This window comes from Macaca thibetana, chromosome 8 (genome assembly GCF_024542745.1).
Source record: "Macaca thibetana thibetana isolate TM-01 chromosome 8, ASM2454274v1, whole genome shotgun sequence".
Classification (NCBI taxonomy): domain Eukaryota; kingdom Metazoa; phylum Chordata; class Mammalia; order Primates; family Cercopithecidae; genus Macaca; species Macaca thibetana.
Genome location: NC_065585.1, coordinates 12603270 through 13124042, shown reverse-complemented (window position 1 = coordinate 13124042; position 520773 = coordinate 12603270). Strand labels below are relative to the sequence as shown.

The 520773-nt window shown below is 43.4% G+C and overlaps 3 protein-coding genes across 3 annotated transcripts; all 3 read right to left on the bottom strand.

Annotated features, from left to right (window-relative positions):
• Window positions 1-10215: 10215 nt before the first annotated feature.
• On the bottom strand, window positions 10216-45129 carry OC90 (otoconin 90). Its single transcript, XM_050801606.1, has 14 exons — window positions 45088-45129; window positions 40754-40846; window positions 31597-31662; window positions 30206-30262; window positions 27322-27496; window positions 26843-26955; window positions 24457-24585; window positions 24252-24293; window positions 22913-22963; window positions 20279-20332; window positions 18531-18656; window positions 17372-17543; window positions 14589-14695; window positions 10216-10775 (listed from the first exon to the last, which is right to left on the bottom strand). The coding sequence occupies exons 2-14, from the start codon at window positions 40797-40799 to the stop codon at window positions 10480-10482; spliced, it is 1434 nt and encodes a 477-aa protein (XP_050657563.1). The 5' UTR covers window positions 40800-40846; window positions 45088-45129; the 3' UTR covers window positions 10216-10479.
• A 2127-nt stretch (window positions 45130-47256) lies between these two features.
• On the bottom strand, window positions 47257-92437 carry HHLA1 (HERV-H LTR-associating 1). Its single transcript, XM_050801600.1, has 17 exons — window positions 92382-92437; window positions 86518-86617; window positions 85439-85498; window positions 81425-81484; window positions 80251-80331; window positions 77087-77170; window positions 76900-76983; window positions 70890-70973; window positions 69211-69267; window positions 69019-69105; window positions 66734-66982; window positions 63631-63876; window positions 62377-62445; window positions 61935-62009; window positions 57236-57389; window positions 51399-51481; window positions 47257-49791 (listed from the first exon to the last, which is right to left on the bottom strand). Exons 2-17 carry the CDS (start codon window positions 86594-86596, stop codon window positions 49748-49750), a joined length of 1596 nt encoding a protein of 531 aa, XP_050657557.1. The 5' UTR covers window positions 86597-86617; window positions 92382-92437; the 3' UTR covers window positions 47257-49747.
• Window positions 92438-105325: 12888 nt separating this feature from the next.
• On the bottom strand, window positions 105326-466056 carry KCNQ3 (potassium voltage-gated channel subfamily Q member 3). Its single transcript, XM_050801594.1, has 15 exons — window positions 465656-466056; window positions 167017-167107; window positions 165184-165310; window positions 161407-161579; window positions 156666-156821; window positions 155449-155559; window positions 153787-153882; window positions 151555-151649; window positions 144741-144767; window positions 123207-123409; window positions 122129-122231; window positions 119903-120034; window positions 116531-116629; window positions 114107-114191; window positions 105326-111885 (listed from the first exon to the last, which is right to left on the bottom strand). The coding sequence occupies exons 1-15, from the start codon at window positions 466039-466041 to the stop codon at window positions 111151-111153; spliced, it is 2619 nt and encodes an 872-aa protein (XP_050657551.1). The 5' UTR covers window positions 466042-466056; the 3' UTR covers window positions 105326-111150.
• Between the last annotated feature and the right edge of the window lie 54717 nt (window positions 466057-520773).

Here is a 520773-nt window from a genome sequence, read left to right as displayed (position 1 = left end):
AAATAAGATATATATATATATATATATATATATATATATATATATACACACACACACACACACACACTCAGTACCCTGTCTCTCCCAACCCCCGGTTTGCTTATTCTACCACTTACACAGATGTGCTTCATAGCCTGAACCTCCTTTGTTAGGCAATGTAGCATAGCGGTGAGGAGCTCCGGCTCTTGTTCACAAATTCAGCACCACCACTACCTGGCTGAGTGACCTTAGGCCAATGACTGAACTTTGATCCATGAAGTTCTCATCTGTAAAATGAGTATGGTAAATTCTGCTCTCCAAGGTTAGCTGTGAGGAGTAAGTGAACCACTTAGAAGAGGTTCCCTGTACCACACCTACGTGACACAGAATAAGCGTTCAATAAGTGATTAATAATCATCCTTAAGTTCACTACACTGGGACATAAGCAACTGGGCAGCCCTCAGCTCTGCAGTCTTAGGCCAGCCATTCCACGTTTGTGAACCTGTTTGCATGGGTATAAAATGAGCACGGTGTTTGCTGTGCTATCCCATATACTTTCCTTCCAACTCTTGCTGTGATCCTGTTACCTGTTCTCTCATCTGATAAGCTATTGATCTCAAGTGCCAAGTTCAAATGAAGTTTTAAGCAGAGGCGAGGTGGAACATCAAACTCTGCCTCTTAGTTTTGCCGTATTCAGCCTTTTACCTGTATGTTGAATCAGAGGCAGACTCTTAGGAAGGCACTGTCTTAGCCTAGGTTTCTCTAAAGCAGAGCCTGAGACAAGAGTATGTGCAGGTATTACTTTCGAAATTGATCTAACATGGGAGCAGAAAAAGCCGGTTAAGAGGATTTCTTGATTGCCTATCACTTGAGGTGCCTGCATAACCATTCCACTGCACATTCTAAGGAGTCTCATAAAAATAATCTCAAAACTTCCCAGGGGATGAAAAATTGGGAAAGCATCTATTATTTGGCTTCTGTTCATGGCTGAAGGTGGCCCTGTGGTCATTAACTCCCCCACATTTTTGGACTGTTTGAGCTTGAGTGCTGAACTGTTACCCCAGGTTTCCCATACCTCTTTCTCGGGGAAGTCCTGTGCCAAAAGGCAGGAAGTACAGCAGTACAGCAAGCACGCAGGCATTGCCATTCCACTTCTATGAGGCAGTCAGAGTCTGTGTGGAAACTGTTATCACAGCAGGGTCTGAAGGGATATGTGAGGATTAGAGGATGTGAAGTCAAGCAAAAAATGTCCAAGATAGCACTATCTAATCTGGTATTTAAGAACAAGACTAAATCTGGGAGCATTTGGTTTATAATTTCATGTGTCCCCCATCTTGCTCACTGGTTTTGGCCATAATACCTCTTGCACTGTTCTATTTGCTGACCCTTTGCTTTTCTTATCCTACTTCACCTGCATAAAGGTTACAGCTGTACACGTGTACGATTCCTGATTTAAAAGACTTAACAGCTGAAAGAATCTTAGAGTCAGGTTCATTCAAAGCTTACATTTTACAGATGAGTACATTGAAATTCAGACTTAAAGCTGACAGTAGTCATTCACCAACTAACTTTAAACTAGTAAACTTCTCATTATGACATCAACTTTAGTGTATCTGAAAATTAGAAATACCATTCCATGCCCTAATATAGCAAGAAAATATAAAAAGTAATCATCTCAAATATAATTGTAAGTGATCTAAATGAATAAAGAAATTGAAATTAGGGATCCAGGGCATTCAACTCAGTCCATAGTAGTCTACTTTTAAAAAGAAAAAAAAAAAAAGTTTTACTGAGATATAATTCACATACCATAAAATTCACATTTCAAAGTGTACAGTTCAGTGGCTTTTAATATATTCACAAAGTGAAGCACTGATCACCACTATCTAATCCCAGAACACTTAAATCACCCAAAAAGAAACCGCATACTCCTTACCAGTCACTCGTTCCCCTTCACCACCAGGCCCTCGCAACTGCATTTCTCTAGGGACTAATAATGTTGAACATCTTTCCATGTACTCTTTGGCCATTTGTATATCTTCTTGGAGAAATATATATTCTGAATCTTTATTTTTTATAGAGTTGTCTTTTTTGGTTGTAGGTTCTTGTCCCTAGTCTGCACTCTTTCCAATTTTTTATTTTGCTGCCAGATACATCTTTCTGAAGTGTAGGAAGCACTGCTTAAAATACTTCTCAGACTTTCCTATACACAATAGGACCCAGACTTCCTTGCCCAACATTACAGGGCTTCCATCATCGTTATAACACCAGCCTTTCTGCTTCCTGAGGAAGTGACTCTAACATGAGTCCTGTTTTGGATGTGTTAAATTTAAGATGCCTGGGGAGCATCCAAGTAACATATACTAGCATGAGGTTGAATATTCAGGCCTGGAATTCAGAGATTTGGTAGTGATTCAGAAGTCAAAAACACATTGACAATAATTAAAACTGAAAGTGAATGAGCGTGTCCCAAGGAAGAGAGGGTTTGTGACGTGAAAAGCTGCTGGCCCCACATAGACACCTAGGAACACATAGCTTTAGAAAGAGGGGCTGCGAAAGGGACCAAGAGAAAGATACCAAGAAGTTAGAAGAGCTGCTTGTTCATGTTTTGCCCGTTCCCTTTTTCAAACTATTAGGATTTGAAATCTAAAAATGCCCTAGAAGCCATATAAACTCAAAGTGGGGTAAAAAGTCTTTTTCTCCACCCATTATTGATTTATAATGTTGGGGGAGAAGTTACCATCAGAATCCTGTAATCTCAGGGAAAGTGTCACCTTTAAAATCCCTTTCAGGTCCAGCTTTTTGTAATTCAGTCTACAGTGTAGTGCTATGAAGACTGTTTTCACTGAGTCAGACCTGGAATAATGCTTAGGAGTCATCAAATCTAACGCCTTCACTCTAGCCTTCTGGAGCAGAATGGGACTGTCCCCTCCCTCCGCTACGCAGCCAGCAAGATGGGCCCAAGGGAAAAGACGTGAAATGAAAAGTGATTTAGGAAACTAAACAGGATAGAAGCTGGTGCTTACTCCAAGACACACAGTGGAGAATGGGACATGGGGGGACTTTTCAATTCTAGTTCAGTTAAGCACTGTCAGAATCATCTCTTAAAACATAAGTTCACTACTTCTGCCTAACAGTATTTATAGGGAGAACCATTAAAGATTGTTAAGCAGAAGCAGTGAACTTGATGTGTTTTAAAAGAACCAATATGCTCACTTCTTAGCCAGACACTCAAGGCCCTTCACAATCTAAACCTACCCTGCAGATTGTTAAGCATAAACCCAGAATCTTTTGTAAGATGGTATTTTTACCAGGGATCTGGAATGCCTGAATCCTGCCTTTACCAGTCAGCCAACCAGGGTGAAATTCTTGATAAGCTATTAACATAAAACAAATGTACTTTATTCCCCCATTATCTGCAGGGGATATATTCCAAGATCCCCAGTGGATGCCTGAGACCGTGGATACTACCAAACTCCATATACCACTATGTTTTTTCCTATCATACACACCTATGATAAAGTTTAATTTATAAATTAGGCACAGTAAGAGACTAACAGCAATAAGCCCATAGAAAAATTAATAACAATATACTTCTATAGACATAAAATAAGGGTGACTTGAACACAAGCACTGCAATACTGCAACAGTCAATCTGATAACTGAGATAGTTTCTAAGTGACTAAGGGGCATGTAGTGTCTACAGCAAGATATGCTAGGCAAAGGGGTGATTCACATCCTAGGTGGGATGAATTGGGGTGGTGAGAGATTTTATCACACTACTTAGAACAGTACACAGCTTAAAAACTCTGAATTGTTTATTTCTAGAGTTTTCCATTTAATATTTTCAGACCTGAATTGTCCACAGGTAACTAAAACCACAAAAAGCAAAACTGCAGATAAGCGGGGGACTACTGTAAATATAAAGCAAACTACCAGTTTAAGCTGTACCTGACAGACACTGCTAGACACCCCTTTAAACAGCTCTCCATAAAGGCTTCCTAGTCCAAATACGGCTCTCCCTGGCAGGACTTTTCAGGAATCTAGACCTACTTCATTCTCAGTACCTGAGCAGCTGGTTGTTGCTGGTGAGATGTAGACCAAGGGAGGTAGAGCCAGGAGAGTGTATTGATGGGTTGAATTGGGAAGATACAGGAAAAGTTTCCGAGGTTTTAGGACAGATTAAGTTTGATGATTGGCTGTGTCATTCACTAAGGCAGGAAGAGTGGGGCAAGAGCAAGTTCATAGTGGGAGAGGATGCATCAGGCTAGGAATCAAGGGGTTTGTTTTGGCGAAGTTAAACTTCAGATGCTTAAAGACTATCAAGCAAAAATCCAAGTGACTATTCAAATATACGAGTTTGGAGTCATGGAAAAGGTCAGCATTTGAGCCATAAATATGGAAATCATCAGTAGATTGCATGAAGAGAGAAGAGAATACTGACAAAGACTCTCTCCTTGATCAAGGAGATCAAGTCAGGCTCCTCTGAGCCCTCTTCTCAAGTAGGCCTCAGACTAGGCCTTTGAGAACTTCCACTCTCACCACAAACAATTTTGTCCACTCCCCACACTAGGAGTCTTGAGCAAACACCAGTATAGCTCCTAACAGCTCAAGGCCACACCCTTAGGATAAGGACCTCAGCCCCACTTAAGTCCTTGTCTGGGAAAGTTCGATGCTGACAAAATAATTTACTCTTCCTTCCAGTGAAATGGAATTATTTTCCCTGATCCTTTGAGATATAAATCTTCTACCACTCAGAAATGTCTCCTCACAGACCTAGGAACCATCTCTTTGATAGGCCAATGTTGAGGGAGATAGCTCTCCTGTCCCAATTCCTGAGGGTGGGTAGCCTCAGGAACTGAGACAGCAGAGCTATCTCCCTCAACAGTGCTCCAGTTTACAAAAGAGCTATCTCCCACCTTGCTCTCATTTGCAAAACTGCCTCCTGTCCTTAACACATGAGAAATTTGTTCTGCCTTCAGATAACCACCAATTAACAAACACAGATGGCTAATCACATAGACCAGTCCCCCTTACATCCTTCAGTACGTTTCCTTTAGCACACCGCAGCCAACAAACTATGCTAAGGGGAAATTAAGAAAATAATCAGATTTACATCTGTAACAGAAAATAAAATACTTAGGAATTAACCAGAGGTGTAAAAGACCTATTTAATAAAAATTATGAGACACTGATGAAGGAAACTAAAAAAGAATCAAATAAATGGAGAAACATTCTTCAAGAATTGAAATAATTAATATTATTAAGATGTCCATAATACACAAAGTGATCTACAGATTCAATGCAATCCCTATGCAAATCCTTATGGCATTTTGTTTTTTACAGAAATAGAAAAAACAATCCTAAAATTCATACGGAAGCACAGAAGATCCTGGATAGCCAAAGCAATCTTGAGAAGAACAAAGTTGGAGGCATCACACTTCCTGGTTACAAAGTACATTACAAAGCTATAATAAGCAAGTATGGTGTTGGCATAAAAACAGACACAAACCAATGGAACAGAATAGAAAGCCCAGAAATAAATGCACAAACTAACGGTTAGCTGATCTTTTACAAGAGTACTAAGAACACGCAATGGGGAAAGGACAGCCTCTTCAACAAATGGTGTTTGGAAAACTGGATATACATGTTGAAAAAATAAAGAAATTAGAGCCACATCTCACACCATACACAAAAATCAACCCAAAATGAGTTAAAGATTTAGACACAAAACTTGACACTATCCTAGAAGAAAAAACATGAAAAACCTTCTTGACATTGGTCTCGGCAATAATTTTTTTGGAGATGACCCAAAAAACAAAGGCAGCAAAAGCAAAAACAGTCAAGTGGACTATGTCAAATGAAAAAGCTTCTGCGTACCAAAGTAAACAACAGAGTAAAAAGACAACCTACAAAATGTGAGAAAAAATACATTCTTAGGCATTTTGGTTTGTATCCAACATATATAAGGAATTCACATAACTCAATACCAAAAATACAAATAATCTAGTTTAAAAATGGGCTAAGGACCTAAATAGTTCTCAAAAGAAGACATTCATATGGCTAACAAAGCATATAAAACAGTGTGCAACATTTGTAATCATCAGGGAAATGCAAATCAAAACCACAATGACATATCACCTCAAATCTGTTATGGTGGTTAGTATCAAATATACAAAAAAGTGTTGGTGATGATGTGTAAAAAAGTGAATTCTTTTATACTTTCGGTGGGAATTTAAGTTGGCACAGCCATTATGGAAAACAGTACAGGGATTCCTCAAAATATTAAAAATAGAACTGCTATATGATCCAGCAATCCCACTCCTCTCTCTCTATAGAAAGATAGATGAGAGATAGATAGATGATAGATAGATAGATAGATAGATAGATAGATAGATAGATAGATAGATAGATAGATAGAGATATCCAAAGGCATTAAAAATAGGCTTCAAAGAGGTATCTGCACTCCTGTATTCATTGCAGCATTATTCACAATAGTCAACATATGGAAACAACCTAAATATTTTTTGACAGATTAATGATTAAAGAAAATGTGGTGTATATGTGCACAATGAAATATTCAGCTACACCCACAAAAAGAAAATCCTGCCATTTGTGACAGCGTGGATGGAGCTAGAAGTCATTATGCTGAGTAAATTAAGCCAGACACAGAAAAATTCTGCATAATCTCACTTATATGTAAAATCTAAAATTCTCAAACCTGTAGAAGCAGAGAAGAGGGACTTAAGGGAGGAAAGAATGGTGTGATGTTGGTCAAAGGATACAAAGTTTCAATTGTGCAACATAAGTTCTAGAGATCTAATGTACAGCATGGGGACAATAATTTACAATATTGTATTGTATACCTGAGAAAAAGGCCTCTCACCTTTTGTTTTGGCAGAGTTGAGCTCAAGTTGCACAGAGGTCTCTCCTCTACCGCAGTAGTACTGAATAAAATCTGCCTTGCCATTTTTAACAAGTGTCTAGTGCAAAATTTTTCTTTTATAATGCCTAGGACTGAGCACTAAAGTACACTAACATTTAGAGCGATTGCTAAAGAAGGAGGAATAAGCAAAGAAGACTGAGGGAAAGTAACCAAAAAGGTAGAATGAAAACTAGTAGAATGTATAGTCATTGCTAATAAGAGAAAAATGTTGAAGAAAGAAGGAGTGGTCAGTGTGGAATTATACTGGAAGATTAAAAGGTGTCCAGTGGTCCAAGCAGCAATATGGAGGTCATCTGTGACTTTGACTGGAACAGTTTATGTTGAATGATGTTATGTGCCTGATTGAAAAGATGACAGGGAATGTAACCATTTTTTGAGAAGTTGTCTTATAAGAACAAATAAATAAATGGGGAGTGATATCTGGAGCAGAATGTAGAGTCAAGGGAGGGATTTTTATAGATGGGAGACTTTAGGCTGTGTTTGCACGCAGATTAGAGTGATACAGAAGAGGGAGAGAAATTGATATAGAACAAAGAGGAGATATTTGCAGGAATCAAACCCTAGAGAAGGTAAGAGGGCATTGTACTAGATGATAGGTGGAGAATTTGACCTTCAATAAGGACAAGGAACACTTACTTCATTGTAACAAGAAGGAAGATAAAGACTATGTGGGGAATTTTGTAGTTTTGATGGCAGGAAGATGAAAGTATTCCCATTGGAAAGCTTCAATTATCTCAATAGAGTATTAGATGAGATCTAATTAGAAGAATATTAGATGAGATCTAATACTGTACTGAGTATTAGATGAGAATCGTACTAAACAATTCTCCATGTGTCTCCTGCATTTCTGCATGTCTTGTGAGCTGAGACATAAACTACCTTTATTCTGGACTAACTTTTCAAGGATGCAGTATAGCAAACAGACTGGGAAGACAGGGATGATGTTTCCCTTTGACTCCACAGGCAGACATACTTATTTTCCTGTATTTTAAAGATAATGTCTCCTTCTGGGATATAAGACAGGCAGTCTTAAAGCCCATTATAAAACATCCAGGTTCCCTAAATTCAGAATTCTCCTGTGTAATTAAAACCACTGCATGTGTAGGTGTCCCCTGGCCCTCTCTGCACTGCTTCAGGTTTCAGGAAAGCAACATATGCTGGCACTCAGGCTACTGTCTTTGCTGTAAGTAATAAAGTCCTTTGTCTCTGACCCAAGCATCTCAGGTCTTTGGCCAGCATCCATGAAACACAACCTTGTAAGGTTGTAAGTAAGGTAAAATTTCAAATTCTTCAAAGTTCTTGAGTCCTCAATTGAGAGTGAGGGGGAGGCAAGGGGAATTTGAGGGCAGAAGAGAAGATACCAAATAGTTGTCCTGTAGAGCAGAAGAGTCAACGAATTAGGAAAAGTCTGAGCATCCATTTGAGGTTTCATGGTTGTAAACTTGAAGTGAAATGGGTCAGCTCAGTTTCGTTTTTTTTCCTCCAGTCACATTCAGCTGCCTCTAGTGAAGATGTGGAGAAGGCAGATGGTCATTATACTGTGGGTGACCTAACACAGTGACAGCCATGGTGAGTGGACCTTTAGTCAATTCCTCCTGGATTAAAGGGAGGGAAGAAGGAGCCAGCCAACAAGCAATTTATTACTTGCAGCAAATGCCATGGGGGCATGCCTCCATCCTTGCCATTTTAGTGCATGCTGGCTGATTGTCAGCTGCTGACATCTGCATTTCTTTGCCTAAAGACTTCTCTGGCCACCAGAGCCCATTTTGTCCCCAACTGTGCAGCAGGCCAGAAGGAAATATCACCCTCCTCAGGAGCAATGACTGATGGAAGTTTGTCTCCCTCCATCCCTCTCTCTCACTGTCTCTGTTTGTCTGTCTCTCTCTTTCTCTGTGTGTGTGTGTGTGTGTGTGTGTGTGCGCGCGTGCGTGCACGTGTGTGTTTTTGTGCATGTGTGTGGGTATTCCACTTTTTTCCCTTGGATGAGATGACTTTGAAATGTGCATCCTACCCTTGCTCCCAAAGTCTTGGATGGCACTTCTAGTGGGAAGTGGTCTAGGCCTCCACAGTGGTATTTGGCTTGATAAACCACATTCATTGGCTGCCTTTTCTTTCCTTTCTTATTTCTTCACTCTCCTCACAGTGTTTTCTTCAGTTTCCAAATAAACTACGTGCCCTTAAGTCCTTGTCTAAGGGTCTACTTCTGGGACAACCCAACCTTAGGCTGTTAGTTAAGATCATGTTGTTGAAAAGATTCCAGTGTGTTGTATTCGTCAAAAAAAATGATTATCACATGGTTTCCCTAGAAGGTAGGGAAGGGTTTCAACTGTTGGTTTGGCACCATGACCTTTTGATTACTTAAGGTGTTGCCAACCTTGGGATATTTTCATGCCATGAAAGTCAGCAAACACTGAGCTCTTTAGAAGTTCTGCTTTCCTGTCTGAGGAGAGGGAGAAAATGAAATATCCTCTCACTACAGGATATCTGATGCATGGGGGTTGAGAACCAAAGATATGATAGGAACCAAAGAGTTTGTGTCCCCATAGAATATTAAGGGCAGTTCTGGTAGAACATTGCCTTTTGCCAGGTACACCATAAAAGCTCAATAACTATTGGGTGGGTGAGTGGATAGATGGATGGATGAATGGATGAATGGCATTTAAGTATTTTTTTAATCACCATAATATTAAACCGCCTGTATCAGAGTGGGCACCTGCATCCCTGGAACTTCCAACCACTGAGATAAACCGTATTGAAACCCCGTCTCTACTAAAAACACAAAAAATTTGCCGGGCATGGTGGCAGATGCCTGTAGTCCCAGCTACTCAGGAGGCTGAGGCAGGAGAATGGCATGAACCCGGGAGGTGGAGCTTGCAGTGAGCTGAGATCATGCCACTGCAGTCCAGCCTGGGCAACAGAGCAAGACTCTGTCTCAAAAAAAAAAAAAAAAAAAAAAATTAAGCCTAGGACCCAGGACAGGGTGATCAGCAATTTCTCATGGTGGTGGCTGTGACACAGGGCCACCATCTTAGGGTGCCAAGTGTATTTTTTAGGGCACACACCAGAAAAGCTGCCATCTCAGTCCTCAGCATTCATGGATTATTGGTGGTAATCTCATAAGATTGATACAATATGCTCATATAGATGTAGGTTTTTTAAGAAAAGGAGAAGTAGCTTTCTGTGATTATGGAGTTGAGATATTTTTTCCTTCATTGTCTCTATCTCCACTTTTATAATCTACTCATGAGACAGTATCTAAACATGTCTTAAAAGCAAAACTATCAGAGCACGTTGATTGGAGTATTTATTGAGCTTCCACAGTGCACTAAAGGAGTATAGAGGTACCGTGGTCTGCCTTCTCCAAATGCACATTGGCTTGTGAGATGACAACAGCTGATGGTGCATGGGCAGAGCTCACGGCCTCTGTTCCCTCCTGGCCTCTGGGTTAAAGGAAGGGAAGAAGGCTCCAAGGGACAGAGGAGGCTGAGAGCTAAAGAGCTGAAGTTGGAGCAGGAGCTGCGCTACTGAGGGTGTTCACCATTTTCTCTGGGCATCTATCTTCCATGGAGGGGCCTGGTCCCCAACGGACCCAGTGACTTCTGCAGAAACCTCTTGGCTCTGCCAAGGTCCTCCTGGGGAGGGTCCTCCTGGCTGTCCTCCTCAGAGCTGGAGCCCAGGGTGGGGGCTGCAGGCACATGGTGCAGGCTGTCTTGACAGGTCTCTGGTTGCCCAGGGCACCCGAGTCTGCTTGGGGACTTGAGACTTTGGTTAAAGGAGGCAGAGGCCATGCACTCAGCTGCCGTCTGGTCACAGGCACAGAGCAACTTCTCACACAGGCTTTGGCCCACACCTTAGAAGGAAAGAGCAGAGTAGGAGACGTGAGACCTCTGAGGATGGCACTGGGAGCCCCCCACAGCCCTGGCCACCCCTCAGCCCTTCTCCTTCCTCCCCATCTTCCACATGCCCTCAGGGTGTGCGCCGTATATGGCTGGCAGTTTTCCAACTTTCTCCTCCTGCAGGGAATGATCCCTCTGCCAGGAATGCTCTCAATGCTCTCAACTGGTGCCTGTCAAGACTAGGCTGGCTTCTCCTCCTCCAGAAAGTCTCCCTGAGCCACCAGGCTAAGGGAAGTGTCTTTCCTGCGGGTTCCCATGGAATCCCACTTCATGTTTTTGTCTATCACTGCAGGTTATGTGTTAATCACATTGTACAGTCATTGTCAGTTTATGTCTCCATTTTTTACCCTGGTGTTAGAGTAGGTAGATAGGTAGATATGAGCAGGGCAGGATAGGGCCCCAAAGAAGATCAGGCAACTGTCAGGTGACTGTCAGGCAATTGTAAGGCAGCTGACAACAGGGAGGAGAAAATTTCCTAACAAAAGAAGACATCTTGAGCTTGTGGGTAACTTCCCAATAAAAACTGAAAATGGCGAGTTCGACCTTCTTCTGGGGACATGTCCAGACATGCGCAGTGGCCTTCTTCTGAGGGTGCTAGACTAGTAAGGGGAAATTGCCCTAAGAGAGTATGCACATAACTTCAGCCAGCAAAGGGTGCCTGTGGCCCTTCCTAGATACTGGCAAGTCATTGTGCATGCAGTGATTAGCCAACAGCCTGCCCAGGGGGAGGGACGAGAGGAAGAGATGAGGGAAAAAGACAGGAAATAGCAAATCTATAAGAGCCCTGAGCCAACTATCAGGCAGGACACTCAAATCTTTCGAGTTGCCTGCTTGGCCCCTTCCAAGTGTACTTTACTTTGCTTCAGTAAACTCTTGTTTCTGCCTTAGATGTACTTCTGTCTCTTGGCTGAATTCTTTCTCCCAAGAAGAGAAGGATCAAGGACTGCAGAGCCTGCCTGGACTTGCTGCCGGTAACAATGCTGGACAGAGAACCTTGCTGACAGAGGAGAGTCCAAGCACTACATCAAACCTTGACAAATATTTCCCAAGTTAGTGCTCAGGAAATATGTGTTACATTTGATGGTTATTTCTTCCTTCTCTGGGCCAGAATTTCCCTATTCATCATTCATATTGCCAGATAAAATACAGATGATCAGTTAAATTTGAATTTAAATTAATATGTTTGAATGTATGTACATTTAGGACATACTCATACAAAAAAAATGTTCATTGCTTATCTGAAATTCAAATTTAACTGGGCATCATGTATTTTTATTTGCTAGATCTGGCAAACCAACCCTATTTTTTTCAATGTATGAGTTGCATGCAGTGGGAGTGGTGTGACTCAAATGAAATAATATCTTTGAAGGTGCTAGACATACATAAGCTTTCTACAAATATTATCCTTGTTATCTGTGGCTTCCAATGAAGCTAAGGGATTTTTCTTTTTTGCATCTAATCCTACTTTGAAATGTTCATCAACCAGATTTTTTCCTATCACATACCACACAGACCTTCCAAGCCTCCTAAATTGGTCTCCACATCAGCCCCAGACATGCCAGTTGCATCTCAGCAGCAGGAAGTGACAAGAAGAGCAGGCAAATGTACCAAGTGTGAGAGCACAGTGGAGATATGCAGAGGTCCTGTTCCCCAGAACCACTCTGCCTTCCTCCCTGTGTTTGTCTTATGACAGCACAGGCCAGGATTTGAGATGCCCTCATTTCTCATCAACTAATACCTGGCACCTGGTACAGCAGGCTATGCTTAAATCTCACAGAGAGTCAGAACTGGTTTACTGAAGCTCTGAATCAGTTCAATCTCCAAATGCAGTGTTCCTGGATTCTGTGATACTGGAGGAATAGAGAATAAGCCTTCAGCCCAGCAGCTGAGACCTCCTGGCATGATTGCATCATGTGACAACTCATGGGCTCTAAATCCTCCCCTGGCTCCCATCCCCTATAGGAAAAAATGGAAATGCTTCAATCTTGCACATAGGTTTCTTGGGCTCATGATCTGGCACCTGTCTGTCTCTCCAACCGGGCCTGCCACTTCCACTTTCTGTTCCAGTAATACAGAACCACAGCTCAGTTGTCCCTACGCTGCCCAGCATTCCCCAAACACCACCATTTTCCCCTTTTCCCTTTGCTTGGAATATCCGTGCCCAGTATGGCCATCTGAGAATGTAGTAAATCTTACCTCACACCTCTCCTGAATTTTCCCAAATTATCCTGTTCTCACTGCCATACTGTAGACTCAAATGCCTTTACCCTCATTCCCAGGGTCCCTGTGCTACCTGTTAGCACATATACTACATGGGATTAGAATAGTTGCTTCCCTACATCTCTTCCCTCCAAGCTGTGAGCAATTTGAGGCAAGGATCATGAAAGTTCGTTGGTTGCCTGATTCCTGGTGAAGGTTTGTTGGTTAAGCGGATAATAGAATGAACAAATGAATGAGTGAATGAATGAGAGAGTGATATGTAAACACAAAGCTCCAGGATGTGACAGACATACCTGATCGTACAAGGCAAGATAATATGGCAGTCCACGCACTGTGCTGAGGTTGTGTAGAGGAAGAAGAAGGGATGGACGGTCCAGCCAGGGGACTTCCCCAGACGAAAACGAAAATGAGAACAAACTCTTATAGGGCCCCTGTGAAATTCTAGGGCAAGTGTTTCCTTTTAAACTGCAAAGCGTAAGGGAAATGCATCCACTGATATGAATGAGGAAATGGAGCTGGAGAATGCAGATAAAGTCAAGTCTACAGCAGGTCTCCATTCGCTTTCAGGGGCCTGCTCATGGAGATTGCAGTTTTCAGAGTGCTCCCCACCTGAGGCCCTGAAGGGATACAGAGGAGCTTCTGGTTTCCACTATAGGGAGGAGTGGAGCTGCAGGCACGCCTCGCTCTTCAGCCAGGGCCTGTCCCCCTTTTTAAAATAGTATTCCTCAGATCTCCCTTGGGAAAAGGATGCTGCTTCTTAGAAAAAGAAAAAATACTTAGAAACTCTCTAGTGTGGTGAAGAATCAGCTTTAGTTCTGAAGTGATATGGTTTTACAATTCAAATCCCAATTCTCCCACTTATTTCTATCTGTGTGATCTTGGGCCTCAGTTGCCTTATCTGCTATATGGGAAGAATAATAGTGCTTCCTCATGATACTGTTTTGAGGATTAATTCTGTTAATACACATCAGGAGCTGAGAATCAATAAGCTTGGGCTCTTTATGTTAGTCCCAGTCTGCTCGTCACCGGCTCTGTGACTTAGGCAGCTCACCCCCTTGACAGTGAATCTCCCCATCAGTGGAAGTCGTGTGATAATACGCGCCTCAACATTAAGAAGAGTATTGGCCAGGCGCGGTGGCTCATACCTGTAATCATGGCATTTTGGGAGGCCAAGGCGGGCGGATCACGAGGTCAGGAGACAGAGACCATCCTGGCCAACATAGTGAAACCCCGTCTCTACTAAAAATACAAAAATTAACTGGGCATGGTGGCACATGCCTGTAATTCCAGCTACTCAGGAGACTGAGGGAGGAGAATCGCTTGAATCAGGGAACCAGAGGTTACAGTGAGCCAAGATTGTACCACTGTACTCCAGCCTGATGGCCGAGTGAAGCTCCATCTCAAAAAAAAGAAAAGAAAAGAAAAGAAGAGTATTAAATCACAGTACAGATGAAGACGTGCTTGGGAAAGCATCCACAAGTCTGAGCTACAGTCACGATGCTGACCTGAATGAAATAATAACTCACTGTGCAACCAACAGCACTTACACTTGGGCGTATGATCCACACACACCACCGGTGACCGAGGAAGCCTCTCAAGCAGACAGCCCAGCCTTCTCACTTGCTCTAGGCAGCAGTGATGGGACAAGCAGCACCTAAGACCAAGGAAAACCGTTTACTTCTCAGAACTCCCAGCTTCCCTAGGAACCCCCTCAAGCATAGCCTGCTTCTCCCACATGCCCTATAGTAGTGAGGGAAGCCAGTGCCTCCTTTCCAGGGCACACAGGGCTGACTCATATACACACCAAGGGCCATCGTGTATGGTTATTAGGGTTGTATACTGCACAAGGCCACATCTAAGGCAGCATCAATCATACTGTATGCATCTTATTATTAAAAAACATTATTTTTGATTTTTATTATAACTGTTCATGGCAAAGATAGGTTATTTACATATTTATTTAAACGATTTTCTAACAGATGGAAATAGAGTCTTAAGGAAGGTTAAATTTATGCAAAGGTACCATATGGGCTAGCAGTAACCTTACTCCCTCCAGTCTTTGACATGGAAGAGTTAATCACATCCACACTGCACTGTCATTTGTCCCTAGCCTTAAAAAAGAACCTAGTAACCATCCTGAGCGTAAATAAAGAATTGCATCTAGAAAAGTGTCCAGCATAGATCAGGACCTCGTAAATACATGAAAAGGAATCACTGTCTTGCTTTTTATATCCGCCCATCTTGGCTGACACGGCCTCACAATATCCAGTGTCCCTGCCTTGCCAGGTGGACATCCTTAAGAAACTTGTGATGACTTCAGCCAATAGGGAGATACAGTTGCTCCCCAATTACTCCCTTTTCAACTCTTCCGTTTCTTTTAATAACTCTCACTCTGTCCGGGAGGCCACAGCTCCAGCAGGGATAAGTCATAGACTCTTGTGGCTTTTTTATTGCACCTCTTCTCAACCAGTTATCTGCTTATTAACTTTTCCACATTGCCAGCAATCAGAGGAACAATCCCCCTCGTATGCTCACAAGACCACTGGCTGGAGGTCAGCGTCTGCCTCCTTCAGCTATTAGCACAAAAGAGCCACACAATCTTGTGTGTGTATTTGGCAGGGATGGGTGGGGGTGGATACTTGATATAATAGTTAAACTCTAAAGTCAGTCAGTGAATCAGAAATCATATATAAATCAAAATACTCATAAAATCACTGAAACTGTCCATAATGTACAGTATACGTGGTCTTGAAAATACATTCTTTAAAAAATTATATTAGTTTGACTAACTTTTCCTTAGTCAAGGGTTTTCTCCTGTTGACCTTGAGTTTTTCAATTTCTTTCTACAGATGTGAAGTAGCCATATCATAACTTCCCTGTCCAACTGGTCAAATTTAGTATTTTTTTGAAATATGGTCAGTCATCAGGAAACATCTTTAAAATCATCCCCACTTTTTCCCAAGGGGTTCAACAGAATGCAGAGACTGCTACTGGCTACGTTTCTATCTGTTGCCTCGTCTCATTGAGAGCTATGTACTAAAAAACCTTGACACTATTTAAATTGCCCTCTGTCACAGAGAGCAGCAGGCATATGGTTGAACCTCAGAATGTAAACATGCTTCTGACTCCACAGTGTGACATAACCTTCACTAGAGTAAAAACTTCTTTCGGGTTCTCTGGTGGGAGGTAGGTTTTGAAGGTTGCCTGTGCAGCAGAGCCTGGATTTCCTTCGCTGAAAACCTCAGAGGAGGATAATGAAGCCAGGATAGCTGAGAGGTAGAGGCAGGGGAAAGAAAGTGAATGGGTAAAAAATACAGCCACCCACACATCCAACCTGCAGCGGACATGCTCCATATTCCTGCCATTACTGTGTCCTTTGTGTTAGCTATGACAAGCCTTGTCTTTTTGTGTGTCTAAAATTCATCGATAGTTACTGATTTTGCTTTGCAACCACACCACCCAAGGAGGACATGTGTCTTTTGAATGCAGGTCTCTCCATTGGCTGTGGACTGGGGCCGTCCCCATGTGCAGTCTTTAAACTTGATCAACGCTACTTTGAGAAAATTCCTCAAACTCAGGTTGAGTCCTCCGTGGTTTCCTCTGTTTACCCTACTGTATTTATTATACTGGGTAGTACTATTGTTTAATTGTCCATCTCTTTCACCAAATAAGCTTCTACTGGGCAAAAGTAGTTTGTTTTATTTTGCTTTGTGAGGGCGGAATCATCGTTGTATCTTTGCCACCTAACATAGTGGCTGGCACAGAGCAAAAGCTCAAGCGGCATGGCTTGAATGCACATTTAAATGAATGAATACATTAATGAGTGCACGAGGTCAATGAAAATTCTTTCAAGTGGTAGATGTGAAAATTAAAAGGTGTTGAGAGAAGTTATACTTAAAAGACTGATTTTAATGTGGCCTTCTGCAGGGAAAACCAAGTGGAGACCTTAATTCTACATGTTGGTTATTGCTAAATAGGTGGACTTGGGGTCATTTGAAGGGTATTTGTAGATTGGCCCTCTTGGGGTAGCTGGGCAGTATTTGTCAAAGTACTGAAAGGGCTCTAGGCCCCCAGATCAAAAGATGTGGATCTTTCTGGCTCTGCCTTTTCCAAGGTGAACGACCTCAAACAAGTCAGTCCCTGAGCCTCAGCTGCTCACCAGGAAAATGGGCCTAAAATGCTCAAGAGGCTCCTGAGTGAGCTACTGTGTGCACCAAGCTTTTAGTGAGGCCCCAGGTGCAGCCTGGTGTCCAGGAGAGCTGTCACCACTCCCTGGTGCAGACAGCATCAGCACTGCTACACTAGAGCTGTCACCGCTGGCTCTCCATACCTGTCCAGGTCATCCCTTGGCTCGCCTCTTCCTTCTTGTCCACAGTAACAGCCATAAGACTCAAATTCCTCTGGGCACCGGGAGGTCAGACAAAAGAGCATCTCTCCAAGCTGTGGCATCACCTGCATGTTGTCCCCACTTCCCAGGTGCAGGAAGGTGAATCTGTCACAGGCTGAAAGGAACAGGAATTGTCCGGAGAGCAAGGACTGTTGGGGCAGCCGTCGCAAGAGGAAGGCCATGTGAGCTTCCGGTTTGTATGTGGACAACTCTAGGTTCTTGCGAAGGAAACCCATGTCCTACTCCTTGGCTCACCATTCTTCTGGGAAAGCTGTTATGGCTCATCCCCTGCTTGGGATGCATTGTCTTTCAGAGACCAAGTCTTTTCTCTCTAGGCTTCTAATGCTCTATGAGACTCCTTATTAAATCCCCCTAAGGGATAGAGACTTCTCAGGACCCAAGATGCTCTTTGGGGCCACGTCTTATTACGGAGTAGACCTGGCATCCTGGGAGCATCCCAGCTGAAATCTTATGCTCTCTGGTGGCATCAGGTTGGCACACCTGGTTGGGCTTGCCTTTCTCTCCTCTGCCTCTCCGTCTCCCCATTCCTCTCTCTTTCTCTGTCTCTATTTCTCCTCCTTCTATCCTTCCTCCTCTGTCCACAAATCTCAAATGCAGCTTTCTCCATAGCTCTGCATTGGACACCATGGAAGCCATACTCAGATACTAACAAAGCCCCTCCTCTGTGGGCCCAACAGGCTGTGGCCTCCTTGCAGGTGCAGAGGCTTTTTCAAGGCATCAGAGGGAGGAGAGACAAAGGAGGAAAATGATCAAAACCCAAGTGCTTAATTCTTTCCAATAAAGCACGGTGTGGACGGCGTGAAACTCTTTCCCTCTGGGCCAGTAAGAGTGGTGGCAGCTCGAGGTCAGGGGCTCAGAAGACTGTGGCTCCTCCCCCAGGCTCAGCCTCCCAGTGACTGAGTGGCTACAGGCAGCTTACATCTCCTCTGAACCTCAAGGTGCTTATCCAGTCAGGGGGGTTATGTCTTCTAGTCACATGCCCATGAGAAGGTCACAGTGTGAAAAGGTGGCCTCCAGTGATTCTTCATAGCCTAACCAAAAGATCCCAGCAGTGGAGAGGACAGGCACTGCTTCTGCTCACCTTTTTCAGTTGTCTCCTCAGGGCCATTTTCAACAGATGACACTGCCAGCCCCAGAGATTTAATGCCAGCGGGGACAAGGGTTACAACTTTAGCTGTAACCCTTGTTGCAACTATCTCTGCAGATCCTGAAAATGAAAAACTTCATGGTTCGGATTGAAAAAGTGGCTCAAGGAGAGATTTGCAGATGGACACAGGAAAACCAAATGCAAACAGATAGAACAGCATAGTGTTAGGACAGTGTTCCTCAAACCGGGTTTGCAGATATCCAGGCAGATTCTTAGGGATCCGTGAATTCTACATGAGAATGTCCAAATTTTCTACAGTAACCTTAACACTGTCGGGAGCCTGTGCTAGACCACCTGGATGACATCCCAGGGAGGAGGACTGCGGAGGCTCCCAGGCTTGTGTTTATGTCACGTTTAATATCACATGCCTGCCCAGTGAAGGGGCAGTATGGCGCTCACAGCAAGTGAAGAGGTAAAGAAACTGGTGGAGAAATTAAGGCAACTCATGGTACACAACAAGGTGGGCAAGCAAAACCACTCCTGGAAGCCCTTATTTCCTCGTTCAAGTGCAGCAACAGCTTCTCATTATTTGCAGACTCTAGTGCAAGGTCCTTCCTGTGGTCTGCAAGGCTTGCCTGTGACCTGGCCCTACCTTCCTCACCAACATATCTCTTACCACCTGCCTAGCACTCTCTCTGGATCTCCCTTTGCTCTGATGCTCTGATGTGTCAGTCTCACCTGCCCTCTTAGCTGGAGGCAGCAAAGTCTCCCGTCGACAGACCAAATCTCCAGCCTTCCCAGCACAGGGAAAGGGAACAATAGCAGGCTCAGCCCCACCAATCTGCTGACCCAGGATCAGTTTCCAGAGTACTGGGTAAGGTCTGGCATGTTTGTGCCCGCTGGATTGCAGTCTTTCCCCAAATCCACCATATTGGTTTGCTTCATGCATCTGGTCATCTGCTTCCTCCTACTCAACTCCAGTTCCTGTGAGACTAAAGCCCTGTTGTAACCTCAGTCTCCTAGGTTTAGCACCCTGCCCAGTTCCGTAATCCCACAAATAGAAGCAAGTTATCTGGTTTCTTTCTATCATGTTCTCCACGTTGGAAACTCACCTAGTCAGTGGAAAGAGTTCATGAGTTAGTGTTAAAGAGATCTGAGTTTGAGTTTCAGCTTAGCTACATACTAGGTGTACAACCCTGGGTAAATCACTTCGCCTCTCTAAATCTTAATGTCTCCATTCGTAAAATTATACTAATAATACTTCTTTCGGTGTTTGAATAATCCTTGTAGCTAAATGCCTAGCAATTAGGAAGTAGTCAGTAGTAGCTATCAGAACTGCTCAGTGAATGAGAAAATAACCATACATCTAATCCAGGATTAAGACTCTCCAGCTAGAACGTTCTACAAGCCAAATGAGCTGCCAGAGCCCAGTGTCTTCTCTGTGCTGAGTCTGAATAGCCAGTAGCCCTCACTTCCTGAGGAAGAACTTTCTGGATTATTGGTGCTAATCTAATTTCAGATCCCCTCACTCTCTTTAGATCAGGGCATTTGGTGTTAATCATCCTGCCTGGGCCAGCTGCCCCATTTGGGGAATAAATGCCTCTGATTCTTGCCCTGTCACCTCCCATGCCAACAAGGTCACAGTGCATCTCATTTGGAACTCAGTTGATGTCATGAATGTGTCAAGGACAAAGGACATAAATGTGGCATGAACATAGGCAGGCAGAGCCCTGGATGCTTACCTGGAGGAGACGTAGCCCTAGCAGCTCCCAGTCCTTCCTGATCTTGGCCTGCTTCTGTTCCCCAAAGAAGAGAGATGGCATGAGCATCCACCCCAGCCTGTCCCACCTGGGTTTCCAGAGGCGCTTCCCACCCACTGCACACAGGCCGCCATGTGCTCTTCACTCTGCCCCTGGCCAACCTCCCACCATGAGATTTGCTAGGAGAGCTGGTGCGACCCGGGCTGCTGCTGAGCCAAAGGGAACTCCCAGACACAGGGTTGCTGGCAAATGCAGGCGCAGCTTGTCAGGCTGGAAGCAAGTGAGTTTGTGCAAATACTTTGGGAATGACAGCTTCTTTAGAATTTGGAGAAAAACCGAAAAGTACATTTTGGAACAGAGGAGCATTGTAGTACAGAGACAGCAGAATTGCGTGGTTGACGTTCTTTGCTATGTGACTCCAGGAAAACCACTGAGCCTCATTTTCTCTGTAAACTGAATTTGTTGCTATTGTTACTTGAGTTATTAAGCTCCTAGTACATGCTAGGTATGGTGGCAAGGGCTTCTTGTATTAACTTACTACAACCCCTTGAGTTGGTTCTATGCTCACCCTCATTCAGAGATGAGAAAAGAGACACACAGAAAAATTGGGTCCCTTTTCCAAGGTCACAGAGCTGGGAGGTGGCTACAAACCCAGGCAGCCTGGTTGAAGTTGGTATGCTTAACCACTAGGCAGACTATTTCATTTCTGGCTGTGTCACACAAAAAAATGTTAGAGATGGTGACTAAAAAGTTCTTGGAAAGACAAAAACTACCTTAAGTTTAATGTGTTCAAAGATCAAGGCTATGCTAGTGTTCTATGAAAACCAGGCTTTGAAGTTGACTGATATGGACACAATTGCCCCATGAAAGAGGGAGATTCTGGACCATTCTAAACTGGGACAGATTGTTCTATTCAAAAGCAAAACCTATAGACTCAGAACGAAAGGACTACCAAGCTGAACTACCCTGGGCAAATGACTCTACTTCTCAGAGCTTCTTGTTTGTCTGTAAAATGAGGATAGGCCATGGAAGACTAACTCAGAGGATGTTTGTAAGGGGCTTGGGAATGATATGCTGGCACATCAGAGACCCTCAACAAGGTCACTGCTCGTTAACCAAAGAACCCATTTACTTACCTATTCATTCTGAGTAATTGGTAAATAATTATCAGCTATTTGTGCTTATTAATAAAGGATCCATGGTTTTTTACACAACAGTTAGGTTAACTCTGCTGATGAAATTTTGGCCTAGATATTTTTAGGAAAGACAGTGTTCTCTATGAGCCACTATTGCATAAAGGAAAGGAAACAGTCTTACAGCCTAAAGTCTGGGCTTGGAGAACAGCCCAGCAAGTTACTTGCTGAGTGACTCTCAACGTGTATTCTTCCTGAGCCTCAGTTTCCTACGTATTCTGTAAAATGGGAATAATAATATTTCTTTCAGGTTCCATTGAGAAGTGGTCACAGGACTGAGCACAGATATTTAGATATTTGAAATATTTCTCCACTGGATTCCAGGCTGTCCTTTTCCAAATACCCCTGTGCTTACTTGTCTTTGAGAGAGTGGTCAGTCTGTCCGTCTCGGTCTCTGCAGCCACTGTGAAAAGAAATCACCCAACTTTAATGATCGGTTCAGCTAGGTGCCAAAGCCAAAGAGAGGAAACAGATTTGGGGGCTACGGATGGAAGCGAGGAGGCTTAGGGTAATCTGATCAGGGCATATGGCTGCACAATGGTGTTCAGCAAGGTCTCAATTCGGTAGGAAAGGGGCCAGACTAGAGCCAGACCTGTGTTTAGGCACAAAGACCGGCAAATGCCATCTTCAGGGGTGAAGGGCCATTATTTCTCTGAGGTTTGGAACAGGTCCCTGTGGGAAGGCAGCTTAAGAGAGGGTTTAGAAGGAAAAAGTCTCTAATCACAGCTTTGCCACTCAGCTCTGTGTCTTAGACAATTCATCTCTAAATCTCAAGCACCTGCCTTAAAATGGAAGTTGTAGCTATCATTCCATAGGGATGTGTAAGCATTAAATGAGATTATGTATTTTAAGCAAGCTGTCCAGTATCCAGCCTATGATTTGATAGTGTGTGCTGTTTTTTATAGCCACATCTGGGAGAAGATACTGATCTAGAGTCTCCCCATGCTCGCTCTCACTTAATCCTTATGCCACTCTAAAGGAGAGGTGTAATCATCCCCTTTCAGGGATTAGTGAATGATAGACCAGCTCTCAGTCTGGTTTGTAAATAAAGTTTTATTGGAACACAGCCACTTGCATTAATTTAGGGCTTGTCTGTGCCTGCTTTTGTGCTACAGTAGCAGAGCTGAGCAACTGTGACAGAGACCCTATGGCTCACAAAGCCTAAAATATTAACTGAGATAGTTTGGATATGTGTCCCCACCCAAATCTCATGTTGAAATGTAATCCCCAGTGTTGGAGGTGGGGCCTGGTGGGAGATGATTGGATCACGGGGGTGGATTTCTCATGAATAGTTTAACACCATCCCTTTGATGCTGTTCTCATGACAGTGAGCTCTTGTGAGATCTGGTTGTTTAAAAGTGTATAGCACCTCCCCACTCTCATTGCATGTCTTTGGGTTCCACACCAGTTCCTTTTGACTCACCTTCTCCTGAAAGGGCTGTCAGGCTGGTGTCTGTGGGCTCCACAGGAACCACTGGAAAGAGAGAGCTCCCAGTAGCAGTGACTAATGCAACACGGTGTCAAAATCTAGCACAGGCTGGGGATTGCTGGCCCAAGGGAGTAAAGGGGCTGAGAAAAGGGTTGCTAAGAAGGGTTGTTCATCCTGTCTTAGGAGTCACTTGCCCCTGTTACTTTTCCCAGAACATGGTGTGCCCTGCAAGAACCCAGCTCAGAAGGGAGCACAGCCACAGCTGGGTTCAGGTTCAGATCCTGGCTGAAGGCAACGAAAGAACTGAAAACCTCAAAGATATCCTAGCTTCAGAAGACCTCTGTTCCAAAGGGAGGCAGAGGTGTTGAGGATAAAAAGAGTGCTGGACTCAGAAGATACATAGAGATATGACATGCACATATGCACACACTCATGCACATGCATTCACACTCACACACATGTACACACATGCACACCCCATACATGCCCATGCACACATCCACACACACTCATGCACGCACACACACACCTGCTTTCTCTTTAACAAACACCAAACACTGCATGACTAGTTCTGGGAGAGAGACTCCGACCCCAGGAGAGGAGGGATGCTCCGCCAAGCTGTACCTTGTTGGGCTTCTTATCCCCAGATGCCTAAAGGTGTTGGGACTGAGAGATCATGGAAACTGGTGAACAAGGAGTGGCAGGCATAAACCTGACTCCCATTTTTGGCAAGATCCATATTTTAGATTAGGAATCATCACTTGCTTAGTTCAGTGGACAGTTATTAAGCACCTACCCTGTTCTGAAAAGAAGCATGTGAAAAGCAGCCTCCCCTTCAAAAAGCCTGTTGGGCTCAGGCTGCCCCTTCTGCTGCAAGTTCTGGAGAGTGCGTGGAGAAAGGGGAAGAAGGGAGAGGAGGAGGTAGTGGGTCTGCTCCTGGGAAACTGTGGCAGCCAGGAGCTTCCTTAGCTAGGAGAGACCTCACTCCACCTAAGCGCTACGTCCTGTCCCAGTCACACTACATATCAGGGCTCTGACTACAGAGTGAGAAAGAGGAGAGAATGAACTTGGGATCTACATCCACACTGGAATAAATTCACACCTGTTCACACAGTATGGGGCTGAGTTTGCACTAGGGCCATTTGATGTTGGGCATTTGAATCGGGTATATCAGAAGTAGCACATCTCCTAGCCAGGGAAGACAGGGTCACTTCCAGTGTCACAGTCATTCCAGCTCCAGTGAGGCAGGCCTGGTGGAGGAGGTGTATCTACCAGCTCCCGTCAGCATCTGGGCCCTTGTGGTTCAAGAGCCAGCAACCCTGGGAGGCCTTACCTCTGGGCAGAAGTGTTGTCGACTCTTCCTTGATGGCTGTCTCTGAAAAGAAAACACATTGGAAAGTCTGTTGAGAGCAGTGGGTTTCAGGGAAGGTTTGAAGATGCTGGACTTGGCACCTAGAGACATGCACCAATGACTGGTCCCAAACCAGCTCCTGTCCACATCCTCAACCCCACGGCTGATGCAGCCAGGTTCTTCCTACCTGGAGTCTGAGCCAGGCAGAAGGAGGTGTCCAGAAGGTTCAGGGAAGAGTTGAGGCTGGACCGAGCCAAGCACTCTATGGCAGCCTTATCACAGGTACACAGCAGGTGCTCACAGTGGTCCCTGGACTCTGCACAGAGCAAGAGCACAGCTGGTTGGAAAGATCTCACCTGGAATCCCAAGAAGTAATGCAAGCTCCAAGACTGAGTTCCCCATCTCCCCCGCCAAAACCCCACTCCCCTTGCAATCTCCATCTCATTCATGTCAGCTCTATCTCTTTAGGTGTGTAGACCGAAACCAGGCCCATACCCACTCCTCTTCTCTCACACTTGCACCCAGGGCAGCAAGCAATTCCATTGGCTCCACTTTCTTTCTTTCTTTCTTTTCTTTTTTTTTTTTTTTTTAAGACGGAGTCTCGCTCTGTCGCCCAGGCTGGAGTGCAGTGGCCGGATCTCAGCTCACTGCAAGCTCCGCCTCCCGGGTTTACGCCATTCTCCTGCCTCAGCCTCCCGTGTAGCTGGGACTACAGGCGCCCGCCACCTCGCCCGGCTAGTTTTTGTTTTTGTATTTTTTAGTAGAAACGGGGTTTGATGGTCTCGATCTCCTGACCTCGTGATCCACCTGTCTCGGCCTCCCAAAGTGCTGGGATTACAGGCTTGAGCCACCGCGCCCGGCCGGCTCCGCTTTCAACATGGAGTCTGACCACATCTCCACGCCTGCACTCTATCACACTGGGCAGAGGCCCTGTTGTCTCGTGCCTGGTCATGGTAGTGGCGTCCTAACTACACCCCCCTGTTTCCGCCCTGCTGCTCAGTCTACTCTCATCCAGGAGTCAGAACAATCCTTTAGAAATTCAGGTCTAACCATGCCTTTATTCTGTTCAGAACCTTCCACCGTCTTCCCACCTCAACCTACAAGTCTCATTGTCACCTAGAAAATGTCACATGATTGTTCCCCCCACCCACAGCCCCTATTCCTTCTCAGGTTACATCCTCTTCCACTCCCTCCTCATCAACCCATCTGTGTCTCACTTCTCCCCTATTTCTCAACCACACCAGGCATCTCAAGCCTCAGGGCTGGTCCATGAGCTGTTCCTCTGTCTGCTTTGCTCCTCTCCCATATATCTGCAAGGATGCCTTCCCACCCATTCTTTAGGTCATCCTCTACTCTCGTCATCTCAGGGAGGCTTTTCTTGACCTTCCCATTTAAAGAGAACCCCCCCTTTCCCTCCACAGGCCTTTCCCCTGATTCATTTTCCTCCACAGCTCTTGTCCCTCTCTAACATACTATACGATTTGTTTTGGATAGCTTCAGTGTCTGACAATGGTGAGGACTTTCCAGAAGGTCAGGCTATCCGCAACACAGAAGACTGTCTTGCATTGGTGTAAGTGCACAATACATATACGTTGAGTGGATGAATGAATCATGTTTTCTGGGTTCACTGTGCCTCCCACCTGGTGGTTCATACCCACCTCCTCCCCTCAGTTCCTCCTTGATGCTCCATACTCCAGCCAGTCCATGTTATATAGACTTGAGTGTTAGTCAGATCAGAATTCAAACCTTGACTTTGCCTCTTTGCAGCTGTGTGGCTTTGGGCAAGTTATTTAAGCTGCAGACAATGCCCATATCTAAATAGGGTTGTAAGGAAGGTCGGAGTTTCTGTGTATAAGCCTACGGCACATAATAAACACACATAAAGTATGGCTCTAATACAGGACCCCCTACATGCTGTGTTCTGTTTTCCCTCCGTGTCTTTGCATATTCTACCTCTTCCAGGGTTGCCTAGAGACATGAAATAAAATTCCTGGAGTCACACAGTAAATAAGGTGGGAGCTGAGATTTGAACCTATGTGTTTCTGATTCTTACTGGTAACCACCACCGCAAGCCTTATTCACATATCACTACTTCCACCTCCACGTCCGTCTCTGAGTTCTTAACATACGCCAGTCCCTGTGCTAACCATTTCACAAGCATTGTGTAGTTTGATTTTCACAACTAATCTCTGACGTAGGTTTCTCCTCCCCTTTTTGAGCGTCAGAGGAGTTAAATAATTCTGCAATGCTACACAATGTGTAAGTAGCAAACAATTTGCCCTTCCCAAGGTCTCAGGGTTGTAGAAGTATAAAATTATACATCAAATAATTTGCCGATCAGCTAATATTTCAACTCAAACACATTTATCGTGCATCTACCCCATGAAAGATACAGATGCCACTGATCTAGCTCTCGTGTGATCCGGCCCTCGTGGGGCTCTAAGTGCTGCCAGTGATGCTGCCAATGGCGATGATGATGTGGGAGGATCACAATGCCCTCAGCCTGGTCCAGGCTTGGGGTCCCTGGACTGTCATTTCTGGGCCCAGGCCCCGGGACACCTGGAGATGCTTACCACATATGATCTTCTTGCCGACACAATCGACCTCTGTGCTCAGCTTGGCAGGGTCTTGGAGACAGTCCATCTCAGCGGCCTCCTCATAGCACCTGCGGTGTTGGAAGCAGCAGCTGCAGGAAGGCAGGGAAGAGGCAGGGTGAGAGTGTGGGTTAGAGTGAGGGAGGGCAGGCAGCTCATGATCTCTCTGTGTCTCTGGATGGATCCTGGCAGTGGTTTGTTTTGAATATTCAGTGCACTAAAATGAAGTTTTGCATAACAGACATAACATAGGATCTTAATAACTTTCTAGAGCGAGAGCTGATCACAGATGACATTGCCATGTAAAGATGTGTCACCCAACTAGTAGGTAGAGGAATTAAACCCTTTCCTGAGTCCCAAGTCCGGGGACTTTTCCGTATTTGTGCTCTTGCCAAGGTATCAACCAGACCTCCCATGAGCTCACCTTTTGGTCTTGCTCACCTGTGAAACTCACTTACCTGTCAGATTCATCCACAGGCACCCCTTCCATCTCAAACCTGCAGGCACAGCCATAGTCTTCAAAGTCTCGGGGGCAGAGACCAGCCACACACTTCATACCATTGACGAACTGGATCAGCACGGGGAAATTGGTGAAGACAGCCTGCAGCCAGGTGAAGTGGGGGCCCAGGCAATCTGTGGGGGTGGGGGACAGGGCCTGATGAGCACTGGGAACTAGATCTCGGAGGGAGTCCCTGACCCCTGGACTTCCTATACCTCAGGCTAATGATGCCGTATCAACCTAGTAAGCACCTACTATGTAATAAGACTATTTTAGACTAAGCCATCATCCCTGCTGGTTTTCTATCTCACAGCCTTTTATCCCTTCTTCCTTACTAACAAAACTAGTAAGTTCTTAAGGAAGGTGAGCCTTCTCCCTAAGTTCCTGAGGGTATTTCATCATCATTCTCGGCTGGTCATGGTAATCCCATATCACCAACTGATTGGTCTATGGTTATGCATGTGACCCAGATTTGGCCAAAAAACCTTAAGGGAAAGTCTGTAAGTGTTGTCTGGGAAATATTTCTTTTCTAACTAAGAATAAAGGCATGTGGGACGATCCCTTTGATCGACACCTTTTTTTCTACCTTGAATGTGGATGAGGATGTGCTAGCTGGAGCTGCAGCAACCACATTACAATCAGGAGGGCCCAAGTCTACAGTTGAAAAGCCAATATGCTCAGGGTAGCAGTGGAGCAAGACAGACAGAGCCTGCGGGTCTTTGATACCTGTGTTGAGCTACCTCATGCATCCTGGTGACTTCACACCACTTGAGGTAATGAAATGTCTTTATTCTTGTTGTTATTTATTTTTTTAAAAAATCAACTTTTATTATAGATTAAAGGATACACAGGCAGGTTTGCCACATGGGTAAATTGATACTGAGGCTCAGGTTCCCAACAATCCCCTCACCCAGGCAGCACGGTACCCAACTGGAGATTTTTCAGCCTATGACCGCCGCCCTCCCTGACTAGTGGTCCCCAGCGGCTATTGTTCTCGTCTTTACGTTCATGTGCGTTTAATGCTTAGCTCCCATTTATAAAGTGAGAATATGTGGTATTTGTATTTCTGTTCTTATATTAAGTTACTTAGGATAATGGCCTCAAACTCCCTCCATGCTAAATACAAATCCAAACTACAATGAGACACCATCTCACACCAGTCAAAATGGTGATTATTAAAAAATCAGAAAACAACAGATGTTGGCCAGGCTGCAAAGAAAAGGGATTGCTTATACACTGACTGGTGGGAATGCAAACTAGTTCAGCTACTGTGAAAAGCAATTTGGAGATTTCTCAAATAACCTAAAATAGAACTACTATTTGACCCAGGAATTCCGCTACTGGGTATATTCCCAAAGGAAAATAGTTCATTCTGTCAAAAAGACACATGCATCTGTATGTTCATTGCAGCACCATTGACAATAGCAAAGACATAGAATCAACCTAGGTTCTCATCAACAGTGGATTGGATAAAGAAAATGTTGCACACATGTCTTTATTATTTGAGTCACTATTAGTTTGTGGAATGGATCTCAAATGATATGGTGATGACACTATAAAACTATAAGCCAATATGCGAAGAAATGTGGTACAGACATTCACAACTTTCGAGCACCCATTAGGTGTCAGAAGCTGCACTAAGTGCTTTCACTAGCACAATAGTTCAGCCTGGCGGAGTGTGTAATGCATTGGAAAGCATTTGCTTTGTCTGTTGTCCCATAGGCCTCCTGTTAACCCTGTAAGGCAGATGTTTTCTGTCACTGCCAATTCATAATAAATAAACTTGCTTTACATTTCACAGTAAACAAACTGAAGGCCAAAGACATGCCCAAGGCATCAACCAGGGATGATGATTTGCCGTAAAGTATTCAGCAAACAAAATTGGCAAGAAAACCATATCAACTCTTTTCGACTCTAAAGCTGGCATTCTCCTCCCTGTTCTCTACCTTTCTGACTAGAGGATCCTTGAGGGCTGCATGGGTTACCCTTCACTACTGATTTAACATGCACGGGGTCACAAGACAGAGCCTAAGGGGATCAGGAGTAGTTTGTGAGGACCAGTTCCACCTCATTCAAACTTCCTTTCCCATTTTTTGTACCCACAAGGCCTAATTAGAAAAATAAAGACAGAATTCTATGCTGATTGAAAAAGCAACATTAAGCTTTATGCATGTGTGTATTTATGTAAATATGCATTTTCATTCAGAAACTTACAAGGCACCTGCACTTAGCTATATACACAGTTTAAGCGCAGCCTTATGCCCAGCATGGCCCAACCCAAAGTAATTCTGAGTGTCTTTGTTCATGTCAATTGTATTATAGTCTTATTTTTTTTGGTACTTTTAGTATTTGATGATAGGAACCATCATGGTGTCCTGATAGTCACATAATAGATTTTGAGTTGATAAATGGGATACTTAACACACTTTGACATTCTTAAACTTTATATTTACTAGTCAGGGAAGAAAAATAAAACTACTTTGATGTACAGGACTAAGCTCTAGACTCCAAGGAGAGCTCCTCCCTTCTAGTTGGGTGGTCTCGGGCAAGTCACTCAACTCCCTCAGGTTGAGTTTCCTTTTCTATAAAATGGGGATACCATTCCCCTCCTGGAGAGTTTTGAGTAATGAAGTAAGGAATAGGAAGGCACATGGTAGCTCAGTGGCTCACCCTGCAATAAAAGACACCATTACTCTTGTCAGAGCTTGGGTCACCTTTTTGGGTGGTAGCTGTGGAGGCCATGGGAACTCCGAAGGTTGAGACCAAGGCCCTTGCAATTTCCTTAGATTTTCCACACATGCCCTGACCTCTGGTGGATAAAAGCAATTTTAGACTTAACTTACCAAAAATTTCAGTCACACTTTCCACATTTTTAAACATCCCACTGAAGAATGTGATATCTAAGTGTGAGAAAGAAAACAAATGAGAGTCTTGGTTTTTCTGTTTTTTCCCCTCCCTGTCCACCCTCTAGGTAAAGTGTACATGAAACCTTTCTTCATTCTCTAAAGACAAATTTGACCTTGGGCTAAGCTAGCTTTCTACCAACAGGTTACCATGGAAACCTGATAGAGATGAAATGTGAATTCCGTTACTGGGCAGCATTGCACAGTGGTAGAAATGACCCCTGGGTGGTAAGGTATATCTGGACTGGCAGGAATTATGGGTGAACTATAAATACCTGGTAGGAAATCATCATAGTGGGTCTTATTCAGTGTGATGACTCTTATAAACGGTCATCCTACTGGGTGTCCTAGAAATTATACCCGTGAAGTCATTACTAGATATACTGATTCCTATGGAGAATGAAGCTTCTAAGCTGGGGCTGGTCATACAGCTGCTCCATGTAAGTCCCATTCTCTTGCACCTGAGCTGTTTGTTAGCTGGGATCCCCAGATAACTGCTGTGTAGATTGCTGTGAGGGCTACTCTTGCTGCAGAGGAGTGGTTGCCGTGGCCTGCGGGCATGCTGTGTTCCTTAGCTTTGATTCTTCTAAATGCAAAGTGTGGCCTGTGAGTCTTAATGTCTAATTAAAGAAGGCCTCCTGGTGGGCATTGCACTTCCTCTAGAAGTTATGCCATTTGGAGAGGCCACTTGTCATTTGCATCTGAATGGGACTGATTACTTTGCATGTATGGACTCACACATGAATAATTCGGTTGACCCAACTCACTGCTCTGAAAGGTTGGAAATCAACGCTTGATTCAGGGCTGACATCACCAACGAATTCACTATGCATTATGGTCTTCAGCCATGCCCACCTTCAGGGACCCACCTGAGAAGTGTTTATAAACTATCGCTGAGAAAATTTTCACTTCCCTGGGAAATATATATGGATCCTCCTTTTTTACAACCAGAGCAAGCAATATATCATTTATTCCTCTTGGTCTTGCCTTCTTGGAAGCTCAGAGCTCAATCTGAAGCTAAGATACAGTTAAGATACAGTTAATATATAACCTTCACATCAGCCCATTTCTTGCCTTCTCCTGGTTTCCCTTTACAGCTGACCTTTGTCTTTGACAGAAATGTTTAGACTTTGTCTCACCTGAGAGCCAAGCAGGGGTCAGACACCAGGGGAGGTTGTTGGGGAGATGCTTTGAGTCCCACTTCAATCCCTTTACTTAGAAATGCCACAGCAGTGAGTGGCTCTAAGGTGTATTCAGAAGAGGTCATTTTCTCTGCCAATATCCTAGACAACTTTATACTCTCTCCTAAGAAAAGTTCCAAGAATCCTTACTGATATTGTTTGGGAGTCCTGGAGGCAGCTCCTGTGGAAGGTGTGGGGTGTCCAGAGGATGGCCCCCTATAAATAAGGAAAAGAAAGTAGGGTAAGCACAAACACTGATACCATTCACTTACTGGGCTAAGGCCAGAAGGTGACAGTCAGGAAAACAATGGGAATTCACATAAATTCAATTCCACGCACATTTCCTAGAGCCTGCTATGCACCAGATTAGGAGGTAGTTCCTGAAGGAAATAAGGGGATGGCTGGGGTAGCCCTGGTGTCTTATATTGGTAAGCCTTAACAGTGGTATTCTGGTTGGGGATGGAGAGGTTTGGAGACTTATCTTGAAGCCATCTTCGTGTATGAAATATCCTGGTTTACTTAGATTGCAGGTTTGTTTTGGACTTTCTTGACATAAAGCCCTGGTGGAAAGAGGTAAATACACGAAAAATACCCCCAACCTCCAAGGAGTTTATATAATAATAGAGGATACGGGTTTTCCCCAGACTATCAGCATGGGAATCACCTGGGATGCAGACTCCGTAAACATTCTGATTCCTATGCTCTCACTTAAGTTTGATTCAGCCGCTCTGGACTGGGACTCAGAAAGAAGCAATTTTAGCAAGTCCCCAACTAGTTTTGAAGCAGATTGTCCTGAAACCTCACCTTGCGAAATGTTGCTTAGCGTTATAATAACAATATTGTCCTAGTACTACCAGTACCCAAATACAACCAGCACCTTCAGCCAGCACTTCATCATGCTGGGGGTGTGAAGATGCAGCCTGGGCGAATGGGACAAATATATGGGAGCTAGAATCCCAGGTTGAACACAAATTTGTTCCCTAAAAGCTCTGAGAACTTACAGACTTGTTCCCGCTCGTATTTTCTTTCCCCAGCAATATAAAGCTTGTAAGTAGTTGGAAATGGCCAAAAGAGTTTTGTCTTTCTTCATCATGTGCAGAGTTATGGAGTCAGCACTGTCCGTCTGACACTGTGTGGAAGCCCTATCAATCTGAAAGTTGCAAAGGGCCATCCTTCACAGAAGCATGTTAGATTAAATCTGTTCAGGAAGATGCCCCCAGGTGGTGTCTGAGTTGGCCTTGCTTGGCTTAGAGCAAGTTTCTCAGCTTCACATTATTGACATTTTGGGTTGCGAAATTTTCTGTTCCTAGGGATTGTCCTGTGCATTGATATTTAGCAAGATTGTTCTATGCTGTATATTTAGCAAGATCCCTGGCCTCTAGCCACAGATACCAGTAGGAAATCCTTCCATACACAGTTTCCTCTGATAAAACTCATTCCTTTGGAGTTTCCACAACACATAACTGAGAGAGTCACTGAGACTCACCGAGTCCTTCCTAGTGGAGACAAAACCACCACTGGTGAGGAGTAACAACAGTGGGTGCTTGTCCTGGCTACCAGTACCAGGACTGGCACTACCAATATACCATCCCCACAAGGTTCCTCAAACTTCAGTCACTAGCATATTGCCTCTACTATTATTTCTTAATGCACACTTTTAAGTCAACTCACTTTTTTTTTAAAGGAGAATTTGATTTACTTTTCAATTATAAAAAGGTTTATTTCATCTGGGAGTTACAGTGACTCTAAATTTGTATGCACATAATAACATTTCTTAATGCAACATTTTAAGTCAACTCACTTTTTTTTTGTTTTATTAGAGGGTAATTTTATTTACTTTCCAATTATAAAAAGTTTGTTTCACCTGAGAGTTCCAGTGGCTCTAAGTTTGTATGTGCATAATAACATGATCCAAAATATATAAAGCTAATTTTGACATAATTGAAAAGAGACAATTTTAAATCTGTCAGTGTGAGATTAAAAAAAAAAAAAAAGCCACGTTGCTTTTAAAAAGGTAAGTCTTTTTATTTTTAAAGGAAACTTTTATTTGTAAATGGGAAACTACGGTAAAGTGCTGATTAGAATGAACAAAAATAAGTTATAAAAATTGTGAAACAGTAAACATTTAAAAATTAGAATTATAAAATGATCATCTATGCATTATTCACTGTCGTCAATGTACCCTGCTATGGTTTGAATGTGTGTGTTCCTCCAAAATTTATATCTTAGTACTTAAACCTCAAGGTGATGGTGTTAGAAATTGGGGCCTTTGAGAGGTGATTAGGCCATGAGTGTTTTGCGTTCATACATGAGATTAGCATCCTTTTAAGAAGGCTGGAGGAAAATAGCTAGGTCCATTTGCCCTTCCGCACTTCTTTCATGTGAGAACACAGCACTCATCCCTTCTGCCATGTGAGAATAAAAGGAGAAGGCCCTCACCAGACACTGAATCATTTGGTGCCTCGATCTGAGACTTTCCTGCCTCCAAAACTGTTAGAAGTAAAATTCTGTTCTTTATAAATTACCCAGTCTGTAGGATTTTGTTATAACAGCATGGAAAGACTAAGCTAAATTTGACAGAATTGAAAAGAAAAACTTTCAAATATGTCAGTGAGAAAAATTGTTTTAAATAAGCCACCTCACTTAAAAAAGGGTAAATATATTTTTCTTTTAAAGCAAGCTTTTATTCATAAATGGGAAACCATTGTAAAGGCCCAGGACCCAGGGCACACAGAAGGAACTGAGAGCAATTCGCGATGGTTGGAGTATGGAGACCAAGGTGGGCATGGTCCCAGCTGCACGAACCCGCTGTGGTTCCCCAAACACGCCTCACATTTTCACAGCATTAAGTCCTTGCTTTTGCCTCTTTCCCATCTTTCCTGACTGAAAAACCCTTGTCCTCTAATGACCCTATGCAACTTCTCCCAAAACCCCTTACCCCCTTAGCCACACTCTGCACCTTAGCTGTTCTTCTATCAGCATCAATAAGTATCATCAAGGGAATGGACAGAATGACCAGGGTCCTCGTCCTTCAATCTGGAAAGTCTCAAGGTGACTCTTTTGTCCCCACTCCCCCCTCTTTTACAGGTAAAATATCGGAGGTTTAGAGAGGTGGCACCTGCCACGGCCACAGAGCACAGCAGGAAAGTGAATAAGGATCAGTGTTTGGCCAACTTCATCACAAGGGAGGGCTGAGGCACAATCTACAGGAGGGCAGCTGTAACTCCCCATGACCCATCACCCCAAAGGGCCTGCCTGCAGGGGGCCTGAGGCTAAGGCACCAACAGGGTGTGTAGGTTAGGAGGCTGCTCTTCAACCTGCTAAAGGTGTCTGTGTCCCCAGAGATCATTCCATGATGAGTTTGTCCCCCAAGATAATTCCACGGTGAAATGATGAGGTTGATGATGAAGGTGATGTCCAATAATGCAACCCACGCGTTAATGAAGAGGGGAAAGGGAACAGTGGACGTAAGAAGATGTTAATGATAATAGTAACAAATAACTGGCATAACCTTTAAGCACCTGTAGCATGCCTTCTGATGTCATTTCCCTCCACCTTTACAACACTTTTTTGTGTCAATGTTATCAAATCTTGCAGACCTAAGTTTGTCTCCTACCACTCCAGTGGTCAAAACCTTCTGTAATTCTCTAAGATCTCCAGCTTCTTAATGAGTAATCAAGGCTCTTGGGGAAGCAGCCCAGTCTAGTGATCAAGCCTGGAAAAAGACCCAGTCCAACCAGCTACGTGCCTGAAGATCTCATGCAATTCAAAACTTGCATCCTTTATGTTTTCACAGTGGATACGTGCAGAGTAAAGGGCTCCAGGTCAGGATGTATGAATGCATAACGGTGATTGTTTAGAAGGATATTAGGGAGCAGGAAGGAGTGTTAATCTTATAGCCATGATAGTAGCATTTTTTTCTGTTCTCCCACCCTTTCATTCTCTGAAGATGTAAAAGTGTGCCTGCTTTAAAGCAGCTTTTTGTTCTCTCAGAACATTGATAGTATTTTGTAAAACGTTCTCAATTAATAGCCTGATGTACCTGAGGATGGACAGCCGTTTCCATAGATTTTTTAGCTGTATAATCTTCTTCACAACTTCCATTCCCAAGTTATTGGTTTGAGGTTGCATTTCTCAGCATGAGCTCAAGCCAAACCATTTAATGAACAATTACCTGTCGCCATGGCCCTGTGACATGGCTGTAACGTATCACAGATGATAACTTCTTCAGCTGCCATCTTTGGACTGCTAAGATGGGTGCCAGTATCCATTATTTTGAACTATTTGTATAAATTGATGTGCCATTAGCGTTTTCTATTGCACCATCTCACCTCTATATGATTCAAATTCACGTAAGATATGACTGCATTATAAGGGTTTTTCGTCCAACAGGCCTGACTTAAAACCTTACCTCTACCATTGTGTCACCCTAATAAGTCACTCAACTCTCAAAGCCTCATTTTTCTGTTGGACAGAATGGAAGTAATAAGCCTTACCTCACTGGATCATTACAGAGACTTTCTAGGTAAAGGGTCAACAGGAGCAAAAGCCGAAGGGTCTGGAAGCAGTTGGCTGTGGATAGGGCAGGCTGGCAGGAAAGAAGACTGCAAAGGGAGGAGGATGTCAATGATGTGGACCTTGGAGACCTCACACGGGGGAAGCTGTGGAAGGTTCTAAGTAGGCACAGTGACAGTGGAGTCATAAGAATGCATGATCCATGAAGACTTGCTCACTAGGGGTGGGTAACTTTGGAATCTGTCACTCATGTTCTCAGTAACATAAGCCTCTTCCTGGGACATGGGACATGTCCTACCTCTAAGTAAGATCCCAGGGATGTTCACGAAACTCACTGAAGCCACCTCTGGCTTAAGGATTCTGGGAGGCTGCAGTGGATGGGAATAGACACTGAATACATCAGGAGACCAGGTTAGAAGCTTCGCTTTCCTACATGCGGGCTGTGAGACTTTGGGCACGTGGTCTTTCCACGTTGAGCCTCACTTTGATCCTCTGTAAAATGAGACAATTGTATCTGCCTGGCAAGATGCTCCCAAACACAAAATGACTCAATGTATATAATATAACTGCACAGGCCAGGCGCGGTGCTCACACCTGTAATCCCAGCACTTTGGGAGGCCCAGGCACGCAGATCACCTGTTCAAGACCAGCCTGACCAACATGGAAAAACCCCATCTCTACTAAAAGTACAAAATTAGCTGGGCGTGGTGGCACATGACTGTAATCCCTGCTACCCAGGAGGCTGAGGCAGGAGAATTTCTTGAGCCCGGGAGGTGGAGGTTGCTGTGAGCTGAGATCAGGCCATTGCACTCCAGCCTGGGTAACAAGAGTGAAACTCTGTCTCAAATAATAATAATAATATTAATAATATAACTGCATAATTCCAGGCTCATGGATGATCTCAACAGTCTGCATTTGTTTTTCACATTGAAGAAGGGAAAACCAACAGGGTTTAAAGAGATCTAAAGATGATCCTATTCAGCCTCCACTCTAGAGATGAGAAAACTGTTGGATAGAACTTGAAGGCAGGCTGGGAACTGCTATCTGGGATTCCTGACCCCCAGCCAAGTGCTCGCACTGTTATCCCTCCTCTGGCTATGCTGTTCCCTGCAGCCCTCACACTTGTCCCTACATCCAACTTTATTTTCTCTCTTCTCCTTTTTTGAGGCATCCTTTACTCACCTATCTAACTCCTATCCAATTCCTGCCTTCTCTTTAGCCAAGCTCAAGGACACCTTCTACAATTATTCCTAGGCTAATGAGACCTTCCTTTTGTGAAGCTTTGGCATTAATGTGTATCATGGCACAGAAGAAAAAGCATGGGCTTTGGAGCACAACGAATGCGAATCCACATTCCAGCTCGGTAACTTCTTGGTTTTGTGACCAGGAGCAAAGTTCTATATCTCTCTGACTCCAGTCTTCTCATCTGTAGAATGGGGATAACTATTTGTGTGTTTATATCACAGGACATTGTGAGATTACATGAAATCTTACTGAGAGATGACATGAAATAACATGTGGACTCTTGGCGGTAACGTGGGAAATGGGGTCCAACTTAAGACCGAGGAGTGCAGACCCAAATCTTTGCAGGGATGGGCAGATAATGTAAACAAGTAGCAGTCCAATGCTGGGAAGCAACAGGGAATGGTGGGGACTGTGGAGAACCAGACAGACCCAAGTTACAGCAAGACAGGCAGTTGTGACTCAGCACCGGGGCTTGAGAAAGGAGTCTCCCCGTTTTTATTTTTCAAAAAAAAAATTTTTTTTGAAATCTGAGTATTTTGGTAAAATCTTCCAATTTTAAACTCTTGGCTCAAATTTAAAATAAAATATTTTGTGGACTAAACAAAACAGGCTGATTTTGGTTTGAAGGTGAAAGGAAGGTGCTTTGTAAGGTTGCTTGGGAGGGCCGGTGCTCCATCTAGGGGCAGGGGTGGGAGCTGACCACGCATTTCTCAGGTTCCAGTGCCAGCCATGTATTCCCTTTGCCAGGTTCTCGGAATGGTTCCCATGAACAGGGAATTCCCTCCCACCTGAGAACTACAGGCTTTGAGGGGACTGTGGCCTGTAAAATGCAAACTTTCAGGCAGGGAGGGAGACTCGTGACTTCAGTTCCATTTGAGCCCTTGTCACAAAGCCCATGTAATAAATCTGGCACATTTTTCACTGGGCATAATTGCCTTGGAAATTAATCAGCATAATAACCAACAGCTAAGAATACCTGCGGCCCACTTCAGCAGCAGTAGTAAAATCTTGCCTGCTCCTTGGCAATTACTGCGCTCTATTCCTCTGTGCAACTGATAATTAAGTTCCTCTTCGGGAGGGTGGGAGGTAATCTTATTACCTACAGATGTTGATAAGGTGTGCTTTCTCCCCCACACTCACACTTCCTTTCAGGATATAGATGCCCACACGTTATTGTCAGCAATTAAAATAGCCACTCTGGATGTGAAACTCTTTATCCCCAAGGACTAAATTAGTTCACTCACAAAGTCCAACAGTGCAGTTTAGGGAGATGCACGGTCAGAGGCAATGTAAGGACAAAACTCACCAGAATGTCACTGATTCTGATTCAGTAAGTTTGATACATGCAGAAGATGATGAGCATCTGTCCTGTTCCAGGAGCAGGACGCTGTGTTTTGCAGGCATCACCTTGTCTGATCCTCTCCTCAGTACTGCGAGGCACATTCTGTCATTACCATTTTATAGACAATGAAACCGAGACTCCTGGATGAAGCTATAAAGCTTTTTCTCACCCAGTACGTATGGCCTTCCTTGATCTGGCCCCTGCTGCCTCTGCTGAATCATCTCCTACCTTGAACTTCATGCTCCAGAGATGCTGGAAAGCTTAGGTTTTCTGGACAGCAAACTACTTGCCATCCTGCCTTTGCTTGTATTGCACCCTGGGGCCTGGAATGCCTTCCTCTTGTCTGTTCCCCTCACTCTCACTGACATTTTATGGTTCCATTCAAAGTTCAAGGAGCCCTGCCTGACCCTCAACCTGGCCTGGGTCTGGGACTCTGCCCCTGTGCTAGCATAATGTTGCGGACATCCTTTTCTTGTTGCACCTGTCACTCCGTGTTGCAATGATCTGTTTATGTAACTGTTTCCCCACTAAACTAGGGACTTGAAGGTAAGTACTGTGATGTATGTAATATATTGATATATGTATATACTTACATTATACATATATAACAGAAACCACAAGTTCAATCGATAACTGTTTAATGAAGGACTGAACATGCAATAGTTGAACCACACCATCAAATGGCCAGTGAGAGGTGGCCTGCTAGAGTCAGAGAATCTTAGTCTCGCAAACTTGAAGCAAACTTAGAATATAACATCTTTAGATAGTGGAATGATAATGTCTATTAGTGCTTTAGAATGGGATTTCATGGTATTATGTATTCTACCAAAAAGATCAACCAGGATTGCACAAAACCCACCTTTTTCCTCAGGTCCCTTCTCGGAGGATCTGGAAGGAAACAAACACGCAGAGGACAACAGGGAAGTGGGAGCCAACATATGGTGGTGTGATGTGGGGACTGCAGCATAAGCTTCAGTGCAGAACTCCCAGACAAAGGAAGCATGTGCTTAGGTGGGAAGGCCAAGGGATCTCCCTCTCCTAATGCAAATGTGGCCACCATCCCACTGGCTGACGCCTGCCCTTGGAAGTCACAAGGCAACTCCAAGTGAGAGGAGAGGAAGCACAGCTGTTGCCCTGGCTGTGTTGAGGGAGCCAACGTGCAAGCTGCTCCCCGTCCTGCTGCAGGGATAGAGACCCCTGGAGAGACCTCACCATGCACAGAGGCCCTCCCCATGGTCAACACGCACATTGTCTTGTATCTGACTCAGATTGCCACTGGGGAAGCCATGAGAAGGGACCTTGCTGCAACTACAGGAAGCATAACTGACCGAGGGCCTACGGCTATGCTTGGAAGTCCAAGGCAGGGCTCATAGAGAGGCCTCGTCCCCCTCATGCCTGCAACCAGCCAATGTCCCAGGGCAGGTAGGTATGCCACAGTGGGCAAGGCTCCTGGGGCACACGGGACTCCTCCGGCTCCTCTTGGATGACCTTGCCAGCTTACACATCTAGGGCACATTCACCTCCCCTCTGCCCGTCTCCTTCACGTGCAGAACTTTCTGAAGGTCTCTGCCTTTCACGGTTGCCACTCCATGTTTTTCCTCACAGGTGTTTCCTCTACTGAAATCTGCACACTTGATCTAGTTTGGGCTTCTGTTTCTCAGAAGACCCAGATTCAGACACCACTCTCACATCTTTCAGTCAGAAGCCTCCACAACAGACCTTCCCTGCTACAGTGTCTGGGCCCAGAGTTGGTGAATTTGTTGGGCAAGCAGACTTATCTCAGTGGTGGTCACAAACTTAGCCCTGAAAAAATTGGGGCTGCACGTACAGCATGTTCAATTCATACGTAAGTGGACACGATTGCACGTAAACTTTCTATGATTGTAATTTTTTGAAAGGTAGGTGTCAACATTTGAGAAGAAAATCCCTTGGGAGGTACCAAAAATGTTTGTAAACATTTATAATCGTAGAGCATATAATTGTCATTTTTGTCACCACAAGATAGTTGCAAACTAATAAAAGAGGGAAGAAATAAAGCAAGAAGACAGAAAGGAATATGTTTAATTATCTCAATTTTATAGAAAAATAAGGACATTTAAAAGATATGTAGGAAAGATGGTGGGGATGGGCATGTTAAAGGGACAGTATTCATATCAAGTAATTATATGCTAAGCTGGAACTATGGTGTAAAATATCGTTACTCACCAGCACGGGGGATCATCAGCACACTCGTGAGGAGAAACGCAATCATAGCAGGAGAGCAAAGGATGGGGCTTAGGCAGCAACTGGGACAGACTCCTGGAAGAGAAGCCAGTGGAATAGGATGGATGCATTTTCAGAATTCCCATGAAGGAACCCACAGGACCCCCATGTCCTTTCTTGGTCCCACAAAGCATGTGGTAAAGGGAGAAAGCCCTGACAGGCTGCAGGTTCCCGTTTTACCACTAACTGACAGTGTGCCTCTAAGAAGACTATGTTCCCTCCTTGAGACTCAGTTTATCCATCTGTAAAATGGAAATGTAGCCATGAGCTCCCTGAAGACAAAGCCGTGGTTTTCTGTACTTACTGATTGATTCCATGGTCATTTATTCGAGGCCTGCCTCGTGTCAGGCATCTAAGGATTGAAGATCCAGGAATGCAAAGTGAGGAAAACACACTCCTTACCTCTGAGTTGCTCATAGACTAATGCGGAAGGGAGGCAAGGTAACAAGTGCTGTAGTTTGACTTTTGTTAATTGAATTTTAAACAGCCCATATATTATGATATTCCAGCATTCCCAAAACACCTTTGACATACACGCTTTGAACCTTTCAATGATCACTTGACATATAAATAAATCCGACAACCACATGGTGGCGCTGCATGCTAGCAAACAAAGCTTTTCCTGCAGCATCTCCCTCTTCCTTCCTTGGCTTTTGAGAGTTTTGAATACTTTGTTGCGGTCCTGAGAATAGATACGCCTCAGAGGATGCTTTGGGGACAACGGGGCGAAGTGGGCAGAGTCCAGCAACCCTACTGCTTTTCAACTGTAGCTGCCATCTGCTGAGATCAGCAAATATTTAACTTCAAAAGGCCCTCAACGGACTCTAGCCAGTCCATTATATATTTAACGGAGGTGAGGTGGTGATTGGGGGTGGGGGGGGCAGGGAAAAGACCAGAGGGATTTTAAAATAGTTTTTGCCCCCTTAGAATATAACTCCATAAATAATGTAAATACGGTCGGTTGACTTGTGCATATTCTGCTTTTAGAACATGTTTTTGGGACAGCGTGTGAATGATAACACATCTTGATCCATACCACCCTGGTGGCACACACGGGGCTGCTGGATAGGGCTGTACATGTTGTGCACTGCACAAAAGCACTTGGTCGGGGGGTCAGCTAGATGCTGAAAAAGCCAGTGCTTGACTCTGAAGCTTGTCCTCTGCAGTGTTGCATTAATCCGAAGGAAGGAGTACTTTCTAAAATTTGTTCTCCCAGAGGCCAAGCCTGCCCCATACTCTGGTGGTCCTGCATATGTACCCAGGGCTGTGGCGGGTCACGCTGCCTGTGAGCGAGGCTTGTATTAGGGAAACTGTCCCAGAGGAGAAGACAGTGTAAGTTGTATAATCACTACTCTATGGACCTATCCCAGGGTCTAGCAGAAGCTCTGGTGGCTGCAAAATAAATGTTTGTTGAATGAATTTTTTTGAAAAGGGTAGAGGGTAAGTTCTTTGAGAGTCTCACTCAGGTCAAGAATTCTCTAGTAATCTGGTTACTGCCTTATTGGTACAACGCTCTGCTTAGAGCCTTTTTTAGCCACACAAATTCCCAAAGTCGGTTAATTTTCAAGGTTAGACCGTCTCTCTCTCTCTGTTTGGTGGAAATTCAGTTCTGAATGATTCCTTCTCAGGCCATGAAACAAGACTGAAAATTAAGGGGGAGACAAAAGAGGTCTCCAAATGGAAAGTGATACGCCCTGGAAACTCTGTGGTTAGCAGAAGGCACTTCAGAGGAGCCCAGAGACCTCATTGAAATGATACCCACGTGAATGGGGCCAACATGAACTTGGACAATGTAGTCACTTTCTGCCACTTAGTATGTCAGGCATTTTACTGTGACCATCACACTGTGACAGGTTGCCAGCATGTCTGAACTTGGAGTGGCACTGCGATCTTCTAGTCCAAGCTCTTATTTTACAGGTGAGACCATTGAGGCTCAGAGGCTGGCAAATCATGGCAAGAATGTCCTACGTCCCAGGTCTCCTGACTCCCAGTCCAGTGTCATCATAATAACAGTACCTATCTGTGAGGTTGTTGTGAAGACTGAAATGAATTAATCTTTGTGAGGCACTTACAACAGTACCTGACATAGAGAAGTTGCTCAAAAGCATGAAGAATTACAATGATGGCATCTGGCTCGGGGTTAAAAGCTCAACAAGTAGTAGCTGCTACAATGAAGGCCTTTGTGCTGTTCCCTAATCCCTTGTAAGAGTGGAAGGCCCTGTCTGGTGAATGAAGAAGAGTGATCAGTTTCACACAGTGGATCTCTGCTTTTCTTTTGTGACTCATGTTTCAGGGGTGCATTTCCCTGGGTCATTCTCCAGCTCAGGTAAGACGGCCTGAGGGTCAAGTTCCATTACCTCCTTGAATATGTTGATGGAATGCAAATGAGCCAAAATGACTTTATTAGAGACATAATTTTGACTCTGCTCTAATTTATTTTTGCAATAAGTTATAAGGAGGTGTGATTGGGGGGTTCAATGGGCAGAGTTTCAGAAGGGGAAGATGAAAAAGTTCTGGAGGTGGACAGTGGCATGATTGCACATCAGTGTGAATGGACTTAATGCTCCTCAACTGGCTAACATGGTCAATATTATGTTATGTATGTTTTACCACAACTTTTTAAAAAGTAAGTAATAAATTTGATGACCTTACTCCTTTAAACACAAAATGTCATGGATTGGGTCATTCTTTGTGTCAAGTGTTCCACTGAGCATGCCCCACTTGATGTTAGGTGACAATCCTCTAAGACTTTGGCTATCAAGGCACCTCACTTTCCAGACCAGGAACCGGGGCTCAGAGACGGGGAATCACTTGCAGGGTGGCCCTTGCCCAGAAGGGAGCGCTCTGGCAATGACCAGACCCAGGTGGGCCAGTCTGACTTGTCCTGGCTCCAACACCCTAAACTGCCAGGCAGTCCTTGAGACAAACTAAGCAGCCCAGTGGTGATTCACTGCATAACTGTCACAATTATCAGTAGCACTTGCTTGGGAGGACCCTTAGGTTGGCCAGCTTCTTGCTGGGTTGTGGTGAAACACAGCAGGTGACAGCTCCCCCACTGAGTGCCAAGAAGGGAAGTCAGCGCCAGCCAGAAGGTGCCAGTTAGAAGCACATGGTCAGCCCTGGGCAACAGTGAGGATGACCCGAATCCAGGGTACATGCACATTAGGGTATCTGGGGGGGATGGGGCAGGGCTGCTTCAGAAATCCAGTATCCTCCTGTTGGCCACGTCAGACACTCTTGGCTGCGGGGCTGTGTCTACCTGGAGGAAAGACCTCCTTCTCCTAATTTGCCCAAGGAAGCCTCTGGGACTGTCATGGTCTTGTGGGTCAGTATTGTCCTTGTGGGCCTGAGAAGGCTCCCGAAGCCTTGCTTTGGTCTGTATGCCAGGTTTGGAGTCCCAGCTTCCCAAGCTGTCTCCCAATGGCCGGTCTCATGGCAGCATAGCCAGTGTCTGATCCCAAGGCCTTGCTGTTCGGACAGACCTGGGCTGGGGTCAGGGAGTTCAGGCTCTGCCTTTTGCTTGTCGAGTGCCCTGAGCCAGGGCACTCATTTTCCTGGGCAGTGAAATGTATGTAATGGTGTTTTTTCATCAGAGAATCATGAGGGTTAAATGTGATAAGTCTTATAAAGGTAGAATACCATCTCTGGCACGTGCTCCGTGCTCCGTGAGGACTGCCCATAATTAATGCTGATTGTGTTTCCACACCGGGTGCCCTAGGCAGGGTCATTGCACCATAGAGGCTTGTAGTGTCCTCACTAATGTGAAGTGGTGGATTTTTTCCCCCAGGGAAATTCACCAGGTGCTATCTGTCTGGCATTGCGTCTTTTCACAGACAAGCTCAGAGCGATTTGGGTTTCTAGCTATATCCTGGAGCAACATCCAGGTCTCAGACAGCCCTAAGAGCATCCCCCCCGCAACCTTATCCTCCAATCATTTATCTCCTTATTTCCCCTCCATTCTTCTCTCCCTTCCTCCCTCTTTCCCTCTGCCCCTCCCTCCCTTCCACCCTCTCTCCCTCCCCTCTTTTCTTCCTTCATCAATTTCTCCCTCTTTTTTTCCCTCCCTTACCTCCTCCTACCCTTTCTGCCTCCTTCCGTCTCCTACTTATTTCCCTCCCTCCCTCCCTCTTTTCCTCTATCCCTCCTTCTCCCCCTCCTTCCCTTTCTCCCTCCCTCCTTCTCTTGGCTCCCATTCATTTCCCTCCTTTGCTTGCTATCTTCCTCCCTCCCTCCCCTGCTCTCTGTCTCCCCAGCCATCAGGAATAATAGGTGCCTACCGTGAAGGTTCCACTGGAGTGCAGCTGGATGAATGATGCTAGGGTTTGAACAGGTGCAGACCGAGTCCTTTATACCCCAAGAAAAGACCCTTAGCCATGTGATGCCTCTCCCCACTCCTCACATCAAGAAGGAAGCCTTTCATGAATGTTGGCAGGTGGGCTGCCTCTGAAGGGAGGAGGCATCATAATACTATAGCTTGGAACAGGTGAAGGCTCCATATTAAGAGGCCCCATCTTGAGCCTCAGAGGAGACCCAGGCTCTAATTAGAGAACAATGGGTTCCCTGTTCTACCCCACCTCCCCTCAAAGGCTAGGAGGCCCATGGATTATGTCTCAGGGTCATCATGGGAACTCTCAGGGGATGAAAGACTGATGAAAGTCACGTGGGCTCTCCTGCAAGATAAAGGGCTGGCTTTGTCTGGTCTAGTTCATTCTTTAGCAAGAGGATCTCTAGCATGATTCTTCTTATGTGTTATTGGCCTCAGACCTGGGAATTTGATGCTTCTTTCCTTTAGGGCTTTTCTGCCCAAGCTGTGGGGTAGGGTGAGGTGGGGCTTTATAATCAGACACCCTAGGTTCTTCTGCCAGCCCTGCTACTGAGTAGCAGTGTGACCTTGAGCTTGTCACTGCTCAGCTGTAGCTTCCACATCTGTTAAATGGGCTTAATCCTACTAGGATTGTGAGGATGAAGAAAGCCATGTACAGTGTGTGGTATGGGGGCTCATTAAGTCCTAGTTCTTTCTGTCGCTTCTTCATATCCCCTTGCCAAGTGTTTCCTTTCCTGATTTTAACAAGGAAAACTGGCATTTATTGAGTGTGTGTAATGTACCACAAATGTTTTTTAGGATTTTGCCCTCATCATCCCTGCAGCTGCTCTTCCATTGCTGCTTTCATAATCCCAGGTGCAATGATGAATTAGCTCTACTTTACAGATGAGAAAAAACGGTGTCATTGAGGTTGAGGCATTGTAGAGGGTCATGTGTGATGGGAGCATTCTGAGATGCAGGTTAGCCTGGCTGTGAACCCTCTGAGTTGCTCTCTCTGTGGCCACCTCCTGAAGAAGCAGGACTCTTCAAATGATTAAATCAGGGTGCATTTGAGTCTCTATGGAAGAACCCACTGAAGGGCTTCTTCAAATAAGTAATTACTCTCGTGCATTGAGGCTTGTGTTTGTAGATCATTAACTGTTGTTCAGCATCTCATGTGATTTGAGGAATGAAGATGCATTGTCTGTAATCTTTTCTCATTAGCACCAAAGACCCACCATCTCCAAAATGAGTAAGCCTATGGGCATCTATGGCTCAGTGTAGCAAAATCCATCTTTTCAGCATCTCAAGAGCATGACTGAGATTGTTATGATGCTCAAGAGCATAACTGAGATTGTTATGATGCCTGGGCAATGCAAAGGCATAACAATCAGCATAGGTATCTTGTTTGAGACATTTCATGGGGTTCTGAGGAGGATCATTTTTTCCCCATAGCTTACAACAGAGTATCTTAATCTTAGCACTGTTGACATTTGGGCCAAATTATTCTTTTTTTTTGTAGGAGTTATCCCGAGCATTGCAATATTGCAGGTCTCTACTCAACAGATACCAGTAGCACTCCCTACCTTGTTGTGACAACCAAAAGTGTCTCCAGACATTGCCAAGTGTACCCTGGGGGCCAAATTACACCTGATTGAAAACCACTGGCCTTCAATATCCCTGGAACCTTGGCTTTTACCATTCTGTTGGTGGAATAAGATGAGAGTGAAGTTTTCACAAGAACCCAGACATAAGAGGAAAAAGTCTGTTCTAAATGAGAGTTTAAAATTTTAGATTTCATTATGATAGCACCTAAATGTCTCCTTCACACAAACCCACAGCACTAGTGCACCTGTGCAGAAATAGGGAGCCACACAAACAAACACACACACACACACACACACACACACACACACAAACACTTAGAGCCATGCACTGGGGCCAAGAAACAAACACAATCTTTCTCCTCTCTCTCCCTCCTCCTCCCCGTTTCCCTCTCCTCTTTCCCTTCCCTTCCTTCCTTTCCCTCTCCCTCATCTTCTCCCTCTCCCTCCCTCCTTCTCTCTGTCCCTCTTTTTCTTTCTCTTGATAACTTAGCTGGTCTTCTGGGCATGAATGAAATAAACAGAAATGCGCCTGCACCTTTGCTACCTGGAAGAATGCAGTTTAATGACGTTACGCATGTAACTGCACAATCTCCTTCATCAGAGCAGATACAGTCACTGTCCCATCTCTTTCACCTCATCTGTTAACCACTGGTGGCCACATATGCACAAATTAGTAGGAGCTCCAGATCAGTAGCACCCCCTGAGGCTTTCTTATTGCCCTAGCTATCCCCTAAATCAGGACACATTCAGCTCAGAAGGGGTCAAACCTCCTATGAACTCCAGGAGACCAGTTGGACTCCAGGCAGTGGTCAGCCACTCCTGGGCCCTGTTTTCCTCCTGCCATTGCTGCTGTTGTGGCTGATGGTGTGACTGTAGAAAACGGGCCCCAGGGAGTCCTCTGAGCCTTTGTTCTTGATGCTAGGTGAGATCCCTGCATAAGCCTCAGAGGTATTCCGCATTTGAGCTTCTTAAAGTTGATAGTCATGCTCAGTTATTATTCCCAAAGTATGGGGTAACTGGGTCCACATGGGTTTCCCCACAAGTGAATAGCCCCAGTCTTGGGCCCAAGCCATCCATCCATTCTTCACCTTCCTTGATGATAAGTTACTTTTTGGGGAACCTTGAGGACCCTTCCCTGTCAAAGTCCTTAATTAATATCCATGCAAGGGTTCAATCAAGTTAACCCATACTCAGTGAGTTTGCTTGGTTTCTATTCAGGTGGAAGTCCCTTTGCCTCTCAGAAAATTTGCTGTATCCTCTTCATCTTTGCAAAAGTCATGACGACATATATTTGTGAGCCTGACATTTGCATAACTTGGAGAGTCTTTCAAGTGTTCTGGAGAATAAAAAGAAATCTTTCTGCGTATGATTAGAAAGAGAAATGTCTAGCTGCTCCTCTCTCCAATGTCCAAGTTCTACCTCCCCAGGTACCCTGTGGTTCACAGGAGTGCCAGGGCACTCAGGGGTCTTCCAATGGGGGAAACTGTTTTCTACTTAGATGAACAGAAAGTGACTTTCCTCACCCAAGGGCAGCCATGGATCACAAAAGGGTAAAAAAACTGATGGCCCAACAGAGTCCTAAGGCAAGAGAGTGGAGAAGGAGCACTAAGCACATCAGGAGAAAAGTTGTCCCTGGTAATGAGGAATAAGGAGTCTGTGCAGGGCCACTAGAGAGAGCACATGTGCTTTACATGGAGACTCAGCATAGACAGGGATACCTGAGCAACCGCAAACCTGAACATAGTGAAAAAGGAACCTGATGCAATGAAGGTGCCACCTCAGTATGTGGGGATGCAGAAGAAAGTTGACTCCACAGATAAGCTCAAACCCTGCACCTTTCAAAGGAAGGCCTGGTCCTTGACCAGCTCCTGGGGAATCCCCTCTAGACCCTTGGAATATCATGCCTGATGAGTGTCTCTTGTACCTGAGGCTTTGTGCCATGACAGATAGTTTATGTTAACAATGTGATTTATGGCGGGGCCTTAGGTCATGCAGTACCAGCTTGACCTCTAGAAGGACTGGAGACTGAATAACTAAGTTTAGCCATGCAGGCCATGAAGGCACTCCATACGTACTCCATACCCCCACATATCCCCTGGACACCAAAACTTGGATGAGCTTTCCTGGCTGACAATACTCCATATGTGTTGTTAAACATTGTTGCTGGGAGGATTAGATGCTGACTGTGCAACCCCACTGAAAGCTTGTGCCTGGGCTCTCTTGGAATCTCTCTAGAGGTGCCTCTCACCTTTGCTGCTTTTCATCTGCATTCTTTTGCTGTAATAAATGCTAAACGTGCATATAACAGTTTTCCCGACCTCTGAGTTCTACTCGTGAATCATTGAACCTGAGGGTGCCCATGGGGACCTCTGAATCCAGTGGGTCACACAGAAGAGGAATCAAGACAAGATGTCAATGAAAAGAACTCTCTAAACCTCCTCCTAATGATAAAGTTTTCATTATTGCCCACTTAAGGGGGCTTGGAAGATTATATAGTTCCCATACTATGGCAGATCTGATTGGTTGTACATGTTTTAGTTAACTGTATAGAAACAGTATATGTGAATCTCTCTACAGTATGAATTCAATTTTAATTTATGCTTTTGTTGTCTTTCAAAAGTCTCAAGTTTAAGTCACCTCAGGTATTATGTCAGAGTCTCCGTGACTGAACTGGTTCAGGCTAGGGTGCCCACACATCCCCAGTTTTTAAATTGTCAGGGTTGCCTCAAGCATTGTAGGAGTTTCTTGAGCATGAACACTAGATTTCCATGACTTTGAAGCAGGCAGGGAGTCCGGCGTTACTGTATTAATTGTGAGGCCTCTAACAAGAAACCTTCTGCCTTCAATGTTTTGCACATATTCACAGGAGGGGGAAAATGCTACTTCCAAGAATAACCACTTTCAATTAATTGATGATCTAGTGGGAGCCTGGGTGAATTCTTCAAATGTAGCCCACTTGGGAGAAGAGCCAGGGTGATAGTGTATTCCCTGAAGTCATTGTTATGCCCTAGTGTTATTTTCAAGGTCTCACACAGACTTGCAGATATTCTCAAGGCATTTTTGCTTTAAGGCTGAAAAAAAAAGCAGAAGAAGAAGGAACTCAAGGTACTGAGACATAAACACTGTAGAGACATAAATTAAACCCTGTCGGCACCAACAACGGTCTAGGCTCTTCTGGAGAGCAAGTGTGGGGCAGGGCACTGGACAGGGGTCACTAGGGGTGAGCCTCAGAGGGTGGAAAGGACCCGAGCAAGACCCCATTGCTAGTTAGCAGCAAAGTCTAGTGCGGAGCAGCCCCTATTTCTCCATTCACTGCCCAGTGCTCTTTTCCAAAACCCAGCTGTATCTAACGCATCTCTACAGCTTGTTCGAGGCTAATTTAAACTCCTTAATAAGTTGTTCAGTAAATGTAATATGTTGTGTGCACAGAGACTTTCATGTGGCAAGGACAAAAGAACTATTGAATTATGTGTTTGCAAGATGTCCTATTTCCTCTCCTTATACCAGATAAAGGGATTTCTGTCTTTGATTTCTGACCAACCCCCATCTCCATTCCTAATGCCTGTATTTTTTCTTTTTTTTTTTTTTTTGTCATGTAATGCAGGATGAAGGTGATGATAGAAAGAGAAGACAGGAAGGGTGAGATGGTGGACTTGCATAAGAAACAAGGACCCTGTGTTTGGGAAAGAAAAAAATAATGGAGGCAGAAGGAAAGCAAAATAAGCAGAAGAGGTAAATGGAAACACAGAGAAGAGCCAGAAAGCCTAATTTTAGGAGAGCTACTGAGTGATAAGTTGAAAAATGAAATAAAAAGAGAAGTTTTAAGATGATGGCTTGTGAGAAGTGAGAAATAGTGGAGGGCAGAAAGAATAAGAAGGGTTTCTAAGAAGTGTTGACATGGATCCCAGGTATCCCAGCTGGTATTCTTCAGGACACAAATGGAAATATTGGGTTGTTACATACACTGTTTTGTTTGCTTGTTCAAATGTAAAGCATTGCCAAGACTGAGCCCTATGAGCACCCGGCTTATATCTGGGTTATAGTAAGAAGGGATTTTCCACACAGTTTAATGTAATGCCATGATATTTAGAAGACCAGAGTCCCTTGAGGTAGTTCAGGTAGATGGCATGATAAAATGGCCAAACTATTGGTTTTGGGACTTTGTTTGCAGAGGTGAGAGAAAGAAACAAAGCTGATACCTGGAATATCTGGGAACAAATGAAGCCTTGAAGCTACCAGGGACAAGAAGAGAGGTACCATAATGAAACATACATTCTAGTACTTCACGGTGCCTTCTTTTGCATGAATTATTTGTATGCATTTTTCCTTCGGTCAATAATTTCAGAATTTGTATGGGGGCTGTCCTTTGTTTTATTTTTATTTGTCTTTTTAGCTTATGTAGGAGCTCTGTGGCTAAGAGATTTGCCCGAATTTACACAGAGAGCAACAATGCTTGGTCAGGCTGACTCCTGCTGTGTTTTTCCCTTGACCTTATTGCAAACATCACACTGTTAGCTGAGAAAGAATAAGAAAAATCCTAGATGCTCTTTGCCCAAATTAATGAGGTCTAGATGAGCTACAGCATTTCGAGGACATCTGGGAATCACTTGGAGTTACGGGACCCTTTTGTGTAATGCATTCACTGCAAAATTACAACCTAGTCAAGCTGTGTACTTACTGTGCGAGTGGGACACCCTTTTCACCCTCTGACAGATATATGTTGCATTCTTCAGAAACCAGGAATAGTTTTCAAGACAGTATCTAAAGATTTAAATCAGAGCAAGGAGCAATGACTATCCTGTGATGGCTATTAGAAGACAACCAGAGTTTTAAAGGTAAGCACGTAACCATGAACTATATGGCCAATTATTCACAGAAGGAACCTTCTGCCCATCTTTAAAGGGTGTCAGAGGAGAGATAGGAAAGAAGGCTGGGTAGGAAGAAGTTCAGACTTTGGGGCCAGCAAGACTTATTTTTAGCCCTAGCCCCACTACGTACTAGGATGCATGACTTCAGGGTGATAACTTAATTCTCTGGACTTAATTTTCTCATATATAAATGAAAGGCAATGATAGAACCTATACTCGCAGGTTATATGAGGAAAAGATAACATATGTAAAGTTCCTGAACAGTACCCAGCATACAAGAGGTGCTCAATACATGGTGACACTTGTCTGTTTGTTTACTTATTTATTTTAGTGGGAGATGAAGAGAGAGAGAGTGGAGTGCTGCTATCATTACTAGTGCAGTAAACACTTTGCAAAATAACATTCTGTTCTTGGTCAGGGGCGGCAGGAGCTGCATCAAAGGGCTGTGGTGAAAAGATCACTCACCCAATTAATAGCAAGAAGAGTTTTCAGTGCAGGCTGTGCCAACTAGCTCATTGTATGACTCTGGGAATTCACTTCTCTTTCAATCTCTCACCTGATATGTGAGGAGGTTGGGCTAAACATTCTCTAATTTCTCTTCCGTCTCTATCATTCTGTGATTCTAGCACACCCTAGAGACTTGTGCAACTGATTGCTCAAGTCAAGCTTGTGGCAGAGATTTTCCAAGGCCTATCACCCCCAATTTATAGGAAAGTGCAAAGCTGAGGCAACTGAGGCACAGAGATGAAATGACTTCCCCAAGGGCTTTCTGGTGGTAGTGTTGGATTTTAACCCAGGTAACTCACTTTCTGCCAGAACACACTGCCGTTCTGGTAGGCAATAAGATCAATATTTGAGTCAGGACCCTGCCAGGAACACAGGACTTAGTGGTTCTATAGAGGGACTTTAATATGGTGAATCAGTGATAAGGGGCTGAAAGAACCAATAGGGGAAGGTGTGGTAACCCCGCATTAGCAGCCACAGGGAGTTGCTAGGCCTGAAGGGACGGACGGAGAAAGTATTGTGGCCAAAGCACAGAGGGCAATGGCCTCTGGTGGCAGCTGGGACCACAGAGCTGAGGCTGTCATGAGGACTCCTTGTGGAAACCGGAACCACAGAGGAGATAGAGCCACTCCTGGAAATATTGCCCAAAGCAGAAAGGCAGGGGGAGAAATTCCCTGGTTTCTCCCTTCTACTGCCCTCCAACCTCCTCTCAGTATCTTCTACGAGATGAATTCACAGGAATTCACAGGCAAAGTGTTCTGGGAAAGGTAGTTTGCACAAGTCAGTCCCCTTTCGTTAAAGAGCCAACTAGAGAAAGGGCAGGAAATGGAACCAAGTGTGAAGAGGTGAGTGATGAACACATCCAGGATGCTTTTTGTGAGCCTACAACCTGTACTCTTATGGAGACCTTTCAAAAGTTTCAGAGACAGGATGTCAAGGTTGGCCAACTCAACAGCTGACATGGCCACTAGATATCTGGTTAGCACAGTTACAACACGTCAAGTGTGCTAGCAATGGGATTCCCACTTGGCTGTGGGAGTGGACAAGACAGCAAGCGCAACAGTGCCTTAATCAGCAACCACCGAGCTCAGCATTCCAGGTACCGTGCAGGAACAATTTGATACATTATTTCATTTCATTTCATTTTGTTCTCACAACACTGTCAATGTAAGTAATAATGCTGCTACTCTTTTATATGAATGGTGCTCCTGGAGTTGTGCAACATGTGGCCTAGAATGTAGGCAGGACTATACCCATTTTGCAGATGAACAAACTGAGGTTCAGAGATTGAATGACTAGCTCAAGACCACATAGCTTGTAAGTGGCAGAGACTAAATTTAAACCTAGGCCTGCCTGGCTTCAAGCCCTGCCCTCTCTATAGCACACTAAGCTACCTACTAGCTTTGGGGGCCCTGGTTCTGTGGTCGAATACTATTCCTTCTTAGCTAGTGTAACAATCTGTGAGTCATACTTTCTAAAAACAGCAACAAAACTTCTTAGAAAGCTTCTGTGATAGAAGATATCAAGCAACTTTGGGACATGATCTGCTTCAGAAGTTCATATTGCTACATGGACAACATCATCCAAACTAAGGTGCTCTGTGAAACTGCCAAGTGTGAGACCAGGATTTAAGTTGCAGCAACCACAGAAACATGACCCACACCTTCATGAGCCAAAAAGCTGCCATTCTGTGCCTGAATTCACTCTGAGAGGGTACACGGCTCTCAGGATGAATGGGACTCTTGCCTGTATGATCAGGAGAGAAACTATTTAAACACGACATGTCCCATCCCCAAGTTTTCTGGCAGAGGCATCACCTACAAGTGGTAAACGAGCAATAGATAAATGCCCATGGTTATTACTTTACAGGGGATGGAGTCAAAGTCCTGTTCATAACAAGAATATATATTCCTCACATGGACTGGAGAAGGCATTTCCTTGTGGAAAAGGCTAGATGGTTAGAAGAAAATCAGTTGTTAAGATGGCCTATTTTGTTCAGCTTCTGTTCTTCAGGGCAGACGTAAGCAGCAACGCCATGGTTAGGATGGGCTGAAACTAGTGCTGAAGCACCCATTATCACACCAGCCCCTTGGAGGGATGTCTATCTAAATTCCTAGCATACCAGAGCTGCTGTGCGCACTGTGGAGTCTGCAGCAGCCTGAATAGAGGAGGAGCCATGGACACTTGAGCGGGGCCCGAGGTAGCAAAGTTTGTAAGTCACCAGGGACTGTGGCTTTGTTATCCTCCAAGGAGTGTGCCCCAAGAACCATTCTTGGGACCCTAAATAAGAAAGATTTCAAGAGATGACCCTGGGAGGGAGATGATGTGAAGAGAATGGGAGTTTAGAGTGTCTCAGTTTAAAAATGGACAGGATTTACAGGGCTGGACTTCAAGAATTCTGTTTTCTTTACTCTGAACAAGAAGAGAGTAGAAAGCTTGGAGAAGGGACAGATGGAGCTCTAGAGTGAAAGTCAAAGAGACCATATAATAGGTGACCCAGGTGCTTAAAAGGCAAGGTAGTCCTGAATAGGGACATGCCAGAGACTTGGTCTCCTATCTTTGCTGCAGCTACATTGAACATCTCAGTGGTCCTTAGATGCTCCAGGCTGCCCGTCACTCCATCTTTGCAGGTGCTATTTCTTTTGCCTGGGAAACTCCTATTCCTCCATAAAACCCTATTAATTATTTCTCCTGGGATCCCATAGCATGTTATTCAAGCCTGCTACAGCACTTGGCAGCTGCTTTGAAATTTGTCTTTTTACATTGCCAACTTTCCCACCAGTGTTTTTTTGTTTTTTAATCACAGAGCCTATGTTCAACAAACATACTAAGTAATGCCACCTCCCCTACTCTAGTATTCTTGGCCTATATTCAGTGTATGAGTTTATGGAAAACTTTACTCTTCAGTGAAAATACACAGAAAAGAAGGGACAAGCCCAAGCAAACAGGTGCTTCATTGCTCTAAATTTAAACTCAAACTTCTCTCTGAAAATGTATGCCTTTTTCATTTATTCATTCAGCCATTATTTGCAATATGAATGTTTTCAAATGTGATATTTTCCAATGGGATATGATTAACAGGTTTTTGCCTGGTTACGTGACTTGGTTCTATTACCTGTAATACTGTATTTTGATTTGTGTTTATGACCATTTCTTCCTTCCAACTATGAAAGCCTCAGTTTCTGAGGCTATTTCTGGTTCATCTCTAGATCCCATGGCTTAGCACAGAGCATCACAGATATACAGCAGAGACTCAATACACATTGTTGGTTAAGTTAGTGAGTAAAAGATATCCTAAAGTGGGCTTATCCTAGACAATACAGAAAGTATTGTTGTGCAAGTTTTTTTAAGAATAAACCTGTGCTTTGGGCCTGTGGGTCTTGCTTATTGCCCTCTGTGAGTGGAGGAAATGTTCGTACTGACTGGGGGATCAAAGATTGCAACTGGAAAGGGGTGATGGAAAATGGCTGCCCACCTGGGCTTGAGACTCAGAGGCAGAAATTTTAAAAGCTAATGGATCTTGAGAGTAGTCTTTGAAAATAACATTAAAGACATGAGAGATTGGTACCCAGACCACTGGAGCAGGAGTATTCATCTAGGTAATTTAGTTCTGGGTTTACAGCCAAGAATAAATCCCAGAAGAAAGAACAGTATGTCAGCATTGTACGACAGAAAATGTCCATGCCTAGACCTTCTTAATATAAAACAGGGTCTGCATTTTAGTTTAAGTTTTCCAACTTATTTTGCTGGTGGGTGATTGGTAGGGATTTATGAAAGAACTGGAATTTAGATAGACATATCTTCTAATTATTCTCTCCTAGCAAATCTCACCAGGCTGAGGGCATTTGGATTAAAGAACCACTCAAGATCCTCTGCATAATTCCACTTGACATGACACAAGTCAACTTAACTCAACACAACACAACTCAATATAGCTTAATTAATCTAAACTCAACACAGCTCAACTCATCTTAACTCATTACAACTCAGCTCAACTCATCTCATCACAGCTCAACTCATCACAACTCAAGTCATCTCAACTTAATACAACTCAAGTCATCCCAACTCAACACAACTCAGCTCATCTCAACTCATTACAACTCAACTCAACTCAACTCATCTCAACACAATTTGTCTCATCACAACTCAATTCAACTCAACTCATCACAACTGCAATAATCTCAACTCATCACAGCTCAAGTCATCTCAATTCAACACAGCTCAACTCATCTCAACTCATCACAACTCTAATTCAACTCAACTCATCACAACTGCAGTAATCTCAACTCATCACAGCTCAAGTCATCTCAATTCAACACAGCTCAACTCATCTCAACTCATCACAACTCTAATTCAACTCAACTCATCACAACTGCAGTAATCTCAACTCATCACAGCTCAAGTCATCTCAATTCAACACAGCTCAACTCATCTCAACTCATCACAACTCTAATTCAACTCAACTCATCACAACTGCAGTAATCTCAACTCATCACAGCTCAAGTCATCTCAATTCAACACAGCTCAACTCATCTCAACTCATCACAACTCTAATTCAACTCAACTCATCACAACTGCAGTAATCTCAACTCATCACAGCTCAAGTCATCTCAATTCAACACAGCTCAACTCATCTCAACTCATCACAACTCTAATTCAACTCAACTCATCACAACTGCAGTAATCTCAACTCATCACAGCTCAAGTCATCTCAATTCAACACAGCTCAACTCATCTCAACTCATCACAACTCTAATTCAACTCAACTCATCACAACTGCAGTAATCTCAACTCATCACAGCTCAAGTCATCTCAATTCAACACAGCTCAACTCATCTCAACTCATCACAACTCTAATTCAACTCAACTCAACCCAACTTCAATTCAACTAAACTCAGTTATACTTACTGTGTCAGGCACTGCACTTGGTTCTGGGGACCAGCTATGAATGAGATTCCATCACGAATCTCAAGGATGTGACTGTCTAGTAAAGGACTCCCTGGAGAGTCCCTTTCCTTGAGGTACCCCCTGCCACCTGTCTGTGGATTGCTTATTGCCTGACTGCCTTGTGGCCTGCAGAAAAGCCACACAAAATAAAAACTATAAACATTGGACCTGAAAAGAAGCCACTAGGCCAGGTTACCTTATGTCCTCTGTCCTGGGACTCCTCTGGCCCATGCAGAGGCATTGCTGGAAGAAGTGGCACAGCTCCATCAGGCATGGATTGAGCCTCTGAATAGCCAGGGTGAGCGGAGCGGCAGCCATGGCTCCCACCTTGAAGAGCGGCTGAGGACACCCTAGAAGATGCAATCCCAGACCAATCAAATCAGTAAGAGTTTAGCAAGCATCTTCTCTTTGTTAAGCTCTGCACCAGGTGAGTATAGTCTTGTCCTGATCTCAGGTAGCTCTGAGACAGTCAGGTAAACATAGCATTCCTCACCGTTACCCAATAAAGCTACTGTGAGAGTTTTAAGAGACAGGTGGAAAGAAGGTGGTGATCAAGTTCCTGGAGGAAAACAGAGATAGTTTCACTGAAAAGCAAATATTAAACAGAGATCTAAGATGTTGAACAGAAATGCATCAGGTGGAGGACATTTCTGATGTCAGGGACAGAGCATACAATGACTCTGCATGATGTAAGGGGATGACTTGCTGAGGGGGATTGGAGAAAACTTTGAGTATGGGGGTATGAAGTATGTATATGCATGTGTGTGCACAGGGTACATGTGTGTGCATGTGTGTGTATATGTGCATGCATGTGAGAGCATATGGATATGTGTTTGCCTGTGTGTGAGCATGTGTGTGCATGTGCATGTGTATATGAGTGTAAGAAGGAAAGAAGGAAGGGCAGGTTGAAAGATGAGACTGGCATGCTGGGTCACTGGAGAGTCAGGCTCTGAGTTTGTGAGTTCTCTGTTTCCATCAAGTGAAAGTTAATTATGTTTCCGTGAACCAGATTTTTCAGTGTTGTTTAATTTTTAGTTTTTAGGAGAAGGAAGGCCAAAGATAAAAGAAGGAGAGAAGAAATTAGTTTTAATAAAAATTCCAACTCGTTGGGACCTACTGAGGCTCAGAAAGCTATCTATGGGTACACCTACATTTCTTTACTGGAAAATAGGAAGACCCATCCCTATCGCATAGGATGACTGGAAGGATTAAATGAGACAATTTATTTAAAGTATATTGCATATTGCAAAGTTGTTGGCATGAAACAAACAATAAATAATAGCAATTATTATTATTATTATTTATTAAAACAGTATTGAGCTCCACTGCAAGCTAAGCACTAGTGACAGCCACTAGAGCTACCACAATGAATAAGAAGAAAAAGGGCCTTCCTCTCACAGAGCTTACTTTCTAGGGACTAGAAGGTTATATTACAACATTACTAATAACCTTCCAACAAAGGTTCACTAATCACTATCAGGAAAAATTATCTAAAACCTGGAAATAAACAAAAAGGATTACTGACTATTCTTTTAATGCAGTTTTGGTTATTGTCTAGCAGACTCTCTGGGGACTGTCTGGGTAAAAAGAATTGTGCACCATTAATTGACTTTCTATTGAATGGGTGATTTTACAACTATCAAGAGGTAGATGTTAACTGATAGCAATATAAATAATTCTTGTCTAAGAGCAATGCTAATGATTTCTGTCCATAGCAATGTAAATGAATTTTGTCTGGTAGAGGTGCAATTGATTTTTGTCCAGTAAAAAAAAAAAAGAGTTTATTGCTGTGGGATATCAATTCATTTGAGAATTCCTTTGACTGACTACATAAATCTTTTTCCCTCAAATTTCGCATTGAACCAATATTCACATCTTTCTGGATTCCTCATTATTTAATGAGTTCGATAATATCTTTGACATGTTGACATGTGCTCATTTAATATTATTCTGTCGTGTTTGAACATTTTTCAAAATTATAATTTATCAGTAATTACTTATTTTTATTTTTTGTTTCTTGTAGAGATTTCTTGCTACGTTGCCCAGGCTGGTCTGAAACTCCTGGGCTCAAGTAATTTTCCCACCTCAGCCTCCCAAAGTGCTGGTATTACAGGTGTGAGCCACCACATCTGGCCAGTAATATATTTATTTAAGTGAAGAAGGGGCTCATAATGTTAGCAGACGACTTTTTAAAAAGGTAGAAAGAAAATACTTTATTCTGAGTTAACTAGAACATAAACCCTCCAGAACATTGATCAATTTGATCAATGTGCCCCGACTTTTTCTCTATCAGTTATTGAGCAGTTGCTACGTATCAGACACTCTCCTAAGATCTTTGCATACATTATTTTATCTAATTCTCATAAATCTTGTAAAGTAGACATCAGAAGTATACAGAAGAGGACACAGAGGGTCTGAGTAATTCCGCAGTTGTATCAGTTATGCAACAGAGAGTAACTCCAGCAAGGTCTGACTCTGAAGCCTGTGCTCATAACCATCACACTTCACTGCTTGAACATAATTAACATTCCCAAGGCTTGATTTCCATGCCCCTTGCCCCGTCCCATCCCATCCATCCTTCTCTAACTCAGGAAATGATACTTGGGATATCCACTTAGTTGCTCAAACTTGGGCATGATTTTTGGTTCCCTCCTGTGCTCACTCCACCATCCTCTTGGGTTCTATCTCCTAAATATCATCCAAGTCTCCCTATCCACACAGTCACCTCCACTTTCCAGTCACCATCATCACTGGCCATCATTAGCACAACAGTCACCTCACAAGTTTCCCTGCTCCTAACCTCTCCCGTTCCTCCCCATTCTGCAGTCAGAGAAATCTTTCTGCAACACAAATCTGATCACATTACTCTACTTGCCTCAGAATTCTACACTCCCTGACTTGGTGACAAAACCCTGTTAATCTTACTCTTTGATACCTCTCTAGCCTCATTCCACACTACCCTCACCTTCAGCACCTTCAGCATCAGTCCTTTTAAGGTATAGTGCCTTTGCTTGAGCTATGCCTTTGCTTAGAATGCACCTTGTTCAGATGCCACATTCCCAATCAATAAACTCTTGAACCATCCCCTCACCTGAAGGTAATCTCTTCCTCTCTGGATATACATAGTTTCTACTTCTCTTAAGAATCTAGCCACCTTTTTTCTCAATTGCAGCTTTTTTCTTTTCTTCACATGTGGTATATCTTGGGAAAGGTGACACAGAGGTGTGGAATAAGCACAAGCTTTGAAATTAGATCTGGGGTCACATGTAGTCTCCTTTTATATGTAGAACTCACCATAATTCCTTAATGAGATATTGCCTCTCCTGCAGAATTATTGTGAAGAGAAAGTAAAAATAGGCCTCGCATAGTGCCTAGCAGTACAGTAGGAGCTCAATAAATATTTATTAAATGGATGAATGAGTGGATGCCAAATATTCTGTGGCATGATTTTTTTTTTGGATGAACAGAATAAGTTACTGAGAAATGCCAGAATCCCTTTAATTTACAATTGTATTTTTCACTACATAGGTAGATAGATAGATGACAGATGGATAGGCAAATATCTATGATATAGAAGTTAAGAAATAATGATAACTAGATAGAAAGATAAATAGGTATGGATGGATAGGCGGATTGATGAAAGGATGGATGGATAGATAGCTTGGATAAATATCTGTTAGACAGATGACAGAGGAGTGGGTAGATTAATAGATAGATAGATATGGTAAATAACTATTAGGTAAGTAGATAGAGCTAACAAGAGAGACAGATAGATATACCTATACAGATAGCTATAGACACATGGATATAGATACAGATATAGATATAGATATGGAAACAGACACCAATATAGATATAGATATATATATAGTCATCCTGTTTTCTAAAACTCGGTCTCACAACTGCCTCCATCTGCACCACTGTGTTTCTTTAGAACTCCTGGGAGAAAAGGGATATAATTTCCTTAGTAGCACAATCACATCTTTGTGTCTGAAAGGTTCATTCACTATTCATTGCAGGCTGAGAGTAAGGCTGGGGAAGATCTAAGGTGACATGAAAAAGGAGAGGGGGCAGGGTCCAGCAGTTTAATAATGCCCTGTTGACATATGACTGGATGGTCCAGGAGCTGGTGTACAAAGGTATTCAGGAGTGGGAGGAGCCTGAGGACTCAAGCAGCTTTGAAGCACTCACTTTGTATCCATTTCTTTCTTATGGAAACTGGCTCAACAGAAAAGAGGAGAGTGAGATGTCCAAAAGCTGGAAAAATGCATCAAAAACCACAGTAACTCAAGTCCTCAGCCTCTGTCAGGAGTTCTGGAAGCAGAGCTACAGACCCAGGAAATGGTCTTTCTCTAGATCCATGAGAATTAACTGTGCAGGGATGGAAAGGGTAGGGTATCCCTTAACACAGAACAACAGGACATCACACCCAGCAAATGAAGTTGCATTTTGGAGTCATCTTTTTTATTCCTTCCTCCTTCACTGCTGTCAACCCTGCTCATTGCAAGAGCAGCTTCTGTTTGCAAAGTGCCCAGCATGCTGCCCAATAAACAGTCACTCGATAAAAGTTGATTGAATTAAGTTCTACAGAGCTCTTTACTTCCAAACCACTTCCACAAACATTATCTTACTTAATACAAAACCCTGTGGGAGAGAAAAAAGAAACAGGCATTTTTAGTGCCCACAAAAATTGCAATTATTCTTGCTTTACAGTTGAGGGAACTGAATCCTGGAAGTTGAGTACTGGAGGCCACCTCACCAGTAAATGGCTGAGCTAAGATTTGAATCCCAGGAGTCTGATTCTAAATGTACCAAACAAACCTCTCTTTATTCTACTACAAGACCTTGTTCAAAATAAACACAAGCAATAGTAATAACTGGGCACTGGTACTCACTTGAAACTTGATGGGGTCTTGGGACCAGGACTGGCTCTTCCCCAGGGGTGAATGGCCACTCTGCAGAAAGATCACCTGCAAAGGGCAAGAATGGCCTTCCAGAAGTCAGAATGGAATTACCATGGGTGATACACACAGCAAGAAATTTATAACATCTTAAAGATAAATCATTCTTGAAATCTATAGGGAAATGATAGCCAAAAAAGGGGAAGTGATTTATGCAAGACCACACACGGCAATTTAGCAGCATGGCAAGGCTTATAAACTAGTTCTCCTGACTCTTTTCCTGCAGGAAACAACAAAGCACAATAACTTGCTTAGATTGCTTACTGGTACTCCATCCCACCACGCCCTTGTCACCAAGCTTCCCGCCCCTCCCATCCCCTGCCCCCCGAACCCCCACTTCTGTATAGAGTTTCTCTTTCCCGCTGTGCATTCTCACCTGTTTGTGGATCTCTGGGGGCTGTTGCCTTGGTTGGACTCGGAGTCTGTGTGCCATGGGTGAATGCTCCTGGAAGGAGATGAGAGAGAGGTAAGCCTGCATCTCTTCTAGGGGGCCCTGAGGGAGAAGAGGACCAGGGCCACCAATCCTGCCCTATCCAACCAATGTCGGTTAAGCCAGGTACCAGGTAGGGCTTTAAGAAGCAGAGAGGAGTAAGAAATAGAACCCACAATGGAGTGTGAAAAAAGAAATGGAAAATTTCATCATGGCTGTGATACAGCATGATGGGTACCATTGGAAACCAGCTAACATTGGTAAGGTATGGTGACACGGAACGGGAGAGCGATGGTGTTGTACAGGAAGTGTCCAATGTGGGTGCTCCTGGGCAAAGAAAAAATGAGTTGCTTCTCATTCATTTGAGTCTTAGTGTACACCTTGCTCCATCCCACTCCAGATAAATTGCCTGTCATTTTCATGAGAGAGTATGGGCTCAGTTCAACAATTTTCATATCATGTTCATGAAGCCTTAGTTTAAGGGTCACTTCAGGACTTGATCCTTGCTGTTAAGATTCTGGCCTCTGGCAAAACCAGCAATACAGTCTCCTTGTAGAAGACGAGTGAGAGAGAAGCTCCAGCAGGCAAGTTCCCTCATATGGCTAAGTGGAAGGAAAGAGGTGAGGCTGAGAAACAGCCGAGGCACAGGTGATGGACACCCAGTTCAGCTGGGGCAGGTGACATCTACTCTGAGTCAAGCAGCACAGCAGGTCTGGAGGAGAGTGGGCTTTGCAGGCACAACAAAGAGGATATATAAAGACCAGGAGACGTGGGCAGTTAGCAGTGCGCTGTGGCTGGAGTCCAGAGCAGGAAGGTGGAGGGGCAAGGGGAGGCTGAGCAGCAGGCAGGGCACATGCCTGGAATTTCAGGCCCGGGTCCATGCATTGTAGTTGTCATACTGCTTGTTAATGGACAATGAAACAGGGAAAAAGAGAAGAAATCGGGGAGTGGGATTACATAACAGAGAGAGGAACTGGGGAATGAAAGAAGGAACTTTCACTCATCTACAGATGGGAACAAAGAGGTAGGGCAAAGGAAAGGAGAAGGAAGAGTTTGCTTCATGATCATTAATTATATTGCTTATGTTTTCTTAGTTTTCTGTATGTGTGTTATATTCCAAAAATTGAGAAAGGTTATCAAAACAGACAATGCTAACTTTAATTTAAAACAGGAGAGGTAGAAGTGGGCACCCTGTCTTACCTGAGGTAGGGCTGTCCTGGGGTGGGCTGCCAGTTGTGGCCATTATCCCAGCAGGAGGCGCCAAAAGGCTCGTAGTGTCCATGGCTTCCTCGGCCCCTGCAGTAATCGGTGGGGGAGCACGAGTTTCCCAGGGAGACCCTCCAGGTTTTTTCTCACCGATGATCTGAGCCCAGGGCACGGACGATATGGAAGCCCATGTCTGTCTGTCAACGGTCACCCACTGAGTTCTGGCCACCCTCCTGGTAGCTGCACATTCAAAGTGATAGTAACAGGGTACTGACATGCTTGACCACTTTGATTCAGATATGAAATTGTCGAGACATTGAAACCTTATCAAAGGGCAAATGCAATGTGCACCTGTAATATAGATAATCCAGGGGCTTAAACTTTACTCTGAACTGAAATAAATGGACCTAAATAAGCATTGTTTTCCTAAGCACCAATGAACACACACACACACACACACACACACACACACACCCCTCTGAATCTCTAGGAACTCCAGCCATGTGTGTTTGGGGGTCAGTTAGCTGTCTCCCAAATTGATTTAATACATTTCTAATCATGTGACATAGTGAAAAGATTGCGGGGTCTGAGGTGAGGAGATCCAAACAGATTAGTCGTGCCTCTGTCTCCTCCATAGTGTGAACTTTGGGGCAAATTGCTTAACTCCTTTTAGCCTCCTCATGAAAATGAGAATACCAGTATTAATAATAATACCTGCCCTCCAACATCACAGGATTGTTATTAGTTAAGACAAATCCTTGGCTCGTGCCTGGAATTTCAGCACTTTGGGAGGCAGAAGCAGGCAGATCACTTGAGGTCAAGAGTCTGAGACCAATCTGGCAAACATGGTGAAACCCCAGCTCTAGTAAAAATACAAAAAAATTAACTGTGCATCGTAGCAGGTGCCTGTAATCCCAGCTACTTGGAGGCTAAGGCTGGAGAATCGCTTGAACCTGGAAAGCGGAGGTTGCAGTGAGCAGAGATCGAGCCGCTGCACTCCAACCTGGGCAACAGAGCAAGAGTCTATCTCAAAAGAAGGAAAGACGGAAAGAAGGAAAGGAGAAAGAAAGAAAGAAAAGAAAGAAAAGAAAGAAAGAAAGAAAGAAAGAAAGAAAGAAAGAAAGAAAGAAAGAGAGAGAGAGAGAGAAAGAAAGAAAGAAAGAAAGAAAGAAAGAAGAAAGAGAGAAAGAGAGAGAGAGAAAGAAAGAAAGAAAGAAAGAAAGAAAGAAAGAAGAAAAGAGAGAGAGAGAAAGAAAGAAAAGGAAGGAAGGAAGGAAGGAAGAAAAGAAGGAAGGAAGGAAGGAAGGAAGGAAGGAAGGAAGGAAGGAAGGAAGGAAGGAAGGAAGGAAGGATCTTCCCTCATTGGCCTTTTAAAAAATTGTTGGATGTTCTTACCTGTTTATTAACATAGTAGAAATTAAAGTCAGTTTTTTCAAGTTTTACAAAACTGAATTCTATTGAAGGATTTTACGTTTATAACTTAAGTTGAGGACAGTTGCTTTCTTTAAAATACTCAGATTTCTCAACCAGAACATGGTGTATTTCTTCATTTATTTAAATACTCCTTTATTACTCTCATTAAAATCTCATAGTTTTCTTTGTATAAAACCAGCACCTCTCCTTGTAGGATTATAGGTAGGCATTTTATGATTTTTTCTTGTGATTAGAAATCACAAGTTTTTGTCATATTATCCTGGAAACTTTTCTGATTTTGTATAATTGTCATGATGCCAGCTATTGTGCTAATTTTCTGCAGTAAATGTGTTTTTCTATTTAATGGAGTTGATTTCTTTTCCTCTACACCACCCAGTCATCCTTGTTTCCTAGCCTGCTGACACCTATCAATTCTTGTCTCTTGGGGAAGCCTGTGTCTCCTCTAGGCCGGGGTGGGAGCCCTCTCTGTGCTCTCTGTGTACAATAGTTCTTTGTAGGCTGGATCATGACCATTGGTTCACTTGCCTGGGCTCTCTCCTAGGTCTGAGAGCTCAGGAAAGAGAGAGAACATTTGTAGAGCTGTGTTTTTAACAGCTAGCCTAGTGTCTGGACGGAAATGTGTTTTGATGAGTAAATAAATGAATGAATTCTGATAACTGAATGAATGAATTCTGATGACAATATTGTCTCAGTGGGTCCATTGTTGGATCCCACTGAGAAAATATTGACTCTTGATGAGCTACCTCCATTTTATATTATTTCCAAATAGGAAAAATAAGATAACCACGCCTTTGTGTCTTTGGCGATGACACTGCTGATCATGTACTCAAGATGCTGGGGAGGTAGGAGCCTCCTGCAGGCCATTGGCGGCAGCTTTCCCACTGGTGTCAAGTCATTAACGTATTTTTGGCATCATTATCGAACCAGTTACAGACTGAACTAACCATGCCGTAAAATATTGACTTCACCATTTCATGTGAATTTCGTGAGCGATATTGCTAAATGCTTTGCTGAAATATGAATACTTTTACCACAATGCACTGTGATAATATAAGACAATAGCATTGAAGGAGGCTGGGTGAAGGGTACCGGGGAACTCTGTATATTATTTTTGCAACTCTTTGTGAGTCTTAAACTATTTCAGAATAAAAAGTCATCAAAATACATATTAGAAGTACATTATGTTGGGAGGCTGAGACGGGCGGATCACGAGGTCAGGAGATCGAGACCATCCTGGCGAACACGGTGAAACCCCGTCTCTACTAAAAAATACAAAAAACTAGCTGGGCGCGGTGGCGGGCGCCTGTAGTCCCAGCTACTCGGGAGGCTGAGGCAGGAGAATGGCGTAAACCCGGGAGGCGGAGCTTGCAGTGAGCTGAGATCCGGCCAGTGCACTCCAGCCTGGGCGACAGAGCGAGACTCCGTCTCAAAAAAAAAAAAAAAAAAAAAAAAAAAGAAGTACATTATGGCAATGGCATTTTCTGCCTTTGCTTGATCTTGTAGAACCCATACTGGCTCATATAGATCTGTTACTTAAGTAAGCTGAAGTGTAACTTCATTGATGGAGAAGGGATTGAGGTAAGGATTTTGCCTATATATGCGAGCCTAAAGGGAACAGGAGCCAGACACAGCAAGGGGAGGAAAGGGTGAGAATGCGTCTTACCCAAGGCTGGGAGAGTATGGGAGGCACTGACCCATGTGGCCGTGGCCCTGGCAGGAAGCTCAGGAGGCCTGTCTGTGCTCAGGGTCTCCCCTCTTTCTGAAGGAGCAGCTGTCTTTATCCAGGGAGAGGTTCTCAGAGCAGATGCCCAGGGTGTGCTCTGGGCCCAGCGTCGGGGGCTTGTACTTGGCAGTGTTTTCTGGCTTTTGGTTGTGGGCTTTGAAGTCCTGGCAGTTCCCCTGGTAGCTGCACCTTCAGGGAGGCAGTCAATGGTAACTTTAACACGCTTGACACTTTGGACATAAAAAAATGGAAAGGTCATTGGACAGCAAATATACTGAATGTGGAGATTCAAACCTTTCTCTGAACAGCATCAAATAAAACCAAAAGAAGTATTTCTCCTTGAATTCAAATTAAGATAAACTATCAATTTGTAAAAAAATCTGTGATGAATCACACTGAACAGAATGCAAAGCTCTCAAGCTTAAAAGTATCAGGCATTTGCTATGTTTCCTAAACAGATCCTGATCCCTGTCAGAGCCTTTCTTCCACCTCCAGCCCTCAGCCACTCCAGGATTCTGGTACATGTCCCTGGAAGAGGAATTAGTCTCCTTTGTATGCCTTATGGACACAACTAAAAGCCAAAAGTGAAATTTGGGGGAATCAGAAGCTTCCAGACAGAAACAGCTTGAAAAATAGGCTCCCACAGCGTTAGCAGGAGAGCTTAATTCAGAGCGAAATCTACCCAGCATCCTTGGTTGCTCCATGAAGGAAAGAAGGAAGTGGGATCAGGTATTAGTTTCACCTTATATCTTCCCTAGGGAAGGCTCAAGTGGTGGCAGCAGTGGATATGAGGATGACAGGCTCCTATTAGCCCATAGGGTCCCTTCCTCTGGGAAGACAAAGACTGGCCTATAGTCTGGTGGGCAGAGCCTGTGTTGGATTTTGGCCCCCACCTCCCCTGAATGCATGTAGAATGAGAATTGTCTAATTACAGGAGTGGCCTTGCAGCCTCATTTCCTCTCTCTGCCCTACTTCTGGGCCCATTAACACCCTGCGTGCAACACCAGCCTGAGCCTTGCTCCCAGATCAACCAGACATGGGGCTAAGTACATCCAGCCAAACTATCACCCAGCCAGGGTACTTGCTTTCAGGCACATCAGCTTTAGCATCAGCTTGTAAATATGTTCTCTCTTCCTAGGCATTTGTTCTTGTTGAAGGAGCACAAAGTGGGAGAATTAATTGAGACTGGTGTGTGTGTGGGAGAGAGGGGTGGGGGTTGGGAATGTCATAGAAAGACTCTCCAAATAAAGGAGATGGACTCAACTCTAAGATCTGTACTGAGAATGGGGCAGGTGAAGTCATTCTACCAACTGCCCATTTCATCTTCTTATCAAGTAGTATTGTCCCACACAAATTGAGATTCCTTCTACACCATAATCAAAAGAAGCCCTACAATAAATATAAAGCAAAGTGTCCCCTGAAGTGGAGCTGCAGATTTACTGCATCCTTCATTGCACTTCAAGAGAAAGTGATGAAGAGCCTACTATGTGCGAGGCACCAAGGGGAAGGCAGGCTGTGAGGCTGAAGGAAACTACTTCTTCTACCTTCCAGTTCCATTCATTGAGACACACATAGAAACGTCAACTGTGTCGCAACCGGGAGTAACATAGAGTCCAAATGACACGCAAGTGCTGTGTTATGGGACGGTAGAAGATGAAGACTGACTTTGATTGGGGGATATTTTAAAAAGAGGAAGTAGTATCTAAGCTGCAATTAACAGGCAAATAGGGTTCTGAAATATGGAAAAGTAGGGAAGAAGTTTCAGAAGGAGACAACAGCATGACCATTTTGGCACAGAGGGGCATGAAGGTGGGTCATGGTTGGGTAGGGACTGGATATTACAGAGTGGCCAGGTCCCCAGCACAGAGTCACAAATTCAAATGTCTACAAAAACCAAGTAGTTAATATGCGAAAAAACGTGCAAGGCAATAGGGGGCAGAGAGGACTATGGAAAAGAGGGAAAAGGTGCCCTTCCTAGTGTGGGAATGAGGGTGGCAGCTACTCAGTTCCAGTTCCTTATTGCCATGTGTTGGGGGGAGGATCTAGAATTGCCAGACCTGTTGCAAGAGAATCCAGAAATTCATTTTTTTTAAAATGGCGAAGTTCTCTGATTTTTAACAGTGTAGCTAAACACAACACCTGAGGGCAGCTTTCAGTTGCTAGTGTGCTAGGCGGGACCCTGGTCTGGAGAGTCTATGGGAGGAGTTTGGGAGGTTGGTACTCACCCAGCACACCAGACATGCCGCTGGTAAATGTGTAATTGATAATGGGGTATTTTTCCTCCATCTCCCAGAAGTCAGAAAGATTCCTTCCTGCAAAAATTACACCAACAGCATCAGATCTTGGGTTTCATCTGTTGGACAGTTTTGTCTATTTCTCAGCCCAGAGAGCTTGTCAAAGAATGTCTAGTGGTTTACCTGACTTTCCTGCCATCACACAGATGAAGATGCAATCTGATGCATTGCTTTGACTCACTGTAAGACAAACCAGTACACAATAAGACTTGGCAATGGGTTTGAAGCTGTAAATCTTTGATTGAAATGAAAATTAAGCTAAAAGTACCTAACTTAGGATAATACAGGAAAATAAGGCTGACTCTTTACTCTTAAGGCAGTCCTGATTTTCCGATTTCTTAATTTTATTTGGCTGGGTTTGGGGGATGTTGTAGTGGCTAAGGGCAGAGCCTCTGAGGTCAGCTTCCACAGTTACAACATCAGCTCTGCCACTTACTAGCTATGCAAACAAGAATGAACTGCTTGACCTCTTCAGGACTCAGTTTACCCCTTTATAAAATGGAGAAAATTCAAATCCCACAATCCCTTATTTGTAATTCCCAAATCCCCAAATCTCTGTAAGGCAGCATGTTTTGTGTGAGTTTGGTATCAAAACTTGAAAAATACGAGGCTATGATAGTCTTTATCGATCCTACTTAGTGTAAAGGGCTGAACATTTTGCCAAATTACCATTAACGTGTTTGATTATACTGGGCTTCTCTGGATGCTGTTGGAGAGGTTACATCAGGTATGGTGTGGTCACACCATTAGATCTTCAAAAGCCTGAAAACTTCTGAATTCCTAAATATACTTTTCTCTGACGATGCTGCCTAAAGAACTGTGGACATGGGGTTGCATGTCTCTCATAGGATTACAGGAAAATCCAAGGAGATAATGGGAGTGAAGCACTAGGTATGGTGCCCAGCAGATAGAAGAGCATGGTAGCTAGAGTAATCATTATTGTTATTATTAATGTATTACTATTATTATATACATTAGCATAGTAACGTAAGAGCACAGGCTAAGAGCCAGACCTCTTGGTTTAGAATTCTGCTTCTGCAGAGTGACTTTGAGCAATCTACTTAACCCCTCTGTGACAGTTTCCTCACCTGTCAAATAGGGATAAATATAGTAGCTGCCCCAAAAGGTTGTAGTGAGGATCCAATGCAAGAATACATGGAAAGCCCTTAGAATATTATCTGACACCTAATGGTAGCTGTTACTATTTCTCTTTCTCCCTTCCTCCTGCTTTTAAAACAGTAGCTGCTCCACAGTGCATCACACCATCTTTCTGCTGAGACCAATTGTTGGACTGTTGAATGATCCTTGCTTTTCAAAGTGGGTCCCTAAGGAAATGTGATTTTCCTGGGGGGTTACATGAAACCACCTTATAAAAGAGGCGTATGTTTCTTAACTGTACTCTAAACATGGGCTTAGGCTCCATATAGATTTAAATCTGAATTCTGGCACCAAATTTGAGTAAAATATTCAACCTCTCTGGATCTCAGTTTTGTCCTCCTTAAAATGGGGGTATATTGACCCATCAGAAGATGTTTTCTTGAGTCTGCCTACATTCCCTTAACTTTTGAGCTTTGGATTCTTCCTCCAATTTTATGGATCCCAAAAATATGAAGACTTAAATATTGGTGTATTTATTGGTGTGGAAACTGGACCACACTGATTATCTAAATAAAGATTACATGAAGGTTTCTGCCAGCCTAACCTATGGCAGGGGTTGGAGTGAGGAACATACTATGCTTGATTATCTACCACAACAGATGCTAAACCTCAAAATTACCAAAGTGTTTGCAAGACGAACACACCTGAGAGGATGGAGGTTGACTTAAAAATCTCTGTGAGGTAGCTGGTGGAATTTCCAATGATATCTACCAGTAGAGCTGTAAAATCTGCAAGACAAATTTAGGAGGTTTAAATTTCTGCTTCAGAGACAAAAGGAGAAAAGTATACTGTATGTGGATTTTTCAGAGTAGATTTTACAAGTTTGATTTAGTTTAGTGTATTGAGGAATATCAACAATGGTATAGAGAAATACTACTAATTCTAAAAAAGGAAAAGTCTTGATTTCAGGCCAGAGGTAAACTTTGGATCCACTGTTAAAATCCTCTTTCTTCTTTTATCATTCTCTCTCCCAACCCCTTCTCTACTAACATCTAAGAGCTAAGAAGGACCACATTGTTGAATAATGGTCTTTCTGGGGGGGGTTTCCCCATTGTTTTACCTAATCGTTTTTAGAATACCAACTCCATCTGATAGGAAGAGCCCCTCAGACAAGTAAGGTAAATTTACAGACTTGGGAGTTGGAAAATGAAAGTGCAATGTGAAATTTACTGGTGGATTATAAAGTACGAACAATAGAGACAAGACACTTTATAAAATTATCACCAGGAATCTTTCCTTCTGCCCCCTTTTTAAGGGGACTCATGGTGGTGGTGGTGGTGGGGAGTGGTGTCTGAGATAATTATTTCAGCATTTCAGGTTATGGAATCGTTGTGAACTTTCTTTCTCAGCTGAGTTTGAACAGGGCCGTTGCCTGACATGGTGGGCACCATTGACTGTGAAAATTCCTAATATTATTCTAGTCAAACAGTTGCCATCTCCTTCTTTGTTCATTTATGGCTTTCCACGATCCAACACATTCTTGACTTCTAAACAAGGCGAATGTGTTTGAGGAGCCCCAGTCATTTTCTAGAGAGGAAGCTTCTTGGGTCCAATGGATGATTTCCCATCATACTGTGTAAATGCTCCTTTCACTTATTGGTGGGATCATGTGTTTGGGCAGGAGCAAGCTAACTTGAAAATACAGAACCATGAGAGGTAGGAAACTGTTATGTGACAATTAGTGGAATGTGTAGCCAAGACCAACAGATGATGGGCACTACTATGTAAGAACCAAAGCCATGAGGTGCTCTTACTACATCTGTACAGGCACATTTTAACCTCCTGGAGGGAGAACACCTATGCAGTATATAGTATACCTATGCACATATAGACACCTATATATGCAGAAGGTAAGCAAACATGGGCACCCTCTTTCTCTGTCTTTTTTTTTTTTTTTTTTTTGAAACTGAGTCTCGCTGTGTCGCCCAGGCTGCAGTGCAGTGGTACAATCTTGGCTTACTGCAAGCTCCACCTCCCAGGTTCACGCCATTCTCCTACCTCAGCCTCCCAAGTAGCTGGGACTACAGGGGTCCCCCACCACACCCGGCTAATTTTTAAATATTTTTAGTAGAAACAGGGTTTCACCGTGTTAGCCAGGATGGTCTTGATCTCCTGACCTTGTGATCCACCTGCCTTGGACTCCTTCTCTGTCTCTTTAGACCAGTCTGTTCTTAGTCAATTGTGGAAACTGAGGAAGGGTATTATCTCTTAGTCATTCCATATATTTTCTTCCTGCTTCTAAAAATTCTCCTTTGTTTATTACTCCATTTATCTAATAAATATTCATTGGGCATTAGCAGTGTGCCATACACTTACTAGGTACTGGAGAGTTGTGTAAGACATACAGAAGAAGCTGAGGTTAGTGGGGAAGAAAGATTCATAAACAGACCAATAAAATGCAACTTGGAAGTCATTATTAATCTTGCATAGAAGCTATGAGCAGGGCTTTGAAGCCACACACAAAACATGGAGTCCAGGTTTTGCCCAAGGCTCAGAGACATGATGTAACTTGTCCAAAGTTTCAGAGTACGTGGCAGAGCTTGGATTTCAGCTGAGGTCTGCCTTGGGCTGAAGCTTCCATTATTCCCAGTATTCTTACCACCACTCATGAAACCTCTTGCTCAATGCATTTTGTCAATTCTCCCTTTATAACTGTTTTCACAATCTGTTTTTTAGGCTTGGGAGAAAGCCAGTTATTATTAACTCAAAGATATTCTTTGCATTTATGAAAGTTTGAATTATCTAATTTACTAGCAATGATCAAAATGAATGATTCATGACTACCTTCATACATAAATAGAAGGTAGAATTAAGAAAACCTTTTTACCTATTCTTTTGGTAATGATTTAAGACTGTCTCTTAATACTCACTGTAGGCAAATGTGAGTGGAAAAACATAGGCATTCAAACATTATTGGTAAGACTGTAAACGTATGCAAGACTTTTAGAAGACATTTTAGCAATTCAGATCATTATAATATTGTTTCCCTGTCAGCCAACAATTCTATTTTGAGGGCTTTATTCTGCAGAGGTAATTGGGCAAGTATTCTAAGTGATTTTACACAGGTGTTCATCACAGCCTTGTTTATAATTGCAAAAATATGAGGAATTAGCCAAGTTTCCAACAAGAGGAGACAAATTAAATAAATCATGGTACATTCTGTCAATGAATACTAAGAATTCATGTGAAGGATGAGGCATACTTGCATTCACTGGAATGAAATGGATTTTTTAAGACATATGGGTTAGTTTGAGAGTGGATTATAAAATTGCATGAAAAAAATGAAAGATACTGATGGTTGTCTTTCAATATCGATTCTCCCACCTTCCTTTAGTAAAAGAGTATCAAATTTTAGTTGGGAACATGGTGGTTTAACACAATGACTATAATTTCAAGCTTGCTTTGCGGGTGAGTGTAGTCATGAGATTAAATTCTGGGCAATAGGATGTAAGAGAAATGTGAATGGTTTCCAGGCTGTGAATTCATAGTACCTGTGCATGCCTTGTGGGATGGTTTGGATCTGTGTCCTTGCCCAAATCTCATGTCAAATTGTAATCCACAATGTTGGAGGTGAGGTGTGGTGGTAGGTGATTGGATCGTGGGGGCAGACTTCTCATGAATGGGTTAGCACCATGCCCTTGGTGCTGTTCTCATGATAGTGAGTTAGTTATTGCGAGATCTGGTTGTTTAAAACTCCTTTTCCCGCTTTCTCCCTTGCTCCTGCTCTAGTCATGTAAGATCTGCCTGCTTCTCCTTCCCTTCTGCCATGATTGTAAGTTTCCTGAGGCCTCCCCAGAAGCTGAGCAGAAGCAGTCATGCTTCCTGTACAGCCTGCAGAACCATGAGCCGATTAGACCTCTTCTCTTTATAAATTACTCAGTCTCCAGTATTTCTTTGTAGCAATGGAAGAATGGACTAATACACCTTCCAAATCCTTTTTCCCCTTCCTTGTAGTTGGACTGTGGATGTGCAGGCAGCCTACCTTAGGCTATGAGAACACAGATCCATATGTAAGGCAAAGCAACAAGCTAGAAGGAGCCTGGGTCCCAAAACCATCAAACCATTAGAGCAGCCCTGGCATGTCTACATGCCCAGATTATCACACATGAAAGCAATTAACTTCTACCTTCTTTAAACTGGACTATTTTGGAGTCATTTGTTATAGTAGCCCACCCTGTATTCTAAATAATACAGAGAATGGGTTCCTATATGTAGAGCAGGATGTCTCCACAAATGAGTAGATATTAGTTGGGGTACATAGGTAGGTAGGTAGGTTAGATAAGTAGCTTAGATGACAGGTTGGATAGATAAGTGGGTTATATAGGTAGTATAGACAGCCTTATATAACATTCATCAGCATGTTAATAGTGACTACCAGTGGATGGTGGGATATCAGTTATTTCTGGTTTCTTAGTTTACCTGTCCATGTTGCATAGCATCTTGATATCACAATACATTATTTTTAAAATCAAGAAAATTTAAGCAAGTTTCATTTAGGAAGAAAAAAAGGAAAATATGCAAATATACCCTCAAAGGAGGGCTATAGGTCAGAGTTGAAAACATTAAAAAGAAAATGATCCAGATCTAAAGATCATCCAAAAAGACATCATCCCCAAAGGCGCTGAGCAACAGCAAGTTGTTGGCCTAAGTGTACAGCCTCTCATGGTAGCGCTGTGACTTCTTGTCAAACCTTGCGAAAGTTGCTGTGACCTACCAGAGGAACAGCATGCAATTTTATCAGTAGATACTGATCCATGGATTATTCTTTTCATATAATTGTTACAAGTGTGTGGAAATATGATTTGACTCATGAAATAAAATTATAAACTTTCTCCAGGCAGATGTAACTTTTTAAATCTTATTTGTATCTTTCACACAATCAGGGTAGGGACACACTCAGCACAGACTTCTACCCTCAGCAGGGGTTAATGAAATGGTGAGAAAGGCGTGATTGTGAAGAATTTTTTTCCTCGCAAATGTATTTGTTGATGAGATTCACAGGGTAAATTACGTAAGATAATAGACATTAAGTACTCAGTGTAGGGTCTGGCATATAGTACTCATTAAAAATTAGTAATTCTTTCCTTTAATATTTTCACAATATTTGTTTTAGAAATTCTACTCTGTGGGGGAAATAATCTGAAACAGGGAAGAGTTTATGCACAAAGATGTCCAATGCAAAATTATTTATATTAAGAAAAACCTAGATCCACTCAAAAGTCTAAGAACAGCGTAGTGGCTAAGAGAATGCTTGCATTCACTGGTTACATAGCCATTACAAATGTTTATGAAGAGCTTGTAATATGGTGGAAAATATTAATATTAGACTAAGTGGGGAAAAATACAAGAGGCTTTGGTTACCTTTAGTGCGTGCTTCCCTTACAATCTAGTCTTCAACAAGCAGCCAGAAGGAGCCTTTCAAAATGTCACATCATGTCTCTTCCCTGTGCAGACAATCACAATGGCTTCCTTCTTATTCCGAGTAAAAACTAGAATCCTCACAGTAGACCTTAAACTTTTATATGATCTGCAACACCCTCCCCATTTTGCCCTCACCAATCGGAGCTAATTTCCTACAACTCTGTCCTGGCTAACCGGCTCCACCTATGCTGGCTTCTCTGGTCCTCCTCATGCTGCTGCTTAGGCATTTGTCTGGAACACTGTACCCAGGAATAACCACAGGGCTGGCCCCTCACATCCTGAAGATCACCCCTCAACCCTCACCTCATTTGGAGGAGACTTTCCTGACCACCCTACACACAGTAATATCCCCCACCGTGACTTTTCCCTCCAGCTTTCCCCTGCTTCATGGTCCCCATGGTCAGGCTGTCAGCCCACATACCATGTACTTGCAGTGCATTTATTTACTCTCTGCTCCCCGCTAGGAATCTATGTGCCATGGGAGCAGGAGGTGTGTTCACTTTGCTCTGTGTGCTTTACCCACACCTAGAAGGGTGCATGGCTCATAGTGCACGCTCAGACAGAATTACTGAATGGGTGAATTAGTGGTGCAAAAATTGTCACTTTTATTTTTCAGTGTTCTCTAAAATAAGGAACTTGTAATACTTTAAAGTTTTATTTATAAAACTAGCACATGAATATACTCTCCTTGGGAAAAAAAGTTCAGATAATCTAAGGCTCTTTTAACCAACATTCTTCCACTCTAAAACACACTCCAATCTTCTTTTCAGAGGGAATCACCTATCTGGTGCCCCCATATGTGTTCTTATCAATAACACTGTGCTCTTCATATTTTTGGGTAACTTTCTTTTTCTAATTAAAAATCTCTTGGAAGTTTTTCCATGCACAGGCCAAATTTGAGCACTCTCTCTCATTTGTGTATTATCTGTGGCTGTTTTCCAAAGTTTAATTAGACTTTGGAGACTTAATGGAGACGACTTAAGCATTTTCCCTCATGATGGATATTTAGGTTGTTCCTCAATTTTGCAATTAAAACAGTGCTTCATGAACATTTTCCTCCTGTCCCTTTTGTGCACACAACTGTTTTTCACTGGGATAATGAATGTGCACATGGTTAAGGGTAGTGGATAGGAACATATTTTCCTATCTTACATTGAGGAAAAATAGAAACTTATCTAAAAGGACACAAGCAAAATTGGAAAAGCTGCAAACCTCATGGTTAGCTGTACCCACCTGATAAGTCATTGGTCCGATTGTTTAAACAGTAGCAATACCTTGTGGGGAATTTGGCGGGGTCCACCGTCTTCAGGTTAGAAACTGTGAAGAGAAAGGATTCAACAGAGATCCTGACACACAGACCGGCCCTGCAACACATCTCCACCACTACCACCACCATCAAGAAGAGCTAGGCAGCACTCACTGTTGTAAACAGCTACAGAAAACTTGTGGAAGGCGAAGGAACTGTAGGAAGTGACACTCAGCAAGGAGAAGAACTTCTTGCTATCTGCCAAAACATACCAGATAAAGAGACAGACAGATGGCTACTAAGGTAACAATGAGTAAATGATACAAATAGGTAAACAGTCCCTAGAAATTAACAATACAAATAAAGAAAGCAATGATGAAAATAAATAAACAAAAAAGTAACAGAAATAAAAAATAATAAAGTAAAACTAAACCAAAAAACTGAAGAGTATGTATCATTTGTCTATATTTCCTGATCCATCCCAAGCTGTGGCAACTCTCTAAGTAAGATTCCAAGGTGTATTAGGCTCCTGAGGCTGCTGTAACAAATTATGACAAACTCAGTGGCCTAAAACAGCAGAAATTTGTTCTCTCACAGTTCTGGGGGCTAGAAGTCTGAAACTCAGTAGGGCACACTCCCTTCAAGGGCTCTAAAGGAGAATCTGTTCTTGCCTCTCTCAGCTCTGGCGGCTGCCTGTGTCCCTTGGCTTGTGGCCACATCTCTCTCTGTTCTATCGTCACATGATCTTTTCTTCTGTGTGTGTCTCCTTTGCCTCTTTCTCGTAAGGGCCCTTGTGGTGGCATCTGGCACAACACAGATAATCCTGCACAATGGCCTCATCTCAAAATCTTTAACTCAATCAATCAATATGTTATCATATCAGGTGATATTCACTCTTTTGACATATAAGGAAGTATTCACAGATTCTGGTAATTACAAAGTGGATATCTTTGGCCATTTTCAGTCTACTACACAGAGAAAGGGAATTTTTTTTAAACCAGGAATACTAACATAAACAATCAGGTTTAGGAATACATGCATGAGCATCTTGTCTACTCTCCATCAGTGCCTGTTTTTGGTTTGTATCTGGAAGACAGTGCAGCAGAGGGAGATCTTTCCAGACCATGGTCTGAGAATCACCCACCTGCATCAATTCACAAGGTGCACCTATTAAAAGGGCACATTCCTGGCTGTGACTCAGGTCTACTAAATCAGATGGTGAAGAAAGGGGAAAGGTGGGTATTCCCAGGGTTCTGAATTTTAACAAAGTTGTCAGGTGAATTTTTTTTTTTTTTTTTTGAGAGCAGGCTGGAATGCAATCATGCAGTCACAGCTCACTGCAGCCTCGACCTCTCAGGCTCCAGTGATCCTCCCACCTCAGCCTCCCAAACTGCTGGGCTTATAGGCATGACCCACTGTGCCCGGCCTCAGGTGATTTCCACCACCCACTGTGATGGTGGATGGAATGGCAGAATCATTAAACTTTGGTGCACGCAAATCACCAGCGGTGCCCATTCTCCCCCTCGGCTCTCTGGCTATTGCTGTCTGGAGACCCTAATGTGGTACACTGGGTGAGAACCAGACTCTGTGTTTAATCAGCTCCTTAGAAGAATGGGGTATACACCAAAATGTGAATACTCCAGTACTCAGTTTTTTTAAGAATCACAAATAGCACTTGGTAAAAATGTATGTTTTGGGTCCCATCCAAGATCAGCTGGATCAGAATCTCTAGAGCAGGAACCTGGGGAGATGAATATTTAATAAGTATGTCAGGTCCTTCTTATTGTGCAACAAGTTTCGGGAACTTTGGCCTACATCACAAACCTGGATTAAACATGTCTGAATTCCAATTCTATATGGCAATGGGCTTGCTTCAATGTCTGCATCTAGAAAATGGGAGTGAGAGTACCACCCCATGGAGGTTATACAAGGATTAAATTAGTCACTGGAAGAGTTTTGAGCTCCTGGAGGGTACCAGTTACGGCATTCGAGTCTCTGCAAAATTTCGCAGAGCCCAGGGCAGGGCCTTGCAGAGGAAAGGACAGGATTAACAGTTCAGGGCTGGAAGGGCTAAATATTTTGCAGCCCATCCCTCCATCTGATGATTCAGTCTCTCCACAGCACCCTCTGCCGTAGACTACTGCCTTCTTATCGTGCACCTCCCAAGGCAGCCCTATCCACGGCAACTCTCATGAGAGCAAATTGGAGGCAGGAGCTATATCCCTGTGATTTACAGTAACAGGCATTGGGACAGGGATGGATAATAATGTTTATGGGTAAATGTGTAAGTGAACAAGTGTAGAGCCACCTGGCACAGTTGTGCAGTGTGTGTATTGCACAATCCTAGGGAATGCCATTTACATAGACCTCAATGCTGAATTGGCATTCTCCATCCCCCTTATTCTAAATTACATGTATCGTTACTTATTTGTTATGTTTATTGTTTGTTTTTGGTTACCCCTTCACCCAACAGAATGGAAGCTCCCCCAGGCCAGAGATTTTTGTTTTTTGTTTACTGCCTTATCCGCCAATACTTAGAATAGTGCCTGACATGTGATAGGTGTTCTATGAACATTGACTGAAGAATGTGAGAATAAATAGTGAAGGCAGTGAGGAGTGTACACTAGGGATCGTTCAGGCTTTGCTGTCATTCACTAAGTATGTGTTACATACAAATCATTTTGCTAGACGCTAAAGAACACAGAAAAAAGATTACAATAATATCGTAATCATGATATGATCTTAAAAAAAGAAATCCAGAATCATATTAACTTAATCAATGAGTAATTATTATTAGTTTATGGCAACAGAGTTACAATTACAAACATACGATGTCTGGAATGCAATTTACTCTCAAAATTCTCGTAAACCTTCTACGTCATTCTGAGTTAGGTGGGACAATGAATTCTGCATTCTGTTTCCGTTTTTGTTTTTTGAGACAAAGTCTCACTCTTTCTCTCAGGGTGGAATGCAGTGTCATGATCACAGCTCACTGCAGCCTCAACCTTCTGGGCTCCAGCAATCCTCCCACCTCAGCCTCCTGAGTAGCTGGGACCACAGGCATGCACTGATGCACGCAGCTAATTTTTGTATTTTTTTGTGGAGATGGGGTTTTGCCATGTTGCCTAGGCTGGTCTTAAACTCCTGAGCTCAAGCAGCTTCCCAAAGTGCTAGGATTACAGGCCTGGGCCACTGAGTTCAGCCTATTCTCCACTCTGAACACCGAGAAACTTGAGACACAGAAGTGAAGTGTCTTGTCGAGGCAACAGAAAGGTTCAGAGAAGACACTGGTACAATAAAAAACATAGACCTGGATTGTGTTTTTAAAAAATGATTACCTTTTAATGCTCTACTCAACATCCCATTCACAAGCTCCGTCAGGTTAAGTGCGGACAGATCGATTGACCTTGCAGGCAGCTCTGAAAGAGATTCAGAGATAACGTCACTGGCAGGCTTTTCTCGGCAAGAGAAAAAGTTCCTCATTTCCAAACTTCAGGTAGATATTCAACTTCTTTGCACATGTGCTGAACACAAACCAAGTGTCAGGCACAAGGGGTTCCAAGTCAAGAGGAGGGTCCCGACCTTAGAAGGTGACAGTCAACAGAGTGACAAATATAGATAAGAGAAATCCCAATGAAGCACAGGAAACATTAACTTTTAGTGACGATTGCATCTCTGCATTTGGAGAGACTCAGGACTCATATAAAACGTATCTCAAGCGTAATGGGAAGCCCAAGGGCATCGCAGGAGTTCTCAGCAGCTCTTTGAAAATAAGTACCCCGTGTAAAAGTGGGGTCCACACAACCTGGCTGAGCATTGACATCACCTGGAAATATATATATTTTAAATTACACAATTCCAGTACCTGGGCTCCATCCTCAGAAATTCAGAATTAATAGGTCCAGGATATGACCCAGGATGGAGGGAGAAATCTCCCAGGTGTGGCAGGAGTGGCAGCGTGCAGCGAGTGGAGTTAAAATTCCCGCTTCCTCTCGCTATTCCTTAATGATTTGGAAACTGGCCAGGCTCACGCCTGTAATCCCAGCACTTTGAGAGGCCAAGGTGGGTGGATCACGTGAGATCAGGAATTTGAGACCAGCCTGGCCAATATGGTGAAACCCCGTATCTACTAAAAATATAAAAATTAGCTGGGTGTGGTGGCGGGTGCCTGTAATCCCAGCTACTTGGGAGGCTAAGGCAGGAGAATTGCTTGAGCCTGGGAGGTGGAGGTTGCAGTGAGCCAAGATTGTGCCATTGCACTCCAGCCTGGGCAACAAGGGTGAAACTCCATCTAAAAGAAAAAAGATTTGGAAATAACAGTTGACAAGATGGAAACAGTTGTTGATGCTCCTATTAATTCAAACGTTGCCTTCTTCAACTTTTACTTAATGATCAGATAATGATTAGAGAGATGACGTTCTCTCCACTGTGGGAAACAACAGAGGTCCAGAGAAGTGGAGGAATTGCTCTGCAGCCCAGACAACCCAAGGGATTTTGGGGAGCGGCACTCACCTGTTGTAGCAAGAAACGCCACCCCTTTCTCTTTCCTCTCTTCTCCTCTAAGGCCAGACACTGGGAAGGAAACAGTCTTCATGAGAAAAATGCGAGTGGTCCAGTTCCTATCCCCAGGAACGGAAGAAGTCTTGGAAGCTTCTTTGGCATCTGCTCTCCGTGCGAGAGTCACTGGCAGACACTGAGGAAAGGCAGATCCCAGACTCCTCTGTATGGCCCTGATACAGATTCTAACCTCTCTGGGATGGGTGTGGCCTAGAAATCCACGTTTTAATAAATAAGCTTGGTGATTCTGATACAGGGGTCTTATTTACCCCACTCCTTAACCGAGTAGGGAAACTGAGGCCCAGAGAGGAGAAAAACCTTGAGCAGTGGTAATAAAGGGTTCAGAACCTACTTCCTAGAACTGTGGAGCAATGGCCAAAATATTAGGCCTCTTGACTACTTAGCAAATTTCATGCGGCCAAAGGAGAAAATGTCAAAGAAAAATATGAAATTTCAAAGGCATTCATTCATTCAATCTTCATTGGTTCATTCAACAAATATTCACTGAGGGCCAAGCAATATGCTAGGCAATATGAAATGGTAAAGGGGAATGAACCCAGTCTCCAGCTCCATGGGGCTTCCTGTGTGTGATTTGGTCAGGGAGGAGGAGACTCACATGTTGTGACAAGAGAGGAATGTCAACACGGTGTGGGAGCACCAGGGCACTAGCCTTGTGTCGGGGATGGAGAAGGCCTTGAAGTGACATTAAGCAGAGACCAGAAGGATCAGTAGTTTTGGACCACATGCTATAGAATTACACTGCACTTGTGACTATGACTGTTGCAGTGGTCATTTTTCATGTTATATCTGGATGGAGAAGGTGCCCTACTTTACAATTTATTTTATTAAATTAAATGCAACACTGAAGCGACACGTTTTGTCAGGGTCACGGAGAGGTTCAGAAAAGAAGCTGACACACAAAAAGCTAGTATCACATGTAACATGAAAAATGACCACTGCAACAGTAGGTACCAACAGGATGGAGAAGGTGCTTTATTTTCCATTTTCATTTTACAGATGGAAAGCAACAAGCCACAGAGTCTGAAAAGTGTGCTGTGTGTTACAAGATTCAGGGCTGATGTAGTTACCCATTACACCGAGGAATGTCCCATCTTTTTCCTTCTTAACATCTTTATTTCCAGACACCAAAATAAAAGTTTTCATGAATCAAATAGGAACCTGAAAGTACGGTCTCAAACACTTCATAACATCCTCAGAATTCATCTTGTCCAACACTTTGAAGAATGGATAAACTGAAATCCCCAAACTTGATTTCATATACCTAAATCCCATATTGGGCTAGTGGCTAAGATAAAATCAGAAAAGAGCAATCTCAACTCTTTGTCCACGTTCTTCTCGCTCGCTTTTCTTTTACTTTTTAATTTAATTTAAATTAATTTTAATTTTATTGAAAAACACAACATGAAATCTACTCTATTAAATTTTTCTTTTTTTTTTTTTTTTGAGTTGGAGTCTTACTCTGTCGCACAGGCTGGAGTGCAGTGGTGTGATCTCACTGCAACCTCCGCCTCCTGGGGTCAAGCAATTCTCCTGCCTCAGCCTCCTGAGTAGCTGGGATTACAGGCCCATGCCACCATGCCCGGCTAATATTTGTATTTTTAGTAGAGATGGGGTTTCACCATGTTGGTCAGGCTGGTCTCAAACTCCTGACCTCATGATCCACCCGCCTCGGCCTCCCAAAGTGCTGGGATTACAGGCGTGAGCCACCGCGCCCAGCCCAATTAACAGATTTTTAACTGCACAATATGGTATTGTTACCGATCGTCACTATGCTGTACAGCAGATCTTTAGAACTTACTCATCTTGCGTAACTGAAATTTCATACTCTTTGGACAGCAAACTTCCCATTTCCCTCTCCTAATCCCCTGGTGACCCACTTTCTACTCTCTGCTTCTGTGAGTTTGACTATTTTAGATACCTCATGAAAGTGGTATCACGCAGTGTTTGTCCTTCTGTGACTGGTTCATTTCACTTAGCATACTATCCTCCAGGTTCACTCATGTTATTGCATATGGCAGCGTTTTCTTATTTAAGACCAAATAATATTGCATTGTATGTATATACCGCATTTCCTTTTTTTGTTTATCCGTCAGTGGCCATTTAAGTTGCTGTCTTCTGCTTTTCGGATACCATGTTGAAACTGAGTCAAGTCAACTGTTGCCTGCTTAAGCCAATTTGTCCCTTTACCAATTGTCAAGCTTTTTGGTTAAATAACAGAGCTTCTGGGGTTAGAGGTAGGTGGGGACTCTGACCCCCCTTCCCCATAATAGGGCTACTGGAGGCAAGGGGCGTATGTCACAACGAAAGGAAGTCTGAGACAGATATAATTAAGCAGGGCAAATGCTGCCAACTAGTCAGCTCTCTAGCTTGGGTGAGGCCACTTCAACCCCTCAGGCACCTGCGTGGCACTTTACCTAAGCAGTCTACTCTTCACCAGCTGCTGTAAGATCTGCGGGAGGCACCAATCAACCTTGCTTGTGACCTGCCAAGGCAACAGAGTCCTCCATGCAGGTGAGGGGCCAGGATTATGTCAGTTCTGGGTCTCCAGGCAGCAGAGATGCCCCAGGCTACGAGGCTGGCAGGATTCCTATACCTTTCCAGCCAGAATGGGGGGCCCTGTGTCATCTTCCTCACTGAGCACCATTTTTTTTTTTTTAAGCACCATTGCTTTCACCAAGGAAAGAGTATTTCTACCACTCCTTTTTTAAATTACAAATCCTTGAGTGGATTTTGATAACAATATTTGAAGTCTGAACTAAACACCAGTGGAGCACAGATTTTTGAATAGGATGTAATACAGAGCATTTTTCAAATAAGTACCCTGACAGATTACAAAGAGGTATTTTTCTATTTTTGGATAAAAAGACCACCATAATAATATCTTTAAAATAGAAGTTTCCTAGCACTTTTTGTACTTCTTCATGCTTAGAATTTTATCACCTTTTATCCTTCATGATTACCTGTGGGGCAAGAATTGTAGTTCCCATTTAAGGAGGAGAAAATTGGAGGCTCAAATAGGAAAAATATTTATGGAAAGTTATCCTACTTATACACAATAAATTGGTACAATTGGTGCTATCAGGAAAGGGAAGCTGTCAGCTGGGGGAGCATTTAACTTTATACACTTTTGTACCTTTTGCTGTTTGAACTGCGTGAATGTACTAATTAAAAATAAATGAGAATATAAAAATAGTGCAGGCCTGGTGGCTCACGCCTGTAATCCCAGCACTTTGGAAGGCTAAGGTGAGTGGATCCCTTGAGCTCAGGAGTTAGAGACCTGCCTGGGTAATATGGTGAAACCCTGTCTCCACCAAAAGTACAAAATACTATCCAGATGTGGTGGTACATGCCTGAGGTCCTAGCTATCAGGAGGCTGAGGTGGGAGAATCTCTTGAGTCTGGCGGGTGGAAGTTGCAGTCAGTTGAGATTGTGCCACCTCACTCCCATCTGGGTGATAGTAAGACCCCATCTCAAAAAAATAAATGAATAAAAATAAAAAGTAACATAATTTCCACCAAAACCATACCAAAAATTGTCCTGCTTGTTTACTAAAATTTAGAAACAGAAACCTGTTTTCCCTGACTCCTCTTGTCCTTCCTGTTGCAATGTATTCACCATTGTACTGCAAAGTCAATTTCATAGCATCAAAAAGGAAAGCCAAAGAAAGATGAAATTATTACAAAGGCGATTATGGCAAGTAAAAATACCTTCCATTATAAAATCTTCTATCACCAATGGAATGCCACAGTCTTTGTGGATTTATTAAAATCACAAGGATTCAATGAACCATAAAGAAATGAGCAGCTCACAGGAACCATTGTTGTGACTATTAGAGTGTTAGATGTGGATACAATCGCTTTCTTATCAGTAGAGAAAGTAAGGCTTGGGGAAGTCAAGGAATTTGTCCAAGAACAGTGAGCTGAAAAGGAGCCCTTACTACCCACTTACCTGTTGTAGGTAAAAAGGTCATTCCCTTCTCTTTCTTGGCTTCTCCTTTGATACCAGACACTAAAGTAAAAAAGGTTTAATCAGAGTAATTATAACCAAGACATAATACCAGAGATAATTTGATTCAACATACCCATTTTACAGATGAAAGAATTATGATCTGGGATTGTGAAGTGACATTTAGTCCCACATCTAGTTTATTCATTCATTTAACCATTTAGTCATCAAATATTTGTTGACCAACTACTGATGATGGATCATGCTATTGAGTGCCGAGTATTTGCTAGGCATTGTGTGTGCTGGAAAGGCAGACACATAGGAAAACAACATTGAATACCTTGAAGAGAATGGTGAGGGTATGTAACAGGGGGCTGATCTAGTCCCAGGAATCTGGAAGCCTTCCCTGAGAGGGGACATTGAGCTGAGCTCTGAAGAATGAATTGCATTTGAGTAGGATTTAACTGGGGAAATATTTGATGTATAGAGAACAGCACAAGCCCAGTGTCTGAGGTAGGCATGAGTATTACTTTAAAGAATTGAAAGAAGGCCAACAGTGATGGGGGCATAAAGAATGAAACAGGTGAAGGTGGTAGGAAGCAGGGATGGTGAGGGAGGCAGGGTCACGCAGAACCTGAAAAGGACCTGGTACACTACACAGAGAGAAGTAGGAAGCCCGTGAATAATTTGGGGCAGGGGGAGAGAAAAGAGGGAGGAACTTGGAAGATGACATCACAAGATTTATGAAAAGATCACTCAGGCTGATTGGTGGTGAATGGGTCATGGAGAGACAAGAGGAGAAGCTGGTTTGGAAAGCTGTCTCATGGTCCAGGTAAAGGAAAATAATGCTTTGGACAAAGGTCGCAACAGTGGAGGTGAAGAGAATTCTGTTGCATATATGGGAATCAAATGCAAAAAGTCAAGGGAAAAACAGAAATGGGGAAGTTATTCTTGCCATTTTGAACAAATAATGCATTTAGGATTCTGGGCAGAAATGTTGGCTACTGAGGTTCTCTAAAGCACAGTGGATACTCAAACTTATTATACAACACAGACACTTCCAGAACTCCAGCCAGACCCACCTGTGTTCCAAAGGGACAAGACACACGCCAGGCCCACGCACAGCCTCACTGGAGGACCACGTGACAGGAAGCCCAGCATGCCTGTGATACTCTGACCCACCTGGAATGAAGCAAGCAAGCACTTGGAGGAAACTGGCTAGATTACTAAGCACATTGATGCAGACCTTCCCTTGAGAACAGTGCCTGAGGAATCATTAAAATCACAATCTGAAAAAGGCTTTGTACTAGGTTAGGAGAGGTTAGGAAGCTAAGGTAACAAATTAACTCAACAATTTAATGGGCTTAACAACAAAAGTTGATTTCTTGTTTGCAGTATGTATTCACTGCATTTTGGTGGGGAACTCTGCTCCACACAGTCTCTCAGGGACTCCAGTTAATGGTGCTTCACTATCCTGTAGTTCTCCATGTGGCAACTGTAGCCTCCTTAGACTTTGATTTACTGTGGCACTGGAAGGGAGAGAGCTGTGGGATTATGCACCAACTCTTAAGTGCTTTGGCGGGAAGCAACACATTTGCTTTTGCTTGCAGCCCATACCAAAATTACTTACATGACCCTGTATGACTGCAGGAAATCTGGGAATATAGAGGGAGATGCATACATATGCAGGGAGCATTAATGTTTCTTCCATGGGTTTTCTGGCTGTTGAGATGGGAAATATCCTTCAAATACAGCATCACTTCCTCTCATAAATAGGAAAATATATCATCATAGGAGTATATGAGTGTTCACAATCTCTTTCCTTCTCTGCAGCACTCTGTGCCAGCCATTCTCATTTTGCATTTGCCATGCAAAATCATCATGATAGTTACAGCTGCAAAGCTGAGACTAAATTGAATAACGGCTAACATTTATTGAGCACTTCCTGCGTGCCAGATGCCACACAAAACACTGTCTGATTCATACTTGATAACGGCACAGTCTTTCTGTGTAGGTATTAATGTAATGACAACTTAAATACAGGCTGCACAGATATGATTTGAAAAGAGGAGAAATTTACCATTGATAGAGGGATGGATTTTTCTGGAAGGTGAATTGGGAGGGAAGAAAAGTCAAGAGAATCTGTGCTTGGGTTGGAGAAAAATGTTGCCGGAAGGGAGCATCCTCAGGGCAAATTGCATGTTGAGAAGTTCTGCTGTCCATTAGGAATGGGAAGCCCCTGTGGAATTTTCTTAAAAGATCCCAGAAACAGTTAAATAGTTTTTAAATTATTGATAGATATGTGACTGGCATTTGTTCTAGGTGCCACCCCACACAGAGACAGGTCTTACAAGGAAGCAAGAAGGTGGGGCTTTCTTGGAGTTCGCCTATTCTCATAAGTCTGTTTACTCTCTGAATATCAAGTTTCCTTATCTGCAAAACAGTTAAGAGAACTCTCACAGGGTCTTTGTGAGGATTTAAGATAACGAATCCAGAGCATTTTGCCCAGTGCCTGGCACATTGTTATGCTCACAACACATACCAGGCATCAAGCTCAGGCTGGAGACACAGGGACAGAGTAGACACTGCTACTTCCCTTGGGCTGTTTAGTAACTTAGAAGATGTAGACATGTGCTCAGCTAATTCACACTCAAGGCTGGCTGTGCTAAATTCTCCACTGAGAGAGAGAGAGAGAGAGAGAGAGAGAGAGAGAGAGAGAGAGAGACAAGGAGAGAGACAGCGAGCACCTGGTGAAGCCAGGACTTAGTGTTCTCTCTAGCAAAGGGTGACAGGGGGTGGAGGTGGGCAGGCAATTCCTGCTAAAGGAGGATTCTTTCCTCTGGCACCTCAACGACTGTGCAAACATTATCTTCCCTTTTGAGTTTCATGTGTAGAATGGACAGAGTCATAGCTACGTTGAAGGTATTTTTGTGAAGATTAAATGAGGCAATGAAATATGCTTACTACAATCTCTGGAATATGGTAGATATTAGGAATGTTAATTTCTTTCTCATTCTCTTATCATTCTCTTTTTTCTCCTCTTTCTCCTCTTCTTCTTCTGTATCTATTTCAGGACTCAGCATCATACCAGAGGAATATGGAATTAAAAGGTAAAACCTTATAGTAGAAAAACCATTATTTACATTTATATAATAGCTACACATTTCCCTCTTTTTGACTCCTGCTTCATTATGTTAACCACCCTCTTCCATCTACTAAGAGTAAACATTCTAAGAGTTATTTATTTTTATTTCTTTGAGACAGAGTTTTGCTCTTGTTGCCCAGGCTAGAGTGCAATGGTGCAATCTTGGCTCACTGCAACCTCAGCCTCCCGGGTTCAAGCGGTTCTCGTGCCTTAACCTCCCGAGTAGCTGGGATTACAGGCATGCGCCACCTTGCCTGGCTAATTTTTGTATTATTAGTAGAGACAGGGTTTCTCCATGTTGGTCAGGCTGGTCTCAAACTCCTGACCTCAGATGACCCGCCCGCCTCAGCCTCCCAAAATGCTGGGTTTACAGGCATGAGCCACCGCGCCCAGCCAACATGCTAAGATTTATTACTCAAAGACTACAATTCCTACTGATATTGTTCTTGGAGAAAAACGCATTTTTACTTCTCCCTGGTTTTTTAATTCTTTGTCATTGGCCAAGTCAACTATATGTTTGGATTAAGGTTGTCAGATTTAACAAGTACAAAACATAGGACACCCAGTTAAATTTGAATTTCTGATAGCAATGAATAATATCTTAGTGTATCTCATGCAATATTTGGAACATCCATAGTTTGGATAATTGGAGAGTTTTATAAAGGAACACTTCAGACTGGCTAGGCTTCAACTAACAGTAAAACTGAGACTATCTGGCCTTATGCTCCCCTTTGCAAGTCGGGGCCACTCTGGGACTGTCTAGGACAGGGAGGCAGCCTGGGTTTAAGGTCAGACAGACTTTACTTAAATCTCGAGTTGGCCATTGTGATCTGGGCTAACTTACTTAACCTTCACTCAGTCAAAAAGCATTTGTGGAGCTCATGGCATAGTTGTTAGAAGCACAGACCCTGGCGTTGGAGGACTGCTTAGGTTTACTTCCTGGCTCTGCTGTGCAACTTACTAAACCCCTCTGTGCCTCACCCAAGACTGTCCTGAGGATTAAAATGTGGTACATTGATAGACTGCAGTGGACAGCGTCTGGCACGGAGCAAGTGCTATATAAATGTTTAACAAATAAAGTGATAGAATTAAAGTATGGCAAAAACCTCAATTACTTCTGCACCAACATAATATAGTGATAATAATAAAAATAAGAAAGATGTTGGTACTCCAATAGTAAGCAAGACAGACGATATTCTTCATATGATAGAGTGAGTCCTCAAAGTTATATCTTTAAAAGACTGAATTAGATATCCAAAACTTTACCATAAAATTAAGTTGTCATTATTTCACTACATTTCTCATGATTATTATTGGATAATTTTTTATAAATCTCTGTTTCTTCCATGACCCTTAAAGAAGAGCAAGTCACGTGATGACAGGACCACAATAATTATATATTGAAGGGGATCAAAATATGCCAGTCAAAATATACTATCCCCTAATAAGTGGCTTTGGTCACGTGGATTATTTTGAGTGGAAGGCCACTGAGAATCAACAGAGGCAGAAAGAAGCCTTCTTGGAGCGTCTCCTACCTGACTATGTACAGACACTTCTGAGAAATTCTCTCTCCCGGGGAGAGTTTTATGGCCATGAAGAAGATGGAAAGTGGGTGCTGAGTGGGCACACAAACCTCACAAAAATAAGCCTTAGCTTCCATTGGTTTCCCCATATATTTCCTTCCCACATTATACTGCCTCTAGAAGCTCAAAACTCTTTTCCTTTGTCTTGTCACTTCTCCACAAATTTCTCACCTTTTTGTTAAAGTGATGTATAAGTCCCCAAGTCTGATGGCCCTTTTAGGATTTTTTTGTTTGTTTGTTTGTTTTTGAGATGAAGTCTCACTCTGTCGCCCAGGCTGCAATACAGTGGTGTGATCTCGGCTCACTGCAACCTCCGCCTCCTGGGTTCAAGCAATTTTCTGTCTCAGCCTCCTGAGTAGCTGGGATTACAGGTGCCCATCACCACGCCAGGCTAATTTTTGTATTTTTAGTAGAGGCGGGGTTTCACCATCTTGGCCAGGCTGGTCTTGAACTCCTGACCTCATGATCTACCCTCCTCAGCCTCCCAAAGTGCTGGGATTGCAGGTGTGAGCCACCGTGCCCGGCTCCCTTTAGGGTTTTCATTTCATTTTGTAAGGACTCCTATAAGCATATGAAAAAACCATTTTTCTCCTGTAGTCTATCTTTTGTTAGTTTAATTTGCAGGACCTCAGAAACTGAACCTAAGAGAGTAGAGGAAACAGGAGTTTCCTCCCCTAGAGTACAATGTATTGATCCTCCCATTTTGAGCACAATCTGTTATTTCAACTTCTCAAGCATCCCATGAGACAGGCGTTGATCTTTGAGTTACAGAAGATAAAGGCCCAGGGTTCTGAGGTGTAGCCCCGGCTCCCAGTCACATGATTTCTAAGTAGGAGAACTGGGATTTGAACCATGGTCTCTCAGATACTAAAGTATCTTTTCCACAGTGTTCTGTTTTACTCTCCTGCTTTCAAAATACCAACTTGGAGTGCCAGTAAAAAGTCTGATATTGAACACAAACAGAATGGCCATTTCAAAGCATTTTGGGAAGTGGAAGGGTTAGAAATCCAGTCACACTCCCGGGAGAAGTGTTGCTGTGACTGATGGGCCAAGAATCCACCCAAGAGTCTTGTGAAATTAATTTGCAATATGTCTGTGTGTTTTATCACAGCAGCCCTGAAGCCGGGAGTGTGGATGGTGAAGGCAAATGCTCTAGAGTCTTAATTAAACATTGTGTTACCTCCAATCAACAAGAGTCCCAAATCAACCAAGGTTAGTTCAGCTTGATGAGTAAAGCTGCCTTTCTCACTGATCTCTGCAGTCAAAAGGTGCCGGATCAGATATAGCGTCATTACGGTGTGCTGTGGAGAGGTGGAAATACACACTGGAGTGTCAGCGGGTGTGGGCTAGCCACAGTGAGTGACACATGTTCTGAGGTATTACGACGGTCCATTCAGCCAGTAACCTTCCATGTAGATATCAGCTCCCCCTTCTTGAAGAGAAACCAGGAGCCTAGGGATTCTAGACAGTTCGCCCAAGGTCATAAAGCTGGCAGGGGCAGCCCTGGACTTCAAACTTAGGTAGTTTGGCTCCATGAGCTGTGAGAGAACACCAAAAAGTGCGGTGCTGGCTTTTAAAAAACATCTAATGACAGAAAAGTGAAGATTCTAATATTTGTTGACCATCTGATGTGCTAGGAGTTTTACATATGGTAACCCATTGGTCCTTCCAGCAACCCTACTAATGACTTGTTGTAATTCTTATTTTATAGTTTCAGGAAACCAAGGCTCAGACAAACATAAGGCCCAAAGGAATGCATCTGGGAGAGCCAGGATTGGAAGTCCAGTCTGTTTGCTGCCAAAATCCATTGCTGGTTGAACACTGAGTAAGAAAGTATAACTGTTTAGCTGTTGCCTCACTGCCAGTCATTTTTTAGCGTACTCTTTCATCCTCATTCCAATGCTTTGGATTAAAGATTATGTTTCTTTTATCATAGATGTGAGGAGAAACCATCCTTCCAGCTGGTGACTGCCTTAAGATTCTAATCAATAGCTTAAAATGAACAACGGCAAGAAATAGACTGTGATCAAGTGATCAAGGGATGGAGTCTTAGCTAAATGCAATGTAGATATTGGATGATAGAAACTGCTCTCATATCTTTCAGTATCCAGGAACCCAGAGTTCAGGATTATAGCAGATGAATTCTTTAGCTGGCTTCTTGCTTTGAAGAGGAGGAGGAACCAAAAGAGTTTTAAAATACCTACCGTATACTACTTACCTATCTTCTGAGAAGGATAAATTGACTTCAAAGAACTTAAATAACTAGAAAGATTAACAGCTAGGTCAGAGCCATGGGGTTTATATGAGTTCTTAGTGAAAGATACAGTGGGTGGGGGTGGAGAAAGGCTTGATAACATTGCTTTAAATCCCCTTGGGAAAAAAATGGAATAATAATCCTACCAAAAACTCGGGGTGGTGAAAGAAGATCAACTCCAAGGGAGAAAAATGCCCATGCAATGAACTGAATAGCATCCGTGAGCAGAATGACAATGCACTGATTCAGCATGGGATGGGAAAACCTTTCTGACAGTAATTACGTGTATTGAAGGAGAGAACAGGAGTCCCTAGGTGATGAGTTCTCTCTTCCTGTTGCAAAGGTTTGTGGGCCAAGCATCACCTGGCATGCAGGCCCGCCGGAGTCTTCTGAAGAAAGGGCTGGGGGCTGTAGTTGATTTTAGCAGGTGCCTACAGCGGGGTACTTGTTTTTATACAGCCTGCAACCTCAGGATGGTTTTATATTTTTTAAATGATTGAAAAAATCAAAGAAGAATGGTATTTCATGACATGCAAAAATTGTATGAAATTCAAATTTCAGTGTCCACAAATAAAATGTTATTGGAGCATTGCCACACTCATTTATTTATGTATTGTCTGTGGCTGCATTTGGGCTACAATGGCAGAACTGAGTAGTTGTGACAGAGACCATATGGCCCACAAAGCTAGAATATTTACTACTGTCTGGCCCTTTCCAGAAAAAGTGCCAACTCCTGGCCTAGAAGAACTTGACCTCTTCTATTCCTAGGGCCAGAGTTCAAGACTGATGATTTTTATCTAGACGACTGGAGTTGCCATTCGCTTGTCACCTTGTTACCACTCTTGCTTCCCTAAATAAGTCTCCATTATATCAGGCATAGTAATCTTTGAAAAACCTTATTAAGGTATAATTCACCCATTTTAAGTGTAAAATTCAACATAAATTTAGTGCAACCATCACTGCATTCTAATTTGAGACCATTTCTGTTACCCCAGAAAGATTCTTCCTGCCCATTTATGGTTAATCCCCATTCCCTCCACCCCCACCAGGCCCAGGAAACCACTAATCTACTTTCAATCTCTATATGCTTTTATTTTCTGAACACTTCATTTCACTGAAATCATGCAATACATAGTCAGAGAAATATTTTTAAAACATGAATCAAGATCATGTCACTACGTTGCCTAAAATCCTTCTACAGCTTTCATCAGCACCTAGAATAAAATCTCAATTCTTTACCCTGGCCACAAAGACTCTTGCAATTGCCCCCTCCCTAAGTCTCTACCCATATCACATGCGGCCTTTTCCCTTGTTCACAGCCACGGCGACTTTGCACTGGCCGCTCCTTCTCATTGGAAGGCTTTTCCCCAGGCTTCTTAACGACTCGCTCCTTCCTATTCTTCAGTTATTCTTTCTACTTAAACAAAATCAAAGTCCTCTTGACTTTACATCCCCTACAGCTCCTCCTTCATTTCTCTCTTTCCCTTCATGGCAAAACTCCTCAACGAGTTGTCTCTACTTGATGTCCCAGAGCACCTCCATCTCCTCTCTCTCAAGCCCATTCCCATCAGGCATGACACCAGCATCCCTCCAGTGCAGCTCTTGTCAAGGCCATGCTGATTCCTACATGGCTAACTCCACTTCTCACTGGGCACAGCAGCACTTGATGCCATTAGCCAATCACTCCCTCCTTGAGCCCCTCTCAGCACGTGGCTTCCCCACACCACAGTCTCCTGTTTTCCCTCCTGTTTCATTGGCTGCTCCTGCTCAGCCTCCTTTGCTCATTCCTTGTCTCCTTGGCCTCTTGATGTTGTAGGGCTCACTCCTTGATTATCTTCTCTTTTCTCTCTATACTAGTTCACTTGGGGATCTCATTCTGTCTCATGGTTTTAAATGTTTCCTACAAGTTGTTGAATAGATAGATAGATAAAGTCAGTCATTACTTAATGGTGGAGATACGTTCTGAGAAATGTGTCATTAGGCAATTTTGTCATGCAAACATCAATAGAGTGTGCTTACACAAACCTAGATGGTATAGCCTACTACACGCCTAGGCTATACAGTGTAGCCTATTGATCCTAGGCTACAAACCTGTATAGGACATTACTATACTGAATATTGTACACAATTGTAATGCAGTGGTAAGCATTTGCGTATCTAAACATAGAACAGGCACATGAAAATACAGTATAAAAGATGAAAAATGGAACACCTGTGTAGAAGAACACTTCATCATGAAAGGAACTTACAGGACTAGAAGTTGCTCTGGGTGTCAGTGAGTGAGTAGTGAGTGAATGTGAAGGCCTAGGAAAGTACTGCACAGTACTGAAGACTTTATAAACACTGTACATTTAGGCTACGCTGAATTTATTGAGAATATTAACCTTACTGTAAATAGTAACCTTAGCTGACAGTAGTTTTTTTCCTTTATAAACAAAAGATTTTTAAACCTTTCGACTCTTTTGTAATAACTTAGCTTAAAACACAAACATTGTACGACAAAAACTTTCTTTATATCCTTATTTTATAATCTTTTTCCTGTTTTTAATTTTTCTTTTTTACTTTTCTTTTCTACTTTTTAAACTTTTCTGTTAAAAACTAGGACACAAACACACACATTAGCCTAGGTTGATGCAAGTTCAGGATCGTCCCTATCACTGTCTTTCACCTCCCCACCTTGTCTTGCTGGAAGGTCTTCAGGGACAATCACATACATGGAGCTGTCACCTCCTATGAAAACAATGCCTTTGTCTAGAATATCTCCTGAAAGACTGATCTGAGACTTTATAGTATTTTTTTTTTTTTTTTGAGATGGAGTCTCGCTCCGTCACCCAGGCTGGAGTGCAGTGGCGTGATCTCGGCTTACTGCAACTGCTGCCTCCCAGGTTCAAGCAATTCTCCTGTCTCAGCCTCCCAAGTAGCTGAGTGGCACCTGCCACCACGCCTGGCTAATTTTTTGTATTTTTAGTAGAGACAGGGTTTCACCTTGTTGGTTAGGCTGGTCTCGAACTCCCGACCCCAGGTGATCCACATGCCTCGGCTTCCCAAATTGCTGGGATTACAGGCATGAGCCACGGTGCCCGGTCAGTAAATTTTTTTTTTCTTAAGTAGAAGGCGTACACTGTAAAGTAAGTATTGTATAATAAATACGTAAACCAGTATTTATTATCATCAATTATTATGTATTGTACATAATTGCATGTGCTATATTTGTATCCAACTGGTAGTGCAGTAGGTTTGTTTATGCCAGAATCACCATAAATAGATGAGTAATGCATTGTACTGTGACACTGGGATGGCTACAATATCACTAGGTGATAGGAATTTTTCAGCTCCAGTATAATCTTAGGGGGCCGTCGTCCATTGTTGACTGATCCATCATGATGCAGTGCATGACTGCATAAATATGAGTATGGATATAGATATAGACAGAGCCATCTTCAGCGCTGAACAGTCTCCTTAACTCCATACTGAAATACCTGCTGGATATTTCCGTCAAATATTTCATATGCATTTGAAATTTAACACATAAAAAACAAACTCATGTTCTGCTTGCAAAACCTGACTCTTCCCCAGTCTACCCTATCTCCATGATACCTTCCCTCATTAAGGTACTCAAAAAACTTTGCAATAATCCTATTCTTGTTCTCCTTTCATATCTCACATTCACTCCATCAGTAAATTCTGTCATCTCTGCTCTTAAAAATGTATCCAGATTTCAAACATTTCTCACTTCCTCCGCTACTCTCACTTGGGTCCAATCCTCTCTTGACTCTCATTGAACCGATTATTGCAAATGCAGTGTTGCTCCTAACTAATCTCTTGGCCTCTGCTCTTGCCCCCTCCAGTGTATTCTCAATACAGCAGCCAGAGAAACTCTTTTTAACATAAATCAGATCTTGCTATCTCTCTACTCGAAGCCTTGCAATGACTTCCCTCTTGATTCAGAGTAAAAACAAATAACCTCATATGGCCCATGAGGGCCTTCATGACCTGACCCCTGATACTTCTCAAATCACCTCTCTCATTGTTCTTCCTTCTGCTAACTCCCTTGCCCTGCACTGGCCTGAGGCAGACCTGCCCAGAACCAGAAGATAAACTGCTGGGAATATTTTCATATCTGATGTGGGGATAGGACATGGGACAATTGGATTTTTCCCAAGGGAGACACCTTAAATGTCTTCAGTGAGGAGAAGTCACTGGGTCCTGGGTCAACGGGATGCCCACTCTCATTGTTGGAAGCTGAAATTATTAGAAACAAGAACAAGTTCCCAGAGTATCTGGGATGTAAGGCTATGAATGGGTTTTTGCTGAATTTGTGCAGATGGAAAGAAATTTTTGGGCTTTTTCTCTGTTATACAGTCACCTGAGGCTTGAAGTGGATGAGTTTTATTGGACAGAAATATGCAGTTGCAGAGTGGATTCACTTACCATAACTGCAAAGTTGTCCATAGGCCTTTGTGATGCTAGACATGGACTTTGCAGCCAGATGGTGGTGTTCTAGAAGAGCAGTGGTTGTCTACCCTGATTCTCAGAGGCTACAGGCAATGTTTCCACAATGAATTGTGTCTGTGAATGTCATTTCCAGCTTGCCCAGGGTAAGCCATCTTTGTCCTTTGATTTACAGAGTAAATTGTGGCAACCTGGATGGGTTTTTGTTTATTTTTGTGTATGTCTGGTTTTCAAGTAGGCTTATGTGCCAGATGCTGATGGTATCCTGCCCTGTGTCCTTCCTCCCTACTTCCGAGTTCGCCTGCAGTTCACAGATAATTCTCAGCATGCTGGCAGCTCTCCACCTTCACTGGCAATGCTTCTGTTTCTCTATCTGAGACTTTTCTCCCCCTGTTTCATCTCTCCACTCTCTGAGTTGTGTTTTCTGGGAATGCTTTCTGAATAAACCACCTACACTCAACACCTCATCTCTATTTTTGTAGACGCCCAAATTAGGGCAGCTTGGTGTGTGGGCATGGGATGGAGTCAAAAGCTGTCACTCACTGAACATTTTCTGTGGGTTAGATCCTTTGCTAAGTACTCTACCGACATCATTCCATATAATGACCTTTCAAGATAGGTATAATTCTCCCCATTTTACAATTGCTTACCATAAAAGGGTTAAGTAACCCTCTCAAGGTTCTTTTTCTCTCATGAAAAAACATTCCTTCTCACTGTACTGACAGTAGAGAGAGGCAAACTTAAATAAGCTTTACTAATTTCCTCTCCCATCAACTCACAGTGTTTTTGATTCACCTATTCTTTCTTCAGCCCACATGGTCTGGGAAGTGGTTTCTCCAAAGGAAGTAACCTAAGATTCAGGGGTAGGTGGTCCTGGTTAAGTTCAAATTGTGACTCTTTCCCTTCTTAGTGTCTGACCTTGAGCAGATTTCTTTATGTTTCTGAGCCTCAATTTCCCCGTGTATAAAATGGGAATTACAAGGACTTAAAATTGTAGTGATTGAATAACACTTTAATTAGGTTGGGCATGGTGGCTCATGCCTGTAATCCCAACACTTTGGAATGCCAAGGCAGGTGGATCACTTTGAGACCAGCCTGGCCAACACGGTGAGACCCCGTCTCTACTAAAAATACAAAAATTAGCCTGGAGTGGTGGTGTGCACCTGTAATCCCAGCTACTTGGGAGGCTGAGGCAGGAAAATTGTTTGAACCCAGGAGGTGGAGGTTGTAGTGAGCCAAGATTGCACCACTGCACCACAGCCTGGGTAACAGTATGAGACTCTGTCTCAAAAAGTAAATTAAAATAACACTTTAAAAGACTTTGATTAAACCTGTGTAGTGGCTGGTACCAAGGAGGTGTTCAATTCCCATCGTGTTGTCTTTGCAGCTATGGGTTTTAGTTTGTATTTGATTATTTTCTTCCTCTTGGTCTTTATGCCATCAATTATCTATTTTCTTTCTTTTGTCTTTATTCTTTCCCTCTCAACACTTCTTTTCTCACATTTTATAAATATACTGAAGCCTCCCCTATCATTTCCTCCTGCAACCGATAACAAACTCTCCTTACTTGTCATTGTTTTCATCAACACTTGGACCCTCATTTTTCCTGCAGCTCTTTGCCTTTCTTTTAAAAGAGCTCCTCAACTTTACCTATATTACATAAATTCAGCGGCCTCTTTCCCATCCATATCCTGCCTTACCTCAACATCTTGGTATTACTCTATATGATGGCCACCCCCTCTCATTTCTCCCCTCTTAATTCCATGACCCTCTTCTCTTCATTTCTATCTACATTGATCATGGTTTCTGGGCCGCTCTTTACATTTTCTGCTTCCTCTGCATAGCTTTCAAGGTAGATCTTTCCCAAAGTTCATACTTTTTCAAGCTTTGCTTTTTTATCACAGAGCTCCTTGGGTGGTGAGCTCACTCGTGCCATGATTTCATCCTAGTTACTTTTCTGTTTTCTAAAGCTATGCAGCAGGCTTCCTTCCTCCCTGGCTTTCTGTTGGGTTCAGACAACAGTTGGTACCAGTAGAGGATCAGAAGAGGGAAAGAGAGTGAGGTTGCAGTCTTTATTCCCTTAGCTCCCTCCCTGCTGGTTCACTACCAGATTGCCCAAGGTCATAGTCCCTATCACATGGCTCCATCTGGGTTCTGGCCTTTGCAGGGCTGTTGCTAGCTTTGCAGGACTGTACCATGCCAATCTGATTTAACTAAACTATCACCAAATCTTTGTAAGCAAACCCTTTATTAAAATCTCCTCCACTTGCCTGTGTATGACTTTCTTATTTTTCCACTTGGATCTTAAATGAGACAACCACACATTATATAACCCCTGGAGAAGCATGCAGGAAAGGAACTTGAGTGAGAAAACTTAGGTAAATTAAATGAATATAAACATATTTATTCCCTGCTTAGCAAGCAAGGACTTTTATTCAAAATAAAAGATTCTAATGGATTAGTAGCTAAGAATAAAGGCTCTGGAGTCAGACTTCCTGGTCTGAATCCTGGCTGTGCTATTTACTAGCTATGTGACCCTGGACAAGTGACTAAATTCTCTATACTTCAGTGTCCCTATCTATAAAGTGGGGATGATAATAGTTCTGAGTGCCAAGATTTATTGTGAAGACTAAATGAGATGATTCATAGGGAATACTAAATAAAATGTCTGGCACATGTACGTGCTCAGTAAATCTTAGCTATTATTCTTATGTCTAACAGAATTGAGTTTGGGAGAGGCTGATAAAGGCTAGGTCCAGAGATTAAGCAATCACCCTTATTAGCTGGAGGGAGGTTTCTGAGTTCTAATATATGCTTCATTAGTCCCTAAAGACAATACCAAGTTCATGCTAACTTTGAGAATGCCCTAGTTACCTAGTGTGACAGACAGGTTTTAAGATGGTCTCAATTATATCTTGTGTAGTAACACCTTCCCCTTGAGCACAGGCAAATCTGTGAATTGCTGCTAATCAATAAAATATGGCAAAGGTAATGGGTTGTTAGTTTTATGATATGTTACATAAGATTGCAACTTTCATCTTGCCAGCAGGCTCTCCCTTGCTCATTTTGATGAAGCAAGCGCTATATTGTGAACTGACCTATGGAGAAGGCTATGTGACAAGGAACTGAGAGCAATCTTTGCCCAACAGCCAGCAAAAAAACTGATGTCCTCAGTCTAACAGCCCTCAAAGAGCTGAATTGTTCCTATTGTGAGACAAGAAGTGGATTCTTCCCCAGTTGAGCCTCAGGTAAGACCACAGCTCCAGCTAACACCTTGATTGAATTTGTAAGACCCTAAAGCAGAGGACCCAGTTAAGTTGTTCTTAGATTCCTGGTCAGCAGAGACTATGAGATAATAAATTTGTATTGTTTTTAGTCACTAAGTTTGTGGCAATATTTGTGTAGCAATAGATAACACACCTAAAATGTAGCTGCATTTACTCATTGTTTCATTCTTTAGCACTTACAGTCACCATGATAGTTTCTGAGGACAAAGATTAGTAAGACTCAGTGTCTATCCTCAGACAACTCACAGAATAGTGGTGGTAGTCATGGAAGTAATGAAGATAGACACTGAAATCACTGAGAAAATCATGAAAATACAAATACTATAGTGGATGTCTGTACAGGATACAGTCAAGGCAAAAGGGAAGAATGGTTTGTTCTACCTGGAGGATGAAAGACTCAGGAAGGACTTTCGTGAGGAAATGATGTCTTAGCAAGTCTTGTGAGTGAGTGTTTCATTGGCAAAAGAAACAATGTGACCGAGATATAGCAAGCATTATAAAACTGGGTGTGTCTGGGGAGTTGCAGGCCTTCCTTTATGGAGTAGAACACAGAGCATATGTATCGTGGAGGGTGCACTGGTGAATAGGTGAGGAACATGACACTTAGCTGGACAGGTAAGAGTGAGCATGAAAGTGGCTGATCGTTGAGGACTGTGTGTGCTAAAGAAAAAAATTTTAAAAGTTAAATGTTAGGTGATGTCGAAGAGCCCCGAAACGTATAAACAGTAAAAGGACATGATTGGATTTCTGTTTCTTCAAGATGACTGTGTCACAAACACTGTAGAGGATGAAGTGGAAGGAAAGAGACCAGAGTCAAACAGACCATTATAGACCAGGAAGGGAGAAAGTGTGGCAAAAAGAGGACCCTCCTTGGAAAGAGTCACAAGGTAGAAATCATGGGCTGTGCAGGTGAAGAAGGTGGGTAATCGAGGTTGATGCTGAAGCCCGTGGATTGGGTGGCTATGTTGACTGGTGCTGCAAGTCCCCGAAATGGGACCATGGGAGGCAGTGGGATTGTAGAGAGTGGAAGCAGGAGGGTAGGGCATGAGACTTTGTGGTGATGGCATTAGTTACCAATAAAAAAGACAGTATGATTCTTTCTTCTAATGAGAGGAACTGAGACCAGGCAGCTGGGAGAATCTTGTCAGTCTCTAGATATAAGAGAAGTAGTTTCTTTGAAAGGAAAACTTCAAAATTGAATTCTGAGACCCATGATCAGGATGGGAGGCAGAAGTCAGAAGAGAGGGTGCAGTTTCAGACCGTGGATCTGGGAAGAGATTTCCTCACTGCAGCGTGATCTGCTTAAGGACAGAAAGTTCCAAAGAGCCCTAATATACCTTCAAGGCCTCATCTGCCTGGATAAGTCTCGTTCTTGCTTTCTGCATTCCAAGTACACTGCCTTCTTACTATACCTGGAATGCTCCCTGTTTACCCAGGTCATAAAGCCCACTGAGTTGCTTGCCAGAGGCATTGGAGACCATAAGAACAAGAATGTAAAAATGCAACTTTGCTTTGAACAGAACTTCTAAACTAAGCCTGTCTCATGCCTCTTTGCACATCCTCTTCCCAGTGTCTGGCAGGCCTGTCTTCTCCACTTCCTTCTTCATTTTTGGCTTTGTGAAGTCATCCTTAAATATTCCATTCATACCTCATGCCCTGCACGAAGAATTTTCTATACCTCTAATATGAGCCAGTATCATGCTTTGTTTCCACAGAACGCTTGATTATCTCATTCATCATGCTTCTCACAGAACTGAAACGATCTTAAGGCCAATACCACATTAAATTGTGAAATACTGCATCTCCGATGCTTGGTATATGGTAGATATCCAATTAATATTACTGAAATACATGTTTCTTGAAGTGAACTGAATAGAATAAAGAAAACAACAATTATAATCAATATCCAAATGTTTAAGGAGAGAGAGTTGGCAAACTGGCCTATGAAGGGATTATACCCACCAATGGTCCAATTGATAATAGAGAAAAGGACATGTTCTTGTTTGCTGCATTTGAAATGTGTACCACTAGTAGATAACTCTTGCCAACACTTTATGCTATTAAACTGCTGCCACATATATATTTGTAACTCCAGTGACTCCCAGGGGGATTTCTGGTTCCCTTATTTTATTCCCTGGGCAACAACTACACTTGGGTTAGACGTAGTCATCACTCAGTACTAACAAGGAAATCTATAGGATTAATCATTGTATTCTTGTAGTGAGCAAAGCTATATATTCAACACATTTCCTCATGCTGGGCATTCATGGAGACTACATTTCCCAGCCTCCCTTGCAGATTGTCCCATACCATGTGACTGAGTTTAAGCAATGAGTTTGTGAGTGGGAATGATGAGTCACTTTGAGTCCAAGGCAGGAAGATGTAGGTATGGTTTTTCTAGATCCTCTCCTCCTGGCACTATGGCTGGAAATGAAGGACTCCAGCTCTTCAGTAGCCCAAATCCTTGCGTCACTCTTTGAAATTCAGACAATGTACACTGGACTGTGATTTGAGCAAGAAATAAATATTTGTTGCGTTAGGCCACTGATATTTAGAGCTTTTCTGTTAGCAACAGTCAGTGTTATTTATGATAAATAATACAACCTCATAAAAGTTGTTTTGAAGCAAATAACATTCCTCCACATAATCACTGAAATGTCTATTTATTAATAAGTGGTGCAGTATTTATTTAAGATAGAACATAAAAAATCAGGTAAGAATTATTTGCATAATATATATGGAAATCAACCTATTAAAGTTGTTCAAATATTGGACAGAGCCAGAATATAAATTACACATACAGTTTAAAAATTACAGGAAATCATATTATAAAGAGCACTAAAGGCCACTTGTGGAATAGTTGTGTTCCCCTGTAAGCCAGAATGTGAAGAAAGCCTACTCGTAGCACAGAGACAAACCCAGGGAGCAAGGCACCAGAATTCTATGCCATAAAAAGGGGTTAAAAAATACAATCCAAAATCAAATACAATGGATTCATGTCACTGGGAACCACAATTTGTTCTTCAAAGACTGGTGTTTTCCATCACTGCTACATTAGAAAAAGGAGGAAAAAAAATAGCCATATCCTATCTGAAGCAAGGCAGAGATCATTTTTCTCTTTAAAACAAGGAAGGACTAACAAATCTGATGAAGTCCACCTGTCTTTCTAAGATGATTTTTCAGGATGGGACAGAGCTGACCTCCCCTCTCTGACAGCGAATCTCTGATCCTTGGCAAAATGGCTGCCCCAAATCTTGCAGCGCGGCCACCACCTGGACTCTTAACCCTCAGGGGAACTGTGGGAGTGGGAACTGCCGCCTCCTTGGAAAAGGATTCAGAGGGGTATAGAAGGGCCCAATTACCAGATCAGGCTGGCTTCCATGGGAAACCTTGATCTTTTAATACTGAGAAAGAGAGACACAACTGTTCTGAGCTTTTGGCCTCCCAGAGAATGCTCTTAAAGGCTCACCTGTTTCTGCAGAATTTCAGAGCTCAGAAATAAAGGTACAGTCTAGAGACAAAAGACCAGAGTCAGCAGAGATGTGGAGATATTTGAACTTGTTTGGTTAAAAACAATGACACGAGCTCCTTGGGGGCAGAGAACAAGGGGCGCTTGTGGATGATCTGCAGCCACACCAAGCCCCGAGAGCTAATGGATGCCAATGTGAACCAGGTGAATAATTTATGCGGTATTATTTTCTGCCACTGACAGCTGGATTGTGAAGCCACTCAAAGGACCTGCTGAACAGCCAAGAGGAACAGCTGACCCAGGCATCACTCTACTCTCCAGGGAACTCATGGGTCTGTGATCATTTTACTGTAAAGCTGAGTGGACGTAGAAGGCCGAAGCATTGTGGAGGAGCTAGGGCCTGATTTGAGAGGAAGAAGCGGGAAGGAGAAGGAGCTTTCCAGGTACACGGGCTTTGGTTAAATATGCAGCTCTACTTCTTACCATGTGTGACCTTTGATAAGGTCTTTTCTTCAGTTTCCTCATCTATAAGATGGAGACAATAACATCTCCCTCATGGGGATCCGATGAGGATTGCATGAACTTGAGAGAGAGCTATCATGTCACAGGCAACTCATAAGGAGCGCTTAGGATAGGTTTCTCTCCCTTTCCCTGACCTCACTTTTGTGGGCAGAGGAAGAGAAGGGAACATTAAAATAAAATATGCTCTCTCTTTTTTTATTACTCTTAGGTATCAAATTGCAGTCCATTTGGTAAGTCTAAGAGGAATTACAAATACATTCCTGAGCACTGAGCTGGGCTTCTGACTACCTAATTGTAAGCCATTCTCAGGTTATTTGTATATACAGCCCATTATTGGCTGTGTCAGAAAATATCATTATTTCCCTTGAAGCTTATTTTAAGCCCATAACAGTGCTATCTGGAGGATGAAGGCTTAGGTAGAATGACAAACTTTAAAATTACTGGGCAAACTATGGTTGTCCTAGAACTTGACCATCCTTCTTTCTGAATATTTCTTAGGAGCTTTCACTTCAGCCTGACTCAGGAGAACTGAAACATCTTACCACAGGGATTCACAAGGACTGCTGGGGAGCCCTGCCAAATTCTGGCAGATTTATCCCGAGAACAATGTAAGTGGAAAGTAACAATGAAGATGCTCATTTGAGTCAACAGAGGCCTGTTTACTTCCTAAAATAATCTCCTAGTTACATAACCATGTCCTAAGTTGAGTCCTGTTTGTTTCTTTGTAGCTTTTGGTGAAGGCCCTAGAGTATCTGCTTGTGGCCTGACAACATGGGGATTCCCTGGGACAAGGTAAGAGGACCCAAGCTGTGTTCAAATGAGACCCAGAGATCGCAGTGCAAAGGGACACCTTTGGTAAAACTGGCCACTTTGGGTCATATAGATCCCAAAAGAAATCATGCCCGACCTCCTAAAATCAAAACCATAGGGATTTATCAAGGAGAAACCCTGTTTAATTGGTCTATAAATGAGGATACAACCTAAGGCATGACTGGAGCTGAATGAGTCCAAGTGATGGGCTAAAAAGGTAAACCAGTCCAAACATGGCAGGACCAAGAAGGAACAAGGTAGGAGAGGGCAGAGGGGTGGAGGGCAGAGAGGTGGAGGGTAGGAATGCCTGCATGGCAGTGAGATTGTTCTTCTTCATTCCCTATCTCAACCGCACCCCGCATCAGTGGTTTTTGCTAGGCCTTTTGAAGACAGCAGGAATCTGGGAGAAGGAACATCATCATCTTTCACAGCATGGAAACATCAATCTTATTCCAGAGAAGGGAAGAAGTCCCCAAAGGCATGTCTGGTTTAACAGTTTCTCAAGTGGGCCAGGAAGTTCTTATTCATGTTCTGGGCTCAATAGTGATGCTTTGATTTCACTTGCTATTTTACTTTTAGTTTTGTCTCTAACATCTGGAGTGAGGATCAGAAGACCGGAGTTCCAGATTTATTCTGTGACTCAATCACTTCTTCAATCACTGAGGGATGTGGTGTGATGTTCTTTGCTCTGAGCTTCTGCTTCTTGATCTAAAAAGACAGGTGGTTGTTCTGGGTGATCAAAAGCTCTTCTTGCTCTGTGTATCTTCGAATCCATGAAATTACATCTCCTTGCATCTATGATAACACATCAAAATACGAATCACAATTTTCTTACAGGGTTGCTGAGGTTAAAGCTGTGAAAGCCTGGGAACAAATCTCCCCAGGGAGGGTTTAAGCAAGCATTAACTCTTTATTCTGCAAGCTCCCCCATTCATTGCTAGGATGTTGCCTGATAGCCACCATGCACAGTTGACTTTCCTTGGGAAATCATGAGTCTTTTATTCTTGCTATTTGACTTTATCTCCTACACATCATCCAGATGGCGCAACCTCTGGTACTATACATCCAATGGAATTGCCACAACTCAGCCACTGAGATCCAACATTCCTGCCTCTCTTCATTCCAATATTCCTTCTCTTCCTTATTGTGGTAGACAAGAGTAAGCATTTTTATTTGCAGAGATGTACTTACTTAAAAAGCAATCGGAAAAGCATTTGATTTAATAATTAGGATTGTATCTCCACCATTCATTTTTCTGAAAAAAAAAATTTTTGGTGTAAATTTAAAGTTCATAAGTAACACCAAAGACTGAGACAATGAAGTCCATGCATACTGTAAAAAAATAACATAAATAACAGTCCCTAGTATGCATCAGTCATTGTACTAGGGGCTTTGTGTGTACATTGATTGTCTCATTTGAAAATCAAAACATGGCAGAAGAGTCAAATGCTTTTGAATGTGCTGAAACTCAAATTTTCTTCAAGGTCATCTCTGTATGCTTCCTGTCTCTTCTACACTGCCATTATTGGCTTCTAAAACCACTAAAGCTAGGCAGATAGCCTGGTCCTAACACGTTCTAAACTGGGCATTGGTGAGGGGCTGCCTGCTGACTTGTTTAGGGGCCAGTTGGCACAGTTTGGGATGGTATAATATCAGCAACAATAGCATTGGGTTAATTTGAATATAAACAACTTAGACTTAAAAAGTTCATCCTGAAAAACAAGCCTTCAAGGACAAGTGAGGACATGAAGCAAATTCCTAAGGATGCCTGGGGTTCAGGAAGCAAAGAAGAATCTTTGGTTATTCATGAAAACCAAATACCAGCTACGTGGCATCTTCTGGGGAAGCGCAGGGGTGGGGGAATCCTGGGGTGTGTTTGGCAGCACTGTCCAAAGTACAGTTGACTTCTTAGGCTGCTGAACAAACTTCTTCTCTTGCCCCAGGAGAATTTGATCTGCAGGTTCCCACAAGTAGAGTAACATCTTTCTCTTGAAATAGGTGCTGTGTCATAGTCTGTATCATAAGCTTCTCTTGGTCAACATGATGAAATGAAAGTAGCTTAGCTCCTTGCCTGATCTCAATCTTAGTAGGGCTTAGGAGAGAAGAAGAAAGCTGGTTTCTCCAACAATCTTCCTCAGATTCCCTAGAATCCCCCTTTTTTGCATAGTGTCTCTGGAGCTACGAAATTCAAAGCATTGAATCCGAACTCGAAGTCCCCATTCAACCCACTCAGTCTTGATTGGGCCGATTGGATCATTGCCATTTTGATGTAGAATCTTTGCTCTCATTTTCATGTTCAATTTCCTATGGTTTCCAAGCTAGGAAGCTTTTCTGTCTGTATAGAGTTGTTTGCAGGGATGAAATCAGGTATTTTATTTTCCTGGTAGACGTAGTTTGAAGGGACCTCTGATACTTGAGACCTCTAGATTACTAGCATTTTGATGGCAGAAACTGTGGTTTTCTTATCTCTGAATTTCCAGTGCACTGCACAGTTCTGGGCATATATTGGTGCTTAATAAATCTTGTTAAATGAATAAACAAATGACTTTTTCTTTATTATACTCCCATTACAGTAGCATAGAATTATGAGACTGATTTTGTCAAATTATGAGTAGGTCAGGTTATATTAGGTTTTTCTACAGGAAATTATTCTTTCAAATTAGTGTCTAGGAATTACCTTGCACAAAATAGACACAGGATGCATAATTGTTGATTAATTAGTTCATCTTAACCTATACACCTTGGGGTTATCTAGTTATGTTTTCGTGAAAACTAGGGCTTTGTAATATCAGTGTCATGTCTAATAAGCTTAAACTCCCAGTTCTAAAAACAAAGTTATTCAATAGCACTTTCTCAATTTGATGTGTTTTTCCTTTCCTGTAATAATTTTTTTCCTTAAACTTTTGATATTTGCTTTTGTGCTGATATTTGATAGTCGAAACTCACTTATCTCAAGTACTTTTCTCAGCCCAATAGGATCATGTTTCACCTAACATTTGTGAAGCTGATTTATCTCATTCATTTTGATCTTGCTAAAACGTGACATTTACAATTTTTCATGTCCCACTGTGACCCAAAAAGACCAAATACATACATAAGATCATAATTTTACCTGATCATATCATTCCTAGTTTTGATGATGGAATTATTTTGTTAACATTTCATGGAGTTCTGCTGAAATGACTGCAATTTCTTGGGCAAGTTTCAGAACGACTAGCATATCTGTGGTCATGTAATCCTGGGTCATGTTATTAACCAGTTCCATTGGATCATCATGCTGTTCCTTTGTCTGACAAAAGGATCTTTGTGAAAGCACACACAGTTTCTTCCCATCACTCACATTCAATTCCAGACCCTGAATTTCTGCTTGCTCACTGTGAGCCATGTTGCTGAGATTGTCGATGCATAGGCAACTTGAGCAGGTTTGGTTTGCCTTTCTGGAATGTATTTTTTGGGGAACAAAAGGAGAATATCAAAGCAGAATTATTCCAGAAGATCATTTTTCTCTTTTCCTTTTCGTTTTCTTAAATGGGGAAAAAACAGTTCTTAAGGTTCTTATTATTTATTCATTCATAAAACACGTATTTTGTCTATGTCTATATTGATAAAGACAACTTACTAGATGTTAGACTATCAATACTTCCCTACTACTGATCAGTACAAACCCAATCTCTGCTCTCCTGGTCTTATGTTTAGGAAATAATACAAACTCCAATTCTTTCTAGGTTATTAAAAGAACCTAAGGTAGTTCCTCCAATTTTGGATCAATGGTAAATACTTTAAGCTAGAACTCCATTGAGTTGCTGGAAAGTGCATCTATTCGTAAAATACTTAAGATAGCAAGTTCTTCAAGAATATTAATAAGTTAAAAATTAATTGGTGCATATGTGGAGTGTGACTCACTCTCCTTTTTTGTTGGTTTCCAGTAACTCGGGTACATAAAGAAGAACTTTATGTACATAGTAACATGTTGGACGTTAGGCAGGTGATCATCTCAAGTGAAAGATTCCAGGAAGATCAGGATTCAACAATCACGCCCTCAGGAAGGGGCATAGGGTTTCTTAGGTCGTAATCCCCAGTGGCACTTTCAGGCATATTGAAGGAGTGGGGGAAAGGCCCAAATCACCCATGCCCTTTGTCCTTCAGATTGCCAGCACGTCAAATGGAAACCCATAGGGGACAGGCTTCATGTCTGATGCATTGAGAATTCTGGTGTATTTTCTATCTCAGACTTCAAGGTCTACACCCATCGATGTGTGGGGTTCTCAATGAAAAACAGCCTTCTGCCACTCACAATGTCTGCCCTTGTCCTGGGACTTAGGGCTTTGGCTGTAAGTTCCTAAAGTCAGGGGTCAAGCTCTAATCACTACTGTATTCTGAGCTTTTTGTACAGTACCTGCTGACATGTGAGTTGAAAGGAACCTATCTCTGAGGAAGGGACTCCTCTCTCCAACATAGTGCCGGACTCTTGTATTAGGAAATGATGAAACCATCAACCAAATGTCTGCCATAGCTACTGTGGCTCTTGACAAGACTGTGAGGGAGAATAGCAGTGTCAGCTGCAAACAGACATTTGTTTAGGTCATCTGAATTATCTTGATTGTCACCATGGCAACTATCCACAACCAGTGTCTAGGTGTGTGAGAAGACTGATACAATAATACTGTGGTGTGGTCATTTAGCTAATTCATTCTAAGCCTAACAGAAACCTTTTCCATCAAAGTTTTTCAGAGCATAACAACATCTCATAAGAGGCCAGAGGATGGCTTGTGCTTAATATCACACCTGTAGAGTAGGGCAGTGCTTCCCAGGCTGTCTGCTTACATTTTAGCTTGTCTTGTGATTACATGTGGTTTTAGTACTTTCATTTTAAAAATCTGGGTTGGTTCCATACATTTGGAAAAGTAAAATTGGATGGTTCTGGAAATGTTGCCTGGTTGCACATCAGTAAATGTAGCTTGCTTGTATTATTTTTTTTCTAGATCTAAAATGCAATGCATCAAGCAAGCATGTTTAGCAATAAAAGTGGGAATCCCCCTCCTGCTGGATAAACTGAGTGCTTTCCACACGACACAAAGTCATATATCTTGACACAATCTCTAGGATGCATTATATAAATGGAAGAGTGGTGTGGTGAGGGGAAATAAGGGCAGGGAGAGAGTGAGCAGACCTGACTTCTGAGTCCTGGTTCTCTATGGGACAACTGAGTGAATCTGGGTGTGTCACTTTACCTCAGCCTAAGAGTCTTCATTTATAAAATGGACTAGATAATTTCTGTGTGCCTTCTAGACTTTAATTTCTATTTTAGATGGATATTTTGTACTTCAGTATCATAGGAAGAAATGGGAGTTGAAACTTCATTTTAAAGGCACTGAACTTAGCTCCTGCCCAGAAGGGCACTTCACTTCTGATAAATTCCATTGTCCTCGGCTACATAAATTGGAAACTGTTTTAACTGTGTGTGTGTGTGTTTCTCCCTGCTAATTCGTAACTCATCAGAAATGCTACTCTTGGGATTACCACCACTTTTTACAGATAAGGAAACTGACGCATGATACTAAATAACATCAGACCAAGTGAGGTCTTTTTGAGAGCTTTAAAAAGGTTTTGCCACTTTTCTCTTCAATATTTGTTTAAATTCTTTGTTTTAGAGACACAATGACTATCTCATTCCTTTCCTAATGTTAGCTCAGTAGGCAGCCCCACTGATACGCCACGCGGTTTTGTTGAGAAAATTATTTTCTGCTTTCAAAAACAGCTGATTGCTGGAGTGTTTTACACAAGAGGGCAGTGATCCTAGAAATAACTTAAACTACTTTCTCTGCTTACCAAACCAAAACCCAAACCAGCCAACCAAACAGACAAATAGCATGGCTCATCAGTAATTTCTCCCTGTACCGGTTCAATCGTGATTAAAAGTTAAGAACAGCAGATAAATGTGTATCCTAGAAGAGATTAGCGGAACCATTTATATAGTGTAAGGTCATGCAAACCATGCTGAAAAGGAAGCACTTTGTTGTGGTGACATGGGGAGGAAGAGGCTGTGGGAAGCCCCTGCCTGGGTGGGGCCACCACACACACGCATGCATTTGATGCAGCCATTGGTGTCCCCGCCGGTAAGCGCTGGGTGTGAGAGTAAGTGAACTATACAAAGTCTGTCTACATTACAAGTGGGGTCAGCCAGTGACCTCTTTCAAATGGGCTTGTTGGAAGGGGTCCACACTGAATCAGAAATCCCATCCCCTGTGGACGACAGAGGCATGGATCCGCTGGGCGTGAAGGGGTCCGTGTCTGTGTCCGTCTCACCCTCGGCGAGGTACCGCTTCTCCCTCATCCAGCTCGACCCCCCATTGGGGCCAAACACATAATCATCTCTGTCCTGGGAGATGCTGAAGCCACTTGGAGACCTCTCCAGCTCCTCGTGGTTGACCGACATCAGGGACAGAGGTGTGTCGCTGTCCCGCGTGATGCTACGTCTCTGCTGGGGGGAGATTCGGTCAGAATAGGGGCCCTGCAGGTCAGCCTGGGAGTGGCAGCTCACTCGGGAGTCGAGAAGAGTCAGGATAGGAAGAACCGTGGGCCTCTCTGCATACGTTGTTGCCGAGGAAGGAGGAGCTGCCTGAACCTTTCCAGTACTGGGTCCCCCTCGGGGCAGGTTCACAGGGTCATGTGCAAAAAACCCATAGGGGCTGACTTTGTCAATGGGCACCTGGTGGAAGCTGTAGGGCGGTTCCGGGGGGCCTGTCTCAGAATAGTTGCAGATGATGGTTTTCAAATCAGAATACCTGTTGTCCTCTTTCTTCTCTGCCTCAGCTGGCGAGGAAGTGCCCTTGGTTGGGTAATACTCCGTGACCTGCACCTGCAACCGTTCCATATGTTGCATGTGCATATCCACGAGGAAGTCCAGCTTCTTCCCCATGTCCTGAACCTGGAAAATCAAAGGATCTGTGAGTTACCACTTTCTCTGAGGGTGGGGATCATTGCTGTTGGTTGGGAGGAAATATTATTATTATTATTATTTTTTTAAGGTGGAGTCTCAGTCTGTTGCCCAGGCTGGAGTGCAGCGGCGCAATCTTGGCTCACTGCAACCTCCATATCCTGGGTTCACGCAATTTTCTGCCTCAGCCTCCCAAGAAGCTGGGATTACAGGCGCCCGCCACCATGCCAGGCTAATTATTGTATTATTGGTAGAGATGGGGTTTCACCATCTTGGCTAGGCTGGTTTTGAACTGACCTTGTGATCCACCCGCCTCGGGCTCCCAAAGTGCTGGGATTACAGGCATGAGCCACTGTGCCTGGCCGGGAGGAAATATTCTAATACTGTATTTACTTTTCAGAAGGGAACAGAATTCTTGCAACTCTTAATAAGAAGAGCAGCTAATAATTTATTTTGTGCCTCCTACTTGCAAGCCTTGCATACCATGTATTAGTGCTAATCTAGAGAAAACCTAGGCAAGGGCTTTCTAGGAAGCAAAGGCGGAAAGCAGAGAGATGCTTTGAAGTGTTACAGGCCTGCTGTGTCCCTTAGAGGAGGAAGTGGCCTTCCTAACGTTGCCTGGGTCAAGGAGCAAGAGTTCTCAATTTATGAACATTTCCTTAGACAGAAGCATGTGGATTGTTAGTCTATGTTTCTCCTACATGGTGATTTAAGCTGTAAAAATACAAGGGCAGTGGTTAGTAAGAACTGAGTGTCTCAGAACTGAAGACCCTACCCAGCGGCTTGCTCTTGCCTGCCTAAATTGTGAATGACTATACATGAGTGTATGTGCATAGATGTGTGATGTTCTTGCTTTGACAATTCACGACTCACCAGGAAACGCTGTCGTCAGGTGTGTCATCCCATTTTACAGGTAAGGATACCAGCACCGTGATCGGCAGATGCTAGGATGGCATCTGAGTCTCAAGAATAACTGACCCTTTTAGAAAAGTTACGATTTGACTCTGTCTTATGCGCTTTATGGACTCACGTGAATTTTACGACAGTCCGCCAAGATGGATACTATTATTATCTCTATTTCACAGGCAAGAGAACAGAGACACAGAGAAATCATGTACAGCGGAAATTACAAATTTTTAAATGAAAACAAAATTATTGACTTAACAAAAAGGAATAATTCAGATTTGCTCCTACCTCTCCTGCACGGGTCCCATTTAGGATTTTGAATAAAACAAAAGGATTAATCTCATCCTTGAAAAACTGGCAGTACCATTTATCTAATGTAGAGTTAGGCAGATGATGCTAGATTATGAGCTCTTTGCTATGAAAGCAAGAGTGGGCTGCATGGTGCTGTGAGTGAGCGGGTTTCTCGTTCCACCTTGAACGGATCTCACCTGTAGCCTGCCCTCCTCCTGGCCTCTTCGAACAGACCACCACTGGCCCGGACATTGAGAAAAGGGGGACACACAACATGCAGGGGCAGGTCACTAACATTTCCTAAGGGGTCACCATGAAATGCATGATAACTGTAGCTATCATCAAGTGTTCACTGTGTGCCCACTAATATTATGGGTAATTTTCATGTATCAACTCAATCCTCACAGCAACCTAATAGGGTATTATAATCCCCATACTACAGATGAGGAAAACTGAGGTTCAGAACAATTAATTAACTTGCATGCGATCACTCAGTAAATGCTGAATCAATGATTTAATTTCCACATCTTTTTTGAATGGTAGGTAGTACTACTCAAGTGTCTTATTTCCCTTTGGAAAACAATGGTGGAGACCGGGCACAGTGGCTCATACCTGTAATCCCAGCACTTTGGGAGGCCGAGGCGGGCAGATTACCTGAGGTCAGGAGTTTAAGACCAGCCTGGCCAACATGGCGAAACCCCATCTCTACTAAAAATAACAAAAATTAGCGGGGCATGGTGGCGGGCACCTGTAATCTCAAGTCCTCAGCAGGCTGAGGCAGGAGAATCGCTTGAACCCGGGAGACAGAGGTTGCAGTGAGTCAAGATCATGCCATTGCACTCCAGCCTGGGCAACAGAGTGAAACTTCATTAAAAAAAAAAAAGAGAGAGAAAGAAAGAAAAAGAAAGAAAGAAGGAAGGAAGGAAGGAAGGAAAGAAAGGAAGGAAGGAAGGAAAGGGTATTTGAAAATAAATTTTACAGATCTGGTTTTTGGTGAGATGAAGAAAACACTCACCTGTCTTTCAACTTTTACAAACTTCCCCATCATGCTTTGGTCTTCAATTTCTGATGTGGATGGTCTGGCTACATATGGTTCATTCCTAAGAAGAAGCGAACACTTCTGTAAGATCATTATACCTATTTTTGCTATGCAACGTCATTTTGGCTAGGCAGTCTATGGCCAACAGAGCCATTGCTCCCACCCTCACACTTGTGTGGCATAAGAGCACCATTCAACTCTGGAGGCATATGTGAGTCGGAAAGTCAGAGTTTTTCTGCATTCAACACTGGTATCTCATGTTTACCTCTGCTGTAGGAAAATTTGAAGCTAAATATCAAGCTGCTATTAAGGAGGCTTTGCTTTGTGTTAAAGATGATAAAGCACCTAACAGTACCTAGAGTATTTAGTTCCTTTAAATTAAATTCCTTAGCCTTTCAGTCTTAGATTTGAGATCTGAGACTTTCACTCTGACTGTGTGTGTGCAGGTGGAGATGGAGTCATCTAATGCCTGAAATTACTTACAGTGAGTATAAATATTTCATCTGGCCAATTTTAATAAGAATGAAAAATCTCAAATCTTGAACATGATGCAAAAGATGACACTGGCGAGGAATGGAATTGAAATATGTGCTGAATTTGATTTTTGGTTATCCACAGTATCTGACTAAATTCTGGTTAGTTTCTACATTTTTATGTTTTTTGCAGATCAGAACTTTCAGGGAGTCTAGCTATTTGCTAGAAACCATTTATGCTAGGCACTTTCTCAATAGTTGATTTATCTCTCTCATAGGTTACTAAATCCTGCTTAGTAGGATAGTCTTTGGCTGAGCAGCCTTAAATTTTAAAAAGATGTCAAAAACTGGTGGCCCCTGTGCTAAATCCAGCTGGCTAGTGTTTTCTTTGGCCTGCACGGGGTTCTAAAACATGTAAGCTGGCTGGGCGCGGTGGCTCATGCCTGTAATCCCAGCACTTTGGGAGGCCGAGGTGGGCGGATCATGAGGTCAAGAGATCGAGACCATCCTGGTTAACACAGTGAAATCCTGTCTCTACTAAAAAATACAAAAAATTAGCCAGGTGTGGTGGCAGGCACCTGTAGTCCCAACTACTCGGGAGGCTGAGGCAGGAGAATGGCATGAACCTGGGAGGCGGAGCTTGCAATGAGCAGAGATCCCGCCATTGCACTCCAGCCTGGGCGACAGAGTCTCACAAAAACAAACCAAACAAACAAAACACACACACACACACGTAAACCATCTCAAAAATTGAGAATTTCACGTAAAAGCTGGATATTCTGTTTTCTGGAAACAGAGGACCCGCATTCCTAAAAGAAGGTAGGGCCCTCATTCCTAAAAGGAGGTAGGACCCTCATTCCGTTAAGAATGGAGGGCCTTCATTCCTACCTCCTTTAGATGGGGCATGTGTCCTCCAGGTGCCCACAGTCCCATCACTCCCTATTCTATCCCCAGGGCTGAGGTTAAATATTAAATGCTTTCTATCATCATGTTGATGCTCTTGATTCTTTTTTTTTTTTTTTTTTTTTTTTTGAGACAGAGTCTCACTGTGTCACCAGTCTGGAGTGCAGTGGTGTGATCTCAGCTCACTGCAACCTCCGACTCCCTGGTTCAAGCGATTCTCCTCCCTCAGCTTCCTGAGTAGCTGAGATTACAGGCACGTGTCACCACACCCAGCTAATTTTTGTAGTTTTAGTAGAGACGGGTTTCACTATGTTGGCCAGGCTGGTCTCGATCTCCTGGCCTCGAGATTCACCTGCCTTGGCCTCCCAAAGTTCTGGGATTACAGGTGCAAGCCACCACGCCCGGCCTCTTGGTTCTTTCATAAGTGGAAGGTTCATAATATTTCTTAAGCCTAACTCCCTCACTTGAAGACGTTTGGGAATAAAGAGAAATAAATTTAGGCAGTGGATTTTCTAAAGAAAATCTTATTCAAAATTTTAAAGCTTTGGAAGGAGGAGAGCTGCTCTGTTAAGGGACAAGGCTCTGTGTGTTACAATGTTGTCAGGGGGCTGATATCTGAGTGACTTCTCTGGCTTTGTCCTGGGAGGGGTATCGATCAACTCAAAGATAATTATGCAGGATGGAGAATGCTGTGGGTTCTGCTAATGCGAAGTTTTCTTCCTGTTTCAATAAAGTTCATAAGTCTCCTCTTGTTTTATAACAGGGAAACTGGTGGGGCTATTTTCATTTTCAAAAGTCGTAGGAAGAAATATCACCCACATGGTCTGGGAAGAGGAGTGAGAAGATTTTTGTACAGAAACCTTTCAAATGGCCACCAACTGAAACAAGCTTCAAACTCTTTCTTCATTTTACTTAGGAGAGTGACAACTGCACCTACAGAAAGGACCCCAGCTGAGGTTTGGGGGTGGGGATGCTCTACAAACTTTGCACCCCTGGCCCATCAGTCCATGTCCACTGGCCCCACCTGGGAGACTGCTGGGATGGGAAGGTGAACGCTGACCCTTTCTGAGACTTCTTGTGTTTTGGCGTGGAGGGAGGTCCAGGAGTGAAAATCATATCTATTCTGAAAGAAACAAACAGAGCGGGGATTAAATTACACAGAGCTTTGTTTTGACAGTAAACCAAATCATTCTATTCTCTCTGGAATGAGATATGGGTTTGGAATACATAAGAGAAGAGAAGAGAAGAGGAGAGGAAGAGAGAGTGCATACTAGCCACAGAGAGAAAGAAAGAGTCAGAGAGAACCTATAACTTCGGTATATTCTTCTTCTTGTTTTTGATCTGGTGATACTGAAAGGATCTTTCTATCCCAGGGGAGAGGGAGGCAGACAAACCGCTGAGAGAGGTGAGGGCTGCATCTTGTTATATTTTTTTTTTTATAAGAAATGTCATAGGTGGGCTGCAAACCTGTCTTGTCTTCCAGTTCTTTTATCCCTTCCAAAAACATCTAGTTAGGGAGTTTTACAGACAAAGCCTAGGCTACATATTCAGCTGCACACATCACTGCTGCTCTGTGGGCATCTCCGGCCAGTAGAAAGATAGATCCAACACCAGCTTCCACTTCTGCTTCTATTTCTGCATGAGGCACCAGCTCCTTTTTAAAAACCTTCTATTTTAGGTTTGGGGGTACAGGTAAAGGTTTGTTACGTAGGTAAACATGTGTCATGGGGATTGTCTTTTCTGCTCCTCTCCCTCCTACCACCCTACCCCCTCAAGAAGACCCCAGCATCTGTTGTTTCCTTCTTTGTGTTCATAAGTTCTTATCATTTAGCTACCACCTATCAGTGAGAACATGCAGTATATGGTTTTCTGTTCCTGCATTAGTTTGCTAAGGATAATAGCCTCCAGCTCCAACCATGTTCCTGCAAAAGATAGGATTTTGTTCTTTTTTAATGGCTGCATAGTATTCTGAGAGTCATTGGTTCCTTCTCTATGCCTGGACCAATAGGAAAGAAATGTTGCCTATCACGCTGTCGGTTGGGACAAGGGCTGGAGGGAAAGCAGGCTTGAAGGCTTATCACAGGTCCAGGACCATTAAGACCGTGAACCCTGAAATAGCCATGGCTCCTTCTGTCTCCTCCCTGGAAACCCAGCTGCTTCTCCACTGATGGCACTTCCTTTCTCTCTTGCCCCGTAAGGTCAGCACGACTGGAGATATGCAATCAGAGATCCAGATGTTCACCCTCCAGCCACAAACACTAGAAACACATTTGCTTAATAAGTAGCAAAAACTATGACACTGTCATAGTCCACTCTATGCTTATTTAAATTGACTGGTAGTTTTGGAGTGTGGCATGCCTTAGACATCATGCTTCATCCTTGTCTCTCAGAGAGCCATAGTTGCATAAATAACAGCATGTTAGGCTCAGAATTTGTTCACACATCTATTCATTCAGCAGGTAGTGAGCACTGACTCTGTGCCTGCCACTATGCTAGGAAGCCCAGCCTGGCCAGCACGGTGAAACCCCCTATCTACTAAAAATAAAAAATCAGGGGGTGTGGTGCCATGTGCCTCTAGTCCCAGCTACTCAGGAAGCTGAGTCAGGAGAATCTCTTGAACCCGGGAGACAGAGGTTGGAGTGAGCTGAGATCGTGCCACTGCACTCCAGCCTGGGTGACAGAGTGAGACTCCGTCTCAAAAAAAAAAAAAGGCCATGGAGAAGCACACCTCCAACGTGACAGCATCATTAACTTCCAACCCAGTCGGTGTGACGTTCCTGTTCTCTAGCAGGACACTCCAGTGGGACAACATCACTTGGACAGGGAAGCTGAGGCCCAGAGAGGATATGTGTCCGTTGGAAATATCACACAGTCAGAGTGAACTGCAATAGGAGTTTGGTTTCCTGGCTGTTATTCCATGACTCTTGACATCACAACTGCCCGTTTTTAAAAAATGTGCAGTTTTACAACTTATTAAAGATTTGATACATTTTAAAAGTAAAAAAAAAAAAAGTCACATATGGAGTCATCATCTCAGTACAGCTACTGCAATCTCTCAGGGGAAGTCCTACTCCTTTTCTCCAGGCCACAATATGGGAAAGTGTGTGCATGTCCTGTGTATTTCTGAATAAGCATATGTGTGCATGTGTTTAGAATCATACCTATATATTAGTAAACATCATCACAAGGTCTAGGCAGAGTCTATTTATTCTGTGACATATTATATATGATATATAAACATACATATGCAGCTATAAATATATACATATGCATATGTATGTGTACACACATGTCTGCATGTATTACTGGTAATTATATCATGCATATATATCCACAAATCAAATAATTAAAAAATCTCATTATATACTTTTTCTAAATATTATTTTATGGTTGCATAACTTTTTTTTTTTTTTGAGATGCAGTCTCACTCTGTCGCCCAGGCTGGAGTGCAGTGGCGCAATCTTGGCTCACTGCAACCTCCGCCTCCCAGGTTCAAGCGATTCTTCTGCCTCAGCCTCCCGAGTAGCTGAGATTACAGGCATGCTCCACCACGCCTGGATTCTTTTTGTATTTTTAGTAGAGAGGGGGTTTCCCCATGTTGGTCAGAATGGTCTGGAACTCTTGACTTCAACGGATTCACCTGCCTCGGCCTCCCAAAGTGCTGGGATTATAGGCATGAGCCACTGCACCCAACCAATGGCTGCATAACATTTTAATGAGAGCAGGTACCATTCTCTCCTTACCCATTGTTTTATAATTAAGGAAATATGGTGCGTTAGAATAGAGACTTTCTAATCAGTTGGAGCTAGTTTGATTCCCAGCTCTGCTCCCTGCCAGCTGGATAGGTCCTCTGTCCTATCAGCTTCAGTTTCCACATTGGAAAAATGGCACTCTAATGCAATGCCTTGTGTTTTCATAAGGGAGTATAAACATGCAGGTGGAATACTGAGGAGTTCCATAAAAATGATGGCAATTATTAGTTGGGCATTGATGCTGTTTCCTTAGTTTTCACTATTATAAGTAATACCCGATGAACATTTTTTAACATGGTGAAGAATTATATTTAGAATTAGGCAGCCGAATTCGGTTTAGATGATCCCGTTTTGTTGGCAACACCGAAAACATCACAGTCAGAAGCCATTTAAACGTGTGTCTTCTCCTCTCTGACAGGCCTGATCAGGGTGCTGACCTTGGCCATGGCAATGTCATACAGCTTTTTCACAGTCTGTCCAATCTGGTGCTTTGTTGGCCTGGACATCCACAAGGCTTCGTGGATATTTTTCTTCTTAAAATATCTCCCTGCATTTTGAATTATTTCTGAATACCTTTCACCTTAAACTCTAAGGGTCATATGGCTTTGAGGGGAGTGCAGTCCCTCCAGATATGACTGTCTCACCTCGTCTGAAGGTACTTTATCCTGGAAAGCATGTCGAGATGCCCGGCAGAATACTGCTCAATCACATCCTTCACGTCGTAAGGCCTCAAAGTCTCCTTGAATTTTTTTTTATAGAGACGGAATTGTAGAATTCTGCAAGGCAAAGTAGAGGCATTTGTGCGTCACGGGTGGAGAGTGCAGGGAGCTATACCACAAGGCTAGCAAAATCCAAGGCAGGGGGAGAAAAGAACCAAAGAGAAAACAGCTTGCTGGAAGAACTTCCAATGTTTGGTTCTGATTCTACCCCTTGGAACACACAGAGTTAGTACATCTCCATCAGGATTATTCCCTTCAATTATTTGAAGAATAAGCAAATCATGGTATTAATAAGAGCTAACATTTATTGAGCATTCATTGTATGCCAGACCATGAGCTTAATGCTTTATGAACAATCCTGATAACAGATCCATTTATAGGAGATGTGATTGTGATTCAGAGCTTCAGCATCATCCCAGGGCCATACAGCTGATGAGGGCTGAGCTGGTCCTCAAACCCAGATGGGGTGCTGACGAGGCTGGTGCTCTGAATCACTGTCACACTGCTTTCTATTTGAGCACAGCTGATGTATCTCATCCTCAAGAGCCTCTTGAATTATTTTGCTTGGGAGCTCCTAGAAAAGAAAAGCTGGTTTCTGTTCCCTGAGTTTTTTCAGGTTCCTTATAAAGTGGGGCGCCCAGAACTGGTAGATGAAATCAAAGCCTCACGTCCATCCTTTATTGGTTCCTCCCTGGAAAGCAATCAAGTCACCCCTGATGGGTAGTGTTCCTTGGGAGCCACATCGTGAAGTTAACTCCTGCTGATCACAGAGTTTATTCAAACCCCTAATCACAGGTCAGTGTCAGGAGGTCACAGCCCTTCCCAGGCCCTTCTATCTGGTGCTTGCGCAAGTCATTTTAACGGTGCATTCAAAGTTCATTTTGTTTGCCATAGCTCATGGCTTTAGCCTCTAAACATTATTTATGGTATATTGATTATGGTACTACCTAATTTGCTTGCCATCCTTCCCATCTTTGTGCCATTTTATAAGCCTTCTCTTTACATCGTTCCATACAGGTGAGAATCTATAAACTAAGGCTCACAGGTCAAACTCTGGCTCACTGCCTGATTTTGATAGTAAGGTTTGACTGGAACTCAGCCACACCCACTCCTTTATGCACTGTCTATGGCTGCTTTTGTGCTACAATGACAGAGCTGAACACTCGTAGCAGAGACCTATGGACCATGAAGCCTAAAACATTTACTATCTGACCCTTTCCAGAAAAGTCTGATGACCTCTGAATGAAGGCATCAGTGAAAATGCTAAAAGAAGAGCAGAAGAGGGCACAGACCAGACTATGCAGTGTCCCAGCAGAGATCGCCCTCCAGGTCAACACAGGTTCATTAACTGGCTTTCTCTGAATAAAGGCTTTCAGCCAGTGAGGAATCTAGATAGCTGTGTTTTCATACAACCACATTTCTGTCATATCCTACATAAAGGTGTCAGGAAAATCCACGTCCAAGGCTTTGCTGAGGTCTACACATTGTAACACGACTGTGCTTCCCTAGCTATTGGAATGAGAATCTTGCTGAAAAGACCATGATGAGTTGGAGAAGTCACCTTAGTTTCTAGAATTCACTGCTACCTTTATGAGGTGCTTACATGCTGATAAAGTTTAAGTAGTAGCATGCTTTTTTCATTTTCTTGCAGAATTTTAAAGCAAAACAGAAATAGCTAGAATGGATCATGGTCTCTGCTGATACAGACAAAAAAACTATAATTTATTATCTTGTTAAAAATGCGAACTAATTAAAAAGAACTATATGGATGAAGTTAAGCAGAAGAAAAAACATTTTGAGCAAGAAGCCTCTACAGGAAGAAAACCCTCCACCCTGACGCCCTTTAAAATACATGGTGGTTACCGCCAGAGCAGAACAGAGGAGGTGGAAATACTGTCGGGAGGGCTGTGGGGCGTGTGTATAACAAGGCAGGCACCCAAGAGTCACCCAACATGATTCGCTCATGTCCGGATCATTTTTCCTGGGGCAGCATACAGTACTTACTTACTTCTGGGACCTGAGTCAGGGTTAGTGGAGGGGCTTATTTTCCCCCTTCCCAAAGTGCAAGAGAATTTTATAAGCCCCATCCTGTAGGAGTTGAGCTGGAGCTAGGGAGGCACACGGGCACCGGTGGGGCCGAGGGGGCATTACCTGACGGCTCGGATGGCGGCCTTCAGGGTAGGGATCATGTCTTCAATGGGGAAGTCATTCCCATAGCCCCTGTCTTCTGCTGTGGGGTCGCCTGTCCCGGCATCTGGGAGGAAGACACGCATATCAACGGCAGGCCACAGCCCTGGAAAAGGCTTGGGGACCCCATTGTTTGGTCAAAGCCTTCCACGCCTCTGGATGTGTCGATCCCCAGAGTCTTTGTTTCCACGTTGTGAGACCCCACAGTACTCTCAAGCTGTGATGCTGCTCAGCCTTTCTTGGCACCCTCATTCTATTATCCAGAAGTCCAAGCCAAAAGTGTGGACAGCTCATGACTGGTGGTGGAGGACAAGGCTAGCAGGGAGGAGAAGTGAGCTCTGCAGTGCCAGAGTGGCCCCCAGAGCCAGAAGCCAGCGAGGGACACAGAAGCCAGCAAAGGACACACACTGTGCAGGCCTTGGAGCCAGACAGGCCTCAGCTGGGGCTTTTGCTCTGTCAGTCTCTATCCTGGTGACCTTGGGGAGGTCACTTTCTGAGCCACACACACCTCAGAGGTCTTGGAGAGAACTGAATGATGCAATGAGGACTGAGGGCCTGGGTGGGCTCAGACACTGAGGACACAGGCTTTTCTGCCTGTCCTCCCTTTGCATAAGTAAAAGAGGCACATGAGGCCATGGCTCCTACAGCCTCCAGAGGGCGCTTTTCTGCCACCTCTTCCTATGCCCTGGTCTCTAGATCGCTTGGCACATGGCACCACCCCATCCTTCAAGTTGACTTCCATAACAATTCAATCACGGGGCGGGATGGGTGGGGGACACCCTTAGAAACTAAGGAGACAGGCTTCCAGGCTCCTAACTTGGGAGCCTCCAGCCCTAGACTCCTGGGAATACATCACAATGCCTCCGCCCAAGGGACAGGAGGAGTAAGGGAAGCAAGAAGATGGCTTGGCGAGGGAAGGGAGAGAGTTACCTTGTGGACTCGAAGGTTCTTAAGTGGGGAGAGGGAGAGGTGAGGAAGGAAGTGGGGTTGGGGGAGGGAGAAGTGGAGGAGACAGGGAGGGACATAAAAAGGCATTCATTACCTTCAGAACTCTGCCAGAAAGCGTAGGCTTTCATGCGGAAGGCCGTGCGGAAACGCTCTTTATTGTTTAAGCCAACAGGCTTTGGTTCTTTAGAAGGACTTTCTTCTATGGCATCTACATTCAGAGGGGTAAATAGCTTTCCTTTAGTATTGCTACCACGAGGATTAGAAAGGCGAACCCGATCCAAGAGACCCAGCTTTTGGCTACAAAATAAGCAAAAGTGAACAATTTTCCTCCTTCAGTGCAGGCTCTTACAATTTCCCATCCCTCCATAAAGACTCATACATGCTCCTCCAAGGAGGAATGGGGACCGTGCATTTCACAGTGCTGAATCTGACTCAGCAGCTTGGAATCGGACAGGGCGTGGTTCAGATCCTAGCTCCACAGCTTGCTAGCCTTATACCCTGGGCGAGTTTTGTTTTAACTTCTCTGAATGTCAATTTTCTCATATGCTTAAATGCTGCTTACATGAGATGCAGGCTATAAATTGCCAACTCATCCTAGTATGCTGCAGAGATTCGTCTTTCCCCATGCCCATTTCCTGTATCAATAACTTCCTGCCTCTCCTGTGTATCATCCCATGGTGCCCGGATAGTGATTTACACAGACAAATCCTTATCAAAGTGTTCCTCCTTGAAAAGAACCTGACAACACAAATGACATAAAGCAGCACTCTTAATTTGGTGTCCACAAACAGACTCTTACGGATAGAATTTGGCAGTCCATGAGTTTGGATGGGGAAAAATACATTTTTAATTTATAACTTCTAACTAAAATTTAGCATCTCTTTCCATTATGAATGTGGGCAACAAACTCCAGTAATATCCTAAATGCCTGTGACTGTCCACAACAAAAATCACAGATAATTTTATATCCTGTTATTTCAAGGTATTGTTTATGCTCATGATGGCTTCAAGATTATGGTGGTATTCAATCTGCCACCAGGTTCATCACAAAAATGCACGTATATGACTACATCTCAAAATTTTAAAGATTTTGGTAATGCTTTATCCATATAATCAGCTTCTTTTGTAAGTGTATATTGTATTTTGTTTATAGATTCAAAATTATTCTGAGAAGGGGTCCATGGCCTTCACGATACTGCTAGAAGAGTTCCTGGTACAAAGAAAATGGTTAATAATGCCAATATAAAATTGCCCTGGTGCAAAAATCCAGCTGCACCTTGACTTAAGCCCAAGTCCACCCTTCCCATCGGGCTGACCTGGGGTAGATCTATGACCTTTTTGAGCCTCAGTTACCTCATCTGTAAAGTAGGGATAAGCATTCTCTGCTTTATCTGGTTGCTATGAGATGATGTTTGTCCAGGATTTGGCATAGAGTGTGACACACAGCGGGTGCTCTATACATGTTAATTTCTTCCATTTCTCGGCTTTTGCCCCCTTACCCTAGTGAGCACAAAGGATAAAGCCTTTTTTGTGGTACTTTCCAAAGAGCGCCACATTGTGTGTTTTCACCCAGTGGTATACTCAATGCAACAGCTTCTGCTCCCTTACCCCACACAGAGCTTGGCACACAGGAGGCACTCACTCGTGTACTTGTGAAATAAATGAGACAGTGAACGAATATGGGTGATCCAATCAGTTCTGCATGGGTTTGTGATAATTTTGTGTTTTCTAAAGAGCATGTCTGGTTAGGATAGTCATGTGCCCCTGCCAGAAGCTGCTGCTACCTTTGAAGCTGGGTACAGTGTGGAGGTCATGGTGTTGTGGCTGCTGGAAGAGGAGTGAACACTCCTCCTGCCACACAGTCACCCTGTGCTTTCTGAACACCAGGTCCTCGTCTGTCATGGGGGCCTAACAACAGCTGCTTCATAGAGGGTTAGGGAGTATTACACGTGATAATTTATGTAACATTTCTTGCCTACAGTCCGGCATACAGAAGGCATTAAGAAATCTCTGAAAAAACAAACCAGTGAATGAATGAATGAGTATATGAATGAGCAGTGAGCAGCTGTTATTCCTGACTTCCTCTGGATCTGTTCTCTCTCACCCAGCACTGTTCCAGAAGTTTGATTGAGGAACTCCATTAATAACCAGCCCAGGATAAATTTAGAAAAACGCCAATGCTCAGCCAGCTCCATCTTCCTTGAACTGAAGTCAACATTTTTTGGAATTGCTTTCCTGGCTGCTACTAGATAAATGACTAATAGGACAGAGAATATATCAGAACTCGTGGGCTAAAAATAGTGAACGAAGCAGGAACTGAGCTGAACACACATTGAAGTCTTTCTGGCACTGCACTGTATGGAGACAGTACATTTCCATGCCTGCCTGCTCCACTGAACTATGTAGTGCTAGCTAGGCAAAGACTCTGCCTGGCTATCTTTGAACACGGTACATTTCCCTGCTCAGAACATCCGAATATTCAGTACAGCAACTAAGATCATGGGCAAAACCAGCCTGGTGGAAGCATCCTGACAAACCGTGTGACCTAGGACACATCACTTATGCTTTCTGGTCTCCAACTTCCTCATGGGCAAAATGATGACCATAAGCCCATGCTTTTCATAGATGTTTAAAGGTTAAATGAGGTAATGCATGTCCAGTGCTCAGCCAACTGAGATTCAGGAAGCGCTCAATAGATATTAGCTGTCATTATTAACTCGGTAAGTAATCCTTTTCCCACAGAGGCAGTAGAAGGCTGACGATGTGTGTGAAAAGGATGGATACAATTCCCTGGGCCATAAATAAAGGTTTTGTTGTTGTTGTTGTTTAAATGAACTGCAATGAGTTTGAGAGATTTATATATTATTTTACAGTACTTCTTAATGCTAGTCTAAAAAGTTCAACATTGTCATTGCACTCTACTTCCGTAGGAGACAAATATATGGGGAGCTTAATTCCAGATAAACTAAGCAAGACAAAATTAATAGCAGCCACTTTTTCCTGAATTGAAGTTTCAGTATAATTGTTGAATATAAGGAAGATAATCAGAGGATTTTCTTGGTTCTCCCTGTGCTGGGATTTAGGATTTGCTTGTTAGGCATTTAAATGCTTCACTGCAACCTCAAACAGTCTGGATTGCTTTGGCCACGTTCACTTAAAACCCCATTGGTCACAGATGACAGTTCAGACGGTGTTAGGAATCCAGATGCATGGAACAAAGTCAGAAGTCTTGGCTCAGAATCACTCACAGCCATTGCACCTAAGAGGCTTATGGAATTCTTCCTCCAGCAAAGTGGATGATCAGCTTACTTCTTAATTGTGTTGCCTGAAATCCAAGACCCCAAAGGATAATCAAATGCAAGGCAAAGTTCACCGCTGAAACTCAAAACCCATCTCTGTTCTACATTGTATGGATTTCCAGTGCATAATTAAGGTGTTGTTCTAGGAGGGCACTGAAGATCTTGCAAGAAAAGCCTTCCCCAGAGCTGACATCAGATTTTCTTCAAAAGCTAGGGCTCTTGACATGATAAGTGCAGGCAAACAACTTCCAAATACAAATTGTAAAAACCGCAAATAGATGGACTGGGCATGGCAAAGTAAAATCAAGGTTGTTCTACCCTGGACAATGCGGCTCTTGTCCTGGGCTCCTCCTTCAGGTATCAGCACAGGGAACTCCAGCCATGTTCAACTCCGTGTAGTTTCTTCACATTCTGTGTTTTGCATGTGCTGTGAACTCGACCTGGGAAAACCTTCATCCCCTTTTTTCATCTAAATGACTCTTATTTTTATCTAAAACATGGTCCAAGCCTCAGCCCCACATCTGGACTTTCAGTGCAGTGGCTACTGGGATCCATTAGACATCCATTCTCCGTGCCCCTAGTCCACTTCAGGCTTTTCTCATCCATGGCACTCGGCCACTGCAGGGAAACATTTGACTTAATAGGGACTCCCCTACTACATCAGTGGTTCTCAACTGGGGGTGATTTTGATCCCCCTGCCAGGGCACATTTGGCCATGCCTGGAGATACTTGGTGATATAATAATGAGAAGTACTATTGCCATCTAGTGGTGAGAAGCCAGAGATGCTGTTAAACATCCTGCAATGCACGGGAAATTCCCAAAAAAGAATTATCTGTAGCAAATATCAATAGTGCTGAGGTTGAAAAACTGAAAGGTAAGCTTTTGGACCAGAAACTACCATGTTCAACTTGTATATACAGGATCTAGCACAGTGTCTGGCATGTTGCCAGCACTAAAAGTATTATTACAATGTTGAATGAATGAAGGAAGTAATAAAATATTCAATCTTCTGATTAACAAAATGCATCTAACCTCAGCTGAGAGAGGGACTGCTGTATAGTGGAAAGAGAGTGGACTTTAGAGTAAGAGAACTGAGTTCAAATCTCTACTTGTGGTTTATATTTCACTTAGGAAAGTCATTAACTCAGATTCAATTTCATCTATGAAACGAAGCTAATATTTATTCATTCAACAAAAATGTGTTCCACACTTTGTAAATCCCAGGCTCAAGGTAACTTGTTGAACATACATTGGTGATTAAAACCAACGTGGTTTTCAGTCTCTAGTGAGCTTATGATAAAGTCAAGAAGTCATATAATAAGTAAACAGACACACACATTCATTGCTAGAAATCTGACAAGGAGACCAAGAGAATGCAGTAATGAAGAGCAACGGGAGGTTGACAGGTAGGGTGGCTCGGGAAGGCATCTTGAGTGGATAGGAAGATGAATTAGGAAACCAATTTCAGGATTATTAATCAAGGATTAAGATGATGATGGTCCAGACACAGAAGCTGAGATCTGAAGGGTCAGAAGCTGGATTTCAAAGAAAGGAGGCAAGAACTCTCTAGGCAGAAGAACTGCATGTGGGTGCAAGGGGCATGAGGACTGGACTGCGGCACCAAAGGGAGGGCATGTGGCCAAAATATTCTAAGTGAGAGGCAGAGTGGCACCAGATGAGATCAGAGTTCAGATAAGTCAGAGACTTAAGAAACGAAATAAAATTTAAACAGAAATAGAAAATAGGAGTTTCCTTTGTGTTCTAAATGTACCCGGGTCCTACAAAATGTTTGAGGATAAAGTATATGAAGTTTGCATTTTAAAAAACACATACCTGTCCATTGCGGCATTATTAACAACAGTCAAAAGGTGGAAGTAACCCAAATGTTGTCCATCAGTGGATAAGTAGATACAAAAAATTAATGGACATACAACGGGATACCATTTGGTATTAAAATGGAAAGAAATCCTGACACATGTTGCAACATGAATAAACTTTGAGGACATTATGCTAAGTGAAATAAGCCCTTCATGAAAAGACAAATACTATGTGATTCCACTTATATGGGATATCAAGTGTGGTCAAGCTCATACAAACAGAAAGTAGAATGGTGGTTTCCAGGGCCTGGGGGCATGCAAAAGGGGAGCATTGTTTAATAGGAACAAAGTTTTAGTTCTGCAAAGTAAAATGTTCTGGAGATTGGTTTCATAACAATGTGAATATACCAAATACTATAGACCTGTACTTTTTTTTTTTTTAAACAAGGTCTCACTCTGTCATCCAGACTGGAATGCAGTGGTGCCATCTTGCTGACTACAACCTCTGCCTCCCGGGTTCAAGCGATTCTCCTGCCTCAGCCTCCTGAGTTGCTGGGATTACAGGTGCCCACCACCACGCCCGGCTAATTTTTGTATTTTTAGTAGAAACAGGGTTTTGTCATGTTGGCCAGACTGAGTGCCCAGCACAGAACAGCCAATCCCACTTATAGAAGTCAAGGCCTTCTCTCCTTCATTCTTTCATCCTCTCATCTTTTCACGTGGAAAGGATGAGGACTAACAAAAGATCTGCAGTCCCCTTTAAGAGTACTTTTAGAATGCTTCCTAGCATCATGGTGTGCCCTGAGAGAGACAGAGAAAGCAGACAGGTAATAAACACCTGTCACCTACCACATGCCAAACTTTTGAGGCTTTGGTGTCCTATTTTTCTCTCCAAGAAAAGATTATAAATGAAAGTTTCTGTCTGTACTTATTTCTTAAGATATTTTATTCGTTAAAATAAAATGGGAAATGCTAATTGGAGATGAGATGATAATGAACATGAAGTGGCCAAAAGGGGCCTGGAACTTGACGGACCTTCCTTAAATGGCATAAACGTTGAAGAAGATGATGGTAATTTCCCTTTCTTTCTTTCTTTCTCTTTCTTTCTTCTTTCTCCCTTTCCTTCCCTTCCCTTCCCTTTCCTTCCCTTCCCTTCCCTCACCTCCTCTCACCTCCCCTCCCCTTCCCTTCCCCTCCCCTCCATTCTCTTCTCCTCCTTCTCCTTCTTCTTCCTCCTTCTTCCTCCTTCTTCCTCTCTCTCTCTCTCTCTCTCTCTCTCTCTCCTCTCTCTCTCTCCTTTCTTTCTTTCTTTCTACAGAGCCTTGCTCTGTCACCCAGACTGGAGTGCGGTGGCACAATCTTGGCTCACTGCAACCTCTGCCTCCCAGGTTCAAGCGATTCTACTGCCTCAGCCTCCCGAGTAGCTGGGATTACAGGCACCCACCACTACCCCCGGCTACTTTTTCATATTTTAGTACAGACGGGGTTTCACTGTGTTGCCAAGGCTGGCAATTTCTTTACAGCTTTCACACTGTTCATGGTAGAGCTGGGAGAATCAAATAACTCCTATCCTTTGTGTGATGGTTAATTTTATGTGTCAACTTTACTGAACCAAGGGATCCTCAGATAGCTGATAAAACATTATTTCTGTATGTATCTGTGAGGGTGGAAGAGATTAGCAGTTGAATCAGTAGACTGAGGAAAGATCAGCCTTCACCAATGTGGATGGACATCATCGAATCCTTTGAGGGCCCAAATAGATCAAAAGGAGGGAAAGGGTGAATTCACTCTCTTTGTTTGAGCTGAGACATTCATATTCTCTTGCCCTTAGAGATTGGAGGTCCTGGTTCTCAGGTCTTTGAACTCCAAGACTTATACCATTGGAGCTCATGGTTCTCAGACCTTTGGACTTGGACCGAATTACAACTGCTGGCTTTCCTGGTTCTCCAGCTTGCAGACAGCAGATTGTGAGATTTCTCAACCTCTATAATTATGTGAGCCAATTCCCATAATAAATCTTCTGTTATACACCTCGATATATTCCATTGGTTCTGTTTACTGGAGAATTCTGACCATACACTTTATTTCTCTACAGAGGAATTTATTATTTTGTGGCTAGAAATAAAGATTCGCTGTTCATTTAGGTTTTCTGTGCATTTTTCTTGGGGGACAGGTGTGTTTCTTAGCTGATCTAATCAATTGACATTTCTAGAGATTTCTCATATAGAATTGATAGATGCAGGAGGCAGATAAGGAGGAAGGTCCCAGGGAATCTTCAACTGGCCTGTGCACTGGGAGGACGGGGTGGGGCCACAAGAAGTTCCTGCCGCTTGCAGTGGGGAGGAGCCTGACCTCTCCTGTTCCTGAGTGGTGACTTGGGATTCTATCTGTGAGATGGGGGCCTGTTAACAGGAACCCTTCTCACTTTGCTGTGTGGTTTTTCCTTTTGCCCAATAAGTTCCATAACCCCTCACCCTTCAAAGTGTCTGCATGCCTAATCTTTCCTGGCCATGTGACAAGAACCCGGTTTCTTCCTACAACATTTTTTTGGTACCCAGAACATGGAATCTGAGGAAGGGAGGGTGAAATGGGGACCCAAAACCTTTAACTTTTGCTTCTGAGCCTTTTGGTCCTATGGCCTTCATCTTCTTTGTTTCGGGACAGTAATGACACCTATTTTTCCTTTTACAATACAGTACTGGAGGTGGTCCACACTTACCCCAAGGGCCACAGACACATGCGCACAGGACAGTTGGACCAGGCAGCTGCCTACCCCTACTTCCCTACCAGCCAGAGTGCATGGCTGTGGTGTGTGCCTCATGTGTGTGCAGTGTCCAATGACCATGCAGGGTAAGGATGAGTCATAGCTGCTGCCTGGGCCCCAAGCAACTGGCTGGTATTCCCCACCACGTGTCCACAGAGTCCCCACCTACCCCAGCTAGAGACTCCAGCTCTCTCCCACAATAGTTAAGCTTATCTCCCTGGTGCAGACACCATTTGCCATAAGAATAAGAGGTTCTTCCCCCAGTCATCCTTTTCTCTTCTCCACCCTGTCAGCAGTTAACACAGCCCTGCATTTAACCTCCTTTTCTCTACACTGTCAGCAGATGACTTTAAAACAAGGGTTTGTTTTTTGTTTTTTGTTTTTTTTTTTCCTTTTGGAAGACATTTTGTTGGGCTGGAAATGATTGGGATCACTGTATTTTTGGCAGAGTTTTAATTGTGAGAAAGGATTTGTGAGGTTAGTCTTAAGCTGTAGCCAATCTGGTGTGCTTTGCACATCTTTCTGTATGGCTGGTAGCAAACTTTGCTGCAGGCCTCAATCTTGATTTACATCCTTAAGGGCGTGGCCTGTAACCTTGTGGCAAGGCTTTGTTCAGCCTTTGGGCGGCCTGGATTCAATCCTGGCCTAGGGAATGAGTCCTTTCTGGTATGATATGTGAACGTTTGCTGTTCGTTGATTCCCTTACCCTCTATGAACCACCTTGGATTTTCCTTTCTCTGAGCCTTTAGTAAAGTTTGAAAGTCAGAAATATTGGCTGTTTGGCATGGCTAAAGTTGGCTAATAAGGGAGTTAAAAGGATTTTCTTAAGGAGTGCTCACCTTAATTAAAAGTGGATTATCCAAGTTATAGTTACATTTACAAGGACTTTGTTTTCCTTTTCTTTGACCTTGTTTTGCTGCAAAAAGGGTTTTTTTTCGGTTGACTAAAATATTTTTCTCCATTTTGCCTTGCCACTTTTAATGCACACATGAGAGGGGAGAGACCTCTGTTTTCCTCATAGAACCCCAGTAATTAAAAGTACCTGGAGGCCAATAATCCAAATAGGAGATTGGCAAACAAAAGATCTTATGGGGACTGGGTTTTCTTCTGTCTGTCTGTACAGTTATATATATGTTGTGTGTGTGAGATGTCTATAAAAAGAGCTTTAATTAATTGGCCTAAAGGAAGATAAGTGCTTGGATCAAATATTTTTTAAAGGGAAGATAAAAACTGTGGTACCTTTCATTTCATGTGACTTTAATCTTTGAAAAATAAAAACAGCCCTAATAATTATTGGTAAAAAGCAGATGTCATCAAAATATAACTAGGTGGACTAAATTATGCAGGTCAGATACTAGGTTGGCTAAATATTTTAAGGTTATCGGCTGCATTTTTGGCATTTGAGAATTTTTTAATTTGCCGGCTTCACAACTGGTAAGGGCTGGGGACATATGGAACTAACCACACCCTTAATTATGCTGGGAGGCATCAAACCTTGGCTGCACCTAGCACATAATCAAAACAACTTACTAGGTTTTACATTAAAAATTGTTAAAAGTTACCATTATGACATGTAATTGAGACTACTGGAAATAGATTTATGTGCAAGGTGTGTAAGAACAGTAAAATGTGTTTTTAAGAAAAGGTTATAAAAAGGTATAAAAATATACATTCTCACTTAAGGTTAAAGAATTGTTTTAAATTAGATATGACAAAGCTAAAAGTTTAAACACGTGGTGGAGGGATTGTAAAAATTAATCTTGCAAAAATTCCGTGTGTGAATATATTGATTAAATACAAAAGGGTATTATATGGTTTTTCTGTAAATTGAGCATTAAAATAAAAGCACAACGAGGTATTCTTAAGGCAGTAATCTTCTCTTTAGCAAAATTTGTAAAGGGTTATAAAAGGTTTTTGCTTTTTTAAAATTTCTGAGTCATCATTTTGGCAAAATAAATAATTTGTGGTAGTATGTAATTCTATTTCATAATGTAAACTGTTTTAAGCCTCTAACATATTTAACAGGTTTGCCCAAATCAAACTTCAGTTTCAAAACTGTGTTTCCTGATATCTGGATTTTTGGATGCTTCAGAGGTCCTCTGGAGTATCCAGAAAAGAGAAGTAAACAGGATTATTTGACATGTTTATGTACATGGGATTGATACAATGGTATTCAATCTTCTTTAGGCTATATTTTGGCGAATAATACCAATATATGTTCCAAAATTGTATGGGATTTCTAAAATCTTAATGTCTAAGTACATGCTGTCATAATTAAGATTATGTTAAGTTACTGGATACCATGAGATAACCAAACTTCTTTGTCAATTGTGTTTCTAACTCTAACTACCCTGAACATTTTGACAATTGTTGCCTTGTTTTAACCTCTTTCAAAAGACGGTTTATAATAAGCTACAGAACTTTGACAGTTGCTCTCAAATACAGGTTTCTGATAACTTTGGAGATTGTGCCATTGGAATAAAGAAAAAACGTATAGGACTCATGAAGAGCTAAAAATGTTCACGAATATCAAGCAAAACAAGAGCTAACTGAATGAACTCACAGAAAACCAAAGCAATCTTTTTTACTTTTGCTTGGAATATTGCTGGTTCTTGTTTTCTTTTTCAGAGTCAAGGAAACTTATTTTCAACTATTTACAGCCTTTACCTATTGAGTAAGGTATACTCTGTGAACAAAATTTGGAGCATGTTTCTTTCTCTCTGTCTGCTTGTCCTAGAATTTGGAAACTAGTTGTGACTATTCTTTACTCATGGCAATACAGTTGTTTGCATCAGTGCAATAAGAATCCATTTTCTTTTGCAACAGGACACAATTGTAGAAACTGGTTGTTTTACCAAGGCTTTGACTGGAAAAGCATTCTTCCTTTTAAGGAGTCAAGCTTGACTTGCAGAGCCAATAAAAACCCCTTCGAAAAACCTGGCCTTATACCCTTGTCTACACAGTCCCTGTACAGGGTTCCTGACCTGTGGTCAGTAAAAAATGTCACTTTCTAACAGGCCCAGGATCTCCAAGTTTATCTTGGGACCTTAAGAGGAGAGGATCACCCAACTCACAGGTATTTGAGGATACAAACCCATGACTGGGCTCTGCTTTAAAAGGTCTTATCTGAGATTCCTTGTGGGACAGAGTTCCATCAAAGCCAGTCTAAAAGGCCTATGTAGAGATAATTATTCTTGCTGCACTTTATGCAAATAATCAGGCCAAGTATAAGACTAAAATCTATTTTGCAAACAACGTCATCCTATCATGATTTTTTTTTTTTAACAAAAATGAGTATTGGAGAGAGAGGAATTATGTTTCAAAACCTATCATAAGTTTGTCATTAAATTCTAAACTCATTCGTTGTTTTTTAAGTTTTTGCCTACATTTTAGACTAACCCTGATTGTTGCTGTGAACTAACCAGAAATCTCTGGGTGCAGCTCAGAAGAAACAAGAGGGATGGGTAATGTGAAAATCTGGATCAATATTCTAGTTCTGAGCCATTATCTTGCAAATCCTGCCAGACGATGGGAATAAATAGAGTGCCCCTAACCCAGAGGTTTTCTTTTTGGGAAAGTAAGACCAAGAGAGACAACCAAAGCCAAGCACCATGCATCCAAAGATATCCTTTTCTCTCCCTGGGTGTGTCATAAGACATCCTTTTCTCTCCCTTGTTAGAGAAAGACTTAATTCCACAGCTTCACTTTAGTATTCAGCTCATGATAAGGAGTCCATGCAGTCCCCCCAAGACACATTTTTGTTCCAAACTCAATTCCAAGCTTTGGGTCAAAGCCCTAGGAAAGCAAACTGGATCTGAGGGATCCAGAGGGAGATAATAACAGCAGTTAAAAGACACAGCACAGTTAAGCGTGACTGATTCCTGCTGAGTAAGCCAAGCTTCCCGTTTCATGGATAAAAACACCCTCTTACATCACACTAGTATTCATGGCATAAATGATGTCTAGGTAATTCAAGGCTATTGACAGCAGGGGAGAGAGGACATATGTGGGTAAGAGTGGATACTCCTACCCTGCAGACCCCCCCATTAACATGGGTGAAAGCCTCTTTAACACCCATGGGTGGCACCCTGCCATAGTCACCAGGACTCAGGGATAGAAGGAGGAAGGAGAGAAAGAGGAATGCCTCATTTTCCCTCCCTCAGGTACCCTAGGTATTTGCTAGAAAGAGAAAGGAGCCAGGGACACCTGTTCCCCTCTTTGTAGTTGAGTAGCCATTCATCTCTGTACCCCTTTCAAATGCATCCTGAACCTCTGGGATGCCTTTGAAAAAAAATGCCTTTTTTTTCCTCCCTTTTTCCTCCTCTGTGCTCTCTTCAATGATAGGTCATTGTGTCTCTATGTTATGGGAGACTCCTTTCAGGTGGAGCCTCCAAACTGGGAAAAGTTAATTTCCCAAACCTTAAACTGGTTGGCTTAGGACTGGGCTCAGGGGAAGGGAACCCAGAAGCCATCAAAAAGGTAAAAGTTTGTTTGTTTTTTTTATCCAATCGGGCTTTTTGCCCCCTTCTCCCCATGCAAACTGGTAAAAGTCCTTGGGATTTTTGAGCTGTCCTTACCACACCCTCTTATTTCATATTTCTACATGTTTTCTAATAACTCAGTTTGTCCCTTCTTCAGGCCATCAAACTCCAGTCATGCAACTGGAGCTTTCGGCAATGGCCCCTTCTGGTGGGAACCCTTGGATAGGCCTCTGAGGGTGATTTGACGGCCATTTTCCCAAAATAGCACCCCTGTCAACAGGAAGCAGTTAAGATCTGTCTTCATCCTTATCCTCATCCTTATTCTAATGGCAGTTAGATGTACTTCTTTAGAGTAGCGAATGATAGATGCAGGAGGTGATAAGGTCCCTGGAGAATCCCCAACCAGCCTGTGCACTGGGATGATGGGGTGGGGCTGCAGGAAGTTTGTGCAACTTGCAGGGAGGAGGAGCCTGGCCTCTCCTGTTCCTGGGTGGTGACTTGGGATTCCAACTGAGAGATGGAAACCTGTGAACAGGAACCCCGCTCACTTTGCTGTGTTGCTTTTCTTTTTTCCTTTTCACTCAATAAATTTTGTAACCTCTCACTCTTCAAAGTGCCTGCATGCCTAATCTTTCCTGGTCATGTGACAAGAACTCGTTTTTTTCCTACAACAGAATCAGGTGACTGGAGAGAAGATCACAGGCCTAGGCCCCCAAAGCTTGAAGGATGAAAGAATAAAAGATGGAAGGAATAAAATTAGGACCTTAATTCTTTCTTCAGCTCAGTGTAAATCTACTTAGCGCTTGAGAGGCCAGAAGAAAGGTCTTCAGTGGATTCTTCCCTGTTCTCTTCTTTCTGGTAGAGCTTAGAGTTTCCTTTCTTTGTGCCTGTTTCTCCTGCCCCTGTGTCTCTAACATCTCCCTACCAGCACTCCCGACACTACATTGTTCTTTTCGGCTGACACATCTGCTCCCCCCATCAGATTGTGAGGGCCTTTCCCATTAAAATAGGAGTTGCAATTCCCCGAGAATCTTCAGGGCTGACAAAAAGCAGAGCTCTTAATACTCAGTGTTTAGGTTAGGGAAGGCAGAGGATAGAATGAAGGAAGGATGGATGGAAGCAAGGAGAAAAGTGTTGCAAAGCCAGGATTCAAATCTAGGTTGATCTGACTCCTAAACTAGCTCTACAGCATATGGAAATAACCCCAGGCCAAGAAAACCTCGAAATATGGGTGCAAATCGGGATAACAATGATAATAAAAGCAAATCTTTAAATAATACTTACCATGGGCCAGGATCTATTCTAAGCACACAATCCTTACCACAGCCCTAGGAGATAGGTACCCTTATTATAACCATCATATAGATGAAGAAACTGAAGCACAGTGAGGTTTGTAATGTGCCCAGAATCACATAGCCAACATTATTAAAAGTAATCTGTAACTTGCAGTGTCTAACGTGGTAAAACAGCATGGTTCCAATTCTACTACTATGGCTGGAAACTCATAGAACAAAGGACCGGAAGTAGCTTGGAAATCACCTAGCTCAATCTCTGACTTCTAGAGATAAGGGACCTTGGGCCCAGGTGGCAGGTGATTCCCAAAAGGCTGGCTATCCTGGGGAAGGGGAAGGACAGATAAGGCAAGGGGGAAGCAGGATTGTGATTAGACTGACCACTCGATTGGAAGGAACAGCATCATGATTTTGAAATAACTCTGATGTGTTAATTGGGTTATCTCAGTTAAACAGGAATGCAAAATTAGTTCTGCTGAACTCAAGGGCCTGTTTGGTTCCTTCTAACCCAGTGAGTCTGCGGATCTATGAGGATGATTCCAGTACATTTGCAACTGGTACTCCAATGATACTGATGTGAATGTGGAGAGCGACATATTATTTTCTTCTGGTCTCGTAAGAAATGTTTTCTCAATTTACCTAAATCTCTTGTCTGAATAACACACCGGTTGATCAGCACTGATCTCTAGTGAGCATTTACTACAGGCTGAGCTGTCTTTAAGGTATGATAGGTGTGATTGAGCCAGCCCATGTGGTCAGCATTATTATGATCTCCACTTCACAGATAAGAACATGGAGACACAGAGAGGTTGCATAAGTTGCCAAGAGCACACAGCTAATTACAAGGGAAGCCAGGTTTTGAAGTCTAGTAGTCTAACTCTGGACTGTGTTCTCAGTCCCTATGGCTATGACTACCTCCTAATTCTACTGCCTGGTTATTTTTAGTCCCTAGTTAAAAAGAAGAAATGACCATAGATCTGGAGGGATCCAGGCAGACACAGGTTCAAATCCCAGCCCCTGTGTGAACTGTTTCACCTTGCTAATCCCTAGTATCTCCATTGGTGTAGGGGGATAATAAAATCCAAATCTCTCATAAATATCTATCTCAAAGTCATGTATCCTGGATCTGCTAAGACAGGTTCCCACCATGTGCAACCTACCACACTTGTTTTTGGCAAACATAGAGGGTTAAAGTGTGCCGCCCCGCACAAACACGCTCTGTTGCTAACCCAATACTTGGGAACGTGACCTTATTTGGAAATAGGGTCTTTGCTGATGTAATCAAGTAAAGATGAGGGCATGCTGAATTAGGGTGGGCCTTTAATCCAATGACTGTTGCCTTTATAAGATAAATGAGAGGGAGATTTGGGACACAGACACACTCAGAGGGAAGAAAGCCATGTAAAGTGGGAGGCAGAGATTGGAGGAATGGGTCTAAAAGCCCAAGGATCACCATGAAGTACCTGAAACTAGGAAGAAGCAAGAAAGGACCCTGGTCTAGAGCCTTTGGAGGGAGCATGGGCAGGCCTCTAGCTTCCAGAACTGTGAAAGAATACATTTCTGTTGTTCTAAGTTAACCCATTTTGTGGCAATTTGTTATGGCTGCTGTAGAAATCTAATAGCAAATGACGGCTTGGTGAATGTACTAAGTGAAAAGTTCTGCTTTTAGACTGATGAAGCCAAGTCAGGGAGCTGAGGCATATTCTTGGGTGCTAAGGGATACCATGCTCATAGGTAGAGAGAAGGCCACATGAACCATATGGGGGACCATCTTTTCCCTGTTTTTGAAGTCATAAAAATGGAATGTCTATACTCTCAAAAGAATTGGGAAGAAGCTGATAGCTCTACTAGCTTCTCTCCATGGAAGGAGGTGAAGTATCCAACTGGGTTATGGTGTGTGCAATAGCCATTCGCCCATGTTCTTTGATTGGGAGAGTTCTGTATTAAATGTCAGTGTTCAGATATGATCTTTCTCTCTATAGCTCTCAGTGCCCAGTGGCTGACTGGGAGAGTATCTGCTCTGTCCCTGTGCTGTTTCCAAGGACACACTTGGTGAGAAGTGTTGCCCCTAGAGCCAATCTTGCTTTATCCAGAAAATGTAACCTGTGTTTTATTTTATTTTATTTTATTTTATTTGTTTCACTTTAAGTTCTGGGATACATGTGCAGAACATGCAGGTTTGCTCCATAGGTATACATGTGCCATGGTGGTTTGCTGCACCTATCAACCCACCATCTACGTTTTAAGCCCCACATGCATTAGGTATTTGTCCTAATGCTCTTCTGCCCCTTGCCCCCCATCCACCAACAGGCCCCAGTGTGTGACGTTCCCCTCCCTGTGTCCATGTGTTTTCATTGTTCACCTCCCACTTATGAGTGAGAACATGTGGTCTTTGATAACCTATGTTTTAATACTTTGACTTCTAGGTATATTTCTTAATTGATTCACAATTCAGAGGGGAAGGGGTATTATGCATGGCCCCCCACACCCCACTATCCCAAGAGGAAAATTGAGACTAAGCCTTCAGGACCTATCTGGGATCCCTCTGAGGTTAAAAAAAATTGGTCCAAATCTTACCTCTGCATTTCAGTTACTCTGCATTCTGGGATAATGTTGCAGGGTCTGGATAGCAGGAGAAAATACTAATAGCTATGGCATTGTGTTCAAGCCTTTTGTTTTGCTCTGGTTAACAATTTCCTCATCAGTAAAATTAGGGGATTGGATTGATTGAGCTCTAAATTCATGTTTACCTTCAGTAGTCATTGATTCTGGAGCATGGAAGGTGTTTGATTGCCAACATTGTTCATGACTCTGTGAGATAAATTTCATGTGGCTGATGTCACAGGGAGAAGGCAAAGTGTCAATTATAGCATCTAACTAAATGCTCTTTCACACCACAGATGACCCTGGCTCTGTACCTTTTCTTGCCTCTCTAGCCTCCTCCTGTGGCAGGGACCTCAGCTATGTGGGCCAATAAAGGGTAGAAGAGAACAAAACGAGCCAAAGGGACACCTTCTGTGACTGACTAGATAACTGTTCCCAATAACTGGAAGGAGGAGCACAGTGGTAAGAACCATGAACTACAGAGCTAGACCAACTGGAGCCAAGTCTTGCTCTTGCTACTTTCTAGCTTTGTGACCTTCTGCAAGTCACTTATCTATCTGACCTCAGTTTCTCAATTATAAAATGGGGATTAAAAATAGTACCTATCTCTTAGGGTGGTTATGCAGATGAGATGTGCTTACAACTATGCCAGGGAATCAGTCAGCATTCTTTGTAAGTTACTGTTGGATTATTTGATCCAAAGAATGATTCTCTACTAAATTTGACCACTCTGTAATGGGAAAGACATAATCATCACATAGAGAGAAAGATGGTACCTGGGACAGATTTATTTTCCCCCTGCAAATATGAATACAGAGGAGAAGATTCCTGAAGGCTGCTGTTCAGACTGAATTGGTAGAAAATACAGAGTGAACCACTCGGCTCAGGCAAGCAATTGCTGTCAACACAGTTATCTATTTTGAGAATCTAAAAAATGCTAGTTTCTATCAAAAAGATGTCTATAATTATCAGCACTGTTGCATGTCTACTGAATAGTTATTACGGCTGTTCAAAATGATGGACCTAACACAAAATGCCAGTCTTAATATGGTTAACTGTTCATGTTTTTTAATGCAATATTATTATTAGGAACTTGAAAACTTACAGGTAGAATTTATGCCTGTAATGAACAATTATCGTGTTTTGTCTGCTTGATGTTTCATCGCTCATTCTTTGAGAAAAAAGTGCCCTATTCTTTTCGAGAACTGAGTATCCCACTTCAGTCATGTGACTCTAATGGGGGCTGCTAAGCATAGTATCTTATACCAGCACCCACCCACTCTAACAGGTGGAAATCTGGTCCAGAGCTTAGACAGTAGCAGCTTTTACTCTTCAAGGGGTAGAGGTTGTCCAGGGTGTGAATATATGACCCAAACTGGGTCAATCTGAGTGCTTCTCTGCGATTTTAATAACTGGTGTTGGGTGAAGGGCAGATGGACAGAGGACAGAGGAAATATATGTGATTTTGGAACTGTTAGTATCCACTGCTTCACTGATATGGAGAAAGTCGGCTGAGAGAGTAAAATTGTCACAAAAAGAGAAACAGAGATAAGAGATGAAGAGAGAAAATCCTGGGGTCCCATTCCTTGTTTCTTAGGGGTTCCCACCCTCTCTGATGGCTGGCTATGTGAACCAGTACACCTCCCTCAGTTTAAGTTGGGTGAAACACTATGACACTTGTAGAATAATGAGTCCATCCATCCATCCATCCATTCATCCATCCATCTATCCATTCATCCATTCACTGTCTCACAAAGTTAATATCTACTAAAAGCCAACCATGTGTCAGGCTCTGTTCCAGGCACTGTGTCAGGTGTAGGAGACAATGCAGTGAATAAAACAGACAGAGCTTAGCCCCTGGGAGGCAACTGACTAAATATATATAGCAGGCAATCATCGTAGGATCATGGGGATAGAGGCAGGGGCATGGGCAGAGGGTCAGGAAAAATCTCTCTTGGGAGGTGACGTTAGGTAGGCTCCCAAAAAAAGTGAAGGAGAGGGCTATATAAGATGTGAGATAAGACCTTCTGGCCGAGGGAAGACAAGGGTTGAGATCATGCGTCCATTGTATTAGCCGAGCTCAATCTGCACACATGGATAACAAGGGCATGACAGCCACCTGTGCTGCAGGCAGAGTCCAGCTGATGCAGAGGAAGGCTCATGGACTCCCCGTGCATCTGCAAGGCCCATCTTCTACGTTCGACTTAGATGTAAGTTACGTAAATGCTTGAGATCAGTTTCCTTATAAGTAAAATAGAGGTACAATTCATCCTTGAATTAGGTCATCTTTTATAGTCACTCAGCAAATACTTGTGGGGTACATCTTACATTTCAGGCAGAGTATTAGCCTTGTGGAGCTCATGGTCTAGAGAGGAAGAGATGATTTAACAGGTGTATATATATAAATCTGTATCATATTTATGTCATATATAAAGTAAGAACTTGATTATATTTGCGTAGATATATAACTTTTAAATCAGTTTATTTGTATAGATATATAATAACTTTTAAATCAGATATATAATAACTTTTAAATCAAGCCCATAGTTGCTTATAAAGCTGTCACTTATGAGGGCTGTGTTGACTGTTTTGATTTATGAGGACTTGTTTGAGGAATAAAAGCTCAGTTGAATTCTTACAATGAGTGGGAGATTGGCTTTGATAATTTTATGCTTCCTTCTCAGGATCTCTGATTCTGAGGTTAATCAAAAGGAAGACAGCCAACTTCTACTGTGGGCTTACTAGGGACCCAATGTTATAAAGTATATATGCTTTATTAGGGAAGTTCTGAGTCCTACCTCAGGGCATCATGTGTTGGGCATCTAAACTAGGTGAGAAGGGATGGGAGGGTGTCAGCTGCCTTCACTTTCATGAGAATCAAATAAGATGACATATGTAAAATGCTTTGCATAAAATTATCAAAGCCAACCCCCCAGTCATTGTAAGAATTCAGCTGGGCTTATGTTCTACAAACAAGTCCACGTAAATCAAAACATTCAAGGCAGCCCTTATAAAGTCATAGCTTTACAACTAAATATGGACTTGAGCTCTTTCCAATAACCTAACTGGAAAGTCATTTTTCTTATCCCCAGTATAGCACCAGCATGTTAAATTACAGAGAATATAATCCTTTCATCAGGCTGACAAATAAACAAGGGTATGGGCTACCTATGCTAGAAGGAGGCAATAAGGTGAATTCCAAATCTGACTCTATTTAGAAATATCAATAAAGGGGCTGGGCACGGTGGCTCATGCCTGTAATCCCAGCACTATGGAAGGCCAAGATGCGCGGATCACCTGAGGTCAGGAGTTCAAGACTAGCTTGGCCAACATGGTGAAACCCGGTCTCTACTAAAAAAAAAAATACAAAAATTAGCCAGGTGTCGTGGTGCTCACCTGTAATCCCAGCTACTTGGGAGGCTGAGACAGGAGAATCACTTGAACCCAAGAGGAAGAGGTTTCAGTGAGCTGAGATTGTGCCACTGTACTCCAGCCTGGGCAACAGAGCGAGACTTTATCTCAAAATAAAATAAAATAAAATAAAATAAAATAAAATAAAAAGAAAAATATGAATAAAGGAAGGCTGGAACACCAGGTAGCTGTCAGCCTGTTGAAGAAGCTATTGTAAGGTGGAAAATGCACACAAGCAAGTGTGACTCTAATGTACACGTACATTCCTGACATTCTGTAGTCACCTGGTTCCCTGCCTCCTGGGTAAAGGAATTGATTCCTCTGTTGACAATTCTTGCATCCCATTTCCAGATCTCATTTCCACCTCTAGGCTGTGCAGCTATAATCACACCTGGCATCTCACCTGCTAACGCATCAGCCAACCTGACTCTGTCCCAACCCTGGATGAAGGAGACTGAGTGACTTACATAATGATTTTGCTCTTCTTCTCTGAGGAGGGTGAGCCACCAAACACCCAGCAACTCTGACTCGGAGAAATCATGGGATAGATTTTCCCTCTGTGCTCCTAGCAGAGTGGGGACTTCTTGAAAGGGACATGAACAAGTTGATGACAAGATATCAGAAGCCCCTCTTCTAGAGAGGCATCCCCAAGAAAGCCTCAAAATGCATCTATCTGAGTCCTAATTAAACCGGAAGTGCTGAATCCAGGGCACTATGATATTTGCATGCATATTTCAATGAATTTTGTTCATGTCTGTATAGAAAAGGCCCTAAAGGTAGATTTAATAATTCACTTGCAGTGTCAAAATCTGCACGATTTAAAACCCTGTTGGTCATGAAAGAAGGAAAGCAAAGAACACCCTGTTGGGAATCTTGAGACCTTGATCATCTACTCCTGGTGCTTATGGGCTGTGTGATGTGGGATGAGCCTGTCCTCTCCAGGGACCTTGGTTTCCATAGAAATATCTGCAGAGATCTCTGTGGTGTCCTTTCACTCTGTCTCTAGGAGCCATGAGCTGCTGCAGATTCTCTAGTGAATGTCCCAACACCATTACTGTCATTCACCTAACCCTCCTTTACAAACTGCTCAAAGGCCCTTACAGTCCAAAGTGGGTCCAGGCAAGAACCACATAGTCCATTTGAAAACACACGCAAAGGAAACAGAACTGACACCATCAGTAATTGCCTCTTCCAAGTGGGATTTTGTGTGGATGGGGCTTCATGGAAACACTTGGGAGGATTTAACTTGGCCTCCCAAAGGCCATTGTTCTCAAGTGGCTCCCCTATAAGGTAGTCCAGGGTCCTCTCACCTCCTCTGGCCAGATTCTGTCAGCACTAGAAGGAGAGCGTTTGGACTTAGTGTCCAGGAGATTGATTGTGAGGACTCACAAGTGATTTGTCAATAATAATAGTTTAAAAATGGCTTCTACGTGTCATATAGGCATATAGATAGATGTGGTTTACCGAGAAACCTCCACAGTCATGAGGATCATGAATTACAGTCTTGATTCACTTACCATCTGTGAGCCCAGGAAGCAGACGAAGTGATATATCATGCAAATAACATGATCTTAATATTCGGACCTGACTTTGAATTTTGGTCTTGCCACTCAATCTCAATCCAACCTCTCTGAGCCACAGTCTCCTCATCCACAAAGGACGATATTAGGGCCTATCTTACGTTGTGGTTGTGAAGACCAAATGAGATAACATATGCAGAACTCCTGACACAGAACCCAGACCCTCAATAAGAGGCTGCGGCCATGATTCCTATTAAGTTGCCCTCAGATCAACCAGAAGGAAACCAGGCAGAGGACTATGGTGGTCAGCAACCATGTGACCCCAAAAACTCCATCTTGGGACCAGCATGACCACCCATGGGGCCCTACACCATATGGAGCAGGATGCTCTGTCTTGACACAAAGATGGGAAGAAGGGAATTCATAATCAGAAACTTACCTGGATGCTGCCTCCAGCTGTTCTTTCCTGGAAAGAGGAGAGGGAGAAAAAATAAAGCATAAATTACGTGAAACAGCTGTATTCTTCCTTGAAAGATTGCTGCAAAGCTTCCCTCTGAAGATGATGGAGCAGAGTTGAGCTCTAGGACAGGATGGTCAGTGTGGAGGGAACCAACGAAGGAGGTAGGTTTACCCAGCCAGACCCCAGCCCATGTTACTCCCATTGGCTCTGAGGTTTTCAGGGCTCTTTTCAGCCACTCATTCATTCATTTATTCATCCAGAAAATGGTTGCTGAGCACTTACTCTGCCCCAGCTCTCATGTTGAGCTCGGAAAATTTGTTTGGTAGTGGGGACAGATCAAGAAACCAGGAATGTCATAATGTAGCAGTCACACACCCAACATAACTCTATCACCACCAGTGTCATCATAGCAAACACTGTCTTAACTCAATTAATCCTCATAACAACCCTATGAAGTACTATTATCATCCCATTTCCCTGAGGAGAAAATTGAGGCACAGAGGGGTCAAATGAATTGCTCAAGGGCTCACAGTTAGGAGACAGCAAAGTCAGGATCCAAACCCATGTGATCTGGCTCTGGAGCCCTCACTCCTAGCTGGGAGGTGCACCAGCCGTGCTTTACACATATTCGTGACTCCAAGCCTTTTCTCAGGCTCTCCTTCTGCCTGGAACTCCCTTCTTCTTTTCCCTGCCTGGAACAGTCCTACTCATCCTTTATGTCTACCCGGAGGGGCCCTCCTGAAGGTTCTTATTCAATTGTCCAAGGTCTAGACAGAGAAAATCCCCTCACAAATGGAATGGTACTCTGTCGTTATCACGTGGATCACATCACACTAGAATTACATGTAGTCTGTTTTTTGTCTTTGTTTTTCTTGTCTAAAATATGAGACCTCTGCAGCCCAGCACATGAGAGTGCTCATTAATGTTGAAAGAGTGACTGGCCTAACATGGGGATCCACAGGTGGGAGGCATGGAGACAGAACAAGAGAATCATGGCAGAGAAGTAAAAGGGCCAGTTGGAGAGTTAAGAATTTCTGCTTTGAGGGTCAGCTCAGCATCTGGTTACAGTGTGGCCTTGGGCTGGTCACACATTCTCTGGGCCCATTTCCCCAAGAGCACAACAAAGTGATGAGTTAGTTGATCACAAAGCAGGTGGATACAGAAAGCTGTGACTTTCTAGGATGTTCTAGGTCTCTGAGGCCAGGAGAAGTAGGAAAGATAGTAAGGGGAAGGAAAGGGCAAGGGGGCAGCTGAAGGGCATATTGGAAGAGAAGGTATGATACGGAGAAAGTTTAAAGGATTACACTGTCCATTCCTCTTTCACTCTCCACGATGAGTATTTCATGCTTCCTGCTCTACCATCAGACTTCTCTCACTTCTACACCTTCCTCCCAGCTGATGACCTTGACTGCCCTCTCACTGAGATCTACCCATGGTCTCACCATCTGGCCACCCACTGGACTTCTGTTTTGTGCCAGTGGATGAAGGGCCCATGCTCTTAAAGAAGGCCCATACTCCACAGACCAGGCCATCTCTGCTTCTCTCACCTCTAGTCTTTCCCCTCCCCCCATACGCACATTTATCCTTCTCTGCTAGACCCTTTCCATCAAAGAAAAAATTTTTGGCCTCACACCCACTCCAGCTGTCACCTACAATCACTGTCTCCACTTGCTCATTTCTTCATCACCCTTTAGTTTGTGTCATCTGGCTTCTGTGTCCAGTGCTCCACTGAGATTGATCCAGCCAAAGCCCCAGCAAACTCCAAGTCACAACATCCCATGAGCACATCCCTATCTTATCTTCACTACTCTTATGATAGGATAGGACCAGAGCAGTTGACCTGTCCAGTTAACCATTAGATCCCCAATACCAAATAGAGTTCACATAAGGGATGATCAATAAATATATGCTAAATGAATGGAATAAATGAATAAAAGGGTTTTAACAACATTCCAGAGTGTTCTAGATCATGGTTGCTAACAGTGGTTTCCCAGGGCAGTAATTCAGGGGCTTCCTTTTCCCTTCAGCATTAATACTCCCTTGCAGCCCAGATTCAATCAGCACAGACTGAACACTTGCTATGGGCTAGGGACTAAGACAACTACTCTCACACATTTTATTCAGTTTGACCATCCAAACAACAATCTTCAAGAATGGGTCTTATTATCAAAATGACCCTTGTATCATTTCATCATCATTTTATCCAGTTTTCTCCCTAAATAATATTTTCTTCCCAGAGATACAAAGCAAAATAAAAACATAGGTTTTGGCACAAGACTTGGGTTCCAATCTTTGTTCCATCATTTATCAGCTGAGTGACATTAAGGAAGCTAATTAATCTCATTGACTCTCTCATTCTTTACCTATAAAAGCGGGGTTATGAAAAATGGTTACCCCTTCTACGTATCTTCCAGGACATCCTAAAGCTTAAATAAGATAGTATGTATGAAAGCAGATCCAATGTTATTTGGCCATAGGAAATGACTAGTGCATATAGTCCCCTTTCTCCATTTCTAAGCACTCCAATAATCTTGACCCTGGTCATAAAAGGAACAAGTCCTGGTTACACAATGAACTACCTGTTCTTGCTCAAGTGTTTTCTACATCGTGGGCAAAGTCTTCTCATCTCCATTTCAGTTCTCATAGCTAACAATTCCAGGGCTGTGCTGTCCAATAGAGTAGTCATTAGTCACAGAGGGTTATTTACAATAAAATTTATAAATCTCTTCCTCAATTGCACTGGTAATCGTCAAATTCTCACTAGCCAACGAGGCTAGTGGCTACCATATTGAACAGTGCAGCTGTAGAAAATGAAAAATCAGACATAATTCCACTCTCCCTACCAGGAATAAAACAGTGCACGTGTTCTGTTGATAAAAAGCAATGTCTGATTTTTAACAGCTTCCCTCATCCCTGCTTGTATATAAGAATGTATCATCTGCCATCACTCCTACCCCAGCATCTTCCTTAAGTCCGTTCAGTCTCCACTGGTCAGCAGATCAGAAGACGTGGGTTTGCCCTTAGTTATGCCCAATATGATATGTGGCCTGAACTTCTTGGGGGTTCCTGAACTTCTGGGGGCCCTCAGGTTCTTCTCATAGAAAATTGGGTTTGGGCTTGAAACTCTTTGAAGTTCTTTGCAATTCCAAAGCAACAAGTTTATAATTATAATTTGTATAAAAAAATAAGAATGGACCACCACCATCCATCACTGCTAGCCCCCAAAACATAGATACTTGCAAATTAACAAAGAACTACACTAAGCTGAAAATTGTGATATGGCATCATGTTGCAGATGGGCTACGCTACTTCATCCTTCCAAACCTTTGGCAGGAATCTAAAATGGTGCAGCCACTATGGAAAACAGTCTGGCAGTTCCTCAGAAAGTTAAACATAGACTTACCAATCCTACTCCTAGGCATATACCCAAGAGAGTTGAAAACATATGTCCACAGAACGTGTATGTCAATGTTCATAGTAGCATTATTCACAAAAGCCAAAAAGTGGGAACAACCAAAATTTCCAACACCTGATGAATCATTAAACACAATGTGGTATATATAATCAAATATTATTTGGCTATAAAAAGGAGTAAGGTTCTGACAGACACTACAACACAAATGAAACGTGAAAACATTATGCAAAGTGAAAGAAACTATGCATAAAAGAAAGACATTATATGATTTCATTCAACTATGAAAGGTTCAGGATAGGTGAAATAAAGACAGAAAGTAGATAGTGATTGCAGGGTCTGGGGTGAAGAGGGAACCAGGAGTATCTGCTCATTGGGACAGAATTTCTTCCTAGGATAATAAAATTGTTTTAGAACTAGATAGTGGTGATTGATACCCCAATTTGTGAATATACACAAAACCACCGAACTGTTCACTTTAAAAGGGTACCTTTTATGGTATGTAAAATCCTCTTAAGGGTTGTGAAATGTATCTCAAGAAAGTTGTTATTAAAGCAAGCATAAACAAAAGACAAGAAAACCTTTCGGAGGTAGGTGAGAAAACACCAGTGTGTTGTCAGCTACTTCTCTGCCATTAACATATGGAGTGGGTTGGAATTCAGGGACATTCTTTTCCCAAGGGACTGCCTTGCTTCAGAATGGTTGCTAAATGAATTTCTCTAGGGATATTATACTTTTGTCCTTGGAAAAAGAAAGAAAGAAATGTACTCTCTTAGTTTAAAAACCATCCTCATATCACAGCAGCTGTCTGCAGCACAATGTAGTCCTCCAAGTCTCTGACAGCTAGGACAATGCCTTATTTATAATACATCAACCCAAAAGAATGGGCCCATTGCCAACACTTTGGGATGCATACCAAATGGAAATTGTCTTGGTTCTGCATCCAAAGTGTTCTTGTTTGAGTTCAAGGGCACTGTGGTCTCTTACGGGGAAGTCATCTGCCCATTCTAAGAAGACTCTGCTTTATGCTATCCCAAATCCTCAATGATTATAACAAGGATAGCATTGTAGAATCAAATGGAAACACGTAAGTCACTGTCTGAGCAAGTAAGTCTAGTTACAAGTAAGTATACCCAAACTTTCCCAGTCTTTTATTGAAGACTTGCTTCCTCTGACCTCTCTAACTCTCCCACAAGTCATGGGTCCCTTTTGCCTGTTCTCTTTCAGGTCCTCCTTCTACTCTGCCTTCTAACTGCTTTTACCTTGATCTAGGCCCTCATTTCCTCTTACTCTGAACCCTGCAATATTTGCTAGCTGATCTCCTTGCTTTGACTTGAGTCCATAGATCCATCCTCTACACTCTTTGCTATCATATTCCTGAAAAATGGATCTACTGATGTCATTCTCTGGCTCATCTAGTTTCTCATTGCCTTCAGGATCAAAGTTAGATTCTTCGGCAAGTCACCCGTGACCTTCCATGGTTGTCCCAGTGAATAACACATACAAGGGATCAAAAATATTAGTGGACCGAGTGCCCTGAGTGCCTTGAATAGAAAGTGGCACCTGCCACTAGAACCTTTTCAGGAGTGAAAGCAAGATAGGAGGCGCATGGGGGTGGTGATCAGGGGCCCAATATTTTAGGGTCCTGGAGGTGATGGTCAGGTTTTGGACTTTCTTTACTTTGTCATGGTCACTGACTGGAAGGTTTTATGCAGGAAAATGAGTTGCAATTCTCTTCTATTTCCATAATCTGGAGATGGGAGTAGAAAGATTAATTGAGGATAATGAATGTGTGTGTGTGTGTGTGTGTATGTGTGTGTGTATGTGTGCGTCTGCAGATGAGCTGTGGCTGGGCACAGAGGGAGCCCCCTATCTAGTAGTATTGGGTTATATGAGGGTTCACTGAACCTGTAGACACAATGACAGAAACTTGCTTTGAGGCAGGTTCCAGCCCCAAATATGAGGCTAACTGTCCATCTATGTTTCTTTCCAAGTCAAGGGTTCTAGGAGTCCAGCACACTATGCATACACTTAACAATCTGAACTCAGGCCCCCAGTATCAAAAACAAAAAAAAAGCAGTCTGTTCTAGAAGCTCAAGTGGTGAAAAGACCATGGGCTTTGAAGGCCTCCAGATGTAGTTGACACTGGTTCAGTGTCAGAGCCTGACTCTGCTAGCTTCTCTGAAAGTAGCCTGGGAGTACAAACCATTCAGCCTGGCTCCAGGTGTGGACTCTGGGCCACCGGCTCGGCCCCACCCCAGGGGCTCCTGTTTAGGATGCATTTACCATCACATCTCCATCAGAATTGCTGAAAGTGGAGGCCAGATCTACCTTTGCACAATACCCCCATTGAGTCTGATGCACCTTAAATCTTCTGACTTATCTCATAGGGTAACTGTGAGGATTAAATGAAATTTGAAGTCTAATGCTTAGAGCATAGTGGACATCCAATGCATATTAACTTCCCTCTCCGTTTTCCATAACCATGGAAAAAGGTTATTGTTTTTCTCTGAGATCTTTAGTTCAATCTCCCACCTCTGAGAACACGAAACAGCATCTCTGGGTGACCAGAGGACTCTTCCTGCTGTCCTCTTCCGCATTTCCTTTCCTGGAGTCCAGAGTAGTCTGTGGGTGCAGGCCATGCCCAGGTTGGAGGAACATCCAATATTTCAGAGTGGCTCATTGTGTGGGCTGCCTACTTCCTCAACCCACTGATCCTGCTCACACATTGATTGGACCTTTCCTTATCAGCCACTCCATGCTGGCTAGCTGGGAAGCCCTGACTGCACAGAGGAATCACCTGGGGAGCACCAAATATACTGATACTGGGGCCCCAGCCCTGGGATTCTGACTTAATTAGCTTGAGAAGTGGCATAGGAATTAGATTATTTTATCTTTCTTTCTTTCTTTTTTTTTTTTTTTTTTTTTTTTTGAGAAAGGGTCTCACTCTCACTCTGTCACCAAGGCTGGAGTGCTGTGGCACAATCTCTGGTCACAGAAACCTCCATCACCTGGGTTCAAGCAATTCTCCTGCCTCAGCCTCCTGAGTAGCTGGGATTACAGGCACACACCACCATGCCTAGCTAATTTTTGCATTTTTAGTAGAAACAGGATTTCACCATGTTGGCCAGGCTGGTATCGAACTCCTGACCTCAGGTGATCCACCCTCCTCGGCCTCCCAAAGTGCTGGGATTATGGGCGTGAGCCACCACGCCCAGCCAGAACTGTTTAAGCTCCCAGATAATTCTAGTGTGCAGCCCAAACTGGGGACCACTGCCCTGAAGAGTGTTCTCCAGGGAACCGTGAGGCCACAGACACGAATACAGACCGCAGGAGAGATGGCTGGTCATGCCCTGAGCATTCAGGTGAGTCCCCACTTGCCTGAAGAAAGGAAAAGAGACGACTGATTCATAAAACCTCCATGTCGCCACCAGGTCAATCCTGTTGGGGTTGGTAGCATAATACCTCCAGGCAGCCTGAGGGGCAGAAAAGAGGGGCAACAATGAGTGGGTACCTCCTGAAACTTTCGCACAGAATCCCACACCATCAGAACAACGTTTAAGCCCTGGACTCCTAAGAATTTGAATGTGCATTGAGTCAACATGCAGAAAAACCGAGATTTTTGGCTTTTTGAAGCTACTTTGGGAAGAAAAACTTCCTGACCATCTGGGAGCTATAATTGGTGTTGTGGTGAGTGGGGGAATGGAGAGATGAACTGGAGTAGAGGGAGAGGAGTGGTAGGCACAAAATCCCTGAAAGGAACAAGTAGCAAAGGCCGGTGTGATGGCTCATGCCTGTAATCCCAGCATTTTGGGAGACCAAGGTGGAAGGATCGCTTGAGGCCAAGAGTTGGAGACCAGCCTGGACAACATAATGAAACTTCATCTCTACAAAAAAAAAAAAAACAAAACAAAACACAAAGCTGGGCATGGTGGTACGTGCCTGCAGTTCCAGCTACCTGGGAGGCTGAGGTGGGAGGATAAATTGAGCCCAGGAGGTCGAGGCTGCAGTGAGCCATGATCACACCACTGCACTCCAACCTGAGTTGTAGAGTAAAAGACTCTGTCTCAAAAAAAAGTAAACAATAAAATATTTAAAAATAAAGAGAAACAAGTACCACTCTTTCCAGAAGGTTCTCTGAGACTTCTCAGTCAAACAGATAGGAGAAAAGAGTCTTTTGTATCATTTCTGGGTGCAAGAGAGAGCCTAGGAGATGTTTTGACACAAATATCCTAGAATCTCTAGGATTCTCTGATGGTTTGGGGTGTGGGGAGTTAATGGGACAGGCTCTTGGAAACTGAGACTGGCCTAAGAACCATAATTTGCAGGATGACATCACGCACTATCTTGAATCAGGCACACAGAACCACACAGACACTCGCTATGACTGGAGAAAGCTCACGAGTGGGTGGCCATGCCCTCGCAAGCAGACAGCTGTTGATAGGACACTCTGCTTTCCTATTCACTGTGCCCTCATCTCCAATAACCCATTAAAACAAAGCAGGAACTCCCTCTGAAATAAAACAGGGAACACTTCTGCCTCTCTCATCACCTCTCACTGCTCCCTGCAACCCCCAGCCCATGTGAGGCTAGTGATGGAGACAGAAGGCTGGCAGTTGCATGTCCAACATCCTCTGGTCCATGGTTGTCTACTGGGCAGCACAAATGGGAAAAGTGGTTTAATATTTTGCACATGTAATGCATCTCTTTCTCTCTTAGCTTATGGGATCTCTGTTTGGCAGATATGACAGAGACTGTTCTCCTTGTAGCTGATTGCCTAAGCACCTGGACATTAGGCTGACTCTTCCCTGTGGGTCCCTAGGTCAAATCTGAGGGGAAGTAGAAGGAGAAGAAAGCCTAGTACAGCCTCAGGTCCACACCAAATTCTCATCTCCAGCACACCATCAGTAAAAGAGCTGAGGCCAGGTGCCACAACTCATACCTATAATCCCAGAACTCTGGGAGGCCGAAGCAGGAGGATGGCTTGAATGCAGGAGTTTGAGACAAGCCTGGGCAACATAGTAAGACCTCATCTCTACAAAAAATAAATTTAAAAAATTAATCAGGTCTAGTGGTGCACATGGTGGTGCACGTGGTGGTGCATGCCTGTAGTCCCAACTACTCAGGAGGCTGGGGTGGGAGGATTGCTTGAGCCTGGGAGATGGAGACTGCAGTGAGTTATGATCGCACCACTACACGTCCGCCTGGACAAGAGGGTCTCAAAAAAGTTCAAAACACCACCATATCAAAAAAAAGCTGACAGGTTGATCCTTGAGTTCTGTGTCTACTTCTTGCTTGGCTTAGAAACTGAATGAGTGACAGGATTGTCACCTTCAGTACACAGAGGAACAAGTGAAATAGACACCCATGGAAATGCCCATAGCCATCCACAAGTAAGCATGTGCAAGCAGGCCTGCTCCTGCCTGGGCACATTAATACACACACACACACACAGACACATAAGACACACAGACACACATGAAATCCTGGGTCCTGTCCCAGTTCATGAGTATGTCCCCTCCACATGTGCACACATGCACACACACACACACACACATATGTGCAGATGCATGGATCTTAATCCCATTCCAGTTCATTCCCAGGCCGACAGACCTGAATGAGCTCAGCAGCTGGCTTCCTCCTTTTCTCAAAGTGCTTCTGACGGTGTTGCTCCTGCACCTTGAGGGCCAGCCCAGACCCCAGGATGCCCTGGAGGGAGAGGCAGGCAGGAAGTCAGCCCCCAGCTAGACTCTCCCAGCATTCCCGCTCCATTGCCAGGGTAATGGGGACTGTAGGGCTGAACTGTACTCCAAGTCCCTGCGGTGACAACATTGTACAAAGAGGGAAGGGAGAAAGAGCCCTTCCTTCTCTTGAAGAGACTAGGGAGCTTGGTTAAGTGAAATGAGCCTTGAAGTCAGGAAGACCTGGGTTCCAATTCCGACACTGCCACTTTCTGGGTGTGAGGGCCTGGGCAAGCCCCTTAGCCCTGTTGCATCATGTTTTTTTTTTTTCCTACAGGGATGTGAGATAATAATACCTAATGCATGATTTTGTTAAGAAAAAAGTGAGATAATCTGTATAAACTGCCAGTAAGGAGTACTGCACAAAATAGATGCCCAGTAATGTTAATTGAGTTTTAAAAATATTTTAGCTGCTAGAACTCTCACTTCATACTTTGACTATAGCCAGAACTTCCCAGAATTGGGACCTGTTTTGATTTTCAGGTCAGACTTGCCAGTGGATTAAGTGGCCAGAAACACACTCTTTACAAGCTGAAAGAGAACTTGAAGATCTTGTAACATTCCTGTGGTCCTGACTCATCAATGAGAAAACTGAGATTCAGGAAGGTCATTTGCTCAAGGTCAAATAGCTTAGAAAAAAAAAAAAATCAGACAAGGTAGGGCTGTGAATAGAGAAAGAACATTGCCAATGCAAGAATGGAAGATGAAGTGGGTGGCAGGGAGATTGTTACTTGAAAGTTTTTTCAAGCTTCGTGATTAAGAGCCAGGGTTTAGAACCAGTGGACTTGGGATTCCTGGCTCTACAACCCAATAGCCTTGTGACTGTAGAAAATGTACTAACCTAATTAAGTCTCAGGTTTTGTTTTTGAAAAATTGAGATTAAAAACAGCACCCAACCCATAATGTTGCCATGAAGATTAAATGAAATAATGTGAGTAAAGCATTTGGCATGATTCAGGCACATAGTGTGTTCAACAAATGCAATCTGTTTTCATTATTATTACATATCTGGACACCAGGCTTTGGGGAAGTTACTCTATCATATATAGGTCAAGGCTTATTCTTGAGAGAAATGTATTTTTTACATAAGTCAGTAAGTAACAGGACAAGAAAAGGGAGCTCACATAAATGAAGGCCCTGTTCTGTGCAAGGCACTGGGAATGCATGAATGAAAAATATAATCCCAGAACCCAAGGAGTTCACAGTCCTCTGGGGGAGTCAGATCTGGAAATGTGTAATCCTAGCATAAGGCCAGAAACTCCTTTACATAAATATTCCCAGGGTTACGCCCAGAGCGACTAACTCAGCCTAAAGAAGGCAGCATTGAAAGAGGAGTTGATGTTTGAAGAAATTTTTGGCAAAGGAAAGCAGCAGGGCCCATGGCAGAAAAGCAGGATCATCATGCTTAAGGGAATGGCTAGGGAGTTAGTAGGGTATGAGAGGATAGAAGATGAGACTGGAAAGCTGAGCTGGGGCCAGGTGGTAAGGGGTCCTGCACGTCACATTGGGGATGTCATATATCAAAGGTACTTACTGCTGGAAGGGCAAAAAAGGAGACGCCAATTAAGGAAAAGGTGGCAGCAATCAGACGGCCTTCCCATGTTTTGGGTGTCTTGTCTCCATAGCCAATGGTGGCCAGTGTGATCTGAAGAGGGAAGAGTTCAGACATGGAGTACCCCATGGAGAGGAATTTCAGGAAAATGTCAACTGAGCTCTACCTGTAAGCCTCTCTATCAGCTTGGGCAATGCTCCCATTTATAACAAGGTTCCCTCAGGAGAAAAGATACCAAGTACCTAGTAACTTATATGGATGCCTTGAAACTTGTTGATAAGTTAAGGGTTTCCTACCTTAGTCAATCAGTCAACAAATATTTCAATAATTACAAATGCATATGTACACGAGCATTCATGTGTGTGTATATTTGCGAATTTGTGATTTTATTTATAGCCATGTTTGTGAATATATGTGTGCTTGTGAGTATATATGTATGTATTGTATATACATGTGTGCATGTCTAATGTCTGTGTATGTGTCTATTCTGGTGTGTTTAGTATATTCCTGTGTGTGTTTACATGTTTATGTTATCAGTATACGTGTACTTATGCGTGTGTATCTGCATGTGAAAGGCAGGATTATCAGAGCAGTTGACAGTGTGGCCTCCAGAGCCTAACTGTCTGACTTCAAATCCCAGGTTAGCCACTTACTGGCTGAAAGACCGTAAAGTTACTTAACTTCTTTATGCCTCAGTTTCCCTATTTTTAAAAAGAGCTAATGATAGAAGTTGTTTGAGTTTATAGTAGGTTAGTGAAAGTAAAGCACCCAGAGACATGCTCTGGAGCAAAGCAAGCCTTCAGTGAATGCCAGCTTAAGTACTGTGTGTCCTTGTGGGTGTACGGTTGTGCACACACAGGTCTGTGTGAGCACACATGTGTATCTGTCACTGGGTTTGTTTGCACAAGCATGGCTTGGCTGAAAATAGCCTATGACTGGTAAGACTAGGTCCCTAAACGACCATGCAACCAGGCTCTTCCAGGCCCCGGCTTCTTATAAAGGCTAGAGAAAAGTCAATTCCAAGTGCACGCCCTGAAGGAGGGTCTCCTGTCAGCAGGTTCCAAGCTGAAACAGGTCTAGCTCTTACTTCTGACTGCAGAATGCAGCTGCCTGGCTGAACATGCTCACGTGATGCCCTCCACCTCTCTCTGACTCTGATGGTCAATCCCACAGAGTTGGCCTCCAAGGTAGTGACTCACCAGGCCCCACCACAGGGCATCTGCATAGGTCTCAAACTCCTCTTTCATCTCCTCTCCTTGTGCATCCACTTCTGGGACATCTTTCTCAACCAGGTAGACAAGAAATGAAGAAAGGATGAGTGTCAGGAAACCGATGTACCAGGCGGTGATGAGTTCCTGAAAGAATCAGGCGTGGACATGAAAATTGGTCACTGGGGAGTCATTGAGTGGATGCTGGAGCCAGACACACCAGAGTTAGAGTCCAAGTTCACCAGCTCTGTGACTGTGGCCAAATCACTCACCTTCTCTGATCTTCATCTTCCATCACTGTAAAATGGGATCAGTAACATGGTAGTTATTTCATCACTAATTAACAGAACAAGTGTATGGCTCCAAGAGGAGAGGAAGATTTCTAGCTAAGGGCCACTTCAATATCACACCTGAAGACGCTTCAGAGGAAGGCAAGACGGCAGGAGGAAGTGGCTGCTGCTTCTGATATAAGGCTCAGGACTCAGGAGACTCGGGTCTATGCAGGACTGTGTGGAGCCAGGAGAAAGCTCAGTACAACCAGGAAAGCAGCAGCAAGCCAGAGGCAGCACTGCATAGTGGACAGGGCTGTGGACAGAGACCCAGCCCTGACACCAGTTTATGGTGTGGCCATGGGCAGATTCTCCTCTTCTCCTAAATGTTAGTATCCTCATTTTTTACATGGAGGGACAGAGCCACAGAGTTCCTGAAATCGTCATGTGTACCACTGCTGAAATGCAGCTTTACATTAAATATTGATTTAGAGCCTATGCAAAAGAAGCAAAAGAAGGCATACAGCCTGTAATTTCATGGATATTGTCACATGATAGACTAGGACATATGACTAAGTAAACAAGAGTAAGGTGATTTAATGAAAAGTGCTAAGTAATAGTCAGGATGGTATGGACGGAAACTTCAATGAAGTTTCAAAACCCCTAATGGAGACAAGACCTAATGCTCCTTCCAGCTCCAACTTTCTCTCTTTCTCTCATTCTATTCCAGTTTCAAGGTTTATCATAGTAGGTTGGGCAGGAAGAAAGGCAAGGTTATGGGTAAACACAATATGGAGATTTAAGACTGTCTGTCATTCTTGCTGAGTCATCTCAGAGAACAAAGTTGTTCACATTGGTATCTTTCCTATATCTGACCATCTGCAGTCAGTCAACTGGCCCTTCTGGGCCAGTAGAATCTTCCTGACAGGGTTGCTTCCTGCCTCCCTGCAGGACTTGGCTCACATGGGTCCTGCAGTCTGAATAGTCCTCCTACAATGGGACCAACCAAAGAGCATGGAGTCATCTTCAGACTCATGTCACCTCCACTATGAAATTTTTCTAATGTTTGTTTCCCCAATGAAAGATAGAGTTCAGCTCTGGTTCCTTTATTCCCTCCCCATTTTCTAAACATACTTCTCCAAGCCTCCAACATTTTATTATGCTCACTTGCTATTATGCTCTGGCCTTGCCCACAGCATCACACACATGTTGTACTGGTATGAGTTTGTTCTATAGCAGAGGGGTTTGCTTAGATGATACAGGCAACCCAGCCAGCCATTCCCTTTGGTGAGCGAGGTTCTGTGCTGCAGGGAATTTGAGAACAGAAAGGTGCACGGACTAGTCCTTCCCCAGTGATTGCCTGAGCGTAAGCCTCTTGCTTGTGGAGTGTGGTCCTACTGCTTATATGTTTTTTCATACCCTCTGGCCCCCAAATGCAAGTCAGAAGTTTCATCTGGCACTTAGGCAAAGAAATAGTTGTCTGTTTCTGTGTGCACATAAAAACTGACTGTTCTAGATTAATAAGGGATGGTATAACAGTTACCAAAAAGGAGTGAAAGTGGGTCCTAATTCTGTACTTTATAGTCATTTACTTTGCAGTTATTTCAAATAATTCTGACTTTATACAATTTTTGCCAGCAGCTCTGTGGCAGAACCTGTGACTGTTCCCCAACAGGTAGCTCCTGAACCTGCTGAGGCTCCCCTGCAGTCAAGTTGAGGCTAAGGTACTGGGGTTCAGCCAATATGGGAAAGTGATGAGAGTGAATCCCTCCTTGTCCCTTAAATCCATTCTGCAGGATTCTCCAGGTTCCTCTCCCCTGCTTTGGTGACTCAAGTCCTCATATTCAAGACGGATGGGGCCCACCCAGCACACATCAGATACAGTGAGAGCCAGGAGATGTCTAGGTTTTTGTGCTGGGTGGTGGGAGCTCTAGGGCTCATTTATTTTGGGAGGAGAACCTGACCTATCCTCTAGTGAACGCATTAACTTTGAAAGTTTAACCCTGTGCAACAGAGCCTCCCACACTTCATCTTTGAGTGCCCAGAAGACCCAGCCATTGAACCCGGCCCAGAGTACAATGAAGAGATGAATGAAGAAGTGAATTGATAAATGTCCATTTGCCGGTACTATTGGTGATTCCCTTGGGGAAGAGCTTCCTCCCCGCTCTGGTAGCACAGGCTTTCAGGAGGACTCACAACATGCACTTTGGAGTCTAACAAGAGCCTGTAAATCTAAGTTTGTATGCAGAGAACTCTGCTCCAGAGCCTTTCCCCACTCCTGGGAAAGAGTATCTGCCTCACTGGGGTCTGGCTACAGTGCAAGACCATATTTACTGAGGAATTACATCACAAACTTCCAATGGTCTCTGGTAATTACATGGCAAAAGCCAGCAGGCACTGGGGATCTGTTATAATCTGGAGGAACACAGCACAAGGGCCTAAACCAGCAATTTTTAGCACCAGTGTTGACCAGAACTGTGAATCAACTCAGCTCCATGGATACGGGTTATGGCTGAACCCATAGGGGTTTTATTAATGTGTCCTTTGATAAAAGATAAAATAGAAGGTCAGGAGGAAGAAAAGGGCCTGTAAAGGATGCTCTGACCTCAATGATTCTGCAGCCAGAAGCAGCACAGACGAAAAATAAAACACAGATGGCAAGAAATTACATTCTAAGCTGAAAGATTCCCAGGTATTTTATACTTTCACTCCATTTTATGTCTATACTTGTATGTATGGTATGTGGGGAACAGCATATTCAGAATAATAAACATTACTATTAATGAGCACCTATGACTTACCAGGCATTTAAATGCACCTTTTCTCGCATGAGCACCCAGGAGGATTCACATTTTTACCACTGAGGAAGCTCATGAAAATAGAATGACATCTTTAAGGCTTTCTGGCTGGAAGGTGGCAGAGCTGAATTTTGAGCCAAGTTGCCGTCTGACTCCCAAGCTCATATTCTACTCTGAGATGCGATCTCATAGGAAACCACTACCCCTTCAACGTTATCTAGGCGCATCCTTGAGACAGAAGAACCAGAAGTTGTGTGGGTATGTTTTGGAGGTGTCCAGCTACAGGTGGCATGGTCATGTTAACATGCATAAGGAAAACTCTAAGCTCCTTAATGTTAAACTGCCCAGGGCTCACTGCCTCAGGTCCAGCTCCCCAGAAACAGAACCCGAGAAAGGGATTTCAGTGTTAGTGACACATTTGCATGTAATCATTGAGGAAATGGTCACAGGGCTCCTATTAAAAGGGACCTAGGTGGGACAACAGCAGCATCTATTATGCCTGCCATGGTGGGTGCAAAAAGATACTCTCTTGGGAAGCAAGGTAAACTTGGCTTTGTACCCCCAAAGAACATCCATCCCAGGGATTTCTCCTTCTGATTTCTCCTCTCGGGATTTTTTTTCTGCCTGAGCTGAGACACAGGGGTTTTTCTTCATTCCTCCAGAATCCAGTTAAAGCAGCTAGATTAAAACAAAGTGCTACCAAAGACCTGGGCTAAGAATAGGAAAGAAACACAGGCAGTACCATGAATCCAAATGAACTGGATTCTGGCTGCTTGGGTTCCACACCTGCTCAACCACATGGGGCTCTGGAAAAGAAATGGACTGAGTTCCACCCCTCCTGGATTCTGATCTACTTGGGAGAGGTGAGCACCACCATAGCCAGCAGGAAACCACTGGACACAGACCCTAGAAGTGGACTGCTATGGTTTGTGTCCCACTGTGTGACCTTGAGCAGGTACTTCCTCTTTCTGTGTTTTCTTCCTTATCAGTGTAATGGGGTGGCAATAGTGCCTGATTCATGAGGTGAGTTAGTCCTTGTCAAGCACTAAGTTGTAGGCACTGTGCTTTGGGCTTTATATAATGCTTGCAACTGGACAATCTCTATGAGCTGGGTACCTTCTCAGTGCTCGTCACATATCAATTCATTTCATCTTCATCTAACCCTGTGAGGTCAGTGCATTATTATTCTAACTTTATAAATGCAGGAACCGAGGCACAAAAAATTCTCAACGTCACAGAGGCAGAGTTCAGATTCAAACCAGCCTGTGTGATTCCCAAGCCTTTTTCTCCCGCTGCATGTGGCCTTGAATGAGCTCATTCCATCCTCTCAAAACTCTGAAGAAATAGGCATTATCATCCCTATTTTAAAAGTGAGAAAACTGAGGGCCAAAGAGGGCTGAGCAAGTTGGCCAAAGTCATTTGCATATGGTGGAGCCGATACTTAAGCTCAGCTCCACCTGTTCCTGCTCCCTGCACCACACCTGCTCATGCCCCCACCCCAGCCCCGTCGCTTCCTGTTCCTCCTCCTCCTCTTGCTCTTTGTCGTTATCATCAAGGGTGGCAGAATGACTGCCTTCTGGGGACACTGTAAAGGAAGGGATGCCATGGAAGGGCACAGGTGGGTGGGAAGCCCATGTGGTCTTGTAGCTTCTCCACCACACTTACTTTGCTGTGGGCACAGATGGCCGAGCCCAGAAGCTTCCAGGTGCCGCCTCTCCGATCCATCCGCAGCATGCGCAGGATCTGCAGGAAGCGCAGGCTTCGCAGGGAGGTGGCCAGAACATTGCCTTGGTTTCCCACAGCAACCACTGGCACAGAGGCAATCAGCACAAAGATGTCTGGGAGAGAGGACAGACAGAGTGGGAGGGAAGAGGGAAAGGAAGGTCAAGCGAAAGCACTGGCATCATCATAGGTGTTGTTTGCTGGCAGATCAGCATGTGCCAAGCAGTGGGACAATCTGAGCATTGCTGTTGAATCTTGCCACCAACCACACATGGTAAGTGAGATTATTCCCTCGTGACTGATGAGGAAGCTGAAGCTCTGAGCCTGAGTGCCTTTCCAAGGCCACCTGGCCAGAAGTAGTTGGGTTGGGATTGGAAATAGGCCTACCGCACTTTAATGCTGGCTGCAGAGCAGCAATTCACCAAGGCCCCCCGCAGTGTGGTCCTTGAGATTCACTCTGGGGCCCCCAGAGGAGATCTGCAACTGCTCAGTCTATGGAGGTGAAGCCTGACACTCAGACACTGTTTCCATTTGTGTTTCTCCTAAAAGCATCACCTGAGGTAGGAACTTGGGTTCAAGTAACTTACTGGAAGATGATCTTAGGAAGTAGAAGTGATGGCAGAAAGAGAGAGAATGTAAAAAAACACAGACACACACACAATGTAAGGGGGTGTTATCAAGGTCACTGTTGAGTCCTTTGAGTTGTAGACAGACTTCCCAAGATTATCCATCTGAAAAACGGAAGGCTGGGACATCTGTTTCTTGCCTCCTGCTGGTTGAGGGTCATCCATAGCATTGTCAACACCCCCACACATGTGAGCTATACTGGCCCAGTGATTTCCCTAAGCTTGAGAGAAGGCCTTGGGGTAGATTGTGGAAAGAAGATAGGCTCAGCCATGACGTGGGATGCTGGTAACAGGAGATGGCATGAAAATGTCCACTACAGACATTTCAGAGATGGAACAAGGGGACGAGACACTTGAGATGGTTAATTAGGCTCTTGACATCAAATCATCTAGTATGGAAGAGGGAGGAACTGATCTCTTTTCTATTTCCTTGTTGTAGTCAATTCCCATATCAATTATCACCCTACTTTCCTGCAGACAGTTACCAAGTAAAAAGGACCACATGGCCAAGTAAATTTGGGGAAAAACTCCATTAAGTTGGTTTAAAAAAATTATTAGTGTTATTTATTTTCAGTGTCATTACTTTTTTTTATTTAAACATAATAATTGTACATATTTATGGGGTTTGCAGGGCTTCACAGAGTCTTTAATCTGCAGATACACACTGTGGTTCTCAATTTTACAAGTGAAGTATAGTCTTTCCCAAAATATTTTGACCACAGAACTACTTTTTTGCAAGGGCTCCAGGGGTTCCAGGAAATACACTTAAAGAAATATTTGTCCACTGGGAAAAGTCCAAGCTCTGCAAAGCCTTCTGTGATCTGGCTCCTGGGAATCTGCCAGAAGCCTTTGTAGTTCATTGAGCACATATCTCCATATCTTCGTGTGTTCTGGTCTCTCAGCTTGGAATAACCTCCTCAACTCATATCAAGTCACATTTGCCAAAAAGCTGGTCTTTCCTACCTTGTTAAAGTGTCCCCCAGGTGTACCTGACCTTTGGAAAAACCTAGGGGTCAAACCTCTGGATACTGATACATCTGCATCATTTGCCAGGCTTCTCAGATTATCTGTGCAAAACTATCCATGTATAATGCTTGTAGAGAAAACAAAAGAACGCCAAGATGTGTAGTAAACACTATGGTCTAAGACGCTCCATGAGGCATTTCTGAACCATTTTTACTCAAAATGGCAGGGTCTGAGACTGCCTTGAGTATGAAGGCCATCATGTTCATGGGTGTGATAACCATACTCTTCTCTAAAACAGAGAAAGACAATATTTCCCATAGGGCCACATTATGGAAGAAGTGGATGTGAGTACACTGGAAAACATGGCAACACTAAGCAAGGACCGTGTGATACTGAGGCCCAGCCTCATCTCCCCAGGGAGGGTGGAGGGAGACCTGGAGCTCTGTGACTGCAACTGATCTTAAAATAGTGGATATTGCCCCATGGGGGATGCACCTGTCCTGCAGGGGTCTGGGCTCCATCTGTTGGGATGTTCTCAAACTGGGAAGGAGTCCTTTTGAATGTGGGCACAGTCCATCATAAAGCTCAGTCCACCCACACACTCAGAACTTCTGGTCAGCCTTGGATCGGTTACGCCAAAGAAGAAAAATAAGCCTGCTTAATTGTATTGCACTTGCAAAAAACTTGGAAGGAGGAAAAGGAGAGAGGAAAGAAAGAAAAGTGGGGATTAGATACCGAAAGAGGGCAAAGGAAGAGAGAAGAAATATGAAAAAATCATCAAAAAGTCCTCCAACATTGCACACACACACACACACTCACTCACATACCTCCCATACATTCAAAATGCTGAGAAAAACCCCCAAACCTCATAAGTCCAACCTTAGCAGTAGATGGGAATAGGGCAGAGACTTCAGCTGGGAGTAGGCAAGACAATGCAACTCTAGGCTGCATGGAGAGAAGCCTGGCACCTGGGACAAAGGATATGGTCCAGCTCTTCTCTGAACTGGCTGTCCATCCCCGAATGACTGTGTTCAGTCTTGGGAATGAGTTTTCAAAAGTAAAGTGAAGAATGAGTAGCATGCTCAGAGCAGAGGGAGTACGATGCTGAGAATGCATGACGTAAGGTAAGTGGAAGCCACTGATAACATTGTTTCTTGGTAAAAGAAGACTCTTCTGGAGTGGAGAGGAGGAATAAAATGTCTAGACTCAAATACCTGAAGAGTGTCAGAGGAGTTAAAATAAGATAAATGCCTGGATAAGTGGTGAGCACCTTGTGACTAGGGGCACGCAAGCAGAGCCCAGGTGACCACTTAACTGCTGCTGCTGGGGACTGGAGCATCAGACACAATGGTAAGTTGGACTAAATGCCTTTGGAGGTCCTTTCAGCCCTGACACTATGATCCTGTAATTCTAACCTTCCCATGGATTTGAAGCTCCAAGATTCCTATCCATCACTCAAGGAGATTTTGTCCTGTGAATCCACAGATTTTAGTCCACACTGAACTAGTAGGCTGGGGAGAGCGTCCACCTTCTCTACTATCAAACTGCCTGCACACAAATGGAAGGATTCCAGTGACACCTCTCAAAGCAACCATTGGATTAAGAAGCAAGACCACACCTGGGTGTTAGGACAGAATCCGCTCTTTCCTGCATGACTGAAAAATGACTCAGCTCTGTGATCCTCTGTTTCTATTTCTGTACAATGGACATAACATGATGCTGTAGAAGTAGATTCTCAGCCAGCCATGGTGTCACGCCTACAGCTTCCATCCCAACCCGTCTGGAAATCTGTGGAGAACTTTGATTGTCACAGCGACTGGGGGTGCTACTAGTCCAGGGACTGTAACCGGCTTGCTGCTCCACAACCCAATTGCCAAGAGTGACACCCTCCACCGCCAATTAAGAATCCCTGCCCTGTGCAGTCCTTATGAGGACCAGTCACAGAAGGAGGAATCTGACGACCCGGAAGGTTGACACTGTCCCTTCTTATCTAGGCAGTGTCAGGGGCTGGGCTGGCCTCCACAGTGCCACGTGATTTCCCAGAATAGCTGCTTAAACTTTTCTCAGAGAAACAATGCCCCAAAAGAAGAGAACTGAGGAGGCTGGGAGGCTCAGGGTCAGGACTTACCCAACATGCACAGGGGCTTCCTGGCAAACTTCAGTCGGCCCCGCCAGCCTTTGTATCGGCAGCAACACCCAGCAGCCCAGATCCTCAAAGCAAACTCAGCTCCAAAGATGAAAATAGCAAATGTCTCCTGCATGGAAGAGCATATGGAGAGGCACTGATTAACCAGGACCCACTTGTCGGGAGCTAGTGATTTCTAGTCGGAAGTTCTGAAGAACTCCATTTCTGTGTTGTTGCTGGTTGTCTGGTTGGCATGGATGGCTGGGGATGGGGGCGGGGAAGGTGAATGGGGAGAACAGGTCCATCACCGCCATTCAGTTCGGAGGCCTCCCGTCTTCATTGTGATGTGCTAACTGTCCTTAATGCTGCTAAACCTGGCACAGTGATTGCTTGTTCTTTTTTCTATGTTTTTCTTCCAACAGATCATTTTAAAAGTCCCTTTAATGAATGAAAAGCCCCCAAGAAGTGCAGTCGGGTTGAAAAGAGAGATACCAGCGAACACAATCTATTAATTCCACCCAGTGCCTGTACCCTGGCGTTGCTAATTGTGGCTAATGGTTATTAAGCCTGGCCCCCGGGCCAGACAGCCCCCAAAGTGTTTGACAATATTATTCTCATCTTACATTTTGAGAAACCAGGGCACAGAGTAGTTAAACAAGGTTTTCAAGGCTATGAAGTGGAGAAGAAGGGATCTCAGGCTCAAGTAACTCGGCAGCAGCGCCCAGGAGCTTAAGCACTCTCCAGGACACAGGGTCTCCCTTTCCTTCTGCAACTCCCTTGATAATCAGACACCAACACCTCTGCCTCTCTCTCTTTTGTGACCTCCCTGGGCCGCCTAAGGCACTGCTGCTTGACAACAATCCTCAGAGCCTAGTTCCTGGAGCTGGGTGCTTTCCAAGGAATTCCACACTGAGGTCTCAGCTCTGGGTCATGCCTTTGCAAACCCCTGCTCTCAGAAGGAAGTGCTGACTCTGGTGCCTTGCTGGCTTGCCCAGTGTGAGAAGAGGTCTCCACTATTTTAAAAGCTCTAACTAGGGGCCACACGACTGCCCTGTGTGCAGGATGGAGCCTCACCCCATGCAGTCGGCATTGCCCTGAAGAGGCAGGGCTGACTCCGAGTCATGCAAGGGTGTGGTCATTCAAGGGGCCAGTTGACCAGTGCTGTCCGGTGGCTACAGAAGCAGCAAACCCTTGCTAGAGCCTGCTCTCAACAAGGCACTGAGGCTGGGCCCAGCCTATGTCTGCATTTGCTGCTCACCTGACCTTATATATTTTGGGCAAGGACTTGAGCAAACAGAGTCAGGGGTACATTAGCTGACTTGCCCAAGAATTCTAACCCTACTCTGTTTCCATCACACCACCTGATGGAGGACAGAGAGTGAAAACAAATGGGGGCCCCAGGAGGGGAGATTTAGAGGTTTTAGGTATAAATGGAATTCTGCACCTGGCCTTGAAGAGAATGAGAGATCCTTGGAGTTTAGATTGTGGGATACCAGGAAAAAAAAGCAGAGACAGGTTTTAGAATGAAACATGCCTTTGTGTTAACTTTTAGAGGATTGGGAGGCTGTATTTTATAATTTAATAACATGCACTGGTTTTTGCTTTGACTTTATTTCCCATTCTCACTAATGTGGAATAGCAAATATTTACCAGGAATGCCATTCTTCACTCCACATGTGCCCATGGCGGAGTGCCCAAAGGGAGGCTTTGCTTTTCCTTGGGCCTGGACTTGACTGGAAGCTGCAACCAGTCAGGGAGGAGTGTACCCAAGGGCAACCTCCTTTTCATCACTGTGGAAGCCCAACCAGAAGCATTTACCCCAGAATGCAATCTTACCAGTAACAGAAGCCAGTCTCCCGAGACAGTCTCATACTCCTTGAACGTGGTCAGGACAGCCAGAATCAAGCACCCAAGGACAATCAGGAACCTAGAGGGAAAGAAAGAAAGAGACTAAGGAACCTTTGAGTCATGCTTGCTTTGAGGCTAAGATGGGGAAAGGTGTCTTCCAGGATGAAGCTGACATGTGCTTTATATGCTATCCCATTCAATCTTCATAACAAACCTGCAAGGCAGGCAGAAACAATCATCCCGGTTAGACAAAACAAGGTGAGAGAAGTTGACCAATGTGCATACTTTTACTTAACCAGCTAGTTAGTAGAATCAGCTAGTTATAATTTAAACCAGATCATCTCGTTCAAAACTGGAGGACATTGCTGAAATTCCAAAAGTCAAGACAACTTTTCAGAAGTCAATAAGAATATGAATTAATTTATAATGTGTTCTACACACATAGGACTGATTTAAAAATATACGAAAATGTTTTCTTAGAATGAAGAAAACACACATTTATTCCAAAGATTGAAAAATTCAGCAAAGGCTTCTGTCACCAAGTATGAATATTGTTCATATTTACAGTCAATTGATACAAAAGGAAAGAATCTCTTTCAATTTGGGATCTTTGGAATTGTTTTTGAAATGCTAGAAAGAAGAGGAACTACTACACTGAAGGATTCAGAATGCTGGTCCTTTAAAATTCACGGAGAGGTCACCTGGTTCATGCCCAGGCTCAGGCAGGAGCGAACTACAATTCTTTAAGAACGTTATCTTTATGAACTCTGTGAGAGGTGTGCGTGTGTGTGTGTGTGTGTGTGTGTGTGTGTGTGTGACAGAGAGAGAGAGAGAGAGAGAGTACATGTTTCATTGTTTCACCAAGGAAAATGGTTCTCCCTCTTGGTGGAGAGTCTTTGGCTTAGTTGTCAGTACCAGGTTCCCTGGATGTCCAATAGGGAATTTACAAGCTAGGGTTTATGGGTGAAGCCTGGTACTACATACTCTAAGCTCTCCTACTCCAGGTACTCTGGTTTTCTGCTCTACTTACGTTCTACCCATGCTTTTTTGACTTTTGTTCATTCATTCATTCAATATTTAAATGGCAGACACTGAGCATACAGAGCCGGAATTCAATGATGAATAAGCTCGATCTGTCCTCATGAGCTCACAGTCCAGATACACAGAAAGTTGTCTCATGGTGTGACCATAAGGACCATGATGTAAGGAGGATGGAAATGTCTCCTTCTGACCTTGGCTGGGACCAAGTTCTGCCTCTGACCCTTAGTGATCCTGATCATATTTTCTGATAAATAAACCTATTGATCTTCAGACCTGAATCTTTGTGTCTCCAATCATGCCCAGGAACCCAAACAAGATCCCCAACTCCTTCCTGTGTTTGGCCATTTTATGTGAAATTCGACTTTGACCCATGTTTGATATCTGCCTCCCCTAAGCCCCAAATCTTCACAGTTGATGATGATGATGGTGGAGGTGGTGGTGGTGGTGGTGGTGGTGATGATGTTGCTAATGGTGGTGCTGATGATGGTAACAACATCAGTAACTGTTACTACAACCTGCAAAGTTAGATATGACCATTCCTGTTTTAGAGATGAAGAAATTCATCACAAAGAATCACTACCATTAGGGTAACTATGCTGTCAGTAAAATGACCACCACAAAGCTTGGAGTCCAAAGACATGGGCTTAAAAGGAAGCTCTGGTGCTTTTTATGTGATTTTGAGCAGCTCATTGACTTGGCAGATCCCAGTCATTGGGGAATGAGAATAATGAATCTGCCTAGAGCTCACCATACCACGATTCTGAGGACTTCAGGAAATAATTGATGTGGGATATTTTTAAGTCAATTGTTGAGGATCATGGTGCTCTCATAGAAGCATGCTCATCATTGGCCAGTCAGGGGGCAGGGAACTTAATCACTCTCAGAAGATTCTGCAAGTCCACATTATGATTCACTCATGACCTTACTTTATTCATTCATAGGCTCTGTAAAGAAGACCTTGCTCACAATAATTTTCTTTCTCTTATGACCTGTGTGTTCTTAGACAAAATACAAAACATTTCTGAATCATGGTTTCCTTCTGTGTAAAATGAATCCAATTAAATGTCCATATCCTCCATTATTCAATGATGTAATCCATGTCAGGTGCCTGGAAAAGTTAGCCTTCAGTAAGACTTAACCATCATTTTATTGCAATTTAATACCAATTTATTTGGTGCTTCTTTTGTCGCAGACATAGTACTGGTTTTAAGGATACAAACATGAATAAAACCTATTCCTCATTATGCAAGCACTCCTTAATTCAATGTGGAAAAGAGGACAAATAATTACTGGAGAACGTGGTTGAGGTTATGACCCAAGTGTTCACATGCTTTGGGAGCATCGTGGAGGGGCTGTAACCAAGAGGCCGGAAGGAAATTCAAAGCTATGCTGCAGTTGACCATATGTCCAAGTTTATCCAGGACATTCCCTATTTTATGTGTTGACCTGGAGTCTGGACCCCTAGGCCTCATGAACAACATGTACGTGTGCAGGAGGTACAAAAGTTCATGGACAAAGAACCAGGTTTGATTTTTCTTAACAAGGAATGTGGGTCTTTTGTGATCTAGCCTTGCCCTCCTCACAGACTTGTCATCTCCCGCTGCTTCCCCACACCCAGACTGGTCATAGGAATGAGAGAACTTCCTCAAATTATCTGAGCCCATGTGCCTTCTGTCTTGGTGGTCCTCTTCCCTGCCCACTTTTGCCATATCTCCATCATTAACCTGCTAATGTCTTGGCAGCGCCAGTCATGCCTTGCCTCTAGAGCCTTCCCTGACCCCAGCAGCTCTCCACAGGCTCCCTTGTGTGATCTCATCCCTGGGATCCCAGAGCACCCTGATTCATTTCTACTCCAGCATGGACCACAAGCTGCTATCATCATGTAACTAACTGTTTGAGTACATCATGTGCTAAATAAAACATACTGTCTCCACACCTGAAAATAGACTCCTTTAAGGGAAGGAACTGCCTTTGCCTGGGGAAATTTATTGATCCGATTGAGGTAAAAGTTGCAACCCTAAAAATATGAGACTGCTAAACCACTTAGCAATAAAAATTAACCAAAAATGGCTGGGCACAGTGGCTCATGCCTGTAATCCCAGCACTTTGGGAGGCTGAAGCAGATGGATTGCCTGAGGTCGGGAGTTTGAGACCAGCCTAACCACCATGGAGAAACCCCATCTCTACTAAAAATACAAAATTAGCCAGGTGTGGTGGTGCATGCCCGTATCCCAGCTACTCGGGTGGCTGAGGCAGGAGAATCGCTTGAACCTGGGAGGCAGAGGTTGTGGTGAGCCGAGATCATGCCACTGCACTCCAGCCTGGGCAACGAGAGCAAAAACTCCATCTCGAAAAAAAAAATTATCTAAAAATTAGAGATGGGGATTGGTGTTGAGGGCCAAAAATGACAAAAAAAAAAAAAGAGAGAGAGAGAGAAGAGGATATGGTCTAGTCACATGCTGAAGGATTTTTTAAAATTTTAAGTTCTTGGTCCAACAATGCAAGTCATCAACCACAGCCTCGTAAATGAGTTTGTTTTTAGTTGGCATCAATCCTGGTGCTTGAATCCATGGCTGGATCAGTGCATGGGGAAAGGAGACAGGTGGTGTCCCACAGCTGAATTAATTTGGCAGGAAAAGGAGTCCTTAGCTGGACTCTGAGATTTTACACAGCTCCCTGTACTTCGGAGACATCTATCTGTCTGTCTGTCTGCCTATCTATCTATCTATCATCTATCTATCTATCTATCTATCGTGAAAGATTCAAGTTATGTGCATGGTGGGCATGCCCTAAAGTAATCTCCAATGAGTCAGGCAGTTGCATAATTGTCTTTTCTGAGTGCAAGAAGAACCTGTGACTTGCTTCTAACAATAGAATATGCCAAAAGAGATAGGATGTCACTACTTTGTGTACTTTTTTAAAAAAAAAATATGGCAAAGGCAACTGGATAGTCATGCCTGTGATTATGTTACATTATATGAGACTCTGGGGCTAGAGATTCTCCTGCTGCTCTTGATGTGAGCTGCTGTTTTGAAAGGCCAGTGGGAGCTATATGGCAAGGAACTGTGGGGTTCTAGGACTTGAGAGCATCCCCTGGCTGATGACCAGCATGAAAGTGGGACCTGTTCTGGAACTGCAAGGATCAACAATCATGGGATACTGGGGAGTCCTCTCACAAGCTCCAGAGAAGAACACACCCCAGTCAACTCCATGACTGCTACTTCATGAGAAGCTCAGCAGAAGACCCAGTTAAGCCATGCCCAGACTCTTCATGAACCTGAGATTAAAAAATTGTGTGTTGTTGTAAGCCACTAAGTTAGAGGCAATTTTTAATGCAGCAATAGAAAACGAATACCGTGTGGAATGGGAATCTGCACTGAGTGCATCTCACTTTTATACAGCAGGGTAACCCAAAGGAGGTCTGGGCTGCAGGTGTGCATCTGCTCTATTAGACTCTACTCCTGGAGGGCAGAGACTATGTCTTGTTCCTCTCTGTATCTCAGTGAACAGCTCAAACCTGACACTTATTAAGAACCAATATATGTTTAGAGAATGCATACAAACAATTTCAGCAATTAGCAATGGCCTTGGTTGTTGAAATTAAAGGCAAGGGACATAAGGTGAACTTGGAGAGACAGGCTGGGAGCATGATATGAAATATTTTGTAGATCAAATGAATAGTTTGAGCTTTATTCTGCAGAAGATAATCTTTTTAAAAATACATGGTCGCACTCTGTCACCCAGGTGGGAAGCCAGTGGCGTGATCATAGCTCACTATAACCTCTAACTCCTGAGCTCAAGTGATCCTCCCATCTCAGCCTCCCAAGTAGCTGGGACAGGTGTGCACCACCACCCATGGTTAATTTTGTTTTTATAGAGATGGGATCTCCTTATGCTTCCCAGGCTGGTCTTGAAAGTCTAGCCTCAAAAGATCCTCCTTCTTTAACTTCTTAAAGCACGGGCATCAGAGACATGAGCTTCTGTGCCCAGTCTAGAAGATCTATCTACCTATCTATCCACACACATACATATATGTGTATCTCTCTCTCTCTCTCTCTCTATATATATATATGGAATATATGGATGGATATATATATACAGATAGATAGATATATGTAGAAAGATGGATATGTGTGTGTGTATATATATACACATATGTGTGTGTATATATATACACATATATGTGTGTGTATATATATACACATATATGTGTGTGTATATGAGCTGACCAGAGAGGAGGAGGGTGCGCTGGAGAGATGACAAGGGTCCCATGAGAGAGCATCCTTCTGTGGTCTTGGCAGGAGTCGTGACTAATGGGATATAAAGATCGAGCAAGAGGAGCACTCGTAAGGTCTTGGGGTGGGAAGAAAGAGGACAATGTGCTGTTCGCAGACATCAAAAAGCTGTGCGGTGGGGCCAGCATCACCGTGAAGATAAGAAGCTACTTGCGGTCCTGCTGCACTTGAGGTCCAAGTGGAAATCTCCATCCGGCTGATGGAAATCTAAACTTAAGGCTTAGGGGAAAGGTCGGGGCTGAATATCTAACTCTCTTTCAGCTCTCGTAGTCTGATTTTAGAGCAAGGAGAAGGGATAATTCCTCCTTCGCCAACCACCAAAATGCAGTTTCAGCCGAGTTCCCATCCGCAGGGAGCCTGCGGAGCCACGCTTTGGCCAGGAGGGGGCAGCAGAGGCCGGGCGTAGCCTCTCGCTTCTCACGCATCACCAGCAACTTCAGGAACCCTCCTTCTAAGACAGGAGGACAATCATTAATCTATACAGCTAAAAGCATCAAGGAAACCCTCCTTAACCTGAGAAGAGGAAGCACTCCTTAGTTTCTTGCATATTTCAATTTACCCTTAACATACGAACTTGATTTCAGACGGAGACCACATTATCAGTCCCACTGATGGACAACGACGTGGCGCTGAACGTGGGGCTAGAGATGCTCCTGGGGGTCTTGACGTGAGAGCCGCCCCCAGCTGCTTTCTTCCTGGTTTTCTGCTTCTCTTCCTGTTTTGGTTTCCTGTCTCTCCACTCTCACCAATTATTCCTGTTCTTCCTTTTCTTCTGTCCTTTGTCACTTCAGTTTCCTTCTCTATAGTCTGGTGGGTTTTGTTGTTGTTGTTGTTTTGTTTTGTTTTTTGTTTTTGAGACGGAATCTCGCTTTGTCACCCAGGCTGGAGTGCAGTGACGCAATCTCCGCTCACTGCAACCTCTGCCTTCCCGGTTCAAGTGATTCTTCTGCCTCAGTCTATCAAAGAGCTTGGATTACAGGCATGCACCACCACACCCAGCTAATTTTTTTGTATTTTTAGTAAAGTCGAGGTTTCACCATTGTGGTCAGGCTGGTCTCGAACTCCTGACCACGGGTGATCCACCCAACTCGGCCTTGGAAAGTGCTGGGATTACAGGCGTGAGCCACAGCACCTGGTCTTTCTCTATAGTCTTGACTGTTTCCTTTCCTCTGCTCTTCTCTTACCGCCCTGGCATTCCTGAGTTATTTTCCTCTCCTTCTCTTGCATCCTTTCCTCCACTGCTTCTCTCCTCTCTTGTTCCTCCTTCCTCTGTGCCTTGCCCACCACTTCTGTCTCCCTTCTACACCCTGCAGGAGTGAGCAAGGGTTTGTGGCCAGGAGTCTTGGGGAGAGCCAATAGCAGCCTTCTGTCTGAAGCATCCAGGCTGTCTTTGCAAACGATGCCAGTCAAGGTCAACAGTCGTGAATATGCCCTTAAATCAGTTTCCATCGCCTCCATGCTTCCACCCTGAGTATTCTTTCCTCACCCTTGGCCATCTTCCATCCAAGCCCAGGTTGGGAAGGGCAAAAGGGAACTGACACAAGGAAGCCTGCTTTGTAGCTGCAGGTGGCTCTAAAGCGTCAAATGCGGGGGCCTCGGGACAGGAACTAGTGCGTGCTGTCCAAGCCCACTGGACACCTAACCTCTGTCAGGCAGCAGGCCAGGAGGGCTTTTGCAGATGCAGATGTGAGGGATGACCACAGCGGTACCAGGAAATCCCTGCCGCCTCTTCTCACTCATATCTGGCATCCATTTATAGGCTCCAAAGCTGAGCCTGCTGGAAGTAAGAGGCAAGGTTTCCAGCCAAACATCCCCTCACAGGCTTCATTCACAGTGAGACAAACACGGTGAAAACATTGATGCAGGAATTTTTTCATGCATCATTTTCTCTTTTACTCCTGAGAGCAACACTGTGAGGAAGGGGATTATCATTTTATTTGTATCCCCATTTTACAGATGGGGAACTGAGCCTCCAAGCTCAGGCAGGAGGGACACAAAGGGAGTGAGGAGTCAGATACTGTGCTGAGACCAATGGGGCCTTGGAAGAGAATCTGCAGAGAATGAGGTGTGGTCAGAGCCAGAGGGAGAGCAGGGAAGGCAGCCTGGCCTGCTGCTCTCAGTTCAGCTGGGATAAGTCAATGTCTTCCCTTCTCTTCCTCTGGAGTCTGAGATTTGGCAGAAAAACTATTAGTAACATTCCAGATAGCTCCCAGAAACCCCTGCTGGCTCCTGCTCTAATTACAGCTGTTCATGGACAGCTTTCAGAGCATCTGTAGCCCTCAAAATGTCCTAGAAGGTAGCACTAGACTCCCTTTCTTAGAATCCTTGTCTGTCTGCCATTGAATAGCAATGTGTAGGAACATTTTTCCTAGCTAGATGAAGGCAGAATTGAATTGTCTAAAAGAGAGGCATTACTACATCATAGTTAGCTGCACCTGTCCTAACCCTTGGCAACCATTATTGATCTTTGATCTTAAGCAGGAGACATAATTTTAAAAGGCAGTGACAGACCTCAGACTGCATGAGGATCCCACTGACCCTCAATTGAAAAGCCTCAGGTGTAAAGCACCCACTGTGCACCAGGGGTTTCTTTATTTTCTATGAGTCAGCCCCAAAAAGGATGTTTGGGTCATCTCCTAATGAGAACTGTTCCACCCACTAAGAACTGGGTTGACAAATCATTTTTATCTTGAAAACCCACTAGGATGGATTGGTTAAGGCTGCCAGGAATGGGTGTTGAAAAGAATCCAGATTGCAGCCAAGTTAACTGGGGGGAAATGCCATTATTGATTCGTGATGTCTGTCACAGGTGTAGGAAAAGACCAACAATTTGCCATTCCCTTGGAACCCAGACATGAGAACATAAGACAGAGCTAAAATTGTTTTCTAAATCTTCCTCTTCCTGATTTGACTCATGCCAAGCTCTTCCAAAAATTTGATTAGCTGGAAATTTCAGGAAACCTTAAGAAGGACCTATTACTCTTTCATCTAACAGAAAGGAAATTTCTACATCAGAGTTCTGAGTGATTTGCTTATGGCTACAAAATAGCTCCCTGCAGAGCTAGAAAGAGAATTCTGGTCTCCCAACTCTCAGCCTGCTGCATCCTCCACTGTGCCACTTTCTACTTTATCTCTGGTAAATCAAAGAGTGAATCTTTATGGACATTTGTGCTATTCTTTTACCTGATTACAACCTGCCCCCTTCTGCCGAACCCCACCAACATCAGGGCAGAAGGCTGAATGACCAGGGTCATTCAGGGAATTAAAACCAATGTGTTCACCTTCTCTTTCGAGAGTTGGCCACTGTTTTTCTTCATTTAACATTGATACTTTTTCTCTCTCCAAATATTTCTTGTGCTTATTTACCTATGAAGTGTTAGGCACTATAAACCGTGCTGTCAAATGTCAGAATTTTATACAACACATAAAAAAGTGCAAGGAATAATTTTGAAGTCATTTAAAACGATTCCATCTCTTAATACTATCTTAAAAGTTGCAAAACTCACAACTACTTAATAGAAGAGCACAGGAGGCAAATAAACACCCGTGTTGTGAGGCTGCGTTTCAGGGTCAACAAATTGACACAGCTGAGCCAGGCAATGGCAGATATTCACATGTCCCCTTAGGGGGCCTTCAGTGCCACTTAGCCCTCTGAGCTGGAAAGAGGCAGCAAGAGCTGTCGGTGAGGAGAAGAGAGCACAGGAGAGGGTACTGGAAGATTGTGCCCTTCACCATGTACTCATCTGTACATGCCTTCCAGTACCATTTTTCTAAGCGAGGATACTAATTATGCCAAATCCCTGTCTAAATACAGCTGTGGACTCCTCATATCCATTAAAGGGTAAAGTTCCAACTCTTTAGAAAGGTAAACCAGGTTCCTCCAAACCAGATCACGTCATGAAAGAGGATAAATAGCATGATTCAACTATATGCTGTCTATGAGAGATTCACTTTAGATCCAAAGACACAAATAGGTTGACAGTGAAAAGATAGAAAATGCTTTTCCTCGCAAACAGGAGCCAAAATAGAGCTGGGGTGGCTATAGTAATATTAGACTTTAAAATGGACTTGAAGACAAAAATTGTTACAAGATACAAAAGAGGACATTATCTATTGATGAAAGGGTCAATCCATTAAGAAGACATTACAATTATAAACATGTGCATACCTAATATGCACCTAATAGATCTCCAAAATATATCAGTTTTCTTTCCTAAGCTTACTTCTTCATTCTTTCTCCCTCCAGTCACATCAGACTTAAATTTCATCAAAATGTGGCAGGCCTTTCAAAATTCAGTTCTTCTCCATCATATGTTTCCTCTCCCTCATCCAAATGACTCCTCCTTTCTACTTTTTAAGGCTCAGCTCAAATGTCACCTCCTCTATTAATTCATTTATTCAATGAAATATTTACTGACCATTCATTGTATTCCAAGAGTTAGGAATAGACAGTCCATTGTCCCCTAGGAGCTGATTGTTCATCCTCTCTTGTTCACCAGTCAACATTAGAAAAATCCTTTTGTGCATTCCCGTAGGATTTTATTCTTATCCCCTCACAGAATCCACCCATTCCTTGACATGCACTTACTATTCTGGACCCTGGGCATTCAATGATGAACAGAGCATATCACATTGTGCTTGCACCCGTGCCACTGTGTTCTCTTGTAGGCCAATCTGGGGAAGCAGAGATGCTACAATTTTCCTCTTGGGATCACAGTGCCCAACCCAAAGGATTGACTGAAGAAACTACACATTTCAGATCTATTTCCAGTTCTGCTGTTTACTCACTAGGAGCCTGGAGAAGTTCTTTCCTCTCCTCAGATTTCAGTGCCTACATCTGTGAAATGAAGGAATTACAGCAGATGGTCCCCAAGGTCTGTCAGGTCTATTATCATGGGTTCAGCCTTTCAGCCAATAACCCTGGTGGGAGGGTCTGGAAAGGCTTTCGAAGATAAATAGACTTGAGTTCAGACCTCAGCTGTGCCACTTAGCACCTAAGGGATTGTTTCCTCATCTGTAAATAGGGATGAAAATAGCTCCTAATTCAGGGATGTTGTGAAAATAAATGCTCGCAGACTACATAGTGCTGTGCTTGGCACAGCACACAGGGCTAATACGTGTTAGCTACTGCAAGAATGAATTTTAGTTTAGATGGTCGGGCCAATAACTGTGTCCCACCATGGTTCGTGGAATTTTTTTTTTTTTTTTTTTTGCCATTTTATGAGACCTGGGATTCCTTTATGTAGAATGAGGAAATCAACTAAAGATTTGTAGAACCCCTAGCCAGATGATGTCTCAGTTCCCTCACACACTGTTCCTTGCCCCATCGATTCCAGTCTGAGTAACCATTTGTCTATTTCTGAAGATCTCCTTTTTGTCAGTATTCCCAGATTCATCCAACCTGCTCTACGCATGCCATATTTGGGTGGGTGGGGGTTGCAGTGGAGGCTTCTGCCTAGGATAGGGTTCTCAGCCTTCACCAGGCCAAGCAGCTCTGTTCCATGCCTATGTCCTCCTCCACACTAACACTGTCATCAGCTAAAATATACAACAGCCCCATTAACACTGCCTCCAACACCTTCTCTCTATCCCAGTTCTCATTTGACACTTGCATATAAAAGCAATGCTAGTCAAGCTCTGGCAAGTCACATTCCTTTCTCCCTGTAGGCTAGAGACAAGCCATTAGCTAGGAACTTCCAAGTCCACATGATCCTCTGGCCACACTGCGTAGGCAGGCATAGTGGGAATCTGGGCCAAGCAAGAAGAGAGAAACAGTCTATCTCCATATGTTTTCCCTTTTTTCTCCAGGACAAACCATGTTTCTGATATATCCTGGGATGCTAAGGTCAATCTGGTGACATTTAATTTGTCATTTGTGGCATGCCTTCTATGTATCAGGCATGCTAGGGACTGAAATATTTGCCTTCTCTTGTGGACTGAGGTCTCATCACTAGCAAAGCATTTTATTAAACATCCAAAAGTTTCACGCCAGGGTAATAGGTACTACAAAGTGATGTGAGGTTACACTTTAGGCATCTTCACGTTGCAAGTACCTGTCATGTTTCCCGCAAAAGCTGGTGCCAAAAAGGAAAAGAATAAATATTTCAGAGTCTATTTGTGGCAAGTACACCCTAAAATGGTTCTCAGTGATCTTTGCCTTCTGCTCATCACATTCTTAGGTAATTCCCTCTGCTTAAAGTTGGCTGGGACCTGTGCCTTGTTTCCAGTTAATAGACTACAATAAAGGGTGTCAATTCTGTGATCAGGTTACAGACAATTTCAACTTCTGTCTTGTAAGTCGACTGTCTCTCTTGCTGGCTTTGAAGCTGCTGTGCTAGAGAAGCCCAGGTAGTATAGAGCCAAATGTGGCCCCTGGTCAACAACTGCAAAATAAAGCTTGGAAGAGAATCCTTCCTCAGTTGAGCCTTCGGATGAGCCCCCAGCACTGGCCAACACTAACTGTAGCCTTTGTGAGTGACTCTGAACAGTAGACCCAGGTAAGCTATGATTGGACTCCTGATCCACAGAAAGTGTGAGATAATAATGTGTGTTGTGTTCAGCTAAGTTTTATGGCAGGAATAGATAACTAATACCAGTTTGTCAGGATCTGAACCTTAGCTCAGCACTTAGCAACATGATGATCTTTGGCAGGTTTATTTTTCCAAAGCTCAATTTCCTATCTATAAAACAGGAGTAACAGCCGAGCACAGTGGCTCATGCCTGTAATCCCAGCACTTTGGGAGGCTGAGGTGGGTGGATCAAGAGGTCAAGAGTTCGAGACCACCCTGGCCAATACAGTGAAACCTCATCTCTATTATAAATATAAAAATTAGCTGGGCACGGTGGCGGGTGCCTGTAATCCCAGCTACTAGGGAGGCTGAGGCAGGAGAATAGCTTGGATCCAGGAGGCAGAGATTGCAGTGAGCCGAGATCGTGCCACTGCACTCCAGCTTGAGCGACAAAACTGGACTTCATGTCAAAAACAAAAACAAAAACAAAAACAAAACCAAAACCAAAACAAAATCAAGGTATCTCTGTTATCTTAATATTCCTGATTTCAGTCTTCTTAGTTAAGAGATTGTACAGGACAGCAAAAACCTTTATAACCAAAGGCACTACCCTAATGAAGTCGCTATGCAAACATCCTTGACAATATCACAGCAACCTATACCCTGGGCACATCATGGCTTTGCAGGTCAGTCTCTGCCTCACCATCAGACACACCATTCAGTAGTACAACATGAACCACTTGCAAAGCAAAAAGGCAAAGTTTACAAAAGATGCAGGCTTTCACAAACTTGATAGAAATGATGATGGAAAGCTGTTTTAAATACAGCAGGGCCATTGACAAGTGATAATCTTGCAAGAAAAAAAAAATCAATTGATACTTTAAAGGATTAAAAACTTCATCCAATCCTACCCCTAAATGTTGCGAAAATAAAACGTAAAGTCACACTGTAATATATAATTTGGCATTAAGAACATATCCCTCAATTAATACCTGATTAAGTCTTTGTTCATTCTAAAAATTAGAGCACAGTTGCAATTATAACCTAAATTTTTGTTAAGTGTGAGACACAATAAACACATTTTTGTGTTTTAATAGTTTTTTAAAGACAAAGTACTAATATGGCATTTTTGTCTTTCCTCTTGGTATGAAGTATCGGTTCTCATTTTCAATAGGCTCCTCTTAAGTAGGTTTTTATTGATTCCTATTAACTGTGGAATAAAAAGTTTCCTCTAAATCTACCTCGTGGGATAATCAAATGGATTAAAAGAGTATCATTTAAAGTGTAAATGTGGGTGAGGTGTGGTGGCTCATGCTTGTAATCCCAGCACTTTGGGAGGCCTGTGTGGGTGGATGACCTGAGATCAGGAGTTTGACACCGGCCTGGCCAATATGATGAAACACTGTCTCTACTAAAAATACAAAAATTAGCCAGGTGTGGTGGCAGGCACCTGTAATCTCAGCTACTCGGGAGGCTGAGGTAGGAGAATCACTTGAACCTGGGAAGCTGAGGTTGGAGTAAGCCGAGATCATGCCATTGCACTCCAGCCTGAGTGACAGAGCAAGACTCCGTCTCCAAAAAAAAGAAAAAAGTATAAATGTGTAAAAGTGCCTAAAAATTCTAGTACACAGTGGGCACTTATCAAATGCTAGTTTTTTTACCTTGTTCCTTCTTATCATATAATCATAGAAAATACTCCAAAATTGACCTAATACATGTAGGAACAAAAATAAACTGTCTTTAAAAACTTCCATATTCTGGAAATGGGGAAAGAAAATCACACGTATAAATAACACAGACAAATCTATATCTATTTCTAGGTCCATATGCATGTTTATATCTATATCATATCCCTATCCATCTATAAATCCACAAATGTATAAGATAGAGGTAGGTTTTGACCACCTAACCCAGGTGTTAGCAAACTATGGCATTCTGCTCACTTTTGTAAATAAATTTTTATTATGCCACTGCATTTGTTTAATTATTGTCTATGGTTGCTTTTGTGATGGAGCAGAAGACCTGAGTAGTCGCAACAGAGATGGTCTGGCCTATAAAGCTTATAATATTTACTACTTTACTCATTAAGAACGAGTTTGCCAACTCCTGATCTAAACTATGAGACAACAGCAATTTAATTCACAGAGCACCACCTGAGGACATGTTACATGTCTAATATTGTACAGAAAACAAATTTTAAACTTAAATATAGGGGACCTAATCTTCAAAACTCCCCTGCTGAGTTAGATAATGGAGCATTTAAAATGATTAGAGGAATAAAATTGGGGAATATACAGGTTTTATGGAGGCCTCTGAAATTAATATAAATTATGAATAAAATTAGCTTAGGGCCTGCAGTTTAAGCTTCTTTAGTACTGTGATAAATCTGCCTCTGGAAACATCTATTTAAGTTTCATGATATGTTATCATGTGTTTCTTCCTGACTGCCTCGTCTTCTCCTTAGTGGTTTTTAACTAAGTCAACAACCTTGTTTGAACTCACTGTTGCTGCCCCAGGTCCATGTTTATGGATAGGGTGTCTTAATCCTTTTTTGGTTGCTATAACAGAATATCACAGACTGAGATATTTTATAAACAATAGAATTTTATCTAAGAAGCCCATGAGCATGATGTGAGCATTTGGCGAGAGCCTTCTTGTCAGGTCATAACATGGCAGAAGGCCCCACATGGGTAGAGAGCAGGTGAGCAAGAGAGCAAGAGGGGGCCAAACTCACTTTTATAAGAAACCCACTCTTGCAATAACAAACACACACCCCTAAGATAATGGCATTGACATATTTATGAAGGCAGAGCCCCCCGACCTCATCCCCTCGTAAAGGGCCCACATTTCTCAACACTGTTGCATTGGGAATTACATCTCCAAAACAAGAACTTCGGGGGACACATTCACTTCATATTGTGCCACCCTTTACTGGCCAAATTCATGTCCTTTTCACATGCAAATTCCATTCATTCTATTTCAACAGCCCTCAAAGTCTTTAACTCTTTCTAGTATCAACTCAGAAATCCAAAGTCTGGAGTCTCATTTAAATCAGACACGGGCGAGTGAGGCTCACGGCACAGTTCATCCTGAGGCAAATACCTCCCCAGTTGTGAGTCTGTGGAATCAAACTAGTTTTCTGTTTCCAAAATACAGTGGTGGGACAGGCACAAGATACATACTCCCATTCCGAAAAGAACAAACAGGTAAGAAGAAAAAAGTTAAAGGCCTCAAAGAAGTCTAAAACTCAACAGCACAGACATTAAACATTAAGATAAGACTCCGGAATAATCTCTCCCTCCATATGCCACCTCCCGGACACACTGGAGTAGAGGACGGACCCTCCAGGCCATGGTCCCTGTGTCTTTGCTGTACTCAATCCATCCAGCAGCTCTCACAGGTTACAGCCTCATGCCTGCTAGAGTTGCATGCGGGTGGTCCTATAGTTCTGGGGTCTCAGGGGCTGCCTACTCTCGTGACTTCAGTGGGCACTGCCCTAGCAAGGTCTCTCTGTAACTCTGCGCCTGTGACAAGTCTCTGCCCGGGCCCCCAGGCGATTTGCAATATCCCTTGAAATCTAGGTGGAGGTCCCTATGCCCCCATAGCTCTTGCATTCTTCATGTCTGCAGAATTAGCACCACGTTTAAGTTTCATGGCACGATATCATCTATTTCTTCGTGTTTCATGGTACTGTTATCATGTATTTCTTTGTGAATACTGCCAAAGTTCATGGTTTGCACATTCTGAAGCAGTGCGTTGAGCCACAACTTGTTGACCCAATTGGGTCATGGCTGGGGTGGCTGAGGGGTGCTGTGCTGGAATTTGGGGAGCAGAGACCTAAGGCAGGGAATAGCAAATGCTGAGGCACCTCTCTGGAAGCCTCTCTGGAAAACAGAGGCACACAGGCACCTCTCTGGAAATCTTGCCCTCAAAGTCCTAGAATTTGAAGATCTGAAATGCCTTTCAGTTCATTTTCCCATGGTTTTGATGAACAGAACTAGGTCTCCTTCTATCTATATTAATATCTTTATCAAACTGTGGCTTGATCACACCTTTGATATTTTCTCCTGAACATGCTTTTTTGTTCTTTACATGGCCATACTGGGAGCTTCCCACATCTTTCAATTCTACTTCTTTTTTAATTATAAATTCCTTTATAATTTAACTCATTTCTTTTTTCTCTCATTTTATTGCAAGAAGGCCAAAAGAAACCATGCAGCACCTTGAGTGCTTTGCTGCTTAACTATTTCTTCTGCCAGATATCCTAGTTCATGACTCTTAGTTTCTGCCTTCCCTGAAGTCCTAGGGCATGGACACGATTTAGCCAAGTTCTTTGTCACTTTATAACGAGGACTGCCTTTACTCTAGTTGCCAATACTTTGTTCCTCATTTTCACGTGGCTTTTACCACTTATATTACAATCTCAGCTCACTGCAACCTCTGCCTCCCGGGTTCAAGCAATTCTCTGGATACAGGCTTTTTCTAGCCTGCTCTTCCAAATTCTTGCAGCCTTTGCCCATTATCTAGTTGCAAAGCTGCTTCCACATTTTCAGGTATTTGCTATAGCAACAGCCCCACCTCTCAGTACTAATTTTCTGTCTCTGTTTTGTCAGAATACCACAGACTGGGTAATTTATTTTAAAAAAATTGTTTCTCAGAGTTCTGGAGGCTGGGAAGTCCAATACCAAGGTGCTGGCCTCCTGTGAGGGTCTTTTTGCTGGATCATCTCATCCCAAGGTGAGAGGAAGACAGAGAGAGCAAGAGAGGGGCAAACTCATTTTTATAACAAACCTGCTCTCATGAGAACGAACCCCTCCTGAGATAAGAGCATTAATCCATTCGTGAGGGCTCTGCCTCTCGAAGGTTCCACCACTCAACACTGTTGCACTGGGGAGTAAGTTTCCATCACATGCACTTTAGGAGACACATTTAAACCACAGCATGATACGAACTGTGTGTTACTTTAGGCTTTGAGGCAAACTTCCCTATGACCTGACCAAGCATCATGGGGAGCTCCTGTCAGGGAAGACCCTGGGTCCCTGAACTGGACCCATCAGGGTTTCAAACCCAATCTCAGCACAGGACTTCTGGTTCCTCATCTCTAAAGTGAGAATAAAGTGTCTACCTCATAAGACAATTCAATAAAATAATGGATATAAAATCTTTACTGGCAGGCAGTAGTGACTCAGTAAATAGTACTTTCTCTCCAATTTGCTGACCAAGGCATGCTCCCTTGCAAATTATTTATCATTTGAAACATAAATTTGGGAGTCAGACAGGGAATGAGTTTGAATTTTGACTACATTATTTATTGCTGCGTGACTTTGAGTAAGTAACTTAACCTCTCTGGTTCTCCAATCCTTTGTGTTTATTATGGGGAGAATCATTCAAACTCAAAGAGTTGCTGTGAGAACTAAATATGCCTCCATTTCTCCATCTGTAAAATAGGGATAATAAAATGTTTAGTCTAGTGCTTGATAGATTTCAGGGATTATTATTATTGACGATTGTTATTTTTATTATCACATAACATGGTGCCTGGGGAATCTGTAAATTCTTAACAACTGAAAGCAACTGTCACTATTACAATTCATTTGGATTTCGTCCAACATATATCTTTAGGGACCTCTATCAAGACACACTATATTTCATTGTCTTTCAGATACCATCAATTGTAACACACACAATAATTGTACAAACTACTAAGAAAAGAAAACTGACAATTAACTTATGACAGCCATTGATTGCGTCTCACATCCTCATTTTAGAGATGTCAAAGTGGGAAAAATGTGCATCTTAGAGCAGATGAAACACAAGTAGGAAAATGTTCTTTATAATCAAGTCCTTGAGGACAAACCTTGTAAACAGGACAGTGTTAAGAAGTGAGCCATGCTGGAGGCAGATCCTACATCTTCAACACCAGCATGGCAGGTGCACGAAGGCAGGGTTTATTTGGCCTAAGCCTTTCTATTTTTTCATATTCTTCCCCTTCCCACACCAGAGCTGTGCACTATCCCTGCATAGCCTCTGGCACACCTGATCCACTAGCAAATGGTGTCCATTTTTCCTTTGAAATAACATCTCACATCTGGTCTACCGCTCTCTGCATCTATGACTAAGGCTGGGAAAGACTCATCTTTCCCCAGCCTCATTCTGGTCACCCATCCTCTGCCTAACTTCTAGCCTTGCCTGGGCATCAGGGCAATTGTTCTGCTCCTTGTCTCCTCTCTCTCCTCCTAACCCACCATCTCCTCACCCCCACCCTTTATACACATAGAGCTACTCGGCATTTGGGCAACCCGATTTATTAGAAAGTGAAGGGTCTTCTTAGGAGTCAGGTAGATCTGGGTTTAACTTCTGAATCACATTTCTATCCATGTGCACTTGGTCACATTGCCTCACCTCTGGAAACTGCACTTTGTTTATGAAACGAGGCTAATAAAATGACACTGTAGATATTTACATACCAGAGCACTGCTATTCCAGAGAAAATGAAAAGCCAGCATCAGTAAAAGTTGGTTAATTCAGACCCTCTCATCGTCCTCCATGCCTGAAATGCAGACCACCCCCTCTGTTTTCTTCTTTAATTTTCGCCATGGTGATAAGATTATGTCCTCTTACAGAGCATCCTGACAAGCATAGCACAGCCCTTCTCTAATGCCCATCCGGGAAAGCTGATCCTGGAAGCTTGGACGATATACAAAAAAGCCTGAGCTTCATTTCCAGGTGGCTCACTCTCATCAGTCTCATCAGACTCACTCTCATTTTATTGACTTCTTCCTAATTTCTTCAAGAGTCTGTCATAGGACACATTGTATCTGAGAGCTGGATGGGGTTGTGTGGTACTCGCTCTCCAACAAGATAAGAAGGTAAACCTTGAACTATCAGAAGAGAGAAGCACCAAGAGAGAAGCTTACTTCTCTTCATTGTAGAAATCTGCATGATCTTCTAAGGTGGGAGAAACAAAGGTGTTATTAAAAATCCATAAACCTCAAATCAAAGTCCAGTCAGCTTTGTAAACAAAACATTATTTGCCTGCACTATGGATGGTATTTGTTGAGGTCTGAATCCTTCCTTCCACGGACACCCACTTTGCCATGAAAATGATGCCAAACGTCAGGAGGATGTTTAATTTAACAAACACTTATAGAGCACCTACTATGGGCATTTACAAAGCACTATCTGTGTACAAGGTACTAAACTAAAAGCAGTACAGACTTGGGGAAACAGCGTGAGCTTCAGAACCAGATGCTGTCTTTGATCCCAGCCTCTTATCCTCAAGTTTTTGTGACTCAGGCTAAGGTATTTAACTTAATAAGGTAATTGATCTTAGCCCTAGCCTCCTTATTTGTAACTTGGTGACAGCAGTGTCCACTTTGTGAGACTATAGTAGAAATTGGTGATAAAGGATGCAAAGTCTCTGGAAGACCCTCTGGTAGGCGGAGATATTCAATAGGTGGGTTCAATGACAGTCTTGCTGTGACTGCAGGTATTGGGCACAGCACCCTGCTTCTGGGAAGGCCAGGGCAGGAAATATCTAGAGTGGCTGTATTAATAGATGTGCAAGGCAGAGCATCACCTCTCTCTCTAGGCAGAGCATCACCTCTCTCTCTAGCAGAAGTCCCTCAGCTGCTCTTCCCTGGGCCTGGAGAGAGAAGACTTTGGTATGTGAGGGTGGAAGGTGAGAAGGGGGTATGAGGAATGGAGAACAGGTAGCATGGCTCCCCTCTACCTCTCACACTTTCCAGGAGAAGAGGACATATCTATAATAGGCTTATAGTAGATGCCAGCATTTTCTCATCAGTCCTGCCCCATGTCTTTCCAGCCATAAGGATGTCTCAAAATGGCTTGCGGCTTCTAGTCCAGAGCCTAGGATCTAGAGCACCTACTCTGGGTCATCCCTGTCCTTCCACCCTATATCACCCTATATCAGTTAGACAGCCTCCCAGCTCTCTAATTCTGCCCCGCCAGGCTTTTCTTCTGAATTTCCCACTGCAAGTCCAAACTGTTCTAATTTCTGATTGGTTCCTGGTCACTTTGCATGTCTACTGACAGTCACCTTGGTCCTATGCATTTCTAGTCCTCTGGGTTTAAAAGACTCAATTCACAAAAGACAATCTAAAGCAAACAGTGGAAATCAAAATAAAAGAACCATTATATTGAACTCAAAACCTAATAAATCAACTATTTTCATCCGTCCCCTTTCCAAACCAAGGACACAGTCATATACAATGTTTACAAAGTTGCACTGTCACAATGTGGTAGTCCACATTTTATTATTAAAGCACATCTAGAAGTTTGTCAGTTTCTTCTAGATTTTAAATTTATTGGCATATATTTGCTCATAGTAACCACTAATGATCCTTTGAATTTCTGCAGTACCGGTTGTTATGTCTCTTTTTCATTTCTGATTTTATTTATTTGAATCTTCTCTCTCTTTTTCCTAGTCTGGTTAAGGTTTTTCATTTTGTTTAACTTTTCAAAAAACCAACTTTTTCTTTCATTGATCTTTTGTATTATTTTTTCATTTCGATTTCATTTATTTCTGCTCTGATTCTTATTTCTTTTCTTCTGCTAATTTTGGGCTTGGTTTGCTCTTGCTTTTCTAGTTCTTTAAGATGCATTTTTAGATTGTTTATTATTAAAGCATAAAGTCTTCCACTTAGCTGTAAAATATTCAAAACAATCATGTTTAATGAAAGAGCAACATTCTATGACATCAGTGCTCTAAAATATGTACAGCCATTGTCCTACTGCTAGATATTTGGGTTTAGATTCTTCCAATTGTATGTTATTATAAATAATACTATGAGAAATGCCACTGTGCATACAGTTTTTCTTTAAGACCAACTCTTCATAATAAGTCTTTGGTATTTCTGGGCTTTGAACATCTGTAGGGATTTTTGCTCCATTCTGCCACATGGCTTGACTAAAGAGTGACGTGATTTTACGCTATCTCTAGGGTAAGGTATGAGGACCTATTTTCATCCCAATTTCACCAGCATTGGCAATTACTATTTGCTAGTTGTATTGTTACTTTAATAGGTACAAAACGGCACCTGGAATTTGGATTTTAATAGGGAATAAAGCCTTGTGCCAAAGGACTAAGCCACTTCTTATAAAACCCCCAACTGAGGAAGAGAGGTTCTAGGAAAAATGGAAACTAGAATTCTCAGCAGCTCCAAAATTACCTCAAGTAGGCATTTACCTTCTCCACCTACACAGCAGTCAAATCAGACTTCAGCCTTTTCAACCACTTTCAGGCTGAAGGCAGTGGGGAAATTGCCAATGAGTAATTGGCATATTACTTACATTTCTTACCATGCCCTGGAGACTTTTCTCACTCAGATATAAAAATTGGTCCTCTCAGACTCAAACTGAAAGGTGTAAACATCTCAGACTTTTTTTTTTACCCCATTAGCACCTTCCTACAAATGGCCCCACTGTTTCTTTTGAGAGCCAAACACATAGACACAAAGTCAGATCTGAGTCCTGCGATGTTTCCCACCAGCATGACACAAACATGGATTATTCTAGACTTTTTTCTTTTCCTTTTGGAACTCTCATTAGAATGGAAACATTTAGTGGCTTCAAGTTTCCAAAATGAGAAAGATTAAAAAAAAAAAAGAAGAACGTGCATCACACCAGCATTAGCATGGCAGAGACAGCTTCCGTTTGCCCAGCTGTGCTTCTAGAGACAATAGCCATGATGGCTGATTGTTGTAGCAATTTCCTTCCCTCCCTGGGCTCCATGTTCATCTCTAAATGCTCCTGGATTTTATATTTACTTACTCAGTCCTTTGTTCAACACATGTTTACTGAGCAATTACTCTGTACCAAACCCTGTGTCAAGGTACAGAGGTGACCCAAGAATCAGTTCTGCCCTTAAGATATGCATGGCCTTATAAGGAAACCAATTATACCAATTAATTTAATCAGCCTTAAGGTAGGCATGGCACATGCTACTCTGCTGGGACAAAGGGCGGTCAACAGTACCCTACTAAGCTCTTGGTGGTGACCAGCTATTGGCTGAAATTAAAAAAAAATGCACAGCATTTTGTGGCTTTGAGACCCCTAAGTTAAGGCTAGTCACTTCACCTTGGGGAAAAAAATGCAAAAAGGGTATTCACTAGCTGCTGGTGTTGTGAGAGCCACACCTGCTTCGGTTCTGTTGGCCCTACCGTTCCCAACTCCTAGGACCAGTATTAAACTTTGTGAAATGAGACACAATATTAATCTGGGAGAGCCCTGAGAAAGCAAGAACAGGCTGCATATGTTTTGATATGTCGAAAAAGAGGGGTAGTAAGGGAAAGGAATATCAGGGTCAGAAAATATGATTTTAAGTTTTTGCCACCAAATTCCTGGGTGATACTGGACTAAGTTGACTCTGAGCCTCAATTTCCTCACCTGCAAAATGGGTCTCATCAATAGACTTCTAATGGGTCTAATCAATAGACTTCTTAGAGCAATTGTAAGAGGTTGGGTGGGAGAATCAAGTGAGAGCATACACAGAAAATTCTAGTACCATACTTGGCACATAGGAGGCCTTCAGCTCAGGCTCATTCCATACCTCTCCCTCCTAAAACACCTCCTGGATCTAGAGCAGGTTTGTAACTTGTATTTGCATCAGGGTCTAGGAGCGGGTAGCAGGGAGCATTTTGGGCTTCGGGCTATTGCAAAGGAGGCAGACAAGCTAGTATGGCTCAGCACAGGCCCCAGGGGCTCAATTATCTGGGAATAGAGATCAACAGGAAGCAGACAGGCCCTTTCTCACAGACTGTTTATCTGCATGGGAAGAGAGACAGGTCACTTGTGGGTATTTGAGCTTCCAGACACACTGGGAGCAATTCTAACAGGGCACATCTTCTCTGAGGATAATGGGTGGTCAGACTTCCCATTCACTGGCCTCTGCCCTCCCTGAAAGGTGCCCTCCTCATTCTCTAAACCTGTGCTCCTCCTCTGTGCCCTTCCTTTGTTTCTCTTTAGCAGCTTGTCAGGGCACTTGGGGAAGATGGTTGGTGCCAGCCAAACACAGACTGAATGGTGTCTTGCCCTCCTTAGTCAAAAAGAGCTGGGTGTGGAAAAAATGTTTGTGTTTCAATGGAAAATTTTGCCTGCTCTGGGTTATCAGGTTCTAGGCCTGTTCATTGTCACTGAGCCATTTTTTTGTACAATATAGGTAATTCTCACACACACACACACACACACACGTATTGATGGTCCCCTACTTACATAGTTTGACTTTGAATTTTTTTACTTTATAATTATGTGAAAGTGATATGCATTCAGTAGAAGCCATACTTCAGTATTCAACAAATTGCATAAAATATTCACCATTTTATTAAAAAGTAGGCTGTGTGTTAGATGATTTTACCCATCTGTAGGCTGATGGAAGTGTTCTGAGCATGCTTAAGATAGGCTAGGCTAAGCTATGATGTTCAGTAGTTTAGGTGTATTAAATGCATTGTCGACTCACAATATTTTCAATTTATGATGGGTTTACTGGGACATCACCCTGTCATAATTCAATCAGCCTCTGTGTATGTGTGTGTGTATGTGTGTATATGTGTGTGTGTGTAAATTGTCTTCTATCTGTATAAGAATCATGACTGTATCTTTTCTAGAAAAATTTATTTTAACAAGGATATTCTTCCAGGATGTAATGATGACCTAGATTCCCTGGGTATCACAGTGTCCCAGAACCCTGGTCTGCAAAGCTAGCTGTGAATTAAAATAACCTGTGCACCTTAAGAAACCAAACACCAATGTCTATCTTTATCCCACATGTCTTCTAATGTACTAGCTCTGGGTGGGGCCCATGCTGGTCTGGTTTTTAAACTTCCTTATGTGATAGTCATGTGCAGTCAGGGTTAAAAGCCACTCTCCAGAAGGAAGAAATCACCAGCTCTCATCATGGGCTCTGGAGTCTGACTGTGTGGATGTGAGTCCTGTCTCTAGCTGGTCACCTGGTAAAGAAACACATGAGCCTGCAGTGAGTGCCTGCCATGGGCAAGACTGTCTCCCTGCAGTCAGAAAGAATGGGGTTTGAATCATGGTTCTGATACTTTGAGGAGCAGTGGGCAAGTTACTTGATAGCTATATACTTACTATTTTCTTGACATTTTTACACTGTGTAACAAATTACCACAAACATGGCAGTTAAAACAACACACAGTTATCATCTCACAGAATCTATGGGTCAACTGACTGCCACAGCTTATCTAGGTCTCCTATTGAAGGCCACAGAGTGTTGGCCAGGACTGGGTTCTCATCAGAGGTTCGACTGGGGAAGAACCTACTTCAAAGTTCACTCAGGTTGTAGGCAGATTTCATTTTATTTCCTATGACTGTAGAGATGCATGGCAGGTTGCTTCTTCAAAGCCAGAAAAGGAGAGAGAAAAACTCTAGCAAGATGGTGCTGTGCTTTGATGTTATATCAAGAGAGATCATGGAGGCCACCTTAAACTCTGTCCACCACAGTATTGCCATCTGGAAAGTTAATATCTATATCATGGGGTGGTTTTAAAAATTCAACAAGATAGTTCATTAAAATGGGTTGGCACATAATCACTCAATGGATGTTATTAGTAAAGCCCTGCACAGAAGCCACTTTTACATACCTTCCCATAGCAGAGAGCATTGGGTCTTCCTCTGGGCCCCCATAGCACTCCGCACAGGCCTGCTTGTCTTCTATCACAGCATATCTTCCATGTACTCCTTGAGCCTACTGGGCCCTCACTGAAATCTTGCCATTTGGCCAGGTTTGATCAAAGATTTGATCAAAATGCAAGTCATGCATCGTTTTTTGTAATCCTCGCAGTAAACTATTGATATACAATTATTGCCATTTCTAAGACGGACAAAAATAGACTCCAATACATGTGAGAAAAAATTGTGCTTCAGTAGAAAACTGCACATTGGTCAGATGACACCCTTCCAGGTGACCTGACTCAAGTCTTTTATTGTCTTTGAGCTATTTTACAACTCTGTAAATTATAAACAACTGATAGCAATGCAAAAATAATTATCGCCTTTAGATATGGGAATTCTGTCCTGTCTAGTAAAGTTTCAATTGACTTTCCTCCCTCCTCCTGTGAAGAATCACAATTGCCTCCATTTGCCTGTTTAGTTCAATACTCTGATCTATAAATGTGTCACTTTTTCAGATAACCTTTTGAGTCCTTTATAAGATCTGCCTGGTTCCCTCACTGACTGATGAGTTAAAGAAAATCTTTAATATGCATTCATTTTGTATACATATGAGAGTCATAAGTCTATTTTTTTATTAAAAAAGTCTTTTGGCTGGGCACAGTGGCTCACGCCTGTAATCCCAGCACTTTGGGAGGCCAAGGCAGGTGGATCACGAGGTTAGGCATTTGAGACCAGCCTGGTCAACATAGTGACATCCCGTCTCTACTAAAAATACAAAAAATTAGCCGGGTGTGGTGGCTGACACCTGTAATCCCAGCAACTCAGGAGGCTGAGGCAGGAGAATTGCTTGAACCTGAGAGGCAGGGGTTGCAGTGAGCCGAGATCATGCCACTGCACTCCAGCCTGAGCAAGTGCTAGACTCCATCTCAAAAAAACCAAAAACCAAAACCAAAACCTTTTAACAAGGTTACATATATTTCCCAAGCCACGGCTAATAATCGGTAGAGATGGCCTTCACCTCTCACCTCTCAACCCTGACCCCCTGGGCTTAGCTACATCAGGATTCACATTTTTTACTACTTGCTGTAGTGCTAAACACAGAGCAGGTGCCCATTGATGCATTATTTGCATCTTTGCTCAGCTGAGTCTGATTATATTTGATTCATCGCACACAGAACATGGGCTCACACACTCACTTTTTCAGTTCAAGAGTTTACCTAATTCCTGCAATTCCTGTAGCTTCAGACAAAAGGCCCTCACCACTGGCTTCAGCACCAAAAACCTTTACAAATCCTTTCCTTAAAGGAGCGGGCACCTGTCTTCCCATAAATTCCACTCAATTGTCCTTTTCTCTCCTCTGGAAGCATATGCAATACCACCTTTCTTCCATGAAAAGCTCTTCAAGCATTGGGAGGCAGCTCTTCAGTTTTTCTCTTTTTCAGAATCACGTTCCTTAAACCTGGTCTTCTAGGACCGACTTTCAAGCATCTTTACCATCCCAATCATTCTCTTCGGGACATGTCCCACTCTCCCTGTGTATTGAATAAGTGATCTTTAACTCTACTCAAAGGCTCATCAGGTCCATGTCAAGCAGAAGGCCTTCCCCATCTGTGTGTTCAGCCAGGTTCATTTAAGAAGGGGAATCCTGGCTGAAGACTAAGGCGTCCTGCCATGTTTCAGTCATTCAGCTGCTATGTGCTTCCTCCCACAGACTACATCCTCCTCACCTCACTCTGCTTCACTTCCACTGCTGTCACCATCCCCCTAGCCTGTGACTTTGGCTTTTCCCCATATAGGACTCCCTCCAGGCCTCAGCCATCCTTGGGATGCCCTTCTGCAAACACAGACCTGTAGGCAGCTGCCACTGCACTTCTTGGCACTACCCACAGAGCAGGAGTGCTTATTTCTGTCACACCAGGAACCTATGTGTGCAGCCTCTGTATTCACTGGAGTTCGAGACACCTGCATGATACTGTTGACTTTTCAAAGTGAACTTATGGAAAACTAAAACCAAGACTTCTTCTTCTTCTTTTTTTTTTTTACATTATTTTGAAACCATGGATCATTTATCAATGGTGTCTAATGGACTTCTTCCTGGACCTAAGCACAGGCCTTCACATTGATCTTCATTCAATTTCTTCTTCTTAGACCCAGCCCATAACGCCAGCCACTGTAATTATTTTGGAAACTCAGTTCTGCCACCAGAGCTTAATTGTTCCTTCCAGCTTCATCATCTGACAGTTTGATAGTCCCACCAGTGGCACCAGGGGCTCCATTTCACTGACCAAGGTGCCACTCTCCTTCTGCAATTTCTAATTGCTTCCCCTTTCTTCACTTCCCAAACTGCCTGGGGGGAAAAAGGATTCTGGTTTAGACTTCCCACTCCCTCTGCCCCAGAGTTGGTCTCCTTCAAGGAGCTTTCCCAGTTTGGCAGGACGGGCCATTTCATTTTTCTGTGTCCAAGAATAGCTGCTGACAACTTCCCAGGGTCAGGACAGAAGACCTGTACGTGAGGGTAACCCAATCCGTTACCCTCACCTACTGCAGAGTGCAGAGCCCCTCTCACGCTGAGCTGGTGGCAGAGCTCACCCTTGTTCTTTTCCTCCCTTGCTCAAAGGCCACAGGCTCAGAGGATGCAGAGAAAGAGAGAGCTTTCTGAGAGGGCCCATCTAAAAGCCAGCCATCACTTTAGTAAGGTATTGCAAGCTCTGGTTTGAAAACCATCGCAGCCACAGTAACAAAGACCCCAGATCCACTTATCAAGGTCCCCTTGACCTCATGGGGCTCTAATGGGGACTGAGTCAATCAATGCTTCTCAAGACTAAGTTATGAAACTGCATGAGAAATTTGTCATGAGTGCCGCATTTCAAATGGGATTTTTTTTCTCTCTCTCTCTAGAGGTGAGGACACTAAGTTTTCTCCTTGAAATGAGGACAAGAAAAAACCATGGAAAATACACAGAATGACTCAGAATGTACCTAGCTAAGGCATCGTAGGTCCCTGTGTTCATCTTCACTATAAAGATAAATAAAGTTCTAGAGTAAGGAGGCAGTAAAAAGACCTAAGACTTGGGTTAGGAGACCTGAGTTCTAGTCCCGGCTGTGCCCCCAAATCACCTCAGTACTGTCGGAAAAGGCACTTCACCTCTCTGAGCTACAGTTCCGTCCTAGTAACTGGATAATTTCCATAGGTCTTTCCTAGTTCTAATTCTGAGATACAGACCACAATTTATGCAATCGATGGGCTCCTGAAAACAAGCAGGTAAATGTTTCCTCCTGCAACTGAAGATGATTTTAAATGAACCAAGCCAATATTTCTCTCTCTCTCTCCTTTCTTTCCTTCTTTCCTTCTTCTCAACTTCCTTCCCTTCTTTCCTTCCTTCTGTTAGGAGCAGAATTCTTTATTCAAAATAAATCTTAGGTACAAGTCCAATACTGTCGTATAATAGAAAAGAAGGTTGGTGGCATTATGGGGTGGGGTGGTGAGGGGCAACCCTGCCTGTTTATTTACCCTTGACATCCTGTCCTCCCTCCCCTCCCCTCTCATCTCCCTTCTCCATATGCACACATACAATTGGTACCATTTGCAAAAACACAGAATTAGGAGAATTCCTTTTTCAAAGCATCCTCATCTTGATGAGTACACTACCTGAGAAAGCAAAAGTGACACTGCCACATGGCAAAGCACATTTATGTCATTCCTTCATTAACTCTCCTCTACAAATCTGCCAGGCTGGGAAATCACCCCCATGCCACAGGTGAGGAGACTTAGGCGGATTAGAGTGGGATATGTCTGTTTTGATCACTGCTGTGCGTGGCACCCGGGGCATTGTCTGGAGTTCAGTAGGTGCTCCAGGAATTGTTTTTGAATGAATGGTAGGACTTCTGGACCCTCCTCAATCAACTCCCGCCAGGACTGGGGCTCCAAACCCTTTGACTTCTGCCCATCCACAGATGCTGGACTGCTTTCTGGGACATGTGATCACCTCCAAATGTCACCTTGTAAATTTGGATTGTCAGTCGGGCTTCTATGCAGTGGAGTGCACCTGTCCTTCCCCCTGGCTGGAGAAGGCAGATGGAGCCATGCGCTCGGGCAGCTTGTAGCTGTAGCACCATCACCCACACCTGAGTCTCAATTCAGCCAATCCATAGCTGTGGGACCTTAGGCCAGTCACTTAATCTTTCTGAAGCTTAATTCCATCACCTGAAAAATGGGATTAATAACAATATTTATCTCATACAATGTTTATGTGGGTGCCCTGAGATTATGTATGGGAAAGAAATACGGAGTTAATTCTAAGTGTATGGAAGAGAGAAAAATATTTAAAGTCAAAATTAACTATAGCTATTTATGTTGCAGTTAACAACCACAGGGACAACAGCAACATAGTATGTAAGGGCAGTGCCATAATTCACAGTAGAAGATGCATCTCTGTTCTGTTTTCTTCTCTCCATAAAGATGATTAAGGAGAAAAAGAGAAAGAAATGTGTTCTAAAGCCTTGGGCAGTTCTGTTTTGCCCTGAAAGACTGTAGCAGGTGCTGTCCATGCTCTGCCCCATTTCTCTCCTCAAGGATCTTTTACTGCTTCCCAGGCTTCTGCCTCTGAGGAGCCTGTAACCGCTGCTGTTTGTTGAAGGAAGTAGCCCATGAATTACTGGAACTGCTTTCTCTGTGGTCACCAGCAGAGAGCAGATGTGCCTGCCAGGTGGGAGTCGGGCTTAGCCTATGACTGATAGGTGAGGGTGCTGGTAAAGGCCAGGCTTCCCTGCCCTGGGTGGGTAACTCATATTCCAGAGTTCCCCTGTGGGAGGAGGCTGAAGCTACCTTCCATTGGGTGGGACTTTGCTAAAGTTGTCCCTCTGTCTGTGCCTCTCTCCTTCTCTTCTCTGCTCCCTCTTGCTCAGGACACCTCATCTTATAGTCCAGCTTTTGGGAATTCAATGTAAGATAAAGGGGAGACTTGGACCTAAGAGTCTATGATTATCAGTAAATATATTCCCATGTTGTTTGGCCCTTTATTCTCTGTAAAGCCTTTCCATCTTTCCTTTCAACATGGGAATGTAAAACAGCAATGATGACAACAGCAACAGCAACTATGACAACAACAACAGCAACAAAACACAACTCTGAAGTAGCCCAAACCTCAGTGAAATGTGCTACAGGCCCAAGTGTTTTGAGTGCGTGATATTCTGAGGGACATCAGAGAGAAAGTGCTGTGCACCAGGGCTGTGATGCCACAGGCACTAACAAGGACATAATGATGACTCCTTTCCGGGATAGGAAGGCATAACCTGCAGGGTTTCACAGCCAGGAAACAGCAGGCAAACGTGATCCCTCCCCAGCCCTGTCTTTGGGCAGACTGGATGGGAGGGATGCAGCCTCCCACTAGTGGCACAATGCACTGGAACCAATTCCACTTGGATCCCAAAGGCGGAGTACTTCAATTGACACCTGGGTTTCGAAATTTTGATTGCATAGACCCCAGCCTGGGAGACAAGTACACAAATCATTCTTAACACACATAGGAAAAGTGAAAAATGCCACAAAAAGGGGTGTAGAGAGTTGGAGCTGCTTCACAGAGGGAGGGTGCACACACTATCATTTGGTTATTTACATGTTAGGAAGCACTTATTAGCTCATAGTCCTCTCTGACGACACAAAGAGGACAGAGTGGGCACCTGTTAGAGTCATGTTACTCAGAGCTTGCATATGTTCAACGGGCAAGAAGTGGTATGCTGGAGCCAATTCCTAAGAACTCTTGTGAGCCAACTCTTAAGAGTCTCTGGAATTTTGCAAGGCTGGTAAACTGTTATTAAACAACAAATTATATATATTTACAAGAAAATAAATTATTTTGAAAACAAAGGCAATAAATGCTCAAAACTCATCAGCACCTAATGATTTTTCATTTCATTATTATCTGCGACCTTACAATTATATCTTTTGCATCTGTATCTTGGAATTATTATACAATGGCGCACCTCTCTGCCCAACTTTATGTTAAGTGAGGTCAGATTGGCAAGTTGAAATTTACCATGGTGGCAGTATTTACACCAGATAAATTGGCAAACATGACAGGTGATTGTTAAACATTCATCAGCACACCACGGGAGAAGAGTCCAGACAGATGGCAAAGGAAGAAAATCAAACTACTTCATTCATTCATTCAACATTTTATTGATTACTTACTATGTGCAATTTACATTTAGTCACCACTTCTTCATGGCTAGCCAACAAAGCTAATTCACAGAATCTCTACCTCATTGGGATAAAGGCCCATATAAAACACTGGGAGTTGGCTGGGCGCGGTGGCTCACACCTGTAATCCCAGCACTTTGGGAGGCCGAGGCGGGCAGATCACGAGGTCAGGAGATTGAGACTATCCGGCTAATACGGTGAAACCCCGTCTCTACTAAAAATACAAAAAATTAGCCGGGTGTGGTGGCGGGTGCCTGTAGTCCCAGCTACTTGGGAGGCTGAGGCAGGAGAATGGTGTGAACCTGGTAGGCGGAGCTTGTGCCATTGCACTCCAGCCTGGGCGACAGAACGAGACTCCGTCTCAAAAAACAAAACAAAATAAACAAACAAAAAAACCACTGGGAGTCTGCACTATTGAGTATCTTTCAATAAGTGCATTTTGATGACTTTCCAGCTCATGTGCAGCGGCTCCAACTAATAGCTAACAAAGCTGCCAAGGAGGGGTCTGGCCAGCCTACTTCAATAAATAGATAAGGATCATTTAAAAGCAGCCCATTAAGTGTTTGCATGCAAATGGCCCTGCCAGGCTCCTTGAAAAACAGTTTGTTCTCCTAAGGAGGTTAAATATTTTCAGTCTTGTTTATGTTATTAATTTGCTTAGCCAAGTGTGTGGTTGTGGGTGTATTTTTAACAGAGGATGGAAAAACCTTGCAAAATGAGCTTTATCCCTGAAACATAAATGAAGGAGGCTTTGTGAATTCTATAGAAATAACCATGGACCTTGCCTGTACCCCACAAAGGAAAAAAAGCTCTGCTCCATTCATGTCAGGTAGCCCTGGCATAGATGCGACCCACAGGGGAGGGCATGAAGTAGAAAAATAATAACCCCGCATGTGCTGCACCCCTAGCACCTAGGGCACTACCTAGCACAGGTGTAGCCCACAGGATCGATGGGGCATAAAACAGAAACATAAATGGACAGAGTCATGCTACATCCCAAGCACCCAGAATGGCATCTGGCACATGTGGGCACACAGTACGTTTTCGTTGAATGAATAAATGAATGAGTGAATGCTCCTATGCTATAATTCTAACCACAGATTTGACCAAAAAGGATCTTCTAATAACAATAGACAGAAAACAGTCATAGAATAAAAGAAGGGAGGGATGGAGATTTATAAAGAGAATAAGGCTTTTTTTAATATCACATCTCATTTAACCCCCACAAATACCTGGAAGGTTTTATTATCACCATTTTACAGGTGAGAAAAACTAGAAGTAAGCAGTCCACTCAGCATTTACACAGATAGGAAGTGCAGAGGGAAGTCAAAATCTGGTATGTTTGGATTCAAAATCCAAGCTCATACTTTGTACTATGCAATGGTAGCCAATATTCCCGGAAATAGTCAATTTAAAAGGAAAAATCTTTTCTCTGCTTCCAAAAAAGTTATGATGAGTTTCCCTTACTGGGGAAGATAGAAAATTGAAAACAAAAAATTCATAGCAGAAACACATGGAGGCCCAGTCTCCCTCACTTCTCTTCTCTCCTTGGCCACAGAGGAATGGAGGGATGACTGTGCATGCTTTGTTATTGTTTTTCACTATTTTCTACAACAATGGCCTTTGGCTAGGCTCAGGGCTAAACTCTACTCACAGCATCTCTGTCCCACAAAACTCTCTGTGAGGTGAACACTATGGCCTCTGTGGTGAGGATGAGAAAGTTCAGAAAAGAGAAGTGATTTGGCTAAGGTCAATAACAGCAAATGGAACATCTCAGAATCTGGTTTATCTGTTTCTAAAGTGCTTTTCCACTAACAGTTTTCTGGAACTCCAGTGTGCATTGGAATCCTTGGGGACTTTGATGAGTGCAGATTTTGATTCAGCAGGTCTCGGGTGGGGCCTGGCAAGCTCCTGGGTGATGCCAAGGCTGAGTCTCAGTCCACCCTTGATGAGCAAGTCCCTGCACACGCTGCCTCATTCATGCCCAGTGAGCTATAAGCAACTCTTAACTCATCTCCTTGTGTGGAGCCAGTTCTCAGTTCTTCTTGCTTTGATGAAGGTCCAGTTAACCAACTACACTGGTGACTTGCTAGACCCAGGTAGGCCCTCGCTATCCCCACCGGACCTTGGCTAGCTACCTTCTTCTCTACCCCCTCTCTGTCCCTGGGACATCATACTGTTTACCCTGGAGCCCCAAACTTCCCTGCTCTTCTCTCTCAGTCTGGCTTAAACAATAATACCTAAAAATGGTCTTTGCACCTGCCATCCTGCCTCCTTGAATCATTTTTTTTCAAAAAATAATCACTTTGAACTATTTAAATATAAACATAATGATGTCGCTCTAGTTTTTACACTCTTTCAAGAAAGGACAAGCCACTAACCCTCTTGCCCTGCCTCAAATCCTCTTTAAGCAGAGCTTTTTTGTTGTTGTTTGTTTTTATCTGCTGTGGATATTGTGGTGCAACACAAACTTTAAAAGAAAATATTTTACTACTAAAGAAAAGTAATAATCCATCTGATCAATATACTTCATTTCTTCCATTTTACAGATGAGGAAAATGTGTTCCAGAGAGGTCATATCTCATTCCTGAGGTCGCCCAGAAAGATAACTGTGGAGTGAGCATGAATCCCCAAAACCCTGATCATATATATTTTTTTATTCTGATTCTCTCTCCATTGCACCATGCTTCTCATAAACAACATTCTTTCTATTTGTTCATCTATGTCTTCCCTAAGTTCCATTAGGTGGGTTCATTTATTGGTTGAGAGCAAAGCACTCATGTCTCCATGCCCCCTCCAAACCTACCCCCTCTAATTCCAAGTATAAAGAAAGGCATGCAGGCTGGGTGAGTTCTTATAAGCAGTCTGCTGCAGACTAGACTGACTACTTGGCCATGAGATCCCAAGCGTCAGGGCAACTAGGGATAAATAAGGAAAACTGACCACGGCCACCTCTGCCCTTCCCAAAATGGAAGGAACACTCTTTAAGGCATCATGGCCAACCTTAAGCTGGTTCTCCAGACATGATAAAATGAATGCAGAAGCTGATCAAAATTAGTATATTGAGCCTTGAGCTGATGGACTTTTTCCCAAATAATTATTCTTTTTAAAAATATGGCCAGGAGTGGTAGCTCACATCTGTAATCCCAGCACTTTGGGAGACCAAGGCAGGCGGATCACCTGAGATCAGGAGTTCGAGGCCAGCCTGGCCAACACGGTGAAATGCTGTCTCTACTAAAAATACAAAAATTAGCTGGGCATGGTGATGGATGCCTGTAATTCCAGCTACTCAGGAGGCTGAGGCAGGAGAATTGTTTGAACCTGGGGGCAGAGGTTGCAGTGAGCCAAGATGGCACCACTGCTTTCCAGCCTGAGTGACAGAGACATAATTATGTATTATGTACATAATACATAAATAAAATAAAAAATTAAAAAATAAATAAAAATAATATCAATGGCATAAAACTTTTTCTTTTTTTTTTACTTTTTAAAAAGTATACTTTAAGTTCTAGGGTACATATGCACAATGTGCAGGTTTGTTACATAGGTATACATGTGCCATGTTGGTGTGCTGCACCCATTAACTCGTCATTTACATTAGGTATTTCTCCTAATGCTATCCCTCCCCTTGTCCCCCACCCCATGACAGGCCTCAGGGTGTGATGTTCCCCACCCTGTGTCCAAGTGTTCTCATTGTTCAATTCCCACCAATGAGTGAGAACATGTAGTGTTTGGTTTTCTGTCCTTGTGATAGTTTGCTCAGAATGATGGTTTATAGCTGCATCCATGTCCCTGCAAAGGACATGAACTCATCCTTTTTATGGCTGCACAGTATTCCATGGTGTCTGTGTGCCACATTTTCTTAATCCAGTCTATCATTGATGGACATTTGGGTTGGTTCCAAGTCTTTGCTATTGAGAATAGTGCCACAATAAACATATGTGTGCATATGTCTTTATAGTAGCATGATTTATAATCCTTTGAGTATATCCCAGTAATGGGATCACTAGGTCAAATGGTATTTCTAGTTCTAGATCCTTGAGGAATTGCCACACTATCTTCCACAATGGTTGAACTAGTTTACAGTCCCATCAACAGTGTAAAAGTGTTCCTATTTCTCCACATCCTCTCCAGCACCTGTTGTTTCCTGACTTTTTAGTGATCGCCATTCTAACTGGTGTGAGATGGTATCTCATTGTGGTTTTGACTTGCATTTCTCTGCTGACCTGTGATGATGAGCATTTTTTCATGTGTCTGTTGGCTGCATAAATGTCTTCTTTTGAGAAGTGTCTGTTCATATCCTTTGCCCACTTTTTGGTGGGTTTGTTTGTTTTTTTCTTGTAAATTTGTTTAAGTTCTTGTATTGGTACCAAAACAGATATATAGACCAATGAAACAGAACAGAGGCCTCAGAAATAACACCACACATCTACAACCATCTGATCTTTGACAAACCTGACAAAAACAAGAAATGGGGGAAGGATCCCTTATTTAATAAATGGTGCTGGGAAAACTGTCTGCCATATGCAGAAAGCTGAAACTGGATCTCTTCCTTACACTTTATACACAAATTAATTCAAGATAGATTAAAGACGTAAATGTTAGACCTAAAACCATAAAAATCCTAGAAGAAAACCTAGGCAATACCATTCAGGACATAGGCATGGGCAAGGACTTCATGACTAAAACACCAAAAGCAATGGCGACAAAAGCCAAAATAGACAAATGGGATCTAATTAAACTAAAGAACTTTTGCACCGCAAAAGAAACTATCATCAGAGTGAACAGGCAACTGATAGAATGGGAGAAAAGTTTGCAATCTATCCATCTGATACAGGACTAATATCCAGAATCTACAAATAACTCATCTTCATTTTATGATGAGGTGAATCCATCCCTAAATCAGAAAATCAACTGAAAAAAAAAAAGCTTCTCTTTATCAAGTTCATGTGAGCAAACAATGATACCTAAAATTGGTATCTAACATCCACCCATTGATCTGAAAACCATTCAGGACAGTGGTTAGAAAACATATTCACAGTAGGTTAATAAATATTCCTTGAGTGAGTGCATATATAGTAAGAAGCCTGCTGTTCTCAGAGAAAATAATGGATACTTGGCATATAATTCGTTGCTAAGTTGAATGGTTTAGTTGGATTCTGAGAAGAGTGAGTTTAGGGTAGGCTTAAGGCAAGGGAAGGTATTCTAAGTGGACTTTGGGTTGGTGGAAAAGATAACATTCCATGAAGATTCTAAGAGAAGCCAATTCAGAGTCAGGGAGACATGTCTATTTGTGCTGGGTACACTAAAAAGGACACCAGGCTGGAAGCGAAAGCCAAGAACCAGAAGTAGATGAGCTTAAAATCAAAACTGAACATTCCAGTATCTAGTGCAGTCAGTCACAGGAAGATGAAGGACAATGAGTTTCATAGTGTGGGACACACGTGGGTGGGATGCAAGGGCACATTTAGTAGTGCTTACATAGTTATGTGCTTAATGTGAATTTGAAGAAAGCACAACTTCACACATCAGATATATGACTTCACAGATAGTATTACTTACGTAACGAGAAAAATATTAAATCAATGCCAGCTTGGATGTGACAAAATCCAGGGGAGCAAGAATGACTGAAAATTAACAAACAATTTGGCTAAAGCTATAATGTATCCATGATCATTACTGGTTGTCCCAGCAAAGGCTACACTGTGGATGGAAGTGCTTTTTTAAATTCATTTATTCATTTGCAAATGTGTAAGTTCATACATTCCGCAAAACTAATGAAGTGAGATAGTACACAGAATAATGACTAACTTCTCCTCATGAAAGGAAGGAAAGAGGGAAGGAGAGAAGAAAGGATGGGAAAGATAAGGGAGGGTGAGAGGGAGGATTTTTAAGGACCTGCTAAGAATATAATAATGTACTAGGTCTGGGGACTCAGACAAGAATGAAGCACACTCCTCCTCCTCAAGGGGCTTGCTGTCCAGCAGGGAGGGCAGACAGCTGAGCAAATCACTGCAATCCCACCTGACAGGAGTCACAGGTATAAAAATACGCGCAAAAACTTGTGGGAACCAGTCAGAGCAGGGGTAGCTTGGGAGAGGTGCTGGTATTTGAGTTTAGCACATTTTTCCAGGAGGGGCTATCAATCTGTATTAGTTGTAATTAAGATCTTTAAGGAGCTACAGTGCATGGATCCTAAAATATGGCACTATTGGAAAAGCACGAATGCAAGCTATTACTATTGTTTACTGCAATGAATGGCATTAAACTGCATGAGATGACCAGTAAAATTTATTTAAAAACATATATTTTGGAACTCTCCCTTAAAGGGTCATACAGTATGCGTGGAGTATGGTTGGATTAATCTGAAATTTTTATAAACTCTAGGAGATTCTGATGCTGTAGACAGGTACACATAGAGAGATTAAATTAGACATGTCAGGGATCTTACTGACTTTGGATTTCTTAGTAGGGGGCACAATACCTGTCATATGGGAAGTGTTGAAATAAATGTTTGGTAAACATCAACAAATAATAAATTATTAAAAATCCAACAACAAATCTAACCACCAGAATCATATTTTTGAGACAGAATTTCGCTCTTTTGCCCAGGTTATACTGCAGTGATGTGATCATAGCTCACTGCAACCTCAAACTCATGGCCTCAAGCAATCCTCCTGCCTCAGCCTCTCAAGTAATTGAGACTACAGGCACACACCATCATGCCAGGCTTTTTTTTTTTTTTTTTTTTGCTTTTGGAAAGATGGGGTGTTGCTATGTTGTCAGAGCTGCTCTTGAACTCCTGACCTCAAATTATTCTCCCGCCTTAGCCTCACAAAGTGTTGGGAATTCTAGATGTGAGCCTCTGCACCTGGTCAATATTTTGTTTTCAAATAAATTTAATTTATTGATTTAAAATTTATACTTGCATCCTTCCAGAAAGTGATGGAGCTAGCCTGTAATTAAAAATATAAACAGGATTAATTGCTTTTTAAAATTTAATTTTATTAATTGATTAACAGGCTCATTCCAATGGGTGCCTCCTGGTGGTGGAGGCACTGAGTGTCTATATGTACTTGAAAGTAAGAAACTGTCCTTAAGAACATTCTTCCTTGTTACTACCTAATTCTCACTGGTCACTCTACTGATTGGTCTCCACTGGTGAGATCTGACTCATAAGTTTATCCATCAGCAGGAACATAACGTACTCTCAAGAACCAAACCCAAGGCATGCTTTCACATTTTGCAATACTCTCTATTCCTGAAAAGCGTTAAAATTAGATTTATTATGGCTCATTAAGTTAAAGGGAACAGGATAATTCTCTTTCTAAGCAGCTGAAAAATAAGCCAATTTTTCTAGTCCATATTCAACTCAAATACCTTGATTTTGTTACCTTTTTTAGAGCTCTCAGCAATGCTCTGTCCTAACTTTCCATTCTGCTCATTGGAATCTGTTGTACTAGCATCAGATACATGATGGTTATTCAACTAATTGGAAGAAGGGAAAATGGGAGAGGGGGCAGGGAAAGTGTCAGGTCTTGTTACTGAGTGTATACTGTGTTCCAAGCATTACACTAGGCACCAGTAGAATGATTAACAGAGCAGACATGGTCCCTTCCTTCCCTGTGCTTACAATTTACAGAATGATGCTACATTAATCAATCATTTATAGTAAAGAATGAGACAGAATAGACCCACCAGTTTGTCCTCTGTTTGTAAATCAGGAAGAAATTTGGAAGTGATTTCCAGCAGGACTTGCCCCAGTAGGAAAAACCGCACTCTGTTGGCAGAAGCAACAGTAAAGAATATTGTGCCTAAATGAAAAGGGCTTTTAAAAAATATCTTCACAGTTCTAATAGGGATGAGATGAGACCAATACAAAAGTAGCTAGGGTTGAGTTCCTGCTCAAAGGTAGAGGGCACAGAGTTCTTAGCCAGAGTTCAAAGTATTCAAGGAAAAATCAGGTAATTCACCTGGAAAGATCACTGGAATCATTTTTTAGGGAGTGAGAAGGAGATTGTGGCTGGGAGGCAGTATAGAGCTTGAAGTTCTTCTAAAAACTCATAAAAAGCAACTGGGATCAAATGCAAATTCAGATACATCAGAAGACAGGATGGGTGAGTACATGGGATTCTGAACCAAGAACTGGGATGATATTAAAGATCTTTATCCTACTTATATATGCTACCAAGAGGGTGACAATGATGTGCTGCAGCCTGCTAATACCATCATGCAAAAGCCAACTACGGACACCTCTTCCAAATCCATTTTCACTCACTTCACATGGGTAGCTTGAAATGGGTTATCTTGGGAGTATTTACACCACAGAAAGTGGCAAATGCTGTGAATCAGGACTTTGCTTTAAGAGAAGTTATACAACATTTACCAGCAGGTCACTACTTATAGAGCCCAGGCTAACAGCCTCCAGGACCTGCACACAACCAGAAATTTAGAGCTGGCTCTGTATCCAGGTAGCATTGGTTGCCTTGGAAACAATGCATTTCTCCTCAACTGATATAAGCAAGGAGATTCAAGTGTCAGAGAGGGGCATGGAACAAATGAGCTTGAAGCCTACTCCCTACTTTGAGATTCTGCATTCTTATTCTAAAAATATTTATGGAGGATTTTGGCTGGGTGCGGTGGCTCAAACCTGTAATTCCAGCACTTTGGGAGGCCAACGCGGGCGGATCATGAGGTCAGGAGATACAGACCATCCTAGCTAACATGGTGAAACCCCATCTCTACTAAAAATACAAAAAAATTAGCCAGGCATGGTGGTGGGTGTCTGTAGTCTCAGCTACTTGGGAGGCTGAGGCAGGAGAATGGTGCGAACCTGGGAGGCAGAGCTTGCAGTGAGCTGAGATCGCACCACCGCAGTCCAGCCTGGGAGACAGAGCAAGACTCCATCTCAAAAAGAAAAAGAAAAAGAAAAAAATCACGGAGAATTTTAAGATCATTTCATGGTGATAACATACACATGAGAATTAAATACCACACTGTATAATGTTTCTATCCCCTGCTGATGGAAAAAGCTGTGTATGTATGTGTATGCATGTGTGTGTGTGTGTGTGTGTGTGCGTGCGCATGTAGGGGAGTGGAGGCAGGTAAAGGGATTCAAGGTTTTGTGGTATATCTGAAATAAACTAAGGAATTGACAAGTAGCCAAAGTCCAAATTGTTATAATTTCCAAGAAATACAGAACCAGAATGACATAATATTACACACCAGGCATGGTGTTCTTAAAAATAAATCTGAGTTGTAGCTACTAAGAACTATGCTATTTTGCAGAAGTATAAAGAAAGGCAGGTTAAGGCTAGCATGTGGTCACCCCAGGAAGACAGCAGGGTATCAAGTGTCAATGAGCTCCTGGAGCTAAAGTCTGTGACTAAGCAGAAGAAATGGGTCTTCTTGTGGATCCTGCCAAAACGAAATCAATGAACATGGCCGGCTGGGGAGGATATCACTGTGTCCACATTTTGGCAATACTCTCTGAGGGATAAAAATAAGAAATGACATTCGTATAAAGGTTTAGAAATTTCACATCCATTATCCTGTTGAATCATCCCAGCATTTTTGGAGAAAAATATCATTGACTTCATTTTTCAGAAGGCAAAACTGGATCTCAGAGAGCTTAAGTCACTTGTCATAGTCACAGAGAAGGAAGTGGCACATATAAGACAATATGTAATTAAGTACTTAAAACATATCTCACTCATTTTTTCTTTTTCTTTTTAGATGGAGTCTCGCTGTGTTGCCAGGCTGGAGTGCTGTGGCACGATCTCTGCTCACTGCAACCTCTGACTCCCTGGTTCAAGTGATTCTCCTGACTCAGCCTCCTGGGTAGCTGGGACTACTGGCATGCGCCCCCATGCCCAGCTAATTTTTGTATTTTTAGTAGAGATAGGGTTTCACCATGTTGGCCAGGATGGTCTCGATCTCCCAATCTCATGATCTGCCCACCTCAGCCTCCCAAAGTGCCAAGATTACAGGCATGAACCACCATGCCCAGCCCCACTGGTGTCTTTATAAGAGGAAATTTGAAAACACAAAGAGGCAATGGGGTGTGTGTGCAGAGAGGAAAGGGCGTGAAGACACAGTGAGAAGCCGGATGTCTGCAAGTCTAAAAGGAAGGCCTCTGGGAACCCAACACCTTGCTGACACACTGATCATGGACTTCCAGCCCCCAGAATTGTGGAAAAATAAATTTCTGCAGTTTAAGCCACTCAGTTTGTGTTATTTTGTGATGACAGCCCTAGCAAGCTAATACAGGGGACCTCTTTGGCCCTTTGTAGAAACCTGATTGAAGGTGATAACACTGGAGGTGCCGGAGGCAAATGACACTCTCCCAGGGCTCCAAGGAGAAATCCATAGTCCATCTCAGTTCCTCATTTGTTCTATTCTTGCACTTCCAGTGATCACACCAGTTATACGAGTTCAGTATGACTGCAGAGGGAACCAAATGGCAATTAGAACCACGATCAATGGGAAGAGGTAGTCTTTCACACTGAGCACCTATTGTGTGCTAGAATGTCTTCATATCTGAGTTCTGTGAAGTTGGTGCTATTATACCAGTTTTTTTTTTCAGATAATGCTCAGGCTCAAAGGAGTAAAGAAACACACTCAAGTTCAAACAGAAGTTAAAAAAAAAAACACAATAAATCCAACATGATTGTGTTGTTTAGTTCCTTCAACAGTAAATAACTTGCTTTTAATGAAAAGTCCTTCGCTCATGCAAAATGATGTTGATAAAACCAAAGCCACTGCAATTAGTCAGATGGTGCTCATATTAATTTGTCAATAGATTCAAGACCCAAACAGTTTTACCTCTGGGTAAACTTTCTTGATTTACAGAAATAAGTCCATATGATTTCCCAAATAGTGGGCCTTTTTTCTCTTCAAGAATCCAAAATATTCAGGCATCAAAGTGACAAATGAATAATTGTATTAAGCAGTATGGACAGAAAGGCACTGTATTACATTGAATAACTCACTGACTTATCCATCCATCTATCCATTCACTGAGTTATTAAGAGAGAGAGAGTGTGTGTGTCCCTTCTATGTGTCTGGTTTAGAATTAGACACTGGCAATACATAATTCCAAAGAAACAATCCACAGTCCCTGCTTCCAAGGAGCTCAAAATCTGGTACCTACTTCAGAGAACTGTTGAGACTTTTAGATTAATTACTACATGGAAATACTTAGAAAAATGCCCAGAACATAGTGAACACTCAAAAAATATAGTTTTAATTTTTATTGCTATCTGATATATAATCAGACAAGAAAACATGTTTTCAGTCCCCCGTAGTAAAGGTTCAGTATGTTCTCTGGGGAGGGTGCTGGGAAGAAGTTCCTATCCCAGTCTGGGGGTGCCTGAAACTCTTCCTCCAGCAGTAGCCCCTCAGCTGACTCTTGAAAAATAAAAAGAGGCAAGCAAAGGACAAAGGAGTTCTACGAGATAGAGCCAAGAAGATGAAAGCCAGAGCTTAAAGAGCTTTATACATTGTGTTAAGGAGCTGAGCATTTATCTTGCAGATAAGAGGGAACCATTGAAAGGTTTGACATAGGGAGAGAGGGAACAATCAGGATCACATTTGTGTATCATAAAAATCTTTCTGGAGGCCAGGCGCAGCGGCTCACACCTGTAATCCCAGTACTTTGGGAGGCCAAGGTGGGTGGATCACGAGGTCAGGAGATCGAGACCATCCTGGCTAACATGGTGAAACTCTATCTTCTACTAAAAATACAAAAAAAAATTAATAATAACAATAATTAGCCGGGCGTGGTGGCGGGCGCCTGTAGTCCCAGCTACTCAGGAGGCTGAGGCAGGAGAATGGCATGATCCCGGGAGGCGGAGCTTGCAGTGAGCGGAGATCGTGCCACCGCACTCCAGCCTGGGTGACAAAGCGAGACTCTGTCTCAAAAAGAAAAAAAAAAAGACAAAACCAAAAATCTTTCTGGATATGAGGTAAAGAAAGCCATGAAAGGTGCTACCAGTGCAGTTTTTCCCAGGAGAATGTTGATGACTCAACCAAGCCAGTGGCAACGGACAGCAAGAGGCGGTGGGCAATTCAAAATATACTGAGGACTTCAAGTCAACTTGACTTCACAACTCCAGTAAGGAAAAGGGAGAGTCGGAGGATGGCATGGCTAGCAGGTGCCCTTCTCTGAGTTTTGGCACATAAGAAGGTTTGGAAGAAAGTTGATGAAATTCATTTTGAAGGCTGTGTTCCAGGTGTCTGTGGGGAGGCTTCTAGGTGGTGATGTCTAATCAACAAACACAGGCTGGAACTCCTAAAGGACTATTATCTGGAGCTAGAAATTTGGAGTCATAAGTCAAAAGCAGGGCAATTAAACCACAAGAGTCAAGCAGGGGACTGGAGACAAGCAGAGGGCAGTGATGGGACACCCCAGGGCCTTCCAAGAGGCATGTTCTTGTCAATAAATACACTAAGCAAGGGAGCAACTACAGCATCCCCACCAAGGGTGGAACACAACAGGTGGAGAGAAGCCCTAGGCTGAATGCGTCAGGATTCTAATGACATGCCACAATCTCCTATCAGGAGACTTGGTGGAAGGGAGCTGGCAAATATATCAATTCACACAATTGGCATCTTTTACAGCACACTTCTGGTGCAGAAGAGCTGCTGGCTTTCAGAAGGAAGGGCAGGATGGGGTCTGATCACTCACCTTTTCAAGTCTACTCTTAGGACCTTCTGTCTGGGAAGCCAGCTTTGTCAATAACTGTTTTTCTCTGACTCAGGGCCATGTTGGATCTACCTCAACAGTTTTCAGATGACAGCACCAAACAACCCTCCCAGCTTCTCCCAAAGGCTGCCTCCAATTTGGATGCTAATTGCATCCAAATTGGCTCCTTTCCATGTCTCCTAGTAGGAAGTGACCCTGGAAGCTGCAAAGTCCTCATTTGCAAACTGACAGTGACTTTTTCAGTTTCCCAGGCCAAGATGAAAAAGGCTCTTTATCTTCCAAGATAAAGCCCCTCCACCCACTAGAGCAAAGAGAAATCACACCCACACCCAGTCGACATTGATTTTCCATTTTCCCAGCCTGTCGCTGCTGAGAAAGAGACAGCTGCTGCCGCCACCACAGGCAGAGAGAGAGAGAGAGAGAGAGAGAGAGAGAGAGAGAAACTCTTTAACCTCGTGCCATATTAAGTCACAGAAATTTTCTTGCAATGTGTCTCCCTGTCATTTACTCAGGAAGGTCCCTGTGACATAATTTTGAAAGATTTTATAGACAGCACAAAAACAAGAGTGTTATCCCAAACCTCAATCAACTAAGCAATGTAAAGACGTAATTCCTGAAACTCTTGCCCACACTAGTTTTTGGAAAGAAAGCACTACATTTCACTGGTTGTTTCCAAACTAATTTTGCGTGTGTGTATAACACTTTGCTGTGGCCATCTCCAGAACATTAGGTTGTCTCCCATAGTGTCAATCCCTTCTCCCTTCTAGAACTACATCCACTTCTTACCAACAACCCTTACTTAGGCTCAATTGTGTCCCCCTCAAAAAAATAAATGTTGAAGTCCTAATCCACAGTACTTCAGAATGTGACCTTGTTTGGAAACAGGGTCTTACCAGAAGTAATTGAGTTAAAATGAGGTTATGATGGGCCCTAATCTGATATGACTGGTGTCCTTATGAAAAGGGAACATTTGGACACAGAGACAGACATGCACAGAGGAAAGACTGTGTGAAGACACTCAGAGAAGATGGCCATGTGACCAGAATGATGCATCCACAAGCCAAGCAATGCCGAGGATTGCCAGAAAACAGCAGAAGCTGGGAAGGGCCAAGAAAGGATTCTCTCCTAGCACAGTCAGAGAAAGCATGACCCTGCCAATACCTTGATTTCAGACTTCTGTCTTCCAGGGCTGTGATATAATAACTGTCTGCTGTTTTAAGCCACTCAGTTTGTGGTGAGTTGTTATAGCATCCCTGAGAAATGAATACACTCATATAGGTGGGTTTCTTCACCGATGCCTTTCTAGCTTTTCCTTCGATTTGCGATGTTTTCTCTGTTAAGGACTGAATTGTATTTGCCCAAAAATTTACACATTGAAGCCTGAAATCCTCAATGTGACTGTATTTTAATATAGGGATTTGAGGGCAGTTATTAGGGTTAAATAAAGACACAACGGTGATCCTCTAATCTGACAAGATTAGTATTCTTATAGAAAGAGAAACACACACCAGAGATTGCTTTTTCTCTACACACAGAAAAAAGGGCATATGAGAACACAGCAAGAAAGTGGCCATTTACAATCCAGGAAGAGAGGCCTCATCAGAAAGCAAATGTGTGCTTTGATTTCCAGACTATGAGAAAATAAATTTCTGTTGTTTAAGCCACTCAGCCTATGATATTTTGTTATGGTAACCAAAACTAACTGATACACATGCCAATCCTCTGCCATTTTCCAAGCTACATTCATGCTTCGCATGATGGCTCTAAGTCACAATGCTCATTAGGTCTTTCCTCGAATCCTTAGCAAGAGTGACATCAGACCCTAATAGTTGCACAACAGTTCTAATTTTGAGTATTCTTAGAAATGTGCATTGATTGACCCCCACAACATTCCAGGCATTGTGCTTAACACTTTAGATATTCTGTTCCTTATACCTCCCTACTGGAATAGTGACTATCATCCCAGTAATTTCCAGAAGAGTTAATGGAGCATCAGAAACTAAGTAATTGGTCACCCACCAAGGGAATGGAGACACCTGGATTTAAGTCCTAGACAAATGACTCCTCTGAATATGCTCATTCCCCTGTATCATAGGAGCATCTACTCTTGCTCTTGTCCAAGTTTATAGTTTTGGTTCTGCAAATATGATCAAGGTACTTCAACTTCAAGCATTACTGTAGCACTAGAGCTTCTTAATCTTTAATGCGCACATAGATAACCAAGAGGTCTTGTTAAATGGCAGACTCTGATTAAGTAGGTCTAGAGGGAGGTGCCTGATAAGCTCCCAATGGTGCTGATGCTGTAGGTCGTTGGACCATTCCTTGAGTGGTGAGGATTTACACACAGGACTCAATGGTTGATAATTTTATGCTTTCTTTTCTAATTGTCATGTGACTGAATTCTTTATCACACACATTCAGAATCTACTATGCTCCTAGCTCTGTGCTAAGTAATGTGGACAAAAAGAAGAATTAAGAACTTAATTTTAAATTCCTTAAAAGCATTGGCTGTTTTTCTTTGAACAACTAACACAGTGGGCACATAGTAAGCACCTGGTCAACATGACTGTACATCCTCAATGTCTAAAACAGAGCATTCAAATAACAAAATCAGATTGAGATGTATCCTGTGACAGATATTCTTAGTCAACCACTATGACTCATTCTCCCTTTTCTTCCTTACTAATGAAGACCAATTTCATCAAAAACAGCCCCAAACACTCACTCCCCAGCTTCCCTTGTGGACTGGGATTGGGGTGGTCGTGTGACTTTGTTTTGGTCAATGAAATGTGCTGGGAAGTCTTTTGGCTTTTCCTCATAAAAAAGTCCCTATACCTTTCTTCTTCTTTCTTGTACACGCATGGATTTAATGCATGTAGATGCAGTGTTTTTTGTGATGACGAGGCAACTAAGGTGACAGTAAAGCTAAGATAATCATTTAGATATTGTCTCTGGCATTGCTAAGCTGCTGAACAAATATCAGCAGCTGCCTGCTTCAAATATCTTGCTATTTGAGAAAAATAAAATTCTCTCCTTTAGCCAATCTTGTTGGTGACCTATACATGCAGGTCAAAGTGATTTTAACCATTAGTAACCTTTCCTAATTAGGACATTTCCGTTATGGCACCAACTGAGGTAAGAGTCGTCTAGTCAAAAGTTGGAAGCAAAACTATGTTAGGCATGAAAAACATGTTTTCAAAATTAATTCCAGCCAAACAGCAACCAGAAGCATATTCCATGACTTGATCCAGATTCTGTTAGAGGTAAATCTTCTTTTCTGTTTTTATTTTCCCTTGCTATCTAATCCAAATTCTACAGGTCCATTCCATAAAATTATTTCAACTCAAGTGCTGGTATGAAAAATGCTAAATCTCAAGTTGACCTAATAGTTGCCAGCTTAACCTTGATATTCCGCCACCGTGTGTGGGAAGCCTAGTGCTTTTAGGATGCATTTTGGGTTATCTTTGAGCTGCAACCTCAACATTAGCATTGACTCATGGCTAATACATCACCAGGACAGCCTACTCTAAAAGCATCAATGGAAGTTTGGTTTCCTCCTTAGACTTTCAATGCTGATGAGAAGAAAAAGCAGAGACCTACATCCTGCTTTCTTCCATTCATCTCACACACAAATACATCACTTTTCTTCACTGCGTACAACAGACATCAGCCTAAACGGGTCCGTCATTTCACTTTGTTTCAGTTAGAGGACATAGAAAAAAGTTTGCTTTCATTAATATTTTACAGAAACCTTATATAATGGAATCAATCACATCTTAATGTTAACTTTAAATTCTGAAGGTGGAGAAGTGGGCAAAAAAAAAAAAAAATTCAAAGCTCTTTGGGTATTTCAGCTGAAGCAATAAAGGAAAACGTCTAATTTGACCTGTGGGGAAAATGACAAAGTAAATAAATCAAGTGAACACATAATTTATTGTCCAAACCAGACTACTTTGAACAGTGAAAGGAGGAGCTATTAATAATTATGCTGGGGCAGTAGGCGTAAACTAGAACGTACCAGGACAAGCCGGGACATGTGGCCATCCTATAAATAAAGGTTATGTCTGTAGTTTTTTCCCAACGGAGCCTACATAGCTCAACAGTGCACAGAAGAAATGACTCTGCTCTGTATTTGCAGATAGGAAATCACACAAACGCCCTTCTGCCTTTGTACAGCCCCTTGTGTTCCTTATGGAACCTCATATCAGGTCTCACTTAGTCTTTGCTCTGTAAGGTGGGTGTTCAGATCCTCTTTAGGTAAGCAAGAGCAAAAACTGTGCATAATTCTCTCCATGAAAAGTGTTTTTTCTTTGGCAGGTGAAAGGCCAAGCAGTTCTTCCAAAGGATTCTTTCCAAATTTGGGAAATTGTTTCAGGGAAAGCCTGCACAGAGTTCTGGAAAGTCAATCCTATGATGTGGCTACGTTCTGCAGGTGGCTGGAGGCAGGGGGCAGAGAGGAAAGAAGAGTCAACCTGAAAAATCTCAAAACAGAAGAAAAGCAAAGCTTATGAAACACACACTATACACTGGACACTGTGGCAGACATCCATGTATTCTATTTAACTTGATTTTGACAACAAACACACGAGGTAAGTATTCACAGTCCCATTTTTCAGATTGAGAAACTATGGCGTGGACCAATTAAGTGATTTGCCTCTGGTTAGGCAGCTAGTAAGTGGCAGACACAAAGGGATGTTGTCCAGTCCCAGAGCTTGTGCTCTTGTCACCATATCAGGTTGCCTGACTTGGATAACTGGGAGTTTCTGGACTACACACTCCTCTTCATCACCACAGCTGCCCTGGCCCAGCCCCCATCCAGTATTCCCTGGGCCGCTGCAGGTGCTTCATTGCCTTGCTGCATACAATCCAGAATGTAAATCACATTTAGTAGTGATGGCTGCCCAACCTTGTGAATACATTCAAAATCATTGATTTATATACGTTAAAATGGTGAATTTTGTGGTATGTGAATTATAGGTAAAAAATTAAAAAGATGCTTGGCAGCCAACAAAATAACAAATCATAAAAGTTTTTAAAATGTGAGTCAGATCCCACCATTCTCCTTAACCCTCTCTGGTGGCTTCACATCACAGTGCATCCAGAAAAACACATACCCTTCTGGGTGTCCTAGGAAGCCCTAAGTGATTTAAGAAACTTCCTGGCTGGACACAGTGGCTCACACCTGCAATCCCAGCACTTTGGGAGGCCAAGGCGGGTGGATCACCTGAGGTCAGGAGTTCAAGACTAGCCTGACTAACATGGTGAAACCTCATCTCTATTACAAATACAAAAATGAGCTGGGCATGGTGGCAGGTGCCTGTAATCCCAACTACTTGGGAGGCTGAGGCAAGAGAATCGCTTGAACCTGGGAGAGAGGTTGCAGTGAAATGAGATCACACCACCGCACTCCAGCCTGGGTGACAGAGTGAGACTCCATCTCAAAAAAAAAAAAAAAAAAGGAATTTCCTGTCCAGCCATTAGTTGACCATCAAGCTAACTGGAGACAGACTTATGTGGCCACACATGAAAAATAATACAGACATTACAGAATTAATTCAGGAAATTTACTAAAGCCAGTCACTTGCCTCCTTGACTAGCCTTCTCTCCTTTGGTCAGTCTGTGCCAGTCATTCCATGAACACACCATATAACCTCCCAGGTCGGGATCTGCCTTTACTCCACACTGTGTCTGAAATACTCTGCTGACTTCTGGAGGGCTGGCTCCTTCGCATCATTTAGATCTCAGCCACAATATCATTTTCTTAGAAAGGCCTTCCCTGACCAATTAGAATAAGTTAGCACCTTTCTAAGCGGCTTTCAGTAACATCAAGTCATTTCTTGCTAGCACTTAACCCCGTCTGAAATCATCTGACACATGACTTGGCATGTGCTCTTGGTGGGAGTGGGCTTCATGCTGGGCTTCTTCACAGCTCAGTCTCTAAGACCCAGCACATGCCCTAGCAGGAAACAGTTGATGAATGGGCTTCTTCTCTGGATAAATACATCATAAAAACCTGCTTCTCCTCCACACAGCCGCCTATACCAGCATGGCAGTGGGACTGGGCAAAACTAGAAAGAGTGGAGAACTGTCTATTCCACTCTTGTTAATTCCACCACTACTGGAAATAGTTTTCTGAGCCCAGTTACGGGATCCAAATTGCAAAAGGCAAACGTTTTTCTTTTGGAAAATATTTAAATCTTCCAGGGAGTGAACATTTTAAAAACCCTTTCCTAGGGACAACTGTTTTCCAACAACTGCAGCAAGCACAACCTCCATCAGGTTATTCCATCCAAACACACAAATCAAACAACAAATCTTTGAAGCTTGCAGGGATTCAAATGTCTTCTTTTCTAAGTTAAAACAAAAGGCAAAGGAGGTAGTGTTGACAATGAAAAGACAGAGGCCTAATTGAGAATGGCTAAGATTAATGCTAGTAATTAAAACAACTATATATATATACACATATATATATATGGACACTGTCAATGAATGTCTGCCATGTGCCAAGTCTCATGCTGGGAAGTTCACCTAAGTTATCTCTTTATAAACCCATGGTGGCAGGCAGAATTCTAAGGTGAACCCCAAGATTCCCTGTCCCTGCATAATTCCAAGGATTATAGTTATGATGGATTTCACTCCAGTGATTGTGTTTCCTTAGATGGCACAGTTGGCTTTGAATAAGAAGATTAACTGGGTGGGTCTGACTTTATCACAAGAGCCCTTTAAATCTGAGTCTAGAGGTCAGAGACAGAGGAGTAAGAAATTTAAAATAAAAGATTTGACACAAGTGAAGCTGTCCATTGCTAGCTCTGAAGATGAAGGGGACCATTGGTCAGGGCATGAGGGTAACCTCTAACAGCTGAGAATGGCCCCTGGCTGACAGCCAGCAAGGAAACAGAGACCTCAGTCCTACAACCACAAGGAACTGAATTCTGCCAACAACCTGAATGAACTTGGAAGAGGATCCCGATATTGAGGTGAGAACGCAGCCTAGCTAACACCTTGATTGCAGGCTTATGGGACTCTGCACAGAGAATCTAGCAATGTTATGCCCAGATTTTTGACCTATAGAGCATGAGCTAACAATTGGGTCCTTTTTAAGCCACAAGTTTATGGTAATTAGTTATGCTGATGGAAAACTAATTCAACCACAATAACCTTACAAAGTAAATTCAGTCTGATGACACATGGAGACTGGATAAGAGTAATGATGATGATGATGGTAGCTATGATGATGATGATAATCATGATGATGATGATGATGATGATGGTACAACTGACATCTACTCTCTGTGTTCCAGGCATTGTGCTCTGTGCTGTGCATATATTATATCAGTTGATTCTCACACCAACATTTATAAGACAGGAACTAGTATTTTCATCTTTATTTGCAGCTGAAGACATTTAGGAACAGACACCTTAATTATGTCACTGGCCCAAGGTTACAACATAGCCAAGACTCTAACTCAGAGTCCATCTGGCCCTAGTTTTGTGCACTTAGCCAGTGCACAGCACCAACTTGGTGCTGGCTCACGCGTGGCAACAGGCAAGGGCTTCACAGAAAAGGAAGAAACTCAGGCTGGCAGCACCCACGAGTGCAGTCCAGGATATTGCAGCAGTGTAAACAGAGGCCAGGAAGTTTAAGTCTGGATGAAAGGTGTGGGAAATTGAAAGTTGGGTGGTTTGTTGGAATTTGCACTTTAATAGTATTTCTTGATTACAAATTATAGAAACTCAAAGGAAAACCACCTAAAATATAAAAGAAATTTGTCTTTAAAATAAAAACAAGAACAAAACAAAACTACAGCATCTCATGGTATTACTGAGCTGAGTCTAAGGTATTACTAGAACCAAGTTTAAATGGAAAGAGCAGGAGCACCATCATCTCGGACAAAAATCACCACTTTAAGATGCAGCTCCCTCTCTAACCTCATGCATTTCAAGGAAATCACTTCTCTTCTAACAACAAGCAGTGAGAAAGAGCAGACAGTAAAACACAGATAAAACAGCTCTGGTACAGAAGGAGGAGGAAAGTCTCTTGGGTAACCACCAAACGTCACACTTATACAATGGGCCCCAGTAAAACAGTGGGTCCCAATAAGAACATTCCTTTCCCTTTCGGTGCACTAAGATAGGGAAGCTAAGGACAGACTCGGGGTAGGGGGGTATGCCCGCAGCTGCAGGAAGATGTATGGGAACAGACACAAACACTCTCCCTCCCAGATAAGCAAGACAAAGAGACACAGACTAAAAGTTGGCCTATGTGGTCTTGAAATGGGGTGAGAGCTGAGAAAAAACTGCTCTATACAGATAGCACACCTGATTTGAACTGAACCATCAGGCCCTAGGAGGGTAAGGTATCCCCTCCTCATGAGCCCCTGAACCCTTAAATACCCTTAGTCTGTAAGAGAGCAGGTTCCTGACCTAACTTGCCCAGAAGCCTCTCTCTGGTTTATTCTTTAAAATAAACTTGTCTTTGACTGTAGATCCGCTTTTTGTGTTTCTTTCTTCCTTCTTCAACTCTTACACAAACACTACCTCTCTCCTTTTTGCTCCTTTCTGTGCAACATTCTCATTCTTCTATCATTTCTATTTTTCTCTCTCCCTATCCTACTCCTCTCCTCCTTGTTGCCTGGCTTCTTTGGGTAACATTATTGCCAATAACTTCCCAAATATGTCATCCTCTAAGCATGATGAATGATGGGGTCTCTGAGGCTCACGGGTAAATTCTCAGTGAAAGAATCTGTTTTCCTAGCTTGGGTTAGGGGTCCACCCCCAGCCCAATGCTGTGTACACGAAGTCATATGGTCCTAACCTAGACACTCAGACTGCAACCATATTAATGAGGGAGAGAAGAAAAAAATTGCTAATAGAAGGATAATGGGAAGGCTACCCTGTAAGTGTAAACAACTGTGACACAGAGCAAGAGAAGGCCCTGGAGGTAAAGACAGAGCCAAGGTCATGAAATACTTTATGGGCCAGCTTACTTAATAACTCATTAATTGGTGGACCCAAAGTCTTGGCAGAATCTTATTCAGACATTGACATACTACCAAGAAAGTCCTGGACCCCTTAATTCATACAATTTGTAGGATCAGACACTCCTCCGTAATTAAGCCCAACCCTGAAATGAAGACAGGCTTTGGAAATGCTGGAGGAACCAAAGCTGCAAATTCCAACACATGCCCTACTCCAGTCCTCCCTCCTGTTTAATTGGATTCAATGGGCTGATAGCTCCTGCAAATATATCCTGCTCCTGTATGGCAAATTGCTAAATCCAAGAAGATGTAATCAACCACGTTCTAACACATGAATAAATAAAAGCTGAGTAAGAGATTGAGGAAATTTAACACCTCTGTAAGTACCACTAAGGTTATTGCTTGGAGAATTAAAGTGCATTTCATGAGAGCCACTGATTTAGGAAGGTGGTGGTGTAGAGGAAGACAAAATGAAACTCAAAGTAATTTGAGAAGGGAGGAGACTAGAAGAAGGTTGTTAGTACTCCAGGAAGCCTTGTATATTAATGTTGAAACTAACCAACTGTAAAATCTGGAAGATCACACCCATGCTGCAATTTGCTAATGCCATGTGTAACCCTTGCAATGATTTCCAGTGAAATGGGACATTTCAGACACACTTGCCTGATGGAACCAGACCCCATCTATGACCAATTTTAGAGAGATCATAGAAAACTCTCAGTTAAAGATAACACAGCAATTCCTGGATTTGACTCTTAGCTCTACCCCATGATAGTCGAGTGATCTTGCACAAGTCATTTCAGCTCTCTGAGCCCCAGTTCCTATGTTGGGAGAAAAATCCCCGAGTAGTTGTGAATATTTAAAGGTCTGATGACAACCTTTGACACAAAGTAGATAATCAAATGTATGTCAGCTTTGCTATCTTCCATTTCACTTTCAATCATGGCCTTGGAGGCACCCGAACAGGATTTAAATCTTGATTCTGCTACCTATTTTATTACCCTGGAAATGCTCTAGGTCTAAAGGAAACTTTGCAGCTTGCATCTAATGCATCATTTCCAGATGGGTTGGGAAACACTGCAGGAACACTGTCTTCACTACCAACTCCTCATGTCACCAAATTTTGACACACAGCTTGGGAGGATGGCATATCCATAGGCCCATGTCATGATTCTTTTTTTTTTTTCTTTTTTTTTTGAGACGGAGTTTTGCTCCTGTTGCCCAGGCTGGAGTGCAATGGCACGATCTCGGCACTGCAATCTCTGCCTCCAGGGTACAAGCGAGTCTCCTGCCTTAGCCTCCCGAGTAGCTGGGATTACAGGCATGCGCCACCATGCCCAGCTAATTTTGTATTTTTAGTAGAGACTGGATTTCTCCATGTTGGTCAGGGTGGTCTGGAACTCCTGACCTCGTGATCCACTTGCCTTGGTCTCCCAAAGTGCTGGGATTACAGGCGTGAGCCACCGCACCCGGCCCATGCCATGATTCTTAATTCCAGCTACCTCTATCATCTGCCATGCTCACCTCCCCTGTGTAATTATCCTAGAAAATAAAGCGGAATTTACTCCTGGAAGGCAACCAATACCTATCTTGATGCCAGAGACATCACAAGAAGCCAACAGGGCATTGGTAAGTCAGAGTGAGCCTGGCACCACCTCCCCATGAGGGCAGAGATATTTGTCACTTTTGTTCACTGTTGTATCCCAAGGACCTAACTTTGTGCCTGGCACCTAGTTGGCTCTCAGTAAATATTTATTGAACAAATGAAAGAATAAGTGAACTAGTCAATGAGTCTATTATGCACCTGGCATTGTATAAGGGATTTTACATATGTTAACTCCTATAATTCTCAGAACAACCCAATGAGTTAGCTACATTTTTTTTTTCTTTTTGAGACAGAGTCTTGTTCTCTCACCCAGGCTGGAGTGCAGTGACTTGATCTCGGCTCACGGCAGCCTCTGCCTCCCAGGTTCCAGTGATTCTCCTGCCTCAGCCTCCTGGGTAGCTGGGATTACAGGCACATGCCACCATGCCCAGTTAATTTTTGTATTTTTAGTAGAGATGGGGTTTCACTATGTTGCCCAGGCTGGTCTCGAACTCCTGACCCCAGGTGATCTGCCTGCCTATCTCAGCCTCCCAAAGTGCTGGGATTACAGGTGTGAGCCACTGTGCCCAGCCTAGCTAGCTAGCTACAATTCTTATAACCATTTTACAGATGAGAAAACAGCCTTAGAGATGTTAAATAAGTTGCCCAAGGTCACATAGCTGGAAAATTGTCAGAGCTCCTTCCATTGTTTTCATGTTTTTGAGTACAGTGTAAAATTCTTGATACCTTATAAAGGTGTTATGCAATGGAATTATTTAAAATAATTTTGCTATAGTTATTATTTATTTATTTATTTATTTATTATTTTTTGAGACAGAATTTCGCTGTTGTTGCCCCGGCTGGAGTGCAGTGATGCGATCTTAGCTCATTGCAACCTCTGTCTCCCGGGTTCTCCTGTAGTTATTATTATCTATTGCCTCTTTTTGTCCTTAGAAAAACACTGAGTGGGCTAGGCACGGTGGCTCATACCTGTAATCCCAGCACTTTGGGAGGCCGAGGTGGGCAGATCACTTGAGGCCAGGAGTTCAAGAACAGCCTAGTCAACATGGCGAAACCTCGTTTCCACTAAAAGTACAAAAATTAGCTGGGTGTGCTGGCGGGCATCTGTAATCCAGCTACTCAGGAGGCCGAGGTAGGAGAATCGCTTGAACTGGGAAGGCAGAGGTTGCAGTGAGCTGACATGGCGCCACTGCACTCCAGCCTGGGCGACAAGAGCGAGACTACATCTGAAAAAAAAAAAAAAAAAAAAAACCCACCACTGAGTGGTAGAAGGGTAAAAGATTATTCTTATTTTTTGCAGAAGTGAAATTGGAAATGGAATACTTACTGAAGACTGTATCAAGCATTATACCATCAAGGGCATCTGGGTAGATCAAGGATATTTTAATTTGCTTAGGAACTTATTCCTCTCTGTACAACCACTTAACAGCAACGAAATTTTCTTCTCAGGCAGGAAGTAAATTCAGCTCATTCTTTTGGGTTGCATTAGTGGGAAAGTAATATCTATTTGAGTCATGTCGAATGGCAAGTACCTCGTGTGTGGGTAAGTGAGAGCTACTGACCTATGAGGTGGTTAATGCATCTGCTTGCTGGTGTCTAATAGCTTTTTACTATTCAATCAACAGACACGTATTGAACACCTACTGTCCACAGGACACTGTGCAGGGAATTATGGAGGTGCGGTGGGTAGGAGGCAACTCTGTGTAGGAATTGGAGGGGTGCTCATCCATGAACCACTTGTGATGTGCTGGCAATCTTCATACCTTGCCTCATCTGATCATTAAAACAGCTTCAAAAGATTGACACTATTTATTCTTAGAGGTGTCAAAGGACCTGCCCAGGGTCACACAACTGGTAAGCAGCAGAGTTGCACTTTGAGTCTAGAGCTCTCTGATTCCAGAGCTGAAGTTCAACATCTATACTATACCACTTATATCATTTAGTTTTATAATATTCTATATCCTCTTCTGGATTATGTAAGTGATAGGAACCTAAATTCATAGATACACTAAAAATATAAATTCCATTACTGTTTCATTCACTGCTGTATATCCAGTACCTAGGACAATGCCGGGCACATAGTAGGTACCAAATGAATATTTATTGAATGAATGAATAATTGAATTACCTTTTAATCTGAATCCCCAGGGCTTATCATGATACCTGACATTGCATTTCTAAGGAACAGAACAATGTTTATGTTCATTTATAGGCACTTTGCCTAAATCATGTGGAGTAAACTTCATTTTGCTAGTTTTTTAGATAAGCACATAAATCTCCAAGAGAATAAGGAGGTAGCTCTGGGTTAAATGAATTTTAGACAGAAAGGCTACCTCTGTTCACTTCTGTTCTACCATGATATTTTACCCAAAGAAACAGTGGCAATCTTCAAATGTTTTTGAGGAGGAATAAGACGATAAAATCAGCATTGCAGAAGGAACCCTAGCAGCAGTGGACAAAAGGCTTCAGAATGGGAAGACAGCAGACAGGAGAAAGAGAACTATCTGATTAATATCCCAGCTCAATTCTGGTAAGTGCCTATGAGATTTAGCTCTAATAATGGTAAGTCCATTCTACAGATGAGCAACTGGAGGCTTATGAAGTTTCAATAATTTGCCCAAACTTACAAAACTAGGAAGTGGCAGAGTTAGGATTTGGACTCCCACATGTGAGATCTGATGAGTCTCTAGTCTCACTACTGAAAACTCTCAAACAAGGAAAGAAAATGTGAGGTGGAATTATGCCCAATGCTTCCTGGAGGAGGCGACAGGTGACTCTGGTTTGGAAAGCAGAGCAGGTGACAAAGAGGGAATTCTAGACAGAGAAACTGCCAAGGTTTGTGGTCAAAAAAGGAAGCATATGTAGGGTCCAAAGGGGCTTCAGTCTGTTGGGAGCAGAGTAAAAAATAGAAAATTATAAGTTAATCCTTTTCTTACACCTGTATGGAGATTATATTGGAATCCTCACCATGTAAGACAAGAGTGCCTCATGGAAAGAGCAATGGCTTTGATGTCAGAGACTTGACCTCAGATCCTGATTTCCAACTTAACAGCTGTGTGTCTTTGGATAAATGACTTAATCTCCCCAACCTCAATTTTGTAGCAAGGTAAAGTATCTAATGGCTTGATGTACACAGTAAGTACTCCACAATTGTTCACTTCCCTTTATCCCTTCCTTTCACTGATGGACATGAAGATAGAAATGCCTAGCAATTACCCTTACATTCAGATTCTAAGCTTTTAGAATAATATATTGACTTCATGCTCTAGGTATTATCATTCTTGGACTGTGCATGTGTGCCCATCCGTTACTGAAAATCAGAGGAAGATCAATGGCAACAAGCATTCACTGAGCCTTCAGATGCCAAGTGCTCAGGAAGGCTACTGCGTAGCAGAGAAGGTAGGTGTCCTAGATGTCACTGTGCAGATTCAACCACTGATGAGGGACTGAGGCTCTTGGTCCTCCTACACCCCCTGGAATCTCAGAACTGGTCAGGGTCAGAGATCAGATAGTTCAGAGTTCTGAAACTTTATGATGATTTATCCTCCATATTTATTCACCACCTGAGCCAACAATGACTATCTTTTATGAACTTGAATTATAGTTTGACATATTTTTATATTTACTTTTAAAAGAAAACTTTGTATCACTTGCTATAAATAGAAGGAAATTATAAAAATTAGTACAAAGAAAAAAAAGAGAATAAAAAGAGTCTAGGTCTTTCTCTTTTTTTAAGAAAGTAAAAGACAGCCAGAGAGAGAAAGGAAGGGAGGGAGAGAAGGAAAGCGAAAAGAAGGAAGGAGGGAAGGAAAATGGAAAGGAGGAGGGAGTAAAGGCAACTAGTAGACGATAGAGAGGTGTTAAAAAATATTCTGTCCCTAAAATAAGATCTTCTGTTTTTAACCAGAAAGATCAAAAGAATGAAAAGGCAAAAACCTTCGCACTGCGTGATTCAGTGTTATACAGTGTCCTGCTTCTCCACTTACTTTCTAAAAACGTCTCATGAACAAAATCTGTGTTTGGGAAAATGCAGACCCAGAACCACATTTTGCACATAGGAGAGTGAGGTCAGGTCTGAGGATCTCCAATTCAAGTCCAACTGCACAGAAATGAGCTGACGTCCTCTCTGCTCCCTTTCCAAGTAAGTACAGAAGCCTAAGGGATACTTCTCTCATTTCTGCCTGTGTCATCCTATAATTATTTATTGGTAGCTCTGGAGCCTTGAGGTAAAAGTCTTTTCATTATTTATAGAAGCACAGTTTTTATTATAAAAGTAACATAACCACAGCACCTCACTTACCAATAAAAAAAAAAGATGAAAAAGCTGCCCACGATTCCACTGCTCTGGCTCATTGGTATATTTTCAGTCAGCATTTCTTTTCTGCATCTGTTTACATAAATGCAATCACAATATACATACTATTTTTTTTTTAGCATCTTGGATGGTCTTGTCCAATCTCCTGATATAATTTGTACCTGTTCATAGCAAAAGCCTTGGGAAAGAACTGAGTTTCTTCCGTGATGACTTTCCTGTCTGTCCCTCAGTTCCATACTTGCTCCCCTGGCAGTTGTAAGGGTTCTCAGAGAGGGTATATGTGAAATATTTGGAAGGATCTGACTTGTACCCACCTTTCGCACATCATCCCCTGCAGTTTCTTGCTATTTGTAGGCCTGTTGTTCAGTGTCATTATTCTGCAAAACTCCTATCTACTTGTCAAAGCCCTATTCAGATTTGCTCTCTTACAGGAAACCTTCCCTTCCTCCTGAAATGCTCTCCTATATTATGCCTGAAGCCTATCCGGGCATCTCATGTGTTTAGTACATGGACTCTAAATACACAAGTGTGATACAAATATATTTATTGGTTAAAAAATTACAGATGAAGTTAACACTTCTGAAAGTTTTAACCACCCTTCTCCATGCCCACCAAGAAAATAACTTAGCTGCTTCCACTACTCATCTTCCAAGTTAACCACCAAGTTGACATAGATTTATAGTGTCTGTCATGCAACTGTGTCATACTCAACATATCATTGTCCCATTCAGCGTATGTCTCAGAAACCTAAGCATGTTAGAACATACAGATTAACTAATTCTTTTGAACTACTGCTTGCCACAATTTATTTAGCTACTTCTCAACATATATGCTGCTACATCCTTGTCCATGCTTTCCTAGGCAATTTTCATTTGTTTGCTTATCCACTAGTTAGACCGTGAGTTCTTTGGGGATAGGATCTACATCTTATTTATCTCAGCAGTCCTTTAATTTAGCAGAGCGCCTGTTACACACAAAATGCCCAATAAGTAGTTGGTGAATAAATATTCACCAACTTATTAAGTAAATAAATGAATTAGGAGAAAATCAAGGGACTCCTCCAGAATCTAGACACAGAAACGAGAAGGCTTTCCTGATCTTTCTTCCCAAAACATTGACCTTGAAGATTCGGAACATGGTTAGTTTTCCACATGGGGCATGGCCAGGGGCCCTCAGTTATTTGAGAAGAGCACAGCTGCTTACAGTAAACAGACTGCCTGTCCCATTTACCAATTCTTGTGCAAGTGCCCAGAGCCCTTCAGGCACAGGCAAAGGGGATTTAAATAAACCTAGGAAATAAATAAATAATTGCCTCGAAATAGCCAAATGGGATATTTCCAATAAACCATTTCCCTACAGGAGAGAAGGAACATGAGGGCAAAAATGCCCAAAGCAGCAAATTTATGAAGAAGCTATAAAGTTAACAGAAATAGGAGGTTTGCAGAGAAATATGCTGCTTTAGCATCCCATCTTCAGGGTATTGCTGGAGTTTTCATTTCTTCTATGAGGCAGTCATGAAGTTGGAAATATAAACAACACTTTAAATCATTATTTAGCAAGAGGGGAGCAATTTCTTTGCTTAGGCAAGGCTGATTGCTGCCATGATAATGTCCCTTGTTCATTTGTTCTCTGTCTCCAAGAAGCTGAAGATATTTGATAGACTGTTACAGTCTGGGCCTTTACCATGGCACACCATTACATCAGATTATTTAACGGAGGGTTCCATTTCAGGGTTGAGACAGCACTTCCTGCCTTTATTTGTGCTCTCTCTTCAACTCCATCTTTCCTAACTCACTCTACTGATTTCTCCACTCAGCCCAGCATTATGTCCTCCAGAAAGTCCTCAGCACCATGGAGAAGTACACTGTAGGGGCTACCAGCACCATGCACTGCATGTGTGAGACTGTCAGCTACACAACACTCACTTTTGGAATTCAAAAAATAGTGAGAATAGTGGCAGCTACATGATAAAGTCCATGTAAAGATTAGATGTTTATAAAGTACTTGCCAATAGCCACTGTCCAAGAAATTATAGTTATAGTAATAATAATTATTATACTTTTCATCACCTGATATTCTCTCTATCAAAGACAAGCTGGGTCTCTTGTCTCTATACCCACAGCATCCTGTGACTGCCTCACTGTGACTTTTTTATATTGCCTTGTTGTCATCTACATACCTGCATCTCTCCCTAGCTATGCTCTTCCAGAGGACCTACTTTCTCCATGAACTCCAACAAAATTCTGACCTTTATTAATGTCTATGCATTTTCTCTTCTCTATTTTATTTTATCTGCACAATGAAGCTAGAGATTAAACTTGGGTAACTTTTTAACTTTCTTTGGATGCAAGAGAAAATGAAGTTCAAAGAGGCAGAGTGACTTCATCAGGGTCCCCCAGGTTTGATGAAGTCCAAGTCCTGATTGAATCTCTCTACACCATAAAATAACCTTGTCATCATCCCTTAACACACTGGCCATCTTAACTCCTTGTTTGCTAAAAGGGCAAGAGAAACCCTATTAAAGACTGAGAATATGTCCGGGTGCAGTGGCTCACGCCTGTCATCCCAACACTTTGAGAGTTCGTGGTGGGCGGATCATATGAGGCCAGGAGTTTGAGACCAGCCTGGTCAGCTGACCAAGATGGTGAAACCCTGTCTTTACTAAAAATATAAAAAAAATTAGCTGGGCTTGGTGGTGGGAGCCTGTAATCCCAGCTACTCGGGAGGCTGAGGCAGGAGAATCGCTTGAACCTGGGAGGCAGAGGATGCAGTGAGCTGAGATTGCGCCACTGCACTCCAGCCTGGGCAACAAGAGCAAAACTCCCTCTCAAAAAAAAAAAAAAAAAAAAAAGACTGAGAATATTTCATTCAGCCTGATCGGAACAAAAAGGGAGAAATGAGGTTAGCAGTAACAAACACTTACGTATCACTGACCAGGTGCCAAGCACTGTTTTAAGCACTTGACAAATGTTAGCTCACTTAATCCTAATCAAAGTCCCAGGAGTGAGCACTATTATTATCCCTACAGTATAGAGGTGGAAACAGAGACAGTAAACACTTTACCAAAGTTTACACTGCCAGGAAGTGGGAGAGCTGGGATTCAAACCCAGGTGTCTGGCTCCACAGCTTGTTCTATTAACGGCCATTAACATTACAACTCCATGAAAGGTACATATCAAAAATATGTATCTGCATGTAAGAGAAACACTTCCTATCTCTCTCTTGGGTTTCTGAGAATTACAGCTACTATTCTGGGAAAGGGTACTGATGAAATTTTAGTAATTAGATACTTTTCTTCTTTTCATCAGAAAAGAATTCAGAATCCGTATTAGTGGCTTCCAAAAGCTGATCCATGGACCTTTTTTAGTCTATAAGTTTCCATATATATCATTCATATATATATATATATATATATATATATATATATATATATAGTATTCTCTTTCCAAGTAAGTATAGGAATAAGCATATAAATATCCTATTAAAGTTAGTTCACCACCACCACATGTCCAGTTGAAAATGAAAAGTGACTAGAGCTCTGCTTCCTTTGTATCAGCTTCTAGGGAAAGCTCAAGACCCTCTCTGGCCCACTCTGAATTTCCCAATTTAACACAATGGGCAAAACAAAGTGAGAGCTCAAATTCTAACAAGATTTGTTAAGCTATTTCATTTAATAGCAGCACTCCAACATCCTTTACTTGTCTTTCCACTCCCATATGCTCAGTCCATGTGGTTCACCTGGGGCTGCACCTCTTCCACTCCCAGCAGAACTGGGCACAGGCCCCTGCCCCAGCCTATCAGCAGATTACTTCTACTCCCTGCCGCGGTGATTGGCTGAAGAACAAGACCCAGCCGAATTAGTTTGTTCAGAGGCAATAAAGAGACAGATGTTTGCTGAGACTGTTGGGAAAGAAGTATTTGTCTTCACTGGAATGGCTTATGGCTAGGCCACAATCCCGGGTGTGCTGGTAGCAGTCTTGCCTCCAGGGGAAGAGTCTGACAGAGAATGGAGCCTACATGGAGAAAAACAGAGCCAAAGGACAAGGAGACAAACAGATTCCTGACATCACTGGAGCCTCTGGACTCAACCTGGCTGGAAGGGTATTCAGCAATTCTTTAATGAAGAAAAACAGAAAGGGCGACCCCATGGATCTTCTTTAAATGGGACATGTATTTAGCCCTAAGTTAACGAACTAGGAAATAGTGTGTGGTTATTATTTTATAGTGTGGGGGCATAATGTATTTTAAATATTTCATGAAGTCTTAAGTTTCTGGGTCAGGCTAAAACAAAGCTAAAGCTATCTTAAAATATAGAGTCGAATTTTGCGGGGCTCATGGCTTAGTTGTATAGCACATGAACAGATTATACAAACAATGTCTCAGGAGACTTCTGGCACATCTGTGGACCATTTCTCTATTTCCAAGTGGATTGGGTGGACCTCGGATTGAGACATTCGTGTCTCACAGGATGCATGGGCTCCTCCTCCAGCTCACTGGGCACTCTGTTATGGGCTGGCTCCAACCTGGCAAAACGTAATGGCTGCCTTTAAGGTACTTAAAGAGGGTGATCTCAAGCTCTCCCCATCCACTATCTACCAAAATTTTGACAGAAGGAAACTTTATTGAGGAAGGATTTTGTGAAGTGCAGTTCATCAACTCTCCCAGGTAGTCAAAGATGGACCTCCTAGACCAGATAAGATCATTAGAAAGACATGCATTTGTGGCTGGGCACCATGGCTCATGCCTATAATACCAGGACTTTGGGAGGTCGAGGTGGGCAGGCAGATGGATCATTTGAGCTCAGGAGTTTGATACCAGCCTGGGCAACATGGTGAAACCCTGTCTCTACCAAAAATACAAAAAATTAGCCAGTGTGGTGGTGCGCATACGTGGTCCCAGCTACTCAGTAGGTTGAGATCATTTGAGCCTGGTAGGTGGAGGGGACAGTGAGTCGTGAGTGTACCACTGCACTCCAGCCTGGATGGCAGACTGACACTCCGTCAAAAAAAAAAAAAAAAAAAAAAAAAAAAAAAAAAAAAAAGCATGCTTTTCTATTGCCTCCAAAAAAGCTGCCTTCATGGAACTCCAAGGAGGGGAGCAGCATACACTGAAGATCCGGATCAGGAAAAGTTGCAAAAAGATCCGTTCGCTGTGAGGATGACCCCTTTGAAGATGCTGTGGAAGATATGATGCGTCCTGATATCATTTTAGAAGAGAACTCCTGGGAAAGCTTCTTAATGGTGATGGATTTCCTGAGCAATGGGATGCTTTGTTTTTGTGGTCTCTTCCAGACATGAAACTTTGTGTTTCTGATAAGTTCCTGTTGTTGTGTTGCCAGCTTAGGCAGAGAGCTTGGCTGAGCAACCTGCAGAGAAAGTGTGTTGGTCGTGGGCGGCTCACTCCTGCTCCATTTAGGTTTCCATTTTAGCTTTCCTTGCAGGCTTGGCTCCCACCATTAATGTTATGTATCACTATAGGCTACTCAAGTCCTTTCTGGAACAAGGCCTCCTATAAAACAGCTCGGTAAAAGAATGCTCAGAAACATAGTTATAGAGAGACAGCTGGGCCCTGTGGGCCAGTGACAAGCAAACAGCCTTCTTGCAGAATTTTATTTCTATCTGGACCTTTACATGCCCCACTGTGATCTGTAGGGTTATCATCACTATATCTAACACAAGTGGGAAGGACAGATGAAAGTATTCTTCTGTTAAGAAGTCCATTAGTCCTTTCTCATCTTCTGGATCCTTCTTAGACAATTCTGTAGAATCTTTGTGATGGTGTGGATCTCAGAGTGAGTTTGTCCTTGTTTTTCTCCAGATGGGGAGGATCATGGCCACTATGTATGATTTCAGTTGGCATCATCTGCTGTTTCTATCACGAAGCCTCTGGGGATGCCCTTCAGCACACTCTTATTGGACAGGCCTAGTGGTCCTCTATCCATCGTAGCATATAGACATTCAGAGAGTGACACTACTCTGGGTAAAACACTGCCCTCCTTCTCACTTTTGCCTTCATCCCTAGCTGTTAAGAGGTCAGCCAATCCATTTCAACCACCCTCATCAGTAGAACATTTCCACCATTTCGGGAAAAGCATCATTCCACTTCTTCAGAGAGGGATTTTACAAAAGCACTTCTGCATCCCTTTTCAAAATTTACCAACCTATCCATTCAAACATGGGCATATATTTATGGAAGGCTTTGTGTGTGTCAGGAACTGTGTAAGGTAGATTAAAAACCCCACTTACTCCCCAGGAGTTTGACTTACAGCAGAAAATGAGGTTCATTTCCAAAAGGCAAGGACAGAAAGACTCGGAGATTAGATGTGGGCACTACTCCTGGCTCTACGTCTAACTATCAACTGTAGACAGGTCACACTTTCTTGGTTTCAGGACCGAGTCTATAAAATGAGGGTAATAATGATTCCTTCACTGAGTTAGGATAAACTAACATTACTAATCACCTACTATGTACCAAGTACTGGTATGTAGGTACTGATGTTTTCCCCCTATTACAAAAGAAGAAACCGAGACACAGAGGAGATAGGCCCAAAGTCATGACACCAATAAATGTGAGCTCAAGGATTTGCACTTAGGCTATGTGACTCCAGAAACGATCTACTCTCCTGCAGCTCCTGGAACACAGTGTCCCTCAAGTACATGTGTTTGCATTTTCCCTCTGCTTCATTTTCCTCTGCTTTATACGTTTATTCTCTTCCCCTCTCCTCTCCTCAGTGTGCTTAGAGAAAAGGTCTATGAAAGACACACTGCATGTTTCTAACCATTCAGTTTTCTCTTGGATCCCTCTTCACCAGTACTAATAGCATATAGCACTCAGAGAACACAACCATGATTGATTTTACAGTGACCTGGAAATTTCCTCCATCTATTCCTGGTCTTGGGGCAGAACCTCACAAAAATTTACTATAGAAGATAAGCTTCTCCTCTACTCTGAAAGCCCCTGGAAAATCCCATACACTTCATCTGTGACTCACATTCTAAAGTTCAAGTGCATAAATAGCCCAGGTGGAGAAAGCAGATGGGAACTATTATCTATTAAGAAGATGTAGGAGGTGGGTTTTGGAAGGCCAAAGCACTTGAATCTTTAGGACACTGCTACTAAGTGTGGCTCAGTGATCAACATCACCTGGGAACTTGTTAAAAATTCAGACTCTCAGGACTTACCCTAGACCAACTGATTGGGAATCTGCATTTAAAACTGACTCATGTGCCCATGGAAGTGTGAGGACTGCTGCTCTAGGAAGAGGTAGAAGGATGTGTGAAATGAGCAGGAAAGTGCATGTTCTCCCTATGAACTGGTGATAGACAGTAGATGTGCTCCACTTTACACAAATGAGTGACTGATGAGTAAATAGTACAGAAATTACAGGGAACTTTAAGAAACATTAACAATTTAAAAACACTGCTTGAATAGACAAATTTAAAACATAGGCAATGCATAAAGTGAAGTATATCAACCCGCACCCTGAGGATGCTACTACCATGATCATGAAACTGTTGGATATATTAATAAGCTTGTCATATGATATTTTGATTATATGTGTTTGTCTCTTCAAGATTGTGGATCTCCTTGAGGTAAAAGAATGTATATTATTTCTCTTTGCATTCCTAAAGGCTGATAATAAATGTTTTAATAATGCATGAGGCCATGTGTGGTGGCTCATGCCTGTAATCCCAGCACTTTGAGAGGCCGAGGAAGGATTACTTGAGGTCAGGAGTTTGAGACCAGCCTGGCCAACATAGTGAAACCCCATCTCTACTAAAAATACAAAAATTAGCTGGGTGTGGTGGCATGTACATGTAGTATCGGCTATTCAGGAGGCTGAGGCAGGAGAATCACTTGAACTGGGGAGGCAGAGGTTGCAATGGGTGGAGATTGCACCATTGCACTCCAGCCTGGGTGACAATGAGACTTTTTCAAAATAATAATAATAATTAATAAAAAAGACTGGTTCAGCAGTGAAGTAAGGATCTCCTAAAGTCCTCTCTTCCATAATAGCAACAGAAAGCATAATAAACTTTTTCAGATCTATAAAAGTTAACCACAAGTTGGAACGAGCTGACTGTTTAAAAAAAAATTGGCTGAATTGGTAAGAAAAATGAGCTTGGTTGCATTTTAATTTGCTTAATCCTATTCCTCCAATGCCCCCTCTCCCCCCATCTCATGAGAGCCTTAAAAACCAATGGCTCCAAAAATCACAGTGAAAATAAGCAGCCCATAAGTTTCTGGAGGAGACAGAATGGAGCTCCTCAAAAGCCCAGTTCCTAGGTAGCTGTCATCAGTTGGTCTGGTCTGTCTGGTGATTCCCTGAAAAAATTCTACTTGCAGGACTTATATATATTTGACCTGACTCAGAACTTTCCCAAAGAGGGTAGACTTTTCCCCCAGAGAAGTTTGTTGAAAACAAGCAGTGACAATTGTTAAACACTGCAGGAGCCTGAGCTAGCAATATGAGTTGCGGAAAATAAGAAGTTAAGCTTAAAAGGAAAATCTGTGCTACAGGGATATTCCTACATATTCCTGGGAACCTAGAAGACCAAGTGCATATCTTGTCTAGGGCTGGGCACATGCCCAGAGATAAGTGCATACCCAATAAAGACCTGAGAAAGCCTTAAGCTCTCACCTTTAGATGATTTTAAGACTCTAAGTAAGACGTGAAGACAAAGGTGAGTTATAAACTAGCTGCCTGAGCATTAAAGTTATGCTTTGTTATTCACACAGAGACCCTTATCAATGACTGAAAGACTTATTGGTACCAAGAATTTAAGACAATTCCTGTCCAATAATTAACTGACCATTAAATTAACTGAACAGAGACTTAAGTGGGCACACATGAAAGGAACAGACATTACAGTATTAATTCAGAAAACTCATTTAAAAATTACATCAACAACGAACCCTGGGGGAATCTAATTTCTAAAGCTGACACATTTTATTTAATATGTCCAGTTTCAAAAACAACGAGCCATGCAAAGAACAAAATGTATTACCTATACCCAAGAAAAACAAACCAAAAAAACAGTCAATAGAAAATTGTCAAAAAAAGGAAATTTTCTGTGAGAAAGCCCAGATGTAGAACTTTCTAGACAAAGATTTTATACCTACTATCTTACATATGTACAAAACACTAAAGGAAACCACATACAAGAACTAAAGAAAATATGAAAACAATGTCTTACCAAATAGGTTATACTGACAAAGATAGAATCTATATGCAAAAAAAATAAAAAATAAAGTGAAATGAAAAATTCATGAGAAGTCAACATTATGCTTGAGCTGGAAGAAGAAAAATAAGTCAACTTGAAGATAAGTCAATTGAGATTATTCAAATTTGAGGAATAAAAAGAAAAAAGAATTTAAAAAAATGAATAGAGCCCTAGAGACCTGAGAGACAGCATTGGTGTAGCAACATATGCATATGGAAGTTCCAGAGGGAGAGGAGCGAGAGGAAGGGTCAAAAGTATTTGAAGAAATATGGCTGAAAACTTCCAAAATTTGATGAAAAAATTCATCTAAACACCCAAGAAAGTCAATGAAATCCAAGTAGATAAACTTAGTGAATCAGAGCTAGATACCACATAATAAAACTCTCAATAGGCAGAAACTGAGAATTTTGAAAGCAGCAAGAGAGAAACAACTCATCATACATAAGTGGTCCTCAATAAGATTAACAGTTGATTACTTATCAGAAACCAAGGAGGCCAGAAGAGCATAAGATGACATATTTAAAGTGCTGAAAGAAAAATACTGTAAACCAAGAATTCTACATTTAGGAAAACGATTCTTCAAAAATGAAAGAGAAATTAGGGCACTTCCAGATTTAAAAACAAAACAAATGAACAAAAAATTTGTTGCTTGCAGACCTTCACTACAAGAAATATTGAAAGGAGTCTTTTAGGATGAAAGGAAAGGACATTAGACAGTAAATCAAATCCACATAAGGAAATAATGACATCAGTGAAGGTAACTACATAGTTTACATATACAAGACATTAGAAATGTATTTTTTGTTTGTAGCTCTTTTTTTTCTATCTGATTTAAAAGACAACCCATGAAGAAATAATTATAAATGTTTGTGAGCATGCAATGTATAAAGATATACTTTTTATGACAATGGTAGCACAAAGAAGAGAAGAGGGAATGGAGCTATATAGCAGTAAAACTTTTTTGTAAACTATTAAAATGAAATTGATATTAATCTGAATTAGATTATGATAAATTAAAAGAATTAATTTTAATCCCCAGAAAATAACTTTAAAAAGTAATTTTTAAAAAGGAGAAATAAAGCAGTACACTAGACAATCTATTTAACACAAAAATAGACAGTAATGAAAGAATAAAGGACCAACAAAGGCATTAGACATATAGAAAACAAAAAGCAAAAAGACAGATGTAAGCTTTGTAATATCAGTTATTACATTAAGTATAAATTGATTAAACACTCCAATCAAAAAGAAGAATTTAGAAAAATAAGAGACACAGTTTAGGCTGGGCGCAGTGGCTCACACCTGTAATACCAGCACTTCGGGAGACTGAGGTGGGCAGATCACGAAGTCAGGAGATCGAGATCATCCTGTCTAACATGGTGAAATCCCGTCTCTACTAAAAAAAATACAAAAATTAGCTGGGTGTGGTGGCACACACCTGTAGTCCCAGCTACTCAGGAGGCTGAGGCAGGAGAATTGCTTAAACCCGGGAGGTGGAGGTTGCAGTGAGCCAAGAGCATGTCACTGCCCTCCAGCCTGACAATAGAGTGAGACTCCATCAAAAAGAAAAAAAAAGAGTGAGAGAGAGAGACACAGTTTAGATTTAAAAACATAAAAAGATTAAATATAAACTGTAGGAAAAGATGTACCATCCAAATAGTAACCAATGGAGAGCTCAAGTGGCCATAATAATATCAAACAAAATAGACTTAAATACACAAATTGTTACACCAAAGGGCATTTTATAATAATAAGAGTCAATCCATTAGAAAGACATAAAAATTATAAACATGTGTGCAAGTGATAACAGAGCCCCAAAATACGTGAAGTAAAAAGAATCAAATTCAAGGGAGAAATACACAATTTAAAAAGAATAAGTGGAGATTTCAATATCCCATATTTAATAATGAATAGAATTACTAGGCAGAGATCAATAATGAAACAAAAGACTTATACAACAGTATAGACTAGACTTAACAGACAACTGTAGAATAATCCACCCAACAACAGCAGAATGCACATTCTTCTCAAGTGCACATGAAACATTTCCCAGAATATACCACATGTTGGACAATAAAACAGATTTCAAAAAGTTAAAATAATTGAAATAATACAATATATGTTCTCTAATTGCAGTGTAATAAATTAGTAATCAAAATTAGAAATTTGAGAAATTCATAAATATATGAAAAAAAATAATAATACACTCCTAAATAATCAAGGGGTCAGAAATAAAAATCACAAGGGAAATTAGAAAATACTCTGACATGAATGAAAACAAAAACACAACATATCAAAATTTATGAGATACAGCAGAACAAGTGCTTAGAGAAAAATTTACAGTTGTAAATGTCTATATTCACAAAAGAAGAAGTATCTCAAATAAATTACCTAAACTTCCACCTTAAGAATCTGGATAAAGAATAGCAAATGAACCCTAAAGTAGGCAGAAGAAAGAAAAATAATAATGACTAGAGCAGAAATAAATGAAATAGTGAACAGAAAAACAACAGAGAAATCAATAAAACCATAAACCATAAATTTATTCTTTGAAAAGATAAACAAAATTCACAAGCCCTTGGCTAGAAGTGACAAAGAAAAACGAGGAGATGACTCAAGTTACTAAAATTTGGAACGAAACAGAGAACGTTACTAGTGATCTTAAAGAAATAAAGAGAATTATAAGAAGATGCTGTGAATAATTGTATGTCAAAACTCAGATGACCTAGATGAAATGGACAAGTTTCTAGGAAGACACAAAGTATTAAAACTGAGTTAAAAAGAAGCAGAAAATTTGAATGACTTTAGCAAATAAAGCTATTGAATTAGTAACAGTAAAACATCCTTGCCCCATGAAAAAGGGTATGATCAAATGCCTTCGCTGGTGATTTCTACCGAACATTAAAAGAAGAATCAATACTAATACTTCAAAAATTATTCTCCACACCAGGAAAAAGAATGTTTCCCAACTCATTTTATGAGACTAGTATTACTCTAATAACAAAACCAGATAAAAACATCAAAATACAAAAAACTACAGACCAATATCCATTATGAATATAGATACAAAATGCCTTAATAAAATACTAGCAAACTAAATTCAGTAACAAATAAAAAAGTATATACAACGTGACCAACTGAGATTTATCCTAATTGTTCTCTACAGAACTTATCCCAATACAGCATACTATGTATTTATTACTATTTTTTTAATTACCTATATCCTCACTGGAATGTAAGCGCCTCAAGAAGAAAGTTTTTTTGTACTCTGTTCATGACTGTGTTCCCAACTCACAGAACAAAGTTTGACACATAGAACCTTGTTTAGTAAATAATTGTCAGGTGAATGGATAAGGAATATTCATATTCCTCGTGGGTAGGAATGACATAGCCCTCCTAGCCCCAAAGCTTAGATAGAAGAGAAAATGAATAATGAATATAATTATTAGGCAGAGATCGATAATGAAACAAAAGACTTACACAACAGCATAAGTCTAATTTCCCCTGTGATTTTTATTTCTGACCCCTTGATGATTATACAGGAGTCCTGTAATGCAAAGTCAGTTCTACAAAATTAGTCAATGGAATACATCACGTTAGTATAATAAGAAACATAAAACTCCCTCTTGAGTATTTCAATAAATAGAAAAAGCACTGACAAAACATACCACTTTTCATGAGAAAAATACTCAACAAATTAGAAATAGAAGGAAACTTCTTCAATCTGCTAAAAGATATCTATTAAAAACCTACAGCTAACATGGTACTTGGTAGTAAAAGACTGAATGCTTTGCCCCACAAAATCAGGAACAAACAAAGCAAGGACGTCTGCTCTCACATTTCTATTCAACTAGAAGTTCTACTCCAGACAATTGGCAAGAATAATAAATAAAAGGCATGTGAACTACAAAAGAAGCATTAAACTATTTCTGTTTGCAACTGACATGATCTTTTATACAGATAATCTCAGAGAAGTCACTAAAAAACTATCAGAACTAATAAAACAGTTTAGTAAAGTTACAAGATACAAGGTCAATATTCAAAAATAAACTATACTTCTATATGCTAGCAAGAAACATTCTGAAAAAATTAAATTAAGAATACAATTACATGTACAGAAGCAATAAAAAAATCCCCACAGGAATAAATTTAGTAAAAGAAGTACAAGTACAACTACAAAACATTGTTGACACTAACTTTTAAAAAGTTAAATAAATATTAAGACATCCTGTGTGCATAGACTAGAAGATTTAGTACTGTTAAGATGAAATTACTTCCCAAATTGATCTACAGAGTCAACATAATCAAATTCCTAGCTGTAGAATTTACAAAAATTGAAAACCATGATCAACTGGCTTCAATTTGATCTGTATCCTCAGTTTTCTGCCCAAACTACACAGATGGGTTTCAAATATAATGAGAAGGTTGTAGAAAATTCATGATAATGTTTTCTGTATTTTCTCTTCTATCTAAGCTTTGGGGCTAGAAGGGCTATGTCATTCCTACCCACAAGGAATATGAATATACTTTATTCTTTCACCTGATAATTATTTACTAAACAAGGTTCTATGTGTCAAACTTTGTTCTATGAGTTGGGAACACAGTCATGAACAGAGTAGAAAAAAAATCTTTCTTCTTGAGGAGCTTATATTCCAGTGGGGATATATAGGTAATTAAAAATATAATAAATATATAGTATGCTGTATTGGGATAAGTTCTGTAGAGAACAATTAGGCTAGATAAGAAGAAGAGGAAGAGAGTGTCTGGCAGATGGTGAAGACATTGGGAGTGGGTGGCTGGGGAAGGCATTAGCTGAAAAATTGCAATTCAAGGTGATATTTTCTTGCTCTCCAATCTACTCCCATGCTTGTCAATACAGCAGCTAAAATTAAGTGTTATCTGCTTGGAACCGCCACAGTTTTCATTTATCAATTTCTGCTTTGATCCATCCAACACTGTCCATCCGTCCAGCCATTATCCATCCATTTAATTATTAGTCCATCCAATCCTCAGTCTATCCAAATATCCATCCAACCATCCATCTAAACATCCATCCATCCATCTATTCATCCAACCATCCATCCATCCAACCGTCATTTGTCCATCCATCCATCCATCCATCCATCCATCCAATCATATTTCATCCTCTTACTCATTCTTTTATTACTGAGATATAATTCATATAAAATAAAATTCCCTCTTTTAAAGTGTAAAATACAGTGGCTCACAAAGTTGAGCAACCATCACCACTATGTATTTTCAGAGCATTTTCATCACTCCAGAAAGAAACCCCATACCAATTCACTATGCTCAATAGCCCAATTTAAGTCCCTACAAAGAAGGCCAGAGAAAGCAAAGAAACCGGGACTAGGAATATGCAGGCAGTTCAGCTCTGTATCTGGCATTGAGAAAAGTAGGGCATTGGGTGGGATATCCTGAAACCACGATCTGTTTGGATGTATTGGTTTCCTCTATGAAGACTGAGTTGCCTTCTTTTTGTTTTTTAATTGTCATGCTTCCTGGTGCAGCTGCCTTTCCATGTGCCTGCCTCTCTACCCCAGTCAAGGCTGCCTGCCTCAGCCAGTGGGGCTCTGCACTGCTAAATGAGCTTGCAGGATTCCACTCAGCTGTCCCATTCTCACTGTGCCAATGTGGCCTGAGTCTCTTATGCATCTTTTGTTCTCTGACTGGCTCACTTCCTCATCCTCAGCTCTGGGGAGCTTCCCAAATGGTGGGGAATGTTTTGAAGCTTGGAATAGAAAGGCAATATGCAGTCTTCCCTCGGCTGGCTGCAGGAAAGAGGCAGGTGGCAGAATGTGTGGGTGGCAAGCTCAGTGGGGACCAAGCTGGCAGGAGCAGACATGACTGAGAGGACAAGGAAGAGCAACAGCAGAGACAGTCTGTGACAGGCAGCTTTGAATTTTCTGCCCGCACTGTGCATCTCCATGTTTCCAGCCTTCACCTGCACAAACCCTGGATGCTGATGCCAACACCCTGCTTGGGAATGAGGCTTCTCTGCGGGTTTGCATCTAGGCTATAGAATAAAATTATTCTCTGTAGTAACAGGGCTGGAGCTAGAGTGAGGTAAATGAGACACTCACTTTGGACACAAAGTCTAAGAGGGTACTTGTGCACAAATGCTCATAGCAGCATTAGTCATAATAGTCCCAAAGTGGACAAAACCCAAACATCCATCAATGGATGAATGGATAAACAAAATGTGGTATGTCCATATGATGAATTCTTATTTGGCAATTAAAAAGAATAAAGTACTGATACATGCTACAATGTGGATGAAACTTGACAGCATTATGGTAAGTGAAAGAGGTGGGACACAAATGGACACTATCATCATATTGTACCATATGATATGATAGTGCCTATATAAATGTCTGTAATAGGCAAATCTACGGAGACCAAAAGTAGATTAGCAGTCACTTTTGGATTCCACTAATTCAGGGGATGGAGGAGTGATACCCAAAGGGTATAGAGTTTCTTTCTGGGGTCATACAATGTCTAAATTTGACTTTAGTTATGGTTAAACAACTCTGTGAAGATAATTTTTAAAAACATTGAATTGTGCACTTTAAATGGGTGAACTATGAGGTATGAGAATTATATCTCAATAGATGTAAAAAAGAAATTTAAAGGGCTGCCAAAGATCTCAGCAATCATGGTAAATAATATTTTAATGCAATAAAGTCTCGACGAAGGTGTCAGGAAGGGCTTTAATAAGCAAGAAACCTCTGAGCTGAGTGGTTCAGGATGACAAGGTTAGGGAAAAGTCATCACAGTTAGTGGAAATAGTGTGTATAAAGGTAAAGAGGCAAGAAGGGGTAGGCCTCAGTGAAGGGGTAGAATTTCTTACAGCAGTTTTTTTGTTTGTTTTTGTTTTTGTTTTTAACATGATATGCTCTTGAGGATGGAGACATGAACTAAGGAGGATGGGATCAAAAATCAGAAAGCACTTTGGGTCCCCTATGACACCATGACACTGTCACACCCATCTTGGACAGACATAAGAGAAAAAGAAACATCTGTCTGTTTTGTTAGTTGGGTTTTCTGTTTTATATGTTGAAAACTAAGTCTAACTGAAACACCAGCACTCACCATTTACTGAGTTCTTACTATGTGACACTGATCTGCTAAATCCTTTAGATGAATTGACTCATCAGTGAGTCTATGAGTGGGTACAGCCATTGTCCTCATTTCAGTCAGGGGACCTGAAGCTCTGAGGAATTGAGCAACGGTCCCAGAATCCATGGTTACTAGGAGGTGGATCTGGAATTTAATCTCCGTCTATCTGACCCCAAAGCCAAAACTCCCACCACTGCTCTGTAACTGTCTCCCACTGAGTGCAATTAAGCTGGCGTCACACACTCTTTCCTGTTGACTGGTGCTGGCCTCACTGTAGTTTAGATGGTAACCTCATGTCTGATTGCAGAAGACCACTCATCCTGGATGCTCCAGCTCTTACAGCTTTGTCCCTGGCATCTGCCTGGTAACCTATCCACTCCTAGGCAGTGATCTCAGACTCTATGTGTGTTCTCTGAGCCCCCTATTAAGGGCTGACTTCCTGGAACCTGAATCCCATCTCTGGGCCTGGGGCCCTGATTCCCCTCGACAGGCTTATCTGATGCTGATGGCTCCACCCTACAGCCCCATTACTGTCCATTTCCCTGAAGTGTGGGCAAGCACTGTCCCAAGGACACTGGTCCATCAGGCTACTGCTAAGGCTGCCTCCTGAGGCTGGTGCTGGATGAGCTGGTCCATTACTCAAAATGGCCAGAAGCAGATGAAGCCAGAGTCCACCTAAGCAGACTCTAAAATTTAAATCCACCATAAGGTTCAAAGAAAAACTTGTGGACCAAAGTCAAAAGAGGTAAGTGACTGCAGAAACAAAGAATGATGCGGGAAGCAAAATCAAAAAGAAGTAAAACAACCCAGAACTTTTGCAGTGGGGATATAGAGGCTCCTTCTTCATGAGTGGCTCAGGTTAGAACAGCAGCCTCAGTGCTTGGCCAGTCTGTGGGAACATCTATGACTTCATCTTGGGCTCCCAGTGTTGATCCTTCACTCTGTCTCACTCCTTGGACACAGCGCATTCTTATTTGACTGAAGATCTCCAGCTCTTCAGGTTACCCTGAGCCACCTCTTGTCTCACCCTGTGACCCCAGCCTCTTTACTTCACCCGGTTCTCCTTATGTAACCTGAGAGCTTACTATGTGTTAAGCACAAAGTCCAGCACCTTCACAGTAGGTAATGTAGCCCTCACTAGGATCCAACAGGGTAAATACAATCATCCCAGCCTTGGACACTGAGATATAGTTCGGTGACTTGCTGAAGTTGACCCAGCTAGCAAATAGTGGAATTGGGATTCACATTCAGGTTTGCCTACCTCTAAAACCTATGCTTTTGATCATTAGATGTGTACCTGCTCTTTCATTTTCGTCTTCAGATCTCCCCCAGGCCAGCCACTGCATGACACATTTAGTTCCTGCCCACAGTTACTTGGCCACAGGTTGTTCAAAGTCTGGGCTGGAATGGTAATTGTTCACTATTGAGCTGTGCAGAATAGAGACAGAGCCCCACTTCACCAGCCCCCAGCTATCAGGAGGGGCCACGTATTGGGGTCATCTCCCCAAACCCTCCTGGCCATTTCTGGTTGTGAAAATACCTAGAGCTCCCCAAGGCTATTGTGCAGTGAGTGCAGTGGGCGGGCATGAGATGGGCCTATTGGGAGAATCAACAGGAAGAAATAAAACTTTCAGACAGAGAGTGGCTTCCAGGCAGGGGTTCCTACTTGAATTCCGTATCAGAATCTTCTGTAGGACTTCATAAAACACTACATGTGCCAGGAGTCCCACCATAGACATTCAGATGCCATGCAGGTCTGGGCAGGAGAGCATTTAAGTGAATGGACAGCAGATCCCATTTGTCTGGCTTTAAATTTGTGCTCTACCTCTGTCTAGCAAAATGGCCTCGGGTAAGTTATCTCACTTCTCTGTGTGCAGGTTCTTCATCTATATTTGAGGATAATAACTTACAGGGTTTTGTGAGGGTTAAAGAAACTTAGAAAATAACCTGACCCTAAGTAAGCATGTAAAGGTGAGTTGTTATAATTACTTATTAGCTCTAGCTGTAAAATTCTTCATAAGTTAGTTGAGAACTATGGCAAAAGGAAAAAGCAGGCATAGTAGAAAAACCCAGGCTTGGGCTTAGACAGACCTGTGAATTGTGTGACCTTGGGCAAGCCACTTAACCTCTCTGAGCCACAACTGTTCCACCTGTAAAATGGGAATAGCTAACATGTAGGGCTGTAAAAAGGACTGGTGGTAATAAAGGTATAGGTACTGGCATAGCGCCCAGCACATAATAGGTGTTCAACACATCACAGGTAATATTGTTAAGGCATTCTAGAACAGAAGCTTAGCTAATTTCAACTGGGTCTGGTGGTTTTAAAATTTGAGTAACCATTTATCCTCTTTGCCTAGATGAAATAGGTCCTCTGCATTTCCAAGCAGGGAATTCATATTTACTTGTAATGGCAAGGCCATCCACCACCAACCAGTATGCTTAGAACTTCAGGTAGGACGTGTTAATGGTGCAACTTTAATTCCTTGGCAAAGAGGCTACCCATCACTTCCAGGTTTTCTCAGCACACTAAATTGCAAGGGAAGGAAAAACCACGGCGTTATTCACAGAACTCACTGCTTCTACAGGGTTTGTTTCCTGATGTTTCTAGCTGTTCCTCCTAAGCCCTAGACAATGTCTGGGACACGGAGACAGTTGCTATGGAGATGGGGGCTTTTCCCACAGGAGCAGCCAATAATAACCAAGAGCTTATGTGTCACGCACTCTGCATCAGTATGGCAGATTTTAGCAGTGAAACACGTAAATCGTTCAAATTGACGTCATAGCACATCATGGCTGGTCCCTGCGTCTACCGCTCACATAGAACTTAGCTCATCCAGCTTTAAATGGCCTCATGTGTCAATTTGTCTTAAATGCCCCCTCCCGTTTTTCCTCCCTAGAACAAAGGAACGAATGAAACACCCACATACACACTTTTTGTCAGTGTGTTTTTCTCTCCATCCTCTGTCTTCATTTAAATGGTAAGCTCCTTGAACTTGGGGAATTCATCTTTCACTTTCCTCACTTTCCTACAGTCCCCTGGTGGCAGGCCAGAGAGAGTAGAGAGAGTTAGGCAGCCTTCAGCCATCACATAGCAACTGTGGACTACTGACAGGCAATTCATCTCCCAGAGCCATGGATTTCTTGTGTAAAAGGGGAGTTAAATGTAGTACCTCCCAAAGTGTAGTTAGGAATGAATGATACCATTTATGTAAAGTGCCTTTCCGTTAGTAAAACCTCATTCAATGCTGTCTCAAAATCATTATTTACAGAGTCAAAGCATTTGTTGATTGACTTGATTGGTGGACAGATTTCTCAGGACGTGTTATTTGCAGAGGCAGAACAGAAAAGTTATCAAACAATGCAAATGATGGAAGACTAATAGTCCCTTGGTCACCTCAGGGGATTGAGGGAGATGTAGGTAGGGGACAAAAACCAGCATCTCTTCCAAGCTAGGAGCCAAGAGCACATCTTTTCAAGTAATATGTCACAAGTCACTTTGTAAATGAGATATTATAGTCTCTGTTTTGCAGATGGGAAAATGGGAAAAGGCTAGACTGTAAGCTCATCACAGCCTGTTTTTTATACTTTTTGGACACTCATACTGCTAATCCCAGCCTGCCTTGCATAGGTGTGGCCAAAAGGATGAGAGGGAATGTGCTCCGTTTGGATCCAGTGCATCAAACCTGCTACACATACCTCCCCACACTCTTTCCCCTTCAGACAGAAATCAGAGGGTCCCAGAGGCCGAGAGTAGGGTTTCTCAAACCAGAGCTGCATCAGAATCTCTGGATGGCATGTGAAAGCCCAGGTTGCTGGAACCCACTCCAGACTTTCTGATTCAGCAGGTCTGGAGTGAAGCTGAAGAATCTTCCTGTCTAGCAAGCTTCCCAGGTGATGCTGTTGGTCCAGGATCACAGTTGGGAAACTTCTGTTCTAGGGCATGGCAGAGTCACAAGATGAAAAGTACCTGGGTCCCTGAATCACCATACAGTATAAAGCCTCCAACTAAGTTTAGTATCTAAAAATTTTTATTACATATCAGAAATTTCAAGATTTATTTGTTATAACTGCTAGCAGGACTCCAGAAAAGGAAGGTCAAAGAAAACATTTTCTCCACGTGAAAATGGGTGGCTTTGTAGAAAAGGCTCTGAAGGGAAGTAAGGTACCCTGGGTTTCATAACCAGACCTCATCACCTTAAATCCTTCAGTAAGCACCAACACGATTTCCATTGACTGCAGTCATAATACCAAGTGCCACCTTCAAATCCCACTAAACATAAAAAAGTGGCTATAATTCATTACTAGAAAAACTGGCAAAAAAAAAATTGCCCACTTAACCAAGGTCCCTAATTATGCTAAACCTTCAACACTCGAATTCAGGCATAATTCTTCCTCCTGATTCCCACTGCCATTATCTTGACTCTAGAGTAAACATTGTGACTGAAAGGTATTGCCCACTTCCTCTGTGCCAGGCACTATTTAAGGTCTTTGCGTGTATCCTGGCACTTAATCCTAACACGTATTTCCTGGAGGTGTTGCAATGGTTTCTGCTGACAGCTTGCAGATTAATCTTCTCAAACCAACACTTTGAACATGTCACTCTCCTAATCAAAACCTCAGGGCCTCTTTATGGTCTACAGTGCAAAGTCTAAACTACTCAGCATGATCTTAAATTCTCTCCAAAATCTCATACATAACTACTTGTCACTCTTAAACTCTTATTACAATCTGCGTCACTGACTCCCAAATATTAACGGAAGGCTGCTGAAAGGCAGATTCCCAGGCACCACTCAAATCTCCTTAATGAAAATATTTGGTGATAGCCCAGGAATCTGCATTTTTAATAGACTATTCTAGAACATTTAACACACAGCAAAAATAACCAGAAAATACAGAGATCTTCCATATATCCCTGTCCCCAAACATGCATAGCCTCCCCCACTCTCAACATCCTCAACTAGCAAGGCACAATTGTTACAACTGATGAACCTACAGTGACACATCATTATCATTCAGAATCTATAGTTCTGAATCTATAGAATCTATAGTTCAGAATCTAGGGTTCACTCCTGCTGTTATGCATTCCATGGGCTTCGGCAAATGCATAATGACGTGGATCCACCATAACAGTACCATCCAGAGTAAATATATTGATCTAAAAATCCTACGTCTCCTGCCTATTCATCCCTCCCTGCTCCCTCCCCACCAGCTAGCGAAGCTCTTTTTAGTGTCTCCATAGTTCTGTCTCTTCTAGAATGTCATATAGTTGGAGTCGTATAGTGTGTAACTTTTTCAGATTGGCTTCTTTCACTTAGTAATATGTATTTAAATTACCTCCATGTCATTTAATGGTGTGATAGCTCTTTTTTGTTTGTTTGTTTGAGATGAAGTCTCACTCAGTTGGTCACCCAGTGGCATGATCTTGGCTCACTGCAACCTCTGCCTCCCGGGTTCAAGAGATTCTTCTGCCTCAGCCTCCCGAGTAACTGGGATTATAAGCGTGCAGCATCACACCCAGCTAATTTTTGTAATTTTAGTAGAGACGGGGTGTCACTATATTGGCCAGGCTGGTCTCAAGCTCCTGACCTCAAGTAATCTGCTTGCCTCGGCTTCCCAAAGTGCTGGGATTACAGGCATGAGACACTGCGCCGGCCAGCTCATTTCTTTTTAGTGTTAATTAGTAGTACATTGTCTGAGTATGCCAACATTTATTTATCCACTCATCTACTGAAGAACATCTTGGTTGCTTCCAATTTTTAACTATTATAAATAAAGCTGCTATAAACATCCATGTGCAGGTTTTTGTGTGAACATCAGTATTCAGCTTCCTTGGGTAAATACCGAGGAGCACAATTGCTGGATCATATGCTAAGAATATGTTTCGTTTTGTAAGAAACTGTCAAACTGTCTTCCACAGTGACTGTACCATTTTGCATTCCCACTAGTGAGAAATGAGAGTTCCTGTTGCTCCATAGCCATGCTATGTTTGACGTTGTCAGTGTTCTGGATTATAGCCATTCTAATAAGTGTGTAGTGCCATTTTATTTCTGTTTTAATTTGGATTTCCCTGATGCAATGTATGCATATATTATCATGTGGAACATCTTTTCATATACTTATTTGACATCTGTATATCTTCTTTGGTGAGGTGTCTAATAAGGTGTTTGGTCCATTTTTTGAATGAATTGTTTGTTTTCTTTATATATTTGGACAACAGCTTTTTATCTAATGTGTCTTTTGCAAATCAGTCTGTGCTTGTCTTTTCATTCTCTTGACAGTGTCTTTCTCAGAGAAGAAATTTTTCACTTTAATGAAGTCCAGCTTATCAATTCTTTTTCATGGGTAATGCCTTTGGTGTTACATTAAAAAATCATTACCATACCCAAAGTCATCTAGATTTTCTCCTCTGTTTCCTCCTATAGTTTTGTGTTTCACATTTAGGACTGTGATCCATTTTTAGGTAATTTTTGTGAAGAGCGTAAAGTCTGTGTCTAGATTTTTTTTTGCATGTGGATCTCTGGTTGTTTCAGCACCATTTGTTGAAAAGACTATCTTTTCTCCCTTGTATTGCCTTTTCTAGAATCTGCATTTTTAACCAGCTGTCTCAGTAATTTTGGTGTATGTAGTCTAAAGACCCACATATTGAAAGACACGGTCTTTTACAAATCAAGTTGTTGTCACTCATGAGCGTTGAAACAACCGAGCCCCCTCTTGCCAATTAGACTTCGCATCAGAGAGAAATTACCTTATGGTTTAAACCACTGCGACGACAGCTAGCATTGTCTTAACTAAGGAACAAATCTTGTCTTCCCCACTAGACTGTGGGCCTCTAAAGACAAAGGCCCAGTCTCAGTAGCCCTTATATATTTCTCACCTCCTCCTCTTTCTATGACAACCAGACTTTGTTCAAGAGCTGGTAGACAGCAGGGGCTCATAAGTATTTGTTGAAATAAAATTTCTGTCTTTTTGCATTCAGTCAACAGCCAGATGGTTGGGGGTAGGGCAAAAGGATGCAGATCCCAATCCAGACATATCTATATTACTAGAAAATTTACAGTTTGATCACCAGCTCCAAAGTGATTAATTGTTGAGTAGTTTTCAAGTGGCCCATTTTCTATGGGAACGGCTTTCTCTAACCTTCCCGCTTTCTTATTAAACACCTGCAGCTTCCCTAGGATTTCTAAGCTTTATGATTTTCCTGAAAAAAAAAAATTAAGCAGACTTTATTATTCAGCTTTGCCAAAGTAATCAAAGAAAAGTTTAACTTGATGCTCTGATTAAAGCTTTGGCAATGGGCGTTAACATGACCAGATTGAAAATGGTGGTAGGGAAAAGGCTGTTTTCTAAAAATACCAAATTAAGAATTCTCCAGTTTCCAACTACATGAAAGAGAATCTCCATATTCAGGAAGTCCTAGCCACAGGCATTTTATTACAGAAATGGGTACCTTTTGTTTTCCTAACATGCTCATCGGAGGCTTCAAAGAGCAGTGTGTAACAGAAGGCAAAACCTGCACCATCTCCCTCCTTTTATCTCTTACTCTGGGCAGGACTTTGATGCTCTTTGTGCTTCAGTACCTTCATATGTAAAATAAGCAGTCTGGATTCAGTGACTGCTAACTACAGCCTATGGGCCAAATCTAGTGTGCTTCTGGCTTTTATAAATAAAGTTTTATTGGAAGACATATGCATTCCTTTAAGTATTATCTATGGCTGCTTTTTCTGTTCTCTACCAAGTCAGAGTTGAGTAGTAGCAAGTGAGGTCCACCAAGTCTGAAATATCTACTATACGTATTTTTACAGAAATATTTGCCAGTATGGTTTTGTTACAGAAGAATATTTTTATAGAATATTTCTTTACAGAAATAATTTGCCAGCCCCTGGACCGCACCATTTTGATTGTAACAATTTAAAAGAAAGTTCACTCGTTCATTTATTCATTCATACTGAATTTGTGTATTTGGGATGGGGCCCAGGGATATTTATTTTAACAAGTTCCACATGAGATTCGTCTGCAGTCTGCACATTAACATTTTAGAAGTGCCAGTCCAGTCAATTGTGTTGCAGTAATTCATGAGTCTCTTAGTGACTAAGAAAAGATAAGGAGGAGTGGTGTGATTCCACATTTCAGCAAGCATGTATTGTGCCCTGATGATGTGGAAGGCTAACTCTTCTAGGCACTTCAGATACAGAAAGGACAACCTGAACAACCCCACCGCTGTCATGGAGCTCATGGTATTTCCATGAACCCCTTGGGAGTCTGGGCATCCCAAGGCCTCAAGCAAGAGCCATTGCTCCAGGACTTGGGCCAGTGCCTGACACAGGGTGGGCAAGGGTCACACTTTGTCATTTACATTATCTCTAACCACAGCCTGAAACCCACATCATTGTGAAGTGGCTGACCAGAGGGTTAAATGGCCATGGGCCAAAATGAAAGCTGCCATGTATTACATTGGTCAGTGCCAAGAAAAAGATGGGCTCTTTCTATGAACTGCTTTGTCATGTTTTATTTATTTATTTAATTTTCAAAAACACCTCTTGAACTCTGCAGCCCAGCTTGTTTCCATAGTAGCCTTGGCTGTCAGGCATTTCACTTCTAGTAACTTCCCTTAACCTACACTGTCCACTGAGACCTCCCTGCCCTTCACCTTTCCTTTTATTATTATACTAATTAATGTTGTTGTTTTACCAGTTTGTGGCCTTCTCAAATCTATTTGGGAAAGTAAAACTTGAAAAGGAATATAATAAATGTACTGTAGTGATGACAGTGAAAGTATTCTGTAAATATTAACACCACCACCGTCTCTCCACCCTCCATAGCTCTCCACCCTCAGGAAGCTGATTGCCTTTCCTTTTCTGGATGTGGAAAGAAGACTGAGTGATTCACTGCACCGTAGTGAGTCAAAGATGAAACATGCAACTCCAGCCCTATGACGTCTGCTGTCAGCAGGCTGGAGATTGGAATGGGCATGGTCTTCGTTATCATCTTGACCTGGTTGATCCTTTTGTAAACCCTGTTGGATGGTAGCTCTTCTCATTTAGTATCTAAAGAAACTGACCTGACAGAAGGCTCAGTTCCTGGCCTGAATGGAAGCAGAACTGAGACATTTTGACTCTTCTGCCTAGAAAGTGGCTACAGACATGCCTTGTACATGTACACTTTGTTTCCTCTCTCTCTCTATGTCTGGGTAACTACTTTGGACATCATGCTTAACCTCTCTGAGCCTCAGTTTTTAAATCTGTAAAATGGAGAGAATAACATGCAAAATGCCCAGTGCAGTATCTGGCATGAAATGGATTCACAGTAATGTGACAGTTCTCAGACCTTCCCTACCCTGCCATTGGCAGTGTTCATTGGGAGCTGCTGGGACTCCAAAGGCATGGCTGTCTATGGAGGTAAGGCTGGAATCTGAGCTGTGATCAAAGAATTCACAATTGGTTCATGGGTCTACATGGCCAAAGCTACCATTTCTGTAGTCGCTCTCTAGCTAGAAGAGTCAGAATGCCTGGGTTTTGCTTCAGTTCAGGCCAAGAACTGAGCCCTCTGGCAGGTTAGTTTCTGTATTAGTCTATTTTCATGCTGCTGATAAAGACATACCTGAGACTGGGAAGCAAAACAGGTTTAATGGACTTACAGTTCCACATGGCTGGAGAGGCCTCACGATCATGGTGGAAGGCAAGGAGGAGCAAATCATATCTTACACGGATGGGGGCAGGCAAAGAAAGAGAGCTTGTGCAGGGGAACTCCTCTTTTGAAAGCCATCAGATCTCATGAGACTTATTCACTATCAAGGGAAGAGCACAGAAACCCCCATCCCCATAATTCAATTACCTTCCACTGGGTCCCTCCCAGGACCTTCCACTGGGTCCCTCCCACATGGGAATTGTGGGAGTTAAAATTCAAGATGAGATTTGGGTGGGGACACAGCCAAACCATATATTCCACCCCGGCCCCTTCTAAATCTCAGGTCCTCACATTTCAAAACCAATCATGCCTTCCCAACAGTCCCCCAAAATCTTAATTCATTTTAGCGTTAACTCAAAAGTCCACAGTCCAAAGTCTCATCTGAGGCAAGGCAGGTCCCTTCCACCTATAAGCCCGTAAAATCAAAAGCAATTTCCAGGCCCACGGTGCAAGCTGTAGGTGGATCTACCATTCTGGGGTCTGGAGGATGGCAACCTTCTTCTCACAGCTCCACTAGGTAGTGCCCCAGTAGGAACTCTGTGTGGGGAATCTGACCCCATATTTTCCTTCTGGAGTGCCCTAGCAGAGGTTATCCATGAGAGCCCCACCCCTGCAGCAAACTTCTGCCTGGACATTCAGGTATTTCCATACATCCTCTGAAATCTAAGTGGAGGTTTACAAACCTCAATTCTTGATATCTGTGCACCCACAGGCTCAATATCATGTGTAAGCTGCCAAGGCATGAGGTTTGCATCCTCTGAAGCCATGGCCTAAGCTGTACCTTGGCCCCTATTAGTCATGGCTGCAGTGGCTGGAACGCAGGGCACCAAGTCCCTAGGCTGCACACAGCACAGGGACCCTGGGTCCAGCTCACAAAACCATTTTTTCTTCCTATGCCTCTGGGCCTGTGATGGGAGAGGCTGATATGAAGATCTCCGACATGCAATGGAGACATTTTCCCCATTGTCTTGGGGATCAACATTTGGCTCCTTGTTGCTTATGCAAATTTCTACAGTGGTCTTGAATTTCTCCTCAGAAAATGGGATTTTCTTTTCTAACGTATTGTCAGGGTACAAATTTTCCAAACTTTTATGCTCTGCTTCCCTTATAAAACTGAATGCCTTTAACAGCACCCAGTTCACCTCTTGAATGCTTTGCTGCTTACAAATTCCTTCTGCCAGATACTCTAAATCATCTCTCAAGTTTAAAGTTCCACAAATCTCTAGGGGTAAAATGCTGCAAGTTTCCTTGCTAAAACATAACAAAAATCACCTTTGCTCCAGTTCCCAACAAGTTCCTCAACTCCATCTGAGACCACCTCAACCTGCATTTCATTGTCCATATCATTTTCAGCATTTTGGTCAAAGTCATTCAACAATCTCTAGGCAGTTCCTATCTTTCCCACATTTTTCTCCTCTTCTTCTGAGCCCTCCAAACTGTTCCAATCTCTTCCTGTTGCTCAGTTCCAAAGTTGCTTCCAATTTTCAGGTATCTTTTCAGCAGCACCCCACCAGTAAACTGGTATCAATTTACTGTATTAGCCCATTTTCATGTTGCTGATAAAGACATACCCGAGACTGGGAAGAAAAAGAGATTTAATGGACTTACAGTTCCACATGGCTGGGGAGACCTCACAATCACGGTGGAAGGCAAGGAGGAGCAAGTCAGGTCTTACATGGATGGTGGCAGGCAAAGAGAGAGAGCTTGTGCAGGGGAATTCCTCTTTTTTAAACCTTCAGATCTTGTGAGACTCATTCACCATCACAGAGCAGCACAAGAAAGACCTGTCCCCATGATACAATTACCTCCCACTGGGTCCCTCACGTGACACGTGGGAATTGTGGGATTTATAATTCAAGATGAGATTTGGGTGGGGACACAGCCAAACCATATCAGTTTCTTTATATGCTAAATGAGAATATGTACTCTTTAACAGGGTTCACAAAAGCATCAACTAACCTGCCACCCCTTTCTACAGAATATAGTGCTCCCCTCCTTGAGTCTCCACTATATCTGAATCTTATTTCTATCTTACCCATGTTATATTTATTTCATTCATTAAACAGTGATTGCGTCTGATGTGACACACACCAGGCTAGGCTCTAGACATACCTGTCTTCAAGGAACATGACCTTCAGTGGCAGAGATATGTCAACACATAAATAAGTGCAAATTGTGAAGTTCTCAGTGGGGTGCCAGGAAGTGGGCAGCTATTAATATTTCTCTAAGAGGTGACTTCAAGCTGGGATCTGAAGGATGAGAAGGAGCCAACCTTATGGAGTGTGGGGAGGCTGAGGGGTTTCCTGCACAGGAGCCCTGAGGCCCAGAACAGAGCACAGGACTAGTCAAAGAAAGCAAAGAGGTCCAATCAGCTTGGGCCAAGTGGGAGAGGGAAGAGCAGGAGGTCACCCACCCCATGCAGGAGGTCATCTACCAAAGCAAGGTGGTGGGTTTAATTGGTAGTGAAAAAGTGGGAGGGGGCTGGGGAGATGTCACTAGAGGGTTTTAAGTAAAGTCAGGACATGATTTTCATTTTAATAGGACCCTTTTGGAATGGTATTTGTTGAGGGCAGAGTAAGTATCTAACTTTTGTTTACCTCCCCAGACAATGCACGATGGCCAACGGCTAGTGGTCACTCAATAAATATCTAGGAAATGAGGGAACTAATAAAAAGAAAAAAGGATATATAGAAAAATGTGGAAAAATGTTAAGTTACAACACATTATAAATGTGAATGAATAATTGCTATTATTTAAAGATTATTTACATGCCCTTTCAAATCAAATAGAAGCAAACTCGATGAATTTATTGCATGATCCCTTGAAGAGAAAAAGAAAGCTGTAAAGTGACCTGGAAAGGAGTCCAAGCACAATCCAGTCACCATTAGCAACAGTAAAACCCCAGCCTTTGGAGCCTGGAAGGACTATGAGGGTCATTTACCCCACCCTAGAGGCCCAGCACGCACCTCATGGGATCATGCGATTTTTATGAGCACCAGTGCAACCTTTCTTTTTTTGAGACAGAGTCTCACTCTGTCACCCAGGCTGGAGTGCAGTGGTGTGATCTCAGCTCACTGCAAGCTCCGCCTCCGGGGTTCACACCGTTCTCCTGCCTCAGCCTCCCAAGTAGCTGGGACTACCGGCACCCAACACCACACCCAGCTAATTTTTGTATTTTTAGTACAGATGGAGTTTCACCGTGTTAGCCAGGATGGTCTGGATCTCCTGACCTCGTGATCCACCTACCTCGGCCTCCCAAAGTGCTGAGATTACAGGCATGAGCCACCGCACCAGCCAGTGCAACCTTCTGTATGTGCACTCATTCCCACCGGCCTGGAGCCCTCTGTGGAATCACCTGCTGAACCTAAGCAATTAAACTAAAATACTCCTAGTACAGACTATGATTTATTGACCACTTACTAGGAATCACTACACATCAAGCACTTGCACCCAGGACCTTGGGTCTTTGCACCTCATCTGATTTGCACAATAGCCTCAGTGACTGATGGGGACCACAGAATAGGCCTTTGATTCTAGGACTGCTTTTTTGGCAAAGGAGCCAAACTGTACAATAACTCAATTTTTATTTTTATAAAAATGAAAATAATCCTAGCAGCTATATTTATTGTACCCCCAACGCAGGTTAGAAATGGTTCTTGACACTTTACGTGGTTTATCTCAAGGCTCGCGCCCACTCCAGGAGTTGGACACCCTTTGTGGGTTTTACAGAAGAGGAAATGGAGGTGCTGAGGTGTAAGTAATGCAGGAGAATTGCAGAAAGAGGAGTGACAGGGGAGCTGTCAGCAAAACCACAGAAACATCCAGGGCAGCCTCTGTTCTTAACCAGGGAACTTGCTGTCACCTGGCTTCCCCTGCCCAGCCCCTGCAATGGGCTCTGAGGCTTTCTGCTTAGACATTCAGTGGTGGGAGCTCATTACCTGCCCCCACCCCCAACAAGGCAGTCCATTCCAATGCCAGGCAGCGATGGGTATTTAAAATTACTTCCTCATGTTGACTCACAATGTGTCTCCTCTCACTTCCCTGATGTATTTTTATCCTACTCTGTTCTGCGGCTGCACCTGCATTGTTTTGAAATATCATAACAATCCTCTATGGTCAGCACCATCCACCCCAAGACTGAATTCCGTGAAGAGTACGTGCCTCAGGAAGAACCAGGCAGAAGCAGACTGCAGTCTCCACCCCACCAATCAGAGCAGGTCGACTGTGGGAAATCACTCGACCCCTTAGAGTCCATGTCCTGATCTGTACAATGGGATAATGCCAGTAACAATAACACCTATTTCAGAGCAATGCTGTGAGGCCAAGATGTCATAACGAATATGGAATGCTGAAACAGATTAATACATGCTCCTTCAACTTTCTCATCTTCTTAGCACAGAATGAGCCCACCATATCAAAGTGACAAAAATTATGATTGAAGAAACTTGCAATAAAACTGGCTTAAAGATGGCAAAAACAGAATAAACAATAATTTTTAAAAAAAGGAAAAAGAAACTTGATTAAAACTTATTATGTACTAGACTATATACTTACCACTTTTGTGTTTTCTGTTCTAAGTGTACAACCTACAAGGTAGATGCCATCAGCATCATTTCACAAATTAAAACAAAACAAATAAAACTGGGACTCAGAGATGTCGAACAACCTGCTCAAAGTCACACAGCTTTTAAGCAGCACATTCAAACTCAGGACTCCTGACCCAAATCTAGTCCTCTTTCCACTTCCAGTCTTCTCTTTCCTCCAACATCTGGCCAAGCCGAGGTTATTATCAGTGTCTGCTCAGCCCTGGGATAGGCACAGATCATGCTGAGCATCACAGTGTGGAGGAGCTACACATTCAAGTTTGCAGAGTAAATCCTAAAAAGCCTTAGAGAAGGAACTGCGAGGATGCCAAATCAATCTGAAGGAGGCCTCAGTAGACAAGGAGGCATGGGAAAGACCGGCTGGGGAGACAGATTTTTGAGCGTCTTTTCACAAAATCTAAAAATTACTAACCTTCTACATGTCAAAAGATATTTTTTTGTCAACACATGCAAGAACACCCTGCTAAGAAGCCCAAATGAGCAGATGGATGAGTTCGCAGACTCGCAGATGCTGGAGTTGGAAAAGTCCCTGCTGGCAGTCCCCAAAGGACGGCCCAGAAACCCCACCCTGCCCTAGCCCTTCACCGGGCTGAGTCCAATACCTTTCAGAGAGCCTTCAGGCTTCTGGCCTTGGACTGAATCTTGCTCTCTAGAAACCAGGTTGTTGGAAGGTTTCTTCTTCTTTTTATAATGACACCCCAGTCTCTGCTTCCTGCTTCTACCCCCCTCTCCGCAGCTTCTCTCTGCGTTCCATTTGGCATTGCACAAGCATCTCACCTTCACCCCCGCAGGACAGAAGGGATCATCCTTCTGTGATAGGCAGGAATTCAAGGCTACAGAGCTGGGATTCAAACAAGTCAGGAGGACACAATTACACCAAAATCTGTCTGTCTTCAAAGACCATGAGATTTTCACGGTATCACATTGCCGCTAACTAGAGAATCCCCATTTTGTACTCTGGAAATTTACAACCCAGAGATGTCATGTAAATTGGTTTCACATAGGATGGTAAGACCGAAGACAAAATTAGCATACAAAAGCAGAGGCATAAATCTCAATATCATTCCTAATTTGGGCTGCATTTTGGACTGTGCTTCCTGTGGCCAAAGGAAAAAAAAAAGGAAGAAAAATGAAAAGAAAGAAACAAGAGTAATCACTCAATCAGTATTGTTCTCAAGGAAACATCTACCAGTGCTGCGTCGACACACGTTTCCTGGTACTCCTGCCTGAAAGAGCAGCTTCCTGTGGGCTAGTGAGTCTTAGGCAGTAAGACCAACTTTCAACATTCCCATGACAGTTTCTTTTAATGTAAGCGGAAACGGACCCTTGAGTCAGACCTTCTGAACACAGTTCAATGGGACTAAAAGTCCATAAGTAGAACTCTGGGGTGCTCCCATCTAAGTTAGTGATAAGAGCAGGATCCACCTTCTTGCTACTCCAAATATGGCCTGAAGAGCAGCAGCATCGGCATCCCTGGAGGTGTGGCTAGACATGCACAACTGCAGACCTCCTGCGCTAGGAATGAGAACTTGCATTTTAGTGAGACCAACAGAAGGTTCCTATGCACATTCAGCTTTAAGAAGCACTGCACTAGGGCAGCTGCTCTAATTAGCCCCTCCTTAAGAATTGGGGTGTTCACTAAAAATATAAATTCCAGCCTCCCCAAAACCTAGATCCCTGGTACTTAACCTTGACTGCACATTAGTATCAGTAGAGGGGCTTTATAAAAAAAAGTGCTGATCCGTCGGGGGCAGTGACTGACGCTTGTAATCCCAGCTACTCGGGAGGCTGAGGCAGGCAGATCACTTGAGGTCAGGAGTTCAAGACCAGCCTGGCCAACATGGTGAAACCCCGTCTGTACTAGAAATACAAAAAAAAAAAAAAATCAGCTGGGCGTGGTGGCCTATGCCTGTAATCCCAACTACTCGGGAGGCTGAGGCAGGAGAATTGCTTGAACCCAGAAGGTGGAGCTTGCAGTGAGCCAAGATTGTGCCACTGCACTCCAGCCTGGGTGACAGAGCCAGACTCCACCTAAAAAAAAAAAAAATTGCAGATGCTTAGACTCTAACTGCCAGTGATTCTGATTTATTAAATATTTCGTTTGGGGTGTGAGTTAGGCATCAGGATTCTAAAAGTCTCCTAGGTGATTTCACTGTGCAGCATGGTTGAGAAGCCCTGGACCAGAGAATCATCGTTATGTGTAGCTCTGCTAAACACCACATGGTAAGATGTCAGTGGACACTATTGTGGTGAGATTTAGTTTAGGGTCAGTTAGATCTGGGTTCCTACTCCATACGAATTCAATGAGAATCTGTGGACGTGAAGACCAAGATTTTGAATGTTTCTAAAGCTCGGCAGTGGACTCTATTTGCAGGTTGAGGATCACTCGTCAAAGCATATTGCATAGTACCTGGCACATAGTAGGTGACTTATGAATGGTATATATTTTTTCTTACAAGACATGATCACACATAAAATCAACTCATTCACTCAGCTAGCATGCTCCTCATTCATTCTCTGAAGCCCGTAGGAATTAGCTACCAAGGTTGGAATTCCATCTGAGAAGGGTTGGTGCAGCTTAGTGGGGCTGGAGGTTCTTTCAGTGGCCCTCACATCACAATCCAACCCTAACCATCAGCCAGGCCTGTTTTCCACTACAACCATGAGTTTCCAAAGTGTCCACAGGAAGTTCACTAGACCTGTGGAAGTTTATTACAGCCTCTTAGACCAGAACAATTATGGAATAACCATCTACACACCAACAATACAACATACTTTGGGGAAATAAGAAATCCCAAGGGCCAACATTCTTGGACTTCAGACACCTGAATTCTAGTGAATTCTCGGGCATTCAGTGGCTGTGGGCCCTCAGAACAGTCACACTCTTTCTCTAGACTTACGGTCCTTGTGACAGTTAATTTTCTGTATAGATTTGGCTGGGCCATGGTGCCCAGATGTGTGGCCAAATGTTATTATAGGTATTTCAGTGAGGGTGTTTATGGGTGAGATTTATATTTAAATCAATGGACTCTGAGTATAGCAGATTTCCCTCCATAATGTGGGTGGGTTTCATCCAATCAGTTGAAGGTTTGAATAGCACAAAAGACTGACCTCCTCTGAGCAAAATAGAATTTCACAGCAGACGGTGTTCAGGTTTGAACTACTATATCCCCTCTTCTCTGAGTCTCCACTTGCCAATCTCCATAACTGCACAAACCAATTCCTTAAAACAAATATCTCTCTACATATTCACACAACACACACACACACACACACACACACACACACACACACACGCACAGAGTGTTGATTCTGTTTCTGTTTCTCTCGAGAACTCTAATAGTATCCTCAGCTACAAAATGTGTGTGTATGTGTGTGTGTGTCTGTGTATTATAGGACATTGACTTAGATGAACATTTCCAAAGTGTGATTCATAGAATGATCATAGGGGATTTTTAAAAGAAAAAAAACTGATCATGCATAAGAGAAAGGACCAGAATAAATAAAGTTAAACGAAATTCAATGTAGGACTTTTCAGAGCCCTTAAACCTTTGTTCATGTAAACTGTGTCTCTGAATAGTATCTACAACATAACCTAAACTTACTTGATTTATACAACCCTTTTGTTGTATGAATATTCAAGACTTCTTAAAGTGGGGTTTATAGGTCCTCTTCCCCCAAGGAGTGTGTGGATAAAATTCAGGAGTCAATCAAAAAATTTTAGCAGGAAATTGTGTATTTTTGCTGTCCTCTAATTTAAGTACCAATAAACTCCAGTCTATGGGTCAATCCATCCCCACTACCTGCTTTTATAAATAAAATTGTATTGTTTATTTGGAACACAGTCACACCCTTTCACTTATATTTTGTCTGTGACTGTTTCTTGCTGTGATTGCTGAACTGAGTAGGTGTAACAAAGACTAAGTTCCTCAAACATGAAAAGTCAAAAACAATTTACCAACTCGCTATTTACAGTGTGATACTGTGATTTATATTAAGAAATATATACTTTGTGTTTGTCCCTGGTTATTGGTAGAGTTCCTAACACCCTTGTAATGTTATGAATAATAGGGTTTATAGGAGCATCTTTTGCTCTAATCTTTGGTCTTAGACTCCAGTTCCTGACACAGAGATCTCAATCTCTTAGAAGTTCCTGGGTGGTAGAAGTGTCTTTTGTTTTAATGAGGTGACTCTTGGTGAGTTCCTGGATGGGAGCTGATCGCCAAAAAGGAAAAGCCAAGATTAGAGCTCGGAGCTTTTTTCTCTCCCGCCCCCATCCTCTGGGAAGGGGCAGTGGCTGGAGACTGACTTAGGAATTAATTGTGCCAACATGATGAAGCCTCCATAGTAATCCCTGACCTACTAGGTTCAGAGAACTTCTGGGTTGGTGAACACATCGATGTGCCAGGAGGATGGTGTAACCCAACTCCATAGGAACAGAAGCTGCCCTTGAGGGCCCTCCAAACTTCACCCTATATACTATGTATGTCTTCACCTACTTGTTTATTTGTATCTTTAAAAATATCCTTTGTAATAAATTGGCACTAGTAAGTGAACTGTTTTCCTGGGTTCTGTGAGTCACTCTAGCAATTATTGAAACAAGTGGGTTGTGGAAATCTCTGATTTGTAGCCAAGTCAGACAGAAGTTGTAGGTAACCTGGTGTCCAAAGTGGGGTGCTGTCTTGTGGTTCGGAACCTTTAACCTGTGGGGATCTGATGCTCTCTCTAGGTAGATACCATCAGAATTGAGTTACACTGTAGGACGGCCAGCTATTGTCAGAGAATTGGTCAGTGTGGGAAACAAACAAACAAAAACCACATCTGGTCACAGACGTATTGAGTGCTAAGAGTATAATAGGAGGAGGCTGGGCGTGGTGGCTCACATCTGTAATCCCAGCACTTTGGGAGGCCGAGGTGGGCAGATTGCCTGAGGTCAGGAGTTCGAGACCAGTCTGGTCAACATAGTGAAACCCTGTCTCTACTAAAATTACAAAAAATTTAGCTGGGTGTGGTGGCGTGCACCTGTAATCCCAGCTACTCAGGAGGCTGAGGCAGGGGAATTGCTTGAACCAGGGAGATGGAGGTTGCAGTAAGCCAAGATTGTGCCACTGCATTCCAGCCCAGGTGACAGAGTGAGACTCCATCTCAAAAAAAAAAAAAAAAAAATAGTAGGAGGAAAATCGTTTTCTCCCTAAACATACACTCCCTAAACATACAGAAATCATTTGTTGACCCCTGCTTTAATTAAACTTCATCATTTCCTTCAGTTATGAATGTAGGGAAACCATAGTAGTATTAATAGTGTCTTTGACTTTGTCACCAAAAGAAATCACAGATATTTTAATACCACATTATAACTGTGGCAGATATTTTGAAATAACGTTTTATACTCTTCACCATGTTGCAATTATGGTAGTCATTAGGTCTGTTGCTGGATTTTGTTATTTAATGTGTTAATAATGCACATATATTACTTTGCATTAAAAAAATTTAAGCTGTATTTCAGCATAATCAGCTTCCTTTGTAATCCTATGAATTATATTTTATGCATTTAAAAACGTTTTTTCTAAGAATTCATAGACCGACTATCAAAAAGGTTTTATTGCACAGTCAATAGACAAGAATGCTGGTCTAAGAGACTGGTTTCCTGAAATCTCTCTTGGGAAATGGTGACTATTTTGAGTATTTCTCCACTTCCCCAAGGCCTGGAGAGACAGATGAAAGAAGTACTGAATCTGAAATAGGACCTATAACTGGCAATTTCAATTAGGATGGAAGGCAAGCATTGTTCTCATGAAATCAGATTAGGACCATGACCTCATTGTCCCTCACAGAATTCTGGGCAGTCATTGGGAATGCAATTTCACAGTTGAGGAAATGAGCCACCCAGGGTTCTTGATTCTTGGTCATTTGTGGTCAACATGCACTCTGGCCACACCACAACAGAGGCAGTCTTCAAGAGGCATCAGGACCGTTTGCTAATTTTCTCTCTCTACTTTTCAATAACTAGGAGGAAAAGAAATGCATACAAGTCCGGGCAGATATGAGACTCTTCTATCTGAGCCTGGTTTCCACAACTTCAAAGTGAAGATGCTATTATCTGCTCTATTGATGATACACATCAACATATACACATGCACACGCACACATGTATATATGTATACACATGATTGTATATGTATACATATATGCACATATAACATGCATGTAAACACAAACACACATATGATCATATCTGCATATCTATCTGCAGATTTCAACACATACTTACGCACACATATATGCATATATATGCATACATATATGTGTGTGTATATGTATGTGTGTGTATATATGTATATCCAAACTCTCTCTCTCTCTCTCTCTATGTATATATATATATATGGTAGTTTTGAGCTTCTCAAGGGAGATCCTGGGTCTGAGAAGCTTTGACAAATTCCATAAGGAATTAGCAATTAGGATACGAGTATTGATGGATAGTCAATTATTTATTCAGCATAATTTACTGAGAACTCAACTTATGACAGACCCTCTTCCAAGTGCTGGCGATAACAGGAGTGAACAAGAAAAACCAAGTCTTGGGTTAATGGAACTTGCAGTTTTTTGGAGCGGAAAGACACGTAATGAACAATAAGCAAATACCCAAGATAATTTCAGAGAGAAAAATTCAATAAAGAAGATGTCCCAGGCTGCCATGATTGAAGGGGGTGAGCTACTTTAACTTGGGTGGTTCTATTTGTCCATTCTTGCACTGCTATAAAAAATATCCAAGGTATGGTAACTTATAAGAAAAGAGATTTAATTAGCTGATGGTTCTGCAAGCTGTACAAGCATGGTGCTGGCATCTGCTCAGCTTCTGGGGGGCCTTAGGGAGCTTTCACTCATGGCAGAAATTGAAGCAGCAGGAGCAGGCATCTCACGTGGCAGGAGCGAGAGAGAGAGAGAGAGAGAGAGTGGGTGCGGAGATGTGCCTCATTTCACAACAGCCGGATCTCTTGAGAACTCACTCACTATAGTGGGAACAGCAACAAGCCGTGATGGATCTGCCTCCATGACCCAAATACCACCCATCAGATCCCCCCTCCAACAATGGAGATTACATCTTGGCATGAGATTTAGAGGGGACATCCAAACTCTATCAGTGGTCACAGAAGACCTTCTGGTGGAGATGACATTTAAGCTGAGAGATGAGGGACAAAGGAGCCAGCCATGAGAAGATATGCAGAAAGTGTATTCCAGGCAGAGGGAGCAGCTGGTGCAAAAATCAGAAGGTGGATATGAGTTAATCATGTTCAAGGCGAATGTGATTTCATTCCTCTTTTTGTTTGCGATGTAGTTGCATTTGTCGTGTAGTTGGCAGAGAACGTGGTAGGAACTGAGCACAGAGAGCTATGCCGGGGCTTGTTCCAGGGTTAAGTGTCACACAGTTTGGAACACGGGAGAAAGAAGTGATGCAATTCCTTTATTTTCTGAAAAAGCTTGGATTCCAGGAAGACCAGAACAAAGCAATCATCAGGGTTATTGTTCGGCATGGGGTGGGAAGAGAAAGCTGAGGGTGAGGAGTTCTCATTTATTAGGCACCACCTGTCTTCAGTGGCAGGCAGATGTGACTTCATTTAATAGTCCACATCAGCCCTGTGGACAAGATATCATTAACTCTCCTGGACAAATTTGGAAACAGAGATTGAGGCTGAGCACCTTGTTTGGCATTATACGACTAATACTATGTGCCCTTCCTTTAGGAAAGCTCTGTCTCCTGAAAATACAGTTAAGTGGGAACTTACAGGCATGCGGTGGCACTCCCCAAAAGGTGCTCTGGCACCTCAAAAGCACCTGCCCTTCCTCTTTTGCTACCTTATTCCAAGAAGGCAGCACTGAACTCCATAGAAAATTATATATACACACAAATACACACACATATATATTATATATATACTCGGAATATATATATACATACACATGGAGTATGTACATATGGAATACATATATACATGGAATATGCATATATATGGAATACATGTGTGTGTGTATATATGAAATGAATATGGACCTGTTTCATTCCATCTCCATCTCCATCCTAGTACAAGTTTCCACATGGACAACTATAACAACCTCTGACCTAGCCCCTCCACATTCACTCAACTCCTGACTGCATGCCCACTGGCACCCCCACACCCCAGCCGCCACCACGTTTACTGCAGCCTGGGAGAACTTTACAAAGTGAGGTTCACGTAGACCTTCAGATGCTCAAAACCCTGCAGTGGCTTTCCACTGCCTATGGGGTGGAGCCCCAGTTCCTGTCAAAGATCACGGTGCTCCCTGAGCACTTCTCTTACCTCTCCTCTCACTACTCTCACTGATGGTCTTACAACTCTGGAAACTTCAACACGACCTCTCTTCCTTGGGTCTTCACACACATTCTTCCCTCTGTATCAATCACCTTCCTCATATTCTTCATCTATCTCACTCCAACTCCTCTTTCATGCGGTGGCTTCAATGTACTTGCACCATGATTTTGCTAACCATACTGGCCCATCACATATGCTCCCAAAGCATCCTATACCCAAAGCACCCTGTAAGACTCAACAGGGATCCCTGCTTTATCTGCACCATGAGATTAAGAACTGGTTTTATCTTCCAGGCTCTAGCAGGGTTTCAAAACACTATCTGCCTGAGTGAATTACACTGTGACTTCCTGAATAGTATGGCATGAGATGATCCTCTGAAAGTTTCTCTTCCAGTCTTGTATCCTATTCTCAAGTAGGTTAAAAAGAGCCATGTCTTTCTCCTGAATTTTAACAGGTGAGAAATTTCAGTCCAACCTTCCTTTGCTTGGCTAATGAATCACAGGGGGAGAGTAGGCCACCACATTGTTCCCAGTCCCATCTGTCCCCCTCGCTACGTTTTGGAGGATTGAACACAATTTTGATTTTCGCATACTCTCCAGCACGTCCCAGGTTCCTTCTTTGTCTCTTCTTCCTTCCCTCAGTGCTTATCCCCCCTTGCTCTGCTCCCACCCTCTGCAAACATCTTTTTCTGTTTGCATTTTCCCTCCTGCTCCTCCATGAGAAGGATCCCATTTCTAAGACTCATGCTTTGCCAGAGCTGCTTGGCATAGGGCTGCCTTCTCCCCAAGATGCCTGCCAGACCAGCTTAGGCACCAAGGCAGGTGCCACCAGCCCTCCCTTTTCCTCGGCATCAGTTGTCAAGAGCTCTGCTTCCATGAAGCTTCCAAAATAGAATTGTGCTCTGACCTCCACTTAGCAGGGTTGCCCTCCTGATGGGGAAACCTGCACGTTACATGCCACAAGCCTGGCCCAATGACCACTAGGGTGCTCAGAGGCCACAGGGTCCCAACAAAGTGTGGTGAGAAAAAAACTGGCAGGAGGGAGCCAGGATACGAGAGAGTGAAGGAAGGAGCTCAGTGAGGGAGCCGAGAGAAGCCTGCGCAGAGAGGAGAAAGGACGATAGTGGCTGGGAGGGAATCACAGATGGGAAACAAAACATACAGAGGGAATGAGGCAGAAAGGATAAGAGGATCTCTCTCTCTCTCTCTCTCTCTCTCTCTCTCTCTCGTGTGTGTGTGTGTGTTTGGTAGAAGATATCCATAGAAATTCTTATTGAGTATCTGCTCCATTGCTCCTAAATATCTCATCAGGACTTTCCTGAGCTGTCATTATTATTAGTTCCCATTTTCCAGAGGAGTATATGGAGGCTCAGAGAGGCAAAAAATAAAATAAAATAAAATAAAAACAAAAACATTTATCTTTGGTTCTCCAGCACACAGTCCAGTATCAGGGCATAAAGTAGACTCTGTTCAGACAGTGCTGCATGAAAAAGGAATACATTAATAAACTCAGCATGTATTATTATAAATCCTCTCCTTTTACCATTATATTTTCCTGCATTTCTCTTAACAGGAAACACATTCAAAGGAAAGACCAGCATACTCAAGTGAACAAATGTGATGTATTTGTTTCCGTATGTTCTGCATTTCACTGGCAGAGATTCCAGTGCTGGGTGGAAGGTCCTCTTCCTGGTCTCATTTGCATCATTAGCAATGGAGGTCAGCATGGCCAGCAGACTGCTGCCTCCATGAACATCTTAGTAGATTCCTGATCTCCCTTGTCATCAGTACCCTATGCCAGGTTAGACAATGGGAAAAGGCATCAGTGACACATCATGTGGGATTTGAACATGCTCTGAAAATACGGAGAAGATACACATGTAGAAGATACTTATTTTTGCTGTTACACACTTAGTTCTATGCTGGGCATTTCTGACATCATCTTTTATAAACTGGTTCCTTGTAGCAGTAGGAAAACATGGTCAGAAGGATTACAAGTCTATTAAGATCAGGATTGGAACCTCAATCTTTTTATTTCTATTCATTCAATTCAAACAAATATTTGTCAGGCTTCTACTTTTGTGTCAGATAGACTCTGTGTTTGGCACTAGGTATATAGATGAAACTCCTATCTTTAGAAGTCTAGAGTCAGGTGAGGAACTGTACATCAAACAAGGGCAAACAAAGAAGTACAAGTTGAGTTACAGGCTATGAAGGAAAGAAATGAGATGCTACAAGGAGATCCATTCTGCTGTTGATAATAGGGCTCCAGAGTGTCTTTCTAAGGAAGTGACCCTGGGGCATGAGGAGGCAGATTCCAGATGAAGAGGAGCAAATGGTCATTCCTGGTCCAGTGGCCAGGGGTAAATATATCTTGTGTTGTAAGTTATACCTCAGAAACAAGAAACTCAAGAAAACACCAGATTAATTTTGATTCAATAAAGACCATTTGTTAAAACCCACTTTGTGTCAGTATCTCTCTCAGGTAACATAGCTAGGAAGTGCCAAGGTGTTATTTAAATTAAGATCTGTTTGTGAAACTCTATAGATACTTTGTTACCTACTCTTTGGACATGAGTGTCCCATGGAGAGGAGGAAAGGAGAGCAATTGTCAGCCTGCAATTACTTGCATTACCAGTCCAAAACAAGTCTGAAACACCGCAGCCTGCATATGGAGAATTTTCTAGGGAGATTTTATAAATATCTTTCCAAGGAAAAGAAGTTCAGGTCATATTTACTAGCCTTAGGATTAGACACTTAAAATTAGACACCTAGGGTGGTTTAGATTTTTCCTCACCAAAACTCATGTCAAAATTTAATTGCCAATGTGACAATGTCAGGAGCTGGTGCATTTAAGGGATGATTAGGTCATTAACATGGATGAATGTCTTTCTCATAAGACTAAATTAGTTCTGGCAGGAATGAATTAATTCCCATGAGGGTGAGCATGCCTCTCCTATTTTGCTCTCTTTGCATGTACTTGCTTGCTCTTCAACTTTTCTGCCATGCTATTAAGTAGCATGAGTGCTTCACCAGATGCAGCTCCCTCATCTTAGACTTCCCAGCCTCTAGGACTGTGAGTCAAAATAAACCTCATTTCTGTATAAATTATTCAGTCATAGGTATTTTTTTGGTAGCAACATAAAATGTACTGAGGCAGAAAATTGGTACTGATGAATGGGATGACACCTGAAGATATGGAAGTGGCTTTGGAACTGGGTAATGGGTCAGGGCTGAACAAATTTGGAAATAGCAGGCTGGAAAAAAGCCTGTATTGCCATGAATGGAGTATTAAGGGTGATTCTGGTGACAGCTCAGAAGATAAGAAGATTACAGAAAGTCTGGATCTTTTTAGAGGTTGGTTAAGTGGTCATGACTAGAAAGCTGATAGAAATATGGAGAGTAAAGGCCATTTTTATGAGATATCAGATGGAAAATGAGGAATATCTTACTGGGAACTTGTTGTATAGCCACAAAGGACTTGGATGCACTGTGTCCATGCCCTAGGGATTTGTAGAAGCCCAAACTTAGGAGCAATGGAATAGCATATCTGGCAGAAGAACTTTTTAATAGCAAAGTGCTCAGGCTGATGTATGGTTACTTGTAACTGTTTACAGTGAGCGGCTAGAAAACAGAAAAGCAGAGTGAAAAGATTTGAAAAATCCACAGCCTGGCCACGTGGTAGAGAATGAAGAGCATCTTCAGAAGGAAATCCAGGGTGTGGCCCAGAGACTGTTTGCCAAGAAGATTAACATGGTTAGAAGGGAGCTAGGTAATACTTGTCAAAACTATGGGAGAAAGACACCAAGGCATTTCAGAGATCAACGTTATTCCTCCCATCATATACCCAGAAGCCTAAGAGGGAAGAATGGTTTTCTGGGATTGACCCAGGGTGTCCCCAGCTGGCTCACTGCCCAGGCTACCTAGGGACTCTGCCCCTCAAATTCCAGCACAGTGCCCCTTGGCCACTCCAGTCATAGTTCCAGTGGCCCCAGGTGTGGCTCTTCCTATCCTGCTGGAATGCAGATTGCAGACCTTGGTGGTGCCCATGTGGTGCTAATTCTGCAGGTGTGCAGAATGTAAGAGTTATGGAAGCATGGCTTTCTCTACCTAGATTTCAAGGGATGTTACAGAAAGCCTGTGAACCCAGGCAAAAATTTGCTTCATGGGTGGAGTCATAAAGAGCCTCCACTGGTTACACTCAATGGAAATGTAAGGTTGGGGCCACTGTCAGAGCCCCAGAATACAGCCACGAGCAGCCTGTAACACCTGCCTAAGAAAGCCACAGACACCAGGATATAACTCTACCCAGAGAGAGCAGCCACATGGACTGCACCCAGCAAAGCTGTAGGGGAGGAGTCACCTGAGGCCTTGGGAGTCCAGTCCCATTCCAGTGTGCTCAGGAGGCAACACATAGAGTGAAAGATTATTTGAGGCCTTTAAGATTTAACGTCCTCCCCTCTGTGTTTCAGACTTGCTTTGGGCTGGTAACTCATTTCTTCCTCCCTATCTGTCCCTTTGGAGGGAGAATGTTTGCCGTATGCCTGTTCTGTCATTGTATTTTAGAAGTAGACAACTTGTTTTTAATTTTACAGGCTCACAGGAAGCTGTGAAGGCACTTGCCTTGAGTCGACGAGACTTTGGACTTTAGACTTTTGAGTTGGTGCTAGAATGAGTTAAGACTTTTGAGGCTGCTGGGATAGATGACTTTTGCATGGGAGAAGGACATGAATTTTAGGGGTCCAAGGGAGGACTGCTATGGTTTAGATGTAATTTGTCACTGTCGAAACTTACACTGAAATTTAATTGCCACTGTGGCAACATTGGGAGGTAGTTCTTTTAAGAGGTGATTAGGTCATTAAGATGGATTAATGTCTTTTTCATAAGACTGGATTAGTTTTCACAGGAATGGATTAGTGAGAGCGGGTTGTTATAAGGAGAGGTTACCTCTCCCATTTTGCTCCCTTTACATTAGCTTGCTCATCCTTCCACTTTTCCACCAACTGATGAAGCAGCACTAGGCCCTTGTCAGATATAGTTGCCCAATCTTGAACTTGCCAGCCTCCAGAATTACAAGCCAAAATAAACCTCTTTTCTTTCTAAATTATCCAGTCTCAGGTACTCTGTTATAGAAGCATAAGACTAACTAAGGCAGATGTTTTGATTAAAAAATACTTTAGATACAGTAACCTGATCTTTCTCCTCTAATTTGGTAATGGAAACATTGCACCATATTATTAAAGATTTTATAGAATTGTTTTACATTGCCATGTAGCAGTTCAAAGACTGGCTGAAAGTGATCACATACCCAAATGAGATGACTTCAAGGGGCAGTGTAATTTAAATGTAGGAGTATAAAAGGGTTGGGTATAAAACCAGAGAGAGTGATTAAAACTGAAGCCAAGCTGAATATGAGGCCCAACTAAAGACATTCAAGTTCAATTTCTTTTAAATTTGACAATCCAGAAATTTTACTCATAGGTATGGACTCTCCAAATTGAAAACAGGTATTTAAACAAACCTAGTACACAAATATTCACAAAAGCACTATTGGCAATAGCCAAAAGTTGAAAACAACCCAAATATCCGTGAGTGGATGAATTGATATACAAAATGTTGTCTCTCCAGGTAATGGAATATTACTCAGTTATTACAAGGAATGCACTACTGATATTTTATTCCTTGCTACAATGTGGATGAACCTTGAAATCATTATGCTAAGTGACAAGCAAGACATAATATCCAGAATAGATAGACAGAAAGTTGATTAGGGATTACCAGGGACTTGGGAAAAATGAGATGGGCAATAACTGCTTAATAGGTACAGGGCTTCTATTTGGGGTGTCAGAAATATTTTGGAACTAGACAGAGGTGATGGTTGCACAACATTATGCATGTAGTGCCACTGAAATGTAAACTTTAAAATGGTTAATTTTATGTTGTTAAAAAAACTCACTTTAAAAAAATTGACAAAGTCATATTTCTGGCTTTGGTCCTGGGCTGCCACCTTGTGAGCTCTAGAAACCATGATTTTGTTCACTATTTCCTTCTTCTTGTACACATAAGTTACTTTTTGCTTTCCACATTATAAACATGGCTGCAATGAACATCTTTATGCATGGCATCTTTCCATATTTTGTGTTACTCCTTTAGGATAGATTCTTGAAGGCAGCATTCTCAGTGTAAAATACATGGATATGTTTGTGGTTTTTAATACATATTGTAAAGTCATTCCCTAATAAAATTGGATTAACTTAGCCTCTCACAAACACTACATGAGAGGTCTTAATCACTTCATTCTCATCAGCATTCCTATGTTACTCTTTATAAATTGCTTGTATGGTATAGGACACTATGAGGCATCTCATAATTTTGCCTTTGATGATGCAAAAGTCATTTCTCAATATTGGCTTCCCTTAGGAACTTCTCCCTTATAAACATGAGATGCTCTGCTGCTTTTGGACTACCTGTTCTTCACTACATAAGTCACCCTTATCACATTTGCCCATGCTATGCCAGCTGTTTAAAATGCCCCTCCTTCCCCTCCTCTGAGCTACAAATTCATCAAGGCTGATACTGTCATATTTCCCTATAGCTTTCTGACTCTCTGGTATTGTATTGTTTCCACATCTCTACTCCCAAAGCCCTTTGTCTCTACCTCTTTCATAGGGCAGCGCATCGTATGGGTGTTTTTTTTTTTTCTTTCTTTCTTACGTGTCTGTTTTGTTCTCTGGATTTTGAGATCCTTCAATACAGAACTAATATTTACAAAACTAAAAGCTGAACTGACCCTACTAGCATTGTCCCTGACCCACTCTTCCACTGGACTCATCTGTCTACCGATGTGTCCAGGACATCTCAACAGCATGGCAACATGGTCTGAATACTCAAGAGCCATTCATAGTGCGGGAAGAGTGGTATTATTTATACTATCAGATGGCAAGGCCTTGTCAATGCAACATGATTACACTACTTGTGATACAAGTGAAAAGGTAGGAGTTCCAAGTGGCAGAACTATGGTCGGTGTTCAAGAAATTGAAGTGGATTTCAAAGTGATTCTGCAAGCAAAACTGTAAACTGAGCTGCAAAGACATTGAATATAAGAGGCAGGTTAAAAAATGCATCACTAAGATATGTTCTCAATTCAAGGTTATGTGGAAAGTACATAGCTGGGTCCTCATTCAACAAGAATACCCCTCAAAAAGGCTGGAGGGATAGAAAGAAGCTTTGAGCATCATTTTATGGCATGCCAATTTAAAATGCATAGATTTTAATGGTTAGCACTTCTCATATATCATTTATATGATCAATAATTTCAGTATGAAGTTTCCTATGGCTGCTGTAACAAATTACCCAAAGTTGGTGACCTAAAATCAGTATCCTTGTGCTGAAAAGAGTTGCCAGCAGAGTCAGCTCCCTATGGAAGCTCTAGGGGAGGATCCTTCCTTGTCTCTTCCAGCTTCTGGTAGCTGCTGGCATTCTTTGGTTTGTGGTTGTATCATTCCAATCTCTGCATGGTTTTCTCATTGCCTTTTTCTCCTCTGTGTGTCAAATTCCTCAATGTCTCTCACCTACAAGGATACGTATGATTATATTCAGAGCCCACCAGGATAATCTGAGATAATCCTCCCATCTTAAGATCCTTAACTAGGGTAACATTCATAGGTTCCATGGGTAAAGAGATGGATTTTTTGTGGGGGGGAGGGGAAAGGAGGGGATTATTCATTCTATTACAAATATATAAATGAAAATATTCTGTTTGCTGTAAAGCTCCAAGGTAAGTAATGCATTTATGTTGTTTTTCTGTCTCTTTTTTATATTACAGACTTCCCAAAGGCCAGAATGTGACCTTCTGAGTCTCTTATCCAATCTGTGACTGCATCCTTGGCAGCAAGAAGAAAAAAATCCCAACATCCCCAAATAGAGCTAAGTCCCAGCGACACAATTCTACTCGCGGTCTCTTTTGTAGACTCTTCCCTACATTTTCAGAAGGAGCTTCAATCTCCATATCTGTAGAAAAATGGTTTTGGGTACAGCAGACTTTAATTCATTCAGCTGATATCCACTAATGTAGAGTCCAAGACAAAAGCTCATCCATGAAAATTATCTCATGTCCTTTCATATCAAATCTGAAATCCTAATAAAGAGCACAACATTCACAATAAATACTTCTGACATGGAAAGCCTGCCCACTACTTTGATTAGTCACTAAAAGAGTTAAATTAATATCTCATATCTAGCATTCCTTGAGGTCTAGCCAAAGACTAAAATCTAGTAGACAATGGAGGAGATGCAAGAATGGTTGGTGAGGGGGCTGTACTAATCCTGACACAAAATTATGTTGGCTTGAACTAAGGGATGGCATTGGATGTAGAGAAGTAAAGACATCAGGAAATATTTGAAGATAAACACAAGAGGGCTTGGCAGATGTGGAGGGTGAGAAATAGGTTTCGTGGATGTTTTAAGTTTCTGGTAGGAAAGGATGGAAGTGCCACCGCGCTGAGTTAGAAAACACTGGAACAGGATGAGATTTTTGAGGAAAGATGAAGTTACCTAAATAGCAGTAACAATAAGGCAAGTGGATATTCAGGCAGGGAGCAGACACTACTGTGAGAAATCAGTACCTGGAAGAATATTGGAGTCCTGCAGATGGATGAGATTTCCTAGGCACAGTGTTCTGTCTGGAAGGGACAGGTGCCTCTCAGATGATAGGGAACCAACAGAGAGGAAGAAAACCAGGAGATACAGTGCCGTGGAAGTTAAAAGAAGAAGAGATTTCAAGAAGTGCTGAATACTGTTGAGGTATCAAATACAATTGCAACTGGAAACTGTCCACTGGATTTAATGCCATGAATTGAGGATCTCAGAAAAAATCATTTTGGTAAAATAAGCCAGACTAGGATGGGAGGAAAGGGAGATAGCAAATTGAGACAATAGTTTTGGGGATTCACAGAATCCAGTAATGCAGATAAAGCACTCAGCACAGTGTTAACATCTAGTAGCTGAACAATAAATGTTAATTTTCTTGCCTTCCTCATCTTGAACACCAATTGACTTTCTCTTTTGGATACTGACAGAGATGAACGCAAATGTTTCTTTTCATGACTTTGCAAAAGTACCAACAAAAGTGATTTTCTATCACCAAGATATAGCCTGCTGATGTGAAATATACCCAAGGCTGCCTATTATTGTTTTTATTCTCCAGGACATTGTCAATGGCAAATAATGTAAATCTATATTATCATGAAGACAATTTATTAATTGTATATCTAAAAGTGCATTAATTTTTATGCATCTGCTAGAGTTTTTGGACATATTTCTGAACTACATGCAACCACACTTAGCTCAGACAATTATATCCCCAATGTTTATCCATTATTGTACCCAAGATTCATGTTATCTGTTTTACTTATTATAAAATCCGTATGAGATTTCACTTAGGAAAAATCAGGGCTTTTACTATTCACACATAACCAGATGCAGAGAAGCTTTTGAGACCCCAGAGCCAAGGCCCCCAAATTGTTGGGGTGATCCACTCATTTATGCCATCTGTAACTGCATATTAGGAACCAGATGAGACCATTATGGGACAAAATAACTTTAAAAACAGCAACATTAAGCCTTAGAATATAAAATGTAAAAAGATTACTTGGCCTCCATAAGTTGCAGACAAAAGAAGAGAAATAACAAAGGAAATATCCTGCAGACTGACAGAGAGCAGGAGCTCTCCATAAACAGATTTTTAATAACTTCCATCTCCTAAACAGCCTACCCCACCCTTGTCCTATCTGAATGCCAGAAATTGTTCATTGCCCACACATTTAAGAGTTTTAATCTCTTTTTCACATATTGAGTTATAATTCCCAAATGACAGGCTTCACTGACCTGTTACTACTTGAAGTGATACATGCTGAAATAATCAAATACATAAAAGGCAGAAAAAGCTTGAGTCTCACTGGCATGAAGAGCTCTTTGCAGATGGCTGGACCTCAAGTGTCTTGATTTCCCCACTCTCTATAGTAAGATATTAATAATTGATAACAGTGGTTGAATGCTTACCTATGCATCAAAAAGTATTACTGAGATTTCTATGCACCATCTATGTAATTCTCATCCAATCTTAGGAGTAAGAAGTAAGTATTATTCATCCCCATTGTGCAAATGAGGAAAAAGAGGTTCAGAGAGACCAAATCAAATGGTAATAATTTGAAGAGCTAGAATCCAAACCCATGGAATCTGACCACAGAGATTAAGCTATTGACCACATTACAAATGTTTGTGGGTGGATACACGGAAGGAAGGAGCTAATAAGTAGAGATATGGTTGAATAAATGCATGGATGGAGAGACAGCAGGATGGACTAACAGAGGAATGAATGGGTGGATGGAGAGTTGGACACATGGATATTCATCTGTCTTAGGTGCAGTAAAAAACAAACTGCCAAGGGCACTAGTGTGGTATTATGATATATACTTGATTTTCATCCATGGTTCCTGGCTCCTAACTCCCACAGTCCTTCTTATAATATTGGGGCACTTTAGGCCTCAGGAAACAGAATCTCCCTCTGACCTTCTTCATGTCCTTCTTTCACCTGCCCAGTGCCAGGCTCTAATCTGATTATGGATCAAAATATCCTAATCCAGAGAGAGTCCTGCCCCATACCCTAGAGGAAGGAATGCTACACAGAGAGACCAAGAAAAGTTTGAACAGACAAGTCTTGCTGGTGTAGATTATGTGCTTTTTGTCCAATCACATTTCCACAGGGTTGTCAATCATGCCTATGTAATGAAGCCTCCATAGAAAATGCAAGAGAACTGTGTTCGGGGAGCTTGCAGACATCTGATCATGTGAAGATTTCTGGAGGGTGGTGGTAAATCCAGGGAGGACATGGAAGCTCCACACCCCTTCCCCTAGACCTAACCTTATGCATCTCTTCATCTGCATCCTTTGTAATATCCTTTATAATAAACTGTAAATGTGTTTCCCAGAGTTCTGTGAGCTATTCTACTAAATTAATCAAACTCAAAGAGGGGGTCATGGGAACCCCAACTGGCAACTACTTGTTCAGAAGTTCTAGATGTCTGAACTTGAGACTAGTGTCTGACAGGAGGCAGTTTGAGTACTGAGCCCCCAAACTATGGGACCTGACACTATCTCCAGGTAGATGGTGTCAGAATTGATTTGGGGGACACTCAGATGGTGTCTGCTACCTGGTATACAGGGAAAAATCCCCATACCTTTGGTCTCAGATGTCTTCTTCTGTGTTAGTGATTGTTGTGCTGTCAGAGCAGAGGAAAAACACTGTTTCAGAGAGAGTTTTACCCTACACGACTAGCAATGATGATTGAAAGCTGACTCTTGTTCTTTAATCCAGTTTCACGTGAGAATGAGTCATCTGTCCCTGCATGCTATGCTTCTTATTATGTGGTGCTGTCAGACTGTAGGGGAGGCAGGTCTTCAGACTGAGAGGCAGAGGATGAGAGGGAAGGCATTGGGTGGGGAGGCATGTCATATCTCTTCGGGCCTTGATTATTGAAGAGTCAGGCATAACATGTGAGATGGTGTCCAGAAACTGGGTGATAAGTTGTTATCTGGAGGTGGCAGCAAGCATATCACACAGGCAAGGGTCTTGCTCGTGTATCTTGGGATTGAACCAGGGAGTCCTGAAAAGGACTAGAACTCTCCTCCATCAACCACGTTACTGAAATTAGATTCCTCATAGGCTCTGAGATTACGCCTCTAATGTTCTCTCTCGGGGTTCACTAAGGTTTTCTTTTTGAGATGGAGTCTTGCTCTGTCACTCAGGCTGGAGTGCAGTGGTGCAATCTCGGCTCACTGTGAACTCCGCCTCCCGGGTTCACACCATTCTCCTGCCTCAGCCTCCCAAATAGCTGGGACTACAGGCGCCCGTCAACACGCCCGGCTAATTTTTTTTGTATTTTTAGTAGAGACGGGGTTTCACTGTGTTAGCCAGGATGGTTTCAATCTCCTGACCTCGTGATTCACCCGCCTAAGCCTCCCCAAGTGCTGGGATTACAGGCGTGAGTCACCGCACTCAGCCCACTAAGATATTTTTGAAAGACAGTGTTTACCCTAGTGATGTTGGAATGAATCAGAGGCAGGGAACTTGGGGCGCTGCAGACATTGTTATGAGGAGCAGGACTTCCCCTGGGACCACCTTAAGGAGAAAAGGAGAATCAAAGAGAGAAAGAAAATCAAAGAGAGAAAGGCTAGAGTAAGGAAGAACAGAATCAAGCCTTCTTGGTCCTATAGGTCCTCTTCAGTGGGAAATTCTCGTTCTGGGGCTGAACTTGGGAGATTTTGAGATTTACTTTCTTCACCCAGGGACATATCTTTCACAAGTTCTTGTGGAATGTTTGGTGAGATACTCTGTATTTTGTAAGCTGCAGATGTGTAGACTTAAGGCTGACCACATTGCATCAAGCTGGTCACACTGGCAGCTGCTCACCCACAGTGATGCCCATCCCTCAATCTATAGGAGGATAGATCAGATCAACTGCTAGCAAAAAGAATACTTATCATGTTGAGCAACTATTCTGGGCACTTGGCATATGCAGAACATTGAAACTGGATCCCTCCCTTACACCTCACACAAAAATTAACTCAATATAGATTAAAGACTTAAATGTAAAACCCAAAACTATAAAAACCCTAGAAGAAAATCTAGGAAATGCCATTCAGGACATAGGCACAGGCAAAGATTTCATGATAAAAACATCAAAAGTAATTGCAGCAAAACCAAAAATTGACAAATGGGATCTAACTAAACTAAAGAGCTTCTGCACAGCAAAAGAAACTATCATCAGAGTGAACAGACAACCTACTGAATAGGAGACAATTTTTGCAATCTGTCCATCTGACAAAGGTCTAATATACAGAATCTACAAGGAGCTTAAATAAATTTACAAGAAAATAAAACAACCCCATTAAAAAGTGGGCAAAGGACATAAACAGACACTTCTCAAAAAAGGATATTTATGTGGCCAAGAAACATGAAAAAAAGCTCACCATCACTGACCATTAGAGAAATGCAAATCAAACCACAATGAGATACCATATCACACCAGTCAGAATGGTGATGATTAAAAAGTCAAGAAAGCTGGCGAGGTTGTGGAGAAATAGAAATGCTTTTACACTTTTGGTGGGAATGTTAATTAGTTCAACCACTGTGGAAGACAGTGTGGCAATTCCTCAAAGACCTAGAATCAGAAATACCATTTGATCCAATCCCATTACTGGGCATATACCCAAATGAATATAAATAATTCTATTATAAAGATACATGGATGTGCGTGTTCATTGCAGCACTATTCACAGCAGCAAAGACGTGAAATAAACCCAAATGCCCAGCAATGATAGACTGGATAAAGAAAATGTGTATACACCATGGAATACGATGCAGCCATAAAAAGGAACTAGACCATGTCCTTTGCAGGGACATGGATGGAGCTGGAAGCCATTATCCTTAGTAAACTAATGCAGGAATAGAAAACCAATCACTGCACGTTCTCACTTACAAGTGGGAGCTGAACAGTGAGAACACACGGACACAGGGAGGGGAACAACACACACTGGGGCCTATTGTTGGGGGTGGGAAGGGAGAGCATCAGGATAAATAGTTAACGCCATGATGGGTTGATAGATACAGCAAACCACCATGGCACACATGTAGCTATGTAACAAACCTACATGTTGTGCACATGAATCCCAGAACATGAAATTAAATAAAATTAAAAAAAATAAAGTTATTGGGTACTTGGATTGTGGCTAGTCATCTGAGGAAATCAATTTTAAATTTTATTTGCCTACTTTAATTTGTTCCAATTTGAATGCCACATGTGGCTATGGCCACTGGGTACCATATTGGGCAGTGCAGCACAGAATACTTCCATCATCACAGAAAATTCTCTTGGATAGTGCTGCCTTAGGGCGGCTTTTCAAGGAGGTCCTGTAAACCCTGTTTTGACTGAAGAAGAAACTAAAGCTGAGATGTCAAATCATTTGCCCAGCATGACAAAAAAAAAGTGTGGGTGGCAAAGCCAGGATTTGAACTTTGGTCTTTCTGACTCCAAAGTCTCTTTTTATTTCATGACCTATTCCATCTACAACTCTGATTTCACGGACAGTGTGCTAATCAATAATTTGCCTTGTTCAAGAAGGTTTAATGTGGCTTTTCCTAGAGCCTTTCCCACTACAGCACAAATAAAAACCAACCCTATGTCATAAATGTACTCTAAATTATTTTAAATGTATATATAAATATGAGTGAATCAGTAATGATGGGACAGTTTACACTACAATAAGACGTAACGCTCTCTGTGGCTGAATGTGATGAAAGGTCATTTCTGCCGAGCTCACATGACCAGTCCACTGTGAATCTGGGCAGGGCTCTGCTGGAGGAGGCCACATCAACTCTCCTTTTGCAGCTACCCAGATTCCCCAGCTCTTAAAGCTGCTAACCAGAACTCATGTATCAGTTCCATTCCCATTCATTAGCCAAAGGTCACAGTGCACCTTAAAGGGGAGGAAATAAGTGGTGAAAGCACTGATGACTTCTACAAGAAACTCATTGTCTTGGCACGTGTCACTTTCTTTTAAAAGTGTGTTCTAAATTACATGAAATCTTTCTTTGGTTGTTCAGATTCTGAAATCACAAATATTGATGCTTTTGTTCCCTTAAGAGGCTTTGTCGGGCACCCAGACTGCAGAGTGTTCTGGCCTTTGTGTTAGAGAAGAGGAGGATGAAACAGTGTGTTTCCTGTCTATAGGGGGTTGCTGGCTAGTAGGGGACACATGAAGAAATCAACCATCCCAGTTTGTCTCAGAAACAAACAAAAAAAATTACTCACTTTTAATTTAATTAAAATTATTTTCAAGTGGAAATACATTCATATGACACAGAGTTTAACAGGGTCTAGAGCAGTCTGTCTCTTATTCTGCTATTTAGATAACTGTTCACATTCCCATAGGCAACCACGATTTGTAGTTTCTTACGTATTCTTCCAGACATACTTTGAGCAGATACAAGAAAATATGCACATTTTCCCCCAAAAATTGTTTCTCACACTAATGCTACTGGATTACACACTCTCCTACATTTGGCTTTCTTCACTTAAAAACCGAATGTGGAGGTGTTTTCAGAGCATTTGTATTCATATGGAAGCTGGATCTTTCAGCAATTCTGACAAACACCCAGGGTTGAGACCCAAGGGGGATGTTTGCTATTTTATCTGTGTATCCCCTGTGCGTGGCAACATTAGTGGCAAATTCTCAAGGACCGGACCAAGGGAACAAATGAATAAATGAATAAAGTGAGAGAAGGGAAAATGAATTTCAAAAGGCGATAAGAATGGAAAAGGGGGAAGGAAGGACCCGATTAATATTTAATCCTTTGGAGGCATCTTGCTCCAAATTAAATGAAATGCCCTGGTTTTGGAAAATATCACACAATTAGGGAGGTGCCAGTCTGCTTCAGCCTGTAGATCCCATTGCCTCTTCCATAATCAGATATACGACTTTTCTGAGGTCTCAACCAAGCGGTATTTTCCTGCTCTTCTGAAAAATGAAGCAATTTAAATTCTGTTTATAAGGTCACAGACTTGCGCTCAATGCCAGGCAAGGATAGAAATGGTTTCCTGCTGGCAGAAAACACGTTGGCTTCTAAAGAGGCCATGTGCTTGTCTTCTCTGCTGTTTTAGAACTCCCTGGACATCCTTCTATTTCAGCACCTCTGGTGGGGGATTGACAGTATCTATTTATGTGTCTGATTCCCTGACTAGAGGAAGTCCCTGACTGAGGACAAGGATTAAGTCTCATTCATCTTTGTCTCCAATAACATGCCTGCAACACAGCTAACACAGTCAATAAACTGAGGCCTACTGCAATGACAGCTAAATTGAAAGAATGTGTCTATTAAGGGAAAGAAAGGACAAGACAAGATAAGAATGGACCATGGATCATTCTGTCATGGGAGGTGACACCATTTTTTTTTGCATTTTCTCTCCTGCCAGGGAAAGCCCTTTGCTGCTATTTCACGTGCAGAATGTTGGACGTGTTGGCTTCCCATATGACAGGAGTGCCCTGCACAGAGACAAGAATACATGAACTTGTTTCACGGTTTCTATTTTTATTTCTGGTAGGAAGGGCTATTTCTGTTTCAACTCTGAGGGGCTGCTAAAGAAAGGTACATTGCAGTTCTCGTTGGCTGTCAGAATGTAGCACATTTTAAAAACCAGAACCTACTGAGAGGTGCCCCAAAAGCCTTTCAGGGGTTTAAGACGGCAGCGGGAAGTCCAGAACTCTGGGACACATCAGTGTGTGGCACCAGGACTCTGTACAAGTAGCATCAGAGGCAAGGTGGGTCTCATGCCTCAGCAGGGGGGAATAGCTATGTTTTCCAAAACTACCTGAGCAAGTTGGCCCCACCCAACATGCACTAAAATAGAACCTTTGGGTTTTAACTCAATAAACGATGTTTTAAATTGTATCTCAGGTTCTGGCCACATAAAGGGACTCCACCTGCCCAACTCTGGCAGGTTAATTCTTCTCCATGACCCCTTGTGGGCTCATCTGTAGAGGATCAGTACTACCGATCACAGGGCATGATGTGCGAATTAGGGAAGATGATGAATGAGCAGTTTGTCATGCAGAAAGCAATTATGAGGGTTCACTAGCATCAAGATGCTGATAATTATTATTATTAACTTGATGCCATAACAAGGGATTAAGCCAGCCAATGAAGAAAGAGAACATCATCAGTTTAGTCATTTTCCAGGTACCTTCTGGCTGGCTAGTTTCCACCGAATCCCAAGCCCATCACCCAATCTTTAAGCATACCCCACCATTCATCATTCTTCGCTTGCCGTAGGCCTTTTATTTTCTGTTCTGTGGCAGGTAAACACAGATTTCCTTCTCAAGAACCAGCGAATGTGCTCTATTTCTGATGCATAACTTCTCCACACTTTCAGATTCTCCACACCTCACTCCGGCTCACCCATTCGACTGTACACCCATCTCATCATATTCCACTCCTATCAGATCAGCACCCGCCTGTTGCTATGAAATGAACCGTGCCCACCGTGCCCACCCTCCCTGCCTGTCATACCTTCTTTGCTATTTACCTAGACATCCACCTGGTCAACAAGGTCCCACTCAATCCCATTTCCTCATGGAGTCTTTCCTGATTGTTGCAGTCCTTACCGTGCACTTTACTCTGAAATCGTAAAAAAATAACAAGTTCATAATTAAACAACTAATTAAAGAAGTATTTACTGACCACCTACTAAGTGACAACAAGGGTGAACTGAGAATGATGGTGACTAAACAGGAATACTGAACCAAGGTCTTGCTGGGTGATCAATGGGATCAGGAAGGTAAGGAAGATGAAGGAACCTAAGATGATCCCCCAGTTTCTCGCCTGAGAACTGGGTGGGGTGCTGCCACTCACTGAGATGGGGATACAGAAATGGGATCAGACTGGTGGGACGGGGATGTGAGGTGGCTGCAAGTGGGACACACTGAGTCTGAGACTGCTGTGATGCACTCAGGGAGAGGTGTCCAACAGAAAGTTGGCTCTGTGAATTTTGTAGTCCTGGAACTCAAAAGCTCTCTGTCTAATGAAGGAAGCCCACAAATAAGCCCAGAAATTATAATTGCAAGTAGTAAATACTACACACAAAGTGGAAACAACCGAAAGAGCCCAAAGGAAGGACAAATCCCTGGGGCTATTGGGAAGCTTCTAAAGGAGGTGGCACTTGAGTGGGGCTGGAAGACTGGTCCAGGTTTAACATGTGAATGGGGTAGAAAGGACGTGCCCAGATGAAGCAGCGGCATGTGCAAATGTACCGAGTGGGGATGAGGATGGGCTAGTCCAGAAGTGGCAAGTGGGTCACAGTGTGAAGAGTAGAGGACGTGAAGGAATTCATGGCAATAAAGCTGGAGCAGATGAAAGATCTGCCAGTAATGACCTCTGGACCACATCTAACCCATAGATATGCTTTACTTGATCTTCAAAGTAGTTTAAGATACTAGATATTTTACACCAAGTCCAGATTTCCCTCTTCTATTGAAAGAAAAAGGAGGGCCAGAGCTTTCATTTTCATGGTGACAACGGTCAGGCAGAGCAGTAGCTGCTGCCATTGAACAGTCAGGTCTTTCTTATTGGCCACAACTCTCAAAACAGCACTTTACTCTTGATATTATCCACCTCGCCCCCATTGGCATTAGAAGTTTGAGCCATTACTAGAAGTGGAAGACAATGCCAAGGAGTCTGGACTTATTTCCAAGGGCAACGCAGGCCTGCTGAGGGCAAGGATGGTCAGGGTGGACAACATAATGAAGGCATGTGGACAAGGTCATTTCTTTTGAGTTCCTTCTCCTGAAAGGGTTGACCCCACACTAGGCCTGAATAGATGCCATCAGAATGTTCTCTGGTCTTTAAAGTCAGTTTCCTGGCACTCGATTTTTCTGTTTCTCCTGCCCTGTTAACAATGCTGTATCCTAGGTGTTGAGTCACAATGACTCTACCCAATTTTATTAGGAAATCCACCCACCCCAAGACCTATCAGCATGGTGGTCCTTTGGCCCACAGGTGCTTTGGATGTCTAGAGATGTATGTGTCTGTCCAGGAGGCAGCTGACTGTTTTATAAGCTGCTCAGGAGAACCTATTGAATTGTATCACAATCGTCAGGCACGTCTGATCCACCACCCTCCTGGAGAGTGTGCTGGGAAATGCATGACTGCTGAAGGAAGAAAGACTCAAGTCAAAGTGTAGCAGGCTTAAAATACTCCCAACCAGAGCTATTGATCATGCAAGAACAAGAGAGGGAAGGAGCCCAAGAGGGAGGTGGGCTGGCCCAAATTTTCTCTCAGCAGAGATCTTGCTGATCTATAGAATTTAAACCTATAAAGGCAATGAAGGAGATTTGCATCAGCAGGCCCATGCTACAGCATTAGTATTTAGGTGCTTATGGAACCCATTAAAACAATGATAAAGCACTCATTTGCAAACCTTTTTCTTTGTACCTACTATGTGTCTCCCACAGTGACTCAGCTCCTGTCCTCAAAGACCTCATGGTCTATTTAAAACTGAATACAACTAAACGAATCACTACAACACATGTGAAAAGTGCATCCACTACATATTTACCAAATGTTACGACATTCACAACTGTGGTTGGGCATTATGGAGGCTTCACGGAGAAAGGGAGACTTTGGCTGAATTTTGAAGGATGAGTAGGAATTTGGCCAAGAGACTGAGAAGAAGGATGTCTAGGCAGAGAGAGCACTTGTGATCAGATAAAGAAAATGTGATATATATATAAATATATATATATATATATATAGTGCGTGTGTATATATATATACTGTGTATATATACACACACTTTTATGGGAGGCTATATATATACACACCTATATATACACACACACCTATATATATATACACATACCACACATATATATGTATATATCACATATACATGCCACACATATGTGTATATATGTATATATCAGCCTCCCATAAAATATTGCATATTTTGTGTATAGATATACACATATATATACATATATACACACAGAAAATATTTTATGTGTATATATATACACACATACATACATACACACATATAATATTTTACATAATATATGTAACATTCTTTTTATGGCTGAGTAATATGCAGCCATAAACACACACACACCATAAAACATTACTCAGCCATAAAAAGAATGAAATCCTGCTGTTTGCAGCAACATGGATGGAACTGGAGGCCTTTATCTTAAGTGAAATAACTTAAAAACAGAAAGTCAAATACTGCATATTCTTTCTTATGAATGGGAAATAAACAACGTGTACACATGGACACAGAGAATGGAATAATAGACAGTGGAGACTCCAAAAGATGGGAGGGTGGAAGGGAGGTGAAGAATGAGAAATCACCTATTGGGTACAATGTACACTACTGGGGTGATGGTTACATAAAAGTCTAGAATTCACTGCTACATAATACATCCATGTAATGAAACTGTACTTATACACCCTAAATCTACAGAAATGCTTAAAAATGAAATAAAATAAAACGTGGGTATAGCCGAAAAAAAAAAAAAAAATGAAGCTGCGCACATTTGAGGCCAGTGAGAACTGGGTCCTTGTTCTGGCTCCACCAACAACGATTGTAATTGGTGTCCATGGGCATCTTAACTTCACCAGGGCTCAGTTTTCTCATGTCTGAAATGCATATAGTAAGAGCAGCCCTATAGAGTTATTTAGAGCAACATTGTCCAATAGAGTAACCCTAACCACTTGTGGCTACTAAAGTATAAATTAATTAAAGTTAAGTAAAATTTTTAAGATCCAGTTCCTTATTCACAATATTCACAGTAAAAATGTTCAGTGGCCACATGTCCCAAGTAAGACCATATTGGACAGTGCAGCTTATAAAATATTTGCATCATTGCAGAGAGTTCCATTGCACAGTACTGATTTAGAGGATGAGACTTTTGGATGTAAAAGTCACCTTGCATATTGTTTAGTATATAAACAATGTTTAATAGCATAATTAGACCTATTATTAATTATAATAATTATAATTTGTAAGGGTCTAGAGTCATCATTCTCAAAGTGTGAAATGAATGAAGGAAAGAAGGATACACAAATAAGGAAGAATTAATATCAATTGGGAAATGAGGCAATGAGGGAGTAATGGAAGGAAAGGAGGAAGGAAGGGAGAAAAGCAGGCAGGCCAATAAGTGTGCTGGTTCTTCTGCATTTGTTCCCCAGAGCTATTTCTTTCTTTCCTGCTCTGCTCAGTGCCTGGGAGGCTGATCTCTGCAGACCACTTCATCTAAGCTCCCTGTCTGTCTGGCTTCTGATAGAGTTTGGTTAATGAAAGTGAGAAATAAAACAGTCACCAATTTGCAAAATAAAGTATGACCTGCAAAAGGGATAAACTGATCCAGCCATGACATGTAACACAAATTAGCTCAAAACATTTTTAAATACCAGCTCATGCAGTCCCACATGTTCCCAGCTGATACTACAAATTGATGTAACCATAATTCTGTATGAACGTATATGCTCCACAGATAAGATCACTGATTGTCCCAGAAAATTGTCTCATTCATAAATTCTGACCAGTCCCTGTCCAGACCATGCATATTAAAACCATCTTATGACTAACCTTAGCCCCACAGTCTTACAAATACCTTCCCTAACTCTCCTTTTTCGAGACATTCTTGAGATTTTGTTGCAGGACTACTCTTCCTTGCTTATCCTATTGAATAAATCCAGCTTGGTAAAATCACCAGTGTTCCCTGGTGGTGGTTGCTTCAACAGGAGGCAATCATAGGAGCCAGGAGAGCAGGAAGCAGGGTGAGGCATTGATTTCCACTCCTCACTCTGTTTCAGTACTGACTCTGGCTGCAGCTGTACCTGCCTAACTCCCAACTGCAGCTTCTGCTTTGGGGCCCCTCTTTTACGAGCTCCAACAACATATCTTCCTCTTCTTGTCCCTTCAACTTGGGGGCAGTAATAGAGTTTGAAATTGCTAGCTTCTGGCTGCTTCAATATTCCTCTTTTGTTCCCTTATCCTTGCCGATTTTCTACACAACTTCCCTTCATTAAAGAGCTTTTTATGTTTTTTTCTTTGTTTGTTTTGTTTTGTTTTGTTTTATGTGTGGGCAAATTGAGTTTCTGAATGACAGATAGTGCAATTTATTATTTATTGTCAAGCAGTGTGCTAAGCTCCCTTCCCTGGGTATCTTCTTAGACACATGCATGATAGGCACTCAACCCCAATTTACAGATGTAGAAACCTGATTCATTGGGTTAAGCAACTCATCGAAGGCCACGTCAATCAATGTTTAGTGTGGGAACATAGACCTCTCAAATTCAGATATCTGTGTGTTTTCTACTACTCTGGACTGAATTCAAACGGTGGGCGTTTGAAAAATGGTTCTCTCCTTCTCTCAAATGAATGTTCTGTTAGCTCCTGGAGGTTGTTCTCAGTGTTTATGTTTTTGTTTTCTTCTCCCTCTCCCAATCCTGGTAACATTCTGACTTTGCATTAAGCTTTTACAACCTCCCCTCAGGAACTAACGTATCTTCTTTACTCCCTTTAAGAAAAAATTGGCCAAAAATATCATCCACTGTCCTTGCAGATCTCTGATCATCTATCTCTGGCTTCAGCCTTGGAAGATATCAATGTCCTGAAACCCAGCGTCACAAAGACCAGATGATGACTTTTAAGGAGGGTGGGGTGCCACCCTGGAAACCTCAAATGGATTTTTCCTATCCAATTCACAAATCCATTTCCCAGCAGTGTGTCAATAGGTGTAGCACAGCTAAATTGCATCAGTATATGCACATCTAAATTTATACAAAAAGGACAACACTACAGGAAGCAGGCAAGCTAGCAAGAGTCAGTAAGAAACGGAAGTTAGTGTTAAGGATAGCAAAATCTTCCTCGATGGATGTAGCCGTAAACTTAGAAAGATCAATATTTAGGGGAGAATCTCTTGAGTAATAGCCCTTAATTATGCAAACACACAAATCATTTCTGGGGCAAAAGTAATGGAATATTCCCTGGCTTAACAAAGGCAGACTCTTGACAGTATCTTTTTACATATTAAGTTGAGAGGTGCTAGAGGAATCCGCATAAGGAGTTTATGGCGATTCTAGATGGGAACAGACAAAGACAGAATACAAAGTGACTCAGAAGCTGTGGGAGTCTTGGCTAGTGACATTAATTTAATACCTGGGCCACAGAGTTCAGGGGTGAAAGCTGATCCCATCATTACTTATAGCTGAAGCTGATTTGGCCACCTAGCCATGGAATTCTTTACCAATAAATGACTGAGCATATAAAACTGAAATTAAAGAGATGAAATCTTGGAGCCCGAGTTTGTGATACCTTGGAAGCAAGTGTTAGAATTTGAGCCAAAAGTAGCTTCAGTGCAGAGGAAATAAGCAGCCACTGAACTGTGCAGGACCTGTGTTCAACAGTGACACCATGTGGCAGTGAGAAGTTACAGCAAGAGTGGACTTAAGTACACTTTCCAATTTTCTTCACAGGAGCATTAAAAGCAAGGCTGGCTCATGTTTTGCACTACATAAGCCCCTTAAGTTTGTGGCTGATTCAAGAGGGAGCTACTGGTCACCCCAATGATAAGTCATAAACTGGAAAAGTAGAAGTGAAGTAAGCTACAGCAATTACATTGAGAAACGTGGGGCTTAGTTCTTGAGTTATAACTTGCTGTGCGTGACTCAGGCTGAATCACTTCATTTCTCTTGGCTTTATCATTTCATCTTTAAAAAGAGCCTTTCTAGATCCAAGATTTCTCAGAGGACCATGAGCTCCATAACAATAGAGACAAAGTTTTGTTCACTGCAGTAACCCCAGAGTCCAGTGGACTGCACAAAGTACTCACTCATAAGTGTTTAATTGAATCAGATTAATGATCTCAGAAATGAACTATTCCCCAACAAGCTTAGCCTTGAGGCAAATGCAAAAGAAAAATCAAATTTGGGCCAGGATATTGGTCACTAAAGGAGTCACAGTAGTGCTGAGTTCATGGAAGATGGATGATAAATGTTCATCCCATTCATATCAGAAGATTAGAAAGGTATATGACTCGGGGAGTCACACAGCTCCCCACACTTCCACAGGGTTCTCTTTATGTTCTCTAGTGACAGAAATGTGTCCACCAGCTTCTTTTCCTTTTGGGCCAGCTGTCTCTTCCTCTGGTCCCCGGAGGATGGCAACCTTGCCTCCTATCCCAGAAACAAGCACTAAAGTTTCCTGTGGCTTCTCTGAGAGTTTTCAGTGTCAGGCCCAGCAGGGAGCTGCAGGCAGGGAGAAAGAACCAAAGGGTAAATTGTATCTCATATCTCACGGGGCTCACAGCAGAAGCCTTTCCAGGTTTGAGGTTGAATAAAAACAGAGTTGGGCTATGAGGTTCCACCTGACTTTGAGTCTAGGTCCTTCTCATCCTCCATGGGCTCCTGGGTCTGTCTGCCAGCTTTCTTTTCTATCAGTAGCTCCAACTGCAACCCTGCCCTCCTGAAGGCTGAACAGGTGAGAAAGAGAGCAGATAAAGAGGCCAGGCAGAATCTACAGTGACAAGTACCATCACAGAGGGATGGATGGAGGGCAGGGGGAGCCCAGATAAGAAGATAATAAACTCAGCCTGTAGGGGAAAGGCTTGACAAGTGACCGGTATCTGGAGGCAAAAGAAGCATTAAGGAGCCAAGAAGGCATACCAGTGGGAAGTACAACAGCAAAAAGAAAAGTCATGCTCTCAAAGTTATTTATTATGCTTCACGTGAGGGGCATACGTAAGAGAAACCAGACACTGTGATTCAATGACTGCATATGTTGTTTTTCTAATTGTTATTATCAAGGGGAGCAATAATAACCACAAGGGGTAAGATTTGTCAAGTGCTGACACTGGGGCAGGCGCTGTGATTGACCTGGTTTATTTGCTCATGTAATTCTCACAATAACCCCATGACGGAAGAATGTTATCATCCCCACTTTACAAATGGAGATACTGAGGCTCAGAGGGGTTAAGTAAACTGCCTGAACTCCCACAGCTAGAAAGTGCCAGAACTAGAATTCCAGACCAAGTCTGTCTGACTTCAGAGTCTAAATTGTTGCTATTTGTGATGGTTAATACTGATCGTCAGTTTCACTGGATTGAAGGATGAAAATTATTGTTCCTGGGTGTGTCTGTGAGGGTGTTGCCAAAGGAGATTAACATTTGAGTCAGTGGACTGGGAAAGGCAGACCCACCTGCAGTCTGAGTGGGCACAGTCTAGTCATTTGCCAGCTGGGCTAGAATAAAAGAAAGCAGAAGAGCATGAAAAGACTAGACTGGTTTAGTCTTCTGACCCATATCTTTCTCCCATGCTGGATGCTTCCTGTCCTTGAACATCAGACGCCAAGTTCTTCGGCTTTGGGGCTTGGACTGGCTTTGTGTGAGTCAATACTCCTTAATAGATATACTCCTTAATAATGTCCCCTTTATATTTACATCTATCCTATTAGTTCTGTCCCTCTAGAGAACCTTAATACACTATTATTATCTCCTACTGTGCATTAATTCATTCATTCCACAAATATTTATTAAGCACCTACTGCATGCCAGGTGCTATTCTGTGCCTTATTATGCGATTTATTGACATTTGAGTTAAAGGCAAATTTCCAGGGGCACGGCTACTGTATGGAGCATTATGCACACTGGAAGATATATGTGAGCTAATGAATGGTTCGACTGCCTTTCAGGACCAGCACCCCAAACACACTGAACTACATCCATGAGTGTGCCCCAGAAAGTGAGGCACCTTCCAGCACCACTGACAAGCAAGCTGCAACACCAAATAGCAAGGACCACACAGAAGAAATCCCCTCACCACATGCCAGCTAAAAGAATGAACTAGTAATGGCATGACAAGGATGTTGCAAACACAGAACTGGGTTGAAGAAGCCAACAAAAACTGAACAAATCCACATACCTTTAATCACAAAATCTTACAAACTGGTCCCCTCTGTGAGTTTGAATCCCAGCTGTCCCAGAGAGAACTCTGAGCTGTGAAACACTAAACTTGGAAGGGCCCTAGACACCTTTGAGACTTTCCCAAATGTCAGTTGGTCAGATACCCCGTCACCGTCTTTGCTTTGTTTAGGCATGACCTGTACTATTAATTACTCTAGGTATTGTGTTTTTTTTTTTTTAATTTATTTATTATTATTATACTTTAAGTTGTAGGGTACATGTGCATAACGTGCAGGTTTGTTACATATGTATACTTGTGCCATGTTGCTGTGCTGCACCCATCAACTCGTCATTTACATCAGGTATAACTCCCAATGCAATCCCTCCCCCCTCCCCCTCCCCATGATAGGCCCCGGTGTGTGATGTTCCCCTTCCTGAGTCCGAGTGATCTCATTGTTCAGTTCCCACCTATGAGTGAGAACATGCGGTGTTTGGTTTTCTGTTCTTGTGATAGTTTGCTAAGAATGATGGATTCCAGCTGCATCCAAGTCCCTACAAAGGACTCAAACTCATCCTTTTTTATGGCTGCATAGTATTCCATGGTGTATATGTGCCACATTTTCTTAATCCAATCTGTCAGTATTGTTTTAAATCAACTTTTTTTTCCACTTCAATTCAATTACAGCATAAGAGAAGGAGACTTTATATCATGACCTTTAATAGGAAAGCCAGACCCTCTCATATAAATAGGTTACCATATGAATAGATCTACTGGCCCCAGAATGTGACTTAGTTCAAAGCAATTTAATAAATCTCCGTTTACCCCATATTCAAGGGAGGACACTGACCAGCTGAGTGGGAATGAGCCCTGCTCAGATCCCTGGGTGGATCCTGCTTTACTGGGACTAGCCGTGCAGACCCAGGAGACGCTTTCACTGCTGTTTTACTGCTTGGTAGCTGCCCATTGTATTTATTAGCCACTGGTCTGTGTGAATAGCTGTGCAACCTCAGGCCCATCTCCATTTAACATAAAGATCCCCCAGCTCCCCTTTCCATTGCAGGTTTCTCTCTCTCTCTCTCTGAGTATGAATCTATTGACCACAGCTTCTTAAGACTCCACTCACTCCAATCTCCATGAGAAGTGCAGGAGGGTGGGGCAAAACACTCCACCGGGAGGACTCCACACGAGGAGAGGTGGGGTGGGCAGCAGAGGACGAGCTCCACTGCCTGGGCTGGACTTCCACTTCCGTGACTGACCGAGATGATGCTGCCCTCCCTGTAAAATGAGCCATCAAAGAGCACAGGTGCTTCTCAATGTGGGACTGGGCACCACAGGGGGCACCACAGGTGACTGGAGGCCTTCACAACTGAACATCCTAAATATGTTTAAGTCAAACTCATCACTTCACCCCTAGAACATCTGGAATCCTAAAACTGGTATGTGAGCTGAGTGGTCTCTGTTTTTAAAAAGGTTAAAAGTGAATTTGCCAAACTGTATCTGAACAAATCTTGGAATGGATTCCTTGAAAAATTCTGTGTCGTTTATTAAAGTTTTAGGTTTGAGGGAAAACATAGGTGATCACTGGGAAGCAGCAAATGTTCACTGTGAACAAATGGTATCAGAGTAACCTCATGACTCTTTTTTTTTTTTTTTTTTTTTTTTTTTTAGATGGAGTCTAACTCTGTCACCAGGCTGAAGTTCAGTGGCACGATCTTGGCTCACTGCAACCTCTGCCTCCTGGGTTCAAGTGATTGTCCTGTCACAGCCTCCCCAGTAGCTGGGATTACAGGCAAGCACCGCCACACCCAGCTAATTTTTTATTAGAGATGGAGTTTCACCATGTTGGCCAGGATGGTCTCAATCTCCTGACCTCATGATCCTCCCACCTCGCCTTATGACTATTTTTAACAAGACAAGCCTGGTTGATTAAAGTGATTTGTTTATTCCGCAAACCTGTATTGAACAGCTACAACAGGTCAGAGAGTTTGTTGGTTGGTCCACATAAGCCATTTCATATCATTTGCTTTGGTAGCGCATGATAGCAAAAATATACCACCAAATCATTTAGAAACTGAGAAAAGAGACTGCCCCCTGGTTACTAATTTACTGTAAAAGTAAGCAAACAGAATTGGAGGACAGATGTGTAAACCGTCCTTAAGGAACAGAAAAGTTAAAATGATTTCTTTCTAGCAGCCCCTGTCCTGTGTCCTTCCACTTCTCATTAAAATGCCACCAAGGACACACACACAGAAAGAAGTCAAAATTTCCTAACTCATAAACACCCTGAAAACCAAAAGCGATAAGCCAATTATTGCCAGAATTAGGAAGAAATTTCCATTGACTATATTTGAAGAATTCACATATGTGAAGTGCTTACAGCAGTGTCTGGCACACAGAAATGCCAATTGTTAATTATTATTAACTTTGACTTTAACATTAACTTAAAGTCAAAGGAACTGAACTGAGGAAAAAGATCGGTGACCTCTGCAGACACTGTCCTGTGAAAGAGAGGCCCTACCAGGCTGAGAGGTGCTGAGCAGATGTAGTTGAGCTGAATAATGTCCCCCAAATTTGTCTACTCAGATCCTCAGAATGTGACCTTATTTGGAAAGAGAGTCTTTTTAGATGTAATTAAAGAGGAATTATACTGGAATTGGGTAGGAACTAAATCCGCTGACTGATACCGTTATAAACAGAAGAGGAGAGGAGACACAGACACCCGGAAGAAGTCCGTGTGAAGATGGGGGCAGAGACGGAGTGATGCATCTACACGTCAGGGAATGCTGAAAACTGCTGGCAGCCACCAGCAGCGAGGAAAAGTCAGGAGAGGACTTTTCCTGAGAGCCTTCAGAAGGAGTGTGACTCTGCTGACACTTTGATCTCAGACTTCTTGTCTCCAGAGCCGTGAGAGAACAAATTTCTATTGTTTTAAGTCACTCAGGTTGTGGTGCTTTGTTATGGCAGGAGAGGTATTTGTTCCTGTACTCCACTGGCAGAGGACCAGCCTTCACTGGTAAAATGTGCCATATTTCTGCTTTTTGGTGCTGCTTTATGAATCAGCAGATACTGTTTTCAGTCATTTCCAATCTTTTCAGCTCCAGGGAAATGTCAAAACAGAGAAGAGCGATGACAGACTATGTCTGGGGAATACGGCCACCACAGGCAGAACCTTGTCTTGGGGGTGAAGACAGAAACAACATGGGGAGCTTCATGTGCAGGGGCTTGAGGTCTTTCATGTGCTCCACCACTGGATCAACAGAAGAATGGTGATCTGGTTTGGCTCTGTGCCCCCACCCAAGTATTATCTAGAATTGTAATCCCCATAATTCCCATGTGTCAAGGGACAGACCTGGTAGGAGGTGATTGGATCACAGGGACGGATTCCCCCGTGTTGTTCTTGTGATAGTGAGTGAGTTCTCATGAGTTCTGATGGTTTTGTAAATGTTTGACAGTTCCTCCTTCGCACTCTCGCTCTCTCTTGCCTGCTGCCATGTAAGACGTGCTGGCTTCCCCTTCTGCCATGATTGTATGTTTCCTGAGGTCTCTCCAGCCATGTGGAACTGTGAGTCAATTAAACTCCTTTTCTTTGTAAATTACCTAGTCTCAGGTAGTTCTTTATAGCAGTGTGAGAATGAACTAATACAAATGGACTTCTTAGAAATGGAAGCTCCCACCACCATTCATCAAAATTGCACAAAACAATTGTCTGTGAGGCCCTGGGACCTGAGCTCAGCATTGTGCACATCAACCTTCCAGCTGTACGTTTGAGAGAAAGCTGTGTCTATTAAGGTGGCAGTGAGCAAGGCCAACAGCAATCCACATAACCCTGCCTGTTGGCAAATGCTGGCCTAGAAAGACACTCCCTGTTCACAGAAAAATTAAGAGGAGAAAATAATGAACACAGAGCCTATGGAAAGAATATTGTGGTATGAGTGGAACAGAACATTATCTTGAAGTCTTAAAGAGAACACCTATGAAAAGATTGTGCTACAGAAGCCTGAAGAATAGCTTAGAAAAACAGAAAAGGCATTTGTTTTGCAACAGGATAGAGAACCTGGTCTCTGTGAAACAGGAATAAAGAGTTACATGAAGACAATTTGCAAGGAAAGGAGAACTGGGTATGATAAAAGGCAAATATCTACATTTAAAAAATGGATGCAAGTTTTTTTTAAAGTTAATATATGGATTGTGAAAGGATATTTTAGAAGACTAACCCACAATGACTTAAATAGAAAATTTTCAGGAATGCTACAAGGGTTTAGAGTCAGCAAACCACTTAATTATTTGTATCAATAAGGCATTTGATCAAAGTCATTATGTATTCTTGAAAAAATCTAGTAAACTGAAAATGGCAGGTTATATTGTTGACATGAGGAAATATCTTACTTGTGAGCTATGAGATGGGATCCAATTAATGTCATTGACAAGATCAGGACCTATATTATCATTACAGTAATTTAGTATTATCCTTTTGAAAAATATAGTCAGAATAATTAGAACCAGAAATAAGAGTTCTGGCTTTTGCAGAAGCAAAGAAAAATATATCATTGTTTTCAATAATATGACTGTCTACCTCCAGTAACAGAGGTAACATTTACTGAATCATCAACAGACCCAGGCATTGGTTAACACTTAATAAGTTCCCAGCCGAATCTCCACAGTAACCTTATGAGATAGGTGCTATGATTAAACATTTAATGAACAGCTAAGGATAGTTAAGAACAGACAGGATAATTTTGCTCAGGATAATATAATAGTAAGTATAGAGTCAGGTATGTTGGCTTTAAGATCCATTTCTGAATGGGTGCTTCCAAGCAAATCAATTGAAAATTGAACAAAACAAACAGCAACTCAACCAAGCCAAACTAATCATTATAACTAGTAAGACAAGGTTGTGAAGTGGCTGGGTATAAAAATAAATATTTCCAATGCAAAGCATTTCCTACATATAAACACTTAGGAAAGAGAAAATTTTTAAAAATTCAATTTATATTAACAAACCAACAACAACAATAACTTCAGCAACCATATGATGAGGGAATAAAAGTCTTGACATTAAGTCATGAGGTCTAGAGGAAGACAGACAAAGGAAAACTATGATTCAAGAGAAAAAGACTAACTGTAAAGATTTTGAGAATGTCCCAGTTAGTTTTAGGCTTCATATAATTCCTAACAAAACCCAAAGATTTTAGTGGAGACATGGGGAAACTGATTCTAAAATACAACTGAATATATCAAAAGTTCAGAAAAACAGAGTAATAAGAGGGGCCTAGACCTAAAATAAAATGGCAGCTATTAAGTATCTTTAATAACAAGAACAGTAAGCTCAAAAATTGTTATCTACGTAACAGGAATTATTGAGTAAAGGCAATAAAGTAGAATACATGGAAACAGATCCTAGAAATATAAAATTTAGTTTATGGTGAAGGTAGCAGCACTAATGGGTGAAGGAATAAGAATGATCCAATAAATATTTTCCAATATAATTGGCAAAAGTAGGCATTTTCTCTAATTCAAATACCAAAATAATACTAAGAGTCCTAATAGAGGTTATGACGTTTGAGAGAAGCCTTAAAATATGAGCAGGATTATATCAGATGAACTAGCAAGGTAACATTCACAATAGGCAGAAAAAAATATGCAATGCATGGTGTGACAGAAAAAAACAACCACCATATTCAGACATTTGCAAGAAATTGGTTAGATGGTATGACAAGGAATGGCAAGAAAGACCATAAAGATAAATTGGACTTAGTTATGAAGTTTAGATTCTATCCCACAAAGGATGGAGAACCAACCGCTGAATAATTTTAAGCAGATGAGTAGCATGTTCTGGTTAGTGTTTTAGGAAGATCAGTTAGCTGGCAGTGTGGAAGAGAGGTGGGAGAAATGAGAAATTGAATATATTTAGGAGGCTGATATAATGGAATTATGCAACAGGGCAAGGAGAATGTGGGGAAGATGAGGGCAAGGAATGGAGTTGAGAGCTGCTCAGGTAGTAGAACCAAGAAGACTAATGGCAACCTGGTAAAAGTGGGGTGCGAGAAAAAAGGTGAGGGTGAGGTGTGAGAAGAGGTCAGTGTGATAGTGAAGAGGAGGGGAAAGTCTTGATTTCTAGGCAGTAGGGTCACTGCTGGAGATGAATTCGGGGAGCAGAGGCGATAATGGTTAGGATATGTTTTATGGGTCACGTAGCTGAAGGAGCTGAGCTATGACCTTGGCTTGGGGAAGGGAGGAGTGTAAAAGCTCATACTCCCAGGGTTTGATTTGTCCAATGACTACTTTAAAAGAAAAGTTTAAGTGTTTTTCCCTAACTCATTTTCCTTCAGGTTGAGATACAGGGTCTCTTCTATAAGCAGTTTCTTCCAATTGAAAGATAACTTATTTCCCATGACATCCCAGTTTCTGTTTGTTTTTCCTTCTACAAGGGCAATTCACATTCTTTATTTTCCTTGTCTGAAATGTTTCTAATAAATTAGCTAACTTATCCCTGAAGTCATATCCTTCGCTTTAATAAGAATAAAATGAGGCCACTCTATGTATTATTAAACTTCATTTCAGGCTGAAATTGAATTCTAAACTAGCCATAGTTCCTCTCATGTATCACAAGTTATTGCCCTATGAGTCATGCTTCTGAATGGTTTTCAATCTTTTGGAGGCAGTAGGGAAACTGTCTTAAAATAGCCTGAATGCAGCGCAATGAATATTTTTGAGAAGTCTATAATTTTGGAAACTTTTATAGAAACATTTTTACTAACAACAACCCTGGAAAAGGGAATCTGTGGTAGGCTTTTAACGTGTGAGTTACTGTTTGTTTCTATGCTTATTTTCTTTTCCTGAATTAGAGGTATTTTAAAAACACCACATTTATCCCCAGATAAGCTATTGTGATTAAATGGGACCCTTTTATCCAAACCCTAAGATCTCAGTGGTGCACTGTGGCATAAGCTCTCTTGGCATCATTCTGTCCTGAAGGATTACATTTAAATGTTCAACTTGCCTCTTCTCCACTGAAGAGTTCCTGTCTTCTCCCCTTCTGAGTCACTCTGTCACAAATTACTCACACCTCACAGAGTGAGGTGTTAGGAAGAATAAAGTCCCTAAAGCCAGATAGACCTGGTTAGAACACTGGCTCTGCCAGTTCCTTAGTTTTGAGACTTGGGGCAAGATGCTGAGGTACCCAGGGTTCTGATTTCTCATTAGTGAAGCAGGAAACACAGGAGTTCCTTCAGCACTGGCTACCGTGAGGCTTGGTGTGTGATCCTGGAGAAGTACTAGTACAGCGTCCAGCCCAGAGTGATTGTGAAATTCTGCACACATGTGCATGGGCTCATTGCGCCCAGGATTAAGTGCTGCTGCAGACCAGCTGTGCAGAAATGGGTGCGTCATTCACCCTCTCTGAAGAGGTCACCAGTTGTTTTCCTCAGTTCAGTTCATTTGACTTCAAATTAATAATAATCAACAATTGGCCGTTCTATGAGCCAGACACTGCTGTAAGCACTTCGCATATGTGAATTCTTCAAATACAGTCAATGAAAATTTCTTCCTAATTCTGGCAATCTTTGGCTTATCACTTTTGGTTTTCAGCATGTTTGTGAGTTAGGAAATTTTGACTTTTTCCCATGTCCTTGGTGGTATTTTAATGAGAAACAGAAGGACACTGGACAGGGGCTGCTAGAAAGAAATTGTGTTAACCTTTCTGTTCCTTAAGGACAATCTACACATCTGTCCTCCAATTCTGTTTGCTTACTTTTACAATAAATTAGTAACCAGAGGGCAATCTGTTTTCAGTTCCCAAATTATTTAGTGGTGTCTTTTTGCTATCATGCCCTACCAAAGCAATTGATATGAAATGGTTTATGCGGAGCACCCAGCAAACTCTCTGACCTATTATAACTGTTTAATAAAGGTTTGTGGAATAAACAAATCACTTTAATCTACCAGGTTTGTCTTGTTAAAAACAGTCGTAAGGTGACTCTATAAACCATTTGTTTATAGTGAACCTCTGCTACTTCCCAGTGGTCACCTATATATTTCTTAAAACATGCCTAAAACCCATCACTTTAATAAAGCATGCAGAATTTTTCAAGGAATCCATTCCAAGATTTATTTGGATATAATTTTGCAAATTTGTTTTTAACTCTTTTTAAAAACAGAGACCACTAGCCTACATACCACTTTTAGGATTCCAGATGTTCTAGGGGGTAGAGTGATGAGTTTGACTTAAACATATTTAAGATGTTCAGCAGTGAAGGCCTCCATTCACCTGTGGTTCCACCTGTGGTGCCCAGTCCCACTTTGAGAAGCATCTGTGCTCTTTGACGGCTCATTTTACAGGGAGGGCAGCATCATCTCGGTCAGTCACGGAAGTGGAAGTCCAGCCCAGGCAATGGGGCTCGTCCTCTGCTGCCCACCCCACCTCTCCTCGTGTAGGTCACCCTTTCCGGGTCCTCCCTCTGGTGACGCTGGTGGCTCACTCTGCCCCACCCTCCTGCACTTCTCATGGAGATTGGAGTGAGAGGAGTCTTAAGAAGCTGTGGTCAATAGATTCATACTCAGAGAGAGAGAGAGAGAAACCTGCAATGGAAAGGGGAGCTGGGGGATCTTTATGTTAAATGGAGATGGGCCTGAGGTTGCACAGTTATTCACATAGACCAGTGGCTAATAAATACAATGGGCAGCTACCAAGTAGTAAAACAGCAGTGAAAGTATCTCCTGGGTCTGCACGGCTAGTCCCAGTAAAGCAGGATCCACCCAGGGATCTGAGCAGGGCTCATTCCCACTCAGCTGGTCAGTGTCCTCCCTTGAATATGGGGTACACAGAGATTTATTAAATCTCCTTGAACTAAGTCACATTCTGGGGCCAGTAGATCTATTCATATGGTAACCTATTTATATGAGAGGGTCTGGCTTTCCTATTAAAGGTCATGATATAAAGTCTCCTTCTCTTACACTGTAATTGGATTGAAGTGGAAAAGAAAGTTGATTTAAAACAACACCTAGAGTAATTAATAGTACAGGTCGTGCCTAAACAAAGCAAAGATGGTGACGGGGTATCTGACCAACTGACATTTGGGAAAGTCTCAAAGGTGTCTAGGGTCCTTCCAAGTTTAACGTTTCACAGCTCAGAGTTCTCTCTGGGACAGCTGGGATTCAAACTCACAGAGGGGACCAGTTTGTAAGATTTTGTGATTAAAGGGATATGGATTTGTTCTGTCTTTGTTGGCTTCTTCAACTCAGTTCTGTGTTGGCAAAATCCTTGTCATGCCATTACTAGTTCATTCTTTTAGCTGGCATGTGGTGAGGGGATTTCTTCTGTGTGGTCCTTGCTATTTGGTATTGTAGCTTTCTTGTCAGTGGTGCTGGAAGGTGCCTCACTTTCTGGGGCACACTCATGGATGTAGTTCAGTGTGTTTGGGGTGCTGGTCCTGAAAAGGAGTTACCATCATATCAAAATGCTAAAAGGAAGGGAATAGATGTGATGTGTTTACTTACTGAACATTCTGCTGAGTGCCAACTCTATGGGAAACACTGTGTTAGGCTCTATGGGAGCATCAGTTGGCCCCGAATTCATTTTCCTCAGAAATTTTTACCTCTAAAGATGTCTAGATTCCCATGACCTTGGAGAACTACCTTGAATTGGCTAGAGATCAACTGGGATGTCAGTGCAGAAAGCTGCCCAACGTTGGAGACCTGAAAAGTACTGAATACTGAAGACTAAGGAGGAAGATTTCAGGAAGACTGTACTATACAGAGCAGGGTAGAACTATGACCCCAAAAATGTGGGCTCCAGAGAATTTAAAAAGTGACATAAAGCTAGGCAATCCAGAACTTGGGAAAAGTAAATGAAAGGGCATGTCTGGGGGAAAGGAGGGCATGTTAAGGGAGTGATAGCATTTCTCCATGGATCCCAGCGTTAGGAATTACACAAACAACAATCACTTCTGTGCATCAAATTGCACAGAAAAAATATTTTGGGGGCAAACTGAGGCTCAGAGAGATTGAGTAGCTTGTTTAAGCTCAGATCATTCATCTGACCCAATGGGAATTTGATCCTAGTTTTGTCTAATTTTTTATATTCCCACAGTGATGCCTATTTGTCAACAGGCTCACTTCACCCTCTATAGGACTCTCCGAAGGCAAGGACTGTGGGCTTATTCTTCTTGTCTTCCAGCACTGGCAGGCTCAATACTTATTTGTTAAGTGAAGTGAAATAATAAATCAACACGCAGGCGCCTTTTGAATAAGCCTGGGATCAGAACAGAGACCAAAGGCAGATTTCTCAATTATCTGAGACAGGCTACCCAAGACTCTGCAGACCCCGAGGTTGGGCTGACCCTGCTCTTTTGGCCCCGGGAATAAAAGAGTCATCGAGCTGCCACGACGAAGCAGCAGCACTGCCAGATGATGTGATGGATGACGGCCACAAGTCCCTCTGGACTCTTGCATGCTCCCCCGCCCATCTATAATCCTTGGATCACTGACGCAGCATGATGTAATGGGCTTTCCATCGCTCTAATAGTCTGGCCTGTCAGTGTGGATTTATCTCAACATGTACAGGGACATGGGGCCTGAAGCCTATTCAGGATTATATGATGGAAGAGCTTTAACAAAATGAAGAGTCTACTATGGCAGACCTCAATCTAACCTTCTCAGCTCCCCAGATGAACCACCTCCCAGTCCCCACAGCACCTATGGTGGCTAGCCTTGGACAAACTTAGCTCCCTTCTTGAACTACATGGTGAATGAATGAATGAAATAAAAAATGAATAAACGCTAGATATGAATTCCAATAAACCCACAGATTTTATTTCCAATGAATAGATGGTACACACGTCTGTCAATTTTGAAAGTAGGTCTTTGGAAAACTGACATGTGGTTGGATTTGTACAGTTCCCAGTTTCCAGAGGATTTTCATGTATTTTAACTGGTAATTAAGACTGTGGGCTCTGGAGGCCAAATGTGAAGAGTAGAATATCAGGCTTATAATTTACCAGATATGTGACCTTGCACAAGCTACTAAGCTCTCAGGCCTCAGTTTATCCATCTGTGAAATGGGGTTGATGCAAGAAATAACAGAGATAACACAGATAAACAGCATGAGCTTCACCTCCTTATCTGAATTCTGGCCTTCTATGGTGATGGTCTTTCTTGCCTGTTTTGCCAATGAAGCAGCTGAAGCTCGGGGATTATGTTATTTGCCAAAGGTCACAGTGTCACGAAAACCCAGGACAGCTAGCTCACCACAGTCCATCAGCCAGAGCCACTTCCAACCTGAAATGTTCCCCAATTCTTTGTGATTCAGGTAATTCTCCCTGACCCTATTACCCCATTCAATTCTGAGGGCTATAAACAGCTCCCACTCTACTCAGAGGAGAAGCTGGAACTTGATCTCCTGGAAGGAAATCTAATACATACTGACAGCCCCACTTGCTCAGAGCCAGAGCCCCTGAAATTACGTTTAACACCAAGCAGAAAAGGGAAGGAAGGGCAGGCTTAATGAATCCAAGGCTGCTGTTATTTATAACAGAAAACAAATGAATGCTGGTGTCTGATCACATTTGCCACTTATCGGCACCTCCATCCACACCTGCAGAAGCCCTCTATTCACATGCAACAGTGAGAACATCCTTTTCACCCCCAATCCTGAGGGTTTTTCAGCTCTAGCTGCCCACTGGAATCACCTGGGTGCCTTTAAAAAACACATAAGTAAGCAGAGGTGCATGAAAACTATCCATAGAGAGTTCATATTCAAATGGTCTAAGACAGGAGCTGGTCTTCATTGCTTTTTGAAAGCTCCCAGGTGATTTGAATGCACAACCCAGGCTGGAACCACAGTTGTAGGTTGTGGTTATTGAATAGTTGGTTGGTTTGGGACATAGAGTCATTCCACGTTGTAGAAATTCCATTTCAGATGGAGTTAGTCACAGAAATTCCTGATGTCCAATCACAAGGTGTTGTTTCCCAAACCAATCCCTCACGCCCTCCCAGTTCCTGCCAGGTTCTTAGTACCCACTAAAATCTGGATGAAGCCCTCCATTTTGCCTGCATAAAACCTAGCCTTGGCCCAGCCACCTCACCCTGCTAAAGCGAGGCCATGACACCACCATATTGCAGAAGCCCTTGGTTATCACGAACACTATTTTCTCCTCCAACCTCCAACCTGACACAGAATACATACCTGAAAAACACGCTTCCTCCCTCTGCTTCCCTCCTTGAGGTCCTGGACTCCCTGTGCATGTGCCACCATGGGCCTCCTGCTTCTGTTTGCTCTCCCTTTCCACTCAGACACACAAGGATGCTTCTCAGAAGTAGCCAAGCATACGGCGTCATTTCCTGGTTGGACTCTTAAGTCATACGGGATAAAATGCGAACTTCTCAGCAAAGCACTTCACATTCTCACCTAGTGTCCTAACCATATTTTTCTGGGGTTACTCCGTGAGATTTACACCCTAGCCAAACTCATCTATGTTGCGTTTCCAGACCACACCGTTCACTACCATACCCCTGTGCTTTGGCCAGGCTGTTCTTTTCACCAAAGGTGCCACCCACACCAGTGCACCTGGTGAAATCTGACTTGTTCTTTAAGATCTCTGACACCTCAGGGCCCACCTCCCCACCTGTGCCAGCCGGGCCCTGGGCTGAGTCTCTTCCAGCAGTACTGTTCACAGTCCTCCCTACTGCCCAATGGAAGAGGAGGTGCTATTTTTATGTCCACATGAGAAGTGGTTTTTTAAAGTACATTTTCTTGACAATGGCTTGGATGTGGCCTGAGGACAAGGTGTGGCAGGAGAGGGAGAGCTGAGAGAAGAAGTGAAAGAAGAAGGGCGGAGAGAGATGAGATGGTTAAGTCATATGATGAGTACTGGGGGCAAGGGGCTAACAAAGAAACTTTAGCTAGCAATTCTTCGTGGTGTATTCACCGAATAACAGATAGGCCAATTGACCAGTTTGAATTGCTTGCTGTTTAGTGCTTGCTTTGCTTCTCTCATCTCTGCTAATTGCCTAAACTCTCAGCAAAGGTGACTCTACATGCAAATGCCCCAAGAGAGCCATTTGGAAAGAAATCAATGCAAGGGGCTTGGAGGACATCTCTGTTGGCTCAGAGCAGAGTGATGAACAGGAACAGCAGGTGAGGCAGAACTGAGATGCAGAATTTACTGGGGCAGGAAACTCAGAGCCCAGTGACATGGAGAAGCCCATCTCCTCTCCACCCTACACCTCCTGAGCTGTAAGGACATGGGCAGAATTGAAAAATAGCCTGCTGGTATTCCCAGCAAGTGTGCATATGTGGAATAGAGGGAGGTAGGTCCTACCTTTTATTTAAATCTCAAAGATGGAGTGACCCCAACAGGTACTTGGCTGATCTGCCAGAGCATGAGTACCACACAGGCCAGGCTTTCAGACAGGCGAAACTGGGCAGGCAGACAAACGTGCCTCTATATTCACTTGCTCAGCTCAAATATGTTTGCATGGGAATCTTGGGGCAGAAAGCTTTGTCCTCGTCCCTCAGATGTTGGTTCAAGACTACACAGGCTTCTAAGCCTCCAAATAACCAAGCAAAAACAATCAAGTCATGAAGGCCTTTGAACACAGTTGGCGATGACCCATCTGAGAATAGAGAGCTCCAAAATAATTACATTTCCCCATGCAGCCCACAGAAAACTGCCGAGTGCACCACTTCCAAGCTTATTGGGTTGGTGCTGAGTCGAGCACTTTGGACCCTTTGTTTCAGAGAGCAGTGATTATGTTTGCAAGGCACCAAGTACTCCCAGCAGTGCTCCAGCTGGACACGCTTCCCTGCCCATCATAGATCAGGGAGGCTTCCTCCACCCTGAGGAAGCAGGGAAGGCAGTTCACATTTTTAGGAGACCCTATACTAAGCACTGAGGCACACACTCTTTATTAACAGCTCAGTGCCCTCTGTCTTCTTCCTCCAAGGCCAAATCTTGATTATGATCACTTAAAGATGAGCTGAGGATGAGGAAGAGAGCTCCTGACCTCAGGATAGGACACTTTGGCCCCACTGGTCCAATTCAAGGGGCTTGTAGGCCAGATCCAACCAATCCAGCCTGCCACCTGCATTTGTAAAGTTTTACTGGAAGATGGCCATGCCATTCATTTACAGATTTTCTGTGGCTGAATTCATGCCACAATGGCAGCACTGTGTAGCTGTGATACAGGTTGTACATGGCCCACAAAGCCCAAAATATTTACTTATTCTTTGGTCACTTACATAAAAAGTTTACTGACCTTTGACATGATTTGACATGTCCAAAATTGTATTGTTTTCCCCCAAAACCTGCTCCTCGCTTGTTTTAGAAAATACCAGTAGGGTAACCAAAACAGCATGGTACTGGTACCAAAACAGAGATATAGACCCATGGAACAGAACAGAGTCCTCAGAAATAAAACCACACATCTACAGCCATCTGATCTTTGACAAACCTCAGAAAAACAAGAAATGGGGAAAGAATTCCCTATTTAATAAATGGTGCTGGGAAAATTGGCTAGCCATAAGTAGAAAGCTGAAACTGGATCTTTTCCTTACTCCTTATACGAAAATTAATTCAAGATGGATTAGAGACTTAAATGTTAGACCTAATACCATAAAAACCCTAGAAGAAAACCTAGGTAATACCATTCAGGACATAGGCATGGGCAAGGACTTCATGTCTAAAACACCAAAAGCAACGGCAACAAAAGCCAAAATTGACAAATGGGATCTAATTAAACTAAAGAGCTTCTGCACAGCAAAAGAAACTACCATCAGAGTGAATAGGCAACCTACAGAATGGGAGAAAATTTTTGCAATCTACTCATCTGACAAAGGGCTAATATCCAGAACCTACAAAGAACTCAAACAAATTTACAAGAAAAAAACAAACAACCCCATCGAAAAGTGGGCAAAGGATATGAACAGACAGTTCTCAAAAGAAGACATTCATACAGCCAACAGACACATGAAAAAATGCTCATCATCACTGGCCAGAGAAATGCAAATCAAAACCACAATGAGATACCATCTCACACCAGTTAGAATGGCAATCATTAAAAAGTCAGGAAACAACAGATGCTGGAGAGGATATGGAGAAATAGGAACACTTTTACACTGTTGGTGGGACTGTAAACTAGTTCAACCATTATGGAAAACAGTATGGCGATTCCTCAAGGATCTAGAACTAGATGTACCATATGACCCAGCCATCCCATTACTGGGTATATACCCAAAGGATTATAAATCGTGCTGCTACAAAGACACATGCACACGTATGTTTATTGTGGCACTATTCACAATAGCAAAGACTTGGAATCAACCCAAATGTCCATCAGTGACAGACTGGATTAAGAAAATGTGGCACATATACACCATGGAATACTATGCAGCCATAAAAAAGGATGAGTTTGTGTCCTTTGTAGGGACATGGATGCAGCTGGAAACCATCATTCTCAGCAAACTATTGCAAGAACAGAAAACCAAACACCGCATGTTCTCACTCACAGGTGGGAACTGAAAAATGAGATCACTTGGACTCAGGAAGGGGAACATCACACACCGGGGCCTATCACGGGGAGGGGGGAGGGGGGAGGGATTGCATTGGGAGTTATACCTGATGTAAATGACGAGTTGATGGGTGCTGATGAGTTGATGGGTGCAGCACGCCAACATGGCACAGGTATACATATGTAACAAACCTGCATGTTATCCACATGTACCCTAGAACTTAAAGTAAAATTAAAAAAAAAAAAAAAGAAAAGAAAATGCCTGTAGGTGCTAGCCAAGTTGCTGTTGCACGATTGGGCTTATTGCTAGTTTCCATCATCTCTCTGACTTCCCATTTCTATTAAGTCACCATGTCAACTGATTCTGTACCGAAATCTGTATTTCTACTATCTGCCACCTTTTGTCATTCCCCTGCTGTAGTCGAGTTGAGTTCTGTCCCCATTCTCAGGCAAGTCATCAGGACAACTGTGGGTCTTGGTCCTGTGCACCTCAATTCCACTGCTCCTCTCCTGCAGAAGTAGTCTTTAAAAAAACATATCTGATTTTGTCATTTCCTCCTTATGACACTTAATATGCTTTCATCACCTACAAAAGGAAGCACGCGTTCTGACCTTGGCAATCAAGACCTTCCGGTCTGACCCTTGACAATCTCTTCAGCCTCCTCTCCCATGGTTACTTCTACATCAACAGTGTATGGTTCAGAAATTCCATACTGCTTATGGTTTCTCTGAAGCCATCACACTGTTTCATCCCTCCATATCTTAGTTCTTCATGCTGTTCCCTCAGTCTGTAATTCCCTCTGGATAATTTCAATCTGAAATATCCTTCAAGCCATTCAATACCATGTTCAAACGTCAGCTAAATCCCAGGAAGCCTTCCCTGATGTCCTGTCCCATCAGCATGGTCAGTTCACCTATTCTCCTCCTTTAGCTTACACATGCTTTAGTTTTTGTGCCTTTACTTCATTCTAATGTCCTTCCTTGGATCCTCTCTTCTCAGCAAAACTACAGAATTATTGAGACCAGGGACCCTATTTATATGCCTCTGTATCCCTAATCTCTAAGCACAACTTCTAAAAATCAGTAGATGTTTGTTAATTTAATTAAGTGAAGAAATGTGTGAATAAACAAATGGGTAAATGCAGAGACAGTCATTATCCCCACGTTGCCATCTACAAAAACTCTTTCCACTCTCACCCTTTCTTTGCCCCAGTAACTTGTCTCTAAAAAAGAACCTGAAGAAAAGGGGAGTGGACACAGCTTAATATGAAGACTAAGGGTAATGATGAAGCAGAATTTCGCTTTCCATTAATCAACCATTTGTTGAGCACATACTATGTGCCAAACATTGTACCAAATTATTTACATATAATTATCTGAAACCATCGCATAGGGAGGGGTAAGGACAATGAGTAGATCAGCCCCATTTTCACAGGATAAGGCTAGATAGTGACCTCCCAGGGTCTCCCAGTGGGCCAGTGATGGCTCCAAAGGTGGGACCCAGCTCTACTGGCTCCAGAGCCCAGCAGCTGCCATCATAATGTGCTGCCTTCCTGAGCTTTCCTGCCACTCAGTTCCACTGAGTTCCACTTGTTATTTAATTTTGTGTGAAGCAAAGTTAGAGGCTCACCAGCCTGAAAAAAAAAAAACAGAATAATTTTGTATTCGCTGTCCTAGTTTTTTTTTTTTTTTTTTTAAGAAAAAATAAATCAGGGCAGCGTGTTCCCTGGCCTCATTCCCACTGTTTCTAGGATTGCCACACAACACAGCTCGGAAGGAGCCCTGGAGTGGGCAGAGCTGACGCCCACATGGTGACAGGCTGGCTTTCTCGAGCCTTGTCCTGGGGTCCTGGAGGTGCGGATGGGGAAAGACAGTTAGTCAGTCAATAAAAGGAAAGAAAACCACCTAATCATGAGAGCTGAAGATGGATTTCATAAAACATTGGACTCCCAGGATGCAGGAGAGAGAAGTGTGTTGGGGGTCAAGAGAGCTGCGTTCTGTCCAGGGTCCTATATAGGCTTGGGGCATTGGTCAAGATCTTTCCATTTCTGAGCCTCTGATCACACCTGAGAAAAGAGATGACTGGCTGGTGTTGTGGGCTGAACTGTGTCTCCCTCAAATTAATACGTTGAAGTCCTAACCCCCAGGACCTCAGAATGTGGCTGTATCTGGAGATAGGGTTTCTAAAGACCCTATCATTAAGGGTTTCTAAAGACCCAACTCATTAAGTTAAAATGAGTTCATTAGGGTGACCTGCTCCAATATGACTGGTGGCCTTATAAGAATATATTTGAACACAGACATAAACAGAGGAAAGAAAATGTGAAGACACAGGGAGAAGACAGCCATCTACAAGACAAGAACAAGAGGCCCCAGAAAAACCACCCTGTTGATACCTTGATCTGGGACTTCCAGCCTTCAGAACTGCGGGAAAATACATTTCCATTGTTGAAATCACCCAGTCTGTAGTACTTTGTTTTGACAGCCCTAGTGAACTAATGCAGCTGGATGCATCAGACATCCACCTTCTGCTCCAAGCTATGGTACCCAAGTGGATGTGTCTAATTCTGGGATCTCAACTGGAGAGAACAGGATCATGAGAGGCCAAAAAAGGTAGTCAAATACAGAACTGAAACTATTTAGGTCTGAGAAGAGAAAACTCTGAAAGGAAAACCTTTCCTTCATATGTCCCATGTAAAAGGGACAATATTTGTTGGGCTTTGTGGGAGGCAAGTGACCATCCTCAGTGGCAGTAGCAGAGAGACATATTGTCTCAGCATGAGGCTGGGATGTGCATTACTTTGAACTTCCCGTCTTTGGGGGCATTGAAGCCAAAACCCAAAGACAATGTGGTGAAGGTGATGCTGAGAGCTCCAGCTGTGTCATGGTGGAAGGAGGAAGTGGAATGAGTGCAGAAGGTGGCGTGACATACGAAATCACTTCACAAAATCTTCTCAATAAGTAGACAGGCTGCCAAATAAAGGCATAGGATTCCTGTGCCTGGCGGTCATCGGGCAGGGTTCCAAGGCTACCACTAGCAGGTGGAGATTCTGACTCTTGGCCACGGCCTGGAACTTCATCCATCAGACAAATCTTTTGAGTGTCCATTGTGTGTTAGGCACAGTGCAAGAGAAGAAAAGATCCAGTCCCTGCCCCCAGGCAGTTAATACTCACAGCTATGGTTTGAATGTGTCTCCACCAAAGTTCATATTGAAATTTAAGCCCTAATGCAACAGTATTAAGGGGTGATTGAGTCAGGAAGGTTCCACCCTCATGAATGGGATTAATACCGTGATTAAAGAGCTCAAGGTTGAAGGGAACTACCTCTTGATCTCTTCCCTCCCCACTGCAAGGTAAGGACACAGTGCTCCTTCTCTCCAGAGGACTCAACAACAAGGCACCACCTTGAAAGAAGAGCGAAGCCTTCATAAGGCACCAGTCCTACCCATGACTTGTCGTGGGCTTCCAGCCTCTAGAACCGTGAGAAATAAAGTTACGTTCTTTATAAATAACCCAGTCCCAGGTATTTTGTTATAGTAGCACAAAGGGACTGAGATACCCATTCATTTATTCATTTATTTACTCATTTGCCTTATCAAAGAGCCTTCCTCGACCATCTCACCTAAAATAGCAACTCTTAGTCCTCTTTCCCTGTTTTATTTCCCACCCTAACACCTACAGCCTCTGGCCATATTCTATATTTACTGCTCATGTGTTAATCTCCTTCACTGAAATAGAAGTACCAAGACAAAGGAAACTTGACTGTTTTATTCATTGCTATACCCTAGAGCCTAGAAAGTCAATGAATAGTTGATTCTGTCTATGTGCAAGGCATGGAGGCAGGTGCTGAAAAATCAGAGGTGAATTTGACACATTTGGTCCTTGTTTTACAGCCTTTAACACACGCAGGATCTCATGTGTGAGAAGAAACATGCCAACCAAAGAAAACTGAGAAAACAGAAAGAGGTAATAGGTACTGAGGGAAGCACTCTAAGATCAGGCACTCTAAGACCTTTTTTGCCTTATTTCTTTGAATTCCCATAGTGTCTCTATGAAGTTAGGTGCTATTCTTATCCCTATTATACAGATGAAGAAACCAAGGCTCAGAGAGATCAAGTCACCTGCCTCAAACCACATGGTAACAGGGTTTGATCCCAGATCTGTAGGTATCAAGAGTATGGCCCTTGAGTCTGGGTACCCAGGGACCCTGTCCTGGCTCTGGTTTTTGGGGTTCCACTAGGACCCTCATTCAGCTGTGCCCATCTGCACAGGGGAAGGAATCTGCAAGACCAAGGGGATATGCCTACCTGGAGCCCATGTGCCCCCTGCTGTCCCACAACTGAGCAGCCAGGACCATGCAATTCGCTGCCTGACACCCCAAGCACCTGCTGGACTCCATGGGCCTCATCCTGTTCTCTGCTCCTAGAAAAACCCAGGCCCTGCATGAGCACGAGGAGGCCTAAGGAGAAATTTGGGGGGCTGGTTTATGGGGGATGAAAGGAGCTTACATGTATGGGCTGGGGGTCCACAGCAGGCATGGGCATGAAGCCCCCCATGGTGTGGGAAGGGAAGGGGCAACCTGGGATACAGAGGGCCCATCTGTACTTGTACTACAGCTCCCCACTCATAGAAATTAGGGGCAGCCTTCTGTGTGGGATTTTATTCTCCAGACTCTATTCCACAACCACCATGTCCCCTCTACCCCAGAGAAAGCGTGGGAGCATGGGCGATGAGTAGGATACCTGTTATCTGCAGTCACGCAGGATGGCTGGGCTGTGCCTTGTTCACCTGAACCAGAGAGGGAAGGTACTGAATCCAGATGGCTTGGAGGAGGAGCCCACAGGATCAAGGCAAACACCCAGGAATGGGAAAGTGACATAAGGCACGGGCTTCCCATCAGCTGGCCCTCAGGACTCATTGCCTGCACACTCTCCTACACACCTCACCCCACTCAGTCTAACCAGGCTCCCTGTTGCAGGGGACAACAAGAGCCCCAGTGTCATAGTCATGCTGCCTAAGAGTGGGGATAGAGAGGCAAATCGACGGATGCTATATAAGGGAGAACCAAATCCTTCACCTTCAGCAGGCCAGGCCAGCCTCATCATTAGAGAGACAAGACAGTGAGGTGGCTACAGGTGTGTGCTCAGGGAATGATCCCGAGTTCCACCTGACACTGACTCTGGACAGCTGGGTGAACACGCCCAAGTTACTTGAACTTGTGCAAGTGATTTAAAGTCTCCTGCACCCCAATTTCCTTATCTGTAGGACAGAGAAAATTATACTCTCCACCTCACGTCTTGCGGTGACAACTAGAGAGTTAATATATCCAAATCTACAATAAGTATATAGAACAGTGCCTGGTACAGAGTAAATGTTCAATAAATACCTTTTTTTTTTTTTGAGACGAAGTCTCGCTCTGTCGCCCAGGCTGGAGGGCAGTGGCCGGATCTCGGCTCACTGCAAGCTCCGCCTCCCGGGTTCACGCCATTCTCCTGCCTCAGCCTCCAGAGTAGCTGGGACTACGGGCGCCCGCCACCTCGCCCGGCTAGTTTTATGTATTTTTTAGTAGAGACGGGGTTTCACCGGGTTAGCCAGGATGGTCTCAATCTCCTGACCTCGTGATCTGCCCGTCTCGGCCTCCCAAAGTGCTGGGATTACAGGCTTGAGCCACAGCGCCCCGGCCAATAAATACCATTTTTTACAATACTCTATCTTTTCTCTTCCCCTCAACTCAAGCACCTCCTTCGTCTTTGGGTATTGTAGTTTCTGGTTCCTAAAAGTATCCACTCTATCACTCTTTCTCATTTTTACCTGCTCCTTCCTAGGCCACATCCTCTCTCCTGAATTACTGCAACACTTCCTAAGGAGTCCCATGCCTCACACTGTATCTCCCCAAAGTATTCTCAGGCCCAAGCCACAGAGACCTCCTGATAATGTGAATCTGCTGTCACATCCCTACCCGCCCATTCAGTTCCAGAGCTCTTTATTATCATGTTCAGCAGGTATGTGCTGAGTGCTTACTAAGTGCCAGGCATTCTCTGAACACTGGAGAAAGAGGATTGAGCAGCAGTAAACAAGAACATTGCCTTTACGGAAGGAACTTCTCATCGGGGGAGACAGACAACACCCAAATAAGAAAGCAGCAGGTAACGCCCGGAGATCTGCATAGCATGAAAATAGGGCAACAGGCAGGACCTTTGCAAGCCCTAAGACGTCTCCATGTAAATGAGAAAACGAGAAAACAGCGCGCCTTCCTCCTGGCTAAGGCACCCCCATGTGCTGTTCAGCCCCCACTCACCTCCTCCACCAGCGCCACCATGTGCTGCAACCCAGGTAACGAGGTGCCGTAACAGAAAACGCTGAAATGCCTAGAATCCTCCAGTGCTGAATTTGCAGCTCCAACCGAGTCCTGGACAGATTTCTAATTCCGTATATATAGCAAAACGTCTGCTAGTAGAAAAGAATACTGGATTCTGAGATTCTGTTGAAATAAACTTGTTGCCATCAAGGATGACACATGTCTTTCTGGAATTCAGAGGCCATGCACACCTTCTCAGCTCCCATCACAACATACGACAGTGGCCGGTGTAGTTCTGGTCCTTCCCGCATCCCAAGGCACCCCCAGATAGCTCTAACCATGCCAAGCCTCTGCAAGAAAACCTTCCATGGCATTGTATTACCAACAGGCTGGCACTCGGTCCCTCCCAGATCTGCTCTCGTTATCTCCCTAGAGTTGCCACAGTGTTCCCCAAACTCTAGAGGACAAACAAAGCAGCGTGATTGTCCAGGCCTGAAAAGACAGGGAACCGCTCTCATCCTCAGGACTACCCCACGTGGCTGTGCAACGTGTGCCCTTGCAACTCATGAATTAGGCCCCCTGGAGTTGTTCAGTGCACACTCTGTGCAGCTGTGTATGGTAGACCTGGGTAGTTAGCTGAATGGTGGCCCCCAAAATATAGGTCTACACCCTGGAGCCTGTGAATGAGATCTTATTTGGAAAAGGGTCTTTGCAGATATGTAAAAGTTATGGATCTTCAGATGAAGAGATCATCTGGATTATCTGAGTGCGCCTTAAATCCAATGACAAGCATCCTTACAAGAGACATCCAGAGCATAGGTACACAGAGGCAAAGGCAAGGTGAAGATGGAGTGGAGACTGGAGTGATATGGCCACAAGCCCAGGAATGCTGAGGCAGGCACAAGAACCCGAAAGACGCAAGGAATGGATTGTCCCATAGAGCTCCCAGAGTGGGCAAGACCCTGCTGGATTTGGGACTTCTGGTCTCCAGAACTGTGAGAAAATAAATTTCTGTTGCTTTCCGACATGAGATTTGTGGTACTTTGTTATGGCCATCTCAGGGAACGAATAATGCCTGCACCAGGTCTCAGTTTAAATGCCATTTGCTCGAGGAAAACCTGCAGGGATCTATCTCCCTCCTGCAGCTGTGCTGAGTGCTCGCACTGGGGGCTCTCAGGCATAGCACCTTCCTCTCAACATCCAGCCCCTTTTGCCATTTGGGGGACTCTAGTCTGTGACTTTGTCCTCCACTCCTGGGCTTGTCTCAGAAGTGACAGATGGATATGTCAGCAAACACTCACCTGTGTCCTCCAAACACAAGGGATTCTTTTGCAAAATCTTGAGACCCCAAAGGCAAAACATTAGGAGCTGGGAAGTAAGTGAGAGTTCCCTAGTCCCTGATTTTCTGCAGTGTGTGGACACTTTATAAGGCTTATATAAGATGATGGTGATACATACTTGCAGCTGGAGGAAGATGCAGCAGCTGTCAGGCCACCTCAGCCCCGGTGGTTTTCCCAGGCCACACTGGGCAGTCTGACAGTTGCCGTGTCTCAGAATTGACAGCCCCAGGAGTCAGTGGCAGCTGCCGGGTCTGATGGACACATCTTTCCTGCCTTACATCTTGTCCATGATCAGCATGTCATAGTGATAAAGGCAGTGTCCACTGGGGTGGCTTCTGTTAAGCCACAAACCTGAATGTTCCCATTTGTCTGATTTTTCCTGGTTTCCAGTCCCCTTGGGTGGCTGGATGCTGTGTCCACCAGGGGAATAGGAGAAGCACTATTGCTAACACTCATGGAGCACCTTCTAGGAACCGGGCACTTTCCTGTGCCCTTCACCAGGAGAACTGCAACTAACCTCAGGACAACCCTGCGGTAACTGTTATCTCTCTACACTGCAGATGAGGAATTTGAAAGTCTAGTGTTTCCCAAAGTCACAGAGCTCGTAGTAAAGGCCCTGAGATTCAACCTCAGGCTCTCTGCTTGCGAAACTCATGCTCTTAACTTAGAAAGCCAGAGTTAGCCTCAGTCAGGGTCTCAGCCTCCAGGAGGATCACCCTTGACGGCTGACTTAGTCTCACCTGCAGGGGCCCCAGCTGAGACTCAGGGGTGCCCCCCAATAAGGCCACCCTTGGGGCCTCTGGTTTGGAAGAAACATCATCCAGTGGTTAACATCTGGTCTCCTACTCTAGCGAACAGACTCAGGAAAGTCATAGCCTGGGCAGCTGTGGCTGCTGCTTCCTCCCCTCCCTGTCCCCTTCCCCTCTCCTCTTCCTATTTTTCTCCTCTTCCTTCTCCTCCTGCTCCTTCTTCTCTCAAAAAATATCTATTGAGCATGCACCGTACTGAAGGACCTGTGTCCACTGGGAATTTAGCATTGTAAAGGAGACACAGCATAGTATAATGGCATATAAACAAGTAAACAGCAAAAATGAAATAAATATTATACCCATTGCTGCTGCAGGAGAGGAAGAGATTTCCTTGATGGACTACTTTGTTTATGGCACTGAGAATCTGTCTCACAAAGTCTGAAGATGAAGAGTGACTGGAGAACTCTGAAGCAGTCCAGAAGTCTCAAGAGATCTGAGTAATTAGGGCATGCTGGTCAGAAGTTCTGTGGTAGGCAGTGGTTGGCAGTCTCTAAGATGCTCTGATCATGCCTGCTTCCTGATAGTCACACCCCTGTGCAATCCCCTCCCCTCGAATGTGGTCTGGATTTAGTGACTTGCTTCTAATGCATAGAGTAGGACAGGGTGATGGGATGTCACTTCTGATTAGGATATAAAAACACTTTGATGTCCTTCTTGGGAGCCTCCTTGCATGCTTTCTCTCACTCTTGCTTGGATCACTAGCCAGCAGGTAAGCCAGCTGCCTTGTCATGAGGCAGCCCATGGAGAGGTGCCTGTGGGGAGGGACCACAGCCTACTAAAAACCATGAGTGAGCCTGGAAGCAGACCATTCCTCCCCACTCTAACTCTCAGATGAGACTACAGCCCCAGCAATGGCTTGGGAGAAACACATAAGAGACTTTGAGCCCGCGCAATGGCACTTTGGGAGAAGACGGGCGGATCACATAAGAGAGACCATTTGAGCACGGTGAGAAAAAATACAAAAAACTAGGGGCACCGGGCAGATAAGCCATGATCAGTGAGCTGAGATCCGACTGCACTCCAGCCTGGCCAGAAATGCCGTTCAAAAAAAAAAAAAAAAAAAAAAAGAGACTTTGAGCCAGAGGCACCCTAAGCCATGATCTCGCTGCAGAAGGGCACCCCTGCAGAAGGCACCCGCTCCACAGTAGGACAGCTCTGACATGCAAACTCTGCCAGCTCTAACCCTGAGCATTAGTTCTATTTGCCAGGAACACACAGTGATGATTAATCAATTCCTTTGTCATATGATAGTCTTTCAGGTGTGGGAAGTTGGTATCCTAACAGTGGGTTCCCCTATTCTTAGTTTTCTTCACTCCTGGCCACACTTTTCCAACTGGTTCTCAAATGCTTCTCTGTCCTTGTGTTTTTCCCCAACACAATATCCCAATTACGTTCCCAAAATGTGAAGCCAATTGAACTGTCTTGTTTCTGGCTAGCAAAGCTTTGCTCAAGATGTGCCCTCCACCTGGAATTCCCTTCCTCTTTCTTGTCTGGCCCCACTTACCACTACTGTTCCAAGAATCCTTTCTGAAGCCTGCCCCCTCAGCCTAGCTGGACACCTCCCTGGTGCAGAACCTGTTCTTCCTGCTGCACTCACCTCTCTTCATTGCATCACTGTGCCATCATGATGTGTTCGTGGGTTTGCTCCTATAACTGTGAGCACCTTGAGTGCTGGGAAGGACCCATGGTTCATCTTTGAATCCACAACACTTGTTCATAGTGAGAGGATGGGTGGATTGATTGGATTGATGGATGGATGGTGGATGGATGGATGGATGGATGGACGGATGGATGGGTGATGAACAAAGGAACAGAGGGGCATCCTCCTTAGTAGACAGGGTTCCATTGTCATTCATCCTCAGTACTATCTTTCTGGGTGTGTGCACTTTGTAAGGAAGCTTCTGTGACCTTCAAGATAAAGCCTGGACAATTTCTCATGGCCTAAAGCAGAGCAAGCCTTACCAACCCCTCTAAGCCCTGCAGGTACAAGTGTCATGACTTCAGTGGTAAGAAATTTCAGAGAGAGAGCGAGCAAGCAAAGAGAAAACAGGAGAGAAAATGAGCCTAGGTTAAAATATTTAAAACATTTCCATACTTCCTGACCTTATAAATATTTCATTAGTAAGATGCTGTCCCACATAAATGCAAACTCAGAGGAAAGGGTCTTACGAAAGCTAGAAGTCAGCATTTTAAGGAAGCCGATTTCCTTTTATAAACATAATACCCTCTCACTATAATGTGGAAAACAGAAATACAAAGAAGAAAGAAAAATTGATGTATTACTCAAAGTCCCATCACCCAAAACCAACGATTTTTAGTATTTTATAAATTTTTGACCTATGGATTTTGTATATTTGGGGTGGTTGCATGGTACTACATATTCTCTTGTGTGCCTGGATTTTCTTTTTTTCCCCTAAACATAGTAACATAAACTTTGTCCTATATTACTGTGAACTCTTTATGAAACTAGTTTTTTTTTTTGTTTTTTTTTTTGAGACGGAGTCTTGCTCTGTCACCAAGGCTGGAGTGCAGTGGTATGATTTCGGCTCACTGCAGCCTCCGGTTCCCGGGTTCAAGTGATTCTCTTGCCTCAGGCTTTGGAGTAGCTGGGATTACAAATGCACATCACCATGCCCAGCTAATTTCTGTATTTTAGTAGAGACAGGGTGCACCATTTTGGCCAGGCTGGTCTCAAACCCCTGACCTCAAGTGACCCACCCGACTCAGCCTCCCAAAGCATGTGAGCCATGACACCCAGCCATGAAACAAGTTTTAACAAGACTACATATTATTCCATCCAGGGCATGTACCACCTTGGAAGTCATCAAGGCCTCTATGACACAGTGGCAGAAACAGGTGCAGTTGATTTAAATCTTCCCATATTGTTGGGCATTGAGGTTGCTTCCAATTTTCTTACTATCAGAAAAACGTCAAAGTTGTGGCCAGGTGTGGTGACTCACGCCTGTAATCTCAGCACTTTGGGAGGTGGAGTCAGGCAGATCACTTGAGGTCAGGAGTTCGAGACCAGCCTGATTAACATGGTAAAACCTTGTGTCTACTAAAAATACAAAAATTAGCCAGGTGTATTGGCACACACCTGTAAACCCAGCTACGTCGGGGGCTGAGGCAGGAGAATCACCTGGACCCAGGAAGACTCTGTCTCAAAAAATAAAAATAGAAAACAGAAAAATGTCACAGTTAACTCACTTGTCTAACTTCAAATTCTTTCCTTAAGTAAACTCCTCAGAAATACAAACAATTGGCAAAGAAGTCAACCTTTCTATGGCTTTTTATACCTGTTTTCAATTGCTTTCTGAAAGGACTGTACCTAAATGATCTCCCCACAGTGGAATTTGAGTGCTTGTCTCCCATGCCATCTCCACCTGGGGGCCATATCATAACACTTATAGATGGGAATACCTCAGAGATAACTGGTCCTGGCAAGGAAGGAGGTGAAACCCAAAACTCATTGATCCATTCACGAGAGTTTCTTGTAGGGAAATTTCCCTCCTTGATCTTCAGCCCAGACAAGACCCTCTTCCCTGGATATGGAGGCTGTTTAATGGCCCCTCCTCTTGAATCCCACTGCCACCGCCTGACTGCAGACCCCATCCTTTCTGGCTTGGGTCATACAACAGCCCCCACACTTCTGACTTCCATCTGTCCCATTCATTTTATTCCCCATCTTTCAGCCAAAGTGGTCTTTCTAAAATCAAAAATCTAAAACCAAGCCATCGTAGACATTTTTCTCCTTCCTTATTCCTCCCTCCCTCCCTCCCTCCCTCCCTCCCTCCCTCCCTTCCTTCCTTCCTTCCTTCCTTCCTTCCTTTTCTCTCTCTCTCTCTCTCTTTGTTTCTTTCTTTTCCTTCCTTTCTTTGTTTTTTTCTTTTTTCTTTTTTTCTTTTTTGACAGAGTCTCACTGTGTTGCCGGGCTGGAGTGCAGTGGCATGATCTCAGCTCACTGTAGCCTCTGCCTCCCGGGTTCACGTGATTTTCCTGCCTCAGCCTCCCGAGTAGCTGGTACTATAGATGTGTGCCACCATGCCCAGCTAATTTTTGTATTTTTAGTAGAGATGGGGCTTCACCATGGTGGCCAGGCTGGTCTCAATCTCTTGGCCTCGTGATCTGCCCACCTTGGCCTCCCAAAGTGCTGGGATTATAGGTGTGAGCCACCGCGCCCAGCCCATCTTAGACATTTTTCAATGGCTGCCCATTATCTTGCACCCCAGGCTTTCCATGATGGTCCCCAACTTCTCTCCAGTCTCACTGTCTACTCTGCAACTCTACCCCCTCACTTTGTAATAAGTATTTACTAGGTGCTTGCAACAGGCCAAAGAGTATGATAACCAGCCTAGCTACTGGCCCTGGGGGTCCTTGGTCTGACAGAGGAATTAGAGGGCGACGGTACAGGGTGACGGAGCTCAGCAAAGGTTGAGGGGGGGAAGGTTGGGGATGTCAGGTCTCTTTTCTTTTCATTTGAAGCTTTCATTCCTTACAACTGAAAAAAGGCACTTTCAAAAGAGAATCCAAATTCAAAATCAGAGAAACCATCCAAGAGTTTTGTGAAACCATCTAAGAGTTAGTGATTTTCAGAAAAGCCTGTATCAGGCTATGGGGTGTGCTGTCGGGGAAAGGGGTGGAAGAAGCAAGGTTGGGGAAAAGAATCTACTTCCTCCTTGTTCTGTGTCACCTCTTTTTGTAGGTTCCTTTTTCCTCCTCTCCACTAGTGCTTCCATTTATTCACCTGAAGGACTCCTGCACCTGCCTGTGACGTCTAACATGATAAACACCAGGAGGCCCTTGTGCTGGAGCCTTGTCTTCCTTCCCTCTGCAGCTCCAAGAGACTAATTTGTAGAGAAGAGGCTCCTTCTCCAGCAGAACTCGAGTGTAGAAGGGAGCTGAGCTGGCTTCAGCAGCAGTGGGAACGTAAGGCTCTGTGTTCTCACCATCACAGTCCCACACCTGAGCTGCCGTCCTGTTTTCTTGCCTCTCCCACCTGACTGTGCATAGGGCAGGGTCTAGGACTGGGCACTTTGGGACCTACCCCAACCAATGCCAGCAGGGTTTCCAAAGGCAAGTCACAGGGGCCTCCCCTGCACCGTCACCATGGCCCCCAGCTGTGCCTCTACCTCCACATCTGTGGAACCCTCATGGGTCAGTGGGCCACACACCACCTAACACCTTCCAAGTCAGAGCTCCACTTTCAAATGGTGGCTCTATCCCACATCCAAACACAAGGCCCACTGTAGTGACTCACTCTCTTAGGGTTTCTGTGGCCCCTTCTGTAGAAAGTACCCGCATGGTGCAGGAGGCAGGGTTGGAGGATAATATTCATGGAGCTCCAGACAAAGAATAGGTGACCATAAACGGTAAAAGGCACAGCAGTGTTATAAGGCCCATGAGATGAATAACGGATATCTGAAGCCAGGGAGCCTGCCTTTGGGATCCACATGCCTAAACATTGCACCAACCACCTCCTCTCTGTCTAGCCAAGTTCCCCTGCCCCTTGCAGTGTCATATAATTCTTCCCAGCAGTAGTTTATAGTGCTCACTCCCTCTCCCTCCTCATAATTATTCTCTGTGTTGGGTACCCATCATCTTATAATGCCCCAGTGCCTATTAAATTTTTTTGGATCAGAGACATCCAACACAACACATAGCTCCCTCACTCTAAAATGATCATAGGCACAGGCAATAATTCACAGGCCCCCTTATAGGATTGTTCAGGTTGTGCATTGCATAAGGGTACCTGGCCAACGGGCCTCTACAGGAATCTAGAATCCAGCCCACATTCCATTCAGAAGCCCTGAATCCTAGAGAGGAAAGCCAGGAGGAAGAAGTCCATTTTGGTAACAGGTCTGCCCAGAGAGGAGGTCCTTTGTGCATTTTTTCCTTCTAAACGTGTTGGGTGCCACCTTTGTCTAGTTTGTATAAAGGTCCCTAATTGCCTAAAGTTGGCCATGACACTTACATATAGTTCCAGAGGAGTGGATGCCCCAGAAACCTGTCCATGGAACATCCTGGGGTATAATGGTTTCTTAAGTCGAGAACTGTAAGGCTGAGCATGGTGGGTCATTCTTGTAATCCCAGCACTTGGGGAGTCCAAGACAGGAGAATCACATTGCTTGAGCCCAGATATTTGAGACCAGCCTGAGCAATAAAGTGAGCGCAATAAACCCAGTCTCTACAAAAATTTTAAAAGTTAGCCAGGCATGGTAGTGTGTGCCTGTAGTCCCAGTTACTTGGGGACTGAGGCAGGAGAACTGCTTGAGCCCAAGAGGTTGAGGTTGCAATAAGCCATGATTGTGATCATATCACTGTACTCCAGCCTGAGCGACAGCAAGACTCCATCAAAAACAAACAAACAAACAAAAACAACAAGAACAACAAAAACAACTTTAGAGTCAGCACCCACCATTTGAATATATGAATGAAGAAGGGCTGGTACCAACAGGTCACATGTTGAGTAACAGTTTGGGACTCAGGACACATTTCTATAGGCATGGCATTCACAGGTATAAAATACTCCTCAGACGCCCCCAAACCTGCTGACCTTGCAGTCTGGAAATCACCATGCAAACACCATTGCTACAGGAAAATGCATTTGCCCTCAATGTGAGGATAAAAATCAATGTGCCTAGGCCCATGCCTGGCATATAATACATACTCAATGCATATTGCCCCAACCTTTTGTGGGTTGATTCTGTGCCATAAGACTGAACTTTGAAGTCTGGCAGTATAGAAATGAGCTTTGCAAACCACTTGCCAAGAGAGGAACATCATAAATGCACATGATATTCTTATCATCTAAATATTTTTCCAAATCAATTCAACATAGCAAAGACAGGAACCATCTTGGGGCTACATAGGGATGGGCTGGGTAAGAGGGAAAATTTAGGGGCAAATCTCAGATGGTCGAAGGTTTAGAGAAACAAATGGTTTCTACAATTTCCTTTCTTTTCGGATTTACTGAGCACCTTCCGTGTGCTGGGCAGAGTATACTGGGGAGCACTTTGTAGATATCATCCATTTTAATTCTCACAATGACCCTGGGAGACTATTAGCATGCCTAGGAGGACCCTGGAGGTGAGCAGGTTTAGGCATGGCCCAAGGTCACACATTAATGTATAAAGGCAGAACTGAAATTAAACACCCAGGTCTGACTTCCCAGTGGTCCTCCTGCATACGGGAGTGGCTGGGAGCCCAGACCCAGGAGTCCAGCCATTGGGATTTAAATCTCAGCTTTACCATTTCCTGCCTGTGTGAGCTTGGACAAGCTCCATGTCCTCTTTGAGGGATAATAAAATGGGGGTGATTGTGGTACTGACCTCAGAGGGTCACAGGATAAGTAATTATTAGTATATGATAACACTTAGAAGAGTGCCTGACACATATGTGCTGTTCATTTCAATATCATCGCTGTTGTTTTGATCATGGCTCTTTGGAAGCTGGTGGTTTGACAGTGGTGTTCAGAAGGAAGCGGAGGGTGTGAGAACACTCAGTAGCGTCACCCTCGAATGGTGCCCGCCAGTCCAGAATTCCCATCTGTGCTCTCAGGAACACACCGGTTGTTTGTTAGCAAATGCCCTTTCTTGTTGAGGGGATGTTGACACAGAAAAAATTGAACTGCTTCTGGCAGAAAACAGTCAGGCAGGAAACTGGTCTTCCCAGTAAGCAATGGTTCAGAAAGAAGGGATGTTGAGACCTCATGGATATGTGAACTCCACGACCTCCATCACCTCCTCAATGAGCCTTCTCTTAATGGGGCTTGTATAACGTGGGTCAAGGGAGAGGGAGAGCAGCTAGCTTGGTCAAATGAAACCTCAGGAGAAACCAGTGTTGAGAATGAGGAGAGACCACAAGGCAAAATCATTAAAGAAGCTGCATGCATACCTAAAACTTCCTCTTCCCGCATTACAAAAGTTCTTGGTATAAGATGGCATGGGAATTGGAACTGAGGGTCCTGGGCTCCAGTTCCTGTTCTACCATTAATCGGGCAGCTGTGTGGCCTCAGGTCAGTCTATTCCCCTCTCTGGGCCTGAGGCACTTCCTCTGAACAAAGTGAGGGCTGGGACACAGCCAGGAGCAAGGCCCTTCCAAATAAGAAGTACTGAGTTTTGTTAAAAATAAGAATCTACATAGTATATCATTTTTAACTTCTTCTGCTCATTCATCCATTTACTCATTTATTCATTCATTCCACCAACTCGAACTGGGCAATCTAAAGGACCCCCTCACCCTTCAAAAATCTAAATTATGCAAGTTTGTCCTCTGCAAATTCCAAATGCCTAGGAATGCAATGAGTTCGCTCAGGCACCCCTGCATCCCCAAGACTTCCTGCTGGGTGGAGTCTCTGTATTGCTCTTTACCAGCAGGTACCATGGTCAGCCCAAATCTGTGAGGACATTCAGCAACACAAAGGCCTTCTCTGTAAAGAAATTTACTCTTTTGAGTGCGGGCCACAAACATATTTAAAAAAAAAAGCTCATCAAAAAGTTAGATAAGGAGTTTCATCTATGCAGCTGAAGTCATCACTGGTCATTAGAGAAATGCAAATCAAAACCACAATGAGATACCATCTCATGCCAGTTAGAATGGTGATTATTAAAAAGTCAGGAAACAACAGATGCTGGCGAGGCTATGGAGAAATAGGAATGCTTTTACACAGTTGGTAGGAGTGTAAATTAGTTCAACCATTATGGAAGACAGTGTGGTGATTCCTCAAGGATCTAGAACCAGAAATACTATTTGACCCAGCAATCTCATTACTGGTTATATGCCCAAAGGATTATAAATCATTCTACTATAAGGATGCATGCACATACATGTTTATTACAGGACTATTTACAATAGCAAAGACTTGGAACCAACCTAAATGCCCATCAATAATAGAATGGATAAAGAAAATGTGGCACATATACACCATGGAATACTATGCAGTCATAAAAAAGAATGAGTTCATGTCCTTTGCAGGGACATGGATGAGGCTGGAAATCCATCATTCTCAGCAAACTAACACAAGAACAGAAAACCAAACACCACATGTTCTCACTCATAAGTGGGAGGTGAACAATTAAAACACAAGGACACAGGGAGGGGAACATCACACACCAGGGCCTATTGGGGGGTGCTGGGAGGTGGAGGCAAGGGGAGGATGCATTAGGACAAATAGCGAATGCAAGTGGGGCTTAACACCTAAATGACAGGTTGATAGGTACAGAAAATCACCATGGCACATGTATCCCAGAACTTAAAGTAAAATAAACTAAAATAAAAAGAAATTCACTCTTCTTAAAGAGCAGCCTAGATCTTAAGTAGTAAAAGTTAGTTTCCTTCATTGCACCTATATTGAGCACGTACTGAGAGTTAGGAACTGAGCTGGATCCCTCAAGGAGTTCTCAGATATAGTTGTCACTAGCTACATATGATCATTCATCTAAATTCAAATGAATTGCAGCTAAATCACATTTAAAGTTTGATTCCTCAGTCACAGTAAAGACATTTCAAGCGCTCAGTAGTCACATGTGGTTAGTGGCTACAGTATTGGATAGTAGAGATACGGAGTATTTCCATCATCAAAGAAACTTCTACTGGACAGTTCTGGTCTAGCAGGAGCAAAGAGAGGAACAGAAAACTATGCCAGCCAGGAGCCAAAGCGTCAAACACTGAGGAAGAGGTCTCCTCTTGAGTTCAGCATCAGTGCGTGACTACCCCCCAGGCAGGAGTCATTCACAAACCTCAGTGGAAGAAGCATCTACTGGAGAACTGTCATGCTGAATGTGTTTCAACCTTAAAGTTAGATAAGGAGTTTCATCCGTGCACCTGAAGGCACGTTTTCCCCGTCTCAAGAGGTTCCAGTCAAATGTCTCCTCTTTCTGGACCTTCTCCTCTTCACTTCTGAGCTCTTCATCTTGCTCACTCCTGCCACCCCCATGGACAGTCTACCTTGCATCACAATCATATACATGTAGGTCTTATGGCCCTTCCATCTGTGAGTGCCTTCTCTTCCCTTAGTTCCTAGCAGTGCACTTTGATAACTGAATGAATGAATGAGTCAGTGAATAATTAGATAAACAAAGAAATAATGAAAACATGCACAACTGTCCATGCCACTGTGGGCTTAATCCAGACCTGGTTTTTCTGTCATAAACCTATCTAATCCCTGTTGAACTTGAAGAGGCTAAGGTTCTATGTCAGCTACCAGCTTACTATCTCTCTAATCCTAGAAACCTGTGGAAAAAGAGACATTCAGAGCATATCCACCTCTAATCAACCTGACAAATGCCTATACAAAACTCTCAGGCAACCATGCAGTTTTTACCAGGCAAAAATAACTCTCATGAGTCATTGTATTTTCTCTAATAAAGGGGATAATTTTGCATGCACAGAAACATCCCCATTTGTCCATACAGCTCTTTCTTCCCATTCCTCCTCTTTTCAGACTTGGAGAAGTGTTCTTTCTGCTTGACAAGCAAAACTCTCTCCATGTGTCCTTGGCAGTAACTGCTTAGTTCCACTGCGTATTGATCCATCAATCATTGCCCCATCCCCTGCCCAATCTCATGTTCACTGTTGCTCATGGTCAGTTTTCTGTAAATTCGGATGGAGGACAATGATCCTTTACCATCTTTCTAACACTCCCTAAACTCATTTGATTGCCTCTAGCTCAAACCCAAACCATGACCCTCTCTCTTTCTTTCACCATCATATCTCCTTTAAAAGGCACCATGCCTTCACCTCCCCCTCCCTCTGAAATCCAACTCTGTCCCCAGCCATGGATTTCTTTCTTTCTCATTACCCAAACCACCATCAAATTTCCCAAATTCTCACCTTCTCAGGTGTGGTGCCAGAGTAGAAAGGGCCATAAGTGAGGTAAAGGTGGCCAACAGGCAGCCCATGGGCAAAATTTGGCCTATGGATGTGTTTTGTTGAGTTGACAAGGTATGATAGAAATAGAAATAGCTAACAGAAAAATCCAGATTCCCCCTCTTGTGAAAAATAAGATCTGATAAATTATCCCTACTCAGCATCAGCTAGCAGAAGCAGTAGCTGCTCTCTTCAGAAAAACTACTTTGTCCTTTGCAAGGACATGGATGAAGCTGAAAGCCATGATTCTCAGCAAACTAACACAAGAACAGAAAACCGAACACCACATGTTCTCACTCATAAGTGGGAGTTGAACAATTAAAACACAAGGACACAGGGAGGGGAACATCACACACCAGGGCCTATTGGGGGGTGCTGGGAGGTGGAGGCAAGGGGAGGATGCATTAGGACAAACAGCTAATGCAAGCGGGGCTTAACACCTAGATGACGGGTTGATAGGTACAGAAAACCACCGTGGCACATGTATACCTATGTAACAAACCTGGACGTTCTGCACATGGCAGACATGTAGTTTGCCAGTTTCCTGCAAGCCTCACTACTTCCTATTGTCTTGCCCTAGTCATGCCTTTCTTTTGAAATACTTGTAACTGCTGAACTACAAAGTTTCAAACTTATAATATTTTACAACAAATGTGTTTCAGCAGTTCTGAAGTATGTATAGTCATAAACATCTAAACATCACTGAATAAATTGGGCATAGATTATGTGTAGTTCTTCATCATGAGATATGGCTTGTATTCTCCCCCATCACCTACAGCACCATAAACACATTTTCTTACACATGTGGTCTTTGTTTTTACAGGCATGTCAAAGAAAGCACAGGGTCACTTCTTCAAGGCTCATGTGCTGGGCACTGTGAACTTTCCTGCAAGCTGATGCCTCTGTCCAAGTGCACTGAGACCACAGCACATAGCGCTTCAATCCAACCCTGCTCTAACACCGAACATAGCGTAAGGACCGTTGGGACCGCTCACCTCTTCATTCTTGAAGCATCTCCTACCCTCATGGTGAATCACAGTGTTCAATGGATTTGTTTACTCCCTCCATTTCATTCATGCACTCACCATGTCACTTATTCCTTCTTTATTACAATTTTATTAAGAGTACACTGTGTTCCAGACCCCGTGCCAGGCACAGGGAAGACACATCTTCGTTTATACCCTTCCCATGGTGTCTACATGACACTGCCTGTATGATATTTATCTGTGTTCATATCTTGCACAAGAGTTTGAAACTAGTGCCCAAGCCTAATCTTTCTGTGTCCCAAGCATCAAGCTGGGGAAATACCCCAGGAAGGCTCCATGGGTACTTATGAAAATTGAATTTGACCTGTGTACCCAAAGCTGGCAGAGGCTGGAGAAGATGGAATCTTGCTAAACTCACAGGAGTCAAACCCAAGGCTCCAGCTGTCTCATCAAAGGCCATCTGGACTGAGGCATCATGGTCAGTTCAGCAAGGCAGAAGGAGGGCCACTGTCAAGGTGCTGCTGGTGGCTTCTTTAAGGACCTTCCAATGAGAGGTTTGTTTTCCAGGTACTCCTACCACCCAAGACATACTCACTCCCTGATTTCCCAAGCTGAAGGTGGCATGCTTGTGGGGACCTCCACCTGGTGTCCTGGGTGGCTTTGCTTGTGGCTCTTCCAGTTTCTACAGTGTGCAGTCTTCAGTTCCATATTTTCTTTACCACCCTGAAATGAAAGGCATATCTGCGCCAAATCTGCTCAATGAAGAAGACAGGAAATGAAATGAGATTTGAAGCCAAGTTACTACTCCTTTTTCCAATTTGAAGACTGTGGCTGAACAGATGAAAGATATTCAGATAAGTGGCACATGTTCTCTGTGTTTAAATAGACCTTGTTGCTGGGAAATAATTGGCCTCTGCATGCAGGTGCCTTTGGTGAGAAATCCAGGCTTCTTTGGAGGCATGATCTGAGTAAGTGCACAAGCATATTATGGGAGATATCTAAGGAGGAAAAGGGATTCTCCCATAATACACTGTGATCTAATCTGATTATATCCAGGTTGCAAGGAAATCTCCACAACTTACAGAGTATTATAGGGTCAGTACTCTATTCTCTAGTAATATAAATGTATAAACAGCCCTTGCATTTATTACACATTTAACATCTTTCCAGTAATTTTATAAATGCATCATATTCAAAGATACTGCCAAATCTAAATCTGTGCATGTGTCTACTGGGAGGCTATCTACCAGGTGCCATTTGAGGGAACTGCATGCCTTCCTTCCCCTTTGCCTCCACTTATTAGACCTGAATAAGACAGACGTTTAGTGAGTTTGTTCTAAGTGCTGAGCACTGTTCTGAGCACTTGCCATGTATTAACTCTGAGTCCTCAAGAAAAACCTGTGAAGTGGTGTAATTATGATCTCCACTGTGCAGATGAGGAAACTGAGGCCTGGAGGAGTAAAGAAACATGGCCACACACTCATCACAGCGGAATCAGAATTTGTATCTTCAGCGCCTAGGCAAAGAAAATATGGCAAGTAGCTTTGTTTATATTCCTGGGAGAGATCACAACACAGGCTACAGGTTCAGGGTATACAAAGCTGGTGGGGACAGTTGGGTGAAGGAAACAGGTAAGGTCGAGGCCAGTGCAGAAGGAGTAACAGAGACTGGAGAGGAACCGGTGAGTGGAGTTACCTGGAGAGGAGGGGGCTGGGCGTTTTGAGTGGGGCAACTTACCAGCAGCAGTTCCCAGAAGCTTGGGAGAAGGGGGAGAGAAGGTGTCAAAAGACAAAGGATGTGAAGCAACTGGAAGGAGAGGACAAAGAGCTGAGATAGAGTGACCAGTCTCTCAAGGTCAGCCTTGCCAGCAACATTCAGCTCCATGTGATCAATGGTACAGTTTCACTAGAGCACGCCCCCATGGGATGGGCTGAATCAGGGGCACAGATGGGTGGCCCTAACTTGCTGAGGGATTTCTAGTGAATCCTTGCTCCTCTGGGGCCCTCAGGACACTAGAATTTATGACTCTGATGAAATTTAGAATAACATTCATTCGCAGGTCAGAAATTAAGATTGGTGGTCTGGTTAAGTCACAGAGTAGCTACATTCATCACTTCCTTCTCTCATTTATCAAATGGAACCACCCACACTCATCCTGCCTTCCTTAGATCTGCCTTAGGATTAAAAAGTGCAAGGAAGGTGAAATACATTTGGAACATTGAAAAGAGTACATAAAACTGAGGCAATGTGATGATCCAGGAATGTACTTGAGCAACCAGTAGGTAGTGAGAGACTACTCCGTGCAAGGCCGACATGAGGCACTGGCGATGCAGTGAATAAGATGAGCTTCAACCATGATACTAACACCAGATCAGGAACACAGCCACCACACAAATAATTCCTCGAGTACAGTTGTAATAAACACTATGAAAGAACAATCCCATATACAGTGAGAGCACATACTTTGGAAGAAGGCAACATCTGGTTTGAATACTGTCTTGATACTTTCCAACTGGGGAATGTTTTTCTGCCCATTGTTTAAACCACTCTCAGTCTTATTACCCCTATCTCTGAAATGCAAGTCTTGGAGGGTGGTGGGGAATAAGTTGATTATCACAGAGCTGTGCACATAAGAGCTCAGTAAATAGTTCTTATATATCATGTAGAAGACTACGACTACATTGACAATGATGATGAGATAATGATGATGATGACTGATAATGATGATGATAATGATGAAATGGTGATGATGGTGCGAAGGATGGAATGGTGGTGATGATGATGATGACTTAATGGTGATAATGTGATGATGATGATGGTGATGATGATGGAATGGTGATAATGTGATGAGTATGATGATGGGATGGTGATGATGCCAATGATGATGATTGTGGTGATGATGAAGAAAAGGTCATGATGGTGATGGTGATGATGGAATGGTCATAATAGTGATGATAAGATGACGACGATGATGATGGTGATACTAATGGTATGGTGACAATGATGGTGATTGAGGATGCTGATGGCAGTGATGCTATGTCAGGGCATGACCATCACTTTTCCCTTTCTTCTCTTCCCAGAGGGCCCATATGGGCTACTCTACAAGTGAGTCTGGAACTTGAAGCCACATGTGGGTACCCTGCTTGGGCTGTCAGGTTCCAAAAAAGGCAGATTGGCATTTCCATTTCCACACTGGTTTTCTCTGACTACATTTCTTCTGCCTCTGCTCATGCAAGTGCCACTTCACTCTGAGAAAATACCAGCCTCTTCGAGGTGAGCTGGAGCCTAGAGGCAGAGGCGGGAGCATTTCCAAAGGTCGGGATGACTCAGCAGTCCTCTGAAAAGCCTCTGGTGATAGGGAGGTGATGTTGTCAGAACAAGGAAATACTAGAGCCCTCTGCACCACTCTCCATCACAGCTAAAAGCTTGCCTTGCCATTTCTTCACTCCCTTCTGCAAGTCTAATGAGGGAATCTAGATGCTTACTATATTTGAGCTACAACGAATGTTTCAACTCTGGAACTTCTGAGCAAACTCCTTCATGTATACCTGGACAAATCTACGAGGAGGCCCAGGCTGGAAGGTAAACTAGTACCTCAAAAGCCACAGGGTCTCCTACCAGACTTGTTTAACCTGCAGGACAGAGCCTGGGAGGGGAGAACAGGAAGTCTCACCTCACATCTGTTCCCTCCAGTGTGCACTCCTCAGAGGACTTGCTGATGGTAGAGCTGCCCCAAATACAAAACGGTTGCTTTGTGAGGAAGGGAAGCTGGCAACGCTTCTGGAGACACTGGGGAGGGGGATCTAGTACAGACTAGGCTGCAGTGAAGGGCAGCAGATCAGGGCCCTGATCTGGTTTTGACTGCGTTGAATGGAACTCCCTCTAGGTGAAGATGCTGGCAGTTTTGCCATCACCCTCTACTGTCTTGTGTGGGCTGATTCATGCAGGTAGAACCTGCCTGGCCCCTGTAGATGTCTGAGTCTGTACCCCTGGGCTGGACATTTTTAAGGATACCTTCTGCCCCTGGAGTCCGTGGTTCTCAGAAATAAGTTATGGTAAACAAACCATCCAAGAATGAATAGCCATTGATTCTAATCCTGACTTTGCCGATGGAATTCCTGCCAAGTCCCGGGCCCTCTCTTTACTCATCAAGTATTTCAATGGCCTGGAAAGTACCCATTCCTACCTTTCCAGGCATTATGATGCGATGGCAATGATGACAGTGATGATGACAGTGATTTTCCTATAACACTGCATTTGCCCACTTTGCTCTCTGCTAATGCTCCCATTCTTGGAATACAACAGTGAACAACACGGTTGTGTTCTTTTACCTTGTGGAATTATTTGCTAGTGGGAGAGGGAGTAAAAAAGGTATATATAAACACTTAAGCCAATACACAATGGCAAATGGTGACAAATGCTGTGAGGTGAAAGGACAGGTCCCTCAAAGCAAAGTGCGGCAGCAACCTAACTTACACAACTCATCAAAGAAGATCTTGTTTTAAATAACCACTCTTTAAACTGAGATATAAAATATTAGTTAAAAGTTATCCAGGTAAAAAGAGGAAAACCCACTATTCCAGAGAAGGCAAACAGACCTTGAGGATGCTCCAAGGCAGGGAAGAGTTGGACACTTCTCCGAGCCTCTGTTGCATTTCCTACATTGTAATTTATAATTGAAATTCTTCATTATGAAGACTGTGATCTGCTCCTACAAGTTAATTCTAAGTCCCACCCTAGGAGAAGTGAATTACTATTTGCAGCTGCTAATGAAAAAAAAAAATGCTGCCAGGATTGTAAGCCAGGGTATGAACTGCCCTAATTTGGAATCAGCACTTTCAGAGGTGGTAACTTAGCCCTTAAAATACCTCTGTGTAAATTTGCAACAGACGGTTTGCTGGACTTGGATAAAGGCTGTTAGAGATCATTTTTCATGGGTGAAAGAAATAGTATTTACATTTGAATCTGGCAAGCCCTGTAACTGTTTCCCTGCTGCCTGGGAAATCCAGTGGGGCACTGTCCAACAGAACTTTCTGTGATGGGAGAAGCATCCCACATCTGTGCACCACTATGGTGTCACTGGCCACCTCAGGCTGTAGAACACTTGTAATGTGCATAAACTAGTATTTTAATTGTATTCCATTTAAGTTAGTTCAAATGCAAGCGGCAGCATGTGGCTAGTGGCTACCATATTCCACAGGTGCAGGGGCTGGCGGATCCACCTTCTCTCCTCTTCACAGAGGGCTCTGTCATCGGATTGAACTCGAACCAGGCAGTCCTGCTTCAAAAGACCATCGTGTTCACCTGAAAGTGACTCTTTCTTGCTTTTCTAGGCTAGTAAATAGTTTGTAATACTATTCATTCATTTGCCTTACTTTTCACATGTGTGGTAGTGAACTTCCACATTTTGGCAGAATTTAATCCTAAACTTGCTTTCACTGTAACATACCATGTGCCCACAAGAGTCTGGGGAGGAAACAGATAGTCTCCCACCTATACCCTCAGGGCCCACCTATCATGAGCTCTAGAAGCTATTAATATTCATCAAAATAATCTGACTCTTTCAGGAAAGCCAAATTGAACTGAGTCTGTTTCCAACAGCCTTGGTTTGCTCACCTGTGAAAGCAAGAGGCTGAGCTAGATGGTCCCCGAGAGCCCTTCCAAACTTCCACCCTGGGAGCTTGTCATAGTAATGCAGATTGTCAGAGCTGGAGGAGACTCATCCAGGTCCCTGATGCTTAGGGAGGTGAAGTGGCCTACCCAAGGTCACACAGCAAGTCACCGACTCAGGCAGCACGTGTGGCTAAGTCGCCTGGTTTCTATTCCACTTTAATGGGGAGATTGTGAAGACGGGTTTACTTTATATCAAACTAGTATCTAACGAGTGACTTCCAAATGGAATGGAACAACCCACAAAATCAGAAGCACAGATGAGAGATGCGCTGTATTTTTCCTCACTTTACAGATGACAGGTGGGAAGAACAGAAAGAGAAGAGAGAAAGAAGTCTGCCGTACTTGGTGACTCATCCCTGACGAAGTGGACTTCCCTGTCCCTTCAATCTGGGCTTGTCATATGACTTGCTTTTGACTAATAAAATATTATAAGATGTTAGCAGATGTGATGCAAGCAGGGGCTTGGGATATGCATACACATTTGGGTTTCCCCTCTTATACTTCTACCAAGCCCTGAAAGAACGTGCCCTAATTACTCCACATATGGAACAGATCCAGCCCAGGCGACGTGCAGAGCAGACCTGCAGGTGGAAGCAAAGCCATCCAGCCAAGCCCAGCCTTGTTTAAGCAGGTATATTCTTCCTGAAAGCATGTGAGCAGGCCCAGCCAGGATCAGTAGAACCACCCAAGCCAAACTGCAGATCTATGAGAATAAAAGGTTGTTTTGAGCCACTGACAATTGGGGACAGCTTGTTACACAGCATTTTTGTGACAACAGTTGACTGATGTACTCAGCGGTGAAATGACATGCTGAAGTAGTAAGAGCATAGCTGGAATTCTTACTCTGCATGAAGCAAGATCATGCTTCATGGATGGGGAAACATGTAATGAATCATTTAAATGGAGCCTCCTTTGAGAGTGAAAAGGAGCAGTGAACATTACTTTGGACCTGTGACATGATACTGAAGTGTAAGGTGCCTCCCCACTCCCAGATGACACACTCAGTGAGGCGAATACAAACATTGTTGGCAGTCTGGATACGCCTTGCAGATACTGAAGAGCTCGGAACATGTAATATCTGCATAGGCTGACACACAGACCCAATCACCCCATTGTAAGCAAGTTCCCTCCAAGGAAAATGTCAGGGTTTCAGATTCCCAGTGGGGAGGGGCTAGGGGCTTTGACCCTCGTGATGCTGGCTGCACTTTGCTCTACCTCGCCCTGGCTGGTGCCAGTGCCAAATGTTTCAGCCTCCCTTTCTTCTCGTCCTCCTAACATCCCAGGGACAGAAGGGTTTACAGACAAGATTCTGAAGTCCACTGAGGCCAAGCTACCTGTTGTAATCACCTGGCCAATGAGCACCCAGATGGCACTGATTCCAAAGGAGGGGCCACTGCATCTGCTCATCCCAGTGAGGATGGGCACCACAACATCCTACCAAGGATCCTGCCAACCAGCCAGCGGGGCTCTTTCCTGGGAGCACCTCAGAGTGCACCAGAGAGGAAAGAAGGGACTGCATTTTCCATCTCCTTCTCCTTGTTCTTCCCTTCCTGAGAAACAGTCTAGGGCATCTAGGGTGGTCACTCAGCATTCCTCACGCATGTGAGTCTTAGACAAACACTGCCTGGTCTTGGTTTAGGTGGGCGTGGAGGAAATGTTACCAAGCCCTCACCCAAGTGCCCACGCAATTCTACCCGCCTTCTCTTCTGGAATTCTAAGTCCTATTTTTTTTTATTAGAACTTAAAATTGAAAACTCAAGACAGAGGAATTTTTTTTTTTTTTAAACAAAGCAATTTATTTGTGTGGCTAATGATAGGAAGCTCAGGGGTTGGCCTCAAACTCCAGGTAGGGACATTTCATCCACCTGACCTACTCACACCCCACCACTAATAACTAGGGGCCTGGCCTCCCTCACCACCCCTTCCCTTCCCCACACCTCCACTCTCACACATTTCTGCTTCCCCCACAGTGACAGATCCCATTAATACAACTTGGATATCCGCCAAGCACTGAGCATTCTTTAGGTTACAGTAACATAAATGATCCCATTTATGTCCAATCCTCAATCCCCAAGGCTAGGATAGATTGTTCCCATTGTTCAGATGAGGAAAGTGAGACTCACAGACATAAACTGTCAGAGATCATAGAGTTTACCCAGTGTTAGATCCAGGGCTGAACTGGTTTGTATGTGATCCCAAAGTCCATTCCCCTTCTTCCTTCTTAAATTTACTCAATCAAAAGCTACATCCCTGGGGATACTGTGGTGAACAAATCAAAATGGAAAGCAATCTCCCCCACCCATGCCCCGCCCCAACTCTCTAATTTCTACCAAAGCCAGCCTCACTCAGAGACTGATGGGCCCATCCCTTAGTGAGCCCAATGAAGCCCACCACGGAGGGGACTCACCACCAGAGACCCCAGAATCCTTCAAATATAGGCGTTCCCTCCTCCTTGGTGGCTATGGGGCTGGAAGTAGGCCCTCCCAATGGATGACCATGAGGGTCATCTGCTACAGCTCAGGCTGCACAACTCAGCGCACATGTTAGGGAGCTTTGCCCTTCTCACAGGTGGCGCTGTGACAACTTGGAAGCAGGTGACTTTCCTTGGGCTGTGACTTGAGAAGCATCCCGTCCACTGAACCAGAGTCAGGCTCCTCAACCCTTGCCTAAGTTTCCCTTCTTGCCCTGAGAGGCACTGGCTATAGGGGTAAGAAAATCACTTTGGGTTCCAACAGATGTGGATTTAAATTCTGGACCTGCCAGCTGGCAGTGGGCAAATCGCTTCTGCTCTCTAAGACTCCATTTCTTCAGTTCCATCTAGGATGACTTCAAATGACTCCCACCCCACCCTTCTCAGCAGGGAAGGAAGTCAGTAGTCTTAAAGTCAGCATTATGGCTCACACATGTGCAGAGCATACCATTTGCAAGCCATGTTTTTGGTTCATTTTATGAATTAACTCAATTAATCCTAATAAAAATCCCATGCATTGTGAGGGTGGCAGTGTTTTCAACCCACGTTTAGACAAGGAGGCTCAGAGAGATTATGTAACTTACCCAAAGTTACAGAGAAGAAAGCAACTGATCCAGGCTTTATATCCTAGCAGTGCTATAAGGCAGTGGTTCTCACCAGGGGCAGGGTGTTAGGAGCAGACATGGGGACAAAGAGATGATCTTGACACCCCTGCCAGGAGCACTGAGCAATGCCTGGAAACAGTTTTGGTTGTCACAGGTGGGTGGGGTGCTGCGATCGTCTAGTAGACAAGGATGCTGCTAAACATTCTACAATGCACAGGACCAAGACTCCTACAACAAAGACTCACCTGGCCAGAAATGTCAACAATGCTAATGCTGGAAAACTCTGGTGAGTTCAGGAACACAGGGTAGGACTCGCTTAGGAAAGTCATTGCCCGGGACTGCTGTGAGGGCTAAGTCAGATGTTGCCTGTGGGCACCCTGGCACCATAATGCTTTCAGGGAAGTGTTCCTTAGCTCTGGGGGTGACAGATCAGACCACAAGGTGGCGCAAGTTAAGTGATAGCAACAGTCATGCCAAAGGGCTCATGCTTTTTCTTTGATTTTATTTTTCATTTTTATGGAGATTACGCTATTTTAACACTGTTATGGCAAAAATACTCAGTGACTCATGTGTCATGATTTTCATAGCTGATTTCATGAGTTTTTGACAGCTGATGGTGGTTCCTATAGTTAGGGTTATTTTCTGTCTTTGGGACAGTATGGGGAAAGGGGGTTGGTGCTCATTGCACGCTGCCCTGACCCCAGTTCCACACTGGGCATCACGTCCCAGGAAGGTTGGTTTGGATTCATGGAAGGCATGCCATGAGAGTGAAGCACACAAAGTAGGATTTTAATCCCAGCACTTTGGGAGGTCGAGGCGAGTGGATCACGAGGTCAGTAGTTTGAGACCAGTCTGTCCAACATGGCGAAATCCCGTCTCTATTAAAAATACAAAATATGAGCCAGGCATGGTGGTGGGTGCCTGTAATCCTAGCTACTTGGGAGGCTGAGGCAGGAGAATCGCTTGAACCCGGGAGGCAGAGGTTGAAGTGAGCTGAGATCACGTCGCTGTATTCCAGCCTTGGCTACAAGAGTGAAACTCCACACGCCCCCGGCCCCAGCTCTCCAGCAAAAAAGTAGGATTTTAATTGGAAGGCCTGGGAGGAGGCAGAAGGTGGAAAGAAGAGAAGGGAGAGGAAGGGAAGGAAGGGGAAGGGAGGGGAATTTCAGGCAGAAGGACTATCAGAAAAAAAAAAATAATAATAACAATTGACAACAAAGGACAACCATTGGGCACATGGAAAGGGTCAAAAGTGGGAAGGTAAACAAATGTCTGTTCAAACTTTGGCTCTTTCACTGAAGAGGGGCTTTGTGCAAACCTGCTAATCACTTATGGTCTCATTTTCTCATCTGTAATTTGATTTAACGATACTTGCTTTCAAAAACTTTGGGTTTTTCTTTGGAAGGCTGGGGCAGGTGGATCATGAGTTCAGGAGTTTGAAACCAGCCTGACCAACATAGTGAAACCCTGTCTCTGCTAAAAATACAAAAATTAGCTGGATGTGGTGGCATACGGCTGTAATCTCAGCTACTTGAGAGGCCGAGGCAGGAGAATCGCTTGAGCCTGGGAGGTGGAGGTTGCAGTGAGCCGAGATCATGCCACTGCACTCCAGCCTAGGTGACAGAGCGAGACTCTGTCTGAAAACAAACAAACGAACAAACAAAAACTTTGGATTTTTGTAGCAACAAGATGAGGTCATAGGCAAGAGAGAACACTGTAAGCTCTAAAACGGCTGCAGATGGTGGTTACTGGAGCCTTGTTTGTGGTCATGAGTGTGTGTTCCCTATTTGTCTACTAAAAGGGGAAAGAAGCCCTGAGCCAGGTACTGCGGTGAATGCACAGAGCAGGAATATAGCACCTGGCTCAGGGCTTTAACCAAACAGGAGCTTGAATTGTGAACCTTCTGTGAAATGTAGGAGCTTGTCTGATTTCCCTCCTGGTGCCCACCTTGTGCTGACCACTCACAGAACCCTCATATGTTTGAAGAAAAGCTAAGACAGAGATCTGCAGGAGAGGCAGCAGGCTGCTGTGTGCTCTCATGGGATGGAATTCACCATTAGTGAATCATTTGTTATTTTCAGGGTCTCCACCCCCATAGGTAGACTCACATTAACTAAACTGATACATACATACACCAGCATGCTGATTACTATATAGTGAGAACAACTGCCAAGGATACCAGACAATACTTCCATAGTCCAGTTTATCCCTGCAGATCACCTGTAATTAGAAATCGGCTTGCTAAGAAAGGAATCAAAACAGGGGGCATTAGTTACATTATCTGAGTGTTTCATGGCACTGAACTTCTAGCCAGCCTGACATTTCCATCTCCATTTCAAGGATACAGAGCCACTAAAACCAGGCAGGTCATATTCTGGGGTCAGCATACCCTCTCGCCTGAACAATGCTCAGAGGATCTTTCCTGCCTGCTTCTCAGACTCCCCATATCCATACTTTCATGGTGGGCCAATGCTACTTCTGATGGGCAAATTATTGCCTCCAAGATGTTCCTACCTTCCGTGAGATGACAGCTTGGTCTTGCTCTGGACTGAGAGCCATTCTGCCATACAGATCTTGGATCTCCTCCTATGGAGGCTGAATTCCTGGCCAGTCTCTTATTTCCTGTACTGCTGGGCTTGTAGAGTCAGTGGGGCACCCCCAATACTCCCTGTTAGCCTCTGCTCTTTATAGTCCTCGGTATACAGCCACCGGGCCTGGAGATGGGTTTGAGGGACATGGGTTCAACATCCCAGCAGCCTTCCTAGATCATCACCCTGGCATTGTCTCTGCAACTGCCCCAAGGATATCGTCCCAGAAAGCAGTCAGCAACAGGGCCAGCTCTATAACAGTCCTCATATCAGCAAAAAACCTCTAGGAAAAGAAAGAAATGCTCCTTGTTCTTAATGCTAGTTGACTAAGAGCTGATCTATTTATGAAAATGTCACAAAGCACCTCTGGACCAGACTGAGGTCAGGAATTAGGATGCTTTCCTTTACCTTAATGCAGAGCTGTAGGCTCAATGTGCATAAGTTACTGCTATAAAAACACCTCAAGGCTATTTGTTAATCAGTGGTGAGCAAGGATTACACATCTAGTAGGGCCTAAGATGCCCTAAGATGCTGTCCAGGGTCTCTGTGCCTCCTCTCCACCCCACCACCATCACAGCCACCCTGATGGCTAAAGAAGTCCTCCAGTCCAAGAGAAGTTGTCCCTCCAGTTATTTGTCGGGGTCCCTGACCCAGGCTGAGCCAATCAGAATAGTTCACTCTCTGTCACAGTGATTGGTCCAGGGATTGACAAGCAACCCTGAGTCTGCCAATCAGTACCCTTTCCTGGAAATTGATGACAGTTGAAGAGGAAGAGCCCAAAACAATCAGAAGGTGAGATTCAGGCTGGTAGCAATCATGTTTACATGCCCTCAGGGAAGCTGGTCTGAAAAAATAAAGCTGGCAAGCAAAGAGAAACAGGGATGAGAAAGGGAATGCTGGTGGGATCTGAGTGTTCCTCTGGTTTCTCCTGAACCTGCCCATCACATGATTTGCTGACATGAGCCCATATAGTCCCTTTGTGCTTAGTCTTGTGCAAACACAGACTTTATCACTTTTGACCACGGAGTCTAGGCTCACTGGGCCTCTGAGATATATTCACCCACCAGAGTCCCTCAACTACCTGATCCTGAATTTGCCTTCAGAAATTCCAAAGATTGCATGGATTCTCCAATGGTCCTTTTACTCGGGAAGAGTCAAATAACAAAAGGCAAACATCATCTTGATGCCAAGAAGTCAGGTAAACATGGCTTTGAAGGCAGGCTCAGCTGAGTGTGGATGCAGTCCATGAAGGTGATAAGTCAGATAAGCACACTCCTTCTCTGAGCCTCAGTTTTCTCATCTATAAAAATGGTGACAATCGCAGGGCCACTGGTGGATCTCCTGAGACTCTCAGCACGGAGCCAGGCACTGAGTGGAGGCTCCATGAATATTAGTTCCTTGTTATTCAGAAAGCAGCAGAAGCCATGCCACTGCTCGCAGGCTGCTCACCTTCAGCCATCACGGAAGAAATATAAGTGTTCATTCAAAGCCAAGTTTCTACAAGAAAAATGTGCTGGGAAGAGAGCTGGACTGGAGCAGGACAGGAGGGGTTGATTGAAAGGATGAGACGGCAGCAGTGTGACAGCTTTGATGCCCACTACTCTACGAAGCAGGAATGATGTTTTTAGGACCACACACTCAAGTATCTTCTTACTTTGGGGCCCTGGGCCCTCCGGATATGAGAGCTGTCAGGTAGACCTCAAGCCTCCATAGAGGGACTGGATGTGTGTCCACTCTGCAGACTCATCTTTCCCCTCAGGAATGACACACACTCTAGTCTTGAAAACAGTATCAGGAAACTCTTGGGCTCAGGAGGAAGCCCCATTTCCTGATGTATAATTATCGGCAACAAAGCTCATATCTACAAGACCCCATCTAACTGTTGTGCTATTTCTTAATTGCTTTACAACCCAGAGGGAAAGGGACTGTGATTAATGCCCTTCTCAAAAACTCCAGCACCTGGCACTTAGTGAATGCTAAATAAATATTCATGGAGTTGATTTTGTTGAGTGATGGCCCAGGAATGGGATGGTCTATCTGGAAAGTAGTGAGATCCCCATCAAAGAGATAAAAAACAGAGAGTGATGACTACATGACAGAAATGCTACAGAGGCAATTTCAATATGAGTTGTGAATTGGATTAGATGTCTTTTAAAATATGTGCCAGACTTGAGGTTTTACAGTCGTGTGGCTCAGGAGAGACTGTAGTAAATCTAAAACTATTTTATTAAGAACAACAACAACAACAACAAACTAAAGGCCTTGAAATTCTGGAAGTTGAGTCACTTGCCCAGGGAGGACCAAAAACATCTTGAAGATGACCATCCCTTTCTAAATGAGCCAGAGAATACCACGTTACTCACCCGGTCAGACCGTGTGACATTAGATTCATTTGACATAAGACAAAAATAATGTCCCTATCTTAGCGTGGGCTTTCCCAAAAGCAGAACCTGAGAAAAGGGCTGGGAGTGGTTCCTTTGGAAGGTAAGTCAAGGAAGCAAGAGTGAAGAAGTGAGCCGGTAGAGGAAGACAGGCAGAGAGGTGCGTCAATGTGAGGGTGTGCTGTGGAGAACAGGGGCTCAATTCTCCTGAGACCACATGAGATGCTAAGAAATCTTCCATAATTGTCTGCACGAAAGGCAAAAGACTGGCACATTTATCCATGTCTCCTCTCAGACAATGATTGTGCTGGCACCAGGGTCGCCCACTGCCCTGTGCTTGTGGAATGAGTTTGCCTGCACACAGTCATGTGAGGTCAGTCTGCAAATCTGAGCTGCCCCAGCCAGTCCCAGCCAAAAGGAGATGCGGGATGACTGCAGGAGACATGGGCACCACAGGCAGCTGCATCCCTAAACTCATCACTCCATGCCATCCAGAGCTCCAGTCACAGCCCCGTGTGCCAGTTTCCGAGCTGCTGCTTCTGTGATCTTCCTAAGACTGTCTTCCTTGCTCAAAACCCACAGGACTGCAAGACAAGCCTAAAACCCTTCTCCATGGGACCCCCAACTCCATTGGCCCATCACAACCTTTGGCTGCTCCTCCTCCAATCAGAACCTTCCCCTTGCACCCCAGTGAGTCACCTGCCATTCCTTACTCATGTCCTTCCCTAAAGGCCTTTGTGCTCTGGCGCGAAGAGCTCTGTCTGGAACACCATTTAGTTTCATTCCCATCCATCAAACTCCATCCCGTCCTCGACAGCCAAGCTGAAACATTTCTTCCAGGGAATTTGCTCCCTTGTGAGTATACTTACTGAGTTGCATTGTAATTTGTCTAAGCGTTGGTGTCCTTGCAAAAAAGGAGCTTCTTTAAGGTCAGGGATAAAGTTCTCATCTAACTTCAGGGCCATCCATAAAGGAGATATTCAGTGAAAGTTGGCTGAGTAAATGAATGGATGACTCCAGAAAACTCCTCCCTTCAAGGCCTCAGCTTCTTCCACTTTAGAATGAAGAAAGGGGAGGAGCTGAATTACAGTTTCCTGCAGCATTTTCTGAGAAGTCCTAACACTGCCAGATGCCTCTAAAGAACATATTCTGAGGCCTAATTGGTTTGGGAGATGCCTTAGACCCCCTCTGGAAGTCACTGTGGCTCTACAGAGAATTCCTTTAGTCTCTGTTTAAGTCAGCAATGCCCAGATCCATTCAGCCACAGAATATCTAGAGGAAGCAGTCTACCAAAGAAGGCTAATTGGGTAATGTTAGCTGAGACATGACTTTGGCTCCTTCCAACTCAAGAATTCTATAATCATCATCAAACTCTGATGAAGCTGAACACTACAAATATATGTGTTAGATTCAGAAAAAAATAATATCCCAGAGCTCTCCAAAGGCGAGGAGGCAGGAAGCTTGCCACCATGACTGGGGTTGTTCAAAAAGAATGGATGATCCCCACCAAGTGCTGGGGACATCCACGTGAAATTCAAATATGGACAATATCGGGGGTCTTCATTTGGGGTCCACAGACACGCTTGTGAGGGGGGTATGAACCCCTGGGATTACATATGGATGTGTGTGGATGTACACTGTTGCTGGATAAGGACTCAATACTTTCAAGGCATTCTCAAAAGGGACTGTGAGTCTGTAATGGCCAGGGATCCCTGCCCTACATAAGGGTTCAGAAGGGTAGTGCATAAGAAACACAGCCCAACCCCATCAGCTCGAGGATGAGGGATGACAATGAGTCTTGGAACCATCCCTCTCCCTTACTGGAATTCTGCCTCCAATACTCTCACTAAAGAATTATCTGCATTAACGCTCATTATGCTTATTGCCTCTTCACCTTGGTCTCATACTTGACCTCTCCCATACCCTCATTTCCTTATCTGTCTATTGGGAACAGCACGGTATAATTAGGAGGGTCAAACACAATGATGAAGCATCACATAACTTGACAGTTTAGCGGTAGCGGGATACCCAACCAAATTACCTGCCATTTTAAGAACAGGAAAATTCTTATTCAGTTTAAATCTAAGAGGGAGAAATGTTTCATGTTTGATTTGGATCAGGGGTGTCTTGCTGTAGTCTACATTTTATATCTAAACATTTTCCAATTTCCCAGCATTGTTGGCGCATGGGTTGGCCTGAGGCTCCTTGCTCCTTCTCTCTCATAGGCTTACCATTCCTGAAACCCTAACAGGGTGCTCACTGTGTCCTGCTGGGTGCTGCAGGGAAGGGGTCTGTTTCCTCTTAGACTCCTCTGCTTGGGTCAAGCCATCAGGGACACCTTTGCTGTACCATGTTACGATGCCCCGTGGATACGGCTAGATTTCTGCATCAGAAAGAGGGCTGGCTACCAACTGAATCTGCTTACACACTCCAGAAAGACAGTCCTTGGGGCAAATCCAGCTGTGGATTGTGCGACAAGGTGAAAGTTCAGTTAGTGCTTCCTAATTGTGTCATTGGTTATTAGAGAAATTAGTAATGATGACATTAGCACAACAAATAATTTGATGGAGTTTACTAAGCACCTTTGTATTTATTCAGTTAATTTTTTCCAGGCATACCCAGGTCAAGGCATTTGCCCGGCAGGTGAATAAGACCCCTTTCCCAGAAAGCTCAGGCCCATGCACTGCCACATCTGCCAGCTTTTCTCCTGGCTCCCACCCACTACTTCCTGCTAGTGTCTGTCTCCGCAGCTTCTGACTTCATCTGCATTTCCATGCCTGCACTGGCCCCTTGGATCTGATACAGATTTAGTTTCTCAGGTTTGAACCTGGGCACCCCGCTTCCCCTGATGCCACCTACTCTTGACCTCTGGTTCTCACTTCTCCTGGTTACAACTATCCAATATGGCCTCAGATTTTAGGACTCTACAGCACAGCTAGGTCAATGACCAAGCTCCCTTGCTTTGGGGTATCAACCATAAATGACAACTCTTGCTACAGCCTGCAAGTCTCTAGAGGTCCAGCCCCTCAGTGCCTCCCTGTCTCTCCTCCCCATTGTTTATGTTGGTCCCACTGGGCTGGCTTCCCAGCTGTTCCTGAAGTCAGCCAAGCAACTCTGTCTAGATATCTGCAGAGCCCCTTCTTCTATGCCCCCTTCACCCTGTCTCTCATCCCTCTTTATTTTGCTTCCTCGCACTTATCTGCACTCGACCTAAGAGATTTGGCTTGTTTGTTGATGATCCATCTCCTCTCACCAGAATGTGAGCCTCATGGGGGCTGAGGCTTCATTTTCTAATCTGCTATTGCCCAGCACAGAAACAGAGCCAGGCACATAGGAGGGGTTCAGGAACCTCTGGTGGAATGAGTGAACGAATGCACTTTCAACCTCCCAGAGGCTCTTGAAGGAGGTGCCAGCTCCAGCCCGCCCTTGATCTGAGCCCCTCCTGGCAGAGACCTCAGACTCACGACAAGAGCTGCTAGCTGTGCTTCCAGGCCCCTCTGACAACTCTGGTCCCTCCTCTTTCCTCCTGTCTCCCTTGGACATCAGCTCATTTACTTCCTCTTCGTAATGTTCACGGTCCATACCTCCCTTGTGTATTCCTCGATTTTCTCCTTTCCTGTCTGTTTTGATCTTCAGAATGTAAGTGTCATGAAGGTATAAACTTGGTCTCTTTTGGATACTTGGGGTCCAGGACAGTGCTTGGCACACAGCAGTTGTTTATAAAAATGGAGGAAAGAAGACAGGGAGGGACCGTGATCTGGCTTCAGCATCACTGCCCAGGCCCTTCAGGGCCATGCTTCCACCGGGCTACTGCTTGGCTCCTCATTATGGCCTCAGTCCAGAATGCCACTTTTTGAGTGCTCTTATCTCTCTGGTTTCCATTCCATCCTCTCATCTAATAACCAAAGCAAGCTTCCCAAATTCCAGCCTGTTTTACAGATAAGGGGGCTGAGGTACATATCAATGAAGTTACTGACCTAAGGCAACAATGAACAAGCTGGTATGCTAGACTCCAAAGGTCAGACCCCTGACCACACTCCAGTAGTGTCTCTGAAGCCAAGTAGTTTGTTTATAAGTGGAGCTGCACAGAGAACACGGCATGCAAAGAACAATTCTGACTCATCTGATGCTTCTGCGGCATGAACCTCCTCAGCTCCTCTCACTCCAAGGTTCCCTCAGCAAAACTCTCCCCCGATGGCCATACCCGGTAGCTCCAAGGCAGAGGTCTTTTATGTCTACCATGCTCTTTTATGTACTGACCTTTGAAGATTAATAGAATATTTCTATCATCTGAATTTCTCAGAGTGAGGACTTGTGGTTCATTATTGTTTTAATCACGCCTTAGAATAGCAACCTCGTTTATCAGGCTGCGAAATTACTGTTTGTGAGAAACTTTCCTAATAAAGTAAAAGGATCTAAACAGAACACTCAAAAAGAAAAGAAAAATAAAATGAAAAGGTTAACAAAATATATCTGTAAAAGGGTCAACATTAATAGCAACCAAAGAAGGAAAATGAAATAAACTTCCTTTCTTACCAATACATTTAGAAAAATCAAAAGAAAGGGAAAACAAAATTCTTAATTATTGATTAAGAAAGAATACACCAGTAACTATACTTTGGAAATTAACCCAGATATTTTTAGACCCTTAAACTGTCCATTCATATGTGTAAAACTAAGTCAAAGCTACACGCCAAACAAAGGCCTTCAGTATTATTTATAATGAAGTAATAGTGGAAAACAATAATTTCTTTAATCTACATCTAGGGGAAGGAATATTATAAAGCCATTAACATTACATTAACACAATTATGTTAGCAAATATGAAATAATAACATAGTAAAATGCTTATGTTTTGTGTAATTGTGAAATGAGTACTATTTTGAATTACAGGATGTAACTTGAACAAAGAGAAAAACATGTAAGAGAGCTCCTAAAATGTTAATAGTGCTTTATATTCTGCATGTGGCTTGGATGATTTTCTTTAGCAATCTTTTTTCTGTTACTTGTTTTATAATATTTCAAAAGAGACCAGTATTAATTTCACCCTGGCAAACATAATTTTAAAAATCTCAAAATGTAACCTTTTTACATCTTAGTTTAGATCTACCAGAAGATTCCAAACATGGAGTGCTATTTTCTAAGAACATCATATTTTTACCTCTGGAAATTCTTTAATTCTTACTACTTATCCATATTCAAATCGTGCCTTAAGGACCTGCCAAAATGCCACATTGCCAAGTCATTTGCAAACATCTACTGAGCATCAACCTTCCAGTTCTAGCAGAAACTGTGAGGAATAAACAAAAACCGTGCCCTTGAGATGTTCAGGTCAGTTGGGGGCAATTGGTGCTTAAATAAACAAACAAGAAATGAGGACATGCTGGGACAAATGTTCCAGCAGGGGTTTTTGTGCTTGCTCCTCAGTAAGCCTCAGCTGAACAGGAAGTCACCAAGGTACTTTGACACCAGAAAGTGGAACATTTGAGCCAGGCTATGAAGGGGACACGGGATTAACCAGGCAAACAGCGGGGAGCATGAGAAAGCAGAAATCAAATGAGTGCAAAGACAAGTAGGCTTGAAGGGCATGTGGTCTTCAGAGGCAGGGAAAAGTCACAGCTGGTAAGAAAGCAGATGCATTTGGCTGGGAAATGACAAGAGGCCAGAGGATTTGTGACCATGTGAATAAGTCTTGTAACGGGGCTAGGGGCGGGGGTTTGTAAACAGGAAGCAACGCAGCGTACATCTGAGTTCTTAAGGCTAGAGGGAAGGAGAGACAAGAGGTAGGAAGTCCCATCAGGTGAAGATTTGAAAAGTGAAGGGGGAGTTACCAAAGCCTGAACCAAGGCGACATCCCAGAGGGATGCCTGGCACCTAGTAGACTCAATAGGTACTACCAACAAGACAGACAAAGTCACAGGAAGGGGGCTAAGACACCAGATTCAGAAGCAAGCGATTCATTCAATCAAACCAGCCACTTGCAGGAGAGCTAACAAGATGTGTAGAGCATCTCTGATTACTAAGTTCTAATTTCTGAAGATGTAACACTAGTTCAGAAGGATATTGGTAGATAAAACGCAAAACCACAAAAGAGAGTCATTTGGAAAATGAGTTTGGAAATGGCTAGATTATGATGCTAGACTTCTCAGAGCCTCTAATAAGTTAAATAAATAATCCAAAAGATGGATAAGTGTTTCCCAAATTATCGGGCCATTGAACACTTACTTCCGTAATGTATTAAGGTTCCTTAGAATGCACTTTGGAAAATGCTACCAGGCCAGGTGGTGTGGTAAAGTAGGAAAGGGAGAGGGTGTCAAAAGTGGGTCTTATACAGATACATTAATGTATTCACATAAAGAAGATCCAAGAGCATCTGTAAGGAAACACATCAAGGAAGGTTCATACATGTGGGCAGCCCCTGTGTTCCTCAAGTCCACATCTCCAAAGGCACTGGCCCAAGAGATGATCTGATTCTGCAGCACACTGTCACCATCCACCCTGGATGCCCTCTTTTAGCCCACAGACTTAGCCTTGGGCCTGACAGTGGCTCCCGCGTGCTCACCTCATTCAGTCTTATTTTCATGAACCAAGTTCCATCGGAACTTCTGCATCGCACAGCTTCTGCTTCTTCTGCTTGTCTTACTGTCTTTCTCTCATATTTTGGAGTGTCAGCTTTGTGCCAGGAACTGGTGAATTTTAAGCCAGGCTGTTCTACTTTATCCCTAACTGATCCTGTATTTGAAACTACAATCTCTCAACAAATCTAAACTCAGATGCAATTATCTGTCTTTTTTTAAAAAGTTCATGTGTACCATTGAAGTTTGTGATCTGCTCTTGGCTAGCGGCAGCATAATTTACTTCTTCATTTGTGACCCTGATATTTGCAGGAAAATATTGTCCCCAAATGCCATTAGTTTCAACTCCTCAATCTATCTTCCCTGACACTTAGTCAATGATTCTCTGGCTCTAATTCATCACATCGAACATAATGCAAAAATTGCATTAAAATATTTCAGGGCAGGTAGAATACAGATTAGGACACAGGATGTGGTTAGCATTGTGAAAGGCAGCATTGGAGAAGATATAATTTGAAACATTTAAACTGTGAATTACTTTAGGTGGGGGTAGGGAGTGGAGACCACCCCAATCTAGGGCTCCAAGTGTTGGCAATACATCTACATAACAAATAGCTTACTGCTCTGGGCTGATGATCCCACATTATGTAGAACTGCCTTAGCCTTTTCCATTGAATCTGCCTTTCACTGTGAAAATGTTCCCCGTCATGCCAGGGGAGGTCACTTCTCTTTATCAACTTAAGGTTCAGTAAATAAAATGGTGAGAGCCTAGGCTGGAGGGAGTGTTACTGCTGTTTTTTTGTACATTCCAGAAGGCAAGATACAGCTGTGTCTGGCTCACAATTACAGGCTCAGGACCTAGGACAGTTCCTAACATATAGTAAGCAATTTTATATAGTATTTAACAAATGGGTTTAGTAGATGGATGGATGGATGATGAACGGACGGGAGGCTGGTTGGATGGATGGATGGGTGGATGGATGGGTGGGTCAGTAGGTACTTATGCCAATACTATTACTTCTACTACTAATCATATAATAACAAACATTGACAAATTTCCTAAGTATTTCTGGGGTATATTTAATTTAACCCTTTCAACAACATTGTGAAGGAGGTACTATTATTACCTTTCTCCTTTTACAGACAAACTAAGCAGGCAGTGCTAACTTTGTCAGAATCATAGTGCTAAGAAGTGGTTGTCTATTGTCCACCTTCATCTGGTGACATAGAATAGCAACAGGGAAGCGAAAAAGGCCACTCCAGCAGCCAAGATACCGGTTTTTGTTTTACATTTTGCTTGTGCTGTTGTTTGTTCAATTTCACACCATTTAGTATTCATTCCTTTTTACACCCAGAGTCAAGCATGAAGACTAGCACACGGAGCATAATAAATCATGCTGAACAAATTAATGAACAAAGGTTAAATCTACTTTACACTGTGCTCTGCGCTAGGTGCAAAGGAACTAACATTTATTGGGTGCCAACTTTGTGTTAGATGCCTCCAACTTGTGTTAGAGGCATTGTGTTAGATGTCTTATGCGGGTGAACTAATTTAATTCTTACAATAAACCCAGGCATTTTTCCTACATTTTACCCATAAGGAAAGACGAGTGTGGGTGCCTATGTATGTTTTTTCTATCATACCATCTGCTTCCAGTTGCCTCACAATGTAGCACCTTGGCTGGAGGGGATGAGGACTGAGGATGTGAACTCCCTGGGTTTTCAGGCTGGCTCTGACATTTTGCAGTTGTGTGCAACCTTAGACAAAATAGTTCACCTCTATGTGCCTCCGTTTCCTCAGCTGTAAAATAGAAGTAATGATAATAATTGTACATGCCTCAAAGTTTGTTGTCAAGTTAAAGAAATGAATGCTGATAATAAATGTAAACAGAATCTGGAAGAAAATAAGTATTTGATGTGTGACTCTACTTGTATAGTTTAAAAAGTATGACTATGGCTGGGCGCAGTGGCTCACACCTGTAATCCTAGCATTTTGGGAGGCTGAGACAGGAGCATTGCTTGAGGCTAGGAGTTTGAGACTAGCCTAGGCAACATGGCGAAACCCTGTCTCTACCAAAAATTGAAAAATTTGCTGGGTGTGGTAGCGCATGCCTGTAAGTCCCAGCTACTAGGGAGGCTGAGGAGGGAGGATGGTTTGAGCCCAGGAGGTGGAGGTTGAAATGAGCCAAAATGGCACCACTGCACTCCAGCCTGGTTGACAGAGCCAGACCCTATAAAATACTACTATATTTATATTGAGATAAACTATATAGATGAATATAGACAGAATTGACATCTTTATCTTGTTGAGGCTTCCTAAGAGCCCGTTAGTCTCTCCCATTTGTTTAAGGCTCTTGTTGTTTACCTTCAGAGTATTTTTAAGTTCTCTTCATATAGCTCTTGCACATTTTTAGTTAAGTTTATCCTTAGGTATTTTATATTTTATATTATATGGTAAACAGTTTTACCATTATTATGGTAAATTATATATCGATTTCTATATATGACTTTTTTGCCTTGCCCCTTATTGGGTCTCTCTTAGTACTACATTTTATTTTATTGAAGTTTTAATTTTATTTAGTTTTAATTTATTTTATAAAGTTTAATTATGTTATCTGAAAATAGCAATAATTTTACCTCTTCTTTCCTAATCTTTATGCTTCCAATTCCTTTCTCTTGCATAATAACATTGGCTAGTATCTCTAGTTCAATGTTAAATAATAGTGTTGATGGTAGATGCTCTTACCTTTCAACTTCCTTTCTTACTTGAATTCCCCTCCTTTTTACTCTGAGTTCTTCAATTGTTTTCTCAGTAAGCATGATGCTGGCTTTTGAATTAAGGTAAATATATTTTACCAAGTAAAATTAAGTATCAATTATAATTTAACTAAGAAAATCTTCAAGAAATATATATTGAATTTTGCCAAACACCTTTTCAGCATCTATCAAGATGATCATATGCTTGTTCTCTTTATATCAATTTATTAAGGTGAAAAATGTTATAGATCTCCTAATGTTACATAGCAGAACAAATTCCATTTGATCATGGAATATTCTTTTAATGTATTGCTGGACTCTCTTGCTAATATTTTATTTAGAATGTTTGCTTAATTTAATAACTGAGATTGGACTGTAGTTTTCTATTTTGGGGACCTCTTCATTGAGTTTTGGGATCAATATTATAATTGCTTCATTAAACTTTGGAAGTTTTTCTTATTTTTCTATCTGAGCTGCACATCTTAAAAAAATGAGCAAGAATTAGCCAGAGGAGGAGGCTGGAGGATAAAAGAAGGAGACATTACATTAAAGGCACAAATGAAAGAAACAGACATCAGTATGTGCAGAGAACTCTGCTGCTGAGGCTGCTTCACACAAGGCCCGAGCCCTTCTCCTTTCCCTCAATCCCTAATGTCTGTTTGGAGGTAGCTGTATACAATTGTTTTCTCTTGCATATTGATCCACAGTGATTTCCCACATCAGGAATTTTTTTTTCTTCTTCAACAAGATTATGAGACCTTCTGTTTATCCCAGAGAAGAAGTTCTTGGATTAAACTCCAGCAGCACATGGGTGTATAAAAGAGCTAGGCCATGGCATCTCACTAATAAATTAAGTCATTCACACTCATTAAGTCATTCAGTCAATTATTCTTCCAACATTATTTAAACCTGAGGGCAAGATCTGGAAAAACAAGAGATGGGCTTTGCTTTCAAGATCTTAGAGTCCAGCATAAAAGAATAATACTAGTACTGTTGTAATCTGCACGACAAATTAAGTTACTAGGGGGACTTTGCTTTTTCAATACAAAACAGTTTTCCCTACAAATTTTTCTTAAACCTCTAGTGCCTGCCACCAAAATCTCAAAGATATAATCAGACAATAACAAGCACTCCTGGGATAAGCTGGAGGTAACAGCACTTGCTGAGTTTCACAAGTCCTTCTGGTAGACCTAGTGCTGTGGGTCAGCTTGTACTTTCTGCTAATACCTTTCTCCCAGATCAATTCTCAGAATTAAATATGCTCATGAGTCACTGTGCCCCATCCAGAATGACATGGCTCCCAGGGATCTCTACTCCTCCCAGACATATTCGAGAATCAGAACTCCCAGAGAATTAGAGAATATGGCTGGGCACAGAGTAGGTGATTATTAAAAACTTACTTACTAATATTTTGACATTCAGCTATTTAAATCCTGCACCTATTCCTGCACCATCTAGAAAGGGAAACAATACTACTTTCTTCAAGGAGGTATCACAAGGCAACAGCACCTCCTTTCACAGGAGATATGTGAGAACTAAGTACAGTAAGTTCTCAGTTCTTGGAAACCAAGACTTTTTCTGAAATGACATATAACAAAATCATTTTCCTTATAAATATCATAGTAAAACAACATTATTCATTTTTTGAGGGCTGGCTGTCTATTGTTTTTCCAAGAACTTATTGAGGGTGTTAAGCGAGGACTTACTATACTAGGAGTGACAGAATCAACATGAATTGAGGACTTCCTCTGTATACACACTGTGTGTGCTACATAATGTCTCATGTCTTTTTCACAACAATCTTATTTGGTATCAATAATATAACCAGTCATGCACAGTGGCCCACTCTGTAATCCCAGCACTTTAGGAAGCTGAGGCAGGAGGATCACTTGAGCCCAGGAGTTTGAGACCAGCCTGGGAAACACAGGAAGACCCTGTCTCAACAAAAATAAAAATAAATAGCTGGGTGTGGTGGCACATGCTTGTAGTCTCAGCTACTCAGGAGGCTGAAGTAGGAGGATCACTTGGGCCCAGGGGGTCAAGGCTGTGATGTCATTGTGCCACTTCACTCCAGACTGAGTGACTGAGAGAGATCCTGTCTCAAAAAAAAAAAAAAAAAAAAAAAAAAAAAAGAAAAATATTTTTTAAAGAAATGTTAAAAAATAAAAAATAACACTACCTACTTTTTACTATAAATGTTTTAGTTTATGCTAGTTTTAGAGTAACTGAAAACTTGAGAAGATAGTACAGGGAGCTCTCATATATCCACAACCAGTTTCCCTATTGTTGACATCTTACATTACCATGGTACATTTGTACAGCGATATTAACGAGAGTCACATTTTTTCAGATTTCACTGAAGAACATTTTTCCTTTACCGGCCCTTTTTTTCTGATCCAGGATCCCATTCAGGATTCCATAAGATGTTTAGTTATGTTCATTAGGCTTCTCTAGACTATGACAGTTTTTTAACTTTTCTTGTTTTTGATGACCCTGACAGTTTTGAGAGATACTAGTCAGGTATTTTGTAGAACGTCTCTCAGTTTGGGTTTGTACAGTGTTCTTTCTTCTCATGATTAGACTGGGTTATGGGTTTTGGGGAGGTAAAGTGACATCTCATGACATCGTATCAAGAGTACATACTATTAATGTGACTGGCACTGCTGATGATGACCTTGTTCACCTGGCTGAGGTTGTGTTTGTCAGGTTTCTCTACTATAAAGCTACTTTTATTACTCCTTCTTTACATACTGTACTAATTAGCAGAAAATCACAACATGAAGCTCATACTTAAGGGGTGAGGAGTTATGTTCTACTTCCTTGAGAGGGAGTTTCTCCATAAATTGTTTGAAATTCTTCTGCACTGCAGATTTGTCTAGAAGCAACGATACCCCAACAGCAATGAGCATACCCACCCCATTGTTCAATAAAAGAAACCAGGGTTCCTTAGAATAATGTCTGATTTTAGGGCTGGGTTAGGGACTATAAAAATGAGGCTGGAGTATCTCATGGTACTAGAAAGTAAGGAGGTACTCAAACACCACACACACACACACACACACACACAATCACAATGGGGTGTTGTCAAAGAGACACAGGAGCCAACAGAAATAGTTCCCAATGATGAGGAACTGTGGTTCAGCAAGATTCAGTAACTTGTCCATGAGCACACAGCACATGGAGGTAGAGCCAGGACTTCAACCCAGGTTCTGATCCTGGAAACAAGTTCTTAGAAGCATCGTCCACACACCTGGCATTATAAGCTCCTTGAGATAATGTGTTCAGAGTGTTTAGGAAGACATGGAGTATGACAAGGCTTGCAATAAATATCTGCTATTAAATTATAACCAGTACTATCTCTCCCCACTCACAGTGAGGCTCTTTAACCATGCTTTCCTCACTCCAGGCCTTTCCCATGCTTCTGTGTTCCCTCTACTGACAATGCCCTTTCGCTCGTTCTCTCTTGCTGGGATCCCACTCATCTTTTAAGACTTGGTGGAAACCTCTGCCGTCTCCTAGCCTGGCTGACTCTGCCACTGTGACTCTCAGCACTCTATCTAGGCACCTCCTCTGCCTATTCATGTTTTTCAACGGCTGTTACCTCCAGTTTATCAAGCTCAAAGAGGGCAGGGACAATGATCACACACAGGAAGCACTCAATAAATATCCACTGAATGCTTGCATGAATAAACAAGCGAATTTGTATTTGTGATCCCCTTGGTGCCCAGTACAATGTTTGAGCAACAGCAGGTGCTCAATGCATGCCTGCTAAATGAGTGGATGAATGAATGAATGAATGAGCAATTGAACCTTCTTGCAGAAAGCTGACCCCATAGCAGGAACAGGTGTGATTACGGGTATACTGTAATGTCCTCCCGATGCTTTGATGCTTGCCTGGGGGTGAGTCCTCAGCACCGCTGGCCAACTGATGTGGGGAGACGGGCAGCATCTGTGAGCTGCCAGCCTGCTCCTTCTGGCAGGCTCTCTGTTTGTGCCATTAGAGCCCTGTATCTTCTTCATGGCCTCAAACAGCTCCAATCAACTGGGAAGAGGAGACCAAGACGTTCAAGCCAAATTCATCTGCAGAGCAAAGGGGGAACTCGTTACACAGTTGGTGTGGGTGGGAACTACGCACTCCAGGCTGAGCAGATCCTGGGGAGCAGAGCCCATGGCCAGGAATGCCCTTCTTACTGGTACTATTGGAAATAATAATTTGTTAATAAAAAATATTAACAACGATTGGTTAATAACCAGAGGCAGTACTCCTCAAATGCTAAACAATGTGCGAGGCTCTGTGCAAAGTGCTTCTCATGCCTGACCTGGCTTACTACTTGCCAGCACCCAGTGAAGTCAGTCATCATCTCCATTTTACAGATCAGGAAACTGAGGCATAGAAAGTTACATTGTCCAAGAGCAAGCAATTTGCAAAGCAGGGGTCAGAACTCCTAAGTCTAAGCCCTTAAACCACTACTCTAGGGTTCTGTGAACTCCCCATTTTGCAAATCCTTGGGAACATCTCTTGTTTCCTGTATACCCTCTCTGATCACTCCCAGATGCATTCATTGTTGACTCCCAGCCACAAAAAGATTGGTGTGGACACAAACCTTCTCACAACTTTGCCTTATCTACCCTCTCCTCCATCTTCAGTCTGACTCTCCTTGAGGTCAGGAACTGAGGTTTCTTATCTCCCTCAGTGGTACGTGGGGCCCTTAGTAAGCACATTTGTTGATTGGTTGTTTCACGGGACTCTGGTAGTTTGCTGGGCCTATTTGTTCCTCTGGAGTCTTTAGCCACCGTGTGGCAGTACAATATGATCTACTGGAAATGATACTGAATCCCAAAGCAGGTACTTAATAATTGCTCTAATTGGGACTAAGAGTCTGCCTACTGCAGTTGTCAACTTTATGCATGGGCAGTCAGGGAAGACTTCTGAAAGGAGGAGATGTCTGACCTGAGTCATCAAGGATGAGATGAAAATGACTGGCAAGTAAATAAATATAACCTATGGCTACCTTCAATATGCTGAGCCCCACAGGACAGCAGGATTTGGGAAAGAAATCCCCCTCTGAGATCTTCCTCTGTTATAAGTAGGGACAAGTATCTTCCTAGAGGCAGGGAAGGTGGTCCTTGTCTTTGTGCCAAGCTAGGACAACCAGGCAAAAACCAACACCCCTCTCCATGAAAAAGATAAAGCTTTATCCCTTTAAGACCCAAGAAGCATATGCTGCCTGCTCCCAAGCACTGGCTCCAGCGTGAACAGTCAGTAATTCCAAAGTAAATAGCACAGGAGGCCTCATGCTTCTTCAATCTCCCTCCGCACACAGCAAACTTATTATGCCGCTGCTCTTTGGTGAGCACCTTCCTTAGGCTGTGGCCTGTGATTGAATCTTGAGAGCTACTCCACAGGGGATTTGTAGCCATTTCAGATACTGTTTTGCACAGGGTAGGTACAAAGTCTCCGTCAAGCCCTGCAGTAAAGAACAGCCAGTCTTCCAGGACCATTTAGTCCCAGGCTTTGCCCATCGCTGCTAGCTCCTGTCCCAGCCCTATCCTTCCCCGTGCTGTCTCCTTGCTCCTCTTGCAGCCCCATCTCCAGCAGGGGAACATCCGCAGCCCTTTAAAGGCTTCCTCTGGGCTTCTAACATCACCGTTCTATGTCTTGGTGGTTCTGTCCCAAAATTCTGAGTTCCCTTTCTTGTTACCCCACCAAGTCAGCTCCATAGGTCTTTTCTTTCCAAAGCTGCAGCTTCATGGATGGCTCCAAAATCAGACTGTCTCTGACACTGCCTTACTTCTGATAATCACTAGCTAAATGTCCTTGGGCAATTTCCTCCACCTCTCCAAACCTCAAGCTTCTCATCTGTAAAATGGAAGCCTTATTAGTACTACTCCTCCGGGGCTGTTCTGAGATGAGAATGAAGACATAAAAGTACTCAGAGGCCGGGCGCAGTGGCTCATGCCTGTAATCCCAGCACTTTGGGAGGCCGAGGCCGGGGATCACTTGAGGTCAGGAGTTCAAGACCAGCCTGACCAACACGGTGAAACCCCACCTCTACTAAAAATACAAGAAGTTAGCCGGGAGTAGTGGCATGCACCTGTAATCCCAACTACTCAGGAGGCTGAGACAGGAGAATCGCTTGAACCCAGGAGGCGGCAGTTGCAGTGAACCAAGCTCGTACCATTGCACTTCAACCTGGGCCACAGAGTGAGACTTTGTCTGAAAAAAAAAAAAAAGAAAAGAAAAAAAAAAACGCTTAAAGCAGAGCCCAGCAGGGTAGGCCTCAGGGAAGCATCCGTCACTCTCCTGAGCATCAGCTCATGGGCCGGTTGTGAATATTAGAGGCAGAAAGGCATGCAAACTGCAGAGCTCGGCTCCTGGGGGGAAGTGCTCTGGGAACGTTAGCATGATTAGTAAGGAGCAGGTAGAGGAAAGAAAGAACCAAAGAAAGAACAGAAACATGACCAGAGATAATAGAATCTCACAGAATTGCCATTGGCTCAGTCTCTGGTTGGGATTCTGATTCGCTAATGGACCACCAGGCCCATCCCATCTCCCTGTGCTTTCCCGGCCCCATGCAGGCCTTTTTCACCAGGGGGCTCCTCTTAAGGCAAGTCATACTAGCACTCAGGGCCTCCAGCATCAGACATGGGCGTGGAAAAGTCAGCCACCTGTAGCCTGAACACACAGAGAGGGAGGCCAGAGAGAGCGCCCTGGAGACCTACACCTGGGGTAAGTCACTTAACCTCTCTGGGCCTCCATTTATTTATTAATATCACTGGGCAATAATAAAACACCTAACACGCAGACCCATTGTGAAAATTACGTGAGGAGATGGGCCTTAAAAAGCTACCAGATACTAATATGACATACTAAGAATCGTATAATAATAAGATGCCAGGAATGACATTTGTCAAGGGCTTTCTCTCTGCCAGGTCAAGATCTAAGGGCTTGACACGTACTTGTTTGTCTAATTCTCACCTACCTACATTTAGCTACTTCTATATACTATCTCCATTTGACTCAGAGGAAACTGAGGCACAGAGGGATTAAGTCAATGCCCACGGTCACCTAGCTAACCAGTGTCAGAACAAAGTGAAAGTCCAGAGCCCCCAAGACCCAAAGTCAAGTCTGCCTCTGCTTGCTGACTGCATGGAAAGAAATGAACGAGTCTTTGTTCTTCTCTCCCACTGGACAAAGCTTAGAACCTGACAGATATAGGTGCCCAGTCAGCTCTGCTGAATGACTATAAGGAGACAGCTGCCCTGAAGATGAGTCCTCCATGCCCAGCTCCCCAAGTTGGTTCCACCCAAGGATAAGCCCATCACTCCTGCACACTTTTTCCAGAGCCCCTGTAGGCCACAGCAACCTCGTCAGTGGAGAGTCACATTGCCAGATCAGCATCCACCACCCTCCCTGGGGTGGGTAACAGCATCTGAGCCTGCCCCCACCCCCAGGGTGCATGTTCTCCCGGGTGCCATCAGAGACCACCCCACACGGCAGCCAGGGGGAGGACCAAAGCCCAGCGCAGCTCTCATGGACCAGAGCCTCAAACACCCTCCTACCCTCCTGCCACAGAGGCCACTTGTCACAGGAGAAAATTGCAAGGGCCCAGCAGTCAGACAGACCTGGACTGGAACACTGACCACGACCCAACTTGCTCCATGTTGTCAGGGAAGCCACTTGACCTCTCTGACCCTGTTCCCTCCCTTATAAAATGCAAAACCTACCAGCCCCTTTCTCATGGTGATGTTGTAAAGACAAGATAAAGGACAAATGCCAGCTCCAGCACCAGGCACCTCAGGAAATGGTGACTCACTTCTAGAACAGAGAGCAGAGAAACTTTATGGAGGAATGGCTTGCCTGAGGCTTCCCCTTAGGTCACTATCCTCCTCCACTCCCCGACCCACTTCTATCCTACCTCCTGCTGCAAGGGCCTTGGCCCAATACTGCCCCCTGCTGGCACTTGCGGCAAACACCCCTCCTGGAAAGCTAACTTTTTAAAAAAACTTTTATTTCAGGTTCACAGGTACATGCGCAGGTTTGTTACATAAGTAAACTTGTGTCACGGGAGTTTGTTGTACAGATTATTTCATCACCCAGGTACTAAGTTTGGTAGCCAATATTAATTTTGTCTGCTCTTTTCTCTCCTCCCAGCCTCCACCCTCAAGTAGGCCCCAGGGTTTGTTGTTCCCCTCTGTGCATCCATGTTTACTCATCATTTAGCTCCAACTTCTAACTCAGAAAATGTGGTATCTGGTTTTCCGTTGCTGGGTTAGTTTGCTGAGGACAATGGCCTCCAGCTCCATCCGTCTTCCTGCGAATGACATGATCTCATTCTTTTTTATGGCTGCATAGTATTCCATCATGTATATGTACCACATTTTCTTTATCCAATCTGTCATTGATGGGCATTTAGGTTGATATCATGTCTTTGCTATTGTGAATAGGGCTGTAGTGAACATTCACACGCACGTGTCTTTGTGGCAGAATGATTTCTATTCCTCTGGGTATATACCCAGTAATGGGATTGCTGGGTCAAATGGTAGTTCCATTTTTAACTCTTTGAGCAGAAAGCTAACCCTCAATCTAGTGTTTTTCAAACTTAAATTTTATAAGAAACCCCAAAGAACTTTCACTTATGTGGATCATATTCACCAACGTTCACTACATTACAAACTAAAACTAAGATATTTTAAACAAGTTTTTATTCATTTAAATATAAAAATATTAAACCCATTTCCTGTTTGCATAAATAACATATATTTATGAAAAAATCACTACATTTTCCAAAACAGGTAATTACTACTGAAAAAAATGGCACCGTTTTGCCTTTTGGGAAATCTCTCAAATGTCTGATTTAATAGGAGACAGCTGAGCTCGCATCTCTGCTTCAGCATTCAGTCTGTCTTGATCTCACTCATCCTCTAGCCGCTGAGAAACTCCACTGTACACCCCTGAGAGAATGCGACTGAAAAGGGCACATGAAATCTTAGTATTAGAAAAATAGGTTTGACTTCTCAGACTTCCTGAAAGGGTCTCAGAGGCCCTGGGGTACGGAGAAAGGGCAAACCACACTTTAAGAATAGCTGCTTTAAGTGGTTCTGTTCCCTGCTGATCTGTTCCCTAGAGCATTGCCTCCCTCGCCTAGGCTCTCCCTGCAAGAATGCACAGAAACAATTCCCACCCGCCTGTCTTTGCCGGGTTACCCTCTCTCTCCAATGCCATCTCAGCCTCTTCTCCTGGCCCACTCCTTTTCACCTCTGGAAATTCACAACAGGTATCACTTTCCTTAGAAATTCTCCTCGACTCCTGTCACCCCCATGAGAGGTAAATGCTCACCTATGTTCACCTTACGCTCTCTGCACATGTCATTCGTCATCCTAGCATTCGCCACTCTGGAGTCAATTATTCAGCTTAGAAATCTGGGTCTCATTTACTGACTCTGAGCTTCTTGAGGGCAGGGGGTATTTTATTCACTCTGATGAGTCAGCACGGAGCCCAGGCGTATCTCTTGCAGGCCCTCATGGAACATGCATGTGGATATGTTTTTCTCTAACAACTTGCCTAGCATGCCAAATTTATTTTCTCTCTACTTAACTTCATCTGTCCAAATTCCCATTTCCAGTCATTACCCTAATTCTTCAATTCTAAGAGGCATGCTTTTTTCTCCCCACATTATTATATTTCTAAAATCAGAATGTCTTAAATTGATGTGTACGTTTAACATTTCTGATATTTCTTTTCTTGAAAAGTTGTAGTTAAATTGACGGCCTATCTTCCAATCAGCAGCATTTTACATTATAATGAGTATAATTACTCTGTTCCAAATATGGTGCTGGCAATCCACAATTGTGCATTTAACTAAGTGCTTCCGTACAGCCCTCACATTGTTCTCCCAATAACTCACCCAGCCCTGGGCACACAGAGCAATGGTTTCATTAATTGGGAGTTTTTTGGCAGGGAGAAAGGAATGGAAGAATTTCAGGCAACGAAGCCTACATGCTGAGAACTGAGAGAGAGTGTCATCCAGCCTCAAGCGATTTGAGCTAGAAAATACATTGCTTTTGTGCATATGAGTGTCCAGACACTTAAGAGGTGGATCCCAATCCCTTTGTTTTTTGACACCTGCAATTTGTAACTTACATTTGCATATCTTTTGCCACTTGGCCAGTTGTTTTGCTATCTATTAGTGTATTTGATCTTTCCAGCCATCCTATCTGAAAATCAGAGCAGGAATCGTTCTCTTCATTTCATTGAAATTTCATTGAAATTAGAGGCCCAGAGAGATAAGTGACACTGACTTAAATCAGAACAGGAATGGGATCCCCAAAGAGCAGAGCACTAGTCCTGTGCTAATCCCCTCTACCATGCAACTGCCATCCACTCCAAATAATTGGAAGGATCAGGTAAAAGGAAAGAATGAGGAAGAGACTGAGCTATGAAAATAAGGACAGAGTGAAGGAAAGAGAGGAAAAGGGAATTGTGATGGTTAATTTAATGTGACAGCTTGATTGGGCTAAGGGATGCCCAGACAGTTGGTAAAACATAATTTCTGGGTGTGTCTGTGAGGATGTTTCCAGAAGAGATTACCACTTGAATCAGCAGACTTCCCTCACCAACATGGGTAAGTACCATCCAATTCACTGAGGGCCCAAGTAGAACAAAAAGGCAGAGGAAGGGCAAATTTGCTCTCTCTTCTTTGGCTGGGGCATCCCTCTTCTGCTTTTGGCTCTGGACACTCCTGGTTCTCAGGCTTCCAGAGTTGGGTTGGAGCTAAACCACTGGCTTCCCTGGGTCTCCAGCTTGCAAATAGCAGATCAAGAGACTTCTCAGCCTCTAGGATCACATGAGCCAATCTCTCATAATAAATACCTTTCTAGATAACTCTGTATATCCTCTTGGTCCTGTCCCTCCCTGCCTACTACAGGGACTGAAGGTTAGAGAGCAGGAACAAAGGAACATGAGAGGTAAGGGAGGGGCAGGAGGATGAGACTGGGTGAGGAAATCTGCAGGCTTCCCACCCCATCACAGAACTTGTCGCACTCTACTGAAACTGCTGGTTTGCTTCTTTCTAGCTGTGGCTGAGACTATAAAACCTATAGGGCTGGTTTGTGTGTCCTGTTTATGATTCTCAGCCGTCTCCAGGGCTAAGTACAGTGATAGGTAAATAGTAGGTGCTTGATAAATATTAGTGGAATTATCTTCAAATATGGTAGTCCTTGAAGCCAGAGTAGTATTGAGCCAATAACTTTACTCTCTCTGATTCAGTTTTCTCATCCATAAAAAGGGATAACAAGGTCTTTCTTAGAAGATTATATCAATAATTAACTGAATTCACTCTGTCAAAAGTGTTTGGAACTCAAGAAACACTGGCATTGTTAGACTCCAGCCTATAGGGTACCAATGTCACTGCCACAAATAGGGCCCATCCTTGGAAACAGAGTAATCAACACATTCGATGGACTTGGAAGAAGGTTCTACAAGGACAGATTATTTTATTTGAAAAATGATACTTTTTTCAAAAAAAAAAAGTGGAAGACACCAATTATAAAAGTAATACAAACACATTTTTTAAAAGTCAGACAATATGGCTGGGCATGGTGGCTCACACCTGTAATCCCAGCACTTCTGGAGGCCAAAGTGGGTGCATCATCTGAGGCTTGGAGTTTGAGATGAGCCTGGGCAACATGGTGAAACCTCATCTCTACTAAAAATACAAAAATTAGCCAAGCAAGGTGGCGCATGCCTGTAATCCCAGTTACTGGGAGGCTGAGGCACGAGAATCACTTGAACTTGGGAAGCAGAGGTTGCAGTGAGGCGAGATCATGCCACTGCACTCCAGCCTGGGTGACAGAGCGAGACTCTGTCTTTAAAAAAGCAAGAAAGACAATACTAAAAACATGAAAAAGGAAGTAAATATAATTTATACCCCAATCCTATGGTAACAATCATATTGCTATAGCAATTATCATGTTGGTATCATTTTTTCCAGGACACTTCCATACATTGCCTTAAATAATAGAACTATACTATATACTAAGATAGATACTCCTGCCTTGCCACTTCCAAACCATTCTCTTCCAGTTTGTTCACTAATAGAATATTTTTGTTTGTTTTCAGGATGGAGGGACCATGTGCTTTAAATGAGGTCCCTTCTATTCCCAAAATATCGATCTTGACTAGGTCAGGGGAAATCTCACTCATTCCACTCTTATTGCCAGTGATTGATTTGTGAGTAGAAGAATAGGCATGTGGTCAATTCTGGGCAATAAGACACAGGGGAGTTGGGTGGAGGCAGTAAAACACTTCTAGGTTTGCAAAAGAGACTTCCAATAAGAAATACTTTTTCCTGTTTCCAAACATAATTGCAGAAGGATGTGATATTCAGAAGAGTAGCAGACATCTTTTAAATATGAGAGGAACTCACAGTTGACTTCAGGAGAATCACTTAGAAGCCAATGGGAACCATAAAGTCATTGAACAGTTGAGTTAACCAAGCCAGGACTTCTTGTTCTGTAGGATGATGAACATCCCTCATACAGAAGTCTCCTGCATTTTGGTTGGCTGTTACTTGCAGCCCAAAGCATTCTAACCATATAGTTACTATTTATAACTGGGTTTATGTGTTCGCTTTTTACCTTCTCTACACATCAATGAACAGAATCATAATAATTAATGTCTATGAAAGACTCCCTATTTGCAAGTACTTTATTAGGCACATTATATGGATTGTCTCATTTTTAATCCTCATGAAAAATTTCTGTAGTCAAAATGATTAGCTCTATTTTTTTTTTCAGATGAGGAAGAAATCAAAGATTTACAAAGAGCAAATGATATAGCAACAATATGGAGGGGCAGGAATGTGACTCATGTTGTTCAGTTCAGGGTCTAAGTTTCTTCTCCACAATCACAGCCCTTAGGACTCCCCTCATCATTTACAATAGCTCCAAGCACCCCATTTTCTGTACATAACATGCACAGCTACCTTCCTACTGATGCCCACATCCCACAAGGTGAGGTCTTTTTCCCTCTTCCCTTCCCAAACCCTTGCCAGTTGGTCCGAAGTGTTTGGCATCTTTTAATTATCCTGATTCCTAAATATGCAAAACAATAATATTCCCCAATTGCCTTCTGCTGTAATTTCATGTAACAGGTCCCCTCAAATAGAACGTCCTTAATTTTAATTGCATATTATGTTCCCTTTCTGAGGGCAGACAGCTATTTATTCATCTAGCTAATTGTTCAGGAGACAAAGACATGGAACATATCTTACCAAATTAAGTGTTTGCTAGTCGCTATTACTACTGGGGCTATAATACATACCCCTGATTTACTTTCTAGAAGCTCCTGAGGAAATCTTGGCATCTTTTTGTTTTTTTTACATTTATTTTTTGGCTTAGCCTACCTATGATTATATGAAGGCCAACAAATCCTGGGGTTGCATTATTAGTGGTGATGATAATAGTAATTACCACAATGTATATATATACAACCATATGTTTTATTCAGTGAAAGAAGAAACACGGTAAAAATGGTTTTTATTGAATAGCTATTGTATGCCAAGCACTGGCCTGGGTATGAGAAAATATTAGCCCATTCCCTCATTTTTGTTCAAGAACTTCTTAAGAGACTCTCTATAAGCCTCGTGTTTACTGATGAGAATTGAAGGGTACAGAAGTGAAACCACTTGTCTGCACCAGGCACACAGTTGGGCATCAGAAGAGATGGGTTTTGAGCCCAGGCCAGTGTAAGACCAAAGTGTAGGCTCTTGTGGGGCTACCACGGAGCACACAGCCCCTTCCAACCTCACTAATTACACATGAGAAAGTGGCAAGCATCTCAATGGCTACTTTATAGATATGGTCACCTGTATAGATAGGAAGTGATTTTCCCAACCTTATTGGATCAAGCTATTCATCAGAAGCCAGATGAAGAAGGTGCTAATTCTCATACAAAATAGCCCCCAAGACTAAGAAGCCTGCCTTGCCCACTTCCAGAAAGGGTGGGGCTGTGTTGCCACCTGCACGTCTGGATTTCCCTCTCCATCTCCCACCTCCCGCCCTTCACACCCACACACCCACACACCCACAGCTGCAGGAATTTCAGCCACATTCACCAGACTTACCTTCTGTTTTTTCCCACCCCACCTCCCTCCTGGGGAGTCAGTCCCACAGCTGAGTGAGAGAAAATGCCCAAAGAAAAACCATCAGTTCATTTAATTAATATTCACGGAACAGCCTGCCTGTATTAGGTGGGTATTGTGCATGCAGAGATGTGATAAACACAGCTCTGCAGACCTCCCAGCCCCAGAGAAAGTCCCAGCTCATCATGACCCTCTGGCCAAGGGAGATTGGGTAGGAACTAATATACCTTATTTCTACAAAAAAAGAAATGAAAGTAAAAAAACAAAAACAAAAACAAACAAAACAAAACCAAAAAAAAAAACCTTTCAAAGAGGAGAAGGGCACGATCTGAATAGAGGCTCCAGGAACAAAGAAGGGAGGATACAGCAAAGGGAAAACGGGCAGTCAGAGCTACCAAGAAACCTATTAACCTGAAAGTAATTACTGAGTGCCACTAGGTACTAAGGACATTGCATACATATGCTCGATCCACCACAAGGTTGGTCCATTATCCATAATTTTAGACTGGGAAATTGAATCTCAGAGAGGTTAAGCCACTGTCTTTAGACTGCACAGCTGAATAGTGGCAGTGTTAACATTCAAGCCCAGATTGGTCTGATACCAAAACTCATTCCCTGTGTGACACAGTCATCAACACCAGCCCAAATTGGCATTCGTGAAAGCTCCACAGCTGAGATGCCACACTCAGACAAATGTGCCAGACACATCCATACACTCACCAAGTTTCGTGGTTTTGGATCCATTAATAGCAGAGATTTCCACTAAGAAATCACAGCCCTTCCCAAAGAAGAACTGTAGGGAATTCTAGGGCTTCTGGGATTCTAGGGAATTCTAGGGCTTCTGTAGGGAATTCTGGAACTGTTATGCTAGAAAGACAAGGAGAAGACTTTCCCAGAGAGAAAAATTCCCCATTAAGGTAACTCTCCTACCAGCCTACAACTAGAGCTGATTTATTCAACAAATACTTATTGAGCACCTACTATTGCCAGGCACTGTTCTAGGTGCTTAAGATAATCAGTGAACAAAACAAGTGTTGACCTTGCGGTGCTGACATTCTAGAGATGGATGCAGAAGGAACAAAACACCCCCAACCCCCAGTTGCAAAGCCCAGCAGCTCAAATGCACCCAGAGAGGCCTTCCCTTTACTTTAGCTTAGCCCCCTCCCACAACCTTGTACACCAGGGGATCAGTAAGGCCTGGGCAGACTTTGTCTCAGGTCAAACTGAGCCTCCTGGCAGGACTAAAGAGGAAACATCTTGAACATGTGGGTAGACCCCTTCTGGGCTGGTGAGCCAAATCCCATCTCACCAGGAGCCTGGAGGCCTGCCTCGTCATGGCATCTGTCCACTGAACTAACCAGGCAGAGAGCTTGGTTAGTTCACATTAAATGGCAAGCAATGCAGGACTGCCTCCCAGGGCAGGCTGGCCAGAAGGCATACTGCAATACAGTTTTAAGTCTTTACAGTTCTTTTTTCTTTAATAACACCTTTATTGAAAAATAATTTGCATGCTGATATGGTCTGAATATTTGTCCCTTCCAAATCTTATGTTGAAATGTGATCCCCAGTGTTGGAAGTGGGGTCTGGTAGAAGGTATTTGGGTCATGCGGGCAGATGCCTCATGAATGGCTTGGCACTGTCTTCGTAGTAATGAGTGAGTTCTCATTCTATCAGTTCATGTGAGAGCTTGTGTTTAAAATAACTTGTATCCTGCCCCTTCTCTCTTGCTCCATCTCTCACCATGCGACATGCCTGTTCCCCCTCCCACTTCCGCATGAGTAAAAGCTTCCTGAGGCTACACCAGAAGCCAAGCAGATGCTGGAGCCATGCTTGTACAGCCTGCAGAATCATGAGTCAAATGAACCTCTTGTCATTATAAATTACCCAGTCTTAGGTATTCATTTATAGCAATGCAAAACAGAATAAGACATATACTGTAAAATTTTACAGGATTTTTAACCAACTCACTGGGAGGGTCAGGCATTTTGAAGTGAAGTGTGGAGAGAAGTGGCCAGTCCCAGGAGAAAGAGATGGCTTTAGTCTCAAGAGAGTCAGTGCAAGCTTAGGCACTGAGCTCCTTGTGAATTGGGGAAGGGAATAGCAGAAGGGTGTCGGGGCATTACCATCCTTGGATGGGTAATAATATGGAAGAGCCAGGTAAAGAATCAAAGGAGCCTGCACCCAGATCCTGGTTCTGCCGCTTCTCAGCTCTGTTCATCTGGCTAAGTTATTGACCTTCTGTCAACCTCAGCATTACCATCTGTATAATGGAGCCAAGGCAAGTACCTGCCTCAGGGAGCTGTTGGGAGGATTCAATGAGATAGTCTCTACAGTGTCAGACTTGGCTCCAGGCTCACAGCATCATCATGAGAAGTACCTAATTCTTCCTAAAACTCTCTCATTCTAAATAGAAAAAACTCCAACACCTTGTCTTTCAAGAGTGCACAGCTGAAAATGCCCCACACCCAAACCATCCCTTTGCCTGCTTTCCCCATGAATCCAGCAATTCTGCTTTGAAGACCAAGTGCTCAGCCACCCCAGTGAAGATCCAAGATAAGGGGAATATAAGGCACAGGTTACAGAGGAATGCCTCCGGCTCCTCCCAAGGCCACATAGCATGCAGGGCCTGAGAAATCGTAGATGTTTTCTCATGAAAAATGGCTTGTGCAGTGCGTTTTTCTTGCAGAGTGTAGGATCGTCATGGTGACAGGGCCAGGGCAGGGAGGGAGGTGGAGGCACTGCCAGCCTGCAGGGATCTGGGGCCAGGGTAGGCTGGGTTAGCAGCAGAGGTTAGAGAAAGCCTTAGGCTGCAAAAGGGGCCATGAGGCAAAGAGAAGAAGGCAGTAACTACAGGTTGGCCCATTCACTTGACACTGAGATGGTTTGGAGTCTCCACCTTCATATACTCAACAGACCTAGGCTGAACCGCAGTGCCATATAACATCAGCTGAGTCTAAACACTGGAGGGATGGACGGGACTGTGCTTGTTCATCTCTACAGCCCTCAGCAGCTGAAGCAGTGCCTGGTGCACATACATGCAGAGGATGCAGACCTCGTGGATGAGAATCAGGATAGGGAGGTAGGAAGGTTTTCCTGTTGGCAAAGGAACCTATCTGTAGATGATGTTTTTCCTGTTTCCAAACAAAGATCAGATCAGCCTGTGAGCATCGCCGAGCAAGGAACCAAACTGTGCCTCTAAAACATCCTGGCTGTGTAACTTTGGCAAGGCAGGTAACCTCCCTGGGTCTCAGTTTCTCCTCTGAAAAATCAGGAATAAATGAGTGAATAGAGGAAAAGCACCTAGAGTTTCTGACTTAAGTCTTAGCTACAATTTGCTGTAACGTACTTTGTCAGGCCTAACTAAGGAGAATGGGAGTCAGTGCTGGAACACCAGTTTGTTTCCTGATGAACTCCTATGCATCCTTCAAACCTCAAATCAGAGTTCACCTTCTACAAGAAGGCTTCTCTGCCCCAAGACCTGCCCTCCGACTCAGTGAGTCTTTGCTAGGTCTGTTTCCCCAGCCTTGCCCACCCCACAACACTGCATCTTGCGTTCTTATCTGTTCCCTTGTCCTTGTAAGCTGCTATAGCTCTTATTTCTGTGTCCGCATCTCCTAGTATTGTGTCTGGTAGGGACTGAGCACCAACATGTTTCAAAAGATTAATAAATGAAAGGACGAATGAGTGATTTTCTCACAAGAAGAACAGATAAGAAGGAAATAAACATCTTGAAGTAATGTCATGGCAATTTTTCAAATTCCAGGACGGAGACAGGCTCCTACAAGCACACAAACAGAAATAAAGAGGTCATGTACAATGGAAGATAAAAGAATCAGAGGGCCCTAAAGACTTCTCGGTACAGTGCATTAAATCTCAGAAGGCAGCTGAACATCCAAGCAAGGACTTAATGGGGAAAGGTTGCAACCCAAGAATTCTACACCCGTCGGCTCGTCATTCATGTGTAAAGGCAACTCGGAGACATAAGCATATAGTTATTTGAGAAACACGGGTTCAAGGAGTTTTTTAATATTTAAAAGTAACTGCCAGGAAAAGTAAGAGCAGGACTCATAACTTTCTAATCAATAGAACTAGTATATTAAAGTCAGACAGTCTCAGTTTCAGTGTCAATTCTGCTACTCTACGCCTAGTGCCAAGTTATTTAATCTCTTGCTGCCTCACTTTCCCATCTGTAAAATGGAAACACTGACAGTACCTCTCTCACAGGATTTTGTGAGAATCAAACAGGATAATCCATATGCAATGCTTTTCCCAGTGACCAGGACATAGCAGGTTGCAGTAGACGCTGTGATGCCAACAGATCTTCCCTCTGGAACAAAAGATGACCCTCACCAGGGTGCCAGAGTTCTCTACAAGAACACCTCAGCAACCAGCTCTTAGAGGACTATGTTGGCTGAAATAAAACTCCTCACCCAAGATCATGCCTCTTTCCAGATGTGGTCCACAGCCAATGACTCACCAACACACAAGTAAATAGGCAGCCTCCTTTCCCCAACTTGAAACAATTCTGAGAGATCATTCCAGCTTCAGAGATCGCATGAAGTCAGTTGAGGCCTTTGCAGGGACTGCAACACAGCTCAACTCTTCCCTCAGTTCAGTGCTGCTTCCTTTCCTTCCCTTCTACAGGTGCCAATGTCAAAGGCACTTCCTTACCAATAGCATGCATGCCATTGTCCAACTCAGAGTGTGCTTTCTGGGGAGCCTAACATGCCAGCAAAGAGACCGCAGTGGTCCGAATGTGTCCCTCAGAGTTTATGTGATGGAAACTCAATCCCCAGTGCAGCAATGTAGAGAGGTGAGGCCCAATCCAAGGCCATTAGGTCATGATGGCTGTGTCCTCAAGAATGGACTAATGTTATCCAGGCAGTGGGTTAGTCATCTTGAGAGTGGGCTTGTTATGAAAGTGAGTTCTACCCCTTCTGCTCTCTCACACTCTCCTTCCCTGCTCTTCCCCTTCCTCGCTTCCTTCTACCACGAGATGATGCAGTAAGAAGATCCTCACCTTGAAGAGCAGAATTCTGGCTGCCAGAGGTTGGTAGGAGAGGTGGAAGGGGCGATGGGGAGAAATTTGTGTATGAGTACAAAGTTACAGTTAGAAGGAGTAAGTTCTGGTGATCTATTGCACAGAGTGACTATGGTTAGCAATATTGTATGGTATATTTCAAAATAGCTAGAAGAGAAGATTTTGAATGTTCTCACCTCAAAGAAATGATAAATGTATGAGGTGATGGATATGCTAAATACCCTGATTTTATTTTTACACAATCCATACATGATGCAAAACATCACACTGTACCCCATAAATATGTACAATTATTAGGTGCCAATAATAAAAGAAGACCTTTAGCAGATGTGGACCCCTCAACCTTGAACTTCTCAGTCTCCACACTGAAAGAAATGAGTTTATTTTCTGTATTAATTACCCAGTCTCAAGTACTCTGTCATAGCAATACAAAATAAAGACAGAGACCAGCACAGAGTCCTTGACACAGAACTGTCACTTAAAAGCAACAAGCCACTATGAGGCAAAGTGAATACATTATACCTCTTCACCTAGAATGGGCAGCCATTTGTTTTAACAGGAACAGATACACATTTTGAGAGTGGTTCTCCCTGTCTTTGGGACCTCATAGCACCTTTACCTCAGAAAATGCAGAATGCTTAGTTGAGCAGCACTGAATCCCACATAATTTCATGTCAGACCAGGGAATCTGCCTTATGGCACAAGGAGGTGTGGCAGTGAGCCCCTAGCAAAAAAAAAAAAAAAAAAAAAAAAATATATATATATATATATATATATATACACACACACACACACATATATATATATACACATATATATATATGAGAAAGGAATTATGATGAACAGGAAGCATAAAACAAAACAAGATGGTAATGATGATGGATAATCAAGCATATAAGTTAAAATTTGTTTAAATCTCCTTAAAACACTCTAACAAGGCAAAAAAAAAAAAAATCAAGTCTAACAATTCTGTATCTAGTAGAAACACATTTAAAACAAAGTACTGAAGAAAAAGTAAAAAATAAATTAAAGGGCCTTGGCATGAGGGGATGGTGCAGGGAAGAGATCAGACTTGCAGGGATTGCTTATGTGGTTTGAAAAATCCTTTAGGAGAGTTTGATACACGTTCCTAAAAAAGCATACTCTTCTGACTGGAGGAAAAATGACATTTCATGTCAGAATTTAAGGGTGATATTCAAAGCTGTCCTTAGAGGAAAATGTATAGCCTTGCATGCTGTCAATATTAAAGGTAGGCTAGATTAAAATAAATAGAGTAAGGTTTCAATGGAATATTTTTTACTCTTAAAAAACAGCTTAATAAAATTAAAAATATAAAAATCCAACTTACAAGGGATGTGAAGGACCTCTTCAAGGAGAACTACAAACCACTGCTCAACGAAATAAAAGAGGACACAAACAAATGGAAGAACATTCCATGCTCACGGACAGGAAGAATCAGTATCGTGAAAATGACCATATTGGCCAAGGTAATTTTATTCCATCCACATCAAGCTACCAATGACTTTCTTCACAGAATTGGAAAAAACTACTTTAAAGTTCATATGGAACCAAAAAAGAACCTGCATTGCCAAGACAATCCTAAGCAAAAAGAACAAAGCTGGAGGCATCACACTACCTGACTTCAAACTATAAAGGCTACAGTAACCAAAACAGCATATACTGGTAACAAAACACAGATATAGACCAATGGAACAGAACAGAGCCCTCAGAAATAATAACACACATCTACAGCCATCTGATCTTTGACAAACCTGACAAAAATAAGAAATGGGGAAAAGATCCCCTATTTAATAAATGGTGCCGGGAAAACTGGCTAGCCATATGTAGAAAGCTGAAACTGGATCACTTCCTTACACCTTACACAAAAATTAATTCAAGATGGATTAAAGACTGAAATGTTAGACCTAAAGCCATAAAAAGCCTAGAAGAAAACCTAGGCAATACCATTCAGGACATAGGCATGGGCAAGGACTTCATGTCTAAAACACCAAAAGCAATGGCGACAAAAGCCAAAATTGACAAATGAGATCTAATTAAACTAAAGCATTTCTGCACAGCAAAGGAAACTACCATCAGAGTGAACAGGCAACCTACAGAATGGGAGAAAATTTTTGCAATCTACTCATCTGACAAATGGCTAATATCCAGAATCTACAAAGAACTCAAGCAAATTTACAAGAAATAAACAACCCCATCAAAAAGTGGGCAAAGGATATGAAGAGACACTTCTCAAAAGAAGACATTTATGCAGCCAACAGACACATGAAAAAATGCTCATCATCACTGGCCATCAGAGAAATGCCAATCAAAACCACAATGAAATAACATCTCACACCAGTTAGAATGGCCATCATTAAAAAGTCAGGAAACAACAGGTGCTAGAGAGGATGTGGAGAAACAGGAACACTTTTACACTGTTGGCGGGATTGTAAACTAGTTCAACCATTGTAGAAGACAGTGTGGCAATTCCTCAAGGATCTAGAACTAGAAGTACCATATGACCCGGCTATCCCATTACTGGGTATACACCCAAAGGATTATAAATCATGCTGCTATAAAGACACATGCACACGTATGTTTACTGCGGCACTATTCACAATAGCAAAGACTTGGAACCAACCCAAATGTCCATCAATGATAGACCGGATTAAGAAAATGTGGCACATATACACCATGGAATACTATGCAGCCATAAAAAAGGATGAGTTCATGTGCTTTGCAGCGACATGGATGAAGCTGGAAACCATCATTCTCAGCAAACTTTCACAAGGACAGAAAACCAAACATCGCATGTTCTCACTCATAGGTGGGAAATGAACAATGAGAACACTTGGACACAGGAAGGGGAATATGACACACCAGGGATCGGGGGAGGGGGAGGGAAAGCATTAGGAGATATATCTAATGTAAACAACGAGTTAATGGGTGCAGCACACCAACATGGCACATTATACATATGTAACAAACCTGCACGTTGTGCACATGTACCCCAGAACTTAAAGTATAATAAAATAATAATAATAAAAATACATATATATAAAAACATAAATTAAGAGTAAAATTGAAATGTAAATCAGAGCCAGCTAAACATACACAAATAAAATTTTCTTAGGAAGCATATATAATCACAGATATACATCCATTTTTAAATCTCAACAATATTAATTATAACTAGTTATGTGTAGTTATCTTTGAAGCAGTTGGTGAAATAGATGGTTTTAAAGGTAAATATAAATTACCAAAGTGAGTTCAAAAAAAATTCTTGAGGTATATCATACAAAATTAATCATTCTTTTAAACTATCACCATTAAGTAAGATATTTCCTATTGGTTTCAAATAATTCTTACCATATGTTAAAGATGTTTATTTCTATGCTATTGATTTTAAAAATTGGAAACAGGTATCAAACTGGATCAACTGCCAACTGGTCATCTATTAGGTGCTCATATAATTTTTTTCTTTCATTTATTAATGTGATGACTCCTACTAGAAACTCTTCTAATGTTGGACTATCTTTTATTTTCCTGGAACGGTTTATGAATCATTCCTCGGACTCTAAGGAAAAATAGAAATTCTCTAAATCCATTTTGGGTAGCATTACATCATGTCAAAAACTAACAAAAATATGATTTAAAAAACAAAGAATATCCTCACTGCAAAGAAATGACAAATGTTTGCATTGATGGATATGCTAATTACCCCAATTTGATCATTACAGAATGTGTATGTGTATTGAAACATCACACTGTACCCCACAAAATATGTACAATTATTATATCTCAATTAAAATTTGAGAAACCAGAAAGGACATTCTCTCAAATATTCACAGAAGCCAAAATCCTAAGTAAAATCTCAGTAGGAGAGTTTAGAGCATATTAAAAGAAAACAATTCATCATGTCCAAATAGGATAGCATAATTCAAGAAGTCTGAAAATAGGGCTCATGCCAGGAACATAACAGATAGCCCATCATTAGAAAAGTTTCCAATGGGAGTCATTACATCAGTAAATCAAAGGAAAAATTTATAAAATCACCTTAATAGATAACCAACTGGTAATTAATCAAGTTTGATGTTTGTTCCCAATTTTTAAAAATCAGTAGCACAGAAAGATACTTTCTTAATATGGTAAGAATTATTTGAAACCAATAGAAAACATCTTAATTAATGGTGAAAACCTAGAGCTAGTTTCACTAAGACAATAAAGGAAAGGCTTTACGAAGCAGAAACTCTAAGACTAAATCACAAAGTAGAAGACTGATAGAGGTGATTTTATACATAAAAATGTGAATTTCTTTGAAGAAAAAAAAACAATGAACTTCAAAGAAAAGTGACAATTTGGGAAACCCACTTGCAATATATCTGATATCAAAAGATTATTGTGCTCAGTAAATAAAGATCTCTTAGAAGATCTTGGCAGTTATAAAAGAAGAAATAGGCTCGGCACAGTGGATCAGGCCTGCAATCCCAGCACTTTGGGAGGCCAAAGCAAGAGGATCTCTTGAGTCCAGGAGTCTGAAACCAGCCTGGGAAGTATAGTGAGACCCCACCTCTACACGCAAAAAATTTTTTAATTAGCCACTTGAACCTGGGAGGTTGAGTTTACAGTGAGCCATGATCGCCTCACTGTACTCCAGCCTGGGTGACAGAGCAAGACCCTGTGTGGTGGTGGAGGAAGAGGAGGAGGAGGAGGAGAAGAAGGAGGAGGAGGAGGAGGAGGGGGAGGAGAAGGAGAAGGAGAAGGAGGAGGAGGAGGAGGAGAAGGAGAAGGAGGAGAAGGAACATAAAGGGTTAAACAAGGAACATTTTCAAATTCACTGAAAATAAATCAATTAAAAATTAAAATCAAAATGTGATATGACTTTTTTTTCCATCAAATGAGTCCATATTTTTAAAAATGATCATGCAAAAGATTCTGGAAAAGAAGCATGGTCGTTGTTTGCTCATTGAAATTTAAATGGACTCAAATTTGTTTTAAAGCAATGTGGTAATAAGTTTAACAATATGTATAAATATTCACCCCTTGACCTATTGACTCCACTTCTAGGAATACATTCTGAAGAACTAAACTGAAAAGCACAGGAAAACTTCAGAACACAGAGTGCCATTATTCTAGTTAAAAAGTAAAAATAATGTACAAGTTCAACAATAGAGTACTGACTAAAAACTTTCTACCTTTGATGGAATACCAGATAACTATTAAACATCATCATTTAGAAAAAGAAAATATTAGAAAACAGTTGAGGGCTATACCTAAGAGAATAACTCATGTTGCCAATAGCATGTATAGCATAACTTAGATTTGTATATATACAAAAAGAAAAAAAAAGATGGGAGAGGGTAAAGTTTCATTCATTTATTAATTTCTTATTTATTTCAAAAAATACTGATTAAACATCTACTAAATGTCAGGCCTGGTTCCAAGCATTTCCAAATAAAATAGACAAAATGCCTCTCTTCATAAAATGCATTAACGGAGTTATTTCTGGAAGGTAGGATTAATAATGGTTTTCACAGTTTTCATTGAGATTCTATACTTCTACCCAAGTGTCTTACATGAATCGTGATTTTAATCATCATGCAGTAGTTCTGATTCCATTCTATAATTTGGAGTATAGTAGGAAACTTAAATACCAAACACATACATGGATAAAGCAGATTCTTAAAAAATGTTCTGGGAAAATTTGGTATCAACTGGAAAGAAAATCAAACACATTTGGCCTCTACCTCACACCATATACAAAAATTAATTCCAGTTTGATAGTAGACTTCAATATAAAAAAATGAAACTTCAAGAAAAAAATGGAGAAATCTTCATGAATTCTTTCATAAAGGACATAACTAATCAATCTCACTGCATTAAAATTAAGAACCTTTGTTCAGGCCAGGTGTGGTGGTTCACACCTGTAATCCCAGCACTTTGGGAAGCTGAGGTGGGTGGATTATCTGAGGTCAGGAGTTTGAAGCCAGCCTGGCCAACATGGTGAAACCCCGTCTCTACTAAAAATACAAAAATCAGCTGGGCATGGTGGCACATGCCTGTAACCCCAGCTACTTGGGAGGCTGAGGCAGGAGAATTGCTTGAACCCAGGAGACAGAAGTTGCAGCGAGCTGAGATCTGGCCACTGCACTCCAGCCTGGGCGACAGAGTGAGACTCCGTCTCAAAAAATAAAAATAAAAATAAAAAATAAAAAAATAAAATAAACAAAAATAAACAAACCAAAAAAAACCTTTGTTCATAAGACAAAACAATAACAACAAAAACATTAATAGAGAGAAACACCACAGAGAGAGAAAAAGTATTTGCTGCACATATAACTAACAAAGGGTTTGTATCCAGAATCTGTAAGGCAAACACAGGCAACCTAATGGAAAAAGTGATGTTGAGACTAGAGTACTCACTTCATGAAAGAGGTTATCCACATGGCTTTTAACCAAATGAAAAGTGAGCAACCCCAGAGGCCACTGGGGAAACGCAAATTAAAGCCACAACAAGACGCTGCCACATACCCATCAGAATGGCTGAAATGAAAACCATTAACAACACGAAAGACGGCTGAGATGTGGAGTAGAGAGAACTCTCACATGCTATTGCTATGAGTATAAAGTGCTACAACCTCTCAGGAAAACACCTAGACATTATGTTCTGTATTTGAAGATTAAAGTACCCTTTACCCAGCAATTGTGCACCTAGGTATAAACCTTTCAAGCACATCCGCATGTATGCTCCAAAAAGCACATACAAAAACACTCGTAACAGCTTCATTTGTAATAATAAAATGTAAGAAATTACCTAAATATCCATCGACTGTCATTGATAGTATGGTTATACAATGGAATTCTACACAGCAATGAAAAGGAGCTAGAGCTACACGCAACAACATGGATACAACTCACAAACATGACAGTGGAAAAACCTAGACACAAAGAACACCTTCTAGATATGGTTCCAGTTATATAAAACCAAAAAATAGGCAAAGAAAAAGTATAGTATTTAGGAATGAATACTTAGGTAATGAAAGCATAAAATAAGGTAGGAAAGTGATGAGCATAAAAGTCAGAATAGAGATTGCTTTGTGGGGAGAGTCTGGGCTTGAGTAGAAAGGGACAGTGCAGCAGCTCCCAAGTATTGGCAATGGTCTTGCTCCTGGTGGTGACACAGTTGTTCTCTTTACGATAATTCAGCTGTACATTGTGTTATGCTTTCTGAGTTATAATACACCATAAAAATGATATTAAAGCAACCCAGCAAAAACATTAATGCCTGGGCCCCACTCCAGATCAGTGAAATCAGAAGCTTTGAGAGCAGGGCGTGGCGTGGACGTTTTGTAAACATTCCCAAGGAGATTCTCAAGCACCTCCAGGGCTGAGAAGCCTTGGAACCTGCACAAGAGCAAGCTCAGGTTCACCAGTCTCCAGCACTTCTCTCTGAGCCTCCATTTCCTCTTCTGTTAAATGAGTGCAATAACAGTACTGACCTGATGAGGTTCTAAGAATTGTAAGTGCCAACACTATGAAGGGTTTAGAGTATTTACCGGCACATTTTAAGTACCCAATCAGCATTAGACTGGTATCTTTATAATAATAAAGTAGCAATATATCTCATTTCTTAAATAAGACAATGGAAGGGGTCAACACAATTCCAAACATTTAGCAAACACTTTCAAAATATTATTACTATTAAATATTTGGTTTCCACAATCTCAGCATGAACTAGGATGCTCCTCAGCTCTGGAAAGCCTCTTTCCTTTGGGCTTGGGAAAGAAATGCAGTTTCAGAAAACAGTCCAGTGTCATTCAGAGTCTATCAGAATAAGTGGATATTACCACTTGGAATACCCCCACTAGTTTTCAGTTCTGTAAATTCTCCAGAGACAAGGCCCAGGTCCTTCTTTTCTTGATTCTGCTGATAGTACCTAGAGCATACCTTGTAAGTGCTAATGGGCACAGCGCTATTTTGAGCCAAGACTCATTGGTTTGGTAGGTCAGAAACTGCCCATGAAGATGATGGTATCAGAAGACCAGAGCTTAAAAATTCATTCCACCCTTTACTAGCTGGACGAACTTGGCCAAGGCGTGACCTCTGCAAGCCTCAATTGCCCACATCTGTAAAATGGAGAGGAAGAAGCTCTCGCTTCTTCGAGATGTTTTGGTGAGGCAACGCGGAGAAAACAGATACAAAAACTCCGAACACACAGTATGTGCCCAGCTAACAAATGCTTTACGCCTCCACACCCAGCAGGTGGCCAGGTAATGGCACTGACAAAACAAATTCTGCAGGCTGAACTGGATTTTGGGAGCCTATTGAGCTGAAACAAACATCACCAAACTACTCTGCAAGGCTACACTTGGATACACAGTGCTCAATGAGGGAAAAGAGAGTAGGAAAAATCCTTTCCCATTGGTCTACAGCTATCAGAAGAGAGAAAACATCTTCCTCCTCCCAACAGCAGGACACTCAAAAATAGCTACCCCATTTCTCTTCTTTCTAACCCCCTCAGGACATAGTCTCAACCAAATGCCAGCCAGCCTTCTGCACCACATTCCACGTGGGGAGCAGCATCTGCTTGCGATACAGATGCCCATGGCGCCTGGGCAGCCGCTGTCTTAGAAACTGCCTCCTGCACTGACAGAGGGTGGGTATGGACATGGTGTGTTTTCCTGAGCCACAGAAGGGAAAATAATAACCCATCCTAAAGCCTCACCGAATATACACTCTGACACTGACAAATGAACAGCAAGGTGTCTGTGTCTGCACACCACACCTGTGGGGATGTGTGCTCATTTTTATGTGCACGCATCCTGCTGTCATAAACCATCATGGACTTTAATTGCCCAGCAGTACCAAGCCTGAGCCTTTAATGCCTACAGCATCCGGCTTCCTCCCTGGAGAAACATACCTGGTTATGACGTAATTCCTGTGACCTACATTGAGTCACTTTCTTGTCAAAGAGGACAGTGGCTCTTCAGCTCTGGGGTCAATTTTATTCACTTTTCTCCAATAGAAATCCTTTGGAACTCATCTTTTGTTCCTGTCTTGGATTAAAAGTTTCCAGAGGAGAATTTACCATTTGTGTTTTAAAACAGAGGTGCTCTGCTGGCCCCCAAGCCCTGCCCCAGCCCAGTACTCTCTGATTTCAACTACTGTCACACACCCTCTTCCTAACTCTTCCCCGGCCACACCAGCATCCTTGCTGTTCCTCAAAAAGATCAGGCCCATTTCCACCCCAGGGTCTTTGCACCGGTCCTTACCTAGATGTTCTTATTCCCCGTATCTGCATGGCTCACTCCTCTATCTCTCTCAACTCTATATTCAAACATCACCTTTCCATGATGCCTACACTGATTCTCTGTTTAAAACGGCAACACTCTTAACCTGGGCAACACAGCAAGACCCTGCTTCTGAATATATATATATTTTTTAATTAGCTGGGCATGGTGGCATGCATCTGTAATCTCAGCTACTCAGGAGGCTGAGGCGGGAGGATCACTTGGGTGGAGGCTGTCGTGAGCCATGATTGTGCCACTGCACTCCAGCCTGGGGGACGAAGCAGACCCTGTCTCAAAAAAACAAAAAAAAAAAACCCAAGAAACAAAAACAAAAGACAAAAAACTGAAACACTCTCCCCCTTATCAGCTCTTATCTTATTGTATTTTACCGCACAGCACTTTTCATCTTACAACCTAAGATAAAGTTTAAACCTCTTTTTTTTTTTTTCATAGTTCTTTATTGTCTGGGTCTGGCGCAGACTCTAGAATAAAAATCAGAGGATGCTAACAATTTTCCAGTTGTGTTCAACTTCTTGGACCCCAGCATGGGGCACACAGTAGGTACTTTAAAAATATTCCTGAATTGTTACTGCTCTCCCACTCTTCCCCGACAGAAGCCTTCTGTTGTGAAGAAGTCAATGGCTTCATAGGCAGAGCTCTGTTCAGATGCCACCTCAAGGGAGAAACCACTCTATCTAAATAGCCATCCACTCTACCTCCCAACTCCCCTGCATCACTTTACTTTCTTCCTAGTCCTTATCACCACCTGACACTATATAATGAAAACAGAGCACAGTGTTGTATTTGTTGGTGTTCATGGCTCTATCCTAATCATCTAGAAAAGGGGTTGGCAAACTTTTCATAGAAAAAGGCTAGAGAGAAAATATTTTTGGCTTCACATGCCCTGATGTCTTTGTTTCAACTACTCAACTCTGCCCTTGGAGCACAAAAGCTGCCATTTGACAACATGTAAACAAAGAGTATGGCTGGGTTCCAAAATAAAACTTTATTTACACAAACAGGTGGTCAGTCAAGGTTGGCCTACAGGACACAGTTCGCCAACTCCTGATCTAGAATAATGCCTGGTGCATAGTAGGTGTTTAATAAATATTAGCTGAATGAATGGGCTGAATGATTTAACAACTGAATTTATCAATTTACTGCATGTCAGGCACTTGATGAAGTGATCTTTCAATCATGTCACTTCATCCTCAGAACACCTATTACGCTAAGGACTGTTATTCCTCATTTAGAGATGAAAGGACAGAGGATAAAGGAGTCTCTGACATTCCTGGACTATCACCATGAGAGAGGATTAAAATTCAGGTCTTTCAGCCCCTGCTCATTCCACTACAGAACATGGACTTCCCAGGCTTGTTGCATGCTCCATGAAAATGCAAAGTCATACTGAAGATGAGAACTAGAATTCCTTACCACCCACTGTATACAGATTCCTTCACTCACCTGCCAGCCAGGGTTTGCCAGCTACCTACTGTGTGCCCTTGCTGTGCTCAGTGTGATAAAGCTCTAGTCAGACTCAGGCTCTACAAGACAACAGAGCTACGGAAACAGCCAAATATCAACCATGTGCCAGGCACCAGGCTGCCAGCATTAGAAACCTGACTCTGACTCAGGGCCTGTCTTCAGGAGGAAAGGCAAGAAGTGCAAGTACTCTCAGGGCCTTCTATGTGCCAAGCACTGTGCAACATATTTCCTTGCCATGCAAGTCAATGACAGGTGTCCACAGAAATGCAAAGGTCGGGGGAGCTCTGAGGACAGAGCATGGATTTCCTCCTTGGGACTTAGGAAAGGCTGAGTTAAAGGGCATGGTTAAGCCATGTGTTTTTGGGAATCAGAAATGGGACCATTTCCCATTCCAAGAACTTACTAGCTACGCAGAACCTGGTAACATGACTCAGTTTCCCTATGTCATAGAAAACGGTAATAAGAGTGTGACCTCCCACCCCCCCCCAATTTTTCTTTGAAAAACTAAATGGACTAACATATATGTAATAAGTGATTGCTTGATCCAGTGTAGGGACTAAAAGTGTGGCCATAATTATCACCCTGGTCACCCTTGAAGGATCTGAGAGAACTTCAGAGTGAAACCTTTGATATTTAGAGATCTGTGAGTGAAAGTGGTACCCTACTCTACTTAATACACTGGTTACTATCAGTGATGACAATGGTGCGATGGGGGGAGCGGTGGTGATGGGAGATGTTCGGGACTTCCCAGATCATGAGGTTCCTGTTTGTTAAATAGCCTGAAGTCAGACACGACCCCAGATTGGATCGTTTGCTTATTGAACCAGCACCCAGCACTGGAGCAGGCATTCTGTCTGTTGCCAAAAGCCAATGAGTGCACCTTGGCCAGAGCTGCCTGGATATCCTCAGAAGATGAACTGTGCTTCTGCCCAGAGACACAATTTAAGTCAAGACCAATGGTCAACTCCAGCTGCATCGGCTGTGGAAACTGAGCTGGGCCTGCTGGTAATGGGGCCTGCCTCCCTGACAACCAACCCTGCCTCTGTCAGTCAGCGCAAGCCTCACGCATTTAGAGCACACAGATGGGAGTGTAGTGCTAATAGGCGCTTCATTACTGTTCCCTCCCAGCCCTGCTGGCTTTTAAAATTTTAATGTAATTTAATTTTTAACTTAATTTTTTAATCGACAAATAATAATTGTATGTATTCGTGAAGTACATACTGATGTTTCGATAAGTATAATGTATAGTAATCAGATCAGGGTAATGAGAATATCCATCATCTCAAACATTTATGATCTCTTTGTGTTGGGAACATTCAATATCCCCCTTCCTGCAATTTGAAATTACATCACATTGTTAACTGTGGCCATCCTACAGGGGTACAGAACACTAGAACTTATTCCTCCTGTTTTTCCCAGAACTCTCCAATCACGCCATGCTCTAATAGAAGTATCAGGGGTTCTAACACGATAGCAAAGAGATGCCTTAGAATCTGGTTTGACATGATGCAGTTCAAGTGAAAGTGGTACCCTACCCGACTTAATACACCAGTTACTATCAACAATCGCCTTTTCAAAACTCAACCAAACACCTTAGCTCAGGGCAATTCAAAACACAAACCCAGGAAAGTGATGAGACTTTCAGTCACAGAGTAACATGTTGTGTTTATCCAGCATCTCCCGCTAAGGAGATTTCTCATTTACCAAGCATTCTGGAGCTTCTACAGTGACGTGCCTGGAGCTTTCTAAGTTTTTCCTTATTTATTCCTTTTGAAACCTCCTTACAGGCCTTGGGCTCATCCCCATTTGGCTGAAGCCAAAGCTCAGTGAGCTCAAGGGACTTACCCAGTGGCACCTCCTAGGGGAATGTCGCATCTCACCAAAGAGGAGGAGTGGACAGAACCCATGGGGACACAAACTGGTCCAAAGCATTTAGTAGAGACTCTTGCTTTCCAGATGCTAGGTCCCAGCTGCAGTCACAGCCAGACCTGATTTCAGTCCCAGCTCTGCCAATCTGATCTGGAAGGATTTGAGTTACTATTACCTATTACTCTAATTCCAATTTCCTCATCCACTAGATGGAGCTAACGCCAGTCTCTGTGCCTAGCACTGTAGTGAGGATTAGAGGAGATGGTGCAGGAGAGGCCCTCAGCACACTGTTGTCAAAACCTTCACTTCCGAACCAGGCAGTGGGCTCGGTGCTCCACATATGTTTCTCATTTAGTCTCCAAAATGGCCCACTCTTTGCCCTATTGAACAGAGCAGATAACACACACTTGGGTCTCCCATCCAGTTTCCATGGAAATCAATTCTCTAACCACTGCGTACACTGACACTCTGCAACTCAGAACTGATCTTTGCAGAAGCAGAATTTACATGAGAAAAACTTTCACTTATACTGCAAAGAAAAAACAAAACAAAACAAAACCCGACCTCCTCAGAGCCATGAACTTAGTAAAAGAAAAAACAAAAAAAACAAAAAACCCAGAGCCTGACACAGCAGTAACTTCATGTATTATATTATCCAAAGGGAGACATTTCTTCCTTTTACTTCCAAATTTGGTCTCAGATTTGTCTAGTCTTGCCGCCTGTTAGTTCAAAAATCTAGATACCAAAACCCAGGAAAAATATCAGAGTTGAGGACAGTTGTAGTGGGTAAGATTATAAGACAGCCCCCGAGATTTCTGGCCTCTGTGTACCCACACCGTTTTCTCCCAGTGAGTTAATCAAACACAAATCCAGGGACTGCTGTGAACGGATTCTGCTATCGTCATTAAGATCCCAAATCAGCTGACAACAGATACAGAGAGTATCTGGGTGGGCCTGAGCTAATCACCTGAGCTCATTAAGAGCAGAGAATGTTCTCCGAAGAGGTCAGAGAGAAATGTGTTCGCTAGTGAAGCGGTCCTAAGTAGTTGGAGGCATCTTGCCAGAGGTGACCAGAATTGAAAGAAAAGCAATTAAAGGGGATGTGATAAAAATTGTGTGTGTGTGAGAGAGAGAGAGAGATTGAAGAGAGTCAGCGAGAGCCTCTCTACGTGGTGCCATTTATTCCCCCAAGTGTTTTTTATTATTACTGCATTTTTCATTAAACAAACACCCATTGCTTAAGACACACATCAAATCCAGTTGGTCTAGTTGGGTGGTGGCTTAATGGGCTAACATCTCATTTTACCAAATCACTACTTGAAACTTCATTTCTCAGTCTGAGTGGCTGAGTCAGGCCCACTGCGCCCAGAGGACTGCTGTCTGACATGACCTACATCCCCATCTGACCCTGCCTCAGTGCCCTCTTTCAAGGTACAGTGAGCTGGGAAACATGGTTATAGTCACCTTTGCAGTCGGGTGGAAAGATGGCAAGGCATGAGAGCAAAGTACTAGATTCCATTTAGGCCTCCTTCTCCCTGCCAGGGTAACCTGGACAAGTTGTTCAGCCTCCCTGGAACCTCTTCTGTGATGAGGGAATCAGAATAAGACTGTCTGCGTTGCATAGGGTTGGGATAGGAATCATGTAAAATCTCCTATAGGGAAGTGCTGGGTACAAAGTAGATGCTCATGAAATGCTGTTCTTCTGGTCATGATCCTTAGGGAAGTAGGATATGTTTTACAGAGACCATCAGCTATGAATTTAAACAGGTTTTCAGTACACTGTGCTCAGTAAGGGATTACTGGTGGAGATTTAAGGAACTTCCGTGGCTTACGGACTATCTGGTTTGAAAAGTCCTTTCCCTTCATTAATAATAATAATAAAGACTAAAAAGAATTCCCAGAGAAGCTAAGGATCTTGTTCAAGGGTGCACAGAAAGATTAAAAGTTGTTCTCACTTCAAGTTCAGGAATTTGTTTTCTCCATCTTCAGCTAAATGCCAACTATCTATCCATCCGTCTGTCTTTCTGTATATCCATCTATATAAAATCCTAGGAAATTTTTAAGGAAAAGTATATCTAATATAAAATATCTAATTTATAAAATATTAACTCCCTGTCTCCCTGTGCAAAAGCATACACGTTTCTTTGGGTCTTCGGGCGGTTACACAAGGGTAGCAAGGGAAACCAGTGGTTTCAGAGGCAAACATTGAGAATTACAACTCTAGAGAAACAGCAAATTCCATCCACAACAATTTTTTTAAATCATCACGTTTTTAGAGAAACCTTTTTTTTTTGTCAAAAGTAAACACAACTCCCAAAATGTAGTCTATCTTCACTCTCTACAGGCAGTTTCTGCTGAACTAAAAGATTAGCAATAGGCTTCAGATATCTCCCCCTCTTCAACTAGTTGGTTAATTGTTACTTTCCTTTTTACTGTGTGATATAGTCTCTTCAAATTTTTGAGCCTCTTGATTTTGCTTTTGCATTTTATATATTTTATATATTTTTTGAAAATGCTTTATAGAATCAAATAGAATAGCAAGAAATCAACTTACACTGGCTTTTATTTTTAAGTGGCATTTTCTTAAATGATTTGCTTATTATTCACATTTTGTATAAATTATGTACTTTTATCTGCCACATAAAAATCTCAAATGTCAAAATCTCATTTGGGGTGCCCGAAGAACTCAACATTTCATTAAAGGTTACTTGCATAAGCCTTTGCCCCTATTAAAATGCTATTTTAATTTTGCTAGAGATATATAAATAGTATAAATCAGTACAGGTTAAGTGGCTGGAAACAGAAAGACAGGCAGAAATTGGATGATGCTTACAGTGCAAAGGTGGGGGATATAGGAGAGGGGAGCATGAGAGTAAGGAACAGAGGGAATGGGCAGATGAGCCTGAAGCAAAGGGAGAGAAGGAAGCCAGCAAATAAATTAGGCAGCATGTTGATGGATTGAATGGGCTTTCCCAGAACCCCAGGTGATACTGGCATCTGCCCAAAGGGAAGGGAAGCTGAACTTCAGACCGCCTCCCTGAGACAGCCTAAGTTACAGGCTGCAATGGTGAGCCCTGGCATCACATGACCTCTGACCACAGAGTGAAGCCACCACGCCTGCACGTACCTAAGACAAATTCAGTGCAGCCATATGTCAAGTGCCTTTGAGACAGGGCATTGTAAAAGTTCACCAACGAAATAGGAAGGCTTCTCCAGACCTTCATCCAAATCATGGGAGATATCCACAGAGATGCCAGAATGCACATCAGTGACAGAATATGCAGATACGATTTACAAATTTATTCAGAAGATACGTCTCTATAGGCAGTAGAATCAACTTGTTTTGCAGGTTCTTATTAACAATGTTGCAATAAAAAACTCTTTTAATGAGTTACAGAAATCGCTCTCACCTCTCTAAGCCCAGAGAGCAGCCTGAGCCTCAGCGTCTGGGGAGTATTTTTCCCTTCCAGTGCATTTGATCATTTTTGCAGCTCTCACAGAAAGCAGTTATATTAGACGACAAGCAACCAGCTGCCTGTCCCTCAGGAAGACACTTCTCCCATGCACCCAGTGTCTCTTGGTTTCCCGTCTTCTACTTCCTCTTATCCCATCCCTGGCCATCCTGACGTTTGGGAGTCATTTTGTATCTCAGGCCCACAGAGATAGAAGGGGGAAAAAGCGCCCTCCATCCCTGGGGGAAAATAAACCCTGTGACTTGTATATAACTCCTTACACTGTCCAAAATTCCAAGCACCAAGAACTCACTCCTCCTGGATTGGAAGGACTTAATGGACACCTCCCATTAGAATGAATCATTCTAACAGTTCCATAGAATAAGTATCGCAATACACGCTCACACATATGTCTGTGTTCCTACTTGAAGGTGAGATACTTGAAGAGAACGGAAATTCTACACATCTCAAAGTCCCAGGTGGCCACACCTTTACTACCTGTTTGGCTTCAGATAAACACTCTCTAGGCCTCAGTTTCTCCTTCTGTAAAACAGAAACAGTAGGCACTTGTACCTCGGAGGACTGCTGTGACTGGGCATCGGAGGAGTTCGGAAAGGCTTCTGAGTCTACTCAGCTCTGTGAATAAGATAATTGGATGATCTTTACATCAGGTTTCCTGGCTCCCAACCCTGGACAACAACCTACTGGGTGCCCATGCCATGGAAGGGGTAGGTGCAGGAGAACCTAACCTGGCCACTAGGGAAGGCTTCCTGGAAACTAGGACACCTAAGCAGACCTGAGCATTGAGTTGCAATTGTCAGGTGAAGAGCTGCATGTTCAGGGCAACAGACAAACACATATGTGCTATTCACTCATTCCATTCATGTGTTAACAAATGTATTCAGCGTCTGTGTGCCTCTTGTCTGGAATCTGCCTCTTTTGTGAAATGAGAAGACTGAGCTAAAAATGAGCACAAATCCCATCCACTTCTAACATTACCTGACACAGAGCTGGGTTCACAGCTCATTTAACCACGATCTGATTTGCAGGCATTGAGTGGAACCCCAGAGCCGGCTTTTCACACACCCTTGTGCTCAAGTATGCGTTTCATACAATAACCTAAATGAAAGTGACATCTGATCAACTTTGAACAACTGACTCTCAACAGCATGGCTGTGAGTGGTTCAAGCTGTGGGACGAAGCTTGTCTATGGTCCATCAGCAAGAGCAAGGAGCCAGCTCCCAGGCCCTGGTGATGCCACCACGGGTTCCTGCACACACAACGGCCCTCACACCAGCTCTGGCCGGGCTTCCAAGGAAGTCCACGCAGGTACAGGAAAGCAGCAGATGTGCTCTCTGAAAGGATCTTCTCTCCTGTGTCATTTCTGTAAGGAAAACAATCGTAGAACCTCATCCCAGTGGGGAGGGAACAGTGGGAAACAGCATATAAAGAATCAGAATGATGAGGCCCTCCAGTGGCCTGGGGCTGTGCGTTTATATCCAGCGCCTTGCTATGCCTGAGCACAATGACATGAACCCCAATCCCTTTCCCTCCCTTCCTGCTTACACTGTCTCACTTGCCCTTTCGCCACAACCTTGAAAGGCAAGTAGCATTGTTGGTCGCACATCTGCCCAGAGGGAGCCTGTCCAGGCCCCTGACACGATCTCAGCATTCTGTTAATTCCCCCAGCCTTTGCAGAGGCCAGAGCCAGCATTCAGGATGATCAAGTTGGGAAACCCAGACTCAGTTTCACAAAACAAGAGCAGGAAGATCCAGGTTAGAGTGAAATCCAGGAGAGTAGCTGGGCAATCCCCACCAGGCGGCAAATCTACATATGAACCCCTGCCTCAGAAACTGCTAGAAGCCAGGGCTGCATCCATGAACAAGGAGCCAGCCACATGGAGACTCCTCCCAGCTGATAGGCTTTCAAGAAGAACACACAGAGAAGGCTTGATTTCACAAGATGGTTGAATCTTATGAAATCCACTCCACTGTGGATTTCACCCACTTCCACTCCACTGTCCCAGGTCCCTTTTATCCCCATGAATATGGATCCTGCAAACGCCAATATTCGGGAAGAATAGAACACTTTTTTCTTTCTCTTTTTTTTTTTTTTTTTTTTTTTTTGAGATGGAGTCTTGGTCTTGCTGTGTTGCCAGGCTGGAGTACAGTGGCATGATCTCGGCTCACTGCAGCCTCCAAATCCCTGGTTCAAGCAATTCTCCTGCCTCAGACTCCCAAGTACCTGGAATGACAGGTACGTGCCACCACGTCCAGCTAATTTTTGTATTTTTAGTAGAGATGGGATTTCACCATGTTGGCCAGGATGGTCTCGATCTCCTGACCTCGTGATCCGCCCGCCTCGGCCTCCCAAAGTGCAGGGATTACAGGCGTGAGCCACCACGCTTGGCCAAATAGAACACTTTTAATTGCAACAATATATCTGCAATTGAAAAGCTATGAAATAATCTCTTTTTGACATACCACCCTCTGCTCTGCCCACCCTCTGCTCTGCCCACCCTCCTCCTAGTCAGTGCTGATGCAAAACGAAATGCATGAGGCTTACACCAAATGCTGCAGTGCTTCTACCAGCACTGCCCTGACATGGGGAGGGACAGTGGCTAACGAGATTTGGCCAGTAGAACCTGAGAAAGGGGCTGGGAGAACCTAGAGTTTGGAACTACTGGGACACTGAACACTTCTGAGTGAGTGGGCTGGTACAGTCGGCCGGGCAGTTGCTAGAGCCAAAGCAAATCCCTGGGGAAGCAGGCTGTGCCTGGGTTTTCTCCTTGCAGGCCTGGGGGCAACGGTGTGCATGTGCCTTTGGTGTCATAATTAGTCCAGGGCCACGGGCTTTGGAATGTTAATTCTGGAGATATCATGCTACCTAGAGCTGTCCCTTGCCCAGAGAGCATGTCCATGTGTGTGGGGACTGTGAGGGGCCACAGTGCTTCCATCTTGCTCTTATTTCTATCTATGGCCTGTTGAGTGCCAATTTCCTTCTTGGCTTAATGAGAAGGAGCCCAGCTTGAGAACTGGCCCCCAATGACCAGCCCCTTCTCACACTGCATCGTGTCTGGTGGCAAACAACTTGCTTGGCTTCTGGTGAGCAATTAGTCTAAATCATTCTCCCAGTTCTCTTTCTTATACAAGACAAATCACAACTAAATAGAAACCTTCAGCACATGTTAATTCAGAGTAGCACTAAAAACTGTTATTACGGGGTGAGGTCTTTCATGTATCTCCTGACAGAGCCTAAAATGACCAAATAGGTTGTTTATAAATGCCTTCCTTGGCACATTTAAAGGCCTTGCATGCTGTTTCTAAATGGTTTCTAATAGGTGGAGCACAGGGAACTTGTGAGGCAGTAAGACTATTCTGTAGGATACTATAATGGTGGACACATGACATTATTCATTTGGCAAAACCCAGAGAATTGTACAATGTAAAGACAGAATTATAATAGAAACTATGAACTTTAGTAAATAATAATGTATCGGCCCAGAGTGGTGGTTCACATCTATAATCCCAGCAGTTTGGGAGGCCGAGGTGGGCAGATCACGAGGTCAGGAGATTGAGACCATCCTTGCCAACACGGTGAAACCCCGTCTCTACTAAAATACAAAAAATTAGCTGGGCGTGGCAGTGCATGCCTGTAGTCCCAGCTACTCCAGAGGCTAAGGCGGGGGAATCGCTTGAACCCAGGAGGCAGAGATTGCAGGGAGCCAAGACAGTGCCACTACATTCACTCCAGCCTGGCGACAGGGCGAGGCACTGTCTCAAAAAAAAAAAAAAAAAAAAAAGTATCATTATTGGCGTATCAATTGTAACAAATGCACCATACTAATGCAGAAAGTTAATAATCAGGGAAATTGTCTGTGGAGGGGTTAAGGAGGCATACAGAAACCCTCTGTACTCTCTGCTCAATTCTTCTGGGAAACCTAAAAATGCACCAAAAAAATCTATTAATAATTTTTTTAAATCCCAAGGCAAGAAAACACCCAAATGAGCACTTGTCTCAAAAGAAAGCCATGACCCTGGGCCCTCCTGTGGATCCCTGGGTGCCCCTAAGACCCGAGCTGGTCCCATGGCTGCTTTGGGCCATTCCCAGCACCTGTGGATGGAGACAATCCCTCAGCAGCCCAAGCCTTCTATGCACAGACCTGCAGCCCATTCCCACTCTCCAGGGAGCAGGCTACTCCAAATGTCATGTCTGGCACACTCGAGGAGCAACAATGGCTTTGGGTTCGTTAATTAGCAATTGGGGTGTTAAGCAGTGTGCAGACCCAGGCTGCAGGTGTGAACTTTGCTTCCTCTCCATGCCTCAAAAATGCCACCCTATAAGGAACACCCCAAACTGGGAAGATGGTGAACTGAAAACTTCAAGGAAGAAAAGTATCATAGTTCCATTTCCACCAGCCATCATCTATGAATCCTTCAAATCTCGGTTCAGTGTCATCTCCCCACGAGCTTCCTCTGGCACACACAGCCCTGGGCCTCTGATTTGCTCCTGCTGGGTTCCCAGGGCACCCAGCCTTACCCTGCTGGAGATAACTCTTCCCCTATCTGTCTTCGTCGCTAGTCTGGTGGATCCTGCAGAGAACAGGGACTTTATTTTACTCATCCTTGGGAAACCTCAGGAAACATCCTGTAGCCTGCCTTGTTTTTAGCTACTAAGGCCTCACCAAGGGGCCAGAGCCATGAGGCGGGTACAACACCGCCCTCTCTCCAGGGCTGATCCTGAATCACTTCTCCCTGAATCTCTTCTCCCTGAATCTCTTCTGAGGACCAAACCCCATTCTGTACACCTCCACAGATTAGCCCTTGCCTGAAATAACATGTCTCAGACTTGCCCACTTCCCCTTCTCTTGCATTAAATTCAGAGCAAACGGGAGGAAGAAATGGGGTAGAAACGTTTTGATTACGAAAGAAGGAAGTGGGACAAAGGGATGCTCTGTAGAGTCATGCTTCTAGATAGAAAGAAGTGTCGCCTACCAAAATCTCCAGGGAAGATGCGCTTCTGTCATTTGAGAAAGCTGCCTGATGTCTCAGACGCCCCTCTCCCTTTTCCCCAGGTTAAGAACTTGGTTGGTCCTCTGATGTGTCAGTTAGGATAGGTACAGCCCCCAGTCACTTAATCAAACATTAAGTATTTCCTGTAAGGCTAATTTATAGAGGTGATTAAAGTCCCAAATCAATTGATTTTAGGTACGGGAGAGTATCCTAGATAATCAGGGTGGATCTAATTCAATCAATTGAAAGGCCCTAAAAGCAAAACTAAAGCTTCCCTGATAAAAGTGAAATCCTGACTTTGGACAGTGGCTTCAGTCCCTGAAGACAATTCCAGTCTTCCCTTCCTGAAAGCTTCCCCTAAGGGTTTCAGATTTGCCTAGCCAGCCCCCACAATGACAGTGCAAACTCCTTGCAATACATCCCTTTATAGATCTCCTACTGGGTCTGCTTCTCTGGTGGTACCTCGGCTCATACAAGAGCTACAACTCTTAAGTAGTCACTGCAGTTCCACCAGCAGACACTCAGGAGGACGAGACAAGGAGGGGACTTAATAGTCATCAAACACTTTATATAAAGAGCAGGCAATTCACATATGATAAGCATTTATCTTAATCTTCACAGTAACTCCATTGTCCTGATTTTTCAGATGAGGGAAAGAGAAAACTCTCAAGTGACCCACCTATGACCACAATTCAGAGACAAAGCAAGGGTCTTGCTGTGTTGAGTGCACATCTGCAGGAGCAGGAAGCCTAGATTTCCCAGCACAAAGGGTCCGGGCAAAGTGTCAGGGGGTGCAGGAAGGGGTGAAAGCACAACAGCAACAGATGACGCATGCTCTTGGTTCATTTTCTCCTCCTCAAAAGTTTGCCACTGAGCTGCCACTGGGCAAGATTTCAAGAAGCAGCCAGAGAGGAGAGATTAGCTCCTCTTGATGATGCATGAGAATGCCTGAGAAGGTGACAGGTCCCACTATAAGCCATCAGCCCTCATGTTGCAAGGGCGGGTATGGGGGAAGCAGAGTTTTTCCACAGCATAAAATTGCCGGTTCCACAAAAAACAGCTCCTGGATTTCCCAAGTCAAGGTCCTCAGCTCACTCTTCCTCCAGCACCCAGCCACCCGGTGGCAGTGAACAATACAGACTGCTCCCAAAGACTCCTTCTTGGATTTGGTTTCAGGGTGAGAGAAGTGCTAGGGTTCATTTCCCTAATATCTCAAAGGTAAACGTCAAGACAAGGTTGACAGGTTGACTCCACTCCATCAAAGAACTCTGATAAAGCACCCACTCAGTGTCAGGGGCTGTGCTGGGGAACAAGGTGGGGTGCAAAGGTGAATGGTGGGGGGTACCTGCCTTCCAGGAGTTTATAACTTAGCATGCAGACTAACTCTATGTTCAAAAACTACTCTCACTGGGTCAAGGCCAGATCAGTTCTCTGGCAGAGTACAATCATTTCTTCATTCCATCAACATTTCTTAATGCAGTAAACACTGCAGATTTGGTGTTGGAGTGCTTTCACCACACAGCAGGGATGTGACATTGCAACAAAGACAGAGGAGAAGACCAGAAAGGCACCCTAGAGGAGGTGGTCCTGAAATGAACAGCTCCTGCCCTGGGCTATAGATGCTTCTGAAAACTCTACTTCCGAACAGCCTCCAGGTCAGAAAAGGCAACCCTGAACTAAGCAGTCAGCCGCAGAGAACAACAAACCAGGCAGAAATGTCCCAGGTGGGTGGCAGTGTGTGTGTGGGTGACTTAAATTTTCTGTGCAACAGCTTCATTTTTTGCGAACTGGGAGTAATTATGCCAACTTTTCAGATTTCATAAGGCCATGGTGAGGATTAAACCTGATAGAAAGAAGGGTGTCGTTTCAAAATATTTAACCCCAGGTATTGCCTGGATACTGATAAGTCAGAGCAGATGTTGGGCTTGCGTGGGGTGGGGGTGGGGGTGCCAACTGTTAACACTTTCTTTGCTGGATCGAGTGGGGCTTGGAATGGCAGTATTAGAAGGTGGGAAGGAGGGGACTCGGAAGCATGAGCTGTAGCTACGTCCAGTCTCACATAGGAGAACGACATTTCACAACTGCTGAGCTTGTCCACTGAATATCAGCCTTGCTCCTAATGCTCCCACAAGGAGAAAAGTGCTGATGAGTTTTATATAGACATGAAGATTTTGTTCTGCCTTCTTTGTCAGTCTTATGTCCTCCACAACTCCATTCCTGGGCCCGATTCACTCAACACACATGCACACACACAGACACACACACAGGCGTACACTCACACACAGAAAGACAGGCACACACACAGACACACACACACCCCACAGGCATACACGTGCACACAGACACACATGCACACACACAGATACACACACAGAAAGACACAGGCATACACTCTGCACATAGACACATATGCAGAGACAAACATGGACACGAACACATACATTACCAGCAATACTAAACCACCATGCTTTCTGAATTCTATGACACCATTAAGCATATGAAACACCATCAGTTTAATAATAAGTCAGTGGATGTGGTAGGGAGGTAGCAGAAACTACAATAAATATACAATTTAATCGACTCCAACTACAAGAGTCAACCCTGTTTTAGGAATTAGGCCAAGGGCTCTCAACTTCAGTGGGCCTAAGGTTCTAAAAAGAAAGATATGTACAACGGGAGAAAGGGGACAAGACAATTTCATGTGGTGGGAAGATCACTTAATGACATATTAAGGACAAAGGTAAAGTGAAGAAGTGGAGGGGGGAGTGACATTTCTTTCCCCTTTTATGAACCAAGCCAGGCTCTGTGCTCCAAGGCTGGGCACCTTTGCTTCCTACACTGACTGTCAAAACAAACTGAAAATGCCTCTGTGCCCAGGCCTTTACCAGAAAACATTCCTGCACAGACAGGCAGGTGCTGCCGAGGAAGAGAGAGAAGAGGAGGAAGTGGTGAGTTGGGCAGGAGGGCAGGGACCCTTCCCAGTTTCACCCCAGGAGCAGCCACAGCAAAGAGCCCTCCTTCAGGCCAGCGGAGACAACAGAGGCACCTGCCTCAAATGGACCTGCGATCTTATTTATTTGGCCTTCCAGTGGCAGCAGACGGCCTTTCCAAAAACTCAGGCTCTGGGAACATCTCTAGTGGACAGAGAGAGCAGAATCCCAAAACAAAGCAGAGTGATTTTTCTCTCCACCCTGGAAAGTAGGGGCTCACAGCCAGATTAAACTGGATTTAGCCAGGTTACACTGGCCTCTGAACCTACGAACCGGGTGGTACTTCAGACGGGCTTCACTTCAGTCCCAGGATCAAAGCAGCACACTATTTTCAGTCCCAAGCCGTCCCCATTTTCTGTCCTCCTTGACCTTCTCTGGTGCTGTTCCTTCTCCCTGGGACACCCTTCCTCCCTCACAGCGGTCAAGGCACAGTGAAACTGTTGGCTTGTTCCCTTGTCTTTCACCATCACTACAGTATTTGGCTAGAGATTCTCAAATGTCCACTGTCCTCAACCACCTTAAAAGTTTGTAAAAATACATCTTCCTGGTGCCGCCTCCAGAGAGTCTAGCTGGGCGGGTCTGCAGCAGAGTGCAAAGCCTGTATCTTTCACATGCTTTCCAGGTCGCTGATGCTCAAGCAGCCCCCAGACCACATCCTGGGGAACTCTGAGCTAACAAAGAGGGCAGGGACTCTGTCTGGTTCATCCATCACATGATGGGGTGGAGACTTCAATAAGTAGATGCGGGATGACTGGCGAAGGTAAGTCACTGGGTGGGTAGCTCAGGAAATGAGTGAGCGCATAAATTAATCTAGTTTATTACTAGTTTATTGCTGACTCATTCAGTCAGTCACCCACCCACCTACCACCTAATTAATTATGCTACATATCCAATGACTGTAAAAAGTACTGTGCAGACTATAAATGTTGGGTAACATCACTTTTTAAAAAAATAGCTGTGGACTATATATACAACATGGAATCGTTTTCCCAAAATTCTCCCTGGAAAGCTTTGGCATATATTCCATGGAGATACTTTCAAGAATCCAGCAATGTCTTCAGTCTGTTTGCCACGTACTGCTGTGGAGAGTTTGAGGCTTCTGCCTCTACTACGTGGAGTGAGCTTCTGGGTGTACGGGAGTCCCTTCTGTGCCCACTCTGGTCTTCCAGGCATCCCCCTAACCTTCAATCCAGCTAGTGTTTGACTCTACCTGGCGCTTGGCCCTGGGGATACAGGGATAAATTAAACATGGGCCCTGCTACGCTAGGCAGACTTGTAAGATCTCCTCCCCTGGTGTGCACACCCTGTACAGTGCGCTCCCATGAGAGTGAGCAAGACTTGTGAATATGATGGGATGGCATTCCAGCAACTATTTTACCTTATGTGGCCAAAAGGATTTTGCAAATGTAGTTAAGTTCCCAGTCAACTTTGAGTTCATCAAGAAGGGGATTATCCTGGGTGGGCCTGACCAAATTTAGTGAGCCATAAAGGAGGTCAGAGAGTCAAAGTGTGGGGGGGCATGTTGCCATGTAACCGAGAGGGCTATGCCTAGCTAGGCAGCTAGGAGCTGGGAGCCAACCCTGGATGACAGCCAGTAAGAGAACAGGGCCTTGGTCTTACAACTACAAGGAACTGAATTCTGCCAACAACCAGTGAGCTGGGAAGAGGACCCTGAGCCTCAGATGATATGCAGCCCTGCCTGACACCTTCATTTCTGCCACATGAGACTCTGAGTGGAGAACACAGCCACACCACGTCAGGACTTCTGACCAACAGAACCTGTAAGATAATAAATGCATGTTTTACTTTGCTAAATTTGTGGTAATTTGCTATATAGCAGTAAAATCTCATAAGAGTCCTTTCCCCAAAGAAGCTCACAGACACCTAGGGGTGACAAATACAAGCTAGTAATTACTATGCTATACTGTTTTCAAGACTACAGCAATTCATAGCTTTAGTCATTTTCAAAATTGAGCCCAATTTGCCTTCAGAAAGTTTTTCCTATTCATCTCTAATTCCATCTATGCATTCATTTAATTTACAAACTTATGTTGAGCTCTTATTTTGTGCCTGACACTGTGCTAGACCCTGAGGACCGAAGGTGACACAGATACAGCTCCTGATCCTCTGACCTTGGACCAAAATGTCACTCCCAAACCTGGCACAACCCCAAGATCCAGCTTAAGTGCCACCTCCCTGACCTAACTTCCTAGATCTCCTGTCAAAACAAATAGCTTGTCCTCAGAATTCCCACAGCAAATTTCATGGTACTCTGCCTAACACGTCTTGGTCCCACTGTACGTTTCAACTGTGTGTGCATCTCACCGGACTGTGACCTCCTTGGGGACAGAGGACATCCCTCATCATCTACCTTCACAACCTAATGTCTGACAGGTAGAAGATGCTCTGAAAATACTGGTTGAATATTGAACACCTCCTCTAATTTATGCCTGGATTTCCTGGCCAGCTAGCCCTGGGCTCTCCCTATTTCCCTATTTTAGAGTCAGTGCATATTGAAATGGAGGAGAAATTCATCAGGGGAGACACTGAGGCAGTTGAATATGTAGCCCCCTTCTAAGACTGGCCTTGCTTGATGCCCAGAATTAACCAAATGTCTTGGAATAATAATCCTTGGTCATGATTATAGGGGTCCTTTGCTTATGCAGAAGGTCAATTTCAGAAGCATTACTCATACATTGAATTTTTGCCCGTCAAATCTTATTTTTTAAATGATAGGTTTAGTCGGGCATGGTGGTGCGCACCTGTAGTCCCAGCTACTCAGGAGGATGAGGCGAGAGGATCGCTTGAGCCCAGGGGGTTGAGGCTGCAGTGAGCTGTGATGGTACCACTGCACTGTAGCCTGGGTGACAGAGTGAGAACCTGTCTCAAAAAATATAATAAAAGATAAAATAATTAAGTGATGGGATTGCTGTTTACTTAAGGAATGACTATAATGAGCCTTTATTTTAAAGTGAGGACTCAAAATTGTTTTGATAACACCACTAATTTGAAAAGCATGTAAGGTAGGCTAAAATAACTAGAGAACATGAGAGTAAAACTGAAGATTTTCCTAAAGGGAGAGGTAAATTAATGGGAAAGAGGAAGAAGATAGGCCAAGACTCTGGAACAAGGTAATCCCTGAGCTTCTTGAAAACCAGGACAAAGAGGGAAAGATGTTGGACATTTTAGCTGTTGCTGCCAGATGGAAAGAAGCAAACCTGTCCACCTGGGGAGAGAACCCTGTCCTTGGAGCTCAATTATGAATGGCTCATGAGTGAGATCCATGAGAAAACTCATTGCATGCAAAGTATTTTTCCCAGTGCCTGGCACACAGTAAGCGCCCAGTGACTGCCAGTTAGCAGCAGCTGTAGCAGCGGCCACCTTTCCCTTTCCCAGAGGTCTTTAAAAGGAGAATTGGATGGCATCCAATGTTATCTTTCACTACAGCTCTGCAGAAACTAACAGTCATATTTTTCTAACAGGAATTTAGGATATGCTGAGTTCCCCCAATGTCAAGGTCATGTTATTACACCATAACTCTGGAGAGAGATTTTTGGAGACCGCTTGGCTAATTTATAGATAGCGTGACAGATGGCAGAGTGGGACTCTGTTGCTTCTGTTTCGGCCAGGGCCTCATACAGCAGCCACCACCTGTCCCCTGAGGCCAGACCAGCACATCTCCGACCTCGCCGTACACACAAAGCACCTGAGCATCTTGCTCCAGCATTTTCTGACTCATTAAGTCTGGGGTGGGCCTTAAAAGTCCCCTTTCTATAAAGCTGTAGGTGATGCTGTTGCCACAGAGGGATGGCCAGTTCCAGAAGCAGGTGCTGGGACCACTAACCAGGTCTGCACGGAGCAGGCTGCTGAAAACCGGTTGTGAGAACCGAGATGTAAACATGCACAAAGGTTCCACCTGAGGAGGTGAGCATGACAGGGAGTGCTCTTTTAAGAGAAATTGTTTGGCACCTTGTGAATTCAATGTCCCCTGAGGGAGGTGAGAGGGGCTTCACGCGTTGTTGCCTAAGACCTAGTAAGAAGAGCTTTAAGAGACCACCTGGAGAGTGTACTGTCCCCAGACCTTGGGGACGCAACAGTAAGTAGTGCAGTGGGCTTGATTACAGGAGACACCGACGTGGGATTGGGGACATAGGAATGTCAGTCTAGAGATGCAATACGGCCTCTGCCAGCTGGAAAGGCTCTCTCAACAGAAAGAGAAGGAGGTGGCCCTGGGTGTGGCAGCTTAAGCAGCAGCCCTGGAGAGGCACTGCAAGGGTAGAAACACAGAAGCAAGACAGGTGTTGGTGAGGGAGGCTTCCAGGAACCCAGGAAAGACCTATGAGAGGAATCAGCAGCTCTGAATATCTGCTAGGGCTAGAGAAAAGCAAACTGGCATATCAGGGACACACACACACACACACACACACACACACACACACACACACACACACACAAAACACACAAGGCCTCCTCCTGTCCCCACCTCCCCCATTTTCCATGCTCCCACCCAAAGGAACTAGAAGCTGGTCTGGGCCTGTTGCTGCCTACAATGAGATCATTCCTGGACTCAAACAACTGAGGGACTTTTCATTCTCTAAGCACAAGGACAAGCTGTGGGTTGCCGAGGTTTCTTTGACCGTGGAGGGATGGAGCCCAGCTCCCAAGCTCGGGTTGAAATGGGCAACGTGGAGATGGTATGGAGCTGCTGCTGGTGCCCCAGGCATCCTTCCTGTTCAATGAACCGCTTCCACCACCCTTTTGAGTACCAATTCAGCACCAGCTGGCCTTTTCTGGGGTTAGGCAACTGGGATTTGAACTTTAGCTCCACCCCTTACTTATGGTGCTATGTAGAAGGTTCACCCCATGGTCCCGCAGAGAGGAGTGAGAATGAAGCAAGCCCACGGCCTGGCGCTTGGCACCTCACAGGGCATGCGGCAGGGCTCAGCCAATAAATAGTCCCTTGCTGATTCCGGAAAAACAATTTGATTCGCGCTTTAAAATGGTGCTTCTCCAACATGAAAGAGCTTGAGAATCACCAAGGGCAGTGATTAAAAATGCAAACTTTGTAGCTCCCCCTACCCGCCAGCCCCAAGAAATTCTAATTCATACGTTTCTATGGGGCTTAGGAACCTGCTTTGCATCTCCCCTTCCAGGTGATTCTGACTCAGGTGATCCACAAAGCACACCTCTTGAGGAAAAGATGTTCAGGATGGCTCTTAGAAGGGGAGGAAGCAGAGTGTGTACTGTTCTACTCCAAAGGAATACTGAGCCACCTCCAATCAGGATTCAGCCCGGACCTCAGGGCTCTGCAAATGTTTTCAACAGGAAACAGAAATTCTTTTGCAAGTGCCACTGGCCACCTGAGCTGTCTGAAGGTAAAAAAAGTGTGCACATTTGTACATCCCGCATATGAGCCCTCAGCCTAAGCAACGATAGCATCACAGGGAAGAAAGCCAGCAAGCTCCCAGAGACAGCAGAGAGGCATGATGATGGTCCTGTGGGGATTCTGGCACTGAGGGCAGGACAGCGAGGCCACCTCCCCTGCCCTTGGAGAGCGGGAAGAGGACAGCCCATCATTGTCCATCAGCACTTCTGGGGCCACATACAATGGCTATGAATTGACCCCAACTGTGAAACAGGATCTTGCTGAGGTCCCAAACAAACCTAGCACTTAGTTCTGTTGACCTGGATCACTTTAAAGCAAAGTGATAAAGCAAATGACCGGGGAGGCAGCCTCGATGTCCCATCCACCACCTCCCAGAACATCGGCTTTGTGACCTCCTCCCTCCACTGACACCTCACGGTAGAGTACACACTAGGCTCTCAAGAGGCATTTCCTGCATAAGTCAAAGGATGAACGGATGAATTTGTGAATAAATGAGTGAATGAATGAATGCACAAACTTATCTCCCATTTTCCAAGTTTCCTTTCTTCAACCCAGTCTATATCACGCAACCAAAGTGTTCTTGCCATGCTACAAATGATCTTAAGTTCCCCTTCTACCCATCACCTTCAGTGGCTCCCACTGGATCACGTGCAAACCTCCAGCTATGTCAGGACTTCCACAATCCAGCTCCTACCTATACTTCCTTCATTTATTTGCAGCTTTCTGAAAACACTGTTTCTTTGTGTTACTCAAAATCCTCTTTCACCTACGTTATTTCAAGTCACCCTTCAAACTTCAGTTTAAGCATCACCTCCTCCAGGAAGCCTTCCCTGACTGCCTAAGGCTGGGTTAAGTAGTGTTTCGGTTAGCAGTTAATTATTAATTCAGCAGAAGGTTATTAAATACCTATTCTATGTAGTACACACACCACTTTGAGTTTCCATACCGTTCTATACAGATCTCCATTTATCTCTATTCCCCATGCCTATACAGGCCAGAATCCAGGAGGAATGAAATGATTGTGAAATGAATAAATAAGTGGATCCTATAATTCCCAGGAGACCTGTGTGCTGCAATGGTTAAAAAACGTTGTCAGACGTTGTCAAGGACACGGCAGGATGGAAAATACCCGCTTTCTTCCAGAACAGAGCAAAGCTTTTGTCACATATGGCACAGGCAGCAGATTCACCGCATCCATTTTCAGAACCGAGGTTCCTGCCCGTCTCCTCCAAGAAGCAGGGCTTCCTCAGCATGTCTGTGTCACGCTGTCTGCAGGAGCACGTGACTGGGGAATCCCATCTGTTCTCACCCGTACGCCCACCCATGACAAATGAATTCATCTGCAGTGTTTGCCAGGAGCTGCTTCGGGAGCAAAGGAGACTGGTGATGAATTATTCATACTGAGGAGACGCCCGCCCCAGTTTTCCAGAGCGGGTGCAGCCTGGAGAAGCACCCCTCTCAATTGCAGGGCTCAGGTCCCAGGACACAAAATAATAATTAATAGTAACAGGCACATCTACCACGTATTGACTTCCTACAATACACGCTGTCGTGAGCTTAACCTATATTACTTAATTTCATTTTCACAACAGCCCCTCGAGGTTTCATCATCCCCATTTTCAGCATCACAGAAGGGGAAGGTCACTAGCCCCTGGTCCCATGGGTTCCCCTGATCTCCAGAAGATGTGCTTACCCCAGCAGAAGGGCAGAGCGTCAGGAGGAATCGGGGATGCCCAGGGAAGCCCAGGGAGGGATCCCCTCCAGCAGAGCTGAGAGATGCCTGGCCTCCCCTCACCCCCACTAGATTTAACATTCAGAGCAGCATGTGGATCGGGCAGGATGACTTGCTTGGAGCCCTCGCCAGCCCAAGCCATGTCAAATGCAGCTGCTATTTCCAGCAGCTTCTCTACCAGAGAAGCCCTGTCACATCTGATATGGCTGAATCCATGATTTTGGAGGATGAATGTGCAGTCAGCAATGGCTAAACAACAAATACTAGAAGAGTCGCTGGGAGCTGGGGAGGAAGGGAAAGGGGGAGACCCCTTAGAAGCTTAACCCTTGATACAATTATCCAACTTCAACCCCAAGGACTGACAGTGGGAAAGTGGAGGGACAGGTGGCATGATCCTTTTAGGAGAAACAAAAGTGGGAGAATAGCAAAAGAACAGACAGAGGGAGCAAACGAACACTGCACGCCTCATTTCACAAGGAATTTGGAGTCACCTACAAGATCAAATACATGGCAGCAAAACTGAAATATGTAACTAAGAAATCAGAGGAGTGATAAATAATGAACGAGGAACAGTGTGTCCGGCAGAAGTAGGGATGGAAAGTGGGCTGAGTTAGGGCTCCGAGTCCCAAACCACCTCCCGGAGAGGGGCTGCCGTCAGCTGTGTCGGAGGCATTTGGCAGTTACCGTGTTACTCAGGTGTTCTCTGGCCTGATTGCATCAGCTCACCAGAGCAAGGGAAATTAAAGGCCATCAAAGCTAGCACAGGTGCAGAAAACGATGGCTTACTCTCCTGGGCTTACTCTCAGCCTCCCTCTGAACCATCTACTGCCTCAACCTCCACCCCAGGCTACTTCCCTCTTTCATTTCCACTCCCGCAGCCTGCGTTTCCTCGCAGGTCTGCTCCTCAGCCTGATGTCTTTGCCAGCCTGAGTGTAGCAGGCATAAAGATTCAGGAACCTCCACTCCAGTCAGCTCCAGTGCAATGACACCAGAGGAGTGTCACCACCAGGCTGGACAGAGAGGTGTCCCTTGCCCTGGCATTTCCTCTAACATGGTGCTTAGAATATCACCACCACCACCACCCCATGAGTCTGGGAGCTCTGACTGCAGGAGCCAAGGCACCCACCTCTGGATTTCCAGGGCCCAGCCCCTAGCTGCTGAACCAAACAGCAGTGACATTCAGCCTTGTGACTCATGTCTCTGCAGTGACAGTGCCCAGGGGCCCGGGCTGCTCTGCAGACCACAGGCTCAGATGGGATTCCATCTCTGTCTGTTCTCTGACGACGAATGTCTCCAGAGCAGCTCCGGGCTCTGGTGCTGTCCATGGTCTGGACAGTTCTTTTATTGGCCATCAAAGGGAGAGAAATCATCAAAACTGTGCATTCTCAATGGGACAAAAAAAAAAAAAAAAAAAGCTACTTAGGGAGCAAAAGCTACCTTAGCTATTGTAATGATTTTTGGCCCTTCCACAGGCCACAGCACATATGCAGTCTATCTGAGGCAGGAAAATTTCATGGGATTAGGAAGAAAAGGTCTAAAAAGGCTCACCACGGCAGTAATTATGAACAAAATACTAAGAAACACTGGTCCATACAACTCATGTGCATGAGAGCCCAGCTGGTAGGCACCTCCCAGCTATGCCTTCATTTCTCCAAAGAATAACCAGAGGTTCAGGGAGGTCATATGACTCACCCCAGGCCACAGTGGTGGCCCTGAAATCGGCCTCAGACCTGGTGCTAGAGGTTCTACCAGAAGACACCTTCCATGTGTGGGATGTTTGTCTTGAGGCACTCACGTTTGTTGTTTTTATTTCGATGTTTGTAAGCAAAAAATTTTCCTTTTCTAAAAATGAAATTAAGTTCTATAAATATTCATTGCTAAGATGGTATTTCTCTCAACACCATCTCTTTAAAATTCCAAACTGGACTTCCTCTTTGGAGTTCAAAAACTTGTCTTCTCTTTGGATTTCCAAATTTACCAGAGCTTAATAATTCATAAATTCAGCTGGGCACGGTGGCTCATACCTGTAATCCTAGCACTTTAGGAGGCTGAGGCGGGTGGATCACCTGAGGTCGGGAGCTTGAGACCAGCCTGGCCAACATGGTGAAACCTCATCTCTATTAAAAATTAGCTGGGTGTGGTGGGAGGCACCCATAATCCCAGCTACTCTGGAGGCTGAGGCAGGAGAATCATTTGAACCTGGGAGGCAGACGCTGCAGTGAGCTGAGATCATACAACTGCACTCCAGCCTGGGTGATAGAGTGAGACTCCATCTCAAAAAAAAAAAAAAAAAAAAAAAAAAAAAATCATACATTTACTCAAGAGGTGCATACATCGAGTAGGTACTAGGCATGAGGCACTGAAGCCACAGAGAGGAATTAGACACAAAACCTGCCTTCAAGGGGTTTCCAGTCTACAGGGAGGTGGTGCCCAGGGCTGGGCCCACTCTGAGAAAAGGTGAGCTCGGAAGGCTGCAGGGTGCAGAGAGGAAGTCTGGGTAAGTGCAGTAGGCTTTGCAAAGGGAATCCCTCTGAACTGAAACTGAAAGGCAGGGCAGGTGTTCCCCGTTGGAGCAGATAGAGAGAGAATCTAAACAGAAGGGCTAATATGTGCAAGGGGACATGTCTGAGGGAGCTTGAAGGGTGGAGGAGCTAACAGTTCTCCAGGGAGAATTTATGTCCAAGTAGCCACCACCATTATTGGGTCCTCCTTCTTCTGACCAAAGAAACTGAGCAGAACAAATCTAATCCTCGTTTAACCTGACAGTCTGTACAAGTGTGATCCCATACACTCATGGAAACATCGAAAGTGGGCAACATCCCATAGATAGACTGTTTATAAAGGTGAGGAAAGGTTCAGGGAAATCAACAAGGGAAGCTGAAGCCCCTGGGATTGACAGTAACAGAGAACTGTTACCATCTCTCCAACTAAGGAGGCCAGGGGAGATACCCGTTGTCAGAAACCAGGAAAACTGCTGGCTCTTGGAGGAGCTGTGGCCCACAGCAGCCCAACAGGGAGGGGACTAAGTCGTCTCCTCCAGACTCTGACCCACCCATCTCCTGCTGGTTCCTCCTATTGTCTGCATCCAATCAGAACTCAGAGGCAAGGAGGCCACTGGTGAAATTTACAAGTTGAGTCTCCCATGGGTGGAGAATAGATTTGGAGGGGCAAACAGAAAACACCCACACATGGACAGCCATGTGAGACATCTACTTATTTCTGGAAACCTACTCTGCATATGATCTCTGTTCTGGTGACACACACACTCCACGTGCTGGGACTTGACCACTTAGCAACAAGATGGTCGTGTGACTCAGACCAGGGCAAAACCCATCCATCCATCCATTCATTCATTCATTCCAGGCATGGCACTGAATAAGAAGGATATGTCCGTGAACAAAACAGACTTCCTTCCTAATGGAGTCCAAGCCACCGGAGTGCTCCCGTAATATATGCCAAGCCAGTCATTCCGAACCTAGCTCTGGAACCTCTGTGGACAACAACAGGAAAGAGATGCTCTCTTTCTGTTGGCCTTGGAGTTGAGAGGATGCAGGTCTGGAGACCCATAAGCCAGCCAGAGGGCAGCAGAGTGAGGATGGCTTCAATCCACCCAAGGTCCGTGGTGCAAAAGCACTCCTGGCTCTAGTTGAGGGGAATATTTCTCCACCGAGCCACACCCCTCTCATCTTCCAGAGATTTCCTGGGACCACCAGGATCGGATCGGGAACACGACACTTAGCACGCTGGCACTGTGATTGGGAATAAGAAGGCAGTGCTGGGTTTTTTCTGAGTAAGAACACATTACCCACACTGAGTGACCCACAGGAAAACGAGGAGGAAACAATTACTTTGAAGCCTGAGGATAAGATAAATATAAGCTCAGATCATAGGCTTTCTGAAGAGGAGTGGCGCTAACCGGCAGCCAGCAAGAAGGGATCTGTGACAGAGTTGAGGAAACGTCCCTGGCTCTGTGTGGGTTTAATGAGACATGCTCACGGGAGGCTGGCAGGAGAGCAGAAAAAAGCAGGCGAGGCAGGGAGGAGCTCCGGGTCTCAATCCGACTCTGCCTCTAATGGGCTCTGTGACTAGCGGTAAGTCATTTATTCCCCACTCAGGTTTCACCCTCCTCAACTGCTAAATTTAAAAAGCAGATGGCTGGGCACGGTGGTTCACACCTGTAATCCCAGCATTTTGAGAGGCCAAGGCAGATGGATCACTTGAGACCAGGAGTTCAAGACCTGCCTAGACAACATGATGAAACGCCATCTCTACTAAAAATACAAAAATTAGCCACGTGTGGTGGTGTGTGCCTGTGGTCCCAGCTACTTGGGAGGCTGAGGCCAGAGAATCACGTGAACCGGAGAAGCAGAAGTTGCAGTGAGCTGAGACCATGCCACCGGACTCCAGCTTGGGCAACAGAATGAGACTATGTCTCAAAAAATAAAATAAAATAAATTTAAAAACATAAAAATAAAAAGTAGATAGTTGTAAGTGGTGTTGGGGTATGGGCACAGAGAAAGGTGAGGAAAAGCAGCAGGCAGCATTGTGGTTAGACTTCTGTGCAAGTCCTAATTCAATCTTTTAAAGCCATGTGACATAAGCAAGTCAATTTCTAAGCCTCAGTTTTCTCATCTGTAAAATGGGCATTACAGCACCTACCATAAGATAAACAACGATGTAAGTGATGTCCAGCACATGGGAGAAGCACGAGAAAAGCGAGGCAATATCACTGAGAAGGGGTCCAACTAAAAAGGTCAATACGACGCCTTCCAGTCCAAAAGCCTAATACTTTGGGAGCTAAGGAACGGCAGCACTCTTTGAAGAAGGTGGAAATTCCTTCCACTCCCAGGCTCGCTACTGAACAACAGGGTTCTCTCACCTTGGCCTAAACACAGCACCTTTCATCCTCTCAATTTTCAGCTGTGAAAACCTTGAAAACTATTAGACCATTTGTCTGGATTTCTGGATTTGCAGGTCACAGGCATCGTTGAACATAGAGCCACATTAGTAAAACGCAATAATGAGTGGATTTTTTTTCATTTAAATGCTGCTTTTTAAGATCATTATCGGCCGGGTGCGTCAGCTCATGCCTGTGATCCCAGCACTTTGGGAGGCCGAGGCAGGCGGATCACGAAGTCAGGAGATGGAGACCATCCTGGCTAACACGGTGAAACCCCATCTCTACTAAAAAAGAAATACAAAAAATTAGCTGGGTGTGGTGGCGGGCGCCTGTAGTCCCAGCTACTCAGGAGGCTGAGGCAAGAGAATGGCATGAACCCAGGAGGCGGAGCTTGCAGTGCGCAGAGATTGTGCGCCACTGCACTCCAGCCTGGGCGACTGAGCGAGACTCCGTCTCAGAAAAAAGAGCATTATCTCTCTCTGTCTTACCATTGTTTTGTTTGTTTGTTTTTTTGAGACGGAGTCTCGCTCTGTCGCCCGGGCTGGAGTGCAGTGGCCGGATCTCAGCTCACTGCAAGCTCCGCCTCCCGGGTTCACGCCATTCTCCGGCCTCAGCCTCCCGAGTAGCTGGGACTACAGGCGCCCGCCACGACGTCCGGCTAGTTTTTTGTATTTTTTAGTAGAGACGGCGTTTCACCGTGTTAGCCAGGATGCTCTCGATCTTCTGACCTCGTGATCCGCCCGTCTCGGCCTCCCAAAGTGCTGTGATTACAGGCTTTAGCCACCGCACCTGGCCTGTCTTACCATTGTTAATACACTGATGGAAAATTCACAGAAGTCCAGTGCCTGAGTCCTGATTCCTGAGACTGGAGACTTTCTTAGCCTTAAAATACTTTCCAAGAAGACCATCATGGGGGCCAGAGAAAAGGCAATGGACAGCCACACCCATCTCTACCACTGAAGCTGCCTGTGCTCTCAGAGAGCACTCTCTGTAGATCAGAAAGATGAGGACTGTTTTCCCTGTAGCCAGTAGATACAGGGGCTATTCTACGTGTTGCACCTCAAAACAAATCTATGATGGTCAATATTATTAGTCCATTTTAGAGATGAGAAAACTGAGGCTCAAAAATCCTGAAGTGACTTGCCAAGGCAACACAGATATACAGCATCAGTAACAACACCTGATAAGGCCTGTATTTGAGCCCAGTACTAGCTTACCGGAAAACCTGCATTCTTCCAAACATGTCAACATGTCGTCTCTTCAAAGGATAAAACAAGCAGCACTCCACGTTGGCATACATGGGTTATGTCTCAGTCAGTTTGGGCTGCTATAACAAAGTACCATAGAGTGAGTAGCTTATAAACAACAGAAATTTATTTCTCACAGTTCTGGATACTGGAAGTCCAAGATCAGGGTGCCAGCATGGCTGGGTTCTGGTCAGGGCCCTCTTCTGGGGTGCAGACTGACACCTTCTCCTTGTGGTCTCATATGGTGGGCAGAACATGGGAGAGCACTCTGGGGTCTCTTGTACAAGAGGGCACTAATCCCATTCATGAAGATTCTCCCCCATGACCTAATCACCTCCCCAAAACCCCACCTCCTATTACTATCACACTTGGAGTTAGGACTTCAATATATGAATTTTGGAGGGATGCATTCAGTCCATAACAGGTCGCCCACCCAAGGGAATGAATATTTGGGTGGGTAAGTCCTGATGTGCCTTAGAAAACATCGCTGCAGTGTCATGGACACAGATGATGAGGGTCCCTCCGCCTTCTGGGCTGCCACAGCTAGAAGACCAGCCCAGCGGCATCTGCAGCTTGCCCTTTTCCCTTGAGCCAGAAGCATCCAGCACCAGGACTTGATGTCTCCTCGGCTGACACCCGGAAGTGTGTGGGCTGTGTTCTTTATTCAAAGGACAGAAATGAACCAGATCCCAGGCAGCACGTAAGGGAGGTCACTGTGGTCAGAACAGACTCACGGAGAGAAGAATCCTCTGGAAAAGCATTAAGTGTTTATTTAACTGCTTTATGCCTCAGTGAATAACTAATTTGTTCCAAACCCCAGTGTTCTTGAGATGTGTTGATAAACGATGTTGCAAAAGCATCATGTTTCTCTGCTTTCCATGTGTTTTGCATTCACGGAGTCTGTGAGGAGAGTCTGTGTCTCTAACGGGGGCTGTAGATGCTGGGAAGCACTGCACAGAGGGCCCCTGAGTTTCTCTCATCAACCTCGGTCACTCCAACTCCCAGACTAGCACACAGTAGAGATGTAGAGATGAAAAAAAAAAAAAAAAAAAGTTGGTGGGTTGACATGAAATACATTTAAATTTTAATCCCCAAAGTAAACATGATTTGAAAGGTAAACAGTAAGGCATGACTGGCATATACCAGGAGGAGTTCGAGCAGCGGATGTCAGGCAAAGGTGAACGTTTAAAAGGTTCATACAGTCAACCTTTAAACATTAGGAGGGCTTTGCTGTGTTTTCTAAATGTTCTGATTAGATATAAGTGTATGTGCAGATATAATACAGTCATGTGTCCCAATTATCTCTACATATGAATAATATATTTTAATATATTTGACAACTAAATATATTCATACATGTGAGGGGCACATGGAAGCTCTCGGGAAAATGGCCGCAGTCAGGGCCCAAGAAAACTTCTAGGAAAATGATATTCCAACAGTTCATCATAAACCGTTCGACAAGAAGTCTCAAGAAGCCAACGCTGGAAAATGGGAAAGGCTCCCTGATAACTACCAGGTGATCAAAGGAACGCGAGACACAAGGTGCAGGCAGGAAACATTTTTAAAAGTTCTTCAACTCTACAGGAAGAGCGCAGAGGAGCAGAGGAAAGACAGGTTATGACCAAAATGATGCTGCCTGACCTAGGGTGTGTGGGGAACAAAATGAGGGATTCACTTGGGGCAGATGGTGGGTGGTCACGGATGGCAGGAGAAAGTGGGGTTTTTTGCTGCTGTTGTTGTTTGTTTGTTTGTTTTTACCTCAGCTGGTGGTTCTGTCTTCAGCAAATACAATGTTTTCCAAAGGAAAATGAGGAACAAACCTCCGTAAGCAGGAACAAGTTGGAACATATGAAAGATCCTACCAGGATTCGAGACACTGGCCTAGATGAACCCTCCACCTGGATCTGGCTGCAGAATCACACAGGAAATTTATCTTTTAAAACAGATCATGGGAGAGAGGTCTGGATCCTGAAGATGGGTAAAGGCAGACTTCGTTTCCTAAAGGGAGCCAGGATGGGCCAGGTTCAAATCCTCGTACTAGTTCCAGCGTTACAGCCTTTCTGTCTCCCTTCCTCTTCCGGTGGGATCATGAGGCCTCTAGTGCTGGGGTTGTACCATCAGTGTTAAAAAGAGAAAAAGGTTATACCCGCCATTCAGAGCTACAGCCTTTCTACCCAGATGCCTGGTCAGTGCCTCCACCATCCCACACCAACAAGGACTGCCTTCCAACAATGGATTTCACCTCCAAACTGGCTCTTTCCAGGATCGCCCTTCTCAGGAAATGACACCACAATCTAATGCAATTGCTCCAGTCAGAGACCCACGAGCCATCCCTGACTCTTCCCTTCTCTTTATCTGCACATTGACTTCCAGAATAAATCCTGAAACCTCTGTCTTCCCTTCACTTCCATGCCTAGAACTCAAGTCTAGCCACCGCCACCTTCCACTGCATCACTCCAGTGATCGCTGACCTGGTTCCCCACTAAGACTCAGCAGAGCTGCCAGAGGGACAGCCTCAAAGCATATGTTTTGCATTATATTTAAATCTAAACTCTCTATCCTGCAGGTGTGCCTCTGCAAACCCACCTGCTACTGTTCTCCCCACTGTGCATGACATTCTAGCTCCTCTGGCCTTCCTTTAGTTCCTGGAACACGCAAGCTTTCCCACCTCAGAATCTCAGGACACGTGATCCTCCAAGAACTAAGTTCTCTTCCACCAGCTGCATCCGCCCCCAGCACTGGGCCTGACTGGCTCCCCTTCCGGCAGCTGTATCTCAGGGACGCCTCCTCCCACCACTCTCCGTATCACTAAGCACTTCATTTCCAAATCCTAATGCATAATTATTTGTCCATTTACTTGTCTGTCTGCCTCCGCAACTAGAGAGTCAGCTGCCTGGGAGAGGAAATGATGGATCCGTAAGCTTAGGCCTGAAGAAATCCTCAGGATAGATAGTGGAGGGAGAGAGGGGAGAGAATTTCAGGTACAAGAAATTGCATGAGTGAAAGCACAGCCGTGGAACAGCATCCATAGAGAGGAGCAGGTCCTGGAGGAGGGCGGGAAGGAGATGGGGTTGGAGATATAGGCAGAGGAACCAGGAGACCTCAGATGGCCAGACTGGGAGCTCCTTCTCAAGACCCACACTTGTTAAGATGCCAGTCCAGGGAGAAGCCAGAATTATTTGTTTGATGTGTCTGACAAAAGGGATATTACCGTGTAATTACCATCCTCCCCCGACTACCCCTCTGCCACCTGTTCAGAGGAGAGTAATACAGTGTGTATGTCATCTGGAGGACACAGCAGCTTCCAAGACAGGTCACTATTACCAGTAAGGACCAAAGGGAACCATTTCTGAGAAAGGACAATAAAGTTGCCCACCAAAAAGGCATTGGTGTTCCAGGACTTTAACCCAATCCCATTGAGTTGGGTCCACATTCCAGCAACCTCTCTTCCCTCTGGACCCACAGAGTAGGCAGAGCTGAGCTTCCTCCACAAAATGGCAATACTTACTCCTGAACATCCATCATCTGACAAGGCAGGAAGGGGCAATGGTTAAGAGTCTGGACTCAAGCCAGGCTCCTGGTTTGTTCACTCTATGGCCATAAGAGATGGCCATGAAACAGTTACCTAACCTCCCCATGGGGCCAAGTCTTCGCCTGTAGCATGAGGTCACTAACAGCTTCTATCTCACAGAGCTATTGTGAAGATCCAATGAGCAAATTGCTACCAAAGGAAGGCACATTTATCCCCACTGTGCAGCGGGGTAAACTGGGGTCCAAAGAGGTGAGTAATTCAGCCGAGGTCACACAGCTCTAAGTGGCAGAACTGGTGCAGTCCCATCTCAGAGCTCCAAGCTCCTGACCTCTGAGCCATAGCGACCTGCTCAGCTTTCAGATGGAGCCTCACCCGGACGGCCCCACCATCCAGCATGGAGACCCCAGCACACAAGCAGCTCTGAAGGTGGTTCCAGGACACTGAGTAAAGCGTATTGTACTTCAGCTCAGTTAAGTATAACCACATCCTGAGCACAGCCAAAACTAGGTCAAAAAAAATATTTCTGGGATTTAAAAAAAAAAAAAAAAAAGCTGCAGGACTATCTTAAACGTTTCTCCCATCATTTGCAGCCGAATGATCTCCAATGAAGGGCTTCATACTCTTCTTCTTCCCCCTCCATGTCACATCACTGTGGCTAACTGGAATGAACTGGTTCCGACTGGCAGCCCACACACCCCCCACATAGCTGGCTTTCTCCAGGCACAGCAAAGTGAGCTAGGGACAGAATCAGCTGCTACCTCTGAGGGGCGCAGACACACTGTTGTTCTGCCTCTGTCACCCATTCCACAGAATGGATGTGCCCCCCACCCCACCCCTTCCTCCCTCTGTCCCGCTGCCCTCCAGCCCCTACCCCTCTCCAAATGTCACAACTACTTGACAATTCCAGTCTACACAGCCCCAAAAACTCTAACCTCTACCTTTAGTCACTCTGTTTTCCCATTTTGTAATCCCACCCCACAACCCTCTCATTTTACAGATGAGGAAACTGAGGCCCAGACAGCAAAATAGATTGTCTCAAGTCCCACAGTCCATTGGTGGTAGACCAGGGCAACAGCCCAGGGCTCCGAAGACTCAGACTGGTTATCTTCCTGCCTCACCAGGAGGAGGTCCTAGGGATGCTTGGGTGTATTGATTTCCTGGGGTTCTCTTAACAAATTTACACAGACTTGGTGGTTTCAAACCACAGAAATTTATGTGTCGCAGGTCTGGAGGCAGAAGTCTGCCATCAAGAACTCGTCAGGGTAGCACTCCCTCCGAAGGTTCTAGAGGAGAGCCCTTTCTTGCTTCTTCCAGTTTCTGGTGACCTCAGGTGTTCCTGGGCTTGTGGCTACATAATTCTAACTTCCGGCCCAGTCTTCACATCATCTTCTCCTCCTCTCTCTATGTGTCTCACCAAGGACAAGGACACTGTCACTGTATTTAGAGCCTACCAGGTACATCCAAGATGATCTTATCTTGCAATCCTTAATTATATCTGCAAGGAGCCTTTTACCAAATAAGTTCATATTCACAGGTTCCAGTGTTCAGGACACCAGTATGTTTTGGTTGGTCATCAATCAACCCACTATAATGAGTATCTTATTGGGGATTCCCAGTGCCTTTGGAAATCAGGAATTTATGAGGACCATGGTGGGTAAAGACTTTCAGATCAAAGTTACATCTGCACACACAGGGGAGTTCATGGATCTGCAGCGATGACCTGCCCCCAACTGGACCCCAATACATATAGTCACAGGAGAGTCACTGGGATACAGAATGCCTGAATAAAGAGAAGAGCTGCTATTTATAGAAGCCATAGTGGGTAACAGGCATGGTGCTAAATCATTATACACATTGCCTTTCATCCTTACAGACTCTCTGTAATGTAAGTAGTAAGTAAACTCCATCAATTACTAGTTGGGTGCCTTGGGACAAGCAAATTCTCTAAGCCTCAATTTCCTCACCTTAAAAGGGTAACAATACTATCTGCATTGAGAGGATCTTGTGAGATAAAGCAGAAAATGTATGGGAAATGCCTAGCACAGTGGCACACACAGACACATACAGTACAAACTGATATCATCATTACTCCTCTCTTTATTCAGTGGCACTATCTGGTTTTTTAAAATCAATGTTATATCTCCTTTCATAACAGCCATGACCCCAAAACCTTCTTAAGGGGTGTAAACAGTAGTTATATACTTGGAGTGTTATTTTACACGCACGCAGGAAGTTTGTTGTTCAAAGGAACTCCTGGGGGACTCCTGCTGTAAGGCTTAAGATCCTCCGGCAGCATGAATATGAATCTGCCAAGGTATCTACTCTACTCATTTGTATTCCTGGTCATGTTCTAATTATTTAAGTGGGGCACAACTCCTGTCAGCTCAATGAATCTGTGTTTTCCAGCTTTGGCTGTATTCAGTCCCACTGACTGGTTACCTCATTCTCTGAATCTAAGACAAAGCCTGAATTAATTTAGAATATTTTGGCTCTCCCAACCACTACAACGTGACAGTACAAAGGGAAATTGAGAAGAAAATGAATTCTACTATTAAACAATGCCCAGGTGCAAAGAAATACAAATGCAGATACACACGGAGAAGAACCATTTGCTCACATTTGATTCCACAAGCTTTCAGCAGAAGCCTGCATGGCAGGTGGGAAAGATCACAGGCTTTGGAGTCCAGAAGCCATGGGTTCGAATTTCAGCTCCCCCTGTCCCAGCTGTGGTATAAGGCCTAAAGTTAAGGATCAGTATGGCGGGCTGCCTTGGCATCTGGTGAAACTGGCAGGGCCTCAGACGGCCTAACTGAAAGTTCCCCTCCCTCCTCCGCTCCCATGGGTTAAGATCCCTTAGACAAACAACCCTACCAATCATGACACCAGCCATAGTTCCTGCTTATCCCTAAATAGCGTGTTTCAGTTCCCCCTCCAACCCACAAAGTTGTTAAAATAAGCCAATCAGATCCTCTTGTGGGACCCAGGGGGCACCCCCGCCAGTAAGCCTGCCTCCCACAGCCTGGCTTGCTCACTCTGATCCCACATGCAATCCTCATGGGGACCAGCATGGCACGCAGTGTCTTCCCCCTGGGGCTGTGAGTATATGTGAAGAATAAACTATCAATCTCACCCGTCCAGTGTCAGGTGTCATAGGTGCAGCCAATCCCATATCCCACAACCCTAGGGCGAAATCCTTCCCTCACCAATGGAATGATTAAAGCACCAGCTGGTGTGCTGTATGAACTTCGCCATTCTCTGAGCAATGGTTTTATCAATTTCTCCAAGAAAGAATAAAAACTTCCTTGCCAAGAACCAAAACACAAAATCCTATAGTCTAACTACAAGTACTCCCCGGCCCCCCAAAATAAACATTAAAGCAAGGAAATAAATAACCCTTGAGAGTGGATAGATGATACACTCCCTTCCACTCCCTCACTTTCAAGCATAAACAACACTTAGATTCCTGAGAAGGGATAGGCTAGATCCCTTCTAACTCTTAACATCATTTGTGTTATTATTATTAACCAGTGGACAGTGGGGCACAGATTAAGACTATAAAGCTATCTACATAGGAAACACAAACACACATCAGAGAGTGGTACTTGGTGCAGGAGGAGCAAAAAGGATGCATCTCACATGCACAATCTAAATGATGGTTGCTGCCCCCCAAGCACTGTCTTAAGAAGGGTCCAGCAGCAGCAGGTCATGATTGATTAGTGATGCCTATGATTGATTTGTGATGTCTGCCATGGGCAGGCAGGTGGGCCAAGACAGTAGGCTGATGGCAGAGGTACCCTTCTGCCTCCACGGGAGTAAGGGTACCAGTCTTGCACACAGAGCCCTAGAGTTCTAGCCAGTCTCCTTCTAGGCACCTCAGTTTCTGTAAAATGAGAGAAATGAACTGATGAACATCTCTGTGATCTTACCCTCCTCTTTCTTGCCTGGTCTCCTTTAACCTAAGGAGTCACATCGTGGTGAGGGGCCTGGATGGGGTCACTGACCTCAGGAAGGAGAGAGAAGAAACCACACAGACCACGCTTTTGGCTAACTGTTTTTTTTTTCCTGCCTGATAAACTCTTAAAATCCTACCAGGTCTGACCCCAAAGAAAGTCTCAGAAGCAAAGGAATTGCTATCAGCTGCATTTGCACTCTGCAACAGCAATTTCAGATGTAAAAATAACAGCCTTTGTTGCAGCAAGGCCTGGGATCTGGGCAACAAAACCAAGGAAACCAAGGCCTGTGCTGGGGCTCTGTGTCAGCTTTCTCCAGAATTACCCGGTGAGGGGGAGCTGCCCAGCTCTGCCACAGGCAAGAGGAAGACCAGGGAGCAAAGCCACAACCTCTTCTCCAAGGAGCAACTGAAACAGCAGCTGAGCACAGGAAGAGAAAATGGCCCAGGTTGGTGTCTCTTCATAAAGAGGCCCAGATCTCTTTTCAATAAAATGGCGTTTAATCGCTTTAAAGATTTTATTAAAAATTCCCCATGGACCAATTATCAGCAATGCTTCCTAGCCACGATCTGTCTAGCAATCATACCCAAGTCTTATGCCTCTGCCTGCAGATGCTCCCCGGCCTGCTGTCTCTCCTTGTCTTTGCCAGTGCATCAGTCTCTGTGTCTCTGACTCTGATTAGGCATATGTCCCCATCTCAGGCCTTGTCCCTCTGCAACTCCATCTCTCTCTACTTCTTGGTCTCTGCACCTCTGCTTTCTCCGTGCCTATCTCCCTCTTTGAAACTGTCCTCCTCTTCTTCTCCATATGGCTCACTCTGTCTCTCTTTTTGTGCCATTCTCCTACCACCCCCTCCTCTTTAAGATCTTCTTTCTTTTTCTCTAGGCAGAGTCCTGCTGTCTAGGCATTCTTCTTCTTCTTTCTGCCTTAAAGAAGTCTTCACCAACATGAAATGCCTGCTGCAGCCAGACAAAAAATCCTTGGAAGCACACCCTCTCAACCACTTTTACATAAGGCAACTTATTTGCAAAACATTATTACGATAATTAACAAAAACAGTTTAAAATGGCAATCAGCCTCTGGTCCCTGGAAGCAGCACATAGAAATTAGTCAGTATTCTCTCCTTGCCCCTAGACCCCAGGAGAAAATTCACACACACGTGCGTGCGCGTGCGCACACACACACACGCACAAGAGAGAGAGAGACAGAGAGAGGGAACCTTCTACCGTTCACTACAAATGGTGAACACTTAAAATGCTACCAAATTTGTGATTTCTTTTATTACGTCTTAAAAATAGAAGATACAGCAAGCTATACCTATGTTAAACTGTATATGTACATTTACATTTTATAAAACTATTTAGCATATGCCTCACCAGGAGCACTACTTAAATGCAGTTTAGAGCATTTTTTCCATTGGCACAAAATTATATTCACTCAGTTACATAAGCAGATACTAAGCATCCATTGTTGGGGGGAGGTTGACAGATGAAAAAGAGACCATCCTTCCTCTAAACGTACTTAAACACAGAAGGAGGAAACTAACATCCAAACAGAACATCACGTATAATAAAGGTAGTAATAGAAGGAACACCTGAGGGATGTAAGCAGGAACGACACAACGACTTCCAAGCGTAGTTCCTGAAGGATGGGTTAGCCACTCCAGACCATCAAATAGGGGAAGGCATTGGCATTTGGATCAATGCCAAACTTTGAATTAATGCTTTATATTTTTCAAAACATTATTTGAAAATACGTTCCCCAGCATCCATCTGTTTTGATCCTCACAAGCACAGTGCCAGGCATGTTGTAGGCACCTGATGCAAGTTTGTCAACCACTAATGAAGGAGTGGATGACCTGGTCATCTCTGGGTGAGCAGGCATCTTGTCTTCTTATCATTTCAGGCTCAGCAGCTAGCCCATGGGTGGTTCCAAGCAGACCTCCCATACGTATGCACTGAATGAATCTCTGGGTGAGGCAGGAACTGGAGGCATCAGTAGCTCTATATGACAGATGATAAAACTAAGACAGAAAGGATAATCCCTTGGCCACAGTCATCTAGCTCATTAGGAAAGCTGTTGAAAACAGAAGAGCATTCATCTACTCCGAGATTCCATCCATCCAATACATGCACTATTCTCTTAAGTATTTCTAGATCCATCTCTAAGTTTTGCCTCACGGTCATGTCAAGAAATAGAAGAAAAAGCTCTAAGAATGAGAGTTTTCTGGCCAGCGTGGTGGCTCATGCCTGTAATCCCAGTACTTTGGGAAGTCGAGGTGGGCGGATCACCTGAGGTAAGGAGTTTGAGACCAGCCTGCCCAACATGGTGAAACCCTGTCTCTACTAAAAATATAAAACATTAGCCAGGCGTGGTGGCAGGCACCTGTAATCCCAGCTACTCGGGAGATTGAGGCAGGAGAATCCCTTGAACCCGGGAGGCGGAGGTTGCAGTGAGCTGAGATAGTGCCACTGCACTCCAGCCTGGGCGACAAGAGGGAAACTCCTTCTCAATATAAATAAATAAATAAATAAATAAATAAATAAATAAATAGAATGAGAGTTTTCCAATCACCTAGAGTTCTTCTGCTCATGCCTTAGACCATTTCTAGAATCAAATGCTCCAATTCATTCATTCATTCAACAAGTGGTTTCTCATTCACAGACATCTACTTCCAGCCACACCCTGGGCCAAGAACTGGGCAGAGAGGGCTAGGGGTTGCCCTTTCCCTGAGCAGCTGACTGTCATTCAGAAACCATCTCAACCAGAGAGGCCTCTTGGTTCTTTCATGAGCTGTCTCTTCACAGAAATCATGTTCAGTGTGCGCTTTAGATTTAGATTTCCACCCAGATCTTCCTGTATAAGCATCAAGTGAAGTTAGTCTAAACAAAGACTAGTCTCGTTCCCATCCAAGACCAAGTAAATCATAATCTCTAAGGTGAAGAAAAGATAAAAATGGGGTATTAGAAATTTTAAAAGGGCCCAAGCAATTCTCACTAGCAGGCCCTTCAGGAGTCACCAAACCAAGCATTTCTGTATCATCTTCTCAATAATGTGGTAGACAAAGGTCACTGAGTCAGGAGCCAAAGGTCCCTGTGCCAGCCCTGGGTGTCCCACCAACCTGCCACATGATGTTGAGCAGGTCACTTCCTTCCCCTGAGCTCCGTTTTCTCCTATATGAAATCAGGTGTTGAGCTAATGGATCCACCAGTAGGGCCTTCCCAACTGTCCTAGACCATGAGTCTATGCAAGTTCTGACCCATTTTTAAACCACTCCTTTCCTGAAGAGAACTTCTGCAGCAGTGAGGAAATCAATCATCACCAGGAGTTCCTCCCCATGCAGACAGACAATGAGTCTGTTTCAGAAACAGAAGGTGTTTGCTCAGCACAGTGTACCTCTCCCTACGGGACAGAAACAGGAAGATATTTCCATTTAAACTCTCAAAATCTAATAAATGAACACATCTCAGTCGTGGTTCCATTTGTCCTTCCTCCACACCTTCCAACATGTTTGTCCCTGATGTCTCTTTGGGACGTCAGTAAAAGGGGGCTCAGTAGAGACCCTCAGTATTGCTGTTCCTCAAGCATCCATATCCTTCTCTGGATGCCAACCTGGGGGTTCACTCACTCATTCCAATTTCCCCTTCTCCCAAGAATACGCTGGACAGTGGTAATCTCCTGGTAATCCCCTGGCTTTGTGCCTGAGAACAGCTCCTCATCTTCCATCTTTGATTGCACTAGGCTCCAGAACCTTCCCCAAGCAGTGCCAAGCCCAGCTCATTCTAGCCTCCTGGAGGCCTCTTGCATCCCTTGAAACCCCAAACACCACGCATCAGGACCCACGAACCCTACGCTCCCTAGGAGAGTTGTGTCCTTGTCACTGATGTGGACCATTCCCATGTGTCACTAGCCTGGGAGAGGATCTCCCTTCCTCCTGCTGCTACTCACATCAGAATCACATTGTCCCATAGGATACGGAGGTACTGGGGACAGTAAGAGTGAGTCTTTCAGTTCCAGGCTTTGATCTTGCTACAATGTTCCAGTAAAACGCCCATCCAGATTCCACCTCCTCAGAGTCAGGGGACACACAGGTGTCCTTGGCCAGCCTCAGAGTCAGGGGACACACAGGTATCCCTGGCCAGCTCTGGTCTCTAGGGAGGTCAGTGATGTCCCTGCATCTCCTGGGCCAGCTCTTCTCAGAGCTCAGAGCTCAGCAGGAGTCTATCCAGAAAGGCAGGGCCAACCTCCTCTGTCTCACTGACCCATGGAGCCTGGCTCACCTGAGAGAGAACCCCATGTAAACATATGTATGGGTTGAACTGTGGTTGGTGTGGTCCTTACCAGGTGGCTCCAGGGCCCCCAGGCTGGGAGAAGAGGGAAATAAACAGTGCTTTCAGGGCACATCTGGGGATGCTTCATTGTCATGGCCTTATTGAAAATGTTTTCATTCCTGCTGAGACCTAGACAAGCACCTGCCTGGGTAGTATCGCAACTTACACGGAGATCCCAGAGGGAAGCACACTGAGGCCAGCCCTGTGCTCCCCACCTATGCACCCTTTCCATCCACGATCTTTGACTGGGTCCGGGGGCCTGGATTCACACCTCATTGATTTTTCCCTTACTAACTGCAGCCTTGTGCAAGTGTCGTCACAGCTCTAGGCATCAATATTGTCTTCTCCAAAGCGATTTAAATCACATCTCCCTCAGAGGGTTGTTATGAGGGATCATTGAGCACCATAGGTAAAACACTTTCTGATTTCGTTTAAGTGAACTTGATTCATGTCCAAAGTTTTCCTGTTAATTTTCCATTGACCCAAAACAGAAATTCACATCACCAGGGGACCACTTCATATATGTCATCACATCAGCAGCACCTGGGATGGGATGGGGCACTTGACAGGCCCTCGGTGGGTATTTGTAGAGTGAATTGGAATCGAATTAATCAGGATCAGGGAAATAATCCACGGCAACTCAACTTTCCAGTGGTAGAGATGCAACCAGCTAAGACATCTAGGGCCTAAGGCAGAAAATGAACATGGCAAAAACATCCTGAGACATAACAACACTACGATTTGTCAAAATATTGGACGTTGTTTTCAAGTCCTGAGTTTAAACCAATCAAAAGTTTATTAAATACATTAAAGTTGGACAATCTGGGTTGAAGGACATGCACAATTTTCTATATTCCAGTATAATAGCTTCACTAGCCTCCTAACTCATCTCCTTCCTTGAGAGGCTTGCCTTTCCATTCCAAACTCGACTCTACAGGCACAGTGACCCTTCTAGTGCAAAGCCAGTTCTCTCACTCCACTGCTGAAACATTCCCCACTCTGTTAACAGGACTTAGGACTCCATTCATCATCTAGGTCCTGCCTACTTCTTCCCCCTCACATCCTATCTCTGTTGTCCACTCCGGACACACTGCACTTACCAAGAAATACTGCAATCCTTCACTTAAAAATGCCTGTCATCTTTACTAGACTAAAAGCTCCATGACGGCAAGAATTAGTAGGATGTCTTGCTTGTGCCAGGCACAGGTCAAGAGCTCAAGGAGTATTTGGTGAACAAATGTCCCATTTTGCGCTAAGAATAATTTGCCACCCCTTGAAGAGAACACACAAACAGGTATGGCAACTACATAAGGCCAAATTCTGGGTTAGATAAAATCACAAATGGTCTTTCCTACATGGTAGATGAAGAAGCCCCATTTTGAGTTATCATAATTATTGACCTGTTCAATGCCCAAAGAAATTGGGGTCAAAGAATCTTACTGTACTGGAGGAGAATTGGAGGAGGCCTCCTGAATTCTCCAGGAGGTTACCTCATATTTTATTGTGAGTGTCTGGATTGGAAATGTCCTAGAAGTCAACCCCACTCATATGGATCATTAGCTCCTCCCAGTTCCCAATTCAATGAAAAGCCACCACTAGCTATTCTGTTCATGAAAAACAACCCCTGACTGACGTGTGAGTTTGTTCTGACCCAGCAGAGGACTGGGAATAGCCAGATGCTTCTCCATTTCCTTTTGTATCTGCTTTCTTTTCAATCCAACAAAAACATGTTCATCTCTGACCACAGACACAGCATTCTCATTTCTGAAAATCACCACGGAGAAATCAAGGCCAAGGCCAACCCACGTGGGAGTGCTGGACGCTGCCCTTGTAGAAGTTCAAGGGAGCTTATGAGAGTGTACTGAATTGATGATTGCTTTATTTTTGTCAGTATAGACTTAAAAAATAAAGTAATAGGCTGGGTGCGGTGGCTCACACCTGTAATCCCAGCACTTTGGGAGGCCAAGGCAGGCAGATAACCTGAGGTCAGGAGTTCGAGACCAGCCTGGCCAACATGGCAAAAACCCATCTTTACCAAAAGTACCAAAATTAGCTGGATGTGGTGGTGCGCACCTGTAATTCCAGCTACTCAGGAGACTGAGACAGGAGAATCGCTTGAACCCAGGAGGTGGAGGTTGCAGTGAGCCAAGATCATGCCACTGCACTCCAGCCTGAGTGACAGAGCAAGACTCCGTCTCAAAACTAAGTAAATAAATAAAATAAAAAATGATAATAAACGAATATTTCCATGATATTTTTAAGTTGCTAATTTGTGGTCAGTCTTTCCATCATCCATCTCCTGCTCTGTTTTTCTCTGTAGGTTTTATCACTGCTTAACATACTATTAACACTGTCTTACATTTTATATCTATCACCTGCCCGCCACCCCTAACTAGAATGTACAATCTATGAATGAAGAGTTTATTTTTTCTGTTTTGCTCACAAATCTATTCCAAGCACCTAGAACAGTGGCTGGCACATAGTAGATGCTGGAAAAATACTTTCTGAATGAATGAGTCAGTTCATGTGGTCAACCTTCTAAGGCAGGTATTTTTATCTCCATTACATAAAAGAGAAAATGAAGGCTTAGAGAAGTTAAACTATTTTGGGAGATGATGCCCCAAACTCAAACTTTTTAAGCAAAATCAAAATGATGTGAATGCAGGAAACTTCAGAGCCATCTCAGATAAGGCCAGAAGCTAATAGGACACTCGAAAGCAATACTTAGACATGGACAAGGAAGAATCATGCAGTCAGTATCAAATGTTGTCCACTATGGATGGCAAGTGCCGAAAGAGGTGAGAGAAAAATGGATTTGTGAGAGCCATGGAAACCAGAGAAGGCCCCAGAAAGGAGGTGATCCCGGAACAGGCTGCCTCTTAAAGGCTAGGTAGGAGTCAGTATTACTTGGAATCAATGTGAACCTCTGCAAATTTTTCCGAGTCTGAACAGTTTCTGGCCCCGAAGTTCGGCTCTCTTAAACCTATAGCCTACCATGGAAAGGATTCATTCATCCTATACGCATTTACTGAGCAGCCACCTAGGTCAGGGGTGCTGCCTCAGTGCTGAGCATGCAAGGATGAACCAGCACAGGCCTGGGTGGGGGACAGCAGCCCCTATGCTGACAGTTAAGAAAGGATGTGAGAAGTTCGAGGAGCACACCCAGGACGTCCTGGACCCAATGCTCCCACTGATCATTATTCTCTTTGCTTTATTTGATGTGATTATTTAATTTGTCAGTGTATTCACATTTATAAACACAATAGATGCTCAAATATTCTGTGGGACAAAACAGTGAATAAAGGAATGGTACACGAACAAGTCTGGGGTCCTTCCAGTAACTGAAGCTCAGAGCCACCGTGCCAGCTGACTTTGATCCTCACCAGTTCAGCCAGAGGCAGGGAAGGCTCTCCTTATAGCTAAGGAACTCTCTGAGCTAAAAGCTCAGAGAGCTTAAGGAATCACTCAGCAAGCACGGGAATAAGGATATTGGCCTCCATCTGTGTGACCTTAACCTCCGTAGGCTGCCTTTGGTGCATTTAATCTTCAAAGCACCTTTGGGGGATGTGTTTGTTATCTCTGCTTTATTGATAAAGGAACTGAGAGTAATTAGCCCAAAATCAAACTGCATCCAAACCTAGACCGAGTAGTGAACAGGAGCTCAAGGAAGTAGCAAGTGAGCAAGCATAGACCATTTTTTCTTCTTTTCCAAATTAAAATTTATATTTATATTTATTTTATTTCATTAAGATGAGGTCGCACTATGTTGCCCTGGCTGGTCTCAAACTCCAGAGCTCAAACAATCCTCCCAAAGTGCTGGGATTACAGGTGTAAGCCACCATTTTTTCAAGAACCTCAGGACAGAAGACTCTCAGCCTTTATTCATCCCCCTAATCTTGTTCTCATCACTTGGCATTGCAGCCAGGTCTGTATTGCCCCGCCAGCTTCCACGGTCCTGCCCCAGCTCTGCCAGGGTTGGCCCCTGAAAGACAGGCAGTGCCCAAATGTATTAAATGGCTTTTTAAAAACATCTCATAATGATTATATATTTTTCCATGAAATTTCCTTGCCTTCATTCCAGAAAAAGCATTAATTATGGTCTATAATCAAGATTTTCATGTAATAAGCACTCTGTTGACATAATGCCAGATAAAACCACCTTTTTTTGAGTTAATGTAGTTTCTTAGTTTTTAATTAACTTTAATGTGGAGAAGGGAATTATCAATAAAATTGTAAATACTTAGGTTTGGAAATGAACCTTAATTTTCACATTACCACACTGAAACTCTATAAGTGAGTTACATACATAACCTGTTATATCACAGAAGATGCTATAAAATATTTTAACTTGACATATAAATCACCATCACTAATAAACATCTTCAATATTTCTTAAGCAGTATCTAGATGCATGCAGAATACCTTAAGTTCTTTGTAATTTTAATGCTTGTATGTTATGAGAAAAACTGAAAACAGCAGTATGTTGTTCAACTTTGTTTAAATCTCTCTTCAAATGATACCATACCTTACCTTATAATGAATGAAAACGTAGCTTCTGTAGACACTAACTAGTTTGGGGATTATTTGTACGGGAATCTTCTTCAAGCCAGGCAAATATTTTTGTTTCTTTGTTTCAATGTCCCTATATTTTATTGGAATTTCATTTTTGTTGTGTATTTCACATGAAGTTGTGAGTTTGTTTCTCCAAACTTTTTAAAAGACTCATCTTTAATCCTTAAGTAGTAAAATAGCCAGACTTAAATAATTTTTTAAATTGTGCTGGGGGATCAGGAAGCCACAGGGAAAACCCTTGGTAGTGGTTAGTTCTCCCTGGGCTCAGCCCTCAGAAGGCAGGGCTGGAAGGGACCCTTTGGGGGTCACATATTTCCACCCACTTACTCCAGGTAGCCCAGGTGTCTCCTGTCTTTGGCCTGCTGTCCTTCAAGCCAGGCTTTTCAGGAGTTGGACAAATCTTTTGTGCCAGTTTGCTTCTCTTAAGAGTGGGGTGGTGTAGGGGACAGGACCTAGGTTTTGGTTCTGGCATCCACTCATGGCTGGTCTCTGTGCCTCAGTTTCCCAACGTATGAGATGGGGACAGCGGTTCCTCTTCTGCCTCCTTTACATGGAATATTGAATGTGCCTGTTCTTTGAAAAGCTAAGTGTCTATTTCTAACATTTAATGTATTAATTTAGTTGACACATAGAAATTTAATACCCTGCATATGTGTTCATTTAGAAATATTTCTAATTAGAAATACAAATATTTCTAATTAGAAAATAGAAATATTTCTAATTTGCCATACTCATTTGGTAAAACCATTTATTCTTTGATATCACTGTTTCTGATACCTCTATACACTCTAATTCCTCAACTCGGTTTTCCAGAGCATACTGTATTCTCATGCACCATATTCTCATACATCTAGGTTGCTTGGGAGAGATACATCTTTTGAAGCCATCCGTGATGCTGCCACTGAAAACTTTATCCCAGGCCCCAAATACCCATCCATCTTTGAGGATCCTTACCCTATAACCACTAACTCTACTGAGCTTCTTCTTTCATAGATCTTTAAAATAATTGTTCACGGCAGTTTAACTTGCATTTGTGAGAACACTGCCCCAGGAAAAATTATTAAATCCATTAAGCAGCTTTGTGTGTGTGCGTGAAGCCAATTCCATTGAGTGACTGCTGCAAGTGTCTAAAGCTAGCACTGACTATGTTTATATCACAGGCAAATGTGCCCCTTCCTCAAATAGGAACCTGTTGTCACAAAATAAAACAATTGAGACGGTGCTGCATAATAAAAATTTCGTAAGGACTCAATTATAAGGTGACTCTTCTTATGAGAAATACATTTAGGAAAAACTGCTTTCTATTATAAGGTGATTCTTCTTATGAGAAATACATTCAGGAAAATTTGCTTTCTATTCAAGTCTGTATTAGATAAGACTAGAATTCCTGCCTCTTACAGGTCCTCAGATACACTGAAGTCTCCTTCTGACATTTGAACCAAGCTTTCTCAATCCTTGGAGCTCCTGGGCTGCTTCCAAATGCAGTAGAAAACAGTGGCAGGATTTAAGGTCTCTGCCCCGATCCCACCCTGCCCATTCCTTCTTCCATCTGAGGAACTGAGGGACTCCACTGGGCCCTCTGTTATTTTCCTGAGGAAGAGTCCTGCCTGATTTCTCTGTGGTCTGTGATGACCAACAGGAGATGTGCTCAGAATCCAGAGGCCCTGGCCAGGCTCCTTACCCAAGGGAACCCCTGCAACATGTGGGTGCGGCTGCTTGGTGATGGACCAGTAGCATCTCTAAGAGTGATGATGGATGGCGGTCAGCTGCTAGGACAGCCCTGGCATGGGTGGTCTGGTCATTCTCTGTAGCGCTCATGGAGAAAAACTAACACTGGGGAAAGAGACAGTGAGACTGAGCTCAGGTCAATGAAAGGAAATGTGGTTAGCATAAGACTCTAAGGATAGCTGCCTTGCCTTGTTCCCTATCACTAAGAAGGTTCATGAACAGTCTAGACTACAACTCTTGGGACTCTTGAAGAAAGATTCAAGCATTGCGTGTGGATTTCTATGAAATGACCTTGAGATCCATTCCAGAGAGATGTAACATTTTGTTTAACCATTTCCAGCCTGGCTGAACATTCTATCTAGTGGCAGCCTTCAGCCACAGTGTGATGGAGGCCAAAAGCAGCTTCTCTTTGTATCTTATTTTGTGAAGAGATCCTATAACCCTGGATGACCCAAATACCCATCCCACCCAAGCCATCTCCCCAGTCCCCCATACTTCCTACCAAGCTTTATGCTGAGCCAATTTTTTCAGCTGTGTTTAGATTTCCCACATCCCTAACCCATTCTGGCAAAGTCAAGATTTACCCCTGCTGAGTAACATGCCTTCTGGACTGAGCGGCAAACTCATCAGGATAAACTAGACTCCAGAAATTCAATTCATCCCAGCAAACCTTTTTGAAGTCTAATGAACAATTACAAATCTAAGTTTCTGTGCCCATTTTAAAGATGGAGGGCTTAGAGAGATGAAGAGCCCAAGTCTCCCAGCAGTTAGGCAGCGGGACTGGGACTTGATGGCAAACCCCCTGACTCCCCAGCAGGACTTCTCACTGAGAAAGAAGGTGCCTCCATTAAAGCCAAGGATATTCATGTCTTAATCCCCACAATCTGTGCTATGCTAGTTTACATGGCAAAGGGGAGTCAAGGTCGCGGATGGAACAAAGCATGGTAATCAGCTGGCCCTAAAGAGATGATCCCAGATTACCTAGGTGGGTCCAACATAGTCACAAGGTTCCTTTCCAGCAGAGGAGGGGGCAGAGGGGAGTCTGAGTGAGAGAGAGATTGTGCTGCTGGCCTTCATGATGGTGGAAGGAGCTGTGAGCTGAGGAATGCGGACAGCCTCAAAAGCTGGAAAAAGCAGGGTAACAGGTTCTCTCCAGAGTCCAGAACGGACACAGCCCTGCTGACACCTTGTTTTACCCCAGTGAGACCTATTTTGGACTTCTGACCTTCAGACCTATAAAACAATAAATTTACACTGCTTTAAGCTGCTAAATTTGTGGTAATTTGTTGCACAGAAGTAGGAAACCACAGTCATCCTTCAGTATCCATAGAGGATTGGTTGTGGGACCTCCTGAGCATATCACAATCCCAGATGCTGAATCCTTAATACAAAGTGGTATACTATTTGCGCAGAACCTGCAAACATCCTTCCGTATACTTTAAATCATGTCTAGATTACTATGATACCTGATACAATGCAAATGCTATGTCAGTAGTCATTATACTGAATTGTTTCTTTTTAATTTGTATCATGTTTTATTGCTTGTTCATTTTTATTTTTCTGAATGTTTTCCATCTGCCATTGGTTTGAACCCTTGGATGCCAACAGTCATCTCTGTGGCTCTCTCCTTTACTCATTCCAGTCTCTGCTCAAAGTCATCTTAACAGAGAGAAGCTGTCAGCAGCACAGGTGAAGTGCTTCCCTGCGCCTGCACAGTCTTTCCACCCTTTTCCCTGCTGTCCTTCAGGGCGCTGGCCAGGTCCTGCAGTATTAGGCACCCCTCATTTCCTGGCCTGTGTTTGTCTTCCCACACTAGAATGCAGCCCTGAGGGGCGTCCTTGAGTCCTCCCTCCCCTCTGTGTCAAAGCCCAGAGCCTGGCCCTGCACAGGGTCATGTGCCCTGAAGAGTGAACACATGAATGTGTTGGTCAGCGCCCCATTGTGCAGCACAGTTCTCCATGTCAGTCCTGGGAAACTGAGGCTTGGAGGGGTTACATGACCCTTTCCCCATGCCAGGAAGACAAAGAAGCAGGAGGAGAAAACATACTAACTTTGGACAGCCTCAATCTGGATTCAAAATCCACCTCTGCTCCTTACCAACTGTGCACACACAGGAGTGGGGTGACTAACCCCTTGAAATCACTTTCTTCCTGCAACACAGACAGATGCCACTCTGCCACCCTCACAGAATGGTAAAGCGGGCCAAAGCCTGTAAAATATATAGCCCAGCCCTATCAAGTCCTATTCAAAAGTGACACTGTATTTATCAGGGACCATGAGTGGCCTTCTGCTCAAAGGGGTATGGCATTGCCATCAAGAAATCAGAACGCTGCTTCTCACCTGTTAAGGTTTAGGGCCTGCCAGATACCCAACCTGCACTTACCTCTCCATTCTGATCACAGTAACTGTGGAGTGGATTTGATTAGCCCTATTTTATGGACCAGACAACTGAGGCTCCAAGAGGAGAAGTTACTTACCTGCCCCACATGCCACAGTCAAGACTGGCAGCAATGGTGGGGCCCAGTACCCTCTTTCCCACCCTCAACACTTGAAGACCTCAGAAGTAGCTTGATGCCATGACTTTGCTATTGTGAATAGTGTTGAAATGAACATATGTGTGCATGTGTCTTTATAATAGAATGATTAATACTCCTTTGGGTATATCTCCAGTAATGGGATTGCTGGGTTGAATGGCATTTCTGTCTTTAGGCCTTTGAGGAATTGCCATACTGCCTTCCACAAGGGCTAAACTAACTTAAACTCACACCAGCAGTGTATAAGCATTCCTTTTTCTCTGCAATCTCATCAGCATCTGTCATTTTTTGACTTTTTATTTATAGCCACTCTAGAATCAACCTAAATGCCCATCAATGATAGACTGAATAAAGAAAATGTGGCACATATACACCATGAAATACTATGGAGCTATGAAAAAGAATGAGATCATGTCCTTTTCAGTGACATGGATGGAGCTGGAGGCCATTATCCGTAGCAAACTAACAAAGGAACAGAAAACCAAATACTGCATGTTCTCACTTATAAGTGAGAGCTAAATGATGAGAACATATGGGCACACAGAGGCAAAAGGCATACACTGGGGTCTTTCAGACAGTGGAGGTGGGGAGGAGGGAGAGAATTGGGAAAAATAACTAATGGGTACTAGGCTTAATAACTGCTTGATGAAATAATTTGTACAACAAACCCCCATGACACAAGTTACCTATGTAACAAACCTGTGCTTGTACCCCTCAACTTAAAATAAAAGTTTTAAAAAAGAAAGTAAACCGGATTCTTCCTCCATATATCTCAGTTTCAGCATCTGTGAAGCCCACTCTGAGCTGTCCCAGGAGGCTAAATCCCTTTACGCACTAGGCACCTCTCCTCTGGAGAACTTAGCAAGGGGGTAATTTGACGTTTATTTTTGTAATTCCTTGATCAACGTCTGTCTCCCCCACCAAGCTACAAACTCCGTGGAGCCGCAGAACCATTTGGTGTGGGTTCCCCACTGGTTTCCCTGGTGCCTAGCACAGAGCCTGGCAACGAGTAAGGGCTAAAATGTATTTTCAGAATGCACCAATGGCTGCAAAGATGGACTCTAAATGCCAATGGCAAACTTCTCAAACTCTAGCTACCAACAAAGTGGGCCAGATTTTCTCCTAGTTCCCCATACAAGCTACCTGGGGGAGCCGCATGAGCTCCTATCCAGGGCTTGGTCTTCAACTGACCTATGAAGTCAAAGCATTCTCTCTCCCAGAAGAAATATCCAGGGCAGAAAAACCACTCCCACAGTGCTGAAAGCATTTCCCTTTGAACATTTTCCTGCTTCTTATTTTATTCATAACCAGGCAACCTGAAGCTTTAACAGGATACATGTTTTTTCTCTCTTCTAGATTTAGAGAAAAAAATGTTTGAGATATTTTTAACTGAGAACACCCAGCCCCTTCTCCCTATGCAACACCCTCTCCCCGAATCTGTGCTCAGACACCCTAACTCAGCCCCAGAGACAGGCTCCCGAGGCTGAAGCAGCTCAGGCCATAAATCTTCATCTGCGGCTGGTAATCTACATGGAGAGAAATGACAAATGCTCTATTTAGCCCTATTTCCAAGGAAATTAGAATTACAAATTGGAGCTATTGCTAAGGCCCCGCTTGAGCATAACCTTTGGAAATAAAGGTAGGGAGGGGGTGGGGGAGGACTGGCATTTGACTAGCCCATTTTTTTGTCAGGTTAGCTTTTGCAGAAATCCACCTCCACCATGGGAATCACCCCCCCTCCCCATCCCTTCCACCCCCAGCACTACCAATTAGAGCTGGTGGCCCAGGAGTATTCGCTCTGGCTTTGTTCACCGCTAAAGGCACCACCAAACCAGGTAAGCAATCACTTTCAGGGAAAGTACAGAAAATTGCTTCTTTAATTGGGTAGTTTCTAGGGCTAAGAATAATTTACTTGAAAACCAGCATTAATGAGAATCAAAAGGTTTTAAAAGGGGCCCTGGATGGAGATGTCCACGTGTCAGATACGAGTGAGAGCCAGAGTTCTCAAAAGACACATGGAGAAAAGGGCTTTGTTAAAAATCCATCATCCCCCACTACCCACACTCCTACCTCACCCCTCCAAACACACCCCTCCCCAGCACAGATACACAAGCCTGATTTGGATGTTTATTTTGAAAAGCATCATCTCATCTCCAAACCACTGAGAACTACTGGGGAAGATGTTTTTTGTTGCATTTTCTTTCGTTTTCTCAATTTTGCAGCAAGTAGTGAAATATAAGCAAACCACAGATTTCTATGGGGTGGGTTCCAGGAGCCCTGAGCTCAGGTCTGGCTCCTGTACTCATCATGACCCTGGTGAGGTCACCCAGCCCTCTGACACTCTTTCCCCCACCTATTTGTCTTATATCCTCTACAACTACTTTCACACAGCTAAGGGCCAAAGAGGTACAGAGAGGTTCAGAAATTTGCCCACAGTGACACAGCTGGCAAGTTCTGGAGCTGGGATTTGAACCCAGCAGTCTGGCTCCAGGGTCCACCTCTGGCAATACACAGAGGATGCTACCACTCCATCAACCCCTATTTCCCAGGGGGTGTGAGTGCTCAGAGGACATGGGTAGGGTGCTGAGCCCATTTCTCTCCATGTGATTTAGCTCATGCCCCTCTGATCCTTTTGCACCTGTCTTCTATGTGCTCCGTCCCACCCTCCTCACCCAGCCACCAACTGGTTCGTGGCATTAAGCTCTGTTTCTGCACTTTGAGTTCTGAATCTGTGCCTTCGTGCACTGGGGTCATGTGTCCTGTCCCGTGTGAAGAGTCTACACCGAATATGGGAGAATCATGGATTTTATTCCAAATAGTGAGGCACAAACTCATAATAAAAAGACAGCATGGTGTGAAGGACAGGGGCTGGTGCTTTGCAGCCCATCATCTGGGACTGAACTTAGGAAAGTCATGTAACTTTTCTGTGCCTCCACTTCCTTCTTGTAAAAATAAAGGAATAAATAATCAAGCCCACTTCATAGAGTTGTGCAAACTGAGCATGTTAAAATAAGCATAGCTCTACAGAATGCTACGGGGAATGTGGTATGAGACAAATGCATGGTGCGACACAGCTGACCACAGGTCAGGGCTGCCCCGTGGGCTGATCTGCAGGATGGCAGATTGCAGAGAGCGTGGGAGTTGGTGGCACTGGACTTGGACTGAATCAGACATGGGACTCTGTCGCATCACTTAGCATCTCCAAGCCTGTTCCTCTTATATAAAATAAGGAGAATAATAGGCCGGGTGCTGTGGCTCACGCTTGTAATCCCAGCACTTTGGGAGGCCGAGGCGGGCAGATCACGAGGTCAGGAGATCGAGACTGCCCTGGCTAACACGGTGAAAACCCATCTCTACTAAAAATACAAAAAATTAGCCGGGCATGGTGACGGGCGCCTGTAGTCCCACCTACTCCTACTCGGGAGGCTGAGGCAGGAGAATGGCATGAACCCGGGAGGCGGAGCTTGCAGTGAGCTGAGATTGTGCCACGGCACTCCAGCCTCGGTGACAGAGCGAGACTCTGTCTCAAACAAACAAAAAAAAAAAGAGAAAAATAATTCCTGCTCACTTCACCTGGTTATGAGGATTCGACAAAGCAGAGTGCTTTGTAAATTACAAAGTAACCTAGAAACATTGAGTTTTATTCCTAGAACAAAATTAGTTGGTGAGAAAGTATAAGGAGACTTGGATTTCAGGGTAGTAATATGGGCTAAAGCCCTCAGGGTGTTTCCAGGTAACATGCTCTGCACCCGATCAATATTACCTTGTAATTCTCACAATTCTATGCCTGTTTTATAGACACAAAAACCTAAGGCTCAGAAAAACAAAAGGACCAACTGGTGTCATGAGAAGCAGTGGAGTGACATTTGGAGCCAAGTCCCAAATGCTATTAATTGTGGCATTACATCGTCACATTCCTGTCACTGTCACTTCGTGGGGAAGCAAAGAGCTGGCCTTTCAGAAAGGAAGAGTGTCAGGCCCCAGATCAGGAGGAGGAGAGGCAGCTGTGAGCAAAGGCGAGGAGGAGCAACGTGCCTGGGAAAGGCAAGGCAGGTCTCCATGGCCCAGGAGAGCACAGCCACATGGCTTACCTCTCTCCCTCCTCCAGACTCTGTGTTCACTGTGGGCAGAGACACATTAGCTTTCATTTATTTCTCCCATGCACCTGGCCCCATCCCCAACATAAATATTTTTAAGGGAAATCAAGTGAATGAATGAATGATATTACTCAACTGAGGCACTATGATCAAGTGAAGAAGAAATAAGAAAATGGCTCTAATAGGCAGTGAGGCCATGAAGACATCTTCCCCAATCCTCCAAATCTAATTAATTTTCCCTCCTTTGGGTGCCCTTAGTTCTTCTGTGATTGGCCCCACCCACCCCCCAAAAAACACACAAAAAATCATTATTATTAATATCATTTATCGAGCTCTTACTATGTGTCAGGCATTTCCCATACAGAATCCTATTCAAATCTCACAACTATCCCATTTTACAGATGAGAAAACCAAGACTCACCAAGGTTACAGAACTGGGCTAGGTCATATGGTTAATAAAGGCTTGGTTTCAACCCAAGTCTCTGTTTCTGAGGCCAGAATTCAGCTATTTCTCTACATCCCTGTCCGTCTATCTATTAAACACTTTCTAATTTTCCAAGCAAGAAGTCCATCTGACACACCCATATGTCCGGGATACCTTGCACAACGCTGGACACAGAGTAGTGTACTCCATGGGCATTTGCAGAGCTGAACTGTATTTAATCATCTGTGTCTATTCAAAGGCTGAGGTCCTTACGGGATGGGAACCCAGAAGGGATAAGCTGGGCTACTGTTTGCCTCTCCAAGCAGAAAAAGCACCAGATGACCTTCTGGTACATGTTTATTGCTAACGGCCCTGCAGCGGCTTCCACAACACGCCTCAGCCTGGATCCACCAACCTTAAGCTCCTCTCAGGACAATGCTTTCATGGTGGCCAACAAGATTAGGGCCCAATTAATAACTAATTTTGGAAAGACTGTGCAAAACAGCTTGGCAAACTGCATCATGCCACACATTAGCTTGACCTGAGAGCACCCTGCCTGGAAACAGACAGATCGAAAGGGCTGCAAACATGAGCTTGGGAGACCCAGGCTCTGTTCTCCTCGGCTACTGGGAATCTGTGTGTCCTTAAGCAAACTCCTTCCTTCCCTGAGTTCAGGTTCTTCATCCTTTAAGCTGGAACGCAGAGCTAGACTGGGAAGGCCTCTTCCAGGTCCAAAATTGTACAGCTCCAGGATACAATTAAAGCCAAGCAAGGCAACCAGGATGAGCCTATGTGTCAGCCAAAATTCCCAGGCAACGCATAATTACTGGCACTTAACCAACTCATAGTTAACTCCAGGTAATTTCCAGAGGATTTATTACGACTCTGAATGCTGTTTTGTGAGGGAAGCAATGTATATTTAATATTGACAGCACAGGAGGCGAGTGCCCTTTCTGCAAGCCCATAAATTATCCCAGGCGACGGGAGGACAAAACCACCAAAGGCTTGTTACAAGCAGGCTGCCTCCCAAACAGAAATCAGGTTTAATAGAACGCAATAAAAAAGATGTAGGAGGAGATGAATTTAAAGCCAGAAGCATGTGAGTGGTGTGTGAGACAGCGTGTACGTGTGTATGTGAATGGCCTCGGAAAATCAGACTCTAGAAGTCAGAGAGGAATGCCCAATTCATCTCATTACCATTAGGGTGGCTTCCTGTTCAATCCGACAACAAACATTTCCTGAGCCCCTTCTGGGAACCCAGGGTGAGTCACATCAGACTTGGCCCCCAAATAAGCTGTGCATGTGGCTCTTTCCCTCTCCCCTGGGACTTTGAGTCCATCTTAGGATGCTCTGTTTTCACATCCCCAAAATGAGAATCCAAAAACTTACATCATGGTGTGTTCTGCAGGCTTCATAAGGTAATGAATGCAAGAACAAGATTTTTAACAAGTGGTGGTAAGACAGCTAGAAATAACCCTAAAGCAGGGCAGAATGGGCAGACAAGGGTCAAGATAAAGGTACCAAAGAAAACCACAGGCAGATGGTAGAAGTTTCTGGGACACAGATAGGGAGAAGACACTGCAAGAAAGAAGAAAAGAAAGAAGGTGGGGAAGAGGTGGTGGAGGGGTACCTGTGCATGGACCACACAGTGATTGGCTGTGTATGAGGAAAAAGACTGAAAAAAAACAGGAGAAAGAAGAGTAATAGAGATTAAAGAAAAAGATGGAGCAGAGTAGCAGGTGAGCTGGGTTACAGGAGAGACAGAAGAAGAAAAGAGGACGTAAACCATAAGGGAGACAAGATAGAACAGGAAATCAATAAAAGTGCCTAAAGTTGATCCATCAAGAGACAGCGCCGTGAGCGCATGATTTTGAGATGCAGGAGAACCACCAGGAGTTCTAAGGACAGAAAGAAAGAGACTGCCTCTGGGGAGGGGGCTCTGGCTTTTCATTTTTAAGCTGCCTTCCTATATGACTTTGGGCTTGAATATACGTATGTATTCCTCCAATAGAAATAAAAATAATTGAAAACATTTTTAAGAGATGGAAATGGAAGTTAACACGGAATAAGTACTACCTGCTGGGCATCACCCTCAGCAACTTAGAAATACCATCTCACATTTGTCATCCCAACCACACCGCAGCATAACCAAATCCCCTTTTCATTTTCCTTTAACTGCACTTACTTTGTGGGGGCTGTCGTGAGGATTGAAAGAGCACAGGTAAGCAGCTACAAATGTGCCTGGAAAATGCAAATGCTCAATAAATGTTCCTTCCTAATGTCAAAGAATTTGACAAGCACTCCTCCTTTTTCCTGAGAGCTATTCTGCCCCGTTTTGTAGCAGCTGTCATGCCATCTCATGACCCTTACACCCAAAGACACAGGTTGGGAATAAGGGTTCTGCAGTGGGCACCCGAACCCAGCTGAGTCAATGGGTCCCTAACTTAGGAAGGCAATTCCTTGTTTCATGGTAAAGCCCCACCCCTCACGCAGGCCAGCTCTTGATCTCCTTTGGGGTCCATGAGCAAGCAAACTCCCTGGGACGCCTGAGCTGGTTTAAGATAGGCTTCTGCTACCAGCCTCCCAAAGTGTCAAGGGAGTTCAAAAGCAAACATCATGTAGGCGTAGGTCTCTCCAGGGGTTTCCCAGAACAAGAAGCTGAGCTCTAAGGGGGAAGGAGAAATATGAAAAAAAAAAAAAGAGGAAGAGGAAGAAAATAAAGAAAAAAATAAAAAGGAGGAGGTGGAAGGACGTGCTTGCAGTGAATTCTGCATTTTGGTTGTTGCTATTTTATAGCTAAGGAAAAACTAAGCAAAGCAATCTCTGGTCACAGCTAGCAAACTATTCTTTGCGTTTCTATCTTTCCAACCCACGATCCGTGCCATTTGGATTTCATGGTCTAAAAATACCTCCCAAACTTCCAAGTATGTTGGCATGGGCTGATGGACTCAAATTTTTAATCCATTTGTAAATGTTTTCACACAGTTCTTTTTTCCCCCTCAAATTCTATTTCTTGCTGAATCACTTCCATCATTCAGTTTGGCATTTATTTGAGCCGGAAGGAAATCATCTTGAACACAAATGTCAGCACTGGCCATGAAGGCTCCTGAGAGAGAAAAAAGGGCCAGCACGGGTTAGAGAGTGGTGAGGTTGCCATGGTACAGCAGGAAGAGCACCAACTTTGGTGTAGACTATTCTGGCTGCATCTGGCTGTGTGACCCTGAGCAAAATATTGGACCTCTCTGAGCAGGTTCTTCAGCTAAGATGTGGGGATAATGAAATTCAGTTTAACAGTGTTTGTAGCCATTCAGTGGGTCAGAGCACCATGTGTACTTCCTAGCACAAGGCAGGAGCTTAGTAAATGGCCTCATTCTGAATTTTAGGTGCCATCTTGAAATGTGTCTTGTAAAGACCATGTGTATGCCTGCCTCCCCATCCCTTCTCCAGCCAATGGCAGAGTCACTCTTGCAAAACACAAATCCGATCATGTCACTCCCTACTGTGAAACCCAGTGGCCACAGGATCAGATTACAATGTTCAGAGTGGTCTACAGTGAACATTGTACAGTGGTCAAGTTCCCATCCCCCCTCCATACCGGCCTCTTCAACTGCCTGCCCTCCAGCCTCCCAGCAGGATGCTCCTACTCTACCCCTCACGGTTCTGATTTCCAGTTCAGGTCCTCCACCTCAGCCACTCCCTTTTCCCACCTCTCTAGACCCCCACAGGAAAAGACATCTCTGATAGTACTCCCTCTGGAGCCCTCAGATTCGCCCCACACACCACTGGCCCTGCCTAGGTCACTTGCTCACTCCTGTACCTGTCGTCATGGTCAAGTGAGGCCAGCTGATCTCAAACAATGAAGTGAAGATTAGGAAGGAATTAAGTCACCAAAGTAAAATCATGGACTGGCTGGTGGGAGAGCTGGGGGCTACATGTGACAGGCAAGGATCAAGGGTCAAGGCCAGTTTCCATGGATGAGCAAAGGACAGTTAAGAACCACTGAGGCCTTAAAGTTTACAAACTGAGAAATTAAGGTACAAGATGGGCCCATAGCAAACCCAAGTTGATGCCAGGCCATCACCCAGGGTCCAGCCCCCAACTCTAGCCCTCTTCCCACTGTGTCCAGAGTTGGTTCCTTCCAGTGGGTTCATGGTCTCGCTGACTTCAAGAATGAAGCCAGAGACCTCTGCAGTGTTAACAGCTCTTAAAGGTGGCACGGACCCAAAGAGTGAGCAGCAACAAGATTTACTGTGAAGAGCAAAAGCACAAATCTTATACAACATGGAAGGTAATCCAAGTGGATTGCTGCTGCTGGCTGGGGTGGCCAGCTTTTATTCCCTTATTTGTCCCCACCCACATCTTGCTGATTGGTCCATTTTACAGAGCGCTGATTGGTCCATTTTACAGAGTGCTGATTGGCCTATTTTACAAACCTCTAGCTAGCCACAGAATGCTGATTGGTGCATTTTTCCAGAGCACTGATTGGCACATTTTACAAACCTCTAGCTGGCCACAGAGCGCTGACTGGTGCATTTTACAATCCTAACTACAGAGTGCTGACTGGTGCATTTTACAATCCTAACTACAGAGTGCTGACTGGTGCATTTTACAATCCTCTTGTAAGACAGAAAAGTTCTCCAAGTCCCCACTCGACCCAGGAAGTCCAGCTGGCTTCACCTCTCACCACTGTATTGTCAACACCTTCCCCCTCCCCCAGGAAAACAGCTTCATGATTAAATCAATTTTGCAATCAGCAGTTCCAGCCACAGGTTCCATAGCAGGATGTGAGGAATGGTTTCTGAAGATGAAGTCGAAGGGCTACAGGGCACTGAGGGGCTGGCATCACACCATCTCCCACAGGCAGGCCCACCAGAGTCAGACCCAATGCAGGCGAATGCCCTCTGAGCCAAAGAGGAAGGAGGAGCTCACATCCTAGGGCAGCTTCAGCACTCCAGCTTTCCCTCCTTTCCTCATCATCGCCACCCTCCCCTCTCTGCCCTTCAATGGACGATTGGGGCAAGAGAAGAGGGTGAGAGAAAAGAAAAGCAGAACTGAAAAAGGGCATCAAAGAATGGGTTGATTGGAAAGTTCTTTCCAGAGAAGGATGGAATGTCTAGAAATAATCTCTGTGATGCCCTTTGTTCTGAGGCTTTCTGAAGAGCTTTTACTCATTGCTCAAGATCAGGAATATGGTTTGGCTCTGTGTCCCCACCCAAATCTCACCTCAAATGGTAATAATCCCCATGTTTCATGGGAGGGACCCGGCGGGAGGTAACTGAATCATGGGGGTGGGTTTTTCCTGTGCTGTCCTTGTGATAGTGAATAAGCCTCATGAGATCTGACAGTTTTATAAAGGGGAGCTCCCCTGCACATGCTCTCTTGCCTGCTGCCATGTAAAACGCGACTTTGCTTCTCCTTTGCCTTCTGCCATGATTGTGAGGCCTCCCCAGCCACGTGGAATTGTGAGTTCATCAAACCTTTTTCCTTTATAAACTACCCAGTCTGAGGTATGTCTTTATTATCAATGTGAGAACAAACTAACACATTCGGGCTCAAGAAGCATCTCCTTTGGGAACACTTTCTTAATGCACTGCCCGGCCTGAGCAGACATTATCCTGTCCCTCCTCTATGCCCACTGGCCTGGGACATGCTGCACATTCTATCAGTGTGACTGTCCCCACAGCTTGCATTTTCCGGAATAGGAAATCAGTAGGTGCTCACTAAATGTTGAATGAATTGGCTAAGGATGCAATGTACAAAGTACAGTGAAGAAGAAGATTTAGTCATGCAATAAACAGAAATGTAGGTGCAGGAAGGAAGAAAGGTGTCTATTCACACAGGACTCCAATGCTGGAGCAGCGAAGGATGAGTTCTGCAGACAGTCACAGTACACATCTATCAATGGATAATTGTTGCAAATATTCAACCACAACATTTTCTCCATTTAACCGATGAGGTGAGATCTGATGTCTCCAGGCCTTAAAATAGGGCAGGAGCAGTGGGAAAGTGGGGAGAGAGGACAAGCTAGGATGTTTGGATGTTCGGCCAGCCTGTAGTTTCAAGAGGGCTCAACTGGGACAGGTCAACAGGAAAACAGGACACTTTCAAATGAAGTTCTTTTTTTTTTTTTTTTTTTTTTTTTTTTTTTGCAGAACTGAACACCCTGGAGTTGAAGGGCACCTTTAAAGTCACTGGGTCCAAACACCCACAGTGGCACGTGGTTTCTCACACTGCAGCCAAGGGTTGGGTTTTTCATTTGTTTGTTACTGTGCTAAAATAGACACAACATAAATTTTATCATTTTAACCATTTTTAAGTACGCAATTCAGTGGCATTAACCACATTCACATCCTCCTGCAACCATCACCTCTATCCACCTCCCAAACATTTTCATCCCCCCAAAATGAAACACTGTTTCCATCAAGCAATAGCTCCACCTTCCCTGCTTCCTCCAGCCCCTGGCAACCACCGCCCTACTCTCTGTTTCTATGAATTAAACTCCTCTAGGTGCCTCTTTTAAGTGGAGCCATGCAGTATTTTTCCTTTTGTGTCTGGCTTATTTCACTTAGCCTCATGTCCTCAGGGTTCATCCATGTTGTAGCAAGTGTCAGAAATTCTTTCATTTTAAGTCTGAACAGTATTCCATGCACATGCTGTTTTATCACCTCCACTGGAACCTTCCAGCAAAGATGAGACACTACCCGCTTTCCAAGACTGCTGTCCCCCTGCAGTCAAGTATGACTGGTACCAAATTATTGGGTTCAGCAGCTGAGCATCTTGCTAATACTCCTTCCACTGGCCAGGGGAATCACAGAAGGGTCCATTCCTCACCCACAGAACAGGACTAGGGATATCTGAGGGTAAGGCTCACAGTCCTATTCACTCTCTGCCTCCAAGCTGGGCATGTTCCAATCTGTCAAGCATGATAGAGGATTCAGGTCATTTTCAGGCCACCCTGCTCACCCTGCTCCAGATACATTCCAGTGAGTCTGGGTTACTCAGTCAGTCAACAAACACACACTACAGTCTGGCCCCAAGCTGGGAGCTGGGGACACTACAGTGAACTTGACATGATGTTTGCCTGCCTAGAGCTCTCAGTTTAATGAAGGGAGACACATCAGTAAATAAACATGTAACTTACAGATTATGATAATTATAGCTCATGACAGGCTGCTTGGAAGGCTATAAAAATGAAGACTGACTTAGGGTGAAAGTGGTCAAGGAGGCCCCTCCTGGAACCTAAAGAAGCCACTTCATGGGAGTTTAGGGTGCGGTCTCTCGGGTAGAGCAAAGGCCCCCAGGGGAGGCAGGACCTTGGATGGTCTAGGAAGGGCCATGGTGATCTGGAGAGCAGAATGCTGGGGAATGGCCGGTCCAGCCAAGGGAAGAGAGGTGGGCAAGGACTGGATCATGTGGGGCCTGTTGGCCTTGGTGAAGACAGCAGGTTCTATTCGAAGGTCAACAGACAGCCCCTTGAAGGGCTTTGAGTCATGGAAGGCGTCATCTAGCTCACTCTGGAAAAAGACAACTCTGGCTGCCGGTTGGAGAATGGATGGGTCAGAGCAGAAGACAGAAGAAAAGTCAGGACATTGCAGGAGATGAGACCTGAGAGGTCTGGCTGCCTGGAATTCTTATGCTGGATCCCTCAAGCCCAGTGGCACAGACTGTGTGTATCCTCGGCTGTTCTTACAGTAGAGCCTGGTGCCTAATACCAAGGGACCTGCACTGGCCTACAGGCTCCTTCTAGGCGGGTGATGTCCTTGACTGCAGGCTCAGAGGCCAGCTGGCTCCCTCCTCTTCCCCTTCAAACCCACCAACTCCCTTCCTGTGAGCTGGCCCATGATCAGCCAATTCCCATTGATCTGTTTTTTGTCATCGCCGAGCACAAACATTAACCGACTTAAAACCTGGAGTAGATTCTGCACACAACAGACTCTTGCTAAATTATCCTAAATGGCAAGGATGGTTGTGAGGAAACAGCAGTGGGGCTGACCTGGCCCAACCAGAGGACGAAAGCTTCTCCCCAGGCTGCCAAGCAACCACCTGCCAGGAGCGTCTCTGTGCAGTGCCCACGGAAGCCAGTGGCATTCAGGCTTCCGAGAGCAGCTTCCAATGCCAGCGTTCGCATCTGGGGTTTGGTTTGGAACTCAGCTCGGACACTGCAAGGCCAAAGGGATTAGTCAACAGTGCTTGTTAAACACAGACCTCATGCCTAACACCATGCCTGGCACCATCGATTAAAAGAAAACATTTCATGCATGGCTCTTGCTTGCAGGAGAACCGCCATCTGGCTGGGATGCTCGTGGCAGACCCTGCCAAGGCACAGCCTAATGCGAGATGAATCTGAGTGTCAGCTCGACTGGAGCTCAGGGAGAAGGGGCCAGAAAAGGACCAGGAGAGAAAGCATGGGCCTGTCCTCAGGTTCATCTGGGTTCCATCCTAGCTTCACAGCCTAACAGCTGTGTGCCTCTGGGCAAGTAACCCAGCCTCTCTGTTCCTCCACTCTCTCATGTCCACAACAGGTCATGGTGATCAAAATTATGTACAATGCGCCCGGAGTGTTATATTAATAACAGTAGCTTCATTTCTACAAGATGTGCTATGTGTCCACACTGTACCAAGTGCTTTACATAAATAAACTCATTTTATTCTCTTATATTCTTTTTTATTTTATTCTCCTTTATTCTCTATAAGGAAGGGAAATATGAGTACCTCCATTTTACAGATGAAGAAATGGAGACCCAGAGGAATGAAAGAACTGCCCAAAGTAATCCAGCTAGGAAGGGGTCATCTCAGTGCCTGATACTCCCACTGTCCTTTCGCCCCACTGATCACCGTGGACCAGCAGATGAAATGGGCTTGAGGAGCCAGAGAAACTCAGACATAATTAGATGCATTAATATGGTGATGCACACCCATGTTCCTGGAAGTATGACTCATAATAGCCAAAAGGTGGAAGTGAAGGCACCCAAGTGTCCCTTCATGAGTGAATGACATATACACATACAATGTAATATTATACAACCACTAAAAGGACGGAAATTTTGACACATGATACAATAGGGATGAAGCATAAGGATATTATGCTAAGCCAGTCACAAAATGACAAACACTCTATGATTCCATTCATAAGAGGTACTTAGAGGTGTTAAAATCACAGAGATAGGCTAACACAGTGAAACCCCGTTTCTACTAAAAAATACAAAAAACTAGCCGGGCAAGGTGGCGGGCGCCTGTAGTCCCAGCTACTCAGGAGGCTGAGGCAGGAGAATGGTGTGAACCCAGGAGGCGGAGCTTGCAGTGAGCTGAGATCCGGCCACTGCACTCCAGCCTGGGCGACAGAGCGAGACTCCGTCTCAAAAAACAAAAAAAAAAATTCACAGAGATAGAAAGTAGAATGTGGTTGCCAGAGACTGGGGAGAGGGGAAAGTAGGGAGTTACTGTGTCGTGAGTACAGAGTTTTAGTTTACAAGATGAAAAAAACCATTCTGTGCCACTGAACTATACACACAAAAATGGCTAAAATGGTAATTTTTTTTGTGAGACAGAGTCTCACTCTGTTGCCCACGTTGGAATGCAGTGGCATGATCTCAGTTCACTGCAACCTCCACCCCTTGGGTTCAAGTGATTCTGCTGCCTCAGCGTCCCGAGTAGATGGGATTACAGGTGTGTGCCACCATGTCTGGCTAATATTTGTATATTTAGTAGAGATGGGGTTTCACCATGTTGGCCAGGCTAGTCTCAAACTCTTGCCCTCACATGACTCTCGCATCTCGGCCTCCCAAAGTGCTGGGATTACAGGCATAAGCCACTGCACCTGGCCATTAAAATGGTAAAGTTTGTGTTATATATATTTTACTACAATTAGAACACATTGATATGGACATAAGAGGCCTAGGCTTCTTCTTGGGTGCCCCAGTATTACTCCCTGTACCTCCATTTAGATTTATTAGTTTCTTCAGATGGCATTTTTTGAGCTTGGTACCTACTCACAGCTAGAATCCTAGAGGCCTGGATTCATCACCACTGTCATCACCATTGCTGTCCTAGCAGATACTTACACTCTCATTTGTGCCCAGCACTTGTCCACATGTTCCATCTGCACTAACTCATGTAATCTTCACCCGCACCCTTAGAGGTGGATACTATGTTTTTTGTTTTTTTTTTTTTTGAGATGGAATCTTGCTCTGTCGCCCAGGCTGGAGTGCAGTGGTGCGATCCCAGATCACTGCAAGCTCCGCCTCCTGGGTTCATGCCATTCTCCTGCCTCAGCCTCCTGAGTAACTGCGACTACAGGCACCCACCACCATGCTTGGCTAAGTTTTTTTGTATTGTTAGTAGAGATGGGGTTTCACCATGTTAGCCAGAATGGTCTCAATCTCCTGACCTCGTGATCCGCCCGCCTCGGCCTCCCAAAGTGCTAGGATTACAGGTGTGAGCCACCGCACCCGGTCGGTGGATACTATTAATATTCCCATTTTATAGATGAGGAAACTGAGATCCAGAGAAGTGAAGTCACTCGCCTGAGGTCACACCACTGAGATTCAGACTCCCCATAGTCTGGCTATAGACTCTCAGCTCCAAAAAGCCTCTGTCACCTGAAACACAAGCCACATTTTCATCCACATTCTCTCTACCCATCCCCAATCCAACCAAAGTGGCCAGACTTCTGTACCAACAAGTCGTGCAGCCTGGGGAGGGGTCTGAGTCACCGCAATATTCCTGGAACAAGCCCACTGCTTCTGCTATTTCCAAAGTCAGCATTTCCCACTGCTATTTTTTTTTCCAGCTGAAAGCAACAAGGTCCCCAGCTTAACATGTTTCATACAGTGACACTAATTAATGTTCCAAACACCAGGGCTTGGGGATTGAGGGTATGTGTGTGTGTGCAGTTTGTGTTTAGGTAATATATTTTCCCCAACTTTTGAAACGATGTATGTTGGTATTTTACCTGAGCCAAACTGTTTATAATTCAAAAAGCAGTGTTAGTTCTCTTTTTTTTTTTTTTTTTTTTTTTTTTTTTTTGAGACAGAGTCTCGCTCTGTTGCCCAGGCTGGAGTGCAGTGGCACGATCTCAGTGGCTCACTGCAAAACTCTGCCTCCCGGGTTCATGCCATTCTCCTGCCTCAGCCTCCCGAGTAGCTGGGACAACAGGCACATGCCACCATGCCCAGCTAATTTTTTTGTATTTTCAGTAGAGACGGGGTTTCACCGTGTTAGCCAGGATGGTCTCAATCTCCTGACCTCGTGATCTGCCTGCCTCGGCCTCCCAAAGTGCTGGGATTACAGGCGTGAGCCACCGCGCCCGGCCAGCTTTCTTAAAGTCATGAAAAACTACTGTGAACTGCACACTAACCCCACAAGTGCGATCCATTCTGCAGCCTCCTACATATGTATTTTTGCTTCAACCAACCGTGTGAACGCTGGAAATCTGAAGCCAGAGGCCTTAGGCAGTCACGGCCTTTAGAACAAGAAGTTTTACAAATCACAGAAGGGAGTGGTCCTCAAACAAGGGTGCCAACACCCCAATCAGACCCTTTGGAAAGACTAGATCTGATTTATCACAACAGGGGAACTCTAACCGTGCTGTGGGCAGGAGCCCAGGGTGCTGAACATCCTGCAGAGTGTGTGACGTTCCTGCCCCATTAAGAAACAGTCCCATCCATAATAGCTTCTCCACTGAGAAATCCTAAAAATTGTCCATATAGTCTTTCAGGGAAGAAATATACAGAGACGCCGAGGTTTTTTGCCTAAGGTAACACAGGAATTCCTCAGTTAAGGAAGGTCACATCCCTCCAGCTTAATCTCGTTTCACCCTCTCACCACTCAGCTATCCAACCCCTCCCAGTTCCATATAAAGGGTCCCTGGATGCAGCCACTGGGAAATGATCACACTTTAGTGACCTGCTGCATTTTCTCAACTCCAAGCCTTTGTCAGTGACTCCCTTCTGCCTTCACCCCTAACCCACACTCTGACACTATTCCATCCTTCCATGCCTGGATCAAAGGCTGCCTCCTCCAGAAAGCCAGCCAGAGCTCTATCCCAGAACCCCTCCCAGCAGTCCATCTGTATTTTGACTTTCAGCCTGTGTACCCATCTGCCTTTGTACTACAGTTGTTTATTAGCATTACCCTTACCATCAACAGTACTATGCCAGCTGCTTAACTACCATTCTGCTATCCTATGGTCACAGGGGGCTGGTGGGGCAAGACATATTATCCTATTTTACCAGTGAAGAATTTGAGCTTAGGAAGGTTAGCAACTTTCTGGAGGCGGCACAGGGGGCAAAACAGGGATTTTCTCCCACATCTGACAACAGAGCCCACACTGTCGTGACAAGGCCACCCTACCTCCCTCCGTGGTCATAAGCATGTCCACCTCCTGTCCAGATAATGAGGTCTTTGAAGGTAGAAGCCTTGCCACTTCCATCCACATCCACTTTATGGCAAACCCTCCATAAATCATGTCAGAGTCCAGGCATCCTGACTCCTGGTCCAGGACTTGCCACCTGGTCTAGGAACTTTTCATCCTACAAGCCACCCTTGGCCCAACATGACCTCCCTCAAGGTACATGGTGAGTCAGGAGTAGGGCCAAACAGTGAGAAGTTCCCTAAGGTTCCTTCCTCCCAACAACCAACAGCAGTTCACTACAGGAGCTTCAGTTAGACAAAATAAATACCTTCCCATTATATCTTTCTGGCTCAGCAGGCCGCTTTAGCATCGCAGTGGGCCAGGCCCACGAAGGCATCCAAGCTTCCAGAACCGGAGGACTTCTACATGTGCCATGGCTACACGCACAAAACCCGCCAATCAACTTTTTAAAATAGACTTTATTTTTTAGAATAGTTTTCTTTTTATTTCCTTTTCATTCTTTTTGAGATAGAATCACTCTGATGCCCAGGCTGGAGTGCAGTGGGGCAATCACGGCTCACCGCAAGCTCTGCCTCCCTGGTTCAAGTGATTCTCCTGCCTCAGCCTCCCAAGTAGCTGGGACTACAGGCGTGCACCAAAACACCCAGTGAATTTCTGTATTTTTTTTTTTTTTTTTTTTTTTTTTTTGAGACGGAGTCTCGCTCTGTTGCCCGGGCTGGAGTGCAGTGGCCGGATCTCAGCTCACTGCAAGCTCCGCCTCCCGGGTTCACGCCATTCTCCTGCCTCAGCCTCCCGAGTAGCTGGGACTACAGGCGCCCGCCACCTCGCCGGCTAGTTTTTTGTAGTTTTTAGTAGAGACGGGGTTTCACCGTGTTAGCCAGGATGGTCTCGATCTCCTGACCTCATGATCCGCCCGTCTCTGCCTCCCAAAGTGCTGGGATTACAGGCTTGAGCCACCACGCCTGGCCCAAATTTCTGTATTTTTAGTAGAGACAGGGTTTCACCATGTTGGCCGAGCTGGTCTCGAACTCCTGATCTCAAGTGATCCTCCTGCCTTAGCCTCCCAAAGTGCTGGGATTACAGGCATGAGCCACTGTGCCCGGCCATGAATAGTTTTCAATTTAGAGAACTTCTGATACTACAGTACAGAGTTCCCATACAACCTGCAGCCAGTTTTCCCTATTATTAACATCTTACATTAGTACGATACATTTGTTACAACTAATACATCAATCCTAATGCATTTTTATTAACTAAATTCTGTACTTTATTCAGATTCCCTTAGTTTTTACTTAATACCGTCTTTTTTCCCAGGATCCCATCTAGGATACCAATATTTCATTTAGCTGTCACATTTCCACAGGCATCTCTTGGCTGTGATAGTTTCTCAGTCTTTCCTTGTTTTAGATGACCTTGATAGTTTTGAAGAGTACTGGTCAGGTATTTTGAGGAACGTTCCTTGGTTGCAATTCGTATGATTTTTCACCCATGATTACGCTGGGGTAATGGGATTTGTAGGGGGAAGACCACAGCAAAATGCCATTTTCATCACATCATGTCAAGGGTACATACTATCAACATGATTAACCATGGTTGATGTTAACCTGGATCATCTGGTGTCTTACTCCATTTGGAGTACTATAAAGGAATCCCTAAGGCTGGGTAATTTATAAAGACAAGAGATTTATTTGGCTTATGGTTCTGCAGGCATGGTGTCAGCATCTGCATCCAGTGAGGATCTCCAGTTGCTTCCACTCATGGTAGAAAGGGAAGGGGAGCTGGCATGTGCAGAGATCACAGGATAAGAGAGGAAGCAAAGCAGAGGAAAGGCGTCAGGCTCTTTTTAACAACCAGCTCTCATGGGAACTAATAAGAATGAGAACTTACTTATTCCCCAACACACAGGGAGGGCATTAATCTATTCATGAGGGATCTAACCCCATGACCCCAATACTTCCCATTAGGCCCCTACTTTCAACACTGGGCATCAAATTTCAACTTGTAGTTTGAGGGTACAAATATCCAACTATAACACCTGGCTTGAGGTCGCGTTTTACAGGTTCCTACGTTATAAAGTCTTCTTTTTCTTTTTCTTTTGTTTAACTCCCTTTCCATACCCTTTGGAAGGAAGTCACTGATGCAGCCCTCACTAGGCTCCCTCTCCTTGAGGGTAGAATGTCTACATAAATTACCTGGAATTCTTCTTACAGGAGATTTCTCTCTTCTTCTCATATTTATTCACTAATTTATTTGTTATATATCAGTATGGGCTTGTGGATATTTATTTTATAGTTTTGTTACACTCCAGTACTACTTTATTTTGTGTCTCAAATTGTCCCACATTGGCCAGTAGGTGCTCTTTCAGTTGGCTTCTGTGCCCCTTTGACATACTCCCATCAATATGGGATTTTTTTTAAGCACTTCCTTACTTTCTGGCACTATAAGACGCTCTTGGCTCACCTTGTATATATTTCCCGCCCCATCCTAGAATCAGCCATTTATTCAGGGATCCCTGTATCCTTTTTGTGCAGAATGGTTTTAGAAACCAAGGTCTGGGTGCCAGGTGTGCTCACTGCAACCAGGATTTGACTTTCTAGGCTCACTGAGCTGACAGCGCAAGGATATTTATGTGTGTATATAGCCCATGCATACACACATATTTATAAATATTTCTATTCATAACCATCTGAGTTTGTATTAAGTTAAACATGAGTTTACATGCATATCTCCAACTCAAATCCATACTACATGGATATTCTAGACTCCATTTACTTTTCTGTAAACTTTCACTTCAGTGGTGAGAAACCTAGCTCCCACCACTGCCATATTTTGCTTAACCGTTAAATTCCAGTATACAAGTATAACAATATCAGAATCATTGACCCATACCCCATGGGAAACAACAGAACTTATGTACTATGCCTTTTGTTTTTAGTCTTAGAAACTCCACTCATTGCCAAAGTTGCTTAGGCCAGCACCTTCTCTCCCCATCACCTTCAATGAGGTTGTTTCATTTATTTGTAACATAGCTAGCTTCTCTTGTCACCATCTGCATTCCTCCCTGGGATTTCGTGACCTCCTAAATAATTTTTTAAATTTACAAACACAAGGCTCACTTTTTGTGCCATGAAGGTCTGTGGGTTTTGACAAATGCACTAAGTCATGTGTCCACCATTATGGCATCACACAGAATAATTTCACCACCCTAAAATATCATCTGTGCTTCATCTATTCTACCCTCCTTCCCTACCTTCTAGCCCCTGACAACTACTGATCTTTTTCCTGTCTCTAAAGTTTTGCTTTCTCTACAATGTCATATAATTGAAATCATGCAGTATGTAGTCTTTTCACTTAGCACTGAAGCTTTTGTCACTTAGCAATATGCATTTAAGATTCATTCATGTATTTCATGACTTCATATCTCATTTCCTTTTACCACCAAATACAATAGTTTATTGTATGGATGTGCAATGGTTTGTTTATCCATTCACCTATTGAGAGACTACTTGGTTGCACTGTTCTTAGCAATTATGAATAAAGCTATTAGAAACATTTGCATGAAGGTTTTTGTGTGGATATAAGATTTCAAATGAGTTGGGTAAATAAGAGCACAAATGCTGGACACTATTGGTAACAATGTATTTAGGTTTGTAAGCGGTGGCTCACGCCTGTAATCCCAGCACTTTTGGAGGTCGAGGCAGGCAGATCACATGAGGTCAGGAGTTTGAGACCAGCCTGGCCAACATGGTGAAATCCTGTCTCCACTAAAAAATACAAAAATTAGCCGGGCATGGTGGTGGGCACCTGTAACCCAAGCTACTCAGGAGGCTGAGGCAGGAGAATGGCTTGAACCCAGGAGGTGGAGGTTGCAGTGAGCCGAGATTGCACCACTGCACTCCAGCCTGGGTGACAAGAGCAAGACTCTATCTCAAAAAAAAAACCAAACCAAAACAAAACAAACAAACAAAAAAAAAACTAAGAAAGAAAAAGAAAAGAAACTACCCACTGCCTTCCAGGTGCTTGTACCATTTTTCCACTCCCATCAGCAATGAATCACAGTTCCTGTTGCCCTACATCCTTGTCAACACTTGACATTGTCCTTGCTTTGGATTTTAGCCACCCCCATTCAAATAGGTGTGTAGTGATATCTCAATGTTGTTTTAATTTACAATTCCCTAACAAAATTATATTCAGCATCATTTCATCTGCTTATCTGCCATCTATATATCTTCTTTAATGAGATGTCTGTTCAAATATTTTGTCTATTTTTAATTGAATTGTTTTCCTTAGTGTTGAATTTTGAGAGTTCTTTGTATGTTTGCTACAAGGTCTTTATCAGATAGGTATGTGGCAAATATTTCTCCCAGTCAGTGACTTGTCTTTTCATTATCTTAACCATGTCTTTTACCCATTAAACTTTCACAACTACTCTTCTGTGGTGAGAAAAATCGAGGATCAAAATGATAGCTTTTTATAGCACCATTTTAGTCTTGACTAATACTAGCAAGTGTAAACTAAAAATCAACGAGTTACTACAGGGCCTTATAAATATACTAAAACCACTGAATTGTACATTTATTTTTTTATTTTATTTTATTTTATCTTTTGAGATGGAGTCTTGCTTTGTTGCCCAGGCTGGAGTGCAGTGGCACAATCTCGGCTCACTGAAATCTCCGCCTCCTGGGTTCAGGTGATTCTCATGCCTCAGCCACTCGAACAGCTGGGATTACAGGTGCTCACCACCATGCCAGGCTAATTTTTGTATATTCAGTAGAGAGGGTTTCACCATGTTGGCCAGGCTGGTCTTGAACTCCTGACCTCAAGTGATCCACCCACCTTGGCCTCCCAAAGCACTGAAATTACAGACGTGAGCCACCGCACCCAGCCGTGAACTGTACACTTTTAAATGGTGAGTTTTTATGATATATGAATTATATTTCAATTTTTACAAATGACAAGAAAATCAACAGTCAGTGAGTGGCAGTGCTGGGATATGAACTTTTGACTGCATCACAGCTACGGTATTCAGAATATCTGAAGCCAATTCCAGCCCTGCCCCTGAAAAACTCCGAGAAAGTCAGATACTTTTTCTGAGGCTCTTTGTTCCCATTGATAAAACAGGGGTCAATTATACACATTTGACAGTGTTATCACAAGGATCAAACGCAACAAAGTTTTTAATGATTAACCTGATACCCTGGACACAGGTCAATAAAGAATAGAAAGAACGATTACCATTGTTATTACTACTGTTGATATCCCAAAATGGAAGAGTATTCTCCCTCTCCCCACCTACCATTTTCCCTTTCCCTCCTTCCCTCTTTCTCTTTTCCTCCATACACACACACACACACACACACACACACACACACACACGGATACATATACAGTATATGCCTCACTCAAGACACACATACACACACAACGTTAGCATTCAGGGAAGACACAAAACATAACAACCTTTAGCTTTTATCAGATTTTCACTTCAAAATAGCCCTGTTTTGGAAGATGACAATTTGGCCCACAACATATTCACATCTATGAAAGAACCCAGATTAATTTAGTGGGATTAAAAGGACTAGTCTGTGTGGCTTCAATTGGCAAATTCATTTACAATATTTATTGAGCTCTTTTGTGACAGAAAAATAAAATCAAGTAACAAGAAGTATTTGGAGTAAGTGTAGTTCGAGAGCACAAGAGGAGAGGAAAAACCTAGAGGAAGAAAAGAACCCAGGCATGAAGTCTACAAGGTTGTCACTCTAGTTGAGCCACAAATGGTATCCACAGCCCTGACAGCCAAAGAAAACAAGAAAAACACAAGCATCCTGCAGAATTCATTTTCTACAAGATGAAAACATGATTTACTCAGTAAAGAAATCTGCTAGTTTCCCACTCAAGTGAACCTAAAACTCTCTAGATCTCTTTTTCCCTACTCTTCAAGTAAGCAGAGTGTGTGATTGGGTTTAGACGTCTAATATGATTGCAAAAACTCAGTCCTGGCCTATCTGGAGGCGATGTGGTCTAGGTGAGTGTATTTCGTGGCATACCTGCTTCCTCAGGTGACTTGGGCCAGGCAGCAAATCTTTTCTTCTACACTTCTTTTTTATTTTCAATGTAATTTCCTCCCTCTTATGAAAATGGCACATCAGAACTAACACATTATCATGCTCTAGGGCATAACCTTAGGGTAGGAGTTACGATACCATATTGACTTCAGTATGACTTTTATTCAGTGACATCATTTTTTCTCTTTTTCTTTGAGATGGAGTTTTCCTCTGACGCCCAGGCTGGAGTGCAATGGCACGGTCTCGGCTGACCGCAACCTCCGCCTCCCAGGTTCAAGAGATTCACGCCTGTAATCCCAGCACTTTGGGAGGCTGAGGTGGGTGGACCACCTGAGGTCAGGAGTTCAAGACTAGCCTGGCCAACATGGTGAAACCCTGTTTCTACTAAAAATACAAAAATTAGCCGGGTGTGGTGGCGGGCGCCTGTAATCCCAGCTACTCAGGAGACTGAGGCAGGAGAATCGCTTGACATCATTTTTATATTAGCAGAATTGGAAAAGAATAGGGATGGAATGACCATTTATCTGATACCTACTATAAGCCCATAAGTCTGTACTACAGCCACTTCATTTAATCCTTACCATGGGCACAGACAAGTTCACGTTACAGACGGGCACACAGGCCTAGGCTGGTTAAATGGTTTACTCAAGGTTACTGGTTAAATAATGATACAGCCAGACTTCAAAGCCAGTACTTACATCCATGTCTGCTTATCAGTGAAGCCACACACTCCTTGGAGACTGGCATTGTGTCCATTCATGCAAAAAGACTTTGTATCCAGAGTGTCATGTGTTGTATCAGGCTCTGGAACGCAGAGAACGGATGCTTGCATGTATGGAACGTGCCACTAGAAAGCAAGTCTTCATTCGCTTTACACAGCTCAAGGCTCACCCAGCTCAGGTTTTATGATTCCACTTTCCTTTCTATCACTTTCGGCAACTTTCCTTCAGCGTGATAAAAAATCCGACCTTGGATTCTTCATGGTCAAGGCCGTACATTAGAAAATGAAGGAGGAAGTGGTCTCCATCCTGCACACACGATGAAATCTACTTGATGGAAATCTTCCCTGATCCATTTAAACAGTGTTGACAACTTCACCTGATCTCCAAGTGGACTCAGTATCTGCATATATTAGAGTCAGTGTCACACCATTATGCAATTATTTCCTCATCTATTTGACCATTAGTCCCTCAAGAGCAGAAACTGATTTATTCACCCCTCTTTCTCCTATTCCTAGCCTAAGGTCTGGCATCTGCTAGGCCTGAAATCAATGGCCTCTGAGTGATCAGTCAGCATGTCTTGAGTTTGATCAGTGTATGTATACAAAACCTAAAGGATTACATGTTTTCCAAGAAATGTTTTCCCAGCCAAACAAGATATGTTCAAGTCATGGCACAAAAAGAGGAATTTAAAAAAGAAATCTCAACATTTCCTTTCGTGTTCCAGAACTGTGAAGAGGAACGTTAACGACTTCCCCAGGAAACCAGAACTCCAGCAAAGGGCGGAAGTCACAGAACCTCGTTTATAACCAAGATCCTGTCATTTTCTCCACAAAAGATGTGTTTGTAAGAGCAACTGGCATATCTAATTTAATCTTGTTTTGAAAATGCTAATGTTTCTCACATTATAAATTAGTAAGATTCTTCATTCTTTGAAAGCATCACAAAAGTCACTCAGAATTATGTCAGCAGGATTGAAGTTGTCCATGTTTATTTAAAATAACTCTCTTGAGAGTTCTAGATCAGCTTGAGCAACACAGTGAGACCTCGTCTCTACAAAAAAATAATTTTAAAAAAACAGCAGGCATAGGCCAGATGTGGTAGCTCATGCCTGTAATCCCAGCACTTTGGGAGGCCGAAGCAGGCGGATCATTAGGTCAGGAGATCAAGACCATCCTGGCTAACATGGTGAAATCCCATCTCTACTAAAAATACAAAAAAAAATTAGCTAGGTGTAGTGGCAGGCGCCTGTAGTCCCAGCTACTCAGGAGGCTGAGGCAGGAGAATCGCACAAGCCCAGGAGGCAGAGCTTGCAGTGAGCCGAGATCGCACCACTGCACTCCAGCCTGAGAGATAGAGCGTAACTCCATCTCAAAAAAAAAAAAAAAAAAAAAATAGCGGGCATAGTGGCACATGCCTGTGGTCCCAGCTACTTGGGAGACTAAGGCGGGAGGACTGCTTTGAGCCCAGGAGGTCAAAGCTGTGGTGGGCCATGATTGCACCACTGGACTCCAGCGTGGGAGACAGAGGGAGACCCTGTCTAAAAAATGAATAAATACATGAAATAAAACAAATAAATGACATAAATAAATAAAAGAAAAGAACTCGCCTGTTTTATTTGGTGAGAATTACGAATATGTGACCATACCATAATATTAACAAGGAGAAAGCTCCTTTCCCCAAAGGATAATGCAGGCAGTGACCAGGTTTTGCGGTGCTTCTGAGAACACTATAATTCCAGCACATAGTAAGAGCTTAGAAAGGTCAGCTGTCATTAGATACCAGGCATTGAATTTACATATTTACAAATACTTTTAATTCATTTTTTTCCTGAATGACAACCCTAACTGAAAAATTAATGAGGGGGAAAAAACACTAGAGAATCATCACAACCCTTAGGCTTCAAGACTGCCTTTACTAAAGAATCACTGAGAAAACAGAGCCACATATTGTGAGGTTTAAGTCACAGTATTTTATTTACTTACGAACCAGAGGACGACTACCAGTTGTCACTGGAGCCCTTCCCATACCTCCTCAGGACTCACTCTCAGCCCCTGCCAAAAGTAGCCTAAACGTTGCAGGTTTGTCTAAGAAATTTCTCTGCCCCCAGGAGCAACTCGTAAAAACAGTCATGGCTGGAGTTCAAGGACCATTCCAGACTGTTCTAGATCACAATCCAGGGTCCCTAGGAAGACTGAGCTTCAGTTGTCCTCATGGTAACCTGCTTAATGACACAGGCTTATAATCCACTTCTTTCCTGTCTTATTTCACTTACTTTCCCCGATTTTACTAAATTCTCCAATTTTTCTTGGAATCACCTCCTAAATCATGCATTCTCAGTAGGGATGCTACTGCATTCCAGGAGGTAAAATTGGTTCTGGGAGGATAGAGTGAAAAAAAATCTTACTATTTTTATACTTCACATAGCAAACCCATATAAACACACAGTTTACAAAGACACACACAGTGTTATCAGTAATATTAACATTTCATGGGTGGGGGCAATTGGGGAAAAAGTCTCTAAAGACTCCTCAAAGGGGAGATAATGAAAACAAGATAGAGCAACTATGTGGTAAACAAACCACGTGCCCTGAGCCCCCTGTCTCAGTGTCGGCTTCTGGTGAAACACAAACCAAGACAGAATGCCAGCACTCATCCCCGTGCTCTGTTGGTCAAGGTCCGGTCCTCCGTTGCTTCACTTAACCCTTTAAATAACCTGGAAGGCAGGGCAAATTAGGTCCATATTTCAGATGAGCAAACTGAGGCCACTGGAAGTAAAATGAGTTACAGAGACTACAGAGCAAATCAGCAGAAGACTCAAGGTGACAGCTTGGGTTTCCTGGTGGCTGAGCAGGTGTTTCCTGGGTTCTCAGCCACACCTTAGAACCATATAGAGTGCCTAGCCCATGGCACAGAGAAATAACACTACAAATAAATGTAAGTGGCTGTTACTAATAAAAACAAATCAGGTCTCCATGAATGGAAAAAACAATAGTGCTACCCCACAGGTGACTTTATCAACCGCCCAGTGGAAAAACATTAGTTGTCATTAACATGGAGGTTTTGAATGCCACAACTCAAGGTTGAGCTCAATGGAGTTCAGAGACTATTTTATAGGACTCTTGGTAGAGAACTAGATGGGAGGCACAGGAAGGACAGGAAAAGGGGGATCTTAGCTCTGGGATTTCCGCAGAAAGAGAAGCCCTCCTTGGCAAGAGTCCATGTAGGGATGCCTGATCCCTCAGCCCAACCTATGTTTACTCCTCCTTCTGTTCATTTATAAACAAACACCTCACCTCACATGGATCAATAAGAAAATGTGGTCCTGAGTGGTAACTCATCTTGCCCTTGAAAGAAAACATTCTGAACAAATATCCCTAGCTTTTCTGAGATGAAGTGAAAGACCCCATCAAGCAAAACTACACTTCAGACAGGACTGGACTTAGATCCTAAGGCAGCTGTGAACCCAGAGGAAACAAGACTCCTCTGATGGCACACTGCTGTTGGAGGCACGTGGGGAGGCCAGTGTGGCTGAACGGATGCCGGCCTTGCACGAAGACCTGGTTTGGGTCCTCCCCTTAGCAGCACCACCTTAGGCAAGTTTTAAATGGCCCTGGGCCTCCGTTTCCTCTTCTCAAAGTTCCCTTCCAGCTCCAACAGCCTCTGATTTTTCTAAGCTGTCAAGTGCCTCTCTCTGTGCCGGGACCATAAATCCCATAAATTGCTGCAAAGTAACTGCTGATTAGTGTGATTAGCCTTGCTGATTATTAAGTACTGCTGGTTTCATTTTTCAGACTGGCATTACCAGGGGGAGAAGCATCCATAGCTGATACATAAGACTGCTTATATGGAGTGAGATGAAGCAGAAGCTGGGACTGGAGGGACAGGCAGAAGGAGAGAGATGAATAGTCTGATTGGGCTAAGCGATTTTCCATTAGGACACAAGGCCTGGGCTAGATGAGTATATTATCCTAGCCCAGGACTTTCAAGTCTTGTTGGATAAGATTTCACTCCATCTCTGCAAGAAGATACTATCAAGGTAGAAATAAACTTAAACTGCTGTAATGAGTTTACAAAGAACCTAAGGGGTCAAAGACAAAGAAGTTCTATGCATAGCCTGCCTGCCCGCCTTTGGGTAGGAGAACCAGGTTTGGAGATTTGCAAGCAGGCACCTGCTGTAGTTGTTTAAGCAGGTTACCCTGACATTGAACAGATGGCAGTGTTGCCCAAGAGGTGATATTGCCCAAAAGGTGATATTATAAACTGTGAAATGATGTAAAAGCATTAGTTGTTACTAATATGCTGGTTTTAAAGGGCTCAACCCAACTGTTACACTCTTGCAGAGTGCAGATGATTTTACATGACTCTTAAAAAGGAGCGCATGGAGAGGAGAAGAGGTTCCAGCCCCGAGGTCTGAATTCAGTATAGAGAGAAGCCCACCTCAGAAGGAAGCCAGCCAAAGCCCACGTATGGATACCCCATGAGCCAGCTGCTTAAGTTCTCACTCTTACTTAGTCATACCCTACATGCAGGAAGCAGTCTTGTTCTTGAGCTTTAACCCAATTCATTCCCTAGAGAAAACACTTCAAACAACGCTTCTATCCCTTCTGTGGCAGAATGAAAAGTCCCATCCAACAAGGCTACAATGTGGATGGGATTTGATGTGCATCCTGTGACATCTGCAAAATCAGAGGGGGCCTCAAAACTTCCCATTGACTTCAATTTTCTTATCTCCAAACCTACGACTCTCTTTGTCCCTCCAAGGGGTGATCACCTTGGGGAAGCTAACATCCCTATAGACACAGATGCTGAGGTATACGGTTAATAGAGGCCCAATAAAAACAAGCAGTGATGATCAGGTGATGCAACATAGATAGAAATGTGGCAAATTTGTGCACGGACAGAAGCTTGAACCCAATATAGACAAGGTCCTAATTATGGGACCCACCTGATCCTTCCACAGCTTTAGGAAAATACAACCTCAGGATGCGGGCACTCACGCTCTCTCACACATTGTGACTCTTACACCAATTATATGCAGCAGGTATTGCGATGCCCATTTTGTAGACTGTATGGTAAGTCCACATCACATAGTTAATGCTGCTCTCCTGAAAGCTCACCCAGTGTACTCTGACAAACCCAGAGCTGTCTTGGGCTACCCAAAACCAGAATTACAGAGCATGGCATCTGAAAAGGGTTTTTATTCAGTCCACATTTGAAGACCTTTTCCTTGACTCCCTTGACGCTGTCCCACTTGTTAAAAGATGAAACAAATCTTGTTTGCTTTCTGTGAAGACCTCCAGACCCAGACCAAAGAGAAAAAAGGAGCAAAGACCCTGATTGGTGGGAAAATACCATAGGATCACGCTTGACTTATGAAACTTAAACACTTATGGAATTTTAAAAAATGAATATAAACTTGAAAGTGGGAGCTTCCAAATAATGCAAGAATAATTTAGCATTAAATTGAAGAAAATTTGCATTCTGTTCTCCAAGCAGGAGAAGGAGACCAGGCATCACTTGGACAAACAGTAGTATCTTCATCTCATCCTCGGCTGCTTAAACCTCCCTTGAAGAAGTCTCCATTGATACAACACAGTAAGGTCAGTGATGTTTCCTTTTCCTGCTCTCCTGAGGTTCCTCATTTGCATTCTATTACTGCATTCACTAGATGCTTTAAATTTAGTCATTTCCAGTCTCTCTCTCCATAGAGAAAGAACTATGGCTCATCTCCCTCAACAGCCTGGCACAAGGTTTGGCAAGAAAGTCTATACACAGAATCCATGAATCCAAGAAAGCCCATGCAGCTCAGCCAACAGTTCTCAGCCTGGCTTCATGCTGGAATCACCTGAGGGCAATGCCTGTCATCTGGACTCATATATGTGCTTTGCGTGTTTGCGTGTGTTGAGTCTTATTCTTTTTAAACTATTTGTAACTTTTTTATTTCTAAAAGATTTTTTAAAGTTAAAGGAATAATATAATAACATACATATATATTCTCTTTACCTGAATTTACCAATAGTTAATATGTTTGCCACATTTTCTTTTTCTCTTTCTCATTCTGGGTGTGTGTATTGTGTGTGTGCATACACACACACACTCATATCGTCTGTCTGTGTGCTGAACCATTTGAAAGTAAGTTGCAAACATCATGACTTGTCACCATTAGCTATTGTACCACGCATCTCTTCAAAATACAGAACATCCACTTATATAACCACAATAAAATGATAAAACTCAATATATTAAATTTTGATACAATAATGTTATCTAACATGGAGGCCATGTTCAACTTTTCTTAATTATCCTTATATAATATCCTCTGTTATTTATTTTTTTCCAATTGGAACCCATCAAGAATCAAGCACTGCATTTGGCTGTTCTGTCTCTTTAGCCTCCTTTAACTGAGAGAGTTTTCCTCATCTTCATTTGTTTGTTTGTTTGTTTGTCCATGACATGAAGCCTTTGGAAGAGACCCTGCCAGATATCCAGCAGGATGCCCCGCAATTTGAATTAGCCTATTATTTCTTTATGATTAGATTCAGATCATTTTAGGCACCACTGCAGGTATGTTGTACATTTCCACTGAATTATACCAGAAGGATGGGTTAGTTTGTCTCATTATACACAAGTTTGACTACTTTTGTTCAGGTGGAGTCTGCCAGATTTCTCTCTTATGGTACCTTTTTGCTTGGGTGATTCACATGCATGCCAAGGTTTGAGAGGCCTGGCTACTCAAAGGGTGGTCAGCAGAGTAGCAGCGTTGGTTTCCCCTGGGAATTTGTCAGAAATGCAGCTAGCTGTCAAACTCCTGACCCAGGAGGGAAGAGTTCTGGTCTCCCTTTGTTACTCTTCTATTGAGTAGACCAAGACATGGTGAAAGAAGCACCATACAAGAGTGAGGACTCAGGTGTGACCCCAGCTGTGCCACTTCAGTAGCTTTAAGAGCCTGGGCAGATCACCTAACTTCTCTTATTCATTTGTAAAAGAGAGCCACTGCTCACCCTCCAGGTCAATACGGATGGCCACCTGAGATGATCAAGGGAAGTGTGCATGGATTTCATGAGGGTTGCAAGAAGGCAGCAGATTAGATATGATCAAGAAGAGAAGCAAAAGAGAGAAAGTATTTACTAAATGCCAATGATGACATGTCTAGGTGTTTTATATCCATCATCTCAAATTTCACAACAATGCAGAATAATGGAACAACCTCTATGGCTTACCACATACAAAAATCACCTCAAGGTAGATTAAAGACTTAAAAGTAAGATCTGAAACTATAAAAATCCTTGAAGAGAATAGAGGAAACACTTTAGGACCCTGGTCTAGGCAAATATTTTATGCCCGAGACCTCAAAAGCACAGGCAACAAAACAAAAAATAGGCAAATGGGACTATTTTAAACTAAGAAGCTTCTATGTAGCAAATGAAACAATCAACAGAGTGAAGAGACGACCCCTTAAATGGAAGAAAAAATTGAAAACTATTCATCGACAAGGGACTGATATCTAGAATATGCAGGAAACTCAGCAGTTAAAAAAACAAATAATCCCATTACAAAGTGGGCAAAGGATATGAATATATATTTCTTAAAAGAAGACATATATATGGTCAAAAGATATATAAAAAGATGTTCAATATCACTAATTATCAGGAAAATGGAAATCAAAACCACAATGAGATATCATCTTATGCCAGTTAGAATGGTCATTATTAAAAAGACAAAAAATAACAGATGCTGATGGGGATTCCGAGTAAAGGAACTCTTACATACTGTTGGTGGGAATGTAAACTAGTATAGCCACTATGGAAAGCAATATGGAGATTTCTCAAAAAACTAAAAATAGAACTATCGTACCATCCAGCAATCCCACTACTGGGTATTTATCCAAAGGAAAATAAATCAATGTTTCGAAGAAATACCTGCACTCTCATGTATACTGCAGCAGTATTCCCAATAATAAAGTAAGGAATCAACCTAAGGATCAATCAATGGATGAACAGATAAGGAAAATATGGTGTATGTACACAATGGAATACTAGTCAGCCATGAGAAAATGAAATCATGTCATTTGCAGCAACTTGGATGGAACTGGAAGTCGTTATGTTAAATGAAATAACCCACGCACGTAAAGACAAATATCATGTGTTCTTACCCATATGTGGAGCTAAAAATGTTGATCTCATGGAGTAGAGAATAAAATGATAGATACCAGAGGCTGGAAGGATGAGTGTGCAGGAGTAGGGGAAAAGGAGAGGTTAGTTAATGGGTACAAACATACAGTCAGAGGGAATAAGTTCTAATGTTTAATATCAGAGAAGGGTGACTATAGTTAACAACAATGTATTGTATAATTCAAAACAGCTAAGAGAGAGGACTGGAAATGTTCCCAACACATAGAAATGATAAATACTCCAGGTGACAGACCCCCAGACACCTTGACTTGATTGTTACACAGTCTACGCATGCAATGAAATAGCACATGTACCTCATAAATATGTACAAATATTATCCATCAATTTAAAAATTTTTACAACAGCCTTGGGAGGTAGGCATTATTATCTTCATATGAGAAATAAAGAAATGGAAATTCAGGAAGGTTGAGCAAATTATTCCAGGTTACACAGAAGAAACAGCAGAGTTAAATTCAACCAACGTTTGACTTCAAAGATCATGCTCTTACTGCTGAATAAAGAATGACAACTTATCAAAATCCTTGCTTCTCAAAATGAGAAGGAAATTGGCAATACTGAGGAAGGAAACGCAAAGACAGATCAGTGGGACGAAAAAAAGGTGAGGATTGATTGAGAATGGTTAAGAAGACCAACATCAAGTGGTAGATGAGAAAGAATAAAATACATGGAAGCTGAAAAGGAGAATGAACTAAATAGAGTCAGGGAAATGGAAGTGCCAAGATAGTTGAAATCAGCATTGTCTAGAGAAAAACTGATGTTACTTCAGTAATGAATTGTAGTTTATAGGCATGGCTAAGATACTGCTGGAGGATTCATTCTGCTCTGGCTGGGAGGTTGACAGATGACCAAATTCTGATACTTCTGCTAATATTAATAAGGTTGTCATAGAGTATATGTTCCATTAGGCAGAGATTGTTTTGTTTCCTTTTGTTTTGTTTGTTTGTTTCTATATCCCTAATATGTAGAAGAGTGCCTGGTACAGAGAAAGTGTTAAGAAATATCTGGCCGGGCGCGGTGGCTCAAGCCTGTAATCCCAGCACTTTGGGAGGCCGAGACGGGTGGATCACGAGGTCCGGAGATTGAGACCATCCTGGCGAACACCGTGAAACCCCGTCTCTACTAAAAAATACAAAAAACTAGCCGGGCGAGGTGGCGGGCGCCTGTAGTCCCAGCTACTCGGGAGGCTGAGGCAGGAGAATGGCGTAAACCTGGGAGGCGGAGCTTGCAGTGAGCTGAGATCCGGCCACAGCACTCCAGCCTGGGCCACAGAGCGAGACTCCGTCTCAAAAAAAAAAAAAAAAAGAAATATCTATTAACTGATTAACATTAACAACACAAATATCTAATACTGGGTGTTTCTTCCATGTAAAGTGCTCTTAGCTCCACAAGGGCCTATAACTTACTGATAACACTTCTCAGATGAAGAAACTGAAGCCCAAAGATACAGCAACTTGCCCAAGACCATACCAGCTAAAATAAGATGCAAGCACGTTTGGAAGCCCAAATTTTTTACCTCCAAATTGGGAAGACTCTGCATTACTGACAGCATTAAGTGGGCATTCAGTGTCTCCTCCATCATGAAGACAATAGATCTTCTTGTCAACATGCTAAGTCCACTAGGCAGGCCCTTTATGTTCCAGAGCAGCTGCTGGCTCCATGTGTCTCACTACCCAGTCTTGCCTGCCAGATGTCCCTGGAGCCAGCATACCTCAGAATGCAATCAGTGGGTATTTCTTGTGATCATTTTCCCTTGGTTTGTCAACAGGAGAGTGATTGATCACAGCTGGCTGTGGCAAGATGGTCAGGGCAGCAGGATGCCTATCCAGTGCCAAATGAGATGAATGCCAAGATGAAGCCAGCATCTTTTCACTAACAGGCAAGGAAGGGGGAGTCCCTGGACAGCTCAGGGCAGTCACAGTGTCAGGTATGTATGACTTTTAAGGATATCCCTATTCAGAATTAACTAATGTATACTGAGTGCCTAGTGTTGGGCTAACTGCATTCATATACACTATTCTTTGAGCCTAAAAACCACCCTGTGATAGGGTAGTGTAATCATCCTCAATTTACAGGTCATCCCCAACTTGACTCCTGCAAAGTGGCAGAGACATAAAGCAATCCAGATGTGAACTCCAAATCCAGCATGTTTTTCATAAAATCAGAATCTCTTTCAGCCATAAGGTTAAAAATACCAGAGAAGTGATCACCCTCACTCAAGTTAAAGCATGGTCTCCAATCTTGTTTTCTCTCCCCATAGTCCATTTTTGGACTTCTAAGAACTATTCTCATAATTAAAGTCCTGTAATGCTGGCTTTGACTACTTACTGTTATTGTGATAATAGTAAACCTATAGAAGTAAAGTCTTGATTAACCAGAATCCTTAGAGAATTCTTGCATGCATCCATTCAGCAAATGCTTACTTAGTATCTACCATGCACTCTGCAGCCTGCTGGGGAGTGGTAAGGCTACAGGAAAGTAAGCAGCTCTCACTCTCGAGTAGCTCTCAGCTCAACATGGCAGACAAGCAGAGTCAATCAAATGCAAGGTACAAAATTCTATGCCTGGGGAAGCTGGGCCAAGGTGAAGTGGAGTCACCAGGTGAAAGTAGGGGATGGGCATTTGATATGGTTTGTCTCTGTGTCCCCATCCAAAACTCATCTCAAATTGTAATCCCCACGTTTCGGGATTGGCCTCATGGTAGGTGACTGAATCATGGGGGTGGACTTCCCCCTTGCTCTTCTCATGATAGAATTCTCACAAGATCCAGTTGTTTGATAAGTGTGTGACTCTTCCCCTTCACTCTTGCTTTCTCTCCTGGCACCACGTAGGACATGCCTGCTTCCCCTTCTGCCATGATTGTAAGTTTCCTGAGGCTTCCCCAGCCATGCAGAACTGGGAGTCAATTAAACCTCTTCCCTTCATAAATTACCCAGGCTCAGGTATTTCTTTATAGCAGGGTGAAAATGGACTAATACAGGAAATTGGTACCTGGAGTTTGGGGCACTGCTACAAAGATACTTGAAAATATGGAAGAGACTTTGGAACTGCATAATAGGCAGAGGTTGGAACAGTCTGGAGGGCTCAGAAGAAGATCGGAAATTGTGGGAAGGTTTGGAACTTCCCAGTGACTTACTGAATGTTTTGACCAAAATGCTGACAGTGATATGGACAATTAAGTCCAGGCTGAAGTGGTCTCAGATGGAGACAAGGAACTTACTGGGAACTGGGGTAAAGGTCACTCATGGTATGCTTTAGCAGAGACTGGTAGCATTTTGCCCCTGCCCAGATCTGTGGAACTTTGAACTTCAGAGGATGATTTAGGGTATCTGGTGGAAGAAATTTCTAAGCAGCAAAGCATTCAAGAGTTAACCTGGCTTATTCTGAAAACATTCAGTTATGTGCATTCACAAAGGGATGGTTTGAAAATGGAACTTATATTTAAAAGGAAAGCAGAGCATAAGGATTTAGAAAATTTGCAGCCTGACCATGTGGTCGAAAAGAAAAATCCATTTTCTGCGGAGAATTCAAGCCAGCTGCAGAAATATGCATAAGTAATGAGGATTTGAATATTAATAGCCACGACAACAGGGAAAATGTCTCCAGGGTATGTCAGAGAATTTTGTGGCAGCCCCTCCCATCACAGGCCTGGAGGCCTAAGGGGGAAAAATGGTTTCCTGGGCCGGGCCCAAGGCCCCACTGCTCTGTGAAGCTGCTGGACTTGGTGCCCTGTCTCCCAGCCGCTCCAGCTCCAGCCATGGCTAAAAGGGAACAAGGTACAGCTCAGCCCATTGCTTCAGAGTGTGCAAGCCCCGAGCCTTGGTGGCTTCTGTGTGGTGTTGGGCCTGTGGTTGCACAGAAGACAACAGTTAAGCTTTGGGAACCTCCACCTAGATTTCAGATGAGGTATGGAAACACCTGGATGTCCAGGCAGGAGTCTGCTGCAAGAGCTCTCATAGAGAACCTCTGTGAGGGCAGTGCAAGAGGAAATGTGAGGTTGGAACCCCCCCACAGAGTCCCCACTGGGACGCTGCCTAGTGGGGCTGTGAGAAGAGAACCACCGTCCTCCAGACCCCAGAATGGTAGATCCACAGACAGCTTGCACTGTGTGCCTGGAAAAGCTACAGATACTGAATGCCAGCCCATGGAAACAGCCACAGGAGTTGAAACCTGTAGAGCCACAAGGGTGGAGCTGCCCAAGGCCATGAAAGCCCAATCCTTGCATTAGGGTGGCCTTGATGGAGACATGGAATCAAAGGACATTATTTTGGAGCGTTTTTAATGAATGCCCTGCTGAGTTACAGACTTACAGGTGGCCTGTGGCCCATTTGTTTTGGCCAATTTCTCCCATTTGCAATGGAAACATTTACCCAATGCCTATACTCCCATTGTATCTTGGAAGTAACTAACTTGTTTTTTACTTTACAGGTTAATTGGCAGAAGCAACTTGCTTGTCTCAGACTTTGGACTTGGACTTTTGAGTTAACGCTGGAATGAGTTAAGACCTTGGGGCACTGTTGGGAAGGCATGAAATATGAAAAGGACATGAGATTCGGGAGGAAGCAGGGGCAGAATGATATGTTTTCACTCTGTGTCCCCACCCAACTCTCTTCTCAAATTGTAAGACTCACATGTTGTGGGAGTGGTCTGGTGGGAGCTGACTGAATCGTGTGGGTGGATTTTCCCCTTGCTCTTCTCCTGATAGAATTCTCAGGAGATTTGGTTGTTTGATAAGTGTGTGGCTCTTCCCCTTTGTTGTTTCTCCTGCCACCATGTAAGATGTGCCTGGCTTCCTCTTCCCCTTTGCCTTCCGCCATGATTGTAAGTTTCCTGAGACCACTCCCCACACCTCCACCAGCCATGCAGAACTGTGAATCAATTAAACTTATTTCCTTTATATATTACCCAGTCTCAGGTATTTCTTTATAGCACTGTGAAAACAGACTAATATAGCATTTGAGGCAAAAGAAGCAAGGTAAGGGTTTGATTGATTTCCATATTTCCTGTATTCTACCTTTAGGAAGGAGAAAATAATAATCTCATCTCATGGACCTGGTTCATTTTAATAAAAAAAAAAAAAAGCATCTACTAAATTGTAGGTCCATGGTAAGCCCAATTTCCTGGACCCATTGCACCATTAGCCACAGCCCAGAACAAGATAATAGATGCTTGAAAACACAAATTTCAATTCAAAATCCTGAATCATCAAGGAAAGCTTCGGTTATGTTCACTTGACTGGACTGCCTCCTAAGCTGCAGGAAGAATGTACTGTGCATATACTAAGTAAGCATGCTTCGATATTAGGAGCTCAATGGCAATTCAACACAGGTTTTCCTGTGTGGCTCCCAATTTATCAGAATCCGCAATCCCACCGCCACCCCAGTTCATCCTCCATTTTCTTAACACTGGGCTCCCGGGTTCTGACCAGCCCCCAACTTGATTCTAAACTCCCATTTCTAGCAATTTGCCAACTGAGAGCTAGCAAGGGGAGGTTAAGGCATTACTCACAGCCCTGCATTAACAATGAAGAAAGGGGCACTCAGTGACACTCAGCAAAATACCCAGGGTCGCACAATTGTTGGAAGAGGGTCAGAACTGGAATCTGGGCTCAGAAACAGAGTGAACCCACTGCATTCAAATGTGAGCTCCAGAAACCTTAGCTGTGTGATCGTGGACAAGTGATTTTCTCTCTTGAGGTTTTCACATATTTATACAATGGAGATAATAATTTCCACCTAATAGTACTGTGTGAGAATTAAATAAACAGTACATTTGCATATTTGCATATATATGCATTTGCATATATAGTTCCTAGCTAGGTAACTGACTTCCCTCTCACAAAGTCTTAAATTTTCCTGGATCCTTTTTGGGAAACCAGCTCCAGGTTTTGGCATTATCAAATCTGCTTCCAGGTGATGGAATGATTCTAGAAAAAAGTAAAATTGAGGCTCAGTCAGTAACGGCTTTAGCTATTCCCTTCCCCAGACTGGGCAAGGCAGGGCTGGAGGTGCTGGCTGGGAAAGGTTGGAAGAGAAGAAAGACGGAGCCCACATGCTTCCATAGGACCCCCCGGTTTTTCAGTCAGTACGTACTGAACACGATGTACATGTGAAAGGACATATGAATCCTTGTATGACTGTGTGCACTCAACAAACTTCTTGTGCCTTTTTTAACTATCACATATTTCAGTATTCACTTCAATTTAACTAAACATATTGCTAGAGACAGAGAGATGAATGTATTTTAATCCTTTTTTGTGCCACCTAAAAAGAGCAAATGAAAGAGGAACAATTGTTAAGCCGTCTCTCCAGCCAGGTCCCGACCAACACCTGCAAATAGACACACACACTCACTCTCACACACACACACACTCACACACTCATACAAACACCAAATTCCACGTTTCTGGGAAAACGCCCTACTCCCACCCCACCCTTCCTGCTGGTTCCTTAGTTTCCGGGAAGGCACCCTCTCCGGGCTTGGTAACCTCCTTGAAGAAACCTGTTGCTAAGTCTGAGGTCCTGTGTGGACGCCCCCACCTGGTGGCCGAACCTGGAAAAACGTTTCCAACCAAGGAAGACTGGCAGGTAATGTAACTAACTCCAAGGCTCCTGAGCCCTTCCGACCACAGCAGTCATGGGTGAACTGGAGGAGAACAGAGAGGAAAATCCACTGCTAAACGCTTGAAGGATGGAGGGGGAGGCGGGTGTTGCCAAGGTCATAGGCAATTCCCTGCCAAAACCCTGGTACAGTACAGCTTCCTAGAAGCAGCCATCAGGATGACTAAACCAGAGCCAGGAGGCAGAGCTTGATGGCTGGACGTGCCCTGCAAGCTCCGAGATGGGTGCTGACAGCACAGATTTCCAATCTTGAGTGAGGAGCACCCCCGCCATCCTCTCCCCCCTCCCAAATACGGGTGGATTTTCCATCCCCAGTGGCAGGTGCAGAGGGAGTTCCTTCTTCCTTCTGGCCATGCATTTACATCCGGACTAGCAAGGAGATTCTTTCTAGGAGAACAGTGCCTGGGTGCAAACCTCCAGGCCAAGCCCCTCACATTCCCGGTGCTCTAGCCCAGCCAAAGCAGGAGAAGTGGCAGCAACTGAGGCTGAGGGAATATCAGATCCCAAATCAAGGAGATGTTTCAGCCAAAACAGTCTCCGGCCCCCTCACCTCCTGGCTCTGTGAAGCCCCAGCCCCTCAGCCTAGGCTTAGACACACACATTCCCATTCACTTCCCTAAAAGGAATCCTAAGACATGCATTTTGGCCAGTCCCAGCTCCCAGTCAGAGCAGCACCAGGTTCTTCTTTGTACCAGTACCCAGCGATCAGAAGGGTGGCACAAGCAAGCAACAGACAGACAGACACACACACACACTCCCCACTATGGGTGGTGCGCACCCCTCCCATCCCCAACTAAACTCAGTGGCGACCCCAACAGAAGGGATCCACCCGAAACAGAAACACAGCGGCTCATGGGAGGACCCGCTTTATCCTCTTCAACCCTCACATTAATTGGAAAAACCCACATAATTCTTTTAAGCTTCCAAACCAACACACCGAGAAGATGTCATAAATGCGCACCCGCGCGCGCACACATCCGCCCAAATCAGCAGGGGAACCACGCTTCGTTTTTTAAGCCCCCGGTGTGGAACACCCGGAGAGCGGCTCACAGACACACACACACACATACACACACACACACACACACACACACACACACACACACACACACACACACACACACACACACGGAAACGCGCGCTGAAGACAGGCTGGTCTCCCATTCAGTGGGAAAGCATCCGTGGGTTTTAAACCCCAGAGACTTTTCAGCTCCAGCCCCGACCCCGAGCCCCTACGCGCGCCGCCGCCGAGGGCGCCCCGAGCGGCCGGGTACTCACACCAGCGCGTGGTAGAGCAGCGCCCAGCCCCGTGGTCTCTCCAGGGCGTCGTAGATCAAAGTTTGGATGCGCCGGTACTTGGCGTTGTTCCTCTTGACGGGGCGGGTCAGCGGGGTCTTGGCCAGAAGCCCGATGCCCTGCGGGGTCCTCCGCTGCCCCTCGTCGCGGCCGCCGCCCTCCAGCAGCAGGGTCCCGTCTTTGTCGGCTCCGGCCCCGAGCGCCAAGGTGACTTGCTCCACGTCGCCGGGCGCCAGTCCCACTTTCCGCTCCTCGTCGCCGGCCGCCGCCGCGTCCCCCCCGGCTGGGTTAGCGGCCCCGCCGCCTCCGCCGCCCCCGTCGCCTCCGCCGCCAGCCGCCCCCGCCGCCCTGCGCGCCTTGAGCCCCATCTGCCTCGCCCCCGCCGGCCGCTTCGCCTTCTCCGCTGCTGCTCTGGGAAGAAGGGGCGCTCGGGGTGCGTGAACGAGGCGGCGGCGGCGGCTGCAAGCCCAGGAACTCCAATGCCATGATCCGCGCGCCCCTCCCCACCCACCCCCCCCAAAAGCAGGCAAAGGCGGACCCCCTGGGGGGCAGGGGAGGCCTGGCAGGGGGTCAGGGGGTCACATTCCGCGCAGGTCAGCCGCGGGACCCCGAGGGTCGCGGTTCGGGGGCTGCGGGGAGGCTGGGAGGGCGCGCGAGGCTGGCGCGGAAGCGCTAGGGCGCGCGGCAGCGGGAGCCTGGAACCGGCGCTCCGGGGCGGCGGCGGCGGCGGCGGCACCCAGGCCGGCAAGCCCGAGACAGCATCGCAGTTTATTTACAAGCCCGGTGCCAGCCGCCCTCCCGCCCGCCCGCCACACGCGCCGCCGCCGCCGCCGCCTCCTCCCTCCTCCGCGCTCCCACCCGCGCCCCTCCCCACCCGCTCCAGCCTCAGCTTCGCAGTAGCAGCAGCAGCAGCGAGCGCGCCGCGGGCCGAGCGCACGCCGCCTCCCTCCCTCCCTCCCTCCTTCACCGGGGTGGGGCCCCATTGTCCCGCCCCGTCGCGGCGGGAGGCCTGGGCGGCGGCGCCCCGCCTCTTCCCACCGACCCCCACCCCTGATTGTCTGGGGACCCCGGATCTCCTGGGCTGCCGCCGTTCCCGTTACAGCCAGGCAGTGCGCTAGGCGGCCGCAGAGCCTGGCTCCTCGAGCTTGCGTGGGCGTTGGGGCTTCCCCTGGATGGGGCGTGCCGGGGGCCAGCGGGGGAAAGAAGAGGGAGGGAGGAGGGACGGGGGGGTTGTCTCCCACCGAACACTGGCTCTGTGCTTGCAGCTTTATGAATTTCCCTCACCCCTACCCCTGATCCTCGGCTTCAGAGGTAAAATCCAAGTTGTTGGGTTGGCCAAGGCCGAGCGCACCGCGAACGCACCGGCTCTGGGGTGGCGAAGCTGGTGACTCCCTCTTCCCTCTGGTTCGTGGTTCATGGTGGATATCGTGGCCCTCTCCTCCCCAAGCCTTTGAATAGCACCTTCACTAGCCTGGGTGGGCAGAGGACTGAAGAAATGCAGTCAGAATCTTTGGTTCCTGCTTTGCTCCCGACTTGCACCCAAGCCAGTCATTCCCTCTCTTGTCTAAATTTCAATTCATTCAACCAGTCTCTAACCCCTCATGAGCTTCCCTGGCGAAGGGTAGTGATCTCTGTCCTGAAGATATGAGGTCTGTGCACTCCTAAGACCTGCGTCCTAGCCGGTGGAAGACAATGAAAAGACAAATTTTAACTGTAGAATTTCCAGTATTGGTAAATACTATGTGGTAACAAAATAGAGTGCTGCGCTATAGTCACTGGGGGAGTCTCTCTAAACTGGCCGGTCGTGGAAGGCCTCACTGTGGAGGTGACGCTTCGAGGTGAGACCCTAATGACAAGCTGGGAGCAACTATGTAAATGTGCAGAGAGCCCTCGAAACAGCAGAACAGCAGGTGCAGAGGGGAAGGGTGGCTTGAGCTTAGTAAGAGTAGAGGAAAGTGAGGCCACAGGCAGAGGCTAGACCTTGTAAGACACTGACAAAGGACAGGAGCATCCTGCACTTCTTCCATGACCACCGCCATCGGAGAAGCCTCCATTCCTGCTGCCCCGTGGCACCTGGGGCCTCCTTTCCTTCCCACTCTCACACCTCATGTCTGTCAGCTGGGGTGAGAGACATGGGGTGAGGGGAGAGCCTGTGAACAAGGCCAACGATCTATCCCTAGAGTATAAGAAAAGAGGAATCAGGCCTGCAAGAACACCAGCTCTGGATTTGCCTGGAGAAGTTAGCCAAGGAGAGCATAGGAGACAGGGAAGGGAAGAAGGAAGGGAAGAGAGTAGGAATGTGTGGGCTGGGGCAGGGGAGGGGTCAGAGAAGCATCACCCTATAGTATGACTGTCAAAGGGGAGAATCTCAGAAGGGGTCTCCAAATCAAGAAGGGGGGAGTTTCCAGAGGAAGTTAAACTATAAGAATGAAATAATTAGAACAGTGTGGGATCGATACAAAAATAAACTCTCAGTGTAACAGAATTGTTTGTCCAGAAACAGACTGTAGTAGGGGAACTTAATATTAAACGGGAAGAGTTGTGACAAGAACCCCAGGGGAAAATGCTGTTCACTGGTTGATGGGTTTTGTGAGGATTATAGTTGAAATAGCACATGGAAACGTGGCAGGGCACAGTGGGACCCCTGTAGGTCTATGAGTAGATTAATGCTCAGTAGTGAGTTGGAGGAAGTAACCAGTCCAGCAGGCTCTGGAAAGGAGAAAAGCCCAAGGAAAGGGAATTACTTGGATTAGAATAGCTCCAAATGGGAGCTGGGCACCACAAAGCCTTCTCCTGCCCACGTGTTAGCCCTGCCATGCCCAACACACCAAACTCACGTGTATTCTTCCGGTCCTACTCCCATCCCAACTAACCAGGAAACAGTCTTCCCCTTTATCTCAGAGCACCTATTCCAAAGTTGCTGTTCTCCCTCAGTCTCTTCCTGTTTTGTTCATTCATTACATTTATCACTGCCAAAAATGATCGTATTTACATTCTGTTTACTTGTGTACTGTTACCTTACTAAACAAGAGCAGGGACTAAGCATCATGGTTTTGAATCCTGGAAGTGTGTCTGTGATATCACAGGTTCTCAATCTGTGTTGACAGCATGAATAAATGATGAATAAATGAATGAAGAGTGTAAAGCTCCCAGCACAATGCCTGGCACACAAGCATTCGATGTATGCTTGTGGGTGAGATTTTGGTTTGGTTTCGTTTTACCATTGTGAGAGTCATCGTACTTAGGAGTCTTGCTGTCCTTTATGCTCCTTGTGACTTTAAAAACATTTTGACAGTATTTCAAATAAAAAGGCTCACTAGATAAACATAAAAAGAAGACAAGTCAAGGAATGTGGAAAGAAGATGTGAGAATTTATTATTGCATACTTAATCAAAAGTTCAGATTCCCAGAATGACAGTTTGGATCCTCAGGTACATGAAGAGACTTCTATTTTAATGGGAGCTTCAGACTGTCAAATATTACAATTTAAGATAAGGTGCAGGGGCTATTTTCATGCCTCCCATAAAAGATGAGGTTAAGTCAATAACAAATTCATAACTGAGCCAATTAAACTCAATGACAGGGAAACTGTCAGGTAGTTGAGTCTAGGAAATGGAGTTGCTTCGATAGTTTTATAATCCAATGGCGAGCAGTGTTTAGGTTTCTAATAGGGGCTTTGGAAATGTCGTGAAAAGCAGGGTGTGCACTGAGTGTCATTTGAGGAACTGCATAATCACAGCATTCCACAGCACAGGTTTCAGCTGAAGGAAATCAAACATCCTATATCCCATTGGAAGGAAACTTATCGGAGGCCTAAAGTCCCTGAAAGCCTCAGGTTCCAGCTGAACATGGCACCAAAGCAAAGAATTAGCAACACACTATCAACAAGGACAACAATGAGGCATTCCTCTCCTGGCTTTGAGCCCCAGCTCAAAGTGTAACATTGAAAACCCAGCCACCTGCTTCCCCTCCTCCATGCCTTAGCTTTCATTTTTGCTTTTCTCTTTAGCTGGTCTTCATCTCAGTGCATAGGCGAGATATCCAGGTAAACCCTCTCTCCCTTGCAGGTGAGGTACTTCCTGGGAATGAGTAAAAAGAGAGACAAAAGGTCTTTCTCTGAGCCTGCATTTCTGCCTCTGTAAACCCAGGGTTGTAAGTATCTCGTGATGAGGTGATATTCCAGTGATGGTTGTTGTGACTGTCATTGAATGAGTAGGACAGAGTCTCAGGTTCACAGGCATATGCAAATGGTGGTCCTGCCTGCCCCTCTCACTCTCTTCCCTAAACACATTAAATAATTGCTTTAGGCTAATTTTAAATTTACTTTTATTATTTGTTCCACAAGAAATGCAAAGTAGTTGTTAGGAAATTATGAAATGTAAATCAGCCAGAAGGCAACAGTAATCATCTTGTTACCCAGAAATACCCTCTGTGAATATTCTGATCATGACTACTGCCAACAGGACTGCAGCATGCCTGACCTGCAAGCAATGGATGCTCAGCCCCCAGTGGGGCACCTTTCCTAGGGGACCAGTCAGCCACCTGGTGGCAGGTTGATTACATTGGACCTTCCAAACATGGGTGGGGGTGGACATGTACCATTACTGGAATAGACACGTATCCTGGATACAGAATTGCCCCTCCAGTCCTCAGTGCTTCTGCCAACAACCCCATCCATGCACTTAGGAATGCTTCATTCGCCATCAAACAATTCCACATGAAACTACTTCGGATGAAATAATTTGTCCCTTAAATGCTTACTCTGGACCTGGATATAAATCTACCTCTTAGAGGAACCAGTGAGACAGGTCTTTGTAGCCAAAAAGAGCACTCTTTGTTTATTTGGAGAAGACAGGACAAGCTCTAATTCTGGGTGTAGGAACAACCCAGGCCAAAAGGAAATATGTTTGGGAACAATGGATCCCATTACTACCCCGTATGCATTTTTTATTCTTGAAAATCCAATCTCAGCAAATCCTCAAATTTGCTGCCCTCTTCCCTTCCTCCAGGTCTTCCTTTTGTCTTCCCCTTTCCTAGATGTCGTATCACTGTACGCTAGGACAGAGGAACTCTTTTTCCCTTACAGGGAGAAGCCTTCCTGGGAACGAACAAGAGGAAGCTAAGGAACACCCTTGTGCATGTCACTCAGCAGAGGAGGGCAGAATAGAGTTCAGCATTTAGATCATCCTGGCTCTGTGACTTTGCGCTTAGTGACCTCAAACAAGTTGCCAGACTTATTTCTAGCCTGCTTCCTCAGCTGTACAATGGGACAATGTTTATTATCCTCCTGCCTCAGACTTCGTCTATCATTCCTCCCAGGATCCAGGTTGAGGTAGGGCTTTGCAGCCTGTGATGTACTGTGCGCATTGACCACATTACTGGAAGGCATCTGACACAGCATCATGAAAGGCCCTCAAGTCAGGCATGATGGGGAATGAATGAGCTCCGAGCCAAATGACGCTCACCTTCTCTCCAGATGGTAATGATTAAGGGGCTTAACTTAGATTGTTCTCAGTTGGAAAAGTGTTTCTTTTCCTGCCTCACATTTGCAATTTTTACATTAACCTTTAAATTAATTTTGTATGTTTCTTAATGTCACTTTTGTATTTTTCTTTTAAATAATTACGTTGGGTAATATATTCCATTTGTCTATTTAATGAATTCATTCATTCCTCCTTCCAGTGAGCATTCACCGATTGCCTGTTTTATGTGTTGCTCTTCATCTATGAGAAACAGAAGAAAAAAATTAATTCTATATTTAGTTGCAAAGATGAGCTAATAAAATGCAAAACAATTTACTCATCTTTCTATGGTCATTGCTGTCAGTGACCTGGATCGTGGTAGATGCTTATTATCATAGTAACATTTATTGTGTGCTTACTGTACACTTGGCACTGGGCTGAGTGCTATATATAGATTATCTCATTTAATCCTCACAACAAAGTTATGAAACAGGCATTATGGCTATTGCTTTTCCTATCAACCATGATGGAAATTATACTTAGGTTAAGTACTGCACCCAAGTTTACATGACTAAGAAATGACAGCCCCAGGATTCAAGCTCAGGTGATCTAACTCTGGAATCTATACATTTAACCACTACGATATATTATTTCCTGAGAATGCTATTCCAGGTGGCAGGTTCCGTGTAGGCAAAGGCTTAGAGGCAAGACAGAGAGGGGAGTTTCCAGGGAAAATGGTTGTGATGGTTGGAGACAAGCATGGATGGAGCAGAGGCCACATAGGGAAGGCTTTCATACATATACCAGGCTTATGGACTTGGGGGTCGTGAGTTACTTTAAGCATAAACTGACCTAATCCCAGGTGGTTCCAACAAAGGGCTTTCTGACAACTCTCTGGAGGACAGGTTGGAAGTGAGAGAAATCAATTCAATCAGAGCAATTACAAGGCAGAGCCCAGCTGAGAGGTGTTGAGGCAGATCTTGGTGAGGAGGGGCTGGCTGCAAGAGGTATTTAGAAAAGAATGTTGCCAATAATTGGTACCTAAAAAGACAGGGCTGGGTCATGGGTCACTTTGCATTTTAGAGGCAGAAACAACCTCCCCACAATGTTGCAGCCTCTCGCCATCCTGACTGTGAGCTCCCTGCTAGGCTGAGCATCCTCTTTTGGCTCCAGTAATTGGCTCCCTGGGCAGCCTGTTCCTTTCTCTTCACCAAATGACACTTCTTCTCTTTGGGTCCTGATTGTTAAAACACCCAGTTTGCCCATGTCATTTACATATCCCAATTATCCATTGCCATTTTCCCACTAATGAGCCCATGTGCCTGCGTTTAAGGGCGTCTGACCCAAAGTCCACTTGCTCAAGGGGGCCGAAGGCAGCAGGCACAGATGCTATTCATAGTGCCTTCAGGCAAAAAGGGCTGGGGCCGTTTTTCTTACCTCCCTCTATTAGGACTGGACTGACTCTCTAGACAGCAGACCTTTATGCCTCATTACCCCACCCCACAGACATCACGATGCTCAGTGTACCTTGGTTACAAGAAGAAAAGCACCATGCCAACTGGAGAAGCACTCTGTGTTCCTCCTGCAATCATAAAGGGCCCATTGTGCCCTGAGGCAGAGGCGCAGATCCTATTAAAGCCAAGGCCTTCTTAATCTCCATCTCAGAATTCTTTGCAGAGGGAAAGCTGATGTTTGTGTGCTAAGCCACTGGCCAGGAGATGATGCCGAATAGGGAGAGTTCAGGCTTTTGAGACTGCCTGCCCTGGGTAGGAATCCTGTCCCTGAAAAATGCTAAGTGTTTGACCCTGCACAGGTTTAATAATCAGACTTAGTCTCACTTGAAAAGTAGGAATAATAATAATCACCTTGAAAAGGTGTGTCAGGATTAAGAGAGTTAACATCCGTCAAACTTTAGCACGAAGAGGCATTCAATTCATATTCATTGATGTAATGTGAATGGTACCATATTCATTCTTACCGTTACATCCAGATGAGAAGAGAACTTTCGGGTATGAAGCCCAATGTTGCTCTACCTTCTGTGACAGTGACCCACATTTTATATCACAATGTAGTCCACATAATAGAATACACATACAACTAACCGAAATGACATTTTCTATTCCATATGTTATAAAATGCTGACTGCAAGCTATAATCATTTGATAGCACTGCCATAACAAAATCCCACAGACCAAGTGGCTGAAACAATAGGATTTTACTTTCTCAGGGCTCTGGAGGCTGGAAGTCCGAGATCAAGGCGCAGGTAGGGTTAGTTTCCCCTGAGGCCTCTCTCCTTGGCTTGCGGATGACCAACTTCATACTGCATCCCCACATGGTGTTTCCTGTGTGTGCATGCCCCCTCATGCCACCTCATGTGTCCAAATGTCTTCTTATAAGGACACCAGTCAGATGAGATTAGTTCCCACCCTAATGGCCTCATTTTAACTCGGTTGCCTCTGTAAAGGCCCTATCTACAAACATGGTCACATTCTGAGGTCCCAGGTGTTAGGGCTTCCATGTGTGAATTTTGGGGGCCCGCAATTCAGCCCGTCACATGAACGCATCACAGTGACTTCACATTTTACTGAGGGTCATCAATCTGGCCTATAAAATGTTAATCCAGTTCAATCTTCAGCCAAGCTATTTGATTTCTGCCTGAATTTCTCCATCGTATGGGGTCTCATTGCCTCCCAAGAAATCCCATTGTTGAATAACCAATATACTCACCAATTGCCGAGTGTATGTTCTATGGCCAGACCCATGCTGAGCATCTTTACCTCATTTAGTTGTCACAACTGCCCTTTGAAGTTGGTGTTACACAAATATACATTCAAGAATGTGTGTGGCCAGGCGCAGTGGCTCACACCTGTAACCCCAGCACTTTGGGAGGCCGAGGCAGGTGATTGCCTGAACTCAAGAGTTTGAGACCAGCTTGGGCAACATGGCGAAACCCCGTCCCTACTAAAATACAAAAAATTAGCCAGGCGTGGTGGCATGTGCCTGTAATCCCAGCTGAGAGAGGCTGCCTGTAATCTGAACCTCTTGGGAGGCTGAGGCAGGAGAATCACTTGAACCCAGGAGGCGGAGGTTGCAGTGAGCCAAGAGCGCACCATTGCTCTCCAGCCTGGACGACAAAGCAAGACTCCGTCTCCAAAAAAAAAAAAAAAAAAAAAAAGAATGTGTGTGGATTTCCCAGAGTCAGAGAACAATATCTCAACAGAGATTCAAACTCAGATTTTTCTCCAAAGCCCAAAAGATGGTGTCTGCATTATTGGAAAGTCCTTCATGTTGAGATAAAAGTCTCCCCAAGTAATGTGAATATCAAAAAGACGATAAAATTCAGTTGTTTCATAGGAGGCCTGTGATTCCATAAAGTTTTGGTGTTTGAAGACCTAGGTTTCCATTCCAGCCTTAACACTTTCTAAGTGACCTTGGGGAAGTGATGTCAGTTCTCTTGTACTTGGTTTCCTTCTCTGGAAATGGAGAAGGAACTAAATATAAATAACATTTACCTCTTGTGCCCGTGGTGAGTTTCACAGCTGACTGTAGAGACCCAAAGCACTGAGGGTCTGTATCTCAATCTGTCTCTATCTCAATCTCTGTCTCTGTCTCAGTCTACTGAGGTTATTGCTGCATCCCAGCTAGTTCCTTGGGCTGTATTCTCATTGCTGCCTAACCAATTATTAATCTCACTGAACTTCATTTTCTATTATGATGATTATCCTTGTATTATGTATTATCTGCATCATAATGACTTTCTCAGAAGATTATTGAAAGATGAGCTAATTTAATCCATGTATGACATTGCATTATTTAGAATTGTCTTGACTTTTCTTTTGATGCTCCAAATTGATCAGGAAAAAACAGTGAAAAAAATATCTTTTCTTCCTCAGAGGAAGAACAGATAAGTCTCTTTGATCCTGAGTTAAGCCTCCTTTTTAAACAGGTTTTAATTTTAAAATTTTCTGAGACCTTCCTAAACAGGCTTTATGAATGCAAGTCCCAGCCACAGTTTACAAACCTCCAGTCTGCAGGGACCAGGCAGGAACTTAAGTCATCACACTTATGTAAGGTGCTATGCGCAGAACCTACCACAAGAGGGAGAAATTCATAAATGGTAACAGTGAGTATGATTGCCATGATGATGAAAAAGAGGAAGAGGAAGAACAAAAAGAATTAAGAGAAAGAGGAAGATGCTCTTAGGCCCTAATTCTGGAGAATCAGAATCTCTCAGACTGTTCCCCTTCATCTAGACCCCTGTTCTAGGCCAGGATCCCTGTGCTATGATTTTGGACTTCTCATCCTGGTCTCAAACTTTATGGGCGATACCCCAAGTGGTTCTCAACCTATACTGGAAATCCTCATTCCATAAAGTGTTTTGCTATGAATAATTTGTGGCAAAAATAAAAATAAAACAATAAATTAAAACAATCCATTAAAATATCATTATCATTTATTGTCTGCATGTGCAAACTACAGCTGTCATCTTTTTCCTCAAGTTCTTTGAGTAAATAAATTCTCAGGATAAATATTCCATCATTTTCTATTCTCCCAAAACATAGTTTTGAAAACTCAAAGGGCTACATGTGCCCTATTTAAGAAACATGTACCACCACCAACTGTTAGTAACCAGCACTCATTAAACACACCAGATATTTGACATGAAAGATCAAATATCTCCATGAAAACCTCCACGCTTTTGGTATATTATGTCAGAAAACCAAGCATCAATGTGAGTTCATTTCCAAATGTAACTTTTGGATGGCCAGCCATATTTTCTCTCACTTTTAGAAAAGGGGTAAATGGACCCAACAGGATATTTGTATGTAAAAGTTATTCTTGTGTGTGTACCCAGTGTCTCCATGCCCAGAATGTGGGTTGTTTTTTTTTTTTCATTTGTGTGTTTGTTTTTGCATCTCTTAGCACAACCTGATGTGGTCTGAAAATCAGGAGAATGATTACTCTGCAGCAAATATGCACTCTCCTGCATCCATGGGAGGATTATGCTTCCCACTGACGTGGCTGGTTCCCATAACTTGCTCTTGCTGGTGGAATATGGACGGAAGCGAAAATGTGCCACCTCCAAGCACAGGCATTCAGAGGCATCACATGCTCGTGCTGCTTCTCTGGGAGGCCTGACCTCCACTAAGAGAAGAACATGCCCCAGGGAACTGCTGCCCCCTCCAGCCTGGACCCCAGAATGAGACAGGGGGAGCAGAGCTACCTCACTGTCCCACAGACCTGTGAGCAGAATCAGTGCCTATGGTGGAAAGCTATTGAAATTTTCACCGTTTTTTTGTGGGTTTTTTTTTTTTTTTTTTTTTTTTGTATAAGGAAAAATCAGAAATTGGCAAAAGAGATTATTTGGAGTTCCGTCAGGGGAGGGCCAAGATCCCTCTGCGAATCATTGATTCTACAGGAATCTGCACCTTTGACTGTCTTCCTATAGAATCTATTTATAACTCTGTGAGGATAAAAGTTAACTTACAGAAAACTGATAGCAATGCCAATGAGTTTTGTCCAGTCAAGATGCAACTGATTCGTGCCATGCAGAAAAGATAACTCCAAATGTTATATGTTACAGCCTTTTGAATGTTAATCTGTTTTGTATCTTTTAGCAAATTTATTTCAGCATTTCCAGTTGTCTACGTATCTCTCTGTTCTACAAAAATCTCCTTTGAATTGGTCTTGGCATACTACTGATTTGCTCATTACTTGATGAGTTAGATAAAAATCTTTAACATGTATTCATTTTACATACACATGAGAGGTATGTTTTTAACTTACAAAATAAATGTTAGCAACTGTTATGAAGCAGAGGCTAACATATGCGGGTTCTAGCCTGGTCTCAGTCATCATTGACTGAGCAACTAAGAGAAGCTTTCAATGTCTTTATCTGTAAAGTGAGGTTTGGGGACAGAGAGTTTCTTTGCTCAGTTTTAAAGGTCTTGTGGAGTAGGGAGAGTATTATGAACCCATTCTACAGATGGAAATGCCGAGAGTTAGAGAGGTTTAAGATTTTCTTAAAGCCACAGAATACCTCTGCCTGCCACATTAGTTCAACATCGCTGGACTGCACAGCAAATGGGCCTCGGGCTGCACAGATGAAAACCTTTCAAGAGCTCATGCTCAGGTTCTTGCTTAAAGAAAAGAACAGTGTGTGGAGTCTCACAGACCAAACTTACAACTTGGCGTCACTAATTAGTAACTGTTTAACCTTGGGCAAATTGCTGAATATCTCCAAACCTCAGTTTTATGATACATACTATGGGGCTAAAAACTTGTACTTTATAATGTGGCAGTAAAATGACAAAAGAAACGTATAGTGGCCAATACAGTACCTGGCTCAGAGCGGGAGTGCTATAAATGCCAGCTTGCCTTCCATCTCTTTCAGCAGTGTCAGAAGAATTCCTGCTTCAGAGTTAACCCAGCACAAAGTTCAAGGCTCTGCTACTTTCTAGCTGTGACTATGAGCAGGTTCGAAGGTGCCTGTGCCTTGTTCTATCCTATGTAAAACGGAGATAGTACCGGTCTGAAAATATCCACAAGGCAATATCCAGGACTGCTGAACGCAGGGGCCACAATGGAGGAGCTAAATCCATTGTTTTTAAATCATTAATTAATGATTTTTTAAAAGTCAGGCAGAGTTAAGGTCAGAGAGAGGAACAACAAGGATCTTTGTTTGAAATTTTGAACAGAAACTGCCTTAAAACCCAGACTAACGTCAACAGCCTATAGAGTTGGGGAGCCCAATCTCAGCTGAAGGAAGCAGAGTTACATGATAAAAGAGTTCCTGCTTAATCAAAAATTGTGTGAACCCTAATTTCTGAAAATGTTGATGAGGGGTATTATGTATTTATATGCAATTCTGAAAGACTTATATCCATCTTAATGGCTGGAAATGTCCTTCAAATTTTCCATCCGCCCTGGAATAGGTCTAATGTGATAACAAACAGGAAATTGACTGGGCTGAGGGACATGCAGTTCTGTTTTGTACCATAAAATATATGAGGCTGCTGACATTGCATATTAATTAGCTGATCCTTTCCTTTCCAAATTAAGAGCTCAGTTTTGTATTACTTGCAAGGATGTAAAACTTGGCTCTGTGGTTTTGGATGCATGGAGATCTCATTCACTAAATATTTTTGGAGCACTTAGTAGTTTCTAGGATCTTCCAGGCTTGGCAAGGAATGAGGTAAGACATAACTTAAACCATGGAAAATCTCTTACCATCTAGGAAGATGATGGGGGAAGGATAAGACAAGAGTAAAAGTGATAGCAGTAAATCATTCCAGAAACATCTAGGCCTTTCCAAAGCATCCAGTATGTTTTATCTTGTATTCATTGGGAATCTTGTGAGCTTCATGTTTTTCTCTCTGTTTTGGCCAGAAGGCTAAGGGCTGATTTTCCCTGCTTTCATATATATATATATATATATATATATATATATATATGTTTTAAAACTCTTATTATTCATTCATTTAATAAATAGTTATTGCACAACTACTATATGCCAGGCCCTCTACTAGATGCTGGAAATACAGCAATAAACAAAACAGGCAAACATTATTGCACTTAGAAAGCTTATAATCACGGCTGAGCTCAGCAGCCAATACCTGTAATCCTAGCACTTTGGGAGGCCAAGAGGGAAAGAGCACCTGAGCGCAGGAGTTTGAGGCTGCACTGAGCTGTGACTGCACTGCTGCACACTACCCTGGGTGACAGAAACACCCCCAAAAACAGATAGAGGGAGGGAGAAAAGAAAGCTTATATTTAAGTAAGGAAGATCAACAATAAACACAACATGGAAGTAAATATAGGGTTAAGATTTTACTTGGGCCGGGCACAGTGGTTTGCACCTGTAATCTCAGCACTTTGGGAGGCCAAGGCAGGTGGATCACCTGAGGTCAGGAGTTCAAGACCAGCCTCGCCAACATGGCGAAACCGCGTCTCAACTAAAAATACAAAAATTAGCCAGGCGTGGTGATGCATGCCTGTAATCCCAGCTACTCAGGAGGCTGAGGCAGGAGAAGCACTTGAACCCGGGAGGCGGAGGTTGCAGTGAGCAGCTGAGATTGCACCAGTTCACTCCACCCTGGGTGACAGAGTGAGACTCTGAAAAAAAAAAAAAAAAAAAAAGATTTTACTTGATGTTCCAGTTATAGCCATGTAACCAACCTCCCCAATCTTACTCGTGCAAAGAAAAACATCCTTCTCTGGGTTAGCAATTCTGAGAGGGCACCGGGGAATGATCTGCTGTTTGATGTTTGGGCCTTAGCTGGGAAGACTGCCAGTGACTCCAATGGATGGGGCTGGATCAGGAGGGGCAGGAGGATCCACTTCCAACACGACACAGCTTCACTGGGAATGGTTGGATACTGGGCTCAGCTGGGACTGCGAGCCAGAAAGCCTACATGATGTAACCTCTCCAGTGCGGTCATGTAAAGATAGTGGGACTTCTTATGTGGAGGCCAAGTGTCCAGTGATTTAGGCAGAGGCTGTACAGCCTTTGAGGAACTAGCCTCAAAAGTCACCTCGTGTCACTTACAATGTATGCCATTGGTCGAAGGAGTCAAAGCTCACTGAGATTCAGGAAGATGGAAAACAGACTCAATGGAAAAGTTTCAAATTATTTGTGAGTTGATTTTATAACTGGCACATGCCTTTAGGGTGAATTCCCATGATCATGGAGAAGGGCTTCATATTTAGAGTCAATCACACCAGGAGTTGAAGAGCGGGTCAGGCATGTGCTTTTATTTAGCAAGCATCATTGTGTGCTGATGGTGGGCCTATCACTGCGCCAGGTGCTGGGGCTTCCACAGTGAGGTAGACACAGTTTCTTTCCCCTTGGATCAGGAAAGGGAAGTGGCTAAACACCCAATCATAAATGTGCTGTTTGAGAAATATGGTGGCAGGGAACACACAGGGGACGATGGAACCACATGGAAGGAAATATTAGTTGAGTGAATTTGGGAAAATTATTTAGCATCTCTCTGTGATTAGCATCTTTACTTGTATAACAAGGCTAGTAAGACCTGCCTTATAAGGTTGGTTTAGGGATGAGAAGAGACAAGTAATCTAAAGCGGCTCCCGGTCAATCGCTTCTCATCGTCCTATTGAGGTCTGTGCAAGCCACTTCTCACTATCTCAGCTTTTCCTCATTTGCTTGTTTGTTTGTTTACTTGCTTATTATCTGAACTCACCAAACTAGAATATAAAATATACATAGTCTGTTATTCAGGCTACTGTATAGAAAATAAACTCATCTCTGTCTAGAAAGCCCTTCCCTTCAGATATTGTGTGGCCAACTCTTTCACCCTTTACAAAAAAGCACTAAATATGCTGCCTAGTCCTTCTACTTAAAATTGCGTCCTAGAACCCTTTCTATAATCGCTGCCTTCCCATTCTGTTCTGTTTTTCCATTTCAAATATCACTTAAAACCTCTAACATACTCTACATAAGCTTTAGACTTATTTGTTTATCCTCTTGCCCTGCTGAATGTAAATTGCATTAGGGCAGGGATCTTAGTTTTTACTGATGCATCACAAGTGCCTGTAACCATACCCTTCTCACAATGGAACAAATGAATCCACTGGGAAGGAGCAGGACATTGAGTCAGAAGGGTGGGCAGGAGTCCTTTGTAAGCCGGATAAACTGTTTGGATTTTTTTTCCAAAATAAGATAAACAATGTAGACTTTTATGAGAAGGTATGACATGAACTAAATGACGTTTTTATATTATTCTGGCTGCTGTATAGAAAATGGAATAGAAGAAGTCAAGATTGGACAGGAGATGAGTTAGGAGAGAGGGTGGTGGCTTGAATCAAGGTGGTGGTCCTGGAGACGAAGAGAAATGAGCGGCTTTCAGATGCGTTTTTACATGGAAGGAGGAACTGAACAGACACGCTGATGGGCTGAACAAGAGGGTGAGTAAGAGAAGGAAAGCGAGGCTAACTCATAGGTTTTTGGTTTCAGTAACCTGCCATGATATGTCATTTACTGATATGAGTCAAGACTAAGGAAGAAGCAGAAAGTCTGCGTGTGTGTGTGTGTGTGTGTTGCTGTGTGTGCACGTAGTGTGGTGCGTGTGTGTGCAGTGATGTGTATGTGTATTGTGTGTATTGTGTTATGTGTGTGTAGTGTGGTTGTATGTGTGTGTTTTGTGAGTGCAGTATTGGATGTGTGTGCAGTGAGGTGTGTATATGTGTGTATGTGTGTAGTGTGGGATATGTGTGTGCAGTGGTGTGTATGTGTAGTGTGTGTGTGTTTTGCCTATTGTTTTTTGTATGTGCGGTGTGGTTTTGTGGGTGTTTTGTGTGTGTGCGTGCAGTATTGGGTGTGTGTGCACTGAGATGTGTGTGTATGTGTGTAGTGTGGGATGTGTGTGTGCAGTGGTGTGTATGTGTAGTGTGTGTGTTGTGTGTTTTTGTGTGTGGGGTTTGGTTGTGTGTGTGTTTTGTGTGTGTGCAGTGAGGTGTGTGTGTAGTGTGTATGTGTATAGTGTGGGGTGTGTGTGTAGTTGTGTGTGTGTGTAGTGTGTGTGTGGTGTGTGTGTAGTGTGGGGTGTGTGCGCAGTGGTGTGTGTGTAGTGTGGGAGCGTGTTTACAGTGAAGTGTGTGTGTGGTGTGTGTGTAGTGTGGGATGTGTGTGTGCAGTTTGTGTGTTTGTGGTATAGTTGTGTGTGTGACCTGTGTGTAGTGTGGGATGTGTATGTGCAGTGTGTGGGGGGGGTATGGTAGTATGGGTGTGGGGTGTGTGTGCAGTGATGTCTGTGAGTTGTGTGTGTGTGTAGTATGGGGTGTGTGTGCAGTAGTGTGTGTATGGGTAGTGTTGCATGTCAGTGAGTGTAGTGCTCTAGGTATGTATGTATGATACTGGCCGCTGGGGGTGGGGCAGTTAGATTTTTTCTTGACTTTGTTCATCATGAGATGAGTATTAAACTGACGAAGTATTCTGCGTCTAGAATCCAGCCTAAGGGGATAGTCAGAGGTGCTCACCAAGATTCAAAGAGGTTCTTCATTGCCTTACCATATTTGTAAGCCAAAATCTGGAAGCTAGCACAGGGTCCAGGCTTATGAGAACGGCGCAGTTGATCCCAGATCTTCCATATGACAGGGAGCTGGACATCCTTCGAAGTGCTGCTTACTAAGATGATAATGACACTGGAAAATTCTCTTTAAATAAACAAATGGCTGGGTAAGTGCTTACTGCATAGTATATTCATGTTAGTAGAGAAATATCTACAAAATACACTCATGGTAAACTCTATAAATCATGAAAATGTAAAACTGCAAGAAATCTCAAGGCCATCGTTTCAAAATGCATGCTATAGTTAAGCAAAATAAAAAATCAGGGAAGACTGAAAGGCTGGAAAGGTCCTTGTTTAAGCTGTGACATTTGATCCTATTCGTGGGAAAAGAGCTGAACTGAGAAGGACCCATGTCCTAGCCCCTGGTTTTGTTGCTGTTGCTTTGCTGGGTGACCTTGGGGACACCATTGAACGCCTCTTGGCTCGGCTTTTTCACGGTTAAATGAGACAGTTGGTAATTCTTTGTTTTTCAGAGTTTCCATGGTCTGGATGCCACCGGCTTTTCCTTATAGCAGGGAGTTTTTCGACTGCCAAGAGTGGTGGAGTTCATCTCTCCCAGCCCACTCATAATTCGGCTTGTGTGCAGAAGGTAGAAGACCTTCCCGAGGGCACACAACGCTTCTGTAAACAGCAGTGTATAGACTTCAGCAGAAGCAGCAGAAGCAAACAGAGGAAGTGAAAATGACCACTCGAAAAAACGCTGACAGAAAAAACAAAATCGATTAGCCTTTATCTTTAAAAAAAATCAACTATGACTTCAATTGATTTCTTTTTTTTTTTTTTTTTTTTTTTTTTTTTTTTTGAGACGGAGTCTCGCTCTGTCGCCCAGGCTGGAGTGCAGTGGCCGAATCTCGGCTCACTGCAAGCTCCGCCTCCCAGGTTCACGCCATTCTCCTGCCTCAGCCTCCCGAGTAGCTGGGACTACAGGCGCCCGCCACCTCGCCCGGCTAGTTTTTTTGTATTTTTTAGTGGAGATGGGGTTTCACCATGTTAGCCCATGTTGGGATGGTCTCGATCTCCTGACCTCGTGATCCGCCCGTCTCGGCCTCCCAAAGTGCTGGGATTACAGGCTTGAGCCACCACGCCCGGCCGACTTCAATTGATTTCAAATAAAACTATTTCTATCTTTACGAGATACGTTAGATCATTGAAAGTCATGCTTACAGAAAATATTAGTGTCTCTGAAGAAAACGCTAGGCTTCTGCAAAAGTTTTGCCTCTCACTTCTAGTCATGTCCCCACTGCTAGTCCATTCTCTGAAAAGTGTGCCCAAAGCAATTTTCTTTTCTTTTTTCTTTTTCTTTTCTTTTTCTTTTTTCTTTTCTTTTCTTTTCTTTTTTTTTTTTTTTTCTTTTTTTTGAGATGGAGTCTTGCTCTGTTGCCCAGGCTGGAGGGCAATGGTTCAATCTTGGCTCACTGCAACCTCCGACTCCCAAGTTCAAGCAGTTCTCTGCCTCAGCCTCCCGAGTAGCTGGGATTACAGGCACCTGCCGCCATGCCCAGCTAATTTTTGTATTTTTAGTAGAGACAGGGTTTCACCATCTTGGCCAGGCTGGTCTTGAACGCCTAACCTTGTGATCCACCCGCCTCAGCCTCCCAACGTGCTGGGATTACAGGCATGAGCCACCATGACCGTACCCAAAGCAATTTTCTAAAAATGAAAACGTCATTCTGTCACACACACACACTCACACACACCCCCGCCACCTGAAACATCTGCACTGGAAATGGCTCAACAGGTACCACTTTCTATGAGAGAAAGACTAGGTCCCCTGACCTGACTCCACCCACCTCCTCCAGTTTCCTTTGCTATTCCCCTCCCTCCCCTGCCGGCCCAAGCCTGTTGGCTCTTAAATATGCCCAGCTGTTTCTAAACCTTCTGGTCTTTGCTGATGCTCTCCTTTTGTCCTTGATGAGCTCTCCTCACCTGGCTCACCAGGAAAACACCTACTCATCTTTCCGGACTCAGCTGAGCATCCTCTCCTCCGTGAAGACCTTTTCTGACCTTTGCTGCTTTTGTCCTTTGTAACTGATTATATGGGGCTCCACACAGGCTGCTATCTTACCCAATGGAACATTTCTTTGCATTTATTTCTTTACTTGCTTAGCCCCTGCCCCTTATAGGCTAAAAACTCACTGAAAACAAGAAATATGTGATTTCATCTTGGTATCCCCAGTACCTAGGATGACACTGCCATTCATTTATTTGATAAAAATTCCTTAAGTGGCTGCTAAGTTCCCTGCATTGCAGCAGGCAGCGTAGGTAGCAGGGACTGCACTGTTTGTCCAGTTCCCTTTATTCCGTGGTGGTAGATTTTTAAATCTGGGTACATGGACACCCAACTAAAGGTTGCATTTGGCACCCCTCTTGCAATTTTGTGGTCGTACGAACAAGTTCAAGCTAATGGGATGTGAGTGTAAGTGATGTGTGCATCTTCTAGGTCTTGATCTTAAAGGGGAAGGGAGCCCTTCCTTTTCTTTACCCGTTTTCTGAGTATGCCTGTGACAGTGGGAGTGGGAGCAGCCCTTTTGGATCATGAGAGAGAAGCTACAAGTTGAGAGTGGCAGAACAAATTAAAAGTAGACTAACTTCCCTTCATCATCAAGCCTTCACACCATCCCTGAACTGTGTCTAAACTTACATGAGAAAGAAGAATTAATGGACAGTTGATTCAAACCAATGCATTTGGGGCCTGTTTCTTAAAGCAGCCTACCCTGTACCTGGCTCATATAAATGGTGTCTCAAGCAGACACGATCTTTTTACTGGTGGAGCTTGTTTAGCATATACACTGAACACATGGCTAATGAAATGAATGAGTGAGTAAACAGTTCAAGGTCTAACCAGAACCAGCTAGAAAAAATACATGAGTCATTTGTCACAACAGGCAGATAGCATCGTATCCTATGAGGTTGAAATTATTTGGAGCCTGTGCTTCAGACAGTGGGTTTAGGCATTGCAGCTTCACAACTCTATCTGCCTCGCCCTCTGCGCACAGAGCCACTGTGGCCCTTTAATTCTCCCTCCACGCGTTGTCCTTATTCTGTTTCCTCCTAGCCTCTCCCAAAGCTGTAGCTCTAATTTGGATCCTCGTTACCTATTACCTAACCCGTGGCACTAGTTAGTGAGCTGGCCTCTCCACCCTCCTGTCCTCCCCCAGAGCTGTTGCCATGGCAATCTCCCCCTGGCACACTGCTGATCAAAACCTTCCAGGGCTCCCCACTGCCTTCAGGTAACAGCCCAACCTCCTTAAATTATCTCCAGGCGTTGGCCCACCCCCTTCCCTGCCTTAACTCCCACACGCTGTCCTCACCTACATGGTTTCCCGTCCCACAACACACTTGCCATTCCCTTTCTAGATCCTTATTTTCAAGCTGATCCCTTTCCCTGGAATAACTTCTTTGTCCAGTTTCACTCCCACCTCTGCCTGTTAAAATCCTACCCTTCTTTCGAACTCCAACAAAATGCTGCTTCTTTATGAGGCTTTTTTTATGTTTTAGAGTCAAAAGGAATCTATCTTCTCTCTGGACATTCCTAGACTTCTTCATTCCCAATATAACATTTATCACACTAGGATTAGGATTAAGTGCAGGGTGAGTAGAGTGGAAGATAATATCAGTACTGTTATTAACAATAACCACAAGCATAGTAATAATTAACAAGGTCTAATCATTCACTGAGTGCTTGCTACATGTCAGGTCCTATCCTAAGAGCTTTTTTTTTTTTTTTTTTTTTTTTTGGATGGAGACTCTCTCTCACCAGACTGGAGTGCAGTGACACGATCTCGGCTCACTGCAACCTCTGCCTCCCGGGTTCAAGTGATTCTCCTGCCTCAGCCTCCTGAGTAGCTGGAACTACAGGCACGCACCACCACATTCAGCTAATTTTTGTATTTTTAGTAGAGACAAGGTTTCACCATGTTGGCCAGGATGGTCTTGATCTCTTGACCTTGTGATCTGCCCCCCTTGGCCTCCCGAAGTGCTGGTGCCCAGAGCTTTAACTGCATTACAGCATCCAGAGACCCTGATAATCCTGTAGGTAGCTCCATTTTAGAGCTAAGGTGGTCATAGGCACAGAGAGGTTAAGCAACCTACCCAGGGTCACACTTTTGGGATTTTGAATCTTGACCTGACAATTTACTAAACACATTAACTTAGGTGAATGATTTCACCTCCTTAAGTCCCTAGTGTCTTCATCTCTGAATGGTTTTGTTGAGACAATGATATGATATGCCGTATGGGAAGTCTCTTAAGCCAGCTCCATGTACATAGCAGGTACTCAACTCATGATATCTCCTCGTCTGCAGGGCTGTGTCTTATAGCATGACTTCTCGTTTCTCTCTAGGTGACAGGTGTCTACAAAATGTTTGTTTATGCTGAAAATTATGTTTTGTGTTGGATACCAAATTCCAGTCATAGTCTGCCCAATACCTCCCAGTACAAATAAGGTAGCATAGTGGTTACAGCACGGAGTGCTGAGTGTCCACTAACCATTTCTGTTTTACTACTATGTTAGTAACAACAATAATACATTTTAACTCAAAAGAGTGATTCACAAGCTTTTCTTGCTGCTAGGTATGACCAGAACTGCAGTTCTGGCCAATGGTATGTAGGCAGAGCTAATGGGGGCAAGAGCTTCTCCTTTCCCTTCTTTCCTTCTTACCACCTGGGACGAGGGATGTGAAGGTGAATCTTCAGGGACCATGCAGAGGGGGCAACACACTGGAGATGGCAGCTGAGCGAGAAGATCAAAGGAGCCTGGTTCCTGACAGCTGACATCAAGATTGACACGTGAGAAATGAGTAACTTCTGATTTGTTTAAGCCACTGTATTTGAACCTTGGTTACAGCCACCAAACTGATACTCCAGCTAGAACTGTTGTGAGAGCCTAGGTGAACATAATTGCCTGCTTGCTGGCTGAGTGAAGTTGGGAAAGGCACATAAGATCCCAGTGCCTCAATTCCCTCTTTTTTTTTTTTTTTTTTTTTTTTTTTTTTGACGGAGTTTTGCTCTTGTCGCCCAGTCTGGAGTGCAATGGTGCAGTCTCGGCTCACTTTAACTTCCACCTCCCGGGTTCAAGCGATTCTCCTGCCTCAGCCTCTGGAGTAGCTGGAATTATGGCGCCCACCACCATGCCCAGCTAATTTTCATATTTTTAGTAGAGATGGGGTTTCACCATGTTGGTCAGGCTGGTCTTGAACTCCCGACCTCAGGTGATCTACACGCCTTGGCCTCCCAAAGTGCTTGGATTACAGGCATGAACCACGGCACCTGGCCAATCCCCTCATCTTTAAGATGAGATAGCATGACACCTATGTGGCAGAATTGATGTGAAGATAAATGAGATAATGCATGTAAATTGCTTAGCACAATGTTTGGCACACATTAAGAGCCCAATAAATGTTAGTGATTATTGCTATTACAACTGAGCTAAAATTGCAGCTTTCCAGAGACCTGCCCCCTTTTCTAGCTAGGGTGCTGATTCTACTCCTGGAATAGCTGGTGCAATGATCTCATCCTCTCATGTTTATAGAATTCATGGCACAAATATGCTTCTCTTCAGTCCCTCCTACCAATGTCATCCTTGCTCTCCCTCCCTTGGCCTTGTGCAGAAGCATGGAATGGTTTATCTCAGTAGCAGAAGGAAAGCAGAAAGCGAAGTCACACCACTGTCACCATGACACATTTCTGAAATGGCTGGTGGATCTGCAGGATGTATGCTTTGCTCAACAGAGGAGCCAGGGGAGAAAACACATTTTTACTGAGCACCTCCCACAGCCTGGAACTCTCATGGGCACTATGCATCTCACATAATCCTCACTTCTCCCCTCTGTGTGGTCATTGGCACAGTTGCACAGACACTAAACTGAAGCTGAAAGGTATGAAATAATTGGCCCAAGGTCACATAGCTGGACAATGAGGGGATGCCCATCCTTAGATGGTAAGCTGGTCTGAATGAAGTCAGAGATCTCCCAACATTCCAAGGGTCACAATTAAGCTTCTAGGGTGAAATCAAGGAATGTTAACAGATATCTTTAATCTCTTCCACAGATCCAGATGGCAAGGAATGTTAAGAGATCTCTGACTTCAATCAGATCAGCTTTCCATGTGAGAATGAGAGGATACCAGTGTACACAATTGATTTATTTGAGCTTTGGGGAAAGTCTCCTTATGAAAAATATGTCTTTCCTTTGCTACCTGCATTTTAGCAATGAAGCTCCAGGAGATTCCACTGCCACTGGGGCTCCCAATTCAAAGCGCCACAGGGAGACAGGGACCCATAGAATCATCCAGTTTTCTCGCAAAGCTGCTGCCTTTCTAAGCGGCACACAGTCTATGCTCCTCAGGCTATATTTTGCTCTTGAGTTATATTTGAGTTTAAGTAAGAGAGTCTCCAAATTTTAGATATGGATATTTTCTTAAATAAATAAATAAGAGTGTTCCAACAAATTATGCATCTGTACTTGGGGCCTATGAAAATGGTCCTAGCGCCTCCATGGTTTGTAAGTCCAGGGGAGGGTCTTAGGCCTGCAGCAGGTGACAATAGGAGGATGCTGGGGCTCAAAGAGTTCACGAAGAAAAGCAAGCCACTGTCCTCATGGCCCTTCATTCCACCTTAGCAGCTTAATTATGATTTGTTTCCATATACTGGATTCTTCTTAAGACTACATCTCGGACAAAAACAGGGCTTCTGCTAGTAGAACTAAGAAGCAAAAAAGTGTCAAAACCGTTGGCATATCAGAAAAATTCCTGATTGATAGAGGATTTCAAAAATCCTTGGACCTAAGTCCTGCTCTCACATTGTGAGTTCTTGTGCAAATTTCCCTACCTCTCAGAGCCTCCATTTCCCCAACTGCAAAATGGGAAAACCAAGTATCAATTTGGAGGATTGTTCTGAATATTGAGATAAGAGTTGATGGTGGTTGTTATTTCACTTTCAGAAATCCGTGAGCTGACCGAAGTTCTCACCCTCTTTCATGGCAGGATGCACTTTGAAGGAAGACAACCACAACAACTCATAGATTACACAGTAAAGATGCATTTAAGCCAGCATCTCTCAGAATATTTCCCTAATAAAAAAAGTACTTGGTCATAATGTAGACTTCTGAGTTCCATTCAGAACGATTAAGTCAAAACTTCAGAATGAACATTCCAGCTAATTCTTATGCATGTTAAAATATTAAAATTTTTAACGTAGGTGATAATAGCTAAATGGCTAAAATTAAAAAGACTGATACCACCAAATGTTGGCAAGGAAGTAGGGCAATTGAAATTATTATACATATCTGGCAGTTTAAAATGATATAATGACTTTGGAAAACTGTTCAGAAATATCTACTAAAGTGTAATATATTAGTGATTTATTATTAATAATATGTTATTTTTATGAACTAGCAATTCCACTCCTAGGTACATACTGAAGAGAAGTGATTGCACATGTCCACAAAAAGACATAGACAAACATGCTCATGGAAGCTTTATTTATAACTCCAAACTGCAACTAACCCAAATTCTCATCAACAAGCAAATGGATAAATAAATTGAGGTGTGTTTGTATCATCAAGAAATAATTGCTAGGTTTTAGAAAAGGGCCAGAGATCCCTGGATGTCCTCTTATCGTCTGGCAATACTAGGTGCTGTCTAGAGCACTCTCAAGATTATCTGAGTATAGAGAGTGTATGCTTTTCTTTCTATTGCCTAAACCACTTTAAGTTACAGAAAACTGATAGCAGTGCCAATATTTCCTGTTCATAGCAATGAAAAGGATTCCTGTCCACAGCAAAGCAAACAAATTCTGTCTGGTAAAGAATATAAATCTCAGTAATTCAAATACATTCTTACTGAAACCTGTTTTTAGTGTTCTACTGATTCCTTTATTAATGAATCTGTTGAATAAAATCGTTGATACATGGTCAATTTATATTTGCCTAAGAGTCAAGTTTTTAACTTAGGAAAATTATGATTTAGATGTATACTTGAGAAATACACAGATCTTATGGTGATTACAAGAAGCTAAACACACACCAAAAATACATGCTGTATAGTTCTATTTATATGAAGACCAAAAATGAGTAAAACCAATGTATGGTTTTGGAGATCCAAACAGTGGTTACCTCTGCTGGGTGGGTTTGATGACTGGGAAAGAGCCCCAGGGAAGATTCTGAAGGGATGAAAATATTCTACATCTTGGCGTTGGCAGTGGTCACATGGGGGCATGTATCTACAAAAAACATCAGCAGGCTGTACATTTAAGCTATGTACACTTTTCTCTATGAAAGTCATACCTTGAGTTTTTGAAAAATCAAACTGAAACAAAAACATTAATGGATGATACTTAATTCTTTCAGCAATGGTGTTATCCTCTCAGCAAAAGATGGTACTTTATCTTCTTAGCAATGGTGTCACGTTGCTGTAACTAAATTGCCCACAGCACTTTGAAGCCCCGGAGCTGGGTGCAGTGGGAGGAGAGGGAGACTGATGGCCCCTCTGGTCCCTTCCTCACAGGGCTGCTGCTGAAAACAGTCTCCCTGACCCGAGTCTCCGAAGCTATGGCCAGTAACACACCCTGTCACTCTAACAACCTCATTAAAGTGGCTGAGGGCAGAAATAACCCAGGTCTAGACAGCTGGAAGCAGACAGATGCTCCTCATTTTAAAGCTCAGCAAAATGTATTTTAAAGAAGCCCTAAAAAGCTTTATAAGGAAAGTCTGTCAAAAACCATCGCAAGCATCCATCTCTAAAATAGCCCTATCAGCAACATCTTTTATACAAAATCAAATCAAAATGGAATCTTTGCCTAGAAAGGAAATTTCAAGTCTTCCGAGTCCTTCTCATTTGCAGGCATCCATCCTTGACGTCCTCCGAAGCATCCACACTAGGGGTCATTCTGCCTTTACTACTGAAAAGAAAGCTCATTACTTCTCTCTGTGTGTAACTAGAAAGTACTGAGGATCTACTTGGCTTCACCTCATTTCATCCTCACAAGCCAGTGAAGTAGATACAATTATCATTGCCATTTCACAGAAGGGCAAACTGAGGTTTAGTGAGATTAACTAACTTGCCCAAGACCACACAGCTGGTGAGGGGGAGAGCCAGGGTTCCAGTTCAGCTCCGACCATATGACCCCTCTGACCAATTCCCCTTCCAAGGCAAGCCAATCCCACCCTTGGGAAGCTCTGATATTTACAAAATTGTCCTTGTAATAAAGACGATCTGCCTTTTAATACTTTCACCCCTTCAGCATCTACTAAGTTATTATGTAACCCTTGGAACCGTACAGAGCATCTATTTTTTTCTTACATCTGAGAAACTTTCACCTATTTGAAAATACTCCCTATTTCCCCCTGAGTCTTCTCTTTTCCACACAAAATATGGATAACACTTTACTTTCCAGTGACCAACTATCTGGATTTTCAAGGGATGGAGGGAATTCTTAGGGAGAGGGACTTCCAGTGCTAAAACAGGGACAGTTGCGCAAACCAGAAGAGTTGATCACCCTACTTTTTTTTTTTTTCTAATGGTGTTACCTGATGCATAGATTGTTTTCATTTTGTTTTATAAGGCCTGTTCTGCATGATGACTATATAATTCAAAACTCTTACTGCAATTGCAGAAACTACCTCAACTGGCTTAAGAAGGGGGATTTCTGGGTTAATGGAACAAAAACTCCAGGAGCTGCAGGTACAGATGTGTGCAGAGATGGGTGCCACCTCTTGTCTTTTATTTTCATTTGCACCACCTCTCCAGTTTGCCTGAGGAAAACCCGTCTCCACCAAACCCTAGGCCCAACTCTCATAAACTCATTTATTTCATAGCCAGCTCTTCCATCACACTGTGAATCCCTTTTTTTTTTTTCTTTTTGAGACAGTTTTGTTCTTGTTGCCAGGTTGAAGTGCAAGTGCAATGGCATGATCTCAACTCACTGCAACCGCTGCCTCCCAGGTCCAAGAGATTCTCCTGCCTCAGCCTCCCGAGTAGCTAGGGTTACAGGCGCATGCCACCATGCCTGGCTAATTTCGATTTTTTAGTAGAGATGGGGTTTCTCCATGTTGGTCAGACTGGTCTTGAACTCCCACCCTCAGGTGATCTGCCCGCCTCAGCCTCCCAAAGTGCTGGGATTACAGGCATGAGCCACTGCACCCGACCTTGTCTTCATTTTCTAAACACATTTGACCTCACCCTTTACAGAGTACTTGACATTTGTTGAATGAGTTAAGACTGTCTTACTTGGGGCAGAGACTGTTCATAACCCCCCAATATGCATATCTTCCCTTTTTCTCAGCTACAGAACCTCAATTTTATTCACTGTGGCAATGCACCCAGCTAACAAGCAACACTTCTCAGCTTCCCATGCAACTAGATGAAACCATGAGACTAACTTTGGGCCAAGGAGATTTAGGCAAAAGCGTTACGGGGAAAGCGGTTTCAAGGAGCCGACCCAGTGGGGAGGAGCACTGTTTTGTCCTTTACAGATGCTTTGGCAGCCTGCTCAGAATGGGGACTTGATGCTGAACTTGCACAGACTTCTTCCATTATGACCCACCTTGAGGTTGGAAATCATTCAGTGATGATGGCAGATTAGATAAGCAGTTGGCTCCCAGAAGAAAGTGTGAAGCTTTCATTATAGCCCAGATTGCCTCCTTCTGATATCTTTTATGTGTGAGAGAAGTGAGCTATCCTGTTTAAAACAGTATTATATGGGGTTTTCCTGTTGTATGTGTTATGTATAGTTGATTTACTTTTAATTTATGATCAACTGTCTCTTTGAATAAAGAAAGATGTGTGTGTATAACTGACTAATCGGTGAAAATTAGATAAACCTTCCTGTTAACTAGCTTTAAAAATGAAGCTTCCAAATCCTAGCACTTGGGGAGGCCGAGGCAGGCAGACCACAAGGTCAGGAGAACAAGACCATCCTGGCTAACTCGGTGAAACCTCATCTCTACTAAAAAGACAAAAAAAAAAATTAGACGGGTGTGGTGGCGGGCGCCTGTAGTCCCAGCTACTTGGGAGGATGAGGCAGGAGAATGGCATGAACCTGGGAGATGGAGCTTGCAGTGAGCCGAGATCACACCACTGCACTCCAGCCTGGGTGACAGAGTGAGACTCCATCTCAAAAAAAAAAAAAAAAAAAAAAAAAAAAAAAAAAAAAAAAAAAGAAGCTTCCTAGTTCGCCTCCTATAACTACAACTCTTTCAGTTTCCTATTTTTAAAATTGAGTCATAAAGGATGAACATATCTTTACAATTAAGACACCAAAACAAAATCTGAGTGGGTATTCATAATGTATCCTCTCACTTAAAAGTGCTAGAAAACTTTGTTGGTGGGAAATGGGTGACCGGTGAACCAGGGAAGGTTAATGACAGACCTGACTCATTGTGACACAGAGAAATCGTCAGTTCCTTTAGTACAAAGTCTCTTTATTTCCAAAGCAAGGCTTGTACTTCCTGGTTTGGGCTGAGGCAAAAACTGACTGTATTACTCAGGGTTCTCTAGAGAGACAGAATAGGATAGATGTATATATAAAGGGGAGGTTTTTAAGGACTATTGACTCACACAATCACCAGGTAAGGTCCCACAATAGGCCGTCCTCAAGCTGAGGAGCAACGAAGCCAGTCTGAGTCCAAAAACCTCAAAAGTAGGGAAGCCAACAGTGCAGCCTTCAGTCTGTGGTAGAAGGTCGGGAATCCCAAAGTGGAAGAACTTGGAGTCTGATGTTCATGGGCAAGAAGCATCCAGCCTGGGAGAAAGGTGTAGGCTAGAAGAGCAAGCCAGTCTCATCTTTCCATGTTATTTGACCTGCATTTATTCTCGCCACGCTGGCAGCTGATTAGATTGTGCCCACCCAGATTGAGAGTGGGTCTGCCTTTCCCAGTCCACTGACTCAGATGTTAATCTACTGTTAATCTACTTTGGCAACACCCTCACAGACACCCCAGAAACAACAGTTTGCATCCTTCAATCCAATCAAGTTGACACTCAATATTAACCATCACACTGACCCTGCTTATTAGCCTGAAGGTAATGAACGAGGCAGACTTTGAGAAAAACTCACATCTTGAGAGGCACCCTTGCAAGAGCTTCAAGTAAAGTCTTTATATTAATACTATGTCCTTGTAAGAGGAGACTCTTTCTCTTTTAAGGGAAAAGAGGCTTCCTTGTCAGCCAGAGGGGTTTAGGAGAATTTGAGATTTTAAGATTCTCAAGTTTCTCTATCCAAATATCTTTATCCTAGGTCTCATAGTCCCACTCTTTACCTATCATGGCCCAGTCTTTAATGTAAGAGACCTGTCAAGATTATATATAGTTTCCTTTGAAACTATCTTTTTAAACAATCAGATCCTAAGCTTTGTTTTCAGCAAAGTCTGCCCTGTGACAGTAGGAGATGAAATTATCCTTTAAAACTGTCATGGAGACTTTGTCCATTTATGCTGCCATAAAGAAATACTTAAGGCTAGGTCATTTATACAGAAAAGAGGCTTATTTGGCTCATGGTTCTGCAGGCTGTACAAGAAGCATAGTGTTAGCATCTGCATAGCCTCTGGTGAGGGCTTCATACTGCTTCTACTCACCGTGGAAGGGGAAGGGGAGCCACCATACAGAGATCACATGATAACAAGGAGGCAAGAGAGAGGATGAGGTGCCAGCCTCTACCAGTTCTTGCAAGAACTAAGAGTCAGTGAGAACCCACTCACTCCTGGGAGAATGGCACCAAGTCATTCATAATGGATACATCCCCATGATACAAACACCTCCCAACAGGCCCCACCTCCAACATTGGGTACCAAATTTCAACATGAGATTTGGAGGGTCAAATAGCCAAACTATAACAGAGACCAATCTGACTTTCATAGAAACTTTAAGTTGACAATTAACACCTCTGATATTTTTTTTTTCATTTTTAAAGGCTTAAGTGCCATCAAAAGTGGTCACTCCATACCACACTCTTCATAATTAACATTATTCAGTATGTGAATAATGATAATTATGAAGCCCATAATATGAAGCCCAATTATGAAGCCCTTTATACTAGCCCATTTTTATGCGCTAATAAAGACATACCTGAGACTGGGAAATTCGTAAAGAAAAAGAGGTTTAATGGACTCACAGTACCACATAGCTAGGGAGGCCTCACAATCATGGTGTAAGGCAAAGGGCACATCTTACATGGCAGCAGGCAAGAGAGAATGAGAACCAAGTAAAAGGGGAAACCCTTCATAAAATCATCATATTTCATGAGACTTATTCACTACCATGAGAATAGTATGGGGAAAACCACCACCATGATTCAATTATTTCCTACTGGGTCCCTCTCACAACACGTGGGAATTATGGGAACTACAATCCAAGACGAGATTTGGGTGGGGACACAGTCAAACCATATCATTCCACCCTTGTTAGCTCCCAAATCTCATGTCCTCACATTTGAAAACCAAACATGTCTTCCCAACATTCCCTAAATGTCTTAACTAATTTCAGCATTAACTGAAAGTTCAAAGTCTCATCTAAGACAAGGTAAGTCCCTTCCACCTATAAGCCTGTAAAATGAAAAGTGAATAGGTTACTTCCTAGATACAATGGTGGTACAGGCATTGGGTAAATATACTCATTCCAGAGGGGAGAATTTGGCCAAAATGAAAGAACTACAGGCCCTATGCAAGTTCGAAATCTAGCAGGGCAGTAAAATCTTAAAGCTCTGAAATGATCTCCTTTGATTCCATGTCTCACATCCAGGTCATGCTGATGCAAGAGGTGGGTTCCCATGGTCTTGGGCAGCTCCATCCCTGTGGCATTGCAGGATACAGCCTCCCTCTTGGCTGCTTCCACAGACTGGCATTGAGTGTCTGTGGCTTTTCTAGGTGCAAGGTGCAAGCTGTTGGTGGATTGGATTTACCATTCTGGAGTCTGGAGGACTCTTCTCACAGCTCCACTAGACAGTGCTCCAGTGGAGACTCTGTATGGGGGCTCCAATTCCACATTTCCCTTCTGCACTGCACTAGCAGAGGTTCCCCATTAGGGCTCTGCCCCTACAGCAGACCTCTGCCTGGACATGCAGGCACGTCCGTACATCCTCTGAAATCTAGGTGGAGGTTGCCAAACCTCAATTCTTGACTTCTGTGCACCTGCAGGCTAAATATCACATGAAAGCTGCCAAGGCTTGGGGCTTGCACCCTCTGAAGCCATGGTCACAGCTGTACCTTGGCCCCTTTTAGCCATGGCTAGAACAGCTGGGATGCAGGGTGCTAAGTCCCTAGGGTGTACACAGAAAAGGGGCCTGGGCCTGGCCAATGAAACCTCTTTTTCCTCCTAGGCTTCCAGGGCTGTAATGGGAGGAGCCTCAGCAAAGGTCTCTGAGGTGCCCTGGAGACATTTTCCCCATTGTCTTGGTGACTAACATTTGGTTCTTCATTACTTATGCAAATTTCTGCAGCTGGCTTAAATTTCCCTCAGAAAAAGAGTTTTTCTTTTCTATTGCATCATAAAGTTGCAAATTTTCCTAACTTTTATGCTCTGTTTCCCTTTTGAAACTGAATGCTTTTAACAGTACCCAAGTCACCTCTTGAATGCTTTGCTGCTTAGAAATTTCTTCTGCCAGATATTCCAAATCATCTCCCTCAAGTTCAAAGTTCCACAAATCTCTAGGGCAGGGGCAAAATGCCTCCAATCTCTTTGCTAAAATGTAGCAAGAGTTGCCTTTACTCCAGTTCTCAACAAGTTCCTCATCTCCATCTGAGACCACCTCAGCCTGGATTTCATGGTCCATATTATTATCAGCATTTTGATCAAAGCCATTCAACAAATTTCTGGGAAGTTCCAAACTCCCACATCTTCCTGTCTTCTGAACCCTCTGAACTGTTCCAACCTCTGCCTGTTACCCAGTTCCAAAGTCACTTCCACGTTTTTGGGGATCTTTACAGCAGCACCCCCCTCTACTGGTACCAATTTACTGTATTAGTCTGTTCTCATGCTGCTAATAAAGACGGACCAAACGCTGAGTAATTTTTAAAGAAAAGAGATGTAATGGACTTACAGTTCCACATGACTAGGGAGGTCTCACAGTCATGGCAGAAGATGAAGGAAGAGCAAAGGGATGTCTTAAATGGAAGCAGGCAAGAGTGAATGAAAGCCAAGGGAAAGGGGAAACCCCTTATAAAATCATCACCTCTCGTGAGACTTGCTCACTACCATGAGAACAGTATGGGGGAAACCACCTCCATGGTCCCACCAGGTCCATCCCACAACACATAGGAGTTATGGAAGTTACAATTCAAGATGAGATTTGGGCAAGGATGTGGCCAAACCATATCACTGGTCAAATGCAGCTGCCATTTGATCTCCCAAGTTTTGCATTCCACTGGCACTTCATTCCAATTAAATGTAAGTGAAACTTTAGTAACGGTGATTACGGTGAAAGGTTATTACTGCACTTACCATAAGCAACAGAGTTTGTCTTGCCTTCAGACTCATGGGAAATTTACCTCCAATACTTTATCTGGAAGGTCTGTTTTCTTATATCACTTCTTAAACCAATTATCGTAGCATGGGTTCCCTTAAAAGTAAAGACGGAGACCAAGCTTAATTGAACGGGTGTAATTTGAGGAGAGCAAGAGAGAGGCAGGAAAGAAAAGAAAGTAAATGCCAGCTGACCTTAGCTTCTCAAGAAAATACAGTTGGTGACTTGGTCATGAGGGATTTCTCTGGGGAGGTTGTATGGAATCACTGCATCAAGCGGGAGAAGAACAAACGATATATACATATTTGTAGACTTCTTCTCATCTTATCTCTCACTTCTTCTCATCTCATGCTTCTGGTCAAAATTCATCCCATAGGGGTATTAACACATTAACACACTTAAGCATTTACTTTTTATTGACTTCCATAGGCATCTACCAGGGAAACCATACTCAGGATGGGTCTGGTTGGCTCAGGCCAGGGTGGTGGAACAGCTTTAGTTTCCTCTAGAATAGGCCTGGTTAAAATTAGGTTGATAGAAGGCAGTGTTATGACATGAGACTGTGGCCACAGGGGATTTACAACCAGGAATGGCATGAGCAAGGAGCCCCCTGGAGAGACCCAGGGGGCCTCAAGTATTGCATAAACAGGGCTAGTATACCTGTGTGCTAGCTGGTCTCCATTTGCCCCTTCCACATTTATGCATTTCATTTTTTTACTCTGGTTTGTACCTTTAGAGGCTGGCCCTAAGGACTTCCTTACCCTATCTGCTTTTCCCTGTCTCTTCTGGTTGGAGTCAGCCAATGGGAGACACTAGGAAGAGATCAGAAAATAGAGTAAAGAGTGGTCGAAAATTGTTTCTCCCACTCTCTCCCTGACTGATGCTGTGATTCCAGCAGTGGTTGCATCCTTCTGTGACTAAGTCCCTGTTGGAAATCACTTCCCCCATGATTCCACTAACACTGGTTCCTCTCCACGCCCTTACAGGTGAAGGGTTACCACTAGGCTTACTGTCAGTGGTACTGGGTTCTTTGACATCTTTCGATGGTACCCTTCACCCAGCGCTGGCCTCTGTTAATGGACTCTTCCTTAAATTTTCTTCAAAATCCTAGCTCAGTGCTTTCTAGTTTCAACTGGGACACTAAGCCTACATTTTCTTTGTTTATCTCATTCTGTTGTTTTATGAATTATTGTTTGGCTTTATTTTAAAATAATATTCCTGTTTAGGTATCCTAGCAATTATGACACATTTCCTTCTCCTCTATATCTAATGCTTTCTTACAGGTTGGGATCTTTGTCTCACTTCTGCATGCTGTGCTCATTTTTCCCGTGTATTTATTTCTTCTGTACTATATTTGCTTAGTCATTGTGTCATTTCTTTCCATCTGTCTCCTGCCTGAACAGTTCTGTACAGATGTTCTATTTGCTCTGATACTTTGGGGCTGATTTATTGATCCTTCTCTCGCTGTATATGACTCCAGTTAACCTTCCCTTTCAGGTACAGTATGAGTGAGGAAAGGATGTTAGATTGTCTCTCCATTTTTCAAAACTAGAGAGAATAGCTGAGATGCACATGTATGTATATATGCATATACACACCTCTGCACACCCACCCATACACATAAACAAAAACACACACACTATGGAAAGATTCACTGAGTTGCTAGCTCATTTTTACTAATATATCTGAAGTTTCTCTCTCTCTGATATTTTGTTGTTTGCTCCACCTGGTTAGGGCACATATTCTAAGCCTTTAAAGAGGTGCTCTTGGGGTTTGATAGTTTTCTCCAAGTCACTGATGTAGAAGCACTTGCAAATTCATCAGCTCCATGTTTTGACAAGAACTCCTCCAGCTATTCTTATTAGTTGGCTGGGGTGTTAGTTTCCTCATGCTACTGTAACAAATTACTACACATTTAGTTGCTTAAAACAACACAAATTTATTATCTTACAGTTCTGGAAGTCAGAAGTCTAAAACTATAGGGCTGCATTTCTTCTGGAGGCTCTAAGGGAGTGCACTAGGTTGGGTAGCATCCTCCCACCTGTGAAAAAATGCATGTCCATCCAGATCCAAAATATATGGCCTTATATGGGAACAGGTTGTTTGCAGATATAATTAATTAAATTAAGATGAGGTCATATTGAGTCATATTGGTTTTGAGTGGGACCTAAATCCAATGACCGATGTCCTTGTAAAAGGAGAGCAGATACACAGACACAGACAGAGAAGATGGTTATGAGAAGATGGAGGTAGAAATTGGACTGATGCAGCTGCAAGCCCAGGAATGCCAGGGATTTCCACCAAGCACCAGAAGCTGGGAAGAGGCAAAGAAGAACCCTTCTTCAGACCCTTTGAAGGGAGCACTGCCCTAATGACATCCTTGATTTTGGGCTTCCAGGGCTCTCAAATTGGGAGAGAATAAATTACTGTGTTAAACCACTCTGTTGTTGTTGTTGTTGTTTCTGAGATGGAGACTCACTCTGTCACCCAGGCTGGAGTGCAGTGGTATGATCTTGGTTCACTGCAGCCTTTACCTCCTGGGTTCAAGCAGTTCTCCCACCTCAGCCTCCCGAGTAGCTGGGACTACAGGTGCACACCACCATGCGTGGCTAATTTTTGTATTTTTAATAGGATGGGGTTTCACCATGTTGACCAGGCTGGTCTTGAACTCTTGACCTGCCTTGGCCTCTCAAAGTGCTGGGATTTCAGGCATGAGCCACCACACCCAGTGCACTTTATGATACTTTGTTATGACAGTCCTAAGAAACAAATATAGTGAAAATCAATTTATTTGCCTTTTTCAGCTCTTAGAGGCTTCTTGGCCCCACATCACTCCAATCTGTCTTTCCATTGTCACATCTTCTCTCTTACTCTGACCCACCTGGCGTCCTCTTATAAGGACCTGGTGATTAGATTGGGTCCATCTAGGCAATACAGAATAATATTCTTATCTCAAGGTTATTGACATAATCAAATCTTCAAGGTCTTTTTTGTCATATAATCTAACATATTCACAGCCTTCTGGGATCTGGACACGAACATCTTTTGGGCATTGGATTGGATAGAAATTATTCCTTTTACCAAAGCTGGACTGGCTCCTTAAAGTATGTGATATGCCAATGTTCTATAATACACTAGATAACAAGAACAAAAACATAAATTCCCTGGCATTATAATAAGGAATGTGTGAGAAGTCTCACAGAAGTGAGGGTTTTATAACAGACTTACTATGTAAGACCTGATAACATACCACCTGACTACATATCCCGAGAGGACTCAGAGGATACTTTCTTCATTAAGGAAGGGGTGCCATGGTGAGCAAGAGAGTGAAATCTCTTGTAAGCTCAGTAGTAACCTCCCTCTAAAAGACATGGTTGAGAGTTAAAGATATTGTCATGGACCTGGGTTTACTAACATCAATGGGAATGACGGGATTCCTGAAGCACTGACCCAGTGGCAGCATTTAACCTCTAGAAAAAAGGTGAACTTAATTACTCCATTGCCAGGGCTGATAACCAAAGTGCTTTCACCCACAGTAATCCCTGGCTCTGTCTAAGAGATCATGGTGATCTTATGAGCAAGACAGATGTACTACTTCCTATTTATAATCATAAATGGCACCCTGTAAGTACTGCTTATTATTTATGATAATAAATAATTGAGAGCTGGCAAGCAGAAGGCCGATTTTAGCCACCTCAAAGGAAATCTGAGGTTCCCATCAAATTTCCAAACTTAGACAGTTAGTTACAGATAAACAGTATAATTGATTGTAGGGGAAGCCAGACTCTTTAAGAAAAGACCGTGAAAAGTCAGCACAAGTAGATACAATTAATATTTCTGAAATCTTTTCTCAGAGGGTCCAAAGGCCATTAAGCAGAGTAAATGTCCACCAGGGAAAGAGAAATACTCAGATCTTTTGAATGTTGTTGCATACAGAACCTGAGTAGGCACTGATAGTACTTTGAATCTCTGTTACTACAGTCACAATATCACTATGGCTCACCCTGTTCCGGTGAGTGTACGTGAAAGAGAGATTTCAAGGGTAGCACTGGCTCAGGTTCATCTCACTACGGGTTCAGGGGGTCCAGAGGACCATAGAGGGTCTACCATCCATAGTGGGTCCACTATGATCATTTCCCCAGCCTGTGACATCTTAACAGTGATGTATATCCTTGGTAGTTGGAAGACACGCCCTTTACTTTCTTGATCCAAGAAGAAAGAATCATTACAGTAGGACGGGCCAAGAATATTGGGGTATTTCTTTCCTGTTTAGCAATCAAACAAATCCAGACACCCTTACTTATTTATCTCAGCCTTTACAAATCTATTTTCTGCATGCATTGCAGGAGTATGCTGACTAATAATTATTTTGAGAGGACTAGGCAAATATTGAAGATATACTTATTCAACAGCCATTCCAACCCCTTGTCTCTTGCCTTGAACTTCTGTAGAATCTAGAATGTGAAAAGCTCACATTTTCAGCAAGCAGGCGATGTCATATGATCCAGCTCTGACCAGTGAGATGTAGCTAGAAGATCCTGAGTAAAACATTGCTTCCTGAAGAAAGCCACATGCCCTCTGCTGTTCTCCCTTCTTCCTGCCTGGAATGCAGATGTGGTACTAGAGAGTCAGCAGACACTGTAAGCCTATGAGAAGGAAAGCCACATATTAAAGACAGCAGAACAGCTAGAGGGAAGGAACCTGGTCTCTCAATGACATCTTTGAGTCATTGTACCTACTCCTGGACTTTTTGCATAAGTCACTATGGTAGGATTAGCTATTACTCACAGCTTAACACCTTAACACAATCCTAACAGAAACAGTAGGATTGTCTGTATTCCTTCCAAATTCCCCCCTTTCAAGCCTCAAGGTGATGCCCTCTTGCCTACCAAGTAGGGAAAAGCTTACTGAGTGAGCAAATCCATATTTTGTTCTATAATCATAACCATGTTCAAGATATTTAAAATGTTGCTCATTCCTTGGCTTCGTTTTTCTCCTTGCTTTAATTATCAGGAGGAAGATTGAGTGCTTATATAGTCAAGGAGAAAGTAGGACTGAAACTGAGCACTTGCTTTTTTTCACATAGAATATATGTTAAATTCATCAGCAGAGAGTGAGTTTGGGGAAATCTTTATTTAATAATCATCTAATCTTGAATATGCCACATAATCCTCTGAATCTGTTTCCTCTCTTGTAAATTAGGGAGAAAATATTGATGCCCACTATACCAGCTTATAAGGAGACTAAATTGAAACAGGAAAGGTGTAAGAGAAGGCCGTGGAATCTGCAGGATTCCTGACAAACATTTTAGCCAGAGTGGCCTCGCTTCCTCGGGGGCTACGTCTCTGAAGGTCACGGAACGCCTCATTTCTCTCTCTAGTGACAACCTGCGCAGCACAGAACAGGAGTTGTTTTGGAGGATTGATGAATGAATCAATTAATGATTAAATGGATGACTGAATAAATGAACTGTGGTGGAAGGAAAGAAAACAGAAGATGACGCCACTAAATTAAGCATATGCCATGCTGGTTCCATGGCTTCCTGCACAGAAACGGGTTTTCACATCCTTGAAAGCCTGGGGCTCACCCTTCTCAGAATCACTTTTCTTTAAAAATGACTGCTAAAAGAAATAATTGTGAAAGCAGGAGCTTTATGTTTAGCATAAAAAGGACTCTCACTAAGAATGACTCAAGCCTCACAGTCACTCTCAGCCAAGACCTGCAGGGAAAGGCCCATTTTATGACAGAGGGAGTGAGGGGAAGGCAGGGGAACGGGAGGCAGGGGACCCCAGGAAGGCTGAACTGGAGAAGGAAGCAGGTTTGTTGGTTCCTTGTGTGGCTCCTTTAGCCCTGTAGAGATTAATGGAGAGCAATTCAAGGTCTAAGCTAGTCTCAAAACAGAGTTCACAGGACAGGAAGTGGAAGCCCTTCTCTGCCTCTAACTGGATGTGAATACGGGCATACGTGCATACCTGCGTGCTGAGTGCGTGCCTGTGCAGATGAACAGATGGCATGGAGCACCATGAGCACCTCACCAGGCTGGACAGGACCTGGGGAATAAATGTGATCACAGTTGTCTTTTACTGAGCACTTACTCTGCAACCGGCCTCCTACATTATCTCACTAACCTTCCAGGCGGCCAGCACAGGAAGTTTGATCATCTTCGTGTGCAGGCAAACGAGTGGATGCCCTGAGGTTCCCAGCTTCTTTATTATTATTATTATTAGACTTTAAGTTCTAGGGTACATGTGCACAACAAGCAGGTTTGTTAAGACCGGATTAAGAAAATGTGGCACATATACACCATGGAATACTATGCAGCCATAAAAAAGGATGAGTTTATGTCCTTTGTAGGGACATGGATGCAGCTGGAAACCATCATTTCAGCAAACTATTGCAATAATAGAAAACCAAACACCGCATGTTCTCACTCATAGGTTCCCAGCTTCTTAAAGGCTACGGAGAAAGTGTGTTACAAACCTAGGATTCAGACCCAGTAGAGAAATCCGGAGCATGTAGATAGAAAGAAAGGGTCTTCTGGGAAGGGGAAGGGACTCACGTTTTTAGAGTGCCGGTTGTGTGTGATCACTGTGGTCAGCGTTTCTTATTAGTGGGCTTATATTTATAGCAGCCCTGGTGGATCAGTATTATTGGCCCAGCTTCAGAAGCAAGACACGAGCCTGGAGATATCAAGTATACTGCCCAAAGTCGAAAAGATGGTAAACGACAGAACCGGATTTGAGCCCAGCTTGATTTCAAAGTTGTGTTCTCATCCCTTAGGCAAAGGTGCTAGGCTTGGGTTCAAGATGAGACCCCTACCTTCCTTGAGGAAAGAGGACAATTTCTTCAGTATCAGAGTTACTTTTCTCTCAAGAGAGCTAGGAACACTTAATTCGATACTGGGAGCAGTACTAGGATAAAATCAAACCCTCCATCCCTCGATAGGTGCAGTGGAGACCAACCTATTACTCCGGGGACAGTGTCAGGAGCCCATGGCCTTTTTGCGCTTCACACTCCATGGTGAAGAAGGGACGGCATACCAAGCCAGAAGTGTGCCCCGTTTCAGACAGGATGAATTCTACCTGCCTCAAGGCTTGGGTGTGCAGATGGAGTCTGCATTTGGGAACAAGGTCCCTATTCCACCAAGGATTTGGAGAGGTGACTCAGCAGCAGACTGCTGTGGCAGGCAAAGTCAAGGCAGTCAACCTTGCCTCTGAGGCTGGAGTGCTGTGTGACCTCAGACAATTTCCTTCCCCTCCCTGGACCTCAGCACCTTTTAATTTGCCTATCAGTCTCTGAGTTGCTTCGGCTCTGACAATCTAGGACTTCCAAGAATAACACATCTGGTCATGAGGAATAAATCAGTGTAAAGGGAAATTCAGTTGTTTAGCAATAGTGAAGAAGAGCCTACAATATTTACGGCTGTGGGGAGAGTTCTGCTCCAGCTAGTGTAGTATGGGTCTCAACTTGGAGCAGCTCTGGATTTTACAGAGATTATAATCTGATGATTTATGAGTAAAATCCCCCTTGCAGAGTAGCTCTGGTTGCCTGAGTGTGAATTACAGAAAACAGGGAATCCAAGTCCTTTTAGAGAGGGTGTGCCCTCCCTGATGTGTCCCAGGCCTGCTTTCTCCTTTGTCTTGGCTCCCAGTGACAACACATTTGAGTTTGTATCTGCAAACGAGACTCTTGATTTGTCTTGCAGAACGCTAGTCCAGCCTCCATTTCCTCCTATCCCTCCCTGGCCGCTGCAAGCCGAGGGGGAAGCTGTAATTTGTGGGCTGCCCTTTCATTGCAGTGTGAGTAACAAAAATGCCTTAATCCTCCCTCGTCCTGCAGGGCTGTGCCCAGCAGCCAGGCCCCCAGAGGAGACGAAGGCCAACGTGAACGGGATTCTCTCCCATGCATTATTCACACCAGTGCTTCCCTTTCTATTTTTAATGTTCAGCGTGTAGCGGTTCCCTCTGCCAGCTATTTTTAGCATCGTTGCTGCCAGCTGACAGCGGAGACAAAGGCACCGAGGCACCTTGAGAATGACAAATGGCGATTTCAATGATGAAAATAGAACAGCTAATTTTCTTCCAGGAAAGAAAAGGAAGAAAGCGTCTATAGTTGCAAAGTTGCTTGGGCTTGAATTGAATTTCTAATTTGGAACATATACACTGCCACACACATAAAGGATTTCCTTTCATACACACAGGCTCACGTGCTCATCATTTTCCCAGATCAAATACACTCTTTTTTGTGAAGCTTTATCTGATGCTCCCCTCTGCTCCTAATAAGCCCTCCTCTCTCTACATATAGCATCTCCATTATTGTGATCCTCACCTGGCATTGTAAATGTTTGCTTCCCTGCAGGCTGTGAACTCCTTGCATGCAGGGACTTATTGTTAAATCTCCATTGTCTAGTATTGGGAAAACCAAGCAGCCCCTACCATCTAGAAACCAACTGGGCACTCACAGCTAGGCATATCATTCCCCTGTTGGACATAAACAATCTCAATGAATACCAGAATCAGACAAGGTTACTCCGAGATCATGAGAAAGTGAGACAAAACAAGAACACTTCATAATTTTGTCTGAGCACAGACCAAAACAAGGTAGCTGTGCCAACCACAAAATATCATATATCTTCTTTCTTGCCTAAAATGAATGACTGCTACTTCTTAATCAATCAGTTACATATTTATCCTTTCCAGTCTGCGTTTCCTATAGACAAGATTTATTGAGATATTCCATAATACAGTTACCCCACTTTCTGACAGCAGCCAACCTAGAGAAAATCTCTGCTTCTTTATACCCACTCCCAAGTCTCCAGCAAACATCTGAATCCCATAATAGGTTGTTTCTAGCACCCTGTTACTGAGTGGCCTGAAAACTTTCACGAAGCTACAAAAAGGGGAATTCTGTAGGTCAGAGGAAGAGTGGAAGGAAGGAAATAAAAATTTGCATGGTAGTATCTTCCCTTTGATCTTCTACTCATAACTAAGGGAGCTATGTACTAGCCACACCTCCATTTGTGTAATTTTATACAAATGGGATTATATTAGTGAAAACATGAATAAGAACATTTCGAGATTTCATAAGGAGGTCTTCAGTAACAGATTTCTTTTAGGCCTGGTGATTTTTACATTATTGCTTTTTCCATTACGTTCACATAATAGTTCAGAGATTTACTTGTACCTGCCTTAAGCCACCTTTTGCCACTAGGTTAACAAATTCTTCATTACAATAATCTCTTATCAGCCTGCAATTTCTAGGGCCCTGTAACCTTTGGAGTTGTCATATTTCTGCTTCTTAATGGTTACCTTGGGCTGCTGGCTTCTGTTCCTTCATTCCCCTGATAGAAATAGTCTGGTACTTCCAAAGATGGATCCATAGCAAAATCCTCTGTTGTTCAACCCCTAGTGCTTTTATCCTCTCATTTTTCTCTCGCATAAGCCCCTTCTGTGCCTACTATATTCTGGCCCTAAATGGGGGTGGAAAGCATGAGAGCCACCTTAAGACGGGCTGATGTGTGAAAGATGATTATAATTGCCTTCAGTGGGCCCATAAGATGAAAACCTAGGAATTCCAGAGAGACACAGTCCAGCTCAATATAGGGAGAAATTTCAATATTAGGAAAAATAACTCAAAGATATAATGGACTGCTGTATGAACTAGTTAGCTGCCCAATACGGGGAATATACAAGCAGAAGCCAGAACTGGCAGGAATGTTTTAGAACACCAACATGGGGTGTGTGAGTCTGGAGGTGGAGTGTCAACAGAAAGGAAGTGTTGTTACAGTAATTGCAGAGTCTCTGAATCCATGGACTTCGTCCTCCTCCACCTTTCTTACAAATACATATTGTTAAATGTACTATAAATGCTGTTGTGATTCATAAGATAAAATTTCACTTAAAACGATCATTGAGTTTGTAGTAGCACAATGTCTCAACCAATGAATACTAAAAACCAAACTAATGTTATGCAGGAGTTTGTGAAATTTTCTGATCCTGAAAGGTGACTTCTCATTCTTGAAATAGTCTCATTCCCACAAGGTGGGAGAAATCAGATGACATTTACATTCTTCCCTGCTGTGGTTTGAATGTTTGTGTCCTGCCTCAAATTTATGTGCTGAAAACTCACCCCCAAGGTGATGTTGCTAACAGGCAGGGCCTTTGGGAGGTGATAAGGTGGTGAGTGTGGAGTCCTCATGAATAGAATTAGTGCCCTTATGAAAGAGGCCCCAGACACTGGCTCACGCCTGTAATCCCAGCACTTTGGGAGGCCAAGGCAGGCCGATCACAAGGTCAGGAGATCAAGACCTTCCTGGCTAATACGGTGAAACCCCGTTTCTACTAAAAATACAAAAATTAGCTGGGCATGGTGGCGGGCGCCTGTAGTCCCAGCTACTCAGGAGGCTGAGACAGGAGAATGGTGTGAACTCGGGAGGCGGAGCTTGCAGTGAGCCGAGTTTGCGCCACTGCACTCCAGTCTGGGCAACAGAGTGAGACTCCATCTCAAAAAAAAGAGGCCCCAGAGAGGTGCCTTGCCCTTCTGCCAATTGTGGATACAGTGAGGAGACATTATTTATGAACCAGAAAACAGGCAGTCAGCAGACACAAAATGTACCAGTGCCTGGATTTTGGACTTCCCACCCTCCAAAGCTGTGAGAAATACATGTCTATTGTTTATAAGTCACCCAGTATACAGTATTTTGTTAGAAACTCGTGCAGGCTAAGATACTTGTAGACCAGTTCTTGGATTCTAAGCATTCACCTTTAACATAACATTATTTCACCAAACAAAGAAAAGACATAAACAAGCTATTAGCAACAATAAGATTTGTGTGTGTGATTTAGTTTGTCACTAAGTGATGCATTATTTAACAAATATATAAGGGTCATACCCATTAAGAAAGAGGAAATTGTATTTAGTAATTCAATTGTCCACATAACTGTCACTGACATTTATTTAAGACTTTTTTCTTAAAAATCCATTTGCATAGGCCACTCAAGTGTCACATGGCCCTGAACTTTAGATGTCATCTAAGGTGAAGCATGCATCATGTCAGGCAGTCTTCAGGAAGAGAAAATAAAATCCTTATGGAGACAGGTGGTTGGTCATTCTTGAACTCTACTCAGGAGCTGAATGAAACAGGGAGCAGTTCAAACCTGCATCAGAAGCTATTCAAATTGGCCCCTAAGTAGGACTTTCTGAGAGCAAGTGTTGTCACATTTGACAGCTCTCGCTGGATAGGCTGAAGTCCCTTCCAAAATATGGGCATTGGCATTCATCCTCATGTTTGTGCAACTTGTTTTAGAGAATATGTTTACCTTCTTGCCTAGGAGGTCAAATGGCGTCTAGAGAAAGAAGAATAAGCTCAATGAAGCCGATTTTTAAAGAGTATATTTAAGGAAGAAATGATATAACTTGCATCTTAAGGTGGTGGAAACATCCTTGGGTCACAAGACAGGTGATCTATGTCCTGGTTCAGTTAATCTATATCAGAGTTTGAGTCCCGGCCTCAGTTTACCATGAGACTGAACCATATCACCTTTGGTGAGATACAGTGAGACCAGATGCAAATCCAGAGAGAAAAATGGAAAAGAGTTTCACAGTTTTGTTATACTCACAGCTCCTTGGGGAAGACACAGGATGGCACACAGGGCCGCTGGAGAAGTCAGTGTTGGGCATGAGGCAGAGGGAGAAAGGGAACTGTGGGGAATCACCTTTATTTGGTTTCTGGGGGAAGGAAATGGGTGAGGCAGGGTAAGCCAGTTTAGAATTGGAAAATTTGAATAATTTCAGCAGGGTCAAGGCCATCAGTGTTTTCCCTGGTTGTCTGGTACCTAGCCCCAGGGAGATTAGGGTGGGTGTATAGTGGCTGCATTATGAGAGGCCGATGAGGGAGATGATTGGGGGAGTTGGCTTAATTAGCTGCTTAGGAAGGGGAACTGACGGGCTCTTAGCCAGGGTCTCAAAAGTGAGTCAGACAGCACTTAGACAATATTACATGGACCTTGACCCTTTCTGGCCTGGTTTCCTCATTTTTTCCACATAGGAAGAAGGAACAGAAGGTCTTTAAATTTTCTTCAACTCTGAAGTTATTCACTTTGGTAAAAGTGCCTTCTGAAATTATTTGTTACATCTCCCAGAAACCCATTGCTTTCCAGCTAGAATATGCTGAAATTCTAGTTTAATGTTAATAATAATTTTCAAGATATTGCCAGCATTGTCTTGGATGCAAAACATGCCATAGAATGAATATGCAATGCAAATTTAATTTTTAATGCAGCCCTGGTAGGCGAATGAAGCCCTGGTAGATGAATTATCCACCTCAGCATTGTTCTCGCATAAAGTACAGATTGCAGTTCCAAAAGGCATGCCCTAGACTTGCCTGTATTCTCCTAACTTTATCTCCAAGGATTCTCTCTCCCCATGTAATCTTCTTGGGGATAATGAATCTCATTGTCTATTCATTCATTCATTCATTCATTCAATTATTCAACCATTCAACACACATTTATTGACTCAAAATTTCTAATTATCAGGTATTGTGTAAGCACTGAAGATGCAAAACTAAAGAAGGCATTGCCCACCTCCTCAAGGATTTCCATGTCTAGGTCAGGGAGCTGTTCGCCTCAGCAGACATGTTAGGGAAAGTGCAAGAGGAGTGAAACTCAATGTGACGATGTCACAATTTCCAATCTGGCCTAAAAAAAAATGACCACACAAATTTCTCTGTAAATAGAATGCGGGGAAAATGGCCCAGCCTTCTAAATAAAATAAAATAAAATAAAGTGAAAGCAGTGACATGTGACTTCCTCTTTGTGGGCCTTCTTTTCTTTATTGCTTCAGTGTCTCTTTACAAAACCCCATGGGCAAATTGTGTTTAGATGTGCTTTTCCTGAGGGCAATCTATTCTCTGAACTTTCCCTCATTTCCTCCAACCACCCAGTATTTTGCCAAACCCATATTTAATCAGCCAAGACATGTTATGTGAACAGCAACTTAATTAAACTAGAATTTAAGACTTAAATCATTATCCTTGTCTTCATCACCTGATCATTTATTTTAAAAGTTTTGTAAATGTATTTTTTAAATTATGAAGTGTATGTTTGTGTGTGCATACACTCACTGCAACAAATGAAAGAATAGATTACAAAGATTTATAAAGGCAAAGATAATCATCTTCCATGTTTCTCATTTTCATCCTATGTCCCTGAAGTAACCAATGTTATTAGCACATTTTTATCATAATTCACACAAGTATATAAAACCATATATAATCAGGTTTTGTCTTTATTTTTTAGCAAATTAGAATCATATACCCATTACTCTGCAACTTCCTCTTTTTCACTTTAAAATATATCCTGAAAATCTCTACGAGTCCACTGAAGATACCTATCTGCTTATTTTCTTCATGCATATGCACATAAAACACACACACCAACAGCAACAAATATGCACACATTAAATTAATTAATGCTATATTTGGCTGCATGTAATAGACAAGATAGCTAAATAAACAAGATTAAAGTTTATTCTCTCTCATTTACTCAGTGGTGAACTATCCAGGCTTGGTGTGGCGAATCCATAACCAGGGAGCCACGCTTCTTTTGTCTTGCTGCCTCACCATTCTTTGTATGCTGCCTCATGGTCCAATACAGTTGCCCAAACTCTGGCCATTATGTCTATCTTCCAACAGAAAAAAAGAACGGTAAAAAAGGGCACATTCTTCTTTCTTTAAAGATGAGCATACAACTCCTCTGCTTACATCTCATTGACCAGCATTTAGTCACCTAGCACAAGGAAGGCTGGGAAATGTCTTTTCCTGGGCAGCCATGTGCCAGCTAAAAAGTCGTTTGTTTCATTACAAAAAAAAAAAAAAAACTAAGATAGAAACTGGGAGCCACTCCTGAGTGTGTGTGTGTGTGTGTGTGTGTGTGTGTGTGATCTTATATAAATGGAATCATATGAGCAAGAACATGAATAAGGAACATCTGGAGCTTGCATGAGGAGGTTCTCAGCAATAGATTTCTTTTGAGTATGGTGGTGTTTAGACCAGTGTTTTCCTACTACATTGTGTTATTAATCCAAGGACTTTCTTGTACCTACATTTAGCCTCCTTTGTCTACTGGGTTAATAAATTCTTCATTGTAATCATGTCACATAAACCCGTAATTCCTGAGTCTCAGTCAGCTTTGGGATTTCCATGTCTGTACAGGGTCATAAGCATGAACCTGTGAGTTAGAACATTGGAGTTAATGTCAGCCCTTCCAGTGACAAGTTCTGGGCTTCTGGATGAACCATCTCCTTGCTGGGCTCCAGCTGCCTCCTTTGTACTGTGAGGAACTCTAGTGCCTCTTTCAGAAAAAGTAAAAAGAGTACATTCTTTGGAGTCAGAGCCTCATGGGTTCAAACCTTGCCTACACCATTGATGATATTCCCCAAGCAAGTGGTTTAACTGAAGTTTCTTCATCTGTATGACTAGTAGAATAGTAACTACCTCATAAAACAATTATGAGAATTAAAAGCTACATCCTGTTACCTATTTAACACAACGTCTGATACATTGTTGATGCTCAATAAATATGAGTTCTCATCACCTTGATTGTTTTATCTTTCTAAACAATTATTAAGGCAATCTAAATTCTGATTCTCCCAAAGTGTCTGGACTCTTAATGACAATAATAGCAACAACAATAAGACCAAGAGTTAGCATTTGTTAAGTAGTATGTTCGGTAATACTATCAGAAGAGTTTGCTTATTTTTGAATCAGACAGTGTATTCGATTTAGAATTAAAATGTACGAAGTCAAAGTGTTCTAGGTACTATGAACAGGTTGCTAAGATACTTCAGAGGAATATCAGAAGGCAGTGATCATCTTGTGACCACAAAAGTGGGGGCACATCATTAATGCTCAATACACATGATTTCCAGGAATAGACTTGGGGTTGATCCATGTGAAGTGGAGGGTCCTGCTGAGATGGAAGCTTTCCCTTGTTTTTGACAAGACCCCTTCTCCTGTTCATAACATAGTGAGAAAAACCATATATGAAGGGGATACATGGAAACCAGAGGCTTGGTGGACTCCCGGGGAGGAGTTTCAGATAGTCTTGTACAGCAGACAAAGAGGGAAACAAGGGGAATGAACTCAGGTTTCTCCAAATGTGAATTTGGCTGAGTTTGTGTGCTAGAGATTCTGGTGTCCCACAATTCAGGAGAATCTATCATGAACTTGGGTCATAGTCAGTGTAAATAAACACAATGTGGAACATTCCTTCTGCCTTTCTGATACTATCAGCATAGAAAAGAAGCGCTAGAGTCGGTGGATGTGTGAACAGCAACATGTACTGAGCATGTGCTGTATACAAAGTGCTATGGTAGGCAACTGATGAGAATGATGTCATTAATCCTCATTGTAACCCTATGAGATGGATACTTTCACTTTAGAAATGTAGAAAATGAGACTCAAAGAACTAAGGAGGCAACAAGAACAATTTATGAACTGGGCAGAGACAACCAATTAAAATAATGTTAAGATTAAAGACAGCCTCAGCTCAACCAGAAGAAAGATGGTTTGGACAAATCGGTAGAGGAAAGGGAATCAGACATCGCTGGGAAGGACTTTCCCTATGGGGGATTTAGGGTTTTGTTTACACTCGACTTTTGTTTTCCTCTGCCACCACTCCTGTGTGTTTTCTTTCCCATTGGTTTTCATAGTTGCTACTTCAACAGTTTCATGGCCCAGATTCATGGCCAGGTACATAAACTTCACACACTGTCTCTGTGCCTGGAGCTTCCCTTCTCCATGTCGTGATGGCAAGGTTTCCACCTGGTTGCCCCACAAGCATAGCATGCTCACAGGAAACTCACCTTCCACCCCATCTTCTCCTCCTTGTTTCCAGGTTCACTGTCTGCCCAATCTCCCAAGTGAATGAGGAGCCATCCTTGGCTCCTACTCTCCCCCTCCTGTTAGCTGCCACTTCAGTCATCTGATGCTATGGTTTCTATGGACACTTTCTGTGCCCTCCGCCGCCTCTTCATCCCTCCAGCATTATTCCTGCTCAGGTTCATATTCTACCACTTGGACTTCCACAACAGTTTTCTTTTGCCTCTCTGCATCCAGGGAGAGGATATTTAATGAGCAGTCCTTTGACTTTGGCAAATGCATTTTCTACCTGAGAAAATCGTGGTTTCCCAAGAAGCAGATGCTAACACAAAGATTCATGTGCAGATGATGTTTGTGGACATGTTTCCAGGAGAACCTGGGAAGGGAGCAGGAGAAGCTCTGCTTGGAAAGAAGCCAAGTAGGGGTACAATTTCAGGCCAGGTCTCCAGTCAAATCCTGCAGGAAACTCTGGAGTTGGGATCAACTCAAGTGAAAAAATTGAGCTTTTGTATTCGTGCATCAGTCAGTCCTTGGCTAAGGACCACCGCAGGGAGACCAAACTCAGAGTTACTTCCTGCTCACTGCAGGTGGCTTCAGTAGCCTAAGGGCAGAGAACTTCAGGTACTGGCTGAAGGCAGAAAAAGTACAACACACCCAGAAATCAGGTAGGGGCTCTGGGAAGCAGGACAGGGAATCTCAGGGGATCTGTCTGGAGCACCAAAAGGTCTGCCGTAGAAATTTTCCAGTTTTAAAGATAGGAGAGAACTAACATTTTTTGAGTACATTCCGTATTCACAACCACTCTGCAAGTGGACATCATTTTCCTCATATTATTTGAATGGGACAAAAATAATATCATCTTAACTAGCTTCTCCAGAATTTTTCAAATGGAAGAAATATTCCTTAGTAAGGTTATCTAAGGACTTGGGTGTCCAAAGAACAAAGAGATTAAGTCACTTTGAATAGAAAATAAGCCAAATGCACTTACTTACTCATGAGAAGGGGAAGAGAAATAAGGGAAGAATGGGGAGTGAGTTGAGCAAGTGGCGAAGGATAGGGAACAGCACAGGGTGGCGTTGCCAGAGTAATCCCCAGTGATGGGATGACCAAAAGGACACGAGAAAGTAAAATGTCAGACTTGCTAATGACCAACGAAGTGCCTGGCGACACAGACAAAGCCAGGGACAAAGCCAGCAGAAAACTATATTTTACCCAAGGCCAATTGCGGCTCAAAATTACTAACAACCCTTTCTTATGAGAGATTGCTAGTTTGTTGTAAGTGACTTCCCCAGCCCTCTCTATTTCTCTCACTCCTAAACAAAGAGAGGAGTTACCAAACAAAACTTTCAGTTACCAAACTGCTCCAGTTTAATGGCAGCCCCCGGTCTAGAGCCAATCCTTGCTTCTTCTTCATCCCTCTCCATTCCTCCTTACAATCCTTCAGCACAAGCCCAAACCCTAAGAAAAAGAACTTCCCTCTCCAGCCTGAAGAAATGCCCCCAGGTTTCTCTGGTGTGTGGTCTCCCTTGCTGCAGCAAGTTAATAAAGCCAACTTTGATAGTTTCAGGTACATTTTTGATGGTCTGTATCTACAGGTTCTTTGCTAGGTTTTCACACCTAATACATTTTGTTTGGTTGGTTGGTTGGTTGGTTTTGTTGTTTTGTTTTGAGTCAGGGTCTCGCTCTGTCGCCCAGGCTGGAGTGCAGTGCTGTGATCACAACTCACCGAAGCCTTGACTTCCATGGCTCAAGCGATCCTCCTGCCCCAGCACCCTGAGTAGCTGGAACAGCAGATGTACACCACTATGCCCAGCTAATTTATTTCTTTATTTATTATTATTATTTGTAGAGATGGGGTCTCTCTTTGTTGCTCAGGCTGGTCTGAAACTCCTGGACTCAAGCTATCCTCCAACACTGCCTCTCAGTATTGGGATTATAGGCATGAGCCACCACACAGGTGTATTAACCCAGGGCTAATACATGGTTTTAAGCTGCCATGCGACACAGTAACTGATGCTTCCTCCCTCTTTGTAACTCCCTAAACCTTTGAGTGAGAGGTTTGTAGGGGGTTGAGTTTCACCCCAGGATCAACATAGCATGGTATAGAAGAAGACAGAGTAAGGATCCCAGTGATCACGGTAACAAGGGAATTTAAACTATTCAAACTATTGTGTGGGTTTCTGCTTTCCATGGACCATGTGATTGTGATGGGGTGGGGATCAAACCAATCCTATGGGAGGAGATCCTGCTGCTTATCTTCTGACACTTATTGTCTTCCGCCTCCTTTTAGCATCTCCCCTGAGTTTATTGAACCCATGGCCAACCAGCTAGAGGTTATATTTTCAATCGTCCCATGAATCTAAATATGTCCATAGCCTTGGTCTGTCCAAGGGGATAGAAGCACAAGAAATCTGCCTAAGTTTCAGGTCAAGTCTTTAAGACGGAAGCTCGTCGCCTTCATTACCTCTTTTTTCTTCTGTCCCACAGGCTGCAGCATGCAACTGGTGCTGGTGAGTCAGCTTCGACCAGGGGGACAAAAGCAACAACCTGAAGGATATGGAGGATCCAAACAGAAGGGTTTGGGGTCCTCTCCATCCTGGCAGAGCATCCTCACCTGCCCATTCATCACCTGCTATCTACCTTCCTCAGTGCATTTCGTGTGTAAGAAAGGGAGAAATTAACTTTAAAAAAAAGTTTCTGAGTTTGTTTATTTCTTTCTCAGAGTATCTTAGCTTATGCTCTATTCAACAAATCTAGATCTCAAAGGATTTGGAGACCCGAGCTCATAACTAGGCTGTGTTACAGGCCCAGAGAAGCTAGATAATTTGTGCAAAATCAGGTAACTAATGTGACTGAACCCCCAGGCAGGCACCCGTGTCCCCTTTCTGTTTCTGAATAGTCTCCAGGAGTCATGCTCTCCCTCAGATTCTCATATTCTCTCTCTCTCTCCCTCCCTCCCTCCCCCTCTGTCTCTCTCCCTCTCTCTCCCTCTCTCATACAGAGGCATTTGGACTTCTTTTCCATCCCCACATCCTCCACCAAAAGCATCAGCCCCAGAATTCAGACATCTCCATGATGTTTTCATGCAGACTCCTCAACTCAGAGTGTGGCTTGTGAAAGCAGCTCTGTGGGGATCACCCTGGCTTCGCTGGAAATACCAGGATCACTGAGATGGCAGGTTCCACTGAGATATTACATTCAGTCGCCTATAAAAACGTCACTCTTAAAAAAGAAGTAGAAAATGTCTCACTTTCAAGTCATAAACCTAGTTTTAAAATAGAAGAAAGATTAAAAAAAAAAAAAAGGCAAAGAAGCTCCAACCCCCACAATGGAGCTCTGCACCTCTGTGAATGTGTGTGACCAAGGCGTTGTCTCTGGGGCAGGATGAGGACACTTGAAGAAATGTCTCACGATAGGGAAGTTAAGTGGAAAACACAGGCTTCAATGGTTTAACAATCCCCTTTTATGGCATTTGGAGCTGGGCACTGACAAAGCACTCCATCCCTCTTAAGCTAGTGGACAAAGAGCCACACTTGTCCCCACTTCCAACCTTCCTCTAGCACCATGAAGAACGAGATCTCTGGTGACTGTATCTGATTGTTTTCTCTAGGAGGATGCTACAGACCAAACGATCACTTGCATCAGTTTGAAGTTACGCAGCTTCTATGTTCTATGGTCATTTCCCCCAGGACAGAGGAGAGTGTTATACGGGGTTATTATGAAAACACTTTATTTGGGTGGTAGGATTGGGATCCTGTTTTCAAGAAGTGAGCTCCTCCAAGAATGAGGCACCAAGCTGTGCAGACCCATCTTTGACATTTCATCCTCACATCCTCTTACAGGGTGGCCTGACAGGGTAGGCAGAGCTCGAGCTTGCATCTTATAACGCCAGGGCTTAATTCTAAGCTCCTGCTAACGGACTCAGTAACCATAGATAAATCAGTTGACCTCCTTAGCCTCTGCTTACATGTCAGTAAATGAGTATAATATAGTCCAAGGTTGTCAAGAGAATCAGAAGCAACACTAGTCATAGCCGACATTTACAAAGTGCTGCCTATTTGCCAGGCACAATCCTATTATTTACAGGAAATCTTTCCTTTCTTTCTCACAGCAAATCTAGAAGGTGGTGTCATCATTTTCTGTGGTATAGATGAAGAAGCAGAGCTTCCAAGGGGTGCAGAAGAAGCTGAAGTGCAGGAAGATTAAGTAATTTCCTAGTGGCCCGCTTAGTCCACGTAGCCCTGGCACTCTGCCTCAGGAATCTACATTTTTGCCCCCTACACTCTAGTCACCTGCCTTGCTGATGTCTGTCCTGTGTCTGCCACATTGTCCTTGAGTCTCTGTACAGACCAGATGTTGTTTCCTTCATTAGACACAGGAGGACACTGACACCCAGAGCAGCCTGCCAGGCTCACCCAGTGATAAGTGGCCAATAAGAATCAGTGCCCAGATATTTCCAAAACACTTTTCTGTCTATTATCTCTTTTGCCAAAGCCCCACAAGGCAGGTACTGTTATCTCCAACTTAGATAAGACACTTGGAATACAGAGAGGCCAAATGACTTCCCCAAGGTCTCACAGCCAAGTGGCAGCAAAGCCGCAATGCGACTCCCAGTCCCCTGACCCTGTCCTAGGACATGGAAGGAAGCACAGGGTATGTCCCAAAGGACAATGCTGTTGTCAGTAAAATTGCACACTGATGGAGAGGGTAGACAGGTGTCCCCCTTTATTGTTTCCTGGAAACACCACAAAACACTCCTTTTTGGTGCAGGGTAGTATATCTGGCTAAGCAAGAATTAAGTACTAGGGGTGGTATTACGTATGTGTGTGTGGAAGGGGGTGGTCATGCATGCCTTAGAGAGACAAGGGGCATGTGGAGTAGGGGAGGACAGAATCACATAGAGGACCCTCAGGGAGAGAGAAAGACAGAGGGAGAAATCAGTCTCTCAATATGGGCTCAGAAAGGACCAGAAGACATCTACTTTGTGTGTGTGTGTGTGTGTGTGTGTGTGTGTGTGTGTGTGTGTGTGTGTGTGTTTCATGATCAGAAGGAGGTGCACGGAGTTTATGCTCAAGTCTCATTAGATTTCTAAGCACCTACATAAAATTTATTCATTTCCCTGGAATGATACGTTTACTTATTTGCCTCCCCAACCACCCCATTATCTCTGTGATGACAGAGGCTCTGTTTATTTATCTTTGCAGTATTTATTCTCCTAGAGATATTTGCATTTAAAGGAAAGGAAACCCTCAAAGATGCATTAATTTCAAGAACAACCTCTAATAACATCAGTGTTTTGCTTCTTAAAACATACCTAAGGCTTCATCTATCATGTAGAGAGTCTGCCAAAATGTACCTAATAAGACTGAATGCCTGGGGGACATGAAAAGTTGGCCACTGGTGAGGCAAAAGAGCTATGGGCAGAGAAGTTAAGAAGTTCATTCTGAGAATAAGAGGAGGAGGCTTTAGCCTTCCATATGAGCATACTAACTACCCAGAAAATGCTTACACAGAACACATATTCTGCTTCCATAAGTTTGGCCAAAACCACCTTGAATGTCAGCTGAATACTGATGTGAGAGAATGTAGATTGCCTGCCTGTGCTAGTCCTATCCTCCCAGTATCACCAAACTGGACATGCGTCCATCCAACCAGTGCAGCAGAGCCAAACGCTGGCATTGTGATTTACAGCAAGAGAAAGTGAGGCATTTATTGCAGGGCACCAAGCGAGGAGAATCAGGGAGTTCATGCTTAAGACCCAGACAACCCAATGGCTTACATGTAAGGGTTTTTATTTATTTTTATTTATTTTATTTTTTAAGTTGGAGTCTCACTCTATTGCCCAGGCTGGAGTGTGGTGGCACGATTTTGGCTCCCTGCAAACTCCACCTCCCGGGTTCAAGTGATTCTCCTACCTCAGTCTCCCAAGTAGCTGGAATTACATGTGCATGCCACCACACTCAGCTAATTTTTGTATTTTTAGCAGAGACAAGGTTTTGCCATATTGGTCAGGCTGGTCTCAAACTCCTGACCTCAGGTGATCCACATGCCTCTGCCTCCCAAAGTGCTGGATTACAGGCATGAGCCATGGCATCCAGCCAGGATTTTTAAAGGCAGGGAGGCAAAGTCATAAATTAATACATGGAGGCTATCCATTACTTTTACCTAAAAAGGTGGCATATCTCAAAGGGGATGGGGCCTGCAGGTTATAGGTGGATTAAAAGAATTTGATTTGGCCAGGCGCGGTGGCTCAAGCCTGTAATCCCAGCACTTTGGGAGGCCGAGACGGGCGGATCATGAGGTCAGGAGATCGAGACCATCCTGGCTAACCCGGTGAAACCCCGTCTCTACTAAAAAATACAAAAAAAAAAAAAAAAAACTAGCCGGGCGTGGTGGCGAGCGCCTATAGTCTCAGCTACTCGGGAGCCTGAGGCAGGAGAATGGCGTAAACCCAGGAGGCGGAGCTTGCAGTGAGCTGAGATCCGGCCACTGCACTCCAGCCTGGGCGACAGAGCGAGACTCCGTCTCAAAAAAAAAAAAAAAAAAAAAGAATTTGATTTGTGTTTAGTTAAACTTTGCCTAAAAACTTTGGATCAGCAGAAAGGAATGTTTCTTTCACCCATTCCTTTGGGTGTGACTTCCTCCAGACCCCCACCAAGGAAGATATTTAGAACGAAGAATGAAATATTACAACAAAAAACTTAGTCAAAGTGCAATTATCCGTTTCCCCTTATCTGAGGTCTACATGCCGGTGGATGGTATTTTCCTTTTAGTAGGGGTCTGGGTTTCTGAAAAGTAACTCAGGGACATATGTTATGATTTTATCTTCAGTTTCTATAGGAAACCAAGCATTTTGTGGCTCTAGTATCTTTGGCTATTGTTGTAAGCTACTATTACTTTCTGCTTTTCAGTTTGCTAATTTACTTCTCAAGGCTAGCTGTTCTTCTTCTTTCCAACTCCCTTTCACTCTTATTTCATCTCTGCACAATTTCAAACTCTTATTCCTGTGCACATAACCTCATTTCACAGCTTCTCTAAAAGTCAGAATGGTGCAACCCATTCTTCTTCCTGTCTACCCTCTCTCTTTGGTGACTTGGTCCATCTTAGTTATTTAATTACAATTTATGTGTGGATGATTCCAAGTTCGTATCTCTAGTCCTTAATGCTCCGATAAACTCCAGACTCATATATTTAACTGCCTGTGTCACGTTTCCACT

What these genes read in the sequence shown, in the direction of transcription:
- KCNQ3 (XM_050801594.1), bottom strand. Translation starts at nt 466,041, where the DNA reads ATGGGGCTCAAGGCGCGCAGGGCGGCGGGGGCGGCTGGCGGCGGAGGC. An exon ending in CCTTTTTTGCCCTTCCAGCA is followed by an intron (nt 153,883 to 155,448) that starts GTAAGTACCTTT and finishes CTCTCCCTCCAG; the next exon opens with GGCATCCTGGGGTCTGGGCT. An exon ending in CAGCTGGAGGCAGCATCCAG is followed by an intron (nt 123,410 to 144,740) that starts GTAAGTTTCTGA and finishes CTTATTTTGTAG; the next exon opens with CCAAAAGCTGGGTCTCTTGG.
- OC90 (XM_050801606.1), bottom strand. Translation starts at nt 40,799, where the DNA reads ATGATTGCGTTTCTCCTCACGAGTGTGCTGATGATCCCCCGTGCTG. An exon ending in GACAACACTTCTGCCCAGAG is followed by an intron (nt 22,964 to 24,251) that starts GTAAGGCCTCCC and finishes CTCTCTTTCCAG; the next exon opens with TGGTTCCTGTGGAGCCCACA. An exon ending in TGTGGATCATACGCCCAAGT is followed by an intron (nt 10,776 to 14,588) that starts GTAAGTGCTGTT and finishes TTTCCTTCTAAG; the next exon opens with GTGTGGGCCAAAGCCTGTGT.
- HHLA1 (XM_050801600.1), bottom strand. Translation starts at nt 86,596, where the DNA reads ATGCTGGGCTTCCTGTCACGTGGTCCTCCAGTGAGGCTGTGCGTGGGC. An exon ending in TTCTGTAGCTGTTTACAACA is followed by an intron (nt 76,984 to 77,086) that starts GTGAGTGCTGCC and finishes TTCTCTTCACAG; the next exon opens with TTTCTAACCTGAAGACGGTG. An exon ending in CCATACTCTCCCAGCCTTGG is followed by an intron (nt 63,877 to 66,733) that starts GTAAGACGCATT and finishes TTGAATGTGCAG; the next exon opens with CTACCAGGAGGGTGGCCAGA.